The 550,001-nt window shown below is 37.1% G+C and overlaps 13 protein-coding genes and 1 long non-coding RNA gene across 48 annotated transcripts; 7 read left to right on the top strand and 7 right to left on the bottom strand.

Moving 5' to 3' along the window:
• Positions 1-1,690: 1,690 nt before the first annotated feature.
• Positions 1,691-41,469, bottom strand: LOC117322790 (ankyrin-2-like). Its single transcript, XM_033877734.1, has 10 exons — positions 41,353-41,469; positions 39,502-39,580; positions 36,817-36,927; positions 34,938-35,636; positions 30,175-31,103; positions 29,932-29,945; positions 17,816-17,889; positions 16,991-17,101; positions 13,756-14,454; positions 1,691-2,802 (listed from the first exon to the last, which is right to left on the bottom strand). Exons 2-10 carry the CDS (start codon positions 39,530-39,532, stop codon positions 1,868-1,870), a joined length of 3,603 nt encoding a protein of 1,200 aa, XP_033733625.1. The 5' UTR covers positions 39,533-39,580; positions 41,353-41,469; the 3' UTR covers positions 1,691-1,867.
• A 3,521-nt stretch (positions 41,470-44,990) lies between these two features.
• LOC117324381 lies at positions 44,991-49,227 on the top strand. Its single transcript, XM_033880226.1, has 2 exons — positions 44,991-45,206; positions 48,370-49,227. Exons 1-2 carry the CDS (start codon positions 45,181-45,183, stop codon positions 49,088-49,090), a joined length of 747 nt encoding a protein of 248 aa, XP_033736117.1. The 5' UTR covers positions 44,991-45,180; the 3' UTR covers positions 49,091-49,227.
• Positions 49,228-66,996: 17,769 nt separating this feature from the next.
• On the top strand, positions 66,997-131,264 carry LOC117324379 (serine/threonine-protein kinase MRCK alpha-like). 11 transcript variants are annotated; one of them, XM_033880216.1, is made up of 44 exons: positions 66,997-67,177; positions 82,125-82,216; positions 82,851-82,934; positions 84,633-84,728; positions 85,076-85,318; positions 85,630-85,686; positions 86,746-86,889; positions 93,408-93,573; positions 95,316-95,398; positions 95,871-95,950; positions 96,148-96,287; positions 96,797-96,931; positions 97,140-97,255; positions 97,448-97,554; positions 97,908-98,043; positions 99,350-99,522; positions 99,921-100,215; positions 100,983-101,107; positions 101,539-101,641; positions 101,957-102,108; positions 102,883-102,960; positions 103,304-103,367; positions 103,889-104,210; positions 104,562-104,633; positions 104,826-104,890; positions 105,453-105,592; positions 106,002-106,083; positions 106,312-106,455; positions 107,241-107,313; positions 107,493-107,555; positions 107,805-107,894; positions 108,266-108,589; positions 108,800-108,907; positions 109,514-109,594; positions 110,211-110,308; positions 111,029-111,116; positions 111,337-111,445; positions 112,966-113,085; positions 114,621-114,723; positions 114,965-115,115; positions 115,476-115,618; positions 123,197-130,113; positions 130,181-130,246; positions 130,314-131,264. In XM_033880216.1, exons 1-42 carry the CDS (start codon positions 66,997-66,999, stop codon positions 123,347-123,349), a joined length of 5,379 nt encoding a protein of 1,792 aa, XP_033736107.1. In that variant the 3' UTR covers positions 123,350-130,113; positions 130,181-130,246; positions 130,314-131,264. The 11 variants fall into 11 exon arrangements, with proteins under 11 accessions (XP_033736107.1, XP_033736108.1, XP_033736105.1 ...); XM_033880217.1 differs by having other exon boundaries at positions 130,148-130,246; XM_033880214.1 differs by having other exon boundaries at positions 123,197-130,246; positions 130,314-130,379; positions 130,426-131,264.
• Positions 117,511-120,691, top strand: LOC117324380. Of its 2 annotated transcripts, none has more exons than XR_004531970.1 (3): positions 117,511-119,653; positions 120,044-120,627; positions 120,677-120,691. It is a non-coding gene; the product is annotated as an uncharacterized LOC117324380 (long non-coding RNA). The 2 variants fall into 2 exon arrangements; XR_004531971.1 differs by lacking the exon at positions 120,677-120,691 and adding an exon at positions 120,628-120,641 and having other exon boundaries at positions 120,044-120,578.
• A 15,951-nt stretch (positions 131,265-147,215) lies between the features above and the next one.
• On the bottom strand, positions 147,216-151,104 carry LOC117322789. Its single transcript, XM_033877733.1, has 5 exons — positions 151,039-151,104; positions 148,837-150,834; positions 148,298-148,792; positions 147,514-148,263; positions 147,216-147,479 (listed from the first exon to the last, which is right to left on the bottom strand). Exons 1-5 carry the CDS (start codon positions 151,102-151,104, stop codon positions 147,216-147,218), a joined length of 3,573 nt encoding a protein of 1,190 aa, XP_033733624.1.
• A 2,164-nt stretch (positions 151,105-153,268) lies between these two features.
• Positions 153,269-217,652, bottom strand: LOC117324378 (DNA polymerase epsilon subunit 2-like). 13 transcript variants are annotated; one of them, XM_033880208.1, is made up of 19 exons: positions 217,555-217,652; positions 217,081-217,181; positions 211,557-211,632; positions 210,424-210,501; positions 209,821-209,914; positions 209,320-209,391; positions 205,716-205,799; positions 204,928-204,984; positions 204,588-204,709; positions 204,312-204,453; positions 203,285-203,405; positions 202,699-202,813; positions 200,980-201,163; positions 199,840-200,016; positions 155,279-157,571; positions 154,808-154,947; positions 154,707-154,747; positions 154,286-154,566; positions 153,269-154,245 (listed from the first exon to the last, which is right to left on the bottom strand). In XM_033880208.1, exons 1-15 carry the CDS (start codon positions 217,617-217,619, stop codon positions 157,479-157,481), a joined length of 1,581 nt encoding a protein of 526 aa, XP_033736099.1. In that variant the 5' UTR covers positions 217,620-217,652; the 3' UTR covers positions 153,269-154,245; positions 154,286-154,566; positions 154,707-154,747; positions 154,808-154,947; positions 155,279-157,478. The 13 variants fall into 13 exon arrangements, with proteins under 13 accessions (XP_033736099.1, XP_033736102.1, XP_033736101.1 ...); XM_033880211.1 differs by having other exon boundaries at positions 154,687-154,747; positions 154,868-154,947; XM_033880210.1 differs by having other exon boundaries at positions 154,868-154,947.
• Positions 217,653-219,804: 2,152 nt separating this feature from the next.
• On the top strand, positions 219,805-243,126 carry LOC117324377 (cell wall protein DAN4-like). 2 transcript variants are annotated; one of them, XM_033880197.1, is made up of 13 exons: positions 219,805-219,964; positions 221,060-221,124; positions 224,010-225,246; positions 225,459-225,636; positions 226,131-226,486; positions 228,875-229,191; positions 232,586-232,774; positions 233,366-233,576; positions 234,046-234,194; positions 237,251-237,438; positions 238,287-238,447; positions 239,447-239,552; positions 241,138-243,126. In XM_033880197.1, the coding sequence occupies exons 2-13, from the start codon at positions 221,089-221,091 to the stop codon at positions 241,265-241,267; spliced, it is 3,258 nt and encodes a 1,085-aa protein (XP_033736088.1). In that variant the 5' UTR covers positions 219,805-219,964; positions 221,060-221,088; the 3' UTR covers positions 241,268-243,126. The 2 variants fall into 2 exon arrangements, with proteins under 2 accessions (XP_033736088.1, XP_033736089.1); XM_033880198.1 differs by having other exon boundaries at positions 221,057-221,124.
• LOC117322788 (microtubule-associated protein 4-like) lies at positions 220,419-220,892 on the top strand. Its single transcript, XM_033877731.1, has one exon. It carries the CDS (start codon positions 220,419-220,421, stop codon positions 220,890-220,892), a length of 474 nt encoding a protein of 157 aa, XP_033733622.1.
• Positions 243,127-244,125: 999 nt separating the features above from the next.
• On the bottom strand, positions 244,126-290,655 carry LOC117324376 (protein numb-like). Of its 5 annotated transcripts, none has more exons than XM_033880196.1 (10): positions 290,332-290,655; positions 282,977-283,111; positions 279,862-279,936; positions 272,442-272,519; positions 259,557-259,703; positions 257,227-257,262; positions 251,447-251,642; positions 249,863-250,087; positions 248,623-248,847; positions 244,126-248,423 (listed from the first exon to the last, which is right to left on the bottom strand). In XM_033880196.1, exons 2-10 carry the CDS (start codon positions 283,103-283,105, stop codon positions 247,882-247,884), a joined length of 1,653 nt encoding a protein of 550 aa, XP_033736087.1. In that variant the 5' UTR covers positions 283,106-283,111; positions 290,332-290,655; the 3' UTR covers positions 244,126-247,881. The 5 variants fall into 5 exon arrangements, with proteins under 5 accessions (XP_033736087.1, XP_033736083.1, XP_033736084.1 ...); XM_033880192.1 differs by lacking the exon at positions 290,332-290,655 and adding an exon at positions 286,190-286,319; XM_033880193.1 differs by lacking the exon at positions 290,332-290,655 and adding an exon at positions 286,190-286,319 and having other exon boundaries at positions 259,563-259,703.
• A 504-nt stretch (positions 290,656-291,159) lies between these two features.
• LOC117322787 (arginine/serine-rich coiled-coil protein 2-like) lies at positions 291,160-292,609 on the top strand. The gene is made up of 2 exons (XM_033877730.1): positions 291,160-291,165; positions 291,950-292,609. Exons 1-2 carry the CDS (start codon positions 291,160-291,162, stop codon positions 292,607-292,609), a joined length of 666 nt encoding a protein of 221 aa, XP_033733621.1.
• Positions 292,610-298,300: 5,691 nt separating this feature from the next.
• On the bottom strand, positions 298,301-335,225 carry LOC117324375 (cytoplasmic dynein 2 light intermediate chain 1-like). Of its 2 annotated transcripts, XM_033880189.1 has the most exons (17): positions 335,099-335,225; positions 333,553-333,611; positions 332,948-333,003; positions 332,619-332,653; positions 331,900-331,969; positions 330,420-330,508; positions 329,082-329,268; positions 328,593-328,661; positions 327,231-327,308; positions 322,445-322,524; positions 321,100-321,170; positions 319,194-319,239; positions 308,876-308,927; positions 306,634-306,642; positions 305,065-305,157; positions 304,332-304,418; positions 298,301-298,437 (listed from the first exon to the last, which is right to left on the bottom strand). In XM_033880189.1, exons 1-16 carry the CDS (start codon positions 335,107-335,109, stop codon positions 304,341-304,343), a joined length of 1,083 nt encoding a protein of 360 aa, XP_033736080.1. In that variant the 5' UTR covers positions 335,110-335,225; the 3' UTR covers positions 298,301-298,437; positions 304,332-304,340. The 2 variants fall into 2 exon arrangements, with proteins under 2 accessions (XP_033736080.1, XP_033736081.1); XM_033880190.1 differs by lacking the exon at positions 306,634-306,642.
• A 150-nt stretch (positions 335,226-335,375) lies between these two features.
• On the top strand, positions 335,376-337,579 carry LOC117324374 (KIF-binding protein-like). The gene has a single exon (XM_033880188.1). It carries the CDS (start codon positions 335,410-335,412, stop codon positions 337,147-337,149), a length of 1,740 nt encoding a protein of 579 aa, XP_033736079.1. The 5' UTR covers positions 335,376-335,409; the 3' UTR covers positions 337,150-337,579.
• An 11,740-nt stretch (positions 337,580-349,319) lies between these two features.
• LOC117324372 (signal-induced proliferation-associated 1-like protein 2) lies at positions 349,320-426,662 on the bottom strand. Of its 6 annotated transcripts, none has more exons than XM_033880183.1 (26): positions 426,553-426,662; positions 409,448-409,590; positions 393,262-395,208; positions 385,628-385,773; positions 384,607-384,798; positions 384,174-384,249; positions 383,378-383,476; positions 382,907-383,010; positions 382,536-382,693; positions 382,057-382,163; positions 381,303-381,437; positions 380,941-381,038; positions 376,516-376,661; positions 375,898-376,012; positions 372,631-372,881; positions 369,874-370,410; positions 367,990-368,252; positions 364,755-364,793; positions 362,320-362,366; positions 361,185-361,777; positions 359,698-359,857; positions 359,351-359,517; positions 357,662-357,807; positions 354,767-354,896; positions 353,560-353,653; positions 349,320-353,222 (listed from the first exon to the last, which is right to left on the bottom strand). In XM_033880183.1, exons 3-26 carry the CDS (start codon positions 394,745-394,747, stop codon positions 353,073-353,075), a joined length of 5,439 nt encoding a protein of 1,812 aa, XP_033736074.1. In that variant the 5' UTR covers positions 394,748-395,208; positions 409,448-409,590; positions 426,553-426,662; the 3' UTR covers positions 349,320-353,072. The 6 variants fall into 6 exon arrangements, with proteins under 6 accessions (XP_033736074.1, XP_033736072.1, XP_033736073.1 ...); XM_033880181.1 differs by having other exon boundaries at positions 409,481-409,590; XM_033880182.1 differs by lacking the exon at positions 426,553-426,662 and adding an exon at positions 417,892-418,041 and having other exon boundaries at positions 409,481-409,590.
• Positions 426,663-429,807: 3,145 nt separating this feature from the next.
• On the bottom strand, positions 429,808-433,020 carry LOC117324371. Its single transcript, XM_033880180.1, has 2 exons — positions 431,663-433,020; positions 429,808-431,420 (listed from the first exon to the last, which is right to left on the bottom strand). Exons 1-2 carry the CDS (start codon positions 432,477-432,479, stop codon positions 431,134-431,136), a joined length of 1,104 nt encoding a protein of 367 aa, XP_033736071.1. The 5' UTR covers positions 432,480-433,020; the 3' UTR covers positions 429,808-431,133.
• Between the last annotated feature and the right edge of the window lie 116,981 nt (positions 433,021-550,001).

Genomic DNA, 550,001 nt, shown 5'->3' with positions numbered 1-550,001 from the left:
CACAGATCATTGATGTGGTCAGTTACAAAATACCACATGGTCACCCTCTGTATGACATGTGGTCAGTTACAAAATACCACTTGGTCACCCTCTGTATGACATATGGTCATCTACAAAATACCACATGGTCACCCTCTGTATGACATGTGGTCAGTTACAAAATACCACTTGGTCACCCTCTGTATGACATGTGGTCACCTACAAAATACCACATGGTCACAGTCTGTATGTCATGTGGTCAGCTACAATATGTCATGTGGTCAGCTACAATATGTTATGTGGTCACTGTATGTCATGTGGTCAGCTACAATATGTCATGTGGTCACTCTCTGTATGTCATGTGGTCACCTACAATATGTCATGTGGTCACTCTGTATGTCATGTGGTCACCTACAATATGCCATGTGGTCACTGTATGTCATTTGGTCACCTACAATATGTCATGTGGTCACTCTGTATGTCATTTGGTCACCTACAATATGTCATGTGGTCACCTACAAAATACCACGTGGTCATCCTCTGTATGGCATGGGGGGCATTAAATCACTATCTCATGCATATACATACTTATTAATGCTTATTAATGCAAATGTTGTGAAAACCACAGAATCCTGAATTAGAATCTATTTAAGTCTGTACTTCGACTTCACTTCGTATTGTTTGATTTTATTATTTGACTCATTTTATTTCATATTGCTCATTAGCAAAATACAGAACCTCTCTACCTTTAAGTGCAGGATGCCCATAGAGCAAACTGTCAGCTGCCTACGGAAAACGGCTAAATCAGCTTAACCCGGAAAGTGAAATGAGCAGTACTGTCAATCATCCTCTATACATGTCATGTGCTCACTCTGGTATTAGATCACTTTCCAAATACTGCCCTGCAGGTAGAGTGTAAGAATTGCTGACCCCACTCCCTATCTCCAACCCTCTAAACCCAACCCCCACATTGCATGATTTCTAAGAGGCAACTACATTTGTCTATAGTTGATCATTTGCCCCTGTGCTGAAATCTTCTGGATTTGTCCCCTGGCCAAGACATACCACAGTTGCTACTCCTGCTTAATGCTCAGCATTTTGGGAGTGGGACAACCGTTTTCTTGTTAAAGTATAAAATAACCGGGTATGTTGTCCCGCTGGCAGCCTTCAGCAGTGTACTTCAGTGAGAGAGTTTGTCCCGCTGGCGGCCTTCAGCAGTGTACTTCAGTGAGAGAGTTTGTCCCGCTGGCGGCCTTCAGCAGTGTACTTCAGTGAGAGAGTTTGTCCCGCTGGCGGCCTTCAGCAGTGTACTTCAGTGAGAGAGTTTGTCCTGCTGGCAGCCTTCAGCAGTGTACTTCAGTGAGAGAGTTTGTCCCGCTGGCGGCCTTCAGCAGTGTACTTCAGTAAGATAATATCAAGGAAAAGGCAAAGGAATAACATACCCCAGTCACTCAAACCAACTTCTATATCATTTAATCAAGCTGTGTCATGTGATCACTGTGTATGTCATGTGATCACTCTGCATGTCACATGATCATTCTGAATGTCATGTGATTACTCTCTATATCACTGTATGTCACTTGTCAAAGTCGGGTCAGGATGATTCCTACCAACATTCTATAAACGCCAATTACTCTGAAGCAAATCTTACATCAGCAGCTTCAACTGATGCAATCCAAAAAAATTTACAAATAGACAAAAGATAAAACTGTTTGATGAACTATATTATGGTGATGGAAAAACTTTTTAGGCTTTATTCACAAAGCATATAAATTATTTAGGAAAGGAAGAATTTTAAAAACTTACAATTATATTTAAGAAGCGTATTTGATGATATGTTTATTTATTCTGATAACTAGGCACGAACATCTACCGCTGACTCCTTGTATCAATTACAGGAATCAGTCAATAACTCCGTCAACAACAAATAATTTTTCAAATATCTTGGTAGATCGAGGGCTTTGACAAGTTCCTTTAACTCTCGTGGATTACCATACCCTCTGAAATAGTTACGACAGATAGAAATTAAACGAGGCGGCTGACTAGCCTTCTTCCTCAGCATTGCTACAATGTTCGCCTGTTGCTCCAATTCAGGACATTCTTCCATTTGTAGCCATTGTTCTCTATTTATGTTGTATCCCGCCGACAGAAGAAGGTACACTATATCTGTACACTCATTGCGGACTGCTACATATAGAGTGGTCTTCGGAGACGGGAACAGTGGCACTGGATCATTGCTGTGGGAGTGTTGGTTTGTTCCAATGCTACTCACCTCCAATTTTACATTTGCTCCAAGCAGTAACTTTACAATCTCCCTGTGTTTTCCGTATACAGCGTTCCATAGGGGTGAAACATTTGTACTATTCCAGAGGTCAGGATCTGCTCCGTGTTGAAGTAGTAATCTCACAGTGTCTGTCATACCATTGTATGTAGCATACAACAAGGCAGTATCATTGTCCTTATCTTGGTTGTTGACGTTACAACCGCGTGGCAGCAGCATTTCTACTGCCGCAGCATGGTTTCTATGACATGCCAACCCTAGAGGAGAGTTTTTGTCACACGTGACCTTGTCGTGTTCTACCCCTTCACATTCCAACAACGACTTCAGCATGGCTGTGTAGCCATTCCAGGATGCCATATGCACTGCATTATACCCCGGAACAGAGCTTAGGTTGATGTCTGCACCACCTTTAGCCAGGACTTCCACTGCCGCAGTATAACCCCTAAGGGCGGCAATAATTATGGGAGTCCTTTGGTTACTCTTCACTCCAACATTTGGATCAGCATTAGCATCCACCAAGGCTTGCACAGTATGAGCATTACCTGTAAAAATGTACTACATGTAAAGACATTGTGTATTAATCTGTGAAAATATTAATGTTTTCCTACTGAAAGGCATACTAGCCAATTATATAGTAATGTCTACTATCTATAATTGTGATATATCTTATAAACTTACATGAAGTGTATCATGGAGAAAAATAAAGCAATCTACATTTTACATTTAAACACTTGTTTGATTGCATTTAGTGTAACTTTAAATGCAATCTGGATTACAGATAAATATTAATGGCACCCTATTCAATTGTTATATCTACATTTACATAATCTTAAACTTGTCTTTCTTACATGAATACGTCATGTATTTTCCCCAATTTCCCTGTATGTTAATTGGAAAGCATAGCATCTTTAAATCAAATGCCTTTTTGTGATTGATCTGCAGCCCGGATTAACACTGAGACAAAGGGAGACTGCTGCGCCAAATGTAAATATAAATATTTATAAATAATATACATACATGTACTAATAAATTAATGTTTATATAAAATATATATATATATATAAACTTACAAATCTTCGACAGAATATATCATAATACTGTCTTACTTAGTGAAGATCAATTAGTTTGGTTGCTACGTTAAATTAATTGATTTTAAAATAAGCATGTTTAAGTAAAGGAAGGCTTTCTTTGTAATTTTGTTCTTAATCTTTCAGCTTTTCGGGAAGGGACATTTTTGTCGCATTTTTGGGGAAAACAGCAATTGCAAACGATACAAATCCCCTATTATGCAAAGTTCACCCGATGAAATATCCTGTAGCCCTGGGGCCAGCTTATTAGAGGTGTTTTCACACCTGGCCAAGTAGTTGGAGGGAGAACAAACTATTTCCTAGTAACAGTGACCTTGCCTTTGACCTTTGACTCACTCTGAAGAGCGACCTCGTTTTTAAATGGATCAAGATATTTACTGTCAAAAGACCAGCGTTAACTTACCTACGTACACGGCGAAGTGTAGATCTGACTTTAACTAGCGTTAACTTACCTACGTACACGGCGAAGTGTAGATCTGACTTTAACTAGCGTTAACTCACCTGCGTACACGGCGAAGTGAAGATCTAACTTTAACTAGCGTTAACTCACCTGCGTACACGGCGAAGTGTAGATCTGACTTTAACTATCGTTAACTCACCTACGTACACGGGGAAGTGTAGATCTGACTTTAACTAGCGTTAACTTACCTACGTACACGGCGAAGTGTAGATCTAACTTTAACTAGCGTTAACTTACCTACGTACACGGCGAAGTGTAGATCTTACCTAACTAGCGTTAACTTACCTACGTACACGGCGAAGTGTAGATCTAACTTTAACTAGCGTTATCTTACCTACATACACGGCGAAGTGTAGATCTGACTTTAACTATCGTTAACTTACCTACGTACACGGCGAAGTGTAGATCTGACTTTAACTAGCGTTAACTTACCTACGTACACGGCGAAGTGTGGATCTTACTTTAACTAGCGTTAACTTACCTACGTACACGGCGAAGTGTAGATCTGACTTTAACCAGCGTTATCTTACCTACGTACACGGGGAAGTGTAGATCTGACTTTAACTAGCGTTAACTTACCTACGTACACGGCGAAGTGTAGATCTAACTTTAACTAGCGTTAACTTACCTACATACACGGCGAAGTGTAGATCTGACTTTAACCAGCGTTAACTTACCTACGTACACGGCGAAGTGTAGATCTGACTTTAACCAGCGTTATCTTACCTACGTACACGGGGAAGTGTAGATCTGACTTTAACTAGCGTTAACTTACCTACGTACACGGCGAAGTGTAGATCTAACTTTAACTAGCGTTAACTTACCTACGTACACGGCGAAGGGTAGATCTTACTTTAACCAGCGTTAACTTACCTACGTACACGGCGAAGTGTAGATCTGACTTTAACCAGCGTTAACTTACCTACGTACACGGCGAAGTGTGGATCTTACTTTAACTAGCGTTAACTTACCTACGTACACGGCGAAGTGTAGATCTGACTTTAACTAGCGTTAACTTACCTACGTACACGGCGAAGGGTAGATCTTACTTTAACCAGCGTTAACTTACCTACGTACACGGCGAAGTGTCGCTCTGACTTTAACTAGCGTTAACTTACCTACGTACACGGCGAAGGGTAGATCTTACTTTAACCAGCGTTAACTTACCTACGTACACGGCGAAGTGTAGATCTAACTTTAACCAGCGTTAACTTACCTACGTACACGGCGAAGTGTAGATCTGACTTTAACCAGCGTTATCTTACCTACGTACACGGGGAAGTGTAGATCTGACTTTAACCAGCGTTAACTTACCTACGTACACGGCGAAGTGTAGATCTGACTTTAACTAGCGTTAACTTACCTACGTACACGGCGAAGTGTAGACCTTACTTTAACTAGCGTTAACTTACCTACGTACACGGCGAAGTGTAGATCTGACTTTAACCAGCGTTAACTTACCTACGTACACGGCGAAGTGTAGATCTGACTTTAACTAGCGTTAACTTACCTACGTACACGGCGAAGTGTAGATCTGACTTTAACTAGCGTTAACTTACCTACGTACACGGCGAAGTGTAGATCTGACTTTAACTAGCGTTAACTTACCTACGTACACGGCGAAGTGTAGATCTTACTTTAACTAGCGTTAACTTACCTACGTACACGGCGAAGTGTAGATCTTACTTTAACTAGCGTTAACTTACCTACGTACACGGCGAAGTGTAGATCTGACTTTAACTAGCGTTAACTTACCTACGTACACGGCGAAGTGTAGATCTGACTTTAACTAGCGTTAACTTACCTACGTACACGGCGAAGTGTAGATCTGACTTTAACTAGCGTTAACTTACCTACGTACACGGCGAAGTGTAGATCTGACTTTAACCTAGCGTTAACTTACCTACGTACACGGCGAAGTGTAGATCTTACTTTAACTAGCGTTAACTTACCTACGTACACGGCGAAGTGTAGATCTGACTTTAACTAGCGTTAACTTACCTACGTACACGGCGAAGTGTAGATCTACTTTAACTAGCGTTAACTTACCTACGTACACGGCGAAGTGTAGATCTTACTTTAACCAGCGTTAACTTACCTACGTACACGGCGAAGTGTAGATCTGACTTTAACTAGCGTTAACTTACCTACGTACACGGCGAAGTGTAGATCTGACTTTAACTAGCGTTAACTTACCTACGTACACGGCGAAGTGTAGATCTGACTTTAACTAGCGTTAACTCACCTACGTACACGGCGAAGTGTAGATCTAACTTTAACTAGCGTTAACTTACCTACGTACACGGGGAAGTGTAGATCTGACTTTAACTAGCGTTAACTTACCTACGTACACGGCGAAGTGTAGATCTAACTTTAACTAGCGTTAACTTACCTACGTACACGGCGAAGTGTAGATCTTACCTTAACTAGCGTTAACTTACCTACGTACACGGCGAAGTGTAGATCTAACTTTAACTAGCGTTAACTTACCTACGTACACGGCGAAGTGTAGATCTGACTTTAACTAGCGTTAACTTACCTACGTACACGGCGAAGTGTAGATCTGACTTTAACTAGCGTTAACTTACCTACGTACACGGCGAAGTGTAGATCTGACTTTAACTAGCGTTAACTTACCTACGTACACGGCGAAGTGTAGATCTGACTTTAACCAGCGTTAACTTACCTACGTACACGGCGAAGTGTAGATCTGACTTTAACTAGCGTTAACTTACCTACGTACACGGCGAAGTGTAGATCTGACTTTAACTAGCGTTAACTTACCTACGTACACGGCGAAGTGTAGATCTGACTTTAACTAGCGTTAACTTACCTACGTACACGGCGAAGTGTAGATCTTACTTTAACTAGCGTTAACTTACCTACGTACACGGCGAAGTGTAGATCTGACTTTAACTAGCGTTAACTTACCTACGTACACGGCGAAGTGTAGATCTGACTTTAACCAGCGTTATCTTACCTACGTACACGGGGAAGTGTAGATCTGACTTTAACTAGCGTTAACTTACCTACGTACACGGGGAAGTGTAGATCTGACTTTAACTAGCGTTAACTTACCTACGTACACGGCGAAGTGTAGATCTGACTTTAACTAGCGTTAACTTACCTACGTACACGGCGAAGGGTAGATCTGACTTTAACCTAGCGTTAACTTACCTACGTACACGGCGAAGTGTAGATCTGACTTTAACTAGCGTTAACTTACCTACGTACACGGCGAAGTGTAGATCTGACTTTAACCAGCGTTAACTTACCTACGTACACGGCGAAGTGTAGATCTGACTTTAACTAGCGTTAACTTACCTACGTACACGGCGAAGTGTAGATCTGACTTTAACTAGCGTTAACTTACCTACGTACACGGCGAAGTGTAGATCTGACTTTAACTAGCGTTAACTTACCTACGTACACGGCGAAGTGTAGATCTGACTTTAACTAGCGTTAACTTACCTACGTACACGGCGAAGTGTAGATCTGACTTTAACTAGCGTTAACTTACCTACGTACACGGCGAAGTGTAGATCTGACTTTAACTAGCGTTAACTTACCTACGTACACGGCGAAGTGTAGATCTTACTTTAACTAGCGTTAACTTACCTACGTACACGGCGAAGTGTAGATCTGACTTTAACTAGCGTTAACTTACCTACGTACACGGCGAAGTGTAGATCTGACTTTAACTAGCGTTAACTTACCTACGTACACGGGGAAGTGTAGATCTGACTTTAACTAGCGTTAACTTACCTACGTACACGGCGAAGTGTAGATCTAACTTTAACTAGCGTTAACTTACCTACGTACACGGCGAAGTGTAGATCTGACTTTAACCTAGCGTTAATCTTACCTACGTACACGGGGAAGTGTAGATCTGACTTTAACTAGCGTTAACTTACCTACGTACACGGCGAAGTGTAGATCTAACTTTAACTAGCGTTAATCTTACCTACGTACACGGGAAGTGTAGATCTGACTTTAACTAGCGTTAACTTACCTACGTACACGGCGAAGTGTAGATCTACTTTAACTAGCGTTAACTTACCTACGTACACGGCGAAGTGTAGATCTGACTTTAACCAGCGTTAACTTACCTACGTACACGGCGAAGTGTAGATCTGACTTTAACTAGCGTTAACTTACCTACGTACACGGCGAAGTGTAGATCTGACTTTAACTAGCGTTAACTTACCTACGTACACGGCGAAGTGTAGATCTGACTTTAACTAGCGTTAACTTACCTACGTACACGGCGAAGTGTAGATCTGACTTTAACCTAGCGTTAACTTACCTACGTACACGGCGAAGTGTAGATCTGACTTTAACCAGCGTTAACTTACCTACGTACACGGCGAAGTGTAGATCTTACTTTAACCAGCGTTAACTTACCTACGTACACGGCGAAGTGTAGATCTGACTTTAACCAGCGTTAACTTACCTACGTACACGGCGAAGTGTAGATCTGACTTTAACCAGCGTTATCTTACCTACGTACACGGCGAAGTGTAGATCTGACTTTAACTAGCGTTAACTTACCTACGTACACGGCGAAGTGTAGATCTGACTTTAACTAGCGTTAACTTACCTACGTACACGGCGAAGTGTAGATCTGACTTTAACTAGCGTTAACTTACCTACGTACACGGCGAAGTGTAGATCTGACTTTAACTAGCGTTAACTTACCTACGTACACGGCGAAGTGTAGATCTGACTTTAACTAGCGTTAACTTACCTACGTACACGGCGAAGTGTAGATCTGACTTTAACTAGCGTTAACTTACCTACGTACACGGCGAAGTGTAGATCTGACTTTAACTAGCGTTAACTTACCTACGTACACGGCGAAGTGTAGATCTGACTTTAACTAGCGTTAACTTACCTACGTACACGGCGAAGTGTAGATCTGACTTTAACTAGCGTTAACTTACCTACGTACACGGCGAAGTGTAGATCTGACTTTAACTAGCGTTAACTTACCTACGTACACGGCGAAGTGTAGATCTGACTTTAACTAGCGTTAACTTACCTACGTACACGGCGAAGTGTAGATCTGACTTTAACCTAGCGTTAACTTACCTACGTACACGGCGAAGTGTAGATCTGACTTTAACTAGCGTTAACTTACCTACGTACACGGCGAAGTGTAGATCTGACTTTAACTAGCGTTAACTTACCTACGTACACGGCGAAGTGTAGATCTGACTTTAACTAGCGTTAACTTACCTACGTACACGGCGAAGTGTAGATCTAACTTTAACTAGCGTTAACTTACCTACGTACACGGCGAAGTGTAGATCTTACTTTAACTAGCGTTAACTTACCTACGTACACGGCGAAGTGTAGATCTGACTTTAACTAGCGTTAACTTACCTACGTACACGGCGAAGTGTAGATCTGACTTTAACTAGCGTTAACTTACCTACGTACACGGCGAAGTGTAGATCTGACTTTAACTAGCGTTAACTTACCTACGTACACGGCGAAGTGTAGATCTAACTTTAACTAGCGTTAACTTACCTACGTACACGGCGAAGGGTAGATCTTACTTTAACCAGCGTTAACTTACCTACGTACACGGCGAAGTGTAGATCTGACTTTAACTAGCGTTAACTTACCTACGTACACGGCGAAGTGTAGATCTTACTTTAACTAGCGTTAACTTACCTACGTACACGGCGAAGTGTAGATCTTACTTTAACCAGCGTTAACTTACCTACGTACACGGCGAAGTGTAGATCTGACTTTAACCTAGCGTTAACTTACCTACGTACACGGCGAAGTGTAGATCTGACTTTAACCTAGCGTTAACTTACCTACGTACACGGCGAAGTGTAGATCTGACTTTAACTAGCGTTAACTTACCTACGTACACGGCGAAGTGTAGACCTTACTTTAACTAGCGTTAACTTACCTACGTACACGGCGAAGTGTAGATCTGACTTTAACCAGCGTTAACTTACCTACGTACACGGCGAAGTGTAGATCTGACTTTAACCAGCGTTAACTTACCTACGTACACGGCGAAGTGTAGATCTGACTTTAACTAGCGTTAACTTACCTACGTACACGGCGAAGTGTAGATCTGACTTTAACCAGCGTTAACTTACCTACGTACACGGCGAAGTGTAGATCTGACTTTAACTAGCGTTAACTTACCTACGTACACGGCGAAGTGTAGATCTGACTTTAACTAGCGTTAACTTACCTACGTACACGGCGAAGTGTAGATCTGACTTTAACCTAGCGTTAACTTACCTACGTACACGGCGAAGTGTAGATCTGACTTTAACTAGCGTTAACTTACCTACGTACACGGCGAAGTGTAGATCTGACTTTAACTAGCGTTAACTTACCTACGTACACGGCGAAGTGTAGATCTGACTTTAACCTAGCGTTAACTTACCTACGTACACGGCGAAGTGTAGATCTGACTTTAACTAGCGTTAACTTACCTACGTACACGGCGAAGTGTAGATCTAACTTTAACTAGCGTTAACTTACCTACGTACACGGCGAAGTGTAGATCTGACTTTAACTAGCGTTAACTTACCTACGTACACGGCGAAGTGTAGATCTGACTTTAACTAGCGTTAACTTACCTACGTACACGGCGAAGTGTAGATCTGACTTTAACTAGCGTTAACTTACCTACGTACACGGCGAAGTGTAGATCTGACTTTAACTAGCGTTAACTTACCTACGTACACGGCGAAGTGTAGATCTGACTTTAACTAGCGTTAACTTACCTACGTACACGGCGAAGTGTAGATCTGACTTTAACTAGCGTTAACTTACCTACGTACACGGCGAAGTGTAGATCTGACTTTAACCTAGCGTTAACTTACCTACGTACACGGCGAAGTGTAGATCTGACTTTAACTAGCGTTAACTTACCTACGTACACGGCGAAGTGTAGATCTTACTTTAACTAGCGTTAACTTACCTACGTACACGGCGAAGTGTAGATCTGACTTTAACTAGCGTTAACTTACCTACGTACACGGCGAAGTGTAGATCTGACTTTAACTAGCGTTAACTTACCTACGTACACGGCGAAGTGTAGATCTTACCTAACTAGCGTTAACTTACCTACGTACACGGCGAAGTGTAGATCTGACTTTAACTAGCGTTAACTTACCTACGTACACGGCGAAGTGTAGATCTGACTTTAACTAGCGTTAACTTACCTACGTACACGGGGAAGTGTAGATCTGACTTTAACTAGCGTTAACTTACCTACGTACACGGCGAAGTGTAGATCTGACTTTAACTAGCGTTAACTTACCTACGTACACGGCGAAGTGTAGATCTGACTTTAACCAGCGTTAACTTACCTACGTACACGGCGAAGTGTAGATCTGACTTTAACTAGCGTTAACTTACCTACGTACACGGCGAAGTGTAGATCTGACTTTAACTAGCGTTATCTTACCTACGTACACGGCGAAGTGTAGATCTGACTTTAACTAGCGTTAACTTACCTACGTACACGGCGAAGTGTAGATCTAACTTTAACCAGCGTTAACTTACCTACGTACACGGCGAAGTGTAGATCTGACTTTAACCAGCGTTAACTTACCTACGTACACGGCGAAGTGTAGATCTGACTTTAACCAGCGTTAACTTACCTACGTACACGGCGAAGTGTAGATCTGACTTTAACTAGCGTTAACTTACCTACGTACACGGCGAAGTGTAGATCTGACTTTAACTAGCGTTAACTTACCTACGTACACGGCGAAGTGTAGATCTGACTTTAACTAGCGTTAACTTACCTACGTACACGGCGAAGTGTAGATCTGACTTTAACTAGCGTTAACTTACCTACGTACACGGCGAAGTGTAGATCTGACTTTAACTAGCGTTAACTTACCTACGTACACGGCGAAGTGTAGATCTGACTTTAACTAGCGTTAACTTACCTACGTACACGGCGAAGTGTAGATCTGACTTTAACTAGCGTTAACTTACCTACGTACACGGCGAAGTGTAGATCTTACTTTAACTAGCGTTAACTTACCTACGTACACGGCGAAGTGTAGATCTTACTTTAACCAGCGTTAACTTACCTACGTACACGGCGAAGTGTAGATCTGACTTTAACTAGCGTTAACTTACCTACGTACACGGCGAAGTGTAGATCTGACTTTAACTAGCGTTAACTTACCTACGTACACGGCGAAGTGTAGATCTGACTTTAACTAGCGTTAACTTACCTACGTACACGGCGAAGTGTAGATCTGACTTTAACTAGCGTTATCTTACCTACGTACACGGGGAAGTGTAGATCTGACTTTAACTAGCGTTAACTTACCTACGTACACGGCGAAGTGTAGATCTGACTTTAACTAGCGTTAACTTACCTACGTACACGGCGAAGTGTAGATCTACTTTAACTAGCGTTAACTTACCTACGTACACGGCGAAGTGTAGATCTGACTTTAACCTAGCGTTAACTTACCTACGTACACGGCGAAGTGTAGATCTGACTTTAACTAGCGTTAACTTACCTACGTACACGGCGAAGTGTAGATCTTACTTTAACTAGCGTTAACTTACCTACGTACACGGCGAAGTGTAGATCTGACTTTAACTAGCGTTAACTTACCTACGTACACGGCGAAGTGTAGATCTTACTTTAACTAGCGTTAACTTACCTACGTACACGGCGAAGTGTAGATCTGACTTTAACTAGCGTTAACTTACCTACGTACACGGCGAAGGGTAGATCTTACTTTAACCAGCGTTAACTTACCTACGTACACGGCGAAGTGTAGATCTGACTTTAACCAGCGTTAACTTACCTACGTACACGGCGAAGTGTAGATCTGACTTTAACCAGCGTTAACTTACCTACGTACACGGCGAAGTGTAGATCTGACTTTAACCAGCGTTAACTTACCTACGTACACGGCGAAGTGTAGATCTGACTTTAACCAGCGTTAACTTACCTACGTACACGGCGAAGTGTAGATCTGACTTTAACCAGCGTTAACTTACCTACGTACACGGCGAAGTGTAGATCTGACTTTAACCAGCGTTAACTTACCTACGTACACGGCGAAGTGTAGATCTGACTTTAACCTAGCGTTAACTTACCTACGTACACGGCGAAGTGTAGATCTGACTTTAACTAGCGTTAACTTACCTACGTACACGGCGAAGTGTAGATCTTACTTTAACCTAGCGTTAACTTACCTACGTACACGGCGAAGTGTAGATCTGACTTTAACTAGCGTTAACTTACCTACGTACACGGCGAAGTGTAGATCTGACTTTAACTAGCGTTAACTTACCTACGTACACGGCGAAGTGTAGATCTGACTTTAACTAGCGTTAACTTACCTACGTACACGGCGAAGTGTAGATCTTACTTTAACCAGCGTTAACTTACCTACGTACACGGCGAAGTGTAGATCTGACTTTAACTAGCGTTAACTTACCTACGTACACGGCGAAGTGTAGATCTGACTTTAACTAGCGTTAACTTACCTACGTACACGGCGAAGTGTAGATCTGACTTTAACTAGCGTTAACTTACCTACGTACACGGCGAAGTGAAGATCTAACTTTAACTAGCGTTAACTTACCTACGTACACGGCGAAGTGTAGATCTTACTTTAACCAGCGTTAACTTACCTACGTACACGGCGAAGTGTAGATCTGACTTTAACTAGCGTTAACTTACCTACGTACACGGCGAAGTGTAGATCTGACTTTAACTAGCGTTAACTTACCTACGTACACGGCGAAGTGTAGATCTGACTTTAACTAGCGTTAACTTACCTACGTACACGGCGAAGTGTAGATCTGACTTTAACTAGCGTTAACTTACCTACGTACACGGCGAAGTGAAGATCTAACTTTAACTAGCGTTAACTTACCTACGTACACGGCGAAGTGTAGATCTTACTTAACTAGCGTTAACTCACCTGCGTACACGGCGAAGTGAAGAGCTGTCTCGTTGCGAGGATTGGTGTAATTAACATTCACTCCCTTTTCAAGCAGCTTGATAACATAGTTTATTCCGTAAACGATAGCTTTCATCAGAAGACTTGTTTCACCTTTACCGCCCGTAATGTTGATATCTGCTCCAGCCTCTATCAACATGTCAAATATCTCTTTACTTTGTGAACGTAGCGATAGCGTTGCTGGGTTGTCTCCACGAAGACTCTTTTTATTAATGTCAATTCCAGGAACCTGTAAAAGTCGCTGCACAAGATTCACTTTATTGTGTTGCACAGCTCGCATCAGAACTGTCAACCGGTCTGAGGTACACACAGCATTTATATCAATGTCTTGTGTGAGGAGGAAATCAATTGCTTCCTCATTTTTCAGGGCCACAGCAATAAAAATAGGGGAGAGATTCATCAGCCATGTGTGTTGTTTGAACAAGTGTGTATGGGATGAAAGCAGTCGCAACAGTTCTACGTTGTTAGACGAGACTGCAATGTGGACAAAAGTCAGTCTGACGACACCATCTTTACGATAGCCAGGACCATCGTAACCACATTTACACTCACCACGACGGATCATCTCCGATATCTTGTCAATCGCTGGTTTTGATTGATGAGGCTCTTGTATAAAATGATGTTCAATTTCTCTCCCGCATCTACACAACGAACCAACACCTGTTAAACATGCAAATTCGTGGAATTAATATCCCCAGCTGTTGCAGTTATTGCACGCAAATGGCAGAAAACAAACGTTTTAGTTAAGGGGATATAACTCCTTTAAATAAAGTCTGTCAAATTGGCAATCGAATCTGTTTATTATTTGTTTCAAGGTCCATTTTGAAACCACATCGTTGATGATATGAAAGAAATTAATATGTGTATTGAAAAATATAGGTATGAAGTAAGCTTCCTTTTTAAACAGAATACAAATGTACATACCTGGTATATATATTTCTATGTATTGAGAATATTGAAAATACTGTGTTATACTGGAGTATGGATACATATGTATGTGTTATTCATATGATGATCATACAGTAGGGTTTTATTCTTCCATTTAAAATAATGTGTTTGAAATGAATTAACCATGTACAATAACATTCTTCCTTCAGGTTAGAAATCTCATCACATAATTGTGAAGTGAAGAACACACCGTAGTGTACCGGAGTTAACATTGTAGTGTACTGGAGTTAACACTGTAGTGTACTGGAGTTAACACTGTAGTACACTGGAGTTAACACTGTAGTACACTGGAGTTAACACTGTAGTGTACTGGAGTTAACATTGTAGTGTGCTGGAGTTAACACTGTAGTGTACTGGAGTTAACACTGTAGTAAACTGGAGTTAACACTGTAGTGTACTGGAGTTAACACTGTAGTAAACTGGAGTTAACACTGTAGTGTACTGGAGTTAACACTGTAGTAAACTGGAGTTAACACTGTAGTGTGCTGGAGTTAACACTGAAGTGTACCGGAGTTAACACTGTAGTGTACTGGAGTTAATTGTACTGGAGTTAACACTGTAGTGTACTGGAGTTAACACTGTAGTGTGCTGGAGTTAACACTGTAGTGTACTGGAGTTAACACTGTAGTAAACTGGAGTTAACACTGTAGTGTACTGGAGTTAACACTGTAGTGTGCTGGAGTTAACACTGTAGTAAACTGGAGTTAACACTGTAGTGTGCTGGAGTTAACACTGAAGTGTACCGGAGTTAACACTGTAGTGTGCTGGAGCTAACATTGTAGTACACTGGAGTTAACACTGTAGTGCGCTGGGGTTAACACTGTAGTGTATTGGAGTTAAGACTTTAGTGTACCGGGGTTAACACTGTAGTGCACCGGAGTTAACACTGTAGTAAACTGGAGTTAACACTGTAGTGTGCTGGAGTTAACACTGAAGTGTACCGGAGTTAACACTGTAGTGTGCTGGAGCTAACATTGTAGTACACTGGAGTTAACACTGTAGTGCGCTGGGGTTAACACTGTAGTGTATTGGAGTTAAGACTTTAGTGTACCGGGGTTAACACTGTAGTGCACCGGAGTTAACACTGTAGTGTACTGGAGTTAACACTGTAGTAAACTGGAGTTAACACTGTAGTGTGCTGGAGTTAACACTGTAGTGTGCTGGAGTTAACACTGTAGTGTGCTGGAGTTAACACTGAAGTGTACCGGAGTTAACACTGTAGTGTGCTGGAGCTAACATTGTAGTACACTGGAGTTAACACTGTAGTGCGCTGGGGTTAACACTGTAGTGTATTGGAGTTAAGACTTTAGTGTACCGGGGTTAACACTGTAGTGCACCGGAGTTAACACTGTAGTGTACTGGAGTTTAAATTTAGTGTACCGGCGTTAACAATGTAATGTACTGAGGTAACACTGTAGTGTACCGGGGTTAACACTGTAGTGTACTGGAGTTAACACTGTAGTGTACTGGCTGGGGTTACACTGTAGTGTGCTGGAGTTAACACTGTAGTGTGCTGGAGTTAACACTTTAATGTATCGGGGTTAACACTGTAGTGCGCTTGGGTTAACATTGTAGTGTACCGGGGTTAACACTGTAGTGTACTGGAGTTAACACTGTAGTGTACTGGAGTTAACACTGTAGTGCGCTGGGGTTACACTGTAGTGTGCTGGAGTTAACACTGTAGTGTGCTGGAGTTAACACTGTAGTGTGCTGGAGTTAACACTGTAGTGTGCTGGAGTTAACACTGTAGTGTGCTGGAGTTAACACTAGTGTACTGGAGTAAACACTGGAGTGCACTACAGTGTTTAATCTAGTGACTATATTTTCACCATAGTTTGTTCCTGTATGTCATTAATATACAGCAGCACTAGGGGATCCAGGGTGAGGATGAGGAAAAAATGTTTATAGTCTTAAAAAAACGCCTATGCCAAACACACCTCATTGGTTAGATAATGGTATATTATGTAGATATTTATATATGTGAACTACACCTTATAATTTAACGAAAAGTAAGAGTGCGAGATGACATTTTGCTGGAGGGATGAATCTTGGGTTCTCAACCATGACATTTCTTAAATGATGCTGGAAAAATCAACATATTTTGTGAGTAATATACACATGTTTTATTATTAACACCCGAATGCAACTAAACCAATGCAAAATACAAAATCTAGATGTTATTTGTTTTGCCTGTTTATGGATCTAAAATCTAAAAACAGTTTCATGAAAATGATCCACCATGACTTACATATTTTAATTTCTTTTTGGATGATCTCGTCATATTTCTTCACAAGTTCCATACAGTTTGGGTCTCTACTCATAATACTTCCATACAACTCTGACTGACACCTTCGGATTTCTATTGGAAGAAAACAGGCACGAATAATTTGATAGGATAAGGATGAACAGAGGAGTTTTCACATTTAGTCAACAATAAGGTTATGTCTGGTATTAATACCATGCAGATTATAGTTGAGTACCAATTAAAATATTGACCAAAATTCTTTAATAATCAATGATTAGTTAATTGTATAGTTTAGCCAATGATCGACTATGACTTCCTAACCTTTTATGTACATTTATAAGACATGCAACAAATGCCCTTTCATGTTCCTGTACGGTAATCTCCAACCCTTTCTATTGCAAGTAGTAGTCAAGTGTTCATCTCTGCGATTTTTTAACAATAAATGCATGTTTATCTAATAAAAATGTTGTAATGGACAGCATGGTCAATTTAATCTATTTCAATGCCTCCACCAGGGGTCGAACCTGGGACCTCTGGCTTCCTAATCTTACGCTCAACCGATCACTCTATCTTCCCGAGCGGTATATTTTGACTAGTATATACAATGTACCCAGGTTACACAATAATCTTTTTTAACTTTAAAACATATTTAAACAGAATGTCTACCTACTTTAACATTTATCTATCCATTGTAGTGACTCTAATTATAAGTTCTGACCAAACTTACATACCTTTATAACATTTACCTATAACATTCATCTTCTCTATCCATTGTAGTGACTCTAATTATAAGTTCTGGCCAGACGTATCATACCTATTATAACATACCTATCTTATCCATTTCCTCTTTATCTATCATTGCTTTCCTTTCCGTCTGTGACATTTTTTTTCCAAAGGAGGATCTGTAAACAGAAGCGTGTTTAATATTGTATCTGTCACTCAGCTGACAGTGGTCAGTGTGACTTGTACATCATGTTTGATATTGTATCTGTCACTCAGCTGACAGTGGTCAGTGTGACTTGTACATCATGTTTGATATTGTATCTGTCACTCAGCTGACAGTGGTCAGTGTAACTTGTACATCATGTTTAATATTGTATCTGTCACTCAGCTGACAGTGGTCAGTGTGACTTGTACATCGTGTTTGATATTGTCTCTGTCACTCAGCTGACAGAGGTCAGTGTGACTTGTACATCATGTTTGATATTATATCTGTCACTCAGCTGACAGAGGTCAGTGTGACTTGTACGTCGTGTTTGATATTGTATCTGTCACTCAGCTGACAGAGGTCAGTGTGACTTGTACATCGTGTTTGATATTGTATCAGTCACTCGGCTGACAGAGGAGGTCAGTGTGACTTGTACATCATGCTTGATATTATATCTGTCACTCAGCCGACAGAGGTCAGTGTGACTTGTACATCGTGTTTGATATTGTATCTGTCACTCAGTTAACAGAGGAGGTCAGTGTGACTTGTCATCGTGTTTGATATTGTATCTGTCACTCAGCTGACAGAGGTCAGTGTGACTTGTACGTCGTGTTAAATATTGTATCTGTCACTCAGCTGACAGAGATCAGTGTGACTTGTACGTCGTGTTTGATATTGTATCTGTCACTCAGCTGACAGAGGTCAGTGTGACTTGTACATCATGTTTGATATTATATCTGTCACTCAGCTGACAGAGGTCAGTGTGACTTGTACGTCGTGTTAAATATTGTATCTGTCACTCAGCCGACAGAGGTCAGTGTGACTTGTACGTCGTGTTTGATATTGTATCTGTCACTCAGCTGACAGAGGTCAGTGTGACTTGTACATCATGTCTAATATTGTATCTGTCACTCAGCTGACAGAGATCAGTGTGACTTGTACATCGTGTTTGATATTGTCTCTGTCACTCAGCTGACAGAGGTCAGTGTGACGTGTACGTCGTGTTTGATATTGTATCTGTCACTCAGCTGACAGAGGTCAGTGTGACTTGTACGTCGTGTTTGATATTGTCTCTGTCACTCAGCTGACAGAGGTCAGTGTGACTTGTACGTCGTGTTTGATATTGTATCTGTCACTCAGCTGACAGAGGTCAGTGTGACTTGTACATCATGTCTAATATTGCATCTGTCACTCAGCTGACAGAGATCAGTGTGACTTGTACATCGTGTTTGATATTGTCTCTGTCACTCAGCTGACAGAGGTCAGTGTGACGTGTACGTCGTGTTTGATATTGTATCTGTCACTCAGCTGACAGAGGTCAGTGTGACGTGTACGTCGTGTTTGATATTGTATCTGTCACTCAGCTGACAGAGGTCAGTGTGACTTGTACATCATGTTTAATATTGAATCTCTCACTCAGCTGATGGCACATGCTTTTTTGTCATGCTGCAGAAGAGGCTCATTTTCCGTCAAAACATCAGCAGTAACTCTTTCAACCATCAAGGTAACCCTTACCAGTAAATGTGGAGTGTATAGGGTAACACACAAGACACAAACTATCAACACATGGTCAATATACATTGTATATGTGTTGCACATATTTCAAAATATTTGTGTTTATAATCAATTCAGACATAAATGCATGTATCTGTATTTGAATACGATGTACTAGTAATCTAAAATGAATACAAATATCCATATTTGAATTAGATATCTATATTCTAATAACAAGATATTTATATTTGAAATAAAGACAATAGAGAATATCGATATAAAATAGAAAGTTTGATTTAAACTAAAATTTGTTTAAGCGGAAATATTGATTTACAATGGAGACCGTTAAAAAGGACAAGGAAATGAGACCAATCGTTCCAGTGGAGTAAACGTCTTCAGCTTCATTAACGACACCCGGTATGTAAATCTACGTCACATCCAGAGTTACGTCACAATATATAAGTCCATATAATGTAAGACTTCGAAAGTTTATATTTTTGTTATTTGTCAATTTGTAAATAACTAACAAAAATGTAAATATCCGATAATAAACAAAAAAAAATCACGATATGAACCTTCGAAGTCTTGTATTATAGGACTAACGTCACTAATGAAAACGAAACCATTACGTATATCAACAAGGCTTCATATCGCACAAGGAAAACGAATAGATATTTCCAAATGAGATAATGTCGATCATTAAATTTGCAATAGTCGTCATCAACCTGTGTAACAGGACGACGGACGAAGCACTATAACTATAGCTACAGGATCGAGTAGGCGCAGACCTACGTCTCAAAAAATAATTGTCAGATAAAGAAAAATAGCCTCTCGGACGGGTTATGACCCGTCCCACGACTACATGTCAAGGTTATGTAGTCGTGGGACGGGTCATACTCGAGAGAGGCTTTTTTTATCTGACATTTATCTTTTTGTGACGTAGGTCCGCGCCTACCCCCTGAGACTACAGCTAGGTCACTCTGACCCTTCGGGTCAGACGACTTAGAAAGCCTCTATATACTAGTCATATGAAGGTCCAGTATGAATGTTTGTTTGTTTTTTTATGCAATACACCGTTTACAGTTCGGTAGATTAGCAGTCATGGCTTTCTATCAGTGTTTTGAGTTATGACACAATAATGATCGAGGTACTCACCAAGTTAATAATGCCATAAGTCTATACTGTGTCGTCCCGTGTTGATATATGCCTATAAGTGTACGTAACCGGGTATATGTGTATTGGTCAATCGGAACTCCTCGGGTATTCTTTTCAAATGTTTTTCCGAGCTTGGAAAAGCCCGAGGTTATCCGATTGGTGTATTGGTTGTCCAAGGGAATTCCCTACCTAAGGTAGATAACTCGGGGATAAGTTTTTGTTTGTGTTCAGTATAATACTCTTTATACACATAAATGCATATAGTTATATCGTATTTGTTCTGTATCTACATTAACGAACACTAAATACTATGAAGCATCATGTCATTAATGCTGACTACGACGTACCCAATGTAAACATGTAGTAAACCGAAAGTAGAATGAAGCAACGGAAGTCACTCGGGCTAGTGTCAATTTACCAACCGCCAACACTCTGTTGGACCTTTATCTGCTTTTAAACATTCAACTGTAGTCATAATCGTGATAAAGATTAAGAATAGTTTGACCTTCTCAACCAAAACACACACACAAAATGAATAGTTTATGAAATATCTTAATTTGCCAATAAGAAACGCATTTTGATATAAAGATTAATTTTAAAAGATAATGCGTTTCGGTCATTTTTCGATAATTATCTTTATTTGTCTTAAATATAATTATACAAATGATTTGTAGATCGTGATAACCTTTCATCCGTTTACAAGTATTGTTTACGACAAATAAATGTGATATATATTTCAGTAAATAGTAATGAAAAATACCCTGCCCACGCTTGGCTCTCAATGCATACATTCACACTAGACTGATCGAGTAAGGTGACCGTATACTCTTTACTTTCATACACAAACACACATTACTTATTTGAAACGTTAGCGATAATCACCTACAATTGTCACTTTTGATTTTTTATGTTTAAATAATGTTTTCATTAAGTTATGCTTAAGAACTGGAGTAAGGAACCAAGACACTAACCAAATAGGCTGTTAAATTACACGGGAAGCAAATAGCGCAACAAAGTAAAGAAAACCCCAAAAACTTCTGGCAATACGCAAAATCTAAAACCTCAACAATGGCAATAATTAATGATCTTTACACTGATTAAACGAAGGAAGACATAACTGTATCTGATCTAGAAAAGGCTGCTGTTCTCACGGGCTACTTTTAAGCGATGCTTAGCAGATGCTCGATATAGAAAAAAATAATAATCGTGGAACGTAATACCAGACTCGATATTACACTAGAAAATGTGTGAATAAAATTATCTAAGTTGAAACTTCAAAATACCCAGGACCAGATAAGTAAGCCAGTCTTATTGATATTCCAAACATCATTAAGTAATGGGAAATTACCAGGAAAACTTCAAATGCGGTAATGTAACAGCTACATTCAACAAAGGGAGACAGTAATGAAGCATCGAACTATAGGCCAGTCTGTCTAACCAGTGTCGTATGTTAGGTAATACAGTCAATTATATGGGAATAAAAACACGAACCATTTGTAGAGAAACAATCTTTTCAGTAAAGCTCTGTTTGGTTTCATTGATAGCAGATCTACGGTTTTACAAATTATAAAAGTTTTTGATGAGTGGACAAATTTTGGAGGAAGGAGGATGTGTTGATGTAATTTCAATCTAATAAAATATAGATGCTCATCCTCACTTCGTTACATTAACATCTAACGACATCGCATAAGGGGTCACGTTCTGATGACCTTTGTTATCTCAATATTTCACTTTCAGGTCGAATTGTCAATTTTTCGATGTCATCGATCTCACCCATTCATCACATCATGTATCGGAAGCTAACAATTTGGAACGTCATGTATATAGATGTATGCTTCGTAGGACGAAATTACTTGAAACTGATTGACAGATTATGCAAGTTATGCACTCTAGTCATGCTATTTCGCACATACGAAATTCACTTCCAAGATTTTGTGATTGATTGGGTATTCCAAAAGGTCATCCTGACGTGACGCATTATTTGTAGTGAGAATGACCATCTACATTTCAATTAGATTGATGTAATTTATTGTGAATGTATGAAGGCATTCGATGAAGTTCCTCATCAACGCCTTACCCACAAAATACATCTCTGGGACGTTTTCTTCTTGGATAACACAACTTTTTGTTCGAAAGAACAGAACAAAGTGTCGTCGTAAACGGAGCGATGTCGGAATGGAACCATATAATCAGCGGTAGATCACAAGGATCTGTTTTAGGGCCACTTTTATTTGTTATTTATATAAATGACATGCTGGAAGTCAAGTCCCGGAACGAATGCATTCCTTTTCGAGGACGATGCAAAGGCATTTAGAGCAATCAATGAAGAGGAAGACTGTAAGATTTTACAGAAAGATATACTAGCTCAACAAAAGTGGTCCAAAATCTGGCAACTCCGTTTTCATCCATGCAGTAAAATGCAAAATGATGCGCGTGGGTAATTCAAATATAGCTCAAATTAATAAAAGCCTCAGGGAAGATGCAGAAGTACTAGAATTTGTGAACTTCGAAAAAGACATCGTCGTCACAATAGACAATAAATTATATTTTGACAAACATATATGTGAAGGCGATTAGTGCTTCCTTGTCCAACTAAAATGTTTCTTCTATTTTTTAAGGTGGAGACTGCCACCTTTTTAAGCGTTTGTCAATGACATGAAATGTGGATCACATATTGATATGTGAATTCTTAACTGATCCTTGTTCGGATCTATACTTTAGTTACCTAAATACTTCGGAATCATTATGATTTTTTCAATACATTAATGTCGAGATTTTATTTCTAATGCGGAGTTATAATGTATGATGATAGCATGGTCAACTATGTCAGCAAATACGATAGAGGGGTAGGAGTAACAATGTTAACATGGTCAACTATGTCAGCAAATACGGTAGAGGGGTAGGAGTAACAATGTTAACATGGTCAACTATGTCACCAAATACGGTAGAGGGGCAGGTGTAACAAATGTTAACATGGTCAACCATGTCACCAAATACGGTAGAGGGGTAGGAGTAACAATGTTAACATGGTCAACCATGTCACCAAATACGGTAGAGGGGTAGGTGTAACAATGTTAACATGGTCAACTATGTCACCAAATACGGTAGAGGGGTAGGTGTAACAATGTTAACATGGTCAACTATGTCACCAAATACGGTAGAGGGGTAGGTGTAACAATGTTAACATGGTCAACTATGTCACCAAATACGGTAGAGGGGTAGGTGTAACAATGTTAACATGGTCAACTATGTCGCCAAATACGGTAGAGGGGTAGGTGTAACAATGTTAACATGGTCAACTATGTCACCAAATACGGTAGAGGGGTAGGAGTAACAATGTTAACATGGTCAACTATGTCACCAAATACGGTAGAGGGGTAGGTGTAACAATGTTAACATGGTCAACTATGTCACCAAATACGGTAGAGGGGTAGGAGTAACAATGTTAACATGGTCAACTATGTCACCAAATACGGTAGAGGGGTAGGTGTAACAATGTTAACATGGTCAACTATGTCACCAAATACGGTAGAGGGGTAGGTGTAACAATGTTAACATGGTCAACTATGTCACCAAATACGGTAGAGGGGTAGGTGTAACAATGTTAACATGGTCAACCATGTCACCAAATACGGTAGAGGGGTAGGTGTAACAATGTTAACATGGTCAACTATGTCACCAAATACGGTAGAGGGGTAGGTGTAACAATGTTAACATGGTCAACTATGTCACCAAATACGGTAGAGGGGTAGGTGTAACAATGTTAACATGGTCAACTATGTCACCAAATACGGTAGAGGGGTAGGTGTAACAATGTTAACATGGTCAACTATGTCAGCAAATACGGTAGAGGGGTAGGTGTAACAATGTTAACATGTACTATTAGTAACCATATATATCGGATAACTTAAATATGCCTGCAAGTATCGGACACATAACTTCAGAGATCTTAAAATGATTCCAGCTGATTGTACAAAACAAGTCACAATTTCGACAGTTGATCGAACAAAATGATTCCAGCTAGTTGACCAGATTTCTGTTTGAGCTTGCATGTAAACTTTGATTTCTTCGATTAAAATAAATATCGTTTATCTGTTCATGGAAATACAGCTTTATTATTATACAACTATATACTTTATGTCATACTTGTGATGTTTAGAAATGTTGAACATCCATCAATTATATCTAAATAGGACAACGCCACTGGTGTCGCCGGATATCAAGTGACTTCTTACGAAGTATATACATAGTGTTGTTCAAACTAAGTACATTTAATTGTGTATAGAAAACATGTTAAGCATCAAATATCTATCTTTGTGGAACTTATCTTGTAAGACTGTCTTACGGCGAGTCACGATATCTTAACATGACCATGTTTGACGCCATTCGCTCGCTTTGTAACTCGCATATGAATGTGCATCTTTGTTCCATCGGTGGGATTTAAAGATGAAACCTACCAGAAATAATCCCTTGATTGCCCTGACCGGATGTTATTATCCTTAGGTCTGTCCGAAATCCAAGACAGCCGCCATTTTTAAAGGACATTTGATATATATATATATATATATATATTTTTTGGCCAGGACTATTTCAAAATGGCCCCGATCAAGTGTTATCATTTTTGGCAGGTCCGATTTCCAACATATTTTCTACATCTGGCGTTATGTAACATGATTGAGCAATCTCGGTTTGCATAAGCAACACATATTTAAGTTTCTTAAAAACACATTTTGAACTTAACATGAAGAATGATAAATTTGAAAAGATTTTTCCAATACAAGATTTTATGAACAGAATCATTTGTACATCATTGCGGATACGCCAATCAATTCGTATCATAATTGTGCAATCATGGTTTTCAATTCTAAACTACTGCAGTAATTACGTCCCACCAATGGGGATTAATCTATACTTATAAGAATAAGAGGATCATTACCATACATGAGATAATCCTTACCATGCATGATATAATCCTTACCATACGTGATATAATCCTTACCATACATGAGATAATCCTTACCATACGTGAGATAATCCTTACCATACGCGAGATAATCCTTACCATACATGAGATAATCCTTACCATACGTGATATAATCCTTACCATACATAGATAATCCTTACCATACATGAGATAATCCTTACTATACACGAGATAATCCTTACCATACGCGAGATAATCCTTACCATACATGATATAATCCTTACCATACGTGAGATAATCCTTACCATACATAAGATAATCCTTACCATACATGACATAATCCTTACCATACATGAGATAATCCTTACCATACGTGAGATAATCCTTACCATGCATGATATAATCCTTACCATACATGATATAATCCTTACCATACGTGATATAATCCTTACCCTACATGAGATAATCCTTACCATACGCAAGATTATCCTTACCACACGTGAGATAATCCTTACCATACGTGATATAATCCTTACCATACCTGAGATTATCCTTACCATACATGATATAATCCTTACCATACGTGAGATAATCCTTACCATACATGATATAATCCTTACCATACGCGAGATTATCCTTACCATACGCGAGATAATCCTTACCACACGTGATATAATCCTTACTATACACGAGATAATCCTTACCATACGCGAGATTATTCTTACCATACGTGAGATAATCCTTACCATACACGAGATAATCCTTACCATACGTGATATAATCCTTACCATACGTGAGATAATCCTTACCATACGTGAGATAATCCTAACCATACGCGAGATTATCCTTACCACACGTGAGATAATCCTTACCATACATGATATAATCCTTACCATACGCGAGATTATCCTTACCATATGCGAGATAATCCTTACCATACACAAGATAATCCTTACCATATGTGACTGTCAGCAAGATGCTACTCTCTGTTGGAAATAAAACCAATATTACAAATGTCAAACACAACAAAACCAGTTTATTTTGATATAAAGTACAGCTCACTCCAATCTTTACTGTATGTAGTATCACATAAAGATAATCAAGCAAACGACAATATTTGGCACATAATTCACATAACAAATCATGCAATTGGTATAAAGGAGGTGAAAATGGATTAATGATCACAGATAATTTGTTAAAGACAAATCATTCAGCTGTGATAGTGCAGTAAAATCCTTAGAAAATAAAAACATTGTCACTCATTTCATGTCAAGTGATCACCTCTGTATGGCATGTGGTCAGTTACAAAATACCACATGGTCACCCTCTGTATGTCCTGTGGTCATCTACAAAATACCACATGGTCACCCTCTGTATGACATATGGTCATCTACAAAATACCACATGGTCACCCTCTGTATGACATATGGTCATCTACAAAATACCACATGGTCACCCTCTGTATGACATGTGGTCAGTTACAAAATACCACATGGTCACCCTTTATGACATGTGGTCACCTACAAATTACCACATGGTCACCCTCTGTATGTCATGTGGTCAGTTACAAAATACCACATGGTCACCCTCTGTATGACATGTGGTCAGTTACAAAATACCACATGGTCACCCTCTGTATGTCATGTGGTCAGTTACAAAATACCACATGGTCACCCTCTGTACGACATGTGGTCAGTTACAAAATACCACATGGTCACCCTCTGTATGTCATTTGGTCAGTTACAAAATACCACATGGTCACCCTCTGTATGTCATTTGGTCAGTTACAAAATACCACATGGTCACCCTCTGTATGTCATGTGGTCAGTTACAAAATACCACATGGTCACCCTCTGTATGTCATGTGGTCAGTTACAAAATACCACATGGTCACCCTCTGTATGACATGTGGTCAGTTACAAAATACCACATGGTCACCCTCTGTACGACATGTGGTCAGTTACAAAATACCACATGGTCACCCTCTGTATGTCATGTGGTCAGTTACAAAATACCACATGGTCACCCTCTGTATGTCATGTGGTCAGTTACAAAATACCACATGGTCACCCTCTGTATGACATGTGGTCAGTTACAAAATACCACATGGTCACTCTCTGTATGTCATGTGGTCATCTACAAAATACCACATGGTCACCCTCTGTAGGACATGTGGTCATCTACAAAATACCACATGGTCACCCTCTGTACGACATATGGTCAGTTACAAAATACCACATGGTCACCCTCTGTATGTCATGTGGTCATCTACAAAATACCACATGATCACCCTCTGTATGTCATGTGGTCAGTTACAAAATACCACATGGTCACCCTCTGTATGACATGTGGTCAGTTACAAAATACCACATGGTCACCCTCTGTATGACATGTGGTCAGCTACATAATACCACATGGTCACCCTCTGTATGACATGTGGTCACCTACAAAATACCACATGGTCACTCTCTGTATGACATGTGGTCATCTACAAAATACCACATGGTCACTCTCTGTATGACATGTGGTCAGCTACAATATGTCATGTGGCCAGGTACAATATGTCATGTGGTCACTGTATGTCATGTGGTCAGCTACAATATGTCATGTGGTCACTATGGCATGTGATCAGCTACAATATGTCATGTGGTCACTCTCTGTATGTCATGTGGTCACCTACAATATGTCATGTGGTCAGCTACAATATGTCATGTGGTCACTCTCTGTATGTCATGTGGTCACCTACAATATGTCATGTGGTCACCTACAATATGTCATGTGGTCATCCTCTGTATGGCATGGGGGGCATTAAATCACTATCTCATGCATATACATACTTATTAATGCTCATTAATGCAAATGTTGTGAAAACCACAGAATCCTGAATTAGAATCTATTTAAGTCTGTACTTCGACTTCACTTCGTATTGTTTGATTTTATTATTTGACTCATTTTATTTCATATTGCTCATTAGCAAAATACAGAACCTCTCTACCTTTAAGTGCAGGATGCCCATAGAGCAAACTGTCAGCTGCCTACGGAAAACTGCTAAATCAGCTTAACCCGGAAAGTGAAATGAGCAGTACTGTCAATCATCCTCTATACATGTCATGTGGTCACTCTGGTATTAGATCACTTTTCAAATACTGCCCTGCAGGTAGAGTGTAAGAATTGCTGACCCCACTCCCTATCTCCAACCCTCTAAACCCAACCCCCACATTGCATGATTTCTAAGAGGCAACTACATTTGTCTATAGTTGATCATTTGCCCCCGTGCTGAAATCTTCTGGTTTTGTCCCCTGGCCAAGACATACCACAGTTGCTACTCCTGCTTAATGCTCAGCATTTTGGGAGTGGGACAACCGTTTTCTTGTTAAAGTATAAAATAACCGGGTATGTTGTCCCGCTGGCGGCCTTCAGCAGTGTACTTCGTGAGATAGTCAGTGTACTTCAGTGAGAGAGTTTGTACCACTGGCAGCCTTCAGTGTACTTCAGTGAGAGAGTTTGTCCCGCTGACAGCCTTCAGCAGTGTACTTCAGTGAGAGAGTTTGTACCACTGGCAGCCTTCAGTGTACTTCAGTGAGAGAGTTTGTCCCGCTGGCGGCCTTCAGCAGTGTACTTCAGTGAGAGAGTTTGTCCCGCTGGCGGCCTTCAGCAGTGTACTTCAGTGAGAGAGTTTGTCCCGCTGGCAGCCTTCAGCAGTGTACTTCAGTGAGAGAGTTTGTCCCGCTGGCCGCCTTCAGCAGTGTACTTCAGTGAGAGAGTTTGTCCCGCTGGCAGCCTTCAGCAGTGTACTTCAGTGAGAGAGTTTGTCCCGCTGGCGGCCTTCAGCAGTGTACTTCAGTGAGAGAGTTTGTCCCGCTGGCAGCCTTCAGCAGTGTACTTCAGTGAGAGAGTTTGTCCTGCTGGCAGCCTTCAGCAGTGTACTTCAGTGAGAGAGTTTGTCCCGCTGGCAGCCTTCAGCAGTGTACTTCAGTGAGAGAGTTTGTCCCGCTGGCGGCCTTCAGCAGTGTACTTCAGTGAGAGAGTTTGTCCCGCTGGCGGCCTTCAGCAGTGTACTTCAGTGAGAGAGTTTGTCCCGCTGGCCGCCTTCAGCAGTGTACTTTAGTGAGAGAGTTTGTCCCGCTGGCCGCCTTCAGCAGTGTACTTCAGTGAGAGAGTTTGTCCCGCTGGCGGCCTTCAGCAGTGTACTTCAGTAAGATAATATCAAGGAAAAGGCAAAGGAATAACATACCCCAGTCACCCAAACCATCTTCTATATCATTTAATCAAGCTGTGTCATGTGATCACTGTGTATGTCATGTGATCACTCTGCATGTCACATGATCATTCTGAATGTCATGTGATTACTCTCTATATCACTGTATGTCACTTGTCAAAGTCGGGTCAGGATGATTCCTACCAACATTCTATAAACGCCAATTACTCTGAAGCAAATCTTACATCAGCAGCTTCAACTGATGCAATCCAAAAAAATTTACAAATAGACAAAAGATAAAACTGTTTGATGAACTATAGTATGGTGATGGAAAAACTTTTTAGGCTTTATTCACAAAGCATATAAATTATTTAGGAAAGTAAGAATTTTAAAAACTTACAATTATATTTAAGAAGCGTATTTGATGATATGTTTATTTATTCTGATAACTAGGCACGAACATCTACCGCTGACTCCTTGTATCAATTACAGGAATCAGTCAATAACTCCGTCAACAACAAATAATTTTTCAAATATCTTGGTAGATCGAGGGCTTTGACAAGTTCCGTTAACTCTCGTGGATTACCATACCCTCTGAAATAGTTACGACAGATAGAAATTAAACGAGGCGGCTGACTAGCCTTCTTCCTCAGCATTGCCACAATGTTCGCCTGTTGCTCCAATTCGGGACATTCTTCCATTTGTAGCCATTGTTCTCTATTTATGTTGTATCCCGCCGACAGAAGAAGGTACACTATATCTGTACACTCATTGCGGACTGCTACATATAGAGTGGTCTTCGGAGACGGGAACAGTGGCACTGGATCATTGCTGTGGGAGTGTTGGTTTGTTCCAATGCTACTCACCTCCAATTTTACATTTGCTCCAAGCAGTAACTTTACAATCTCCCTGTGTTTTCCGTATACAGCGTTCCATAGGGGTGAAACATTTGTACTATTCCAGAGGTCAGGATCTGCTCCGTGTTGAAGTAGTAATCTCACAGTGTCTGTCATACCATTGTATGTAGCATACAACAAGGCAGTATCATTGTCCTTATCTTGGTTGTTGACGTTACAACCGCGTGGCAGCAGCATTTCTACTGCCACAGCATGGTTTCCATGACATGCCAACCCTAGAGGAGAGTTTTTGTCACACGTGACCTTGTCGTGTTCTACCCCTTCACATTCCAACAACGACTTCAGCATGGCTGTGTAGCCATTCCAGGCTGCCATATGCACTGCATTATACCCCTGAACAGAGCTTAAGTTGATGTCTGCACCACCTTTAGCCAGGACTTCCACCACTGCTGTCTCGCCTTGATTTGCCGCAAAGACTATTGGAGTCATTAGATCACTCTTCACTCTTACATTCGGATCAGCATTAGCATCCAACAAGGCTTGTACAGCATTGACATTATCTGTAATGAGAGTCATAAATCATCTGTAAAGATAGCATTGACATTATCTGTAATGACAGTCATAAATCATCTGTAAAGATAGCACTGTCATTATCTGTAATGACAGTCATAAATCATCTGTAAAGATAGCACTGACATTATCTGTAATGACAGTCATAAATCATCTGTAAAGATATTCACATTCTAACTGAGATTTTTATTTAATTATTGTCTGAAAAGATATGTGTCATCTGTAATCTGTAAAGATATTGGTGTAATATCTGTTAAGATATTTATTTAATGTCTGTTAAGTTATTTATGTAATGTCTGTTGAGATATTAGTGTAATGTCTGTTAAGTTATTGGTGTAATGTCTGTAGAGATATTGGTGTAATATTTGTTAAGATATATTTGTAATGCCTGTTAAGATATTTATGTAATGTCTGTTAAGATATTGGTGTAATGTCTGTTAAGATATTGGTGTAATACTTGTAAAGATATTGGTGCAATGTCTGTTAAGATATTGGTGTAATATCTGTTATGAAACCTGGTATTTATGTAAGATCTGTTATGATATTTATGTAATGTCATGTTAAGATATTGGTGTAATGTCATGTTAAGATATTGGTGCAATGTCTGTTAAGATATTTATGTATGTTAAGATATTAATGTTATGTCTGTTAAGATATTGGTGCAATGTCTGTAAAGATATTTGTGTAATATCTGTTAAGATATTTATGTATGTTAAGATATTAATGTAATGTCTGTTGAGATATTGGTGTAATGTCATGTTAATATATTGGTGCAATGTCATGTTAAGATATTTGTGTAATATCTGTTAAGATATTTATGTATGTTAAGATATTAATGTTATGTCTGTTAAGATATTGGTGCAATGTCTGTAAAGATATTTGTGTAATATCTGTTAAGATATTTATGTATGTTAAGATATTAATGTAATGTCTGTTGAGATATTGGTGTAATGTCATGTTAATATATTGGTGCAATGTCTGTTAAGATATTGGTGCAATGTCTGTTAAGATATTGGTGTAATGTCTGTTAAGATATTTATGTAATGTCTGTTAAGATATTTAAGCATTATTTACATTCATAATTTTTTTTTTACTGTAGCATAAGACGCGTTTAAATTTGTCGCTCCCCCTATCACTGACGTCATCAGGTTCAAATACCGGAACAGCCGAAACTTCCAGAAGGAATAATATAGTCCCTCATGTCGTTATTAATACCAAACACATACAATGGTTTTGCATAAATTTGGCTTTATTTTCTATTTCATATACGTTTGTAGATATCGTCAAATTATTATCAATTGCATAATTTCTGATTATTTAAAAATTCAAGCCGTTTTTCAGCGCAATGCTATACGGTTAACATTTAGAAGTGATGCGGCTTTGAACGGGTATTGCACAGGACAGACTCGATTCCTCGGAAATACTTCAGTTTCTATCCACTGGATTTACATTATTTTCAGAAGAATATCAGTTCTTAAATTCTAAATGAAAGTCGTCTTGACAGTAGGTGAAAACGATTCCAAAGATATTTCGTTCGAAACAGATTCAAGTCTAACCAGTCGCATCTTAGCAGACGATTTTCAACTTCATAGGGGCTCGATTTTGTAAGGTAGGCCTTTAACATCAGTGAATAACCACTAAACTAAAATCCAATATACATACACAACCGGAAACCATGTCGATGCTCCCGATTTTTCACAAGATTTTTATTTCATTATTTTTTTATAAATACTAGACTTTTAATGTTGTCGTGTTTACATTGATGAAAATTCGGAAACGAGCCCCTGTGAGTGTGACGACATTGACAATTTGATAATTCTTAGATCAAGAACGGCGCTTATAGTTATATTGTGTTGACTACATTTTGTTTTAATTATACAATATTACCTCATAACTTGTGAAGTTGCTTTATTTTTTGTGTTGTGGATAATAAATGCTAGCTTTCGAAATCTCTCCAGGCCGAAAGTAACTGGCGGCCATTGTTTTGACCAGCAACACCTGGGGCTGTTTTCCTACTCTGACCGAATCACTGTAAATTGTAGTATACAGTCTCATGAATACAATTTGGTTTACTAACGATATATAGGCAAATGCAACACAGAATGTAAATATTTATGTAATGTCTGTTAAGATATTTATGTAATGTCTGTTAAGATATTGGTGTAATATCTGGTAAGATATGTATGTAATGTCTGTTGAGATATTTATGTAATATCTGTTAAGATATTTATGTAATGTCTGTTAAGATATTGGTGTAATACTTGTAAAGATATTTGTGTAATATTTGTAAAGATATTGGTTTTTGCCTGTAAAGACATTTATGTATTTTCGGTAAAGATATAAGTGTGGTAATTATATCTGTAAAGATATTGGTTTATCAACTGCTTACATACTTTTATTTAAGTTATATTTCAGTTATTTTTTTGCTGCCTCTTCCATTTATGATTCAAACCAAATATGGACCAAATCCTGTCATTCTTCAAGACAAAGAAGGATTTTCAAGTTTTTCTTTTTGTTTATCATTTCACTTAATAGGCCCATTCTCTGAGGCCTCAGGGAACCACAGCCTTCATTTATACAACATTAAACCTCCTTTGCCCAAAAATGCTCCTGACTAAATTTCATCTAATCCATTCAATCATTCAGGACTAGAAGCAAATTGGAAAATTTACCACAATTTCCTGTGTTGGAACCCGCCCCTTTGGCCCCAAGGGAGTCATACCCTCCATTTATAAAAATCATACCTCCTTTGCCAAATAATGCTTCAGACAGCATTTCATCAATATCCATTCAGTCGTTCAGGACTAGTAGTGATTTAAAGGATTTACCTCTATTTCACCAATTGTGCCCCACACCTCCAGCCCCAGGAAAGCAACACCCTCTATTTATACCACATTATATCTCCTTTGCTCAATAATGCTCCAAGCCAAATTTCATCAAAATTCATTGAGGCATTCAGGACTAGTAGGGATTTTTAAAAAAGTTGACAGATGACAGATGCTGAGCCTGTACCATGGCAGGGCCAGGTGAGCTAAAGATCCTTTGATTTTTTTTTAAATTGATTTTCCTCCCACATCCATGAGTTTTTTTAAACATTTGTTCATAGCATAAAGATAGTGACTTTAAATTTGAGATCAATGTTGTTCACCTGAGCATGCTGAAGGCCTTACTACAGGTAAAAGGCCTCTTGCTTATTGAGAAAAAGTTGTTGAAATATTTTTGCATATCTGACCCCTGTGACCTTGAATAAAGGTCAAAGTGATTCATTTTAACAATCTTGATACCTCTCTTTACCCCAGCACGATAAAGGACCTATATCAGGTATCGGGGCCTCTGACTTAGCAAGAGGATATCATTTTCAGATTTTAGCATATTTGACCCCTGTGACCCGAATAAAAGTCAAGGTCATTCATTTAAATAATCTTGATAACCCTTTGACCCAGCATGCTACTTGCCTAATATCAGGTCTATTGACCTCTTTATTAATGAGAAAAAGTCATTTGAAGATTTTTGCATATTTGACTCCTGTCACTTTGAATGAAGGTCAAGGTCATTTCTTTGAACAATCTTTATTGCCCTTCACTTTAGTATGCTATAGAACCAATATCATGTCTCTGGGCCTTTTACTTGATAAGAAGATTTTAGCATATTTGACCCCTGTGACCTTGAATGAAAGCCAAGGTCGTTCATTTGAACAATCTTGACATTCCTTTACCAAGCATGCTATAGGCCCAATATAGTGAAGTATAGATCTGACATTCACCAGCACTTACTTACCTATGTACACAGTGAAATGAATCTGACTTTAACTAGCATTTACTTACCCACATACACAGCGTAGTGCATAGCTGTCTCGTTGCGAGGATTGGTGTAATTAACATCCACACCTTTTTCAAGCAGCTTGGTAACATATTCCATTCCTTTCGTGATAGCTATCATGAGTAAACTGGTTGCCCCCGCTCCAGGGGTAACGTTGATATCAGCTCCAGTGTCTATCAAAATGTCAAATATCTCTTTACTTTGCCAACGTAGTGCCAGTGAGGTTGGAGTTTCTTCACGCAGACTCTTAATATTTATATCGATTCCAGGAAATTGTAAAAGTCGCTTCACTAGATTGACCTTTTTTTGTTGCACAGCTCGCATCAGAACTGTCAACCGGTCTGAGGTACACACAGCATTTATATCAATGTCTTGTGTGAGGAGGAAATCAATTGCTTCCTCATTTCTCAGGGTCACAGCAATGAAAATAGGGGAGAGATTCATCATCCATGTGTGTTGTTTGAACAAGTGTGTATGGGATGAAAGCAGTCGCAACAGTTCTACGTTGTTAGATGAGGCGGCAATGTGGACAAAAGTCAGTCTGACGACCCCATCTTTACGATAGCCAGGACCATCGTAACCACATTTACACTCACCACGACGGATCATCTCCGATATCTTGTCAATCGCTGGTTTTGATTGATGAGGCTCTTGTATAAAATGATGTTCAATTTCTCTCCCGCATCTACACAATGAACCAACATCTGAAAAATATTTTTAAAAACACATCACAATAACTCATCGTGTCTGTCATCAATTCACACACCTAATATTCCTTTCATCGGTGCAAAAGAAAGAAAGTGGTCTGCAGCGGGTATATTTTGGCTCAGACAATTGAATAGATATTTAGTAACTAAATGTTTTTGAAGGGTATGGGAAATCCTTATTGAAACTGAATGCTAGAACTACCAAATATATTTTTCTGCATTTTTAAGGGATGGGGAATTTTTGTCTCTTTTTTTGATGAAAATTTCAGGAGGATTAGTCTTTAATATGAAACAATTTTATTTGCAAGTGGGCCAATTGTGCTTCCTCTAAGAATGAGATACCAACATAACTACTGTGAATATGTCTGACAGCAAAAATTTCTTAGATTACGACATCATCTACTTCTGTCCATTTTCAGAGTATTAGCCCTGGAATTATACCCAATAAAATATTCTACAGCTACACACAGTCAAATGGAAATAAAAAGATTAGAGTATCAGATTCTACTATAATTTGGGTCAGGGAAAGAAGATTGTTTAAATGTTTTAGCCAATTAGACCCATTTTGGCAACCGTTGAAGGAAGAACACAGCAGAACTGTCAATGGCTATACAAAAGGCAATCACATCAATTCATTTGAGACTTTTAGGTGACCTACAGAGAGCTAATCAATCAAGCATGAACATCACTTATTACAATCCCTATTAGGTAATCATAATTGCATCAATTTTAAAATGCATGAAAATATCCTTAATTTGTTCTATAAGTAGCCTTACGATAAATTTGGTATACCCTTTGTGAAAAGCATCGAACAAGTCGGTCATTGACCTGAATGGACATTTAATCTATCTGTGTATTGATGACATGTTGGTGACTACATTACAGTAAATACATATATATCTTATCTCTAAAACCTTAAACCTGAATGTCTCTCGACAAAATATACATTACACAACTTCTCAATCTTTTTTGTGGGTTTAGTCTAAAACCTTAAACGTGAATGTCTCTCGACAAAATATACATTATACAACCTATCAATCTATTGGGAGTTTAGTCTAAAACCTTAAACGTGAATGTCTCTAACAAAATGTCATTATTAATCCATTGGGGTTCTATAACTTTAATCCTAAATTAAAGGTGTTTGGGGGAAAAAAGCAACCATAATACCATTACTTACTTATTTCAATTTCTTTTTGGATGATCTCTTCATATTTCTTCACAAGTTCCATACAGTTTGGGTCTCTGCTCATAATACTTTCATACAACTCAGACTGGTACCTTTTGAACTCTATTGGAAGAAAGCAAACATAGTTTATTTGAATTTTAGCAGATATGCAACAAGTCACACTTTGTTTTCCTTCAATAATCTCTTACTCCACCTTCAGCTTAATGTAGCAAATAATCATATAAGAGGTGTTCTGTGGATTTTTTTAAGGATAAATTCATGTTACTAATATGGTCATTACCAAACAGATCCTTACTCCCTGAGGAATATTAAAACAAATACAAACCGAATAAAGTTGGTTTTGTATACAATCTAACAAACATTAAATAATGTCATGGTTTAGATTTATCACCATGATGTCAAATATTGGAAGGGCTGATGAATAAATGTTTCTGTTTCTTTTTTTTTTGTTGGTAATTTACACAATAAAAAACAACTTAATAAGTAGAGTATCCTTTAATCAAATACTGCATTCAACAATTAGGTACTTTGTCACAACAATAAACAACAAGAGGCCCAGAGGGCCTGTATCGCTCACCTGGTTTCATGAGATATGAAACAAGAACTATGCTTAAGTATATTTGCCACTGGTATTGCTATGTCAATATATATCATATGCATTTTATATGGTTACATGAACATTTTTTTTATTGTAATTCTAAAAATGTCAATTTAGCCAAATTGATCCCTTTTGGCCCCCGGGGGTCAGCCCCACCAATTGTACAATTTTGAATCCCTACCCCAAGGGGATGCTACCAAGCGAATATGAGCGATATATATATATCCATTGCTTAGTTTCAGAGAAGAAGTTGTTTATATCAATTTAGGCAAATTGACCCCTTCTGGCCCACCCCTCAGCCCTCAGGGGGGTCAGCCCTATCATTTGTACAATTTTGAATCCCTACCCCAAGGGGATATTACCAGTGAAATATGTGAGATATCCATTGCTTAGTTTCAGAGGAGACGTCGTTTATATCAATCTAGCCAAACTGGCCCTTTTTGGCCCCGCCCCTAAGACACCCAGGGGGTTAGCCCCACCATTTGTACAATTTTGAATTCCTACCCCAAGTAGGTGCTACAAGGCAAATACGTGAGATATCCATTGCTTAGTTTCAGAGGAGAAGTTGTTTATATCAATTTAGCCAAATTGACCCTGTTTGGCCCCCTCAGCGCCCCGGGGGGTCAGCCCCACCATTTGTACAATTTTGAGTCCCCACTCAGTAGTGATGCTACCAGGCAAATATGAGCGATATCAATTGCTCGGTTTCAGAGAAGAAGTCGTTTATATCAATAGAGCCCAATTGACCACATTTGGCCCCGCCCCTCAGGCCCCTGGGGGGTCAGCCCCATCATTTGTACAATTTTGAATCCCCACCACATCGTGATGCTACCAGGAAAATATGAGCAATATCCAATGCTCGGTTTCAGAGAAGAAGTCGTTTATATCAAAATAGCTAAATTGACCCCTTTTGGCCCCGCCCTAGAGGCGCCCAGGGGGTCAGCCCCATCATTTGTACAATTTTGAGTCCCCTACCCATAGGGATGCTTCTGACCAAATTTGGTGAAATTCCGATCAGCGGTTATGAAGAAGAAGTCAAATAAGTCAATTGTTGACGGACGGACGACAGACGGACGACACGGTATGGCATAAGCTCACCTTGGTCCTTCGGACCAGGTGAGCTAATAAATAAACGCCTCCACAACATACCAAATAGATGTATACCTGGTAAGTAACAGACTAACAGTACCATTATATTACAAGGCAAGGGTTACAAATTCCCAAGAATACCTGCCAAAATATCCTGCTATTAGCTGTGTATAGTCAACCTATTTGAGGTATTCTTCATTTCTCATTAACTTGACCAACATTATTATGAAGTTTGATTGAAATCGAAAAAATCAAGTGGCTTGAGCGGTGAAAAAAGATTTTCTCTACATAGTAACAGTGACCTTGGTATTATGAAACATGAACATGTTGAGTTATTTTCATTCTTGACCAATCTATGAATTTTTGTTAAAATGCTTTAAATAATAAAGTTGTCAGAGCGCTTACAAAGATTTTCTATAAATAGTAACGGTGACCTTCTCCTTGACACCCTGAAACACAAACTCACTTTAGGTATTCTCATGCTTGACTATAACATGAAGATTAATTAAAACACATTAAATGGTCAAGTTGCTAAGGGGCTGACAAATATCTTTTACAAAAAGTGATAGTGACCTTGACCTTTGCACCCTAAAACATGAACTTCTTTGAGGTATGCTCATATTTGACCATTAAATAAAGTTTAATTGAAATCTGTTTAAAAATGCAGTAAGAGTGCGGACAATTATTTTTTGTATTGGAAGTGAACAATCAGAAATGAAGTCACTAGAGCACTAGTAAAAGTGGACCATCTACAGGTGGGTATGAACGCTATATCCCCTCCCTAACTTTGTCAGAAGGGGTTAATAAATGTTCCCAATGCATGAGCACAATACAATGACAATTCTCTGACCATTTCTTTCAATATATCTGACAACATTGCTAGTAGTATATAGTTAGTCAAAAAACATGGTTCAGTGAGTAACAATTAGATGCAAAATAAATGATATTTATCCCACAATTAGCTAAAATTGACCGAACGTTACATTTACCTATCACATTCATCTTCTTCTCTCTATCCATCGTGGCTTTCCTTTTTGACTGTGATATGTAATTTCTTCAGATCAGAATCTGTAAAAAGAAACATATTATTTGTGTGACAACATCAGTGTCCCTGACAACATATATCTTTATTTTTTTACAGTGGTTTCTAAAATAAGGTTTGGTTTAGTTTGGTTTATTTTGTTTAACGTCCTATTAACAGCCAGGGTTATTTAAGGACGTACCAGGTTTTGGAGGTGGAGGAAAGCCAGAGTACCCAGAGAAAAACCGCCGGTCTATGGTCAGTACCTGGCAACTGCCCCACGTAGGTTTCGAACGTGCAACCTAGATGTGGAGGGCTAGTGATAAAGTGTCGGGATGTGTTTCTGAGGCTTGTAGCTATTTTCTTTGGTTATTAAAATTTGAAATAGGTACTTCCTACAGAGACCTATATACTATATAGGTCTCTGCTTCCTATAAAGAGTAATGTTTTGAGACTTGAAAAAAAATATGTATATTTATCCTGCAACTACCACCGCATTGTCGGAATACACCCACCGTATATATTTTTGCTATATACGACAGTGACTGAAAACAGCTGTATTTTGGAATCTAAGCACATCCATCAATTCGACTGACCTACTTTCTTAAAGTGAAACAACGTTTAAAAGGCAAACATATTTCTATCATTTTTGACACTGTTTCACTTCAAAATGATTATTTTTGATGACTGTTGCAGGATAAATAGAATACATGGTCAGTGTCTTAAAATATAAGCTGTATTTTTGGCTCGGGACAGAAAGACAAAAGTGGCTCGCCACCTTTGTCTTTCTTTACCCTCTCCAAAATACAGCTTATATTTTAAAACACTAACCATGTATTCTCTATATATCTGCTGAAATGGAATGACGTAGGACTTAGTTCCTAGTTCAAACAAGAAATATCTTTAAAAAAGATAAACGGCATAGTTTTAATGGTGGTGGTTATAATGTAAAGCAGCTGCCAGCTGGTGAACTAAATTAACGAACTAATGCATTTCAGCACGGATAACAGAATTATATCAGTTTGAATCACTTTTGGTGATAATAAGACTGCATTTGAATCAGGAATAAAATTTTATTAATGTGTCATTTGAAAAGATACATCCACTTTTTCAGCTTGCATTCAATCTAACTTTGTTCGTATTTAACGACATATCTTCATTTTGCATTTACAGCTACATTGGCAAATCATATACACCATCTTGACCAGTAACGCCACCTGTCGCGTCATATCCGGGACCAAAAGAATATTATACGGCTATGCCGAAAAAGGTGGAAAAAGGTGAAAAAAATGCAGTAATTTCCCAGTAGGGGATTCCCCGTCCACTGTAAAAGTAACTTAGGGTTACTGTCTTTAGAGTACCCGAGTGCTATTATTTGCCATTAAACCCTTGCTCACACAATTACATCATTTTTCAAGTAGCCAAAACTTAAATCATTTAACTTCAAATGAGCGAATGAGTGATGGAGTCACTATAACAAAAGTAAAATATTTAATTGTGCTAAAGTATCCTTTAGCTATTAGATCTTCATTATGTTAGCCAGAGGTTCTCTTGGGTACGACTGGCTTTTGTACAGAATACAACCACGAGCCATGTCTAGTCTGACATTAAAAAATAGTCTTTAAATCAGAAACCTGTGTAATAATAGTATATAAGTCTCTGTTTACATATAGATATTTATGACTATTTTTCTAACATAAGTCATGTCCCTGTGATACAACCGTAACTACGTCGCAGATAATTTACACGCATGTAGGTTTGACAAAGTAAGAATGCAGTGTAACATCGCGAGTTCTGACACAACGACGAATTTACTCACCAAGCAAAGAATGCCAGTAGGTCAACACAAATACACGAAATGATGGGAGGATATTGATGTTGACAATCGGTCGGACGTCGGGTCAAACTGGAGAAGCTGTCAAAGGTAGATAACTCTGCTCAAAATTAGGATTTTTTTCATTTTCGTGTTGTTTTCATAATGATCAGTGTTTCCATAATGCACTATTGTTTAATTTATGTAGTTTTTTCATAAAACCATCTAACACTTATCATTTTCAAGAGTATCTAGATAGTAAGTAGATACAGACTAAAATTGTCGTAAAACGAAAGTAGAACGAAGAATGAAACCGCAATGCACTCGGGAGAGATTGGTCGAATTATGGTCCGAAGTGAAATATGGGTAAAATATGGGGTTCGGTAGACTACCGGTACGCTTATTATTTTCTCCCCTTTAGCTTATAATCCTCATGTGATTATGAGGCACGGGAAGGAATAAGAGACGAACTACATGTTTGATGTAGTGTAACATCCCATGGCCTTATTTTTTTTATCTTGTGAACGCGTCTTTGGAACTACGATTAAACAGAGACGTATAGTACCTGATATACAAGTCTCTGGGTTTAAGGTGGATCATGACACGTTACTATTCATTTTGTATAATAACAGAATCATAAAACAGTATATAATTATTATATTTATGTCCACTAGTTGATATCAATACATGACTGATGTTGATCAGTAATTGACAAAAAACTTTTGTATGAAAAAAAAAATTGACCAGAAACGTTTGGTCTGAATCACAGGTACAATGTACTTGGGATAAGAAATTATATATTGTATAGAGCCAGGCATTCTTATACACCAAAAACTCAACACGGAAAGAACATCTCAATCTACAAATCAGCATAGACAAAATGTGTCAATGGACAGAAAATTGGTTGATGAAGCTGAACGTTGAAAAATGTAAACACCTGGAGTTAGGATCTAAGCAAAGGACAACAAACTACACCCTCACCCAACTCAACAACACCGTCAACATAGAAAAAACAACAAGTGAGAAAGATCTAGGCGTCATAATAGACGAGAACTTAAACTTTTCGGTTCATGTCCAAAAAACAGTGAGAAAAAAAACAATCAAATAGTTGGGATCATCTTCAGAAGTTTTACTTATATGAGCAAAGACATGTTCGTCCAATTATATAAATCTTTGGTAAGACCCCACCTGGAATATGCTTCTGTCATCTGGTCACCTATTTACATCAAGGACAAAAGGGCAATTGAGAACATCCAACGAAGATCTACCAAACGAGTGCCATCCCTAAAAGATAAACCATAAAGACTACGATTACTGGGACTACCAACCCTTGAATATCGAAGGGAAAGAGCGGACATGCTGCAGGTCTATAAAATTCTCAACAACATGGAAAACTTGGAGAAGGATAAACTCTTCACACTGTGCGAATATGGCGCTACTCGTGGCCACTCAAAGAAGTTATTTAAAAAAAAAACATGTAAAAAAAAGAAAACCCTAAACTACTTCAGCAACAGGGTGGTGTTAAAGTGGAACTCGCTACCAGAATGTGTGGTTTCAGCCCCGTCAGTAAATAGCTTTAAGGACAGGTTAAACAAGCACTGGCGTAATCACCCCCTGAAATTTGAACCCTCGTTCAACTAACCTGGAACACTAAGATCAGAAATAACACAACAAGTACATGTAGAATGTGCGAGTTCCAATCCAGCTCAACTGGGAAACTACGTCATAAGTATTCCACAAACTGTGTATACAATATAACCATAGTAGAACTATTGGACTATCAGTTAAACGATTAATGTATACAGTCGTAACGTCTACCTTTCTCAGTAAGACATATAGCCCATTTTTTTATGACCAACTTCGATAATATAATTTTGTGATTATTAAGTGTGTGTGCAACCGGAACGAAATTAAGTCGCGAAGGACAAACACTAGTTGTGGGAAAACGTCAAGATACATCAAAGAAGTCAAATAAGACTTATATCGATGTCTTCCAGTGATTCAGTGATTCGGTGATATTTATGTCCACTAGTTGATATCAATACATTACTGATGTTGATCAGTAATTGACAAAAAACTTTTGTATGAAGAAAAATTGACTAGAAACGTTTGGTCTGAATCACAGGTACTTGGGATAAGAAATTATATATTGTATAGAGCCAGGCATTCTTTTGCAAGAAAAAAACTCCAATTGGACAGTTTATTTGGTTTCACATTAATAAATAGCTGTTTTTATCATGAAAACTCTCATTACATATGTAATAGGAGTGGGAAAATGCACGGCCAGACCGGGGTCCGAACACTAACCGGATGCTCTACCGATTGAGCTACCTGGTCGCCGATGATCGACCTGGTCCAGTTCCGCTACACTCTCCCCTCCTATTTTTTTAAGTCTTCGACCCAGAAGACTTCACAACTCACAACCCAGGTTCGGGTACCCCCTTGTCAAGTATTCACCTCACTTGAAACAAGGTTTGGTCAGAGGCACCAAATGTAATAGGAGTGGAAAAATGCACGGCCAGACCGGGGTTCGAACCCGGGACCTCCGAACACTAGCCGGATGCTCTACCGATTGAGCTACCTGGTCGCCGATGATCGACCCGGTCCAGTTCCGCTACACATATATGTACAACACTATTTTGATCCTTTGAACAAAACAAGCCTGGCACAACATTGATGAATACTAATACAATTATATTATTGTAACTGTTTCACAAAAGTCTATAGTTTCTGATTATATACCAATTATACAGTAATTCATTTTATATAATTCAAATAATTTTGTATTGATCGAAATGTCTGTTTTTAATGTTTCTGTAACTATCCGTCAACGAATATATCACATAAAAACATTTGTTTGTGTGTGTGGGTGGGGGGTGGGGGGTTCATGTAATAGTTACAAACCGTTTGATTAATTATTTCTCAAATAGTTCTCGGCACAAGTGTACTGAAGCACCTTAATGACAAACCAGCGTGATATTGTGTTTTAATTGGTGTCGTAAACATGTTCGATTTTTGAATGTTGTCCGTATAGGTATTGCTATATCAGTTTTTTTAATCAAATCATAAAAATGCTTTTATTTATTCGGTAAGTAAATTACTCCTTCAGAGAGAGGGAGGGGAGGGGAGAACGATTTCGAAGTGCTATGTATTATTTAACAAATTACGTATACATGTATTTTGTAAGATATTTAGTGGTTGGCGTTATACAATACTTAAAAACCAATAATTTGTTCATTCTGGGTCATAGGGAGGTGTCAAGTGCCTGTTTATGGCTCATAAGAAAATACCGTCGAGATTAGTACCCTAGCTAGGTCCAAATACACAGACGCGTTATAACAGTTTCTCATGTCCTTCTGTTCCATGCCAAACACATACAGTATGTCCTCTCTAGTGAGGTTCATCTGGCCACAACATATGAATTATTTGGTATTTGCAGAGGTACAGATGGAGTCTCAAATCTCAGACAACAGTGACTACCATAAGGTAGAGAAAACTATCTGTAAAGAAATGACTCGTTTTTAGTGATAAGGATGATCTTATAATCACCTTTCATTTCTTCCTTTACTATAATTTCCGTCTTACATAATACGATCTAATATATATTGTCAATGACAACGTTACCTGGCCATGCGTGTGACTCGGCTGGGTCACGATCCGCACGCTGTCGGGTATAAGGAACAGCGAAAGGGTGAAAGTCGGGTATGAACCGTAAGTCATCGCCTGATTTGGGAAGGTGAAAGTCAGGTATGGACCGAAAGTCATCGCCTGATTTGGGAAGGTGAAAGTCAGGTATGGACCGAAAGTCATCGCCTGATTTGGGAATGTCCAGTTATGTCGAGTTGGACGAGTATAAGAAGGTAAGTTATGCATTCACATTACATCGCAGGCGTACGTTACTGTTTAATGGTCGCGGGGGTCTTATGGAGTTCACAGGAACTTGACGCTAATTCCCAACTCATCGTCAATATAATGGACCGTGGGTGAGGGATTCTTACCAAGTCCCTGTGTTGTAATCGTATATTATTTCCCTCTCCAAACTCAATAAGACACCCGCCCCTACCCCCTTTACCCCTTACACGGCAATGTATGACCGAACGCTGTGTGCTACATACACATGTACACTTGTATATGTACACTTTTATATGTCATAGATACTTGAGGGCAGGATAGCATTAAGTCAATTTACAAACCTAAAGTATGTAAACAAACGAAAATTGTACTAATAAAGTATGAAAAAGCCTATAGTATAGGCGTATCCCTGCATTAGTGAAACTGTTATTTTTTCTTTCTTTTTTTTTTCTTCTTTCTTTCTTTTTTTTTCATTATAGACGCAATCTGATACCACAATTTCTACTGGAACAATACAAACGACACGAAGGAACAAAGAACAGTATTTTAAAGTGATTTTGATAGATATATGTAAATATCCTAACGGGGCATGGCGACTCATTATTATTGTACCGATAATAGATATGTACCGAATTTCAGCATACAAAAATCTCATTTTCCCCCCTAATATCCAAGGTAAAAGAAAGTTTCACATGCTTTTCACTACACATTTTATAACTTTATTATACAAATTAAACAGACCATGATTTTATGAGGATATATGTAATTAAAACAGACGATGTTTTTATGAGGATATATCTAAGATAATATGACATTAAAACAGACGCCATTTTTGTGAGGACATATCTAAGATAATATGACATTAAAACAGACGATGTTTTTGTGAGGATATATCTAAGATCCCACGACATTAAAACAGACGATGTTTTTATGAGGATATATCTAAGATAATATGACATTAAAACAGACGCCATTTTTGTGAGGACATATCTAAGATAATATGACATTAAAACAGACGATGTTTTTGTGAGGATATATCTAAGATCCCACGACATTAAAACAGACGCCATTTTTGTGAGGATATATCTAAGATCCCACGACATTAAAACAGACGCCATTTTTGTGAGGATATATCTAAGATCCCACGACATTAAAACAGACGCCATTTTTGTGAGGATATATCTAAGATAATATGACATTAAAACAGACGCCATTTTTGTGAGGATATATCTAAGATCCCATGACATTAAAACAGACGCCATTTTTGTGAGGATATATCTAAGATCCCACGACATTAAAACAGACGATGTTTTTTGTGAGGATATATCTAAGATCCCACGACATTAAAACAGACGCCATTTTTGTGAGGATATATCTAAGATCCCACGACATTAAAACAGACGCCATTTTTGTGAGGATATATCTAAGATCCCACGACATTAAAACAGACGCCATTTTTGTGAGGATATATCTAAGATAATATGACATTAAAACAGACGCCATTTTTGTGAGGATATATCTAAGATCCCATGACATTAAAACAGACGCCATTTTTGTGAGGATATATCTAAGATCCCACGACATTAAAACAGACGCCATGTTTTTTGTGAGGATATATCTAAGATCCCATGACATTAAAACAGACGACTTTTTTTGAGAATATATATAAGATCATACACGTTTGATATCAAACCAACCCAGTATCCAATGTCATAGTTTTGGTATATATGTATATACTTGGTCATTTATTACAAACTTTGGAATGCCTTAATAGCATGCAAGTATGCAATAGTATCGCATGCCCCAATGGTTCTAATGTCCGAGCTATATGTTCCAAACGTTGTACACTTTAAGGTAAAACATGTTTGTACCTTGAACCAAGGTGAGCTTTATGCCATACTGTGGCGTCCGTCCATCAACAATTTAACAAAACACCTTCTTTAATTACTGATTTTAACCGAATTTGTCTAGAAGCATCTGTAAGTAGTGGGGATTCTAAAGGCTTATAAATGGTGGGACTGGCCATCCAGGAGGCTGAGGGGCGGGGCTGTCTATATTGCTAAAACGACTTGGGTGAAAGGGAATCGATAATTTTGTATAAACATTGTGTCTGGTCCCCAAAGTGGCCTGAGGGGTGGGGCCGAGCAGAGTATGGTTTGTAAAAAAAAGTTTTGTCTGACCCCTTTCTTTTTGGGCCTAAAGTGCGGGGCTTAATAGGGAAAAATAGCAAATTCTTTGAAATAGTTCTTCTGTGGAATTGTAGACAGTTTTGCCATCGTCACTGATATCCAGGTAAGCGATACAGGCCCTCTAAGCCTCTTATTTAGAAAATCATTTTCAGCGTTCTAGCTGGTTTTAAGGAATTTGCACCAAACATCCGACACATGTAAAGGACCCTATTAGCTAGCTGGGGTCGGTAGGGGACGTGTTTTGTACATATGTTCCTTCCATAGTGAAAACTTTTCTATATTATCACTTCAGGTAAGTCCTTACCGCCAGTTTCCACACACGTATCTAATATCTTAGGTTAAAAGGTCAAGATGGATGTTCATTAAAAGGTAATTAGTGGAATTACCGATGTTCATTTTTTCGAGTTCAAGTTTTTACGGAGGTCGGTCATCACTTTGATAATATTCTGTGATGATGTACGATGGTTAGGAACGGACATGATAAGAAATGTGATTGTGTTAGAATGTATTTTCGTTCCCAATGAAGCGAAGAGAGAATAAACCATCTTCGTTAGTCAAGGTCTCGCGTGATCAAAGATGCTCTTAAGTAAATATGGCATTTTTTAAACAAAATCTCAAACACACCAGTTATAGCAGCTGTTAAGTAAAACGTCACAAGTCACAAAATTCTAAACGTCGAACAGCCTTTTAAAATGGCGTCGTCTTGTATAGCATAGCGTCAGAGGAAAATGACAGCATAGAGCGTGCTTCTGATTTCCGTACGTTGTTCGAGGCATATACCTTCTTTTTTTCGTCCTTAAAAAAACAATTAGAAACTTAATGGTTTCCCATTGAATACCAATTGATATTTCACTCATATGACGGATTATACCAATGTTTTCATTCTTGCGAGTGAAATATGTATGATATTCAAAGGAAAAACATTCAACATTCTATACTAGTATGTATTGCAATGTAACTGGTATCAATGTTTTTATTTCAGAAATGGACATCAATGGTTTTACAGATCGAGCGTCAGACTAGAACCTAGAGTATCCAAGATACACCGGTCAGAGGTCAACATTAATGTCAACCAAATTATCCACACAGAAACCATACACATACAATGTGTACCAAAGATTGGTCGTTATTCTCAGTACAGTTTATCAACCGACGGAAAAATCACCAGATCAACTAAAAATATAGACTACTCCATGACGTATACCACCTATAAACATACTCATTCCATGTCAGATAAAGGAAGGCCGTTACTCTATAACTGTGAGATTCTAACGTGTCTACCCTTCTCAAAACTTAGAGAAGTGTATCACTCGCGGGCTATCCAGCTTCCTGCAAGTATTTATCATTCTGATTCTAATAGTGACAGTTACATTGATAATGACGATACCTTGAACATTGTTACTGACGATTTTCCAAAGGTTTCTGGAGAGCCCCTGACCATGTCAACCCCTATTGTGAGCAGACATTTATCGGAGAGGAACCCGCAGGTGTTTGAGTATGACTCCATATCTTACCTGTATGAATTTGATTCCCTAGATTCATTGTTCAGCAAGGATTCCACAATATCGGGAGATGACGTCACCGACTTCCAGAGCCCACGGTATAAAAACGAAGTACTCATCCTTGGGTTACATTTTAAGAAAAAGAGATATTTAAATACTTCAAAAGTTTTAAAAGGAATTCTTAAAAAGAGATCAAAATAAATCTACACTTTTCTCTTTTACTTTTTTTTGTGATAACCAGACATCGAGAGGAAACCTAGCAATCGGCGGAGAGATGTTGGCGGTAAAACAGTACCTTACAAAGGCGTAATAACTGGATAAATGATAAGTAATATCTATAAATCTACATCAGTCGTTTTCCGTCCTGAACCAATGTTCCTGTTATAATTATCAATACATCTACGGTCCAATTGTATGACGGTTGTTGTCAATAAGACCTAGATTTGTATGGCGGTTGTCGTCGATTTGACCTAGATTTGTATGACGGTTGTCGATTTGACCTAGATTTGTATGGCGGATATTGTCGATTTGACCTAGATTTGTATGACTAGTCGTCGATTTGACCTCGATTTGTATGGCGGTTGTCGTCGATTTGACCTAGATTTGTATGGAGGCTTTCGTCGATTTAACCTATATTTGAATGGCGGTTGTCGTCGATTTTACCTAGATTTATATGGCGGGTGTCGTCGATTTGACCTAGATTTGTATGGCGGTTGTCGTCGATTTGACCTAGATTTGTATGGAGGCTTTCGTCGATTAAACCTAGATTTGTATGGCGGGTGTCGTCGATTTAACCTATATTTGAATGGCGGTTGTCGTCGATTTGAACTAGATTTGAATGGCGGGTGTCGTCGATTTGACCTAGATTTGTATGGCGGGTGTCATCAATTTGACCTAGATTTGTATGGCGGGTGTCGTCAATTAGACCTAGATTTGTATGGCGGATGTCGTGGATTTGACCTAGATTTATATGGCGGATGTCGTGGATTTGACCTAGATTTGTATGGGGGTTGTCATTGATTTGACCTAGCTTTGTATTGAGGCTGTCATCCATTTGACCTAGATTTGTATAACGTCTGTCGACGATTTGACCTAGATTTGTATGGCGGGTGTTGTCGATTGACCTAGATTTGTATGGCGGGTGTCGTCAATTAGTCTTTGATTTGTATGCGGTTGTCGTCAATTAGACCTAGATTTGTATGGCGGTTGTCATCGATTTGACCTAGATTTGTATAGCGGGTGTCGTCGATTTGACCTAGATTTCTATGGCTGGTGTCTATTTGACGTAGATTTGTATGGCGATATCTTGGATTTGACCTAGATTTGTATGGCGGATATCATGGATTTGACCTAGATTTGTATGGCGGATATCATGGATTTGACCTACATTTGTATGGCGGATATCATGGATTTGACCTAGATTTGTATGGTGGGTATCATTGATTAAACCTAGATTTTTGTGGCAGGTGTTGTCAATTTGACAGAGCTGGGTATGGCGGGTGTCGTCGATTTGTATAGTAGTTGTAGTGGATTTGACCTGGATTTGTATGGCAGGTGTCATCAATTTGACCTAGATTTGTATAGCGGGTGTCGTTGATTTGACCTAGATTTGTATGGTGGGTGTCATCTATTTGACCTAGATTTGTATGGCGGATGTCGGGGATTTGACCTAGATTTGTATGGTGGGTGTCTTTGATTTGACCTAGATTTGTATGGCGGGTGTCATCAATTTGACCTAGATTTGTAAAGCGGGTGTTATCGATTTGACCTAGATTTGTATGGCGGATGTCGTGGATTTGACCTAGATTTGTATGGTGGGTGTTATCGATTTGACCTAGATTTGCATGGCGGGTGTTATCGATTTGACCTAGATTTGTATGGCAGGGTGTTATCGATTTGACCTAGATTTGTATGGCGGATGTCGTGGATTTGACCTAGATTTGTATGGTGGGTGTCTTTGATATGACCTAGATTTGTATAGTGGGTGTTATTGATTAGACCTAGATTTGTATGGCCGTTGTCGTCAAGTAGACCTTGATTTGTATGGCTGGTGTCTTCAATTTCACCTATCTTTGTATGGTGGGTGTCATTGATTAACCCTTGATTTTTGTGGCAGGTGTTGTCAATTTGACCTAGATTTGTAAAGTGGTTGTAGAGAATTTGACATGGATTTGTATGGCAGGTGTCATCAGTTTGACCTAGCTTAATATGGCAGTTTTTGTCAATTTGACCTAGATTTTTATGGGTAGGGTCGCCGATTTGACCTTGATTTGTATGGAGGCTGTTGTCGATTTGGCCTAGATTTGTATGGCGGGTGTCGTCGATTTGACCTAGTTTGTTGATGAAGCATAATATGATTACTTATTTCACCATCATTCCCCATTCCAAATTTAAGGAACTCTTTGATCTCTTTGTAGCGAGAGCTCACTTTTCCAAGAAATGCGTATGGTATGTAGCTGTGAATCATACAGGAGCACATTTTGTAACACATATACAGCAAAGACATTTTACTACTTATTCCCATTTAGTGATATAACTTAAACAATTAAGCTAAACCACTAAAGGGGAATGAATAGTATAACGGCTCCCCATATATCTTTGATTTTGACAGTTGAATACATCATTCTCGGAACATCCTACATGTGATCTTTACTACAAAAGACAGCCATCTTGGATTTTGGTAGCTTAAATTGAAAATCTCAATACACATTATATATGTATTTCCATTCATGGATCTGAATATTGTATAATACATATCAATATTCCCTCACTATGTTTGATTTAGAGACTAATTGAAAAAACTTAAGAACCGATGGGCCATCATCTTGAAATTTGACAATTATTTCTCAGTACTACTACATGGATCTATCCGAAATGTCATGTAGGTTCCCTTTGGCCCTAAGTAGTGCATGTTTATATAAATATATTCATCTCGCGAGGTTTAACAAATATTCATCTGGTGAGGTTAAAGGCAAACTAATCTGATGGGTTTTAATTGGTATTTATCTGATGTGGTTTAAGTGGTATTCATCTGGTTAGGTTTAAGAGGTACCCATCTGGAGGGGTTTAAGGGGCATTCATCTGGAGGGGTTTAAGGGGCATTGATCTGGTGGGGTTTAATGGGTATTCATCTGGAGGGGTTTAAGGGGTAATCATCTGGTGAGGTTTAAGGGGTAATCATCTGGTGTGGTTTAAGGCAAACTAATCTGATGGGTTTTAATTGGTATTTATCTGATGTGGTTTAAGCGGTATTCATCTGGTGAGGTTTAAGAGGTACCCATCTGGAGGGGTTTAAGGGGCATTGATCTGGTGGGGTTTAAGGGGTAATCATCTGGTGAGGTTTAAGGGGCATTGATCTGGTGGGGTTTAAGGGGTAATCATCTGGTGAGGTTTAAGGTGCATTCATCTGGTGGGGTTTAAGGGGTATTGATCTGGTGGGGGTTAAGGGGAATCCATCTGGTGAGGTATAATGAGTATTCATCTAGTGGGGTTTAAGGGGTATTCATCTGGTGGGGTTTAAGGGGAATCCATCTGGTGAGGTATAATGAGTATTCATCTAGTGGGGTTTAAGGGGTAATCATCTGGTGGGGGTTAAGGGGCATTGATCTGGTGGGGTTTAAGGGGTAATCATCTGGTGGGGTTTAAGGTGCATTCATCTGGTGAGGTTTAAGGGGCATTGATCTGGTGGGGGTTAAGGGGAATCCATCTGGTGAGGTATAATGAGTATTCATCTAGTGGGGTTTAAGGGGTATTCATCTGGTGGGGTATAACGAGTATTCATCTGGAGGAGTATAATGGGTATTCATCAGGTGGGGTTTAAGGAGTATTCATCTGGTGGGGTTTAAGGGGTATTCAACTGGTGGGGTATAATGGGTATTTATCTGGTGGGGTTTAAAGGGTATTTATCTGGTGGGGTTTAAGGGGTATTCACCTGGTGGGGTTTAAGAGGTATTCACCTGGTGGGGTATAATGAGTATTCATCCGGTGGGGTTTAATGGGTATTTATCTGGTGGGGTTTAATGGGTATTTATCTGGTGGGGTTTAAGGGGTATTCACCTGGTGGGGTTTAAGGGGTATTCATCTGGTGGGGTTTAAGTTGCATTCACCTGGTGGGGTTTAAGGGGTATTCACCTGGTGGGGTTTAAGGGGTATTCACCTGGTGGGGTTTAAGGGGTATTTACCTGGTGGGGACTAAGGTGCATTTATCTGGTGGGGTTTAAGGGGTCCTCCTCTGGCGGGGTTTAATGGGGACTCGTTTGATTGGTACTCATCTGATGGATCCGAAGCTGCAGGGGCACTAGAAGGACAAATTGTAGATTAAACAGAACTGCTTGGATGTCCTTCATTTTTACTTGACATGATATGCAGCAGACAATTAAGAGGAAGGGCAGAAAATTAGACAAATGGTCAAACTAACTAGAACCAGATATGTAATTAATAAATCTCCACTAAATCCAAATCATAACATGAGACCCCGGGCCTTAATGGTCACCTGAGTTTTAAAATATTTAAATTAATCTAATTGACCCTTTTTGGCCAACCCCCATCAGCCTAGGAGGTAAGTCAGGGCCAACATTTACATACCATTGAGCTATCATCCCATGCTGATAAGGTTAACAAAGTTGCCCCCAGGGGCAAATGTGAGATCCCAGGGTCATGAAATTCACAATTTTGGTAAAGTACCTAAGACCTTTCTATCTGTGAAGAGTACTTGATTTTACCATATCTGGGAGTTATTTGAAATTTTAGTCAATTTGACCCATGATGGCCCCATCCCTCAGGCCCCTGGGTGGGGGCCCATATAACTCACAATTTTGGTTGACCTATTGCCATGGGAGCTTCCTGTCAAATTTAATTTGGTTCGGAAGAAGTCGAAAATGTAAATTGTTTACAGACTGACGACACATGACAATAGACAAAAGGCAATTAGAATAGGTCACTTGAGACTTTGTCTCAGATGACAATATAAAATTAAAAATATGAAGTATCGTCAGACAGCATATTTACTTTTCTGTGTCCACAAAATGTCCACATCATTTATACATCCTTTATCAATAATGAAAAAAGATCAGCTACCTAACACTACAGGTCAAACCATGTTAAATTCAAATAGAAACAATTTTATCATCTTCACATCATCCTTGTAAACAGAATTCACAATAAAAGTTAAAAGAAATTATCCTCCCTTATGGCAATATTCATTTAAATAACTCATTCAAACACATCACATATCATAATGTAAACACAATAACAAGACATCAATGTTTGCCATTGTATTAAAAAAAGGTAGACAATAGCCATCCTCCTCACAATTCATCCTACCACAGGAAGACAAGGGAGATAATCATCATTCTCACAATTCGTTCCGCTATTCAGAAGATGGGAGCCAACAGGAAACATTGTCAAATTGATGGAACTCGAAGAAGGATCTTTGTTACATTTCCTCCTCTCATTTATCTGCATTGGTCACACCCCATGCAGCATAGTCACGCTGACGTAGAGTGTGCATATTGGTCTTTTCGTTTGGTCTTAATTCTAGAATACCATAATAAACTGAAATAAAAACAAAATTCTATAAAATTTCACATTTTAGGTACATGTATGTTTATAATAATATCTGGCAAGTACCAGATAGATTTAGGGCTACCAATGAATGACATATTCCAGAGTCATGATTTTGTGGCAATAGCATGCAGAGAAGAAGAAATGGAATGTGCTTTTTTTTCAAATGAATGACCTTGGCTACTTTTATGGCTAGAGAGATAAAATGTGATAAAATTTTCAAACACTTGTATATAAGACCTTACAAGGGCCCGTTGGAGGGCCACAACATACGCCCGCCGCAATATTTGACACTTGGAAGGGGGTAGTTTCACAGGTTGTAATGCTTTAAAATGAAGTATCATTGTTAGAAAGTTGGAAGGAGATATTGATACACATAATGGTGTGTATTTGAAACCGAAGGGCAACTTTAAATGATGAGATGTATATATGTTGCAAATATGGGAAACCTTGGTTTAGACACAACAACACAAAAATAAGTTCATATGTTTATATACAGAATATATACATTAAAAGAACCTCTTTGCAAAGAATTAGCCTCCTAATACCATTATTAAGTGAATGGTGAGCATTTACAAAATTTTAACCAAACATTAACTCAAGAATATTGAAAAAACAGTTAAGTCCATAATATGCCAATTTTTTTTTAAAAAATCACAATAATTTTTGCAATTTCAACTTCAACTTTTAAAATTTTGGTATGCGACACTCCGGTTCATCAAGATGTATATTTGTGTCAAGAATGGAGAGCCTGGGTCGGGTGGTATTGGAGTTATGGTTCGGACAAGTAAAATCATCAAAGGGAAATAACTCCGCAAATACGGGGGTAAGGGGCATGATTATTGGTATGCGACACTCTGGCTCATCAAGATGTATATTTGTGTCAAGTATGGAGAGCCTGGGTCGATTGGTACTGGAGTTATGGTCCGGACAAGTAAAATCATCAAAGGGTAATAACTCCGCAGATACGGGGGTAAGATGCATGATATTGGTATGCGACACTCCGTCTCATCAAGATGTATATTTGTGTAAAGTATGGAGAGCCTGGGTCAAGTAGTATTGGAGTTATGGTCCCTACACCATATGTGCCCACCCACCCGCCCGCCAACATGATAACATAATACGTCCCATCTTTCGTCGGGCGTATAAAAACCAGGGTTACAATATCAGACATGCAATGATTATTAGGAGTAGGATTTGTACATCCATGACCTACATTTACACTGAAATTCACATGAACTAAAGATATTCCAACAAAGTCTTCTCTTCATAAACTGCAGTACAGGTGAGAGATACAGGCCCATTTGGCCTCTTGTTTTTCAGTACACTACTTAAACGATCATTGTGTTGTCGTAGCATTTTTCATTGCCATTAGTTCCTCCTGTCTGAAAGATGCAGAGTGATTTTACACTTACAATTCAGTTCAAACATATTAAGATAGCCTCAATTAACAAGAGATCCCAGAGGGATCTTGGCGCCCACCATTGAATGATCTTTATAGGTTCCATGTCAGATTGATCTTTTCTCTATTTTCCCTTCCTCTTACTAATCTGTGCAAATTGAGAAACATCTCTAAAGAACTTTTCAAACAAGGGGAACCAATATATGAAATTTGAGAAAGATCCCTATAGTACTTTCTAAGAAATAGTGATAACAAACTTCAATTGTCAAAATCCAAGATGGCTGCCTGTCGGCCATGTTGTTTTTCCGACTGGTCCCAAAATGCAATATGCATAACTAGGCACCAAGGGGAACCTACATATGAAAATTGAGAACGATCCCTTCACTACTTACTGAGAAATAGTGATAACAAACTTCAATTGTCAAAATCCAAGATGGCTGCCTGTCAGCCATGTTGTTTTTCCGATTGGTCTCAAAATGCAATATGCATAACTAAGCACCAAGAGGAACCTACATATGAAATTTCATAAAGATCCCTTCAGTACTTTCTGAGAAATAGCGATAACAAACTTCAATTGTCAAAATCCAAGATGGCTGCCTGTCGGCCATGTTGTTTTCCGATTGGTCTAAAAATGCAATATGCATAACTAGGCACCAAGGGTAAGCTACATATGAAATTTCAGAAAGATTCCTTCATTACTTTCTGAGAAATAGCGATAACAATCTTCAATTGTCAAAATCCAAGATGGCTGCCTGTCGGCCATGTTGTTTTACAATTGGTCTTAAATGCAATATGCATAACTAAGCACCAAGGGGAACTTACATATTAAATTTGAGAAAGATCCCTTCAGTACTTTCTGAGAAATAGCGATAACAAACTTCAATTGTCAAAATCCAAGATGGCTGCCTGTCGGCCATGTTGTTTTCCGATTGGTCTTAAAATGCAATATGCATAACTAGACACCAAGAGGAACCTACATATGAAATTTGAGAAAGATCCCTTCAGTACTTTCTGAGGATTAGCGATAACAAGAATTGTTGAGGGACGGACGGAGGGACGGACGGAGGGACGGACGGACGGACGGACGGCCGGAGGGACGGACGGACGGACCACGGACCACGGACGCAGGGCGATTTGAATAGCCCACCATCTGATGATGGTGGGCTAAAAAGTGCATCCGACAGTCAAAGAAACTTAAGTATTTACAACTGGTAAGTTTACGCTACTTTCTACCAATTACAGGTCTTTTATTCTTTGATTATGATTCCTATTCATACTGGTTATAGATTTCCTGCCCTTTTAGGGAGCTAAAACATTCTGAAATCATTCAAAGTAAGTTTGAAGGTAGTAGTATCATGGTATTTGATGGATACTCTGTATGCTGCATGCTATGGGACTGAACCCCACTACGGCACTAGAGAACTTGTGTTGGTTTTTGTAATATGGAAAATAACAGTTCAAATATTTCTTTTTCTATAGTATCCCTTTTCTATATAAATGGAAAAGAAAGTCCAAGTTAGATTGAATGTCTAAACTAATCACATCATTTATCCTTTCAAAAACAGTATAGAACGGTAGAAATAAATACAGTTGACACTGATCAGACAATCTAAATCAAAAGACCTGTATAGGAGTTCAGGATAGGGTTTTAAGCATATGAGAATATTTATTGTCTATATTTCTGTTTCTGAAGAATATTTCATGTCAGCGAGTCTGAGTGAGCATTAACTTAACTTGTCTTTAACTCTCAACATTAACTTGCCCTTAACTTTCAACAATAACTTGTCTCTTTCAACATTGATTGACTTGTCATTAACTCTCAACATTAACTTGTCTTTAACTGTCAACATTAACTTGTCTTTAACTGTCAACATTAACTTGTCATTAACTCTCAACATTAACTTGTCATTAACTCTCAACAATAACTTGTCATTAACTGTCAACATTAACTTGTCTTTAACTCTCAACATTAACTTGTCTTTAACTTTCAACAATAACTTGTCTTTAATCAACAGTAAATTTGCCAGTACATATAAAATAATGAGTAGTGCAACATACAGGGATTATATACATAGTTAAGATTACTCACTTTCTGAAAACCAAGGCATCTTCGTGTATAATTTTTTCCGTAAGTCTGAAAACATAATGTAAGGCTTCATTGAATGCCATTCTGAATGAGATGAAGAGCTGCCAACAGTCTGATCCTTCATTAAATCAGAAATTTTCTTATCCCTGGTAAAAAATCCATTATGGAAAACCTTCACAAACTTATTCTTATTTTAGTTAAATGCAATTGTTTTGCTGCTTAAACATCTCATTTCAACATCATGTACTATAATTTCTTTTTAAGGATAAAACACTTAGAAAAGTGAACAATTCCCCATTGAAAATCCTTAGTAATAGCTTGAGGCCACAATTTTACACTGGCAAATTAACTGAAATTAATTTGAGGCTCCAGTCCAAAACTGGTTATCAACAGGTATTTTTCATATAAAAATATAAAATAGGTGCTATTTGGAGGCAAATGCTTCAGTAATACTAAGGTTTCTGTTGTTTAATCGGCCTTATAAAAATCTGATGGGGGCTGATGTAAGTTTTTTAAAAGGCTGATGGAACATCAGAAACCTTCGGATTACTCTAATCAGCTAAAAATGACTGTGAGGTTTGCTATTACAATATATATGTACTACTAAAACAATTTAAATTACCTGGATTACATAATTGATCAAAGATGGTAATATTTTTCAAATGTTTATATGACAGGTATACCTCTATCCTCATGCATCTTTCTGAAATAAAAGCAGCTGACACCCAGGAACACTATCTCGCTAACAACCGCAAAGCCTGCAATGGCCTTCACCTTAAAGGAAAGGCGCACTCTCTGGGGTTCCTTTGAAAGCATCTTGAATCTTAACCTATATCAACAAAACAAAAAATGAAAATTCATGAGTAACCACTTTTATATGTTGAATAGACAAGGCAAGTGCCCGCTTATCATCCACTATGAATCTGATCTCAGAGGTCATTCACCACCTTTCAATTTCCTTCCCCTTGGGTCAGGCTACTTCCAGAAAGACCGTCCTCAAGACTAGAAAGAAAGCATGGTGAATTTAGATCCTATTCTCTATGTTAGTTAACCCCAGTTTCTTGTTATCTTAACCAATGAATGGAAGCTGGGGACTGCTTTAAATATACCTCCTATCATACTGTGTGACAACATCATCCTGGTAATATCACAATTGTACAACACTCCTCGGAGTACTTGAGAATTATTGTAGGTCCATCAAAACATTGGAATACATCAGATATCATAGTACACTGAAATATTGTATAACATTGCAGGAAAAATTGAATAATGCAGAATTTTCCAGTTGACCTATTCAAATGTATTTTTCGAAGCTTTAATTATATTTGGATCATTTTACCTTGAAAATCAATACACAGTCAAAATCTATCACTATAAAACATGCTAATGCCATATTCAGTATAATTAAACATGCATGATAACACACACAGAACTAGTTTAATTCCAGGTAATGATAACAATATAATGATAATCATAAAGAGTCTAAATATGTAATCTAGGGATCTGCTGAAATCTGACTCATGAACAGTTACTATAAATAACTTCAACTAATACAAGAGAAATTTTAATAAATTCAAAAAATATCCATGAAGAACTCAAAATGGAAAATGTACAACTATGGGCCAATGGTACCCTAGAGGTGAAATTTGAGAAAGATCAATGAAGAAATTCCTGGGAAATAGCAATCACAAACTTCAACTGTCACAATTCAAACTGGCCTGCTGTCGGCAATTTTGTTTTTCTGTCAGTCTTAAAATGGAACATGCACAATTAGGTACCAAGGGGGACAAACAAATGAAATGGGAGAAAAGATCCATGAAGAACTTTCTGAAAAATAGTGGAAACAAACTTCAACTGTCAAAATACAAAATGGCCACCTGTTGGCCGTCTTGTTTTTCGATCAGTTTCAGTATGGAAAATGTACAACTAATGATCAATTGAAGAAAGATCTTTGAAGAAATATCGATAACAAGAATTGTATGTGGGGTGGTCCCAAACATGTTGATTGTCAACACAAAAGGTCATATTACACTAGATTCAAGCGTAATCAGTTCATAAGTTTTGATGATATCTATAACAAGTGGGAAAGTGAAATTCTCCATATGAAAATGTATAAATTGGTATTTGGAGTTCATGCCAAAAGTACTAATTTTGCAGTTCGTTCAGAACTTTGAAGATTCCCAGTACATTTTAATATCTTAAAAAATATGCTTTTATACTGGTTCCATCTGGAACACTCGGTAGATAAATTCCCACTACTGCAAGAAGCTGTGAATTGCTCAAAATTGCTAAGCCAAAATAATAATCACTCTTGGCATAATTGTATTAGATTTATATTATCTACTTTAAACATACAGCTAAACACAGCAAACAGATTTTCCAGTGCTACTCAATTTAAAGGTTTCATAAGAAAATACCTGAGAAAATATTTTATTGAAAAATGGCATCAAAACAGAGAAAAAATATTAGATTGGAAATTGGTAAGCTACCTTAAGCTGAAATGTAATTTTGGGGTTGAACCCTATACTAGTTCTATAGCAAATTTTCATGCAAGAAAACATACTACTAAGCTTCGCATATCTGCGCATAGACTCATGACAGAAAAGGGTCGCTATAAAAATATTCCCTGGAATGAACATTTATGTCCACACTGTGAAACTTGCTGTATCAAGGATGAAACTCACTTTCTAGTATCATGTAGTAAATACAATGCTGATAGGAAGGAGCTATTTAATTTATGACAACATGTTGTATGAAAGCTCTCAATTTTTCAAATTTAGATCCAGGACAAAAATACATCTGGTTGATGAATAATGAAGATGGGGGTATTTCAAAGTTGTTATCTTATTTCATTATGTCAAATTTAAAACAATACAAACTATTTCTGTATCCATTGTGTAATGATTTTGTAATAGCTAATCTAGCTGACTTCTAAGTCATAGGTAATTACAACATGAGCATGTTACAAGCAATTTTGTTTACGTGTTTGTAATTTATATCAGTTTAAATGCATGTCCATTCATCTGTCTTTTGGCCACTCTACCTCTTTGTGATTGTATTTCCTATATTGCCCCATGTGGGCCGGAATTCGTTAAATAGAGAATTGTATTGTATTGTACACAAGGGCTCGGTTTCGGGTTTTTGATTGACATATGACATCAGTAAACAACCACAACACTTTAAATAAAAAAATTGATAACCACGATTTTTTAGAATGTATACGAATACTTAATTTATAGTGTTGTGGTTGTTTACGGATGTCATATGTTACTCAAAAACCCGAAACCGAGCCCCTGTGGTATTGTATTGTATTACTATGCAATACATTACCATTAAATGCTTAATTCAGATTGAGCAATGACAGTGCGTTGTATTAAAACCGGGTACTACAACTATAGATATAGATAGATTAATGAGTACTGTATGTTACCTGGTGTTGGTTAGGTAGGAACCACGTACATAGTCATAGACTTATGGAAAGTCAGCAACTGATTTTTCATTAGTGAATGTGACGTTTTATAACAAGGTCACTATTGTGGATTGTTATTATTAGTATAAACTTTTTAAATTAAGTATCCGATTGCTATAAAACGATTTCTTCTCGTCTTAAAACTCCATATTTTATGAAAAATCGCACTCCCGTCCACAAGTAGCCATACATGTGGTAAGAACGTGTTATCAAAAGGTTATCTAACTAATTAGACTGTTAGCTCACTGACATTCGGCCCACGTAAATTCTCGCATTGAGACACAATCACTGATGCTATGATGACATCTATGGTAACTTGCTAATGAATTTCTTGAACTTACTTTATTTAATGCGAAATGTTACTGTCATTTAATCTGTAGACCGTTTCGTTGTGACATTGCTGTTCACATTGCAGGTTCCATAATTCAAGTAAGGGAAGTAACTGCAATGTATTAATGTATACACCGTTTCCGGACCCGGACCAGATACCCGGAACAATAGGATTTTGTGAGTTATCTCCCTTTGTATCGTTACATTGAAGTAGATTCTGAACAAGCTAAGGAATTAAATTTTAAAATAAATCTTATAACTTTATTTTGTGACACCTGAAGTCTTCGCTTTATCTTTTTAGTCAAAGTGACAATATATGCTCGTCTGCAATCAATGTCATTCAAAGGTCAACACGGAGCGGTGGTGCGTGATTAGGTGACCTGACTTGATCGCTTGCCCTCCACCTCAGGGTCGCGAGTTCGAAACCCGCGTGGGGCGGTTGCCTGGTACTGATCGTAGGCCGGTGGTTTTTCTCCGGGTACTCCGGCTTTCCTCCGCCTCCAAAACCAGGCACGTCCTTAGATGACTTGGTTGTTAACAGGACGTTAAACAAAATAAACCAACCTAAACTAAGCAAAGGTCAATGCGACAAATCATTTTAGTGGAATTATAACGTTGGTGTTATAAGTTTACCATATACCATATTCCATATACCTTATGCAGTTTGACAAGCAGTGTATAGGCCGTCGGCGGTGTAGCATCTTTAAACATAACAGATATGTCCCTTGTGCAGTTAAAATATGCATATGATAGTTAGATATGATTTTTAATGAAGTCATCTATGATTTTTTGTGACCACAGATTATTCTGTTTCAAATAAAGCTATAATCAAGGACACTATTATTATGTATATGGTGATGTGGCGCAGCGGTATAAGTTGCGGGTATTTCTGGCTAGGCGATTGGGTGCCGTAGATCGTGAGTTCGAGGCCCGGTCAGGGCACGAGTCAAAAAGTTGTCTTCCTTCGTCATTTATGTTACTATGTTATATATAAATCAATCATAAGTATTGTAAATGAAACCTCTTAAAAATAATAACCCATCACAAATTTTCGAATTAGGTTATACAGTATCTGTAATGTTGGTGATTCGGAGGAGGGACTTCGGAATAACGGACCTTCGGAATAACGGACCTTCGGATAAGCCGACCTTTGGAATAAAGGTCTTTCCTGTGAAACGTTACACGATATTATTTATTGTAAATATATCTCTTGATGATGGTGATGAGGATGCCTTTTCAACATGTGAGTGTGTAGGTTGACGTTTTTAGTGGAAAATATGAAAAAAAACACACACAAAAATAAGCTCACGAACTAAATATATTGTTCCCTGCTGGCCGAAATTTGGTACTGAACCAAGATAACAAATTTAATTTAAACATATTTTTATTGTATCATAGATTATATACAACGGGGGTCAGGCACAAGTTTTCCAACTTCTATGAAGTATACATGTATACCATATAAATATTTCCACAAGATGACATTAGACTTGAAATATAGTGATTTAATTTTTTGGAAATGGGCTGAGATTGGATGTGAATCAGTGTGAATGGAAGGAGAGAATGTGGAAGTCTCATTCGTTTGCAATTTATTTTGGGATTTATGAAGAATAATTATGAATTTTTTAACTAGAAGATTATAAAACATTGTTTTTTTGACAGAGTGAGTGATCTTTTTCGACTCAGCTGACATTTGTTGACATTACACTATTCTATACTTTCAGCTGTTCAATAATTTCTAGGGAATGTCATGGAGCGAAAATCCCTCTCTGTGAAACGATTATCCTTGTGACTTTGTGCATGGCAACAAATCTTCTTAAGTAAGAAAACGAAATATAGGCAGACAAGACCCAGAGTAGTTAAAAACAGTCAAATTTTAAAATGACAATATTGAACCACTTAATTTTCTTATGATAGTTCTGGAATTGATTTATTTAATCACCAATTTATTCATCATTGGAGAATAAATATTCTATGACATGACATGGAAAAATAAAATAAAGATATAATGAAAAGAAACGTGTTTTATTAATTCAAAAATTTGCACCGTAATATTCACGTTAAAGAACACAAACTGTTTGTGTATATATGTATGTACATGTCGCATGTAACTGTATTCAATATTCATGAAAAATCCATTGAAGTATGATTTTATCGCTAAACCTCATAATTAACTTCTATATTAGTTAAACACTGGCTACTGTGTAAAACCCTGTGTATTTGGAACTGTCCTGTAAAGGTCTGGGGTACGTAGCTTAAGTGTAACAAACACCTGTTCAGCTACACCTGTCAGATCAAAGACAAGCACCTGATATGCCATTGGGCGGTGTCTCGTCAGTCATTCGTCTTGGTCATTGCTGTGTACCAAGGTAACTAACATAATAGTGAGTGTCGACTGTCAATCTAAATGAGTTTTAAAGACCCCTTACATTGTTTTGTTTTCGCTGTCATACTCAATATTAAAATATCAATATTAACAGGCGCGGATCCAGGATTTTCGAAAGGGGGTGGGGTCCAGTAATTTAGTGATGATGAGAGCGCCGTAGGCGCGAGCCGATTTTTTTTTTTTTGGCGAGGGTTCTAGGGGACCGCCCCCAGCGGATTCAGGGCAGCGTCTTGGTAGGGAGTTCCAGGGGGCGAAGCCCCCAGGCGGAAAATGAATATAGCAAATTTGCAATCATTTGGGATCGTTTTCTAGAGAGTAAGTTGCATGAATTCATCGATGCATTCAAAGTTATAGCTGACGTGACTTTTATGTGCGAGAATAATATCGAAAGTTTGTAACTTGCTCGTGTAGAGACAGTTATTGACTTTTCGTTAATACAACATATTTATAAAGTCAACATGGACTAAAACAAAAATAAAGGACTTTTATAACCTTTTTTTTTTCGCAAAGAGATTAGAAATCCGAGATCGCAGTGTATTAGCGTGCGTGACCGTTTATATATATTAACTTTCGGCCATGTTTTTTTTTTATTTGATTAAAACATGTTTTATTCCATCAATATATACAAAAGGATTGGGCAAAGGCTTTCAAACTTATATGAAGCCAATTTCCAATTATATATGTTTTTAGATCTATCCACAAATGACAATTACAACATTGGATAATCGCGAGCATACATTAGAGAAAATTAATTTCATTACTTTCTGTGAAATTAAGATATGAACAGTACCATTTTCATTTTTTTCTTGTCTTGTTTAGGCCGCCGCAGAGATATCCTGAAGAAAGATGACAAAACCATCTTTCCCAGGGGCGGATCCAGGATTTTCGAAAGGGGGAGTGGTTCAGTAAGTTAGTGATAATGTGAGCGCCGAAGGGGGGGGGGGGGGGGGGGGGTTCCTGCCCCCCAGGATACCCCCACCCCCCCACCCCCCCCACCCCACTCCCACCCGATAAACCAAATTTATATATAGGGTAGGGTCCCCTCTCTTCTCCACTCATTCTTCGATAGGGTAGGCGTAAATGCTACTAAACAGTGCCAGGTTAGGACTCATTCGGACTCTGGGAGTCGTCTCAAAAATTACCCATAAGTTCTCCAACCGACTCCTTTCTCTTCTTTCCCACTCTCTCCATTTCTCCATACTGTACCCACTCTACTCAATTTCCTATCTGTTCTCGTCAGCTGAAAGGCCGTAAGGCTGTAATAGCGGACGTAAAACCCATAAATAAATAAAAATGTATTTTACCATAAATAACTTCAATTAGTTTATCGTGCTACCTATCTGATCCCAATCGATTGATCTGATCCATGCACCTCATCATATAGCAATAATCGCATGATATAGTAGATAATTAATCAAGAGGTTATATTATTTCATTTGCATGATTCCAATCAACTTAGATTACGGAGTACTTGTTTTAGAATTATATGTCATTGATATGACATGATCATAGTGACAAATTGTCTGTTAAATGATATGAATTCATAGATTGCATAACATACATGGATGTGAATTGTACGCATATATTGCATATATTCAACACAGTATATTAATGAACTCATCATATCTGTATTTATTGTATTATTTCATTTATTGTACGAAAAAAGCATGGACATGTATCTTATATATGTCCCTGGAAAATGGTATAATGTATTCATTGTGATAAAAAATATATGAAATTTCTCAATTGAGGTAAAATTGATATTGGAGAGAACCTTTGATATGTTGAGATTACTTGTACCCAATGCATTTGTTTAGATATAAATAAATGATAATAATAATTATAAAGTGTGCCAAATGAACAACAAGAAATCTGTGTTTAAGATTATTTTGGCCCCAGTGTAAATTGTATGTTATTAAAACACTAGTGCTTTTCAGACTCGTCCCGAATATATTTAATACATGTATATGTTAGTATAGTGGATTAGGGGACGCAACTAGTCTAGCCTACGAGTTCTAGCAGGGACATAAATGGTTCTAGATATGGAAATTTGAGCTGCTGTTATACACACCTTTCCTAATTAATGATGTTATTTATTGCTTATTACCAAATTTTGTTTTTGTTTGATATAAAGTATACTAAAATACGGTGCATACAGTTTACTGGTAGCAATATTCGACTGGTAACACTGATATTTATATATATGTAGGCCATGTAGGCCTAGGCCTAATAGCCTACAAGGAACTGTTTATCAGTCGATGTTTTATTTCAGTATTGTTTAAATCGGTTGAATATAAATTTGTTGTTACAATGAGATATAACCTATTTCAAAAACGCATTCTTGAGAACAGAAAATCAGAGAAAATTAGAAAATATAAACAGAAGGCTCGTGCATTATCATAATGTGAAAATGACGTCATCACAGACGCCTGCGTATAACCATTTCCCATAATTCTCCATTGATAACTTCGGTCGGCCATGTTGACATCTTCGTAGGAAATTTGCCGATCCATGGGTTAATTAACAGATCCAGAACGGGAAGTAGAAACTTTGTTTCACTGTGATATGACGTTGAAGCAACTCAGAAATAATCGTTCTATGCAACTAATGACTTGGATTCTAGCTGGGAACAAAAGGTATTGCAAACGAGCATTGACATTGTGAAGGAAGTAAGAGAAAATCGCGTTTTTGGTTGGTTTCCTTTGGAATCTGTATTATACTGTGATAAAATTAGGGTTGGTGCCCTTCCGCTGCTAAGTACAGTTAAAGCTCTCGGTATTGATTTTGGTTGGTGAACATTTCACAAAGATGAGGAAACGACAAGGGAGGAGGTAGCAGACGACTGACTAATGTGTTGGTTTGTGAGTCAGTCATGATGTCTGCCGAGGAGAGATTGAAGAGGCTCGGACAGCTGTATGTTGGGGGGGTGCAACATAGCAATGGCCAAGCCCTCAGCCTCGAGAGTCTCCTCGATGTTCTTATTGTTCTCTACGACGAGTGCTGCAGTTCCACTCTTCGGAGAGAGAAGAATATATCTGAGTTTGTCGAATTTGGTGAGTATTAATATCATAGTCCACAACGGGTTAGTGCCCGTGGCTACAAAACACAACCCAATACACAACACACGAAAATATGTCAGTCATGACAGCAATACTTCGCTATTTTTTGTACTTGTACATTACTCCCATGTATTTCTTATATATGCATATATTTCAATTCACTTCACCGAGATTTTGGTGCAAAGTTACTGCAAATAAAATGTCTGCTGAAGTCAAGGACATACTAATAAGGTTCAATTTTCAATTTGACAGGTGACCTGGTTTGTAAACCAACCGTACTACTTTATCATGTTCATAGTTAGATAAAGTATTTGTGTTGGTCTTATAGTATTGCATTACTGTGTGTGTGTTATGTCAAGTTTAGTATATTTATAACTGTTCAAGATCTATAATAAATTTAAACAGCATTTCAATTCTATAATATGATATTTCTTTTTCTGATTTTGTCTGAACTAATTAACTAACAGGCATCTCTTCAGTGTTGCAGTTTTGATTAAGAAATGCACTAGCTGATGAGTAGCTCAGCAAACAGATACATGTATAACATGCCAAAACTCTGATTTTCACTTGAACATTAAGTCCATGAGCTAAACATTGCAGTATAATACAAGACTTGTCTTCAAAAATTGGTTCTTGTGTACCACATTGCATCAAGAACTGAAAATACATGCATGCTTTGGCAAATTTATGGTACTTTAGAATTGTGCAGCAAGTCTATTTTGAATTTCAATAATTTTTCTGTGATGTTTTTAATGATTTGCTGAAGATGACACTAACTGTCCATCATTTAGTTTAACCCCACATGCAAATCGTTAGATAACAGCACTGTACTTCAATGAGGATAATAGTTTACAATGTTCGTAATGAACATTACACACAGCAGCTATTTTTTGTGCACCATCTCAATGGCACTTTTTCAAGTTTATGCTGTGACTTAAAATTGTTTTTTTAAGTTAATTAAAAATTCTAAAACTATATGCACCCATTTTTTTATTGATGCTAGTACATTGTAACTGTATAATGGTGGAATTTCTTCAAAGTGAAAACTATATTAAAAATTCAAAAGTTGATGTTTTTGTACTCAAGTCTTGAAATAAACACAATGTTCTGCTTCCTTTGAATAATTTTTCATGGATAATGTTGCCATTTTCCTGTAAAATAATGTCAGATAATAAAGTGACTAATGAAACAGCTTGAAGTAGAAATCTGTAAATTACATACCCCAACAAGAACATTCAGATGTTATGCCTAATTGTCAGTTTCCGTTTTTCATTGTTAATATTAATTTGGTTGTCGGTCTGCAATGATTTGTTACTTGAAAATTTCCCGGAAAATAAAACAGAAATGATAAATATACTAAACAGAGGTCGTGGTTTGTCATTACATATCCAATAATTTATGTCATATCTTTAACAATTCTTGTAAATTGATTTTCAAAAGTTTGGTTTGGTTTATTTTGTTTAACGTCCTATTAACATCTAAAGTCATTTAAGGACGGCCTCCCGTGCATGCGACATGTATGAGTGTGGTGAGTGCGTATGTGTGTTTTGGGAGGCTGTGGTATGTTCGTGTTAAGTCTCCTTGTGATAGGCCGGAACTTTTGCCGATTTAAAGTGCTATCTCACTGAAGCATACTGCCGAAGACACCCAGCAGCACACCCCACCCGGTCACATTATACTGACAACGGGCCAACCAGTCGTCCCACTCCAAATATGCTGAGCGCTAAGCAGGAGTAGCAACTACCATTTTTAAAGACTCTGGTATGTCTCGGCTAGGGGACAGAACCCAAAACCTTCCTCACAGCGGCGAACGCTCAACTAAAGGCCAAAAGTGAGGCATTGTCAAGGGAAACATTAGGAAGAAGAAAGTTATCAAGAAAGAAGAGAAAAGATAAGATCCCAAGTTTAGTCGCCTCTTACGATAATGCAATGGGGGCAGCAGGTACAATTAAGTCACCATCATCTTCTACAAAAAATGAGTGAAAATTATAATTATGATGGCTTCTTTAGTAACACAAGTGGTGATAGTTACACGATCATCTGTGTGACTTTCTCAGTTTATTTACTGTATTTATTGTAATAAAAGGCCCTGGGGCGGGCAATTTTTAATAGGGGGCGGGGGGGGGGAGCTTTTAATAGAAGGCAAAATTTCAGAGTTCGTAACAGTACTCCTGGACATAAAAGTGTGGGCTGAAAATGTGTTATTTTGAATTTTCTTTAAACTATTAAATGTTCTAAATTCTGCACACATATGGATAGATATTATCACTGAAACAGGTAAGTTTTTTATTCTTGAGTGGTGGTGGGGGGGGGGGGTCTAAAAAAAGAGTTGGGGGGGGGGGGGGGCGGGTTATTAGGAAGGAGGTGTTTATTAGAATAGATACAGTATTCAAAACTATAGTGAGAGTATGCTGATTTTTCATTGGTTGGAAAGTTGAATATTCTATATTTAGATTGTGTAGTCTGAAAGAAGGGGGGTAGGACACTGTTAAGTCGTGATATGCAGCATGCAGCAAACATCAACAGTCAAAATGGCATAATTTCCATTGAAATCTTGTAAGGGTGTCCAGAGTCGCTTACATGGAAATGATGTGGGAGCGTCCAACGGCGCTTACATGAGGCAAAGGGTAAAGGCATCCAGAAGCTCTTGCATGTGGCAAAGGGTTAAGATTTATTTGTTATACATTTTATGACAATGAGACTCCATTGACAACAGGCGAATGTCCAGATTCTGATCATAGCTAGTTAGATGACATAATCAGACATAGCTAGGAACAAATACTAGTCTGGTTACATTTTGGCAAGTAAATATTGGTGACTTCTTTCCGAACTGGCAAGTGCAAAATTCCTCATAATTTTAACTTTTTAATTATTTTAATTTTAATTATAAGATGCTACTAATTGTGTTAAATTGATCCACAATGTTTCACATTTGGGCAAGCACTTTTGAAGATAAACTTGCCGAAGGACCTGTATGTGTTGGCTGCTAAAAGAGTCAGAGTGCAGTGTTCATTTGACCTGATTTTATAGTCTGTAGCTATTGGTTTTTTCAATGACAGGTAAATTTATAAGTTGTCCATTATGACGTCACACTTGTCATCAGCTGCCTGGAATGACTTTTATCAGCACAGTCCAATATCATGATGACTACCAATTTATTTGGAGTTTTGATTTGTAACTGCTTGCTTATAAGGATTGATTAACACTTGTAGGGCTTCATAACATGTGCTAATGGGCAATATGGCCCACAGTTAATAAAGAAATTGAATATACATACACTGAGGTGACCTTACCCCTGAAGTCGACCTTTGAAATGCACTTTACCTGAGAGCTACTCATAAGTTTTAACCAGCATTGGGCGAATTTGGGAGACATTATAAATAACAGTTTAATTACAATTCAGTGATTTTTCAGCCTATATAAATAGAGTCGGGTACCGATCCCATTCCCAATGAGATTTCATTAAAAAAAATCCCAATTGTCCAGCGGAAATTCCCAAATAATTACCGATTTCAATTCCGGATATTTTGACCCGGTCGCTGTTTTTGCCATTAGTATACAAGTAATGTGCAAACGCTTGGGTGATCACGAATCGCCATAAAATGGCGGCCTCACATAATGGCAAGTACTACGCAAAGAAAATACGATTATCCGACAGCAAGGGCTCCAAAACCCTGACTGAACTATTTAAACCCAAAACACCAACACAGACGGCATTATCAGAACCCATAGTACATGCCATCCATTCCACTTCCGATTGTTGAGACAAAGCCTGCTACGTCGGTATCTTCACCACCTTCAGTCGCCGAGCTGGACACCGACTGTCAAATCAACATTGGTCTACTTAAAGGAAAACCAAAATCAGGTTGACGCCTTTTGATGAGAATTAATTTTGAGGGACCATAACACTTGTCCGCAGATGACCTCGGATCTCTGATCCTCTTGTTCAAAAACAAAAAAAGACAGACAAATACCCTTGTAAACACTGTCACAACAAAATAGAAAAAACAAAACCAAAGTGATCTCCATTAAAATTTTAATTGTTCGTTTATTGTTTTAATGTATATAATAATTTATTTGTAATTCAAATTTACAATTTTTCCCAAAAATATCATTTTCCACGTTAGATTTTCCCAATTTCCAGGAAAGTTATTTTTCCCAAAATAGGCTGAAAAATCACTGCAATTGCTTTTAATTGAAATGGCCAGGGGTGTAAAAAAAAATTCAAACCACTTCCCCCGGACAAGTAGAGCTCAGAAAGCCACTTGCAATTTCTACTTGCCCCAGTTTCATTAAAATATATAAAAAGTCCATCAAAAATTATTTATTTGATATTTAATTAATAAAAAATATTAACAATCCATAATTGAAATTGACATTATTTCATACTTCAGCTGCAGTTTCTTTTATTCACATCAGTTTGAAATTCTAAAAAACCTTTGAAGTGAAAGCTTCACAGTGCCACCAGCGACCTACTTTTCCCACCTCGGAAATTTGATTTCTCAACATTGAAAATAAAGATAATTCAACTACTAATTGTTTATTTTAATGTGTTTTAGTATACTTCTACACTACTGTCTTTCTGATAAATTCCTAATAACACAGAATTCAGGAAATCGAACATGAAAATCGTTTTTGAGTTAAAAAAATCTTACTTGTCCCGGACAAGTATACAAACATTTTTAGCTTGCCCAAACTCAAATTTTGGTTGCCCTGGATGTCGTGCAAGTGGATTTTTACACCCCTGTACATAGGATTAAACATGGAAATTTGGCAATTGTTTCAAGAGACTTAGTGTAGTATTGACTGGAAGAATGAAAGGAATTTTTGCAAAATTCATGCATGAAAAAGATTTACACTGGTACTTTTGATTATGTTTCATATTTATGGGTTTAATCAAGCACAAGTGGCCAGCACCTTATGTTGGACCTGTACATGTGTACATGTAAAATGCTGCTATTAGCCAGAGACCCCCAGTTAAATTATGTTTAGATGCAAAACATCGCATGAAGATTGAAGTACATGTGCATCTAGCTCACACTTCACATTATGCCTATATGTAAACAATGTCCATGGCCAGATGTCATCAACAGAACTTACAGAAGTTATCAGTTAGGTCAATTGACCACTCCAGCAAAAAGGGTCATTCAACTGTGTCTGAGTGACTGCTGGTGACTGTACATGTAGCAATGGTGTTACAACTACGTATACTGTCACCTTTAGAATTGAACAGAACAACTCACAAGTCAACAAATTCAGTTACTTGCCTGCATTGACTACTGCAGACACATTTATCAAATGTTAACTATTGAAATAAATAACCTATATCAGAAAGTAACATCAACAAGTGAAGATGCAGATGAAGCTTTTAGATAACTTGCAAATCAAGTGTGCTACAACAAGACGATCAACCAACGATGGCAGCATTTGATTGAGATTGATATTAACCTGAAGAACATCACATGTCCAGATTGGCAACTATTTGTGTCATTTTGTGATGTCAAATAGGTTGAAAACCATAATCGATTAATCTCTAAAATCAATTGTCTGCAACCAACTGATGATTGGTTAATAATCACATTGGATCTTAATTTTTATTATTTCTACATTATGTATACTAGTCAAATGCTAATGTAACTTGCTTACTTTGTAATGTATCTTCGCTAGCCAAGGCTTCTGATTACGTTACTCTCCACGAACCCTTGGCAGATAAAGTCGTCAGTTTCTGGCCCTCTATAGCAGGAGATTCGAAATTACCACCCTTTACACATTAAATTTTCGACCAATCAAAATGAGTGTAACTGATGTACTTCTTCGGTGATGTTTATAAACACACATGGAGGCTTGTATCATTTTGATGAGATATGTGAGCAATAACTTCTATCAATTGATCAAACACTGTGAATGTTGACCCGAAGATTGTTTGTTTCTGTATTTAGTAGGGCTGGGTACCGGTATTGGTAATAATTTTTGATACAATACGTATTGGTCAATATGGTTTCAATACACATTATGTTTTTATTGGTTATTGTGTTAAATTTGATAAGATTGATATTTAATGTAGCTCATTATGCTAGGTTAATACCACTTTATGAATTACTTGCTGATGGTTGTATGTTGTTTATTTATCTTATCACAAGTGTCATAGTTTGATTTTTTTTTAGGTATTTATTTCATAGTATCACTGATATTTTGACATGAATCTATAACTGTTAATTCAAAGCCACCAAAGATGACTAGATGCTTTAATAACTCTTGCATGTTTTTGAAGTTTCTTGGGAAAAACTAAATGCTTTGACCATAAATGCCAGAAAGTTAATCACAGTTTAACTTAAGTTAATTCTTGTTGAACTTCAATTCTTAGAAACACAAGTGCATCTATAATGAGGGCTTAACAGAAATTGAACGACATCATTAATGTTACGGTTTTCAGTGCAAAACGACATCATTAATGTTACGGTTTTCAGTGCTAGGAGCGCTATATTTACTGTGGTTTACATTGTCACACTGAGTGTGTGTTTACATTAGTTGTTTCCCTTTGTTGGAATCAAAAACATCATTGTTAGCCTCTTTCAAATACATGTACAAATGTGCAGCCATAGCTTGAACCGTGCTGGCAGCATGTTTACTATGACAAATAACCCAGATGTTGTGCACTATACGACAAATCCCAGATGTTTTTTTAAGTCAGACTTACATAAATGCTTGAACAAGAGCATACTTATTAAGAATTCTCATTGCCGCATTGAAATCTATCACACAGCAGAAACACGCCAACGTCATAACAATGAGACAATAGCTTGCCCTCCGATTCTAGCCCTACCTTCTTAACAAAGAGGGCTAAATTTCAGTAGGAGTAACCTCTGTGGAAAGTGGAATTCAGAACTCGGAAATAGTGTATTAGATTATGCCCAGAGGTTGATAATACCCCAGACTTGACCACTTAATTTTATTGTCTGTGTGAGATATATGCTTCTATAAAATTATGTCTAGTTGTTTATGTTCAATTTCTCTGTGTCTCATGTATCTTACTGTATTTTATTGCTAGTATCTAGCTGTAATAAGACATTAAACAATGCATACGTACCAAACCAAATTAGGCATGCCTGTTCACTTTTTGAGACTTGATTGGAATAACAAAGTGGCTGTTGGATTGATATTTCTTAGACTGCTATTTGTGATTATATAGTCGAGTAGACAAGATTTGCATTGACTGCTACCTACGAATTTAGTCCTTACTAGGCTCACATTTAGCTTGTTAACCAGCTGGAAGCAAAGAAAGTAAGGTTGTTCCCAACAAGACCACACAATTTTACTGTAGAAAACTGCTGATTGCTTGATACTTCACCAATTTTTGAACTCATGTAAACATTGTTAATACTTTCGACGACATCAATAATCTTTGATACACCATCCCCATGACCAATTTAGTTAATTATATGCATTGACGCATGTCAAAATATACATGCTTACGTTATTGAATTTCTCAAAGTTTTCCTAATTTTTAGGCAATTTTACACTGCTGATCATGTTACATTACCCTATGATGTTTTCAGTGTCTTAAACATTTAGTTCAAATGACCTCAGATTTAGAGATTGAAATGTTAAATGGATTCATAGGTGATAGTGTAAGAATGAACTTAAATCATGGGAGATTGATGTGTTTAATACAAGAATATAAATACTTCAAACTTGAAATAAAAATAACAGCAAAATTCACTCATATCATCTTTAGGTAAAGTTTAAGGGAGATAATTACATATGGTATATAGAAAGGCGAGAGTTAATTAAAAGGAGACTAAAAGCATTGCCAGATACACATTTACATGATGTCTTCCATTAGCCTCCAGCATATGCTTGCTTTCTTTTTTCATGTATTCTGAAATTTATTTCTTGCAAGTGTCACCATTTATAAATCAAAGGGTACAGCTAAAGTTTTTGATATACAGTATAGAAAATCTTATAGCTGCCATAGATAGCACAGTAACACTTAAGTTGTGGGGCACGCTGTTTATATAGTGCCATATAAACTTACTGACTTGGTGTATGTAGATAATCTGCAGGGTTTGTTTTCTGGATAATTTGGGAATTGCCACTTTAGTTAGAAAAAGTGTGATTTGAATTTGAATCATCTAGATTATTTTTGTCTCTCTTACCAAATTTAAGCGCATACAAAACTTCTAGGGTTCAAATTCTAATATATTTCGTCCTTTATAATTGTTCTCTTTCTAGTCTGGTTAATATGAAATCAGTAAATAAGTCAGAAAAAATTCAAATTTTTTGTTAATTTTGCCATCACCAGAAGTAAGTGGGAGAAAATTCAAATTATTTGTAAATAAATTTCCATCACCAGAAGTAATTGGTACTGTGTGCCTTAGCATATTAGTTGTATTATTTTTGTGTCTGAACATTTCAGTTCAAATGTTGATTTAATATTAGGGAAAAATCACTTCATCTATGAATTATGGGTAAATTTGTTGTGTAATTATATAGAAGTGACATTAAGCTATAGGTAGAAACTACTAGTGACATACATTACTGATACAAGTGTATGTGTTAGTGGTGTAGCAGCAGCCTGACTTCTGGTGTATCCTGTGTATGAGGTAGTGTATCCTGTGTATTAGGTGGTGTATGATATTAGGCCTGGTCTTGTTATCTGTTGGTTATAATTGTGTCATCTTTGTCTCATGCAAAAATGTGGGACTACAGCAATATAATTAAGCCACTTGTTCTATTTAACAGTTTCCCTGTTGCCCACAAAAAAACCTTGCTTGTTTGTGCTGATCTCGCTCGCCATGGCCATCTGCCATGGGCAGCAGAACTATCCTGTCTCCTTGAGATATGTCAAAAGTGCTATATCTATGTTCTCTAAATAAAAGTCTATAATTATTGATGGAATCAGGAAGCATCTATTTCATATTTTGACTCCATCGCCTTGTTGGTTGGGGACATGTTTTCAGTCTCTATTTAGGTAACAGCCTTTGCATGAAACCTGAAAGTTAGTACAATTAGTCTGGGTTCAGCAGCTAGGTAGATGTCCTCAGTTGGTGATAGCCTTTATCCTTTCTCAACACAGGCATAGGCCTGGCCATGGTGGAGTTCATCTCCTAGATTTTATTTGATTTTATTCTAGATTGAATCACAGGCAGCTGGCGTGGTTAGTATTTGTAGAAGAAATATCAGCCCCTGCTCCTAATATATCAATAAGGTGTAACATTTGAAAAGTCGGAAATGGGTGGTGAGCTGTGATTCAGTTTTAAGTTCAATCCGAATAAAATACACACAAACTTCATTAACACACCTTGGTTTAGAATCCTTGAATATCAACCAATCTCATTCTGATGAGAAAATGGACCAAAAGTGATCGTGATAGGCGACGATGCATCGACTGTGGAACGAAAGTAGGCTATATATCTTTTAGAGCAGTTTTGCAATGGGCGATCTGATTGGTCGACAGCTTTGTAAACAATACTGGTTTTATTTGTCGACCAATCAAACTGACTGTTTTAAAACAATTCAAAGATAGATAGCCTATAAACCTTCTTTCATTCCACAGTTGATGCATCTTCCGATCTTCAAGTGTTACACCTTGTTGATATAGTAAGTGAAGGGGCTGATATTTTTTCTATACGTACTAACCATATGCAGATGTCTGTGTTTGAATTAATTGATTCTATTTTTCGAAATACAATAGGATAAGCAAACAAAGATTAGAGCTGGACAATTTATGTCACATTGATAATCAGTGCAGCTCTTATTGTCCAGAGGTTTTTCTGCAATGTTTTAAAGTCAAATATCACAGTGTTACCATGATAGAAATTTATTTCTGTATGATAGGTTTGGTTTTCTTGTTTAGCTAAAACATGTAGTGCTTCCTTACTAAAATATTTTTCATTGATTGCATTATGAGTTGAAAGTCGCTGATATTATAAATAGAAAATATGTTTCTGCACATAAACTTGAGATCCCTTGCGCTACAGTGCTTCCTTAGAGGAAGTTAGTGATCATGAGGAAACATTCCCTTCAGATCGCTCTTCAGTTCTGAAGGTCAAAGGTCACATTATTCTTAACAATATCACAGCTCCCTTGAGCCAATTTTTTATGTGCATTAGAAAATTTATTTGATAGTTTATTGATAATTTCTGCATCTTCTGTAGAATTCAATTCTTGTTTTTTTTAATTTTTTTTTATTTATTTTTTATTTTATTATCATTACCATCAGTATTATTTTTCAATGCAAAAAAAGGATTTATATTTATAACTAGAAAGTCTTATTTTGGCGCATGCATCCACTCAAAATCTTCAACTTTGGGCTAGTTTTTGACAAACTCATTTTCTTATAATTATGATCTTTGTGTTTACATATTATCAATTATTGAGTTTATTGTATCAGAGATGATGTCAAAACTTCATCATCTTTGCCTACAAGAAGTCATCATGTAGTGTTAGTGCAGTTCATAATTGCTATTTATAGTCAAGAACAGCTGTGATAGTGATTCACTGTGTGGAAGGAATCCTTCCCCTAGCTTGTACAGCATTAGCATCCCAGAGATTGGGTAGCTTGATAAACAAATAGACATTGAAGAATGTATTATTTAGCATCTAAGTTTTTCAAGGATAGTCAAAAACATAATTTAAGAAATAATTGAATGGCCATACACCTTTTGTATAATTAGTAAAAACAAAGGTTTGTACAATAAATCCATGTAAGTTGGTGAGAAGCTGCTATAGGTGTATATAACCCTACCAGTGGTGCCAGTGTGCTAACAGACTAAGTATATATATATATATATATGTGTGTGTGCAGCAAAGAAAGTCAGCACTGTCTGTTAGATCTCAACTGTTAATCAAGTATCATGGGATTAAGCTTTAAAACTCAAGTGATACAGATGATGATAACTGAATATTTCTGCTTACAAACCAGTATGTGAATATTCTAAAGCTTGTGTATGGAATGTTAATTGTAAACGTGCAGTTTCAAAATTTAACATAAACAACGCTTTTTTTAGCATAGTATGTAGAAACATTACGGATTGCATGCTTGATTGACTGAAAACATAACCTCAAACTTGCATTTATGAGGTGTTGATCAGCATTTGCAGGCTTTCCTACTAATGTGATGATATCTATGTCAAAAAACTTCCTAAGTAAATTTAGATACTTCCTGGTATGGAGATTCATTTAACGACGAGTTGTTGGTCAGCATTTCTACCAGATCTAGATTTCCAACCTAGTTCATATTTACGTCAAAATTCATTTCATCGATAAATTGTAATGTTCCTTCTCTGTGACAGTTCAGGCTCATCAGTAACACACATCAAGATAAATTGATAAGAAAAAAAATAACGATCAATTGAAATTGATAAAACTACAATCAATGAAAGGTGAAGATTTTACATTGATGCCCTATACACTGAATTTCAGGTTTAATGACAAAATTTCATCTTGTAAGAGATGTGTGGGCCCTGCTTTCAGGAATTTCAACATATAATTTTCTGTTTGATTAGCACTATATCAGAAGTACTAAAAACTTGTGGGCAGTGATAACAAATAAAAAAAAATGGGCGATTTGTGTGAATGATGTGAGGGTATGATAGGGTGGAGGATGTTATCTAGTTTGTGTGTCAGGACAAAGCTATGTTGTTGTTAGGCTACACAGGTCACCTAAAGCTGGCTTCCTTCCTTTAGATTACATACCTCCTGTTAAACTTATGAGTGATTGTGTATCCGCACTGCCTCTACTGTCTGATAGCAGGTTACTGACACGTTTGTATACATATGTGCTGTAAATATGACACATTTACACCTTGAAATTACAAAGTACTTTGTTTTGACTTTTGATTACTACTTAATAGATGCATACATGTATATCTCCAATAATTGTGAATCCAGGGTTTCTTATAATAAAAAGTTATTTATTCAAAATTATCTTGTGCATAAAAAGTGGTATATATAATGTATTTAATTTGGCGATTGATTTCCTAGCAATTTGATTGGACTGAATTATACATATATTTACATAACAATTGCAGAACTATTCACTTACATGTTGTACGAAACTGTTTATCAGTATAGGTCATGATAATGGATCATGGTGTCCTAGTAATATAAATGTGACTCATCTCAGGCTGTCCCCCAGCAAACTGTGTCCAAATGTGTAGACATGCAGCCTAGACTCATGCACCTGCATATATATATATACAGTTGATTCTGTAAGAGACTTGAAAAACAGTCTCTTAATGGATAGTGGTCTCTTTAATACAGATGGTCTTTTAGAGCATAATAGAGACACATCATAAGCATTTTATTAACTTCATTTAATGTCATTAACAATAATGAATAATATAAAATTAACAAAAAAAGTAGCTGACATTTTCTGTTTGATTTCATTTTATTTATTTATATTAATTTCTTATTCAATTCCTCTAAGATTTTGTTCACTGCAACAAGAAGCATGTTCAGTATATATATTAGAGGTTTTTATACCTCCATCAACAACGGCACATTTTCCTGAGGTAGCTTTTCCAGTGACCGGCGTATCATGCTCCCGCTTGCGGAGCTCTTGTTCCTTTAGTAGAGCAAAGCATATTGATTATTATTTACATGTATTGTTTCCCTATGCCGTATACCATTTATTTTATTTTGTACCTTAAATCCTGGTCTGGATATATACTTGCCTCAGTTATTAGTTACATTACTGCATTTTCTACTTCATAAAGAAGATTGTTGAAATGGTCCCATAATAGAGATGGTCACTTAAACAGATTCGACTGTATAGCTCTAGTTTACTCATTTACATATCATGATTCGAAATACAACATGATATAATCATGCTTACAGTAAGTTTACTTTTATAGTAAGTCAACACAAACGTAAACACACACATACATATATATAGGATCTGAAATTGAAACCTGCTGAAGGTTTCATTTTTTGCAAAGTTTTGGGGAAAATTCAGGGCTCAATTAAGGGGAAATATTTTTTTTTAGAATTTCCATCTTTCACAAATTCATAGAAGTTTCCTTTCTTCGTTTCTTGTTCCGGCCCTTTTCTTCCTTTGTGTTAGTATAATACCATCAAATGAAAATTTACTAATTAGAAAAACTTTAAACATGAATTTGGTGCACATGAATTGAAGAGAATTAGTGACTAAGAATTGTGATAACATGGGTATTGATTTCACATTAATTTTACCATCCACCTTTTAACTGAACAACATGTACAGATTTAATGGTTTAAAAGACCAGGCTTTCATCTGATCAACATTGATTTTCCTATGAAACATATTAAGAAAGTCATAGGTAAGAAAAAGAAACAAGCAAAAAGCTAAGACTTCCTGATTGAGGACTCGTATTATGCAAGTAAACAGTATCAAACACCTGAGTCAGTAGACTTTGTGTTTCTTCATGTCCTTGTTCCTACTTCAAATCAATGACAAATTGTTTCATAAACTAATTATATCTCAGTCTACAGTTAAAAGGAAATTATATAATGTATATGTACTGATCTGTGACCTGTCAGCTAATTGTATATGATGTGCATGACTGCATGCAGATTTTTAAAAACAACTTTTATAGAGATTTTATAGGGAAGTAATATTACATCAGAGAACATGTTTTGAACACCTCCAATTGGATTTTGACCTTATTGTCTTGTAGATCTGAAGTCGGTGTGAATAATTTACTGTAATTTGTATACACCTTGCTACATGTTGTTACCTTGAGATTAATTTGGTACGGGTAGAACATACCGTATAATGTGTAGTATAGTTAGGGTGTATCGTAATATGCAAAACAAAACAAAATCGGCTTAAAGGAAGGTGTAGGAGTTTCAGCAGCCAGTAAATATCACATAGCACTAGACAACAAAAATACACTAGGTGAGTTATGAGGAAGCGTCTTACTGATGAATTAGGTTTCAGTAATGAGCAGATGTAATATCTGCAGCTGGCACGAGTTTTGTGGTGTTGGGTATCCGACCGTATCACATGTACAGTACCTTTGTAAATCTCATTTTACTTTTGTAAAAAGTTTTGCAGAGTTTTAACAATTCACATTTGGACACATTTGGACCTTGTTTATATTAACCAAGAGAGTCTCAACTACATTTGAAGATCTATATTAGCACCCTGGTATGTCACACAGACAGATATTAGTGAGATGACAAGTACAATACTATGTCGTGCAGATCATTAAGTACTTGTAATGTATGTAATGGTGGTGTAAAGTCATCATGCTGGGAAGTATTATCTCCTGTAATGAGGATTTATACCAGTCTGTGTCAATACATTTATATTGGATCACACATTATTTAAGTACACTGGAAGTGGGATCAGGAGATTTTAAAGATGAAAACTCAATTAAACAATTTAGATAGACCCAAGACTTACTACATCTACATTAAATTGGCCACTCCTATAGATAGTTGCAAGTGAAGCAAATTTTGAATAAATCTTTATTTCTATACATAATGATTCATCTTGCAAAATAAAATAGGATACTTTTGTTCTTTGATTATATTTACAACCTTCATGTCATATATATAGAAAACAGGACTTATATAGTGCAACCTGCATGTGATATATACTGTACATTGTATATAGGAAATATTATCAGATCAATTTAGATAGAATTATAAAACTAGTTTAATGATATGTGGGTTTTACTGTAAACACAGGTCAAAAGCTGAAACTGGGTTTCTACTATATACATTTATACACTACATTTTACACTACTCCATCAAAAACTGATGATGGCGACGAACGATGCAGCAGCATTTATTTGCCTGAAGACCTGATCCTTAACTGCTGTATCAAATCACTAAAATACCAGGCATGATTAGCCTTTATTAATTATGTCAAACTAGGATTAAAATTAATACTTGTAATTGTTATAATTATTTTGTGAATTTACTATTCTAACCAATGTTCTTCATTTTGTAGCCAAGCCAGTTGTCAACAAGATCAAACAGTACAGGCTTCACCGAGATGATTTTGAGACAATCAGGATTATCGGCAGAGGTGCTTTTGGAGAGGTAAGTTCAGTCTCATCTGCACCGGCTAGTAAGTTACTGGCCATTTAAAGTCTATCCTTTCCTAATTGAGTGAAGGGTAAGGTCTTGATTGATGATAATGAAGATAGTGTTCCAGATCAACTTTGAACTTACAAGCATGCAGGTGTCTGTTTATAATGTTTACATGAATCTACAGAATCATTTCAAGATTCAACATTTGTATGTTTCTGCAGCTAGCTAACTACATATGAATGAAGGCATGGCCTCCACTTTGTTAATAAAATGCTGCTATCGATGCAAATTCTGCTGCCTCACAAATCAAATTTGATGTAACTGGTCCTGGAACTGGCAAAATCAATAAGAGTTGTTACAAATGTAGAGCTCCGAAATGCTGGGATGTATATTACACTACTGCGATTATATGCTTGATATCAGTATCAAAGTGTAACATGTAACTATTGCTGTGTCAGAGTGACTCACAAAGACGTTACTCTGGTCACAACCCAACAATATTTAACTGTTATGTAGGTGTTAAATCTGTACAATCAGTCACATTCAGTGTGATATGTGTGAAACATACGTCCTACAATCTGATTGCGAATAGTCATATACCTACACCAATAAATGTAATTATCAAATTTTATTTTCATCTCAGGTGGCAGTGGTTAAGTTGAAGTCAACAGACCAGGTTTTTGCAATGAAAATCCTCAATAAATGGGAGATGCTGAAACGAGCAGAAGTGAGTAATGAAACAAAAAGACATTGTCAGTTTGGGTTGAATGGTCATTTGTATAATAAAACCAGAATTCACAATATTTTAACCTAGTGATACAATAGTAGGTAATGTGAACTTGTATCATTTGGTATACAAGCATGTTGTAATGTATCCAAATAAAACTGAAAGCATCATGTGGCTGTTAAGATGATATGATCATGATGAGTTAGTTATCTAATGTATGTGTCTATCTTTCAAAATAATTAGTTGACTTCATTCTTGTGAAGTCCCTTCACAGCTGTGTAAGGTTCAGCAGCATACGCTGTCAAGTAGGAAATGAATATTTAAAGATTGTACGAGAGAGGCATCTTCCCAGAACACATAGCCTCCATTTTCTGCTTCCACACATGGTTATGCTTGTCACATTGTGGCAGCAGAGGATACTGACCTTTAACTCGGTATGAATGATATATGCTAGACGTTGTGGGGTAATTTGATTTTATTAACATGATATATAGCTCTTTGGTTTTAGTTTCATGCATTTCATGCCAGGTATGACATGTTAAGATGTTAAAATCTACTGTAGAAAAAAAAGATAAATAATTAGAATAGTAATAGGTTCCTAAAAAAATTATAAACAATTATTCCTGATCTTAATTTTTTTTCTATAGATCAACTTTTATTTTGATAAGTTTAGATTGTAACATATCAGACATGCAGATTTCAAATTCCTATGCCATTAATTTTCTCATTTCATTGATAAGAATAAACTGAATAAATTAAATAAGTAAGTAAGTGGGTGTTTGTCATAAATGAACACAAATCTGAATTGAAAGTTGGCCTAATCTTAGAAAGGTTGTCTAACATTATACATCCTGTAATAATTCCTTCATAGCATTCAATAATAGCATATGATAAAGGTTTCATTTTAATGACACAGATTTTCTCTTGTTTGACCAGCTTCCCACAAGTAAGTTATAGTCATCTGTTCGAAATGGTGTCACAGTTGAATCCATTGACCAAAATTTTCTAATTTGTGAATATCCATTATACATGTTTCATCGGTAACTTTGAACGTAACTAATCAACAATGCAATAGAGTATCTATTGTAACAGATGTGGAACTGATATTAGTGTCCTTGACCCAGTTTATATATTCATGAAAGTAATTAACAGAAACTGGAGGATATTTTCCAATTGGATTAAGTCCTTTGAGAGATTAGACATCAAGTGTGTCTAGTATTTACTTCGGAGTTTATTACACAGTTTGTCAAAGAAAAAATCAAGGACTCAAATAATTCTATAATGTATTTTAAATGAAAAAAATGTAAAGATGAAAGTAAATTAATTAAGTCATTTAAGAACAATATTTGTTTATCTGTTGGGTTTATCAACCCATGAACAGCTTGGGTCATTTTGAGACGGGGTCTCTTGTAGTAGTCAGTGACTACTTCACTTAACAACAGAGGTCTGTTGCATGCCATTCAGAGCAATTAGAGTAAAGTGCCTTGCCCAAGGATACAACCATGATTACACAGACCGGTCGGTTTTCAGCTTTCTTAGAGAAAAAAAATGCAACTGGTAGGGAGTATTCAAGAACAAGTACATTTTGTACAATATTTGTAGTAGAGAGGAAAATCAATAATGAATCCATATTACCACTGTTTCCAGGTAAAGATATTTTATTTTTAGAAATGGATTTTCAAATTTGTCATTTTTCAGACTGCTTGTTTCAAAGAAGAACGAGATGTGCTGGTCTATGGTGACCGCCACTGGATCACAAATCTCCATTATGCATTTCAAGATGACAACTTCCTGGTAGGTAGTTAAGAAAATGTTGGTACATTATTTTCAGACTTGCAATATCAATTCTTTAATCAGTATTCACTATTTTCAGAAATTTTTGGTTTAAACAAAAAATTCTTTGTATAAAATTTGAGTATTTTTAAACAAGTTAGTATTGAATTTTAGTAGTCGTAAACTTGTTGATTTGAAGTAATTGTAATTGTATTGATTTACTGTGATGATGCACAAAAGATATAACCAGTATGTCATGTAAACACCATTTGTGAGGATTTCTTGTAATTTCTTTGTCCACAATGACTGGTATGATATTGTGTAACACAAGTAGACATGTTAATTGGTCTTTACTATAATCATTTCAGTACCTTGTGATGGACTATTACTGTGGAGGTGACCTTCTAACACTACTGAGCAAGTTTGAGGATCGTCTCCCAGAAGACATGGCCAAGTTTTACATCGCTGAGATGGTGTTGGCTATTAGTTCTATTCACAAGTTATGCTATGTGCATAGGGATATAAAACCAGACAATGTTCTCATAGATCAAAGTGGACATATAGTGCTAGCGGATTTTGGTTCGTGTCTTCGTCTTCTGGAAGATGGAACGGTAAGCTATAAGTTATCAACAATTATGTAACCTGAATGAGTTACAGTTTATCTCGCAGTGATGTTCGGCAATACAGTGTATCTGAATGTATGAATAGTTTGATGTTGACATCCATCTAAGTGCGCAATACAAAAAAGAAGCATATGACTCTCATCATCATTCTCATATTTCTGATCAAGATTTCAATTATTATTTTTTATCCATAAAAAGTTCAGCTAACAATAAAATAATCTTAATGAAAAATGTTTAAATTGAACTATTTAGAAGCTGTAGAAGAAAGTATGCTATAATATAGATACTTCTATTTTCAGGTGCAGTCTTCAGTGGCAGTTGGTACACCAGATTACATCTCTCCAGAAATTCTTCGAGTAAGTCTTCTACATTAGATAACATTCCTGTTCAGCACATAGCTTTTCTGCAACTAGAAAGTCCTCTTGTGGAGTATCTTCTCCATTTAACTGTTGGTTAGTCCAAATCTAAAGATGACACATTCGTAGTTAATAAATTTATATAAGATATTTACAATTTAGCCAATATTTAAGGAAAAAATAGTTATAGAAGTTGCATTTTTTCCACATATCAAATTTCACTTTTCAAAAGTCAGTTTTAAGTGTTAAATTGTCCTTGTCAGTTCTCTCTTTATAACTAAAAATCCTTCCCTTTGGAGTTTTGGAGTCTTTTCACTTTCCCAATACATCCACACATGATTTCTGTTACCCATTGAATTCTCTTGGCTTCTGTCTAGTCCTATAATATAAGACTTAGAAGGTTAATATCATGATTTTGTAGGTTTATTATCTGATATTTACATCTTTGTTATCTTTTGAACCTGGAAGTCTGATCGATAGTTGCAAAAAACATGGAGCAAATCTCAAAATTACTAACCAGTATTATACAGTGGAGCATTTACCCACCTTTTTTTACATTTAAAAGTTTTATCCATTAGAATAAATTCACTAGTAAACAATCTGTAACGTGTGCCGCCATATTGTTTGAAAGTTTTATCTTTGCTAGAATCATGAATTTCTCGCTGACAGTGTATGTGTTTTTAAATTGTCGACCATGAACATTCCCTGGTGGATATCTGTGGGGATTTGCACATTTTTTGCAAATATTGATAAGACCTTTTTCAACAAATTACAAAAATGTAAACATCTGATGTTAAATGTAAAAAATCATGATATGGACCTTCAGAGTCTTATATTATAGGACTAGGTTTCTGTCTTACATTGCCAGCAGAGATTTTTGGGACTCACTAAAACATTGAATTCCAACTATATCTCTTAGTATTGGGACTCATCAAAATATTTTAATGGTCTTCCAGACTTGACTGAAAAAAATATTCTACAAAAAATTGGTTTGCAAGCCGCTACCAGCCTTGTTAATGCCACGTACTTGATAACTTATAAACTTTGATATCCTTACAGGCTATGGAGGATGGCCATGGCCGATATGGCCCCGAGTGTGACTGGTGGTCATTGGGAGTCTGTATGTACGAGATGTTGTATGGAGAAACACCATTCTATGCAGAATCTCTAGTGGAAACTTATGGCAAGATCATGAACCATCAGGTAAGCTCACTATTTTATAAAAGGTCTTGTTTAAATGTACCTCTCTCTTCCTCTCTCTAATCTGGTCAAAAGAATTTTAGACTTGTAATTTATTATTAACTCTAAGAGGTCTGCAGAGTTATTTACACATCAGAAGCAGTGTACTGCATCAGGTCTTGCACACCAATATGCCCAGTACCAAGTGTTGACAATAATATGCAAAATGAAACATCTACACTTACTGATAAAAAAATTGTTTAGATGATAAAAATAATTTGTACTTTTATCTTTGATAATGTAAATTTTGTTATCAATTATTGACAAAAGCTGAGTGAGTTGGGGACAGACTAAACCCAATCAATAATGCCACCATGAAACCATAGCTGTGTGTATTTATACCCAGCGTTGTCCCACACATCCTCGCAGACATGCATGTATTACATATTTCCAGGGTGCCCTTTGGTATTTTCTGTGTTGAAGAGACGTAATACACTGTACATTAGATATAGCTTGGTTCCATCCTTGTACATTCCTGTCATCTGTCTATAGCAACAAAGATGTATAAGTTTTACCACTGTGGGGAAAGCTTTACAGAAAAAAAACCCAAGATTTTTATTACAGATCCATATTACAAGCAATTATGTGAAGTAGCTAGACAGAAAATCTGAATTTGTGCCAAAGTTTATTTGTTATTTCAATTTTATGATATTATGCATATTTAGCCATATTTTACCTTATGAATGAAATGTTCACTTGAGGGTTTTCATTCAGTGAGCCTTAATCATTTATTTATCTCCTAACAAAAATTAAATATAGTAAAAATATGATACATGTTCAGTGAAGTCTTTACTTAGGTTTTGGGTCACATCCCCGAAGAATGAAGAAAGGCTTTGTCATCTTGTTGGTGGTTTTATAATAATCATAATTAGGATAATTAGAAATTAGGAAAAATGTTATGTATGGTTTAAGTGACGATTATTTTAATTCAAGTTTAAAAATAGAGAAATCAATATTCTAAAGAAAAAAATGTAAATACAATTCATTTGAACTTTGCAAAAACTACCTTTTAAGTAATGATTTCTGATTGTCTTTTACATGTAAATGAGTTTTAAACAGACAGTACATAGTTTTCCATTATCCTGACCTGATCTACTTACGTGCATGCAAGCTGTTCTAGCAAAAGCTGCTGTAGATACACATGGAGACAGGGACTAGGCAGTTCAACAAACCACATGTGACTGTTTGCATGTTAATTGGTAGATTACTGAGTTATAAGACACATGCACCACACCAACATCTACAAATAGCTCCACAACCAGCACCAACACCTCTGTACACATCTTCATGTTGTCAATAATTCAAGATAGTAAAAGGTCAACATGATACTGTGATCATTGTTTTGTTATAAACTCCTCTATTTTATACTCTGATCATTGTATGATTATAAACTCCTCTATTTCATACTCTAATCATTGTATTATTATAAACTCCTCTATTTTATACTCTGATCATTGTATTATTATTAACTCCTCTATTTTATACTCTGATCATTGTATTATTATTAACTCCTCTATTTTATACTCTGATCATTGTATTATTATAAACTCCTCTATTTTATACTCTGATCATTGTATGATTATAAACTCCTCTATTTTATACTCTGATCATTGTATTATTATAAACTCCTCTATTTTATACTCTGATCATTGTATGATTATAAACTCCTCTATTTCATACTCTGATCATTGTATTGTTATAAACTCATCTATTTTATACTCTGATCATTGTATTGTTATAAACTCATCTATTTTATACTCTGATCATTGTATTGTTATAAACTCCTCTATTTTATACTCTGATCATTGTATTATTATTAACTCCTCTATTTTATACTCTGATCATTGTATTATTATTAACTCCTCTATTTTATACTCTGATCATTGTATTATTATAAACTCCTCTATTTTATACTCTGATCATTGTATGATTATAAACTCCTCTATTTTATACTCTGATCATTGTATTATTATAAACTCCTCTATTTTATACTCTGATCATTGTATGATTATAAACTCCTCTATTTCATACTCTGATCATTGTATTGTTATAAACTCATCTATTTTATACTCTGATCATTGTATTGTTATAAACTCATCTATTTTATACTCTGATCATTGTATTGTTATAAACTCCTCTATTTCATACTCTGATCATTGTATTATTATAAACTCCTCTATTTTATACTCTGATCATTGTATTATTATAAACTCCTCTATTTCATACTCTGATCATTGTTTCATTATAAACTCCTCTATTTCATACTCTTATCATTGTATGATTATAAACTCATCTATTTCATACTCTTATCATTGTATGATTATAAACTCCTCTATTTCATACTCTGATCATTGTATGATTATAAACTCCTCTATTTTATACTCTGATCGTTGTATGATTATAAACTCCTCTATTTTATACTCTGATCATTGTATTGTTATAAACTCCTCTATTTCATACTCTGATCATTGTATTATTATAAACTCCTCTATTTTATACTCTGATCATTGTATGATTATAAACTCCTCTATTTCATACTCTGATCATTGTATTGTTATAAACTCATCTATTTTATACTCAGATCATTGTATTATTATAAATTCCTCTATTTTATACTCAGATCATTGTATTATTATAAACTCCTCTATTTCATACTCTGATCATTGTATTATTATAAACTCCTCTATTTTATACTCTGATCATTGTATTATTATAAACTCCTCTATTTCATACTCTGATCATTGTTTCATTATAAACTCCTCTATTTCATACTCTTATCATTGTATGATTATAAACTCATCTATTTCATACTCTTATCATTGTATGATTATAAACTCCTCTATTTCATACTCTGATCATTGTATGATTATAAACTCCTCTATTTTATACTCTGATCGTTGTATGATTATAAACTCCTCTATTTTATACTCTGATCATTGTATTGTTATAAACTCCTCTATTTCATACTCTGATCATTGTATTATTATAAACTCCTCTATATTATATACTCTGATCATTTTATGATTATAAACTCCTCTATTTTATACTCTGATCATTGTTTCATTATAAACTCCTCTATTTTATACTCTGATCATTGTTTCATTATAAACTCATCCATTTTATACTCTGATCATTGTTTCATTATAAACTCCTCTATTTCATACTCTGATCATGGTATGATTATAAACTCATCTATTTCATACTCTGATCATTGTATGATTATAAACTCCTATATTTTATACTCTGATCGTTGTATGATTATAAACTCCTCTATTTCATACTCAGATCATTGTATTATTATAAACTCCTCTATTTTATACTCTGATCATTGTATTATTATAAACTCCTCTATTTTATACTCTGATCATTGTATGATTATAAGCTCATCTATTTCATACTCTGATCATTGTATGATTATAAACTCCTCTATTTTATACTCTGATCATTGTATTATTATAAACTCCTCTATTTTATACTCTGATCATTGTATTATTATAAACTCCTCTATTTTATACTCTGATCATTGTATGATTATAAACTCCTCTATTTCATACTCTGATCATTGTATTGTTATAAACTCCTCTATTTCATACTCTGATCATTGTATTGTTATAAACTCCTCTATTTCATACTCTGATCATTGTATTATTATAAACTCCTCTATTTTATACTCTGATCATTGTATGATTATAAACTCCTCTATTTTATACTCTGATCATTGTATTATTATAAACTCCTCTATTTTATACTCTGATCGTTGTATGATTATAAACTCCTCTATTTTATACTCTGATCATTGTATTATTATAAACTCCTCTATTTTATATTCTGATCATTGTCTTATTATAAACTCCTCTATTTTATACTCTGATCATTATATTATTATAAACTCCTCTATTTTATACTCTGATCATTGTATGATTATAAACTCCTCTATTTTATACTCTGATCATTGTATTATTATAAACTCCTCTATTTTATACTCTGATCATTGTATGATTATAAACTCCTCTATTTTATACTCAGATCATTGTATGATTATAAACTCCTCTATTTTATACTCAGATCATTGTATAATTATAAACTCATCTATTTTATACTCTGATCATTGTATTATTATAAACTCCTCTATTTTATACTCTGATCATTGTATGATTATAAACTCCTCTATTTCATACTCTGATCATTGTATGATTATAAACTCCTCTATTTCATACTCTGATCATTGTATTATTATAAACTCCTCTATTGTATACTCTGATCATTGTATTATTATAAACTCATCTATTTTATACTCTGATCATTGTTTCATTATAAACTCATCTATTGTATACTCAGATCATTGTATTATTATAAACACCTCTATATTATACTCTGATCATTGTATTATTATAAACTCCTCTATTTTATACTCTGATCATTGTATGATTATAAACACCTCTATATTACACTCTGATCATTGTATGATTATAAACACCTCTATATTACACTCTGATCATTGTATTATTATAAACTCCTCTATTTTATACTCTGATCATTGTATTATTATAAACCCCTCTATTTTATATTATGATCATTGTATTATTATAAACTCATCTATTTTATATTCTTATCATTGTATGATTATAAACTCATCTATTTTATACTCTGATCATTGTATGATTATAAGCTCATCTATTTCATACCACTGATCATTGTGATCAAGGTACTATTATAAATTATTAGGTCTCTTTATAGACAGGTTGGATTAATGATGGACTTAAGTTTCAAAATGGAGAGCATATAAATACTGATATGAAGTATTACTCAGAGATGAAATGCAAGCTAATATATATAAAACAAGAGTTGTCAGAAGATAACATAGCTCATGATCGCCAAGTAGATTGAAATTCAGAATTAGTTTTTAGAAAGTTGGTCAAAGTTCATGGTCAAGGTCAGCGGTTCCCAAATGCAGTACCAATGGGAAGGTCTTGTCACAAGGAAAACACTACTTAAGTTGTATACTCATTAATATTGACACAACTCTGTTTTATAAAAACTGAAACCTAGCTGACACCAGAAGTATAGCAATAACCCTGGATTCGTCCCAACAATCTAAAAACTGTTATAGACACAAGAAGATGTCAGTATGCGTTTTGTATAATGCTTTTCAATAATACATTATCTTTATTATTTGGAACACTGAGACGAGCATGGTTTAATGTGCTCTCATTGTAGACATTCACAGTTTTATAATTACTGTTTGGAGCAGATGAAATATTCGGTTATCTAATAAATTATATATCTAGAGTGGTATATAAGTTTTAGAAATGTTTCAACTAGACTTTGGATTGGTGAATATCCTATCTGTGACATTAACCACTACATGTGCAGCATAAAGATATATGTATTGAGTAGATCACTACATCACATGCAATATGTTCTGTAGCAATATCAGGCGTTGGTCCTGCTCTTTCATATCAGAAACTGATGAGAGTGGCATGTTCAAAGGGACTGGTATATCATAAGGTCACCAGGGTTGGGCGCATTGTTTACGCTTAACTGGTTACAATGTAGCACCTTGCATACAAGGTTGTGAAGTTGTTGAAAACCTAAGAAGGATGTAAAAATAAATTTGATTGATAAAATTTGGTTATCCATGGTCGGACAGATAAATGTTTTAGATTTGTTATCCTCATTTCATGCATCATTTCCTTTATAGCATTGTGTGAGCCGAAAAATATGAACTTATATCTTTAAAAATCTAAACATGCTTTGAAAAGATCCACATGTCAGCTGCAATCACTCATTTTATTTAAATTTTCATTAGCGAACCATGTATGAAGAATAAAATATATGTACAAGGTGTTTAAAGGAAATCAAATATTGACTTACAGCATTTGTTTTTGAAAAAGCCCCCACAGCATAGAATGTATTCATTAGATAATTAGTACATTACTGTCTTCCTAATCGACAGGGTTGTAAAATATAATCTGGAGATCATCACTAAAACTAAAAGGAGATTAAATGGGATGTGTAGTGGAATCTGTAGTTCAGGAACGATGAAGCATTTTTATACCAGCATATTGAATGGTTGTTAATTCATTGATTCACATCCTCATTATCATATTGCGTCCTCACTGTTTTATGATGAGGCCGGGCTGTTAGGCCCAGCAGGGTGTCATTGTCGCATAAAACGAGATTTAATAGTCACTATCAGAGGGGATTATATGATCAGTGATAGATTGCAGCACTCTGCACAACCCTCTTCAGGATCAGGGACATCTTGGCATCACAAACATTCTTGACATGTTAGAAATAGATTGCACCCCATACAATTTCATCAGCAACATCTTGCAAAGAATGTCCTTATTCTTTTAAATTTTTTTTTTTCTTTTTTAAATTGTATTGGGTTTTACATTCCAGAGAGATTACTGTTTCTAAATAATCTTTTGGTAGACTGTTGGATGTTTTATTGTCATTATTTTGTTGTTTTTTTCCAGACGCGGTTTGAATTCCCTGATGATGTAGATGATATTTCCGATGATGCCAAAGATCTGTTGAAGTTACTCATATGTGGTGCAGACAAACGATTAGGGAAGAATGGATTGGATGACTTCAAAAATCATCCCTGGTTTGAAGGCATTGATTGGGAGAATATCCGTACCAGTGAGTACTAAAGATTTATACACACCAAGGGACAGGGCTAAACACATTGACAAATTATTTCAGTTTCACAAAGAACTACATTTAGCCTTATATGTAAGAATACAGTTTTGATATTGATTTTTAGGATAAGATGACTTAGATTCTGTATAAAAGAAGGAGCTATAGGAGATTGATATGTAGAAATCTCTGTGGACTAAGATGACTTAAATTCTATATAAATGAAGGTGCTATAGGTGATTGATATGTGGAAATCTCTGTGGACTAAGATGACTTAAATTCTGTATAAGAGAAGGAGCTATAGGAGATTGATATGTGGAAATCTCTGTGGACTTATTGTTTCTGCATTAGCCTACCATCAGTCTTCTTTTTCACATTTCTTTCCTGAAAAAAAAAACATAGTGATATTTTGGCACAATTCATGGATAGAATAGATTGTTCCAATGATTGGGCCAAATGTAGCAATAAACTAATAATGTCAAGATGAAATGTTTAAGGGGATTACGAATTTCACTGCTGTTTTGTCTTCAGTGGTTTTGTTACACACATTTGTAAATGAACATATCAGTGTTAGATAACAAATGACTAGCCATAGCCACAATAATTTTGAACTTTATTCAATAGTGTACCAACACATTATTATGTGTTTTATCTATTTGATATTTATATATATACATATGCTTATCACCCATTTTTTATTGCCATTTGTTGGCCCTAATGACCTTTTCAGTATTAATGGACCATTAATAATGTAATAATAATAATTTGAGAATTAACATACAGTTTATACAGTTCTATGAATGTCTTTCCTGAACTAAATGTGAAGTTTTTATACAAGTTTAGCAATGAACATGGGCTAAAGGCGACAACTAGTAGTCTTCTTCAGCTTCTTACTATTGACTCGGATGTGTCTGGTACTATTAAAACTCAAAATAAACACACGAGTGCATAAACAAGTGTTTCCTGGTCAGTTAAGTGTTCTATTATGTCATACAGTAACATAGACATTCTACTTATAGTGACACCACCCTATGTCCCCTAACATCATACAGTAACATAGACATTCTACTTATAGTGACACCACCCTATGTCCCCTAACATCATACAGTAACATAGACATTCTACTTACAGTGACACCACCCTATGTCCCTTAACATCATACAGTAACATAGACATTCTACTTACAGTGACACCACCCTATGTCCCCTAACATCATACAGTAACATAGACATTCTACTTACAGTGACACCACCCTATGTCCCTAACATCATACAGTAACATAGACATTCTACTTATAGTGACACCACCCTATGTCCCTTAACATCATACAGTAACATAGACATTCTACTTACAGTGACACCACCCTATGTCCCCTAACATCATACAGTAACATAGACATTCTACTTACAGTGACACCACCCTATGTCCCTAACATCATACAGTAACATAGACATTCTACTTACAGTGACACCACCCTATGTCCCCTAACATCATACAGTAACATAGACATTCTACTTACAGTGACACCACCCTATGTCCCCTAACATCATACAGTAACATAGACATTCTACTTACAGTGACACCACCCTATGTCCCCTAACATCATACAGTAACATAGACATTCTACTTACAGTGACACCACCCTATGTCCCCTAACATCATACAGTAACATAGACATTCTACTTACAGTGACACCACCCTATGTCCCCTAACATCATACAGTAACATAGACATTCTACTTACAGTGACACCACCCTATGTCCCTGAAGTGAGCAGCCCTACAGACACTTCCAATTTTGATGTTGATGATGCTGACTTCAGACATACTGTAAGTATATATTTGGTAATGAATAGGATGTAGGATAAAAAAAAACTAGTAATGTTTGCCTTTAGTATGGAAAAAGAGCTATTTCAGTTGAGTAGGAATCAATTCAAACTATATGTATATTATTAATTAATATCTGGAACGGACTTAGTATAAGTTGAAAACTTGTGCCCAATCAATTTGTGTATATAATCAATATGCAAATAAAATATGTTTAAATCAATTCAAACTCCTGCTCTTGAATAACATGTTTGATATATAAGTTATAAATCAATATTACCAATCTGATTTTAAATAGATGGTAATATTACAGATGAAAAACTGTTATTGGATGCTTTAATACAATGACTTTTCAAAGAAATCGCCTCATTCTCTTTGAAAGCTTAAGTTAAGATGATGAAATTTCAGTTATATGCTTGAATTAAGAATTGGATTCTAGTAAAGCTATTTAATGTAAAATTATTTATTTTTGCAGGATTCAGTACCACCAATATCAAATGCTGCATTCAAAGGTCATCATCTTCCGTTTGTGGGATTTTCCTTTACGTCAGAGTCGTAAGTCTCCAGTTATCATACATTTGTATCTGGAAATATTTGAAACCACTCTCAAATAAAGCTTTGTGACATGTGTAAAGAAAATTCAATAAGTATGAGTCATTGTTATTTAACTATTCTCTATTTAGTTTGGAGTTTTTGTGTGGTCAAAATTCAGTGTTAAATTAATGTGATTTCTTGTGGATTTCTATTTACAGACAAATTTCAGACCTTGGAACACTTCAGGATGTAAGCGAGATGGATTCGGAGAAGTTAGAAACTTTAGCTGCTGAGGCTTTTGAGCGAAAGATAAAAGTTTTAGAAAAAGAGAACAAGGAACTACAAAGGAAATTACAGGGTAAGCTATATTTCTGTACCCTGTTCACCTTCTGATTATTTCTTTAATTAAAGGTGGTAATATTAATCTGCTGATTGTAAATAAATTGTACAATTTCAAATTTATAATGTGATAGAAATGACAACCAAGAATCTTTTGATTTTTCTGAAATATTGGCTGTCCTAACAAGTTCATTTGTGTTACTTAATAAAAATGATAATGAAAATGTTCATCAGCAGCCAGACCAACTTCAAATAATTTGACATTTAAACTGTAACCTCATTTAGTATTCAAAAGATGTCCTGTCTTATTTTATTTTGTCTGGTTAAACCAACAAGTTAATGGAATAAAAATATCTTTGAAAAGAAGTAGTACAATGCCTTGAAAATGAAATAAGCATATGAGTCCAGTATGATCTATAAGAACATATAGGACAACATAGCTTATGCAGTAGGATTAGGAATGTTATATTCCGAGGGGATTCACTTGATTGCCTTTGTGAGGGTGACACTTTAGTATTGTTATTGTAGATACTAGTATGACAATACAGAAGCTCAACAGTGGTGAGATGAGTAGTACTGCTGCCGCTGCGGCTGCTGGTGCTGCCGAATCTGAGGTTCGCCAACTCAAGGAAGAGATTGCTGTGTTACATAAAGTTGTCTCAGGTATAAAAATGTTATCTTGTACAGTCCAACATTACCTGTTGGATGTTTGAGGAATGTGTGTTGTTTGCAAAATGCATGGTTTATCTGTAAGTTGATAAATCAAGGTTAGAAGTTTTGATGTTCATTGTATTAATGTTTGTAAATTAAGGTTAGAAGTTTTGATGTTCACTGTAGGTATTCATGTTTGTAAATGATCTTTCTGTTTTAGAGTCACAAACTGAGATCAGTGCTGTTGAACAGGAGCTCAAGCGGGCCATTGACAGCAAACATGACCTGGAAAAACGCATTAGGCTTTTAGACGAGGAAAAATCTGCTCTTGAAAAGGTTTGATTTGTTTTCAAATGCATCAGTGCTCAAAATATGCGACAACATAGTTATTATAAAGTTCAAATGTTTTAAAATAATTAGTCGTATTCCTTTTAACATATTGAATTGTGGTTGATTAAATGTTTATTAATTACCTTAGATAAAGTCCATTATAATTCTTGGCATGTATAATACTTTTTTATAATGCAGGAACTTCAAGATTTTCGTGACAAATACAAACAACAAGCGAGAGAGCTGAAGGAGGCCCTTGCTAAACAAAAGATAGCCATAGAACAATACACAGATTCTAATGACTCGTAAGTAATTGATGGACAAAGTGGTCGTGTTCGACACACACCAGAGAGCATTGAAATTGGAATGTTACACAGAACTCAAAAACAGTTAGAATCTTTAAAGCTTTAAGAACTTTTGTATTGATCATGTTATCAATGTTAAGTGATTAAATACCTTCCTGTATATCTTTTGTTGGTGTATGAAACAACATTAAAACTGAATAAAAAATCTTTTATCAAAGTTTACACAAAATATAGAATATAATATTGGATGTTTTAAGAATCATTTTGTTTTAATAATTTGTATTCTTCGCTATATATGCATAGCTTATTCAATGTGAGCTCTTTGTGTCATAAAAAACCTTCCATACTTATAGGTTATTAAAATCCCAAGCAAGAGTTAAGGAGCTTACGAGGGAGTTTCGAAACAAAGACGAGGAGATGGAAGAGTACAAAAGGAAGGCAGATAGCATGAAGAATGAACGGAGGAGAGCAGAAAAGTCAATATTAGAGGTTAGTTTGTGATTAAGGAACTTCTTAGGTGGACTTGATATTTTTTAGGAATGAAAGATTAAACAGAAAAAGACATCAAAATCTATTTTTAGCTCACCGGTTACGAGTAACCGAGAGCTAATGCTGTCACCCCAGCATCCGCGTCCGTGTCGACGGTCGGCGTCTACGTCCCACCCCAAAACTTTTAAAGTTTTTGGGGTAAGTTTTTGGAAAGCTTGTAAGTCCAAAAGTATACACCTCTTGCCCTTCTAATTTGGTTTATACATTCATTAGAGGTCTAGGAGTGATGTTATGGCAAAATCATGCAGAAAAAATTGTGATTTTTTGGCATTTTACCATTTTGTGGACTTTTTAGCACCAAAACCCACTTTAAAGATTTTGGGGTAAGTCCAAAAATAAACACCTATCACCCTTCTAATTTGGTTTATACATTCATTAGAGATTCAGGAGTGATGCTGTGGCAAAATCATGCAGAAAAAATTTGTGATGTTTTTTTGGCATTTTACCATTTAGTGGACTTACTTTTTTTTGACACAAAAACCCACTTTAAAGATTTTGGGGGTTAGTTTTGGAAGGCTTGTAAGTCCACACCCTTCTTATTCGGTTTATACATCCATTAGAGGTCTAGGAGCGATATTATGTGACATACAATTTCAAAATGACATGCTTATACATACATAAAAAATGAATGCATAGTGTGATTGCTGCCGCCGGTGAGCTTTCGCAATCATTGATTGCACTTGTTAGTACTCAAAACATCAGTCTCTCTAGTGCTACTGGAGGAGACTGAAATTGGTTTGCATTTCATCCATCTGTCTGTGTCAACTTATCCAGGGTATAACACATGTATTCTTTCATCTACACCAACATTGTATGCCAGTAACCAATGGAATAACAATATTGCATACCAAATTTTGATATTGTGCTGCATCATATAGAGCATCATGTCCCTTTTTTCTCCATTTGTCTGGGCCGATGCCACATCAAATTTCATTCCAAATAAAGAACACAAATCAATCTTGTAGTACAGAAAAATGATTGGTTATTTCAATGTACAGGTAATAGGATATGTCAAGATATCAGACCTGTGAAAATATATCCCACTTCAAAATATATCTCAAAAGTTCATTCCTGTATATGTTAATTGGTTGCTGAAGCCTGGATTATATTTAAGAATTTAACTCGTGCTATTGAATATCGATCATATTCAGTCCTCACTATTGGATGTCCTGTCTCCATGTAATTTACGTTGGTATAGGTTATGTGACTTCTGTATTAATTACAATGAGGTTTTCTTGTTTTTCAGCTACAAAATCAATCTGACGAATATCGATCCGAGGCAAGTAAGGAAAGGAAACTGAAGGAAAGAGCAGAGGCTTTTTCAAGGGAGTTAGAACAAGAAATAGAAAGTATGAAACGGAAACAACTAGGAAGGGCATCCAACACTTCTACTTTAGAACTAACACAAGAAGTTTCAAGGTACTTGGTCATTGACACTTTTAATGGGTAGTTGGGTATTGTGGTGTATTTTGTCCACTCGCCTTTCACCATGATGGCTAGGTTTGATGGGAAAGGTATAAGGTCACCTGCTCAGCTGTATGGGTTTTCTCTTTCTGTGTTAAGGCTTCCTGCATGCTCTGACCTGTGCTAACGAGAGTGATCATTGCCAGTAGATACATTATCGCAAAATCAACAAATTTCAATTTCAAAATACTTTTTACAGAATAAACATATGTTTATTTTTTGGCACAAGATAAAATTTAAATATTGTCATAAGAATTCATTTATGTTTGCTTTACTGAAATTTTTTATCACAGTTATTCTATTATAATGACTGAAATGTGTGTTTGAAACTATTTTTTTCTTTGTTTTTGCAGATTAAAAACAGAAATGGAACGGAAGGAGGTAGAACAAGAGGAAAAAATAGCTAGAGTTTTATCCAAGCACCAGACTGAACTTAGTGATAGACAATTTCTAATGTCAGAACTGGAGTTAAAAACCAAAGAAATTACCAAAGAAAATGTGACATTAAAACAAAAACTTAGTAATCAAGCTTCTGTGGATGAGTTACAAGCAGAATTACAAAGACTTAAGTTACAATCTGATCATTCTGGTCGAGAACAATCTGTGATGCAAGAAGAGAATTCCAGATTAAAGGAAGAATTAGCATTCGTAAGTATTGATGAGTACCAGGATACAGAACTTGTTAACCTTGTTATTTTTAATAATATCAGTTAATTAAGTCCACAATTACTTACTGAAATAATTTTATATTTTATATGTTTATATCAGCTGCGCTTATTCAATGTGTGTTTGTCAATAGGTTTTCATACTAGTGAGAGATTAATAGAATCTTCAAGGGTTTTAAGATCCTTTTGTCTTATCCCTTTGATTTTGTTGGCCCTGTATGCAATGTTGATGGTGCAGCAAGACCAGGCTTTTTTTTGCATTACAAATTGAATTGTTGATGTGACATCATAGTGTTGTTGCTGTGATATTGTTGAATTGCTGTGAATGGGAAATCCCCCTGTCTCGACCTAGGGAGAGATATAAGGAAATCTTGTAATGTCGTGATGTCATATGATTGTTGGAATGGGGATTCCTCATCTCAACCCTAGAGGGATAAACATGGAAATCGTATACTGCTATGACGTCATATGATTGTTGTGAATGGGGAATCCTCGTCTGATCCTAAAGGGGATATATAAGGAAATCTTGTGCTGCTGTGATGTCATGATTGTTGTGAATGGGGAATCCCCCTGTCTCAACACAAGAAGATAAGGAAATCTTATTCAGGTGAACATGTGGATCTAAGTTTGGGAAAGAGAAAAGGCCATGATGACCGCAGGATATGTAAATGTTGAAATACCTGTTAAATACATTGATACGTTTTTTCTGTGATGTCATTATAAACACTAGTACGTGTCTCTGGTTTACAGCAAGAATCTGCGCTGAATTCCTTGGTACAAGAGAAGAACTCATTGGAACAGGAATTGCGAGATATCTTTGAAAAGAGGGAGTCGGTTGCCCAGTGGGAAGCACAGATTTCAGAAATCATTAAGTGGTTAGTTAATTCAATTTATTTTGTTTACTAAGGTGAAGTTAAAAGTATTGTTTGTAAGATTTGTATATAAACACCGGAATGGGACCCTTGTTTCTTGTTTATGTTACTCATAGTTAGTTACATAACATTTATGTTATAATATTCTGAATGAGCATAGGGATGGAGATTGTAGGGATATTGTAACATCTCAATTATTATCCTGATGAAAGTTTGCCTTTGAGCTTACACATGTCAACAAGGCTCATTTAAAAACCCCATTAAAAAGAATGTATTTTGCTGTATTGCCCCACTTCATGGGTACAATTTCATGTATATGATTGGTAATGTTGTAATAGGGGAGTAACTGGGTCTCTTGATTAAGAGCGATAAAATAAACACAAAATTGTCCTTGTATTGTGATGTCATTAATGCTTTTCTTATGAACTATGCAGGGTGAGCGATGAAAAAGATGCTAGAGGCTACCTACAAGCTCTGGCTAGCAAAATGACAGAGGAGTTAGAAAATCTCAAAGTGATGGGAGTGTCCGATGATTCGGTAGGTTTCAGTTGGAGAAGATACAGTTTGAGAATTTTTTGGGAGAATGAATATGCTCCTCTAATTTTACTTTTAACTATTTCTTTTCTTTTTATTACAAATCACATAAATGTATCTGACAAAAAGATCTATCAGGTGGCAATATTAAGCCCATACCAGAAAACAGCAAATTAAATAAATCTTCGATGTATATCATAAATGAAGAAATTGTTTATATTCAGATATATTTAATAGTCTGGGAAAAAAAATAAATTAGAAGTTGATAATTAATATCATCATTGGTTCAAATAATTACAAATTATATTTACTCAAAAGAATCGGCAGCGGTGGCGAAACCGGCGTTCCCAAAGACTCGATAAGATGGAACTGCTGAACCTACAGTCAAGTCTGCAGAGTGAGATTCAAGCCAAACAACAAATCAGTGAGGAGCTTAATAAGGTCAAGGCTGCTAACGTTGCTGGAGAGACGTGAGTATTACCAGGGTTGTGAATCCTGTCAATCTCTTATACTATGTATGTTTCACTTGGTCTAGATTATGTCATTCAACTGGGAATAGAACTTGTTTACTGTAGCCACAATTAAAAAAAAACTTTATGACATCTAGCTACAAATAGAAGTGTCATGCAGATTTCATCTGTAGCTGTGTTAAAGACTATTAATACCAAGTTATGACATGAAATGTGGGATTGGTATTATTTTAAAATGCCATTCAATGCTCAAAATGCTGAGTAAAAATATCGCCATAGATTATAATATGCATTCTATTATATCTGTACTGTTCAAAAATCTACATAGAAGTATAGTTATAGGCTCTTGTTTATGCTCCAACCACCTGATTTGGAGAGGAAAGCATGGTTTATTGAACTAATGTTTTGTATGTAGCACAGAAGAAACTTAAAATCAAAGTGGCTGTGTGTCTGGATACACAAATATCACATTACTACATGAGTAATTTCTTTGATTAAATGTCACCATCTATCATCTTCATTTCTTTTTTTACCAATACTTTAATAGTACAAATGTTTAGTATAAGAATGCCTCTGATGGCCAAGACCAGATCACAAGCACTCTCTATAGAAAATTGTTTAAAAAGGACATCAACTTGTATGGGAGCATAGAACTTTGTGTTCTTATTCATTTTAAATCACCTGCTGGGTTGGTATTTTGCCATCCTATTTATAATACCAAACTGTTGCCTGACAAACGGTTGTGACATGTTACTACAAACTTAATGATTTCAGTAAGATCCTAGAACTGGAGGCTATAATTGACAAGCTGAAGAAGGATCATGAGGATCTCCAGGACGACTTAAACAGAATGTAAGTTTTACAGGCTAGAAGAGTTAGTGATCAGGGCTAAAGATAATCAAATAAGTTTGTAATATCATTCAACACATCTCGGTTAATACTTTACTTGGGTAGTCATGGTATCTTTCCTTTTGACAGATAGTGTTGCAAATTAATGAAAATATTAAGTTTTAGCACTTCATATATATATCTGATTTCACTATTCAGGACTGTTTCATTATAAGATTAAGTAAATAAAATAAAAATTACTTTCAATATTTGTACTCATAACTTTCTGCAGTTGCTCTATGACATACCTGTAATTCTGGATAGTCCATGGACTAACATCTTAATATTTCACTCTTCTGTTTTTCAGGGAGAGACCTGGTGATTCCAGTCTGATGAACTTTTTCAAGGGTCATTTTTCTCTTCTAAATGATGTGAGTATTTTCTTGGTGAAAAATATAGAACATGAAAACAAATATGTTAAACATGGTTAGCAATGGCTTTAAAAGTCCTTGAATTCTGGGTTAGGCTGTGAAAAGTCCTTGATACCAAGAATTTGTCGTACAATGTGTTTTGAACTACCGTATGTTACTTGTGTATTGATACTTGTTACTTAGTGTTGTTGGACCTTAGAAAATACTTAAATGACTTAGAAAAGTTCTTAAAAGGTCATTAAATTGATTATTAAGTTCTTAAAAGGTCATTAAATGGATTATTAAGTTCTTAAAAGGTCATTAAATTGATTATTAACTGTTTTAAATTGTATGAAAATTTATGACTCCCTTAGTTATTTCTATGAAAATTTAAAAAAAGTACTACAATGTATCTCTAATTATATCATGAAGTATATCTCAACCATTTTTTGGCCTGCCTGTAATACGTTTCCTGTGTTGATAAACTGTTAAATGCCAAAAGTTGACCCGGCATTTTACATTCCATTGGTCTTTTGTTTCAGTCTGAGAATGACAGCATGGCTGATGAAGATAGTGTTAGTGAGGATGCGCTATCTAGGACAGACTCACGGACAGATTCACGATCAGACTTGCAGTTTGGCTCAGAGTCTACAAGTGACAGTATAGCAAACACCAACATGTCTGCAAACCAGGTGTCAACATCTGAGCAGGTGTATGATCAGCCCTGGGGTGCCAGTAAGGTGGGCTCAACACCACAACAGAAGGTGCACAACTTCACCATGAAGACGTTCACCACACCATTCAGGTGTAACCAGTGTACATCGCTCATGATCGGCGTCCAGAGGCAGGGCACAGTGTGTGAAGGTACAAATTAGCTTCTACAGATCAGTGGGAAGTAATAGTTAGCTCACACAGTACAAACTACTAGTTCAGGTATCTTTCCAAGTTGGTATCAGCTTTTCCTTTAATAAAAAGTAATCAATTAATTGCTGGGTAGAGAACTATCAGATTGAATAAAGCAATAGACCTTGTAAGTATAATGATTGACCTTGACAGGGTTTCAAGTTCTAAGAGATTAAACTCCTGTAGGAGTTCCCAACCTTCTTCATTATTATTATTTTTGTAGAGTTGTGGTATTTTTACAACAGGTAGAACCTTGTAATAATTTAAATGCCACACAGTATGGAATTCAGTATTAACATGTTTATCTTTTAGAATGTGGATACACCTGCCATGTACATTGTATAGAGAAGGCACCAAACATTTGTCCTGTACCACCAGATCAGAGTAAGTACTACAATTTCTCTAATCATAGTCTGCAGAATGTGTTGATTTATTTCTTGGAAGGTAGAGGGGAGATAACTTTCATTAAATTTTGTTGAATAAAAGACATAGCAGTATAACCCAAATGTTTTAACTTAGCAGTGCAAATCAAATGGGTATGACATAACTAATGTGGATTTTCTTTTTCTTTTTCAGCAAAACGACGTTTAGGAATAGATGTATATAAGGGCATAGGGACAGCCTATGAAGGATATGTTCGTGTGAGTATATCATCCATAGAATAGGTGAAACTTACTTTCCTGTACATTGCCTATGGGCTAAATGATTCAAAATACTTAAAAAAACACCTTAAGTGGGCTATCTGACAACCTTTTGTGTTTCCTGGTTGTACTATCGGGTGCCAACATTGCTGTGTATGTCCAAAATGTGAATGATATATTTACCTGTGTGTGGACAGATCAAGTAAAAACAACTCCACAAGTATATCTGGAAATATGTTTATTAATAGTGTTCACAAGTCAAGGCAATACAGGTCAACCGTGAGAGGTAAACAGCCAGGGATTCCACTGATAGTGAACTTGTACTTCATTGTGTAGTAGATAACTTGCGGGCAATGTTCCGGTGCAGGCTATCTGCAGACTTTGAATTATAAAACCATTATTTCAGCTTGTTCTGACAATCTAACTGAGAGCAGGCAGTAAATTATAGTATAAAATCCGAGATTTCATCCCTCATCTTAAATCTATATCCACCAAAACCAATGTTAAAATATTGTCTAATTCATTGGGCATGGTGACAACGGCTGAATGTTTTCTTTTCCAGGTGCCAAGATTTGGAGGAATAAAGAAGGGATGGGTCAAACAGTTTGTTGTAGTCTGTGATTTTAAATTATTTTTATATGACAACATTTATCCTGACCGGAATTCTCCCAGTCATATAGTCCAGCAAATCCTAGATATGAGGTAAAACACTTGAACAAGCTTCCTTTATAATTAATTAGAATATTTGTAAAGTTTGTATGTCTTCTGACATATATGTATAGAATGAGTTGATGCTGTAATGAATAATATGTAAATTGTTTTGGAGGGAACATTTACTTATATCAGAAGTAGAGAATTTTTTTATGCAGAAATTTTTGTACCTGTGTCAAAGATTGATGAAAAGTAAGAATGTTGTACAGGGGAAATTAAATAAAATTTTCGATAAAAAGTAATATCAGAAATTATGGTACATTTAACTTCTTTAGAATTGTCCCGTTATTTTAGGAGCAATAGGTAATAAAATACATCAGAAGGACCTAAAAGTGTTTGCTGTAGGAAGGTGTCTGTTTGTAAAAAGGTTTGACTATATGATTTCTATGTTCACTTCCAGAGATGAGGATTTTTCCGTCAGTCCAGTGCTACCTTCAGATGTGATACATGCCAACAAAAAAGATATACCTTGCATATTTAGAGTAAGTTTACTGTTTAGATCAGATGTATTGGTAACAGGAAAAGAAACTTTTTCAATGAAATATCAGAATATTTAATAAAACATTTGACTCAGGTTTGTGTATGTTTCTAAAACGTTCATAATGTGTTTCATATCAAATTTTAGTGTGAATTTCAAATCTTTATCCATGTATAAATGATATCAAAATCTGATCTGTTGATATAGATACATTGTTTATATATATAATTAGGTAACAACTTCTGAGATGAATCCACCAGGAAGTAAACATCAAGTTCTAATGTTGGCTGAAAGTGAACAGGAACGACATCGTTGGGTTGGTGCTCTCAATGAGTTGCACAAACTTCTACGCAAGAATAAACTGCCTGATAAAGTAGTAAGTTGTTAGCAGTGTCAACCTAAAAATGACATGTTTAAAATGTATATTCTGTCATATTATTCTTCAGAATTGATTTTATAGCGTTATCGTTTAGGGAAATTGGAAAATATCAGTAATGTGATATTTATTATAAATTTATTTGCCCTGAATACCCTTGTCAGAATGTACCTATGACAGTGGTATTTTATAATGCATGATGTACCCGTTGTACTTGTGTTTTTATACCCCAGTCACAAAGTGATAAGAAGTTACATGTTACCCTTTGCCCATCTGTCCCTATGTCATTCAGTCTAACTGAAATCTTAATATTATCCGGATAACACCCGATCCTTGCAAAGGTATATCTGCAGGATACGAATTACTTGAAATGTTAATTTGGGGCAAAGAAGTATTTCCAATAGTGTGTACAATGAAAAATGTCAAATTCTAGAGGTAATTCACCCCTTTATAAAGACATGAACAATACAAATACAATCATGATATATAAACAGTACTAGAAATAAAAGATACTGGAAGAGTAGAAGGATGCAAGTGTGACATATATGTATGTATCATTATTATTTTGTACTTTATTACTATGCTATCTTAATTTCACCAATAGTTGATAAGTGTCCTCGAAAGGCCTTGGGGGGAAAATCATCGAAGTTAATGGCAGAAAGTTTTTGAATTTGACTTCTAAGTCTGTATGAACCACGCATTCTCTTCTGACTGACTTCTGTACTTTTTATCAGTGATATAACCCTGTTGTTGTGTAACCACTACTATGTTACTATGTATTTCAGGCCTTCCAAGCCCAGGAGGTGTATGACAACTCCTTGTCTCTAGTGAAGAGTTGCTTGTCGGCCGTTATCCTGGGTAAGTCTCCTTACTTTTTGTATACAGCTTGTTTCAGAATCTTTGTGTATGTTGTGTATGTACTTTATGAGAAATTCTCATTACAATGTTAGATTTGAATATTACAATACTTCTAAACATAAAATTTATCTTTGTGTTGATCACATTATTTACATAAGATTGAATCAATTTGTTGACAGAACCTGACAGAATCCTGATGGGGACTGAAGAGGGATTGTATGTGGCACAGTTGAACAAAGATGGTAAGTTTAATATGACTAGAGTTGTATAGATTTCTGTCAATTACGTGTTACATTACCTTAAAATGAGTTTGATGAAGATCGTAGAGAGATTGGTCTGAATGAAAAATGCTTATTGCCAAGAATGTGTGAACATTTACAAAAGTCCATGTAAAGTTTGACACATCTCATTATTAGATGTTTTGTCTGTTGTCTGGATTCTAACATGGCTGTGTATCACAACTAAAGACATATAAACATTCTGTGTTGTAGTGCTGATCCGCATTGGAGACCGTAGTGAAAAGAAGACTGTCTATCAGTTGGAGTTGGTTCTGGAGGAACAACTAGTGGTATTCATTAGTGGTGAGTAGGCATTGGCATGCCCAAATGATAGAGACCCCATTTTTATAAGGGGAAATGTTTGATAAGATCTCAAACTGAAAACAATCATGACCAGTGTTTCTTCTTAAAAATTTTCAATTTCTGGTTTCTAAATATTCATTTTATAGGATGATATGTTTTATTGTATACTGAAACATTTCTGGATTATACAAGTTTGTATTGGGCTCTGTTCGGTTAACCAGACATACTGTAAAGAGACATTTTGATTCTTGTCTTACATAGAAGGTAATTATATAATTAAAGTGTATACATTCAACTTCATTTGTTAACCACAGGGCAATAATAAACACACTAACTCATTAACTAAAAGCCATGTATGTTTAACATTACAGGTCGACAGAAGCATATCAAGTTACTGCATGTGTCAGCATTGGAGGGACATGATGGCGATCCTGTGAAGATCCCGGAGAGTAAGGGATGCAGTGTGTTCTGTACAGGACTTATCCGACAGAGCTGCTGTTCGTGTCTATGTGTAGCTATTAAACGGACTATACAGGTGTACGAACTCAACAAGACACGCCAGAAGTATAGGAAAATGAAAGACATTCAGGTCCCGGGACAAGTGCAGTTTATAGAAATTATGAATGAAAGACTTTGTGTGGGTTACCCGTCATACTTTGCAATTTACAGTGTCACAGGTGATGCCGCACCAATGAGTAAGTGGGCACTGTTTACCATTATCTAGTAGATATCTATTACAGACGTGAAGAAAGTTATCTCACTAAGAATATTTTTTTTGACAGTTTATATATTTTATGTTACAGTAATGAGTCATATGTAAACACTTTCTTAACATTATTTTAATTCTACCTGGGGTATATAACTAAATATAGAATAATATTCTTTATTTGTGTTGTACTTTACAGCACTTGTGAATTCTGAGGACTCAAGTCTGCAGTTTGTGATACAGTCGCAACAAAACTCCCTGCAGGCAGTGGAGTTGTCTCCCAAGGAGTACTTATTAGTATTTAGTGGTAAGTAATTACAGATGTCTGCTTGAGAATCCTTAGTATTTGATCTACAGTGTGTGGGAAACCTTACCTTATAGCAGTGATCTCATATAATCTGAAAATGTTACTGATATCTATATGATAATCTGGGTGTCATTTTAATTGTTTAATCAATATTTGAAGGGAGGTAGCATGACACTATCTAGCTTTGCTTTCTTTCAAACATTTTCTCTCCTAGAAAATTTTAAATGGTAAAGTATTATTGTTAGTTTACTATTTATGATATAGTGCCTTCTTTATAATAATCCACATTTGCTGTACATATAACAAGTTAAATTATTCAATTCATATAGTAAATGAATTTGGAGAATTACACAAGAGCTTGCATGTCCTACGTCTCAAAATGTGTGTGGATATTGATTTCCTTTTTGCATTCGGATGGTAATCTGTAGCATCTTTTTCGAAGTGGCACCTCATTTGAATGCAAAGTTTACTCGTGCCCACAAGACAGTTTGATGTTTTACCATTAACTATCTAGTAGGTAACATTGTGCGATACGCCTTTAAACAGTCTGGATGACCTCATATGGATGTTCCTCTACTAGTTATCATACTGTTATCTACTTTGTAGTTTCGGGCATATATGTAGACAACAATGGTAGAAGAAGTAGAGCCCAAGAACTCATGTGGCCTGCTCCTCCAACAGCAGTTGGTAAGTCAAAAATGTCCTGATACGTGTCTAGAACAGATAAATTTTCAATATTTCTGGTATATTACTCACCATAAGTTAAAAAACAAATATCCCATTTCAAATATCCATACAAAAAGCTGTTTGAAGCACATTTACAAACATCAGTTTTCACTTAAATTGAATCTGCTTTGTTATTTTTCAAAATGAATAGCACTATATATGCTTCTATATATATAGGAATGGTGAAAACATTTTTCTGTTCAGTAGTTATATAGGCTTTATAGACTGTAGTTGGACCAGTGGACAGAACCCAATGCATTTTATGGAAGGATCTAATTTAATGATGCTTTAACAAAAATGTGAATTTGATCAGCTAGAAATCCCATGTTCTCCTCTGGTAATAAGGGGTGAACATTGCTTCAGTTCAAATAATAAAGTGACAGATTGAGAAAGTGCTTGTCGTTGCCTTCTTTAACCTAATGTGGTCATGTAATGAGGTATAGCAACCCTAACGGCTAACTTAGGCTGCCATACCATAAAGTTTATGTTGATCAAGATGCTAAATAAGGTTTTTCATGGAAAAACAAGATGATGGTGTACATGTTTGGTTTGCAATTCTATCATTTACTAATTTCAGCATTCAGCGATCCCTACCTCATGTGCTATTCAGAAAATGCCATATTTGTGTTCGATGTTCATACAGCAGAATGGATCCAGACTATGTGCTTGAAAAAGGTGAGGATTAGAATGATGGGAGGTTGGGTTCCCATATACAAAAATCTGGGAAAACTGGGCAAGTACTGATACAGTGTATGGAGTTATTGTTCTAGACTGTGACAAAATGCTAGAGTTATTGTAGACTGTGACAAAATGCTAGAGTTATTGTTCTAGACTGTGACAAAAGGCTACATACAAGTCTGTCCATAGTTATTGTTCTCGATAACTCCTGATATTCAAAAGATTTCCGGTGAATGCCCTGGTCAATAGGCGAATGAAAGTTAACTTGGTCTTGCTTAGAAACACTTTTCTTGATTGCAAATGGGTTTCAGATTTTAGACAAATATTTATGCTAAACCTTATCACTAGATTCATTAATTTAATGCAAAGATTAAGAATAATATGTTGGACTCTATGCTTTCATTGAAATTATTCAAGATATATCTCCTAAAGCCTGATTATGTGTGGAAGTTTAAGAAATTATTTTTGCCTTGTGAGTTTGTTGACAGTAACAGTAAAATCTTGTTATGATGTCTTTTTTTCTATCCAACTTGTAAATTAATGATTTAAAAAAAAAGACCATGGTAACGAAGGTGGAAAAATGAAAAGATGAGCTTTTTATTGAGTTATTCCATTATAGTTTCTTATTGCATAGAAATATATAGTATATACTCTCAGTTGTAATCTATTGGTTAATTTTAAAATATTTCAAACTAATTTCTTCTGATTTTGTTGTAGACAAAGCCCCTAAACAGGGATGGCTCGCTGAACATGATGAATATGATGGACTCTCAACACATCATCCACTTCAAGAACGTCCACCAGGGTACTAATTAACAGAGCAGTTCCATGTCTGTCCTCATATTGAATCTTACCAAGAGCATTGAAATCCTCTGGAAGTTGACTAGTTTCAATGTATTTTTGTGCCAATTAATCACTATAAGGAACGTTGATAATATTATTAAACAGTCATTCCTATTTATACACAATTATTATTTTATCATGTAGTTTGTAAATGTTAGCTGTGATATAATGTTTATTTACAGAAGAAGAAAGGCTAGCCATTAAAGAAATCTTCAAGAACAGGAGCGTCAACAGAAACAAGAGGAGATTCTCTTTCAAGACAAGAGAAGATCATGATCGGGGCGCCAAGGGGTGAGATAGTGTGCTCTGTGATGTATTGTGTTCTACCTAGTTGAATGTTAGATGGTTTGTTGATAAAATAATAATTATGAGATGAAATTTATTTTAAGAGTTGGAATGATTTTACAAAGGAATGCTTTGGGTTGATATGATATGAAGATGTCAGGAGTTTATAGCTTTTTGCTGTCTGTTGTGAATGATTTATTTTCAATGCTATAATTTTGCTAACTGAATGTTTCAAGTTTTTTGTTCAGTTGCAAATTGGCAGCAGATTTGACCTGCTATGATTAATGACTTTTTATATGATGTGCAGCATGTTTCTTATTTATTTGCTTATCATTACTACATATATCTTACAATATATAGACTGACATACAGTAATATTAAAAGTTTTAATGTACTCAACAATGAAGAATCTGGCATATTGTTTGCCAGAATCACAGTGTTAAACTATAACAACTCGGCTAACAATCAAATGTGACACAAGTTTACTGTAAGATAATAAGATCTAGTGGGATGAGTCAAACTTGGTTGCACAGACACATGTAGTCTATAGCATCAGCTTGTCTATACTGCTATGTACCTTCAAATTTGGGGATATCAACATGATTATAAAATCGTTTTTTTGAAAAGTATCGATAGCATGACAGTTGCAATGAAAGCTTCAAATTTTGCTTCTTTGAATGTTTCTTGCACATATGAAAATCTTCTTTTGCTGTGTTATCTTTCATAAGTAACGGTCCATGACAAGCGGATGCTGGTACTAGCTCTCTCTCTATATATATTAGATCTCTGTTGATGTAGGGTGGGCAGTACTATTTGTATACCACACGTACAGGAATAACATACAGCATACCCATCATGTAAAGGCATCACTTCTGATTATGTACTAAATCTGAACGGTACACAGTGCAAAACAACAGATTAATTGTATTATTTGCATGATGCTGAGGACGTGGGATTTAAACATGGGTATCATATTCAAGTGTTTTGTTACCAGTTTCCTTAAATTATGTTCAGAAATTAATCTGTTTCGTTTTTTAAATTCAGAGAAAGAAACTAAAAAATTTTTAGGGAGCAATCGAGGACATATTCATTTTGTTAAAAATTATTCTATCATTTTTCTTTTTTTTCCCCTAGATTTTAAGAAATGGCAAAAAAAAAAAAAAAAAAAAATGAAATAATCTGCAAGAAAAGTAAACACGTTAATTGGCCTCAATGTTGTAAATAAAGTTTCATATTACAAAATGTGTGAAGGTGAATTTTTCAGATAAATTTTTACGCATTCAAGAACTAACAGTATTATTATTATTATTTTCAATGTGCAGTAAACCTCTCTGAATATTTTAAGGAAACTTCCCCTAAATTGTTAAAAACGTGTATTCCCAAGATTCCTTGATTGACCCCAATTACAGAAATACCTGTTAACAGTGTTAATTTGGGAAATATCAAAGCATTAAAAAACAGTTCCCATTACAACTGTAGAATACTGACTGAGTTACAAGACAGCTGCTATTTTGTGTTGACTACAGGCCCGAGCGTCGATCTCGTGAAATTTCTGCACCAATATCATTCAGCCATGTAGCCCACATGGGTCCAGATCAGGTCTTTTCTTCAAGCATACCAATACCAGTTACAGTAACCCACGGCCAGTAAGCTGTCTTAAGTATCATTGTACTGTGTAGTGGCTTAGTGCATGCATGCCTGCTTCCCTTGTAATCATGTCCTTGGAATGTATAAACCATGCTGTCTCTTCTACCCTGTATGTTAACTCATATACCACTTCAGCTGTGCATGTTGCTTATATTATATCAAGCTATAGGTGCATGGTGTCTTAGTTGATTATGATCAAAATGTTCAAAGAGGTTAAGGTCGTTCATTAGGCTAATTTATATATTGTCAATTTGTTTTCACACTTAACAACCCTGTACAGTTTGACTAAATGCTTTTATGTCATTGGCCTAACTCTTGCTATGTGCTACCTTGGTGCATGTTGTTACATGTGGCTATTTGGTGACTGGGGCAATTTGATTTTTCTAGTGAGAATTTTTTTTTTTTTTTTTTTAAACTTCCACAGGTCATTCTGGGAAAAAAAGTTCATGTTTATCGCAGCTTATCTATATATTATCCATAAATTTGTATTTGAGGCTGCTCTAATCATGTTTTCTAGGTTCTGCCAGTTATGAAGCTTACATGTACCTAGTAAATTGTATAACAAAAATTGTGAGAGGTTTAGTTCAGCTGTGGTGTTGGTTATTACGAGTAGTTTACAAAAGGAAACATTTTAAAACAACTTGTTTTGTTGACAAGTTAGAGCTTTGCCATATAAACTGGTTGAGACCACTTATCAAAGATATTACACTTGAATCATTATGATATGGCTATTACATATAAAAAGCATGGAAATGGGGACTACAATTTGCAAGAAATAAACATTTTAATTGCACAAAAACAGTTCCATAAAAATTATTAGCATCACAAATAGTTTCGCCTGCCTTTTACATGATGGAAAAACCTTGTGCACTGATGGCACTGACAAACTCCTGTGTATGTTATATGATCTCTTGCACAGCACTAGAATTTTAATGTTAAATCTGAATAATTTTTCTTTGCTCTTTTAAACTATTAATCATCACAACACTACACTAGATGGTGATATATTCAGAGTGCCTTGTCAGAGATGTGGATGCCTTATATTGAGGGCTAGACTACCGGATATCGTCAATATAGGGTTATCATTTCTTGAATCATTGGACTACTTTATTGGTTTATAAAAACATGTTGACAGACACCACACAAATGTGTGACTGAAAGCGTTTAACATGACATTGTAGCAGCAAGATTCTAAGAGATTTCACAGAGCTTCAGCTTTGTTCGTGTATTTATCAGATAAATATATGCAGAAAAAGAATTTCATGTTTTTTCTTGTACAATGAATCATTGAAACCAATTAACAGTCAATAGAACAGTGTGACATATTTCAAACAATAATGTAAATGGCCAAAAGTACTTAAATGTTAAAAAATGTATCATTTGTGTAATAAAAGCAAACTAATTATTGTATGAGGAATTTTAAAAAAGAAATCAAAATAGTGAAAAGATTATTACATTGCGGTAAAACAAGTTATGATTAAGATCAAGAAAAGTCTGCAGAATCTTGTAATTTGTGTATTGTGTTAATTTACAGGTCTGAGAGAAAATCACGCATTATCTCTGGTCCAACAAACTTTACCCATGTGGCTCATATGGGTACAAACATGGACATGAAGTCCCTCATAGATCTTCCAAAGGTGAGTACTTATCGTCTCTTCTTAATCGTCAAAGCAGTTCATCAGATATTCGTACCAAAAAATGGATAATATAATATATATTGATTGCTTTTGATTCCTACCAGTACATTAATGCTGTATGTACACATGCGAACAACTGATTGTTATGGATAATGGTAAAAGGCCCAGCAAAAGATTACAGAAAAAGATTGTCAGTTACAATTGAAAGTAGATTGATATGCTAATTTTTGTTTTAAACCAGCCTGCTGGATCAACTAGCACTCCAGTCGTGGAGAGAACACCCCCCGACTCTACCATACAAAGGGTACGAAACATCTTTCACCCTAGTATGAAGTCTGTGCAAGAAGCTCAGATGAGGGGCTCCCGGTCACAACCCAACGGTAGGTCAAATGGTGAGGATAATCAGGCTTTTATCATTAGTTTGGTTTTTTTTGTTTAAGAATTTGGATCAATAAAGACAAATTAGGTTGATTGTATAAATATTGATTATGACTAATAACAAAGTCTGTCAATAAAATATATGAGAAAGAAACCTTAAATGAATGAAGTTGATTGCATGTTTTTTATGCAAAATATCATATATCAGCACGATACTTTATGAGAATGCCTTTCTCCATGTTTAAATGTTGAGTTTTGAACAAGACCATACATATTTTGAGACAATACCATACATTTATTTGTTAAGGTAACAACTTTATTTATTCAAACGTAAAAGTCTAATGTTTTAGTGAATTAATGTTTTGTGGTAACAGGAAGTGCAAGGCGTGAATCGCCATCCAAAGTTGGAGGTGGGGCACGTCCCACGTCTTCCACCTCCTCCATCTCTGATAGTCCCGAATTGCCCTCTCACCACGACCAGTCCGCCTTCAGCGACGTCACCAGCAACATGTTTGAGGTAGGCACAGCTGCCAGAACGTAACTAGTCTCACTTATAGGGCTTCTTAGGACATTAATTAGGATGGCTTTTCATAAAAAAATTTGCAGTGTAATAATGCATTAATAGAGGCATTTTAATTTTTAGACAGAATTGATGCTACTGTAGAAAATAAAGCCACAGTATTATGATTGTTATTGAATATATTGTGAATTCATTGTAGTTTGAAATTACTTATCTTTAACATAGGATTGTAACAGAAACATAATGATTGTTGAAGAAATATTGGAGGTGGAATCACAAGATACTCTTCTTTTTCTTTTTTTGATCTCACAATAGTAGAACATATAATTATGGTGAATTGGTAATTATTTCTATGTTCCACATTCCCTTGTTGTACACGTGTCATGAAGCCCTTTCTGTTATGTACTTCCACTTAAAGGTTTCTGTTTTCCACGTTGTATGATCTGTATCTGTCTTACTACATAGTTTATTACAGCCTTCACAGAGTCCCAACTAACTTGTGGGTTATTGTACTGTACTTGGAACAAACACACTGCTCTGTAATGTACAGAGAGTGCTCAATTGTATTTGACTTAGCTTAACACAGGACTAGAATTAGACTTGCATATCTTAATTATTCATTAAATTATCTTCACAAAATAATTTTGAAAGTCACTATAAAAACATAACAGAAATCTGTATTTTTATCAAGTTAACTTTGAAAATTAGAGATATCTCCAACTTTTTTATACCTGTAAATATGGTTTAGTGTTGATCTTTCTAATTCAATATCTGAAGATCATCTTAGAATTCTAATAGAAAAGTTTAGATACAATTGATTTTGAACTGATGTGCAAGTCATTGAGTTTAGAACCTGGTCAAGTTTGCTCCAAGTATAGTAGATAGATGTACCACGAGTGAAAACCTTGTGAAGTATATTTATTCTATGTCTGCACACACTGTGCGTCATATTCATTGTATGCACTGAAAGTCTATGTAATATTTATCAGCCATCAGTTCTCTTCACATGTGACTTGATTGGCCGGCGTTACTAATGGTGTACTATTATATAATCCATTTTGCTTCCCTTCAGGTGTATAAAGGTCCCCCTGGGTCACGCGAGTCTGTTAGTGGCAGTGTTTCCAATCATACATATGAAAGCACATGGCAAAACTACTGAACAAATGAGCACACAGATTATGTAGCTGAGGTTTCTCCACTTTTTTCTTCCATGTTATATTTATATATTGTACACACCTTGAGCTAACAATCTTTACCATACCCCTGCTTCTCTGTCACATCCTCTTTTGTTCTGTTGAGGCTCTGGTGGGAATGCCTGGGTTTAGTTATTAACAGCAATGCAGCATAAAAAAAAAAAAAAATCCAGCAAAATTTTGATATTTTGGTGTTGAAGATGGCTCTATAGTCTTTAAAATTAATTTTTCTTATAATGATTAGATGAATATATTAAAAAATTTTCAAAAAGTAAATTATATCCATAACAAGTACTAATTCAAAATGTTGCATTTATTAGAAGGAAGTCCACTAATATAACTAAAGTGATAATATCAGGGTAATTTTGTGTCTAATTTCTCCACAATACAGCAGTCATTCTCACCATAGATAACCTGTTGTTTACATTACAGCGTTGCATGACCTCAGGCCATAGCCCTCTGGGTGTGAGCCGCTCCCTCTTGGCATGTCTCTTCACAGTTATCCCCCCTACCTTGCCAGTCTGTGTACTGGCAGGTAGATGGATCTACCATCTGTCAGTGTTGTTGCATGTTTGTTTTCTCTTGAGTTATAAACAGAAAACAGTTTATTTTACATATCACTGAATTCCTTAAGGAAATAGACATGTTTCTGTCCCATTAGGATTTCGATTTTTGACGGATCCCATACAGGTAGTATAATTGAAGTTGTTCACTGGGAATGAGAGAACTATAATGTGGCAATTTAATGCAGCAGGCTTACTGGCTATCTCATTTTGGCTTGATAAATTAATTTTTGAAGTAAAATTTGAAAGCTTGGCAAGCTGATGGCTTGGAATTATTGCAGATCAAGAGGTTCTGGAGAATCAAAATCAGATGGAAATGAGATATTTGGTATTGACTGCATTAGTGATAGTCTTTGTTAGAAATGTGAAAATATATTAATATAAGTTTGTTGTATGCATCATTTACAGCATACACACTCACTACAGTGGATTAACATGTGTACAACTCTATGCATGACTAGATTGAATAAGAGTCCATTTTTTCCACATAAAAAGATAAAATATTACAGCAATTATTTTTATCACAAACTCTTTTGATGTAGTTTGAAATAACCGATGTGTCTTTCTGGAAATCAAAATGGGTTTATATACCATGAATTACTTTTAAAACAATATTTAAATCCAGACCTAAGATGTATAATATGTGGTTTGTAATATTAAGAAGGTTCTTTTTGTCTATAACTTATTTAATATTATAATGATCACTGGATTTTTTTAATAAACATGATATCAGTGACTGTTAACAATGCTCAAGATTTTGAATGCTTGACAAAAGCAGTAGGTATTTAGGTGATTGGTAGACTAGTGGTAGAGTGTAGCTGTATAGTTATGATGTCATGATAGGTAGACTAGTGGTAGAGTGTAGCTGTATAGAGTTATGATGTCATGATAGGTAGACTAGTGGTAGAGTGTAGTTGTATAGTTATGATGTCATGATAGGTAGACTAGTGGTAGAGTGTAGCTGTATAGAGTTATGATGTCATGATAGGTAGACTAGTGGTAGAGTGTAGTTGTATAGTTATGATGCCATGATAGGTAGACTAGTGGTTATATAGAGTTATGATGTCATGATAGGTAGACTAGTGGTAGAGTGTAGTTGTATATAGTTATGATGTCATGATAGGTAGACTAGTGGTAGAGTGTAGCTGTATAGAGTTATGATGTCATGATAGGTAGACTAGTGGTAGAGTGTAGTTGTATAGAGTTATGATGCCATGATAGGTAGACTAGTGGTAGAGTGTAGCTGTATAGAGTTATGATGTCATGATAGGTAGACTAGTGGTAGAGTGTAGTTGTATAGAGTTATGATGTCATGATAGGTAGACTAGTGGTAGAGTGTAGTTGTATAGTTATGATGTCATGATAGGTAGACTAGTGGTAGAGTGTAGTTGTATAGAGTTATGATGTCATGATAGGTAGACTAGTGGTAGAGTGTAGTTGTATAGAGTTATGATGCCATGATAGGTAGACTAGTGGTAGAGTGTAGTTGTATAGTTATGATGTCATGATAGGTAGACTAGTGGTAGAGTGTAGCTGTATAAAGTTATGATGTCATGATAGGTAGACTAGTGGTAGAGTGTAGTTGTATAGTTATGATGTCATGATAGGTAGACTAGTGGTAGAGTGTAGTTGTATAGAGTTATGATGTCATGATAGGTAGAGTGTAGTTGTATAAAGTTATGATGCCATGATAGGTTCACTAGCGGTAGAGTGTAGTTGTATAGAGTTATGATGCCATGATAGGTAGACTAATGGTAGAGTGTAGCTGTATAGAGTTATGATGTCATGATAGGTAGAGTGTAGGTAGAGTGTAGCTGTATAGAGTTATGATGTCATGATAGGTAGACTAGTGGTAGAGTGTAGTTGTATAGTTATGATGTCATGATAGGTAGACTAGTGGTAGAGTGTAGTAGTATAGAGTTATGATGTCATGATAGGTAGACTAGTGGTAGAGTGTAGCTGTATAGAGTTATGATGTCATGATAGGTAGACTAGTGGTAGAGTGTAGTAGTATAGAGTTATGATGTCATGATAGGTAGACTAGTGGTAGAGTGTAGTTGTATAGTTATGATGTCATGATAGGTAGACTAGTGGTAGAGTGTAGTTGTATAGTTATGATGTCATGATAGGTAGACTAGTGGTAGAGTGTAGTTGTATAGAGTTATGATGTCATGATAGGTAGACTAGTGGTAGAGTGTAGTTGTATAGAGTTATGATGTCATGATAGGTAGACTAGCGGTAGAGTGTAGTAGTATAGAGTTATGATGTCATGATAGGTAGACTAGCGGTAGAGTGTAGTAGTATAGAGTTATGATGTCATGATAGGTAGACTAGTGGTAGAGTGTAGCTGTATAGAGTTATGATACCATGATAGGTAGACTAGTGGTAGAGTGTAGTAGTATAGAGTTATGATGTCATGATAGGTAGACTAGCGGTAGAGTGTAGTAGTATAGAGTTATGATGTCATGATAGGTAGACTAGTGGTAGAGTGTAGTAGTATAGAGTTATGATGTCATGATAGGTAGACTAGTGGTAGAGTGTAGTAGTATAGAGTTATGATGTCATGATAGGTAGACTAGTGGTAGAGTGTAGTTGTATAGAGTTATGATGTCATGATAGGTAGACTAGTGGTAGAGTGTAGTTGTATATTTATGATGTCTTGATAGGTAGACTAGTGGTAGAGTGTAGTTGTATAGAGTTATGATGTCATGATAGGTAGACTAGTGGTAGAGTGTAGTTGTATAGTTATGATGTCTTGATAGGTAGACTAGTGGTAGAGTGTAGTTGTATAGAGTTATGATGTCATGATAGGTAGACTAGTGGTAGAGTGTAGTAGTATAGAGTTATGATGTCATGATAGGTAGACTAGTGGTAGAGTGTAGTTGTATAGTTATGATGTCTTGATAGGTAGACTAGTGGTAGAGTGTAGTTGTATAGAGTTATGATGTCATGATAGGTAGACTAGTGGTAGAGTGTAGTTGTATAGAGTTATGATGTCATGATAGGTAGACTAGTGGTAGAGTGTAGTTGTATAGAGTTATGATGTCATGATAGGTAGACTAGTGGTAGAGTGTAGTTGTATAGAGTTATGATGCCATGATAGGTAGACTAGTGGTAGAGTGTAGCTGTATAGAGTTATGATGTCATGATAGGTAGACTAGTGGTAGAGTGTAGTTGTATAGAGTTATGATGTCATGATAGGTAGACTAGTGGTAGAGTGTAGTTGTATAGAGTTATGATGCCATGATAGGTAGAGTGTAGGTAGAGTGTAGTTGTATAGAGTTATGATGTCATGATAGGTAGACTAGTGGTAGAGTGTAGTTGTATAGAGTTATGATGCCATGATAGGTAGACTAGTGGTAGAGTGTAGCTGTATAGTTATGATGTCATGATAGGTAGACTAGTGGTAGAGTGTAGTTGTATAGAGTTATGATGTCATGATAGGTAGACTAGTGGTAGAGTGTAGTAGTATAGAGTTATGATGTCATGATAGGTAGACTAGTGGTAGAGTGTAGTTGTATAGAGTTATGATGCCATGTTACACCTCATTAACCTGATGTTATTTAGACATTGAAGCAACGGAGGATGGATGGCTTGGGTTACTGTAGTACAAGTTGTTAACTAGATAAGTTAGTTAAGAGTGCAGTAACAGATTAGTGTACCCTACAACTAGTGTATTGGGTGTAGTAAAACAGGGGTGTATCCTATAAACATTACAAATATTGGCTTGGGTAACTGTGAATAAATGTACAGTGTACAGCATTATTTCTTTAACTGGGCTTTAAGTGTATTGCTTTGTCATTTAATTAGCAGTCTGTGAATAATATATTGTTGAAAGCTTCAAAATTATGTCTTCGTCAGCTATTTGTGAACTATGTATTTGTTATTAGCTTAAATATAATAATGTTCTTAATAAAAATAGGTCATATTGTGATAGACATTTTACAGTGATAATTCATGATTAAGAGTGACAACCAACTTAAGTAATGTCTCTATATTTGCATAATATAATACGTCAAGAATAAGATAGTGTACATATAAACCATAATGGAGATTCAACATAGCTCATCAGATGGTATTGATAATCTAATGAATGAGTTTAAAAACAAAAAATCAAAATAAAACAAAATTACAATGTTCTTTATCTTAATTTTATATAACTTTCTTAACACACAAATCTACGACGACATGCCATTAAAATGCAGAGTAGACAGACAGCTGATAGCTAATGCAGAGTAATAATACAATATCTCAAAAAATGCACACCTGGCAAATGTTTAAAGCAAGTATTTAGCTGAAGGAAGCTATCGGTGATAAAAGAAGTCTAATAAGCATTATGCGGTGGTCAGACCTTGCATGGTCAAGTGGAATGTTATATCAGTAGGACTAAAATTACAAATAGTGTTGCATAAGGTCATTGTTAGTTGTACTGCTTTAATTCTATTTATTAACAAGAAATTGCTTGAAAGTAAGCATCATCTGACTGAAATCTTTGTACACAGACACAGTGTGCTATTGAAATCACTTTCAAGCTTTCATGCACTCTAAATGTTTTAGAAATTTGATTTACTTTCTCGCCCTATTTCTAACATTCTAAGGCTGAAAGGCAGTTTGCCCACAATTCAATTTCATCCAGTCAACGTTACAAGATTAAGGATTACAACTATAAACTTGTTTTCAAAATTTCATTTATTTGTACTTTGTTTTGTTCTACAATAAGGTGTTGAAGTGAAGGTTTAAAAAAGGAATGAGTCTAGATATGCTGTATTGTATTTTGTATGTTGTTTACAAATGACTTACATTTCTTTCTTGTGATATACAATATATTACATTTCTTTCTTGTGATATACAATATATTATATAGAAAAAAAGTAAATTTAAGTATTAAAGATGTCTGAAATGCATTTATCCGATAATCAAAAGCTTTGTAATAATAACATAATTTCTAATTCCTAGTGCTAGATTCTGACCTATGACCTTTGCTTTACATATTAGCAAGTATAGCACACCTTATGAGTCTTGTGTACTTGGTAGAGCTGTTTGGGGGATTGATTACATTTGAAAAAATAGCTTGTGTACAATATGTCTCATGAACCCCTATTAAACAGATTCGTTCATATGATATTCATGAGAAAAAAGGTCACAATTACATGGTTAGAAAATGTTACAGTCAGGCATAATTTACTCATGGGGGTTAGGTGGGTATATCTATGTGAGCCCTGCTCACTTTACTTTCATTCATTTGAATATGCCAACTTCAAATTCTATGCCTTTTACAATAAGTAATTTTAAAAAACTAACATACTTTTTTTGTTTTATTTTGTGAAGACAGTACGATAGTTTCAAAAGGAATGCATGATGTTAACCCCTAGTGAGGGAAAAAAATCACAGAGCACATATGCATTTGGACACAGTTTGGGAAAGAGAGGGGGAAAAAAACACCATTAAAAAACAAAGAATTTGCTTGCACATCCGTTTTGTTGATTAATCCATTTTAAATTTTCTAAGATTAAAAATATTTTACAAAGAAACCTTTATTTACTGGTTTTTGTCACTGCTTACATAACCATAACAGAAACACATCTAATGATATATCGTATTGGAGTAATATAGGGACATGATATCCAATTTGAAATCATAGATCTCTTAAACTTTCTGTAATATATGAAAAGAAAATATGTAAAAAAAATCACTGATGATGACCACTGCAAAGGCGTTTGTTTTCTTATAAGTAAAATGTTTAACTAGACTAGTAGGATTTGATCATAGATAATGACAGTATATATGTGTGTATTTATGTACTTCTGATTTTGTTGTAGGATGGGGATGGGTTTGAGCGGCCACGTATGCGCCTGTCTCTGGCCTCCACCAACAGTAACTTCAGTAGTCCCCCTCACTCAACTAGTGGCAGCATATCTGAGGACCGTGACCCCGGCGACAATGACCAGGAGGTTGACTGTACTCGTCTCTGATTGGCCAGAGTGTGACCCCAGGTCACCGGTATATCCAGATGCAGCCCTGGTGATATCACACCATGACTGGTTGTTTGATGTGTGGTCTCCAGTCCCAAGTGTCAGCTGTACAGAGCCATCCCAGCGATGTTAATTCTTCTGGACACAAGTTATTGGTTACAGTCTGTGGTAGTTACTATGCCAAGGCAGACACATCATATTTACAACACTCAGCCCTGAGCCAAGAAAACAGGAAATGCAGCATTTTCACATCTACAAAACAAAGCTCTGAGATGCTTGCTTACTGCTGATGATTAACCTACTCCGTATTATTCCCATATATATTTAGTCCTATTATATACCTGTAGCAGACCCACTGTGTCTACCACTCACAAGTTCTGATTTTCCCCATTATATATTGGAGTCAGCCATTTTGTCTTTATTTCTGTAAGACTTTGATACAAATTTAACTCCCCAAACATTTAACAGAAATATGTAGGAAACAATATTTTGTAGTGTTAAAAACCAAAATAATTGTTTAGCCTAGTACAATATTATTTATCATGGAAAATTTTTGAGATCTTTAACCATATTTGTAAAGAAAACATATAACATGTATTTATATAAGGGACTATCATAATTGGATGGCTTAAAATTTACACTGCATATTCCTATTTAAGGAGTGATTATTTAGTGTTGCCCTTTGTAAGGAGTGATCTCGGGTGTTATTTGGTTGTTGTATACAATATAGTTAGCCTACATATTGCCGCCATTACAGTTAAACCTGTCTCATTCTGGTGTGACCATCAAGGTTTTTATTCTGTGATGTGACACAATTCAGTCAGTTTGTATCATCACTGCCATTGAATCATCCTGTCATTTGTGTCAAAAACCTCACCACCTGTAATATTTATAGCCTTCCTGGGACTGTAAACTGTAGTCCTGAATTTGAGACGAAGTTGGACATTAAACAGGTTTTCCTTGATATCAAGCTAGTAAGGAATTTTATTCAGGTTAGATATTTCAAATATCTTATATGGAATATTTGTCATGTGATTTAATTCATTTGACGGTATTGTTGTGCATTGGTCCTTTAGGACATAAATATCTAGATTTTTTTATATCAATGATGGTATTCTGCAAAGAAATTTATAACGAGCCTGGAGTTCACATATTGATTACATACTAATGCGTTTTAATTTCATTATGTCATCATATTTAGATGAAAGATTAATTTACTAAATACCATAAGTAAAAATACCGATATACTTAACAATAATGTATAAATTATTATCAAAGAACATTATATCAAAGGACATGTAAAATTAATAAACTCATCTAGTTATATCAATAACTTCTATAATCTAAACCAGAAAATGACTTTGTGTCATTCTTGAATAATGACTTAAATACTGATGTTCGGGTATTCAGACTGGGATGTGAAATGACGGGATAGTCTTCATACCAGCACAACATACTATACCAGTGCTGATTTAGGTAGTTTCATTTGCCTTTTATCAGTACTGTATATATGTATATCACAGACTGGCAACCTAACCCACGATGTTCTAGGTCAAACTTTCTACAGTAACATGTACTTCTCAAAGATATCAATAATTCACATTTCTCTAATGTTGGACTGGTGTCAAGTTGATGATTTATTTAAGATTTCCATGCATTGGTAGAAAAGGGACATACAATGAATCCTAGCTGACTTACAAGGTGAAAAAATGGCTTGACAATAAATTGCAACTTTGGTGTATTTCATTTATATGGAATAGGATCTCAGAAAGTTGGGATCACTGTGAACATAGGATTTTATGATGAGTAATAATGTGGAATAGTGCAAATACTTCTTCTGTAACTCTGACCTACCTGTCAAGGATAGGTTAGCAACTTATCAATGCATGATATCTTAAAACTACTCTTTAAAACAAAATCTCCTATCCAAATTAAATGGCTGTTATAAAGAGTGTGACTCTTAGTGCTTTAGCCTGTGTTCCCAGATAAGTTGAAACGCATCATGCTTTATATATATAAATATATATAATATATCATACGACAAATCCTGTTGGGATATTGTATAGATCTTAAGGCTTTAGTAGGTCACACTGTAGCTTGTACATATAGATGTATTTAAACCACTAAAATGTTAATAGCATCACACTATTCAGCCTTAATCATGTACAGATGTATATTAATGTAGTGTCTGTAATGAAGTCTTGCATATATGTAAATGTTCTGTACATAGTAATCAGCTATTGTTGATAAGTGAATTTGCCAAAAACCCTATGTTTTTCTGTTTAATCGATCAATGACTGAGTGAGTTTGAGATGCGTGGTGTGACACCAGGAGTTACTGTGAGATTGCCCCTTCCTCTGTATCACATAATTATCAGTGTTTTACGGTACATGTGATAACCACGTGATGATTTCAGTGCTGTGATCGCTTTTCTTGCCGAGGGTCACCATTACCATATCACCTGCTGTTATAATTACATACAGACTTCATTCATGTTGAGTTTAATGTTCAAGTAACAACACCTGCAGACCTACATCACATCAAAAGAGATGGGCTTTCATTTGTAACATTGTTTTGTTTCAATTTGTAAAAATTGTTTAGTATCCGATCCATGAACCTTTAGATTGTTAACAGGTTATAAGAAAGTAAGAAAGTTGAATATTTGGGGAAATTAGCATAATTTAAAAAAAATATTATAAATGTAATGTATGTGTTATATTTGTGTAAATTAAGAAGTGTTCTCTTCATGAGGTGTAGAACAGGTGAGTGATACAGACCCATTAGGCCTCTTGTAATTGTGTAATTGTAGAAAATAAATAGTCCCAATACCATTATGTTGTGTTTAAATCTGTTGTTAGAATCCGTGAAGCACATTTTCATGTCACAAGTTATATACTGCCAAAATGTGGGAGTCCCCATCCTGCCGATCATTACTTGGTAAAGGTGGAAAATCCGTGTGATCTGCCAGTATTTAGGTTTTGTCAAAGTCTTTCATTAATGGTAGAGGATAAAACACTGGCCAAAAGTGGTTTATTGGAACATATCTGATTACGTGCTATTTTAGAAACACCTTGACATTGATTATATATACCGTATAGCAAGCTTTTTGTTAAACATTGTCCTTCACAACTGATATGTCACAACTAACTTTGCCCATTATTAAAGGTGTCACAATACTCTCACAGTAACTCCTGTAAGGTTGCTAATGTGTACAAAGGTCTAGTGGTGATGGAATACCTTATATAGGAGGGAGGGAGAATGTTTGGTGTTACTACTGGAGATCTAGACAGTGAATACCTGATGTAGGAGGGAGTGAGAATGTTTGGTGTTACTACTGGAGATCTAGACAGTGAATACCTGATGTGAGAGGGAGAATGTTTGGTGTTACTACTGGAGATCTAGACAGTGAATACCTGATGTGAGAGGGAGGGAGAATGTTTGGTGTTACTACTGGAGATCTAGACAGTGAATACCTGATGTGAGAGTGAGAATGTTTGGTGTTACTACTGGATATCTAGACAGTGAATACCTGATGTGAGAGGGAGAATGTTTGGTGTTACTACTGGAGATCTAGACAGTGAATACCTGATGTAGGAGGGAGGGAGAATGTTTGGTGTTACTACTGGAGATCTAGACAGTGAATACCTGATGTGAGAGGGAGAATGTTTGGTGTTACTACTGGAGATCTAGACAGTGAATATCTGATGTAGGAGGGAGGGAGAATGTTTGGTGTTACTACTGGAGATCTAGACAGTGAATACCTGATGTGAGAGGGAGAATGTTTGGTGTTACTACTGGATATCTAGACAGTGAATACCTGATGTGAGAGGGAGAATGTTTGGTGTTACTACTGGATATCTAGACAGTGAATACCTGATGTGAGAGGGAGAATGTTTGGTGTTACTACTGGAGATCTAGACAGTGAATACCTGATGTAGGAGGGAGGGAGAATGTTTGGTGTTACTACTGGAGATCTAGACAGTGAATACCTGATGTGAGAGGGAGAATGTTTGGTGTTACTACTGGAGATCTAGACAGTGAATACCTGATGTAGGAGGGAGGGAGAATGTTTGGTGTTACTACTGGAGATCTAGACAGTGAATACCTGATGTGAGAGGGAGAATGTTTGGTGTTACTACTGGAGATCTAGACAGTGAATACCTGATGTAGGAGGGAGGGAGAATGTTTGGTGTTACTACTGTAGATCTAGACAGTGAATACCTGATGTGAGAGGGAGAATGTTTGGTGTTACTACTGTAGATCTAGACGGTGAATACCTGATGTGAGAGGGAGAATGTTTGGTGTTACTATTGGATATCTAGACAGTGAATACCTGATGTGAGAGGGAGAATGTTTGGTGTTACTACTGGAGATCTAGACAGTGAATACCTGATGTAGGAGGGAGGGAGAATGTTTGGTGTTACTATTGTAGATCTAGACAGTGAATACCTGATGTGAGAGGGAGGGAGAATGTTTGGTGTTACTACTGGAGATCTAGACAGTGAATACCTGATGTGAGAGTGAGAATGTTTGGTGTTACTACTGGATATGTAGACAGTGAATACCTGATGTGAGAGGGAGGGAGAATGTTTGGTGTTACTACTGAAGATCTAGACAGTGAATACCTGATTTGAGAGGGAGAATGTTTGGTGTTCCTACTGGAGATCTAGACAGTGAATACCTGATGTGAGAGGGAGAATGTTTGGTGTTACTACTGGAGATCTAGACAGTGAATACCTGATGTAGGAGGGAGGGAGAATGTTTGGTGTTACTACTGGAGATCTAGACAGTGAATACCTGATGTGAGAGGGAGAATGTTTGGTGTTACTACTGGAGATCTAGACAGTGAATACCTGCTGTGAGAGGGAGGGAGAATGTTGGTGTTCCCACTAGACATGACATGTTAAATAGCAATTAATCCTTCAAGTTTTGATGCATGTCTCATGACGAACAAAGACCATGTTATTTTTGTCTCCCATAATTTTTCTCATAAACTTTCGTTGAAGTGATCAAATGTCAAGATCACATGCATTTAAAAATTTTGAATTGTACATGTGAACAATTCCATTTATTTAAGGGCGATTCACAAAGTCCCCCAACACAATGTGATTCATTTTATGTTGTATACTGTAGAGAAGGATTGAAGTAACTATGATTATGCAATATGATATATGATACACACTGCTGTTGATTAAAGCAATGCTGTGGTCATTGGTAAAGTTATCCAAATACTTCCCAGTAGTTTTTTTTTTTTCAAAAATATTTTTGATATTTAAAACAAAAATTGTATGAAGAACAGTGACATATTTAGCTTGAAAGCTAATGGCAAGATAAACCGAATCGTAGATACTGTTGATTAGAGAATGGCAAAACGTCATGAAGAAAAAATTAGCTGTCTTCGGATAATCTTGCAATTTTCTGTAATTTTAAAATCAGTTTAAATTTGTGAATAATGAGAGAGGTTGTTTTAACTTTTTACTTTCTCAGAAATTTTTAAACTTTTGATTCCTTCATTTTACTTGAGTGTTATAGTGATATCGAGTCAGTATTATGAAATAAGTGATCATTTGTTACTGTTATTTTGTATAATAAAGCTTGAAGGTCTTTCAAAAACATTGTTAAAAATGTCTGAAGGTCTGAGGTAATTTCAAGTTATGATTTAGCATGGTATTTATACCTATCTTTTTTTTCGAGGATGACTTACACACAGCAACACAAGGTATTTGATAGATCTTGTGTTTATATTCCTGACATTGCGATGTGACAGGTATTTAGCACTCAGTGCAAGGGGAGTAACTGTAGTTGTAGAATACATTCCATTTGACTTGGAAATGCACACAAAAAACACAATTTTACATCTACATACTGCTTAAGTGAATCGGAACAACAGCAGTGTTTTGAGTGAAGTAAGTTCACTCATAAAGAACTGCCTTTTAATTGATTGTTAATTATTAATTAATTGACTTGTGATATGGTTGAGGAAGAGACGAAGTCGCTTGTGCCTTTGGTTTGCTTGCTGAATGTTTTGGTTGACGTCCTGCCCATAGGAGATTCAATGATGATATTAGAAGTGGTATTTATGTCCTTTTAGTGCATATACGGAGTCAAATTCTTAATTTTAATTTTCGTTATAAACTAGTTATTAACCAGGAAATTAAGAATTTACTTGAGAGCTGTCCTATATTTGGCTGTTGTATAATTCTTGGTCTACAGCAGACCAGGGGTGTGACCTCGTACAATTTGTGTATCCTTGTCCACATTCCACTATCAAATCTTCAACTTTCCAAACATATTCAAAATATTCCTACACATGATTTAAACAAATCTACACATAGATAAACTTTATCATTTATAATACTTTAGTAGTAAAAAAAAATAATAATATGGCAAAATTTCTTTGTAATAGACCTATGTCCTTAAAATTCTAGACATGTTTAAATCAGTAGTGAATGAGAAATTAAGTCAGAAGCTGAATAGATATGGCAGGTGACATTACATTGTAGGCCGACAGTTGGTAGATAGGTGGAGCAGTGAATAGATGTAGGATTACAGTAATGTCAGTTGGTAGGAAGACTACAGTTCTGACTGTGGGTAGATAGGTGTACAACTATGGTACTGACAGGGGTAGATAGGTGTACAACTATGGTACTGACGGGGGTAGATAGGTGTACAACTATGGTACAGACGGGGGTAGATAGGTGTACAACTATGGTACTGACGGGGGTAGATAGGTGGACGACTATGGTACTGACGGGGGTAGATAGGTGGACAACTACAGTTCTGACGGTGGGTAGATAGGTGGACAACTATGGTACTGACGGGGTTAGATAGGTGGACGACTATGGTACTGACGGGGGTAGATAGGTGGACGACTATGGTACTGACGTGGGTAGATAGGTGTACGATTATGGTACTGACGGGGGTAGATAGGTGGACAACTACAGTTCTGACAGTGGGTAGATAGGTGTACAACTATGGTACTGACGGGGGTAGATAGGTGGACGACTATGGTACTGACGGGGGTAGATAGGTGGACAACTATGGTACTGACGTGGGTAGATAGGGGGGGTAGATAGGTGGACGACTACTGTACTGTAGGCCAACAGTGGGTAGACAATAAGTAGATTGAGGACTACAAGATAAAACGATGGAGGATGAGTGGCTCCCAATTTCTGATGGTGAGAATTACATGGTGCTGTCATGTGAGGGGTCAAATGTAGGGAAAAAGACATAATTATTTAAATTAAATCATTATTGTAAATTTTTAGCTTGAAGTTTTTAATTATGCAAGAATATGAAATGATTGATGAGCACTTTTTGCATATCATTTGTATATCTCCACGTTTGCTTTTATTGTCATTGTTTGAATGTTATTATTTTTTCAGGAATCAAAACATTTCTTCCATAGAAATGAAGTATAAAAGTGCAATGATTTTTCTCCCCCCTTATTATTGTTATTATAATGTTGACCTACCACACTAGTTGTAGCCTACTACAGTGTATAGTACCGATGTATCCTGTGTATAGCTCCTGTTATTTACCTTGTGTTAACACTGAGTTTTATAAACTACAACGTATGTGTGAGTGTGGGTGTGCATGTACAGTTTTGTATGCAATGTAGTGTTATTACTTTTTGGTGAAATCTTATTGTTTTTGCCGAAATTTCTGTGCGGATTTTAGGTGTGGCAGCCACCTTGTAGATAAAGCCAATGGTATTTTGCTTTGGAGTTATATAACCCAAGGAAGGTTTATTATTGCAAAGTTCCCACCACTAATACATACAGATCTGTAAGGAGAGCTTAGCCAATTATTACTATTATTATTGTATAGTTTTATAACACAAATCAGTAACATGTAAGTGCAAGAAATGGTAAAATAAAACCGCAAAAATAATAAAATTACATAAATTCTTCTATACAGATTTCATTGTTTTTATTTTGTTGTCTAAATGCCCATATCATTAAACAATGACTGCTACTGATGCATTGGAAAAAAATCAGATGGTGACCTACAGTCTGAAAAGAATAATCCTGGCCCCAGGTTCCTCTTCATACCTAAACTTAAGAGAAATCCCCTAACTAAAAAATCAGATTTTCCATGAGAAAGCATTATTTGACAAAGAAAAATATTGGTTAAATTAAATGAACTTTCTTTAAATCAAATCACAAAATTGGATCTTAGTTAGATCTTATTCTATATAGTACAACAGACTACTTTCGTTTATTTTTTTATTTTGTTTAACGTCCCATTAACAGCCAGGGTCATGTAACAAATTTTGGAGGTGGAGGAAAGCCATCTACCTGGAGAAGAACCACTGGCCTACGGTCAGAACCTGGAAACTGCCCCACGTAGGTTTCGAACTGAAACCCAGAGGTGGATAGCTGGTATAAAGTGATAGTGATAAAGTTTTGGGACACTTTAACCACTCTGCTACCAGGCCCCGTCGACAGATTACACCAGACATAATCAAAATGTCTGGTGATAGAACAAGATGGAACTAGGGTTGTCTCTAGTTATGTTTGTTAAAAAAAAAAACGAGGCAACATTGCCACAAGGCCATGCTGGAGATACCATACAAACCCCTTTGTCCTCGGAATTACATGGCTGCCTTGGCATCCTACCCCAAACCTGTGCTGCTTTAAATCATTGCAACAGATACCCTTCTTTTTACAGGGACATTTTAATTGTATTACACTCCTCCTTTTTATATACAGGAGTTATTTCCCTTTAACCCTTATAGGACAAAAACGAGTTCTAGAGAATTCAAAATCAGCAGCTCACAGAAAGATTAGAAGTCTTTGTTGTGCCGCGTATGACACCTTCCAATGAAAGTGTGAATGCTACCTAAAACATAACTTAAGATACTGAGAACGAACTCTGACTTGTTAGCTCAGGAATCTGTCGGTAAAACACTGCTGGTTAATAACTCACTTTCGGAGTTCATTTCTAGACTAATATTATAGATATTTGGTAATTTTATCATGTAAGACTAATATGTACCAGTGGTTTGTACATGTTGTATTTATCTTCCTGGTTTCTTGGGTTTACGCCCTTCCCTAGGGGCTCGTGATGGGAAAATACCGTATCGCAGTGATTCTATTAAGACAATATTGTTTTTTTTTCCTCTGAGAGTTATCTCTCTTAGTGTCAAATGTTTTTCCTCATCACAATATAAACGCCACATAGAAAATAGCGCACGCTAAGGTCTATTTCATTTCTTCCATAATTAAAGATAAAGAAAAGTGTCAAAGGTCAAGATCTTGAGTTCCCTGTCGTAACTTCCTTGTTCCTACATGTACTTAGTAACTGTTATACTTGTTGTATGTGTAGTTCAATAGAGTGATCTGTCGTGTAGTGTGAAAGGTTACCAAACGGTTGATATCGCTATCCCCGATTTAACATTAACACCATTATACTCCACCATCAGCAATCGATCAAGGATGTCATGATATTGGGAATATGTCCTTGAATATCGACTCAACTGAAATATAAACACCGTAGGTAGGGGAAGCAGGTATGTTGCTATCCATAAATGTTAAACTAAAAATAGGATAATTACAATGATTTTACTTATCATAGTATAAGTAGAAGTCAAGCTAAACGACCGAAGTTGAAATGTTGTGTCATTGATTTGAAGAACTTTTGAGTATATCTGACAGTTAGAAGGACTTTGCAAGGTCGCTCTTCTTGTAAATTCTTCAATAAGTTTTTCAATTAAGTTAAAATATGTTGTTGCCGGCCGCATTCTCATGATTTCACCTTCGGCGTATTTCCTCTTGGCGTAAGTCGTATAACGTCACAATCCTGTACTTGAATCGCTGTACCTTGTATGACGTCACAATCCTGTACTGGTATCGCTGTACCTGGTATGACGTCACAATCCTGTATTGGTATCTCTGTACCTTGTATGACGTCACAATCATGTACTGGTATCGCTGTACCTAGTATGACGTCACAATCATATACTTGTATCTCTGTACCTGGTATGACGTCACAATCCTGTACTGGTATCGCTGTACCTGGTATGAGGTCACAATCCTGTACTGGTATCGCTGTACCTAGTATGGCGTCACAATGTACTGGTATCGCTGTACCTAGTATGACGTCACAATCATATACTTGTATCGCTGTACCTGGTATGACGTCGCAATCCTGTACTTGTATCGCTGTACCTTGTATGACGTCAGTCATATACTTGTATCTCTGTACCTTGTATGACGTCGCAATCCTGTACTTGTATCGCTGTACCTGGTATGACGTCACAATGTACTGGTATCGCTGTACCTTGTATGACGTCACAATCATGTACTGGTATCGCTGTACCTAGTCTAACGAAAAAGATGGTTCTCATAACAAGAAAACGAAGGCGTTACTTCAGTTTGTAATAGGGAATGGTAAATATGTACATGTAGTAAAAACATCAAATATCTATATTAAAGATTGACAGGATCGCCTCGGATTTCTTCAGAATTCATATCCCATTAATTACACTTCTGAACCATATAGAGATGTCTAACTCAATAAAAACGAGGTACTCGTCTGTATAGTTATCCTGTATTTTTAAAGATTGAAAAAAACTATAGTATAATTAGCCAGTGTTTCGCATTTTGAATATTTTATGTGTTGGTAGGGTGTCTTTGATTACCAAGCAAGTCTGGTTTATTTTGAAAACAGGACGTAATCGTATTTGCAGACGAAAATACCATATCTCTGCAGGCAAAATTACAACCTGTCATCTGGATCGTGACGTTTAGTTTGAGATCGGGACCAAGGAATGCAGACACACGTTTTGTAATAATTTTTATCATAAACTCCAATCGTTCAGAGATTATGGACCAAATGGATTAAATCCACTCCGACAGCGAATCCAGTACAGTATGTTCCCGTTTTACCCATTCTCTGACATATACTTACAGATCGAGTCTATGAGTATACCGAATTTACATCCTTGGTCCATAGTTGTGATCGTACAATTTTGAGATTCACTAGAAAAACAATATGATTGACAAACATCTGGATTTTGACATTTCCCTTCTCGTTTCCCTTTGGTGCCTTGTTGTAGGATGTACAATTTTGAGTACAATTAAAAAAACAAACACTGGCGGTCATTCCCGATTTAATTTTGTTGTTGCTCAGAAATCACTGGATTGATCTTTCTAAAGTTTTATGTGAAGGTTCCCGTTTAATTGTGAATATCTAATTTTTGGGCTGACCATAAGAATGATTTGTTGAAGATGATAGCCGAGCTGTGAGGTAGTGGGGTTGATCCCCCCCCCCCAGCCTGTGGATAGCTTTTTAATTTCCTTCTCTAGGGTTCTTGTCAGTCACTTTTAGTTAATTTACCTGTGTTTCTCTAGTTTTTATTAATTTTAAAACTATTAACTTTTAGTTGTATGTAGTGTTGTTTTTTAACTATAAATCCCAACTTTTCGGCGTTTCTGCTGTTAATAATCAACCGGAAGTACTTTAAATCTTTCGGCCATTTTTCAAAGATGACGGCCATTATCCTTTAGGGATCCTTCAAGGTACCGTCGACCCCGAAAAAAAAACTCCCCAGACGATTATGAGTAGGAGAAAAGGAGTGTAGTTGATGGGAGCGATGATGGCCGCCTAGTTGTTCAAACTACATTGTCGATCATGAAGAAAATAAACGGCAGACCATCCGACAAGAAGCTTTATCGAGCTCACTACCTCAATGTCAATGGCCAAGCAGATACAGACCTCATGCAGAGTAAAGATGCCAGTAAATGAAGACAGCTCGCAAGGAAATTAACGAGATTTATTCGGAGTATGAACTTTTGAAAACAAGCAAGACCCTAAAAAGACTTGTAAGCGATGAAGGCCAAATCAGTGTTACTGCGCCCGCGGTGACACGCGAGAGCAATAATATGCGCTACCGAATCACGACCACACTTAGCCTCCAACTCGAGTTAACAACTCCGCTATAAAGTCAATCTTAGTCAATCAGTGGACTCGCACAAATACACTGTGGAAGTAACGACCCGGTCCTGGACGGATGCACCCTAAACAACTCTGTGTGCATACGTGCATTGAATGGATCGGTGTTACATCATCTGTACGAGGAACCGTATTGCATCTGCGCCAGCTTTCATCGCGAATATCGCTAACGAAACAATACCGATCCCTCAGTGCTTACCGATAATAAGGGTTATCAAGCAAACAAGAATGAGTCACGTAAGCTGCTTAGTCGTGAGAAGTAACTGAGGATGAATTGATATCAGAAAGGATAAACCTGGAATAGTCATTAAAACGAAGCCAGAATCCGTAGCTACATCACTATCGTAGAACGTAAAATCAATTATTTCAAAAACTTTTTTTTTAGGATTTTTTGGAATCCTGAGAATGGAAAAATATCTCTACAGGAGAGGCCACCTGACACCGAGAAATCCCCTGAGAGTACTCATAAACAGTAACCTAGTAGGCCACGTGACCACCAACGCTACGGGTCTCCTGGTTCCTCTCCTCCCAAAGGAGTTGACAACTGTAGGTACATCTGTCACGTGATCAGCACTCGAACTTAAAGAAAAACAAGAATCGACACCATTGAACAGAACCAGATTGTATCTCAACAACTGCAGTCCCTTGAAACCGACCGAAAAGTCATGAACATCCATACGGTTCAACAGCAGTAAATCATACCCATATCTAAACAACTCGTTATTAAGATCCGGGATCTGTGAACAATTCATCGTCATCAACTCGGCATTTCGTTAAAGGAGCCCGTCTATTAGGGGAGAACATGCACTATCCTGCCGTGTACCATAAAGCGCCAATTGCAAATAAAATGGCTCCCAAAGTCAGTCCGACATCCACCAAAATATTGCCAAAAAGGAGTACTACCATCCAGACATTTCCTTGTGGATTGAAAAAGATGACCTCAACTCTTCACCTCGAACTCCGGCGTCGGGGCCTACAATAATGGACAAGGACGCACATTAAGATCGAGCGATAGTAGAGCTGCTTCGCCTCTCTTGAGGATGGTGATATCCTTAGAGTTGACTCTTGATTATAACTGCATGAAAAACAACAAAGAAATTGTTCAGCAAAGCGCACAGGGAGCAGTTATCATTTGTCTAGGGAAGACAACATCTGCTGGACAAGAAAGGGTGTTGTCACAAATAACCGATTCCACACGGGAAAGTTTGGTCATTCAAGGATGGCCTCCCCTGAGATGCATGCATGTAGTGGATGCATGTGTGTTTTGGGAGACCGCGTTGTGTTCGTGTTGTGTCTTCTTGTGATAGCTGACTTTATCGTGCCATGTCACTGGAGAATTCTGCCAAGAATACGACCCTTACTCCGTAATGCAACCATAGAAAATATTAGTATGGCTGACATTGCCATCGTGCTCTTGAACGCAAAAACAGCCTTCGATGATGCAGTTGACCATTATCTGCTAAACTAGAATTTATTCCTAGCAGGTATGCAGGGGCAACCCTGGTCTGTAATCCACGATTCAAACAAGCACGGATAACTTTATACCTAATAGATAGAATTGAAATGTTGAATCTTGTACACATCGCGAAAATCTCCTGCGCTGCACCACCATGTCCTGATGATGTTACGCCTATCTCATCGGGCGATCTTCGGACACTACAGGACATTGTAATGGGCAATAGTCAAGAGACCATGGATATGAATTTCAGACGATCATCCGTTAGTCTCGGAAGTGCATTTTCAATACACTATAGCGGATGTTCAGGTGTAAAATACGACAGTTCATCTTGGAATTCTACACCATACAAAACCAAATCTGACATTGGTATACACCATACAGAACACTGTCCCAAAAATGTTTGAAAAAATGGCCAAAATCCGACAACCAATATTTACCTTATTATACGCATCACTATTCGTAACATACGGGATCCAGATACTGAATCCTTCGGGGAAGAACATCGATCCGCTGAAGATGGGAATTCATGAAGATTTTACGACAGCTGATGTCACTACCAGAACAGCTGATGTCACTACCAGACTGTACAGCTGATGTCACTACCAGACTGTACAGCTGATGTCACTACCAGAACAGCTGATGTCACTACCAGACTGTACAGCTGATGTCACTACCAGACTGTACAGCTGATGTCACTACCAGACTGTACAGCTGATGTCACTACCAGACTGTACAGCTGATGTCACTACAAGACTGTACAGCTGATGTCACTACCAGACTGTATAGCTGATGTCACTACCAGACTGTACAACTGATGCCACTACCAGACTGTACAGCTGATGTCACTACAAGACTGTACAGCTGATGTCACTACCAGACTGTACAGCTGATGTCAATACCAGACTGTACAGCTGATGTCAATACCAGACTGTACAGCTGATGTCACTACCAGAACAGCTGATGTCACTACCAGAACAGCTGATGTCACTACAAGACTGTACAACTGATGTCACTTCCAGACTGTACAACTGATGTCACTACCAGAACAGCTGATGTCACTACCAGAACAGCTGATGTCACTACCACACTGTACTGGTGATGTCACTACCAGACTGTACAGCTGATGTCACTACAAGACTGTACAGCTGATGTCACTACCAGACTGTACAGCTGATGTCAACACCGGACTGTACTGGTGATGTCACTACCAGAACAGATGATGTCACTACCAGAACAGCTGATGCCACTACCAGACTGTACAGCTGATGTCACTACCAGACTGTACAGCTGATGTCACTACCAGACTGTACAGCTGATGTCACTACCGGACTGTACAGCTGATGTCACTACCGGACTGTACAGCTGATGTCACTACCGGACTGTACAGCTGATGTCACTACCAGACTGTACAGCTGATGTCACTACCAGACTGTACAGCTGATGTCACTACCAGACTGTACTGATGATGTCACTACCAGACTGTACAGCTGATGTCACTACCAGACTGTACAGCTGATGTCACTACCAGACTGTACAGCTGATGTCAATACCAGACTGTACAGCTGATGTCACTACCAGACTGTACTGGTGATGTCACTACCAGTCGTACAGTTGATGTCACTACCAGACTGTACAGCTGATGTCAATACAAGACTGTACAGCTGATGTCAATACCAGACTGTACAGCTGATGTCACTACCAGACTGTACAGCTGATGTCACTACCAGACTACATCTGATGTCACTACCAGACTGTACAGCTGATGTCACTACCAGACTGTACTAGCTGATGTCACTACCAGACTGTACATCTGATGTCACTACCGGACTATACATCTGATGTCACTACCAGACTGTACAGCTGATGTCACTACCAGACTGTACAGCTGATGTCACTACCAGACTGTACAGCTGATGTCACTACCAGACTGTACTGATGATGTCACTACCAGACTGTACTGATGATGTCACTACCAGACTGTACAGCTGATGTCACTACCAGAACAGCTGATGTCACTACCAGACTGTACTGATGATGTCACTACCAGACTGTACAGCTGATGTCACTACCAGACTGTACAGCTGATGTCAATACCAGACTGTACAGCTGATGTCACTACCAGACTGTACAGCTGATGTCACTACCAGACTGTACAGCTGATGTCACTACCAGAACAGCTGATGTCACTACCAGACTGTATAGCTGATGTCACTACCAGACTGTATAGCTGATGTCACTACCAGACTGTACAACTGATTTCACTACCAGACTGTACAACTGATGTCACTACCAGACTGTACTGCTGATGTCACTACCAGACTGTACTGCTGATGTCACTACCAGACTGTACAGTTGATGTCACTACCAGACTGTACTGCTGATGTCACTACCAGACTGTACAGCTGATGTCACTACCAGACTGTACTGCTGATGTCACTACCAGACTGTACAGCTGATGTCACTACCAGACTGTACAACTGATGTCACTACCAGACTGTACAGCTGATGTCACTACCAGACTGTACAGTTGATGTCACTACCAGACTGTACAGCTGATGTCACTACCAGACTGTACAGCTGATGTCACTACCAGACTGTACAGCTGATGTCACTACCAGACTGTACAGCTGATGTCACTACCAGAATGTACAACTGATGTCAATACCAGACTGTACAGCTGATGTCAATACCAGAGTGTACTGATGATGTCACTACCAGACTGTAGTTGATGTCAATACCAGACTGTACTACTGATGTCAATACCAGACTTCATAGCTGATGTCACCACCAGATTTTACAGCTGATGTCACTAACAGACTGTACTGGTGATGTCACTACCAGACTGTACAGCTGATGTCACTAACAGACTGTACAGCTGATGTCATTAACAGACTGTACTGCTGATGTCACTACCAGACTGTACAGCTGATGTCAATACCAGACTGTACTGCTGATGTCAATACCAGACTTCATAGCTGATGTCACTACCAGACTGTACAGCTGATGTCACTACCAGACTGTACAGCTGATGTCACTACCAGACTTCATAGCTGATGTCACTACCAGACTGTACAGCTGATGTCACTACCAGACTGTACAGCTGATGTCACTACCAGACTGTACAGTTGATGTCACTACCAGACTGTACAGCTGATGTCACTACCGGACTGTACTGATGATGTCACTACCGGACTGTACAGCTGATGTCACTACCAGTCTGTACAGCTGATGTCAATACCAGACTGTACAGCTGATGTCACTACCAGACTGTACTGCTGATGTCACTACCAGACTGTACAGCTGATGTCACTACCAGACTGTACAGCTGATGTCACTACAAGACTGTACAGCTGATGTCACTACCAGACTGTACAGCTGATGTCACTACAAGACTGTACAGCTGATGTCACTACCAGACTGTACAGCTGATGTCACTACCAGACTGTACAGCTGATGTCAATACCAGACTGTACAGATGATTTCACTTCCAGACTGTACTGATGATGTCACTACCAGACTGTACAGCTGATGTCACTACCAGACTGTACAGCTGATGTCACTACCAGACTGTACAGCTGATGTCAATACCAGACTGTACTGATGATGTCACTACCAGACTGTACAGCTGATGTCACAACCAGAACAGCTGATGTCACTACCAGACTGTATAGCTGATGTCACTACCAGACTGTACAGCTGATGTCACTACCAGACTGTACTGCTGATGTCACTACCAGACTGTACTGATGATGTCACTACCAGACTGTACAGCTGATGTCAATACCAGACTGTACAGATGATTTCACTTCCAGACTGTACTGATGATGTCACTACCAGACTGTACAGCTGATGTCACTACCAGACTGTACAGCTGATGTCAATACCAGACTGTACTGATGATGTCACTACCAGACTGTACAGCTGATGTCACAACCAGAACAGCTGATGTCACTACCAGACTGTATAGCTGATGTCACTACCAGACTGTACAGCTGATGTCACTACCAGACTGTACTGCTGATGTCACTACCAGACTGTACTGATGATGTCACTACCAGACTGTACAGCTGATGTCACTACCAGTCGTACAGTTGACCAGAACTGGGAGTTAAGCGTTCAGACACAAGCTTTTTGGTAGTCTGCAACACGTCAGCTCTTCCAACTTCGAAATCGGAAGAGTTCATTCAGTTCTGGACATTGTCGCTTCTGATGCCAGACACGTTGGAAGAACATCTAGCAAATGAAGACATGTTACCAACTGCAGTTCGACAGGACAGTGTTTAACCCAAACAAGGTCGACTCCGTAAGACTTCTCACTCTCGTGTCAGGTCCTGGAAAGTGTGTGTAGGTCCTACATATATGAATTTTATTTGTTCGCGGATATCCTTGAAGTCTCCCATTCTGACGTAATCGATATATTCTACGATCTCCAATGTCTCTCATTCTGAAGTAATCGATATATTCTACGATCTCCAATGTCTCTCATTCTGAAGTAATCGATATATTCTACGATCTCCAATGTCTCTCATTCTCAAGTGATCGATTCATTCTATAAACCCTATGCAATATTTAGAAGGAATTAAGTATAGGATTGAATTTCTATATAAATGATCTTTTTTCACACTGGACGGATATTCCACTTAAGATAAATACTTCACGGTTCTTTATCACAAAATCGCAAATAACTTTTCCCAATCATTAATTCTGGTAGAAACAGTTTGCAGTAATTTAAGCGCTATAATAACTGGAATATCTCCGACACATTTCTAGCTTCAGTTGATACTTTATAGATAGGAGAGGGCCGCATGTTTTAATCATTCTATACACAAGGCCAGGCTAATCAACAGCAACAGAAAACCATCTCTATTAAGACAAATGAGTTTTTTTCTGGGACACGAGTAGTGATCGTTATTAGCTTCAAGGTCAGGGGAATCCATCATGTATTCCCGGGGCGAGTACGCGGGCATCTGACCTCGACCTAGTGCCGCAGGGTGCGGTGTGCACTAGAACGGCAGCAGAGCAGCCTCCCGCCGTAGTCTACACCCGATAACGATCACCAAGGACGCGGTATACCGCAAACACAGCTCATACAATATATATATATATATATATGAGTAAGTTAGAGGTACAACTCTGCTACAGCTGTGGTTAGTGTAGCGTACATCCTAGTTTCAACTGTCGTTAGTGTAACGTACAACTCGGCTACATCTGTCGTTAGTGTAGCGTACACCTCGGCTACACCTGTCGTTAGTGTAGCGTACACCTCGGCTACACCTGTCGTTAGTGTAGCGTACACCTCGGCTACACCTGTCGTTAGTGTAACGTACACCTCGGCTACACCTGTCGTTAGTGTAGCGTACACCTCGGCTACACCTGTCGTTAGTGTAGCGTACACCTCGGCTACATCTGTCGTTAGTGAAGCGTACATCCCAGTTTCAACTGTCGTTAGTGTAGCGTACACCTCAGCTACAGCTGTCGTTAGTGTAGCGTACACCTCGGCTACATCTGTCGTTAGTGTAACGTACACCTCGGCTACACCTGTCGTTAGTGTAGCGTACACCTCGGCTACACCTGTCGTTAGTGTAACGTACACCTCGGCTACACCTGTCGTTAGTGTAGCGTACACCTCGGCTACACCTGTCGTTAGTGTAGCGTACACCTCGGCTACATCTGTCGTTAGTGTAGCGTACACCTCGGCTACACCTGTCGTTAGTGTAGCGTACACCTCGGCTACACCTGTCGTTAGTGTAGCTACACCTCGGCTACAACTGTCGTTAGTGTAACTTACACCTCGGCTACAACTGTCGTTAGTGTAGCGTACACCTCGGCTACATCTGTCGTTAGTGTAGCGTACACCTCGGCTACACCTGTCGTTAGTGTAGCGTACATCTCGGCTACAACTGTCGTTAGTGTAGCGTACATCTCGGCTACAACTGTCGTTAATGTAGCGTTCATCTCGGCTACAACTGTCGTTATTGTAGCGTACACCTCGGCTACACCTGTCGTTAGTGTAGCGTACACCTCGGCTACACCTGTCGTTATGGTAGCGTACACCTCAGCTACACCTGTCGTTAGTGTAGCGTACATCTCAGTTACACCTGTCGTTAGTGTAGCTACACCTCGGCTACAACTGTCGTTAGTGTAACGTACACCTCGGCTACACCTGTCGTTAGTGTAGGCGTACACCTGTCGTTAGTGTAGCGTACACCTCGGCTACAACTGTCGTTAGTGTAGCGTACATCTCGGCTACAACTGTCGTTAATGTAGCGTACATCTCAGCTACACTTGTCGTTAGTGTAGCGTACACCTCGGCTACAACTGTCGTTAGTGTAGCGTACACCTCGGCTATATCTGTCGTTAGTGTAGCGTACATCTCGGCTACACCTGTCGTTAGTGTAGAGTACACCTTGGCTACACCTGTCGTTAGTGTAGCGTACACCTCGGCTACATCTGTCGTTAGTGTAGCGTACACCTCGGCTACAACTGTCGTTAGTGTAGCGTACACCTCGGCTACACCTGTCGTTAGTGTAGCGTACACCTCGGCTACATCTGTCGCTAGTGTAGCGTACACCTCGGCTACATCTGTCGCTAGCGTAGCGTACACCTCAGCTACACCTGTCGTTAGTGTAGCGTACACCTCGGCTACATCTGTCGTTAGTGTAGCGTACATCTCGGCTACACCTGTCGTTAGTGTAGCGTACACCTCGGCTACATATGTCATTACGGTAGCTACACCTCGGCTACAACTGTCGTTAGTGTAGCGTACACCTCGGCTACACCTGTCGTTAGTGTAGCGTACACCTCGGCTACATCTGTCGCTAGTGTAGCGTACACCTCGGCTACATCTGTCGCTAGCGTAGCGTACACCTCAGCTACACCTGTCGTTAGTGTAGCGTACACCTCGGCTACATCTGTCGTTAGTGTAGCGTACATCTCGGCTACACCTGTCGTTAGTGTAGCGTACACCTCGGCTACATATGTCATTACGGTAGCTACACCTCGGCTACAACTGTCGTTAGTGTAGCGTACATCTCGGCTACAACTGTCGTTATTGTAGCGTACACCTCGGCTACACCTGTCGTTAGTGTAGCGTACACCTCGGCTACACCTGTCGTTATGGTAGCGTACACCTCAGCTACACCTGTCGTTAGTGTAGCGTACACCTCGGCTACACCTGTCGTTAGTGTAGCTACACCTCGGCTACAACTGTCGTTAGTGTAGCGTACATCTCGGCTACAACTGTCGTTAGTGTAGCGTACACCTCGGCTACACGTGTCGTTAGTGTAGCGTACATCTCAGCTACAACTGTCGTTAGGGTAACGTACACCTGTCGTTAGTGTAACGTACACCTCGGCTACACCTGTCGTTAGTGTAACGTACACCTCGGCTACAACTGTCGTTAGTGTAGCGTACATCTCGGCTACACCTGTCGTTAGTGTAGCATACAACTCGGCTACATCTGTCGTTAGTGTAGCTACACCTCGGCTACAACTGTCGTTAGTGTAGCGTACATCTCGGTTACATCTGTCGTTAGTGTAGCGTACACCTCGGCTACACGTGTCGTTAGTGTGGCGTACATCTCAGCTACAACTGTCGTTAATGTAACGTACACCTCGGTTACACCTGTCGTTAGTATAACGTACACCTCGGTTACACCTGTCGTTAGTGTAACGTACACCTCGGCTACAACTGTCGTTAGTGTAGCGTACATCTCGGCTACACCTGTCGTTAGTGTAGCGTACATCTCGGCTACAACTGCCGTTAGGGTAGCTACATCTCAGCTACAACTGCCGTTAGGGTAGTGTACACCTCGGTCACACCTGTCATTATGGTAGCGTATACCTCGGCTACACCTGTCGTTCGGGTAACGACATCTCGGTCACACCTGTCATTATGGTGACAACTAAAATAGTAAAATCACTAATTATCAAAATCCATCTAAATATGTCAGTTTTACTCCCAAAATCAATTTAGAATCAATTCCAATTTGGCTATAAACTAATTTGTAAATCAATTAAGAAGCAATAAAGATTTGATATCAAAATGATTTTAACCCAAAAATAATAATCGTGTAATCTATATTGTGTGTTGAAATGTCCAGGTTTGGTTGAAACGACTTTTTGAGAAACAGAACTAAACACAAATCTTCAAAGTCAAGGTTTCCCTACATCCCTAATCACTGGACCATACACTCTAGATGATAATCCGTAGACAAAGGCTGTGTTTTGGTTAAAGTTGGACTTTTTCAGAAACGGATCTAAACGCAAAATTTTAAAGTGATGTTTCCGACGACGTCGTCACCGCCGGAAATTCGTGCAGGTGAGACAATAAACATGTAGATAACATTTCCCAATCATATCTGTCAATGTATCTATTCCATTGTTTTGGGATTTCAAATTGATAGAAAACTGATAGAGTCATGAGGTCCCATTATTTTACCATTAGTCGTAGTAACCGGTGCTATTATGGTCCGTATCATAGTGAATAAGGAATCAACCAGGGGCAATAATAACTTGGTCGGAACGCAAGAGATGTGCTGGCGGGAAGTTTAACCACTGGCAATGATAACTTGGTCGGAACACGAGAGATGTGCTGGCGGGAAGTTTAACCAGGGGCAATAATAACTTAGTCGGAACGCAAGAGATGTGCTGGCGGGAAGTTTAACCAGGGGCAATAATAACTTGGTCGGAACGCAAGAGATGTGCTGGCGGGAAGTTTAACCAGGGGCAATAATAACTTGGTCGGAACGCAAGAGATGTGCTGGCGGGAAGTTTAACCAGGGTCAATAATAACTTGGTCGGAACGCAAGAGATGTGCTGGCGGGAAGTTTAACCACTGGCAATAATAACCATCCGGGCTTTGAGAAATTGAAAGTCGTGCTGAAGGACTGTTCAGCCACTGACAAAGGTAACCATTTCGGAAGGTCCATGGATGGGGAAAACCCCGATCATTTTAAACATATATTGCTTCAAGATGCGATAACTACAAGGAATGATAGAGTGGTATTTAGCCTGGGTGAAATATAAAACAGAATTTGTCTGGGAGTATGGAATTAACAAGTCGTCCGTGAGATGAAGAAGCATGGTGAGTGAACTTTGATTGACAATCACAACAATCTTACGCTTGTGGTTTGGTTTGTGGGAAATGTTGTACATGATTAGTTTACAGTGAGGAAGGCTTCAAGGTGATATTCACAATAGCAAGTACCAACGATGAAAACGAATACCGCTGTGATACAAAAAAGACAGAGGCAATACCAGTGTCTCATGTTTTGTGGGCCATCTCTGTGACAGTTCGGACCAAGGATAGTTGAATGAAATGAATGCAGGACATGCTACTCTTAGCGTAACAAACAGGTTTTGACAGGACAGCTTAATTAATCGATTTTCTAGTATTGTCAGTTGTGTTTGAGATGTTCAGCACTGCTACGTAGGATATTAGCCGCGCCCATCCTGGATCTGAATACATGGGCAGTTCCGTTATGACACAAAACGAATGCAGTCCCCAATTGATTTGTATCGGGTTGACAAGAGTATTGTCGAAGTCGAATAATATTTTTGAACATTTGTGTCAACAGTTGTTGTAAATATAAATTTGAAGTGTTGTTTCTTTAAGTTAATCATGCTTTGCCTATCAAAAGGGAATCCCCTCCGGAAGCCTCGGTTTAGGACGGTACAACCCGTCCCGTAGAGTGCACAGATCCAGAGATACATACTGTCGTATAATCGGCGGGAGTTGAGATATTGATGCCAATGTCGTCAGGTTTGTCGACACGGAGGAGCTCAAGACCAACAGTACCTCACCGCTACATGTTAATCGTAGGCCTTAAAATGAAGCCCTTGCAGACTAAAGGATCGAGATTTTTTAGGAGAAATCGAAGAGACCAAATTAATCTGGTATATGCCTCCATTGAAGCACTTGGCAATCTTTCCCCTTTAGATCCCATTCTTAATTGCGTTATCCCTTCTCTACCCCCACCAACACTCTCGGAACATCCCGCTCCAACACTCACTACAACGATGTCCACTTGCCCAAATATTCGGGCATGGAGGCTTCCACATCTCAAACTGGCATGTCTTCTTGAAACAATCAGTCTTCCTTGTCTACCATCTATCAGTCATGATGCAATCTGTAATCTGTATGTCAAAACTTGCCTTGATTTGCCTCGAGGGGCCAAGGTCAAGACAGTTGGCTCCACAACTTCCAAGTCGTACAACTTGTAAATCCTATGTAGTCTCGTATGTTCATTAAATTCGTGAAGTGATGTTCATACCTCGGTTTCAAAACACTTAGGGACCATTGGTATCCATGGTCACCATGGATACACACCGTTTTAGAAGTTAAGGGTGGTTAATCTCTTATTAACGTTCTTGACTGACTGACCTAACGATCTTTTAGTTTCACGCCGATCCAGTAGATACCTTTTTGACCGGGATTAATCCAAGGTACTCAGATTTTGAGCGTTTTTGTACAATCCTTAGAGAAGGCGATGTCCTTGATCACATCTGTAGGGTTAGAGAAGGCGAGATCCTTGTTCACATCTGTAGGGTTAGAGAAGGCGAGATCCTTGTTCACATCTGTAGGGTTAGAGAAGGCGAGGTCCTTGTTCACATCTGTAAGGTTAGAGAAGGCGAGGTCCTTGATCACATCTGTAGGGTTAGAGAAGGTGAGGTCCTTGTTCACATCTGTAGGGTTAGAGAAGGCGAGGTCTATCTGTAGGGTTAGAGAAGGCGAGGTCCTTGGTCACATCTGTAGGGTTAGAGAAGGCGATGTCCTTGGTCACATCTGTAGGGTTAGAGAAGGCGAGGACCTTGATCACATTTGTAGGGTTAGAGAAGGCGAGGTCCTTGATCACATCTGTAGGGTTAGAGAAGGCGATGTCCTTGATCACACCTGTAGGGTTAGAGAAGGCGATGTCCTTGATCACACCTGTAGGGTTAGAGAAGGCGATGTCCTTGATCACATCTGTAGGGTTAGAGAAGGCGAGGTCCTTGATCACACCTGTAGGGTTAGAGAAGGCGAGGTCCTTAGTCACATCTGTAGGGTTAGAGAAGGCGATGACCTTGTTCACATCTGTAGGGTTAGAGAAGGCGAGGTCCTTGGTCACATCTGTAGGGTTAGAGAAGGCGAGGTCCTTGATCACATCTGTAGGGTTAGAGAAGGCGAGGTCCTTGGTCACATCTGTAGGGTTAGAGAAGGCGAGGTCCTTGTTCACATCTGTAGGGTTAGAGAAGGCGATGTCCTTGGTCACATCTGTAGGGTTAGAGAAGGCGATGTCCTTGGTCACATCTGTAAGGTTAGAGAAGGCGAGGTCCTTGATCACATCTGTAGGGTTAGAGAAGGCGGGGTCCTTGTTCACATCTGTAGGGTTAGAGAAGGCGAGGTCCTTGATCACATCTGTAGGGTTAGAGAAGGCGAGGTCCTTGATCACATCTGTAGGGTTAGAGAAGGCGATGTCCTTGATCACATCTGTAGGGTTAGAGAAGGCGAGGTCTATCTGTAGGGTTAGAGAAGGCGAGGTCCTTGATCACATCTGTAGGGTTAGAGAGGGTGAGGTCCTTGGTCACATCTGTAGGGTTAGAGAAGGCGAAGTCCTTGGTCACATCTGTAGGGTTAGAGAAGGCGAGGTCCTTGTTCTCATCTGTAGGGTTAGAGAAGGCGAGGTCCTTGATCACATCTGTAGGGTTAGAGAAGGCGAGGTCCTTGATCACATCTGTAGGGTTAGAGAAGGCGATGTCCTTGATCACACCTGTAGGGTTAGAGAAGGTGAGGTCCTTGATCACATCTGTAGGGTTAGAGAAGGCGATGTCCTTGATCACACCTGTAGGGTTAGAGAAGGCGATGTCCTTGATCACACCTGTAGGGTTAGAGAAGGCGATGTCCTTGATCACATCTGTAGGGTTAGAGAAGGCGATGTCCTTGATCACACCTGTAGGGTTAGAGAAGGCGAGGTCCTTGATCACATCTGTAGGGTTAGAGAAGGCGAGGTCCTTGATCACATTTGTAGGGTTAGAGAAGGCGAAGTCCTTGATCACATCTGTAGGGTTAGAGAAGGCGATGTCTTGATCACATCTGTAGGGTTAGAGAGGGTGAGGTCCTTGGTCACATCTGTAGGGTTAGAGAAGGCGAGGTCCTTGATCACATCTGTGGGGTTAGAGAAGGCGAGGTCCTTGTTCACATCTGTGGGGTTAGAGAAGGCGAGGTCCTTGATCACATCTGTAGGGTTAGAGAAGGCGAGGTCCTTGGTCACATCTGTGGGGTTAGAGAAGGCGAGGTCCTTGATCACATCTGTAGGGTTAGAGAAGGCGAGGTCCTTGTTCTCATCTGTAGGGTTAGAGAAGGCGAGGTCCTTGATCACATCTGTAGGGTTAGAGAAGGCGAGGTCCTTGATCACATCTGTAGGGTTAGAGAAGGCGAGGTCCTTGGTCACATCTGTGGGGTTAGAGAAGGCGAGATCCTTGGTCACATCTGTAGGGTTAGAGAAGGCGAGGACCTTGGTCACATCTGTTGGGTTAGAGAAGGCGAGGTCCTTGGTCACATCTGTGGGGTTAGAGAAGGCGAGGTCCTTGGTCACATCTGTAGGGTTAGAGAAGGCGAGGTCCTTGATCACATCTGTAGGGTTAGAGAAGGCGAGGTCCTTGATCACATCTGTGGGGTTAGAGAAGGCGAGGTCCTTGATCACATCTGTAGGGTTAGAGAAGGCGAGGTCCTTGGTCACATCTGTAGGGTTAGAGAAGGTGAGGTCCTTGTTCACATCTGTAGGGTTAGAGAAGGCAAGGTCCTTGGTCACATCTGTTGGGTTAGAGAAGGCGAGGTCCTTGTTCACATCTGTAGGGTTAGAGAAGGCGAGGTCCTTGTTCACATCTGTAGGGTTAGAGAAGGCGAGGTCCTTGGTCACATCTGTAGGGTTAGAGAAGGCGAGGTCCTTGTTCACATCTGTAGGGTTAGAGAAGGCGAGGTCCTTGATCACATCTGTAGGGTTAGAGAAGGCGAGGTCCTTGATCACATCTGTAGGGTTAGAGAAGGCGAGGTCCTTGATCACATCTGTAGGGTTAGAGAAGGCGAGGTCCTTGGTCACATCTGTAGGGTTAGAGAAGGCGAGGTCCTTGATCACATCTGTAGGGTTAGAGAAGGCGAGGTCCTTGTTCACATCTGTAGGGTTAGAGAAGGCGAGGTCCTTGGTCACATCTGTAGGGTTAGAGAAGGCGAAGTCCTTGATCACATCTGTAGGGTTAGAGAAGGCGAGGTCCTTGATCACATCTGTAGGGTTAGAGAAGGCGAGGTCCTTTGTCACATCTGTAGGGTTAGAGAAGGCGAGATCCTTGATCACATCTGTAGGGTTAGAGAAGGTGAGGTCCTTGGTCACATCTGTAGGGTTAGAGAAGGCGAGATCCTTGATCACATCTGTAGGGTTAGAGAAGGCGAGGTCCTTGATCACATCTGTAGGGTTAGAGAAGGCGAGGTCCTTGTTCACATCTGTAGGGTTAGAGAAGGCGAGGTCTCTGATCACATCTGTAGGGTTAGAGAAGGCGATGTCCTTGATCACATCTGTAGGGTTAGAGAAGGCGAGATCCTTGGTCACATCTGTAGGGTTAGAGAAGGCGAGGTCCTTGATCACATCTGTAGGGTTAGAGAAGGCGAGGTCCTTGATCACATCTGTAGGGTTAGAGAAGGCGAGGTCCTTGATCACATCTGTAGGGTTAGAGAAGGCGAGGTCCTTGGTCACATCTGTAGGGTTAGAGAAGGCGAGGTCCTTGATCACATCTGTAGGGTTAGAGAAGGTGAGGTCCTCAGTCACATCTGTAGGGTTAGAGAAGGCGAGGTCCTTGGTCACCCTTGTAGGGTTAGAGAAGGCGAGGTCCTTGATCACATCTGTAGGGTTAGAGAAGGCGAGGTCCTTGGTCACCCTTGTAGGGTTAGAGAAGGCGAGGTCCTTGATCACATCTGTAGGGTTAGAGAAGGAGATGTCCTTGATCACATCTGTAGGGTTAGAGAAGGCGAGGTCCTTGGTCACATCTGTAGGGTATCTTCTTCCAATCTCTCTGGTTAGAACTGTGATGTACGGGGTCTGGTTAGAACTGTTATGTACGGGGTCTGGTTAGAACTGTGATGTACGGGGTCTGGTTAGAACTGTGATGTACGGGGTCTGGTTAGAACTGTGATGTACGGGGTCTGGTTAGAACTGTGATGTACGGGGTCTGGTTAGAACTGTCATGTACGGGGTAAGTACACATGTACTTATTGTCGTTGTTGCTTCCTGTGGTCTACTTACTGCGTCTTCCTTCAGGAAATTACGTCTGTATATTAGTACTGGATATTTCCCCATCCGGTGGGCCATTATTACTGATATCTCCTGGATGTGGCACTATCTATGTCTGTGATTAGCCAGTAAAATACATCTGGTGTATGTACAGGTAGTTTGGAGTGTTTTGAATACGTTTTCTAAATATTCCGGGCTCTCTTTCATGCATTTCATGCTAGGATATCATAGCCCCTTCATCAATTTAATGAAGTCAGCAGACTTTCAGAAATTCTATCTAAAGACAATAATTTGATCATGGTATAGCAATGTGAAAGTTAAGCATCTCTCAAAGAGTCCTTGTGTATTAGAGGATTCACCCAACTATATACCCTAACCAACAAACAGCAAAGACAGACTCCTAAATCTATGTGACACTAGGGATGGTTGTGGTAGTAAGGATTGCCATCCTATTTAACCCGTGCCCTTGCCCTATTTTATTGGAATTCACAAGATTCGTATTCACCATACATCACCATGTTAGATCACGGTCCCTATATAATTCACTGTGCAGGCTACTTTGTCTTACTCAATGTGATGGTTCATCTATTTCACTTGATCCTAGTGATATTTAATCCAAAAGGTCTGATCAAGGTGATTCTTGACCTCTGTGACCCTATACTATAGATGTGATTTTAGAGCTACTCTTAGCCAAATGAAGGTGAAATATCTTTATTTTAGACCTTGAAACTTTATTGTGATTTTTCAAGGTTGTGGCTCGATCTTGGCACCAGACTGTTATCAATGTGAATCTAATGCTTGGCGATCTGACTTAAATGTAACACTATCAATGGATTTTAATTAATCACTAAAAGACTTAAGATCGTTGGAGTGTAGCTGATCCTTTGTTTGATATAATTTCATTGGTAACACACACACACACACACACACACATTACTAATAAACCGATATAATTAATTTGTGATAGGCATTCACCACCAGCATGAGTGCAAGTAACTTATAAATCAGGGAAACAATAAATATACATAAAATGTGTAGTTCTCAATGATCTTGTTGGGTAATTGCAACTAATTAGTACATACGTCTATTTGACATAGACATTGGTATATCACAACCAGTATTTTAACTTTATACGTGACATTTTGTATTCTTGTCACCTTCATCAGACATAGCCTTTGTTTTTATCACAACCAATATTTTATTAATTTGTGATATTTTAGTGACTTCTTTTTCTGGTATTTCCCATTAGAATAGTAATATATGAATGGTGAGAGCCGATTGTGATATGTTGTGACTATGTAGTGTGTATAGTAAACATGTGATTTGAATAAAATGTGATTGTAAAAAAAAGTGTATAAATATCTATTTTTGGCAATGTGAACGAATCTGGATTATTTTCGTAAGACAGTGATGAAACTTTTCTTGAAGATATGGGAAAACGGTGATTTTTCTGAGAATCGCCTCATCAGCTATTTTATATGTAGGCATTGCTACTTGCCAGTTCAGCACCGATTGTTCCCAGAGATAAATAATACATATATATATATATATATATAGTAGGAATAATGAAATCAACACTGCATTTTCGCTAACGTTTTCAGGCCTTGCTGGCCATCTTCAGGTGATTTGTTATTTCTACTATTTACACAATGCACAACGTCCTTTAAAGTTTTCATATATATATATATATTGTTAGTTACTTTCCATGAGCAACAAATAATATTTAACTATTCAATTACCAAAACATAGTCTCAAGGTTAATAAAGATTTAGAGCTGTTGACAGAATTGAAGGTCTTCCTTGATAGATCTCATCACTCTGGTATTTGTTCTGTTCAACTTCAAATAGTGCACTTGAGGGGATTACATGTTAGGTATTATAAACCTAAAGTGTCGTCCTAAAACAGCCAAGTGTCAGACAAATTGACACTGGAAGCAGTAATCAGACATCCACTAACCAATTTATGTGTCTCTCGGTCGGAGTCCTACAGCATTTTAAAACTTCCACATGATTTTGGGGAAGACATGACCTAAGTCCATATTACTAATTCATAAAGTAATATCAGTGCACAATGTTGGTACCATAAAGGTGGTTTGGACTACATGACCTGAGCACTCGTCAACTTACGGACCAAGGACAAACACTTATTGGTCTCTGAAAAAACCATACATTATCCGGTTGATGTTGTCAGTCTTCCATACCAAAATGTTCTCGTTCACCTCCCAAACAAACTGATACAAATCTCGAGTTGACAGATGATTTATTTACTTTTCTGCACAGCAGAATACATTTGTATTACTATCATACATTAATATCCTCCCTCACTTAATAACATTACCAGTAACCTTCAACTCGAACATAGCTGTAGAAATATTTAAATTGTAAAAGATGAAATTACCTTTCAACTTGGTTAAATTCATTTTTCTGAAGTAAAATTTGGAGATTGTTTTTTTTGAAGCTTGATGATAAACTGAATGAGTTATCAAATTATAAATTTAATTTTCCTATCCCTTATTCCTAACATCAGGAACAGGCTGTTAATGTCTAATAGTAAAAACCAATTTCCAGTATAATAATACAACCATTTTATTATATAACAGATATTTAATATCAATTTCCTCCATCTTGAGAATGATACTCCAAAAACTTCAATCAATTTTGCACTTACTGGGTTAACCTTTAAAAAAAAAAGAAGTTTACATCAGTTCTGAGAATGAAATGTTCATCATTATGCCAGAAATAGGTCCATGTTTGGTAATGTGCCCAACAGTAGAAAATATTGCCTAAATAAATCTAACTGTAGATTTTAATCATATAAGAAAATAATGGTAATCATGTATGAACAATACAATGAATGAATTAATCACTTTACCTTCTCGGGTATTTATTTTACAGTGAAGTTTAACAAGTTCCTGGATTTATAATGGATATCTTGAAGTGCCAGACTTACTTTATTCAACCTAATAAATGCCCTGTCTGCCTATAAAAAAAAAAAAAAAAAAAATGCACTTAGTAAAACCATGTATCTACACAGAAAAATAATATGTACATTTTTTAAGGATTTTTGTTTGTTTCATATACAAATCTTGGTTAAAAGACTGAATATTACATTGGCAGATCAGTGAGGTATGGAGCGTTTATGTTAGATCTCCAGTGTGACCTTGAGTTCTCTAATGTGACCTAGAGCTCTTAAGTATGACCTAAAGGTCTCCAGTGTGACCTAGAGTTCTCTTATGTGACCTAGAGTTCATCACCGAGACCTAGGAGTTCTCCAGTGTGACCTTGAGTTCTCTAATGTGACCTAGAGCTCTTAAGTATGACCTAAAGGTCTCCAGTGTGACCTTGAGTTCTCTAATGTGACCTAAAGCTCTTAAGTATGACTTAAAGGTCTCCAGTGTGACCTAGAGTTCTCTTATGTGACCTAGAGCTCTTAAGTATGACTTAAAGGTCTCCAGTGTGACCTTGAGTTCTCTAATGTGACCTAGAGCTCTTAAGTATGACCTAAAGGTCTCCAGTGTGACCTAGAGTTCTCCAGTGTGACCTTGAGTTCTCTAATGTGACCTAGAGCTCTTAAGTATGACCTAAAGGTCTCCAGTGTGACCTTGAGTTCTCTAATGTGACCTAGAGCTCTTAAGTATGACCTAAAGGTCTCCAGTGTGACCTAGAGTTCTCCAGTGTGACCTAGAGTTCATCACTGAGACCTAGGAGTTCTCCAGTGTGACCTTGAGTTCTCTAATGTGACCTAGAGCTCTTAAGTATGACCTAAAGGTCTCCAGTGTGACCTTGAGTTCTCTAATGTGACCTAAAGCTCTTAAGTATGACTTAAAGGTCTCCAGTGTGACCTAGAGTTCTCCAGTGTGACCTAGAGTTCTCCAGTGTGACCTAGAGTTCTCCAGTGTGACCTAGAGTTCTCCAGTGTGACCTTGAGTTCTCTAGTGTGACCTAGAGCTCTTAAGCATGACCTAAAGGTCTCCAGTGTGACCAAGAGTTCTCCAGTGTGACCTAGAGTTCATCACAGAGACCTAAGAGTTCATCACCGAGACCTTAGAGTTCATCACTGAGACCTAAGAGTTCATCACTGAGACCTAAGAGTTCATCACAGAGACCTAAGAGTTCATCACAGAGACCTAAGAGTTCATCACCGAGACCTAAGAGTTCATCACAGAGACCTAAGAGTTCATCACAGAGACCTAAGAGTTCATCACCGAGACCTAAGAGTTCATCACCGAGACCTAAGAGTTCATCACTGAGACCTAAGAGTTCTCCAGTGTGAAATAGAGTTCAGCTTCTCCAGTTTGACCTTTAGTTCTGCAGTGTGACCTTGAATCTGAGTTCTCAGTTATAATCTACAGGCTTAAGTTATTATATAATGGCGTAAACAAGATTGGACACAAGTTTAATATCTGGGTGATCTGCAATCTGTAGATTGTGAGAGCAGTCTTCTCTGAATCAAAAGCATTCCAATTGGAGAAAACTTTTGTAGTAGAATATGTGTAATAATGCACGTTTGGCACCAAAATCTATTGGGATGACAGTTATTCTATTTTACTTTCTAAAATAATCAATACGGCCAAAAATATCAGTATGCTAGTTAATTTGTAGATAATTCTACCAGTAATACAAGAGATCCCTGAGAGATCTTGGTGCCAATTGCTGTTTAATGTGGTTCTATGTGAGTTTGAACATTTGTGTACTTTCCTTTCCTCTGAATAATTTATTGATATGTGGTAATCACAGAGTATGTTCAATTTAGGGACAGATCAGAAGAAAAGTAGTCATGTACAGCTCAAAGGAGTACCTATAAATAATTTCCATAATTTCCAAAGATCCTCAGAGAAACGTAATAACAAACTTCAACTTTCAAAATTCAAAGAGGCCACCTGTCTGCCATTTTGTATCTTGATCAGTCTCAAAATTGAACATGCACAATTATGAAATTTGAGACCGATCCTTCTGGAACTTCTCAAAGAATAGCGATAACAAGGATTGTTTACAGATGGAAGAAAGTAGCTGATCAGAGACAAATGGCAATTTGAACCATCCACAGCTTTCAATTTAATTTAAACATCCCATGTAAAACCAGAGGTTTCATGGTCATGAGGACGTGTGTCTAGGAGCGCACCGTTAAAACTAGATATGGTAAAGGGAAGTAACCCTGGGCACACACATTATCTCATTAAACATACAAACTCCTTTAATCAAATGATTTCAAAAGTAACCTAGCAAATAAATAATGTCTAATTTTATACATTATAAAATAATAAGAGATAATTTTCAGCTATTTACATTTGATGAAATAGAAATCATTTTACAACTGACATAAGATATTATACTTATGAAAACTAAAATCACTACGTATGTGGCATTCAAATACCCTGTACATATAAATGACATGGGAAAGGGGTTAAAATTGGTAAAATGTGTTTGATTCATATAAGAGTTTTGTTGATATTATGTGAAAAGTTATACAATATTAAAACCTGTGTACAACAAATTTTATTATATTGGTGAGATTCAACCAGAATATTTGCTTTTATCATGGATACTGTGAAAATATATATTTTGGTGAACTCTAATTTTGGCCCATTATCATATTTTAACAGATTAGAGAATTAATGATCAATCACCAAACCCATATTATTTGTCACTGAAGTATTAGTGAATCATTATTTAAACTTTTCAACTAAAATAACATTTCTGTTAAAATATGTACATTTACAGAACTTAGAATGACAACCCCAAGTTCTCTCTCTTTATTAATGTCTGTTTATAAAGAATCATAACGAACATCAGATTTGAATGGCTATAATGATAAAGAAAATGAACTCTCCCATCCTGTGGTAGTATGATTTTGGCATAGTCCTTGATCAAAGCTCAAATATAGGATAAAATTACTACCAAATAAGGCAATACATGCATTCAGCAGGATAAGACTGTCAGCTGTTCCAAAACCTATAAGAATTATAATGTATAATTCAGAAAATTAATTAGAAAATTGGCTACAAATTACACTGGAATGGCTTTACAACATTTAGTCAATATTGTACATTAGTTCATTCTGTGAAATTCTTTTGTATCTAAGTTTTCAAGAAATTTCTACCTTCATCCTTTAGAAGTTGTACAAATCTCATGCAATATGATTGTATAAAATTGTTACATATCTAAGTGTTTTTGAGAAATTTCTATCTACATCCTTAGAAATCTCATGATTACAATTGTATATGATTGTTTTTCATTAATAATAATTACTGTCTACAGGCAAACAGTTTTTATTTAGAAACTTTCCCGAGCATTATTGTAGCACTTTTACCACATAAGAATCAATCCATCCAGGAAATCTAAAATCCACTAATCTAGTCTGCCCTGGATAGATACGTGTCGAATTATATCAAATTCTCCATCAATAACCCCCACCCTCTCTTCTAGCCATAAAATATCCAATTCCTGGTTCCCTCAGGAGTCACCGCCTCCTATCTTGCTATCTTCGACCTGTCGACTGGCTGGCAGATAAACCTTGAAAGCAAAGTCTGTCCTTGGAAATGATCCCTGTAAATACAAAAGGATGTCAGTATTATCAAGACTTCTGTACCATTATGTTTCCATATGGATTATAATTTGATTTTATTGTGACAATACAAAGGAAAAAACTCACGCATCGCAATAACTCTGAAAATGGGAACAAAAGTTCAAGGTTTTTGCAACATTAAATCAAATAAAGTTTTTTTTTCTTTGAAAATTATGTTCAAAGAGAATGTTCTAAATCCAATAATAGTATGACACTGATCACATAAGTATCGTGTTCATCTTAATCTTGGGGATCATTTCCATATTGGTGGAACACCTGTGCCAGGAATCGAGTCCTATTTTTTTTAACAATTGTGCCATCACTAGGGTTCATTTCAATACTGTATATATATATTTTTCAGTAATGCTGGGTTTACACACGGCCTCGATCTCCACGATTCCAAAAAAGTATCACGCTCCACAATGTTGGAAGTCAAACTTCTACTGTGATATACACAGCATGTTGGAAGTCTAACTTCTACTGTGATATACACAGCATGTCTGAAGTCTAAACTTCTACTGTGATATACACAGCATGTCTGAAGTCAAACTTCTACTGTGACATACACACCATGTCAGAAATCAAAGTTATTTTATTAGTTCATTGCACGAGAATTCACAATCACTGTCCACTTACGTTCATATTAACAGTAATTGATCACAAATCCATAGTTATTAGTCGCTAAAATACTTGGGAATTGTTACACTTAAAATATATTGCTGTACAGACCATTTTTAGGTCGATATTGTGCTCAATTCCCAACTGAAATTATTCTATATCAAGACCAATTTCCCAAAATTTGAAAGAATGAAAGAAGGATTGTAAAGCTATTCCTCTATGTTCCCTATGGACCATTCCACCCTTTTAATCGTTTAGAGGACATAAGTTGGCTCCTGGGTTTATTGTAGGATAAATACTGCAGCATATATGGTTTCTATACTGCCTATGTCCCCTACTCCGCCTAACCTCCCCACCACTATACTGCCTATGTCCCCTACTCCGCCTAACCTCCCCACCACTATACTGCCTATGGCCCCTACTCCGCCTAACCTCCCCACCACTATACTGCCTATGTCCCCTACTCCGCCTAACCTCCCCACCACTATACTGCCTATGTCCCCTACTCCGCCTAACCTCCCCACCACTATACTGCCTATGGCCCCTACTCCGCCTAACCTCCCCACCACTATACTGCCTATGTCCCCTACTCCGCCTAACCTCCCCACCACTATACTGCCTATGTCCCCTACTCCACCTAACCTCCCCACCTCTATACTGCCTATGGCCCCCTACTCCGCCTAAACTCTCCACCACTATACTGCCTATATCCCCTACTCCGCCTAACCTCCCCACCACTATACTGCCTATGGCCCCTACTCCGCCTAACCTCCCCACCACTATACTGCCTATGTCCCCTACTCCGCCTAACCTCCCCACCACTATACTGCCTATGTCCCCTACTCCGCCTAACCTCCCCACCCCCATACTGCCTATGGCCCCCTACTCCGCCTAACCTACCCACCACTATACTGCCTATGTCCCCTACTCTCCCTAACCTCCCCACCACTATACTGCCTATGGTCCCCTACTCTCCCTAACCTACCCACCACTATACTGCCTATGGCCCCTACTCTCCCTAACCTCCCCACCACTATACTGCCTATGGCCCCCTACTCCGCCTAACCTCCCCACCACTATACTGCCTATGGCCCCCTACTCCGCCCTAACCTCCCCACCACTATACTGCCTATGGCCCCTACTCTCCCTAACCTACCCACCACTATACTGCCTATGGCCCCTACTCTCCCTAACCTCCCCACCACTATACTGCCTATGGCCCCTACTCTCCCTAACCTACCCACCCCCAGGACAGTGCACTTGCACTGTATCAAAACTGTTTATGGACTAGTTGACTAGTTATCGGTGTCAATTACAGTGTCGACAGGAGCCACATAAAGTCACTGATCAGATAACCGCCAAGGACAGATTCTTTCATTAAAGGTGACATTTTTTATAGTTAATTTACACATTCTCCGATTCCCTCAGCCTTGACGTCTGTCTCTAATGTATAGGTTCCGTCTCTATCACACACTCCAAGGCTACAGGATGCAAATATAGATGCTGTATAGCTGTTGTTATTTTTAAATTTCTCCCAATCATTTCTATCTCAGAATTATTTCTTTGTATAATGGTGATCAAATCCTGCTGTGATTCTGTGTACCAATACATCTACATATTACACCGGCTTCAGCACAGTCGGGATTCCCACCTATAACCTAATCAGTGGCAATTATAACGAAGAGTTGCCAGAATTTCTGCTATATCAAAATCAAGGTCGGGACATCTCGGGACAATCAAGACCTGGCATCCTAGATCGGCCAGATCTACTATATATCACTGCTTAGAAATGTATGACGCCATAAGACAATAAAAATGAAATCAACCAGGGCAATAATCCTTTAAACATCCTCTGTCGAGTTATATTGGATCACAGGAGATGTTTCTGTTTCTCCTTGTAATGCAATTTTTCATAATTATCACTTATTTTGATAAATTTAGCCTTCACCTTGGTTTGATGCTAATACTCAAAGCGTGCATTAATCTTTCTAGATTGTTACATTTTTAAAAAAAAAGTAACTTATGAATCATCAGCCATGTAGAATTTTATGACCTCAACGTTAGATCCAAGTAATTCCACCTGTCCTGTGTTATTTTATATACAAAAGATATTATATAAAAAGATATACGGTATGATTTACTATTTTAGTAAAGGATGTGACCAAGTAACGTTTACCCCATACAACACAGCGGGGACTGACCTTGGATCAAGGTCAATAATTCAAACCACCTATTGTGAAACAGCCAGACATATCCAGAAAGAAAAGACAGAACTTTTTTTCTTCTTTATTACAATTCTCCAAGAATGAAGATACAATGCAAAAATAAATTGATTTTTCATTTTAATGTGAAAAGACATAAGAAAGAGCTGTCACGTATAAAGTGCTTTTGTACATACATAGTGTTAAGGAAGAAAATACAAAAAAACCTCATCGTGCATTCTCACCAAGTCATTACTTCCTGAGCTTCAAACAGTTTTATTAATGTGATAGGCTCAGTGCAGTATAGATACCGTTGTACACCCACTGGCCCTGGTAAGGAATGGCCTTGGACATCATTCCTCAGGGAAAGTCAACATGATTCAATTCTATCGGCCAGACAGTACTTTGTTTTTCAGCGAAAAACCTTCAACAACACATTTTTAGAAAGTTTCGCATTATACTGGTAAAACATTGTAAATCCATTAGTGAAATCGTCTTTCAAATAAATGGAAGCCATTTCTCCTTTTTTTGCAATGAACTGTTTAAATTTTACAGACTGGAATGGAATAGTTCAGAAAAAATATCTGTGAGTTGGTAGAATTTATTTATTAGAAAAATGGGGGGTAGGGGGTGGAGGGTGGTGGGTGGAGGGTTATATCATAAAATATTTAACTTTTTTTTAACTTCATAGATATTTGTGAGAAAACATTTTTTTTCTTCTGACAAGACAAATCTAACTTTTTGACATTAAAATGGATGGTATATTATATACTTGTGTGTCCAATACACACCTATGTGGAATAGTTATATATCCACTGTCTTTGTGGAGGACAAATTCTCTGATAACTGGAAATGACTGGATTAATATGGGTACATAGTTCCTACGGGATACTAGAGATAACAGCTAAGTGGATTAATGGGGAGCAGATTGGAGGGGGAGCTCGACTGCAGACGGTTTATTACAATCTACAAGTCATTTATTTTTGCTAACAGTGACCTTGGTAAGATTGAAAGCAGACTGAATTACTGAAGGAATCATAAGATCACATGTTTTATGTTTTCCTCAAGTCTCGACTACATGTAACACCAGACAGGCAGTAACTATATGATTTCTATACTGTAGGTCAATTACAGCCATTTTCAAGACATTCCACCATCATCCCAGTTAATCCTACAAAAGACCAGGGATAGGTAACAATGCTGTAAAGCCTTGTAATGTTATCAATGTCTCCCAGACCTTGATTTTGTATAACGCCAACCACTAAAGCAGGTTTTTAATGTACCGTATCTTTTGCGTAGACTTGAAATCAACAGTAATATGTGCACCAACATATTTACTGACATACAGGCTGAGAATTCGTGAATTTTTTCTAAGTACAAATGGGAAATTCAGAATAGCACATTTGTCATTATATTCCCATTAGTCAAGGAGAATGATGATAATCATCATATATGTTATTCCTTCAAACCCTGTAAACACCAAACTTCCTATTTCCAGGGTTGATTAGGTACAATGTTAAATGTATATATGTTATTCCTTCAAACCCTGTAAACACCAAACTTCCTATTTCCAGGGTTGATTAGGTACAATGTTAAATGTATTGCACACAAAATCAGTTTCCACAACATTTACCCCCATTGAAATCCTTTTCATCAGGCAGAGATAAGGAAACTGATGTTTTATATATACATTTGCTATCTACTTCACCTTGCTAAATACAATCAAATACTCATTAGTCTAACCTTGAAATGAAATGACAGCAAAGTGGGACAGCTAGGTAAGTGTAAACAACATGGTAGTGATTACATTTAGAAGTTAATGGTACGAGGATATGATGTTATCATAAAACAAGAGGCCCCACGGGCCTGCTTCACTCTAATGCAACTTCAAAGTTAATGAAGGTTATTAATGTGGCTGCTCAGTCAAATACCTCTTCATTCCAATATAAGAGAAGCCCTTCATCCCAGCATGCTACAGACCCATTATCAGCCCTCTTGGCCTTTTGGTTATTAAAAAGGAGCTGCTTAAAAGGAAAGGTTAGTACCAGACTATTAATGGATGCTGTATCATGACACTAGCTCACTATCCCTTAGGACAGGTGAGCATCATGGCATAAGCTCACTTTCCCTTAGGACAGGTGAGCATCATGGCATAAGCTCACTTTTTCTTAGGACAGGTGAGCATCATGACACTAGCTCACTATCCCTTAAGACAGGTGAGCATCATGGCATAAGCTCACTTTTTCTTAGGACAGGTGAGCATCATGACACTAGCTCACTATCCCTTAGGACAAGTGAGCATCTGGCATAAACTCACTTTCCCTTAGGACAGGTGAGCATCATGGCATAAGCTCACTTTTTCTTAAGACAGGTGAGCATCATGGCATAAACTCACTTTCCCTTAGGACAGGTGAGCATCATGGCATAAGCTCACCTTTTCTTAGGACAGGTGAGCATCATGACACTAGCTCACTATCCCTTAAGACAGGTGAGCATCATGGCATAAGCTCACTTTTTCTTAGGACAGGTGAGCATCATGACACTAGCTCACTATCCCTTAGGACAGGTGAGCATCATGGCATAAACTCACTTTCCCCTAGGACAGGTGAGCATCATGGCATAAGCTCACTTTTTCTTAAGACAGGTGAGCATCAATGCATAAACTCACTTTCCCTTAGGACAGGTGAGCATCATGGCATAAGCTCACTTTTTCTTAAGACAGGTGAGCATCATGGCAGAAGCTCACTTTTTCTTAAGACAGGTGAGCATCATGACACTAGCTCACTATCCCTTACGACGGATGAGCATAATGGCATAAACTCACTTTCCCTTAGGACATGTGATTTTGGTTTGTTTGGTTTGTTTTTGTTTAATGTCCTATTAACAGCCAGGGTCATTTAAGGATGTGCTAGGTTTTGGAGGTGGAGGAAAGCCGGAGTAGCCGGAGAAAACCCACCGGCCTACGGTCAGTACCTGGCAACTGCCCCACGTAGGATTCGAACTCGCAACCCAGAGGCGGAGGGCTAGTGTTAAAGTGTCGGGACACCTTAACCACTCGGCCCCCTTGGGACAGGTGAGCATCATGGCATAAGCTCACTTTCCCTCAGGACAGGTGAGTTAAAACCATAAGTTAGCTGATGGACCAACAAATAAACACAGACTCTAATTAGGGGGTGGACATACAGCTGGACAATGAAGTATCAATAGGGAAGGGTATTACCACATTGATGGATAACTATGATACTGTGTCTAATGCTTATGGTTTATAAAACAATAAAATAGTTTTTATCACGTAATAACATGATTTTGACCAATAGGGGATTTATTAATGTGACCTTGACCTTGGGGCAGGATAAAGTGGACAGCAACAGCAATGCCCCCCTGGGTAAAGTTGAAGGTCTGACCTACAAAGAAGTGTGTCAATGGCCTGTCTGTCTAGGACTGGCTTATCAATGTAATTAAACATCTACCTACTTTCTGGGAGATGTAGGTGAATGGGGTAACTGCTTTAGAATGTATTTCTCTCTTCACAACAGGAATTCTCTGATAGCAAGGAATTCTCTGATAGTAACAAGTGTACTAGATCCACTTGTATATGCCTAATCCTCTTCCATTACATACAGACTGTTTTACAACAGAGCTGAGAGTATGTTTTCCCCATTCACCATATACATGTACATTGGGAGATTTATCTACACACAGAGAGAGTGACATTATATATCCTCTACATGACCAGCAAATATTAACTATTTATGTATAATTGTTTTTAAAGCCATTTATGAGTACTTTCTGCTCAGAATTTTTTTAATTTAAGATTTTTCATTATATTCTGAACACATTCATTAAAATTTATCTTACTTGAAAGTTTCATATCAAACATCAATTGTAAAATTCTAATTCAATAATTCACTAATATTAACAGCATTCAACCATTTAAAACAAAACTTTCTGGTGATTAACAGTTCCTCTGGATGCAGGTCAAAGGTCAAAATGCCCCCAGTATGAAGTTTCAGTGACAAGTAGTATAGAAGATGTATCATGGACAAGCTTTTTCTTTGATGTAGGTCAAAATGTAGGTCAGAGCGACCCCTGAGCTAAATTGCAGAAGGAAGAACCCAGGTTCTGAGTGAGGACTTATCAATTTAAAAGTGCATGAACATAAGATGAGCTTAATTGCAGAAGGAAGAACCCAGGTTCTGAGTGAGGACTTATAAATTTAAAAGTGAACATAAAATATCAGGTAATAATTTGACTGGAGAATCCACCAATTATGTTATTTACTTGATCTTACATTCTAATCTTTTTATCTCGTATAAGAAATTTCCATCGGCAATCCCATCAACCAATGAAAACTTCCACTTTACTCAATTTGAATTATTGACCAATCAGCATGTCTGATTCAAGGTAGGCAATTACTCAGTGTCTCGTTAACAATTGATCACTATAGGTAAACAGATTGGTCTTCAATCAGCGCTGAGGTGGTCTTGAGGCGGCTGACCTTAAAGGGCTATGTTGCGTGTCAGCTGAAGAGTGAATGGTCTCCAATTAGACATATTGATCCCCCATCTCTGTAATTACACACCCTCTCCTGGCTATACGGTGAACAAACCTAGCCCCGAACAGTCTGTCCATCAAACAGATATTGTATCCTTCTTTTTCATTAAAACAACAACAAACAAACCATACATTAAAAAGTATCAAAACATTTTATAACAAGGCCAAGTGTCCTTCACTCAAATATCACAGAAGTCTTTGAACCCTAAACAAACAGTTCAGATACCCTGAGAATCTCGTATTGATTGGACCGACAAAATGGAGAAGTATTTCATATTTACAAGAGAGAGTAAGAACTTATAACTTCGATATTAAGTAAGGGGTGGGCTTATTGCAGGGTAATTAAACTACAACAAACATCAGTAGGTTTACTACCAGACATGGGCTTATTGCTGGATAAATACGATATGTATCATTACACCGTTTATGAGTATAATATATGCATAGATAAAGTACTACATATATCACAAATAAATTAACATTAGGTCATATAGTCACCTAATTCTGACCTTTTATGTTATTTTATTATTGTGAGCGAATAAACTACATTCGGGCTTGAAAATGTGAAAATGACCTTTGTTTTGTTACAGACACGGATATTTCAATTCAAAACTACATTTCATGTTTACCAATTATCATTAGTAGAAAACTCACGACTACATTTTGTAAATATCAATCAACACATTGACCAATCAACAATTGCGATATATTTGTCATTGGTAATTGGAGATGACACGCACACCAGGTAAAAATCTACACTTACCTGGAAGTTTAATAAACAATCCTACCAATGACTAAAATTTCCAGACCCCATGTGGATTTGTTAACCTTCAACGTAAACAATACAAATCTATTTAAATGCAATCATTGCCATCTATATATGTGTCCCCAGTACATGGAGGTGGCTTTCATCCCTGACTCAGTACTAGTGTACTGCTTTCCTTTCTTCTCATTAAAATTGATAAGACCAAGCACATAATGAGAGGTATTTCAACTTAATTTATTTCCAAACTATGGTCCATTTACAGTATGATTGTATCACAGTTTGTTTACCAGGAGAGATGACCTCCAGTAGACAATCTTTCCAGACAAAGTCGGTGTATTTTACCGAGTATCAACTGGAATCTGTGTCCCCTAAAATAACATGAATCACGTTTAGTGACAGAGATCAGTAAAATTACTGTTTTTTTTTAATTTGTAGGCAAATTGAATTGGTGCATTATTTATCATCTATTTATAGATCAGAGTCTGTGTTTGGTAACAAAGTAAGCGAGACATGGCACTATAAACAATGTACATCATAAACAACTAAAATAACGGAGACAAGACACTGTAAACAACATCATAAACAACTAAAATAACGGAGACAAGACACTGTAAACAACATCATAAACAACTAAAATAACGGAGACAAGACACTGTAAACAACATCATAAACAACTAAAATAACAGAGACAAGACACTGTAAACAACATCATAAACAACTAAAATAATGGAGACAAGACACTGTAAACAACATCATAAACAACTAAAATAACGAAGACAAGACACTGTAAACAACATCATAAACAACTAAAATAACACAGACAAGACACTGTAAACATCATCATAAACAACTAAAATTAGGGAGACACGACACTGTAAACAACTAAAATAAGCGAGACATGACACTTTAAACAACATCATAAACAACTAGAATTACCCATTACAGAACAGAATGCACCAGAAAATCTCAACTCTGACCAGTAAGTACGCCATCATTTGTCTGAACTTAATTAAGTCCATATACTTTTCACTGGCTAAAATGAACGATAACCTTGGATAAGGCCAGTGGTATTCTGGGAATTACAGCCCATGATAAAAATGACATCTGCAACATAAAAAATGTCTATCTATCTTGTAAATGTTAAAACAGTTACACAAGGATTGGCCCAATAAAACAACACATAATGTATATCTTTTCTATATGTTTCCAATATCCTGCAATGCATTGCCTATCCCTACTGCTTGTGATGGGAGTCAATTATCTTCCTAATTCCCAAAAGACCTCAGTTTCATCCCTTACAATAATTAATCATTGGAAGTTCAAGGTTTTACTTATTCCCAATCATTATGACCTCTATTCAAGGTCAATTTCATCTGTTTTGATAACCTTGTGCATGCTATCATGGTGGAGTTTATAGTTGCTTGACTACTAGATAAAATTGAAGAAATAATGGACGTACCCTCTGCTGAAATGATGAATGCTCACAGACTGTCTAAACTATATCGTGTCGGGATGTAAGTTATATGTTTTACGAGACAAAAATTGATCTTACAAAAGAAACAGAGGCGAACTGTGAAGTCATGAGTGACATAATGATAAGTGTAGAGAACCCAAAGTCCATTACACTGGAGGAAATCCCATATAAACACAGACACATTTAAAAGCAATTGAAACAGTTTATTTTATATCCTGAATCATCAAATAAAACATACAACCTTGACCTCCCTGACATTGTAACTGCCATTAACTTCTAACACTCAATCTTAAACGCTTTCCTCAGGGACAGTATTGTCTCAGCAACACCCCATAATTCCATCTGAAATAAGCTGAAAGTTTGTGACTACAGTGGCTCCAAACCAGAATGATCTAGAAAACCTTGTGACCAGGAATGGCAGTGTTTGTTGATTGGTGACACAGGCCCTGAAAAGGCATTATAAATTAACCTAACGATGATACCTCTGATTGGTGACACTGTCAAAACACTACGACACAGGCCCTGACAAGGCATTATACATTAACCTAAAGTAATGATGATACCTCTGATTGGTAACAATGTCGAAACACTGCGACACAGGCCCCGACAAGGCATTATAAATTAACCTAAAGTAATGATGATACCTCTGATTGGTGACACTGTCGAAACACTCTGACACAGGCCCTGACAAGGCATTATACATCAACTTAATGATGATACCTCTGATTGGTGACACAGGCCCTGACAAGGCATTATACATTAACCTAATGATACCTCTGATTGGTGACACTGTCGAAACACTACAACACAGGCCCTGACAAGGCATTATACATTAACCTAGTGATGATACCTCTGATTGGTGACACAGGCCCTGACAAGGTATTATACATTAACCTAACGATGATACCTCTGATTGGTGACACTGTCAAAACACTCTGACACAGGCCCTGACAAGGCATTATACATTAACCTAATGATGATACCTCTGATTGGTGACACAGGCCCTGACAAGGCATTATACATTAACCTAATGATGATACCTCTGATTGGTGACACAGGCCCTGATAAGGTATTATACATTAACCTAATGATGATACCTCTGATTGGTGACAGACAGGCCCTGACAAGGTATTATACATTAACCTAATGATGATACCTCTGATTGGTGACACAGGCCCTGACAAGGTATTATACATTAACCTAAGGATGATACCTCTGATTGGTGACACAGGCCCTGACAAGGTATTATACATTAACCTAACGATGATACCTCTGATTGGTGACACAGGCCCTGACAAGGTATTATACATTAACCTAACGATGATACCTCTGATTGGTGACACTGTCAAAACACTCTGACACAGGCCCTGACAAGGCATTATACATTAACCTAACGATGATACCTCTGATTGGTGACACAGGCCCTGACAAGGTATTATACATTAACCTAACGATGATACCTCTGATTGGTGACACTGTCAAAACACTCTGACACAGGCCCTGACAAGGCATTATACATTAACCTAACGATGATACCTCTGATTGGTGACAGACAGGCCCTGATAAGGCATTATAAATTAACCTAACGATGATACCTCTGATTGGTGACACTGTCGAAACACTACAACACAGGCCCTGACAAGGCATTATACATTAACCTAACGATGATACCTCTGATTGGTGACACTGTCGAAACACTACAACACAGGCCCTGACAAGGCATTATACATTAACCTAACGATGATACCTCTGATTGGTGACACAGGCCCTAACAAGGTATTATACATTAACCTAACGATGATACCTCTGATTGGTGACAGACAGGCCCTGACAAGGCATTATAAATTAACCTAATGATGATACCTCTGATTGGTGACACAGGCCCTGACAAGGCATTATACATTAACCTAATGATGATACCTCTGATTGGTGACACAGGCCCTGACAAGGCATTATACATTAACCTAATGATGATACCTCTGATTGGTGACACAGGCCCTGACAAGGTATTATACATTAACCTAATGATGATACCTCTGATTGGTGACAGACAGGCCCTGACAAGGTATTATACATTAACCTAATGATGATACCTCTGATTGGTGACACAGGCCCTGACAAGGTATTATACATTAACCTAATGATGATACCTCTGATTGGTGACACAGGCCCTGACAAGGTATTATACATTAACCTAAGGATGATACCTCTGATTGGTGACACAGGCCCTGACAAGGTATTATACATTAACCTAACGATGATACCTCTGATTGGTGACACAGGCCCTGACAAGGTATTATACATTAACCTAACGATGATACCTCTGATTGGTGACACTGTCAAAACACTCTGACACAGGCCCTGACAAGGCATTATACATTAACCTAACGATGATACCTCTGATTGGTGACACAGGCCCTGACAAGGTATTATACATTAACCTAACGATGATACCTCTGATTGGTGACACTGTCAAAACACTCTGACACAGGCCCTGACAAGGCATTATACATTAACCTAATGATGATACCTCTGATTGGTGACACAGGCCCTGACAAGGCATTATACATTAACCTAATGATGATACCTCTGATTGGTGACAGACAGGCCCTGATAAGGTATTATACATTAACCTAATGATGATACCTCTGATTGGTGACAGACAGGCCCTGACAAGGTATTATACATTAACCTAATGATGATACCTCTGATTGGTGACACAGGCCCTGACAAGGTATTATACATTAACCTAAGGATGATACCTCTGATTGGTGACAGACAGGCCCTGACAAGGCATTATACATTAACCTAACGATGATACCTCTGATTGGTGACACTGTCAAAACACTCTGACACAGGCCCTGACAAGGCATTATACATTAACCTAACGATGATACCTCTGATTGGTGACACAGGCCCTGACAAGGTATTATACATTAACCTAACGATGATACCTCTGATTGGTGACACTGTCAAAACACTCTGACACAGGCCCTGACAAGGCATTATACATTAACCTAACGATGATACCTCTGATTGGTGACAGACAGGCCCTGACAAGGCATTATAAATTAACCTAACGATGATACCTCTGATTGGTGACACTGTCGAAACACTACAACACAGGCCCTGACAAGGCATTATACATTAACCTAACGATGATACCTCTGATTGGTGACACTGTCGAAACACTACAACACAGGCCCTGACAAGGCATTATACATTAACCTAACGATGATACCTCTGATTGGTGACACAGGCCCTAACAAGGTATTATACATTAACCTAACGATGATACCTCTGATTGGTGACAGACAGGCCCTGACAAGGCATTATAAATTAACCTAATGATGATACCTCTGATTGGTGACACTGTCGAAACACTACAACACAGGCCCTGACAAGGCATTATAAATTAACCTAACGATGATACCTCTGATTGGTGACACTGTCGAAACACTACAACACAGGCCCTGACAAGGCATTATAAATTAACCTAGTGATGATACCTCTGATTGGTGACACTGTCGAAACACTACAACACAGGCCCTGACAAGGCATTATACATTAACCTAATGATGATACCTCTGATTGGTGACAACTCATATCCCTTTAATGAAATGAATTGTAGCCTGTAACACAGGTTCGGGGTCAAGGTCAATTTAGCTTTCCAAAATGGGTAGGTAAATTCTACCTGTTATAGATTACGCACATCTACAATGTATAAGGATTGTTGTTGGTAAGTTAAGTTGAAATCCCATGGCATTGATGTGACAAGGGCTTATAGTTATGGGAAACCATTACAGAAGTCCTCGAAACCCCCATATTCCCAAAGATGCAAATGTGGTCTCTATGGCAACAAAACCAATGCAGTTGAATTTGCAGTCCCTAAAACCAATATAAACCGATTTTCATAGAAATCAAACAATATCTAAATTTCCACCAATCAGACTCTAGCTTTGATGTGGCTAATATGGCAGCCAAACCAATAGTTGAATTCACAGTCCCCTAATACATCGCCCAATAAGAAGCCTTTTTGTGGTTACTATATCAACGATACCTATTCAGTTAGGTATAATTACACATCATCATTTGTGTCATCTGTCCCGTTTTATCAGTAAAATAACTAAACTTACAGTAAATTCGCACCCCCCCCCCCCCCCCCCCCCCCAAAAAAACCCAATAAAAAACCTCCAAAATTCAACATTCAACTAATCATGACATTATTTACTCAGAAAAACACTCTTTCTGAAAAGTGAGAAGAAAATACACCTGATCTAAGATAATTTATTCCAAAAGGATTTTAATCCAAAAACACCCATCATTGATGATACTTATTTGTTCTATGTCAGACTTTCTTCCTCTCCTCTGATAACAAGAGATCCCAGAGGGATCTTTGCGCTCACGATTGAATGATCTTGATTGGTTCTATTTCAGACTGATCTTCTTTTCTGATCAAAAATCTAAATTCAATTGGTACAACTAGGGACCAAGGGCAACCTACATGTTAAGTTTGAGGAATATCCCTCCAGTACTTTTCAAGAAAAAGTAATACAAATTTTCAATTATCAAAATCCAAAATAGCCACCTGTCTGCTATTTTGTTTTTCTGATCAAAAATCTAAATTGAATTGGCACAACTAAGAACCAAGGGGAACCTACATGTTAAGTTTGAGAAATATCCCTCCAGCAAGAAATATCAGAACCAAGGCTTGTTAATGGATGGACAGAGAGGGACCACTGACAGACAACGGACCATGGACACAGGGTGATTTAAATAAATAATTCATATAATCTGTAGGGTGTGTCGATCCATACTACAATGCAGGCTTGGTTGGAATATCAACATTGCTACTTTTTGAGAAATTGAACTTAACACAAAACTTTAAAAGTCCAGATGACAGTCTGTTAACCAAGGGAGTGTTGAGATGTCCACTATGTGATCAAAATATTTACCAGCTTTGGATAATGTTGGGCCTATATTTATTGAGCAATGGATCTACCCGCTAAGCTTCAAAATGAAATGATAACGATGATGCCGAAAAATTGACACCATAGTCTTACTTTGCTACTTTGTAACAAGCCAGACATAATTGTTGTATACATTGCTGCATGCTCAAAATGCATTATGCAGCATTAATACATAGGTGTATTTTCAATTTTACTTAAAAGATCATTGAATAAAATTACCGTTAGAAGTTTTTCTATTACTGGATATAAGAATGTATTCTCCTACACATATCATCCAATGATAAAAGCCATACCTAATGTATATAAAGCTAAGTTGATTTGAATAAAATCTACCTAAATGCCACATTCTATCTCAAGTAGCATGCTCATCCAGACAATTTATGTTCAATTGATGTTCATCCAGCAATGAATGTCAATCTATGGTGACCTTCAGTAATAAGAAAGAACATCAGACAATGCCAGAAAACTGGACTAAAAATACCTTATATCCTAAAGTTAAATATTGACCTGTAAACTTATTTACTGGTCAGACCTCCGGCCATTCTAAGGGCAGCCGTCAATCAGATGTGGGAATAACCAATCAAGTTTGGTGTATATTTTATGTTCACCTTATAATTGACAACTTCCTAATAATAGTAGTACCACAGATATATCAACTCTGTATAAACACTCCCACTATCCCAATCTCAGTTTATTTACCACAGATATATCAACTCTGTATAAACACTCCCACTATCCCAATCTCAGTTTATTTACCACAGATATATCACTCTGTATAAACACTCCCACTATCCCAATCTTAGTTTATTTACCACAGATATATCAACTCTGTATAAACACTCCCACTATCCCAATCTTAGTTTATTTACCACAGATATATCAACTCTGTGTAAACACTCTCACTATCCCAATCTCAGTTTATTTACCACAGATATATCACTCTGTATAAACACTCCCACTATCCCAATCTCAGTTTATTTACCACAGATATATCACTCTGTATAAACACTCTCACTATCCCAATCTTAGTTTATTTACCACAGATATATCAACTCTGTATAAACACTCCCACTATCCCAATCTTAGTTTATTTACCACAGATATATCAACTCTGTATAAACACTCCCACTATCCCGATCTCAGTTTATTTACCACAGATATATCAACTCTGTATAAACACTCCCACTATCCCGATCTCAGTTTATTTACCACAGATATATCAACTCTGTATAAACACTCCCACTATCCCAATCTTAGTTTATTTACCACAGATATATCACTCTGTATAAACACTCCCACTATCCCAATCTTAGTTTATTTATCACAGATATATCACTCTGTATAAACACTCCCACTATCCCAATCTTAGTTTATTTACCACAGATATATCAACTCTGTATAAACACTCCCACTATCCCAATCTCAGTTTATTTACCACAGATATATCAACTCTGTATAAACACTCCCACTATCCCAATCTCAGTTTATTTACCACAGATATATCAACTCTGTATAAACACTCCCACTATCCCAATCTCAGTTTATTTATAAGTCTTTAATAACTAACTCATTTTTTTCAGCATCAGTGTCCTGATATATAAATACATTGACTATTTTCAAAGATACAGCTCGAACTTCAGATATTTTCAGTACTAGATATTTATGAATACCCCAATATTTCCCCCCCCATAACCGTTGAGCATTTTGTTAACTACAGTGTGATATCTACACATATACACCAATGAAAGTTTAAATGTTATACTAGAAATTAAATGTTGTAAATTTTAAAAAGTTTTCAAGTTTTCAACAAATTAATTGATCAGTAAAATACATGAAATAATGACATAATCATTAGAAAATAAAAATATCTTAATGACGTCAATGTCAACTGTTTGTTGAATATGGGACAGGACGTTATCAACAGACAAGAAAGAAAACTAAAATTTTCCATACACACTGAAAAGGCCTTGAATGGGCCCCAACCTACACACGTGTTCATTCAAGTGAAAATGGATCATGTGACATATTGAGGTTAATGTATGCGTAAATACAACATTATTATGGCAGCCAATTATATTTTACCTAAGACTGACAATAACCAATGAGAAAGTGTCCTACCCAGGCTCGACTACCTGTAATGTTTGACTGATTTTTCTCATGGTCACTTCTGTAAACTAACACCGTATCGATTCATACCGACAAATTGTGGAAAGTCCTGTTACCATGGTAATAAATCATGAACAAAATTATTTCTTTTGAAAAATATTTTGATTTATAGGACAAAGACCTTTTTAAGTTCAAGTTCTGACATGAAAACAAATTACTATAATTAAGTAAAACATTTAAAATGTAGTTTGATGTTAATGTGAATGACAAGGCACCACCGGACTTCCTTAATTTACAAATAGTACCTCCCGCAGACCAATTAAAAATTATTTATCATTTTGAATCAAAAACAGGAAAATCTTATCCAAGCTTTAAATTCTTTTCATGAATATGAATGGTTTAAAGATTTCAAATTAACTTGGAACACTACATTAAACATATTATCATAATATCTTCACTTATCTTGTTAAACCAGGCCAAATGTACACATTTATATAACTCATGTTTACAGATTTTACGTGTAATTACAGAACCTATAACAAAATATCTTAAAATAGACAATGCTGTATTTAATTCAGTAATTTACATGTATTATTATAGCAGACATTTGTTTTTGAATAAATTTTAAAACCTTTTTTTTCAATTATCAAACATCTTTACTTCAATGTTCACAAAGCATTCATACAAAACATATTTGCATTCATTCATGAATAAAATTGAATTTCTTAATTATGATATCACATCAATGACTGGACAATTTATATAAGCGAATATGAAAAAAACAAACAAAAAAAACAATTAAAAATAATCTGAACAAAGTGCAATATTGATATGACCAACACCTGTGTTCAAACTCATCAGGATGATCATTTATTAGTCTATTTATACCTGTATCAATATCAGGCTTATTGTTTATTGGTCTATTTACACCTGTATTGATATAAGGCTTATTGTTTATTAGTCTATTTATACCTGTATCAATATCAGGCTTATTGTTTATTAGTCTATTTACACCTGTATTGATATAAGGCTTATTGTTTATTAGTCTATTTATACCTGTATCAATATAAGGCTTATTGTTTATTAGTCTATTTATACCTGTATCGATATAAGGCTTATTGTTTATTAGTCTATTTATACCTGTATCGATATAAGGCTTATTGTTTATTAGTCTATTTACATCTGTATCGATATAAGGTTTATTGTTTATGAGTCTATTTACACCTGTATCGATATAAGGCTTATTGTTTATTAGTCTATTTACACCTGTATCGATACAAGGCTTATTGTTTATTAGTCTATTTATACCTGTATCGATATAAGGCTTATTGTTTATTAGTCTATTTATACCTGTATCGATATAAGGCTTATTGTTTATTAGTCTATTTATACCTGTATCGATATAAGGCTTATTATTTATGAGTCTATTTATACCTGTATCGGTATAAGGCTTATTGTTTATATGTCTATTTAAACCTGTACCGATATAAGGCTTATTGTTTATGAGTCTATTTATACCTGTATCGATATAAGGCTTATTGTTTATGAGTCTATTTATACATGTATCAATATAAGGCTTATTGTTTATATGTCTATTTACACCTGTATCCAGCTAATAAAAGGCTTATCATATATAAGTAATCTTATACCTGTATCCAGCTAATAAAAGGCTTATCATATGAAAGTCCAGCTAGATCCTGATATAGGTTTCAGATTTCTAGATTTCAGACTTTTTTTCCCTGCCATGGATATGTCCTGATCTGGTCAAGTTTCTGACCTCCATCACTTTAAATAATTAACACATCGTCAAGGACCCTATGATTCCATTTCTCCCATGCTGTTATTATTGCTATGTAAATCAATTCTTTAGCATACTTTTCTTCACCTTCATCTTAATCATGTACTCTTTTAATAGGTTATATTACAAATAAGAGGTCCAATGGGCCTGCATCAATCACCTGGTATTCATTCGTTTGATAATTATTTGCTTTCATTTAGTTAAAAGAACTTCATTCTAGGCTTTAAGTAATCATAAGTCCTTCATATGTTTGAACAATTTGACATCCGTGACCTTGAATGTATGATTCAAGGTCATTTCTTTTTGCAAAATTTGTGGGGCTCCATCACAGGAACCTAGTAGTCAAATAATATTTTTTATTATAATGATTCTTGGCCTTTTGGAAAACCAGAAGATGTTTTAAGGAATTTGACCTCTATGACCTTAATAACCGGTCAAGGTAATTTCTTTTCACAAAATTTTCATGTCTCACATAGGGAACCTTTCAGCCAAACATCACGACTTTGTGAGTCTTGGTTAGAAGCCATTTAAAGGTTTTAAAGAATTTGACACCTGTGACCTTGAATATAGGTCAAGGTCGTTTCTTTTCCCAAACTTTGTCCGGCCTCATCCAAGGAACTTATCACCCGAATATAATGACTCTGGGAGTTTGGGTTAGTTTGACAAAGCCATTTAAAAGTTTGAAGGAATTTGACCCTTGCGACCTTGAATATGGGTCAAGGCCATTTCTTTTCATGAACTTTTTCGGGCCTCATATAGGGAATCTATCATGAATCTGAGAGTTATGGAAAGTAAGAAGATGCCATTTAAAAGTTTGAAGCCCTTTGGGCTAGGTGAGCTAAAAATGACTTCTGATTTGAGAGAATAACTTGGAATGAGGAGGAACATTCAAATGAAATAAAGGGAGATAAAAGAACATCCAGCTTCCAATATGGCCACCAACTTTAATTGATCAGTTCAAAAAATCATTGAGGCACAGCTTGGATCTAAGAGGAGTCTACATATGAAAACTTACAAAACAAAAGAACCTTGAAGTACTTCCAGAGAAATCCATAAGAATCCGAGTTGGACACCAGTCAACCAATTAATTTTATGCACAGCAAAGGCAACAAGAGAACCAACCTATGAAAGATTAAGCCATTTTACTTTTCTGATCTGTCTCAAAACTGAACAAGCACAACTAGAGCCAAAGAGGAATGTAAATACCTGGTATAAAACTCATGAGAAATAGAGTCTCTGTCAAAATCAAAGATGGCCTAAGGAGTGACCGGTACATCACAGATCTGATACACGATGACCTAACTAATACCCAGGAGTGACCGGTACCATCACAGACCTGATACACGATGACCTAACTAATACCCAGGAGTGACCGGTACCATCACAGATGTGATACACGATGACCTAACTAATACCCAGGAGTGACCGGTACCATTCACAGGACCTGATACACGATGACCTAACCAATACCCAGGAGTGACCGGTACCATCACAGACCTGATACACGATGGCCTAACCAATACCAGGAGTGACCGGTACCATCACAGACCTGATACACGAATGACCTAACAATACCCAGGAGTGACCGGTACCATCACAGACCTGATACACGATGACCTAACCAATACCCAGGAGTGACCGGTACCATCACAGACCTGATACACGATGACCTAACCAATACCCAGGAGTGACCGGTACCATCACAGACCTGATACACGATGACCTAACCAATACCCAGGAGTGACCGGTACCATCACAGACCTGATACACGATGACCTAACTAATACCCAGGAGTGACCGGTACCATCACAGACCTGATACACGATGACCTAACTAATACCCAGGAGTGACCGGTACCATCACAGACCTGATACACGATGACCTAACCAATACCCAGGAGTGACCGGTACCATCACAGACCTGATACACAATGACCTAACCAATACCCAGGAGTGACCGGTACCATCACAGACCTGATACACGATGACCTAACTAATACCCAGGAGTGACCGGTACCATCACAGACCTGATACACGATGACCTAACTAATACCCAGGAGTGACCGGTACCATCACAGACCTGATACACAATGACCTAACTAATACCCAGGAGTGACCGGTACCATCACAGACCTGACACGATAACCTAACTAATACCCAGGAGTGACCGGTACCATCACAGACCTGAGACACAATGACCTAACTAATACCCAGGAGTGACCGGTACCATCACAGACCTGATACACAATGACCTAACCAATACCCAGCACATGCTTATACCATGCTTGTTACTGTTTAGTCAGTAAAGGAAGAACCAGTAAGCTAACCTGCTAGCAAATATAATCATCGGTTATTTAGCCTTTAACTGACTAATTAAATTGGTTATTTCTCTCATTAGTGACACATCTCTAATGAAAGGCAGTAAGGTGGAAAAGTTAAAAAAATTTAATAATAATTTGCAACAATTATTTAGATCATTTGTAAAAATCATTAACAAAATTGACAGGCTGTAATACGATAAAGTGGAAGTTAAACATCAAAGAAATTTTTAAAAAAATAAGAAGAAAATCAGCATGAATTAAAATTAAGTTCATTTGTGAAAATTGTAATGGTTATTTATTTATATTGTTAATGACAATTCTTAATGGTAATCTAAACTGGTGAAATGTTTCAATGCTAATATAGACTGTTGATAACTTTTAATGGTAAGTTAGGCTGGTTCATATAAAGACTGTCAATGACCATTATTAAGTTTCTTTAACTACCAAAGACAGTTTTTATGGTTTGATGGAAATTTAGACTGTTGATGATAATTTTAAAATGGCTATTTAGACTGTTGATAGAATCATTAATAGTTATTTTGACTATCAATAACTATTTAACTTGTTAGTGACCAACACACAGTGGTCAATTTGTGACAATGTCACCTGTCAATGACCATGACCACTGGTCAGACACCATGGTGACCAGTCGACTTACCTGCTAGTGACCACTGTATTGAGAGTACTGAGCATGATGATAGGGCACATTTGAGTAGCAGCATCCGTAGTCAGTATAGTCTGTGTACATTTCCTGTTTGATTGGCCGATTTACATATAGACAGTCATTCTTGTAGCCTTTCCCCATGAGGATCTGATGTAGAAATGTCTCCTGGACCTGTACAGGCCTTGTGGCACAGGGGCAGTCTGCCATAAGTCCCTGGTCATCCTGGGGGTCATAATAATGACTGACATGCTGGGACTGGTCCACACCCCCTATGTTACCCCCGGAGTGATAGTACTGTTCCATGGGATTCATACTGGACCTCTGTGAGAGGTGTATCATATCCTGGGGGTCGGGGTAGTACCCGCCCTGTTGTCCTGTCCCAGAATTATTCACAAGCATTGTAAATATGCTCTTGTTGTATATTACACTAACTTTGATTCTCTTTCCACCTGATTTATCTATCAACTTTGGTATTTCTGGATAGTGGAATCAAGTCACTTAGAATATTTTTCTTCACTTGAATTTGATTTTTTTTTTTTTTTTATGTTTAAAACACAAATTTCATACCATGCACTTTCCAACTTTTTTGATGAAATATTTCCTATAACACAAGTTTTTTTGTTTTTGTTTGTTCTTCTCAATTATAAAAGAAAATAAATATATAACAAAAAATTCTTTTCAGAACATACTAATAAAGTTCTGTAGTTCCCAACACCATATCAATCCAGCCTTATCCGAGATAGAAAAATAAATAATGGTTTTCAGTTAAATGCTTTGTAGCGGTATGATGAGTTATTCATGACGAGAGATATTTATACCCCCAGCCAAGGTTAACTTCCTGCACTACAAACACAGGTCGTGCACACGGCTGGAAAGTAGTGCGTCAGTGATCCATTTACATAAATACACTCACATAGCCCGCCTAGTGAGATGCCAGTCAAGGTCTGAAGATCTATTTTAAGCACTTAATAACAATCCCACGTGGAGCTGTCCTGGAACTAAGGTCACGCTTTTCTTGTTGTGTTAATATATATAAATGGTCTGGTGTCAATAACTGTAAACGGTACTCGTTAGTCTCTAGGTGTCAAATACAGGTGTGTAGTGTATGGGTACTCATCAGTCTCTAGGTGTTAAATACAGGTGTGTAGTGTATGGGTACTCGTCAGTCTCTAGGTGTCAAATACAGGTGTGTAGTGTATGGGTACTCGTCAGTCTCTAGGTGTCAAATACAGGTGTGTAGTGTATAGGTACTCATCAGTCTCTAGGTGTCAAATACAGGTGTGTAGTGTATGGGTACTCGTCAGTCTCTAGGTGTCAAATACAGGTGTGTAGTGTATGGGTACTCGTCAGTCTCTAGGTGTTAAATACAGGTGTGTGTGTATGGGTACTCGTCAGTCTCTAGGTGTCAAATACAGGTGTGTAGTGTATGGGTACTCGTCAGTCTCTAGGTGTCAAATACAGGTGTGTAGTGTATGGGTACTCGTTAGTCTCTAGGTGTCAAATACAGGTGTGTAGTGTATGGGTACTCGTTAGTCTCTAGGTGTCAAATACAGGTGTGTAGTGTATGGGTACTCGTCAGTCTCTAGGTGTCAAATACAGGTGTGTAGTGTATGGGTACTCGTAAGTCTCTAGGTGTCAAATACAGGTGTGTAGTGTATGGGTGCATCTAACGTAATGTAATGTAATATAGGGGTGATGTGTACAGGTGGGTTGTGTATAGGTGTGGTGTGTACAGGTGGGTTGTGTATAGGGGTGATGTGTACAGGCGTGTTGTGTATAGGTGTGGTGTATACAGGTGTGTTGTGTATAGGAGTGGTGTATACAGGTGTTCTGTGTATAGGTGTGGTGTATACAGGTGTTGTGTATTGAAGTGGTGTATACAGGTGTGTTGTGTATAGGAGAGGTGTATACAGGTGTGTTGTGTATAGGAGTGGTGTATACAGGTGTGTTGTGTATAGGTAGAATGTGTACAGGTGTGTTGTGTACAGGTAGAATGTCTACAGGTGTGGTATATACAGGTATGATATGTACAGGTGTGATATCTACTGGTGTGTTGTACTATATAGGTGATGTGCGTACATGTGATATGTGTACATGTGTGATGTAAGCAGGTGTAGAATGTAGAGGTGTGTTGTGTACAAGTAAAATGTGCACAGGTGATATGTACAGGTGTGGTGTATACTTTATGGTGTATACAGCTGTGATGTGTAGAAATGTACTACCTGTAGGAACTACATCCTCCAGTGTTATATGTTCTCAACAAGCCTAAGCATTATTTTTACGTATCCCCAGCTGAAGTCTACTGGCCCCAAACAATCGAGTACCTAATTCTAGCTATGTGCTCTGTTTCTGATTCTTCAACATTACAGATAGAGAAGTCAGTTTTATACTACATAACAGAGACCTCTCTTTATATAAGATACTCTGTTCTCAATATTCCCTGTAATATCGAAGCACAGATAAAATGTCAAGAAAAAAGTCTTTTTTATTGTGAACAATCTAATTCTTACAAGGATTATATAATAAAATATCGCAACTGTTCTGAAAATAACTTGATTAGCACACGAGCTGCCACACAAGTACAAGAAGCCCTTTGTCTTACTAACAAATTATGTTTATACAAGGTCACACCTGTGACAGTAAAAAAATATGTATTACAATTGATTTGTAGAGTAGATCACCCAAACTGCACAGAGAACATTGATATTCTATCCAGCACACTTTTTATTTACATACTGCTGTAGAATCATCAGTAGTTATGTGAAACATTCAGGATTAAGTAAAAAACAAATGTCCCTTATTTAGAGTAAAAAGTTCTACCTAACAACAATGTTGAGTATGGCAGTATCTAATTCAGATAAACAACTGCTATGACATATGGAAACCAATTCAATATGTACAAAGTCCAACTGCAGCCATATGCTCCAAAATTTTGCTCTTCATGGGTGAAAGTATCCAACTCTTGAAATAGCTGGTTTTACTGGAATTTAACACAGACATATTTGGGGGAAATAATTCTTAAACACTGAATTCAGTAATGCTAATGGTACTTAACAATTTCACCAATGGACCTGTTGCCTACCTGTCATCTGACAGGACAGCAAGGCAATGGAAACCCACACAAATCCGGTGACAAGGATTTTGGGAGCTACAGAAGCTAAATGGATACAGAAGTAAAATCAGGAGGTACAAAAGTTAAAAGGAGGCTGGAGCTACAAAAGTTAAATGGAGTTACAGTTTAAGTTAAATGGAGTTACAAAAGTTAAATGGAGTTACAGAAATTAAAAGGAGGAACAGAAGTCAAATGAAGATACAGAAGTTAAATGGAACTCCAGCTGCTTATATACAGATCAATCTGCTCAAAAAGTCACTTTAGGGATGAAAAGATATTTTCTTTAAATAGTAGCAACCTTGTCCTTAACCTTGGCACCCTAAAACACAAACTCTTCTGAGGTATTCTCATACTTAACCTTGGTACACTAAAACACAAACTCCTTCGAGGTATTCTCATACTTAACCTTGACACTATAATATACAAACTCCTTCGAGGTATTCTCATACCTGATCATTACATGAAGTTTGATCAAAATGATTTACAAACATAGGTACGTCAAAATGCCCAACATACAAACAGAGCATTATATCCCCTTGCAATGAATTCTCTGCAACATCGTTATGACTGGATAATGAACATCAGTTTAACCAAATTTTACCTTACTTCACAATACACATCAATTTTAGCCTATTCTTCTAAAGACAGGTTTATTGTATCATCAAAACTGACAATTAGTATGGGATATTGTATCTTTTTAATTTGATTGATAATATTTGATAAAGAGTGTTTTGATTGCTTGTTGATTATTGTCAGAGAACTGGAATCTCCTGTGTAGCGGATAAAGTTTGTAATCAATGTAACGACCTACATGATACTTCTAAAATAGGTTTTTAAAACTTCATCTATCAACAACTTGTAGCACATCTGCATGAGTTACGATATTGTCATCAGAGTGCGATTCCCATTAACATTCTGTCATATGATAAAGTAGATATCATATAACAGTCTAACAAACTAACAACTATTTATAGAATCTCTTTACCATATTACTCTATTCTCACGGTGGTTAAAACATTTCTGCGAAGTAGGTTGAAGATTGTGAAAGTGAAAGCCTGGAAAATGGTATGTAATATGTGGTAATAACTGTGCAAACATGATGTAGTACAGGTGATTTGGTTCCTAAACTTGAGATTAAAATTTTCCAATTAAAACTCTTACTGTTGGGATACAAGTAGCAAACTTGACAACTTTTTGGCCAAAGATGATATTCATGTGTATGTTCTAAATTTCAAGCCTAAAAATTGTACATCTAGACTTCATTTCAGGAAACTAACACCTTAACTACATATCATTGAAACACAGTCAATAAAGTGCAAAAAACTTCCTCTTAATGAACAGGTCATTCCCATGGTAATGGATCCCAACCTCCCTCACATTCCCTCAGACTAACTTACTGTAGTCTATCACCTCCCTCACATTCCCTCATACTAACTTACTGTAGTCTATCACCTCCCTCACATTCCCTCAGACTAACTTACTGTAGTCTATCACCTCCCTCACATTCCCTCAGACTGACTTACTGTAGTCTATCACCTCCCTCACATTCCCTTAGTTTAACCTAATGCAGTCCAACAAGGTTTTCAAGCAAACACTCAAAACGACTGCAAAAACTACCTTTACTCAGAAATAATTTGTCATAAGAAAAAGACATCCATGTACTTCACATCAAAAATGGTTTAGTTTTGTACAGTCTGGTAACATTTAGTAAAAGTACAGCTCTTATATGATTTCTAGGACATTTTTTTCAACAAACAAACAAAATATATTTATTTTACACCAAGTAGCAAAGAAATCTGCCTCATATACAGTCAAGGAAAGATATCCATTTCTTTTAAACCGGAAAAAATTTCACATCTTTAAAAAAAAAAAAAAATGAATATCCTTTATAATTTTCAAAATTGACATTTCCAACACCCATTGAGCAAATCAATATGAAGACAAGAAGTAACTATTTCATCATTATAGACAGTGTCATGGTCCTTAAGTAGTAGATTACCTGTTTTAGATTAAACCCAGCCAGATGATTGGATGCTGTTGCAGCAACAGAATTCTATCGTAATTGGGAATGCTATATTGTGATGCAATCGTAATGAATTCAGGACTAACATTACAACAGGGCGCCACAACTGCCTTCAGCTCCAAGGCCGAACATATTATTCTTTATTGCTATTGCCTCCAACTCTAATTTTGATACTTTTTCTGTTTTGTTTATCATGAGATCAAGCCAGCTTTTATTTACATTCTATGTGATATTTAACCTCGTGACTTAAAAATCCCATCACATGTCCTCTTAATTAGTGTTTACTGTGTATTAAAATAAATGTAACCTTGTATGTTATTGGCCATCACTGTGACCTTATTGACAAGCTCCCTCATTGATACTGGATCAATAGGGATGATAGGACGCCACAATTCTAGGCAAACAATCACCTAAGTAAGCAAAGAATTCAAAATCTGCAATAGGCTGCTAATGTCAAATCTACTTTTGGCTGCAAGCTAATATTTGCTGATGTCAAAATCTGCTTTGGACATCAAAATCTGATTTTGGCTGCCAATGTTAGTTGATGTTAAAATCTGAATTGGCTGCTAATGTTAATAGCTGTTGTCAAAATCTGCTTTGGACTTCAAAATCTGATTTTGGCTGCTAATGTTAGCTGATGTCAAAATCTGCTTTGGACTTCAATGTCTCCTTTTGGCTGCTAATATTAGCTGATGTCAAAATCTGCTCTGGACTTCAAAATCTGACTTTGGCTGCTAATGTAAGCCGATGTCAAAATCTGCAATAATCTGCTAAATCTAGCCATATACTAGCCTGGAATCTAATTCTGCTACAGACGACCATAATCCATTATAAGCTATAGAAGTTATCAAAAACCGCTATAGACTGCTAATGTTAGATAGTTTAGAGGATAAGCAAATCAGTTAAGCTTTTAGTATACTGCAAGATATATGTAATTGCCTTGTATAACTGCTATATTGACCTAGTTGTCTTGAATACAGCTAGAATGCAGTGAGTTGCCTATGTCTAGATAGGCTAGTTTACTTGTTTGCTGGTAGATTTGGTTTGGTAGACGTGTCACCAGTGTAAATTAAAGCATTCTGATAATCTGTGGAATATGTCAGGCAATAATTGCCTCTGTACCTTATTTCCTAAAGTAGGCCAGGGCCATCTTAAAATACTCTCATCTCTGTAAACCCTTAATCACTTTTTTTCCCATCACAAGAACATTATCTATTATGTTGAAGCTTTTGTTTCCATTATAAAAATATCAAGGGAGTTATTTCCAGAAGATGCAAATAAAAATCAATTTCAAAAAACTATGTAGGAAGGAAATTAATTTGTTTTCAGAAATTTCATCAATCAGAAGTGTATTCAATTGTCGTCAGTAATCTCAACTAAAGACTCTTATGTCATTACTGTGTCTGTTGATGAGTATAGTCACAGGTTACCTTGAAACATGGGTCATGGATACAACCTGAAATAACCTTCACTAAAATTTAAAAAAATTAATCAAAAACATCCAGGGATTTAACTGTTTTGAATTGTTTAATATACCAATGTGTCATAAAATGCACTTCTAGCAACATTATAAAGTACATTCCATTCTACACACTTTTCTGACAATAGGTCCATGTCTGGCAATGAGCCTTCATATATCATTTACAGTTCAGTACAAACACAGGCTATTTCATTTTTCTGTAATAGCCTATACCCCACACACATGTTAAGTCACTAATACACCCCCCACCCCCCCTCTCCACTTTGAGTCAAGAGCTTATAGCTAGGTTGGCGGCTCCCTGGGCTTATTGAAGGAAAATACGGTAGTTACAAGTACAAAGTAATGTCTAGCAGTTTTAAAGCAGGAGTGCAATATAAATGGAAATACTGCATTAGCTATGGTTTCTCCATCTCTGAAACAAGGCCAATTTCATTAAACAGCAGAACAAATTAATTATTTTCCTTAATTGATTTTGAAAATTGTTTGTATCTAATATGAAAGCTGTAGCCTTCCAGAGTTTCCTTCACTGTTCTAAGTTCATTGTCTCCTTCTCTTACAGTATGATGAAGTTCTGATAGTCGCGGAATAATCTAAGTAATGCTTCAGGGGGAGTAAACGAACCTTTTGGTGTCTGTACATGTAACTGCAAGCAAGATTTGCTGTTAACCTTGAAAACAAGTATCTAGATGGGTTCCAAATGTAATTTGTGAGAAGTCAGACTTTGGCTAGTCTATCATAAGGCCCCTATGGTAATTATGAATATAGGTAGACATAGACAATGTTGATAAAAATATAAAAATAATCGTAATCTGTCTATCCAAACTTTACTTTCTAATAATAGCTCTCTATTCATTTTTTTTTTGTCTGATTTTAATCACAAAATATTCCAAACTTTTCAGTTTACAATCTGTTTCTTCGGTTTTGCAATTGTTAGAAACTGTAAGAACTGAAACAAGAGGCTAAATGGGCATGTATCCTTCCCCTGTTCAGCTTGTTAAGTGGTCCTACCACAAATCAATATGGTGTACCATTCTGTTCACTAAATTTTATATCAAATATCATAATTCTGGGATTTCCATATTTAGAAACTAATGATTTATAACAAATATCATAATTCTGGGATTTCCATATTTAGAAACAGATGTTTTAAAATTTTAGTACATTTCACCTGTGACCTTGAAACTGAGTTCCAGGTCATTCATTTGAACAAACATGGTAGCAATTTTATCCTGAAATGAGGCTAAATCTCAAACAGAAAAGAGAGTTCAAATGATCTGCATACTTGGGCAATGTAATGAGAAAGTTGAAGGTTCATTGTGTAAGACATATGATTGGTTTCATCTGTCCAATTATTACAAAGGAGTTCACTAAAACCAGTTAGAGTGGCTTGACCTCTGTGCTACTGTGTAATTTTACTTTAGGACATGTACACTGAGCCTTTACTCTGTCATGATATATTCTAAGGTAGTAGGGATTTTGAAAATAAGCCTTTGATAACATTAGGGACATAAAGTGACACAGAAATGGTGCTACCGATAGTGGTGGGATCCATGGTGTTACCGATAGTGGTGGGAATCGTGGTGCTACCGATAGTGGTGGGAATCATGGTGCTACCAATAGTGGTGGGAATCGTGGTGCTACCAATAGTGGTGGGAATCATGGTGCCACCGATAGTGGTGGGAATCATGGTGCTACCAATAGTGGTGGGAATCATGGTGCCACCGATAGTGGTGGGAATCATGGTGAAACCAATAGTGGTGGGAATCATGGTGCTACCAATAGTGGTGGGAATCGTGGTGATACCGATAGTGGTGGGAATCATGGTGCTACCAATAGTGGTGGGAATCATGGTGCCACCAATAGTGGTGGGAATCGTGGTGATACCGATAGTGGTGGGAATCATGGTGAAACCAATAGTGGTGGGAATCATGGTGCTACCAATAGTGGTGGGAATCGTGGTGCTACCAATAGTGGTGGGAATCATGGTGCCACCAATAGTGGTGGGAATCATGGTGCCACTGATAGTGGTGGGAATCATGGTGCTACTGATAGTGGTGGGAATCGTGGTGCTACCGATAGTGGTAGGAATCGTGGTGCTACCGATAGTGGTGGGAATCGTGGTGCTACCAATAGTGGTGGGAATGGTGGTGCTACCAATAGTGGTGGGAATGGTGGTGCTACCAATAGTGGTGGGAATCATGGTGCTACCAATAGTGGTGGGAATCGTGGTGCCACCGATAGTGGTGGGAATCGTGGTGGTACCGATAGTGGTCGGAATCATCGTGCTACCAATAGTGGTGGGAATCGTGGTGGTACCGGTAGTCGTGGGAATCATGGTGCTACCAATAGTGGTGGGAATCATGGTGCTACCAATAGTGGTGGGAATTGTGACGTACCAATAGCGGTGGGAATCATGGTGCTACCAATAGTGGTGGGAATTGTGGCGCTACCAATAGTGGTGGGAATCGTGGTGCTACCGATAGTGGTGGGAATCATGGTGCTACCGATCGTGGTGGGAATCATGGTGCTACCAATAGTGGTGAGAATCATGGTGTTACCGATAGTGGTCGGAATCATGGTGCTACCGGTAGTGGTGGGAATCATGGTGCTACCGATAGTGGTGGGAATTCTAGCTATTTTTGTCTATTGAATACAAAACACATTGAATGGTAAGAAAAGTAATTCTAGTATAACAATGCTTTATGGAAAATAGTACATGTCCTGAGCTTGGACCTGTTTTATCATGACAAAACACTACCAATTAATTTGCCTTTTTCAATTTTGTTATCAATTTCTTGATTTGATTTCATTTTTTCAATGATCAGCTGATTATAAGCTACTAGAAAAATACGAGAAAATTACAAAGGTTGTGAATAGCAAAATACGAAGGTTATAAATAGAAAATTATGAAGGTTAAAATCAACAGTTACAGGCAACAAAATGGCCAGGGCTAATATTTTAAGCCTCTCTACTATCATGGATGGGGATATAAAGATCCTTAAATGGATGAACAGACTGAGTGAGTCCTCTATAATCTCTGTCGTACTGTTACAGGGATCAGACAGTAAGATCAATCATTTACACCACCAGAGCATGCTACATAAGACTTATCCAAGCTCTTTTGATTCAACTTCTAAGAAGATTTCAAACCCTTTTAAATGAAATTATTGATGTTTAATGTTGAAATATGACCCTGAGAAAGAGACAGATTTGAACAAACTTGAATCTACAGTCTTAAGTCATGAAAGTTCTACTATAATTTCCTGACATGGTAAGAGTATTTTTTGTTGATTAATTTCACCAAGTCTGCCTTTAGTGGCCTGGGGTACCATTACCAGACACTGGCAGACATCTATTACATCAGCACTGTTCCACAGTATTTTGGGAATTCCCACCTCTCTTAAATCATAAAATTGACACTGTGTCACATGTGCACACTTTACTTTTCAAATTGAGGAAAATTAAAAAACATATATATATATAATTTAAAAAAAAAAAAAAAACTTGGAATGGAGCCGAGTTGCAGATTCCCTTATATATATGGAGGACAATTTTGTACAATATGACGCAGAAACTCTGCAGCCTTGAAACACCAAAGATAAAGTGCTATGCGCTATAGCTGTACAATGATCATGCTTCCAGCATGTTGTTGTGAAATCAACAAGGCAGATCTCTGTTGCTATGGACTTGTCTGATTAAAACCTTTAAGGGACTCGAGTAAACATAACATTCAAATATTTAAACTCATAAAACTGATTTTTTTAAACTAAATAAAAATCAAAACAAGATCAATGCACATCAAACGCACAGAAGCAAGTCTGCAACATCAAGGAAATAATGGTGCTTCAATTTACTGGTCTGATATGTCATTGCCTTGATAAACTGAAACATGATTTAAATCTCAGCTATAATATAAATGACTGTACATAAGATTAGAATATGGTGTAACTTTTCTCTTTTACTCATTGTTAATGGTTAATTAACTATTGTCTCAAAATAAGTCCCCGATTAAAAGAAATAAGGCACCAGTTTCATCAACATCCATAACTTAAAAATTTCCATAAGAAAGCATTATTGGATTAAAGGGAAAAATCTACCTTAGTTCAGGAATCTTCTTTAAATTCTGTAATGATTTCCTATGGAAAATTTAAAAAATCAGGAATTTTAGGGATGTCCTAAAGTTAAGGAAAATTGATGAAACTGGGCCAAGATTGTGTTATCCTGTCATTACAGTTACCTTTAATTGTTTTTTTTTTTTTTTTTTTTTACTATTCTATGAATTTTGTGTGTGTCATCAACCAAATATTTGTAAATCTAAATTATAGTCTGTAATATTAATAACTTTCCTAGAGTGTTACTTATGTCCAAACAGAATTCATATCACAGTATATACGTAAGAAATGTATTGTATTGTTAAATCTCAAATGGTACAGTTAAGTAATATACAACCTTATAATAAGTCTCCATGTCACACTATAGTAGCATACAGCCTTAAGTCTCCATGTCACACTATGGTAGCATATATCCTTTAGTCTCCATGTCACTGTATGGTAGCATACAACCTTAAGTCTCCATGTCACAGTATGGTAGCATACAGCCTTAAGTCTCCATGTCACAGAAAGTTAGCATACACCCTTAAGTCTCCATGTCACAAGTTAGCATACACCCTTAAGTCATCCTCAAGTCTCTGTATTTCACATACTCCTTAGTCTCCATGTCACAGTACGTAGTGGAGATACCCTGTACTCTCTATGGCACAATACAATACTGGAAGGTTCCGGGATCAGTACCTTAATATGTACCCTACAAGACAGGGCTTATCTTACAACTAAAAATATTTTCTTTTACTGATAAACTGTTTCCTTCATCAAGTGATAAATCACACAAAATCTTTTCATAGGTAAATTCTCTGTAAGTCTCTGGGAGTAATCTTGGTAAGCATATAAAGGTGTTAGTGTGTTGTCTCCTCATGACCATCAGCTGAACTTATTGTTTAAAGATAGGGACCTCAAGATATATAAAGCCTAGCTACTAAGATGGAGCAGACATTATCTATAGCGACAAACAAAAAGTTGTATTTACCAACAGAAACGAAGACAGAAAATGAACAACAAAAAATTAAAACCGACAGATACAAAAAAAACATTTGGACAAACCTACGTACAATGAACTGTAACAGCCCTTTACTGTCAGGCCCATAAACATGATGGAAGGCCAAGTACCACCAGCCACGTTTGAGCAGACGACACATAATTAACTTTGTTGAAATTTGTAGGTTAATTTGCAATCTTAAGGCCAAACTGAAGCTACATATGGCAACAGTTGATTAATTACTGCCATCGCTCTACAAGGTCGCTGAAGAGAATGTACAAAGAAAACTCTTTTTTTTAAATGCTTTTAAATATTCCAGCTGACTAAATAAATCATTGGTAAGGTTGAACAAATAAAATGTCTTTTGAAAGCAACAAGTTCATTGACAGCACTACATTTGCTCTACATTGTTAGTCGTCAATAAAGAACACCATCACCCAACGCCAACTTCTCAGCCGTTACTGACAAAAAACAAAGTTAGGAATAGCAACAAAAACCTACGAGAACAAATTGATCTGGCAGCTAGCAGCTAAGTGATGCGATAATATGTACAATTTGTCATAGCAACAGATTGAGAATGTGTCCTTCAACACTGATCTGACTGACGCTCAAGGGCACAATTAAACAGGAATCTCGATTTTACTGTTCATGTTCAGTTCATGGACTCTTGTCAATACAACCTTGAAGAAGGCTGACCCAAGGTCGGCCTTATCAAGAATGCACCACACACAGCCATTCTTGTCAGGTTAGCTTTTTACAAACATGGAAAACAACCAGACATAACAATAGAAAATCCCAATAGATTCTTCTACTTAGGCTCCATTATTTTTTTTAAGTAAAAGAAAATTGAAAGTGATGGATCGAAAAACAGCACAACAAGAATGAATAAAATAGGAGACTTAAAATTAAGATATTTTTTTCATTCTTTTCTTTTTCTGTTTTAGAATTTGTTTTTGATTTTTATGTTATATCATTTTTTGTAATGTAAAAAAAATTAGTGTTACTAATGGTGTATATCTTATTACTTATTACCTTTATACTGTTGAAAAGTCAAATCCCTTTGCACCTTTAATATATTTATTTCTTAAAAGTATCAATACTTAATACTCAATTTAAAGAAAAACAACACTAACAATCTTAATTTCTGTAATTTAGAATTTAGCGACTACTTTAACAGGAAGAATCATTTTTTGGAAAGAAGTACACACTACATAAAATTTTGTAAATGAAGATGATCTAAATGCCTCCTTGTAATTACTTAATAATCTTGGTTATCACATAGTATCACTTTGAATTCTTACCTTAGAATCAGTGCGAAATCTTACCTTAGAATCAGTGTGAAATCTTACCTTAGAATCAGTGTGAATTCTTACCTTAGAATCAGTGTGAAATCTTACCTTAGAATCAGTGTGAAATCTTACCTTAGAATCAGTGTGAAATCTTACCTTAGAATCAGTGCGAAATCTTACCTTAGAATCAGTGCGAAATCTTACCTTAGAATCAGTGCGAAATCTTACCTTAGAATCAGTGCGAAATCTTACCTTAGAATCAGTGCGAAATCTTACCTTAGAATCAGTGTGAATTCTTACCTTAGAATCAGTGTGAAATCTTACCTTAGAATCAGTGTGAAATCTTACCTTAGAATCAGTGTGAAATCTTACCTTAGAATCAGTGTGAAATCTTACCTTAGAATCAGTGCGAAATCTTACCTTAGAATCAGTGCGAAATCTTACCTTAGAATCAGTGCGAAATCTTACCTTAGAATCAGTGCGAAATCTTACCTTAGAATCAGTGCGAAATCTTACCTTAGAATCAGTGCGAAATCTTACCTTAGAATCAGTGTGAATTCTTACCTTAGAATCAGTGTGAAATCTTACCTTAGAATCAGTGTGAAATCTTACCTTAGAATCAGTGTGAAATCTTACCTTAGAATCAGTGTGAAATCTTACCTTAGAATCAGTGTGAAATCTTACCTTAGAATCAGTGTGAAATCTTACCTTAGAATCAGTGTGAAATCTTACCTTAGAATCAGTGTGAAATCTTACCTTAGAATCAGTGTGAAATCTTACCTTAGCACATTTATGTAATCATTAGGGTGTACTTTTAAAGCACCTTGAAACAATACGTAAGGTACTCTACTGATGACATGGCACAACAAAATGAATGGATGACATGGCACCACAAACACTATGGATGACATGGCATCACAAACACTATGGATGACATGGCACCACAAACACTATGGATGACATGGCACCACAAACTCAATAGATGAGATTGCACCACGAACTCTACAGATGACATGGCACCACAGACTCAACAGATGACATGGCACCACAGACTCTACAGATGACAGTACCACAAACTCTACAGATGACATGGCACCACAAACTCTACAGATGACATGGCACCACAAACTCTACAGATGACATGGCACCCAGACTCTACAGATGACATTGCACCACAAACTCTACAGATGACATGACACCACAGACGCTACAGATGGCATGGCACCACAAACTCTACAGATGACATGACACCACAAACTCTACAGATGACATGGCACCACAAACTCTACAGATGACATGGCACCACAAACTCTACAGATGACATGGTACCAGACGCTACAGATGACATGGCACCACAAACTCTACAGATGACATGGCACCACAAACTCTACAGATGACATGGCACCACAAACTCTACAGATGACATGGCACCACAAACTCTACAGATGACATGGCACCACAGACTCTACAGATGACACGGCACCACAAACTCTACAGATGACATGGCACCACAAACTCTACAGATGACATGGTACCAGACGCTACAGATGACATGGCACCACAAACTCTACAGATGACATGGCACCACAAACTCTACAGATGACATGGCACCACAAACTCTACAGATGACATGGCACCACAAACTCTACAGATGACATGGCACCACAGACTCTACAGATGACACGGCACCACAGACTCTACAGATGACACGGCACCACAGACTCTACAGATGACATGGCACCACAGACTCAACAGATGACATGGCACCACAGACTCAACAGATGACATGGCACCACAAACTCTACAGATGACATGGCACCACAAACTCTACAGATGACATGGCACCACAAACTCTACAGATGACATGACACCACAAACTCTACAGATGACATGGCACCACAGACTCAACAGATGACATGGCACCACAAACTCTACAGATGACATGGCATCTTCTTGTGACATATTACCACCAATATATTGATGACAGGGAACCACAAACATCTCTTCATTGAAGCTTGGTGAAAATTTAGCACAGGAATTGGAAATTCGCTAATCAGAAGAATGAATAGCTGTACTAACTTTAAAATCAACCCAAGTATAATAAGAATATAAACAAAGAGTACCACCAAAGGTGCAAAAGCTCGCCTCACAATGTTTATTACTAAACCCCACACTAGCATTAGGGGGTATCTACATCCTAATAGATTAAAATCTCCAGAGTCAGCGGCTCTCAGCTCTGGAACCCTGAGAGCAAAATATGAAATTCACCAAAACTTAAAAGAGTGATCATGTACAAATGTAATTATGAAACTGTTACAGTTTTTAAAACTGATGCATACCTCAGCTTGTAAATAAAATAAATTAATTTGTTCAAAGGAATTAAATATTAATTTTCAATATAGATTAATGTCTTTTGACAATTTGATCTGATTTTAATCACATTTCCTAATTGTATCTGAATCAAACCTATAACTAAGATTAAATGACAATTAATGGATAATCAATTTGACTAATTGAATGAAATTATTTGGATTCTTAACTTCATTTGGCTTCCCCTTTTTTCAAAAAGAAATGAAGAATGAAAATCTTGGATGTATAATGAGTTCCTGAATTAATATATCACAATGTTCTTGATAAAAAGTGATACATTGACCCATTTTAATTATCTGTAATTTCGAATTATCAATTTTAAATCATGTCTATTTATTTAAGTCTGTTACATTGATTTTGTAAAATCTACTTTTGGGGAAAAAATCAAAGTGTCGAAGGCCACTCATAGGTGCTGGGTATGAGGGATTGAAATACAGGAGAAAAGCAAATATTATATAGATATAAAATGGCATGTAATAAGAAGACATTTTTATTGTTATTTAAGTGTATTCCTAAATGTTATACTGACGATCATCCCATGTCATTTTAAGGAATTGTATTTACATTAAAAGGGCTGTACTTGCATTAAAGTTGTGATGAACGGTGAAGAATTACGCTTTTAAACCTCACTTGAATTGGCATACTATGATGAAGTTTAGTTCATAGATCAATTAATCCATGATTTGTTCCCGATGAATTGGCCTACATTATCTGTGCACACGACTTGTTGAATCACACATTTGTGTTATATATTTTGTGCAAGCATTTCACCATCAACTGATTTAAAACATGCAACCTCTTTATTGCTATCGGAATCTCTTATGCGGAAACTCCAACCAATTCAACCAGTACGGCCATTTTTGTGTGGCCTATTTCTCGGAAACGACGAACCAATAGAAAGTATTCTACTTTCATTTTAAGTATTGAATGTAAAAACATTACGAGGTTTCACTTATTAAATTCCAATTGGAAAATCAGAGACTAAAAACAGTATTAGACAGTCGCGGGCCATTTATCAGTTATCATAAGGTTGTTTAGACATTCATTTGTTCATATGAACATTGATACAGCTTACTTATTTCAATGATTAAAATGTAACTTGAGTGGGATTTTTAATTGACATAGGGGTGTTCTATCAATTAGTGTCCTCAGACTAAGCCAATATACCCATTTATTGAGCCTGGAGAAGACATACATATAGGCCTAGTATATACACTGACGGTCAAAATGGGAAGCATCAGTATACAAAAATTACAGATTAAAAAAATTACAGAAAAAAAATCAAAATTACCGCCCTTTACACACTAAATTTTTACCAATCAAGATAAGCATTGCAGAATGTGATGTACTTCATCGGTGATGTTAAGAAACACAAATCGTGGCTTGTGTCATTTTTATGAGGTATGTGATCAATAACTTCTATCAATTGATCAAGCACTCCAAATGTTTCCAAAATATATATCTTTTTTTTAAAGTCAACAAGGTGGATATGTACTGTGCACTGCAGTGTTTGTGTACTGTGAAAAATATAAGTCTGAATGTAAGACGCCATTTGATTGGATGCCCTGGAATTCCAGGGCACAACAGTTTGAACATGACTATATCTGCCAAGGTTTTCCGGAGTGAAATGCAATCAGAAGCCTTAACTAGTGAAGATGATGGATGCCCTGGATTATGATAATTTAGGAAATATTGAATAGTTTATGATGTATGAACAAAACAGACTTTTTTTCACAAAAATAATTTCTGATTCTGAGAGATAAAAGTTAATCCCCAAAGAAAACCTCAAACCAAATAACAGTACCCTAGTATACTTATAAAGGAGTGCCTTGCACTTAAAACGTTTTAGATAAAAACATGAAGAATCCAACACCAATGCCGGGGCAACAACATAAGCTTCTCCTTTCCTTCAAAGGCTAGCTAAGAATTATTAACGTCAGGGACCTTTTAGGTCCTCTGCAGTTTTAGTCATCATTGAGACAAGTTTTGGGGGACTGAGGCTGATCCGGCCAATCACAGCTATCCCAATTATATACCTTCCCTGTTGTATATAGTGCCCGTGTTAACAGTGTAATGATATCCAATCACAGCTATCCAAATTATATACCTTCCCTGTTGTATATAGTGCCCGTGTTACCAGTGTAATGATATCCAATCACAGCTATCCCAATTGTATACCTTTCCTGTTGCGTATAGTTCCCGTGTTACCAGTGTAATGACGCTCGCTGGTCGCAATTGGTGTATCCTTAATATCTATTACTGTTTCTCAATTTACAATTAGCATAATTACTGCTTAGGGTCGCGTAGTTATACAATTCATGAGAGTGCAGGGTGGGCATTTGATTGGTCGTCCAATCACTGCGCTTCTACATCATTGGAGGTTGAGGATATAAATTAAAATCATGAAGGCCATTATCATTATTTCATAATCGAACAACTCCGGCGTAAGCTGTCCAATCCATCCAAAACAGACAATATCCGATATTCATCGATACTTGGCCTCTTGATCCGCACACTGTTGATACGAAACTGTCATATTTATTATCTCACTAGTTTCGAGTAACAGTGAGTTAATTGTTGTACTACCGGCGTCCGTGTCAGTGCCTATATTTTGGGTAGCCTAGTATTTTGTCTTGGAAGTTTTAAAAAGGTAACACGTCCAACAAGTATAAGCTTACGTCAGTTCCTATTCTAGTTTGCACTCATTACAGGTGATTGAGTGATTTCATGGCTTTAATACTGTGGGGAAAATTGCCATATTGTGAACCAGATCATAGAATTGACCAATTCTCTAATGGGCATCAATTGAGATGCTTGGACACATAGAAACAGCTCGGTCTAGTACTGACAGCTTGTCAAATGTTGCTTATGTTGGGAACATATCTTCAAAACTTTGATCAGCCATACAAGCTGCATCTTTTAATAAGATTCGTACAATAATTTGGTGTCAATACACACCAGCACATATGATGCTCTTGAAATTTAAATTGCTATATCTATGGAAAGTATGCTTAATTTCATTTCACAATTTCCCATCCCTGACATTTTCAGGGTTTGGCCCTTTGATTTAACAAGAGGCCCAATGGGCCTGTATCGCTCACCTGGCTCTACAGCAAATTTGCAGTTGATTGAGGTCATTTCTACAGATACTATGCTGATAACAACTTTATTCAAATATCAGAGTAAGCTAGGTTTATTCATGTCAATATATTTTCTAGTCCTTCATTCCAGCATACTATTGGCCTAAGATCGGGTCTTGGTGACTCTTGGCTCTAAGCATGCTACAGACAGGCCCAAAATCAAGTCCCCGGGCCTCTTGGTTATTGAGAAGAAGTCCTTTGAAGATTATAGCCTATTTGACCCATGTGACCTTGAAGGAAAGTCAAGGTCATTTATTTTAACAAACTTGGTAGCCCTTCACCCTAGCATGCTACAGGCTCAATATCAAGTCCCTGGGCCTCTTTGTTATTGAGAAGAAGTCGTTTGAAGATTATAGCCTATTTGACCCATGTGACCTTGAATGAAGGTCAAGGTCATTTATTTGGACAAACTTGGTAGCCCTTCACCCCAGCATGCTACAGGCCCAATATGAAGTTCCTGGGCCTCTTGGTTATTGAGAAGAAGTTATTTAAATGAAAAAGTTGACGCCGGACGGACACCGGGACACGGCATAAGCTCACTTGCCCTTCGGGCTGTGAGCTAATAAATCAACATTTTTAAATGGCAATAAAATACAAACAGCATTGGATATTAAATGACTGATCGGCCTGTAAAACTGACAGTGTGACAAGGATTTACTGCTAATACAAACATATATCTATACATTTGGATCACTTATTGATTCAAACTTGTACCGACTGAAATCCTTGAACAGAGGATTGTATGTCATGGTTAAACACGTGTAGTTCTTGTAGTTACATAAACTGATCAATGAATGCTCAATAGTGACACTATTCAAGGGTTGAAGAATTAAACATCAAGTATTAATTAAAAAAATAACATCACATTTGTAAACAACATTTTACATTCATAAATATTGATATCATTACATGATGAAACACATGCATTGAACATACAATACATATATAGGAAGTTCCAAATCAGCTGGTTGGTGTTGACCTGTGTATAAAGGGGATCTATATCTATAGTTGGTGTTGACCTGTGTATAAAGGTGATCTATATCTATAGTTGGTGTTGGCCTGTCTATAAAGGTAACTATATCTATAGTTGGTGTTGGCCTGTCTATAAAGGTAATCTATGTCTATAGTTGGTGTTGGCCTGTGTATAAAGGTAATCTATGTCTATAGTTGGTGTTGACCTGTCTATAAAGGTAATCTATATCTATAGTTGGTGTTGGCCTGTCTATAAAGGTAATCTATGTCTATAGTTGGTGTTGGCCTGTGTATAAAGGTAATCTATGTCTATAGTTGGTGTTGACCTGTGTATAAAGGTAATCTGTATCTATAGTTGGTGTTGACCTGTGTATAAAGGTGATATATATCTATAGTTGGTGTTGGCCTGTCTATAAAGGTAATCTATGTCTATAGTTGGTGTTGACCTGTGTATAAAGGTAATCTATATCTATAGTTGGTGTTGACCTGTGTATAAAGGTGATATATATCTATAGTTGGTGTTGACCTGTGTATAAAGGTAATCTGTATCTATAGTTGGTGTTGACCTGTCTATAAAGGTAATCTATATCTATAGTTGGTGTTGACCTGTCTATAAAGGTAATCTATATCTATAGTTGGTGTTGAAAAAGGTAATCTATATCTAGTGACTGTTTTTTCAGTCTCCCCTTGGGCGGTCTTTATAGAAATGTTTGACTGTACATACTTTCACAAAATCGTGAACATTAATTACCACAAATTAAAACAAATGTCATAATTAATTAGCATTAACATTTTTGACTTAATTGACTGAATCCATATAGATGACATATCATAAAGTAAAAGTGTCCATTAATCTAAAATTTTGGCAGCTACTGTAAATATAGGTTGTGGTGTTATTTTGTTTATATAACCAGGCCAGGGGTGACGTGTTTGAGTTTTCTGAGGCTTAATGAGGGATGGCTGCTCAAATCCAGGATAAATTTAAACCCGAGTTGATTTGGACAATGTACCAAATTAGGATTTAGGGGAATTTTTTTAATGATTTTCCAAGGCTACACTGCGTAATCTGGATAATGGTTGACACCTATGAGTGAAAGTGAATCTATGAGTAAAATCTGTCCTGTTGTTTCACAGAAATATGGGGTGGTGGTCGCCAAAAGAAAGTTGTTATTTACTACCAAGTGTAACAAAATCTGTTAATGATGTTAATGACTGATGAAGTATCTTCATACAGCTAGTGCTTTGACCTATACAACATATTTAACACGTAATCTACAAACAACTTTAACTGGAAAACTTACCGGGTTCATCACTGTACAATCAACAGACGTTTGCTGGAAGGGGTCAAACTTGTCTGCACACACTATAAGATCAGGAAGAGGGTAAAGCCGGAGTCCCACATCATGTGACCAGTACACCGGACATACGTGGAGTGGCAGGGGACACAGGTGACCCTGAGATATTAGGGTCTTGGCAAACTACAACAGGCATGCATGTACATATTAGACATGGTCAAAAGGGAGATAACTGCAATTAAAACCTCTGATTTACTTTTTGGGATAATACTGGTTATTAGAGTATATCAAGGTTCTTAATTCTTAAATCAAATAAGAACATTCACTGAATATACTGTATTCACCCTAATGAACACATCTATATCTGGTACCACATTTGAATATACTGTATTCACCCTAATAAACACACCAATATTTGGTACCATATTCAACATTTTTCTGGGAAAGAAGATGGTGTACTTAATTGAAATCCATAAATTGGTTGCTAACCTCACAGATCTGCCCATTGTGTAGTTGTTTAATTTGTTTACCTCTCCTGCAGACATTATTAATGTAATATGGCTAAACTTTACATTTTTATGTCAAATTATGTTTCCTATCACTCATATTACATAACATTCATTTATAATTGATTTTCCATTGTTTGTATGCAGAATGTGGCTTTCTGATTGGTTGAGATTTTTTTCCCCATACAACTAAGAAAAAAATCTACAAACTATAGTAAAGTTTACCCCCTCCCCAGGGGCAAAAGTGAGACCCCAGGGTCATGAAATTCACAATTTTGGTAAAGCACCATAAGACCCTTCTATCTATGAAGAATGTCTGATTCAACCATATCTCAGAGTAAAGAAGATTTTTGAAGTTTTAGTCAATTTGACCCTTTTTGGCCCCATCCCTCAGGTCCCTGGGGGGTGGGGACCATATAATTCACAATTTTGTTTGACCTTCAGCCATAGAAGCTTTCTGCCAAATTTCATTGAATTTGGTTTAGCGGTTTTGGAGAAGTTGAAAATGTAAATTGTTTACGGACGCACGACGACGGATTAGAATAGGTCACTTGACACTTTGTCGCAGGTGACCTAATAAAAACTCACAATGACAGTCATGAAATAAAGGCTGTTTACAGAATAACATTATAGAACTTACATGTGAGGGTACATCTCCGTCCTCTGGAAACTTGACACAGTTACGACACATCTTAGTAACAATATCCTCACGGAAAACTACAATATGCTGAGTACAGTACTGTATCCGACATGGATTACTGGTAAAGATGGCCGACGGAATCTTTTGTTTTACATCCTCAATGATGGAACTTGGTATAGCAGGTCTGTAAATGGTAAATAATCTCAAGTTTATACAGTCATGCATATAACACTTAATCCAACAATTCTGTATTCCACAGGCTCCTAGCTCGTAGGTACAGCACCAGGCTTGTGTTTATGGTTGATGATTCCAGTGGAATTCTCATGATGACCAGTAGTCTAACAAAGTATCCAGAACAAAAGTCTTTAATGAATAACATTCAATATTTTAACCTGATTATCCATCCTTTATCCTTTAACAGTTTACAAATAATACAATCAATCATTCATACTATGTTAAATTTAATTTCATAACCTAGGAATACATCTATGAAGCATGGATGGTGATTCCCCTATGCAGTGAAAACCTGAACAAAAAGTAGTTAATTTCTAATTTGAGTGCACAGCATTGATGTTTGGCTATGAAAGACCTTCGTCCTAACAAAAGACAAATCAGGAAGGATAACAAGTCATACATCTGACCACTTTGTGTCAGGAGCATTAAAATTCTCTTCTCAAATTAATGGTTACAAACAAATTAATGGTTACAAACAAATTAATGTTTACCAAAGAATTAATGGTTACAAACAAATTAATGTTTACTGAAGAATTAATGTTTACCAAAGAATTAATGGTTACAAACTAATTAATGTTTACCAACAAATTAATGTTTACCAACAAATTAATGTTTACCAACAAATTAATGTTTACTAAAGAATTAATGTTTACCAACAAATTAATGTTTACGAACAAATTAATGTTTACCAACAAATTAATGTTTACTAAAGAATTAATGGTTACAAACAAATTAATGGTTACAAACAAATTAATGTTTACCAAAGAATTAATGGTTACAAACAAATTAATGTTTACTAAAGAATTAATGTTTACCAAAGAATTAATGGTAACCAACAAATTAATGTTCACCAACAAATTAATGTTTACCAACGAATTAATGTTTACTAAAGAATTAGTGTTAACAAAGAATTAATGTTAACAAAGAATTAATGTTAACAAAGAATTAATGTTTACGAACAAATTAATGTTTACCAAAGAATTAATGTTTACCAACAAATTAATGTTCACCAACAAATTAATGTTTACCAACGAATTAATGTTTACTAAAGAATTAGTGTTAACAAAGAATTAATGTTAACAAAGAATTAATGTTTACCAAAAACTTAATGTTTACCAATGAACTAATGTTTACCAACAAATTAATGTTTACTAAAGAATTAATGGTTACAAACAAATTAATGGTTACAAACAAATTAATGTTTACTAAAGAATTAATGGTTACAAACAAATTAATGGTTACAAACAAATTAATGTTTACTAAAGAATTAATGTTTACCAACAAATTAATGGTTACAAACAAATTAATGGTTACAAACAAATTAATGTTCACCAACAAATTAATGTTCACCAACGAATTAATGTTTACAAACAAATTAATGTTTACCAAAAACTTAATGTTTACCAATGAACTAATGTTTGCCAACAAATTAATATTTACCAATTTAAAATCTTCTGCAGTAATTCTAATAGTTTCCAAACTCACCTTGGTAGAATGGATGAAGGGCCAGGGTCCTGAGGACCTGGCACAAAGATAAACCGACTGTTTTCTGCTATCGTAGGGAACTCACTGATCAGGTCCGTTAGACTAGAGAATGCCTCTGTTATAAAAATAAATTGCTTCATGATCATGACATCCTAAGCTGACTGTTTTAACTAAAAACAACTCGGAACAATAACTGTCACATTCCATTTCTTTATGATAATAAAAGTAATGGAGGGAAATCAAGGACATGCACACTCTAGATTAAAGATATTCTGGTGGAATAAGTTACAAAAACTGATCTTTTAAAGATTCTTGCTGTTCAGGAGATTCAACCTTGTCAGTATGATTCCATGTAAAATGGAAACCAGAAGTATATGGGTAAAGTGTGAAAAATATGTTATTAAAGATTTCCAGTAAAAGTTTGAACCAGCAAGCATTTCAGATAACAAGACATTCAAAAAGTTCACAACAACTTTCTCTTTTGAACACTGTATACGTATAAATGTGATGCAGTTAAATAGACTGTTTAAGTTTCTACAGAAAGAGTTTCAGGTCACCGTTCCTATGTCTTAGTAGCATAATTTACCTTTTAACACTTTAGCATGCTGGGCTCCATGTGGTGCCGACAGAAAATTTCCACACAAAACAAAACAGACTGGTGGAAATTCAGAATACCCCGTAAAAAGCACCCTCAACATCTCAAGGACCTACAAAAGAACATTGCAAAATTGTGGAACTTGTGGGACCACAAACAATTAAGTTCCCTTTTCCTGAATAACACTTGCACAGTAGTTACCTTACATCTTGTAAAAGGCATCTAATCATTTTCATTTTTTTTTTAATAGTAGTATGTACTTTAAGATTTATTCAATATTTGCAGACTTCTGAGTTTTATTAACACTGGCCTTTGCATTGAAATATGAATATACTTAAGAGTAGGTCACTGTATGAATTTGGGTAAAACAACAAAATAATGTCACTAGAGCAATTAATTGTCAAATGCAAAATGTTTCCCACACAGATGTTTATAGGCAAAAACAATATATATCTCCTTTACCTAATCATGTTCTGTTTATAAGGGAACCTAAATGAGAAGTTGCAGAAATATCCTGCAAGTACTTTTCACTTAATAGCAATAACAAGGATTGTTTACTATCGGACATATCTACGATGGACCACTGATGCGGAACAATTTTAATCTGATAATGGAGGGCTAAAATTATGTGGATAAAAAAGAAGCCTTAGTGCACAATTTAAGAATGTTGTGACTTAATCAGTGAAGTTTTAAAAATTAGCATGAAAATAGTAGTTGTCCTGGTAAGATCCCGACACAGATAGGTGGGAGGGTGGACCCGATTCCAGCATACCTCCCTAACTTTGTTACTCAACAAATTGAACAGCAGTACAGGGATGTGCTTTGTGTCATATTTTCAATAATACAGAACATTTCTCAGAAGGAAGCATTCCAATGGCATAAATAATACGTTATTGTCATAAGGTTTTGAGCACTTATAACTTATTTGTGAATCTGACAAAATTTTTGATTGGTAACTTTGTCAAAGAAAATGTGCTTCGGGAATAAGAGACGGCAGTCGGCAAGGAGTACACCGTACCTTGACCTGGTCAAGCCACACATCAGACAAGAACACAAACATGGCGTCCGGATTCTCCTCTTCAATATGTTTAAGTCTCACGGATCCTTTAACACTGATGTTGGATAATCCTCCAAAAAAATTTACATTTCCGAAATAATTTCTGCAAAAGATTGAATTAAACATCAACTATAATTCACTAGTCATAAAATATTCATACATAAAATTGGTTTCAAATTCCCACTAAAAGGGATCAATAATTGTGTGTGATTGAAATCAAACATTTTCACAACCAACCTTGTAGTCTTTGCAGGTTCTGGAGGAGGAAAGCCAAAGGCGTTTATATGAAACACCGAGTCTTCATACCAACCCTCGGCCAATACAAAGCAATTCTCTGTAAACAGGCCACTGTGGAAGTTCTAAAGCAAGAGTTGAGGAAAGAAAATCAAAGGGTCCAGACTTGCCTATGTCAACTTTATTATAATAAGAATTATTGGTCAGATCAATTGACTTACAGAATGAATATTTTCCTAAATCCTGACCAGGAAGTACTGAATTTTTTGTTTTATTTGTCTGATCATGCTGAATTCACGTGCTGGACTAAGTTTACAGTTCTGGTGTGTAAGTAAAAGGATACAGCTTTAGAGAGGTCTAAAGCAACAGCTCCTGTCAGATCCTCCAAGTACCATTTACCCTGGAAATTTAAATATTTCAAAATTTGTCGTAATTTATGAATGCCATGCATTTGGTAATATTGTAAAATGATATATTCATTACAAACAAATTTATATTCTTAAACAAAAATCGTATTGAAGTTTAATAAGAAGCGGGATTGTATTTTTCATTTATTATTTTTTAAATATCCATGTTGAATTTTGTTTTGTATTAGTATAAAAACAGTTTTATTTTTAATTACTCTCATATTACCAATATTTTCTACTTTTTGAGCTTTCTCTCTGAACACAATTCAAACAAAATGTGGACCAAATCCAGTCATTCTTAAAGAATAAGAATTTTAAAGAACTGCAATATTTCCCCTATTCAAAACCCTCACTAGGCTTCAGGCCTATAGGAGCCACACATCCCTTTAATGTTGAATCTCCTTTGGCCAAATTCAATGATGATCAAGACCAAATTTTGTAAAACTGCATTCAGGTGTTCAGGACTAGTAGTGATTTAAATGATATTTCTCTATTTTCCCCTACTGGGCCCCGCCCTTCTAGCCCCAGGGGAACAACATCCTCCATTTATACAACATCAGGTCTCCTTTAGCCAATAATGCACCACACCAAATTTCATCACAATCCATTCAGGCATTCAGACCTAGTAGCAATTTAAAGGAAATATTGACAGACAATGGACGCGGCGCCAGGTAAGGTAATAAAACAACATCATTTTAATTCTAGATAATTTTTCCATTCTCACCTCTTTAAGCTGTGTTAACATTCCAAGTACAATAATATCTCCTAGCTTAGTGTTACTGCCCAGTAAAAACTCGATTGGCTTCAGCTGGAAAACAAATATTTAACATAAGTGTAAAATATTGTTTTTATCATTGATTACAGAGTCATGACAGAAATCATTTCCTAGTATATAAGCTTTGTATATGTTTAGTAATTTACCCTAGTATAAGGTTTGTATATGTTTATCAATTTACCCTCGTATAAGCTTTGCATATGTTTATATTAATTTACATTTATTATGCTTAGGGATGGATATATATATACTGTATTGTCTTTCATAAAGTCACCTCTCTCATACCGTATAAATTATACAAAGAAGATTTTCAATGACTGCATAAAGAAAGTTAATGTTTCATGTTATATAATACTGTATTGCTATAAGGAGAAAAGAGAGGAGAAAAGAAAGAACGAGAAGCTGATGAAAGAACAGAAGTGAGAAAGAAGAGAAGGAAAGAAAAGGACAGCTAACAGAACAAGCATATCATGGAAGGAAATCAAAACTGAGTTAATTTAATGGTGAAATCACAAGATAGTTACTGGATAACTAAAATTTAAATAGTTGAAGAATTTGTAATCAGTCATGTCAGGTTTTAGGCAATATTTATAAGTTTGATCCATTTCTTCCATTCATTTACAAACAATTGTAGACATGGGTCTCCTTTACCATATGTAATACATTTTATAACCACATAGCTTTTCTTTTATTACATTTACTAGTCGTAAATTACAGAGAGTATCGCGTATATTTCTGGTTCTGTAGATATAAGACTTAATTAGAAAAACAATTTCTTTATCGACACAATTATAAATGCCTGTATTATTTACCATTTCAAATAACATTATTTCTTTATTAATCAGTAATGTAATTGGTAGTGCATCTAACAATCTTTCAAGACTTGCCAGAAATTTGTGGACCTCCTCACATTCCCAGAACATATGCACGATTGTCTCTCCTTCTCTATTACAAGAATTACAATTAGGATTGTTAGACAATCCTACATTATATGCATAGGAGTTGGTTGGTTGGTTCTTTTTTTCCGTTTCTCAATATTATAGTCAAAGATATTCACTCATTTTTGCGGACCAGTTATGTTGGTATTATTTCACAACAGTAAACGGTAGAAGTCATGCGACCTTTTTTTTCTTTCTTTAGGATTCACTCAGGATTAAGAGGAATATCTTGGAAAGTCAAAGTTATACTTGGAGCTGTAAAAGGTCTCAAGTATATCATAATGCTTTGGATTACTCCATTATACTGTAAATAATTTGTTATTGTACCAAACACAGTACAGAATTCATTAAAATTATGAAAAGAGAAAGATATTTTGTCTTACATTTAATCATTCACTGTAATAACTCCTGCAGTGTACCATTTTTCATAAAATACTGGCCTGTTATTAACAATATTTCATAAAATATTGGCTGTTTATTTACAATATTTTATAAAACATTGGCTGGTTATTTACAATATTTTATACAAGAGATCCCAGAGGGATCTTGGCGCCCACCATTGAATGTTCTTCATAGGTTCCATGTCAGATTGATCTTTTCCCTACTTTTCTCTTCTTCTATGTCTTACTAATATGTGTTAATTCAGAAGAAGCCTCTAGTACTTTTCAAACAAGGGCAACCTATATATAAAATTTAAGATTTAGGCACCAAGGGGAACCTATACATGGAATTTGAGAAAGATTCCTTCAGTACTTTCTGAGAAATAGCGATAACAAACTTCAATTGTCAAAATCCAAGATGGCTGCCTATCGGCCATGTTGTTTTCTGATTGGTCTCAAAATGCAATATGCATAACTAGACATCGAGGGGAACCTACATATGAAATTTCAGGAAGATCCCTTCATCAGTTTCTTAGAAATAGTGATAACAAGTTTCAATTTTCGAAATCCAAGATGGCTGCCTGTCGGCCATGTTGTTTTCCGATTAGTCTCAAAATACAATATGCATAACTAGGCACCAAGGGGAACCTACATATGAAATTTCAGGTAGATTCCTTCAATACTATCTTAGAAATAGCGATAACAAACTTCAATTGTCAAAATCCAAGATGGCTACCTGTCAGCCATGTTGTTTTCTGATTGGTCTCAAAATGCAATATGCATAACTAGACACCGAGGGGAACCTACATATGAAATTTCAGGAAGATCCCTTCATCAGTTTCTTAGAAATAGCGACAACAAGTTTCAATTTTCGAAATCCAAGATGGCTGCCTGTCGGCCATGTTGTTTTCCGATTAGTCTCAAAATACAATATGCATAACTAGGCACCAAGGGGAACCTACATATGAAATTTCAGGAAGATCCCTTCAATACTTTCTTTGAAATAGCGATAACAAACTTCAATTGTCGAAATCCAAGATGGCTACCTGTCAGCCATGTTGTTTTCCGATTGGTCTCAAAATGCAATATGCATAACTAGACACCAAGGGGAACCTACATATGAAATTTGAGGAAGATCCCTTTATTATTTTCTTAGAAATAGCGATAACAAACTTCCAATTGTCAAAATCCAAGATGGCTGCCTGTCGGCCATGTTGTTTTCCGATTAGTCTCAAAATGCAATATGCATAATTAAGCATCAAGGGAAACCTACATATGAAATTTTAGAAAAATCCCTTCAGTACTTTCTACGAAATAGCGATAACAAACTTCAAATGTCAAAATCCAAGATGGCTGCCTGTCGGCCATGTTGTTTTTCCGATTAGTCTCAAAATGCAATATGCATAACTAAGCATCAAGGGGAACCTACATATTAAATTTGAGAAAGATCCCTTCAGTATTTTCTGAGAAATAGTGATAACAAACTTCAATTGTCAAAATCCAAGATGGCTGCCTGTCGGCCATGTTGTTTTCCGATTGGTCTCAAAATGCAATATGCATAACTAGGCACCAAGGGGTACCTATATTTGAAATTTGAGAAAGATCCCTTCAGTGCTTTCTGAGAATTAGCGATAACAAACTTCAATTGTCAAAATCCAAGATGGCTGCCTGTCGGCCATGTTGTTTTCCGATTGGTCTCAAAATGCAATATGCATAACTAGGCACCAAGAGGAACCTATATATGAAATTTGAGAAAGATCCCTTCAGTGCTTTCTGAGAATTAGCGATAACAAACTTCAATTGTCAAAATCCAAGATGGCTGCCTGTCGGCCATGTTGTTTTCTGATTGGTCTCAAAATGCAATATGCATAACTAGGCACCAAGGGGAACCTACATATGAAGTTTGAGAAAGATCCCTTCAGTACTTTCTGAGAAATAGCGATAACAAGAATTGTTTACGGACGGACGGAGGGACGGAGGGACGGACGGACGGACGGACGGACGGACGACGGACCACGGACGCAGGGCGATTTGAATAGCCCACCATCTGATGATGGTGGGCTAAAAATACTGACCTGTACATGAGCAAACTATGTTTCCATCGACATACAAATGTTGCTCAAAAAATAATAAGTACAGAGAGCTGAAGTGAACACTGATTTCACCTTTTCAAATATAAATGAACTGGACACAAAGCACACAATATCATCCAAGTCAAAAGTAACCTTATCTTACCTTAAACTTTTTGGACTTTTCCTCCTGGGTTCCGATAGCTGGTGGTGTAAACAGGTCATGTCGCTGTGTCCGCTGTGTAAACAAGACAAGGGAGATAATCTCCACTGTTTCATAGTAATTAAATACAACGTCTACCAAAGGTCATGTTTACAGTAATTTAAACCAAGGCATACTATACTTAATATCTGTACCGTGACAAACATAAGCTATTTTTGCAATTTCATAGGAATGTTTAATTAATTGTTATCAAACGTGTTTAATAAATGCTACTGTTTGACGTACAGCAGCATTCAAATCTACAGATGATTCTTCTGAATTTCAGATCTGTTACTGAAACAAAAATCAAACATTGAATATGTCAGAAATCAATTAAATTGAATATTACACTTATAAATCTAATATTTAAAGAAAAGAACAGATTAAATTCACTAATTTCATGACTCAACCAAAGAAATGTTCATAATTTGAATATTCCAATAATACTAAACAGAAGTATCTTACCTGGTAGAGTATTGTATATCTGTCCCTAAATAGCGTGGCTTTGTCTGAGGCGGTCCCATGTAGACTGGGGCTGCCCAGCTGTAACGTCTTATTGCTGTTTAAAGTAAAACATCTCAAGCTTCAATTTTATTTAATAGTTACATACATTAAATCTGACTTACAAATATTAGCTTACAACTAGTTTTTCACAAGAAAGAGTTGTTCATTGCTGGTAAAATTCATATTACTTAGTCTTGACATTCATGAACTATTAATTCATTTAAAGTGATAGTTAGGAAGAAAAAACACATCTTAAAGGAAATCCTCCTCCTTTCAATGCATCTCATACATTGATCAGTTTTTAATCCTCACCCAGTTTTAATCCTCACCAGATTAAATTGTCAACAAATGAAGTATGTATCTGATCGATGTTATTCTACTCTCCAAGATTGTTGGACCCTGTGACTTTCTGTCTTTTCATGCAGCAATATTTCTAAATCAGATTTTTTTACAATGATCAAAAATGTATAAGTTAACAATGTTGCCTTTCATACAAAATGACAACAACAAAGAGCTTCCATCAAGGACCATTATCAACATTTTTCTTTACGAAAAGGATCTTACTGTATGAATTTCTTGCGATCAGCGACATAGGATAGTCGAGGGACAGAGAAGGCATCAATGACACACAGCACATTTTCTCTGTCAATTCAAAAAGACAACTTTCATTTCATAAAACAAATTCTATACCGATCCTAATATTTATTGCTACATAAAGCAAAATATTTTCAGATATTTCTACAAACACAAAGTTGTAAGTATGTGATTATTTCAGCATTTGTATAATTTAGTTTGTGTTGTCTTGGCACCTTGTCAATCTTCCCAATAATTTTGTATTAATGACAAATAGAAGTTTTCAATTTTTAAATTTGATCTTGTTGTGTAAAATTTGATTTTATTGTGTAAAAGCTAAATCCATTTAAAACAGACGCAAAGGAAATAATTAGATAAAAAATCATATTAATTATATACTAGTTGGACAGTGTTCAATCCAGGCCATGCCGTTGCATCAATGACGCCTTTGTAATTCAAACTGCACAATTTCAAAACACTGTCGGGTCAAGTCGGCATATTGAAATGACATTTTTTGAGATGGTTTATACTTATTTCTGCACTAAAATTTGCTGAATGTGCAAATATTTATTAGTCTCTGAGTCTTTTCATGATCAACATCTCTCTGTAGTGTTTACACAGGAAGTATGTTCAAAACGAGACTTTTCATCAGTATCATTATCGCATGCAAAACAAACATTCCAGTGATACAGATTCTGAAGCAAAAGTTGTAGTCAATGAAGGAGGTTTCATGTCAGCAATATAAAACAAATATTCGATTATTTCAAATCGGAAAACAAAAAAAGTCGGAGACTTCTCGAGAGAGAAGGGGTGAAATTCCTTCAGTTAGTTCAGCTGCTACAAGTAGGCCTGATGAAAAGTCGGACAAAATTCATGAAAATGAAACGAAACAGAAAAAAGTGTACCGGTATGTTATTTATCACATTAAACAGTGAAAAGGTTTTTCATCTTTGTTTTGTGTTTTAGATATGACATTATTAACTTATATTAAATGGCCCCATTTCCTTTGAAATAGCACCTTTTTCTAACACTGTGAGCTGAACTGGCCCTCTTTGTGCAAATCCTGGATTGAACACTGGTTGGAAGTTACAGAAAGTTTAACATTCAACCCAAAACTGTCCTACCCTTCATCATCATGCTCGGCGTTGCACTCCTGAACAGCTGTTTCACATGTGGCTTTGGTAATAAGTGAACTGGACACTGCAATGAAGATTTCAGATACAAATTGCGAAGCATATCAAGATCATGATATAAAACTGGAAGTCAGACCATCGCTATGACAACATACTCCAGCACGTTATAAAACTGGAAGTCAGACCATCACTATCACAATATACTCCAGCACAATATAAACTGGAATACTAACAGAATATTCGCTTGATAAATGAGCAAAATGAAACAAACATTCATCTAAATACAAAATGTAGCAATATGCATACTACAAAAGGTCGATCAAATTTTAGATCAGTTAAGTTGATAATGTTCAAAAGCAAACCAGCAATCCAATAGACATCCAGCAAAATCAGAATTCAAGTCTATTCCCTTTTCTTCTCTTGATAAGTTCCAACGATTCATTTCCTTTCCTGAGGAAATACTCAGGTTTTGACGATTCCAGTCCCTTTAACGTTTTCTTTTTGGCAGAATCTGTGTTTTGGCAGGCTCACACATTCAGCGTTCCACCATTTTGCATAGACTGATGACCCGCCCGTTGCATTAAGGGACTATTTCGCATAGAAACTTAATTGGTCTGTCAGACCCAGTTATTATTTTTGGGACTTCCTGTATACTTTCATAAATACACATTTTCCTCCAGTTTTTGATTCGCAATATATAGTAATTAGGTATATATTAACAGAGACATATATACAGAGAGATTGGCAGCTCTCTATTTGCCCTTGTGTTTACATAGTGGCCCCTGACCTTCCCACAATCCTATGCGGTCGCTCGGTTCAGTCTTCACTAGACGCCATATTGGAGAAAACTTGAAAACCAGACACATAATTATCGATAATTTCTATTTGGAATCATCACCAAGATCCAATTATGTGCTTTAATTTTATTAATATCAAAGTGCAGAAGTGTCATCAATATGAAATATATCACAATTTGCTGTCCAAGTGTTTGTATTTTGAGTATGAAAGTCAAGCACAACGCAGGAAAGATTGGCGGGAATCTCCAATTTTCGAAAAGTCCCTATGGGGTTTTCGAGAATACGGATAAATGACAACAATGTGCATGATAATAAAGACCACATTCCATAAGTATGATAGTTTTTGGTTAATGTGGTAACTTTTGTAGTGGCCTAGATAAAACAATGTGCTTTTTGTGTGCGTTTAAAATTGACGATGTTTTGGTCGGACGTAATGGCTGCTTAATTACAAAACTTGGACATGTCGAATAGGACCCAATGGATTTTAGAAAATACGGATAAATGGCAACAATGTGCATGATCGATAAGACTATATCCCATAAGTATGATAGTTTTTGGTTAATGTGGTAACTTTTGTAGTGGCCAAAATAAAACGATGTGCTTTTTGTGTGCGTTTAAAATTGACGGATGTTTTGGTCTGACGTAATGGCGGCTTAATTACAAACTTGGACATGTCGAATAGGACCCAATGGATTTTCGAAAATACGGATAAATGACAACAATATGCATGATCAATAAGACTATATCCCATAAGTTCGATAGTTTTTGGTTAATGTGGTAACTTTTGTAGTGGCCAAAATAAAACGATGTGCTTTTTGTGTGCGTTTAAAATTGACGATGTTTTGGTCTGACGTAATGGCGGCTATTTACAAACTTGGACATGTCGAATAGGACCCAATGGATTTTAGAAAATACGGATAAATGGCAACAATGTGCATGATCAATAAGACTATATCCCATATGTATGATAGTTTTTGGTTAATGTGGTAACTTTTGTAGTGGCCTAAGTAAAACGATGTGCTTTTTGTGTGCGTTTAAAATTGACGATGTTTTGGTCTGACGTAATGGCGGCTTAATTACAAACTTGGACATGTCGAATAGGACCCAATGGATTTTCGAAAATACGGATAAATGACAGCAATATGCATGATCAATAAGACTATATCCCATAAGTTTGATAGTTTTTGGTTAATGTGGTAACTTTTGTAGTGGCCAAAATAAAACGATGTGCTTTTTGTGTGCGTTTAAAATTGACGATGTTTTGGTCTGACGTAATGGCGGCTATTTACAAACTTGGACATGTCGAATAGGACCCAATGGATTTTAGAAAATACGGATAAATGGCAACAATGTGCATGATCAATAAGACTATATCCCATATGTATGATAGTTTTGGGTTAATGTGGTAACTTTTGTAGTGGCCTAAATAAAACGATGTGCTTTTTGTGTGCGTTTAAAATTGACGATGTTTTGGTCTGACGTAATGGCGGCTTAATTACAAACTTGGACATGTCGAATAGGACCCAATGGATTTTCGAAAATACGGATAAATGACAGCAATATGCATGATCAATAAGACTATATCCCATAAGTTTGATAGTTTTTGGTTAATGTGGTAACTTTTGTAGTGGCCAAAATAAAACGATGTGCTTTCTGTGTGTATTTAAAATGACGATGTTTTGGTCTGACGTAATGGCGGATTAACCAGAACATGTCGAATAAGTTCCAATACTACAATACACACATGCGCATAGCCCGATTTACCTGCGCTCGCGTGTGTTTGATAGGAGACAGGACGCTCTCGATAAGGGATATGCTTGAGTGGTCACGAATAAAGGGAGCCACTATGTGTACGGGGAAAAAGCGATCATGCGGGCAAATTCGATCACTTTACATATTCTCACATACATTACGATTACTCCACAACACAGTTTTCGAACATCGTTGCTGGAAAAACTGGAAATCCCCTTTGTTATAAAAAGAATACATGTCACATGACGAAATATACGTGAAGCGATATGATTGGTTGTTTCTTTCCGATGATGAACACACCTCCAAAAGGCGGCTATTTCGAATACGAAACTCAACTACATTTACTCAAGAGATTTTTATTCGCTGAGAGAGTAAGTAATTGTTTTAAAAAATGCGTGTATCACAATTGGAATATTCTAACTTAAAACTAACGAATTATATAAGTTTTTGATTTATGTGTAAATACATATATTTTAAATAAGCTATTCTAAATGATCGAAGTTACCCTCCACGGCAATATTTTAGATGCGGGTAACTTCGATCACACGTAATCGAAGCCAATATGCACGATCATTTTATGATTATTTGTAAAATGGGTCGTTTGCTTCTTTGAAAACTATTTTGAAAATAAGATAATATTTCAGAAATGGTTCTCCGTACCAAACTAGATCCTTCAGTCACAAATGAATATGTGGTTCCAGGCATCAAACTTGTATGTTAAAAAAGGGGCGTGGTTGTTAAAAAGGGGCGTGGTCAACTGTAGGCTACCGGTACATAGGTTTACAGGATGAAGTATCTTATTATCCCCGGTATATCAGTTGTTGGGATGCATCACTGGGGCTACCGGCATCTAGAAGTTGGAGAGGGATATTTGCTCCAAAGGGAACCGGAAAACCCTAAAGATATTAACGCGATCGCTGTTGCCTCCAAAGATGGAAAGAAGAGGGCGTACATAACGAGGAATCATGCCTTTGTCATCACTAAACTTTTTAAACTCGGTATATCCCACACATGGCAGTTAAAACCCAAAGAAGAGGCTAAAGTGAAGTATAAACGTGTAGGTCCACAACAAAAGTGTAGAGTCGGATGTAAGGTACATGACGAGAGCAAACTTCAAGGGGCAATCAACATTCTGTCTTCTTTTGGAATCCAATATGAAGTAAAATCGAACTAGAAAAAAATGTGTGGACAATTTACACTTTGTCTTTGAAAGTTTAATAGATATAGCATGAACGCCAATCTGATGTGTTGCTGTGATTTGTTGTTTATTTAATTTTCTTTACAGTTTTATCACTATGCTAAACGTGTACACATGCATGTAAGCTCAATTTTCTTTCTCAAGCTTAAACTATTTTTTTTTTTTAAATATTGAAGATCAGTATTCAGCAAAAAAAGTACATGTACGTACTACAGGTCAACTTTCCCAATACGATAACGGCGACGTATACATAATAGAAATTGTATCGATGCCGAGCCGTTTTTTACTGGATAAATTGTATACCATACACACAATCATACATTATTCCGATAACACAAGGCAATCATGTACTATAATTTATTATTTGATACCAGCAAATACACAATAACGCCATTCTTACAATTCACGAACAAATATATGGTCATTTATTTCTTCGACATCACAGAGCCACTATAATATTATCATATAATCATTTTGATTCACTTTTGTACTGACATACATTTTTATTATTGAAGCAAACATTTTAGAGAATACAGGAGAGTAGTTATCTCATTTCGATCAGTTGAAATATGGAAACATTTTGTCATAATACCGACGTCTCATCATAACAATACAGTGTATTTGATATTTCGTCAATATAAATATCATCAGAAAAATTAACAGTAGAACACTTTCGTAAAAAGTCTACGTTATTAACAATGGGTGGCGTTATTGACAACAACAAATATAGAGAATTTATCTATGATACAAATGTAAGTGACTATAGGACAAATGGATAGTATCTAAGAGTTAAAACGTAGACTCCATACTACGAGTACAACCAATATAAGCAGAGACAAATATACTCTGTATATATGTCTCTGATATTAGTCATTATATTATTCATTATCGGGTTGTTAAAGATATCTTAACGATCACTGTACGTACTAGTATTTAAAATGTTGATAATTAGGTGCATATTAAATTTAATTCAAATCATTGTTCGCTGTATTGTACATTTGAAGTCGTCTGAAGTTAAGGCAAAATATTATACTAGTAGAAATGTATATGTATAGACAATACAGAAGAATGTACATATTCGCATACACCACACAGACGTGGAATAAAATTTATCTTTGTTATCAATCCGACGGGTTCTGATGTTATACTGGAGATATAAGGTATATGTTATCGCAAGATCGTCAGAAAAATTCGGACTGCATGCTTACATTATAACAAACAATAATATCAGAGACGTATATGAAGAAAGGAAAAAACAAACTTGACACCGCCCAAAGTGCTGTCGTTGTATCTGAACTTTCTACCAATAATGTATAGTCGTCCCAATTGAATGGATGATTATTGAAGGTGGAATTATTTGATATAAACTTTATTCGAGCCTGTGAGTGAAGCTTTCAGTCAAAATCGATATGTACAACTTCCCAAATATATGTGAACCCGGAAGTGATCGAAGTTGCCCGAAGTGCTGATCGAATTTACCCGACGCATGATCGAATTTACCCGACTCGTAGTTTTGACACATTTCTTCCCTTCTAAACTCCAATTATAGAGGAAGACCATGTAGTTTTTGTATTTTGGGAGCATTCGACCCTATTTTCATTTACGTAAGCGACGCAGAGCCTAGAATCGATCATGTGACCTCTCAAATCCCGAGAGAAACTGAAGTGATCGAAGTTACCCGACTTTCCCCTATATGATGCCACATATAAAATTTCGTTCAATCTGTGGGACACTGGCTAACCGATATACAACCACTGTTATAACTTACATGGCTGCTTCTGTATAGTTTCTATGATTTTGTCGAGGCATTCTTCTCTCTGGTCATCTTCCACAGACCCCAGGACTTCTACCAAGTACTTACTGGACTCACTATAATAGAAGTGCACATTATATACATTCTATGGGTATGATGAATGGTTATAAAACTTTGCGGAGTAATCATTAAACACTACATTTAATATGGGGACACAACATAACCAATACTATTATGTTACTGTAATTGTTTCCATCCACGTCTGTCGATATCTCAGTAATGAAGGAGGGTATCCTGTGACACACCTCCTTACTAAGTAATGATCTATTTGAACTATCATCTACACAGACGATAGGTAACTGTTACCCCGTATCAGATGTAAACAACTGACAGGATGAACTGTCAGCAACTGCATGTTAAAGGATGAGTGCGTTTACGAAATTAGAATCTATAATTCACACACAAATAAAGTTGTATTGATATGCTTACCTTCGTAATGTAAACCCGTGCATCTTGAATGCTGACAATACATGGCTTTTTAGTTTTGATGCCATGGTATGGCTGATGTTGTTGTGAATGTAAACGTTCCCGCCACAAAATTGACATTACTTCCGGTAATGAGAGTAGCTTCCCTTGAATAGCGGAAAGGGTGTGTCACAAATTATTTTGCGGGGTAGTTTGAACAGAGACGTATATACCAGATATACAAGTCTCTGGTTTGAACAAGCGTTCAGAAAGTTATCAGACAGTGAAAGGTAGACTGACTACCAACCCCTAACTTTTTGTTAAACTATTGCTCCACTTAATAAAGATATTCGGTTATTTCTCCCTAGTTTGAAACTTAGTGTTAACAGAGACGTATATACCTGATATACAAGTCTCTGGTTTTAATGGGTTTTTTTTCTCATTTTTAGCAGAGACATATATACATGTATCTATTTATGTCTCTGTTTTTAGTACGCTATCAGGATTTCAAATTATTCTGATTTTTAATATATTTTTTTTTATTTTTTATTTTTATCAGTGTTTGATATCAGGAAAGGTTTTTTGATATCAGGAAAAGGCTTGAATTATCATATAAAGAAATCGATAGTTTGAATTGATATGAAAAAAGTGAAGAAATAGTAAAACTGTGCTTCATAGTAAGTTGTGATCTGGGTCCGATATATTTGTGAATCAGTTCATTGCCTTGTTAATGAGGAAAGAATTTAACAGGAAAAGATCAAAATGTCTACACACATTGTATAATCATCTGTTGAACAGGAACACTTGTATGTACCAGGTATATATATGGCCTGTCACAAAAACAAGAAGTGGTGAAATCCTAATTGATACTTTGATTCTAGCATATGGCAAATTGTTCAGCTGATAAGATTTGTTGCATTCAGGGGTACATTATACATTCAACTTGCTGTTCTGCCACAGATTTAATTATACCCAACAACAACTACTGGTAATTTATCATTTCGGTTAGATGCGTTAAACTTTAGGAGCATACAAAGAAAACAACTTAACCAATCTTTTAAAAAAAACGGAACCAATCTTTTGATACGTCCTGGATTTTTCCCTCGATAATTTGATCCTAACAAGGTAAGAGATCAGATATTTTTTTAGAAATTGATTCAAAATAATTTTTTGTATCCTGCAGTGCTCCTCCATTCTTTAATAACTCTGGAGGCCCCCTTGCCATTTGCCCCATATTTTCCAAAATGATCAACCAAAACTCACAAATTTCTTCAATTTTCTACGTTTTGGCCCATACGATTTCTGAAATCTTGTCATAATGGCCCATGATTTTTGGGTCCAGGGTGAACCCTGAATATGTATAGAATATTGTAAAACTGTATTAACTGTACACCACGTATCATTGTCCTTATATAAATGTGACCTCGTGTAACACACGTTAGTGTGTCAGAGTGCTATCAATAAAACATTGAAACCCTGATATGTTAGTTTAATGTATATATTGAGACCATCAGAATTAATTTATTTGTTACATTATAAGAGTTTTTCAGTCCTAGTTTCCTTCAAGATGCAAGATACAATACAAAGAAAAAGCATTTCATTGATTTACAGCATTATGACAATATTTCAGCTATTTTGAAATACAGTAGATGCCAATTAAACAAGAAATGATCACAGAATTGTATTGTTATAATAGATAATTGATAATGGAAAATTGTGACTTGATCAAAATGCACCAACAATGCTGAAGTAAGTCCTCTATCTTAATGTGAGATTATTTTGTGAAATTGGAGCCTGTTGTGTTACATTAACACCACAGTTTAAACTAACATACTCCAGCTAAGGTTCATAACCGAATGTTATAATGACAGTTATCACATATACACAAAGGGTGTGTAATGTACGGCATGTAAAGGCAGTAAGGTGTCAGTACTGTAGATACAGGGTACCCGTGTGTCTGTTATCAGGTAAACATGTTGAGTATCTATCTCTGACGCTCCATTATCTCATCATTATAGGATGGTTGTTAAATGTTGAATTAAGCTCACCAATTTTATTGTTTTTACCTGCGGATAACAAATTGCATTTTTTTTTTGTTCGAACACAGAAATATCTTCCAATTGCAGTTAAATGAAATTTGCTTTTTAGTGAGGTAAACATGTTTATGGATCAGGTAAATAATGAAGAAAAATGTACTGTAAGATAACAATGCTATTGACATCTGAGACCAGGACTTTGTTCACAATAGTTAAAACAATTATCAATAGTGATTTATGTGTCAAGCACTGTACATACCTGCTTATCACAGCGATGGAGGAAAACATGTACATGTGAGTGTGACTGGCTACCAGACAGGTATTCTGCCAAGAAATAATTAGGATTATACTACTATCTACCATCATCACATGCAATAGTGTCACAGAAAATATACAGAGTAAGTATGTTAATACCTATTGTTGATACATATTGTATATTATCATGTATTCAAAATGTATTTCTTTCTGTTATTTTAGTATTTAAAATTTCATCTTCCCATCAAATTTTATTGACATAAAAATGCATGGAGAAGTGTTCACAAAGGATGGTACCATGTTACTTGAGGGTGATGACATTGTCATTTTGCCCAAAGATGGTACCAAGTTTCCTGAGGGTGATGTCTTGTTGCCAAAGATGGTACCATGTTGCCTGAGGGTGATGTCTTGTTGCCCAAAGATGGTACCATGTTGCCTGAGGATGATATCATGTTGTCAAAGGAATATACCATGCTGCCTGAAGGTGATGCCATTTTCCCCAAGGATGGTACTTTATTATTGTAGGGTGATGTTATTTTGCCCAAGGATGGTACCACATTGCCTGATAGCGATGTCATTTTGCCCATGGATAGTACCATGTTGCCTGAGGGTGATGTCACATTGCCCAAGGATTGTTCTATGTTGTCTGAGGGTGATGTCATTTTGACCAAGGATTGTTCTATGTTGTCTGAGGGTGATGTCACATTGACCAAGGATTGTACTATGTTGTCTGAGGGTGATGCCACATTGACCAAGGATTGTTCTATGTTGTCTGAGGATGATGTCACATTGACCAAGGATCGTTCTATGTTGTCTGAGGATGATGTCACATTGACCAAGGATTGTTCTATGTTGTCTGAGGATGATGTCACATTGACCAAAGATTGTTCTATGTTGTCTGAGGGTGATGTCACATTGACCAAAGATTGTTCTATGTTGTCTGAGAATGATGTCACATTGCCCAAGGATTGTTCTATGTTGTCTGAGGGTGATGTCACATTGACCAAGGATTGTTCTATGTTGTCTGAGGATGATGTCACATTGCCCAAGGATTGTACAATGTTACCCTAGAGTGTCATGTTGCCAAAGGATGTTACCATGTTGTCAAATGGTGATGTTATGTTGAACTTGTATCTAGTTAGAAAGTCATATTTTTTTCTTGATATATCTTTAATGTTTTTGAATGTTTTAATGCAAACCACATAATTCCTAGATTAATGATCTGTTGTGGGTAGCAGGTACCCTGTAACTCAGTTGTGTCAACAGAATGGGACACCAACGGCAATTCTTCACCGGACTACTGGTGAGTGTTTACGTTTCTTAGTCATAAACAAACCAAATAAAGGAAGTAATATCTATGTATGTGTCTTATCGTCTATTTGATAAAAGTAAGATATGTTGATATTCTCTGAATATATGTTTAGGTATTATATAGGAGGAGGATCATATATTATATATATATTATGTATTATATATATAGGAGGAGGATCATATATTATATATATATTATGTATTATATATATAGGAGGAGGATCAAGTCTTTGACACTGAGTGATTCTTTGAAAACTGACCTAAATTTTTGAGACGTGTGTTTGGAAATCTTTGCCATAAAAAGTGAAAATTTTGGCTATGAAAAAACTTAAATAAGTGTACAAACTTACTCAAAAGAAATGACTTTGTCAGTGTGGGAATTCCTTTGTTGGTGTTGTACAAATATATATACGCTAAAAAAAAGTCTTTGTCAGGTAGCTTAATAATTGTGGGAAAGCTCTGTTAATTTGAATTTGACCTTTCAGACCATCTAAACCTTTATTTCGGAGTTTTAATTTGTAATGGTATAGAACGATTCCACAAATATTGGGGAAAAAATCAAACATAAATATAGTCCCTGGTTGTTGTAGAAAACACTCTGGTCAGGTAACACAGGTTTTAACAGGAATTAAACCCCACTGGTCAGGTAACACAGGTTTTAACAGGAATTAAACCCCACTGGTCAGGTAACACAGGTTTTGACAGGAATTAAACCCCACTGGTCAGGTAACACAGGTTTTAACAGGAATTAAACCCCACTGGTCAGGTAACACAGGTTTTAACAGGATTTAAACCCCACTGGTCAGGTAACACAGGTTTTTACAGGAATTAAACCCCACTGGTCAGGTAACACAGGTTTTAACAGGAATTAAACCCCACTGGTCAGGTAACACAGGTTTTAACAGGATTTAAACCCCACTGGTCAGGTAACACAGGTTTTTACAGGAATTAAACCCCACTGGTCAGGTAACACAGGTTGTAACAGGAATTAAACCTCACTGGTCAGGTAACACAGGTTTTTACAGGAATTAAACCCCACTGGTCAGGTAACACAGGTTTTAACAGGGATTAAACCCCACTGGTCAGGTAACACAGGTTTTAATGGGAATTAAACCCCACTGGTCAGGTAACACAGGTTTTTACAATTCTCCCTCAAACCTTTTATGATGATGTTTTATAAATATAGGCAAAACATCAACTAACTGGTGATGACATGCAGACGATATTTATCTGATATAGGAAACATCAACTTGCTGTTGTGGACATTCAGACAATATTGACCTAATACAGGAGAAAAAGTACAGAATTTGCTCAATCATTATCATGTAGTATTCTGTACTTTTTAACAGGTTAAGATGTTACTGGGATACATGTATATACCATGGACAGGTTAAGATGTTACTTGGTTACATGTATAACCATGTACAGGTTAAGATGTTGCTGGGATACATGTATAACCATGGACAGGTTAAGATGTTACTAAGATACATGTATATACCATGGACAGGTTTAGATGTTACTGGGATACATGTATAACCATGGACAGGTTAAGATGTTACTTGGTTACATGTATAACCATGGACAGGTTAAGATGTTACTGGGATACATTATATACCATGGACAGGTTAAGATGTTACTGGGATACATTATATACCATGGACAGGTTAAGATGTTACTGGGATACATGTATAACCATGGACAGGTTAAGATGTTACTGGGATACATGTATATACCATGGACAGGTTAATATGTTACTGGGATACATGTATAACCATGGACAGGTTAAGATGTTACTGGGGTACATGTATATACCATGGACAGGTTAAGATGTTACTGGGGTACATGTATAACCATGGACAGGTTAAGATGTTACTGGGGTACATGTATATACCATAGACAGGTTAAGATGTTACTGGGATACATGTATATACCATGGACAGGTTAAGATGTTACTGGGATACATGTATAACCATGGACAGGTTAAGATGTTACTGGGGTACATGTATATACCATGGACAGGTTAATATGTTACTGGGATACATGTATAACCATGGACAGGTTAAGATGTTACTGGGATACATGTATAACCATGGACAGGTTAAGATGTTACTGGGATACATGTATATACCATGGACAGATTAAGGTGTTACTGGGATACATGTATAACTATGGACAGGTTAAGATGTTACTGGGATACATGTATAACCATGGACAGGTTAAGATGTTACTGGGATACATGTGTAACCATGGACAGGTTAAGATGTTACTGGGGTACATGTATATACCATGTACAGGTTAAGATGTTACTGGGATACATGTATATACCATGGACAGGTTAAGATGTTACTTGGTTACATGTATAACCATGGACAGGTTAAGATGTTACTTGGTTACATGTATAACCATGGACAGGTTAAGATGTTACTGGGATACATGTATAACCATGGACAGGTTAAGATGTTACTGGGGTACATGTATATACCATGTACAGGTTAAGATGTTACTGGGATACATGTATATACCATGGACAGGTTAAGATGTTCCTGGGATACATGTATAACCATGGACAGGTTAAGATGTTACTGGGATACATGTATATACCATGGACAGGTTAAGATGTTACTGGGATACATGTATAACCATGGACAGGTTAAGATGTTACTGGGATATATGTATAACCATGGACAGGTTAAAATGTTTCTGGGATACATGTTGAAATCTTAACATGCAATATTGGCTACATTAAAGTACCCAAAACACTGAAATACAACGTAGTCAAAAATTTGCTAATGATGTGAAAAATAAAAAGACATTGTCAAGTTAATTTTTTCATTGCACTATAATCTTTATTTTTTGTCCTTCTCTACTGTATTTTAGATGTGTATGTTGATACATCATATAACAGCCAGTGTAGGACAAACATCCAAGGGGATGACGGTTAGAACATCTGGAACAGGAAATTCAAGTTCGACTCCAAAAACAACTCATGTTACTCCAAGTTCCACTCCAAAAACAACTCCATCTTCCCCACATGTTACTCCAAGTTCTACTCCAAAAACAACTGCATCTTCCCCACATGTTACTCCAAGTTCTAGTCCAAAAACAACTCCATCTTCCCCACATGTTACTCCAAGTTCTACTCCAAAAACAACTCCATCTTCCCCACATGTTACTCCAAGTTCTAGTCCAAAAACAACTCCATCTTCCCCACATGTTACTCCAAGTTCTACTCCAAAAACAACTCCATCTTCCCCTCATGTTACTCCCAGTTCTACTCCAAAAACAACTCCATCTTCCCCACACGTAACTCCAAGTTCTACTCCAAAAACAACTCCATCTTCCCCACATGTTACTCCAAGTTCTACTCCAAAAACAACTCCATCTTCCCCACATGTAACTCCAAGTTCTACTCCAAAAACAACTCCATCTTCCCCACATGTTACTCCAAGTTCTAGTCCAAAAACAACTCCATCTTCCCCACATGTTACTCCAAGTTCTACTCCAAAAACAACTCCATCTTCCTCACATGTTACTCCAAGTTCTACTCCAAAAACAACTCCATCTTCCTCACATGTAACTCCAAGTTCTACTCCAAAAGCAACTCCATCTTCCCCACATGTTACTCCAAGTTCTACTCCAAAAACAACTCCATCTTCCCCACATGTAACTCCCAGTTCTACTCCAAAAACAACTCCATCTTCCCCACATGTTACTCCAAGTTCTACTCCAAAAACAACTCCATCTTCCCCACATGTAACTCCAAGTTCTACTCCAAAAACAACTCCATCTTCCCCACATGTTACTCCCAGTTCTACTCCAAAAACAACTCCATCTTCCCCACATGTAACTCCAAGTTCTACTCAAAAAACAACTCCATCTTCCCCACATGTTACTCCAAGTTCTAGTCCAAAAACAACTCCATCTTCCCCACATGTAACTCCAAGTTCTACTCCAAAAACAACTCCATCTTCCCCACATGTTACTCCAAGTTCTACTCCAAAAACAACTCCATCTTCCCCACATGTAACTCCAAGTTCTACTCCAAATATGACTCCATCCAAACCCGGATCATCTACTGTAACAGGCACCACACCAGCATCCAGTCCAGTGTCAGGTAATTCCTAAATTATCCTGTAAAAAACTATGATGTATTCCATCTCTCATTCTTACAATGTATATATTACAACAAATACTATTATCCATGGTATACTTTTCTTATAAGCCGTAAATTACTGTGTCTGTGCCTGTGAATATATATCTCAAGCTGTCAAATAAAAATTATCATGAGAAGTTAAAATCATGGAATCAAGTGGATTTTGTTTCCAGGGAAGGTGACAATTACGGAAGTGTACTATAACCTGCCTCAAAGTGATCACCCTGATGACCTGCCAGAGTTTATTGAGATTTATGGAGATAGGGATCTGTCCTTAAATGGTTATACCATCGTCCTGTTTGCTGGGGAGGACATGAAAGCTTTCTTGATTATCTCCCTTAATGGTTACAGGTGAGGCGTTTCTCATGGAAATGGAATATCATTATATTATTGTCCTTAGGGTATACTAAAGGACTTGTAGTAGGAACATCACATCTACTTGTTGTTAACAGTTTAAAACAGTAAAGAAATCGTTGACTGATCACGAGGAAAAAAATCCATTGAATCTTAGGAAAAAAATACTTTTAGATATATAATATACAGCAGTGTGACTTGGACACTAAATTCTTGAATCCTTTCACTAGACTTGGACATGTTCTTAATCCACCTAAGTTTAAGGAATATATTACCGGGTAATATCAGTTGAATTCTCATAATCAGATAAAGCTAGAGAGTGAAATATGCTTAAGGAAATGTTTTATTGTTAAAAGGTCTTCCCTGAGCTAATCATTTAATAAATTGCAGAAAAATTAAATAGAAATGGAACTATGGTCATAATCACACATAGATGACAATGGTCTTGTCTCACAGTTTAAATCACAATATAGAAAATCCTTCCATTACAGTCTTCCGCGTACCAATGCAGCATTTTTGATATCCACATTCAACGCTTCATTCGGACCAGATTTAATACTGACCAACAAATCCCTGACAGGTCCAAACGGTGATATTACCATGGTTACATTATACAAGAATGAGAGTTCTTCCTTCACAATGGACAGTACCCCGTCCCGTGATGGTCTGGTGGATTATGTAGTGTATAGTTCTGGCGCCTCTGACATGCCATCAGCCATTCGTGACTGGAGTTCTGGATTTAAGGCCGTGGTCAAAGACAGTCAATACCCTTATGAATCGGTCAGTCGATGTTTCAGTGATGAACCTGACAATCAACGAGCTTTTACTCTCTCTCTTCCAACACCAGGTAAATAAAATGTTCCACCAGGTAAGTAAAATATTCCTGGTGTTGGAACATTTTAATTTAAGTAAAAATGTTCCAACACCAGGTAAGTAAAAATGTTCCAACACCAGGTAAGTAAAAATGTTCCAACACCAGGTAAGTAAAAATGTTCCAACACCAGGTAAGTAAAATGTTCCAACACCAGGTAAGTAAAAATGTTCCAACACCAGGTAAGTAAGATGTTCATTCAAATTGTTGGTACATTTTAGTACTATATCATCTCCTTCTTTTAAGAAGGCAGCAGGACAATGGCTATCATCACAAAGACAATGGCAACAGAACAATGACTATCATCACAAAGACAATGGCAACAGAACAATGACTACCATCACAGAGACAATGGCAACAGAACAATGACTATCATCACAATGGCCATAGAACAATGACTATCATCACAGAGACAATAGCAACAGAACAATGACTATCATCACAGACCATTGCCATAGAACAATGACTATCATCACAGAGAAAATGGCAACAGAACAATGACTACCATCACAGAGACAATCGCCATAGAACAATGACTATCATCACAGAGACAATGGCCATAGAACAATGACTATCATCACAGAGACAATGGCCACAGAAAAATGACTATCATCACGGACAATGGCCATAGAACAATGACTATCATCACAATGGCTATAGAACAATGACCATCATCACAATGGCCATAGAACAATGACTATCATCACAATGGCCATAGAAAAAATAACTACCATCACCGAGACAATCGCCATAGAACAATGACTATCATCACAGAGACAATGGCCATAGAACAATGACTATCAGCACAGACAATGGCAACAGAACAATGACTATCACCACAGAGACAATGGCAACAGAACAATGACTATCATCACAAAGACAATGGCAACAGAACAATGACTACCATCACAGAGACAATGGCAACAGAACAATGACTATCATCACAATGGCCATAGAACAATGACTTTCATCACAGAGACAATGGCAACAGAACAATGACTATCATCACAGACAATTGCCATAGAACAATGACTATCATCACAGAGAAAATGGCAACAGAACAATGACTACCATCACAGAGACAATCGCCATAGAACAATGACTATCATCACAGAGACAATGGCTATAGAACAATGACTATCATCACAGAGACAATGGCCACAGAACAATGACTATCATCACGGACAATGGCCATAGAACAATGACTATCATCACAATGGCTATAGAACAATGACCATCATCACAATGGCCATAGAACAATGACTATCATCACAATGGCCATAGAACAATAACTACCATCACCGAGACAATCGCCATAGAACAATGACTATCATCACAGAGACAATGGCCATAGAACAATGACTATCATCACAGACAATGGCAACAGAACAATGACTATCACCACAGAGACAATGGCAACAGAACAATGACTTTCATCACAGACAATGGCAACAAAACAATGACTATCATCACAAAGACAATGGCAACAAAACAATGACTATCATCACAGAGACAAAGGCAACAGAACAATGACTATCATCACAATCGCCATAGAATAATGACTATCATCACATTGGCTATAGAACAATGACTTTCATCACATTGGCTATAGAACAATGACTATCATCACAATGGCCAAAGAACAATGACTATCATCACATTGGCTATAGAACAATGACTTTCATCACAATGGCCAAACATTGTTGCCATTTAACCAAAAGTTTCGGTCTCCTACACCAGGGAGATGATTACACTGTGAGATATTTATTTGATGATAATCAATTATGGGTTTGCCATCCATTGAATGGCCCCAGCCATTTTGTATGGGGTCTTATTGTAGCAGCTGGTGGCTTATTGAAGAATATATGGGAAGCTGTTTCCTGCCACCATAATAACAGCGGGAGGTCTATGTATGTGTTGTTGTATTCTATTTCGGGTAGTTATGTGTTTTACATTTCCTTTCACTGATGAAGACTGTGCTCAGATAAGGTGAGGGGTCGGCTTTATCCTACTTCCTGTCAAGTCCTGCCCTTTCGTTGACACGGTTGGGCAAGCACCTTGCATTGGACTGTCATACTCAGATCCTTGGTCTGTAGGCACTTTGAAGCCACAATGTCTGGTCATATGCTAAATACATGTTCATTAGATTTATTACTATTGCTCTATGCGGTTTAAGAAAGATCCTTCTGTTGTTTTTTTTGAGAAATAGCTCTTACAAGAAACGATATAGGAGAGATGGACCATGGATGATAATCATCTAGGTGCTGATTGGCTAATCAAAACCAGAAAATAGCCAGCTAGTATAGAGAAGAAATGTGGCAGGACTTTCTTAACCTTACTTTATATATACATTTATTTATAAAGGGGAAAAAAATGCCTGTGACCTCCGAGACAATTATCCAACTATCAACGAAGTTGGCCATCTTGGAAAACATCACACATGTTTCATCGAAATCCAGTTTGCCAGCAAAGCATCACAAGCTCTGAACTCCATCTTCCTGGCTATCTACAGTCAGGCCAGTACGACAGGCCACTCCATACAAAATGTGACCTTTGACCTGTGGAATGAGAGAATCAATGAGAGTGGCTATTACCTCTTGAGTGGTAGGTCTAACGGATCCCTGACTTTGGATTGTGACAAGACTTTTGTGGATGGAACCATTGTTATAGTACTGTATCAGGTAATTATACAGAATATGGAATTTTCAAGATTTTTTTAATTCTTTCCCTCTGCATGGTGACACTGAGAATATTCAAAAACATTTATGTTTCTCCAAATTCTTTAATTTGAGCTCTCAAGTCAGTGCAATAATGCTGTAACATTTCAATAAATGACTGAAACAAAATCTTTATGCCGACTTTCAGAACAGATATTCAGATTTTCTAAGGCATTAAAATCAACATATTCTGCTACCAATAGTGAAAGGTTTGTATTAGAGATGTGACATACATCTGAACAATACTACTTATAGCTTAAATGGTTATAACAAGCGACCAGTCTGGCATGAAAGACGATTGTCTATATACCTTAAAGGACTACATACCTTAAAGATAGGTTTTATATTAGTCCCCAAACAAAGGAGGGAGGACTATATACCTGATAGATAGGTTTTATATTAGTCCCCCAGTAAAGGAGGGAGGACTATATACCAGATAGATAGGTTATATATTAGTCCCCCAGTAAAGGAGGGAGGACTATATACCTGATAGATAGGTTATATATTAGTCCCCCAGTAAAGGAGGGAGGACTATATACCTGATAGATAGGTTATATATTAGTCCCCCAGTAAAGGAGGGAGGACTATATACCTGATAGATAGGTTATATATTAGTCCCCCAGTAAAGGAGGGAGGACTATATACCTGATAGATAGGTTTTATATTAGTCCCCAAACAAAGAAGGGAGGACTATATACCTGATAGATAGGTTTTATATTAGTCCCCCAGTAAAGGAGGGAGGACTATATACCAGATAGATAGGTTATATATTAGTCCCCCAGTAAAGGAGGGAGGACTATATACCTGATAGATAGGTTATATATTAGTCCCCCAGTAAAGGAGGGAGGACTATATACCTGGTAGATAGGTTATATATTAGTCCCCAGTAAAGGAGGGAGGACTATATACCTGATAGATAGGTTATATATTAGTCCCCAGTAAAGGAGGGAGGACTATATACCTGATAGATAGGTTATATATTATTCCCCAGTAAAGGAGGGAGGACTATATACCTGATAGATAGGTTTAATATTAGTCCCCCAGTAAAGGAGGGAGGACTATATACCTGATAGATAGGTTATATATTAGTCCCCCAGTAAAGGAGGGAGGACTATATACCTGATAGATAGGTTTAATATTAGTCCCCCAGTAAAGGAGGGAGGACTATATACCTGATAGATAGGTTATATATTAGTCCCCCAGTAAAGGAGGGAGGACTATATACCTGATAGATAGGTTTTATATTAGTCCCCCAGTAAAGGGGGGAGGACTACATACCTGATAGATAGGTTATATATTAGTCCCCCAGTAAAGGAGGGAGGACTATATACCTGATAGATAGGTTATATATTAGTCCCCAGTAAAGGAGGGAGGACTACATACCTGATAGATAGGTTTTATATTAGTCCCCAGTAAAGGAGGGAGGACTATATACCTGATAGATAGGTTTTATATTAGTCCCCCAGTAAAGGAGGGAGGACTATATACCTGATAGATAGGTTTTATATTAGTCCCCCAGTAAAGGAGGGAGGACTATATACCTGATAGATAGGTTATATATTAGTCCCCCAGTAAAGGAGGGAGGACTATATACCTGATAGATAGGTTTTATATTAGTCCCCCAGTAAAGGAGGGAGGACTATATACCTGATAGATAGGTTTTATATTAGTCCCCCAGTAAAGGAGGGAGGACTATATACCTGATAGATAGGTTTTATATTAGTCCCCCAGTAAAGGAGGGAGGACTATATACCTGATAGATAGGTTTTATATTAGTCCCCAGTAAAGGGGGGAGGAATATATACCTGATAGATAGGTTTTATATTAGTCCCCAGTAAAGGAGGGAGGACTATATACCTGATAGATAGGTTTTATATTAGTCCCCAGTAAAGGGGGGAGGAATATATACCTGATAGATAGGTTATATATTAGTCCCCAGTAAAGGAGGGAGGACTATATACCTGATAGATAGGTTATATATTACTCCCCCAGTAAAGGAAGGAGGACTATATACCTGATAGATAGGTTTTATATTAGTCCCCAGTAAAGGAGGGAGGACTATATAACTGATAGATAGGTTTTATATTAGTCCCCCAGTAAAGGAGGGAGGACTATATACCTGATAGATAGGTTATATATTAGTCCCCAAGTAAAGGAGGGAGGACTATATACCTGATAGATAGGTTATATATTAGTCCCCAGTAAAGGAGGGAGGACTATATACCTGATAGATAGGTTATATATTAGTCCCCAGTAAAGGAGGGAGGACTATATACCTGATAGATAGGTTTTATATTAGTCCCCAGTAAAGGAGGGAGGACTATATACCTGATAGATAGGTTATATATTAGTCCCCAGTAAAGGAGGGAGGACTATATACCTGATAGATAGGTTATATATTAGTCCCCCAGTAAAGGAAGGAGGACTATATACCTGATAGATAGGTTTTATATTAGTCCCCAGTAAAGGAGGGAGGACTATATACCTGATAGATAGGTTATATATTAGTCCCCAGTAAAGGAGGGAGGACTATATAACTGATAGATAGGTTATATATTAGTCCCCAGTAAAGGAGGGAGGACTACATACCTGATAGATAGGTTTTATATTAGTCCCCCAGTAAAGGAGGGAGGACTATATACCTGATAGATAGGTTTTATATTAGTCCCCAGTAAAGGAGGGAGGACTATATACCTGATAGATAGGTTTTATATTAGTCCCCCAGTAAAGGAGGGAGGACTATATACCTGATAGATAGGTTTTATATTAGTCCCCCAGTAAAGAAGGGAGGACTATATACCTGATAGATAGGTTTTATATTAGTCCCCAGTAAAGGAGGGAGGGCTATATACCTGATAGATAGGTTTTATATTAGTCCCCCAGTAAAGGAGGGAGGACTATATACCTGATAGATAGGTTATATATTAGTCCCCCAGTAAAGGAGGGAGGACTATATACCTGATAGATAGGTTTTATATTACTCCCCCAGTAAAGGAGGGAGGACTATATACCTGATAGATAGGTTTATATTAGTCCCCCAGTAAAGGAGGGAGGACTATATACCTGATAGATAGGTTTTATATTAGTCCCCCAGTAAAGGAGGGATTGTATTATGTTTTTCCATCCTTCTTAACTTTAGCTTGTCTGTACTCTTTCTCCAATACTACTTGTCATTGACATTTCATATTTGGGACATCAGTTCACCTAGGTGAAGCAAGGTGTCATGTTTCAAAAGTAGGCCACTTTGACCTACATTTTGACCTTTGACCTACATCTGATTTGGGACTGTAATTTGCCAAAATGTCTTGTTCTGATATAAAGTTTTCTGTTTCTATAACCATTATGTACCTATTTACAGGTTCCAACAGACCTGAAACATTTCAACAAAGAGTTTTCTTGGAAGGACACATACCAGTACATTAAAGATGGCGTCACATTTAACGTCTCAGCTCCCCTGGATAAAAATCTGGCCAATATAGTGTTACCTAAGGCTGAGGAAGAGGGGTTCCCTTGGGTGTCTCTCCAGGAGAGGGCATCTCTCTTCTTGGTTTGTTTAACAAATACAAAATACATGTATTTAAATGTATATCAAATTTTCTTTGATGATAGTGATAATATTTTAGCTAGAGCTCTTGGTTCTCAACATTATTCATTTAATACATTTATGTCAATATAGTTTTGTTATGGCCTTTAGATTAACAGAGGTCATCATATCACATTTTATGTCTACACCAGGGATCAAACTTGGGACCTCTTACTAATCTTACTCTTAACCTTTTGAAAGTTCTTTCTGGCCGAGCTGTACGTTGTGGCTGATATTTACAATGATTACAAAACATTTTCATTGTCAATTTCTATTGGTTCATTTTGTTTAAAATTTTAACCATTTTTTGTCATTGTTACTACATTCCCCCTCCTTCCCTCCTTCCTTCCCTCCTTCCTTCCCTCCTTCCTTTCATCCTTCCACTATCTTGTCCAATCTCTATCTTCTACATTAAAACTTCATACCTTGGTGAGGTGGTGTGTCATGTGTGAAAACTAGGTCACTCTGACCTATATTTTGACCTCCCGATGAAATAGTGTAGTAAAGCCTAATTGTTCTGTTGTTCATCAATATGTGTTATTATTGTTATTTTAGTCAGGACAACAGTCCCTGTCTTCCTGTGGTCGATCCATCTACAATGTGACTGACCCAACTCCTGGAGGGCCTAACAACTGTCCTCTGATCCCATCAATAGTGCCCCCGGTCACCATGACAACAACGCACCATACTGTGAAGCCAAATCATGTCTACATCAACGAGGTTACATACTCCGCCAAAAACAGTGAAGAATACATCGAGTTCAAGGGTAAAAAAAGTTAGATAAATAGAGTTCAAAGGTTAAATAATAGCTTGATTAAACATTAGCTAAAAATAATTCATTAATGAGTTCACTACAGCAAGAAATATAAAAATTTTATTTCAAAGGCAAAATGTATTTTAACAATAATATCAATATTGGGAGAAAATATGTATTGTGTATGAAGCTTTTTTTGAGGTGCTATTTTTTTGCTCTAGGTGGTAGGATTTAGGAAAATTCAACAATGCAGAGACAAATTTAAGTGTCGTTATTGTAAACCATAGAAATCAGTGCTTCAATAACAAACAGTCCCCTCTATAATCAAAGATGTATAAATAGTAAGTTCTGAATGTAAATAACTGCCTGAATATAAGTGTCTTTATGCAATTAATAAAAAGATATTGCATTGATTTAATGCTGTATACAGTAATTATTTTTATGTCCACACCATGACAGAAAACTTACCTGAATGTTACAGGAGATATACAGGGAGACTTCAGTCACTACTACATCATTCTGTTTAACACCTGTACGGGGAAAAAAATCGGAGGTGTTCCTCTTAATCACACCTTAGATCAGAAGGGATTTCTACAGTTTAATCATACTTCTACACACACCTTCTCAGAGGTAAGATGATCACACCTCAGAGGTAAGATAATCACACCTTCTCAGAGGTAAGATAACCACACCTTCTCAAAGGTAAGATAATCACACCTCAGAGGTAAGATAATCACACCTCAGAGGTAAGATAATCACACCTCAGAGGTAAGATAATCACACCTTCTCAGAGGTAAGATAACCACACCTTCTCAAAGGTAAGATAATCACACCTCAGAGGTAAGATAATCACACCTCCTCAAAGGTAAGATAATCACACCTCAGAGGTAAGATAATCACACCTTCTCAGAGGTAAGATAATCACACATTCTCCGAGGTAAGATAATCACACCTCAGAGGTAAGATAATCACACACCCTCAAAGGTAAGATAATCACACCTCAGAGGTAAGATAATCACACCCCCTCAAAGGTAAGATAATCACACCTTCTCAGAGGTAAGATAATCACACCTCAGAGGTAAGATAATCACACCCCCTCAAAGGTAAGATAATCACACCTCAGAGGTAAGATAATCACACCCCCTCAAAGGTAAGATAATAAACGTTCTCAGAAGTAAGACAGTCACACCGCCTACGTAAGATAATCACACCTCAGAGGTAAGATAATCACACCTTCTCAGAGATAAGATAATCACACCTCAGAGGTAAGATAATCACACCTCAAAGGTAAGATAATCACACCTCAGGGGTAAGATAATCACACCTCAGAGGTAAGATAATCACACCCCCTCAAAGGTAAGATAATCACACCTTCTCCGAGGTAAGATAATCACACCTCAGAGGTAAGATAATCACACCTCAGAGGTAAGATAATCACACCTCTCAGAGGTAAGATAATCACACCTTCTCAAAGGTAAGATAATCACACCTTCTCAAAGGTAAGATAATCACACCTTCTCAGAGGTAAGATAATCACACCTTCTCAGAGTTAAGATAATCACACCTTCTCAGAGTTAAGATAACCACACCTTCTCAGAGGTAAGATAATCACACCTTCTCAGAGTTAAGATAATCACACCTTCTCAGAGGTAAGATAATCACACCTTCTCAAAGGTAAGATAATCACACCTCAGAGGTAAGATAATCACGCCTCAGAGATAAGATAATCACACCTTCTCAAAGGTAAGATAATCACACCTTCTCAAAGGTAAGATAATCACACCTTCTCAGAGGTAAGATAATCACACCTTCTCAGAGTTAAGATAATCACACCTTCTCAGAGGTAAGATAATCACACCTTCTCAGAAGTAAGACAGTCACACCTTCTCAGAGATAAGATAATCACACCTCAGAGGTAAGATAATCACGCCTTCTCAAAGGTAAGATAATCACACCACCTCAGAGGTAAGATAATCACACCACCTCAGAGGTAAGATAATCACGCCTTCTCAGAGGTAAGATAATCACACCTTCTCAGAGTTAAGATAATCACACCTTCTCAGAGGTAAGATAATCACACCTTCTCAAAGGTAAGATAATCACGCCTCAGAGGTAAGATAATCACGCCTCAGAGATAAGATAATCACACCTTCTCAAAGGTAAGATAATCACACCTTCTCAAAGGTAAGATAATCACACCTTCTCAGAGGTAAGATAATCACACCTTCTCAGAGTTAAGATAATCACACCTTCTCAGAGGTAAGATAATCACACCTTCTCAGAAGTAAGACAGTCACACCTTCTCAGAGATAAGATAATCACACCTCAGAGGTAAGATAATCACGCCTTCTCAAAGGTAAGATAATCACACCACCTCAGAGGTAAGATAATCACACCACCTCAGAGGTAAGATAATCACGCCTTCTCAAAGGTAAGATAATCACACCTTCTCAGAGGCAAGATAATCACACCTTCTCAGAGGTAAGATAATCACACCTTCCCAGAGGTAAGATAATCACACCTCCTCAAAGGTAAGATAATCACCCCTCCTCAAAGGTAAGATAATCACACCTTCTCAGAGGTAAGATAATCACACCTCAAAGGTAAGATAATCACACCTTCTCAGAGGTAAGATAATCACGCCTTCTCAGAGGTAAGATAATCACACCTTCTCAGTGGTAAGATAATCACACCTCAGAGGTAAGATAATCACACCTCAGTGGTAAGATAATCACACCTTCTCAGAGTAAAGATAACCACACCTTCTCAGAGGTAAGATAATCACACCTCAGAGGTAAGATAATCACACCTTCTCAGAGGTAAGATAATCACACATTCTCAGAGGTAAGATAATCACACCTTCTCAGAGTTAAGATAACCACACCACCTCAGAGGTAAGATAATCACACCTTCTCAGAGTTAAGATAACCACATCTTCTCAGTGGTAAGATAACCACACCTTCTCAGAGTTAAGATAACCACACCTCAGAGGTAAGATAATCACACCTTCTCAGAGTTAAGATAACCACATCTTCTCAGAGGTAAGATAACCACACCTTCTCAGAGGTAAGATAATCACACCTCAGATGTAAGATAATCACACCTCAGAGGTAAGATAATCACACCTCCTCAAAGGTAAGATAATCATACCTTCTCAGAGGTAAGATAATCACACCTCAGAGGTAAGATAATCACACCTCAAAGGTAAGATAATCACACCTCAGAGGTAAGATAATCACACCTTCTCAGAGGTAAGATAATCACACCTCAGAGGTAAGATAATCACACCTTCTCATAGGTAAGATTATATGGGAACTCTACATTAAGTGATAGCACAATCCGAGCATGAATGTGAATTAGGTGAGTTGTCTTTAGGTAGGTATATTATCCTCTACGTGACAGAACTAATGATCTGATCAAGAACGACTTTATATTTACATATCTAAGAACATAATGAATGCATTATATAAGTAACACCTGTGGTCACTGGAATTGTTTGATGAGCTGGGTAGATATGTTTGGAGGATTGAAAGAGAAAAGTTATGTTATAACCCAAAAATGGGAAATGAAATGAATGATCTAGCAATGAAGTGTAGGCTTCAGGTTTGTTGGGTAGTTGTCACTAGCATATCAGCCATATTAACTTACCTATGTTATTTACTTTAATAAACCTGTTGGTCCCTCAGACGTTAAAGCACACCGGCAGTATAGCTTTGGGATTGTACACAAATAATGTGGCCACCATCAATGTCACCCAGGGGCTCTTGGATGCAATCGTCATGAAGACCAGTACGAATGGAGACTGTCCATCCTTGTCATTTTCTCTGAAGTACCTGACACCAAATGTGATGAAACCTGTTGTCTTGAGCAAAAAGTAAGATTCCCTGTAATGGTATGTTGAGATAGCTCAGCTGACCCCTAGTTAAAAGTTTGAAGGTTTGAAGACTGTACTGACAGATATATTTGTCCTATTACAAACTAGTACCTGTTACCAGCACTTCATGTGATAGTGAGGATCAATATGTCTTCAGGGGGAGAGTAATCTTAGTGGTAATTCATGGCCTCACTGTCAATCTATCCGATCAGTAAATATTAATTACGCAGAGAAATATATAAAATTCTTCATCACAGTTTGAAAGTATTTATGAACGTACTGGCATGCAATATTAATGAAATACAGTGAATACAGAAACAAAGGCATCACAAAGTTGAGGATATTTGTGTGTTGATGATAATGTGTTCACTATGACCAGCCACACCCAGCACCTCAGAATCATTCACACCCCAGCACCTTAGAATTCTAAACGCAGCAGGCACGCCCAACACCTCCAAATTCTTAACACAGCAGGCACGCCCAACACCTCAGAATTCTAAACGCGAAGTCCCACTCAGAATTCTAAACGCGAAGTCCCACTCAGAATTCTAAACACAAAGTCGCACCAACATTATCAGACAGAACATTATATCAGTCCATGATTTGCCTTTGGCCCTGGGACAATATCACAGATCACGGCCTAATAATTACACCAATATGATATCAGCTGAGTAAAAACACTACACTATGTACAACACCAACTTGTAACTTGAACACTTTGTATGTTGTGTTTGGTCCTGTTACAGTATAACACATGCTCTACTGTATATCAGTAAGAAATGATAATATAATTAACAGTGTATTGTCACAAATTTCATGGTACGTTCTTTATGATTTATTCATATCAGTGACCTTGACAATGGGATGACCCTGAGTCGATGTTCTGGCAACCTTCGAAACTCTACCGCCTTTATGGTGACCAAGTTCCTGACGGAAAGTACTCCTGCGACAGAAAACATCTGTGAAACTCCAGTCCCACATGTACTTCCCTCCAAAACCAAAAGTCCGAGTAAGTACTAGTGTTAGTGAAATTTGTTTCTACACCATCATTCTCTTGTGTTTTCATGTGAGTTGACCACATTATATATATACTGTAATATCTCGGAATGAAGGTGTGTATCAAATTCAAATTAAGTTTTAAGTGACCTTTATTTTTTATTCACTGAGAAACAAGTTTCTAGGCCCTAATGTTTCCTAAAATTTCCAAATCTGTCCACTAAATTTATGTGATGTTACATGCATTTACATACATTGGCATCTGTGTGACCTTTCCTTTACTCATATTGACCTCTATGTGACCTTTACTTATGATGACCTCTGTATGACTTTTCCTCAAATTAATCTTGACCTCTGTGTGACCTTTCATTACTATAATATAAACATCTGTTTGACATTTATATACTCACATTGGCCTCTGTGCAACCTTTCCTTTACTTACATTGATCTCCATGTGACCTTTTCTTTTAATAACATTGACCACTATGTATTTTTTCACATAAAATGTACGGCTCTTGACCTAGGTATGACCTTTCCTTTACTTACAGTGACCTTTGTGTGACCTTTCCTTATGTTGAGCTCTAATGTAACCTTTCCTTCACTTACATTGACCTCTTTGTTACCTTTCCTTAAATTGATGTCTGTGTGACCTCTACTTCCATTGACCTCTGTGACCTTTTCTTTACTTTCATTGACCTCTGTTTTACCTTTACTCACATTGACCTCTGTGTTATCTTTACTTACATTGACCTCTGTGTTATCTTTACTTACATTGACCTCTGTTCAACCTTTCCTTATATTGACCTCTGTGACCTTTTTTTTGCTTGCATTGACCTCTATGTTACCTTTACTTACATTGACCTCTGTGTTACCTTTACTTACATTGACCTCTGTGTGACCTACTTTCATTGACCTCTGTGACCTTTTCTTTACTTACATTGACCTCTGTGTTACCTTTACTTACATTGACCTCTCTGTGACCTTTCCTATATTGACCTCTGTGACCTTACAGATGCTGTGATGATTACTATAGCTGTGGTAGCTTCGTGTCTAGTCGTCTTCCTTCTCATCTTTGGTGTCCTTGTCGTCATTATGAAAAGGAAAAGAAGAGGAGTCCTGTAAGTATTGAGAAACTCTGTAGATAAAACCATGTGTCAACCTTAGTAAATAGCTGTAGATTTATAAAACCATCTATTTATGGGTCATCTAAAGAGGAAAATAGTGTTGAATATTAAAAACGAACAAATATCCAGAAATGCAAAAAACTAGTCATGTTATATACCAAAATGTTTGTCAGGAAATGTAGTTTCTCAAAATTATCAATAATTTGCTGTGAACAATTAAAAGTCACCCAATTAATGAGACCTGAAAAACAACCATACTGTTATGCTCACAATGTCTACAGCACACAATAAGAGCATTGACCCGATTGATATTATATACATATAACCTTTGATTGTATTTTGACAAAAATGATTGATGTGAAAAATATTACACAAATATGGCATATAAGGAGACATTTCAATTAATAAAATTGCTCCTAAAACTGAAGGATGTATTCGAGACAAAAAGTTAAACTGTGGAGTTTGGGAGTGGGACTTCAGAAATATGAGTACTTTATCTCAAATTCATTGGTTGAACAATTTTTCCTAAAAACAGTCTTCATGCCATGTTCAGAGTTCTTAATGGTGTTTAATAAGAGCTTGAAATGTCACCCTATATGCCATTTTTGTATAATATTATTTACAATCGACATTTGCATTTCATGTATACAAAGAAAATCAAACAGATTATCCTATTGTGTGTTATAAACATGAGCATTACGGCATGTGAGCTAACTGTATCTTCCCATGAAAAATGGATTTTGGTGGAAATTTACAAACAGCTTAACAAATAACATGTCAACATCGAGACCCATGGTATGCCATGATATATACTAACGATTGATCAAGTTACTTCTGTTCAGTTGCATCATAGTGATTTATAGACTTGTAAAATATCACTGGAGTTGCTATCAAGAATTTAAGATTAACCTTAGTTTAGGTAACTTTATTGATGACTTTGTTATTTAATGTAACAAAAATTCTTCTTAAAAAGTTCTATCAAAAAAAAATATCTGAGAAGTTTCAATCCTTTAATCTTATTAAACATAAACCTTCAGTGATATGACATTCACTATACAGCATATGACCTTGTGAAGGACATTCACTATATAGCACATGACCTTGTACAGGACATTCACTATACAGCACATGACCTTGTGAAGGACATTCACTATATAGCACATGACCTTGTGAAGGACATTCACTATACAGCACATGACCTTGTGAAGGACATTCACTATATAGCACATGACCTTGTGAAGGACATTCACTATACAGCACATGACCTTGTGAAGGACATTCACTATATAGCACATAACCTTGTACAGGACATTCACTATACAGCACATGACCTTGTGAAGGACATTCACTATATAGCACATGACCTTGTGAAGGACATTCACTATATAGCACATGACCTTGTGAAGGGCATTCACTATACAGCACATGACCTTGTGAAGGACATTCACTATATAACACATGACGTTGTGAAGGACATTCTCTATATAGCACATGACCTTGTGAAAGACATTCATTATATAGCATCTGACCTTGTGAAGGGCATTCGATTATATATAAAACATACCTTCATTTGCTGCAGACAATTTCGGCTAGCACTCCTGAATGAAAACAACGATGATGATGAATTGTTTACCAATGCTGATGGAGGACAAGATCTGATCAGCTTCAATACAGACGAAGATGCAACTTTTGATAACAAAACTTACTGAATGTAACTTGTTTTATTTATTTATGAACAATCCAATGTCGTGTTTATAAAATCTGACTTAGCTATCACACTCACCGGGATGCTTTTGAATGCTTTACTTCATATTAAATTAACATGAGTGTTTGGAACATTAATTTGTATAAAGATAAATGGATCTCGTATCCAAGTAATTTTATACAATTAATGTACTTAGACGAGGTGAATAACATAATTTTTAACCCAGAGATTGTGATATTAACCAACATGAAATGGGTGCAATACCATGAACCATAGGTTAATATCCATTTTAACTGGAGAGAAGACAATGATAACTTTGGTATAGAGTTGGTACCCTGTATACACTAGCATGATACTGGTACATGTAGACTGTATTCTCTCATCAATTACAGGTATTGAAATAATTGTTAATTTTTTAAATTTTATTTCTTCCTTGAAAATATTGATTAAACTGAGTTACTTGTTTATAAAATGAAAAAAAAGACAAAAAAAACTATCAATATGGTTTTCTGTGCATTCTCCACACATTTTCTACAATTAATAATATTTGTCATTTAAGGCTTTGTATAAATCTCTATTTAGCAGAGCCTTGTATGGATGTGTCGTTCATTTCAGGAAATTACTCTAAAATCTATAATGCTATTAATCGTATATCATCTTGTATAGTGCCATTGTAAACAATAGCCAGACATCACAAAATCAAGATGGACTCCTTGTGAGGTCAAGTCAGTACAAATATTAACCCAAATCATTATAGCTGTTCCCTAATCATAAAAGCAATATTTTACTGAAGTTAAAATAACATTTTTATCACATGATTTACCTGATCTGCCATGTACTGTGATAAAGTATTATGACTCAGTACTAACTATTAACTAGTATTGTCACATAACAAATGGTGCTATCTGATTTCCTAGCAGGTAACGTGTTTACATCTAATCATAATGTCATATCTTAACAGAAATGAACTTTAATACCAGATATTTTCACTGATTTCCCATCAATGTGAGTTAGATTGTGTAATGATGATTAGAATTTTACACATCAAGGTAGTGTAGAGTTTATAGAACTTGTTTTTTTTAATAAACTGCTATACTTTTCACTTAAATATGTCTCGGTTTTTTATGCCTGAAAATAAAATGTGATTGTTCAGTTAGTAGGAAAAACCCTCTGGACCTGGTGAGATGTCCTTTATAAAAATGTGTTTTCCTGTATAATCTGTAAATCTGTCATCCCAACACTGTAAATGTCTTTCAAATGTTTAACTGATTGTGTTTATATTCTGATGTTTGTTATTGTATGTACCAATATGGATTATCTCCCTTCGACTATATTATCAGCTTGGATAATTTCTATTCAATACATACAATTATGAAAATTAATTTAATTATTTACCAGCTTGTTGATTTTTTTTTATTTTGATCTAATTGTTACATATTAGTTTGTTGTTACCAATACATGTCATAATATTTATGATAAACATATCATTTTATTACGTTTACTGTATTTGACCTAATAAGTGCACTGTGCGCTTACAAAAAACACCAAGGGTGTGCTTATTAGGTTAAATACAGTATATGGTAAATTATTATCTTTGTATCATATACTGCGTGTTATTCATTACATGTATGAATTCATGTGCATCAATGCTCAAACAGATAAATTCATTTTTGTGGTGGCATTAATTTGTCATGGTATAAAACACACTTCAGAATAAAGGAACATGTCTTGATATATTTACATTTCTTGAAACAATGTTTTAAACAAGAAGCCCAGAGGGCCTGTATCATTAAAGGATGAATATAAATTATGCCAAAATCTTTCCATTAAATGATTTCAACAAGGATGTTGGAGGTCACCATCGTCTTTATTGTGTTTATTTTATACATAGCTCTAGCTCCTCTTTACTCTTGATAATTATCTGTTCTAGTGACATGTAGTATTGACAAAAATTTGGGGAACACGAGTTATTGCCTGAAAACCTTTCTGCTGACGCTGACATAGTGATACCTATATGTCACCTGCTTTTTGCAGGTGACGCAATGAGTTTATACACCACCCAATTTGTGACAGGTCATGATCAATACAGCACTATTTATCTCGTCACTCTGGAAATTTTATTAAGCAGAAATTTCAATCAGCTCTTTGAAGAAAATCTTGCACATTTTTCCTATAAAATTCTCAGAAACCGAGTCCTGTTATGGTAAAATATATATTGTAGAGTATATAGAACAAGTTATTAAATAATATTGCAACAGTCCTGTCTTGCACAAGGGTTGATTGATATTTGTGAGACTCGTATTGAAGCAGGTACTCAAGGATGTTCCTTTTAAGTCCTACTATTCCCCGACTATATAGGGCAGTGTACCCAAGGACTGGATGGTCTCATTTGGTTAGTTTATACCAACAAGATAGCACTCTAAAGTAAACAAGACAAACAGCTTTTGCAAAATGGACAAAATCGGTTAGGGTTAGGGCGAAAGAGTCATCGCCATGGCTGCCATTCCCGATTGTGGTTTTAAATTGATTGATCATGACTATCCACCTTATTCACCTGATCTTGCTCCATTAGACTTTCATCTATTTCAAAAACTGAAAACAGCTATTTCAGGCACCCTGACCCTAACACTAACCCTAACATGCAGTGGATGACTTTCTTAACAGCCAATAAAAGGAGTTCTATAAATTAAAAGTGGTATTGAGGCCCTTAAACACCGCTGGCAAAAGCGTATAGATACTGAAGGGGTTGAAAAATGAAACAATATGTCCAGGAAAATTCAAATCCTTTTATACGAGGCTCACAACTTATCAATCAGACCTTGTAGTTTCATGTATTCAATCTAAAGAAAGAAGAAAACTCAATTTATACTTATTATCAAATTTCATTTATTTATCAGAGAAGAGAGTAAAATACACATGTAGTGTTACAATCAGTGCTAACAAGGTCGGAGTTCATCAGCCGACATTACCATAGCTACTGACATTCTCCCTTCTTCACTTATTCCTTCAGTTACTCACAATTTGTAATACACCCACTCTCTCGTCTCTCCCTAACATACAGTTAAAAGCCAATCAGGTGTACAGAAAACCTTTTAATTATGGTATATTTTAGTGAGAAATTATGCTGTATGAGGATAATCTAGTGACACTTTTTCCTGATTTATGTATACATTTGCAGTAGTAATTGTTTGTTACATTTACGAGTTCAGCATCATTACCAGCCTGGTCTTTAATCCGATGTCAAAACATGTACATTTAAGGTAACTGGCAAAAGTTTCATCAACATTTCTTAACCTAAAGAATTCACTAACTTAAATTTGAGCATGGAAAAAGCATTACTGGAGTTAAGGGGAAAATATTAGTATAGGAAACTTTAATTTTCTTCAATATTACAAGCAAACTGAGTATTGCTAAGCCATGCTTGTCACCTACTGGCCCGCCAACTTTTACACTGCAATGATTAAAAACGAAACTTAGATTTTCTAAAAATTGTAAAATTAAGTAAAGGAAAATCTCCTTCAATTTATTTAGTAATGTTGATGAAACCAAAGCTAGGACTACCTTGTTGGACTAATGAGAACTAAAACTATATACAGCCATAACACAAGTTATTAAACATTTCTGTGTGAAGAATGATGTTTAAAAAGAAAGTCTTAAAACAGATTTTGGCACTTGTGTTTATCATCAAGTCATTAAAACCTTTTTTTCTTAAAAATTGTCTTTTAATGTAAAAGAAATTTCTGTACAATATATATTATTTTAAATTGTGTTGCTGATTTAAATCAATAGGGCGCCTTTTTTCAAACCAATATTAGCTCACATTACATTACACTAGTAAAGGTTTATTTAAAATTCTGGCCAATCATTAGACTTCTACACAGTATTGTACAGTAACAAACCTGTAAAGGTGTTTAGCAAATAAAAAAAGGCAAAATATTGTACTGGTTAATTCATGTGACTATATGTAGTAGATGTAATTTTACACTATATCACAAATTTTTAATTTAATCAAAAATAGATACATAAATTTCTACAGATGAAGTTGTTTGGAAAGACATACCTCACTGATACAAGACAAATTAACATCATTTGAAGCTTGATTTGAAAATCAACAAAGCAAACAGATATTTGTAAAGAAAAAAAAAAGTTAAAATATAATCTATCCTGTGCTATCTAACTAGCAGAGTAGATGTTTTCACAGAGAAGGTACACAGCCCTTTACAATAAAAGTGTCCACATACGACACATGTTTTTGCCTTGCCTGGTTGTAAATATATTGTAAAAAAAAAGACTTAACTTTCCCTTGTTTGGTATATACACAGAAACTATATATAGTAAATCCTGTTCACTAAAGCACTCAAGTTATTGGCCCCCTGAATCACCATCACATGCACTTTTCTAGACACAGTATACTGTTAGTAAGTTTATACATATGTATATTGTATAGAGCTGGATCTAACCATCTCCAACATTGGGTAACAACTGAGGATTTAGGCTTATATAAGTCAAATAGTAAAAAAATAATTATCTAAGTGCTTTGTAAGACTGAAGATAACTTAGTAGAAAGCGATTAAAATATCAAATCATAATAATAATTGATAAAATTATTGAATTTCATCAGCTGAATCATACAACCATTTTTGAGTACAAATAAGAGAAACAACCACATTAAAAAAATGTATATCAGTAAAATTTGATACACAAACACTGACCTTATAAACATGTTTTCTTTGAAACTGTGAAGTATGGTAGTGAAGATGATACAAGATAATGAACTTACATATACACATATGATATACGTATTAACATATCTTTATTGCAATTATCTTTGTGACCAACTTCCCATCTTAATTCTCATCCCCCAGTTAATGTAAATATCTCTAATCAGAATACACGGATACTTGTAATATTTACGTTGTCTATTTTTAAAAAATATCCTAGAAGGGGAACAACTCTGTCCATCATTGTTAACCAAGGTATAAAGTTTCTTGTTATATAAAAACCAGGAAAATTTTTAAATGGCAAAGTAATCTTTTCCTTAAAATTAAATATGGAAGCCATGTTTACAAATGTTTTCAATTATATAACTAGTTATAAAAGATAACAATGAAATCCTTATCATATAAAATCTCATTAAAGAAAAAATTATCTATACCACCATATGCCAGTCACCTAAACTACTGTGGTCAGCACAAGCTTTACTCAAGACTCAAAACAACTTGCTGCAAAAGGTACTAGAAACTAGAATATAAAATAATATTATTTGGAGGAAAATATTCTAAAATGTCCATGTAAAAGTTATTACAGATTTAATTTTTTATATAAAATCGTTTCTCCAGCTGATTCTAATACATAGCATAAAAATAAAATCACTTTACAACAATTATGAAACAAAATCTAAAACTTAATCACTCTTAATATAAGGGCATTAATCATTTCACATTTGTTGTTACACCAAGTTGGAGTCTTAAATTAAGCATGTGACACTATCTTACACAAATACGAATGCATTCAAGGGAGACTACCCTGGCAGCCTGCTGCAAATCACAGTTTTTTGATAGGTTTGAAACTACTATAATGATATACAGCTAGTATATAACATATATCTATATATATATAATATTGTAAACAGTTTAAAATATGAATGTAAATGAGTCCTACAATGAATCAATACTCAACACAAACCTTGATAAAATGATATGATACCGTGACAACCTTCAGTATTGAAATCAAAGTTTTGCATTTGTAATACATAATCACAACTTTATTATGAAGCTACTACAGCTGTTAATTGTGTGTAAATAATAACAATGATGATAATGACCATTTCAATGATCATTGCAATAATGACGATGGAACTTATTTTTTTACCAGACTTTGCACTAAAATGAAACTGCAGCAGCGAATCCGGGCCTTCGAGGCCAAAAAGCAAACCTGAAGCATGTTTATGTCAGAAATGTTACATTATGGTAAAGGACCTTTAGTTTCAGTACAACTGACTCATTAAAATTTCATTAACAACATCTAATAATAAATATTCTTTGTTTGAATTAAACATACAACATATTCTCAAATTTCCTTTCGATTGTTAAATTTTGTTGGAATTAAACATATAACATATTCCAAACTTCCTTTCGATTGTTAAATTTAATCTGATTTTTGAGAAATGAGTTTTAATTTCTCTGATGATATTGGGTCCCTTGGCCATAGGATCTCTGATTACAGTCTCCCAAATAACACTGATGATGATGAAAAGGTGTTTTGTTGTCTGTCTATACAGTAAATATTCCAACTTCACATTGAATACAAAGTTCTTTTTCATGAAAATCTGTCTGCCTTCCTACAGCACTTTCTAAATGACACCACAAGACATCCCACGATGCCCCCTAATTAAATAGCTAACGTCCTCTCCAGTAGACAGGGGGTCCCAACAGGTGTGTTCACTGGCCTTAAGGCCTGCCTTGTATGCTTTCTTCAGTGACACAATCGGCCGCTACAGCGATACACAGTATTTATCACTTAGAATATTTCCCACATCGTGATACACAATATTTATATCACATTTTGGTTTTTTCCCTAATGATGTATCCTTTGTGTAAAACACACACATGAATTGTCCTATAACTTCACCTCAAATGCCTTTGTATTTGAAGATGAAAAAGGGTTATGTTGTTTACCCGAAGCATTTGCTGCCCATGCTACATCAAATGGGTCGACAACGTCTTTGCCACCTTGTGTCGTCGTCGATGAGGCTCCCACAGCCCCAGAATTTGACCATGGGCTACCATTTTGTTGAAAGCTCCTCTGATTAGCCGACATTTCTAATAGTGTTGGTTTTTGTTGGTGCTGCATGGCCCAGTTGTGACCAGCAGAAAGCTCACCAGTGTCTATGGAATGACTTCGAGTGTGTTGAATATGGGGATGGGGCTGGTTCAAGGTGCGAGGTGGGGGCTGGGGGAATCTTGAAGCGGAAGGCACACCATTGACAACAGGTGCTCCTGCAAAGGGGTTTGTAGACGTTGGGGGCCACAAGTCTGCTGTCTGGTTTGGCACTCGACTGGCAGCTGGGTGGGGCTGTGATGCCCAAGGGTTGGTCTGTTGTACTGGCACACCTGTTTGCTGGGCAAACATACCTGGAGACTGGCCTGCCATTGTGAATGCTGTTGGGAAAAAATGTCAATTAGTCATACAACAAAAATCATGACAAAGGGTTATAAGTAAGATCAGCATATTTCAAAAGAAAGAATAGATTTTAGTAATAAAATAGTTTACCTTGGCTGAATGCAAACACTACACAACTAATTATTACTTGATGAAGTTAATAAATATTGCTCTAACTTAATGACATTTCCTACTCACATTGCTGGGCTGATGATGATGGAATAGTGCTGGCCTGTTGGTGAGCATGGCTGGCCTGAGGAGGCTGAGGTGCTTGTTGGTTCTGGAATGATGACGATGGCGCCGCTGCAAATGGATCCTCAGAAGTAAGGGCAGACAACCCTCGGGTGAGCTGCTGACACATCTGGGAGATGGAGTCCTCCTCCTCTTTAGTAGGCGACATCTCTTGTATAGGCCCAGTTATACCTACATAACCAGAAGTTTATGTTTATAGTCTTCTATGTAAAATATCAACATGCATTCTTTAAAGGACGAGAAAATAACTCAAAACAAGGCCGCTATTTTCTCTTCAAATGAAAAATTAAATAAAAGAATAATCAAAAAGACCTAAATGCAACGCCTTGCCTGACCTAACTGTAATACCTTGTTGATGTAGCTGTGACACCTGGCACAACTTACCTGTGACACCTGGCACATGTACAACTTACCTGTGACACCCTGCCAGACGTACCTGTGACACCCTGTCTGTTGTACCTGTGACACCTGGCCTGATGTACCTATAACTTTACCCCTGGCCTGAAGTACCTGTGACTCCTGGCCCAACGTACCTGTGACCCCTTGCCTGACATACCTGTGACACCTTGCCTGACATACCTGTGACACCTGGTTTGATGTACCTGTGACACCTTGCCCGACATAACTGTGACACCCTTCCCAATGTACCTGTGACATCACGTTTGACGTACCTGTGACACCTTGCCCGACATACCTGTGACACCCTTCCCAATGTACCTGTGACACCTGGTTTGATGTACCTGTGACACCTTGCCCGACATAACTGTGACACCCTTGCCAATGTACCTGTGACATCGCGTTTGACGTACCTGTGACACCTTGCCCAACATACCTGTGACACCTGGCCTGATGTACCTATTACTTAACCCCTGGCCTGAAGTAACTCTGACCCCTGACCCGATGTACCTGTGACCCATGGCCCGATGTACCTGTGACCCATGGCCTGATGTACCTGTGACCCCTTGCCCGACTACCTGTGACACCTGGCCTGATGTACCTGTGACCCATGGCCTGAAGTAACTCTGACCCCTGGCCCGATGTACCTGTGACCCATGGCCCGATGAACCTGTGACACCTGGCCTGATGTACCTGTGACACCTGGCCTGATGTACCTATTACTTAACCCCTGGCCTGAAGTAACTCTGACCCCAGGCCCGACGTACCTGTGAACCTTGGCCTGACATACCTGTGTTGGATGTTTTAGGTGGTGATGTATCATATACAGCATTTTGTCGCTGTAGAGTTGATGGCAAGTCGTTCAGCCGTAAGGAAACAGAGCGTTTAAAGGGAGAGGACTCCGCCTGTAAATTTTCAAAGCCCCTGAATGATCCCTGTCTTTGCAGCATGTTGGGAGTGGCCCGTGGTCTCTGGACAGCAAATGGGTTGTCTACCTTCTTTACTGGGACTGGCTCTGTGAGTTAAACATCAATTTTAATCACCACAGTTCAAACATTAATGTCACATCTTGTTTTCTTGTATATAAGTATCTCACAGTAAACATCAATTTTAATCACCACAATTCAAACATTAATGTCACATCTTGTTTTCTTGTATATAAGTATCTCTTTAATGACTGAATTGAAGTACTTTTTAATGAAAGGTAGTATTTTGACAACATTAAAAGAATGTGATACAAAAAGATAAGACAATTACCTTTTAAAAAGCCAAATTAAACATGGTTGTAATATATGATATTATGTGCACGGGGGTACAACAGAGCGGTCACTCTTCGAAGATCTGACCACGCTTGATGTTACCTAACTTCGGTACGTATATACAGACATGACACTCAACAGCCACAAAAGCCAGCTATTGGACTATGCAGCTATAGCCTATCTGGACCATGTGATATGACACATACCGTATCTGGACCATGTGACATGACACATACCATATCTGGACCATGTGACATGACACATACCGTATCTGGACCATGTGACACGACACATACCGTATCTGGACCATGTGACACGACACATACCGTATCTGGACCATGTGACACGACACATACCGTATCTGGACCATGCGACATGACACATACCGTATCTGGACCATGCGACATGACACATACCGTATCTGGACCATGTGACATGACACATACCGTATCTGGACCATGCGACATGACACATACCGTATCTGGGCCATGTGACACGACACATACCCTATCTGGACCATGTGACACGACACATACCGTATCTGGACCATGTGACACGACACATACCCTATCTGGACCATGTGACACGACACATACCCTATCTGGACCATGTGACACGACACATACCGTATCTGGACCATGTGACACGACACATACCGTATCTGGACCATGTGACACGACACATACCGTATCTGGACCATGTGACACGACACATACCGTATCTGGACCATGTGACACGACACATACCGTATCTGGACCATGTGACACGACACATACCGTATCTGGACCATGTGACACGACACATACCGTATCTGGACCATGTGACACGACACATACCGTATCTGGACCATGTGACATGACACTATCTGGACCATGTGACATGACACTATCTGGACCATGTGACATGACACTATCTGGACCATGTGACATGACACTATCTGGACCATGTGACATGACACTATCTGGACCATGTGATATGACACCCTATCTGGACCATGTGACATGACACCCTATCTGGACCATGTGACATGACACCCTATCTGGACCATGTGACATGACACCCTATCTGTATCATTTGAGGTGTCGGCAGTAACCTTTCACCCATCACAGTCTAACCTGCTATAATGGCACTCTGTGGGTCTGTGATCCGCTCCGTTAGTGATGTCTGGCGGAAGGAGCCCATTCGCGTGAAGCTGGTGCGGTCTTGACTGTAGGTAACTGTCACACTGGTTGTCACCTCTTTGTCACGTTTCTGTTTTCTTTCCAGGCAGATTGCAAAGGCACATCCCACAGCATGGCTCAGCCGCTCCCCCTACAGGTGGAAGTTCATAGTCAGCACAAAACATTCCTTACGTTAGAGGTTCATGAAAGTAATGAATAGGATATTCAACTGACAGATGAAACTAGCAGTTCTGATTTAGTGATAGTGGATGTCCTTTTAAACTTTTTTTTTTGTCCAAATCATTTTAATTACCTGTAGGATTTGAAAACGACAGTATCTTCGGTTTTGTGTTACATGTTTTAGTTGTTCCATTATATGGAATTAATGTTATAAATCAAAAGAAAGATGTAATAAAATTGTATCTTTTTAACAGATGTTCATGTTTAACTGTATTGTTTTTATTATCATTATTTTTATAAAACTGTTTATGTCCAAATAACAGAACACACTCTATGCAGTGGACTGAAAGTGGATGTCATCCTTTTGTAAATTGTATACCCGGAGTGTCAAATAAGACAGGTCAACTGACAAACAGATATACACAAAACAGAAGATTTAAAATAAAACAAAACAGGTTGGAAATTAAATTTCATCACATACATGCCTGCCTTTTTCAAAAATTGATGGATATATATATATATATGATATCAATTTTATGAAACTTAAAAATAGCACAACTATAAAATGCACACAATTTTATAAATACAGAAATCATTATTTTAAAATCTTCAAGTGTTATATGAAATTAATATAAAGAGAGGGAAAGAAACAAAATTTCAAGCCTAGCAGATTATGCGAAACATATTTTCCAAATTAAATTCTGGCAACTTCTAAAGGGAATATGCATTTACCATGCAGCAAGATGGAAGCGATCTGATGCAGCAAGATATGATTCAAAATAATATCAGCCAACACACTAACTTTAGAACTTTCCTACAGCTATACCAATAAACATTCAGCATTCCAATGAGTAATGCACTTCCCGTTGTACATACTGAAGTACAGATATAGGTAGATATGTATGTGAAGTGAGAAGCCATCACCACCAGCAACTTAAACAGATGCACATAAGACAATGCTGTAACTGTAACATAATGATTATGTTATTTCTTATTTTGTATGTGTTAATTGATATTAGTAGATATAAAACATGCATGCTAAAATTCATGCTTAAAAACAACAAAATATAGAATTTAAAAAAAATTTTGGGGGGGGGGGGGGGGGGGTTGGCTGAGGGAATATTTGGTATTTGATAGCCATTCTTGATTAAGAGCTTGTTTTTTCACATATCGAATATCAATTTTTCCATAATACAAACTAAAGGTTATCAGACTTAGGGAATTATAGACATACCTGAGTGTCAATTTACAGGTAGACGGACAATAAACAGATCATCCTAACAGCCATTTACAGGCTGTGTGAGGATAACAGCTATTCCAGGATGTACAGATCCCCTAATTACTAGACAAGAGTTTGACCTATTGACCGGGGATATTGTACTGATCTGTAACACATTGTTGAAATCTTCCTTCTCTGTTCATTTCGTTATCATTTATCGTGGAAGCGGAATGTGTAAGTGACAATGCCATAGATCCAGGATGTAAATACACTAAACCGAACTTTAATAAGATTTAATGCGTAGGAGTGTCGTTGCAATGTTTCAAGACCGACTGGTCTCTATAGGGGAATATGTCTACACCCGTAGTAGTCTATTCGGTAAAGTATATATATATGCTATATGTTGACAGGCGAAATGTCCCATCGATCAATAATATATAGTTACCATTTCGTCTCAGTAACGTTCAAGTAGACATAATTTTTGCTAATAGTCAGTCAGAGCTTAACAGACTAGTCAGTCTTGAAAAGCTGCAATCACACTCGTACACATTGTTGCGAATACTGTTGGTATAAAGATAAACCTTGTATATATACATTAACTTATATATGTAAATAAAACTTTTAAATGAGAACCATCCAGACATGAAGTCAGAACAAACTGAACTAAGTATTCCAGATATTCATACTAGAGCTTTTAGGTCCAATAAGGAAGAGGAATATTTTTCTGTCAAATTCTCAAAAGAAAAATTGGTCAACATATTTTTAAGGAATAAAATTTAGGGAATTTTGTATAAATCATAATTAATTTCCATTTGTAATACGGTCTACTATTGACCCAAAAAGTAATGTAATGTAGAGTGAGTTTACCTCATCCAACAAGGGTTAACTTCAGTGACGTCAAAACCTATTTCAAGTTACTTCCTGGTAAAGTCGTTAACAAGGTGTGTTACTTTTGTTTCAATTATAGACTTATATGGCCACCTCCAATGAACTGATCTGTTTTTGCTGGATACATATTTATGTAAAATGTTGAAAGAAGATAAAGATCTGTATATCTGTTATACATTTAAAATGGACAAATGTCTAAAAATAACAGACCAACTACTCCTAACACTGGTACACTAACTATAGTGACCTTCATTGTTTCTTGAATTTTGAAAACCCTGGTAAGGAGCTGGGTTAGATCCGAGTACTATTAGTAAAGTATTACTTGAGTAAACCCTGGATGTTGTAATGAACTCTCCTAGATTGTTCTGCCACCCCCTGGATGTTGTAATGAACTCTCCCAGATTGTTCTGCCACTCCCTGGGTGTGGTGTTGTAATGAACTCTCCTAGATTGTTCTGCCACCCCCTGGATGTTGTAATGAACTCTCCCAGATTGTTCTGCCACCCCCTGGATGTTGTAATGAACACTCCCAGATTGTTCTGCCACTCCCTGGGTGTTGTAATGAACTCTCCCAGATTGTTCTGCCACCCCCTGGATGTTGTAATGAACTCTCCCGGATTGTTCTGCCACCCCCTGGATGTTATAATGAACTCTCCCAGATTGTTCTGCCACCCACGCTATATCCTGGAAAATCTTCCATTGTAATTATTATTTGGTTACAATGAAGAAGGAGTATCCGATTATGACAGATATTCGTAGATATAAATGTATGGTTGGAAGTCTGTCTCAGTCACATGCTTATCCTGTTATTTATCTCTTAGAGAAGCAGCACACCAATCAATCCAAGGGAAGGGGTCAAAAAGATCCAAGGGAAGGGGTCAAAAAGAGAGACTGTGGTTTTAACAAGTACACTAATAGAATCTCATGGATTGATCTCAAAAATCTAAATCATGGACTTCTAGTACCTCTCTACAATTTCATTAAAAAGTCATGCAAGTCTTTGGGTTTAGCAAGGTTTTACAGAAAATTACAGATATATATCAAATAGTTTATTTCTCAAGTCGTACTGATAGATCGAGGAGTGTTGTTACTTAGGACACGACAGAGAGTATTCGAGCGACAGATATTTGTAGACAGGAAAAATATGGTTGAAAATCTGTCTCAGTCACATGCTTGTCCTGTTTATCATCTCTCAGAGCAGAGATCAATCAGAGCACCTGTGTAGGTACAGGTAGATACACAGGTACAAAAAAAGCCCTTACCTGTGGTGTCCGAGTCCCCTAACACACATACTTCTAGCTACAGCGGAACTGTGCGTGAAACCGTGATTAATGCTCGTTGCCATGTGCCAGTGCTTCTGAAGATACACAGGTGTACACATATGCCCCGCCACCATTGACTTGTAAGCTGAGTACATGTATTCCCCGTCCCCGGGGATGAGTACATGTATTCCCCGTCCCCGGGAGAAGAACATGATACCTGTATCTGTGCGGGAGGTTCAGGCACGATCTTTGTGATGACATGATGAGCATTTTTTGTGATGAGGATAACAAGACATTGAAGAGGAAAAGAAGGAAAATATTTTGCTTGTGTTACTAAACTATATATTCTAACAACATGAGTGATGATGTTGATGATGATGATACAAGGAGGATGTTCTGAAGTTAAAAAGGATGACAGTCACAATAACCTTAAAACTTGTGGGCCAAAGAAGCCTGACTACTGACCTATCTTTTGTGTAGAAATTACTAAATACTAGTAGCAAAAATATTTCCTAAATATTAACTATGACTTCAATAAGGCATTAATAATAAAGTATGGGTTCAATTGCTTGGAGTCATTGACTGAATACTAAACATTTACATTTGGAGCATGGTTTAATGCAGAAAGACCCAGTGCTCTTATTTATCTTTAACAAAGAAGAGTTCCAATTTAATAACTCACCTTTTTTTTATAACAATAGCAAAGAAAGGACTCATTTTCACAAATTACACCTTATATCTAACCGCAAGGGTTTTGATCCATAGACATCTTGATAATATCAAGCAGGGGACACAGTGTTATAATTTCAGTGTCGAAATGTATGTTAGCATCATGACTGGGAAATAATTATGTTCTTACTACTTAATTTCTGTGTATGAATATAGTGTAAAAAGATATACATAACTTCAAATTGAAAAAAAATGTATGTACAAACAGTGGTGGGCACCCTATACATTAGTAGAAGTGACATATGACCAAACACTACCGCTAATTGGTTATATAATTATGATGCATTATGCTAATTGAGAAAATTTGAATAAATAAAATAGTTTGTCATGTAAATTATCCAAAATTCATCTGTTAAATGCTTAGATTAGAAATTACTATAAACTGGTATGTAAATGAGCTTTAAAAACCTTATTTCTCATGTTTGTTAGTTTAAGATTATGAATGAATATTCATTAATCTCAATCAGATTTGTACTTGAATGACATAAAGAAAATCCATAAGAAACTGAAAAGGAAAGCTTTTACATCACGGCTTTGAACCTGGATTTTTATAATTACATAATCAGCAATATCTAATACACCTAACTCAAAGTCATTTTCAATGAAAATGTCACCCAATATAATCTGCCTAGAGCCTCAATCATTATCAGTGAATGCCACAGAGAAATCTCTATTCAACATGCCAATATTTCAGGACAAGCAGTAGCAGTAAGCCAAGCACTAGACAGGGACATCAAAGAAATCCAACAGGCAAAACTCAAAGCGATTTATCAAGACAGGAAAATAATCTAAAACACGTTGGAATTATACAGTATTACAATACCATAATCAATATAGGGAAAAAAACTGTTCGTAGCCATATTCTGGTCAACAGAATGCAAGGAAATCTTGCATGCAAGAGCTGAGAGAGTCAATGTAAGTAGAGGATGATTTGATGTGAGTTGTGATAAGATACAAGTCTGACATATAGTCTTCAGAAGAATAGACAAATCATATTCAGAACCTGCTTCTTTAGCTACTGAATCAGCAAGAAACAGGATGAGCATTGTCTCAAGAATCCTGAAAGAAAGTCGCACGATCAGAGAAATAGTTTAAATATTGATTAGCTATTAGTAGAGAAAACGGGAAACAGGGAAAAATAGGAGTCTACCAGCTGTCGCCAGACCTAGATGGGAGCATGCGTTTTACTGTTGTTAATATGTTAACTCTGGTCTGACTCGAGTTGGTAGACAAATGTTAGTAAAAACAAAGCCAAACCAACTGGGCTAGCTAGCAAGCTTTCTATCGGTCTTTATGCAGGGTTACATAGCTCAAGGAAGTTTCAAAACAAATTTTACTCCCAAAAACCAAATTGTTCAACAACCCAGGGCTGGTGTGGCGGTAATATATCTAGTTACATGCAGATTACAGTGCACAGAATAATATAAACTTAAGACCAGCATATCGGATGTTACTCACTGATCTTCTATTCCTATGTCGGGCTTTGAAGAACCTCTTCAAGTGGTGAAAATAAAAAATAAAAATAAAAAGGGATGGATGCTTCTGGGATAAAATAAAAACAAAATAAGTGTGTCACTAACTATTTCTGGTCAACATTCCACTGGACTATACAAACCTACAGGTCAGTTTTACCAAACTCAAAGCTCATAATCCTGTGGCGGTGTGTTTTTGAAGATTTTTTAAAGCAACGAACATGGAATAAGAATTATCTAAACATATTTTTAGAAGTTTATGAGAACAGAATTCTGATACTTATTAATTCTTTTAGCAAAATTTGAAGATATCTTTGACCAACTGGACATAGAGCAATGAATTCTGCAAATCAATTAATGATTTTTTCCATTCAATAAAACAAATATCAATGTTACTAATAGTTGTTTTATCATTACAGCTAGTCTATAATCTGTAACCTCTGTTTATAGAATACTAACAATGTAGTTTATTTAACAAGCTTTTATACATGTTTGACAGTACCTACAAGCTCTACATATAATGTTGATCTTGAGTCCTTTATTAAGGAAAATTACAAAAATCTCTGTTCATATTTATATCATTTCTGAAAACAAATTTAATGTTAAATTGGGTAGAGAGTATATTCCTTAATTTAGCCCTATAACAGTGGCCTTCATATACTGAGTAAGTTTTCCTTGACAACCCTAACAAGACTTAGATCAGTTATACTGAAGACATTATCTGATGTCTGTATAAACTTCTGTTTACTTTTATGATAACTAAAATTGGTGGAATATTTTAAACAGGAGCTCAGTGTACTGAGGTGTAAAGAACTTGAAGCGCCATAAGTTAACATTGTTGTGTTGTTATGAAGAGACTCGGGTCTACTCCTTACCCAGAATGTGGTAGTTGTACGTATTGATTTAAATCAGGCCATTGTTCCTGGAGTGTTTACACTACTAGCTATAGGTAGCCCCACAAATCATCCCTCCATACCCTTCATGTTTAGGAACCAATTCTCAAACAACCAAGTTTCTCTAACTACAGTCTGTACACATTTTACCGTAAACTTATTTAGGCACAATGCTGAAAGCATTTGGCTATGTTATATTGTGTTAATTGTAGTTTCTGTATATCATTTTCTACTTTGGTTACCAATTCATCATTATGCTGATCTGTTTAAATTTAATTATGAGCTAAACTTTGATTGCACGGAAACATTTGAGCAGTTACAGCTATATTTCAATGTATTGGTTTGTATACTCTAAGAAGATCACATGATATCAAACTTTAGATTTGTTTTCTCTGATTTCCTGGGCGACAACATCTTTTTTATTTATGTTTTTGGAAGAATACTCATGGCTACTTATAAGAATTAAATTTCTGCATCGAAAATTTAAAGAGATTTATGTTTGACAACATGTCTAAATAGAGAATTAATCACCTAACTTCAACTTAAACTACATTTCCATAAGTTAATAGAGGGTTATTTGTACATTCTCATGACCTATTGGACATTTAAGCTGCATTCTTGTAAAGGACGAGTTTTATGGACACATACACACATATATATACAATGTATATACAAATAGTTAAAAACATAATCATAGGTAAGGTTATTAACTATTGAAAAAAATCATTTTTCAAGATCTGTCAGTTGGCATTTCTAATTACGGAGACACACATGAATTCCACACCATGCACAATTAGAAATGTGGATGCAAAATACAGTCCGCGCCTGTCGCCAAATGCCGGAGAGAAATTAAACATTCAACAAAAAGCAAAATCATAATCTTAGGCAATGATTGGGTGCGATTTTTAAAAGAAAGATTCTAAAAAGCTGAATTAACGACACAAAGAGGATGTTGTCAGTGTTTGTTCCCTGTACAAGGTAGTGCTCAGACTGTTGTCTGCTGATTCTAACACAACAAGTCAATAAAATTCCTATTCACCAACCATTAATCTTCATTCAAGAAATTTTCAAAAGTTTAGTTTTCTTTCAACTGGCTTCTTCATTTTTTTCCCCGAAATGTCAAAGATTCATGCTTTCTTAGAATTTGAATATAAGAAAATTGATGGTGAAAAAGTTGGAAGTCTAAATAAAATATGAGAATAGCATTAATCTTTTTGGTTATTTCTGGTATTCAAGCACCTTCTTCTACAAGACACCAAAAGGTTTAGAAATAAAAAAGTTTAGAATTTTTTTTAAGATTCAAGATATTTTTCAGTTGATTTAAATTTCCAGCATCAGCAGCCTGGTCACAAATATGGGGTCCACACACTGACACAAGAGTGCAATTGACCAAAGCTTAAAAATGAACAAAAATACTACTGACACTTACGGATTCTTTCACGGCAAGAAAACCGTGGCACATCCATCGTCTGGTGGTGCCGTCACGACAAATGTATGCGAAACCTTTTTCATGATTGCGATCAGGTGCACAGAACGAAACTTTTTCTATCGTCTGATCCACAATCATGCTCTGAAAGAAAGAAATTAAATGGTTAACTTTTCTGGAAAACAACGTTAATATTTGTACTTTTCGTAACTACAGTTGTAAAACTGTTGTAAAATGATGAAGGATAAGGGGACAAAGGGTCACATTGCGAGGTAAATTTTGTTACATAGATTTGTATCACTTGTAATCCAGTTTAGTTCCATTGATATGAAATACTTCCTCTGATTTGCACTAGCTCTAATCACATACCCACTGAATCAGATTTGGCCAGCAAATTGTTTGTAATTAAAATAACCATGGACTTACTCTATGTCAAAACTCATATTCAAATAACATAATTTAATGAATACATGCATCTACATACATCTACACTGCAGCTCCCCACTGTAATTACCTACACATAAAACACCAATTTTAAAAGCATTTTGCTGCTTTACATAGAGCCTTTGTAATTAGTTTAGTGGTTGTACTTAAGCTATGGTAATCCGAGTTGGAAGGTTTTTTCCTCGCCGTGGTATTGTAATACGTAAGTATAACACACGAATGTAATGTAACAGACATGGTAATGTATCGATAAGTATAACAGCATGACCATGTTCTTCGTACATAGGGTAATCTTCCTTGATTTTGTTTCTTTCTCCTTGCATTTTCACATCAACACAACATTGACTAGAGTCGGTAAGATGAACCGTTCCAATGAAATAGTCATGTAGCCCCACGTAAACCTGTGATTATACATGATGACTTAATCCTACCATTTTACTTTGGTGATATCAACCTATATTTGAACTAGGTTATAACTTTCTCTTACCATTTTACAAGTGTTAATTTTCACTAGCGCTGTCTGTAAGACATGAATGCCCCTGCTGCCACTTGACAAGTTACATTGCATTGGGACAGGACAGGATAGGATGGGACTGGATTGGTAACACATATGCGCCCCCCCCCCCCCCCCCCCCCCCCCCTCTTTTAAAAATTGTATGTCCCTGCCAGGAAGTTGGGGGAACTTCCTGGCAGGGACATACAATTTTTAAAATTTCTTCATATCAAATATATATGCAATCAATGTACAGATTTTCACAGCCAATTTCCCAGCAGCATGACCATTGAAAGATTCAGAATGTGACCAGCAGTGTACAAAAAGGCTATGTAATAAACATGTATCTTTCGATATAACTCTATCAGAACTGACCTTCTGTCGACAATTTTCTGGGAATTATTCATTGTATAGCCCTTGTGATAGATATCACTGTGAAAGTGGGCAGGCTGTAAACATGTTTAGTAGATAGTGTCTTCTATAATGTACTACGACCAGCCACTATTGATTTCATTGGGGTAGAATGTATATTTTCCACTTGCACAGCTGACAATCGCTTTGTCAGACTGTGTTTTGTTATTTGTTCTGACAATGTAATTTCTATAGGTTTACAGTTATTGACATTGTCTAAGTAACCCCCAACCATAATCAGAGTCAGATCAAACATTCTAAAAAAATGTCACTAACAAATAAATATGAAAGTGGAAAATCAAAGTATCACATGAAAAGTTTTCAATCGACATGTCATGCTAACATATGTAGTGGTTCAATATCCAATTACATCACCATCCTACCTGTCAGTAGCTAGACATGTCACGTAAGGATCATCCCTTAATCATTAATAACGTCAATTAAATTATGTGAAACTCTATATAAGTAGGTTTTTATATCTGTTGTTTGTGTACGAGGATAGAGCAACAGAAAATATAAATCACTCAATCAGGAGTAAAAATATCAATTAGACTGAAAGAAATAATAAAAGGGATTAAAAACACCTGTACCTTACAATTCAGAAATTTTGTAACTTAATCTAATTACCCATTTAACCGATTTAGATTTTTTTTCTCTAAAATTGCCGAATGTGGACTTTTGATTAATTATATTCACAACTTTTAGTGCATTTATGAATGACAAAATATATATGCTTACTTTCAGTATTAAGTTGCTCATTGTCAGTGTGCAGGGATATATACATAATTACAGTTCAGACCGTAGCACACAACAAGGAGTCTAGAAGGTTGTGATGAGTAACAAAATCATCAATAATGACGAACTCCTACCGTTAAGTGCAAACTTATGTTTCATGGAGAGGATTTGTATAGTCGCAGTGTCAGGTGATACCAATAGTACAGCAGCAAACACTGGCCCCCAGTAATGGGGACTCTCGGGATAGGGGAAAGGGGCCTGGGAAAAGGGGACTCTCGGGATAGGGGAAAGGGGGCTGGGAAAAGGGGACTCTCGGGATAGGGGAAAGGGGCCTGGAAAAAGGGGACTCTCGGGATAGGGAAAAGGGGGGCTGGAGAAAGGGCACGGGGTCGACTCTCGGGATAGGGAAAAGGGGGGCTGGAGAAAGGGAACTCTCAGGATAGGATGGGAAAAGAGGCCGGAGAAAGGGGACGGGAACTCTCAGGATAGGATGGGAAAAGGGGCCGGAGACTCTCAGGATAGGATGGGAAAAAGGGGGCTGGAGAAAGGGGACGGGGACTCTCGGGATAGGATGGGAAAAAAGGGGGCTGGAGAAAGTAGACGGGAGCAAGGCAATCAAGACGGGAAGTGATATTGGGGGTAATGGTGGTGGGGGTGTAATGTTAGGGGTAATGGTGGTGGGGATGTAATGTTGGGGGTAATGGTGGTAGGGGTGTAATGTTGGGGGTAATGGTGGTGGGGTGTAATGTTAGGGGTAATGGTGGTGGGGGTGTAATGTTAGGGGTAATGTTGGGGGTGTAATGTTAGGGGTAATGGTGGTGGGGGTGTAATGTTGGGTAAAGGTGGTGGGGATGTAATGTTGGATGTAATGTTGGGTTTAATGTTGTTGGGGGAATGGTGGGGGATATGTTGGGGGTCTGCAACTGTTTGGTGGGCTGGTGGGGGCCTCTGTTTGGGTCCTGTTGGTAGGGTGTACTGTTGGGGTATGTTGGTGGGGCATGGTGGGGGTCTTGGGTGGTAATGTTGGTGTGGGACTGGTGGGGGAATCTTTGGGTTTGGGGGACTGTTGTCGGTGTTTTCTGTTGGGTTATTTGGTGGGGGCAGGTGGGCTTTGTTGGTTTTGGTGTGGTAATGTTGGGGGTCATTTGGTGGGGTTCTTTAATTGGTTGGGTGTGTGTTGTGGGTTGTGGTGGGGTTACTGTTGGGGTCCTGTGGTGGTTTTTGGGTGTTGGGTCCTTTTTGGGGCTGGTGGGGCTCTGTTGGGGTACTTTTGGTGGGGTGCCTGTTTGGCTTTTGGGTGTTTGTTGGTGGTCCTTTTTGGGTCCTGTTGGTGGGGGCCCTTGCACTTTTTGGTGTGTCTGTTGTTCGTGGTGTTTCCGGCCATGTTGGTGCATGGTGGGGTCCATGGCGTTGTTGTTTGTGGTACTTGTGTTGTGTTGTGGTCTTGTTGGTGGGGGCCTTTGGGTTTGTGGGGGGTCCTGTTTGGTCTGGTGTGGGGTTTCCTGTTGGTTTGTGGATTCCTGTTTGGTTGTTGGGGATTCCTGTTGGGTTCTGTACGGTCGGGGTTTTATGTGGTGGGTTCCTGTTTTGTCTGTTTGTGGGTTGGGATCATGTTGGTTTCTGTTGTCGGGCATGTTGGGCTTGTTGTCGGCGTGTTGGGTTGTCTTGTTTGTCGGCGGTGTATGTTCGGGTATGGTCGTGGGTTGTATGTTGGGTTCATGTTGGGGCTGTTGTTGGGTCGTTGGTTTTGTTGGTAGGGCCTGTGTGGGGCAATGGTGGGGTGGCCTTTTGTTGGTTTTTGGTCCTGGTTGTGGGGGGGTGGGGGGGGGCCTTTGTTATCTTGTTGGTGGTGTTACGTTGTTGGTTTCTTGGTTGTTGTTGTTTGTACGTTTGGGTCATGGTTCGGGTCTTTTTTTTTTTTTTTTTTTTTTTTTTTTTTTTTTTTTTTTTTTTTTTTTTTTTTTTTTTTTTTTTTTTTTTTTTTTTTTTTTTTTTTTTTTTTTTTTTTTTTTTTTTTTTTTTTTTTTTTTTTTTTTTTTTTTTTTTTTTTTTTTTTTTTTTTTTTTTTTTTGGGTTTTTGGTTCCCGTTTGTCCTTTGTTGGTCCTTTTTGTGTTTTTTCGGTGTGGGGTTCTTGTTTTTTGGTTCCTGTCCTGTTGTTTTTTTTTGTTTTTTCCTTTTTTTTGTTTTTTTCCTTTTTTTCCCTTTTTTTTTTTTTTGTTCGGGTTTGGGGCTATTTTGGTTTTCTTTGTTTTGGTGTGTTGTTTTTTTTCCTGTTTTCTTGTTTCCGTTGGGTTATTTCTTCCTGTTGTTGTTGTGGGCTGGTCTGTGTTGTTCTTTTGGTCCTTTGGGTTGTCCGTTTGTCCTTGTTTTTGGGTGTCCTTTTCTGGTGGATTTTGTTGGGTCTGTTCGTTTGTGTTTATTGGTGGACTGGGTGGTTAGTATGTTGGTGTTAGTTTGTGTTGTGTTGTTGGTTTGGTAATTGGTTTTGTGTTGGGTGTTGGGTTTTTGTGGGGTATTTGTGGGGTTTGTTGGGTGGTTGTGGTGGGGGTGTATGTTGGGTTATGTGTGGTTTATGTTGGGTTGGTGTGGGGTTTGTTGGGTTTGTGGGTATGTGTTGGGGTGATTGGGGTTGGTTGTTTTCCTTCTATTGTTGTGTATTGTGTGTTTTGGTTTGGTTGTGGGGGGGGGTTTTGTATTTTGGGATCCTGTTGTGGGGTGTTTTGGTTCATGTTTGGGGTAATGTTGTTGGGCCTGTGGGTGGTGGGAATGTTTGGGGTCTGGTGTGGGGGTTTATTTGGTGTAATTTCGGGGGTAATGGTGGTGGGGGAATAGTGGGTGTTCATGGGAGAATGGTGGGGGTAATGGTTGGGGTAATGGTTGGGGGTATGGTGGGGGTAATGGTTGGGGTAATGGTTGGGGTAATGGTGGGGGTAATGGTTGGGGTAATGATGGGGGGAATGGTGGGGGTAATGGTTGTGGTTGGTGGGGTAATGGTTGGGGTAATGGTGGGGGTAATGGTGGGGGGAATGGTTGGGGTAATGGTGGTGGGGGAATGGTGGTGGGGGAATGGTGGGGGAATGGTTGGGGGAATGGTGGGGGTAATGGTGGGGGTAATGACCTGACTGGGGCTTAACCACAACCATTACCACAATGTTAAATCTGAATCTGATCTAAAATCAATGTAATTATCAACCTGCACAAGTCTAATTAGTACTCTACAGGGGTCATGACCTTTTGTTTCTGTGGTAATTCAGTAATGACATCATCATCATAGCAAATTACATTACTGGAACAGCACTAATGTCAGTGTTTGCTTCTAATGATGGTCTTCAAAGTTATGCAAGCTAGGCAAGGATAAAAAATTACCTTGATTTGTGATCTCCAAGCCCTTTAGAAATATATTACATTATTATTTTTCTTAATGATTATTACAAGTGTTTATTTAAATGACATACCTTTTACCAAATATAGCGCATGTACTTGCATTTTGTGTCAAAAGATAAGCTGAATGATTGATTTAATCATTACAAATAACAGTAAAATCTCATCATATTGCCACATTTGTCCAGAGAAGTGTTAGAGTTAGAAATGGCTAAGTAATATCAGAAATAATTCATGAAGGATGTTAAGATGTTGATAGCTAGCGAGTGACAGTTAAACGGTAGGCATTATATCAAGGTTTTATTGTGTACGGTAATGTATAATATCAAGGTTTTATTGTGTACGGTAATGTATAATATCAAGGTTTTATTGTGTACGGTAATGTATAATATCAAGGTTTTATTGTGTACGGTAATGTATAATATCAAGGTTTTATTGTGTACGGTAATGTATAATATCAAGGTTTTATTGTGTACGGTAATGTATAATATCAAGGTTTTATTGTGTACGGTAATGTATAATATCGAGGTTTTATTGTGTACGGTAATGTATAATATCAAGGTTTTATTGTGTACAGTAATGTATAATATCAAGGTTTTATTGTGTACGGTAATGTATAATATCAAGGTTTTATTGTGTACGGTAATGTATAATATCAAGGTTTTATTGTGTACGGTAATGTATAATATCAAGGTTTTATTGTGTACGGTAATGTATAATATCAAGGTTTTATTGTGTACGGTAATGTATAATATCAAGGTTTTATTGTGTACAGTATATAATGTATAATATCAAGGTTTTATTGTGTACGGTAATGTATAATATCAAGGTTTTATTGTGTACAGTAATGTATACAGTAATATCAAGGTTTTATTGTGTACGGTAATGTATAATATCAAGGTTTTATTGTGTACGGTAATGTATAATATCAAGGTTTTATTGTGTACGGTAATGTATAATATCAAGGTTTTATTGTGTACGGTAATGTATAATATCAAGGTTTTATTGTGTACGGTAATGTATAATATCAAGGTTTTATTGTGTACGGTAATGTATAATATCAAGGTTTTATTGTGTACGGTAATGTATAATATCAAGGTTTTATTGTGTACGGTAATGTATAATATTCTATTCTACCATGTTTGCTATGCAACGCCAGTTTTGATTGGTTTAAAACCATGTATTATTTTCCAATAATACAAGCTCGTGCCAATAATACACGCTCGTGAGTCACGGCTGTTACAATTTTATATATCTAAAATTCACCCGTTTTATGAAAGGTTACTATAGCCGGGTGGGCTAATGGGTTAGTCTTTCAATAAATTTTTATCACGACGCAAGTTCGAATCCTACGGAGGCCTCCCTTTTTTTCTTTTTTTTTTAATTTTCAAAATCAATGCCATATGATAGATGCTTTTGATCGTAGTACTGTATTGCCTGTATATTTCATCAACAAATAATGCAATACTCAAGAAATAAATTACAAGGTTTTCTCGGGGTTTCTTTGCTGTTTTTCTATTAGAAAGAGGTCGATCTCAGAACTAAACAGTACATGGTAGAATAGAAATAATCAACTTTGACTCGTGTATTGTTGCAGGATATACAACTCGGACTCGGATATTTTGCAATTTTAATTAATAACTAAGGCCGCAGGCTATTTTGCAATTTTAATTAATAACTAAGGCCGCAGGCCTTAGTTATTAATTAAAATTGCAAAATATCCGAGTCCGAGTTGTATATCCTGCATATTTTGCAATTTTAATTAATAACTAAGGCCTGCGGCCTTAGTTATTAATTAAAATTGCAAAATATCCGAGTCCGAGTTGTATATCCTGCAACAATACACGAATTAGCAGGCCTTAGTTATTAATTAAAATTGCAAAATATCCGAGTCCGAGTTGTATATCCTGCAACAATACACGAATCTTGCGGCCTTAGTTATTAATTAAAATTGCAAAATATCCGAGTCTGAGTTGTATATCCTGCAACAATACACGAATCATCGTTAATTATTTCTTAAATAACAAAACTTTTAAGGCAACTCATGTAACAGATAACATCTTGTAAGCTTCTAGAGGTGACTTCTCTTTGCATTGTCAAGTATGGCAACATTCCAATAAGGTTTACATAGGGGTGATCCAACAATCAAAAAGGGATGGAAAAAGCCTAAGCTATTGCAATTCCACTTGACATTCATGAGGGTAGGACGGCTGCACCATGACCTTGCCACACCATGACCTTGCCACACCAGGACTGTATGCACTATTGCGGCCAGAAAGGAAGACACAGTGTCCTCAGAAACACATCAGTATCAATTGTCTGTGGCAATGCATGGGGACTGATCTGGTGGTGTGTAACTCGGCCTAGAGTGGAAAGGGAACCAGCAAATCCATCAATCCTGTTGCATTTACAACTTCTGGCATGAGCCAGGTAGCAATTCTATTGCACCAGGAATTAATATTGATGGGTTTCCCCAGATCCTCCAAATAATCTCATTCACACCAAATTTCCCTCTATCAAGCTGTACAAAACAAAACATTCCTGTGCTATCCCAAGATGCAACAGTTCAATATATTACTGTACTTTTATTTCTCTATATAGACTTTTAGTTAGAATATTTATCTCCTACACACTAAATTCTTATATCTTATAGATAAGTGCATCACCAAATCATTGTCTAGATCAAAATTTCCAGCCAAAGCATGCATGCAAATGGTAGGACACCATCTAGAGTTTAGTTTTCCTTTTTTTATTTCATATGTTATATGAAAGAAAGGCACAATGATTTGATGACAACCGAAGTTTGCGGTGTGTCACTGCTTTTCTGAATTGTGTGTTCCCTGTCTGGTCATGTACGACTTAATTGCTATGCCTCACTTCACCAAGACCTCCAGGCTCAAAGTTGTAGGTCATGGGTGGGAACCATACATCACACACCTGCAGTGTCCTAGGGCAAATGACAAGATAAAAATATTGAACATGTTCCAAATCTTTTTACAGCAAACTCCACAGCCCGCTGAAAACTGCATGTAATGTAACACCTAGCAATAGTCATCAAACACATGTCTGACCACACATTCAGAGGTATATTGGTCAAGCTCTTTGATGGAAATACAGCAGACATCTCATACTTATTTAATACCGACCCAAGATGTGCTGGGGCTTTAATATAAGCCAACATGCATGGTTCAATAACAATACCATGAGTCTGCAGCAGCTAGCTATACGGGATCATATGATGGTTAACCAACCTCTGCCATCAGCCATTTGGTCCCAGCAGGTCATCACTGAACCTTTTGTTATACATGATCAACAAAATCTTGTCCTGTGTTACATGAAAGACAAAATCTCGTCCAGTGTTACATGATAGACAAAATCTCGTCCTGTAGTTACATGATAGACAAAATCTCGTCCTGTAGTTACATGATAGACAAAATCTCGTCCTGTAGTTACATGATAAACAAAATCTCGTCCTGTAGCTACATGATAGACAAAATCTCGTCCTGTAGTTACATGATAAACAAAATCTCGTCCTGTAGTTACATGATAGACAAAATCTCGTCCTGTAGTTACATGATAGACAAAATCTCGTCCTGTAGTTACATGATAGACAAAATCTCGTCCAGTAGTTACATGATAAACAAAATCTCGTCCTGTAGTTATACGTGATAGATAAAGTCTCGTACTGTAGTTACATGATAGACAAAATCTCGTCCTGTAGTTATACGTGATAGATAAAGTCTCGTACTGTAGTTACATGATAGACAAAATCTCGTCCTGTAGTTATACGTGATAGATAAAGTCTCGTCCTGTAGTTACATGATAGACAAAATCTCGTCCTGTAGTTACATGATAGACAAAATCTCGTCCTGTGTTACATGATAGACAAAATCTCGTCCTGTAGTTACATGATCAACAAAATCTCGTCCTGTAGTTACATGATAGACAAAATCTCGTCCTGTAGTTACATGATAGACAAAATCTCGTCCTGTAGTTACATGATAGACAAAATCTCGTCCTGTGTTACATGATAGACAAAATCTCGTCCTGTAGTTACATGATAAACAAAATCTCGTCCTGTAGTTACATGATAGACAAAATCTCGTCCTGTAGTTACATGATAGACAAAATCTCGTCCTGTAGCTACATGATAGACAAAATCTCGTCCTGTAGTTACATGATAAACAAAATCTCGTCCTGTAGCTACATGATAGACAACATCTCGTCCTGTAGTTACATGATAGACAAAATCTCGTCCTGTAGTTACATGATAGACAAAATCTCGTCCTGTAGTTACATGATAGACAAAATCTCGTCCTGTAGTTACATGATAGACAAAATCTCATCCTGTAGTTACATGATAGACAAAATCTCGTCCTGTAGTTACATGATAGACAAAATCTCGTCCTGTAGTTACATGATAAACAAAATCTCGTCCTGTAGTTACATGATAGACAAAATCTCGTCCTGTAGTTACATGATAAACAAAATCTCGTCCTGTAGTTACATGATAGACAAAATCTCGTCCTGTAGTTACATGATAAACAAAATCTCGTCCTGTAGTTACGTGATAGATAAAGTCTCGTCCTGTAGTTACTATTGTATCTATAAGGATGGATCAGATCAGCTATCACTGACCTATATCAGATCATCAATCACTGGGCCGTGATGAACTAGCAATCAATGATGATCCAACATAGTGGTCGAATGTACAGTTTACACAAATTAAATCACGGATATATATATAGATGCATGGCTAACCTGAGAACCCTGTGGGTAATTATGTTACTGGACTGATTTGACAAATTCCTCAGCAAAATATTAGACAACTTGTTATTGCTTAGCTTATATTGATCATTAATGAAAAGATCAATGGAACTTGTATAATTAAAAGACATTTTTTTTTGTAGAGCTTTGTAATTAGCCTGCCTAGTGGTGGGATTAATCTATCCTAAAGACACAGCTTCCTCATGACATACAGTTGGTAACCAGATAGAATCTCCCGCAGCTGATGCCATGAAATGTGTTATCAGTCATGTTAATGATTTACCTGGTCAGTCTAAATATAGGCACTACTGATCGGAGATCACCTGTTTAACACAACTGAAGGCACAACTCTGCACAGTGATGACAAATTCATTATGAAACATTGATTAAATGAATATGCATGCAGGTGAATGAGGTGACCCACACAAACACGATGCTGACCAGTTTATGAATATATCAACACCATTTGTTCTGAACCCATTAATCATTTTCTGTTTGTTTCCTTACAATCCGTATCTATTTATTCCAGTGTATGTTCCCCATTGTACACATATGTAGCGTTTACAGAGAGCATGATAATTAAATTTATTCCTCCGCTAGCAATCGAACCCAGGACCTCTGGTTTACAATTGCAAGACTTATGCTCAACTGATTGCGCTAAAGACAAGTTCTCGCAATCCGAGATTCATTGTGGCTAGTATTTACAAGGGTTACACAACATGGAACTCACAGAAAAAGGTTCAGTATGTACCATTCTATATATATGTAACCTTCAAACGATCTTTTCTGTTAATACATCATTTGGTTCTATGACACTCACCTATTTAAGTATCATTTGGTTCCATAACATAGTATTTGCATTGCCACTAATATAACTATTAAATTCACATGGTAATCATATCACGAATGCCATGTCCCAATTTGTTGACATCATCATTATGACAATTGCAGCATTTGATCATGATGCACCTGAATGTCCACCTACCAATTTTGTTCAGCATGAAACAAACATATAGGAAACTAAATACTTAATTTCTGTGAATTTAGGATAATTGATTTTTTTTCTGAACTAAGACTCATTCTTACAGAAATTTACAAAACTGAACCCACAGAAACTGTGAACAAATCTCAAGGTTTCTTACCGCAACTAATCTGATAAGAAAATTTTTGTAATTAGGCGACAATGATTGAAGAGTGCTATTGATTGCCTTGTTATAGCTTCCTATACCCCAGACCAGCCTTACAAAATTCTCAAAAAGTATATAGCATGCAAGATGCAGATTGGCTTGGATTGTAGAAATCAAGACGGCCTATCAAGTAATGAGTAGGATTTCTAAAAGGTTTCTGAGTATGTCTCAGTTCATTAAGTCAACTCTTCCATTTTGTTTTGTTGATTGGGTAGATCTAGTTACATAATAGCATTTATCCCAATTACATATTTTAGTCCATATCTTTTATCAGCTAAAAGCAAACCATCTTCTTATTCTCCAACAAAATTATTTCTATTAAACAACCTTCTGCTGTTGAATGTTGTAAACAAAACATATTCGTTGTTTATGTAAATGGTGTATTATGACAATCAGAAATCACTGTAAAGCAAATATGCTCTCGTTCTGATGGAAATCAAGCTAAGTTCTGAGTCTAAAATGATGCAAAAAGGTAAATGCCAAGTTATGTTAGTGTTAATTATATAAAGGAGAAAGAATTGGTCATAATGACCTAGATTTGATATGTCAGTCTACGTCGGGTGTTCACGCTGATGGTCATGTGGTATGTGAAAGGGCTATATCAATCCTTATACAAGGTGTAAACAAAATGTCCAAATGGATGGACCACGACCAGCAGATTAACACCAACCACTTACCAGGAATACTCCCACCTTCCACAACTAATAGCAGGTCATATATTTGACACAATGTGTATAAACTTTAATTTGGAAAAATGTTCGGTTAACTGTCTTCGTAGGGCTGGTTGTATATGTTTTACACCATGCTGCTACTATGAAAGGTCAAACTATAAACTTAGTTCTGAAATGGCATGCTGGAGTTTGATTTGGTTAGATGTTCAAAAGAAACATTGAATATATCAACGGTAACACCTCAGATGTCCCTCCAGTCATGGCACTGTCAACAAATGTTAAAAATTCCAAATAGGAAAAAACTGAATTATCTCTCCCAAGTTTCCACATGGCATTATTAACAAGAAGCAAATCAATGATGGCTGATATTGTTTTGCCCGAGCTTGTCAAGACCAGATTTTACAGTCTCACAAGAATGCCCTGATGGCCCTCATACTTCCTTGGCGTTTCCAAGGTAATTGCAGTATGCTGTTGATCACCTAGCTATATATAGTCGGAGAGTAGAAATGTAGGTTATCTAGCTTTACATTCTTGTATTAAAATATGGTAAGAAAACTCAAACTTAAGATAGCCCTTGAATTATATGTGGACTATATTCAAGTGGTCAAACCCCATACCTTTTCACATCCGATCGGGGAATCAAACATGGACGCCTAAAGCAAATGTGTTACCATTGCACCGTCCAAGCATCCATACTAACCAGGCCATGGATTTCAATATCTAAATTTTTGTGTGTAATTTTATGAAGTTTTTTTCTGTACAGTCATTATACAGAGAGAGAAAACCACGTACCTTACTGATCTCATCCACTACTCTGAGGGCATCACCAGATACGTAGAGTATTGCTCGCTGGTACTTCCCTCGACATTGCTGCAAAAAAATAGATACAAATTTACAAAACAAACACAGTCACTATTAAATAATTCTGTTTTATCGTAACATTACTCAAAACAGGATTTGGTCATCAACAAGCTTAGGGCTGTTGATAATGAAACAGAAATTGAGAATTAGGAACAGTCAACAAGCCTATTGATTATCATGATCAACAAGCATTTAGGGCTGCTCATTAGGTTGTACGTATCAACATCATTTATAAAGTCAGCAGATCTAGATGTGTACAGAATACAGAGTGCGTTTATACATGTACATCAATATTGCCTGAAATGAAATATTTGTTAGTGTAGACGAAAATATGGATTAAAGAATTTGGTTTTGATAGACTTTTTGATATCTATGTAGAGGATATTGAATGGTTTCCCGTTCAATATAACATACATTTCACGAGTATGATAGAATATCGGTATTTTCACGAGTAAGAAGCATGAGTGAAAATATTGAAATATTCTGTCATACGCGTGAAATATATGTTATATTCAACGTGAAATCATTCAATTTCCTATTTATTGCATTTTATGAACTTAAAAACAAAAATGAAAACATCGAAAAATTAATAGTGTCAAAAAGTGCGTGAATCAGTAACATAATTCATGACATCACATCTTTATGACGTTACTCCAAGTCAACTTGACGGCATCATTTTGAAAGGACTGATCAACGAAATTCAAGCGTTTTCTACTGTTATCGAATAATCTTTGCATGAATAGTTAAACGTCAAGCAAGTAATTTGTCAAAACCTAGTCTGAATATTTCAGAAATACAACAAAATAACTAATTTATACCCATCTTCGCTTTGATTGGAAAAATCAGCAAATTTCAATGAGGTGAATACAAAGGTTAACTCTGGTCAAAAACGAAAATCGTATATTTTCACTGCTCATAGCTGCAGTGAAAATGTAAGTTTTATCAGTTTGATGAATTTCTATATTTCACTGGCAAAAAAAAAAAATATATATATATTTATATAAGCCACAAGTTGTTTGTTATTTTTTGTAACATTGGTTGTATAGTAACAATAAATCTCCATGGATACAAGTGTTCTATATTACAAACAGTATATATTAATACATGTACATCCTCCAACAGTGCAACAGCTAAGGTAAAATCTAATCAGCTGATAAAAATAAACAGAAAAAAAACCATAATTGAATCTTCTAGAGACCACTGGGATAAATACTGTTCCCAAAACCCAATCTAAATCTCCGTTTCTAATAACTTGGTTAAAACATTTTGAATACAATTCCAGGATACTCCGTCCTCACTCCCATCAGAACCTAATCAAATCAATGTTTCCGTAGGTTGCCTTTGAACGTATTTAACTACCAAAATGTATTTAAATTAATGGGTTGCAGAAGACATGGTATTTCTGATGGACATGTAGCAGCACACCAGATTAATGTTTTACTAGGAGATACTTCAGAACTTTTACAACATTGATACAGTTAATAGGAGTTGTCAAGTCCTCGCTAAGTTTTGTTTTGTATCTCAGTCATTGTTCCTCTTTTGTAACCTTGAAAGACTGAATAAGAAAAATGTCTTCATCGTGTGCTATAAATGCAGAAACCAAGCATGAACAAATGCATATTTTATGAATATTTTCTTGAATATATAATACTGTTTTTTATGAATTCCAAACAGGTTGTATTACACATTACCTTTGCATGTTGTAATGGGAAGGTGTACATGATGTAAACTGCTTTTAACTACACACCAGTTTTCATGTGTTATATATAGTAACTACACACCAGTTTTCATGTGTTATATATATAGTAACTACACACCAGTTTTCATGTGTTATATATAGTAACTACACACCAGTTTTCATGTGTTATAGTAAGCTCAATAATGTAAAACAAGAATTACACGTAATTATATGTGTCCCACTTTGTCAGTATAGAGTCTCTCTACTGTCCCACTATTGTAGTATACATACTCATTAGCAAGTATATACATGTATAGTGGTACTGTTCGCCATGGCAGCCATCTTGGATTTTGGACCGACCAGAAAAATAACAACACTTGGTCAGGACTATCTCAGGATCATCATGGTATAAGTAAGAGCTTTGCTGGCTCCCCTTCTTTAACATCCCTACCAATTTTCAGCTCAATGGCACCAGTGGAATTGGAGTAGATGTTTAACATGTGTTTTTCAAGATGGCTGCCATGTCAGCAATCTTTAATTTCGGAACAACCAAAAAAATAACAACACTTGGTCGGGACCATCTCAGGATCATTTCTGGTAAGTTAGAGCTGAATCCCATCGGTGGAACTTGAGACAAAGATTGAAATGTAAAAAATTTAGACATGGTGCACGACGACAGAAGAAGCACGATGACTATAGGTCATTCTGACCCTTCGGGTCAAATGACCTAAAAAACCTAGATAATAAACCCTTTTAGGCTATGCATGGAATATTTCAAAGGAAGATCATACCAAGATAAATGTATCCTGGTATGTATAAAAGCACACTGGAAATGCTCCACACAGTGTATTGATCACAGTGTACCAGGGACCAATCACACTAAACAGTTCTAGCCTACACACTGTACCGAAATCACAAAGGATTTGGTAACATTTCAACAGACAGATCTTACTACAATTAGTAATGAGGGGAATCACTGAATTCTCACTGATCTATAACTCCTACATCTCCTTCAATGATTCCCCATGCTCACCCATCAACACCCACACCTTCACAAAAACCTGTAAAGATCAAGGACACCATCAAGTTACAAACTTGGAATATCATCACTGATTGTATACATGTACAGTTTGCAGTCACTTTGTTCAAAGCTTTAATTTGCACTAGGCCTTTTAATACTTTGATCAAAGCTCAGGTAGACCTTTCTACACATTGATCAAAGCTCAGTATCAATTTTCACTAGACCTTTCTACACATTGATCAAAGCTCAGTATCAATTTTCACTAGACCTTTCTACACATTGATCAAAGCTCAGTATCAATTTTCACTAGACCTTTCTACAATTTGATATGCGCTCAGCATTAATTTTCACCAGACCTTTCTACAATTTGATATGCGCTCAGCATTAATTTTCACTAGACCTTTCTATACTTAGATCAGAGCTCAGCATTAATGTTCATCATAAACCATTTTCAAAGATGTCCCATGGCCATGGCCATCCACAAACACCTGTGACATGACAGCACAGATCATGGAGACCAGTATATCATAATCCCATTATAATGTAATGGAACTTTGTTGGATCATCCTAAACCAGGGACTCCTATACCACAACAGTAGTGACCACTTTTTCCTGCTCACTTCCAGTAACCCTTCATCACAGATTGTCAAGGATTGCCTTATAATCAACTGTATGTATATCTTTGTCCTCTATTGCTACACACACAAACACCCGAAGAAACTTCACAATTCTAAAATGCAGATGATGGACCCCGACTTCCCTATTGAATCTTTTTTTCAGACTGAAGCAAAATTCATCAAATCTAGTTTACTCTTGGAAACTTCCTCATTCACCAAGGCCCCATCCCGAACTAGTGAAACAAAGACATGGCCATTATTGTTAAAGACTGCCCAAGATCATCCCTGATAATTTCAGCTGTCTACATGTACAGCCTGGTCTAAAACACATTGGCAGATGTATCAATCACAGTGTAGTACATCTAATGAAATACAGAGGCCAGACATGGCACAGGATCGAGTTATCATTGTGTAATGTGGCAAGGCAAGAGCTTCTTACTCAATATGAGACTAAAATGAGAAACGGTTGTACCATGACAATATTAGGGACAGGTTTTCATACAATGAATACCTAAAAAGACAACAAATTCAAACAAGCAACCAATTATTTCTACTGTTTAATAAATTCTTACTTGAACTAGATCTTACAGATGAACTCAGTCTACTTCACGGTTGTAGGAGATCTAGTAGATAGTTCATTAGGACATGTATCTCAACACAAAATCTATCTATTGTCTACGGTAGTGATCTATTCCTTCATCCTAAAAACTTATTTAAATATATGAAAAACGTCTACAGCTTTGATCAATGTGTAGAAAGGTCTAGCTGAGCTTTGATCAAAGTATTGAAAGGGCTGTGTATACTGTTGGAATACACAGGTATTGTTTAATAGACAAACACATATAAATGTGACACATCAGATATAGGCGGTTGGAATACACAGGTATTGTTTAATAGACAAACACATATGTGACACATCAGATATAGGCGGTTGGAATACACAGGTATTGTTTAATAGACAAACACATATGTGACACATCAGATAGGTGGTTAGAATACACAGGTATTGTTTAATAGACAAACACATATGTGACACATCAGATAGGTGGTTAGAATACACAGGTATTGTTTAAAAGGATGTCGGATTACACAGGTCTTATTTAATGTACACACATTTGTGATATCTGGACTATACATGACATATCTAGAGCTTTATCAAAAGTAAAGAAAATATTTACAATAGAAAATGAATTAGAATTCAATATAATTCATGCTATACTGACAGTATCTTGAAGATATTGATATTCAAATCTCTACAGGAAAATGATATATTTCTACAACTACTTTTAGATTATAATTAATAATGGAATACATCCGTTTGTCATAATATTGAAGGTCAGGATAAATCACTTGACTTCAGACGAGACATAATCAGTCATGTTCACAAATTCACCCAATTCCGCTTCTATAGATTTCTTGTAGATATGTAAAAACTATTTTAATGCATTTCTTAACAATTCTGTCATTTTGATTTCCCATGCGAAAAAAACCATCAGATTTTGTTGTCATGGTGATCAAATCCGGGGCATGACATTTAATTCCTCCAAGCCGCCATATTCTATCCATCCCCACTTTGTCCTGTCTACAGAGTTTTATGCTGGACTGCAGGATCAATAGATACTTCATACATACATCTTCTCTCATTATAGGATTATTTATTTCACGTGATGGCTATATAATAAATGGCACAATTCCCAATGCTCAAGCAATTGGTATTTTTAAACTATTTTTGGAATGTGATCAGTGGCTTCAGAACTATGAAATATAATTCACATTGTAATTTCATCCATATTTGATTTTTAAAACAATTTTTCTTCATTTTATCAAAATGCAACTTTTTGTCTGAATACCAATACTCAAAATCTCTTGTATTTACATTGAATCATTATGTACATCATTATAATACTTTTCTATCCTATCAATATGTCATTTTTACCTACAAAAAAACTTAAATACTTGCAAATTTGTTTCACCATGAAGATATATGTACATTTAATCACTCACAGTCAAATTGGAACTTTAGACAAAAGATTGAGAAAACTAAAAATGTCTGTTAGACATAAGTACCCCAGCTGCCATTTGACACCCCAAAACACAGTTTGGTGAGGATCATGTCAGCATTTCCTGAGATTAGCTTGCTAGTTACTTTGGATCGAAAGGGACCGGACCAGACAGGATGGGACGGGATGGGACCGGACCAAACAGGATGGGATGGGATGGGTAACACTATATGCCCCCACATTTTATGGCATGAAAACAATCTTTTTCTAAATGAACATTTTTTCATACCTGTTATTGGAGAACAAACTGACAATATTGTAAACAATATTTAAGATGATTGGCATGTGCCCAATACCTTTTTATGTTGTGTTAACATCCCTTTAATGAACTTTTTAATGGCCGGTGTATACGTAGTCGACTATGAAACTGGCTATATGGACCAAACAATCTTCCAATAAACTTGCATTTGTACACAAGTATTACTGTTTCAGTGCATTAAATATTAAAGCAGCTTAACCGCATATTTGTATTACTAAAGGAACTAGTCACTGAAGTTTCCAATCTACACAACATGCAACTGAAGCTGGGGGTTTGCCCCTGTGTATTAGAGTTGTATTCTGGCATGGAACTATTCCACAGATCCACTCTACACAAAGCAGTCCTGAACAGCATGCAGTCACAGACCTAATATGAGGAGTAGGAAATGACCTCCAGGTGACAATAAATTGATCCTCTCTAATGAATGCCCAACAGTTGTAACAGAATACAATTTAATATGTATATGTATATATAGTGCTATATACCACAAGACTACCAATCCTAACATTGAATCCATTAGTTAGTTACAGGTTTACCACCTACATGACTCCGCCTTTTGCTAAGTTTCATCTGTCCGACTATAGTCAGTTCTGTCGGCTTCACTTAGTTACAGGTTTACCACCTAAATGACTCCGCGCCTTTTGCTAAGTTTCATCTGTCCGACTATAGTCAGTTCTCTGTCGGCTTCACTTAGTTACAGGTTTACCACCTAAATGACTTTACTCATTACTAGGTTTCATCTCCTCGACTATAGTCAATGTTCAGTCGGCTTAAATTAGTTACAGGTTTACCACCTACATGACTCTCTCTATCACTAGGTTTCATCTCCCCGACTATAGTCAATGTTCAGTCGGCTTAAGTTAGTTACAGGTTTACCACCTATATGATTCTACCCATCGCCTTGAGGTTTCATCTCCCGCGACTACAGTCAGTGTTCTGTCGGCTTAAGTAAGTTACAGGTTCAAACCAATGGAAACTAAGAAGAGAAGACAGATGTATGGCATGTCGCTGTAATAACGGAGTCATCAGGTATTGTCTTTTTCACTTGATTGTGATACCTGTATGCAATTTATATTTACTTGAGTGTGTCTTGTATTCCTTGGGTGAAACATCTGTTCGGTATTTCCGTGGGATTCACATATATTAATATGATATAGTTTTTAAACTGATGCCTTTATTGAAAACTTCAGAAGTTTTCTTTATTGATGCTAAAATTGTGTTGCTCATTCTCGAAATTAAGATATTGAAAAAAAAGAGAGAAATGAGATAGAGCAAGAAACATATTCGGCAGAAAAATAAAGAATATATTAGTAATGCTGTATTCAATAAATTAATTATTAATCATGTTACTATTCAATTTCTATCTATTTCCCATGATTCAAAGGAGGCCACATCTAATCAATCTGAATAGGGTTCTGAATTGAAACAGAGGCTTATAAAAAGAAACAGTTTAATCATCCCTTTCTTGCAAGTTCTACATTTCCTCCGGATATTTGAACTCTTTTTGTATCACAAAGAAATGAATATAATGTATCATTTCAATCTCCCATGGTCTCATCACGCGATCTAATACCAGATCTTAGCAAGTGCAATTTGATTATAACTGAAGCACCACCTGAGCAAATCTTCCGATGTGACCTTTAAAACAAGGAAGTTTGATATAGTTACTTGTGTATGAGTATGCAAATCCATGAATCCTCGAACAATGATACTTACAGATTTTAATGTCTTCACAGCTTCTTCGCATACTTGCATCCCTCGTGACTCGAACACTTCAAGGCAACCCAAATACTAAAATTGACAAAAAATACAATGTTATGAACACTGGATAATAATTTCAAAATAGTCTATAATTAAACAAGACAAATTTCATATCATATACACAAATTAAAACTGGTATGCCATATGTACATGCTCCATATGATCGAGGCAGACCATAAAAAACATTCTTGTAAATATTGGTCCGTCAATTTGAAACCTGTATAAAGAACCAAAGTTAAACATAGTAATATTTAATATGTATATGTGTTTGTTTATTTGTTTGCAGGATTGATAAATACCCAAGATCATTTGGAGACAATATCTGCCTGTAGTTACTGGTGGATACCTCAATGAACAACTAATTTTATAAGAGTCACATGTCATTAAGAGCAGTTGGGATGAAGTGTCTTGGCTACAAGGACACAATCTAGGGCTCCCTGAATAAATATCCGGGTAGGTATCAAGCCTCACATCTCAGATATATTTCCTAGGACTCCCTGAATTAAATATCCGGGTAGGTATCAAGTTACACATCTCAGATATATTTCCTGAGGGTGTGATTGTCAAGGTCCTCTCCAGAATATGATACTGTGGCTGCAGGCTCTTGGATACAGATAATTGTGATGCTAGTTGAACACAACCCATTTGCCATATATACAGACATAAGGTATGTTATTGTATATATAAAATAAGTGAATAAAAGCTACCACATATTGTATTGTCAGTACAATACCACTCATATATATAGGATCACATGTCATAATAATGAAACAGACTACCAAATACAGTCAAACTTCATTATCTCAAGTCAAAGGGCTGGGGTTATGAAAATCGTTTCCAGGTAATTGAGCATATTTTATAGGCTTTTTACTGTTGGAACTGTATTTTTAAGTCAAATTCAGCAGGATCTTTAAGTTATCAGCGAAGGAAAACTGTATTGTACATGAGTCAATAATTCCACACAATCTCTATACAAATACAAATTTATACATTATAATGAATAAACATCATACAGTACTGGCTGTGAATCAACGAAGAAACATTCTGAGTGTAGTAAATTCTGTCTGAAGACTCATCAAATTCTACTATTGACTGAACTTCACCCAATTTTCTTTACTTTATTGCTAATAAATATGTAAATATCTGCCGTGTTACAGCATATATATGCAAACAAGACAATATTATGACTGAACATGATGACAGAAAGGAGAAACAGTTTTCCTGCTCAAATAAAGTTAAACTTGATTACTGCTGGCACAATCTATAGGAAGTTGATTACAGGCTCTTTTGGCTGTCTCCTTGAATCACTAGTAAGGAGAAGATGTCTCCAGCTAGCCTCATCATACTTGTATGGCAGTGCCGTTGATGTGCATATGAAGTTATCACAGTGACACAGACATCTTTACATACAGCTGCAGGGCATTCCGCTTCCAACAACCTCACAAGACAGTTTACAGGGATATTTTTTGTACTGTTTTACAGCCGAAAAGAGGATATTTTCCCAAGAAAAAGAAACACTTTTTCTCAATACACAGAAATAGACAGGCAGTTGTTAATTTCAGGTTACATTGGCCATGGTTTACTGAAATATTTGTTGATGGATGAATCGTTGTACAAGATACATAATTTGAAGTTTTATCACATGATTTTGAAGTTCATGTAAAAACTGATATGGACGACAGGTACATGACTCAGTCCCAGACATTTTTTTTTAAAGTTTTGGAAGTAGCAGGACTTCCGTTAAGAAAATCAATGTGATGACTAGAGTACAGTATTTGTAAATGGGAAAACAGCATTTTGAAACCATAAGATTAAAAAAGGACATTAATTTTTGCCAGTTGATTTCTACTTTGCCCACAAGAATTTTAGAATTAGACTGAAATTTGGCCTAAAAAAGGACAGAAAAGATGTAAAATCTACATTTAAGTAACACAATTCTAGACCATGATGCAATTGTGTGAATGAATATTATGAGTTTGATAAATGTTGCAGGGGCTATTCCAGTTTAAGACACAAATGTTACTGTCCCTCTGACAACAAGCTTTTAATGTTTGTAAATGTTTTGTGAACAGAAAATCATTTAAAATTTAGTACCCTTTTTCTCTCTCTTGTGTTACCTACAACACTAATATCCACGTATCACCAACAATATGATTTGTACAATATATAAAACCTATACGTCTGACACATGTATCTGCTGTAATATACACAATTCATTCTTATCAATGCATGAATATAATCTTGATGCTTGATAGTTCCGCCATAGAATATACCATTACTGTTGAAAGGCCTAAATCATTGTGATCATCCATTTTTAATGAGACGATATAGGAGTGGATTATTTTTATTCTGGATCCGGAATCCCAGCACATTGTATTTATCGTGCTGTGTCAGCACTGGTACCAGCCCAGACTGTATCCTAGTACATATGTCCATGTAATGTACAACTTAAACAACTTATAATGCTTTCACACCAATGAAATTTTGTTGGTGCTTAATTATTCAGCCTTGTCCTAAATACTGAAGCCTGATAAATGATAAAGAATTCATAGCCTTAGTTCAAACATGAAATCATAAGCTCATTACACATATGGACGCTTTTAGTGATTGCAATATCAGTCTTTCCCTATAGTACCAGGCAGTCTTCCGGACTAGCTTCAAATAGAGAGAAATTGGCGGCCGATGGTGCTAATGGTAGCTTTGCATGACAGTTCCAACTTATCCACTTATTTGGAAGGGCCTTTCTGTCTCATTTTGGGAAGAACATCTGTATCAGAAACGCTATATTCATGAAGAAACTGCAAAATTTAGAAATTTGACTTTGAATGAAATCTTATTTTGGAATGGACAGCATCAATTAACACCTTCAAATTAAATAAGCTCTCAGGAAAATTCCCTGTCAACCCTATCACATTCAACAACAGATGTAAGAAACCATGCAAACCAAATTGTTGGTATATTTCATGACCATTCCCATCAGGAAACTCTATATTCTGGCATAGTCTGATTTTGATTGAGTAACTTTATCACCTCGGTGAATTATTATGTATTTATACTGGTATATACTCACCCTGACTTGAAAGCTGCATGTGCCATCCCGCACCTTCTTTTCGTCTTCCTGCCATTGGTGAGGTTTTGAACATTCTGGAACATGTGGTTTCTTTTTCCGAAAACTGAGTCTCCTCTTAATTGACTCCATGGTGACCTACCAAATCATCGAAAAGTAATTACATATATAATGGTGACAAAAAATTCATAATCATTTAGCATCCAAGACAGTATCTAGATATTAATTCACGATCATAGAAAGGCACGATCATTTACATATTCAACCAATTACAGGTATCCGTCATTTTGTTTTCCTCCATACACCTGTACATGTGTGTACATTATGATTATTTCTAGTAGCTATAGTTGAACAATAATGAATTTGACTCAGTGAACTGTACACGTCAACATTACATGTACAGTAGTAAAATATGGACAATTTGAAGACAGCTTATCATAACCGTAGACAAACTATAATCCATGTTTGTATACGTAGCTTTAAAAGTACATATATCAAAATAACACTTCAGAGAAATATTTTGGCTCAGGTATCGATTCAAAATTAAGAACTTTCTCAATATTGTCTTTCCACATACATGGACATTCCTTACTGGCCATGGAGTAAAGGAAATCCTAACACAATTTACCGATATTCTTCTCAACTTTACTAATGCTTTAATTTCCTGAGGGAAAACTTCTTTACAGAACTTCCTATACCCTGAACTGGAGGGGTCTGCACAACACACCTCTATAAAATGATAACACAATGCATGTCTAGTTTATATGTAACTGGTGGTTTAAGTTAATAAAACAATACATACAACCTGCTAACTGTCTCGCCTACACTAAGTGATAAACAACAGACTCTGTACTTGCACATGTTTTGATATGTTCCACAATTGGCTACAGATGAAAGTTATAACAGGCAAATGTGTTTGTACCTCAAAACTGCAGAGTAACAACTCATCATAAACTCCATGTAAACACCAAATTCCTATGGCTGGGCATGGTCCATAGGATACTTTAGAGGTAAAATCTCCTTAGACCTATTTTATAATTTCTAATTAATAAGATATAAAACTTACATTTCAAAACTTTCATACTTATCCAAGGGGTCATGTGATAAACAGAATGTTATATTTGTTCCCACTTTACATGACATTTTTACTTAACTGTTTCATAAAACATTTAATATCCTATGTACACACACATATATATATACTCACACAGAGTTTGTAGTTTCCCAAAACAGCATTAACCTATATTACTAAGCATGAAATTGATCACCATATGCATATATGGCCACACAAAAATAATAGTTATACTACAAATTAAAGAGCACCTCTAGTTCCAACTTCAAATTATCAAAACGTAGCCTCATTCTGAATAATAACAGTGATCATATATTGTGTATGTAAGGTTTAAGGACTAACCAATGAAACACAACAGATTAATTTTCATCAGTAACCTAAAAATGTACCATAGCAATGGCCACTTGTATTTCAAAACAATCTCATCCTAGAGTGCACTCAGTATTTTGTAATGTGCATCTTCACTTGTTGAATGAAATGGACACAATCACTTCATATTCTTTTATTATAAATGTTCTGCATTGACACTATATATATATGTGAAGCAAATAAGATGTAATCTAAGCGAAGATCTTTATGTGGGTACACAGATGCAGTCTAGTGCTGACATACATTATACCCCAGATAAAACAGGTCAGCATGTTTTATCTTCAATAACTATATGATATATTCTTATCGTATGTAGATTACAGGTACATAAATTCCCCTTATTAGTGATAGCTTGGCACAGCTACAATATCCACAGAGCTGTGGAGATCTATTAATTAGGACCCGTAGCTTTCAAAGATTTCAATAATTAATTAAACTTGTAATTCTAAAGGGTACCCAGTACTATCTGTTATTGGTAAGGGTCAGTCCATAGGGCCTTTTTGCCTGGAGTCATGTAATTGGCCTATATATCATGACTATACTAGTATACATAGGTACCTTAATTACTACAAGCTTAGGTCCAATCAGGATCAGTATATTTTTATATATTGTGGAGGTTTCCTTCACTGTGGACAAGCATTTGTTCGTTCTGCATATGACCAAGCCTTCTTTGGATGGTTTAAATTTGCCCTTTGAAACCATATGCATTATGTCTTTGTATATTTTGATATTGGTTTAACACATTCGTGATGTATATAAATGTTCAGGTTATTTTAATGTGTTGTATATGGCTGTTAATGGTATACTTTTACATAACATTATAAGAGGTAATTATAATGACTTCGGTATAAAGATGAACACAGTACAGGGTGTCTTTAATTAGACACAATTTTCCTCCAACAACCTTGTCTGAGAAGATATCTGCTTATTACCTCTTTTGATCAATACAAGCTACACTAGAAAGTAGACACTCAAAATAAATAAATAAATAAATAGATAAATAGAATAAATGAAAGATAGGTAAACTGCTGAACTCATATAATGATACATTGTAATGATATGGGCATTGTACGACAGAACTGAGATACACATGCTTGAATGCATTTTAAATCTAACATGACATATATGTACACTACTGGATAATATCATACAAGATTTTTTTCCACATATAATTACACTCTTAGGATCAATATTTACACTCAATGACTCAGATATTGGAATAAAAACCGTAAAGATATAGATCCATCTAAATAAATGATAATGTGTATTGAGTGTATGTAGCCACTATAGCTAGTTATCATCATAACAAGATTTTAACATTATAATAATATATGTACCGTGTAGGTAAAGTATGCGAGCTATATATATATGATGTAAAAGGAATCACCTATTTCTATTTTCAACTATATCTAACTACTGATAAATGGGCAGTTCAACTCGATCCACAATGGAGTATATATACTGTACTTCAATACACAGATCACCATACATATATATATATAGTATGTAAAACATAGTTAATAATAATCGGGTTGAATTTTCTTTTGGAGATTCAGTGTAATATGTGTATTTGTAGTCATACTTCATTAAGTGTATACATAAAACTTAAAGTAATTTAAAGTTACACAGGTATGATAAATTTCCTCGGTATAGATCATTTTATATAATTGTCAAAAGTATTCCGGATCAGAACACTCTGATAAACACAACTGATCACGATCACATACACAGATGCACACGTAAATTTGGTTTGTCTTAAACAATTTCTCACTTACTCGTCCTGATTTGGGTTGATTCATGTTCTTATTTAATCCCATGTTTGAGAATGTATAGCACTGTCCCAGAACGCCCCTGAAACACAGGCCACTTCCTCGAGGACTAGTGAGCAACTGATCTGTATCGCTTAGATCTATAATGCTCTAGAAATGTGTAATGCCTGGCACTCTGGCCCACTCACTGAAATATGGATCAACATATAGTATACAGTACAGGATGACTAATTCTGTGGTGTCTGTTACACCCGCTGGTGTATATAGCCATTCATACCTGTACAATGACTGACACACCTGTCCTCATACACACAATAATAATTGCAGATTTATTTACAATTTCTATACCTATAATCAATTTTGTATTATTGAAATTATTACAAAGGTTAATAGGATGATTAAGTGTTTTAATTAATTTACAATAAATTAAAAGGACAAAAAGCGTATACAGTATATATATTACTGGAGTGGTGTAAAAGTTGTTGTCTCACAATGCTATAAATCTGCTGATGGATTACGCTCTAGATGACACTCAGACAGATTTAAAGCATCTGTCATCTACCTGTCTGACGTCAGTCCAGACACACACACACTCTGCTGTAGTGTCAGACAATGAAAACATTCATGGAGTAAAAATGTACTGTACAATTTTTACTATAAATTTAGTGAGTAAACAAAACGTCAAGATATTTATACTGAGCAGACTTACTCAAGTCCTAAAGACATTCACCGTCATATCAAAATCTTACTGTGAAAGTTTGTTTTTTTACTTCATTTTTGTTACATCAATGATTTGTAAGACTCTGATTATTGAGTCCAGACTATATCGCATAGTTCATTGATACATGACATTTTGTTGGTAATTTGATAACTAGTTTAATTTGGTACTCTCTAAATCTTTGGTACAGTATATTTGGTTGGTTACACTTTACTAAAATTATTCTACTGCTGTATCAAATTCTAAATCCAACATTTTTACTAAGTTCAGATCAAATATTTTTATTTCTACTCCCAATTTCCTCCGGATTTTTTACAGGAAATGTCAGAGCTACTAAAATACATATAACATAATCCAGACACATACACTATGACATCACATATTGGTTAAACCTTATATATATATCCATACTTGTGTACTTGTTAGGACGGTCTCCATAAACTTACTTATCAGTAGAAACCAATTAAATCATTATCAGGCTATGAATATACATACAGGCACATTGGGGGCTGATCATGAGTCACACTAATGCAACCAATCATATACATTTATTAGAAATTAAAACCAGATGTTGATAATTCTCATAGGTATCAAATTTTTATTACTGTTTAGTTGAATAAAACTTTCACAAGAGTAAAAATAAACATTATAAAAGAAGAACTAGTACTAATATTTATCTATCAGAATCTTAAACTTATTAAAACAAATAAAATGAAATAAAATTTCCATCAGGATAAAAATTATTGATTTCACACACAGTATATATGTACATATTGATTTCAAAGAGCCGTTTTCCACAATATACTGTAATCCACTTATTCAATTAATGTATGTCACATAACATAAAATAAGGGTATTAACTACTGCTGAGCACAAATATATCTGATAGTACATTTCTAAACACTGCATCTTACCTGTAATACCACATTTACTTGAGCATCAGTTCAACTTTAAAATCAACACACCTTTTCACTATCATTCTCAATAACAAATACCAGGTATATGGTACATGTATATGTATCGAACAATTTTCCGTGGAATATTTCAGTGGAGTCCTCAACATTTTCAAAATATTGATAATTAGAACAGCCATTATGAAGAAATGTATAGATAAAGTGAAAGAAATATTACATGCAGAATTATATCATTAGTGATATGTATAACTATATATGTATTACACAGAGCCATAACTTGGGATAGTCCAAACATCTCTGTATAATGGTAAAAATGAAACCCATTACACAAGACATGGACAGCTGTATATATGACCAAACTTTCATTGGTAGACAGCTGTATCAAGAGATGTGTACAGTATACGTACCAAACAATAAATTAACACTAACAGTTGCTGCTAGGAACTAAACAAATCATTAACGTCCTATTAACAGTCAGGGTTACGTTAACGCTATTTATAAGGACGTGTCAGATTTTGGAGGTGAAGGAAAACCAGTTAGGAGTACCCGGAGAAGAAACCACTGGTGGCCTACAGTACAGTCAATACCAGGAAACTGCATTTGTAGTCGATTCAGGACTTCCAATATACCATAATCACCTTAATAAGGGCACCTGCCCCACAATTATGTGCACCTGATTCTTTCATTCAGCAAAAGAGGATGAGTGCACTTACTGAATATAAAAAGTTCCCTTACCTCACTGATATATGCCAATACAACCGTCTGACCAACAACTGGATTTTTTACCACCCTGAATTCACATGGAAGTCTCTTTTTTTCTTGTACATAGTAAGTTGTCACCCCCTTTTACTTTATTAAGTGGACAGTGCACTTATTAGGTTGATCTTATTCTGAAATGGTTATGTTGATTGGTTTCTATTTATAGAGTGGCGTCATTGAAACAAGGATTTTTCACCGAGTTGAACAATGAGTGTTATAAGTGTAGCATTGCGAAGTGAAATCAACTGTGGATATCTGACAATGGGGGTCTTACTATGTGGGTAAACTGGCATGGAGTACCCAGAGAAAACCTATGTGGTTGGGAAGTGACCCCATTTTTTCGTGTATGATCGAGGAATCAAACCCCAGTCGCCTAGGTGGAAGACCAGTGTTACCACTGTGTAACCGGACCAGTATATAATAAAACATGCAGTCTGATGAAATAAGCCAATGCAAGCTGTATTCTAATCTCCATAAAACTTTGTCCAGTGTACAAATTCAGGACAGATATAAGGGAAATGTTTTTATTTCGAAGCTTTTTAAATCACTGATATCTGAAATCTTATACCCTTAATTATATAGAGATAAGTTAATAGAGAAGACAACCAAATGGCTCAGAGAGGCTCCCAAGCCTAACAGTAGAGCTTGATGACAAACAAAACAAATATCAGTATACATGCCTAATTACAAGTTCAGCTAAGCTAAGCTGAGCTGAGCATAACCTGTCAGCACAGGTTGATCCTCTAATTAAGTACTTCATGAATCGAATATGTACTCTATAAATAAGCTGGTATTAATTTGCTGTCATTCGGTGCTGACTTGTTTAGACACAAGAGTATATGATCACATTGGAGATTAAATATTCCATGTATTTATATATTGAATATATTTATATATATCTGTTCAAATGCATTGGGAAAACAACCATACACATAGTTCCTGTGCAGATTTACCATTGAAGGTGAATTATTTCTATATAGACCTAAATAATACTCTCTGCAGACTGCAGTGCTGTGCCACAGTGTGTGGAATATTTGTTATTAGTTTGCATTAAAATGAAAATGTAAACAAAGTTGTTGCAAGAATTCATTCCCCAACAGATTGTTTACACCAACGCATTTACAAACAAACATCAGTGTTAACATTCTACCTGTGTGCAGAATATTCACGTATGGACAGGGATGATCACACTAAATGAAAGGCCTATATCTAGCATACCTGTGACCAGTTTAATCAATCTAAACCAGTCAGCCCTGCTGTTGCATGATCTACCTGGATGTGAATTAATATTTGTAATGGGTGTCTAAAGGTACACAAACGATGTAGATAAGAGGTCATATACGGGCCGAAGGGTAGGGTTACAAAGGGAAAGGTCAAGGCGTACTGTTCGTATTCACGCCCTGCATTCCTAAGTTCTACGAAGTGATATCAGTCACGGTTCAGCGGCCGTGAGAAATAGGACAGTTTTGCATTCACTGTTGTTTAGATCCTCCGTCCTTATCAAAACCAAACCACCAGGATATAAGAATCGTTCGTTTTGTCAAACGTACAATTGTCATGCTTTTAAATACAGCAAACAATTAGAAACGACTAAATATACATGCAACTGTCAACTAAGGTATTAACTGCTCTGTGTACGAAAGTGGAATGAATATATTCACGGTGGCAGCCATTTTTAATCTCTAACCATACCTTTACACTACTCGTAGACAATCGTCAGACATAACATACAAAAATACCCCACTGTTTATTCTCACCTGTAAACTATTACGTGTCTGTGTGTACTGTCGCTGTTTCCCTTCTGACACACACGTATTCAACAGCACGCTCAAAGAGCAGAGTTCTGAATCATGGCGTTTTCAGCAATGCAGTACCGTCGAAAAATTTATCCAAAGGACGCCCATTCCGATGTTAAAGTATACCAGACGGAAAATTGTCCGTAGCCTGACGTTCCACTTAACCTCGAACAATATCCAATAAGGACAATATTTATAGGAAACGAAATAATGAATCAAAACACTGCAAGCGGAAGATCCTGAACTTACAACAGGTACTCGGTTACAACTACCGATTACGCATGCGCACAGGAAACATGCTTAAAAAACACGAATGAGAGAACTGAAACCGTACAGCGAAGTCACAGCCGATTCTAAGAATAGAATTATTCCATTCCACGCCTTGTCGTTATTTAAATGTATCACGCAATCCATTTAAATTTCAAACTTCCACGTCACCTCTTTTGATATGGAAATGGTTGCCGTTGAAATATTGTCTAATATGCAAGTCGCAACCCAATATGTTTCCGATGAACACGTGTCCTGCAGCTCCATAGAAAATGCGGGGGAGGGTCCCTGGATGATATTAGCATGATGCCAGATCTTTTATGTTACAAAACATACGAATGGGATGTAGCAAAAACCATTATGTATTGAATGATTCCATACGTTACAAAAAATGCAAATGCAAAGAATATAGACGCTGTATGCAGCAGTTTCCCCACCACATGTCAACGAGGAAAGATTTTACTGACTGTATAAATACATTGCTTATAAATTTAACAAGTTAATGGTTGGTGATAGATCGCCATGTCGGTAGGCATTATCCTGCAAGGATGTAAGCCTATAGACCCGAACCCGAGTTTTAAACGTCGATCTACATTGACATTTCATTTGATCTAGGGAAAGTAGCAGTTTAAGTTGTTCCCTTTTATTTCTAACAGGAGTAAATTACTATACTGACCTGGCCTAATAGAAAAAGCTGTATTCTTAATTCGCTGTAAAAAGCAAGACAAGACGTAATTATACTCTTCTTCATCGCCTTAATATTTTATTTACCTTTCATTTCTGAATGTCCTTGTATACTCCTTTCTTTCAAATATAACAACTCTAGACGGGGTTTCTAAATTCCTCATACAGCCTGTCTCAAGCCTATATTTATAGGACGAATAAGACAGACAAAGACCATAACAGAATTTAGGAATGTAATCTGATTAGAGAGCAAGTGTACTCATTATTAATATTAAATGAATATAATAGACCAACCATAAAAACAGGGAGACACCAAACAGGAGCCACACAATAACAGTCAGGAAACACCAACACATCAGGATAACCCAAATACTAATTACTCGGAGCCACACCATAACAGTCAGGAATCACCAAGGTGGCACAAACATACATAAGAAATGCCAAAACACAAAAATCGACACAAAATGAAAACGACACAGAGGAAACGCCAAGGCACACAGGCTAAGACATAAAGTAAACACTGAAACACAAAGGGGACACAAAAATCACAGATGAAACGGCAAGGCACCAAGGCGATACCATAATATAAAAGTGACGTGAAAACACCAAGGTTACATAAAACGCAAAGGAAACGCCAGGACGACACCATAGCACAGCGAAAACACCAAAGCGACGCCACAACACAGAGACGCCACAACACAGAGGAAACACTAAAGCGACGCCACGACACACTGGAAACACTGAAGCGACGCCACAACACAGAGGCGCCACAACACAGAGGAAACAACAAAGCGACGCCACAACACAGATGGAACACCAAAGCGACACCACAACACAGATGGAACACCAAAGCGACACCACAACACAGATGAAACACCAAAGCGACACCACAACACAGAGGCGCCACAACACAGAGGAAACACCAAAGCGACACCACAACACAGATGAAACACCAAAGCGACGCCACAACACAGAGGCGCCACAACACAGAGGAAACACCAAAGCGACACCACAACACAGAGACGCCACAACACAGAGGAAACACCAAAGCGACGCCACAACACAGAGGAAACACCAAAGCGACGCCACAACACAGAGGAAACACCAAAGCGACACCACAACACAGATGAAACACCAAAGCGACGCTACAACACAGATGAAACACCAAAGCGACGCCACAACACACAGGAAACACTTAAGCGACGCCACAACACAGAGGAAACACAAAAGCGACGCCACAACACAGAGGAAATATCAAAGCGACGCCACAACACAGATAAAACACTAAAGCGACACCATAGCACACAGGAAACACTAAAACACCGAGCCGACAACAATACACAAGGCGAATACCAAGTCACAAAGGCGACATCAAAACGGACTTAGAAACCAACAATAAGTCATAAAACCAAAACTGAGACTTAGAAACCAACACCAAGTCATAAAGGCGACACCAAAACAGAGACTTAGAAACCAACACCAAGTCACAAACGCGACATCAAAACAGAGAACGAGAAACTGAACACCTCAATACAAAAACCACACCAGTCAGAGACGTTATACCAAATCACAGAAATATAAAGAATCTTGGTAAAACCTTCAGAAACGAAAAGGTCTAAAGGTGGAGCGTTTCGTTACGCAACACGTAAAACAACATTCAGTCATATTTCCTGAGTGACGGGTTTACTGGTGACTAAATGGCTAACACATCCGATATATAACGAAGAGTGGGCAGCTGATATGTTACTTTGGGGAACAAAGACAAGAAATTAATGTTACGGAGTTCAGTATGTTATTACCACAAAGAATTGACAAAGAACCAACAAAATAGTCTATTATATTGTATTATATATATAAGATGGATAATATTTCATGTCTCTGAACCATGAATATTTTATTTAAAAAGAAAGAAAAATTATCTGTATCCATATACATGTAAATCCATATGAAACATTACGTAATCCTGATAAAAATAGCCTTTTTTCTTGTGATGACAAGCGAACACCTGTCGTTTCTGATTTCCACGACCGTCACAGACTCTATATAGCGGTAGAAAACAGCAGGGAGTTGTCAGGAAGCGAGAGTTTATTGTTTTTACCCGGGCCCTCTTTTTGTCTTAACTACAAGTGTTCATCAGAAAATATTTACATTAGGCACCACAGTCAGTGTAAATCTGGGCTACATCTATGGATGAAGATTACATGACGTGATTGTTACGTCATTTTGATAAACATCATGGAAATGCTTCGGTATGTACTACGACTGAATCAAACGCAGCGAGGAAAATGATTGCGAACAATTGCGTTACAATGACGTCATTTTGGCGTTATGTTGATAATCGTCAAGGCAAGGAAAGACTGTGTCAGATTGTTTGTAATTAATCACAGAAAGGAAGTTGATTTAAAATGTTATTTTGTCGAATGAACATACAAGGAAATGCGTGAAAATAAAGAATGTATTTAAGAAAGGCAGAGTTTAGCATAGTAAATGTTAATATATGATATAACAATTAAACGCCTGATAGATTGTATTTATTGTCAATATGAATGCAATCTGGGTGACAGATAAATATTCATATAGTAAACAGTAAAGTGAGTGTTACGTTCAGTAGAACACGTGCTGGGACATTTATAATATTGTGTGTATTCATTGTTTTCCAAATTATAATGCGCTACGCCTATGCTGGTTATCAGTCTTAATAAATTAAAAATTAAATTTCCTTTGTGAATTACTGATTATTTGTTTGCAACACAACAGAAATGAACGAATTTAAGTGTCATAAACTCATTTATTATGGTCATTGCTATTATCCAAAATGGCGGACATCACGACGAACATTTTTTAGGGAGGTTGCCCGCAAAGATAGGAAGCAGGGTACGTGCCAATTGGACAAGACATGAATTAGCATTCGTATGGAATTTATATTATCATATTCTTTCACATTAAAAACGTATAATTGCTGTATAGACTACCAAACTAAAAACAAGTGTAGTTTTAATTTTGTTCTCTTGATAATTGCATATGTAAATGAAAATAGCGTACTATGTAAGATACATACGTCAACACACCTTGTCGCAATTATCTCGGTGTTCAATGTTTTCCCGCCAAATCTTACGTACATAATTTGTAATATACAATACAGATGCTTTGGGATTTGAAAATGATATGCCAATAGAACAGATCCGCTAACAGTTTTGTAAGAGATTGTTAAAATCTTAGGAATATTTCTAACTATATAATGTACAGAGAAACAGGCAGATATCTTATCAATATTGAAATTAATTACACAATGAGAGTGTTTTGTTATTGTCTATTCACTTGTAATGATAAGCTCTTAGGAACAGTTTACAAAATCATATACAAGCTGCAAGAAAAATTTTTAATTAAGTTTAAATGGTTGCAACATTTGCTTGGTAACTCTGGAATTAACTACTTTGGAGCTGTCAAGAAACATGTGCTGTCAGTGAGCCTGTATCATTCACCTGGCTCTACAGCAACTTTAAAGTTTATCTTGGTCATTTCTGCAAATGCTTTGTTGATTGCCACTTTGAACAAATTTTCTAGTCCTTCATTCCAGCATACTATTTGCCCATGCTAAAGACCAATATAAACTCCCTGGGACTCTTGGTTATTGAGAAGTTGTTTAAAGATTTCAGCCTAATTGACCTCTGTGACCTTGAATGTAGGTCAATGTCATTTATTTGAACAACTTGGTAGCCCTTCATCCCAGCATGCCACAGACCCAATATCAGGTCCCTGGGACTCTAAGTTATTGAGAAGTTGTTTAAATATTCCAGCCTAGTCAACCCATGTGACCTTAAATGTAGGTCAAGGTCATTCATTTGAACAAACTTGGTAGCCCTTCTTCCCAGCATACTTCAGACCCAATATCAACTCCCTGGGACTCTTGGTTATTGGGAAGTAATTTAAAGATTTCAGCCTATTTGACCCCTTTGATCTTGAATGTAAGTCAATGTCATTCATTTGAACAAACTTGGTAGCCCTTCATCCCAGCATGCCACATGCCCAATATTAGGTTGTTGGGCCTCTTGGTTATCGAGAACAAGTCGTTTAAAAATTTAAGACTATTTGACCTCTGTGACCTTGAATGTAGATCAAGGTCATTCATTTGAAAAACATGTAAACACTTCTTCCCAGCATGCTACAGACAAAATATCAAGTCCCTGGGTCCCTTGGTATTGAAAAGTCATTTAAAGATTTATGGCTATTTGACCCCTGTGATCTTGAATATTGGTCAAGGTTATTCATTTGAACAAACTTGGTAGCCCTTCACCCCAGCATGCAACAGACCCAATATCAAGTTCCTATGCCTCTTGGTTATTTAAAAGGAGTCATTTTAAGGTTTTAGCCTATTTGACCCCTGTGACTTTGAATGTAAGTCAAGGTCATTCATTTGAACAAACATGGTAGCCCTTCATCCCATCATGCCACATGCCCAATATTAGGTCACTGGGCTTCTTGGTTTTCGCCTATTTGACCCCTGTGACCTTGAATATAAGTCAAGGTCATTCATTTGAACAAACTTGGTAGTCCTTCACCCTAGCATGCTACAGGACCAATATCTGGTCTTGGTGCCTCATTAATATTTAGAAGTTTTTAAAGGAAAAAGTTGATGCCAGACAGCCAGATGAACAGACGTTGGACGCTGCACTTTGGGCAGGTTAGCTAACAAGAGGCGTGAATAACTCACTTGCTTCTCATACAACATTGTCAGCTGATTACAACATTATTAAAATCTTATTAAGAAGTCATCATTTAAAGATCTTAGTACATCTGACCCTTGTGACCTTCAAAGTAGGTCAAAGCCATTCATTTGAACAAGCATGCTTGGATGGAGGCAACCTAGCTACAGACTCAATATTAGATCTCTGGGAATCTCGATTATCATGAAATAATTTAAAGATTTCAGCATATTGGACCCCTGTAATCTTGAGTGTAGGTCAAGTTCATTCATTTGAACAAACTTGGTAGCTTTTCACCTCAGCATTATACTGGACAAATATTAGGTCTCTAGGTTTCTTGGTTTTTCAGAAGAATTTGTTTCAATGAAAAAAGTTGATTCCAAATGTCAGGACGACTGATACTGCAGCATGCCATATGCTCACTTGCCATTCAAGCAGGTACCGGTAAGCTAATAATTGATATTTTGGAAAAAAAATTTTGGCATTGTTTCCAAACCAACAGTAAAGTCTTTAAAATTAGAAAAGGTAAAATACTCAGGTTTGTGTGATTGATTGATGAGAACAGCTGGAGCCCATAACATCAATGGTTTATTATATATAAAAATGTACTGTGGTATACATTTTGGTAATTATTTTTACAGCTAAAAATTCTTTCACGTGATGAAAACATTGTACAAATATCACAAGGTTACTGGTTATTTGGATATTTAAATATGCATAAAAATCAGACAAAATTTTGTTTGATATTTTAATTTCAAGAAAGAATTTGTTAGTTTTTATTTGGAGGAACTACCCAAGTCAAATGTCATCTGAATTAGATGAAAACTTTTCTATGGGATTTGAATATTTTGTTTACATAAGGAGGCTCCAATTTAATTTTGTCAGTAGGAAAGTATGACTGAAGAAAAAAGGAAAATATCGTGCTTACGGAAGCTTCCTTAAATTGTGTTCTACCTTTTGTTGGAATTTATAACTTGAGAAATGTTGAGGAGTACAAGTCCTTGTAACAATAATCATGAAGTTGTTGCATAACTTTTTTTCTGTGGAAGTCTCTCTAAATCCCATTGACCTCTGACCTCTATTGGGTTAAAACTATTTAATGATAATAACAACAAAACATCAAGTCAAATATTCATCTTTGTTTTTTAATTGGACGGAATGTTTAAATAAAAAAATACTAATTTACAAACATTACATTTATAAGTTTAGTCACCATCTTCAACTCTCCTCTCCTATATAATGACATGAAAACCTGTGTTTGATTTGAATTATCATATCTCTCTCAGCAAAAGCCTGTAGTCTTAACCTGTGTATTGTCACATCCTGTCTAATCTGACCTTTGTGTGTTGTCTGACAGAGAGTCAAATTTGGAGAGTCAAAAGAAATGTCACTGTGTTTGCCTATCAATAATATCAGCAACTCAATTTATAGAAGTTAATTAATTCATTTCAGATTATAAAGAAAATGTAACTTGGTGCCAAGGGGTATGAGAACATCTAGAACTACATACCCTGGTAATCATTGAGAGTTACCCTTCAGATGTCCTCACTCCTTACCCAATACTCAAACATTACAACATAAACACTGTTTATCAAAATCTCTCATTTCTTGTTGATACCTTGAAGTTTTTTTTAATAATTTCATTGTTTTCCTGAAACGAGCCTTGGCAGCCTCATTTGATGGTACATCATCTGCTCCATATTTTGCATGTTTTTATTTCATAAAATCTATTGTATTTGTTAAGTATAATGTAAATGAAACTGTTCCTCATTTCCACAAGTCATGCAGAACAAAGGTACATTTTATAGTCATTTCACAGCCTAATCACTTTACCATGGTGACTGATCTTGCATACAACTGCTAATTTGTGTTCAGTGATCAAATCTTTCACAACATCTTATATACATGTACTTTAGAACATCTTACAGAGATCTTCAAATGTAAAGCAATATATTAATAAGTGTATATATATCACAACAGACTACATACATGTCTTGTATAGACATACATGTTTATGTATATTTGATGTACAATTAGGTATACAAAGGACCTGATATAGCATACCTGTAGCTGACATGACACTTGTGGATATCATTCTCATGTGACAAAGAAGATAAATAATTTTGAGTTTTTGAATTTCAAATTCTGTGTCTCTAGTAACCATTTTTCACCCACATGCTGTATGTATGTTTAACAAGAACAGAATGAAATGTCATCAGCTTCAATTTAATACTGTATTGTAGTCATTACTTTTGCACTTATCCACCCCCCCCCCCCCCCCCCCCCCCCCCCCAATCTTTCCTCTCAGGTTGAATAAGAAGAGCTAGAAGCAGAGTTGTCAGTTTTAAAACTCCATCTGTCAGGAACCTGTTAATGTCCAGCACTTCCATACACGTCATTTTTTTAAGTAAACCTGAAATCAGAAGAAAAAACATTAATGTTTGTTTAATTATTTGTCTTACAATCCTAGGCTAGCTTTAATTTGATGAGGACTTTACACAGAGAGAGGCGAGTAGTTACCTGGTAAAGATCACACAGAGGAGAGTGGGAGTGACAATCCCTTTAAACTTTTCTTTGATACATGCTGTTTCTAAATTCTCTTAATCTCACATTCAATCTTGGGAATAAAACCCTATCTTTAAAGTGTGTGATTTTAAATTGTAGGTGAGCTGGGCAATATAATGAGGTAGCACCGAGGCCGTTCAACCGATACAAATCTCGACGATAATATCATTCATCGTCTGCATCTCTGTCAGGGGCCTTATATTGTCAACAACATGAGACTGTTCACGCGTTACACATGACTGATTCAGTTGTAACCCGATAGGAGGAGTGAAGAAAATTCTGAACATGACTGTAAACAACATGTATTAGTGTCGGTCATGGGGTTCTTCATATCGAAAAACTTTCACTAGGTGAAAAATTCACTACTGAGTTCTGTTTTTACCAGTGAAAATACTACACAGATATAACTATCTGGTTGACTTGGGACAACTTTTTATTCAGAGTGAAATATTCCACTGTAAAATAAACATTTGCCAAGTACAGTTTCAACTGTAGATTTGCTTTTGTCAGTGGGAATAATATACATTGGACTGTGTACAGTAAATGGAACAAATATCTGGCTCTGTGAAGTGTTTGTTCATACTTACTCGCCTCAGACCAAGGGTTATACACGAATAGTCCACAATGATGCTTCAGATCAGTTGAGAAAAATATTTCGCTTAATCTATTAGTGACATTTTATGTATGTGTCCTGAATTAAATTCGTTTTGAAATAATTCTTTGTAAAAAGACACACTGTGTGGTTAGGTTTGGGTAGTGACATTTTGTCATTTTCATGAGTTTCTTTCTCCTAGTATATTAGGTTAAAGTAACTTATAAATACAGATAATGAGGTACAATACTTTCCAGCTCACTGTATGTTCAGCTTGAATGGTTCTACAACATTCAATGAACTCTAGATCATTTGTAAATTTTCGAAATACATGTAAAAATTATACTCTAATTTTTGTTTTCATCTGATAGATACTCGAGGAAAATTAATTGTGACCTGAGGCCTGTATATGATTGTTTGGTTGCTGGGTTGTTCCCTGTTGAATTATCAAGGTCATTTTTAGATATGGTTTAGTAGTAGTAGCTGGTGGCTACCTCACTCAACAACATAACCCAAGCTATTCAGAGTAATTTGGATGAAGTGTTTTTCCTAAGGACACAAGTACAACAGCAACAGGACAGTCCGTGATCTCAGCTTCCCTAGAATCATGAACAACCTAGAGTAGAGTTTGAACCACACACATTGGATACACACTTCATATGGAATGTGTGTTCTACACCAAATAATGTAAATGCATTTGATTCACAACTGTAGCTGGACAGACATACTTACATAGCACAATAAAATGTATATGTAGATATCTAATTGGTAAACTAACAATGCCTTGACTAGTACAAGGCCAGATTAAATGACTTGAAGCACATTTCTTATATACAGGAAGTTGTCGTGTGCACTTCCTTTTTAGCTGATGATGCACTAGATACTCCGGCCAGATCTATCAGTCCCCTCACAGTCAAGTGGATCACTTAATGTGAAGGGCACCACTTCCACAGACAAGTACTGCACACCTCCTACTTACTGTTAACACATGATACAATAGGCCAATCTTAACACAATACATGTACTGAACTCTAAGAGCACCACAGTCAGTGATACCAGCTATGTAAGTTTTGATGGAAGAAGAAAGAAAAAAAGGCACAATAGGCCTGTTTTATTCACCTGCTGTTAGGTGGTGTTATGGAAGTATTTCGTGTCAAGGAGTGAAAATTCATTTTAATAAATTTTACAACTAGTCAGATTACATAACACAGTAACATACATAGTATCATAACATCTTAATATTTAACAAGAAAGGAAATATGTAAGGACCAGACCAGGTCTCAAACATTGGACAGATACGTCAAAACTCTACTGGGACCAGATACCACCAAACTCTACTGGGACAAGATACCTCCTATTTCTACTGAGACCAGATACCTCCAAACTCTACTGGGACAAGATACCTTCAAACTCTACTGGGACAAGATACCTCCATACTCTACTGGGACAAGATACCTCCAAACTCTACTGGGACAAGATACGTCCAAACTCTACTGGGACCAGATACCTCCAAACTCTACTGGGACAAGATACCTCCAAACTCTACTGGGACAAGATACCTCCAAACTCTACTGGGACGAGATACCTCCAAACCCTACTGGGACAAGATACGTCCAAACTCTACTGGGACCAGATACCTCCAAACTCTACTGGGACCAGATACCTCCAAACTCTACTGGGACAAGTTACCTCCATACTCTACAGGGACAAGATACCTCCAAACACTACTGGGACAAGATACCTCCAAACTCTACTGGGACAAGATACGTCCAAACTCTACTGGGACCAGATACCTCCAAACTCTACTGGGACAAGATACCTCCATACTCTACTGGGACAAGATACCTCCAAACTCTACTGGGACCAGATACCTCCAAACTCTACTGGGACAAGATACGTCCAAACTCTACTGGGACCAGATACCTCCAAACTCTACTGGGACCAGATACCACCAAACTCTACTGGGACAAGATACCTCCAAACTCTACTGGGACCAGATACCTCCAAACTCTACTGGGACAAGATACCTCAAACTCTACTGGGACCAGATACCACCAAACTCTACTGGGACAAGATACCTCCAAACTCTACTGGGACAAGATACCTCCAAATTCTACTGGGACCAGATACCACCAAACTCTACTGGGACAAGATACCTCAAACTCTACTGGGACAAGATACCTCCAAACTCTACTGGGACAAGATACCTCCAAACTCTACTGGGACAAGATACCTCAAACTCTACTGGGACAAGATACCTCCAAACTCTACTGGGACAAGATGCCTCCAAACTCTACTGGGACAAGATACCTCCAAACTCTACTGGGACAAGATACCTCCAAACTCTACTGGGACAAGATACCTCCAAACTCTACTGGGACAAGATACCTCCAAACTCTACTGGGAAAAGATACCTCCAAACTCTACTGGGACAAGATACGTCCAAACTCTACTGGGACAAGATACCTCCAAACTCTACTGGGACAAGATACGTCCAAACTCTACTGGGACCAGATACCTCCAAACTCTACTGGGACAAGATACTTCCAAACTCTACTGGGACAAGATACCTCCAAATGCTACTGGGACAAGATATCTCCAAACTCTACTGGGACAAGATACCTCCAAACTCTAGACATACACATTAGCCATTTGAGCTACATGACAACCAGCGATCAGTCCAGCCCAGTTCTCTTACACTGACATGAATTAAAATGAGTCAATGCTATTTCACCTCACAAACTGAATACTTTAACACATTTTACACATTGAGAGTGAAACAAGGTACTTAATTCAAACACCTTTCATCTTTTATTCCAGTGAGGTACATCACGTTTACTTTGGGTCAAATACGCGTTGGGAATACATTTGAAGTCTGAACAACATTAGATCCATTGTTACAATGAAAGTAGGTCTAAAGCCGGTCATTCTTGCATGCTACATGCCAAATATCATTACTCTACAGTCTAGACCTTAAAGATCCTTAGAAGGCACTATTTTAATGAGGTTAAATATTGACCTCTATGACCTCATGAATCAAGGTACAGTAGCTCATTTCAACAAATCAAAGTTCTTCACTCCAAATATCATTATTCTGTAGGTATTTAGTGATCTAAGAAGTTCATTCTCTAGCTTTAAATATATTTGTTCCCTGTAACCTTGATAGAAGGTCAAGAACAAACAACCAATATCCTAAGATGTATGGATTTTGTTGTGAAGTTTGTTCTAAGAAAATGTTGACAGTGGACAGATGACATAAAACAAAATACAATAAATTACTTTTCTAAAAGAAATGAGGGAGCGAGTTAATCTTTTTATCATTTTATTGTTGAAAACACAGACGAGGGCATGTTTGTTTTTATTTTTCAAACAAATCATTTTCATTTTTCAAACCAACAGCTTAGAAATGTGGGAAACAATGATTTATTATGGTTCTTTCTCTTTGTTTCACATTGTAGAAAGGTTTGTTGATGATGCAATTTTCCACAACCAGAAAAATTATATAAGATGCAGGTGTTTTGTTTTGGTTTCAAAGCAGATGAGGAATGGCCTGAGATCAAAGTTATTTCTTTTTTTGACCTAGGCCATTCCATTACTTAGTCTTAATGGACATCTTGTTTAGAGTAAGCTAAAATAATGTGACTACAATAATGCATCGACAATAACTATGAAATACTTGTTTTGTTTGTTTATTTGCTGGGTTTATCACCCTGTAAACATCCAGGGTCATTTTGAAGTGGGGTGTCCTCATGGTAGCTGGTGTCTCTAAATTAACAATACAAGGCAGCACAGAAATGTTGTCAATCACAGCTTTCCGAGAACACAAATTGCTCTGGGTATCTTCACTTGAGATAGCATTTGTCTGAAGCTCTGACTAAGCTAATCATAGTCTGAAGCTCTGACTAAGTTAGACATAATCTCAGGCTCTGACTAAGATAATCATAGTCTGATGATCTGACTAAGTTAATTATAGTCTGAAGCTCTGACTAAGTTAATCATAGTCTGAAGATCTGACTAAGTTAATCATAGTCTGAAGATCTGACTAAGTTAATCATAGTCTGAAGCTCTGACTAAGTTAATCATAGTCTGAAGATCTGACTAAGTTAATCATAGTCTGAAGCTCTGACTAAGTTAATCATAGTCTGAAGATCTGACTAAGTTAATCATAGTCTGAAGCTCTGACTTAGTTAATCATAGTCGGAAGCTCTGACTAAGTTAATCATAATCTGAAGCTCTGACTTAGTTAATCATAGTCTGAAGCTCTGACTCAGTTAATCACAGTCTGAAGATCTGACTAAGTTAGTCAATGTCTGAAGCGCTGACTTAGTTAATCATAGTCTGAAGATCTGACTAAGTTAATCATAGTCTGAAGCTCTGACTTAGTTAATCATAGTCTGAAGCTCTGACTAAGTTAGACATAATCTGAAGCTCTGACTAAGTTAATCATAGTCTGAAGATCTGACTAAGTTAATCACAGTCTGAAGCTCTGACTAAGTTAGACATAATCTCAGGCTCTGACTAAGATAATCATAGTCTGAAGCTCTGACTAAGTTAATCATAGTCTGAAGATCTGACTAAGTTAATCATAGTCTGAAGCTCTGACTAAGTTAGACATAATCTCAGGCTCTGACTAAGATAATCATAGTCTGAAGCTCTGACTAAGTTAATCATAGTCTGAAGCTCTGACTAAGTTAATCATAGTCTGAAGCTCTGACTAAGTTAATTATAGTCTGAAGCTCTGACTAAGTTAATCACAGTCTGAAGATCTGACTAAGTTAATTATAGTCTGAAGCTCTGACTAAGTTAATCATAGTCTGAAGCTCTGACTTAGTTAATCATAGTCTGAAGCTCTGACTAAGTTAATCATAGTCTGAAGATCTGACTAAGTTAATCACAGTCTGAAGATCTGACTAAGTTAATTATAGTCTGAAGATCTGACTAAGTTAGTCAATGTCTGAAGATCTGACTAAGTTAATCATAGTCTGAAGCTCTGACTAAGTTAATCATAGTCTGAAGCTCTGACTAAGTTAATTATAGTCTGAAGCTCTGACTAAGTTAATTATAGTCTGAAGATCTGACTAAGTTAGACATAATCTCAGGCTCTGACTAAACTGGTCATTGAAGAAAAAGAAATACTGATATACTTTTACCTAATGAAACTATGATGCAAAAGTTTCTCCGTATTTCTTTGCACTCTTGGCCTTCCTTTCTGACATTCTCCTGTACCGCTCCAACTCCTGTTGACAAGAAAATAAACACTGACAAATACAATCTACATGTAATATTCATCATACAGAATTTATAGACATTTTATCATTGCCCTTCCTGGTATCTAAGAATAAATCAGTGAGTTGATATAAAGAGTAATCTAGTAATGTGACACTTCATTGTGTGTATGTAAATAGAAAATTTAGGACCTGTTGCAGTAGACACTGTGAACTATCTCCATAGTTACAAACAAAATTCTCTTCCTTGACTTAATCAGTGTCCCAATCGATGCTATATATACCAGCTATCCACCCCCTTTCCCCATCACACACACAAACCATCAATCTTATCAGAAGCAAGATTTATTGAACATGAACGGCTGTGTAGGAGGAGACATTTTCCAACATTAAAGTGAAGTCAAGCTTTTTGTAATCTTTGTGAATGTTTCTACACTAGTCAATATATTCCCCACCAAATGGAAGGCTATTAGAAGCATTCCACTTTGAGCAGAAGCAAGAATCTCATTTTGATGGCTTGGTGTACACAGTCTGGCTAAGGTCCCATGGCCAAAGATACGAGACAATTCACTGGTGAATCCCACGAGCAGCACTTACCAGACAAACCCAATCACAATTGATAATTTGACTGTTAACATTGGCGTATACCACTGCCTACCTCGTCTTTCTGCGCCCTCAGAGAGTCAATAGCTGCTTCCTTGTACTGAGGATCCTTAGCTGGGTCATCGACCATTGCAGGATTGGTCACATCCTACAAAATCACCAAATGTCAAGGTCATTAGATACAAAATCACCAAATATCAAGGTCATTAGATACAAAATCACTACATGTTAAGGTCGTGAGATACAAAATCACCAAATGTCAAGGTCATGAGATACAAAATCACTAAGTGTCAAGGTCACGAGATACAAAATCACTAAGTGTCAAGGTCATGAGATACAAAATCACTAAATATCAAGGTCATGAGATACAAAATCACTAAATATCAAGGTCATGAGATACAAAATCACTAAATGTTATACAAATAACTAAATGTTAAGATCAGGACCTTTTTACACCAATTCATTGTCAAATATTTGACAGGATCAGGGATAACTCTGGCTCTTAAAACCTATGGGAGATTATGAGATTAGCAAAATTCCTATGAGATTTGTCTGTATAAAGAGGTACAATTTTGAATTTTTAATGAGATTTTTTTGAAAAACATGGGTAAACATCCCAAATCTCTGCCCAAAGTGATCCCTGCAGGATGTGTTCACTGCTGTAACTTTTGCCCATTACTTGTCCACTAATGTTTTGTTAACATTATATATATAAATTATATTGTTATTAGTTTAGCTCTCATTGTATAAATCACTCTTCTATCTTATCATTACCCAGTTCATAACTCCCCACCGATTAAAACTGGTCAATTCATTACCATGCCTAAAGTATAGGAATTGAAACAATTAATACAAAATATAAATGGCTACATAAAGATAGGAAGGTGAGTTAAAAGTCCATGAACAAAACAGGATGGTCAATAGATCTAGACAACATGCATATCTCCATAGCTGAGAGTAAAGGACATTCTGTAGGTCAATACTGCACAGCGTTACATAAAATGTAAATGACATGTAAAGCTCTAAAACACTAAAACCATATAACGTGTACATGTAGCCTGGTATACCTTGTCATTTAAGTTTATATTTATAGACAAGATAAAGAACACCTTAAGACAAATGATGACCAATAGAAAAAATGGCCGAGTCAATTTGACATTAAACTTGATATTCTGGATTACTGTTAAGGCTCTTAATTTTAAGTGGCTCTTTTTTTCACTGATATTGAGGATGAAATAAATAATTAGAAATTGAAACTTCAAAATGCATTTTAATGTATAATTAACAATTTTTTCGATATTTTAATGACCACCTTTAAACTAGGCTTAAGTGTTTTTTTCCCTGAAATAACTTAATTAAAGTACATCATAGCATTAAAAATTTGTCCATTTTGTATAATGGTATCTGTATCTCCAGAACTTGTATACAACACCTATATAAATGACATAGAGATACTGGATCAACCAGGTAACAACCAGGAAGACACAAGAAATAGGAACTACGAAGAGGAACTGACAAAAATAAAAATAAAACATGACATCAAAACAACACTTGTCGTCGTCACTTAAGTTCTATAAATAAATAACTACCAGGTATCTATAAACAATCACATGTAATCACATACCTCTGATGCCTGTCAGAGCAGCCACAATAAAACAATAAACAATTGTAACATAGTTGGAATTCAAAGAAATTACTGAGCGTTAAAATAAACATTTTACAGTAGGTTTGTTTGCTTGACAAAACAAAAGTAATTTCATGATACAAGTAAAACAAGAGGCTAAGAGGGCCTGTATTGTTGACTTAAATATTTCAGTAATCATGACCAAACAATTTCGTTGATAAGTTATTAACAAGAGGGCCTGTATCACTCACCTGGTTGAATTTGACAAAACGTAATGAAAACATAATGTTCAAGTTCAATTTTTCAATATTGATATTTGTTGATGTCAAACAATGCCATATATGATTATGGGGTTAGGATCTCAATGATTTCAAAAATATAACTAAGAAAATAAGACCCTAGGGGTGGGGAAAGACCCCAGGGCTTACTTTTAGGTCAGGATTTATCTCTTTATGCCCAACAATGCTATACATGGTTATAGGGTGGGGATTCCAATGGTTTCAAAGATATATCAAAGAAAGACCCCAGGGTCTATTTTTAGATCAGGATCGTGTTTATCTCTTTATGCCCAGCAATGGTTAAAGATATATCAAGGATTTTAAGCCCTAGGGGTTGGGAAAAACCCAAGGGCCTATTTTCACATCATGATTGTGTTAACCTCTTCATGCTCAACAATGCTATATATGGTTATTTTGTTGGAATCTCAATGGTTTCAAAGATATATTAAAAAAATTTAAGTCCCAAGGGGTGAGGAAAGACCCCAGGGCCTATATTTATAACAGGACTGTGTTTATCTCTTGATGTTCTGCAATGTTATATGTATATGGTTATGGGGTGGGGATCAATGGTTTAAAACTAGTAGCATTTTAAAGGATATAGCTCAATATCTGCTATTGGGCCCAGCCCCTCTGGACCCCAGGGAGCCACACCCTCTATTTATACAACATTTGATCTCCCTTGATCCATAATGCTCAAGACAGAATTTCATCAAATCCATTTAGGTGTTCAGGACTAGTAAGGATTTAAAGGATTTACCTCAATTTCCCCTATTTGGCCTCACCCCTCTGGCCCCAGGGTAGCCACACCTTCCGTTGTAAAATATCTGTTCCCCTTAAAGCCCAATAATGATTTAATGCTTTAATGATTTAAAGGAAATGTTAAAGGACACCGGAAAATGATCAACAAACGGACGACGGACGCTGCACCATGGCATAAGCTCACCGGCCTTCGGGCCAGGTGAGCTTAAAAAGATAATCTCAGTTTGGGATCTGACACCAAGTACTCTGGGTTCAGACATGTATACAACACCTTCACTCACAAATGATGAAGACCAAATTGGATTTAATTCCCTTTATTTGAACAGAAGAAGGATGTTCACGATTTACCTCTATTTCTGACAAGACCTTCTTTATACAAAATGGAGCTCCTTTCACATAAGAGTGCTCCAGATCAAAATTGGTCAAAACAAGTTCATTGGGGACAAGGCAAAATGATCATTCATTAAAGTGTAACTCTCTACTTCCTTTGCCCTTGTTATCCTTACACAAATATACAGGCCCATTTCATAACAATGAAAATTGCAATGTACACATAAATTATTCAAATATGACCTTTCAGCTTTTGCATCGACCTTGAAATATGGACCTTAAAATGTTTGGCAACATGTTGTCTTGTCATGACACAAACATATGGAGTTTCATAACGAAATAGTGTATTGATACTAAATTTGACCGTGATCATGGTGCTGATCGTTAATGTATATGGAGCCAACAGTGTAACACTACACACCAGTATCTCCTGATACACAAACAGATGAAGTTTCTAAATAAAGTTCAGTCAGGACTGAGTCTTGATAAACCTTTGTCTGCCCTTGACACGACTTTGACATTAAAGGTATTGACCTTTTGTGCGTTTGACTGCTCAGCTCTTGACACAACCTTCACATCTATAGGGTATTGACCTAAGATCATTTTGTGACATGTTGTTCTCTGACCAGCCTTTAACCCCTATTGTATGACTATTACAGAACTGATCTGAAGTGTTACAATATACATGACATGCAACATAACTTATGGACTGGTGTCCAAAAGTGTCAATGGACATACCAATGAATGGACCTTTACACAAGTACTATTACTTTATGCCATAAAACCTTGTTTTCTTCAAAATTAACTACTACCAGTATTTCTAGTAATGTTATGTAATTTTACACCAAACTGATAACAACACAGACAGTACTCACCTCCTGTGGAAACTTAGCAATGTAGGCATGCTTCCAAAGCTGCATCGGGTTCCTGGAATGGAAGCTACAGTTTAGGACTCTGTACATTGTACAAGTGGAATAAAGGCAATGTGAGCAGGGGATCTCAGGCATATACCATACCCCTCCCCCAGATATATCCCTCCCCCAGATATACCCCTCCCCCAGATATATCCCTCCCCCAGATATACCCCTCCCACAGATATATCCCTCCCCCAGATATACCCCTTCCCCAGATATATCCCTCCCTCAGATATACCCCTCCCCAGATATACCCCTCCCCCAGACATACCCCTCCCCCAGATATACCCCGCGCCCAGATATACCCCTCCCCCAGATATACCCCTCCCTCAGATATACCCCTCCCCCAGACATACCCCTCCCTCAGATATACCCCTCCCCCAGATATACCCCTCCCTCAGATATACCCCTCCCCCAGACATACCCCTCCCCCAGATATACCCTTTACTCAGTGAATGTGGTCAAGTGTGATCCTTGAATGGTTAAGCCACAAAATCAGAGGTAGAAGCTGATGTTACTGTGACTGGATACTCTATGTTCTGTTGGTATTTGTCTGGTCAGGGGAAATTAAGTCACCTTTCCAGTTCCAAATTTTATTAGGTCTTCTGTTAATATTGGAAAACAATCAATTTCTCACACCTCCATTCTCAAGGATTGACAATCTACTCATTATGTAACCTCTCTGTCTCTGTCTCTGAGTACTGACATACATTCCTTATGTAACCTCTCTGTCTGATTCTGTATCTGAGTACTGACATACATTCCTTATGTAACCTCTCTGTCTCTGAGTACTGACATACATTCCTTATGTAACCTCTCTGTCTGTCTCCGAGTACTGACATACATTCCTTATGTAACCTCTCTGTCTCTGAGTACTGACATACATTCCTTATGTAACCTCTCTGTCTGTCTCTGAGTACTGACATACATTCCTTATGTAACCTCTCTGTCTGACTCTGAGTACTGACATACATTCCTTATGTAACCTCTCTGTCTGTCTCTGAGTACTGACATACATTCCTTATGTAACCTCTCTGTCTGTCTCTGAGTACTGACATACATTCCTTATGTAACCTCTCTGTCTCTGAGTACTGACATACATTCCTTATGTAACCTCTCTGTCTCTGAGTACTGACATACATTCCTTATGTAACCTCTCTGTCTGACTCTGAGTACTGACATACATTCCTTATGTAACCTCTCTGTCTGTCTCTGAGTACTGACATACATTCCTTATGTAACCTCTCTGTCTGTCTCTGTCTCTGAATACTGACATACATTCCTTATGTAACCTCTCTGTCTGTCTCTGTCTCTGAGTACTGACATACATTCCTTATGTAACCTCTCTGTCTCTGAGTACTGACATACATTCCTTATGTAACCTCTCTGTCTGTCTCTGTCTCTGAGTACTGACACACATTCCTTATGTAACCTCTCTGTCTGTCTCTGTCTCTGAGCACTGACATACATTCCTTATGTAACCTCTCTGTCTGTCTCTGTCTCTGAGTAATGACATACATTCCTTATGTAACCTCTCTATCTGTCTCTGAGGACTGACATACATTCCTTATGTAACCTCTCTGTCTCTCTTTGTCTCTGAGTACTGACATACATTCCTTATGTAACCTCTCTGTCTCTGAGTACTGACATACATTCCTTATGTAACCTCTCTGTCTCTGAGTACTGACATACATTCCTTATGTAACCTCTCTGTCTGTCTCTGTCTCTGAGTACTGACATACATTCCTTATGTAACCTCTCTGTCTGTCTCTGTCTCTGAGTACTGACATACATTCCTTATGTAACCTCTCTGTCTGTCTCTGTCTGTGAGTACTGACATACATTCCTTATGTAACCTCTCTGTCTGTGAGTACTGACATACATTCCTTATGTAACCTCTCTGTCTGTCTCTGTCTCTGAGTACTGACATACATTCCTTATGTAACCTCTCTGTCTGTCTCTGTCTCTGAGTACTGACATACATTCCTTATGTAACCTCTCTGTCTGTCTCTGAGTACTGACATACATTCCTTATGTAACCTCTCTGTCTGTCTCTGTCTCTGAGTACTGACATACATTCCTTATGTAACCTCTCTGTCTCTGAGTACTGACATACATTCCTTATGTAACCTCTCTGTCTGTCTCTGTCTCTGAGTACTGACATACATTCCTTATGAAACCTCTCTGTCTCTGAGTACTGACATACATGCCTTATGTAACCTCTCTGTCTGTCTCTGTCTCTGAGCACTGGCATACATTCCTTATGTAACCTCTCTGTCTGTCTCTGAGTACTGACATACATTCCTTATGTAACCTCTCTGTCTGTCTCTGAGTACTGACATACATTCCTTATGTAACCTCTCTGTCTGTCTCTGTCTCTGAGCACTGACATATATTCCTTATGTAACCTCTCTGTCTGTCTCTGTCTCTGAGTACTGACATACATTCCTTATGTAACCTCTCTGTCTCTGAGTACTGACATACATTCCTTATGTAACCTCTCTGTCTGTCTTTGAGTACTGACATACATTCCTTATGTAACCTCTCTGTCTCTGAGTACTGACACACATTCCTTATGTAACCTCTCAGTCTGTCTCTGAGTACTGACATACATTCCTTATGTAACCTCTCTGTCTGTCTCTGTCTCTGAGTACTGACATACATTCCTTATGTAACCTCTCTGTCTCTGAGTACTGACACACATTCCTTATGTAACCTCTCTGTCTGTCTCTGAGTACTGACATACATTCCTTATGTAACCTCTCTGTCTGTCTCTGTCTCTGAGTACTGACGTACATTCCTTATGAACCTCTCTGTCTCTGAGTACTGACATACATTCCTTATGTAACCTCTCTGTCTGTCTCTGTCTCTGAGTACTGACATACATTCCTTATGTAACCTCTCTGTCTCTGAGTACTGACATACATTCCTTATGTAACCTCTCTGTCTGTCTCTGTCTCTGATTACTGACGTACATTCCTTATGAACCTCTCTGTCTCTGAGTACTGACATACATTCCTTATGTAACCTCTCTGTCTGTCTCTGTCTCTGAGTACTGACATACATTCCTTATGAACCTCTCTGTCTCTGAGTACTGACATACATTCCTTATGTAACCTCTCTGTCTGTCTCTGTCTCTGAGTACTGACACACATTCCTTATGTAACCTCTCTGTCTCTGAGTACTGACATACATTCCTTATGTAACCTCTCTGTCTGTCTCTGAGTACTGACATACATTACTTATGTAACCTCTCTGTCTCTGAGTACTGACATACATTCCTTATGTAACCTCTCTGTCTGTCTCTGTCTCTGAGTACTGACATACATTCCTTATGTAACCTCTCTGTCTGTCTCTGAGTACTGACATACATTCCTTATGTAACCTCTCTGTCTGTCTCTGTCTCTGAGTACTGACATACATTCCTTATGTAACCTCTCTGTCTGTCTCTGAGTACTGACATACATTCCTTATGTAACCTCTCTGTCTGTCTCTGAGTACTGACATACATTACTTATGTAACCTCTCTGTCTCTGAGTACTGACACACATTCCTTATGTAACCTCTCTGTCTGTCTCTGTCTCTGAGCACTGACATACATTCCTTATGTAACCTCTCTATCTGTCTCTGAGGACTGACATACATTCCTTATGTAACCTCTCTGTCTGTCTCTGTCTCTGAGTACTGACATACATTCCTTATGTAACCTCTCTGTCTGTCTCTGTCTCTGAGTACTGACAGACATTCCTTATGTAACCTCTCTGTCTCTCTTTGTCTCTGAGTACTGACATACATTCCTTATGTAACCTCTCTGTCTCTGAGTACTGACATACATTCCTTATGTAACCTCTCTGTCTGTCTCTGAGTACTGACATACATTCCTTATGTAACCTCTCTGTCTGTCTCTGAGTACTGACATACATTCCTTATGTAACCTCTCTGTCTCTGAGTACTGACATACATTCCTTATGTAACCTCTCTGTCTGTCTCTGAGTACTGACATACATTCCTTATGTAACCTCTCTGTCTGTCTCTGTCTCTGAGTACTGACATACATTCCTTATGTAACCTCTCTGTCTGTCTCTGAGTACTGACATACATTCCTTATGTAACCTCTCTGTCTGTCTCTGAGTACTGACATACATTCCTTATGTAACCTCTCTGTCTGTCTGAGTACTGACATACATTCCTTATGTAACCTCCCTGTCTGTCTCTGAGTACTGACATACATTCCTTATGTAACCTCTCTGTCTGTCTCTGAGTACTGACGTACATTCCTTATGTAACCTCTCTGTCTGTCTTTGAGTACTGACATACATTCCTTATGTAACCTCTCTGTCTGTCTTTGAGTACTGACATACATTCCTTATGTAACCTCTCTGTCTGTCTCTGAGTACTGACATACATTCCTTATGTAACCTCTCTGTCTGTCTCTGAGTACTGACATACATTCCTTATGTAACCTCTCTGTCTGTCTCTGTCTCTGAGTACTGACATACATTCCTTATGTAACCTCTCTGTCTGTCTGAGTACTGACGTACTAAAATTAGGATTTACTTGAAATTAAAAAAAATCTATTGGTCAACTTCATGATAAGGGTAGGTGTATCTTCCTGAGATGGACAGCTATTAGGTGGTCCATTGTCCACTACTCTGTCCAGAGTTTCCCAGGCTAACCCATACCCTCAATTATACTTTATGATGTCAATCTCCCTTCTTCTTTCATCCAGCTTCCTGCCTTTCTTTTACATCAATTCTTATCTCACAATAACACCCTGTTCTTAACATTCTGTCACTTCTATCTGATGCAATCAATTTATTCCTTTCATCAAATATCTCTGATTACAAACATACTGTCCTCACATTTCTCTATTCCATACTGTCATATTACCATATTATGTTATGAGACAAACATCAGTGTAATTGTAAGATGTAAGCAGTGCACCAAACCAGCCAGTCATTGGTATCATAATCAAAAATCTGTCTTTGAAAGCAGCAAATGGACAGAAACATTCTGATTGGTCAGTAAGAGAATTAAGTATTAGTTTTACTAAATGTTAAAAGCAAATGCGAAATTAAGAAACAGACCTTAACATTTTTTTAACTATTGGCAATTTCCATCTATCCTAAAAAAAAAAAGCTGTGACATTTTTTAAATCTGTCAAAAGTGTGAAAGTTGTATGAAATCCAAAATTTAAAGTTGCACTGACAGTTTTACTCAAAAGGCATGAGAATTGTGAGGGCAAACTTAATGCAATATACATGTATTCCATTCATGAATGTATGAAGACTGACAGAAGTATGTCCCCTCTTCCCCAAAGGGTGGAGAAAGCTCTAAAGCCTTTTGTAAGATAACATTTTCCATCCACTTTAACTTGGCTGGCAACACACTATAGAGTTTAATTCAGATGAAATTTTATCTGCGACAAATTGATATCAGAGCTTTAGCTGGATTGAGCCCAAGGGAAGATTGCTATTGTGCATCAGAGATGTCTATTTATAGTAAGTGCCTTGCTGTATTTTCTACATTGTCATTACAATATGTTCCTCCGAAGGAAGTCTGCACTATTAATTAGACATTATTAAGTTTTTATCTTTTCTTAATCAACCAACATGATCTGGATTCTTTTGCTTGCAGGTATGTTACCCTGTCACCCATGTCTTATATACAGGTAACAGCTACAATACACTCATCTAGACCAACATAATACAATATGTACTGTGATTAAAATTCTATCAATTGTACCAACTTCCTGTCTATATATGCAACAATCAATACATACTGAAAAACCATCAAGCCTGCAGCAGTATGTATTTCTGCAAAATTATCTTCAAAAATGGGTCACCAATGGTTTTTAGCAGTATTTCACTAGAAACAGAATTCTTAACAATCATCCTCTATAACAAAACAAGCATTCCCCAAGTGGATATTTCACCTTTTTAGTTTGGTGATTGCTCAAGTTATTGCACCAAAACAGTCTGATGCATGTACTTATGGTAAAGGAAAACAGCATGAAATTAGAGTTTCATGGGCCCAAAGGAATATGAGTTATCACAAAGAAACAAGTTTTCTAATTTTTGTAACAGTAGCTTTGGCCTTCGACCTTTGGGCCTGAGAAACAGAAAAACAATCTCAAGCCCAAGGGAACCTTCATGAGTTACTGCACGAAACAAAATTTCTATCTTTAGTAACAGTAACCTTGACCTTTGACCTTCAGACCTGAAAAGCAATCCCAAGCAAACACTTTTGGTAATTAAGGAAGATTTGCATGAAGTTTGAATGTGAAGGACCAAATTAAAAGGGAACTTGAGTTATCGCACGAAAACCAGTCTGGACAAAGCCACCGCTGCCAACAAAAACACAGACAAAGTGATACCTATATGTCGTCTGCTTTTTGCAGGTGACACATAAAGCACAGTACTTTCCCTCAATACTAGAAATGAGAAAACAAATGAACCTGAGTATCCAAAATTTGTAATTGACAAAGACTTTACAGAAAGATTGTGACAAATTTTTGTACAGGTAGTAATATGGAATAACAGGGTGATTGTATTCCTGAAATGTACTTTCCCAGTATGGAATATTCCTGAAGCATACTTGTCTTGAATATGGAGTATTCCTGAGGCACACTTTTCTAATACAGAATAATAGGGTGAGCGTATGCCTGAAGGGTATTTCTCCATCTCTTATTCAAGGGGAAGAATATTCAAATTTTCCAAGACCCAGAAAACAACATTTTTAGACCTTTTCTTACCAATTAGATAAGAATTATAATTACATATCTTGCATGTCCCTTTTTTGTCAGAATGAATGAGTATCCTTACATACATACCAACAGAATGTGATATTGGTCTGTATGTGTTATAGATGTGTGTAAATATTGATATATATTGGTCTGTATATGTTATAGATGTGTGTAAATATTGATATATTGGTCTGTATGTGTTATAGATGTGTGTAAATATTGATTATATTGGTCTGTATATGTTATAGATGTGTACACATTGATATATTGGTGTGTATATGTTATAGATGTGTGTAAATATTGATATATTGGTGTGTATATGTTATAGATGTGTGTAAATATTGATATATTGGTGTGTATATATTATAGATGTGTCAATATTGATATATTGGTGTGTATATGTTATAGATGTGTAAATATTGATATATTGGTGTGTATATGTTATAGATGTGTGTAAATATTGATATATTGGTGTGTATATGTTATAGATGTGTAAATATTGATATATTGGTGTGTATATGTTATAGATGTGTAAATATTGATATATTGGTGTGTATATGTTATAGATGTGTAAATATTGATATATTGGTGTGTATATGTTATAGATGTGTGTAAATATTGATATATTGGTGTGTATATGTTATAGATGTGTGTAAATATTGATATATTGGTGTGTATATGTTATAGATGTGTAAATATTGATATATTGGTGTGTATATGTTATAGATGTGTGTAAATATTGATATATTGGTCTGTATATGTTATAGATGTGTACACATTGATATATTGGTGTGTATATGTTATAGACATGTGTAAATATTGAGATATTGGTCTGTATATGTTATAGACATGTGTAAATATTGATATATTGTAAAACATACTGCACAATTTGTGAAATCACTAATTCTCAAATGGCATTTTTAATGTTACTTTATATAGAAAACATGCATCCCTCATATTTCTACAACTCAATAAACACACATTGAATGTGAAGTTTAATCAGTTGATTAACTGCTTGTACAGCTTCATATACAGGCAGCACTTCCTTAACTACAATGTGAACAAGATGCCCAATGGGCCTGTACCACTCACCTGGCTTCAATCAAAAGTTGATTACCAGCAAGTTACTAGCCAAATATCATGACACAAGACCTCTTTGCTAATCATGAGAAATTATCAAAAGAGTTAACAAAATTTACACTTTATCATCCTGAAAATGGACAAAAGTTAACTTGTTAGCCCTCATTCCAGCATATCACTGGCTAAGTTCAGAAGAGGATGGAAGATTTTAACATATTTGGCCCATGCAACCTTGAATAAAGTAAAGGTCATTCAATCTAACTAACTTGGTTGCTCTTCATCCAAGTATATCACTGGCCAATTGGCATCACTCTAAGCCTTCTGGGTTTTCAGAAGAAGTTATTTAAATGTTTTAAGCATATATAACCCCTTTGACCATCACTATAAGTAGACTTTGTCTCAGGTGACCTAAAATTCCTTAAAATTGAGTTAATATAGTTCTTAATTGGTCTCAAACCAAGCTGATAAATCAGTCGGAATATATGCTGAGAATCATGTTACAATTTGAAGTACTGGCATACATTTTGTATATCACAAAACAATGAAATCTGAACAGGAAAATATCTGGGGTAATGCATTATCGTCTTCTTCTCTGTCAGTAACATTAATGATTCCTTAAGCATTTCTTGACTTAAGGATTCAAACTTAACATGAAATAAAATCAATATGTAATATGAACTGCAATTACAGAACTGAACCCAAAGATACCATGATGTTTCACCTTTTAGTTACAAAAACCTACTCTGAAATTCTCCTCATTGATCCACAGAAGGAGAAAACGGTGGGTGTTATACTGTAAATTAAACTGCCAATTTGCTGAATGTTAAATTTTAAGTACAGGTCGATGTTTGCCGAGAGGACTTGATTGATTTTGGTGCAGCAAACATCACAATGTAATGAGAGCCGTATGACATATGACAGGTTCCACGCAGCTCTCCAGTAGTTCTGAACCATTAATGTTTGTTTGGAGTAGAATTAGACAAACCAGCTTAAAAAACTTAAAAAGTTTATTAATTATTTGCAGTTTTCCACCATGATGAAAGATCTTTTTTAAGATGTAAATTCCAATGATAATAGTTTTAGTACTGGCCTGTATATAAATATCAAGCTGTGATTAATTATTGATTTTTGTATTGATTAACACGAAATCTTGTCCCAGAATACAAAAGTCTCACCAATGTTTATTGAAGTGCACTTGACATATTTTACTCCAACTTCTCTGTCTAAAATACATGATATGTGAATGTCACAGCCAGCATGATACAGGCCATCTCTGACTAATCTGAATTAACTGTTAGCTATCTCTATAATTTTTCTCTAAAGTGGTTAAATTTTGCAATAAAGGACTTTGATAGAAGACATGAGCACCAGATGACTTTATTGGAATAACTATCTCTAACCCTATCAGTTAATGTGCATCTTATTTCTGAACTTTAAGGTTGAAAGCCTTACTCTGAATTATGGTTTTTACCTAGCCAAGTATATCTGCATGTGTCAAGGGACGCATCAACCTGAAAATTTCGTCCCTCAGCAGGAATCAGTTACTCCCATGTTTGATACATACTAAGGACTAGTAGTTTAAATCTAGTGTCTTTGTTAATTGTATAGTTTTTAAAATCAGAAGAGAAAATTCTCCCTAAGGAGAAATTCTCCAAGAACCAACGTCCTGCAGAGTTCAAAAAGATGCTTTGTTTCATCACTGGGTTCCAGTATAGTTTTTAGTTTGAAGTATGTCCTTGAAGAACATGTTGTAGTCTGTTAATGAAATTTTAACAGAAAAAAACGAATTACACCACTTACATCAGTGAATCTTTGTACTGACAGTTATCTTGACCTTAAAATCCTACAATGTCCTTGTTAAGAGTGATGTGCTTTAGAAGTTTAAGGCATAAAGCTACCAACATTTTGGTCTGGATTTGTTTAAAAACGATGTCCACTGATGAAGGGGCAGCTGATATACATTTTTATAGTGTCATCACTGTGAAATGCCATAGGACATGACAACCCGTCTCGTCAATTTATACTAAAAAAACATCGCAGATATGGGTGCATTACAAACCACTGTATAATCAAAGAAGCACTTCGTCAGTCAAGTTGCAATTGGAAATTTTTGGGTAGTTTATTAGATTTTTTAAAAATTTTCATGACACTGGATGAAGCAGAACTAAGAGCTAATTCTGATACATTTGTATATAAATAAATATGAATCTATGGTTCAGTAGAAATACTAATAAATGCTATTTCCTTGTCTTACAAAATCCAATCCCCTACCTTGTGTCGAAACATTTTTTGTTGATCGCTTGGCTTATTGCAGGATAAATATTAAGTTATTCATTATCAAATGTGCAATCCAATAGTTAAAATAGCCACATTGACAACAGAAAAATACATGCTATAAACATGACAGTACAGTAACATACAACCTACAATCATGACAGTACAAAAACAACTTACTTTGCATTGATTCTACCAACATCTTTATCAGACAATGGAGGAGTACCTAGAAAAAAAAAAAGATACCTGATTATGAAGTTCACCGATGCTCATTCTTGTTATTGTATCGATAGAAAACTAAACAAATTGTAAAATGATCATACACTCAAACCAATATGTGGTTTGTGTTTAAAATAACTATATATAGCCACTCGTACCTATTTGTTGTAGTGAGTCACGTAACTATATATAGCCACTCGTACCTATTTGTTGTTGTGAGTCATGTAACTATATATAGCCACTCGTACCTATTTGTTGTAGTGAGTCACGTAACTATATATAGCCACTCGTACCTATTTGTTGTAGTGAGTCACGTAACTATATACAGCCACTCCTACCTATTTGTTGTAGTGAGTCACGTAACTATATACAGCCACTCGTGCCTATTTGTTGCAGTGAGTCACGTAACTATATACAGCCACCCGTACCTATTTGTTGTAGTGAGTCACGTAACTATATATAGCCACTCGTACCTATTTGTTGCAGTGAGTCACGTAACTATATATACAGCCACTCGTACCTACGTAATTGTTGTAGTTGAGTCACAGTGAACATATACAGCCACTCGTACATATTTGTTGTAGTGAGTCATGTGAACTATATACAGCCACTCAGTACCCTATTTGTTGTAAAACGTGAGTCACATGAACTATAGACAAGCAACTCGTACCTATTTGTGTGCAGTGAGCTCATGTGAACTATATACAGCCACTCATTACCTATTTGTTGTAGTGAGTCACGTAACTATATAACAGAAGCCACCTCGTACCTATTTGTTTGTAGTGAGCCACGTAACTATATCAGCCAACTCGTACTCCTATTTGTTGTAGTGAGTCACGTAACTATAATATAGCCACCCGTAACCTATTGGTTGTAGTGAGTCACCGTAACTAGATATAGCCACGTCGTACCCTATTTGTTGTAGTGAGTCACGTAACTATAATATAGCCACTCGTAACCTATTTGTTGTAGTGAGTCCACGTACTATATATAGCCACTCGTAACCTATTTGTTGATGTGAGTACACCGTAACTATATATAGCCACTCGTACATATTTGTTGTAGTGAGTCACGTAACTATATATAGCCACTCGTACCTACGGTATTGTTGTAGTGAGTCACGTAACTATATACAGCCACTCGTACCTATTTGTTGTAGTGAGTCACATGACTATATACAGCAACTCGTACCTATTTGTTGTGACTCATGTGACTATATACAGCCACTCATACCTATTTGTTGTAGTGAGTCACATAACTATATACAGCCACTCGTACCTATTTGTTGCAGTGAGCCACGTAACTATATACAGCCACTCGTACCTATTTGTTGTAGTGAGTCACGTAACTATATACAGCCACCCGTACCTATTTGTTGTAGTGAGCCACGTAACTATATATAGCCACTCGTACCTATTTGTTGTAGTGAGTCACGTAACTATATATAGCCACTCGTACCTATTTGTTGTAGTGAGTCACGTAACTATATATAGCCACTCGTACCTATTTGTTGTAGTGAGTCACCTAACTATATATAGCCACCCGTACCTATTTGTTGTAGTGAGCCACGTAACTATATACAGCCACTCGTACCTATTTGTTGTAGTGAGTCACGTAACTATATATAGCCACTCGTACCTATTTGTTGTAGTGAGCCACGCAACTATATACAGCCACCCGTACCTATTTGTTGTAGTGAGTCACGTAACTATATACAGCCACTCGTACCTATATATTTGTTGTAGTGAGTCACGTAACTATATATAGCCACTCGTACCTATTTGTTGTAGTGAGTCACGTAACTATATATAGCCACTCGTACCTATTTGTTGTAGTGAGTCACGTAACTATATATAGCCACTCGTACCTATTTGTTGTAGAGAGTCGTGTCCTGCTGCCACCTGTATAGGTTTGTTGTGTTCCGTTTGTAACGTCTTACTGTAAACAGGAAACAGTATTATTATATTTTCAGTTTTGTATCAGATGCTGATTGGTGTACATCTCATCACAACTGCTACTACATTTAACATCGTATTGAACTCTGTGACAGTAATAAAACATTGTAATGCACGCTTGTGCAAGTTTTCAGTGATGCTGCATAATTTGAACCAATTAGATTTATAAGACACATTCCACCAAGTTTACAATATGATGTTTTATCAAAGATGTGGTATTTATTACATTGTGGTGAAAATAAATAAAATGCAGTTTCAATTGCATGTAATCATACATCCTGTGCTCTGGTTTTGATGCCGAAATGTAATGAAATATTTATGGCATTTTGTTTCTATCGATGTGATGATTTCAAACACATTGCTATCCTATATCCTCCTCCGACATACAAGAGTTTAATATACACAGGCTTGGATGGGGTATAACTGTTTACCAAAATAAAAAGGGACTATCGATAAGTGAATATAACTATAATCTTAACTCTAAATCAATGAATGAGGGTAAGACAAAACATAACAAAGGCAACAAAAGATACGAGAGTATGACTAGGCATTTTGGATGGGTAAGCATAAACTTTTCATAATAAAAGGTTTACTTTAAAATAGACATGATGACACAGACAGGATTACCTGCTGATATATGCCCAAAAGTCACTTATATTTCGTATGGGATTTATTTTCTTGTTAATATGCGAGGAGAGTGAATTGCGAATCAAAAAATTCCTCGTGAATATTTGTACGAAAGTAACAAATCTGGATGGTATAATATCCATGTTGATCTCGTCATTACCATTATTCATATTTATAGAAATCTCCTTTGATTTTATATATCATATTATCGCAAACACCTCACTTCACTCTCCAAACATCGAAGCATGTGGAGCGTCCACAGGTTATTTTGTCTATTAAGTACTACATGTATGAGCTAGCCTGTATTAAATATGAATCACATGATCACATGACTGAATCACATGACTGAATCACATGACTTTTTAGGCAGTCACTTGACTCTCAAACAAAATGATGGCCAAAATGTAAATTCCATACTCATTTACAGCTGAGTTGACTGGAACATAATAAAGAACCTTGTATAGGGATACAACACAAAGTTAGTGCTGGGGTTCGTACTAGTGACCCTTCAATCATTCATCCCTGTGTCCTACCACTAGACCATAGAGTCTCGAAACATGATAACGAAACTTTTTTACATTTAAATTATAAATTTTAAAGTTTTTAAAAGTACAAACTATTTGTGCTTACCTTAACGATGTTTCAAACAGGTGATGACTGATCAGTGCTCTCATCTTATTCACCTGCTGTTCCTGTTTGATACTGAAAAACTGTACACAAAAACACAATTACATGTTAACCCCTACTACAAATAAACATATACAGTGAAATACAATATTACATACACAATGATATTCGTTCACACCAAAGGCTAATCATTCATGTACCAAGTAAATCACTTTGGTCAGTGTGAAATCTACCCTAATATCATGTCAGTGTGAAATCCCCCAAATATCATTTGTCATTGTGAAATTCTCCTAATATCATTTGTCAGTGTGAAATTCACCCTAATATCATTTGTTAGTGTGAAATCCCCCTAACATCATTTGTCAGTGTGAAATCCCCCTAATATCATTTGTCAGTGTGAAATCCCCTTAATATCATTTGTCAGTGTGAAATTCTCCTAATATCATTTGTCAGTGTGAAATCTACCCTAATATCATTTGTCAGTGTGAAATCTACCCTAATATCATATGTCAGTGTGAAATCCCCCTAATATCATTTGTCAGTGTGAAATCTACCCTAATATCATATGTCAGTGTGAAATCCCCCTAATATCATTTGTCAGTGTGAAATCCCCCTAATATCATTTGTCAGTGTGAAATCTACCCTAATATCATTTGTCAGTGTGAAATCACCCTAATATCATTTGTCATTGTGAAATTCTCCTAATATCATTTGTCAGTGTGAAATCTACCCTAATATCATTTGTCAGTGTGAAATCTACCCTAATATCATTTGTCAGTGTGAAATCTACCCTAATATCATTTGTCATTGTGAAATCCCCCTAATATCATTTGTCAGTGTGAAATCTACCCTAATATCATTTGTCATTGTGAAATTCCCCTAATATCATTTGTCAGTGTGAAATTCCCCTAATATCATTTGTCAGTGTGAAATCTACCCTAATATCATTTGTCATTGTGAAATTCCCCTAACATCATTTGTCATTGTGAAATTCCCCTAATATCATTTGTCATTGTGAAATTCCCCTAATATCATTTGTCATTGTGAAATTTCCCTAACATCATTTGTCAGTGTGAAATCCCCCAAATATCATTGGTCAGTGTGAAATTCTCCTAATATCATTTGTCAGTGTGAAATTCTCCTAATATCATTTGTCAGTGTGAAATCTACCCTAATATCATTTGTCAGTGTGAAATCTACCCTAATATCATTTGTCAGTGTGAAATCTACCCTAATATCATTTGTCAGTGTGAAATCACTGTATATCATTTCTCATTTGTCAGTGTTAAATTCCCCTAATATCATTTGTCAGTGTGAAATCACTGTATATCGTTTCTCATTTGTCAGTGTGAAATCCTCATATGCCAGAAAACAAGGGATCCCAAAGGGATCTTAGCATCCACCTATGAATAATCCATGTCAGTCAAATGAAAGGCTGATCTTTTCACTTCTTTTCTCTACTTTCACTTTTTAGTACTTTAAGAAATGAAGTTTCATTTGTCAAAATCCAATACAGCTGCTTGTTGGCAATGTTGTTGTCAGATTGGTCTATACAAGAATATTAGCAGTAACAAACTTCAATTGTCAAAATCGAAGATTGCCACCTGTCAGATGTGTTGTTTTCCAATTGGTCCCAAAATGCAATATGCACAACTAAGGACCAAGGGGAACTTACAGATGAAATTTAAGAAAGATCATTTAAGTACTTTCTGAGAAATAGTGATAACAATATAATCTTCAATTGTAAAATTCCAAGATGACTTCCTTTCGGTCCTATTGTTTTCCAATCGATCCCAAAATACAATATGCACAACTAGGGATCAAGGGGAACTTATATACAAAATCTGAGAAAGATCCCTTTAGTACTTTCTGAGAAATAGCGATAACTAGAAATATTTACAGAGGGACAGCTAGACAGACGGATGCAGGGCAATTTGAATAGTCCACCATCTGATGATGGTGGGCTAACAATGAACCATACTCAATTGTCCAAACTTATTGAAAAGTCAACATGATGTGATTCTTTCAGTAGTTGTTTAGACATACCTGTAATGATGCTCCGTGGATATGTACTATAAATCTCAGAGTTTAGATATACATACCTGTAATGATGTCCCGTGGATATGTACTATAAATCTCAGAGTTTAGATATACCTGTAATGATGCTCCGTGGATATGTACTATAAATCTCAGAGTTTAGATATACCTGTAATGATGCTCCGTGGATATGTACTATAAATCTCGTTGTTTAGATACCGGGTATACATACCTGTAATGATGCCCCGTGGATATGTACTATAAATCTCAGAGTTTAGATATACATACCTGTAATGATGCTCCGTGGATATGTACTATAAATCTTAGAGTTTAGATATACCTGTAATGATGCCCCGTGGATATGTACTATAAATCTCAGAGTTTAGATATACATACCTGTAATGATGCTCCGTGGATATGTACTATAAATCTCAGAGTTTAGATATACATACCTGTAATGATGCTCCGTGGATATGTACTATAAATCTCAGAGTTTAGATATACATACCTGTAATGATGTCCCGTGGATATGTACTATAAATCTCAGAGTTTAGATATACATACCTTTAATGATGCTCCGTGGATATGTACTATAAATCTCAGAGTTTAGATATACATACCTGTAATGATGCTCCGTGGATATGTACTATAAATGTCAGAGTTTAGATATACATACCTGTAATGATGCTCCGTGGATATGTACTATAAATCTCAGAGTTTAGATATACCTGTAATGATGCCCCGTGGATATGTACTATAAATCTCAGAGTTTAGATATACATACCTGTAATGATGCTCCGTGGATATGTACTATAAATCTCAGAGTTTAGATATACATACCTGTAATGATGCCCCGTGGATATGTACTATAAATCTCAGAGTTTAGATATACATACCTGTAATGATGTCCCGTAGATATGTACTATAAATGTCAGAGTTTAGATATACATACCTGTAATGATGCTCCGTGGATATGTACTATAAATCTCAGAGTTTAGATATACATACCTGTAATGATGCCCCGTGGATATGTACTATAAATCTCAGAGTTTAGATATACATACCTGTAATGATGCTCCGTGGATATGTACTATAAATCTCAGAGTTTAGATATACCTGTAATGATGCCCCGTGGATATGTACTATAAATCTCAGAGTTTAGACATACATACCTGTAATGATGCTCCGTGGATATGTACTATAAATCTCAGAGTTTAGATATACATACCTGTAATCATGCTCCATGGATATGTACTATAAATCTCAGAGTTTAGACATACATACCTCTAATGATGCTCCGTGGATATGTATTATAAATCTCAGAGTTTAGACATACCTGTAATGATGCTCCGTGGATATGTACTATAAATCTCAGAGTTTAGACATACATACCTGTAATGATGCTCCGTGGATATGTACTATAAATCTCAGAGTTTAGATATACATACCTGTAATCATGCTCCGTGGATATGTACTATAAATCTCAGAGTTTAGATATACATACCTGTAATGATGCCCCGTGGATACGTACTATAAATCTCAGAGTTGAGATATATACCGTAAATATTCGCGTATAGTGCGCACTTTTTTTCAAAAATTGACAAGTGAAAAAGACCACTGCGCACTATACGCAAGTACAAGCCTTTTCCCAGTCAGAATGAATGTGATTTGACTGAGATTTGTGATCGTTTCCTTTCACAGCAGGATTGATTTAATACTTATATATATATATAAAGCATGAAGAAAGTAATAGTTAACAAATAATCAAAGAAATGAATAGTTATTTTAATGTTTAATTCCTTGAAATTGTGTATTTATCAGCAATTACGTGGATTTATCTAAGTCGATCGTGAGCCACATGTTCCGTACACATACGATCTCACTTGAGCATGTTCCCGTATTCAGGTCCAAAACGATGTATAACATCTCAATTAACATCAAACAAAACTTGAAATGAGATAGCAGTACTTAGTTATTTCATACTTCTAAATTAATCACCTTATAAATCCAGAATGTTGCCAGAAACTGATAACGTTCAACTTGTTTATTTACGGAAGCTGTAACAGCACGCATGCGCAATTAGCACGGGTAACACTAAGGCCTTGATCTCGTGCGGCAGTCACTGACCAACTGGCCATATAAAACACGATCTGACTGTGAAAACTACCGGGGTACTCTTATTTATCGTATGCACTGTAGATTTATCCATTACACATGTTAATTCATTGATATAAAAGTTGTGACCAGCACGACGACTGCAGACCTGTTTCCGTACTGTAGATATAATTGAGCTTAATTAGCTTTGTATGTTCGTGGACAGATACCACAAGAGATCATACCTGCGTGAAAAACACAAGGTAATTGAGGGTAGGATTAATTATTTTGTTGGTACAACAGCGTAGATTGGACCTAGATGGGACCGCTACAATTTGCAAGCTGACTAGGCCTGTGGCGGTATAATGTAAACAACCTGTCAATCCAATGTGTCAAATCTGACCGGTGATTCCAATTAAATGTGGTACATTGTAAATAAGCTTTCATAAGTTACGAATTCCTATCATCTTATGCTTTAGAATTCATCTACCGCTCAGTTGAAAATTGAATTTTTTTTTTTTTTTTTTTGAAAATGAACCTCAAAAACGTACCTGCGCACTATACGCGAGTGCGCACTATACCCGAATATTTACGGTACATACCTGTAATGATGCCCCGTGGATACGTACTATAAATCTCAGAGTTTAGATCTACATACCTGTAATGATGCCCCATGGATATGTGCTATAAATCTCAACGTTTTACAGATTACTTTTCGCTTTTCAGAGTCAAAATCCTGGAAACAATGAAAATACAAATTTAAATATATACAGTATCATGCTCAGTCCCACTTTTACAGAAATAGAACTAAAATGAGAAGATCTAACTGTAGTCCACAAGTGGAAGATATTGCAGCTTGCAGTGTCAATCTTCATTTCTTCTTTTTTGTGAAATGACAAGATTTCAAAATTGAGTTAATGCGATGCACCAAATTTTTTTGTTTTTTGTTTTTTTTTGTTTTTGTTTTTGTTTGCTTTTGCATTTTTACGTCAGTTATGAGGTTATGTAGTGTGATAGATACGTTCTGGGATAGCAGATCTAAACTCATTCACAGTGCTAGTAGACACAATTTGGATTGGTATGGCATTGGGCTTCTTTTTGTGAAAAAGAGTATTTGTATGAACGTGAGTGAAAGTATATAATCCAGTTTTCGAAATACTAAAATATCTTGTACTGTCAAAATTTAACATGGACACATATGGCAGAAATTATTTCCAAAATACTGAATTCGGTATCAATACTGAACACTTTCACCCATGTATAAATCTTTTGTTGTCTATACCGGTCTGTAACAGTAGGGGTTTTGACAGGAATGAGTACTTGTGGAGGAGTATATGAAAATATCTGACAGAACAGCTACTATTTGATGAACAGTTTTGTAGAAAAGTAACAGTCTAAAATATGATAAGTGGTTTACCACTATCAGGATTCCATCAGATCTGATACTGGTGCTGTGGTATCTATTAGACATATCGAGTAGCTCTACTCTGGACTTTCTCTATTGATGGATTTTACTCTTTTTATGAGGATCCTAAACAGTGCAACTGTACTCCAGTTTCTGATGTATATTTGTATTGAAGGTTTGAAACCATTTATTTTTTATTTCTTAAATAAACTTAAGTTTGTGTTGTAAACAGTCTGAAGATTGATTTTCTTTTGAAGCAACAGTGCTTATCCCATTTATGATTCGCTTGCACTGTTATGCCTACATATTTTGCCAAATCAGTTTTTTCAAGGACATGACCATGTAAGATGTAACGGGGATTTTTGAATTATATATAATTCTATAACATTCAAGAAGATTTATGTTGGTATGATTGTAAGAGTTTAGTACCAGAGTCAAGGGAGGTAAACACTTTAAGGTATTTTTGGTGAGATACATTTGTATATCCAGGACAAAGTGTCACATTGTAAACAAAGGTCGGTAACTCTGCATATGATCCTGATCTGATATCAGACTTGATTCTAACTGGAGATAACACACAACATTAGACATATAGATAATAACAGGAGATCTTACCTGGAAAATATCATATTTACCACCTATTATAATGAGTGGTATTAAAAACGGGTCCATCATTGTGCTGTCCTGAAAAAATAAAAGCAGATATTAAGTGTTGTGCAGTAATGAATATCACTGTCAAAATATTTACTGACTGAATAGTTTAGAGCATTATGTGTCACGCTGAGAGACACCATATTACTTTGAACAGATTATAGTATATCACAATTAGTATTTGACCTTATGTGTGATGTTTTGATGACTACATTCGGTCACCTTCATCATACATAGACTTCGGAATATCAAACCAGTATTGGATTAAAGAGTGATGTTTCAGTTCAGTGAATACAAACTGTTGGCTTCATCAGACAAAGACTTTGGTATATCAAACCAGTATTGGATTAAAGAGTGATGTTTCAGTTCAGTGAATACAAACTGTTGGCTTCATCAGACAGTGAAGCACGTCCTCACTGACCATCACTTTCTCCACCTCCTAATAATGCTCACCATGTGATCCTCCCCGACTCGTTTCCAGGCTGCCTTCTTCAACTCTTCCTTGATGTTGGGGAAGTCTGGCTTCATCTCTGCTATAATGGTTTCTATTCTAGACTTGGCAGCTGCTAGCAAGGATTCTAGTGTGAACCAGATCTCGTTAGGTTTGGACAGGTCAACCACTATAGCCAAGGCTGTGTGTCTACAATAAGGTTTTACCAGATAAATATAGCATGTAGGGGATGAAACAATTTTAAGAGATTCATAATCATGCTCGATATACTTACAGTCAAACCTGCTCTAACGACCCCCTGTATATAACGACCGGTTTTAAGATTCCCCGTGAGATTTTACTATTAAACGACCCTCTGTATAGTGACTACCTGTCTAATGTGACTAACGACCGGTGCTTTTGGTTTTTGGTAATTTGTTTTCTATAGCGACCGATTTCTGTCGGCCATCTTCTGCTCTCGGCAGTCATCCCTCATAAAATCCCCGGAAAATTCAGACACATCGACCCTGGCCTGATTATATAAACAAAGGACCACCACAACCCTGCCCTGATTATATAAACAAAAGACCCCTACCACCTGTTAGCCTATAATTACTGTAGCTGTCCTGGCCTGGGGCGCGGTGAGAGAGGAGTCTGGTCACCATGTGTGTCGGCATTACATTACAACTGTGCATAGGTGGCTTCATTTGACACGGTCAGTTAATTTTGTGAATACAACTAGGATACATCACTTCAATAACAAACACTGGTCATATCTGTCAACAAGATTTACTCACATGAAAGCCATTAATACCATTCTTAATCGTAGCTGTCAGTACTAGCGTTTATACTGCCGCCATCTTTAATTAGTCAATACTAATAAAAAGTCGTAAACTGCCACAAATATCAGGATTTCAATTTGGGTTAGAAAAAAATCTTTTGGTTTTAAAAAGTTAAACTATATCCAAAATAATTAGTAGTAACACAAATATAATTAATTAATTAATCAATTATTGTGTATTCTTTTTCTTTATTTAAGAAAGGAAGGGAGATTATTTGATAGATAAATATAGAATTATTTCAGAACAAATAATTTTAAGAAATTATCCATAAGACCATTTTGAGTTATATTTTGTCTCTGGGTCCACAAAATCATTAAAGATTAAATAAACCCTTCAGATTTATAAAGTTTATGCATTTATTTGACTTCTGACTGGTCTTCTGAATGCCCTGTTCAGTGACAAGTTATTTATGGCAGTTTCACATAAATTGGTTGGTGTGATAATTTTGACCTGTCTATACCTGTAAAATTGGTTGCTTTTATTTTCGTGATGGTGTCAGGTTGGAATGATTTTACTTACGTGATGGTGTCCGGGTTGAGTGGTACATCCATAAGTTTGGTAAGCCAGGTCCCTCCTCCCAACTCCCATATGTGACCCACATCTTTAGCCTTTTAACACAATACAAACAATATTGTTTTTAACACAGCCATCTAAGACACCTATAACAGATTACATGCTATCAATATTAAAGTGGTGTACAATATTTAAACCTGTTACATATAAATTTACTTAACCATCGAAAATAACAGCTGATCATCACTATTTACAACCCATCCTATCTAGACAGGGATTCCTATGACTCGGAATCAATATCTCTTAGTCTGACCCTTAGATCACTGTGATCTAGGGGTCAAGCCCACAGGATAAATTTTCATTCTGGCTCATACGGTCGTGTTAAGCCAGTGTGGATTGAAACACGTCATTGCATATTGGTCGATGTACCTTGCTGAAACATAGATGAAAATTAACAAGGCATCGCAAACGATACAAATCCCCTCGCGTGCTAACACATGAACTCCAACGCAAAATGGGGGGTGGGGTTATTGCAGGACATTGAAATAACATCAGTTGTCATTTGCACTGAACTGCAATAGACATGGATGGGATTATTATCAGGCATGGGCTCATTGCCAGATAAATATGGTATATATTGTTATGCATTCAACAGTATCTGGTTACGCATCACACTAGCAACTTCATTTCCTGATAGTTATTATAATTATGGTCAGGATCCATTCAAAAATTAAGTCGCAACAATGCTGACAAAGATTTTCTATAAATAGTAATGGTGACCTTAACCTTGACCTTGGCACCCTGAAACACGAACTCGTTCGAGGTATTCCCTTGCTGGACCCATATATGAAGTTTGGTCAGGATCCGTTCAAAATTGAAGTCACAAGAGCGCTGACAAAGATTTTCTATAAATAGTAATGGTGACCTTGACCTTGACCTTGGCACCCTGAAACACGAACTCGTTCGAGGTATTCCCATGCTGGACCCATATATGAAGTTTGGTCAGGATCCGTTCAGAAATGAAGTTGCAAGAGTGCTGACAAAGATTTTCTATAAATAGTAATGGTGACCTTAACCTTGACCTAGGCACCCTGAAACACGAACTCGTTCGAGGTATTCCCATGCTGGACCCATATATGAAGTTTGGTCAGGATCCGTTCAAAATTGAAGTCGCAAGAGCGCTGACAAAGATTTTCTATAAATAGTAACGCTGACCTTGACCTTGACCTTGGCACCCTGAAAAGCGAACTCGTTCGAGGTATTCCCATGCTGGACCCATATATGAAGTTTGGTCAGGATCCGTTCAGAAATGAAGTTGCAAGAGTGCTGACAAAGATTTTCTATAAATAGTAACGGTGACCTTGACCTTGACCAGTACCAACCAAGAATTTGCAGTCAAGAAGTTCAGTAAAATATCTGCAATGTGACAGGTGTATTATGTGACCTATACATCACCAATGGTCGGGTATCTCTGTAACGTACTTACTATATTATGTCCCTTGGCTTTACGACCAAATGTGTATTCTAAAGCCACTGTAGGCTTGGATGCCTCATCTCTGTCAAAATTAAACAAATATACTTATTAAAATTAGATTAGGTGATGGTTATTTATTGTTTATATCAAAGTTAATAGAGTACTGGTCAAAATCTACACAAACTGTATTTAAATGCATTTACTTTTCATGTTAGCATTACATGTACAATCTTAGAAATGTTTTATTTGTGCATCAATACAGTAAAACCTCGTTATAATGCCACCCGTTATACCGCCAAACTCGCTTATCGCCATGAATTTATTCAGAACGGATTTCCTTCCATGCTAATGCACCCGTTTTACCGCCAAACTCTCCTACCGCCATCCGCCATCATATTTCCGAAACAAACAGTTAAATTAACATTATCTTGACCTCGTTAATATCGCCAAATTTAGTCCAGAATGACGTGTGTGTTTAGATGTTATTGTGACGTGACTGACAGGTAGGCTAATTAGCTGTAATGGCAAACCCGATATACCGCCACACTCGTTATATCGCCAAAATTTCGGAGAACAGAAGGTGGCGTTATATCGAGGTTTTACTGTACCTGTAATAATTGTTGATTTTCAATTGAATTTTTTTTCAGTTATTTCATTAAAACTTTTATTTAAAGCACAAACCTGCCAACACTTCTACACTTTACACAAACTTAAAAAAAGGAGACATTTACCTGTCAAGGAAACGTAGAATAATGGATGTTTTCCCCTGAAATTGTTCAAAAATCAGACAATGATTATGAGTCATCAATAACTAAAAACATCTGCATTTTAAAAACAACAGAAATAGAAAGGTTAATTGTATAATTGGTTACAGCATGCATTTTTATCCTAGAATTTCTACCATGAAATTCCTAAAAGAGTGGTCTTTATCATACTATTTAGGATACTATCCAAGGACATGCAAGAAGGTATCATATTAATAGTACATTAAACCAAGTTCTTATTACTTGTGTTTAATAATCATGTGGTTAAGGACTTTCAGTACAACTCTACAACTTACCGCTCCTTTCCCCCCGATCACAAATACAGCAGAATCATCACTGACAGTGTTCTCATCTGTAAGTAAATAAATATAAAACAGGTGTCAAAAAACAATCACTTATGTAACTAATTCATTCAAATTAAAACACATAATCAAGTCTATACTGAAACTAAAAATATTTTTCTTGGGAGTTTTTATTAAGCACAAATGAAGTATAATGATTCATTTTAAAATTTATCAAAATTATAAACGTTATGAAAATCTATAATCAGAAGTACTTGAACCACAATAATTAGATGTATATCCACAAGTCAGTCTGTCCTTGTCAACTGAGCATATGTCCTTAGTCAGTATATACATGGTCAATAATCAGTGGACAAGGACAGACTGACCCGTGGATAAACAATGTCATTAACATGGAACTCTGCCTAGTTAGCCATGAGTTATTTAACTGCCTTTTGTATTTGGTATTCAGATCACTGGTCTTCGTGACATGGACTATATAATTTTTTTAACTATATAACTTTTGTAAATCAATATATGAAGACCACAAAGCAGATTACAGCTTCATCACTGCAACAAACAACAACACAACATAAACTTTTTTATATACAAATACTTACTTGTTTTATCATTGGCCTGTATTACAGCAAGGTCCCAAAGCAGGTTGCCTGTATCATAACTGAAATGGGAAAATAATAAAGAAATAAAATTGCTTTCCGTGCCTTTTTCATTATTACTTTTTGGCTGTATTAATTATTTCCATGATATTGCCTAGAAAATATTGAAACTATTTGACAACAAGCTGGGTCATTCCCAAAGCAATACAGTATCATATGTACCCTAGCATATGCTTTCTACAGTAGTATATTTTAACACAATTTCAAAACATTCATCAAAACAAGAGCTAGCTGTACATATGTTGGAATTATTGGGCAGAGTTAATGTTCCTGAAGAAAACTTTCCCATGGGGGGAGATAGGTTCAATTTCCTTCACCCCAAGTCAGCGAACGGTACAGATGTGTATTCAGTTAGCATGTTTTTATTTTCTTTGTGAAGATATTAAACTGAAATGCACTCATCAACACATGAATAAAGTTGTTAAATGTTTTTTCGTTTTTTAACATCAACATCAAAAATCAAATTTCACTGAAAAGGCTAGAATTATAAATGTATGTGTATCCACTTTATTGACCTATTCTTATTGGTGTTGAGTAGGAAGCTAGGTAATTATTATTTTTTTTCTTGCTCAAAGAAAACAATTTTTGGTGCATATCAATTATTTACTTCCATTCCAAAACTTATAAGACATTTAAGTAACATATCAAAAGTATTATATGAATAAATCATAAACAACAAAACAAAGAAATTAATGAATGTAAACTCATAAAAATTAGAAAGCATAAATATTGTTTAATACGGAAAAGGACATTTTTTTGCCTGGAAAATCTCAATGAAATATATCTTGAGTAGGGGTTGTGGTTGGTATGTAGGAAAAGGGAAACAATCAACATCTTACTTGCTGCCAAAATCAATATGACATTCTCTCTACCCAGGGTCCATATTAGCATATATGATACGAGTAGTTTATTTAATTAGTTGCCCTGTTCTTTTAACACTAGCCCCTAAGGAACAAGCAACAAATATCTTAAGTTTTAGTCTGTATATATATAGTGGTGAATATTCTAGGAGCATGTGGTGACGGACTTGTTTGTGATTTTACTCCATTTTCCAAATACATTGTAGGTATAGGAAAAATGATCTACCAAAATGGCTTTTAAGCAAACTACAGATTCTCCAGGGATTCATCTGGACAGCTCCTGATCGGAAAGAAAAGGAAGACACTAAAGACAAGATGCATGCTAAATGTTTGACATACTGTTGGATGGGTAAAAATACCGAAACTATATTCTCAATTTTCAGTTTACATAAAACGTTACAATTTGGATGAACACGCTAGAAAAAGGAATATAAATTACAGAGGTAGAAAAAATTCAGTGCCGAAATGTCCTACTGTGATGGGTACAGCATACTGTAGCATTGCATATATACGTTACCGAAATGTCCCGGTGTTGACAGATGTTTTAATCTAAAAGATTAACTGTTACAATAGCTGTGTTTTGGAGGAGAGTAAGAATGAAATCTTGTTATAAACTCTACAAAACCTACCCTTTTGACATTTTACTGTGGTTTGTCTTAGATAGTTACTAGACATGTAGTTTCACCAGTTTCTAAGCTGCCGATGTTCGGTATGCAGTGTTGTTTATGCTTGAGCGATGAATCAACTAGTGCAATTTGATTGGTCGAAATATGTTCATATCAGAACAAAATAATACTTTGATGTAATGCTCATATATAAAAAGTACCCTTTTGGCTTTAATCAATAAAATATATAATTTGGTTGTGTGATATTATTTTTAACGAATACTCTTTAATATTAAAGAAGATTTTCTGCGATCCTAAGGTAGTACAGTGGCATCATGGCGACCGAATGGCATAATTATCTAAATGAAGAAGGGTTTTCTCAATTTGAACAGGCAAGGAAGCTGAGTGACGAATATTCACTTGACGATCCAGAAGATGATCCTTACTTGTCAAAATATAAAGCACGCGAGATCCTTTGTGGAATCAAAGAGAAGCTAAAAAGCCTATTTGAGGCTAATCCAGACTGCGAGCACCTGCGTTTTGCTTCTGCTGCGGTGGATGTAAAACTAGGGTCCAACTATGTGGATACCGAAGAACTCCCGACCGGAGAAGAACATCTGCTCAGGGCTCTTGATGAACTCGAGAAATTTCGACTGAACAGGGATGCTTCAAATATTTATCATTCGATCTTAAACAACATTGGGATTCTGTGGACAGGACGGAGAAATCAAAAGAAAGCTCTGGAATATTTTCTGAAGGCAGAAAGTGTTTACAACGATTGGAAACAAGAAGCTAATGGATCTCCAAAATCAATTGAGGAATACTATAAAAAGTTTGAAGAGGACAGTGAAAAACTTGAATATCAGAGAAATCTGAATTTTGAGGCTACATATACGCACACACTTTACTACATGGCTCAAGTGCACGCTAAGCTCGGAGACAGCAAGAAGTCTGCACAATACTGCCAAACAACCCTCCAACGCCAGTTGGATAGCCAGACATATGACCCCTATGACTGGTCCATCAATGCTGCAACACTATCACAATATTACATAACCGTTGAGGATTTTCGACAGGCACGTCATTGTCTTGCATGTTCTGAACTGATATTCCAAGAAGTTGAGGGTAATGGTTCAATAAAGAAGGACATGGAAACGTATGAAGAGAAATATTGTCAGGCAAAAGCAGACATAGAGAGATGCTGGGCCAAGTATGGAATTGCTCTTCTGGAAGCCTCCAAAGATGTATTAATGAAAGAGGACGAAGGTGCTGTTGGAAAGAAATCAACACAGGAAGAAAAGATGAAATACCAAAACTTCAATCTTGAAGTGACATTTCATGAAGATAAAATTACCTGTGAATTTGTACAAGTTTTTTCTGAGGCAAGAGAGGTTTTCCTGAAAGTGCAAAAATGGCTGACTGATTCAAAAGAATTCTATGTCTTTGATGGACGTTGTACAGACCACATTGAAATTATTCAAGATCATAGTCGTGTTTTCAAAGCATTAGCATTTTTCGAAATGGATCTTGAACGTCAGTGCAAAATGCACAAGAGAAGAATAGATATGTTGGCTGCAATTGTTGGTGAATTGAATCCTCAGCATTATCTCCTGATAATCCGTCAACTCACTTTTGAATTAGCAGAGATCTACAGTCAAATGGTGGATCTAAAGTTCACAATTATGGAATCAGAAAGTTCAACACCATCAAGGCATATTATCAAGAAGATAAATACATTGGTACAGCAAAGTATCGACCATTATAAGTCATATCTTGATTCACTAAAGAATGGAAAGCCAGATCTGCCTGATGAATTCTCAGAATCTGACACAAGACCAGCTTTGATAGCCATGTTTTGTATGGGTCGTCTAATCTCCAAGTTTCTTTTATCGGATGTCCAACAAAGACTTCAAAATATAAAGAAAACCTCAGCTTGCTATGAGTTTATCATTGAATACTGTAATAAATTTCCAGATGCTGCTGAAGTAGTAGCACTGGAGTTGTCTGTGTGTAAGGAAATGGTGCCCCTTCTACCTGTTAAAATGGAAAAGATTCGACAGCAGGCAGAGTTGTGAATGGAATGAACTAATGACAGATATAGCTGCTTCCATTACTATTCTAGAAAACAATAATTACGGAGTATGATTTTTTTCTAGAATCCAAGCTTATTCACACATGATAAAAGGCAATATAACTTATGAAAGACGTGTGTCATCTTCCATAAAGAAAACTCTCTACAGCCCAGTGATTTTTGTATCAATATCAAATGAAGTAATAATACATGAGCTAGATTAAAGTACTACCGGTAAAACGTTGGAACAAACGGTGATATATTGTAACATTAAACATTTCAGTTATCTTGGATGGACAAAGTGCTATTTATATATATACTGATCTTGAACTGTAGGAGCTCGGTGTTAAATACAAGTTTGGATCATCTTTTGGAGCAGAGGTTAAATTCAAGACATTATCACTACAAAATTGTTTGTTAGTTTTACTGCTAATGAAATCATTACCTAACAAATATCCATGTCTCAATACATTAACATTCAACACCTGTCATAAATTCCTGGTATTGGGCATTATTGCAGGGATCACTTTGGGCAGAAATTTGGGGATTTTTACCCATGTTTTTCAAAAAAATCTCATTAAAAATTCAAAATTGTACCTCTTTATACAGACAAATCTCATAGGGATTTTGCTAATCTCATAAAATCTCCCATAAGTTTTAAGAGCCAGAGTTATCCCTGTTATTGATATAACAAATGATCTGCAAAACACTGTAAAATACTTCACATTTTTCTTCATATTAAAATCTTGAGCTATGATGGAATTTATCTATACTACACTTGTATTTTTAGGTTACCTGAGACTTTACCAGGCGACCCGTTTTAATCGCCCTTTGTCCGCTATCATCCGTGTCCATTAAACAAATTATAATTTCGACTTCTCAGAATTAATCAAAATCCCAGAACCAATTCTTATGAAATTTTGCAGAAACCTTCCATGGTAAAAGGTCAACTAAAATTGTGAATTATATGGTCCCCAACCCCGGGGGAATGAGCCAAGGGGCCAAATTGACTGAAATTTCAAAAATCTTTTTCTCAAGACGAAAATGAGGTAGAATCAAATACTCTTTATAGATGGAAGGGTCTTAAGGTGCTCTACCAAAATTGTGAATTCATGACCCTAGTTTATATAGGGAAAATACCAAAATTGTGAATTCATGACCCTAGTTTATATAGGGAAAATTACATTTTTGACTATCATTTTTTTTTTAATTCTAATAAAATTATATATATGTAATTCTAACTTGGTTAAAATTATCAGCATGGGATGACATTTTGACAGTATGCACATGTTGGCCCTGACTGACCACCAGGGGCCAATGGTTGGGGCCAAAAAGGGTTGAACTCTTTCTCAAGATCTAGATCTAATTCATGACCTTAGGGTCTCACATTTGCCCGTGTGGAAGGGGTAAACTTAAAGTTTATATTGGGAAATAACATTTTTGACTATCATTTGTTGAATTGCTACTGGAATTAATTCTAATGTGGTTCAATTCAGCAGGATGGGATGATAATTTCATGGTGTGCACATGTTGGCCCAGACTGACCCCCTGGGCTGATGGGTGGGCCAAAAGGGGTCACATTAAATGAAAAAAAAAAAAAAAAATTCTACTCAAATCCCAAATAAGGTAGGATCAAAATCAAATATTCTTCATAGATGGAACGGTCTGGAGGTGCTTTACCAAAATTGTGAATTTCATTACCCTGTGCTCTCACGTTTGTCTCTGGGCAGGAGATAGACTTCAGTATAGTTTATGCAAGGACATCACATTTTTGACTATCATTTGTTAGATTTCTTTTGGAATTAGCAGTTCTGAAAGGCAATTTGATGGTATGCAAATGTTGGCCAGACTGACAACCAGGGGCTGATGGGCGGGGTCAAATTGACAGAAATATTTCATAACCCGGGTGAGTGTTAAGGCCCATGGGCCTCTTTGTTATTAGGTCATCTGACCCAAAGGGTCGGGATGACCTATAGCCATCGTGCTTCGTCCGTCGTCGTGCGCCGTCCGTAAACTTTTTCTTTCAAAACGCTACTCCTCCTTAACGCTTGGGTGGATTACTTCCAAATTTGGTTTGAAGCATCATCAGGGGAGAGCAATCATATTGTATATAAATGAGGCTGGTCTGACCCCTGGGGCCAGAGGGACGGGGCCCCAAAAAGGGAACTTAGGTGAATATTTGCTATAAAATCCTACTCCTCCTTTACCCTTAGGTGGATTACAACTAAATTTGGTGTGAAACATCATTGGGGGAGGGCGGTCATATTTTATATAAATGAAGTTGGTGTGACCCCTGGGGCCTGAGGGGCGGGGCCCCAAAAGGGGAACTTTGATGAAATTTTGCTATAAAATCCTACTCCTCCTTAACCCTTTAGTGGATTTCAACCAGATATGTTGTGAAACATCATTTGGGGAGGGCAGTCATATTTTATATAAATGAGGCTAGTGTGACCCCTCGGGCCAGAGGTGCGGGGCCCCAAAAGGGCAACTTTGATGAAATTTTGCTTTAAAATACTACTCCTCCAAAACCCAAAAGTAGATTATTACAAAATTTGGTGTGGAACATTGTTGGAGGAGGACAATCATATTTTATATAAACGAGGCTGGTCTGACCCCTAGGGCCAGGCCCCAAATAGGGAACTTTGGTGGATATTTGCTATAAAATCCTACTCTTCCTTTACCCTTTGGTGCATTACAACTAAATTTTGTGTGAAACATCATTGGGGGAGGGTGGTCATATTTTATATAAATGAGGCTGGTGTGAGCCCTGGGGCCAGAGGGACAGGGCCCAAAAAAGGGAACTTTGATGAAATTTTGCTATAAAATCCTACTCCTCCTCAACCCTTTGGTGGATTTCAACCAGATATTGTGTGAAACATTATTGGGGGAGGGTGGTCATATTTTATATAAATGAGGCTGGTGTGGCCCCTGGGGCCAGAAGGGCGGGGCCTTAAAAGAAGAACTTTGATGAAATTTTGCTATAAAATCTTACTCCTCCTCAACCCTTTGGTGGATTCATTCGGCTAGGGCGATCATATTTTATATAAATGAGGCTAGTATGGCCCCGAGGGCCTGAGAGGCGGGGCCCCAAAAGGGGAACTTTGATGAAATTTTGCTTTTAAATACTACTCCTAATCCCCATAGTGAATTATTACCAAATTATGTGTGAAACATCATTGGAGGAGGACAATATTTTATATAAATGAGGCTGGTTTGACCCCTAGGGCCAGAGGGGCGGGGCCCCAAAAGGGGAACTTTGGTGAATTTTTGCTATAAATCCTACTTCTCTCTAACCCTTGGGTGGATTAATACGAAATATGGTGTGAAACATCCTTTGGGAAGGGTGGTCATATTTTATATAAACGAGGCTAGTGTGACCCAAGGGGCCTGAGGGGCAGGGCCCCAAAAGGGGAACTTTGGTGAATATTTGCTGTTAAATCCTAATCCTCCCTAACCTTTTGGTGGATTACAACCAAAAAAAGATGGGACAAAAGGAGCGCTTAGGTTAAACATTTCTTAAAAATGCAATTCCTCCTTAATGCCTTAATTGATTACAACCATATTTAGTATGAAACATCATTGGGGAAAGGCAATCCTAATTAATATAAATGAGTCTTGTCTGACCCATTGGGACAGAGGGGCAAGCCCCAAAAATGGGAACTTGGCTAAAATTTTGCTTTATGATGCTGCTCTTCCTGGACAAGCTAAATGGATAAAAACCAAATTTGATCTAAAACATAACTGGCTGCGATAAATAATTTATGGTAATAATGCTGGATTGAGGGGTGTGTCCCTGCTGTAAGTGTAAGTGTTTGTTAGATGACCGTTAAGGCCCATGGGCCTCTTGTTTATATTCTTATTCATTCGTTCAAACGAACATAAAACATTTATCATATATAACTCAACACCAATGTATGGGCGTGGCCTTCAACGGTCTAATAGTTTATTTTCCAAAGTAGAATTAAAACCAAAAAAAAAAAAAAAAAAGGCGTTAACCGCGAACTTCCCTTCCGTCCCCGTCTGTTGCGTCGGAATCCCGAGGTTCTGTAATCTGTAATAACAATACACATTTTTACTACTTCATATTAGATTTTTTGAAAATTTTGTGTGTTTGCTTGGACCGTCAAGACTCGAATGATCACTACTATCATTTTACTCATCCATTACAACTCCCGACACGCAAGTAATGCGTAACTCACGTGCAGTCATGTACGTGACCCTCACATTCGTTTCAATTACCTGTGTTACCTTGCTCTACATACCGGACACCCGTACGTGTCACCACAATGTTTATGAACATCGGAGTCACGTGACTATGGTAAATTCATTTATATTCTTATTCACTTCGTTCAAACGAACATAAAACATTTATCATATATAACTGAACACCAATGTATGGGCGTGGCCGTCAACGGTCCAATAGTTTTCAAAAGATAAAGATGAGAGGGATAATTACCTTTAAATGCCCAGGTTCTTGCTGACACTTATCCTCTCCTTCATTCCTTCCTTTACATACCCATCCCTCGCTTTGTCGGTGCGCCAGCGTCCATGTTTTTTGAACAGTCGGTTGAGGCCTCAACACGATAGTATTAGGATCTGTATTTTAATCAGATTGCCTCTCTAGCCCGAGTGTAAGAAAGTGCTGCGCTACCTTTTAACTTGAATGTTTTTGTGGACTTGCAGAAAGTCAAGCTCCGGAAAATGAATTCAGATTTCTCATCGATTCCCGCCTTTTCCAAATATCTTTCCAAGGTATGAACAGGACACGTTACATTTTCGGTCTTTGAAATAATTACATCTGCTCCTTCCCTATATAAATCTGTTTTTCCCTTTGCTATGTGAATACTCATATACGTATCAAGAATTTTAATGTCCGTTCCCCTGATATTTTTCAACTCATTATATCTCAGAAACCCTGCGTAACCTAACAAACACATACAGACTGTACGTAAATCAGACAAACTAGCCTCGATTCCCCCGAACTTTGTCACCAAAGAAATAAGGATTTCTGCTGTCACTGGTTCTTTTTTAACAGTATGAGTACCTAAAATTCTGCGAACTCCTTCGTGTATGCTTTTCACTAATGTTGACCTACATGGACTAGATAAACCCAATATCTCGTGCACCCAATTAATGGAGTATACGGCCTCGTCAATTACAGCAATGGAGTGAGAATTTTGCAATAAAGAATTCAAGTATAAGGCGACACATGTCTCCTCTGCTGGCAACTAGTTAATGTTAAAAATGTTGCACCATTTACAAAATTTATTGAAACCTGCTCAATGCTTTTTAGTTGTATTGTCTGCACGAGATTTCAGGACTACGTCCGGCAAAGATTTGGCTAATTCCCTTAATCATGATTCAACGATTGTATCTACCTTTTCCCAATGTCCTACCGAAAATACATCTGAAAAACGTAAAAAACACAAGAAAATCCAATTAAACATTTGTTCGTGTTTTCTTAAATGTACACTCTGAATTTCTGCTTAGCATAGTATACAAAATGTGTGTAATCAATTTTCTATAACTCTATAGCTTTAAGCTCCCTCCATGTGGAGCTCTTCTCCCTTTCGTCATGGGTAAACATTTTATGAACAAGAGGCCCACGGGGCCTGTATCGCTCACCTGGTTGGATTAGACCAAATGTCAAAATAATGTTTCATGTTCAATTCGTTTCATTTGTCAATCTCAAACAATGCTATATATGGTTATGGTGTGGAGATCCCAACTGCATTAAAGACATAACGAAGTCTAGACTCTCTATGGGTCTGAAAGACCTCAAGAATTGTTTTTAGAACATCCATTCATAACTTTATGACTAGTAGCGATTTAAAGGAATTACCTCTATTTACCCTATGGGGCCCCATCCCTTTGGCCCCTCAGGGGTCAGAGTCACCATTTATGCACAATCTGTCCCCCTTCCCCCAAGGATGTTTTTGACCAAATTGGGTTCAAATCCATTCATAACTTTTTGACTAGTAGCGATTTGAAGGAATTACCTCTATTTTCCCTATGGGGCCCTGCCCCTTTGGCCCCTCAGGGGTCAGAGTCACCATTTATGCACAATCTGTTCCCCTTCCCCTAATGATGTTTCTGACCAAATTAGGTTCAAATCCATTCATAACTTTATGACTAGTAGCGATTTAAAGGAATTACCTCTATTTCCTCTATGGGGCCCCATGCCTTTGTCCCCTCGGGGGTCAGAGTCACCATTTATGCAAAATCTGTTCCCCTTACCGTAATGATATTTTTGACCAAATTGGGTTCAAATCCATTCATAACTTTATGACAAGTAGCGATTTAAAGGAATTACCTCCATTTCCCCTATTGGGCCCCGCCCCTTTGGCCCCTTCGGGGTCAGAATCACCATTTATGCAAAATCTGATCCCCTTCCTCCAAGAATGTTTCTAACCAAATTGGGTTCAAATCCATTCATAACTTTATGACTAGAAGCGATTTGAAGGAATTACCTCTATTTCCCTATTAGGCCCCGCCCCTTTGGCCCCTTGGGGGTCAGAGTCACCATTTATGCAAAATCTGTTCCCCTTCCCCAAAGGATGTTTCTGACTTAATTGGGTTCAAATCCTTTCATAACTTTAGGACTAGTAGCGATTTAAAGGAATTACTCTATTTCCCATATTGGGCCCCGCCCATTTAGCCCCTTTGGGGTCAGAGTCACCATTTATGCAAAATCTGTTCCCCTTCCCCAAAGGATGTTTCTGACTTAATTGGGTTCAAATCCATTCCTAACTTTATGACTAGTAGCGATTTAAAGGAATTGCCTCAATTTCCCCTATTGGGCCCCGCCCCTCAGGCCCCTTGGGGGTCAGAGTCACCATTTATGCAAAATCTGATCCCCTTCCGCCAAGGATGTTTCTGACCAAATTTGGTCAAAATCCAATAAGAACTTTTTGACTAGTAGTGTTTTGAAGCAAATGTTGACGGACGGACGACAGACGACGGACGCCGCACCATGGCATAAGCTCACCGGACCTTCGGTCCAGGTGAGCTAAAAATGCTATCAGTAGCGTTAACCCTGAACGCCCCACAACCTACACTGCTTGCGTCAGAATACACAAACGCTGAAGGTACTACATATTCTGCCAACTTTCTACGGTTTAAATTTTGAACATTAGATCTATTCTTCCAAAAAAATAATTCAGCCACACACCTATCATCAGACTTCAACTTCATAAACCCGTCCCAGCTACGTCTGCTGACGATCACTAAATGTAAAAACCTCGTCATCAATCGGCATACGTTACCAACAACTGGTGAAAGGGAAATAACTCTTCCCGTAACCTGTGCTACCTGTCTTGCACATACCATAGGTAACTTGTTTAGTACTGTATTTATTAAGTCTGTTCAGTCCTTCAACCTCCTGTCAGGTACGCTTATTGAAAAATCTACGGAGGACCAAACTAACCCTAACCATTCCAATCTTTGCACGGGCTTCCAAATGGATTTTTCAATGTTCACCAAAAAACCTGCGTTTAACAGCGTATCCGAAACAATTTTGGACTTTTCTTCGCACGAACTCAATTTCTCGCTACAACCCCAACCGTCGTCCAAATAAACAACGATGTCAATACAATGGGATCTCCAATACTTAACTAATGGCCTTAGAGTTTTAGTGAAAATATATGGAGCAGAACTCAAACCAAATGGTAACACAGTAAAACAATAGTAAGTTTGTTCCCATTGAAACCCTAAATACGTTTGATGAGCTACTAAAATATCAATATGATGATAACCCGATTTTAGGTCGAATTTAAACATGTAACTTTCCTCCTTGAATAGTTGCAATGCGACCTTCCAATCTTCAAATTTTACCTTCTCCTGTACAACGAAACTATTTACTTTCCTAAGGTCTAGAATAAGTCTTTTCTTGCCCGATTTATTAACAGATACTGTTAACGGATTCACAACTACTGGACAAAATGGAACCTGAATAACACACTGATTTTTAAGAAGTTCTCCTACAGCTTCGGAGACAAAATCTGAGTGCTCTAATGCTGACTTATTGTTACGAGTGAAATAAGTAGGGGGTTTGCTCGAAAACGGAATAACAGCCAAATTCTAAAACGTTTAAAATGTACCTGTTAGCGTCAATTTCGCGCCAAAAATTTAAATGTTTTCTCAACCTTCCTTTAACAGAAAATTCCTTACACAAAATTCTTTCCTCTTCAAATTCAAAATAGTTCTCTTGAAAAATTAATTCATTGTCTCTTTGCATTGAACCAGAATAATTAAAACAGTACTTATCACTATTTCTTTCACTTTTGCTTGTCTCCGTTGGGCTCCGCCTTGTATCCTTTCCCACACTGCCAGCGCCAATGGCCGAATTGCCCGCACTGATAACGCATGTCGTTGGGCGAGACGGGACCTCCCCTGAAACGGTTGACTTGTAGCGCTGTTGTTCCCGGCGTATTGCGCTCTCCCTCCATCTTTCCTGACAGAACTAGCAGTAGCGACGTTCCCAAAAGTACTGCGGCGACGCGTCGTAGTCTCATTTTTTCTGGATTTAATGCTTTTCCGGGCACGAAACTCTGCTTTCCGTATCCTCTTTTCGTCCTCCGAATCCGAAGCGAGTTCGTCCGACTCGTACTCCTTAACTACCTCCCACCCGGCGGGAGACTTGTCCGCAAGTCTGATTAATTTATCGCGTTTTTTGATAGTTCCTTTAATATCAGCGATAATATCTTTAGCTCTAACAATGTCTTCCTTGTGTAGACACTTCTCTGCCGCCTCTAACGAACTTTCTATATCTTTGTTGAATTCAAATTGTTGTTTGTTTCCCTGCCTTTTGAATTTCACAGCGGAATCTTCCTGGAGTTTTTTCGCGGCTCTCTCTGACGATAATTCGTTCGCCTCGGAAATGTCCCTTTTGAATGACGTTAACTGAGAATTCAAATAATTTTTGAACAAATCAAAAGTCTCCTTAACCGTGTCGGAGCCAGTATCCCTAGAATGTGCCACGTGTATGTTGGTATTCTCTTGGCGTTCCCCTTCAATATCGCTCATGATGTAAAAATTTTTGGTGTGTGATCACTACTATCATTTTACTCATCCATTACAACTCCTGACACGCAAGTAATGCGTAACTCACGTGCAGTCATGTACGTGACCCTCACATTCGTTTCAATTACCTGTGTTACCTTGCTCTGCATAATGTAGGAGTTGCGAGATGTTTTTTCTATGCATATGAAGGTTTCCAATGTTGATTCCAAGTCATTTTTTGGCCCTGGGGTGGGGATTTGGTGAGATGGGGTGAGAAACATTGAAAAATTACATCCCTTGGGTCCTCTTATCATATCTTCACAATTTCAGATTGATAAAGTCAAAATTAAAGATTTTTGGTAGGGGGTTACTTTTTATGCAGGAGAATAAAAAGTATCCGGGGGGGGGGGGGGGGGGGGGGGGGGAGGGGGGGGGGGGGGGTACATTTTATGCAGGAGAATAAAAAGTATCCGGGGGGTGTGGAAGTTGCGAGATGTTTTTTCTATGCATATGAAGGTTTCCAATGTTGATTCCAAGTCATATTTTGAAGTTTGAGCAAAAAAAAAAATTTCATTTTTTTGGCCCTGGGGTGGGGATTTGGTGAGATGGGGTGGGAAACATTGAAAAATGACATCCCTTGGGTCCTCTTATCATATCTTCACAATTTCAGATTGATAAAGTCAAAATTAAAGATTTTTGGTAGGGGGGTACTTTTTATGCAGGAGAATAAAAAGTATCCGGGGGGTACATTTTATGTAGGGGAATAAAAAGTATCCGGGGGGTGTGGAAGTTGCGAGATGTTTTTTCTATGCATATGAAGGTTTCCAATGTTGATTCCAAGTCATATTTGGAAGTTTGAGCAAAAAAAAATAATTTTCATTTATTTGGCCCTGGGGTGGGGATTTGGTGAGATAGGGTGAGAAACATTGAAAAATGACATCCCCTGGGTCCTCTTATCATATCTTCACAATTTCAGATTGATAAAGTCAAAATTAAAAAAAAATTTGTAGGGGGGGTACTTTTTATACAAGGGGGGGGGGGGGGGGGGGGGGGGTACATTTTATGCAGGAATAAAAAGTATCCGGATACCTTTTGACACCGGACACCCGTACGTGTCACCACAATGTTTACGAACATCGGAGTCACGTGACTATGATAAATTCATAAACTGTCTGCAGATCATTAAGGGCAACATACCTCACCAATATTTCAACTACTCAGATCCTCATATTTCATTAAATTTTCATGAAATTTCATGCCACAACAAGTCAAAATCAGTTTAACTGTTCTAGATTAGTACAGATGACTACTATGTGATCTTAAATTGGAGAATGTACATTCATTTTGACAAATTCATATGGAATTGGAATAGTTGATCAAGTGACACAGCCTCCATGATCAAAGTTTTAGCAATCTTGAAGAAAAGTGTATAAAGGCGGATACTGGTGCCATTTTGTGACCAGGGAACTGTAAGGGGAGTGGGAAAATGCACGGGCAGACGGGAGATGGAACCCGGGACCTCCGCACACTAGCTGGATGCTCTACCGATTGAGCTACCTGGTATCTGATGATTGTCCAAGTCCAATTCCGCCACACTCTTCCCTCCCTTGAGGTCTTCAATCTCAAAGACCTAACAACTCACTGCCCAGGTTTGCATATCTCTTTGTCAAGTAATAACCTCACTTGAAACAAGGTTTGGTCACAGGCACAAAATATAAGAGGAATGGAAAAATGCACAGCCAGACCGGGGTTTGAACCCGGGACCTCTCAACACTAGCAGAATGCTCTAACAATTGAGCTACCTGGCCGCGATGATCGACCCAGTCCAGTTCCTCGACAGAACTTTATCAAGTGAATTCGGATTGGTATCAAATAAACTGTACCCTGGTTTTCTTTTAAGAGGTTAACTTAAAAAGATAGACATATAAACTGTTTAAAAGATGATGATGAGCATGTTTCGAGTTTCATAATGATTAATTCTGCAAAGAAATGACAACAAAATTCTTTTGATGTAAGTGGCCATGTTTTTGTTACCTATAAGATTTAAATGCAGTTTTAAATTGATGATGAAAGTGCAAGAGGTAGTGGTTGTTGCTGAGGAAAATATACAGATGTGTGAATTAATTCCGAATATTGAGCAATGACACCAAAATTACATTGAATTGTAGTAACACAATCCATACATATATTGCTGCTCTGTAAATAACCAACAGTAGTCAGTATCAAGGCATCTTTGAGTGAAATGAATTCTCTCCCACTTCCAACTCGCAACAAAAGATGGTAAAAATCTAATCACAATGTTGCTCAGGAAAACACTGCCAAATACAACAATAGATACAAGTTGTAAGAGTTTGAAGTAACAGACCTATACAATAATTAACGAAGTTAGACGACAACCAAAATGTATTTATAGTAACAGTAACCAGAACCAGTTTGAATCCCAGAAGACTGAAATGTAAATTCATTCAAGATCATGGTTGTGATCATCACCTAATGTACTTTATGGTCACTGAGATCATGGTTGTGATCATCACCTAATGTACTTTATGGTCACCGAGATCATCGTTGTGATCATCACCTAATGTACTTTATGGTCACCGAGATCATGGTTGTGATCATCACCTAATGTACTTTATGGTCACCGAGATCATGGTTGTGATCATCACCTAATGTACTTTATGGTCACCGAGATCATGGTTGTGATCATCACCTAATGTACTTTATGGTCACCGAGATCATGGTTGTGATCATCACCTAATGTACTTTATGGTCACCGAGATCATGGTTGTGATCATCACCTAATGTACTTTATGGTCACCATGAATTGAACTCCAGGCAAGTAAATGTGATTTTTTCCAGAGAAATATTGAAACTTTGGTGCGCTTGCATCATCATTACCTTCACTTCAAGGTCATATCCATGTAAAATCCTTTCTTTTGAATGAAATCTTTAGGCTTTGTCAGGCATGGATTAAAATTTGTGTGTATTACCTATTATACACAATTAGACACCATCATCGATCTTTTAACCAATGAAATTCTTGAAATATAGCTCCACAGCATATGACCCGACATGTAAATTACGTTTTTTTTTTTCATTGCATTTTTTGCAAGATTAAGGTAGTTAAGTTTTAACCATGAGTTCTTACTGTAGAATAACAACTTGCACATGTTATTATTTCTTGATATTTTTTATTGATCACTTGCTTTCATATGTCTATATTATATATAGGACTATACTCTTTCATACAGAATTATGTACAAGAAAATGGATAATGATACAAGATTTCTATACAATAAATAAAATGGTATATGAGAATGTTTATTATATTGTCTTTACAATAAATTAATGCTATGTTCAAATGCAAGTGTTGAGATTTCTAACTACATCATTGGTTAGCCCTAGACATATGTACACAATGTCTTATACAATGTCAATGAGGTCAGAAGTAAAGAGATATGTATATATATGAATGTGAGTAAATGCTGCATGCAGGCTTGGCCTTAAGATAATGCTATCTACATCATTTTACAATGTAGCAATCTCAAAGTGACGGGAGTAAAGATATGCTGTTCAGTGAAATCTTGCTAAATCACACCTCTTGCTAGTTGTAAAGAAAATAAGTTCAGTTTAATTCTTAACTGTTTCTAACCATTATGTATTACTATAGATGGCGGGACTAAAAAGGTTGACGAAGGAAGCCTGACCCGACAAGAGTGCCCCTAAACTTTAAACAATCTCAGAAAATATACATACATTAATTGTATATAAATAGTTAACTATAATTGGGTAAGAAATTTTACCATTATTTCAGTCGAATTGTAGGTATAATCATTGATATTTAAATTATCTGCTTGTTAATTACAACAAACTAAGAGTAATGGAATGAGATGTGGACTTGCTCATTCATAAATCCTGACACATTCAGGAAAAAAACAATTGCTCCTAATCATTTGTCAGAAATCAATCAGAAGAATAATATGAGTATTTTAAAAACATGTTTGTACAATTTACAAAATATAAAATACATAATAATCATTATAATACAAGACTATTTACAAATTAAATGACAAAAGGATTCCAATACAAACATCACTGACCATATAAGGTAAGAAAATTTTGTATTGTCTTGCTGGTAATTAATGACATTACCAATTAAAAAAAGAAAATGTATATGCATTAACATATAGGTACATACATATATTTTGTATAACTATTGTTGACAAGTGTTGAGAAAAAGATATACCAGTATTGGACCCTTTGTCGTGTCGTGTATTTTATTTTTTGTGATTTTTCTATCCTAGAGTATTGTGAAAAATAAAACCCAATGCAAATATGTATGTACATTCACATGTAAACCCGACTTCCCTTTCTAATAATTTCATCGACCAATTTCTATAAAATAAATACCAGCCATCAACTGAATTTGAAATGATGCCAGAAAAAGTCATTATAAAATGGTTTGACAATACAGAAGTGACCCTTAAAGCATCCATTTGTGATCAGGAAAATGTCATGGTTAAATCAGAATTGGTGGTCGTGCAGCATATACATGTTAAAGGAGATACCCTCAGGTAACACAAGGTGGATTAGACAGCACAGCATTCACTATCTATAGTTGGGACTTTGTAATTAAACATTGCACCTAGAGAAATACTTAAAAACTTGCATAATAAAACATAAATAAATGAGGTCAAGGTGACTGGTGTTTGACGAGTAGAACGATAATGCCACACTGTAGACTGTTTTTTGGCAAAAATCTGGGCTTTTCTCTATGTTGGGAAATAAGCAAACATAACTAGTTTTTATTAAGTTTTACATGTCACCGTTCATTTTACTGACATTTACAAATACATTTCAATACATTACAATAATTCTATTACCATTCTATTATCCTGCAATAATCCCTGGGGGTCAACACCTAATCCCTGGGGGTCAACACCTAATCCCTGGGGGCCAACACCTAATTCTAGACTCAAAGTGGGCTTATCATTGGGCAGTGAAATTGCAATTGTTAGCATTTCTAGTGAACTGGGTCAGACTGGGTTGGGCTTATTACCAGGCATGGACTTATTGCTCGATATATACCACATGACAGTTCTTCAATGAAATTTAAATATACTCACCAGTTAATCATCATACATGCAGTGAATCTACATTCAAATAATTCCTTATTATTTATTCCAATAATATTTACCATGTCATGCTCAAATATTTTCTCAGAAAAATATTTTGTCCGAAGTGTACCGACTTTTGATATCTTATGATAACGACCTAGATTTTTTCAGATACATGTATGATATAAAGGTATATAATATAAAGGTAATGTGTTTCAGCAGAACTCTAAAGAAAGTGAAAGTTAAGTGGCACATTGAGTTTTTGACAATAAAATAATTGCACTGTTACATTCTTTCAAACTTTAGCAGTTTAAGTCTTGATTATGTTCGATCATCATCAGATTCAATTAACCATAGTCTACAAGACTACAGGAGTTGATATGGCATATACTGGATATATTTATAGTTTTCAGATTTAAGTATGTAATGTGATGGTTTTAAGTACATTTTTTTTATCAATAACTGGCATAGCAGTAAATATATTTGACATGAATATAGATATTATTATACAACAACTTTAGGTACAAAAATAATTGTAGATAACAGTTATAGTATATAGTCTAAAACATGTGGCCAATTATACCCATTATAAATATTATTCTTACAATTCAAATTTTAAATTCTTAATCAAGGTTCAATTTGTCTCAAATCAGTGAAATAACATAAGTTGTTATTTTCATCATGATTCAAGAACATATCTTTATCAATGAAATAATCTTGATATAAGAATATTGCTAATTTTCCATTTTCATTCATGCCTATGACTTATTCATAAAATGTTCTTGAAGTAAGTGCAATCAAAGTATGAACAAGAAAAAAATTTTTTATTTCATGATATTTTCAAATATTGGTTTTTTGTTTTCAAGAAAGTTATTTTACAAGTGGAATAAATTTTGTGGCATTTTTATACTTGTCAGACCAAATTATGGCACTGTTATTACTGAGAAAGAGAGAGAAACCCTTAGTTCAAAAAGAGATTCAATCACTGCCTTACTACGATCTTCTCAAGACACACCTGAATAAAGATCTAGGAATGGTTACTTACTCCAAATCCAATCCCTGTGATTAAGTCTGTATACATCCACGAAAGTGATTGGGTCATCTACATTATCTAAGTGATAAATTTTGAAAATTTCCTTCCACGATATAAGTATTAATCTAGAAAATATGATCACCTGCCAAAATAGACTGATTATTCTACTCTACGTTCTTAAAAGAGTTGTCTCCCTTCCATCAAAATCACAACGCGAAATCTATATTACTTTGACTGGATATCAATATTAATGCTGCCATTTTATTTTACCACATGAAACTATGAGATAAACTTCAGTATAGTCATCATACACCGGTTCACATGAAATTCTCTTCCACATTTAATATTTCATCTCAAAACACTGAGAATCAATATTTTAAGTGACAATTGAATGCCTCCAGATCAACTACATTCCAGTTAGCTTACGTCATATGTAAGAACTTACAACAAATCCAAATCATCTCACTTATTACACACTTATGACATTATGACTGTATAGTCTGCTTTTCTTGAGTTTAATAGTCCAGATATTATTTTCATCTTCGATCATGTTCCTGTATTTTCTGCCTTGAGTTTGGATTTCCCTTCCATTTTCTGCCTCGAGTTTGGTTTGTCCTTCCATTTTCTGCCTCAACCTCAAGTTTAGCTTGCCCTTCCTATTTCTGCCTCAAATTTGGTTTGCCCTTCCCTTTCCTGTCTGGAGTTTGGTATGTCCCTCCATTATCTGTCTCGAGTTTGGTCTACATTTCCTGACTTGCTTAGTCTGATATGCTATGTTTAAGGGTTCTGTCTGTCGATGGTGTTGAAAAACCACTCCGTAAACTTGCGTAACTGAGCGGCAGCAGTCTGCGACTCCTCCTGTAGTCGGACATTTTCATGTTTGAGTTCTTGTACTTCTGCTTCTAAAGCTGCATTCTCCTGCTTCTCCTAAAACAATCAAAACATCAACATTTTTACATACAGAGGCTTGTGATAACAGTACAGTATTTGGCCAATGAAACATGTTAAACTGTTAGGTTTGCACCATCTAATTCCTTTTAACAGCTGTCATTTAAAGATAGCCTCCCCTGGGTGAGAGATACATGTGTGTGGTGAGCATGGGTGTTTTGGGAGGCTGCGGTAAAAAAAAATTTTAGAATCAAAATTGTCCTACGATTAAAGTTATGTCTTTTGAATATGTATGTATTAGCATAATGGCAGTGTTCACTCATTGTGATCAGGTAAATTGGTAGTGGCTGTAAACGATAGTCTCCATGACACTCACCTTGTTAAGGTCATGTTCCAGCTGTGCTACCTTGTTCTCTAGCTCTGTGATTCGCTGCTGTGGGTTGGGTACCACAGGTCTCCAGACTGGGGTGCTGTAACACGATAAATTAGGGTTTATAGCACGTGATCTTTACTTCCTGGACATTCTATTGCAGTACATTACAAACCCAACTGTAGCACTGGTTCATTCTAATGTAGTTCAGAATTATGTATTAACAAAGTTTTCAATAAATGAAGTCAAGTTACACTAAGTTTCATAACATACATTCAATGAAAATTTTAATATGCATTTTCTTTATTACTGACACAAACATCTGCCCTCCCTTGGACTCAAACCTACCCTCATATCACAGATGTGGCATGAAAATACTTACCTTGGAACAGAAACTAATTCTTCAATGATTTTGATATTAGTTTATAATGCTGGGACTGTGTTGGTACTTACTTGGAGCTGTAGTTGGTTGGACAGTAAATAGTACTTACTTGGAGCTGTAGTTGGTCGGACAGTAAATAGTACTTACTTGGAGCTGTAGTTGGTCGGACAGTAAATAGTACTTACTTGGAGCTGTAGTTGGTTGGACAGTAAATAGTACTTACTTAGAGCTGTAGTTGGTCGGACAGTAAATAGTACTTACTTGGAGCTGTAGTTGGTTGGACAGTAATTAGTACTTACTTGGAGCTGTAGTTGGTTGGACAGTAAATAGTACTTACTTGGAGCTGTAGTTGGTCGGACAGTAAATAGTACTTACTTAGAGCTGTAGTTGGTTGGGCAGTAAATAGTACTTACTTGGAGCTGTAGTTGGTCGGACAGTAATTAGTACTTACTTGGAGCTGTAGTTGGTTGGAGAGTAAATAGTACTTACTTGGAGCTGTAGTTGGTTGGAGAGTAAATATTACTTACTTGGAGCTGTAGTTGGTCGGACAGTAATTAGTACTTACTTGGAGCTGTAGTTGGTCGGACAGTAATTAGTACTTACTTGGAGCTGTAGTTGGTTGGAGAGTAAATAGTACTTACTAGGAGCTGTAGTTGGTCGGACAGTAAATAGTACTTACTAGGAGCTGTAGTTGGTTGGACAGTAAATAGTACTTACTTGGAGCTGTAGTTGGTCGGACAGTAAATAGTACTTACTTGGAGCTGTAGTTGGTCGGACAGTAAATAGTACTTACTTGGAGCTGTAGTTGGTCGGACAGTAATTAGTACTTACTTGGAGCTGTAGTTGGTTGGACAGTTGGTAGAAGTGAGGACAGATTTCTTTGCTGGTTCCTTCACAGTCATTTCCTCCTTGACATCCACAGCAGGTGGTGCCTTGGCTTTCGCACCTTTCCCTTCTGTGCCTACAACAAGATAACAAATATTGAGAAGATCTGTCTGATCTGGATGGAGTGGTTTCCAGTTTCTAGTGGTAGTGTTTTAAGACCAAGTTTCTATCATTATAATTAACATAGCGGGATTAAGTGTCAGGATGGATATATAAACCAAAAGAACCCATTACTCCAGCTCTGTCACTGCTTCAATATAGACATAAATAACCATCACCATCAAAAGTGATAAGTAGAATTAAACACCAGCTAAGTAAGTTCAGCATATATATATCAAGGAGGTGAAGTCTTCTCTAGAATCAAAACATTAGGAGCAATATTAGATTATACATACATAATATTTGTACATCCTTACCTTGCCTAATCATATCTCCTAATCACTATGTGTATATAATACCATGTCCACAGAAACAAGTCACTATAAATCCAAGTACATGCATGTACCTTATTCCTGTCTAGCTCCCTAGGGACTGATGCTAACTCCCACCCACTAAAATATATATCTAATGTGTCCAACCCTCTAGGGACTGATGTAAAATCCTTGTCACCCTATATATACATATCCAATCTGTGTCTAGCTCCCTAAGGACCGACGCTAACTCCCAGCTACTATATATGTATCCAATCTGTGTCTAGCTCCCTAAGGACTGACGCTAACTCCCAGCTACTATATGTGTATCCAATCTGTGTCTAGCTCCCTAAGGACCGACGCTAACTCCAAGCTACTATATATGTATCCAGTCCTGTGACTAGCTCCCTAAGGACCGACGCTAACTCCCAGCCACTATATACGTATCCAATCTGTGTCTAGCTCCCTAAGGACTGACAATAACTCCCAGCTACTATATGTGTATCCAATCTGTCTAGCTCCCTAAGGATCAACACTAACTCCCAGCTACTATATATGTATTCAATCTGTCTAGCTCCCTAAGGACTGACAATAACTCCCAGCCACTATATGTGTATCCAATCTGTCTAGCTCCCTAAGGATCAACACTAACTCCCAGCCACTATATGTGTATCCAATCTGTGTCTAGCTCCCTAAGGACCGACGCTAACTCCCAGCTACTATATGTGTATCCAATCTGTGTCTAGCTCCCTAAGGACCGACGCTAACTCCCAGCTACTATATATGTATCCAATCTGTGACTAGCTCCCTAAGGACCGACGCTAACTCCCAACCACTCTTGTATCTAGTCCTGTGACTAGCTCCCTAGGGACCGATGCTAACTCCCAGCTACTATATATGTATCCAATCTGTGTCTAGCTCCCTAAGGACTGACAATAACTCCCAGCTACTATATATGTATCCAATCTGTGTCTATCTCCCTAAAAACTGATGCTATTTCTCAGCCATTACCACACGGTACTCCTGTATCTAGTCCTGTGTCTAACTCCCTAGGGACCGACGCTAACTCCCAACCACTCTTGTATCTAGTCCTGTGTCTAGCTCCCTAGGGACCGACGCTAACTCCCAGCTACTATATATGTATCCAATCTGTGTCTAGCTCCCTAAGGACTGACAATAACTCCCAGCTACTATATATGTATCCAATCTGCGTCTAGCTCCCTAAGGACTGACAATAACTCCCAGCTACTATATATGTATCCAATCTGTGTCTATCTCCCTAAAAACTGATGCTATTTCTCAGCCATTACCACACGGTACTCCTGTATCTAGTCCTGTGTCTAACTCCCTAATGCTCTGAGAAGACATGTTCAGGTACCAGCTGTGATGCTGACAGGTGACACACAAACCTCCCTTGCAGTTGGTATATTGATTTTTACTGTAGCCAGTGTTTTAATAGATAGTGAACAACCCATCCCTGAAACACCATCAATATTGTGCGAGGAAATTTCAGGAATTTCAACATTGGATTATCATAAATGGATCAGTAATTTTAGATCAATATGTCTGAAATGACAGACTTCTTAATATAGCAACACAGAACCAAACTAGAAAGAGCAACTTCTGCTGGCTGGATTGTGAGATACTGATTTTATTGCGCAATTTGTACAGTGGAAAAAAGCTTCACTCCATTGATGTGATTAAATCCAAAATACATGCTAAATTTGAATTTAATTTCAACAGCCAAAGATTTTATTCATGATTATTTTCATATTTTCCTCCCCCCCCCCCCCCCCCCCCCCCCCCTAGAAATTTCTGTAACATGTTAAGCAATCCCTGTTGTACCAAGCACACAAGTTGATATTTTCCACAGAACCTTCACATTGATTCTGATATTGATGTAATGGAGCAAAGCCTGATCAATACTAGACGCAAAACTGCTCTGACATTTAGTTAATCACTATTAATGAATCCAATTCTACATCCCTTCTCATTCTTGTTTTTTTGTTTTTTTGGTGATGTGGCTTGAAGCAAATTATTCACTTCAAATCTGTTTAATTAAGTTAAGAGAGACAAATGAGATTCACTGCACAAAATTAAGATCTTTCCATCAGTGCCAAACCAAATGGACTGGGCTGCTATACACAATCTTGCTAACATCACTAACGATTTCTGTTTGCTGCGGATGCAGTGTGATAACTTTCAATACACTGTCTTTGCAAATTCTAATCACTTGTTAAATAAATGATTTCCAAAATGATTTTTTTGATTGTCCTAGTTCGTGTCTGATTCATGTTTAATTTTTGATTAATGTTTAAAATACATCAGTGAAGTTGTATTTTCAGTTCAGTAACACAAGTAACTACTTATTCTATTTCCAGAATTTTCCCTAATTTTGTTCATATTAATGAAAGTTCAATATCTTACTGACCTGTTCCCTCTATGGCTTTTGTGGCAACATTGACTAGGCTTGACCACTCCAGACCCGCCGTAGACTCGGGCAGGGGGACATTAGTACCAGGTTTGACAGCAGTTTTAGTCAGACTGTCCATCATAGTACTTGTACCTGGTGACAGCCTGTATAGACAAAGTAATACATTGTTACAAACAATCTTGGACCAAAAAATGAAAATATGGTAGTGCAGGATGGTAATTAACTTGGTGGGGTATGGTGAGAACAATGAACAAGACTCCAGGTCTATCCCTTTTGAGTGTATGACTTATACTACAGTTTCAATTCCTGGATGTTTGAATAAACCTTAAGACTCCAGGTTAACCCATTCTGAGTGTATGACTAATACTACAGCTCCAAACCATGGGTGTATGATTTAGACATTAAGACTCCAGGTTTACCCATTCTGAGTGTATGACTTATACTACAGTTTCAATTCCTGAATGTTTGAATAGACCTTAAGACTCAAGGTTGACCCATTCTTAGTGAATGACTTATACAGTCAAACCTCGATGATTCAAACTTCATTGATTCAAATTTCTCCCTGTATCAAACTTTTTGCTTGGTCCAGAATTTCCTCACTATATAACGCTACTAACGAACCTATGTATGATTCAATTTTTTTATAAATCAAAGTTTTCGATGTATCAAACTTTTTCATGGCCCGTTAGCTATGATGTCATAGGTAATTGACATCTCATGATTCGAACAAAAAGTTTACCTGTACTGACCACTGGACAGGTGTTTGTCATGACCCCCGCGGCAAGAGTTCACACCCCTCCCAAAAATGCCCTGACTGACAATAGGGATAACGATAGCGTGCTGTTGTCCCTCCCGATCATGGGGTTAATTAATAATCAGACTAAATTGATAGATAAATGGTATATTTAGAAGCCATGGCATTTAATCACTCCGGTAAACCATTCCGGTAGTCGTCTTTGATGATCTCAGTCGCCATTGAAATCAGCCGTTGGTGAGTAAATTTTACGGAACAGTAAAACAAAAGCGGATCAATTTTAAACACAAACAATTAGCGATGTCTTCACTCATATTCAAAGTGTCACGTTTAAAACTTATACATAAATATCCATGTCAATCAGTTATTTGTCATTCAAGCATGCATTCTCCAACTGATCGGCATTCCGTATTTTATATGCACATAACGTAAACACATGTGCCTTCAGCAGAAAAACATTAATGTAAGTGTGCATTGTACTTTTGTTTTATCTATAAGCCGGGATATTAGTGCTTTGTAACATATACATAGTTTGTTTAATTAAAAAATGCTAAGGTAATAATTGATGAAAAGTATTTTATTTTGTTGGGTTTGAGGTAAATTAACTAAACTTTTCGATGTGAGCCTGACAGGCGACGATCAACATGAAGACACCGAGGACATATAATGTTAACAGATATGGTCATTATCAAGAAAACATCGATATTATTGTCAACCATGAATAATTCGAAGTCCCGCTGTTTCGAAGTTTTTCTGTTAGTCCCTTGAACTTCGAAACATCGAAGTTTGACTGTACTACAATTCCAACTCCTGAGGGTATGACTTAGGTTACAGACTCCATTCTCTGAGTGCATAATTTAAACCTTAATCCACAGACATAAGATAGGTCTATGAAGAATTACACAAAGACACAGTTTTGGTGAGTGATGTACCTGCGGGCTTTGTCCTGTTTGTAGGAGGGTGTTGTGGAAGAGAAGATGACGTCGGCCAGATTGTTATCTAGGGAGCTGGACAGGGTGGCACCCTTGAGGCTGTGTAAACTTTCCTCAGACATGGTTCGTTTTAGTTTGGCAGTCTTTGGCTTAACACCTGCATTCAACTACAAAAAAAGATGTTGATAAGAATATTTCTAAGCACTAGGCCTATACACTACAAAAGTTGTTTCACAAATATTGTCTAATTATTATGCAATTTAATCAAAATGTGATTGCAAGTAAAATATTTTAGAAACCCTGATGCATTCTTCATGCTCCAAATCATAAATATGTCAGAAACTCACCATGACACCTCGTAACTCAGTATTAGTGACATCAGGGTCAATGAGTCTCATGAGTTCCTCCTCAAGATTATTCGTTGCCTGTGCTCGTGTCATTTTGGTAGTCACACCTGGTCGTAGACGTGTGTTTAGAGATTCTTCTGAAGACATTCCTGAGAGATTTCTGTGACAGAAACAAAAGTTTAATTAAGAAAATATCATTCTTTTTGGTTCCTCCAAAAAAATATTAATTTTTAAACATACATATTTTTGTATTATCAAATTTTAGCAACTGGCAAACTTGCCATAAAAAATGTATAGAGAGTGTAATTAGCTCAAACAATAATTGAGCAGAATGGTATCAGCACAAAAAACATTAAATCAAGATTACTGGAGAAATGTATACATTTGAAGCAGTAAGGTTATTATATTCTAGTTAATTAACATTATCATGGAGTAATGAAATTAAGGGGTCAGTACTTACTTGTGAGATGATTGGGGACTTTGGAGTAGAGTGGGGGTCTGTACTTACTTGTGGGATGATCAGGGACTATTATGGTAGAGTGGGGGTCGGTACTTACTTGTGGGATGATCGGGAACTATTAGGGTAGAGTGGGGGTCTGTACTCACTTGTGGGATGATCGGGGACTATTATGGTAGAGTGGGGGTCTGTACTTACTTGTGGGATAATCGGGGACTATTATGGTAGAGTGGGGGTCTGTACTTACTTGTGGGATGATCAGGGACTATTATGGTAGAGTGGGGGTCGGTACTTACTTGTGGGATGATCGGGAACTATTAGGGTAGAGTGGGGGTCTGTACTCACTTGTGGGATGATCGGGGACTATTATGGTAGAGTGGGGGTCTGTACTTACTTGTGGGATAATCGGGGACTATTATGGTAGAGTGGGGGTCTGTACTTACTTGTGAGATGATTGGGGACTATTATGGTAGAGTGGGGGTCTGTACTCACTTGTGAGATGATTGGGGACTATTATGGTAGAGTGGGGGTCTGTACTCACTTGTGGGATGATTGGGGACTATTATGGTAGAGTGGGGGTCTGTACTTACTTGTGAGATGATCAGGGACTATTATGGTAGAGTGGGGGTCTGTACTTACTTGTGGGATGATCAGGGACTATTATGGTAGTGGGGGTCGGTACTTACTTGTGGGATGATCGGGGACTATTATGGTAGAGTGGGGGTCTGTACTTACTTGTGGGATAATCGGGGACTATTATGGTAGAGTGGGGGTCTGTACTTACTTGTGAGATGATAGGGGACTATTATGGTAGAGTGGGGGTCTGTACTTACTTGTGGGATAATCAGGGACTATTATGGTAGAGTGGGGGTCTGTACTTACTTGTGGGGATAATCGGGGACTATTATGGTAGAGTGGGGGTCTGTACTTACTTGTGAGATGATTGGGGACTATTATGGTAGAGTGGGGGTCCGTACTTACTTGTGAGATGATCGGAGACTATTATGGTAGAGTGGGGGTCTGTACTTACTTGTGGGATGATCGGGGACTACTGTTCTCACTACTGAGTGGCGAGGAGGACTGTAACTGGTGACGACCCTGTAATAACCCGACTGGTCGCCCTTTACTATTGGCCGAGGCAGAGTCTGCCCTTTTCCTACTGGTGTCCTCTAATGAAGTCTTGTACCCTGCAGCTGGATGGTCAGTTTGACCTTGAGTTTGGCCCCGGGTGTTAAGTAGAGCGTTGGCCGAGTTGTGACTTGACCCACTGGAGAAGGATGTGTCACTAAGATTGACACTGGAGCTCTGAGAATTACCGGTACTGCGGTCTGACTGACTGACCACTGCTTGACCTTGACTCAATAAGAACTTTGTGTTTTGTGACTGTTTCAGCAACTCAAGTGAGAAGTTGCCATGTTTTACTGCTGCTACTGCAGCATCAATGTCTGATGGGAGAGAAGACTTTTTCGGCAGCTGATAGGTGGCGTTGCTCTGCCCTTGACCTTGTGATGAAGTTGGTCCTGAGGTCACACTGGGAGAACTATCCGATAAGTGTATATAACTGCCTCCGTAGTTACTGGAGTCCCCGCTAGAGTTTGATTCATTCCATCTCCGTGACAAACCCTACATGTGACAAAGCAAATATCAAGTAACATGTCTGAGCTCCTAATATTTGTTTCAAAACAAGACCTATTTTTACTTAAATATTTATGATTGACTTTATGATTGATTAAGATTGACTATATATATAATCCAGTTCAATATTCTGTAAACATGCCAGACTATTAAAGAATGACTCCTGATTTGGGTATGCTGTATAGGCATTTTTCAAAAATTATATCAATCATATATATTATCATTACATATGAAGTATGATTCATTAAGATTATTTATAATATTTTATTTATAATATTTACGATAACGAAAGTACGGAAAGGACATGTATAGGCTTAGCCTGTTGACCAATCCATTTTTATATCTAGATTCTATCTCTATTATGAAATATTGTATGTAAATTAATTCAAATGTTTGATTGAATAAACACTTTGAAATGAAATGAAGTATGATACATAAACAACTTAAAATTAACGAGATTTCATTAATGAGATTAACATTAAATCATAAATAACTTTGTCTGACATAATCATTAACTGTGAGTGACTTACCTGGTTCTGCCTGGCTGAAGCACTATTCCACTGTTTTGCACTAGCACCTGTGAAACAAAGACCAACAGTTTGTACAAAAACAAATAGGTATGGGAAGTGTCAGGACACACAAGTCAATCCCCTTGTTGTAAAACCCATCCTAAATCCTTCCTGTTGATGGCCCCCTTTACCATAAACAGAATATCTATAGCATTCAGTGGAAAGCTCTCAGTGTAGATATACTTACAACAGTTCACCACATGAAAAATTATGATATATGTAAGTAAGTCTTAAATCACACCTAAATATAAACCAGATGTGGAAAAAACATATCCCAACAATATTTTGATAGAACCCCAAACATGAAGGAGCCAGAACCTGAGAAATAACTTAAATCCCAGAGATTGTGCTGCTCTCCTTTCTGTTAAGTCAGAGAGAGGATGTGAGTAAGGAAAACAGTTGTACATTAAGGAGTTAAAGTGGTTGATGTATATGTCAAATTTATGAGCACCCCAGTCTACCTCTATAATGATGTACATGCAGTATGATAGCATGTGTAGTAGGATCAAGGCTTAGGTTTGTACATTTGGACTGAGGCCCTGGGTTTCACATGGGGTACTTCAGCCAATTAAGGGTTAAAATCACATGGGGGACTGAGGCCCTGGGTTTTACAGGTAGGATTGGGTCCTAGGGTTTCACAAGCAGGATTGAGTCCCAGGCCAGTGTTTCACATGGGGGACTGAGACCCAGGGTTTCACAAGGGGGACTGAGGCCCTGGGTTTCACATGGGGTACTTCAGCCAATTAAGGGTTAAAATCACATGGGGGACTGAGGTCCTGGGTTTTACAGGCAGGATTGGGTCCTAGGGTTTCACAAGCAGGATTGAGTCCCAGGCCAGTGTTTCACATGGGGGACTGAGACCCAGGGTTTCACATGGGGGACTAAGGCCCAGGGTTTCTCATGGGTGACTGTTCACATGGGGAACTGAGTTCCAGTGTTTTCTAATGGGGACTCCCATACCTTTTCAGCATTGATCAGGGAATCAATTGTGTTACCTCTGTGCTACTGCCCCTTCCCTTACTCTGAAGACCTACACACTGGCCACCCCCAGAGAATTCCCTTCTGCTCAAAGCTATCCTATCAATATTAACATTGATACAGCTGAACAGATATCCTGCTGGGTATTATGACAGGAAGACCTCGGGATATCCTCTGTATCACCCCACAGCTTAGTATATCACCTCAGGGACAGGATGTATCAATAATCATAAACATGGCTATAACATCTTTTAAACAGAGCTTAAAAGTTTTCTGTGATATAATTCACATAAGCACTTGTTGTATTCCAGTACAAAATTGTATACCATATTTCATGGTATAGCATTACTTTTCCATCATATACATAATAAATTATCATTCAAAAGAACATTATCAACTTAGAATAGCATGCATGGAGAATAGTTATTACTTTAGACTTGGAAACTTACAAAATATCAGTATAATGATAGTAAAATTGGTTTACAAAATATTTAGCAAGTTAATGTTGGCTTAATTCTAAATAACACATACTTGCACTTGCCGTGTGAAGAGACTGCCAGACTATAGCCTACATAATTGTAATGGGAGGGACCCCTCCCGATTCCTCAATCTTAATCAGTGGTCTCTATCATTGATATGAACATACATGGGGGCACATGCTTATCAATAGAGCCCTTATCTTTTCAGTCTAAGGCAGTGCTCCCAGCATCATTATGATTCATACCATACACCATCTATAAGGGAGGAAGGAGGGTCCAGGGCAGGAAATACTTCATACTGACTTCAAAGGTCTTACCCAGTATATTTAATTGAATTTTAAGTTTATATATGCATGTATTGGTAAATGGCAAATTCAAAATAAAATTACAAATAACTTAAAAGTCATGAGTAAGCATTGAATCATCTTCCATACAATGTCGAACAACCAAAGTTTTATGTTATTGCAGGATAATTCAGTGATCAGAAATAGAAGGATTCTACAGGTACCGACACCATGTTAGCCAGTCTAGAAACACCAGTACAGAGGTCCCAGGTCATACACACACCAATTAATGCTTCGCTTTTAAGTACACCTTAACATTGTCAGAAAGTTGAGAGGTGAAGAAGATATTGTTCATTTTGAACAGTTCTGGTTAGACAGGAATGAATCCAAGGAGGTATATTAGCCTTCAACACCATACCTGTGCATTGATGTTAAATTGTCCTCGTCAACATTGCAGGTAATTAAGTAAGGTAGGTATTTAGAGCTAGAACCGTAGACACCAGTTAAGAGTAGATATTGCCAATACCCAGTACAAACCAATAAATACATCCAGGTTTGTTTTGTTCTCCATGTCCACATAATGAGATTAATGCAATCCAATCATACAGGTATGTATAATACTTTGGTAAATCAATAACTGTCACCAAATGTTTACCTGAGAAAAACCCGAGTCTGTCGAGCTCCACATAAACACCTGCCAGTTAAAACAGTTGTACATAAACATAATAAACCCCAACAGTACCCGGTAAAACACACTTTATCTCTGTTCCACATGAACAATGTTCTTATTCACAATAAGTGACCAGATCGAGGACCGGATAACTTTCCGACCTAATCTTGTATCAGTCACAATCAGCCTTAAATGTCCTTATTTAACAATCGTCACTCAACATTTATCTGAAAATTTTGGAACCTGATCAAGCTTTTTGTTGTTTGATAAAAGTTTGTAGTATCAAAAAGTGTTAAGTTTATTTCTGACTTGGCATTCTCTGTGAGGTAATTTGTGGGGATTTTGTTGGCGTGTTTATACCGGTTATATTTCAGTGACTTGTGTGTGGTCTGATCTGATGTTGTTTTACACCCCATATACATCACCATGTAGTTACAATTTTGTGAGAAAAACATTAAAAGTTTGTAAAATGTACAGATGTGATGCCCCTCTCCTTTGATAAAACAGACAAAGTTTACAATAACCAAAGTTAATGGAGTAGAAATTATAGGTCGCTGTGACCTATGTGATGGTAGAGTACATCAGGAGTATCTACATGTTAAGTTTGATAAATAAGGCACCTGTGTAGTATCAAAGATATAAACTAACAATGCAAAATCTAACAAAGATGTTTTACAGCTAGAGTTAACATAAAATGTGAACAATAAACGTTCCCTTCAGTAATGTTAGAAAGGCATAAAACCACAAAGAGGTACATTGGTCCTGTATCATTCCCCACTGAGGTAAAGATGACATATTTTCAAAACAACTGAATTTTACCAGCCAATTGTTTTGAGAGAAGGTCAAGGTCATCACCTTTTATTGACCAATTATGTTTGGTTAGTGAAGGTAATGACCCAATAAATTGTATGCCTTTCTCTGTTCCACTAACAAATATGTCCCCTCACAAACCTGGTGAATTGTCAATAACTGTATCGAAGGGATTGGCCTTAGTACTTTGTTAAATAAACCCAACTAAGTGCAAACAGATTGTGTTTTAGTGGTGATGTTCATGAGGGAAATGAATTATTAGTGACATCTACCTGTTTGCAATGTGGTGAAAAAAGTCATCTTTGCTATTATACAGGTATGACAAATACAGATTTTTTATAATATTTTAGGACATACACTGTAACATGCTTTTCATGATCAGAACATAGCTAGAAAACTTAATTTTTTAAACGACCTTTCCTAAGCTTCAATAATAATAAAAACAAACCTTATTGCCTCATCAAAACATCTCCTGGGTTACATTTCTCCAGGAAAAATCTTTCAAAGTAAATGAATTATAAAGCTTCTTCCATGGAAAACCAGCATATTAACAGACTACATGATTCCAAGTATCCGGAAGAATTGGTACAAGTTACAGTGTTCTAGAACTGAGGGTAAGAATACACAGATATGATATATGGAATATAATACCCACTGTATTGGCCTTCTAATTAATAAAGGACATGGAGGTTAGGGTATATACATACACCATAACAGATGTCTAAAATCTCATACCTCAAAATATATATACATGTCCCATTACAACGTGTCTCTGTAATGACTTTGAAACACAAGATATGGATATATTTGATATAATTGAACACTACAAGACTGACAAAAGATTTGTTAACTTGACCCATCACTTAAAACATTATATACTTATAGAAACTTCACTTATCACAAATTTCTGGCAGTCATAGAAAACACTTATTTATTTCTGAAGTTAATTATTCTGGATTCATAAGATATATCCTATTCTGTAATGGTTTTGTTATTCCTAACTTTCAAGGCTGACTATTTACATGGTATGTTTTACAAAAGTACAGGACTATTCCAAGCCTTTTGACTTTGGACACAAATTAGTGTATTGACAGTACAGTACTAATGAAAGCATTGTTAGCTTTGTAGACTAAGAAACCCCACAGATATCAACTGTAATCTTAGTGTATTGGACACTATTAAATTACAAATCAGAGCATTGTTAGATTGACATTTTATTATGGCTGATCCAGCAGTAGCTTTTCAATAAATATTACCTACATATTTAATTATACAAAATCATATACATCTGTTTTTACTCTAATATTAAAACAACTTAAAAAACAACCTCACTCCCTCAAAATTTTAGCATTTTGTTTTGTCTATTTTTGTTGTTAGAACTGAATGAAAGGTACTTCACATGGTCTAGTAGTTTCATGGAGACTAACAACATATTTTAATGGGGCCAATTCAATAGCATGTGGTCTCTTATCTAACAATGAAATCTCGAATTATCTGATAAAGTGTAACACCAGTCTCTTGTCTGTGATACAAATATAGCTATATACCTCCGATATCCTCCTGTAATTATCGTAATACATCATTGCTAAACTCAGCAAGCCTTCACATAGCTGTTACAATATGCCTTATACAGCACACACATTATACTAAATTCAAATTAATGAAAAAATGTTTGTATCCCCACTAATTTTTTAATTAAAATGTTTTCGGTTGCTTTCTATTTTGATTTCAATTTGATAATATTATCTTATTACACGACTTAAAGGATTGATAAATCAATTAACTTTCATTGATCATTTACAGACTTCCTGAAAATTCCAGTTAAATTTGTAAGACTTAGAAAAGTACACTTATAGAACTTCTGACAAATTAAAACCTTACAAAACATATCATTTAATTTTTAAAATTATGTGTCAATTTTACTCAAATTTCATGAGTAAATTTAGGGTAAAAATTGGGACTTTTCCTGCTTAAAAGCAAGGACTAGACAATTAACATGCATCTAGATCATAATACATGTTGGTAAATGAATTAAATATAACCCAATACTGTATTAACATACATTGTATATGCAAAACCTATCAAGTAAGGGGCATAACTCTGACAGTCTTGAAAGATGGTACCAGGCCACCCTAGTTCCTGTTAGGTTTGTGCTCATGAGATCTTGAGACTATGTTTTCAGATAATGGAACAAGGTATGTCATTATGAATTAATACTCAATAGTGAGTTATCACACAGACAGCAACAGGTGACATTATTGTGAGACAGCACACATAAAACAGATAGATGTATGGATCAAGGTATACACTAATGCATGGACAAAGTGATTACTATGTTTCTCACTTTACAAAGTTACAGTTATAGTTATTGAAAGGTTTCCAACCACTTCAGGAAAAGAAATAAACTCACCTATCAGTGCATAATCTCCATTGTCTTTGGACCCTGTGCGTTCATGTCGAACGTCCTCTGTCCTTGTTGACATCAGATCCGAGCCGTGACGCGACGAATGCTGCGATGTTCCATAGCCCTCATCAATAGAAGACTTGGATAGAATGGGCTCTGTGAAGGCATGGTGTAGACCTGGAGTAGCTGTACTGACGTTGGAGATACCCTGACGGAATTCTCGATACTGGGGGCTGAGACCCTTAAGAGGGGAGGCTCGCATGTCACCTCTGTAATGTTAAACAGTGGGTCTAAAAATTTCATCTCTTCCTACCTCTAGTGTGATCAGCATGTGTGAATGTTTCTGTTTATATAACAACAAAGATGCCTTATCATTTGATTGATATATAAGCAAAACTTTTCGGTATATTCTTAAAAATTACACAATGCATCAAATAGTTGTCTTAATGTTATTCAATTTAAATATACATATTAAACATACATCTTGTAATTGTTTCACCTAGCTGACTTTTGCTTCATTGAATCAATTATTAATTTAAAATGGAATGATATACACATTGTATTTTTTAAATGTCAAACACACCGTTAGTAATCTTCAGCTCTAAAGTTTGAACTGAACAGGAACAATTGCTTTTCTATAAGCTTATAAAATCTGATTCTATGGCTGATATCAAGCACATTAACAGTCTATACATTATCCCAACTAGACACAAAATAACCTTAGATTGCTTAAAGGCAAGCAGCCATTAGCTAGCTATTACATTTGTGTAATTGGCCTTTTTGGTATTCATTCATGAAGATGGATTCTCAGAAATGTTCTGGTTCAAAAGAAGATTTTAATGGTAGAATAACCAGATAAACATTAAGTAATTGAATAAACAGTTCCTCAAAGGTATTATTTGACAAATTTTATTTTCACATTTTTGGCTTAAGGGTTCTGTTAACTTTTACCTATTGTATAAACCAGTTCTTTTCTAAGTTATCTCCCTTTATTTAGTAAAAATTCAAAATTACTGGATCATTATAAATATTCAAAGTGTGGAACTCTTCTGAAGCACATCTGTCAATAAGGTGACATACTTCCTTAAGTCATGGTTGTTTTTTTAATATATGGAAGGTGATCGAAAAAGTCTATAGAACCCATCATGAAAAATCTTAATTAAGTGAATGAGATTTCTGACCAAAATTCCATTTCAAATTTGAGATCTATCAAAAAGTTGATTTTAAATTTGACAAACCATTTTTCTAAAGCAGAGAAAAAAGAAAGACACAATCATTCATTATGCTTGAATGCAGAGTCAGCCATTAGCATAAACGTTACATTGCTTAAATAGTTTCTTTTCGAGATTTAGTTTTCATATTAATTTACCACAAGCAAAAAAGTTGTAGAGAGATTAAATTTTAAATCTATTGAGGAGACTTAAATATGCAAATTGGTACATATCAAAATCTTTTAGCAGGAAATTAGAATTATAAAGGGGTATCTGTAGCTGGCAGATAAAACGAAAATAGTGAGAACACAAAACACATGCATGTATATAAACAATAAACAAAATACAAATCAACAAGACTTTCTAATAAAACATAATAACACAAACTTAGAGGATGTATTAAAATATTCCCAAAACCAAGGTTTTTGAAACATCAACAAAAACAAGACAAAAACTCATAAAATAATGGGAAATCCTTCCTAAAAGGCACTGTATCCTTAAAAGGAATATCATTCCAAAGAAAATCGTAGTAACTGAAACAAAACTGGAGGTAAAAAATAATAATACAGAATGATATAGTTAAGGTCAAGGTCATTATACCAGGCTTGTAGGATGAGGAAGCAGACAAGCAGGATTAGTTAGCGAAGGTTAGGATGAGTGCTGGAGGGTGGGGTAGTACCTAGACTGTGTTGACTTTTTCTGTAGGGGTAGAGTGAGGCAGCCTCTCTGTGTCTCATATATCACTTTAGTATTTTCAGTATGGATGGGTGGGCTAGCAGGCCCTTGCTCACTAGAGCTGCTGGAAATGCGAGATTCCCGTCTCTGTTCCTTAGCAACAGCATCAGTGGACAGTGATATTTCCCGCAGGTGGTATGAATCGTTTGAACTAGAGGAAATTCGGGAAAGCTCCCTCTGGTGGAGCAAATTGTGCTCGGTCACAGTTGAAATAATCTTCGAAGCTTCTCCTCGCAAGTGCAAGTGGTCCAACGACCCTGCTAAATTGATAGGTGAAGAGTCAGAGAACAGAAAATCATCAGAGTTCGCTGATTTTCTCGTTGGTGTTTCTCGTCCTGTCTTTGGAATGTACTCTGTAGACTTGCTGAAGTTTGTAGAAGCCTCTTTCTGACGTTGTTGCACATGCTCATTGGCTTGCATGGCAGCATTGAGGGTGGTCAGGGAGGAGTAGTGGCAGTTAGTGTGAAGTGTAGCAACACCCCTGCCAAAAGCAATGATACGTGACGCTCATCTGATTACAATGTGTAGGATATATATAGAGTGAGGGCACTGCAAACCAGACAAGGACCACTCTCAGGATGAGGAAAATAGATATCAAACTTAAAAGTATTATTAGGATATAATGTATTGATGTTCTTCAAGTTCTATCAAAGCAAGAATTTATACAATGTATTAGTAGATTTGAATATATGTGTATTGACCATGAGAAAAACAACAGATACTTGAATATTGACCTTGAAAATGACAATAATGTAAATGTTTGAAAAATGACCTTGAGAATGACAATATATATTGAAATATTGACCTTGAGAATGACACTAGACCTTAGAATATTGACCTTGAGAATGACAATATTTATTGGAATATTGACCTTGAGAAGGGCAATATATATTGGAATATTGACCTTCAGGACAACACTAAACCTCTGAATATTGAACTTGAAAATGACAATGGATATTTGAATATTGACCTTTAGAATGTTACATGACAAAATGATAGGATTACAATGTATTACTGTTGCCAGAAGAATGAAGGATGCGGAGGATACATGGCTATGTCAGTGTGAGTCTGGTTTACAGGCCGCTCCAACAATGTCCATGGTATAATATATGTATATATGAATCGTATTTATGAAAAGCAAAATAGGAAATCTTCACAATTTTTTTTTAGAAAATCTGTCTACCAATTGTATTAATTTCATACTTTCTTTTCTCAAAGATTGAATTTTCTCTCCCCCCCCCCCCCCCCCCCCCCCCCCCCATAAAAAAAAAAAAATGTATACAAAAAAGTCATATTTTAAATAAATTTCTATAATTCTCTGTGCCAATTTGTGTACATTAATATTTGTTGCTCTTGCAGAAATGCTGTGAAGATTTCCTTTATTAAAAGAGCATGCTTTCTACATGAAGTATAACTTAAATGGTAGCTTCTACCATACTTCAATTTTCAATTTTCAGAAATCGAACTTTAAATAGATAATATACTTGGATAGGCCTCAGATAACCTATACTTTAAAATGTAACTTCAAATAGGTGACTAATGATATTATGCTATGAGATTAGCAGGAGCATTTAAGAAAAACGTGTTCTACAAACAAATTAAAGATGTAGATCTCTGGCTATGATGACAATAAATGGTATAGACTAGGATTGTTGGAAACTTAAAGCCGAGATATACATATTGATATTACAATGGTACTGCATATCAGGAATTATCTATAGAGATTTATACATATCAGGAATTATCTATAGAGTTTTATACATATCAGGAATTATCTATAGAGTTTTGTACATATCAGGAATTATCTATAGAAATTTAAGGAATTATCTATAGAGATTTATACATATCAGGAATTATCTATAGAGTTTTATACATATCAGTAATTATCTATAGAGTTTTGTACATATCAGGAATTATCTATAGAAATTTAAGGAATTATCTATAGAGATTTATACATATCAGGAATTATCTATAGAGATTTATACATATCAGGAATTATCTATAGAGATTTATACATATCAGGAATTATCTATAGAAATTTAAGGAATTATCTATAGAAATTTATACATATCAGGAATTATCTATAGAGTTTTATACATATCAGGAATTATCTATAGAGTTTTGTACATATCAGGAATTATCTATAGAGATTTATACATATCAGGAATTATCAATAGAGATTTATACATATTTTAGTGACTGATCTATCAACTAATCATTAAGAAACAGAAATGTTAAAAGTCTGAATCATGAACGCTATCTACAGACTGATCTATAAATAATATATCAAAATGTTTATTTTAATTAAGAATACAATGTTGAGATGAAATGATAATTCTGTAGAGACAAAATGTATTGATTGATTGGAAACATGGAAGGATTGATAACGGAATCAATATATATATATATGTATATATTTATTCACACTGAAATAGGTTTGAAGAAATCACTTGGTTTACGCGTAATTTTGATGACCTGAAAACTACAGGAATTCCTGGAACACACCTACACAGAACACTTAAGTCCAGGTAATTATGTATCTATATATTTTTTTTTTCACAAAACCGAGTCAATACATTTTACACAGTATTTACAAATACAAGTATATCTTTGACAAATTAACCTGAAACAAGAATATATAAATTCCCCACACACCAGTCATAACAGATAGATACGGAGCTAGTCTAGCTACCAGACATACCTGGGCGTCCCGTCCTCAAGTGGATGTATCACAACCACCTTGACCGTGACTGAAGTCCTCAAAAGGTCGACCATCTGTTCATGGGTTAATGTTGCCGATGATATTTTGCAGATCTCCACCAATCGACTTCCTTTTCTGAGGCCTGCCTCCCATGCGAACCCACGTGCCTCCACATCTGTGACAATGCCTTCAGTCTGTATGTGGAAGCCAAGCTGTCCTAGACCGTTTCGTCGTAATGTCATATCCAAGGTCTGCAGATAAATTGTACAGGTTAATTTTCATTTAGATAACAAAATATCATATTCATATCAGCAGAATATTTCTCTTCTAGATTTTTTACATTGCTGAAATGTTTAAATTCAATTTTTAAACTTTAATTAGATAGTGCCAATATTAGAACTTGTTTAGGGAGATGGCTGGTACAGGCTATGTCTGCTGTCCAATTCAATTAATACCAAGACCTGAACAATGAAATATTCCAAAATGAAAAATAAAAGTACTTTTCAAACAAAAAAACATTTATTTTGATCAAAGACATGAACTGGTAGATAAGTCCAATTAAGGAGGTCACACCTACATGAGTAAACCGCATAACAACATCTGGGTAACCATTATCTCAACATTTTCAACTCAGCAAAATGTTGTGTAGAGATATCACCGATAACTCCATTTAAGATAAGAGTCTACAGCAGGTGTTAGCATCTATAGATCTGACAATACTAGCCTCACAGTGAGGGAAACATGCTATGATCATATGGCCACCTGTCATACTACGATATGGCTCAATCCCCTGTTATGTAACTCTACATAGTAAAGAATTCAGCTGTAGTAAAGACTTCAGCTGTATTAAAGAGTCCATCGGTACAGATATCTCAAATAATCAGCCATTAAGGAGAAAATAATTGTCAATATACCTAACCCTGACCTTACAGGACTCAACTAATTCCAGGGGGCCACATGAAGACAGGTCTCCTACAGATCTCCCTATTTAACTTATAGTTACCGCTATACCTACCTCACAGCCCTGGGAGACAGCAGACAGCCTCGTACTGATCTCCCTGTCTCACTTATAGTTACCGATATACCTACCTCACAGCCCTGGGAGACAGCAGACAGCCTCGTACCTACCTCACAGCCCTGGGAGACAGCAGACAGCCTCGTAGAGATCTCCCTGTCTCACTTATAGTTACCGATATACCTACCTCACAGCCCTGGGAGACAGCAGACAGCCTCGTACAAATCTCCCTGTCTCACTTATAGTTACCGATATACCTACCTCACAGCCCTGGGGGACAGCAGACAGCCTCATACCTACCTCACAGCCCTGGGGGACAGCAGCAGCCTCATACCTACCTCACAGCCCTGGGAGAAAGCAGACAGCCTCGTACAGATCTCCCTATTTAACTTATAGTTACCGCTATACCTACCTCACAGCCCTGGGAGACAGCAGACAGCCTCGTACCTACCTCACAGCCCTGAGAGACAGCAGACAGCCTCGTACCTACCTCACAGCCCTGGGGGACAGCAGACAGCCTCATACCTACCTCACAGCCCTGGGAGACAGCAGACAGCCTCGTACTGATCTCCCTGTCTCACTTATAGTTACCGATATACCTACCTCACAGCCCTGGGAGACAGTAGACAGCCTCGTACCTACCTCACAGCCCTGGGAGACAGCAGACAGCCTCATACCTACCTCACAGCCCTGAGAGACAGCAGACAGCCTTGTACCTACCTCACAGCCCTGGGAGAAAGCAGACAGCCTCTTACCTACCTCACAGCCCTGGGAGACAGCAGACAGCCTAGTACAGATCTCCCTGTCTCACTTATAGCTACCGATATACCTACCTCACAGCCCTGGGAGATAGCAGACAGCCTCATACCTACCTCACAGCCCTGGGAGACAGCAGACAGCCTCGTACAGATCTCCCTGTCTCACTTATAGCTACCGATATACCTACCTCACAGCCCTGGGAGATAGCAGACAGCCTCATACCTACCTCACAGCCCTGGGAGACAGCAGACAGCCTCATACAGATCTCCCTGTCTCACTTATAGCTACCGATATACCTACCTCACAGCCCTGGGAGACAGCAGACAGCCTCGTACCTACCTCACAGCCCTGGGAGACAGCAGACAGCCTCGTACAGATCTCCCTGTCTCACTTATAGTTACCGATATACCTACCTCACAGCCCTGGGAGACAGCAGACAGCCTCGTACCTACCTCACAGCCCTGGGAGACAGCAGACAGCCTTGTACCTACCTCACAGCCCTGGGAGACAGCAGACAGCCTTGTACAGATCTCCCTGTCTCACTTATAGCTACCGATATACCTACCTCACAGCCCTGGGAGACAGCAGACAGCCTCGTACCTACCTCACAGCCCTGGGAGACAGCAGACAGCCTTGTACCTACCTCACAGCCCTGGGAGACAGCAGACAGCCTCGTACCTACCTCACAGCCCTGGGAGACAGCAGACAGCCCCGTACAGATCTCCCTGTCTCACTTATAGCTACCGATATACCTACCTCACAGCCCTGGGAGACAGCAGACAGCCTCGTACCTATCTCACAGCCCTGGGAGACAGCAGACAGCCTCGTACCTACCTCACAGCCCTGGGAGACAGCAGACAGCCTCGTACCTACCTCACAGCCCTGGGAGACAGCAGACAGCCTCGTACCTACCTCACAGCCCTGGGAGACAGCAGACAGCCGCGTACCTACCTCACAGCCCTGGGAGACAGCAGACAGCCTCGTACAGATCTCCCTGTTTAACTTATAGTTACCGATATACCTACCTCACAGCCCTGGGAGACAGCAGACAGCCTCGTACCTACCTCACAGCCCTGGGAGACAGCAGACAGCCTCGTACCTACCTCACAGCCCTGGGAGACAGCAGACAGCCTCGTACCTACCTCACAGCCCTGGGAGACAGCAGACAGCCTCGTACCTACCTCACAGCCCTGGGAGACAGCAGACAGCCTCGTACCTACCTCACAGCCCTGGGAGACAGCAGACAGCCTCGTACCTACCTCACAGCCCTGGGAGACAGCAGACAGCCTCGTACCTACCTCACAGCCCTGGGAGACAGCAGACAGCCTCGTACCTACCTCACAGCCCTGGGAGACAGCAGACAGCCTCGTACCTACCTCACAGCCCTGGGAGAAAGCAGACAGCCTCGTACCTACCTCACAGCCCTGGGAGACAGCAGACAGCCTCGTACCTACCTCACAGCCCTGGGAGACAGCAGACAGCCTCGTACCTACCTCACAGCCCTGGGAGACAGCAGACAGCCTCGTACAGATCTCACTAATTTCCTCCATTTCTCCACTCTGGGGTTTAAACAGCACACTCTCTCCTTGATTGTAGAACACTTTGACACTACAAAATATAGTCATGTTTTGTAACAATCGAAGTCCTGAAGAAAATTTCAAAGCAAACACCAAAGATTAATTAAGATTTTTTGTCAATAAAAAACATTTTATTCATATAAACAAATATTCTGTAGGTTTATGCCAACATCACTGTTCAACTCGACAAAAAGACTGAAAGAAACAGCTATCCAGACTACTGCATTTGACTGAATCATGGCTTTCGTGCTGAACTCAAGAAACAGCTATCCAGAATACTGCATTTGACTGAATCACGGCTTTCGTGCTGAACTCTTTTAACTCCAAGAGATCATTTCTACAATATTCATAATAAGTCAGTATTACGAAGAACAAGTTCATAGGTGTTGTAACTGATGTAAAGTAGATAAAGTTTGAAGTCTTCGTTAAGTTCAAGAGTAAATTGCTTCATTAGAATTCTACTGTACAATATAGATATCTGATTCACAGTTGTTGGAAGCATTTTGACCGTAACCTATGAATGTCAGGTCTTACCTTGTGGCCTGAGAGGTCCAGCCTATGATGGCCCCACAGTGGACAGTGAAGATGACCAGCTTACTACTCTCCTCTGTGATGACCAGCACTTCGTCAGAGATACCCAGTATACCATCTACCTGGGTGGATTGACCAAAGTCTTCTGCCTACAACCAAATTAGCAGATTCTTAGATGATAATTCACTTCAATTTACAAAAATTCTTGCCAAAGTCGTTGTCTATTTGGACAAGAGATCCCAGAGGGATCTTGGCGCCCACCATTGAATGATCTTCATAGGTTCCATGTCAGATTGATCTTTTCTCTACTTTTCCCTTCTTCTAAGTCTTACTAATCTGTGTAAATTCAGAAACAGCCCTCTATAGCTAGTACTTTTCAAACAAGGGGAAGCTATATATAAAATTTAAGATTTAGCGATAATGGCTGTCTGTCGACCATGTTGTTTTTGGATTGGTCCCAATATGCAAAACTAGGCACTAAGGGGAACATACATATGAAATTTGAGAAAGATCCCTTGAGTGCTTTCTGAGAAATAGCGATAACAAACTTCAATTGTCAAAATCCAAGATGGCTGCCTGTCGGCCATGTTGTTTTCTGATTAGTTTCAAAATGCAATATGCATAACTAGGCACCAAAGGGAACCTACATATGAAATTTGAGAAAGATCCCTTCAGAACTTTCTGAGAAATAGTGATAACAAACTTCAATTGTCAATATCCAAGATGGCTACCTGTCAGCCATGTTGTTTTCTGATTGGTCTCAAAATGCAATATGCATAACAAGGCACTGAGGGGAACGTATGTATGAAATTTGAGAAAGATCCCTTTATTACTTTCTGAGAAATAGCGATAACAAACTTCAATTGTCAAAATTCAAGATGGCTGCCTGTCGACCAGGTTGTTTTCCGATTGGTCTCAAAATGCAATATGCATAACTAGGCAACAAGAGGAACCTACGTATGAAATTTGAGAAAGATCCCTTCATCACTTTCTGAGAAATAGCGATAACAAACTTCAATTGTCAAATCCAAGATGGCTGCCTGTCGGCCATGTTGTTTTCCGATTGGTCTCAAAATGCAATATGCATAACAAGGCAATAAGAGGAACCTACATATGAAATTTGAGAAAGATCCCTTCAGTACTTTCTGAGAAATAGCGATAACAAACTTCAATTGTCAAAATCCAAGATGGCTGCATGTCGGCCATGTTGTTTTCCGATTGGTCTCAAAATGCAATATGCATAACTAGGCACCAAGGGGAACCTACATATGAAATTTGAGAAAGATCCCTTCAGTACTTTCTGAGAAATAGAGATAACAAACTTCAATTGTCAAAATCCAAGATGGCTGCCTGTCGGCCATGTTGTTTTCCGATTGGTCTCAAAATGCAATATGCATAACTAGGCACCAAGTGGAACCTACATATGAAATTTGAGAAAGATCCCTTCAGTGCTTTCTGAGAAATAGCGATAACAAACTTCAATTGTCAAAATCCAAGATGGCTGCCTGTCGGCCATGTTGTTTTCTGATTGGTCTCAAAATGCAATATGCGTAACTAGGTACCAAGTGGAACCTAAATATGAAATTTGAGAGAGATCCCTTCAGTTCTTTCTGAGAAATAGCGATAACAAACTTCAATTGTCAAAATCCAAGATGGCTGCCTGTCGGCCATGTTGTTTTCCGATTGGTCTCAAAATGCAATATGCATAACTAAGCACCAAGAGGAACCTACATATGAAATTTGAGAAAGATCCCTTCAGTTCTTTCTGAGAAATAGCGATAACAAACTTCAATTGTCAAAATCCAAGATGGCTGCCTGTCGGCCATGTTGTTTTCCGATTTGTCTCAAAATGCAATATGCATAACAAGGCACAAAGGGGAACCTACATATGAAATTTGAGAAAGATCCCTTCAGTACTTTCTGAGAAATAGCGATAACAAACTTCAATTGTCAAAATCCAAGATGGCTGCCTGTCGGCCATGTTGTTTTCCGATTGGTCTCAAAATGCAATATGCATAACTAGGCACCAAGGGGAACCTACATATGAAATTTGAGAAAGATCCCTTCAGTACTTTCTGAGGATTAGCGATAACAAGAATTGTTTACGGACGGACGGAGGGACGGACGGACGGACGGATGGGCGGACGGACGACGGGCCACGGACGCAGGGCGATTTGAATAGCCCACCATCTGATGATGGTGGGCTAAAAAAATATATATATAAATTTTCTGGTTCTCAGTGTCTGGTTAGTATATAAAAAAAGTATAACTTAAGAAACACCGGTAAGAAAAGCATAAGCGCCTTCATCTTAAGATCTACTTAAAAAGATACTTTACATCTTAGTAGGCATCTCATTAACCATATGTGGTGACTAACACACTTTGACGTCATCAATAATTACTCGATTGTCTATTATGATATCATGGTAATGGGAGATATTTTATAATGGTCTGTTCAATTTTGACTTATCTTTATAAAAAAAAATTATTTTTTTTCAAAGTTTATTAAATGGAAAATTTTCCATCCACAAGTATCCAACTGTTTGCTTAATTTAATTTTCCTGTAATGAAGTACATTTATGTGTTTCTTAAGTAATAAGTTTCCATCCCAACAACTCATAAAACGTATCTCGTCAATGATGTTAGAACAACACTTTTCACCAAATATATATCTTTTCGTGAAAGTTGTTTGTTTCACAGAGCAATGGAAATAGCCTGTACATCTCTTCCAAAATATTCTTTTCCACTCAAAGGCAAAGATAAGGAAAGTAGCAGCTAATTCAACATTTTTAGACAATGGGCTCAAGTTCTGAAACAAGCTGATCCTTGTATTGAGGTCAGGAATCTACCTACACTAACAGACACAAGCTGACCCTTATATTGAGGTCAGGAATCCACCTACACTAACTGACACAAGTTGACCCTTGTATTGAGGTCAGGAATCCACCTACACTAACTGACACAAGTTGAACCTTATATTCAGGGCTCCGATAAACCACTCGTCCACTCGTCTTGCCCGGGTCAAAACAGTCAAGTGCCGAGTGAACTGTTGGGTCAGACTCGTCCTAGTGCAGAGCAAAAGTTTTGACCACACAGTAATAACACTGTGTCGAATTGTTACTAATCCAAAGACATTTTTTTAAAAAGATTTTAATATCATAATATGTCGCTAAGATGAACCATACACATACCTTAGGCTAACGTGACATGTGTTTACAAATGACTTCACTAGTACGGGCCGGGTCGTTCAAACGCTTGTAATTTACTAAAGCATGCGTCTGATAATAAAGCATCAAAGAGATGCTGTTAACAAACCAGTGTGCATGCGGGCGTTTCTTCACAACTTCCTTTACAACAACGAGCGAGCGGCTCGTTGATTTCTTTTTCAAAACAATCACTGACGAACGTTAAATGACGGTAATGAGGAAGTCCGACAAACTAGAGATCGAAATGACACAAGTGTTTGGTTTAGTTTGGTTTGATTCATTTAACATATGGACTGCCTCCTGTGCGTGCGATATGCATGATTGTGTGTGGCGAGTGCGTATGTGTTTTTTGAGGTTTCAGCGTATTCCTGTTTAGTTTCTTTACGACTCAAGTGAGGGTGAAAGATGAAGGGTAATTCCATAAAGAATGGATGACGAAATACGACATTTAAGATATCATGAACTGTACTCCTATAATATAAGAGGTTGCTGGTCAGCCTTTTTTCTATCGGAAATGATTTTGCCGACTGCGCTGTGTACATGTAAAGCCTATAACATTGTTGGAGTATCACAAACTGTTGATATTGTACAGAGTGCCCCAATCTTGCAGATACTTAGTTGACACTTTTTATAGGCACTGGTTCTATGAGATCAAAAACTTACAAAAGATAATTTATGATGTTTTCTTTCTTCTATAACTAAATATATTAAGACATGATAAGATGTATGCACTCACACAAGGACATAAAACATAAAAGTCTTAACTTAAAACAAGATGAAATCACAAGTTAGCTATTTCGTGCCGAGTGGATTTCAAATAGTGCCGAGTGCTTGTACTATTGTTACTAGGCACAGTGCCTAGTTGTTCTAAAATTTCTATCTGAGCCCTGATATTGAGGTCAGGAATCCACCTACACTAACTGACACAAGTTGAACCTTGTATTGAGGTCAGGAATCCACTTACACTAACTGACACAAGTTGAACCTTGTATTGAGGTCAGGAATCCACTTACACTAACTGACACAAGTTGAACCTTATATTGAGGTCAGGAATCCACCTACACTAACTGACACAACTTGAACCTTGTATTGAGGTCAGGAAACAATCTACACTAACTGACACAAGTTGACCATGTAATGAAGGTCAGAAGTCCATCTACACTAACTGCCAGCCTATCAGGTATTTAATGGTGAAAATGTCCATCTTTTAGTTTACACTTACAACAATGCTCCAGGAGATGGCGCCACTTGAGAACATGTCAGGGATAACTTTCTGTTTACTCTTCTCTCTCTTCTTACCGCTGCCGAGTCCAAATTTACCTGGATGAAGAAATATTAAACATATTGAAACAGAAAACATGGTTCATTGAGACAAATACTAATCTAGTAAAATATACAAAATTAACAGGCTTTGACCAATAATCAAAAGAAATTTATCTTTTTTTATTATTTTTTTTATTTTCCAAACACATATATCATCATTAACAATCAATAATTGTAATATATCATCCCTCACACTACCGTCATCATCATCATCAGAGAAATTTATTACCAATTGATGCCAAACCAATATTTTTGACTCACTGAGTTTGGACCCTGTATCAGGAGTGTTAGACGTGACATGATTGAGGGCCAAGTCTTTGAGGTATTCTGTTCGGGTCCTGGTGGCCATTGCTAAGAACTTCTCTGACTTGTGGGCAGCATGTTCTGCATTTATCACTGAAATCAAATGTGTAGATTTTAACTAATTGTATGTTAGAGAATCGTAATTCTAAATGTACATTGCTTAAACGTTAAATGTACCTGAAGAGATATCAGATTGAGACTGATTCTTACAATGAAATTACATTTAATTACAAATGGCTGTATTTATCCAACAATAAGGCCATGTATCAAGCTCATGAATATTTATTGGTTTTCTCCCCTACTCTTGAGTCACTTATGTGTCGACCTTATGTATACACCCATGTGTGTGGGTGAACTATTCAGTATAACTACACGGAAGCCTGAATAATCCAGCCATAATCATTTCCAGTCTGTCTTGATATGGTGACCAAGACAACATTGTAGACCAGAAAGTCAACGCGTTCTCTAACGACTATAATGGGACAACTGAATCAATGGAAGCTGTCAAGGCACATCTCCATGTGAATTACATGTAGGAAAGGGACAGTTACCATGGATAACACCCCACTTAGAATACAATGTATATGTAAATGATGCATCCAATCATGATTAGAAGTAATTATACAAGTACAAAGTAACATTTATGCCGTAAAATTCTTGATATCCTAGAAAAAACATATTTCTGGCGCTCCAGGAAGACTGATGTACTTACATTTTGCCAACAAAAAGTCAGCAAAATCTTGGGATTTGCTAAAGAAGGCATTTTCTGGTATATGAGGACCAAATGGTGGGACATCTTTGGATCGGCTAACAGCAACACTGTAAGGCAACACATCAACATACAGACTTCACAGATTTATGTCTACAGACTTGTGACGTATATTTAAAACAGTTTTAACAGTTTCAGTTTGAATATCACAGTCAAGACATGCCTTAATACACATATTTTCCACTCTGGAGACTAAAAGAAACTTGAGATTTCTGAAAAAAAATCATCTGGATTTATGAAAATCTCCTAAAACTTATCACAGATTTAGAACTGTTTCTATACCTTAACAAAACACATCAAAATAGACATGTAGTAATTACAGTTAATTTGTGATTGAGGTAAATTTACCATCTTAATGATTTCAATAAAATACATATTCTCTTAATTTCCTAAATACAAAAGTGTGGTATGAGACTGATTACCTGTAATGTACATTTTCTGTACATGGATTGTGACAGCGGACGATGATAAAGGCATGTTGGAACTGGGACCGTACAACTTTTGGCGTAAATGGTAATGCTCCGGGTTCTTGAAATACTATGGTTACAATGTCATTTCCTATGTGGCGTTTGCGTAGCAACTGTGGGTTAAAAATCCAATGAAATGAGCAAGTAACTAATGTGAAATGGAATACATATCCCTTAATTTTGTATTTCTATTTTGCTTAGTTCTTCCTTGAAGAAATGAGGAAGACTAAATTCACCCCAAAAAGTAGTCACAAACATGTCAAAAATTTGAATATATTTTGAAATACAGAATATGTTGAACCAGAATTTGATTAGTTGACACTTACCTGCTGTTTATTACTAGGTGTGAAGGGGAGGAGGGTGGACACATGGAACATGATCTCACAATTACTAAAGGTGGCGTAATAGGAATGCGTTCCTGTAGAATCAGCTGTAAACAATATGATATTAATACAGTTTGTATTTTAAGAGGAATATCTTAGTAATGAAGCAAGGGGAGCTTATTGCTATGTAGATGATAGTTATAATTGAATACCACTGTTAAAATGAGAATAATGTCAACTGTTAAAACAAGAATAATTTTAGAAATAGTTATCTCTTTGGTGGTTATACATTGTCATACCTTAACACGGATATTACACAATACCTCATAGACTTGGTTTATAGTTATCACAAAGCTGCTGACAGGCTGTACCCAATCAGTCTTTTAACCAAATTATTTCCAAGACATTAGTTAATTATTTAAATGAAACACTCAAGACTGTTATTTGTATAAAGTGGAGAAATTTCATTCTTACTTTTGTTGTCTAATTGGGCCCTATATTTCTCAAAACTTTTTAACCGCACTTTCTGTGCTATACAATTCAAGAATTCTTCAAATGCTGGTCCAGAGTTTTCTGCAAGAAGAAATAAACGTAAACTATTACATATCCTGTAAACCATTGCACATCAGAAATAAGAAACATGCTACTAAAAGTAATTATGGCAAGGGTTTACCCTAGGCAGATACAGTGGGGAATGGGCCATAAATTGTTATATATACAGTGAGCAAAACTATTTATCTCCTTTTAGCTTGTTTGATGGATTTATCGGCCCATGAACAGCAACCACTTTCAGGCCAAGTCTCCTTGTAGTAGTTGGTGACTACCTCACTGAACAACATACAGGAGGCTTGTCCAAATGCCATCCAGAGTAATTACGGTAAAGTATGGGTAAAGTATCTTGCCCAAGGACAGAACCACATCAGCACAGACAACCTAATTTCTCAGCTTTCTGAGAAACACAACCAACATGGGTAGGGAGCATTGAACCATGCACAAGGGGTCTTCCCTTGAGGTTACATAGCTATAGTGCTCTTACTGTCTGAGCCATCACAACCCCATCCTTATATACAGTGAGCAAAAGGCTATTATAACTCAGTATAAAGTAGGGTAAAAAAAGACAAAATTTCAGCATTTTTATAAGTTATATTTAACTGTTGCTGGTGAATGGTGTAGGCAACTTGTCCTTGACTAAGCGATGCACACTGGTATTCTGTCCCTCCTGGTAGTACCAGTTGGTGACTAGCTTTTTTAATGTTATGAGGACATTTACCATTATTGTACATTTCCTCCTCAGTCGACTGCCCACTTCTGCAATACATCACTCCAATTTTGTATGTTTTTGATACCTGTTTGGAAAATTATAAAATATGTGAAGACTGATTGAACTATACAACTATTGATATCCATTTATATGGAAATTATTTATAAATTTCTATAATAACACTTGAACATCTCTTCTATAAACAAATCTTCTGACTATACACGTCATAATTGCACTCGTCTACATTTAACAATGATGAAGATTACCTGACTGTTCGTTACAAATAACAATTGTAATAATTTGAGAAAATAAGTAACACATAGTGTAAAGTTTTCCTTATTTAATTAAAGGGGGGTATACAGAATTATGTACACACTAAGGATATCTGAACATTTTGCCTTGGACCTTGAGAGCACTAGTATAATAATATTTGAGACCTTACCCCTTGTTCGTCCAGCCTCAGGAGCTGGTCGGATGTTTTCTGACTAGATAGGGACTGTTTTAAACAGGAAGCCTGGAGCTCTGGTAGGGCAAAGTCTAGGATATCTTTGATGGGGAGGCCACGGGAGCTACTCAGCCGACCCCCTGATGATGGGATCGCATCCTCCAGGATTGATCCTCGTAAGGTGACCAACTAGTGAAAAAAAAACACAACAAACATTTCTTTCAAATATGCACATATCTATGTAGCTTTACATAATTAACAAATTCCTTGGGACAGTTGTAATTTTTTTCATGGGTTGTTTCCCTTCCTTCTGTGTAGGGGACAGTCACAATGTGAGTAATGGGTTGTCTCCCTTCCTTTTGTGTGTAGCGGTTAGTAGGAATGTGGGCTATTGGTTGTCTCCCTTCCTTTTGTGTGTAGCGGTTAGTAGGAATGTGAGTAATGGGTTGTCTCCCTTCCTTTTGTGTGTAAGGATCAGTACAAATGTGAGTAATTGGTTGTCTCCCTTCCTTTTGTGTGTAGGGGTCAGTAGAAATGTGAGTAATGGGTTGTCTCCCTTCCTTTTGTGTGTAGGGGACAGTCACAATGTGAGTAATGGGTTGTCTCCCTTCCTTTTGTGTGTAGCAGTTAGTAGGAATGTGAGTAATTGGTTGTCTCCCTTCCTTTTGTGTGTAAGGGTCAGTACAAATGTAATGGGTTGTCTCCCTTCCTTTAGTGTATAATAGATGAGAGTCATTTATAGGTAATGGGTTGTCTCCCTTCCCTCTATGAGTAGGGGACAATGTTCTGTGGAGGGAGTTAGATATAATCTTTAAAAAGGAAACATATTTGGAATGAGAGTATTATTATCTGTTTGTAAAGTGGACAGAAAGATCAACTCTTGGGGCACAGGGTATGTAAGACAAATAACAGGAAAGCTAGGGTGTGGGTATTTTTATCTATGTATATATGGAATAGAGATGGACTGGGATTAGCTGTCCTGTGTATATAGGACACATATTTAGCTTGTTTTGTTCACCTGACTTGTCCTGAAGATAATCCTATATTGGTATTGGCCATATTCTGCCTTTCCCAAGTTGTTCTCCCGATCCTCTAGCTTTTCCCGTCTCAGACTTACTGCCACTGGACCAAGATTTTCATCTATTCCGAAGTAGTTTTGGTGGTCTGCAATAACAAGTATAAAAGATTGTCTTATCTTTCAAGGCATATCTCTAATTAGCAACAACACTACCAATTGCTTCCCTACTTTTTTTCAATTTTATTTTGTTATACACCCATTTATTTTGTGCCAACACATTATCGATAGTGTTTTCAGTTCCTGTACATGTATGTTTTTCAACAGCTCCACAACTCTCTTATAATTAGCTGAATTTAAGTAAGCTAACAAGTCTTTATCGCTGACAGCAATCAAAGCATATATACTCTGACAGTGGAGAGTAAAATTGGAGTGAATTATCTGGTGTGGGAGGTCCAGTTACTGGTTTATGGTTTCCTGTGCCTGTTTTATCTCTGACATTCTGGTCAAAACCCCCATAGCCACACACATGTAAAGATCAGATTTCTCCTGGACAGCTCTTGCCTCCAGACTCTTCATCTCCTCTGGTCAAACACCTAGACCAACCCTGGACAATGCCCTAACCACACAGCAGCTTCCTTTTGCCCGATGGACCATCCCTTCCCTGGTTGATCTTCTAGGACCAACCCCTGGTTAGCCCCCTCCTAAGATCATCCCTGGACAAACCCCTGGACATCCCCTTGACCACCCTATAGGTAGCCCCCAGACCAACCCAGCACACTCCCCTTAGACCACTTGTAGACTCCCCCTTGACCACCCCCTGTAGGTAGCCCCCAGACCACCCCAGCACAATCCCCTTATACCACTTGTAGACGTATACACCATTGATCTGGTGTGTGTTCCCTATAATGCAGTTTTCTGTCTCCTACCATATCTAGTTTGTTTTAAAGTTTTATCTACACACAGGAAGATCAGTTTCTGACATTAAACTGATGCTTTAACTCCCAATATACCAGAGGCTACTTCTCCAAACCTACAGTGGTTTAGAAAGTTTGTACTAGGCCAATAGACAGGACAAGAACACTGGATTTTTTTTTTTTTATATTATTGCATCTATAAAAGTTGTACTTCGATGTTAATCTACAAACAAGCAACCCTCATGGAAGGTCCTGATTAACATATGGATGAATAAGTTACATAGCTATATGTATATACATTGATACAGCTACATCTTTTACAGACTATACATGAGCTCAGCACTATATATTTTATATTATTTATCCAAGGATAAGTTTCTCACACTTTCTCATCCCTATTAAAGTCACCACCCTGTCTCTACCCATGCTCCTTTCTACCACCCCACATCTAGCTACTTTATATAATTAATTCCCTGTGAAGAACTGTACTGACTAATTAGGAGAGTCTCCTAGTAGTGTTACCAGTAAAAATGACATGACAGACTTCATCTACACCTAGAGGCACCCACATCCACTTTACCCTTTTGCCACTAATTATCATTTTCTGTGGTCGTAATTTACTGATAACTCCTGAACCGGTGCATAAAAACATGAAAAAATACATCTGTTGATTGTCTGCCTAACAGCTGAATGCTGCTGCTTATTTAGTGCCAGTAATAGAGAAAACATACAGTTTGTATTAGCTCATACAAAGAATTAACTCCATGAAAAATTGACAACATCTGATAGTCTCGTGTTGTCATGGTAACGGAAATACTTTCTATGTTGGCATGTCAACTTTAGCATTCAAACATTGCGTTTGATTGAGAGATGTGAGGGTGCCTGTATGTTTATTGATGGGTGTAATGTTATATTGGTTGTAACATTGGTTATGTTGCCAGTATAACATGGCTGTCTGACATCGGTCACACTGGTGCTTGGTCTGTCTATAACAGTCTTACTACAGTCACACTGGTACTTGGCCTGTCTATAACAGTCTTACTACAGTCACACTGGTGCTTGGTCCGTCTATAACAGTCTTACTACAGTCACACTGGTGCTTGGTCTGTCTATAACAGTCTGATTACCACAGTCACACTGGTGCTTGGCCTGTCTATAACAGTCTTACTACAGTCACACTGGTGCTTGGTCCGTCTATAACAGTCTTACTACAGTCACACTGGTGCTTGGTCTGTCTATAACAGTCTGATTACCACAGTCACACTGGTGCTTGGCCTGTCTATAACAGTCTTACTACAGTCACACTGGTGCTTGGTCTGTCTATAACAGTCTTACTACAGTCACACTAGTGTTTGGCCTGTCTATAACAGTCTTACTACAGTCACACTAGTACTTGGCCTGTCTATAACAGTCTTACTACAGTCACACTGGTGCTTGGTCTGTCTATAACAGTCTGATTACCACAGTCACACTGGTGCTTGGCCTGTCTATAACAGTCTTACTACAGTCACACTGGTGCTTGGCTTGTCTATAACAGACTTACTACAGTCACACTAGTACTTGGCCTGTCTATAACAGTCTTACTACAGTCACACTAGTACTTGGCCTGTCTATAACAGTCTTATACTACAGTAACACTGGTGCTTGGCCTGTCTATAACAGTCTTACTACAGTCACACTGGTGCTTGGCCTGTCTATAACAGTCTTACTACAGTCACACTGGTGCTTGGTCTGTCTATAACAGTCTTACTACAGTCACACTGGTGCTTGGTCTGTCTATAACAGTCTTACTACAGTCACACTGGTGCTTGGCCTGTCTATAACAGTCTTACTACAGTCACACTGGTGCTTGGTCTGTCTATAACAGTCTTACTACAGTCACACTGGTGCTTGGCCTGTCTATAACAGTCTTACTACAGTCACACTGGTGCTTGGCCTGTCTATAACAGTCTTACTACAGTCACACTGGTACTTGGTCTGTCTATAACAGTCTTACTACAGTCACACTGGTGCTTGGTCTGTCTATAACAGTCTTACTACAGTCACACTAGTACTTGGTCTGTCTATAACAGTCTTACTACAGTCACACTGGTGCTTGGTCTGTCTATAACAGTCTGATTACCACAGTCACACTGGTGCTTGGCCTGTCTATAACAGTCTGATTACCACAGTCACACTGGTGCTTGGCCTGTCTATAACAGTCTTACTACAGTCACACTGGTGCTTGGTCTGTCTATAACAGTCTGATTACCACATTCACACTGGTGCTTGGCCTGTCTATAACAGTCTTACTACAGTCACACTAGTACTTGGCCTGTCTACAACAGTCTTACTACAGTCACACTGGTGCTTGGTCCGTCTATAACAGTCTGATTACCACAGTCACACTGGTGCTTGGCCTGTCTATAACAGTCTTACTACAGTCACACTGGTGCTTGGTCTGTCTATAACAGTCTGATTACCACATTCACACTGGTGCTTGGCCTGTCTATAACAGTCTTACTACAGTCACACTAGTACTTGGCCTGTCTACAACAGTTTTACTACAGTCACACTGGTGCTTGGCCTGTCTATAACAGTCTTACTACAGTCACACTAGTACTTGGCCTGTCTACAACAGTTTTACTACAGTCACACTAGTGCTTGGCCTGTCTATAACAGTCTTACTACAGTCACACTGGTGCTTGGCCTGTCTATAACAGTCTTACTACAGTCACACTGGTGCTTGGTCTGTCTATAACAGTCTTACTACAGTCACACTGGTGCTTGGCTTCTCTATAACAGTCTTACTACAGTCACACTGGTGCTTGGCCTGTCTATAACAGTCTTACTACAGTCAAACTGGTGTTTGGCCTGTCTATAACAGTCTTACTACAGTCACACTGGTGCTTGGCCTATCTATAACAGTCTTATTACAGTCACACTGGTGCTTGGCCTGTCTATAACAGTCTTACTACAGTCACACTGGTGCTTGGTCTGTCTATAACAGTCTTACTACAGTCACACTGGTGCTTGGTCTGTCTATAACAGTCTTACTACAGTCACACTGGTGCTTGGCCTGTCTATAACAGTCTTACTACAGTCACACTGGTGCCTGGTCTGTCTATAACAGTCTGATTACCACAGTCACACTGGTGCTTGGCCTGTCTATAACAGTCTTACTACAGTCACACTGGTGCTTGGCCTGTCTATAACAGTTTTACTACAGTCACACTGGTGCTTGGTCTGTCTATAACAGTCTGATTACCACAGTCACACTGGTGCTTGGCCTGTCTATAACAGTCTTACTACAGTCACACTAGTACTTGGCCTGTCTACAACAGTTTTACTACAGTCACACTAGTGCTTGGTCTGTCTATAACAGTCTTACTACAGTCACACTAGTACTTGGCCTGTCTATAACAGTTTTATCACAGTCACACTAGTACTTGGCCTGTCTATAACAGTCTTACTACAGTCACACTGGTGCTTGACCATGGCCTGTCTATAACAGTTTACCTGTACCTAGCTACATGCATGGCACACCATAAAAACTTAAAGACAAGGGAAGTTTTCTATCAGTTAATGCTCATTCTAAAGATTGGCAGTTCTTATTGAATATTACTTCAAGTTGTAGAATGATATGAACAGCAAGTACTGTTATGCAACACATGCTTATTTTTATTATTTTATTATTTTTTCTTTGAAAATTTAGGGACTAACTAAAAGAGACCACAACCACTTAAATGCAAACTGTCTCTATGACAGGTCGATGACTAATACACTTAAAGATTAATACAAGATCCTTAATTATCAAAAACACCTGTTCATTAGTTCAGTCACTTCTTAAAACCTGAAACTTTTTATCTCAGAAAGATTGTCATTGGTTACTCATTAGAACTCTCCAGTAAAAATTATAGTGACAGTCTAGATCTATTATAAGGTGAATTTCATGTCATTTGTTCACTGCATATGAGCCAATCCAGATTTTGGCCAGTGGACAATGGTCATATCCAGCATATTATTGAATGACCTAAGGTCACCATAAACCCAGGTCAGCCTTACATTACAGCAAAGCCTAATTCCAGACTGACCCCAAGCTAGCCCCTAATCTTTGTTTTCTGACTGACCTGGAGCTCTCCGTTTGTGTTTGTTTTACGGCCAGAGTTCTGTGGCTTTTCCCATTAGGTTATCGTTTACCAATGGATTATGTGTATAATGTAACATAGATATGTGACAATTTACAGGAATGTAAAACATCTCTCTAGTGTAAATATTGGCTGGAGAGCCTTTTAATAGCTATAATATATAATGTGTATTCTATTTACAGCAAAATACATTAAGACCATGAATATCCTATCATTGGAGTAACAGAATCAGTGCGACATCAAACTCACACCAATCTCTCTATATAGAACAAGTCACAGAGAAATTTCCTAAAAGATGAAATATGCATATTGCGTAAGGACATGTAGCACTTTAAAATGACAGATTGGATTACTTGGTAGTAATTACACAGTGACACTGATTAAATTAAGCCTTTGACCTGCACATTGCCTGGCCTGGATCTCCCAACAGAATCAATAGAATTCTGGAGCCTTTACCACCGGTCCAGGCCAGAGGTGAAATGGTTAATCACCATACATGGACTGGCCGTGACCCTAGGGGTCAGACACCCAGTGATGTAACTTACTCTAGTACATAATACTGAAAGATGCATGACTGACATGACTGGCTTAGTTCCATAAATATCCAAAACTGTGATTTTTTCCCCCTGTTTTTGAGTGTTATTAATCCTATCAACTTGGACACAAGGAGGAAAATTATAAGCCACACGTTTCAAAAACACTATAAAATTGATTATCACAGTTAATCACACAATTGTATAGGAAATTTAATTTAAAGAAAACAATGACACAGCCTCCTGTCACAAACTATTTAAACTTGGATTGTATCCTAAATTAATTTTCACAGTGCTGAAGCTTAAGACTATGCAGAATTTAATTAAGAAAGAATAGGGGTAACTAATGAGTTTTTATGGAACTTTACCCTGGAACATACAAAGAACTAATCTTATTATAGCATTAATTTTAAAAAAAACTTGTACACTAACAGCAAACCTCGTTATTCCCAGCAGCTCCATCGTTAGCTTTACAATTTATAAAATTTCTTCAGTTGTTGAAACATTCTATAGCTCAAATATTTCTTTTACAAAAGAATCATTTTATTGTAACTCTACAGAAAAGGAGAAAGTCTAATTGCATCGTATGTCCTTCAGACATAAATATCAATGTTTGATTGGATTTTAAACAATGGATGATGAATATCAAGAAAACAGTTCAAATGAAATTGAACTCATAAATTATCAAGAATAAAACTGATTGAATTTAATGTATCACATTCAGGGCGTCTAGCAGACCCTTGAGATTATATTTTAACTCTCCAAAAGAGATCTAACTCTTTAGATTAAAGGGATATATATATGTTATATATGTATGACATATGTTTTGATCCTAAGATTTCTGAGAAATAGTTATTTGACTTTGGAAATTGCTAAAATCAAGGGTCATGGATGATGAAATATTGATGAAAAAATTTGAATGAAATTCAATTGACACTATATATATAAATATCAATAAATAATTTCATTAAAATTAATTGACACAATAAATATCAAAGAAATAATTTCATTGAAATTTAATGAATAATCAATATCAATAATGTCATGTGACTGATATATAATGAATGCTTCAGAAGAGAAAACTGTGACCTAGCTATATAGAACTATTTCTGCCTGGCTTAATGGAGGATTATCCACTCTTGTGTTAATCCGAAAGGAAAATCCTCTGACTAGGAAGTTGTGGTTTATTGTGGGCAATTACAGCTGGTTCAATATATGGACATCGGCCAGCTGGTTCAGTACTTACAACTTTATATGTTCTTAAAATACAGAACAGGTATAAAAAACCATTTAGTGGCAAGGAAAAGAATTAAAGTCGAATGTATGAATCACTATATCAAAATCCTGATTTATACAGTTGACATATATATAATATTGATCATATATCATCATGACTAATTGCAACTTTTAATTTTTAAAATTACCTGATCTCTATTTTAGTATATCTTCACAAATCCCAAAATAACCTCAATATTAAGCACTGTGGATGCAATGTGATCAGCTTCTGCTGATGTCATGGCCAATGTTAATGACTAACAGCTGATATGGGTCAGTGACCATATCCTCAGTTGATTGAATGTGCCATCATTCATGTACATACCTAATATAGAATAGTGGAAATTTCTTACGAGGATTACATCATTTCTATATGTGGATGCAAAATATAAATATAAGGGGAATGAACTACATTTTGTTTATAACCAAGGTCAGGTGCCCGAGGTGGTATATATATTGACAGAAAGTGTTATACACGCCATAGAATACCTACATGTATACATACGTAGTTCACATCATCCATATAAAGTCATGCAATACAAAAATAAAGATGTCACAAATAATACTCTGACAAATCATTATCATATTTATTTGTCAATAAACCCATGCCTAGTAATAAGCCCACCTATATGTCTACCACAGTTCAGTAAAATGCTATCTTACTGTCCCACAATAAGCCCACCCTTAATATGTTATGTGTTGGTTCCCTAGGCAGTACAGTAATACGGATATAAATAGTTTTACAGCATCATTGCTATCAACTGACGCACACAAAGAATACCTACCATAGCCATAGAAAAAGTGCCGATAGTAGGTAGCGCCACGGTCATCCCCTTCTATCACATGACCCCTGTGTAACACGACATGGGGAAGTATAAGTCCAGTTGGTGTTGGGGCCGAGTCGAGTATTGATAAACCACAACAGGCTGGAGACCGACTTGGTATGGTATTTATTGCACTTGGGGACGTATTGAGAAGAGGGGGACTTTTCGACACAGTAGTCTTGCCTAGACTAATCGTCCTTTCCTCCTCTCCTCCTGTCTCATTCCGGAAAAACGGACAACTTAAAACAAGACCATTGCTCTTATTATCACCATCGTCCGTATCTTCCAAGATGTCTGGTGCATCTTTGTCGGCAGCAAAACTATTGCGATTTGCAGAAGCGGCAGACGCTCCGGTTGATATGTTTTTCGCAGTCAGGGCTTGGTGCTGCTTATCCACTACATCCTGAATGCTGAATCCAAGACTCTGACAGTCATAGTGGTTAATGGCCTTGCACCGTAACCTCTCCTCTGCACGGAGGTCAATGTCAATATTTTCTGGAGTCTTTGCTCCAGATTCCACTTCCGTTTTACCACGGAGTTTGTTTAACAGACCTTGCGGTCTTGTTTCTGCAGTTATAGATTTTGCCCTTGATTTCCTGTCTTTATGTTTGAATTTTGATTTTGTTCTAGGACTGTCCACATCATCCTCTCCGACCACTTTGTCTATAGGAACACTTCCATTTGAAGTCTTTTCAAAATGTCGATCTCTAATATTGTTGGCCTTCACATCAAACCCACCCTTTAATAACTCACTTAATTTGGCAGGAGCAGGACTACGCTGATCTATATTAACATCCTTGAAATCTTTTAACATTGCAAAGAAGCTGTCACTACTTGTGCTCGTACCCATGATATCAAGGGAGGAAGTACTTCCGTAGTCACGGTGTATACTGCGATTGTGCACATCGTCAGCATCAATGTACTCGATACTGTCCATCTCCAGATTACTGTTACTGCGATAAAGTCCCCTACTGAATCGCTTTGTAGAAGAACTACCACTACTTACACTACTACTCATCACACTACTTTCTGGAGTCTGTTGTGGCTTTTGGACAGATTTTGAATGAGAGTTATTCCCCCTTGATGATGCTTCGCTTCTACCATTGCCTTTATTCCACGACGAACTAGAATGAGTTCCGTGAAATGTGGCACGGTGACCACCCCTGACGAGCCAGCTTTCGCCATTGTGTGAAGAGGAATCGTTATCTCTGGTGTCCTTGAATCCTACATGTCGATTCTTGTCCCCACCACCTCCCTTGATGTCCCCTGTACTAGAGTTGAGGCCGTTCAGGTTATCCTCTGACCCATAATGGTGACGTTGACGGGAGGATGGGGACGGGTCCCGTTTATCCTGATAAATGGGTAACACTCGTTGTTTGTAGTACTCCACCGCCCGTGCTGACCTGTGACGGACATTGTCTACTGACACACTATTGGTCTGTGACATTGTCTTAAGAAGCAAACACTTAAAATTTCAATATCACATTAATTCACATTTAAACACTTAAACTTCCATTGATTTAAGATATTCCAATAACATTTGTAGATAATGTTAAGTCAATAAAATACATCCAGTAAAAAATAATTCTGTCATTAAATCCAGTTTTCACTAAGAGATGTTAATCCTGAATAATCCAAGGGTGATTACCCCATGTTCACAGGTCCTGTTGTCCCCTGAATGGATAAGCCCCTTTCTGACCTGGAGACAAGCCATACGATAGGGAAGCAGCTGTCTGGGGCTGGCTAGGGAACAGCCAGTCAGGTGATGTCTGCCACCATCATCCTGAATGGTCCGACTCCTGCTGATCCCCTCCAACTTTATCTAGATAATAAGCCGATTAAACCACTTTTCCACATTCCTATGCCTTCAGCTTGGAACTTCCTCACATCTATGTTCCCAGAGTTTCTCTGAAAAAATCATAAAATACAGGAATAAGTAAGGATATATAGAATTTCAGATGTTACAAGCTTCTTTAATACCCCTATAGACAGTATAGTGTCAGGTAGTATTACAGAAATGCGGAACCTAGACATACCAAAGTGCAAATTCTACATCAAATACCATCATAACCACCCATCCGCTTTTCAGTTTTTTTTTCTGGTATATGAAGATAGGATACTGAAATGTTGTGAAAACTATCTCACCAACCCGTACGATCATCAACGATCTATATACATACGTAATATACCTTCAAGGTTTTGATATCAAAAAGTTTCCTGGGAACAGCAGGAAATCACAGTATAAAACCTAACTGATGCTTATAATACTTTGCCAATCTGTATCTCTGTATTACCATCCTATAATACACACACTCTGTAAAAGTTGCCCTGTAATTCCTAAACCCAGTCTTCCGGTTTTCTATCCCTTTTTTAACCCTATGATTTTTGATATTTTGGCATTTGGCAGGCAATTCTGTCGACCAGTTTGCAGCGGTTCCCGATATTGCCTGATTTGATTGCAGGACTTGTTGTGTCTGACATATGCGGTAAGATGCGTGCTGAAAGGAAACAACTGTTCTGCCCCTCCTTCTTATCTCCCCCTCCCCCTTGTTCTGATCTCACTGTCCCAGTCTGGTAATTAAAGGGTGATGTCATGTGCACATGTATCAAAGCCACGATAGCCTGATAAAATCAGCCATCACTAAAAATCTCCCTTGTGGCAAATTTTGTGAGGAAAGTATGCTTTTTATTTCCTGAGAATCTACCATACAGATCCCTTTTTCTATAGACATTTTTTGTAGTAAAGAGCTGACAGCAGAATGTAAGACAGCTTTTCTTGGTGATGGAACATGCATGTGCTTTTATCAAAGAAAGCCGTGATAAGATCTAGGATATTACCCCTATGTCACAAACATACAGTATCACTGGAGTTTCTGTTAAAGTCATGTAGTTTAGGACACAAACATACCTGGTGATGCTGTTAAACATATACGATTAACACCAACTACTGATAAAACGCATATAAATTAACTCTGATACCTTAAAATCATTACAATGTATTCCAAGGTATTTGGATGAATTGACATAATAAGGACCTCAATTGTTCTTGGTATTTTCCTAAATATTGGTACACTTCTATATTAAAATTCCATTTCCATTCATTACAATCACAATAACATGTATCACAAGGTCTGGATATTACTCCTGGTAGTGTCCTGCTTGGTACAAGTTGGACATGAAGTGATAATTAATGTACACTGATAACACCTTACGAGTCTCCCTGTATCACTATCGGTGACAAGTCTCCCTGTATCACCTTACGAGTCTCCCTGTATCACTATCGGTGACAAGTCTCCCTGTATCACCTTACGATTCTCCCTGTATCACCTTACGAGTCTCCCTGTATCACCTTACGAGTCTCCCTGTATCACCTTACGAGTCTCCCTGTATCACCTTACGAGTCTCCCTGTATCACCCTACGAGTCTCCCTGTATCACCCTACGAGTCTCCCTGTATCACCTTACGAGTCTCCCTGTATCACCTTACGAGTCTCCCTGTATCACCTTACGAGTCTCCCTGTATCACTATCGAGTCTCCCTGTATCACTATCGAGTCTCCCAGTATCACTATGGGTGACGAGTCTCCCAGTATCACTATCGGTGACAAGTCTCCCTGTATCACCTTACGAGTCTCCCTGTATCACCTTACGAGTTTCCCTGTATCACCTTACGAGTCTCCCTGTATCACCTTACGAGTCTCCCTGTATCTCTATCGAGTCTCCCTGTATCACCCTACGAGTCTCCCTGTATCATCTTCCAAGTCTCCCTGTATCTCTATCGAGTCTCCCTGTATCCCCTTACGAGTCTCCCTGTATCCCCTTACGAGTCTCCCTGTATCGAGTCTCCCTGTATCACTATCGGTGGCGAGTCTCCCAGTATCACGATCGGTGACGAGTCTCCCTGTATCACTATCGGTGACGAGTCTCCCAGTATCACTATAGGTGACGAGTCTCCCTGTATCAACTTACGAGTCTCCCTGTATCACTATTGGTGACAACACACACTAGACACCATTGTTGTCCACACCACTGATACTATCAAACCAAGCAGTATCTGCCATCTTATCTGTAATCTTAACATTTCCACATCTTCCATGTAAATATCCTCTTTCCCGAGGTATGGGAACAGGTCAGGGCATTAAACATCAAGCTGTCCATGCAATGAGATGAACAATTGGGGTCCAAATGCTATATTTATAGCTTAGGTGATAACTGTTGGAATACACATGTGTCTTTTTATCTCCTTTAGATAAGTTAGATTAAACAAGTTCTCTGATAATGCCTGATAAATCACAAGCACTTTCCTGATAAGCCAATGTTTTCACAAAGCTATTGTACAGTTACCCATAAACAACTACATGCAAGGCCATACTCAAGCTGGTAAACCCCATCAGGATTGCCCCGTGACTCCAGCAGATTTTACCCTTGACCATTAGTGCACTGAACTGCTGTTCTACATAGTTTTCTCTGATCTTCCATGTGCATGTCTTTGTGCTGTAGGAAAAGCTCCCTGATATCAGCAAACAAACATAAATAAACATATGGTCAATGTACTACTGGATATATACCTAGAAACTGTGATGATTAACAATAGATGTACTACTGGATATATACCTAGAAACTGTGATGATTAACAATAGATGTACTACTGGATATATACCTAGAAACTGTGATGATTAACAATCGATGCCTCTTCTGAGACCTGTATTTAGCTGAAGTGTAAGCCTAAACACTTTTTAAAATCCAAAACAGATCTTCTGGAAGACTTGAATGGAATTAAGTCTGAGCTCAAACACGCATTATAAGTATAACAAGAACAGCCATGATATGTACCTAACAATATTATAATACCGGTAGAATTGTGGACAATGTACTCATTGGTTTTTCAAGCATGTTAATTTAATAAAGACCAGATTCATCAATATGATACATACAAAATAGTTTAATCTATATTTTGTAAACATTTTAGTTTTTTAATTTGTAATAATTGACAAAGGTGAATTTTTTTTTTTATGATTTCTACACAATTATCCCGACAGAAATATATTCAATAGGTTAACAGTAGGTTTTCTTAAAGAATCAAAGGTGTAACTATTCAGACATATAAAGAAGCTATGTCAAGTTTACCAGATCACCAACCCGGTTTTTTCCTCTGTATTATGTATATTTTGTCTGCTTCCTCACATCCTTCTCCATCAACACATGTACAGCTACATTCCACATAATGAGTGGAGACTGCACTTTCCCACAAAAGTTCATCAGTGCCACTAATGTTATGTACCTGGATATGACTGGCAGGATGCAGGCCATCTTTTTTTCTCATTACAATACATTCTCATTGGTCCACTGCACCAAAAGGTAAGTGTTATACCAAAATATTACTTTTTTTCCTTTTTAATTTTTTTCCAAAATTATTGATATTTACATCCAAAATGAAATGTATAATAAATCAGATAAATAAATTTTAGACATTAAACATGAAATAATTTGTACATGTTTTTCAAGAAAATAATATTTCAGTAAGAAGCTGACAATTTTCCACACCAAAGCAATGCAACAAATATTCTAAGTACGTAGCCTCATTTATGCTTGATTATTATATACTTGTGTAATTACTCTAACGATACAGCTATACCCTTCATCACCTGTATACCAATACAGCCTGTAATAAACAACAATATCCAGAGCTCTTTAGGGTCGTTTATACAGCACATTTCTGTACTCATTATCGACAACAAGGGAGACAATAAAGTCATGATGACAAGCATGTGTACAGCTTTCTTCCCTCATTTCAAAGCTATCCATCTCCTAGTAAGTGTAATTAGCCTGCTAACCTCTCTATACATAAACCTGCTCCCCACTACATTAATGGTGACAAGGCACCTGCATCTCCGGTCCCATCCTCAACATGTGCAGACTGTACCAACTTGATCCCATAAATCTTCCCCCTCTTCCTTCAACTATCCCCCCACAATATGTCTACTTCATAAAAGCAATATTAATGATGATCCTGACCAGAAAATCTTCAACCCTGTTATAAATATATCCCAGACATGATGCGGTCTCTGTACACAGTGCCCTTCAGCCTATCGCCACCGGATACTACCACCGCCCTCACAACTGACAACAAACCATTTCCTTCTATTATAACTCCTTGATCATAAATTTGCAACCCCTTGCATATTGCCATTCACCAAAATAGAGCCTAACTGAAGTACATGTGTGACAGAGATGGACAGACAAAGAGGCAGGTAACAAAAGTACAATGTCAGACAGACAGACAGACAGACAGACAGACAGACAGATAACTTAAGTACATGTGTAACTGACAGACCAACAAGATGGAGCAATAATTCAATCATAAGACTTATACAACTTAGGTATCACTGCATTTACATATCTCACTAAATACATAATAAATTTTATAAAATATCAACTACTGCTTGATAAATATGTCAACAAAAAATTGCTTCATACATTTCACTTTCACTTTTTTGTTAATCCTGGTTTCGGGGACATTGTGATAATCTTCATTCTATTCCCATATACAGGATAAAGGCACTTTCAAGGAGTAGGGACTGGGCCTGTGTGGTGAATTTATCCAATTATAACACAGATGTGTCAGATCTGTCAGGCAATATTTGGCAGGAAACTAAATATTTATAGAAAACAATTATCACCATAATGATAGCATCTTCATTGTTTGAAATAAACCAATGACATTCATAGGATTTTTAAAAAGGAATTGATTTCAGGAAACTGCCAATTTCAATATGGAATTGAGTCTTATGGTCTGTAGATTTGTTTAGAACTATATATATATAATGAGATATCATTATTATTACTATGTACATTATAACATTAATGTTCCTTCAGCTTGAAGGTTTGGTATAATTAAAGTGTGCAATGACTGTGATTATACTGACAGCTTTTCCTACTGGTGTACCAGTGTACCTAAGTATTGGCGTCAACTTTATATTCTCCCACAATAACTAGCGAAAAATCCATTGATCAGGCTCTCTAGCGTGTATGTGTGCATTTGTATATAATTTTTGAAATCAGAATTAAACAAAATTTCTGAATATTTTTTTCCAGTTTCTGAAAACATTTTTTATTTCCAGTTTCATGAAATGCTTTGGGACAGAATGTAATATTATCACAAGTCAAATCTTAATTTCCTTTTATACTTGTACAAAGTCTATAAACACCATAACAGATGTTCAAAACCATTCATTAACATTTAACTAGTATATACTACTACATATAAATTACCCTGTGCTTGAACAGGAGGGGCCGCGGTGGTCGAGTGGTTAAGGTGTCCCGACACTTTAACACTAGCCCTCCACCTCTGGGTTGCGAGTTCGAAACCTACGTGGGGCAGTTGCCAGGTACTGACCGTAGGTCGGTGGTTTTTTCTCCGGGTACTCCGGCTTTCCTCCACCTCCAAACCTGGCACGTCCTTAAATGACCCTGGCTGTTAGTAGGACGTTAAACAAAAACAAACAAGCTTGAACAGGATGTACACATGTAGTACTATTTAGGGACATATTCTAGCTCCTCTTTCCTGCATTCAATTACCCTTTCCCCCTCATTTTCCATATACAATGTGTCACTGAATATATTTAAGATTTTCCTGCATTTAATCCAAGCTTCATTTCTAACAAATTAATTCTGTGAATAAACAAGAGATCCCAGAGGGATCTTGGCGCCCACCATTGAATGTTCTTCATAGGTTCCATGTCAGATTGATCTTTTCTCTACTTTTCTCTTCTTCTAAGTCTTACTAATCTGTGTAAACTCAGAAGAAACCTCTAGTACTTTTCAAACAAGGGAAACCTATATATAAAATTTAAGATTTAGGCACCAAGGGGAACCTATATATATGGAATTTGAGAAAGATTCCTTCAGTGCTTTCTGAGAAATAGTGATAACAAACTTCAATTGTCAAAATCCAAGATGGCTGCTTGTCGGCCATGTTGTTTTCCGATTGGTCTCAAAATGCAATATGCATAACTAGGCACCTGGGGGAACCTACATATGAAATTTCAGGAAGATCCCTTCATTAGTTTCTTAGTAATAGTGATAACCAGTTTCAATTTTCGAAATCCAAGATGGCTGCCTGTCGGCCATGTTGTTTTCTGATTGGTCTCAAAATGCAATATGCATAACTAGGCACCAAGGGGAACCTACATATGAAATTGGAGAAAGATCCAATCAGAACTTTCTCAGAAATAGCGATGACAAACTTCTATGGTCAAAATCCAAGATGGCTGCCTGTCGGCCATGTTGTTTTCCGATCAGTCCCAAAATGCGATATGCATTACTAGGCACCAAGGGGAACCTACATATGAAATTTGAGAAAGATCCCTTCAGTACTTTCTCAGAAATGACAATAACAAACTTTAATGGTCAAAATCCAAGATGGCTGCCTGTCGGCCATGTTGTTTTCCGATTGGTCTCAAAATGCTATATGCATAACTAAGCACCAAGGGGAACCTACATAACAAATATGAAAAAGATCCCTTTAGTACTTTCACAGAAATAGCGATAACAAACTTCAATTGTCAAAATCCAAGATGGCTGCCTGTCGGCCATGTTGTTTTCAGATCGGTCTCAAAATGCAATATGCATAACTAGGCACCAAGGGGAACCTACATATGAAATTTGAAAAAGATCCCTTCAGTACTTTCTTAGAAATAGCGATAACAAACTTCAATGGTCAAAATCCAAGATGGCTGCCCGTCGGCCATGTTGTTTTCCGATCGGTCCCAAAATGCAATATGCATAACTAGGCACCAAGGGAAACCTACATATGAAATTTGAGAAAGATCCCTTCAGTACTTTCTCAGAAATAGCGATAACAAACTTCAATGGTCAAAATCCAAGATGGCTGCCTGTCGGCCATGTTGTTTTCCGATCGGTCCCAAAATGCAATATGCATAACTAGGCACCAAGGGGAACCTACATATGAAATTTGAGAAAGATCCCTTCAGTACTTTCTAAGGATTAGCGATAACAAGAATTGTTTACGGACGGACGGACGGACGGACGGACGGACGGACGGAGGGAGGGAGGGAGGGACGGACGGACGGACGACGGACCACGGACGCAGGGCGATTTGAATAGCCCACCATCTGATGATGGTGGGCTAAAAAGAAAAGAAAAAAGAACAACTACAAAGGTAGTAAAATGTCTGTAAGACATAAATGCCCCCATTGCCACTTGACACCGGTGAGGATTGTACCAATAGTTCCTGAGATTAGCTAGTTACATTGCATCAGTGGGGCCGCGGTGGCACTTTATCACTAGCCCTCCACCTCCGGGTACTCCGGGTACTCCGGCTTAATCCTCCACCTCCAAAACCTGGCACATCCTTAAATGACCCTGGCTGTTAATAGGACTTTAAACAAAACAAACATTGCATCAGGATGGGACAGGACAGGACAGGACAGGACAGGACAGGACAGGACAGGACAGACATGGGCAACACTACCGGTATATAATGCCCCTCCCCAATTTCATGGCGGGGGGCATAAAATCATGTAAATGTTTTAATAATACAATGATGTAAACAATACAAATCTTCTAAGGGCAAACAGTCAAAGTGACAACAGCTCTCTTTGACTTACTTGGTACCCAAAAGAATGACCACTTAGATCAGGCCACCCTACTAGAATCTACAGGCCATCATTTTACCTCTTCCAGCAACATTCTTTAATTCCTGAACTTAAAAATTGTCCACAGTAAAAAAGCATTACAGAAGGAGAAAATCTTAAAAATTGTCCACAGTAAAAAAGCATTACAGAATTTAAGGAGAAAATCTTAATTAAGAAACTTTCTTAAAATTCTTAAATGCTTTTCTATGGAAACCTCATTTTCACAATCCGTTTCTATTTTTAGAGTTTATATATACCCCTCCCAATATTTTATGATGTCCCACAATATCAATATCATTTACCTAATAGAAATAGTACACATCTCAGTTAATCACTAATTAAAATGTTATTAACCCACCCAATTTATTTCATATAACCGTTCATTACCACAGATATATATGTTGTTTAAAGTCTCAAATAAAATTATTCGTGACCAGCAATAATACTTGGTAATTTCAAATGAATTACGATGCGTGAAGCAGCTGATCACGATAAAACCAAGTATTCCCAGAAGTATCTCTCATATCAGGGAGTTTCTTCCACTTTTATGAATCATATTTTGAGTTACATCTATTTAATTTGGACATTTCATTTTCTTTTTTTTGCATGTGTTGCCCCACCCCTTGCCACTAATTTACAAATGTGTTTGGCTGTGTTTAAACCATCTGTAGTACAGAACATCAAAGGCTAGCTTTCCTGACCTCTGTAAATTAACATAAAATGTTCTACTTGTGTGTATTGCTCAAAGGCACTTTCACATTTAATGGACATAAAAAAAGCTTGGTAGTGCCCAAATGGATTAAAGTTTATTTGATTAGATTACATGCTCGTACACAAGGACAGATACCTGTTGTAAACCAAAATGATTTGATGTGAAAAAAATAGGCATAAGGAAACACTATATGATTAGTTCCCTATGACCCTTCTTTGATTCAGAAATGAGGATAATCCATTAAATAATTCCAGTCACTTATTACATGTTAAACAAAGGGCAACAACTCTGCATATAATGCATTACAGATTACATTCAAGTAATGGGTACAATTGTAAACAAAATTCGACAAACTCTTGGGGGCATATATGTTGAATTTGATTCTATAATGATGTTTATCAAATGCTGTACAACGTGACATTCTACCATTCCAAGATATAACCACTAAAATTCAATGGAGCTGTATAAATGAAACATGCAACACTTAGCCATGACCATGATCATTTGTTTTAAATTATATGTGAGATTACTACTAATATGTGGGTAGGGACAAAATGCAACCCTATTGTCAAATCAGATCTGCAAATACTGATAAAGAATTAATTATCAAATTGATACCTAATTAGCTGTATGTGATCCATAATTTGTGAACTGGTATATATGCAATCCTATTATATAATGTCAACCAGGTGGTACACATTGATATTGCTATGTCATTTTGTTTCCTTAAAAAGATCAATCATTTGAATTTAAAATGAAAAACATCCCTCAATCAAACTAGCATAATGAAATTCTTTAAATTCAATGAATTAACAATAACAAGTTCAATGATGTCTAGTTATGTCACAGTGGCATACTATTACATAATGACTATTTACATACGCCTAAAAATACACCGAGAAGATACATCATCACTCTGACCCAGAAATCACACTTAGGGAAGGCGAACCCTGATATCCTGTATATAATAATCTGTACACTCGAATAAATGTATATTAGTCTTTGTGTTGAAGCCTCATTATACAGGTAAAAAGTATAAAGCTTTAGTCCACACAATCAACACTACCTACCAGTCTAGCTGTTGATAAATATCCGGAGGATTGTTCTCGAATCTGTTTGGCACATCTGAAGGTGTGTGCCTGACATTCAAAAGCCAATTTGAAGGTTAAACAGAATATGTCTTGGTCTCTGATTTTTAGTGTTTACATGGTGTTATAAATTCGGTTACATGTTTCTACTGAATTTAATGATGTGTAACAAACTTTTATTGTCAACCTAATTCTGTTGTTTACAATATAACAGCTTGTATAAACATTGATATATTAGCCCTGAGACACAGAAATCACTGGAAACTGACCCCTATATATAGCAAGCACTGATTTCATTGCTTCTGCTTGGAAAGATTACAATCAGGAATCACAAACAACACCCACACTCCATTTCCAGTAGGATAATTTTTATAGTTGACCACAGGCAAAAAGACACAAATTGAAAATTACTTAATCATGTTGTTTTGCTACTCCAGCTTTTCTATTAGTTTTATTTACTGGTATATGCAGCTCTGAACCCCAACCCCTCGTGATAAAGTATGGTAGTTCCTTAGATTAAGTCATAAAGGAGAATGCATTGAACACAGATCTAGAGGTGCCAGCCATTTTAGTACCTCCCCCACCACTGTGTAATTTGTAGAGTCCAGGCTAATAAATGGCAAAATATAGCAAAGGAATACAACCATATAGCTGTCTTATTAGGAATGGAGTGTTTGGATATACATGACGATTTTAACCATCATTTACAAGAATTTCAGCAGGTCTTTGTCCAACACCTTATAAGCTCATGTTTACAAATTAGTGGCCAAACTGTTGCCACCCCAGAAATAAAAGTGGCAGAGGTACCTGTACCTAGGTCCTTATACACCTGGAGAATTTATCATAATTTGGTACTGATGTCATCATCTGTTCTAATCTCCACAGGGAAGATCTATCATGCTAAACCCATAAATCATCAATCTATGATCAATGGTCAAAAATTTACCATATGTTGATGTATGTGCACTCTACCTGATCTTAGTATATAAAAGTTTTTACTTACAGTTTATATACATTTTCTCCTGATATTAGGTTTTGTAGGTCAATGATAAATGACATACGAAAGTACTGGTTCACCTGTCACTAAGACAGATTATTGTTGTATCTAGTACTTACCTCGTACTATATAGCCTTCAGATATACTTCAATTAATGCCATCTCCATGTTAAACTACATGACAATTAATTTATGATTGATTTTTGGGTATCATACATGCATGTGGTTTTCCAACTCAACAATTTTCCTCGGTTCCAACTGAACCATCCAGCAGTAGTTCAAAAGATGCCATAAATAGAAACAAAATTATAACCAGGATGTGAGGTATTTATTCTATTGGTTCCTGAAGTGGAACTGTAAGTATACTGTGATCATAACACCCATGGCTTTATGTTCCGACTTCACACATACTCTTACATCACCTTTATATCATCCTTTGAAACATATTTATCGATTTTTCCTAAAAATTATGGAAATTATTTTATTGCAATGAAACTGACAATAGCTTTCTCTATCTCCACTGGTTTTATTTTCAAGATACTGTAAATGTACATATTTTTCGCGGTTATCTTATTTTTAGCAATTTTTGCGGTGATGGCCTTCTGCTAAATCATGATTTAGATGTTAAATTAAAATTTTCTATTGAAGTATTATTAGTGCACCAATTCATCTTTAAGCTAATCTGTCAAAATTTTGTAAGGGCACTAAAATTTGAGTAAACCTAAACCAAAATGATTAATGTACATTTTTTATGATTTCCCCAAATAAAAAACACTCTGAAAAAACAACTTTTACAGTAAGCTTGAGATTATTTAGTATAAACTTTTTTTTTCTAATCAAAGTAAGATATTCATTTAGAGTTGGTATTTTCTGACTTTGCCTTAACAATAAAGGAATGTACACAACGTAATCTAAACGCTATTGTGGTCTGCAGTTTTGTTTACACAACACAGGAGAGTTCCAAGATCATTACTTCAACACCACACAACTAAAAACACTGGTAGGGGACGAATGGTTTTATCATCAATACCTTAAACCTGAATCATATTCAGCATCCTTACAAACCCCAGAAATACACATTGAATGTATGTAGGATGAATCTCGGGAGGATTTCTAAAACATAACGCAAACTTTTTGGGATTTGAGCCAAAAACATTTCTTACATTGGTCTCACAGTCTTGGGAACGGTTTTAACTCCAAACATATCTTTGATTCATTGGTTATCGGCACAGACTTGTAGAATTCTAAACATCTTATACAGATTGATATGGCCCTGTATGGATCATCTGGAAAGTTATGTGGAAAGTGTCTCTACTTAGATTCATTGCCATTGATAACTCTGGGGTTGGTACAACTATCATAAGAGTACAGCTTGGTCAGTTTCTATCCAGGAGAGACATTATTATCAGAGGGCTGTACCAGTAGGACAATTGGATGATACTCTTCTACAGATATAGAAAAGTTAATTTGTTTATAACACAGTGAGATTATCAATACATCAGTACCATCTCTTTAAGCAGGTCTGAAACAAGTCCCCATTTCAGCATAAGACTTTTAAGATGATCAGTAGGTCTAAACAAAGTCCTTATTTCAGTATAAAATGATCAGTAGGCCTAAAACTGGTCCCCTTTCAGCATAAGATGATCAGTAGGCCTAAAACTGGTCCCCTTTCAGCATAAGATGATAAATAGGTCTGAAACAAGCCCCCATTTCTGCATAAGATGATTTAAGAATATCTTGCATTTGAAGATATTTTTGACTTGTAATGTCTTTTCTGTGGTGACATCATCATGTCATTCATATATCATGTACATGTATATGACATGCTGGACATTTCAGTTGTTGTAATAGGACACTTCATAGAAGTATAATGGTATATTTGACAGCTCTCATCCCCAAGTCAGTTTGTTCAGCGACACAAAATGACACTCAATTTTTAGTTGGGCATAAAAAATGACACACTTCCATGACGGACAGTACATACACTGTTGCTATTTCAAAATGTTCTTTGGATAAACATGGCAGCAACACTAAACAGTTTGGACATAAACTTCCACCATTCTTCATCGTCTGTCAAAATAATCCAAAACAGCACTCTCAGTTAATTATGTTGTTGGTTTAAAATATTAGATAAACATTATCATTAGCAATAAGAAAGACTTGTCCAGACCAACCATCAAATAGATCTTGATTTGCCCCGAGTGTTCTATAGTCCTCTTGTCTGTTATTACATAATCCTTCTTATCCCTAACTTCCCCCACATTCCAATCACTAACATCTCCAAATTCCCTAAATGCCAAGAAAACATATATCAGTAATATCAGTAAAGGAGACTTCCTTCACTTTACCATCCACATTCCAAGAATGTTTTCAAATATGTTATAACATATTTGTTATGACTTTCCAAAATTCCTCATCTGACAAACATCTTTAAAAACAACTTTTTTCTTTCTTTAAAAATTGTTTGGGACTGGCTGCGATAGATGATAACATAGGCTATAAACATTTTTCACAGTTGTAAGTTTGAGGACTTTTGACAGATGTGTTTTGAGAAAGATATGGGCCACAGTCTACATATACATGTATATACACTTGAGTAGGAATGAATTTATTTCAATATGTTCCAATAGATCTTAATGTCAATGAACTTTTGTTAATTAAAATGCTTTATACTGTAGCTAGTTTCTATGGGAATTTCAATCTAGCTTTATGTTCAACGGTCATGACAAAGGCCTCCGAGGAAGACAGTCAGTCTTATTTGTTTTCGTAGTATTCAAAATAAGAAGTTGACTCAGTTTTGTTTATCCAAACAAAAACATTCAAAGCCGTAACTTGAATCCATTTACATCTCTTTCAGCATTTTTGTAATATGTTTCAGCCACAGAAATGTAACATGACCTGACATCGTTTCATGTAACGATTCACTGACTCTGTGCTACTAGAACCGCAGTCTACAATGAAATGAACTGCATTTGTAAATTTGAATTCCATACATACTAGCCATTTCATTTAATCTTTAATCTTTGTACCGGCAATTGTAAACGAACTTTACACCCATGTAAACTGATTTCCATATATGTAAATTTAAATGTAAACAGTGACATATCTCCCAAAATATATTACAAATAAATATAGGTATAGATTATAGATACTCAACAAAATCAGGTAATTTTAAACACTTTACAATCGAGATCCCAACGAGAGGAAGTAAGAAATTAGCAACAGCAGTTAAAATAATGAACAATTCTCGATGAACCATGCATCAAAGAGACTGGCTATGGTCACACTCCAATGGCTGCCCTAACTGGCCTATTTCTGTCCTCCATATTTAGAACACAGAATGTACCTGATAGTCCCCTACCATGAATGAATGACAGGTCACAACATGGTATGAAAACAATTTGGGCCTGACTCACCAGTATTACATGGAAGGTGTGCGATAGCTAATTCCAAATCGATGTGATGATATGTGATGTTCATTCTGACCAGATATTATAGTTTCCTTGATACACCAGTGACTACAGCAATGCACTTTCACATCAAAATTCTTTTACAATACAAAACATTGTGTCTGTACTTAATACGGGGTGTTGAGAACCATGTGTTTAACGGTACCCCTACCTGGAAAAGTTGACCACATATACTTATAAACAGTTACATAGATGATACCCATACATCAAAAAAGTTAACCACATACTATTTATAAACAGCTTGGGTCGGCTAGCCTCACCTCTTTGTGTGCCCAGTTGATCTTCACTGTGACCCCATCAACACAATGTCAGATTGGGTTATATTATCATCTCACACACCCTGGCATCTGTTAACAATATTTTCCATGACCTGCGAATGAAAAAAAACAAAAAAACAGATGTCAATTGTAAAGGGATTTGATGCTTACACAGAGAGGTCCTTCCTGGTGTGGAACAATGCCGGGGAAATAATATACACTGATACACTCGGTATTCATAGAGGAGATCCACAATTGAGCCTGGATTAAACTCGATATACATTTAATAAGTTGCAGTCTGAATTTTATATAACCAAGGTGGAAGATCACTGTATGTAATTTGCACTGAACAATGCCAGATTCCTCTCGGCCATCGAATGGCAGATGGCCCAGTGTACAGACAGATCTTTGGTTGCATGGTTTAAAAGCCATCCACACCTTTCACATATTGGGTTTCATGTTCCTCTGTCAGCTACATATTGTAATATAAGCATGCATACCAACCGAGGTGGAAACCCCTCTCCTATGTTAAATAAAGCTGGCCTGGATTTATACATGTAGTACCTGTCCTGTTTCTATACTTCACATATACTTGTCCTGTATTAGCATAAATTGGCAGATCTAGAAGGGGAGGTGAGGTCCTGACCTAGCTCCCTATAAAGAAAATTGTGGTCCCTCAGGACCTATTGTACATGCAAAATGTGAATCATTTGTTTCATGTCACAGTGCAAAAAGTCAAAAATGCATATTTTTCATATTAGCCCCTGTGGTAGCACTAATTTTTTTCCTCTCACCAGTTAATACTCTGTCTGGCCTAGAGTGTCATTTAACAGTGTCTGGAAGTGTCCCACCTGTCACAATGTATAAATTTATCAACCCCTACAAGGAGAAGCAGTACATACCAGTAGCTATATGAGGATCAGGTATTCACAACAAATATTAAAACAGGCATGCACTCAGCCAGTGATGACCTTTAGTTGTGGTAACTATCTATTTATCTCTAAATCGGTCTTCTGAAGAACAGAAGAGAAACCATTGTCACCCTCATCAACAGGAAAACCTTCCTACAATCCCTGATTTTCTATTCAAAATTTTCAGATAAAACGTAAAATAGTTAAATTTAGATTTTTAAAAGTAGAAATTTGAATCTGATAATGGATCCCACACATATCTTTTTGCTTCACGGCTGATATGATTTCTGCTCCATATGTGTATCTGCCCAGTTTACTTTAACCAATATATAATTTACTGTTTTGGTCACCCCACTTGCATTCCATCCCTAAAGCTTCATTATCAAAGGCCAATCTATAAACTCATTTTTTCATTAGATCGTGATATCACCAATACCCTACAACTATCTCCAGTTTTAGAACTTGTGCCCCAATCCTATTTGTAATTATGAACCAATCAAAGGCAAATAAAATATGTTTAAACCAACTATCTCCAAACCATACTTCAAACATTTGCCCTTCAACATGTCTTTCTCCATCTGCCCTTCCAGGTGAGTTTTAATAGAGCCCTCCCCTCAGACTGTCCCCCTCAAGAACTTAAACTTGCCCATGTCCTCCTATCCTCTATATATAGCTAGATCCCTTAAATGTGCCACACTCATACACAAGAATTTTCCTGCAGCAGCTTTCATACAGCCAGTTCTTCCTCCAGACTGTCCCCAATTAATCAATTTATTCATTTAATGAGTTTTATGTCTGCTATTATGGCCTTTCAGCTAATGACCTGTCCCCTCCTGTTATATATATATACCCTTCAGAATTCTTGCCCTCCATTGGCCGCTTGTCTTGACCTGTTAAGACCCTCATTCCTCTACATCCTACCCTGAACTACACCCACCAGACCCTCCCTCAGATAGCATATGGCCACAAAAGCCAATAAACCACAGTCATGTCCTGTCACTCAATCAGCCCCATCTCCGGAGGAATAACCAGTATAATAGAACTGTTAGGGTCACTGCCCTTCAATGTCAGTGTTTCCTGTCAAGAGATGACATCATATACTGTCGACATAGTGATACACCTTGTGAAATACCTTAGATGTTGAAGCACTAATTGTTCCTGTAATAGGATATATACAGCACCTTTTTCTGAGCTACAAACAGTATTTTTTATCTAAATTATAAATAATTACTTGGTCACTATATATATATATATATATATATATTTAGCTCTTTGATGATTACAAAAGTCCCATAGATATATATGTAGATGCTAGTGACCATGACATTTAGAATGATATTTGTCCTAACCAAGGAGAGCCATCTCAGGGTCTAATCAGGCATATCACAGTGATAACTAACCAGACAATTACTGGCTAATATTTATTTCTTACAATCTTCCTAAAACTAAATATTTAAGCGTACTGCTTTTTTGTAAATGAGGAGTTGAAGCTGAAATCAGCAATTAAAGGACAGCTATCTGCAATGTCAAAAAATATATGTTGTGCCTAGAATTGTTTTACTTTTATCATACAAACTGGTCATCAATTGTAAATTGGACGATTAATTGTCCCATATTTATGTTCCTTTTGATTCTGCGAATAAGAAATGAATAACACATTGATTATATAATATTTACCACTCCATGGCATTGCCACTATATGACCTTACCAACTGTAGGTGGGCGTTACCAACTCATAACTGCCAATTGCAACTGGTGTATGAATACAACAGTAACACATCTGCGGCCCAGCAAAATAAACCAATGGAAAATAAACCTTCTGCCGTAGAAAATTAAATCTAATAAATGTAACCTGTTCATATGCATCAAATATTAGTACTACATTAATTATTCCTATATCGTTTTCTATTATCTTACGCACTATGTTTTTATGCTGCACAACATGGTAGAGCTGTTAAAAGGCTCACAGCTGAGAATGGCATGGAAACTTGGAATTCCATTAATTGTGATTTTTTTTTTTCAAATTGCAAGTGGTAAATATAAGCATTGAACTGCTTTCAGTTGGCAGTTATGGGCTGATAATGCCAACTTGACAAAGGCAAATTTAACATAAATTGCATTGACCAGTTGGCATTACCAGCTAAGAACTTTGTCCACTTACGTTGGCATTATCAGCCCATGATTAAATATCAATGTCACATTACAATTATCATGACTTAGGATGGAACTTAAACAACATTTTGAACCTTTTGTTTGTATCCTTTTCCCACCAGTTTATACATTACCATTCTATATCATTGGAGAAATAACAAGGCATTTGACTGGTCAATGAAAACAGAAGTAACAAGGCATTTGACTGGTCAATGGAAACAGAAGTAACAAGACATTTCACTGGTCAATGAAAAGATCAGTTTTGGCTGTATACCTCACTTTGTGATAAATCTTCATTTATTACTTTCTCATACCAAAATGAAGTCTGTATGCTAACTGTTAATGACAGCAATGAGACAATGTCATGAACAACAGAACTTGTGAGACCTAAAAGGTCAATGGTAGTAACTATCAGACAAGATTTCAGATGTTGACAAAAAAACAACCAGAAAGGTTTCTTGTTTTTGCTAGCTAAAGCTGAAATAAAATATTTCAAATAGCATAATGAACATGTACCACTGCAAACAAAATACATTGGGGCTATCCCCTAAAGGAGTTCCACTCCAACCATAATGCTTTGGGGCTATCCCCTAAAGGAATCACAATACATTGGGGCTATCCCCTAAACGAGTTCCTCCAACCATAATGCTTTGGGGCTATCCCCTAAAGGAATCACAATACATTGGGGCTATCCCCTAAACGAGTTCCAGCCCAAACAAATTACACTGGGGCTATCCCCTAAACGAGTTCCAGCCCAAACAAATTACACTGGGGCTATCCCCTAAACGAGTTCCAGCCCAAACAAATTACACTGGGGCTATCCCCTAAACGAGTTCCAGCCCAAACAAATTACACTGGGGCTATCCCCTAAACGAGTTCCAGCTCCAAACCACAATACATTGGGACTATCCCCTAAATGAATTCCTGCTCAAACAACATGCATTTGGACTACCTCCTAAAGGAATCCAAGTCTATATACCAAAAATGTGTTCCAGCCCAAACAAAATCCACTGGGGTTATCCCCTGAAACAAGTTCCAGACCATGAGAATCTCTATATTGCAGCTATGACAGTAAAGCTGCATGTAATATATTTTTTTCCCTTTAAGCATGTTTTAAATGTTGCCTTACAGGCATAGTTCCCCAGTTTTGTAATAAATATCTGACCTTTGATTTTGATATAACAGGAGTGTCGAGCCAGACAGTTTATATATGGGTAAGATATCAATCTGTTTACTAGTCAGCCGATTCCAACAGCAGTTAGCTGCTGTTTTACAGATAATGATCTTTAACTTTATAACATCACAGACTGGATGTTCTCCTTATTGATACATGTAACCTCATATAAAGTACTCTTTATCTTATAACACGAAAAGAAAGTATCCTAAGGAACAAGATATCAAACAAAATTATCTTTATATTTTGTTGTGCAATTTTAATATGAAAACAATCTTTTGAAATTTGTTGTTCACAAGATTTTGTGATAATAAAAATAAAAATATGATAAATACTTCTTAAGAATTATATATAGTGATAACAAACTTCAAATTTCAAAATCCAAGATGGCTGCCTGTCGGCCATTTTGCCTTCCTGATCAGACATTCTAGAATACATATATATGCACAATTAGGGACTAGAGGGAATCTACATGTTTGAAATGTTTCAGCTTAATACAGTTCATAAATTATTTCTTTGACACAAGTAAATCTGCTGTAAAAACCACAACACAGAGATGTAAACGCTCAGCTTGTAAAAAGGGATTTAAACCGTGTCCTTGATAGTCATATTGTATCTTTAGGGCGTCTTAATCTTTAATAAAGCAATATGTGAGTAAGTACATGGTTTTCAATAAAGGAGAGTTCAATCAACCTGTAAACAAAATTCTTGTTCAGACATGCACTTCCTTATTTAATTTCTATTTCTTTATTTGTACAGATTAAATACCAAAGTTCATACGGTAGTTCAAATAAATTTGTCTCAAATTCAGTCTGGACTCTCCAAGGTTTCCTATATATATATATATATATATATATATTGCACATGAAGATCAATTATGTAACTACTGCAAACCATTTAATCATTCATCTTTCTTTTCTATATTCAGTTTTTTACTGTCCCCTGTGTTATTTCTGGAACCCATCATCTTATTCCCAAACTGCTCTCATGAGCATGACAAACAGCAAAATACGGAAGCTAAAATTGTTTGTTGGAAGTTGCTATAATGATAATTGAACTGTGTCTGAATTATTTATTAACGAATGATATATGCCATTTCCTGTTTGTCGATTATGTTGGAAAACAGGCAAAATATTGATTGTCTAATAGATTTATCTCCACAAAGATCAAATTCTTGTTTAGAAATGACTCAGCTCTACAATATACCTGCAATGCTTTGTTCTTATCATCCTATCAGGTCAGATATCTTCCGACCTTTGACCTCTTCCGTTGATCATTATGTCCAGATATAGATGAGGTTGGGTTTTTACCCAATGGTTTGTGATAAGCTTTCTTTTTCTCACCTGGTCATGTCATCTGATTTCTTTTGTCTAATGGATACATTAACAACGTTGTAAAAACACAATGAATGCAATATGTATTTCTCTAATCAATGAAGTATGGTTTTACAATGCTGGAGTATTTGAATATACATCTATTAACAAAGCCTTAGTATGATATTGGACACCACTCAATGATGAAGTAGACTTTCCCCATTTATGTGTGGGGAGAATATATACTTCATATTTTGCATGTATAGATAACTGAATTAACACACAATTATTTATATTATGATCATCTATGAATTGTCCACCCACATCCTTCAAGGAAGTTTAAGAAGGAAGCGAGTCTGCTATTTAACGGAACATGCCAGGATATCCTTCATGTATAGAAGTACATCATATATATACATTCAAGTACCATGAATCATTTCCATAGTAAGATTTAGATCAGAATTGTTTTTACTCCTATATTTTTTCAATATAATTAATTTTAACCTGAATGTCTGGGCATGTTTGAGTTTGATTGATCATGAGGTTCCTGTATTGCTCACCTGTCTTTCATTAATGTATGAATAATTATTCAAAAGACAGCTAGGACACATGGGGGGGGAAAAAAACCCACCTATGTCAATGGGTGTTCAAAGCAAAAAATTGCACCAGGTAAGCATCAATATTATTGACTTAGTTAAATCAATAACGAGAATCCCTTGCTTTTGTATTATCAAATAGCTTACATAAATCTCCACCTGATGAAACACATGTTCCTCTATCCAGTTACACATGTTCTTCTAAAAATAGACCGGTATTTCGCTGTTTACCTGATGATATACTCCGATACTTAAGGTTTTTTGCTCATATCTGCCAGTATTTTACATACACAGAGAATCTTAATGAACTTCCGTATGAATCCCTGTGTTACAAACCAGAACATGTAAACATTGTTTGTTCTGAATACCAATGACGCACATCACTTCAGAAACAATTGACATGTTGGCAAGAAATCAGAACATTATAGATGTATCTATATTTTTACTCTTCAATAAAAGTGTAAATGCCCAAAATATCCAGCTGTATCTATTAATAAAAGCTTTGTTCAAATCAATTTGAATACCTGGCAATATTTTATCATTATAATTACTGGGGTAAAACTATCCTACTTAACTGATCCACCCACAATTAAACAATCACCAAATGATTATGCTGAACGAAACATTTTCCCATTTCTGCATTTGTTAGTAGCTGAGTTAGTTAAAGGGGCCAGCCATCCAACCTCAGGTGAAGATCAGAAGTAATTGGTTTGCTCCCTATCCTTTTTGGTTTGTGTTTCTTGGGAAGATGAGAAATAGACCAGCCTTTGCTGTTGTGGTTGTGTGTTTGGGCAACACTTTACTCTCATTGCTCTCGATGGCATGCGACATGCCTCTCATATGTTGTTCAGTGAGGTAGTCACCAACTACTACAAGGAGATGCTTCAACATGAACATGGAAGCTTAAAATTTTGTGTTGGTAGTTGCTATAATGATAATTAAGGGTTCAATACCCGATCAGATGTGAAAAGGTATGGGGGTCTGTCCGACAACGTCGGTTTTCTTGGTATTCAGTTTTTTTCCCCCAGGTAAGACCCCATTAGAGAGTAGAGCCCTCACATGCTTTAATCCAGGCCAAAGGGAGTGATTATAGTTGTAAAATAGAAAACGTTTTTAAGAAAAGTTATTGTAGCTTACAGTATCGTAATTTTTTTATTTATTGTGTAATAAGCATTAGAAGGGTTCAAAACATTGAAAACTTAATTGAAAATGAATACGTAAGCATTTTGATTCACCTGGAATAAACACAGGTAAGGCCTACTGCCTGACAGCTTGCTATAATGAACTAATATTGTAAACTAATGAAATACTTCCATATATATATACAGGTTGAAGCTTCCTTCACATTTTTATCACTTTATACTAAATTCAGTGCCTTTGGGGAGAGCCTTAAAGCCAGCTGGTGGACTATATAGAATTCAGATCGTTTATCTGTCTCGACAGGGGATGTGACCAATCCGCATGTAAACCTTATATGTAGTATAACAATGTTAAAGGTGTCTCACTTGCCTTTGAAGGTTTCCTAGAACCATATGTACCTCAAGTCAGATGTCAAAACACCTATCCCAGAAGGAGTTGGTTTTCGTTTGCTCATGATCCCCGACAAAAATTTTAATTTTAAATCTGTGTATATTACCTGCCACAGTCATATACTAAAAGTGATGGTGGTGTTGACATTTTGAAGCTGAACCATCACGATTGTTATTAGAGACCGACATGAAATGTTGCTATGTGCAAACATCACTGTAAGAGTAACACAAATAAACTAAATTCTTAGGATGCTTCCCATAATACAAACATTAACTTTCAAAATCAAGCACTGAATTGTAATACCTAAGTTGTTTTGTTCATCAAAGTTCTAAAATCAATACACATGATTTTAATCAATTAAAATGAGAATTTAAAACCTTTTTTCAACAGTTTATTTCAGATTACTGACTTTTTATCAAAGATTTAATCTCAACTAGAAGATATGACCCTGTGTAACATAATCTGGGCTAGTGTATTTGACAACAGGTGTGACATTATAAAGAGTATGTGTCGGAGAATCCCGTATACAATGCACGTTAATGTTTTAGTAGAAATATTACCTTGTCCAAAGGAAATGTAATTTATGAAACGTGTGGTTCAATACCGAGAACATGTTAAGATGATTCATCAATATCTATCTGTGTCTACAAAGGAGTAAATTCAAGTTGTATATAAATACCTGGCACCCTGAAGTACACACCCTGGAGTAATAAGTGTTTCTGCTGGTCAATAATCTTACCTTTAACTATAAGAAATCCTTTCCATATCCCCAGGTAATTAGCATACCTATTGTAATATTTGGACAGTGTGGTCATTCATCAAAGAGATAGCTTCCAAAAGTGATAGGTCATAATTTCACGAAGTTGTACTGATCTACACACATCGGAATACACAGTAAACATGGAAGGGTCCACTGGGCACTGGGGGTGATATAGCAGTGTAGTATTGATACAGGAAGGGGTCGTCTCAAAATGTTGTTTTGAGGAAAACATACAAGTAAGAGAATGAATAATGCGTTTTACTTGTTTTGATAAATTCATCTTAAAATCTAGAGAGGACTTAAACCATAAAATTATGTGTGGAGTTTATTTTGATTCTCCTAACAGCTAAATTACATACCAGGGTAAGTTACAAACAGAAATCAACAGTTCCCAATTCTGAAGTAGGATAGTCACCATAGGTTCAATGAGTGCATGCAAGTCATTTGAATATATGATAACGTTAACCTGAAAAATTCTGACGCCTGAATGATGTTAGTTCAAACACTAATACATAACTGTTAAAGCATTTTTGCTATAGATCCATATGAAGTGTACTTATGATTTTTTGATAGATTAAAATAAATGTAGGCTATTTACATTAACACCAAATAGGTCATATATCTTATTCTAATTTATACCAGAACTATTATAATCAATGGGAGGTCTAACCTCAACTCTTTAAATCAATAGAAATTGAGAAGAATTATCACTCTCTACATTACTTTTTTTTTCAAATTAAAAAATGTTATCAACCAAAATAAATTACATGTTTCGACACCGACAATTAACATAATACAGTGTACACATCACTGTCTCAACATGGTTTCTACTTGTTTTAAAATCAAACTGCAATTGAATCAACATATGTACACATATCATCCTAATCTATATTTAGAAGTAAGGAGCGTACTGTCTACAGACAGTGTGTATTAATTATCTCACAAACACACACAGTCTAGTGTAAACAATACAAAAGATTTGTATGTGGTTTTTTGTGACTCCTGGAGTCATTGATTTTTCTTGTCGACCAGGGCTGCAATATACCAAAACTTGACACTTGGCCATGTAGGTAACTATAGTACACATGGCTAGAAAAAAAGATTTACACCTGAATGCCATTCCCTACAATGTAATTAGGCTAATTGGCAGAAACCTATGACAGTAAGTGACAAAGGATGTTAGATTCAGCATAATGGATCTTTATCAGTAGAATTGTTATGAAACAAATTCTGAACAAATGAATGGGGTTCACCTTCTCAGTCCACAGACCAGCCATCTTGGATTATAAACATGACCTTACAGTTCGAAACTCTAAATAAGACTCTAATTACTACGCCATATGTCTTTGATATAAAAATACGTTTTAATAAATAATTATATGGCTGATAACAAACTGTAAAGATGAACAAAGATTAATTATGTCCATGCAAATACATAACTTTTATCTGCTTTTGTAATGAATAGATCATAGTAAATCTCTTATTACAGGACAAAAGGTCTTAATTAGTTTATAACTTGAACAATGTAGTAATCACAATTCAATGCACTGAACAATATGGATATCACCAATACAATATACTATATAGCCCTTGAACAATATGGATATCACCAATACAATATACTATAGCCCTTGAACAATGTGGATATCACCAATACAATATACTATAGCCCTTGAACAATATGGATATCACCAATACAATATACTATAGCCCTTGAACAATGTGGATATCACCAATACAATATACTATAGCCCTTGAACAATATGGATATCACCAATACAATATACCACAGTAGTATTGCCTTTGAACAATAAGAATATCATCAATAGAATGTACTGTTTTGGACAATACAGATATCACCAATACAATATACAGTACTATAGGCTTTGAACAATGTGGATATCAGTATCACAATTACAATATACTTTGCCTTGAACAATGTGGATATCACCAATACAGTACAAATCCTGAACATGGAATGGATAATTGTATATGTATAGACGTTTTGAACATATCAGATACTATGAACTCTATTTGATGTCACTAATGTCCTAATTATACATACATAGATATGCATGCAACCAACTATATATATATAGACCTTGGTTAACAAGGATACATGAAAGTCAGTGAACAGCAACACTATACTATCATTATCACAATATATAGAGAGAAAACACAGCGACTGATAATATTTATACTTATAGAGAACTTTACACTAAAGCTTGGCAATAGTTACAGGTATCATACATGATCAGCCCTTTTCATTGTCATTCTTTATGTCTTCAACATAAAATTATCTTCAAAGGAGAGATTATATATTTACCTTTGAGCTCTGGTAATCAAAGCTCCTTGTTGTATAAACTTTTGAGAACCTCTGGTGCAAAATAATGAAAATAAGACAGATTTTTCACAATTACACATGATTTTAACTTTCATAGCAAATGTCATTTCTTGCATGGTTTGACGTGAAAACTTGTATACTTAGAGCCCTCATAATCATCTCAAACTTCAGGCCTTCACCCGTGTACTGGGACTACCTATATATATATACCTATAGAGCAATGCTTTGGATGATAATGCTGTACTATCAAGTCTTACCAGGCAATCATATTCAGGTGACCTAACAAAGTTTTCCCCTAAAACAGCAGTTTAACCTGGCCAATTCATTCAGGTGAACTAACAAAGTGTTTTCTATATATCCCCTTAAACAGCAGTTTAACCTGGCCAATTCATTCAGGTGAACTAACAAAGTGTTTTCTATATATCCCCTAAAACAGCAGTTTAACCTGGCCAATTCATTCAGGTGAACTAACAAGGTGAATTAACAAAGTTATATCCCATCAAACAGCTACATTTGTAGTTACCTGGCTATCACATTCAGGTGACCTAACAAAATGTACATATGTATCCCATTAAACAGCTAGTTACCTGGCCATCACACTCAGGTGAACTAATTATATAACAAAGCCTTTTCTACATCCCCTAAACCAATTAGTTAACCTGGCTACCACATTCTGGTGAACTAATTATATAACAAAGCCTTTTCTACATCCCCTAAACCAATTAGTTAACCTGGCTACCACATTCAGGTGAACTAATTATATAACAAAGCCTTTTCTACATCCCCTAAACCAATTAGTTAACCTGGCTACCACATTCAGGTGAACTAATTATATAACAAAGCCTTTTCTACATCCCCTAAACCAATTAGTTAACCTGGCTACCACATTCAGATGAACTAATTATATAACAAAGCCTTTTCTACATCCCCTAAACCAATTAGTTAACATGGCTACCACATTCAGGTGAACTAATTATATAACAAAGCCTTTTCTACATCCCCTAAACCAATTAGTTAACCTGGCTACCACATTCAGGTGAACTAATAAAGGGTGTGTCATAGTTTACCTGTAAATCACACAAGGTAGACTAATCTCCAAAGCCTTATTTTTTTTTACGATTTTCCCTTAATTCATTTTTTATTCATATTCAGATCCCTCAGGAGAGCCAATGCATTTCTCATCTTCAATTCTCAGTGAGTCACACTATACCTACAGACAGTACCTATATGGAAAAGATTATCATGCTCTGTCCTGCTTAAATGAACAAATGTTTTAGATATCACATTATCTCCATCACCAGAACCTCCTGCACTTGTAAAGAACAATGCTTCAGTAAAAGCATTTTTCTTATATTGTACAGGAAGTAATTTATAATCACCACTTGTAATATAAGCAGATCTAAGAAATTATCGTTTCCTGACTGAAAATGAACGACTCAGAGCTGGCCCAGTGATTGGCTTATATATAGTTGTCTCTATATATTATATCTATTGTCCATTAAATCATACGCTGTCCTTGACTTAACTGACCAGAATTACCTCGCTATTTAATGGAAACATGGAGAATTGTTTACATTAAAATTGATATTATCACTATAATATATATAGCAAAGGTTATAAACAAATAAGAATGAATGCAAATTAAGATATTAATTTTCCAAGAAAACACATGGGCTACATTATATGTTTTGTCTTCATTTTAATTACTCTAAATTTCATCTAAATCTGTTCATGCTAGCCATTTGCTTTTTCGTTATTAACGAGTCCTTTTTTGCTCTAAAAATTATTGAGCTACCACTACCAATCAGCTAAACAAAATATCACAAGTGTTTATGAATAACATATAACTCAGAAGTACTCTCATATATTCCACAGGAAAAGTCATAAAAAATCAGGTTATTATATTTCATAAAATAAATAATTGAATGTGATCTGTCATAGAAAATCTCCCATCAATAAAGTGAAGTATCAATACCCACCATGTAAAGATATATATCTTACAGAATTGTCTGATGATATATGTGCAGATTTTACCTTGAATTAGTCAGGAACTGAGCAGCCGGGTCATGTTACAGAGATTGTGCATTTTCTCTTTCAGATCTAACATCATATCCTAGACACAATGAGAGCTCAACATGCAATCCCTGTCCGGCATGTTATGCTCCTTCACCAGTAGCTATCTCCAACCCCCTTCCTCTTCCTCAATTCACACGCAAACTACTGATATATCAGAATTACTCAACAACCATCAGGCTTTTGTCATTACCACAGGTAATATCAATGAAACTTAATTGGGCCTGCCAATATCTCTCATTTATCCGATCAGTTTCCATCTTCCAACTTATTTGCAAGAAATGTGCCATATTCCCACCAAATACTACATCTATAGATTTATGACTAGATCTTGGAAAGGATAATGTTAACTATGAACACTAGATATCTTATTTTTCTGTCAAACACACCAAAAATGGGGGTGGAGGATGTTGTAAAAATTACATCATAATGGGACCCTGTCCCAATTAAAATTACCAGTATTTCCTATGGTAATTAAAACAGCTAGAGCTCATTCTTTCAATCTTGACTCTACAAGGGATTGAACCATGGACATGTGGTTTATCATAGTCCTAAGCTCAAAGGATCAAACTCAAGACAAGTTCTCTCCAGCTGGGCAGTATAGTCGCAGTTTGCTTTTATCAGTTATAGTAAAACCAAATTCCAAAAACTTGAAAATTTACTACATACAGAATATTCCCTTCCTAGTCCACGACAAACAGTCCCTATATCCAAAAGGATTGAAAAGAGGCCTGTTGTATGCTAACTTGCAAATGACTAAACAAGTATATCAAGCTTCCTGTCAACCTCTGTAGCTACCTGGATTGCTATTTCAACAGGTAAAGATCTTGTGTATAGTACACATACAGGTCAACCAGGATCACAGGTGGGGAATTCTTCACATTTTCTATACAGGTAAGATGCAGATATATATATTACTGCAGGTAAAGGTAGAGACATAAATATATTCACTAAGTAGATTCCAGCGCATATAACAGTGTCAAGAATGTTCAGTATGTTATACCTAATTAGTAATTACACAGCTGTGATAATGTACAGCCAGGGTTGTTTTGTCAATAAAGTAGCAATATTCTGCAAGATAATGATATTATATAATCACCAAGGCATGAATATAAATTATAAAATTATATATTATGACAAATTAGGATTTCTTTCTCATAATTTGTTAATCAAAACAAGCTCCTTGAGGAATATGCATATCTTTCCACAACTACAATCAAATGTTAATTTAAGTTAAGTTATTCACTCATTAGACAATTAAGAGAAAACCTGGTATGCAATTATCACATGTTTAAAATACCTAAGTTTTTTTTTAATATAATGACACAATTGTGTGGGGTTTTTTTCTATTTATATATATCTGCAATAAAGCAGAAAGTTTCAAGCTAAAATAAGAAGCTTACTCATCAATGAGACTAGTGATATTTAAAACTAATACACATGTATAAAAACTAATACACATGTATAGATTGCTTATTGTGACATTTTATGGTTTCATCTTTCCCATGTTAATCTCTCAACAATGGGTCATGTTAAAACTCTAGCCCTTTGTTCTTTTGTTTAGGGGACACAAACCGTCTTAGCTCTCACATAAATTAAAACCTAGCAACACTTCAGGAAATTAGCTGAGGTTGGCCGTGGGTCATTTAATTTACTGACCACTAAGTACAGCATACAGAGCTGATCCCAAGATGTACTGGGCTGTATAACAGGATGAGGTTAATACTCTGACCTTGACCTCCAAGAGATAGAGCTATATAGCCACCTCACTTTAATCATATTCAACCACGATGGTCAAATTCCCCCCATAACATTCCAAGAATTCTTCAATTCATTTCAATTGAAAATCCAGGACAATCTTGATGTGTTCCTGTAGTAGAAGTTATCCAGGTGGTCAATGCTTTGAATGTAACATGAAGTTAATTTCCAGACATGAAATGAAGATACCACAATTTAATATAATAGGGTTGTTGCATGGCTAAGGAAATCCAACCCTGGAAAAATCACAGGGTAAAGCCATTTTCTTCACACACATGGCTTGATAATGTAAAGAAGGTGATAGACAGATATGGGTGGGGAGCCTATATGCTACCACTTCAGGAAATAGTAAAGTCGAGCATGACAGATAGCAATTTTATCATTATGATGATATATCTATTTATAATTCTAGCAGATTTTTATACTTGGGAAGTACTGGCAATGAATGAAATTCAGGAAGTGGAGTTCGTGCAATAAGTTGGTCATCATGACATCTATTTCTTTGTTAAATGTAAATTATGATATTTGGAAATATGATCACAATAGAACACAGAATTGAGAGAAAACCACTCTGATATCATCATAACTTACCTATTCCTCCTAGTATAACACTAAAGGCTATAATTTGAATAACAATTATTGGTAATTCATAGTATACTGTAGTCTACCTACGTAATCATATGTGCACCGTCTGCTTACACAAACACAAAAAGAGTAAACTTAATATAACCATGTACATGGAAAAGTTTCAATGTGAAATCTAGATCTGTTATGAAAAACTTTATTTTTCATATAATTATTATATCATCAGAGATAGCTTCAGCAAAAACAATCCAGAGTCTATAATTAAAAGACAGAAGAACAGTGCATGAGGTAGCAAACTTTTCATACATTTCAATTAGTGCACAAAGGTTTGGGTGTGCTTATGTAAAAGTGGAATGTAAGGTTCCTTTTCTAGCTCAGAAATAGCAGGAGTTTTCCTTAGTCTATAGTGGTAGGATATTTGCTTTGACAGTGAGAGGTCACTAGTGCGAGCCCCAGTGCGGGCAGGGTATTTTTCACTACTCCTTATATTTTACTATTACAGATATGGTGCTGTTGACCATCCCAAAGAAACTGGGTTGCGGATGTCTTCTTCGGGGATGAAGACTTTGTGAAGGAAGGAGTAGTGTAGAAGTGGAGAGCATAAGATTACCTCACAAGCTCAGACTAGCGGGATTTTCTCTTTAGTGGTAGGATGTTTGCCTTAAGACCGTAAGGTCGCTATTTCGAAGCCCAGCACTGGCAGGGTATTTTTCATTACTCCTTCCTATTACACTTCCAGCGGCAGGTGTGTTTATTAATGAATATGGTATTAGTTTTTCATGAAACTATACTTTTACCAGAACATATCTTTCAACGCCTATGTATTACACTTAATTATTTTGACATATATACACAAATAGAAAAAAATAATAAATGAAAGAAAACAGTGTTCATGACTACATGTACATGTGGTATATCCAAAATGTTGTAAAACTTTTTGATGAGATAGTTAATATATCTTCAATTCCCCACCGACACTCACTTTTAGTGAAGAGGAAAAAATGGGGAGATATTTTTATGGTCTTATTTTGAAACATAAGTGGGTACAGGATATACAAGGATTAAACCCTCTGAAGTCCTGATTAATGTTTTTCAAAAGGATTCCTCCTCCCTTTTATTCACTATCAGCCCCTTAATTATCCAGGGTTCGTCCCTGTCCTAGCTATCCAGTGCACAAATAAGACTAGCATGAAAAAGATTCTGTTTGATGCATCACATTACCTCCTTGAACAAATAGTAATTTATACTACCTGTGTGCACATTTTATATACTACAGCCTAATTTAAATACTATAGTAAATTTGAAAGGACTACAGCCTAATTTAAATACTATAGTAAATTTGAAATAAGTAAGCTTAGCTCTAGATTCTAAGGGCCCAATCTGTTTTTAAACATCTAGATCTAGGTCAAATTAACTTTACAGATAATTCATGATCACCAAATATCGATCTACTTATTCTGATATAAATTTGGTAATCAGAAGTCATGCCTAACGTGGCTACCCGTACAGACCCTGTCCTGACACGGCCTGCCTAACTGGGGACACACGTAACATTGTGTGACAGTCGTTCAACCTGAACTGGCTTGCTTGTCCGTCAATGGCTTCAGGCCACTTGAACTGACCGATCTTTGCCGCGTCAACGTGTAAACCAAGCAGTCATAATTCAAGTTCAACTTCCTACTTATAAAACACTGGGAATAATTGTCATAAAAATACACAATGTTCGTTGACAAATGCAGTAACACTTTGTAACGTTTGCCAGCACCAGGCCAAATCGACTCGGTGATCAACAACGAGTGATCTTGACTCGATATACGCACCTTGCATAGTCGCATGTAAAATTTCCAATGAACAGCACACACAATGCAAGTAAAACTCACCTGAGACTGTTGTCGGTTACTTCTAATCCAAGAAAGTTTGATCTAACAGAGCGATAACCTGCTTGTTCTTGCTCCTTCATAACAAACACTCAGCCATGTTCCAGACCTATTTCTGGTACCCACGTGATAAATGGTGTATGACATCAGAGATGGCACTTTTGTTATGGTGACCCCTAGCGGCAAATATGAACGGTATTCGAAGAATAAACAGCTGTCAGTCTAGTCTCATGTCATTGATTTTCCCCTGCGAGAAATCGAAACCGTTATGATATGGATGTATTTTCGTGTTAAATAAAATCTATCAATTTCTTCTCCGAATACAAGCCACGCCCCAAAATTACATCACGTTACCGACATATAATTAGATTTAATGGGATTTTTAAATACCCGATTCGTGATACTGTCACAGCTAACTAGACACTATTGTACAAAAATTACACGCTTAAGAAAATACCCTTAAATGTCCAGAGCGCGAATTATATTATATTATATTATATTATATTATATTATATAATATATTATATTATATTATATTATATTATATTATATTATATTATATATTATATTATATTATATTATATTATATTATATTAATTATATTATATTATTTGTCCCTGCTTGAACTGAATGGCAATATTTCAATCCAGGATTAGCACCATAGTAATTTAGAAAATATTTCGAGGCCATAGCACTTTTGTCATAAAACAAAAGAAGACGTTTAGGACCTTTTAACATATTTTGTGTAATAATAATTAATATGCTGACAAAGTGGACATGACATATCTAAAATGGCAATAATTTCACTCTCTAGAAGCCAATCTTGTATTTTTCATTCTGACTGAATTTCCTCCGTTACCTACCACTATTTCACAATCAGCTTAAGGGGAGGTAACTCTTACAAAATCACTCCCTCCGTGTTGAACCAGGCCGCACCAAGTAATCTTCCCGTTAAAACGCACTTGTCTATTAAAAAAATGAAATACGTGTCACTGTGCTAAAATAGTTTATTTTCCTGAATGATGCAATTGTATGCATGATAACAAAAAGAAACACTCTTCACGCTGACTGAATCAGAAGAAAGCATCAGGGGGATTCACACACACACACACACACACACACACACCCACACACCCACCCACACACACACACACACCCACACACACACAACACACACACACACATATATATAAGTGTCCATACTTCGTGTCATCAGCTGGAGTAATTACATCATCATCCACAATAACGTATAGAGATGCGTCATCAGCAAAAAAGTTTTATGTTTGACTAGTATTAATTTCATGAGTTAATCATAAATGAATAACAAGAATAAAAAGACAAAGAATATAACCTCAGGTGATTAGTTTAAACGTATTTTATTGACATTAAAATGACAAAGGTATTAGTCAGTAAGTTTTACCAACTTATAAATGACTTCTCCCGTAATAATGACATGATGACATAAATATACATTAATCACGTGATGGCAATATACAAATAGTATACAGTATGATACGGTAAAGACAAGAAAAGACAATGTAATGATAGTTACTCGAATCTTCCCGACCTTTCAAGGAAATGTTGTGCAGCTTTGGCGATTTTTATATTGTCAGCTGGAGAAATGTTAGGGTCACCCTTTATAGGACCGTACCATTTAAAGATCAGCAGTGAGCGTTCTTCTTAAATTGACATACAAAGGACACCAGCAGAAGTTTTAAAAGGAGAGGCAGAGCATTCAAATATAATACGTTGTTTTCTGGCTGATAAATAACTTTGAAACCATTTCAGAAGATGCCCAAAGATAATATATTTTCTAAGTTTAAATAGAAGTCCCCTGTGCCGTACCCTATTAATGGCTTAACAAGTCATATATCTTTATCTTTATCCAGATTTATTAACTATTATATCATATATAGAAATCAATTGATACACTTTAAACCTCAAAGTTAGTCGCCTCTTACGATCATGTAATGGGGCAGCAGGTATAATTCTTACGCCCTAACTACAGGGCTACATATACAAGAAGTGATATCAGTAGGTCTAAATACTGGGGTCTTCAAGCAGTAACATTAAATAATTTCCAAGACTGAGGGATTTTTTTAAATCCAGAATCAATTGCTTCCGGAAAGAGGATTCTTGGAGGTGATGTAAGAGAGGGTAAATGATTCTTAATAAGCTTAGGCGAAACATTAAGAGAGAGGTCTTAACGTCTTCATCGGTATCAGAAAATTACAGATGACTAAGGGGAGGTAAATCAAATTCAGAACTAGCAGTTAGAAATACAAAAGAAATTGTTTATGTTATTATCAACATTGAAAAGGAGAAAGGATGACGACGCATGAGAAAAAAAAATACTTATGGACTCTATTTACCAGGAGGAAAATATTTATCAGAAAGAGTGTTATGAGATTTATTTAAATGATTATTCTTTTCATGTCTAATTAGATTAATGACATTATTTCGAGAGATTGTCTAAATTTTATAATTTCTGGTTTTACCAGCAAGAGAAAAATGTCCATGTTCGATGCTTCGAATGGAAATCAATGCACTACAACTGTCTTACTACAAAATGGAATTTTCAATCTATTTGTAAATGTATATTGTGTCACTATTCTATGTGTAAATGTTTATTGTGTCACTATTCTATTTGAAAATGTATATTGTGTCACTATTCTATGTGTAAATGTATATTGTGTCACTTTTCTATGTGTAAATGTTTATTGTGTCACTATTCTATGTGTAAATGTATATTGTGTCACTTTTCTATGTGTAAATGTATATTGTGTCACTTTTCTATGTGTAAATGTATATTGTGTCACTACAGTTCTAAGTGTAAATGAATATTGTGTTACTACACTTCTATGTGTAAATGTATATTGTGTCACTATTCTATGTGTAAATGAATATTATGTCACTATTCTATGTGTAAATGAATATTGTGTTACTAAAAAACTGTTGTCAAATTATATTAACTGTCAAGTTTCATGAAACGATTCTAAAAGTTATCATATTTGGGAACCTTGGCGTGAACAAATTCAAACTTCGTAAAATCTCATATGAAACGAAAACAAATTTAAGATACTTTTGTCACATAGCTCAGAAAACTAAAAATGTAAGGGACAAAATCAAACGGATACAGCCATTTTCATGACGTGTGATTGTCCATATTATGACGTCACAATCGATTTTTTCTAATTAGCACAGCCAATTGAAACGTTCCGTGTTATATTACACTAGTGACATACACAACAGACCGAATATATGACAGTAGTAATGACGTCTCCATAAGACTTCATCCTATCAGTATTTATTAGTCACACATATTCAGATTGACAATAAATACAATTTGACGGTCGTTCATTGATTGATCAGAACAATCGGGTCCTGTAATAGTATTCGTTCAGCTATGTAAGACTTTTGGGTATTTGTTTCTTGTCAGATTTTACAGATTTCCTCTTCAGACTGGCAAACGCGACAATCTCTTGGTAAATAGCTACATTTGTATCTTTATATGTAATATTTATTGAACCACACGTTCGTATCGGGCACATTCTGTCGACATGAGCGCCGATTTGACAGTAAGTCCAGCTAGATTGTAGCCAATGGCACAGAGTTGGCAGGCTACTACCTTGTGCTTCAGCATGCACCGTTCTCTGATGAATTCTTCGAATCGTCTGGCAACTTTTCGGGCCTGGTATATGTCCATGAGGTTGACACAGCTTTGGACCATGAGGTAATAAGCAGCCAACTGTCCTGGGACGTAACACGGGCGATCTGGACGATCTCGGCCCCCCGGGAGGGTCAATTGTATGAGCGCGTCGTCATCACCACACGGAGTCTTTATAGCTATCGCCTTCTCAAACTGTTCAGCTGCGGTCAGTGTTGGATTTTTGTGGTCGATGAGAAAGTTCCCATACATGAGATGAAGGCTTGGAGAGTCGGATACCAGACTAAGAGCTTTTCTGAAGTATAGAATTGCTTTTGCTTCGTACTCCGACGACATTTCTTCTTCCGATGTCTGATTTAACGATTTGTTGCCGTATAAACATGCTATATTGCTTAAAACATTGGTATAAGACGACGCGACTAATTCGGGGGCCAGTTCTTCTATTGCAAGAAACAGCCAAAGAGCCTTGTCAGCGTCACCTTGTTGCGTGTACGCATGTGCAAGTGGCTTTAGAAGGGCGGGAATGGAGCGTGCTGTGAAGGTATTGGATCCGGTGGTGATGTACCCAGAAGTGGCAGTGTTTAAATTGACAACTTTCTGGAAGCATATTTTAGCAAAGTCTTCTCCGATATTCATGCAGCCAAGATTCCACAGGATATGTACACTTGAAGTGTAGATGGCAAACAAAGGCTTCAGCTCTCCTGGTCTTTCTTGGAACTTTTGAGATGTAGCTTTTACGTCAAAACATCCAAGTCTGTTACACGCTTCCATCAATGCCGTGAATGGTGTTCTAATGATTGTTTCAACTTCTTTCTTCGTCGCGTCTACATCATCCTTTGGATAGCGACCAATGAGGTTGAGAGGCGGGAGGAAGTACAGTGGTATCCTGTGCACGTGAAGTGATACAGATATGTATTTCAGGAATTGCATGATCCTGTCCCCAAGTGACTCCAATGCCCAGGCCTCGGGGATGTAGCAACCTCCTCACATAGATAATAGAATATGTTTTTCATATGGTAAGACGTTAGGATAGATCGTTCAGACAGGCTGGATTTCAACATCACCTTGACAACGGAGTAGCAAGTTTTCTGGAGATTGGACAAAGAGTCGGAGAGCATGCGTTCCGCCTGTACAAACGATAACCTCCATTCCTCTGACGAGTCGCTAGTCTGTTGGCTTCCGATGGCAACAAGCAAACAGCCATCTACAACAGATCCAAAAGAGTCTTATAAGATACTATAATACTGAATATGAAAACAACATATATGGAAGGTAATGTTATCTTAAAAAAAAACTGCTTCAAATGTGACAAAAATACAATGAAAACGTCGTCATTACGAAAGTACAATTGATAAACAATGACGTGTACACACTTATTTTCTCTACACGCACAACACATCAGAGCATTCGAGAAAGATGACAACAAACTTGAAAAATAACACGTACCTCGTACAATATTCTGGATGAGGGTATCATTTGGCCATTGACACCTCCGTGCCCTGTCCGCCCATCCTTTCGCCACTGTCGGCCAAGTAGAGCATGGAAAGGCATGCACGAAGTCATACGTGTAACCATGGCATGCCTTGTTGATCTCTGTGATGGCGGGACCTGTTTTAGTGTACACAGTAGTTTCACTCTTCTGTAACACGTCGGTGACAAACTGACCAACACGAGAGTATACAATCTCCGTACGGCCCCCCTCATTGACAAGCCCGGATGTAAACGCGGTGTTCAGAAGGTAACCTTTTGGTGTTATGAAATTACCAATTCGACATCCTGGTTTTTTGAGCATCTGTCGGCCGTGAGGAGTGACACGAAGTTTGACATACCCGGGACATGAGGACGATTCCATAACAGCGAAAGGTTGCTGCACTTTTCCAGAATCACCTAGGGAACTTCCGGTCAAGTTTGTCGAAGAAGGAAGGCACTGTCCATTACAATCGGCATCGCCTTCACGAGTTCCAGAAATATCTGTCTCTCCTACAACGTAGCTAAGGTAGATCATATCAAAATCGAAATCTACTTCCGGAAAGAACTGATAAGAGCCTTCTTCGCTTTTCAACAACCGAGCCAGATGCAGATCGTCGTAAGAACTGCCAACTTGTATGACGTCTATCCCTTGCACTTGGGCTTTCAACTTATCCGCGAATAGTTGGAAATTGTTCCGGAGGAACTTCATAGCTGTTTTGGTGAGATCATGGTTTTTGATCAGAGTCGTGAGGGCATCTGCATACACACCGAGTACCTGATGGTTAGGTTCCATGTTGAAGGTTATACCACACACTACGTCTTGATAGATCCCGTGTTACACAGTCCGACGGGTTGTAGCGTTCAACGTATGAATATATACACTATCCTCGACAGGACCAACCATGTATAAAATGGTCAGTATCAGGTGGTCAATGCAGGCCAGTGACTCATTACCAGACAACCAGTACCAGGAAGAAATTAGGACATTATTATTTCTGACGCCAATTAAGAGAAAAATGTCTTCAATACACACGGTAATGGGTTTTCTGTTGAGATATCTAGTACGAAGGTTACAATTCAATCACTATACAAAACGAAAGTACACTATGACACCAAAAGGTTGAGGATTTCCCCCCTTTTGATTACACATACAGCTAACCGGACAATACTTTGTCCATAGACAACACATCCATCTGAACAGTCCTGTGGTCATTTTTGTAGACTGTGTACATATCTGTACATGTGTATAGTTGTACCTTATGTATTTCTCAACACATAACCCGGGTCTAGCCTGTCCATGTGAGCATGTTAACGTCACCTGACTATATTTTCATTCCGAGAATCCTCGAAGGCGCATGCGCAGCCACATCTTCTCGCACACCTCACCCCATCGCGCCCGGAAGCTATGGCAATAACCTGCATACTGTTGTACAAATGTAGGACTATTACATAAAAGCCTAACGATACATGATTTATGTTATAATTCAGAGATCAGATCACAGTGGACTATATTTATAAATATCCTACAATTATCCTGTCTAATGGACTTCTTATATTGTAATGATAGGTTTTGAACTAGTACCCTAGTATTGATGATTTTATATTACGTCACAGCGCTTACAAATGGCACCCACGTAGGTTTGACGTATGCTTTTAGAAGCCTTGGTCTGGACTGTATGTCATTGGTGTGCAGTTTTGTTAATATGCGGCGTACAGAAGTTATCAGCCTGCATATTATATTGAAGCCCGTGTAGGGACTATGGATAAAATTAATATCTTTAAATAATTAAAGATAGTTACAAATAATTGGACCTATCTTCAATTGAATTGAACCTATCTTCAATTAATTGAACCTATCTTCAAATAATTGAAGATAGGTTCAATTGATTAAATATATGTTAATTTGGCGTTCCATAAGGGACCCGTTGAAAATACTAATAGTTTTACCACTCCTTAACCTTCAAGTCAAATACCTCTCTCACCGAGAAACAGGACCACTTAAGTGCTTTCACAACATAATACTGGTCTTGATGAAACCACCTCGGGTCTGTTTCCACATAGCTTTCTCCAAATGTCCATATTTTCTCGTGCTACCACTGACCCCAACATAAGAGGAGGTAACCTATCAGAAATGGCGATCCGTTGTTTGATGGAGATGATGAAGTTTCTCCAAACATTTTAGTGAATGTAGTATAAGATATACTCTGTAAGCTGGATACATTATTCGGAGATATATCCATCCATGGTATGCTAATGCATGAGTTTATCAGACACCCTGTTACAGACTGCCATTGACAATGGTTCTCTCCAGTCTTCATCCGAAATTAATATCCTTAGGCATAAGTTCCTGACATCACTGCCTTCAGATAGGCTTTAGAGTCGGACATAATATGACTCATTAAAGAATTTTGATGAGCTCTTGCGCGAGATACGCGTTGCTGAGAAGGACATTTCTCTGTCCGAGTATGGCGTAACAGTTAGGCAGGGTAGTACTGACAAGCAGAAAAACAAAAAGAAGGGTCAAGGCCATGCACTACCGACCTTAGTAAAGAGTTGGGCCAAACATTAAAGGCGCTGGAGGAAAAGGAGGGAAACATGTCCTCTAATCTTGAGACCAAATTTGATTAATGTCTGTCCAAACTCGGTAAAGCCACATCAAATAGAAATGATCAGAGATCAAAATCAGGCAACAGAGGCCGAGGTCATGGCAAAGGTAACAAGGGTCACAGGAACAAAGATCAAACGTCTGACCCAAAAGAGCAGCGGTCACTGCATGTGGCCAAACAGAGGCTGGTCATATGGCAAGTGGCCACAGTACTGAGTTAATGGATAAGCTTTTGGGACCTTATAACGAGACCCTCATTAGTATTCAAGGTCAAGAGGTCAAATGTGTTATTGACAGTGGTTCAATGATTTCCAACACATCTCTCATTTTATAATAGTCTAACAGAAAAACCTCAATAATAGGATCTTATTACTTAGGATTAGAGGTTAGTGCACACTTTTGAATTATTAAGGCTACATTGAATTTACCATTTTTGTTCATGCTACAGAGTATAACCAGCAGTGTCCAGCGCTGTTAGGTACCAATGTAACACGTGTCGTAAAATCATTAGCCTTGGATAACGTCATTTTAACATGTCCAGTATAACTTGCTTCTAATCTGTGAACACCAATCGCTTTGGTTCCTTATGAGTCCATGGTTATTACTGGCAGCTGAGCATAGCTAAGGGACTTGATCCAGATACACAAAATCTTATTACAGAGGTTCAAAATAGTGTGTCGAACATAAACAAATTCCAGTCAAGGTAACAGGTTTATCTGTTATCGTTAAGCATAAAAACTTTGGGGCGCCGTTTTACTATTTATTCCCATTTGGTGATATCACTTAATGAAACGAATGGGTGATATCACTCATTCGAATAGGTGATATCAATTATAAAATTTCATAAGTGATATCACCTATTCGAATGGGTGATATCACTTAATGAAACGAATGGGTGATATCACTCATTCGAATAGGTGATATCAATTATAAAATTTCATAAGTGATATCACCTATTCGAATGGGTGATATCACTTAATGAAACGAATGGGTGATATCACTCATTCGAATAGGTGATATCAATTATAAAATTTCATAAGTGATATCACCTATTCGAATGGGTGATATCACTTAAAGAATTTTATAAGTGATATCACCTATTCGAATGAGTGATATCACCTATTCGAATAGGTGATATCACTTAAGAATATTTTTAAGTGATATCACCTATTCCAATTGGTGATATCACCTATTCCAATTGGTGATATCACCTATTCCAATTGGTGATATCACCTATTCGAATGAGTGATATCACCTATTCGAATAAGTGATATTACATATTCGTTTCTTTAAGTGATATCACCTATTCGAATAGGTGATATCACCAAATGGGAATAAATAGTAAAACGGCGCCCCATAAAAAACAATGTTAGCTCTTATAAATAGAGTTAGTTTGATAATCTGGCTTCAGACTTACCATCTGACACAAAACAAAATCTGTACCATAGGAACGCGGTATAGAAGTTAACCATGAGAACCTTATAATTACTGATGAGTAACAGTGTTGAGTCATGCAAGTCCTGGGAAATTTGAAGAGTGCGTTTTCAACCGGTCCTTTCGACTTTGGTTGTACGGATGTTATATGCAAGTAATAATTTTATGCTGGAGTTACTCCCCTTTGAATACTTTAGCAAACGAAAATCCAGGAGACCAACATGCACACAGATATCGATATGTCTATCTCGAAGTATTCTTTATGCTACTTTTCTAAATGATTTCCACTTCCCAAATGCTGGTGGTGGGAATTCGGAGTCACAAATCAACAACCGGAGTTGCTCCCCCTTGAACAGTGTCGCGTCATTGTATCATCCAGAAGCCCATTTTCAGTTCCAATTAAACTTCGGTCTACCTTTTCTTCACAGATAACACCTTTCACTTACTTCTTTTATAAATCGTCATGTCTTTTCTGTGCAATTACAAACTAAGTATCCACAACAGAAAAGAACTGCATGCTCGTACCAAGGTTCCCGGGGTTTCCACCTATCATTAGTCTATGTTTGGATTTTTTCTTCCGATTGTGACCCTGTTGTGGTGTTTTTGTGGGTTGAAATTATGGTCGCTCTTGTTTCATATGGAACATAGCAAGAAAAAATGAATATGAAAAAACGAAAGAAAACATAAAATTTCCAAGTGTTTTAATTTAACATTAATATAGTGTTAAGAACAGGTTAAAACCGAAACCATTTAAACGCCATGGACAGTAAGAATGACGCAAATTTGGACATCTCGTCAGAATAACATTTTCATAATCTTATGAATATCAACGTTTGACAAACTGTTAAAGAAAATCCAAAGTATTTGATTGGCCAAACACCGATTTTCTGATTCTTCACGAGTGATATAAGATCTCGCACAGGAATATAAAGTCACGCGCAAAGAGCGATAACTCCCCATCAATGGTGGAATATGAACGGCTCGCCTGCAACCAGAAAGACTTGTTGAATAAAAATATTGTGTTGGTTGTTTGATTTTCACTACTTTTCATAAAAGTAGGTTTTGTAGCCTGTTAAATTTGTTGCTGAGGTTTTAGACAGGTAAGTATTTTATTTCCTTTGTCTTTGACACGGGAAATATTAAATCCAGGTAGGTAATATGGGACCATCTTACATGCCTAATAACTAAATTACATACAATATACTAATATTCTTTAAAATCTTATTTTGGTATAATGATGCAGTAAGAAACTTGCAATTCTGCAGTAAAAAACAAGACTCTGTTCAGAAACTAGATATAAAATCCCCTGCTAAAAAATAAATACATGTAGTCTATGTACCTACTAACGTTATGTATTCCCATATTTTCATGATGGTCTATATACATTTATTGCAATTTTTGCCAGTGAAATATATAGAGGATATTGAATGTTTTCCCGTTTAATATAACATATATTTCACGAGTATGACAGAATATCTATATTTTCTAGAGTGAAAATATCGAAATATTCTGTCATACGAGTGAGAATCTGTACATGGATAGCTAACGTCAAGTGCCGGTTTTTCCAATCGAAGCGAAGATAGATAAATTGGTCATTTCTGTATTTCTGAAATATTCAGACTAGCTTTTGACAAAATACTCACTTGACGTTAGCTATTCATGCACACATTCTCCGATAACAGCAGAACACGCTTCAACTGCGTTGATCAGTCCTTTCAAAATGACGCCGTCAAGTTGACATGGAGTAACGTCACAAAGTTGTGATGTCATGGATTATGTTACTGATTCCCGCACTTTTTGGCACTATTAATTTTTCGATGTTCTTAATTTGTTTTAAAAGTATATCAAATGCAATAAAAAGAAAATTGAATGGTTTCCCTGTTAATTAAGCATTGCACTGTTTTTGTATGGTATTTATGATCTATTTGAATGCCAGAGCTTTGCAAGCAAACAACATAATGTGCGTTAGATGGCATTTAAACGTACATCAATCAGGGCTCTCAAATAGACTATATAGTGACAATGCCAGACAAATGTAAATATGATAACATATTTCACTCGAATGACAGAATATTTCGATAGTTTTCACTCGTGCTTCGCACTCGTGAAAATATCGATATTCTGTCATACTCGTGAAATATGTTATATTAAACGGGAAACCATTCATTATTCTCTATATACACGATACGTCCCCATACTTAATTTGCTATATCCCAACCTACATATGATATACCACTATGTCTTTAATGTATTTAAAGGTATGTGGAGAGAAGTCGACTTGGCGCAGTGGTAGTAGACGCGGATATTTCTAGCTGTGAATGCCCTAGTTCGTTCGAGTCCCGGACAGGTCACGAGTCAAAATTGTCTTCGTCATTTGTGTTTCATGTTATACAGAGTTTGTTTATATATATGATAATGCTATTAGGAACTATTATAAAGGACTTAACCTTGTATGAATACAAGACGACAGAGTTACTCTGGGAGAAACAGGCAGATTGGAAAATTAATTTCTCCTTAACACAGCGGAATGCAATTAATACATTTAAAGTGTGCCTTTTAATTTCACATGCAATTTTCCGTCGTCAGTTTCATAAAAGGGATAACAAAATTATAGCTTTTTCAACACTGCAATACAATTACTTGTTGACGCCTGGTAATTGTTCCATTAAACACAATTTCAAATGTGTCCCTTCAGTTGTATGGCTTCCTAAGACAGAGCTACTATTAACTCTCCATAACCGTTACAGAGCCATAAAATATCACAGCGACTACAAACGGTAATCATTCCTGGAGAACGGTCATAAAATACCTGATCGCCTCACTTGTATTTCATTTACTGCTCATATTCTGGTATTTCGTCAGCCATGCTAATTGAAGATGCTATTTTATTCTTTTTTATTTGAGAAGAATCGTCATCAAATGAAAACAAAAGCAATAGGATTGTCGCTTAACCACCAGGAAATGTCCCCCACAATATTTTACAGTAGTTTTTTTTATCGATTTCACAATAACACGTAATTTATTGCCTTAAAACTATTTCCAAGTGGATTTCCAAGTTTGTTTATATACACTTCGATTATGTATCGCACGTATGACTGAAGTGGACAAATTTCCCATCAGCAATCTATCAAATCCACTTTTATTTCTTTAGGGTTTGAGATACGCTAACACCATAACGATGACAACAAATTCTATTGTAAAAATAGACTTTGCGTATTTATCAAAGCCGTCATCTTAATCCATGAAATCAGCATCATCGTCATTGTCCGGTGTATTGTCACCTCACAATCAAGATCACCAAAAAGCTTGCGTGGAAACCAGTTGCTTTTCACACGGGCGCTTGGCGATATCCCGTCAGACAATAACCATGAAATGACGAACAGTGCCAAGAATGGAACCTTATTATCAAATTTGGCAGTTAGATGCATTAAGTTGCCAAGAAATTCGTTGGTGGGAATGAGTTGAAAGATTTTATCAAAAATATTCTAGTTTATCATGGCACTAAACCTATTTGACAAACAAGAACGGAGAACATCGTTTTGCGCTTTTCTTTGTCACGTTCTTAACGAGGTGGCGATATCCATATTTTATCTACTTTAGAAAGCAACAATCTAAAATTGTTTCCCAAATGTTCACACATTATACTCCCAGACTAAGTGAAAAAATCAATTTATGACATTAAAGATGGTGTGACGTTTGAACGCTTTCTCGTCTGCTCGTCCAACGTTCTGCTTTGTGGTAATGACAAAATCTCGGTAACAAGAACGCTTGTCACGTCTGCATCGCGATGGTGTGAGAATCGACCGCACAAAGGGTATCGTTAATACCGACCGGAATATAGAGCTGAAGCCCTAAGTAGTTTTTCAATAGCGTTTATCGTCCATGATGTGAAAATCCAAGGACGAAAAACTTTTCTATCGTAAAAACCATTGAACTTTTTATTTTTTATTTATTTAACTTTCGAAAAGTGCAAATCGTTTAAATCGTCATCTAGATATTCTACTTTTCCAAAGTAACAACTTTATACAATTTTGAACTACCTTCTTTTGTTGCAGGGGGTGCATGTTTCGGTCCATAGTTCTGGTCAAAGATACTAAGTAGCCTTACATGACATTGGGGAACTGTAAAAAATAGGTCAGGTTTACAGAAAATCTCACAAGGAAAGTTTTTTTTTAAAACATAAACGCATTATACCAGTTTTTGTATTTTGAACACCTGTTTTTGTTCACCTATTTTTGACGGTTTTACAAAAAAAGATGATAAAATCAAGTTTGCGATAATTCTTATTACGCAAAATATGATGTTACGTTGATGTGGGGTTTGGACACTCAAATTTGATCCTGAGTTTAGTGGGGTTTGGACACTCAAATTTGATCTTGAGTTTAGTGGGGTTTGGACACTCAAATTTGATCTTGAGTTTAGTTGGGTATATATGGAGACCCTAATTTGATCTTGAGTTTAGTGGGGTTTGGACACTCAAATTTGATCTTGAGTTAAGTGGGGTTTGGACACTCAAATTTGATTTTGAGCTTAGTTGGGTATAAGACTCAATTTTAATCTTGAGTTTAGTGGGGTTTGGACACTCAAATTTGATCTTGAGTTTAGTGGAGTTTGGAGACTCAAATTTGATCTTGAGTTTAGTGGGGTTTGGACACTCAAAGATCTTGAGTTTAGTGGAGTTTGGACACTCAAATTTGATCTTGAGTTTAGTGGGGTTTGGAGACTCAAATTTGATCTTGAGTTTAGTGGGGTTTGGACACTCAAATTTGATCTTGAGTTTAGTGGGGTTTGGAGACTCAAATTTGATCTTGAGTTAAGTGGGGTTTGGACACTCTAATTTGATCTTGAGTTTAGTGGGGTTTGGAGACTCAAATTTGATTTTGAGCTTAGTTGGGTATATATGGAGACCCTAATTTGATCTTGAGTTTAGTTGGGTTTAGTAACTCTTATTTGATCCTGAGTTAAGTGGGGTTTGGTTGCTATAATTTGATCTTAAGCTTAGTTGGGTATAAGACTCAATTTTAATCTTGAGTTTAGTGGGGTTTGGAGACTCTAATTTGGTTTTGAGTTAAGTGGAGTTTAGAAGCTCTAATTTGATCTTGAGTTTAGTTGGGTTTGAAGACTCTAATTTGCCATGTTTATTTCTTACGTAAAAGTACTTGTATGCCCTTAATCGTTTTGCATTTGAGCAAACTTAGTTCAGTGTCTTCATTGCTATAAAAAAACATTCGTTCTGGTGGTATATCTCTGAACATTTGGTGTTCTGTGGTTTATCTGAACATTTGGTGTCTGTGGTTTATCTGAACATTTGGTGTTCTGTGGTTTATCTGAACATTTGGTGTTCTGTGGTATATCTGAACATTTGGTGTTCTGTGGTTTATCTGAACATTTGGTGTCTGTGGTTTATCTGAACATTTGGTGTTCTGTGGTTTATCTGAACATTTGGTGTTCTGTGGTTTATCTGAACATTTGGTGTTCTGTGGTATATCTGAACATTTGGTGTCTGTGGTTTATCTGAACATTTGGTGTTCTGTGGTTTATCTGAACATTTGGTGTTCTGTGGTTTATCTGAACATTTGGTGTCTGTGGTTTATCTGAACAGTTGGTGTTCTGTGGTATATCTGAACATTTGGTGTTCTGTGGTTTATCTGAACATTTGGTGTTCTGTGGTATATCTGAACATTTGGTGTTCTGTGGTATATCTGAACATTTGGTGTTCTGTGGTTATATCTGAACATTTGGTGTTCTGTGGTATATCTGAACATTTGGTGTTCTGTGGTTTATCTGAACATTTGGTGTTCTGTGGTTATATCTGACATTTGGTGTTCTGTGGTTATCTGAACATTTGGTGTTCTGTGGTTTATCTGAACATTTGGTGTTCTGTGGTTATATCTGAACATTTGGTGTTCTGTGGTTTATCTGAACATTTGGTGTCTGTGGTATATCTGAACATTTGGTGTTCTGTGGTTTATCTGAACATTTGGTGTCTGTGGTATATCTTTTAACTTTATTGTTCTGTGTTATATATATGAATAGCTGCTGTGGTATATCTATAACAAGATGTCTTAGGCTAGGGGCCAAATTAAAACCAGATAGATCAGGAGTAGTGGAAACCATGTGTAATGTTGATATCTAGTGGAAATGGCATGGTGACACAGTAAACATAAGTCTCAGGTAACGGATTGAAAATGATGAATGTGAAAAGAAAATCACGTGTCAGGCAAGGGAACCACATTTATTATTGTGAGAGGGAACTACGGGTATACGAGGGGGCTTGAAGGAAAAATGGAAAAGAAAACCACGTAAGGCAGTGATAGGGAAACTAGGTGTTGTGGAAGGTCAAATGGGAGAACTTCGACCTACCTATTTATCAAGGACTCCAGATGACATATGGTGGAGGAAGCCATAGATAGATATCTTTATTTTCCTCCAATTGCATGAAGATTACAGAACATATTAACAGGAAAACAATAAATTAAGAAATGAATAATTGATATGAAAGAAATTGAATCCGCCATCGCTTAAGTATTGCGATAGCCTAATAAATCTATTCCGTTGAGCGTTTCTTTTACATTTACATTTATATATTATATTATTTCAAATAAATATTTGGTCATTTTGGCGATACTGATGGAATTCAGCAACATAAATTGTTCCCACGCATCATCGTCTATTTCAATAGTATCCCGGCTTCCTAGGATCACCTTTGTCATGCTAGTCTCGTCGAGGTCGGCAAACATGACATAATTTGCAGTTCCCAGGACATTGACGACGTTGTCTAGTAGCGAATCTCTAGTTTCCTGTAGTTTACAGCACTGAATAATAAAATGAGCTATAACGTTACTGCCACGCTGTCCACACAATTTGCATACAACTATTTCTTTAACATGGAGATATGAGATTTTAATCATCTCGGCTAGTTTCCAAGTATATGCTGGGTGTTTTTCTCCTAATATATAAAGCGGATGTAACGTCAGGCTCGTGTGGATGTCCGAATATATGCTTAGCTCTTGTCTTTCAGTTAGAACTTCTTTCCATTTGGTTTCTTGATGAAAGTGGATAACATTTGTTATGAATTTTTTCCAGCTGGTTTTACCGATTGTGTCTCCATAGAAGAAAAAATCCTCAAATAAACTACTTAGTTGATATTTGCGATGTATCCTGACGACATCGGGAATAAAACCTGTCGTAATGGTTTCATCTACTATGAAGTCACACAAGCGGGCATTAAAGATCCTTTTCCAGATAAAATTGGGATTCCCCCTACTTAAGCGATTCCAAAACAGCAATTTACATTTGTCAACATGCGATTGTATTTCCCATAATCCCAAGCAGTTGATTGTCACACATGTGGGAGAGTCGAACTCGAAGCCTTGACATCGCCTTGCCACTTTCCGTTGTAGTATTTCAACATCTGTCCATGTTGTTGACCGACAAATATTGTTCCACAGTTCGCACCCGTATGTTAGAGACGGTAGTAGGATATTCTTCCAGATAATTACACTAAGCGCTGGGGACATTCCATTTTTGTGTATGCCTAAACCGATCATCGAGTTAAAAAGCTTTTTAACCTTTTCCATTTGCTGACACACACATTCGTCACTATTGAGCATTGTAGTCAGAAGAAGTCCAGCATAGGTAACGCCATTTTTATATTGGAGCTGATTGTGCCCAATGTAGAAGGGGGTTTTGGGTACAAATTTTTGCCTTTTCTTCGATTTTTCAAAAATAACAATTCCACTTTTGTCGCTGTTATAGGTCATTCGCCATTTCAAAGAATATTCATAGACAATGTCTAGTTCACGCTGCAAGTGACTTGCAGAGGCAGCAGCAACAAGTGTATCATCAGCTAAAAAGAGTCCCGGTACATGAATATCACCTACACGTAAACCGTTCATGCCACGGTCAAGTTCTATGGCGAGGTCGTTAATCATTACTAAAAATAGCCACGCAGATATCACTCGGCCTTGACCGACACCTTGCAAGACGTCATAGGGTTCTGATAGGCGTCCTCTATAAAGAACACGCGAAGTTACCAAACTAAATGAATCACGTAGTAAACGCCATATCTTACCGGAAAAGCCGAGTTGTGATAGCTTATAGAGTAATCCATCAATCCATACGGAGTTAAATGCTTTTTGGTTGTCGAGGAAAGCGACCAATACCCTTGATCCGCGATCTGTATAGTGAAGGATACTTTCTTTAATTGCAAACCCGGCTGTCAAACTACCACATTCAGATCTGAATCCTTGTTGTAGCGGCGAAGGAAATCCAATGTCGTCGGATCTTCGCAAAATTCGGCTAAATAGTATTTTCTCAAATACTTTCTGTAATACGGATGTGAGTGTGATGTCACGATAACTATTAACATCCATTTTATTTTTCTTGCCACCTTTAAATAGACTGATTACAACTCCTTGTTTAAAATACGCTGGATATTTTTCCACTTTTACAATGGCGTTGAAAATTGTAGTTAAGAACGAAATAAGTCCTTCACCCGCGTATTGGCAGTGTTCGCTAACAACACTGTCGTGTCCGGGAGACTTTCCCGCTTTCATGCCTTTGATAGCTTGTTTCACTTCATCATCCGTTACTTTCTCTTTCAGTAGTTCACAGTCTTTTTCCTCAGCTGTTTCAACAATTTGTGCCAATCGACCCTCGATGTCTGCTTTGAAATCGTCATCAAATGCATCGTTATTGCAAGGTTTCGCTAATGCAGCATAGTGATTATACCATACACGGTGGATTTCATTTGAGTCTCGTATGACATTGCCGTCAACTTGTAATTCCTGACATGTCTCTCGGATAGAGCGACGTCTCCGAACGAATCGATAGAATGTGCCTACATCTACGCATGCGTTTTCTTGTAATTCGCGAAACTGTTTCTGTTCGTATGCCTGTCTTGCTTTTCGCTGTTCCCGTCGGAAGTCACATTTAGATCGTTTATAATTTCTGTAGGACTCAGCATGGCTATCGCGAGGTTTCCCGTTTACTAGCCACACGTTCCGATGTCGTCTCATGGCGGAGTGTAGATCCTTCAAGTTACCATAGTTCCAGTATGGTTTTAACTGACTTTTGAACGTCTTTCCTGTTAAAGATTTTATAGAGGCATTGATAAGAATATCTGCACATGACTTTAGGCAGTCGTTAATCTCCTCTATTGTACAGTTTTCAGGATTTATTCTCATTTCGGTAATCGCGTGATTCACATCTGTTTTATACTTATTAAGTTGCTTGTCAGTAGCTTTCCTCCAGTTGAAGATCGCAAAAGGACTTTCGCGTTCATAGGAGCCAACGGGTCTTCTTTTGTAATCAAATCTCACAGGCAAATGATCGGACATATTATTCAACTCATCGTCAGTGATAGAACATTGTCCTACGAGATCGACCTTATTATGTGGAACTAAAATATGGTCAATTAATGATTTAAAGGATCCATTACAAAATGTATAGTCTGGTCCTGTTGCCCAATTTTGACTATTAATTGATATTAGTTGTCTTTCTGTCATGAAATGTCCTAATATATCACCTCTAATGTTGGAAGTTACACAGTTTTTACTGCCATAATCAGTAGATAACGTCCCATTCATATCTCCTAGAATAAAGACCGTTCCAGTCTCCGTGTACTTATCGTAGAGCGATTCTACAATTTCTAATGTGTCCCGATAAGCGTCCAAGCTAAAGTTGGTAGACGGCATTAACACTCCGATCATATACAGATCTTGTGAATCCTTAGTTCGGACGCGTATCATCATAACACGATCGTTCCCTTCATTTATTAACGGTATAACGTCAATATCCCGTCTCCAAATAAACGCGGTTCCGCCACATCCTCGCGAACTTGCTCTACTCGTCACATCCGCAGGAATTCGTCTATCAACCCGAGCATATGAAACAAAGGATTTATCTACACTATCAAGGTAAGATATATGCTCTGGTAACAGCCATGTTTCACATAGAAACATCACATCAAGATTTTTTATACGCTGACAAAGGTATGTAGTATTATACATTATCCCTCTGGCATTCCAAGTCTCTGTACGAAGAAGTGACATTAGAATGGAAAGTATCAGAAAAAGGCTGACCATATTAATCGAATGTTTGGTAGGATCTACTGTTAAACCCGTGTTCACCGCGTTCCTCTCTTTCGCTGTTTGGAATCCAAGGCCTTACAAGAATATTGCTTGGCCAGAATCCTTGGCCGATTACTTTGTCATAATGATCATTTACAACATTCACCCGTAGTGTGAATGTTGGCGTATTTCCGTTCCTGGCGGGCCATTTCTTTAAAACGCGTACAAAAGTCAGTTTAACGCCTCGGTGAAGTGCATACTCCTTTACCTTTTCAATGACGTTTTCATCTGTCGTGTCTCCTCTTACTCTCGACATAACGATTCGTTTGGTTCTTGGCTTACGGTTAACACCCGAGAATTGATACCCAGTAGTGATCGTTTCTATATTATAAACCGTGGTATCAGAAGTGTCTTTCGCGTGTCGTATATTCTCACAGCCGTCGTCCTTATATTGTGCGAATGACGTCACACCAGCAGAGTTTTTGTCGTTATATGCGCTTTTACTCCGCGTTACATCCGAGTACATCTGCTGTGCATTGCTATTGTCGATAACATTAGTAGTTTGTTGCTGTTGACGCGTGTCATGGTGTTCGTTAAAGACGTCGGAAGAATCTTTAGTGTTATCGTTGCTCGAAATTACGTCCGTCACATTTCCCATGTCATGAGTATCAGTAACTGTGAACGAAGCTACAGATGGAATACAATATGCTTTGTTTCCCTTGTTTCTTTCTTTTATTTCAGGCAGAGTTTTCATGTTGTTTTTGATATTGTCAATTTTCGCATTTAAGCTTTTTAAATCTCTTTTAATGTCTTTCATGTGTTTTTCATGATCGTCTCCTTGTACTATAATTTCATTATCCTTGCCTTTTAATTGTTCATTATGTATCCTAAGTTCATGTCTTAAGCGCATTTTTTCGCCGTTTGCGCGTTCCAGCTCGATTTTCGTATTACTAAGCTGGCTATTTGTTTCCAAGAGTTCGGTTTTTAGTTCCTTTAATTCCAATTTTAAAATTTTAATTTCTTTGTCTTGTTTCGCTGTTAAAGCTTCTAGTTGTGATTTCATATCGTCTCTCATGTTTATGATTAGCGTAAACAAGTCCGCCCTATCGTGCACGTCTACGCTAACACCTGTATTCGCTAAGCACACGCGTGCGTTCATACCTGTGTCGTTACCTGTATTACCTGAGGTAATGTCACCGGGTGCAAGGCTCCTTTGGGATTTCTTTGAAAGAATACTTTTTATTTCTGCAACGTCATAAGTTCCTTCTATACAGGAAAATAGAGTGTAGATATCTTCTAATATTTTATCTTCCGCACTACTATTGCCATGATTTGTTCGTTTGATAAGTACACCTTGCGGAGTAAGTTCGTTTTCTGAGACAAGATACTCGTATATCGATTGTCTAACGTGTGTCAACCCATCATCAGATCCTTTATAGATGCTACAGAGCGATTGTTTAAACTTGACCTTATCAAGATTACCAACAGTATCTCTCAAATTAACATAAACTTCTTCATTTGTTTGCTTTTGTGAAGCTGTGAATGAAAGCTCACCTTCTTCGTCATCCCCGTTGGGAGCCTCCACTACTTGTTCAGCCATCACAGCATATTGTTCATACGTTTTTGGTGAAATATCACATAAATAATGTCACTTTGATCTCTCCAAAGGTTTACATGAGTGCATATGTCTCTTACACTTCCAATATGTAGATTTCCACGATACCAGCCAGTAATAAACACACAAGAATCTATGTTTTTCTTGGAGTTCAATACAACACCTGTGGTCACTTGACACACACACCCTATGAATCGGTACGGAGGAGATCTTGAGTTTAGTTGGGTATATATGGAGACCCTTATTTGATCTTGAGTTTAGTTGGGTTTAGTAACTCTTATTTGATCCTGAGTTAAGTGGGGTTTGGTTGCTATAATTTGATCTTAAGCTTAGTTGGGTATAAGACTCAATTTTAATCTTGAGTTTAGTGGGGTTTGGAGACTCTAATTTGGTTTTGAGTTAAGTGGAGTTTAGAAGCTCTAATTTGATCTTGAGTTTAGTTGGGTTTGAAGACTCTAATTTGCCATGTTTATTTCTTACGTAAAAGTACTTGTATGCCCTTAATCGTTTTGTATTTGAGCAAACTTAGTTCAGTGTCTTCATTGGTATAAAAACATTCGTTCTGGTGGTATATCTCTGAACGTTTGGTGTTCTGTGGTTTATCTGAACATTTGGTGTCTGTGGTTTATCTGAACGTTTGGTGTCCTGTGGTTTATCTGAACATTTGGTGTTCTGTGGTATATCTGAACATTTGGTGTCCTGTGGTTTATCTAAACATTTGGTGTCTGTGGTTTATCTGAACATTTGGTGTTCTGTGGTTTATCTGAACATTTGGTGTCCTGTGGTTTATCTGAACATTTGGTGTCTGTGGTATATCTGAACATTTGGTGTCCTGTGGTTTATCTGAACGTTTGGTGTTCTGTGGTATATCTGAACATTTGGTGTTCTGTGGTTTATCTGAACATTTGGTGTTCTGTGGTTTATCTGAACATTTGGTGTCCTGTGGTTTATCTGAACATTTGGTGTCTGTGGTATATCTGAACATTTGGTGTCCTGTGGTTTATCTGAACGTTTGGTGTTCTGTGGTATATCTGAACATTTGATGTTCTGTGGTTTATCTGAACATTTGGTGTTCTGTGGTTTATCTGAACATTTGGTGTTCTGTGGTTTATCTGAACATTTAGTGTCTGTGTTATACCTGAACATTTGGTGTTCTGTGTGGTGTCTGTGGTATATCTGAACATTTGGTGTTCTGTGGTTTATCTGAACATTTCGTGTCTGTGGTTTATCTGAACATTTGGTGTCTGTGGTATATCTGAACATTTGGTGTCGGTGGTATATCTTTTAACTTTATTGTTCTGTGTTATATATATGAATAGCTGCTGTGGTATATCTATAACAAGATGTCTTAGGCTAGGGGCCAAATTAAAACCAGATAGATCAGGAGTAGTGGAAACCATGTGTAATGTTGATATCTAGTGGAAATGGCATGGTGACACAGTAAACATAAGTCTCAGGTAACGGATTGAAAATGATGAATGTGAAAAGAAAATCACGTGTCAGGCAAGGGAACCACATTTATTATTGTGAGAGGGAACTACGGGTATACGAGGGGGCTTGAAGGAAAAATGGAAAAGAAAACCACGTAAGGCAGTGATAGGGAAACTAGGTGTTGTGGAAGGTCAAATGGGAGAACTTCGACCTACCTATTTATCAAGGACTCCAGATGACATATGGTGGAGGAAGCCATATGCTAGACAAGAACATCATCAGTTAAATTTACGTGCCGTGTAAGGCGCCCGTCCAATGGGGAAAAGTTGGAGGGAACAAAATTGTACGTGCTAAACGATGCGCCTAATTAGAGGGAATATGCTGCCAAGAAACTACATGCTAGGCGCAGAGCCAAAAAACGTAAACCAAGTACGTGATGGGAAAAGGAACCACAAGGAAACCAAGTGGGTTAGACGCAGTGGATTTAATGGCGGGAAACCTCGTGTTTGTCGATCACGAGGCTCAAGTCCAGCTGAAATCTATCGTGAAGAGAACCACGTGCTGCAGTCGGTATTGTGATGTTAAATCCACATTTATAGGAGAGTTTCAACAAGAATATTCAACCAAGCTGAGTATCTCTCTTAAAATGTAACGAACAACAACCATTTAGCCCCTGGATTATACTAACAACATATGCATCTGCTATCTTAGTTCTCCAATCTTTACTTTAGGCAGATACCACGAAAGGGACACTTGTTTTAGGTTTGAACTCCAGTAATTATACGGAAACCGCCAGTGGATATCATTTACTACTAATCTCGTCTTGTTGTTGTGGTGGTGTAGAGAAATTCTGATTGAGCTATCTATTTAACAGCATTCCACTTATCGGGACAATCTCATGTCTATTTAATAGTTAGTGCGGTCCTATCGCGAGCAAATGTCTGCCTTCCGGCAAAGCAAACTCATTGTTTTTATCGACGAAATAACTTTTAGAATAACAGAGAGAAAAAGGGAGAGAGGGCCAACAGGTCGGCAGAGCAGAACAGGTCGACATCTACACAATCTTCGGGATTCCATCCAGCCTTGTCATCAAAAATATATTCTTAAATGGAAATAAACGATGATTTAATACCAGAGGAAATATTTCCTGTGATAAAAAAGACGAATGCACATTATAAACTTGTGTAACGAACAAAGCAGTAATTAAGGCGTAGTTCAATGTATTAAACGGCAATGGAAAACATCCAATATTGATTCTTAAAAAAAAGAACAAAAAGAAAAAAATCCTATTGAAACATGGCAGAAGGACAAAAAGGTAACACTAGCAATGGGTAATTAGAAATGACTTCAACACACAGAGAAATTGATCACGAGAGTATCTGTCTAATGAGAATAGCTAGCGGGGATATACAAGTATCTGTAAAACAATCATAACAATATCACTAATGACAAAATATTCTGATGAATGGCTAAATTAGAAAGATAGATAATGAAAGTAGCTCAATTAGAGCACCGGATCACTCCCTAAGTGGCAATGTAGAACAATCGTACGACTTTCATTAATGCTACATTTATTAATTAGACCTATAGATGTTGACAAATAAGTAGCCAGGCACCACCAAACCTGGGTTTGTATTCCTGTGAGACTCGAGAGACGGGTACGACTTTCCCAGGTAGGTCGGGTCACTGGGTATCTATCGGGTCCAGAGGTAAGCCGTCATCTGTCCCGATAAAACAATTCCAGTAATAACTGAATAGTTTCATTAAGATATGTAAAACGTATAGATAATGGAAAACTCGTACCTGGGAGATTTGAGAAAGTCGGCTAGTCAGATGCTATTACAGGGTTAATTAGTATACATTTCATTACTTGAAATGAGCATTACATTGGAACATTACGATTGTCTCATGTTATGTAGATCGAAATCCAAGACATTGGCCGATTGCGTTCTAGTGCTATGACTGGAGTTTCCCTGCCAGTGAATGTAACAAGAGGTCCCAGTAGGATCATGTTGGCCACCATTGTATAATGTTTTTCTGTACTTTTCTCATCTTACCGTAAATCATCATATGTTCTATCGACATGTGGTATTTATGAGATATGGCTATTTTTCTTCTGATCAGTCCTGAAATTGAACACGAGACAAAGAATACATTCAAAATCATTTCCGTATTTCTTAATACTCACAGAGAAATACAAATAGCGATCTCTGTATTTAACAAATCAAAGATGCTCACCTATCAGCCATTTTGTTTTCCCGGTCAGACTTAAAATTGAATGGGCACAACTAAGGAAAAATCCAACAAGTGCTTCTATAACTTGCGACAACAAACTTCAAATGTCAAAAATATGATGGATATCAAGTTTGAGATATATCATTTCAACGTCGATTGTGTATGGACGGACGGGCCACAGACAGAAGGCGCCATCTGATGATGGTTTGAACATCAATCATTGTTCACAGAATAGCGCAAAAGGTTCTTATATATTTATTTTGCAGTAATTCGGCTTCGTTGAAAGTCTTGTTGACTTATGTAGAGGATTCTTGGTGGATCCCTCATATTTAAAGTTGATATCTATTAGGACCTCCGCCTGCACGGAGTCAATGTTCCCAGAAGATGTCACTGGTTCATTCGTCCCAGAGGGCCCTCACTGTTCATTCGTCCCAGAAGGTGACGAGGTCGTCACTGTTCATTCGTCCCAAAAGACCGTCATTGGTTCATTCGTCCCAAAAGGCCGACACTGAGTTCATTCGTCCCAAAAGGCCGTCACTGGTTCATTCTTCCCAGAAGGTCGTCACTGGTTCATTCGTCCTAAAAGGTCGTCGCTGGTTCTTTCAATAAACAGTGTTTCCAGGAGGTCGCCAGTGGTTCATTCGTCCCAGAATGCCACCACTGGTTCATTCGTTTAACAATGTTTCCAGGAGGCCACCAGTGGTTCATTCGTCCCAGAAGGCCATCACTGGTTCATACGTCCCTGAAGGTCGTCACTGGTTCATTCGTTGAGCAGTAATTTCAAAAGGCCGTCACTGGTTCATTGAACAAGTGTTCCCAGAAGTCCTTCAGTGATTCATTTAACAAGTCCCAGAATGACGTCACTGGTTCATTGAGCAAGTGTTCCCATAAGTCCGCCAGTGGTTCGTTTAACAAGTCCCAGAATGACGTCACTGGTTCATTCGTTGAAGTGTTTCCAGGAGGTCGCCAGTGGTTCCTCGTCCTTGATGTTGGAATTTACATACCAGATCGTATAGTACTTACACTTCAGAGATGGTATTCATACCACCAAACGCAAACATAGTGCACATAAATAAATAGTTTTTCAATTTGTATTTATCTGTGTTGTTCCGAGACATAAACTCGTGGATTTTGTCTGACATTATGACAAATGTACGTGGTACACGTACAGACTGCACATCTGAACCAATCGCTTGGTCTTATCGCATCACCAACTGACATGATGGAAACTCAAGTCTTTGACATTTTTCTTTGAACTTAATTTGATATGTGGAAATCGGGTAATGTTTTCGAGCAGGTTGTTGATATTGTGATCGGTTGTTCAGCTAGGAACAAATAGAATAGTTCTAAATCACCCATATCAATTCATAACTGCCCATACTCACCAAACAACTGATCTATGGTGGTAGTTTAAAACATGAAATCAAACTTCAAACATTTAAAATCAAATGTCGTTTAACGATGCGTAAAATTCATTGGAAAAATTCCCGAATGAATGATTATTTGTTAAAGATTTTACATAGCTTTTCGAGGACTTCATTTTGCATGAAAAACAACTGATCATGACGCTATCCTCAAGGCAATGTATCGCTTATCTGGAACGGGACGTTGTTTTAGCGATAAGTCACTATAATTACGTGTAGTCCGATATCAACATGAAAGAATCGCTTTCGCTTAACATACTTTACGACGCGAGCTAATAGGTTGTCTTCTGCTGCGGGGTTAGAGATAAAAAGACAGTTTTTTCCTATGATGTCAAATCTCCACAGATTCAAAATTTAGTAACACCTAATGACAAACATTTGAAGAATTTCCTAAAACAAATATCGCAAAGTGCCACATAATACAACAGATCACTTATCACTGCAACGATTTCTTATGACAGAGCGCATGCATATTATGGGGTCTTTGTCACGCAAACGTTTGATCAGTCGGAGTCGCTCGAAGCTTAACTGTCATAACCAGTACCATGAAGCGTTACAAACATCCGGGAGATATAGACGCCTAAAACTATGAACACATAAAGAGTGTCGTCTCCTTCACGTTACGAACATTGGAATATTTAAATAACATATAGGCGTTTGCAATCGTCCTTGTCAGATAATACCTTTAGGCTTCGCGTTTTTGAATGGAAAGAGAAAAATTATTGAAAAACATTAAATGTTGCGATCGATCATTATATACATTTTCTAATTAGAATCTCCGGATGCACCTTGTTACTTCATGAATACTTGATGGAGATCATTGGCTATCCATCTTCGTCAATTTCTCCGGACCCATTACAGTGTCAGGTTCCGATAGTACACCAACACAATATGACAGGAAATCTGATTACACGGTTATGTAAATTACGTAGTAAGTAAGGCGACAAGTTGGATGGTACGGAGCATACCCGTAGTAACCAATTAGAGACTTGTTAGCGTGACGTCACAGCCAGAGGCGACATCAGGTGATGCTAGAAAATTTGCATGAATTGATAACTGATCGATAGGCTTTTCCTCTTTCAATCATTTGGGTAGAATGAAAATCAAGGCAATATATAAATAGATCATACACGGCATTGTTATATATGTCCACATCAAATCCAAAAGCTATCGAACTACAGAGATTACAAGATCCCAGCAACAGTCACAAATTATCTAAAGTTTGATAGACAATTAAAAGTACGTATATAGTACTTGGCGGGAAATAAATCGTGAATGGTACTACTGACTCTAAATTGACGCCACCGTAATCTGGGTATTGTTATTGTATTGTAGTATACATTTCTTAAACGTGTTTTTAATTATTTATTAATGGATTCATTCGTATACAAACATTATTTCACAAAGTTCAATTCATTGTGGTAGCGACATAGGAAAACCTGCAATTTTGAATAAGTCTGTGAGGAAACACGACCAGCAGTCATAGAGAATTATCGAGTTTATCGGCGGTCCCCTCATCGTCGGTCACCAACGACACTCTGCTCTGTTTGAATCAAATGACAGAGGGAAGCCTTTGGTTTCCGACGTTGATATGAAATTAAATATATATCTGATAAGTAATTACTCAATATACACAAATCAGATTACACATGGTAAATTTGGTTTTGCGCGAGAAAATTTTAGAATAAAGCCTAGCCTAAATTGGACAAACTTTAAATTGCTTTCTGAAGAAATAGCGATAGAAAAAAAACAGAAATCGCGGAAAGAAAAAATAGAAAATGTTTATGTGCGTTAAGGCTTAGTGAGAGCACATTTTAAGACCATTGTAAAAGGTGAAAATTTATAACTACGTCCCTGGACGTGCATACACGTGCTCGTAATAATAGACCGTCAAAGCAGGAGCATGTTACGCTTACATTAATACGGGACAAAAAGAGCTTCTCAAAGGCCATAGAACGTCCAAACAACGTTTTATTTTCAAAGCCAAGAAACCGTGCTATCATTAAATGGTTAATTAAAGAAAATGTTGTTTCTGTGGCTAGGAGGCATCTAAGTTCGCAAAGACTTTGATCCGTTTAATGGTTCCGTATAGTGCCGTCTATACCCGATCCTCTGTCAGGGAAGGGTCCCCAGTGGAGTGCCCGGGGTACACGTAATGCCTTTCTGAGACTTTGTTAAAGGAGTCCGATATCCGTAAACGCTATTAGGGATTACTGTCGCACTAACGACTGATTCGCAGGCTACTGGAGGATGTAGGTTCGTAAATTGTTAATGTTCGCATGCTTTTCAGATATCAGGCAAGGCTCTTCAGACATATCGACGACTGACCTCTATGACGTCACACTCGGGTCAGATTGGTCTGTATAGGAAATAAGACCGGCGGGGTGGATTGTTAAGAGGATTTCTCAAAAAAAAAAATAATCACATCATTTTTTATTTTGAGGAGGAGGTGCTGTTCGTAACATTGTCTTTGGACAAGCGTTCGGACAACATTCACAATGGTCAAGTCTTATTAACTCACTGAGGTAATTAAAGGGCTGTGTCCATGGATGATGGGATCACAGACGGACACATTTATAGTGTTATCACACTGAAATGATGGGATCACAGACGGACACATTTATAGTGCTATCACACTGAAATGATGGGATCACAGACGGACACATTTATAGTGTTATAACACTGAAATGATGGGATCACAGACGGACACATTTATAGTGCCATCACACTGAAATGATGGGATCACAGACGGACACATTTATAGTGCCATCACACTGACATGTCACACCTCGATACGGTACTTTGTGTGATACTCGATCACAATATACTGACAACGGGCTACCCAAACCGTTACCACCAAATATAAATACAAACGATAGGTAGCAGATTGTACCGATTTTATAGACTTTGGTTTGAACTTCCTCACGTTTGTTCAACAAGGTCCAAAAGTGATGTTGACTCTGTCACTGTGGTGGTGAATCTCTAGCACAGTCATCTCTGTATTAGTGCTGCGGTGGAGATTCCGGTGCGGATTTCTCTATGTACAGTTTTCACTTCATTGTTGACTCTGACAATGGTATCAGGACATATTAGATCGTCGATAATTCTAGTGTCTGCTTTCCAGCCAGTATCCCATCATCTGACATAATCTCGGGCAATATCTAGTTATGGGACCGTAACCCGGAGCCGGACCGGGACACAATCCACTTGATACCAGCCTACAGCCATATGACGGAGGAGACACTACCGTTGTTGTTCGGCGTCCTTGTTAGTGTAATCCGCGATTAGACAGAGCTGATACGGTTTACGTGATAACAGGACCGAGAGGAGACAGATTCAGCAGAGGCACGAAACCAAGTCTCCTGTGGATCCGGAATCTTAGTCCGGTGCGTGACCAACCTTTACTTTCCTCTGTGACCAGGGCTCCCGATTCTTTATCGAGCAAGTATTGTTACTTTATCGAGCTAGTATTTTGCTTAGCAGTTGTAATGAGATTATGGAATGCTTGCCAGAAATGCCGTCTGATCATTGGCCTATCTGATGTATGGGACAGTAATATTATGGACGGAGTGGACAATTTGGCGTTTTAACCGAGTCTGGTTTCCGGCGATGTTTGGAATTCAGAAATTTGTTGGGTGGGATAGAATAAGCACTTCGGCCTCTAAAAGTATTCTTGACTCCCATTTTATCATTTGGTATGCTGGTTTTGTTTTCAAAGTGTTTTAAGCAACTTTGTTCGCTTTAACGGATTTTAAGCGCTATGACCTAGCATGGGGTGATATCAAGAGCGAAGGATGCAGCAGATTAAATGGCCTCTTTTGAGTACACGGATTTCAATTCAGCTGTGTGTTCCATTCATAAGTCGCCCTGTACGCAAATGGAGTAGGTAGCACCACGTGTATGTCTCCCATTTTTAGACCACGGGGACTTGAGAATTAGTTACAGTCTACATGTATTTGGACCTCCCCTAGTGTGTATATCACATTTTCAGACGTTTTTTGTTTGTTTTGTTCGTTTTTTGTTTGTTTTGTTTTTGTTTTATGGGGTGTGGGGCTACTTCCGTCCGTCCTAATTGACTACTCCAGTATTTTACACATTTGACAGGTATCTGAGGGTACGGCGACATCACACAAAACCATTTGATATAGCGGTCACGTTTTACCGAATAACGTACTACACCATGTAACGTTGGTGCCAGAACAGTTCATTAAGAAAAATGAAATAGAATAAAAAACAAAAAACAAAAAAACAACACAATATCGAAAGCAGTGAGTCATGAAAAATTTCGAAATATTCCGAGTATTCACGGTTACAGAGGATATTTTATAAAGAAATGTTACTGTCGGGTCTTCTAGTTATCTGGTTCGCAATTACTGGGTTGATTGATTTTGATCCTTAGATGTTGTTCATAATGTGAGGGGGTCGAACGTTGGCTCTTAATTATTTGTAATTGTTTTAAATGAATTGAAATGGTACAATGAAAACTCATAACAGAATTAAATATTACATAATATTCTTGTGTAGTAAAGATGCCAAAAAACATTGCGAGTTAGCTAGAGGAACAAAGCTACAGAATTATAGTATACAATGTATATCTATTGTCAACCATCGTACGGTGACAGTTCTCTACACACGAGCGGCTATATAGTTGATCCTTGTAATGATCAATGAAGTTAAGAAGCTATTTCTAGCTCACAGGAAAGAGTATCATAAAATATAAACCGTTGTTGCCGATTAAGAACGTGTTTTGTCTAGTTAGATATGAAAAAAACCCAGCGAGTACCAACATCGTAATTCTAACCAAAAATCAATAAAACGAGACTACTAGGAGCACGAAGAAAATATAGTTTTATTTTTTTCGGGGCGACACGTTTTTGTTGATTCCGGGACAATATAGAAGACGGCCCTGTGAGTTTTGCCCTATGACCAGGAAGGTGACAGGAACACAAACAATGGCGTTCTCAAAACATAACTCGGCAATGTAGAACTATCAAACACTCATTTTATCTTTATCAATACGACATTAGCTAATACCCGTGCGTTCATTTTTGTGTTTTGTAGTTTTTAGGTTGTTTAACTTCTGACAAGCAATGAATATGTCAATTTTTAATTCTTATCGATAAATCTTTGCGGACCAGATACATGTATTTATGATATAGTATAGCAATTTCCCAAATCATTTTTTTATTGTTCTCAATATGAATGACATACAAAACGTTTGGCAGTTTAAATTGACACAGCACCGCAATCTTTGTTTATCGTGTTCTTGCTGTGGAGAAATTACTGTCCCTAGAAAATGTTCTGTATTTCTCGATGTAAGGGCGATAAGAACATTGTTTTCGTGTGAACAGCCAAGAACAGCATTCATATTGTCTCCCAAAGTGTTCCGGAATGGTAAGCGTCTTATGCCTCACAGATTAATAGAATCTTTCACCCCCTTGGGGTTGAGACAGGGGAATCTCAACCCGAGGGGAAGATTCTTAAGTTGCCAAACACGAGGCTTGCCGAGTGTTTGGCAGCTTAATTATCCTACCCCGAGGGTTGAGATTCCCCTGTCTCACTTCCATGGGGGTGAATGATTATTTTTCTCTTACCCTGTTTACCCTCTTATGTATCTAATATTGACGTTACACCAATGTAAGGAAATGTTGACGGGACATGATTGAATTGTCGACGTGACGTCATTGTACTGTTGCCGTGACGTCATGATATTGTTGACGTGACGAAATGGAATTGTTGAGAACGTGCAAAGAGTACGTATAGCTGGTCTTTTCCCTAGGGTGAGATAATACCTTCCATGTAAATCTAGGTCAAATCGAGGTATGTCAGGTTCTCAAAATGAGAACCAAAAATGAGAACCAGCATGATGACAGCGGAAACACTAGGTTATCAACAAACAACAATAATATTTCTTCTATTGCGGTTATCATTTAAAGTTCACCGTTATTTTTCTAACTACATTCTATACACGGACTATGGAGTTTACTTCTAAAGGAATATTAAGGAAGCACACACTAATTATACACAAAGTGCACTCATGTGTAACGCAGAAACAGAACAATGACCGCCGCCATTTTGTGAGAGCTAATGCAGAAAAGCTACCATTTTGTAACAAGCGGAAATGGTACCGCTAACGGCAGTTTTGCATTAAAATGTTCTCTTGTAACCATATCAGCTAATATTATAAACAGTGACACACCTTTATATTGTGAGGTCGCAATCAAAATGGAGGTGCCTTAACCACTAGTAGTAGAAACCCTTCACAGGGACCAATGTAACATCACAAACGAATCGAATCCACATAATACCTTTGTGGTCCGTACATATGATATTATTTGACCTATAAGTTCATCCTAGCGGACACTGTTTCTTATTTTACTATAAAAACATAAATCTTTATTAGACTAGTATCGATTGCCATATACAGATCATTAAGTAGGCCGACTGGTAGAACATGATTGGGCCTAAGAGAGGTGAATGATCAGTTGATTGAAACTTCAACATTTAACGCTGGTGTCAGTCAACGGTCAGCGCCATAAGTCCAGCCATGTGACAGAGAACTCAAGGAATGGACAGACGTTCTGGTCAGCGAACTGGACAAAGCCAATTCAATTAGATCGCTTATCACCCGTTTTACAAGTGTTGTCCATGAGTGTGTTCAGGGCGATTGGATACGTACAAAGGGTCAATTCTTCATTGTCTATCGGTATTGTAATTTGCAATGGACAATGCATATTTTGAAGTCATAATTTTAAATGATATTTTGCTTAAAGGCAATTGTTCTGTTAGACATCACCGTATGGAAGTGCTTCTCATCACATATGCCATCAAAACATTTTATGTACAGCACGTTTAATTCGTTCTGACCAACGTGCTTGGTCATTTGATCAGTCATTAATATGTTCGGACAATATAGCCACGACAAACCCTATGGTGGTCAGATATCTAAAAACCGCCGTATATTGCTTTGTTCTGAGGAAGGCATGCGTTGCCATTGTGTAACATGCCCTTTCCTAAAAAAAGTAGAGGGATGATAAATCATTGTTCTGATGAAACCTTCGATAAAGGACCTATAGTAATAAATTGCATGCGCCTTGAATACGGTAAAGTAATGATACATTTTACAGCGGGATCGTTTTATATCAGAACTCATTGGATTCTATCGAACTTAGGATACAGAATAACTAGATAGATAGCAGCCAGCTATTGCTACCAAAACGCGTACTCCGATGGTTTATTTATGACAATTAGTTGTGGCAAACGGCAACATAGCACAATAGTTTAGATGTAGATATGTATACGTTCCGTATACTTTGTGGCAGAATTTCTAAAAGGACTCATATGGGGACCATAACGCTACATTTAATGATTCATTTTTATCGATTTTGAAGGAAATCAAGATTACAGTATGAAAATGCAAGTACCGAAACCATGAGAGATCTCCTGGCCAATCCGCCAATTCTGTTTGTGCGCGTGCGAATTTATGACTAGATTATGTTCGCCAGATAGATAGAGCGACCACATCTAGGTTTGTATCATGTATTATAGATAATCTGCCTGTCCTGAATCCATGATACGACCTGGAAAAGCGCGTGCTGTTGTGTTGTCGGTACTGATGACGAAGATAAAGAGGGTTCTACATGGCTCCTACGGGAGAAAACGTGGATGTAGGAGGAGATGACTGTGTAAACGTTATATAACTGTATCTATCATAGTATTCCTATAACTGGCAGCTTCCCTAAGATACACAGAACACGAACTACTAACATTAAGAATCAAGAATGGTATTGGTAACCCCGCTCTGATATACTTCTGCCTTTTACTTGACTTTGTTTTTTCGATTATCAGTTGAGATCAGTAGTAGATGGCTAGGGTAGTTTGTACCTGATGTTTAATTTCATACACAATCATTCCTACCGATGACTAATGTATACATGCACATAAAAGAAATACCCAGACGTGACCTTATTAGAATAACATTAATGTTTTGGACAATTGATGGAAGATTATTCAATATCCCGAAAAGTGATAATACATACTGTACTTATGACACCGTCACCTTCATCACAGGTAATACGCAGTATGTCATGGTAGACGTTAGGAAGAAAACAGCTGATTAAAAAAGAGGAGAATAACATACGATCGCATCATACGAATCATGAAACGGGACGAGCAGGTAGATTCTCGTTCTACCGTGGCTTGTTTGGTTTAGGTCCCAAAAACAGCTAAAAAAATCCATAGACGAAGGACAAGGTTGACATGTTAATTGCATGTCATGAGTCACGATGCCTCCCCTGGTCACCGACAACATTCTAGCCGTGGGTGTCTAGGGTGACACCACCGGTAAGAAAGAGTGGATAGAAATACCAAGTGGGATAACATATTCATATTGAAGTTTGTAATATTCACGAGGCAGACATTACCTAGAAGAAATATGTAGGTATGACGTCAGTAGTGGTACTGTAGGTATGACGTCAGTAGTGGTACTGTAGGTATGACGTCAGTAGTGGTACTGTAGGTATGACACCAGTAGTGGTACTGTAGGTATGACGTCAGTAGTGGTACTGTAGGTATGGCGTCAGTAGTGGTACTGTAGGTATGACGTCAGTAGTGGTACTGTAGGTATGACGTCAGTAGTGGTACTGTAGGTATGACGTCAGTAGTGGTACTGTAGGTATGACACCAGTAGTGGTACTGTAGGTATGACGTCAGTAGTGGTACTGTAGGTATGACGTCAGTAGTGGTACTGTAGGTATGACGCCAGTAGTGGTACTGTAGGTGTGACACCAGTAGTGGTACTGTAGGTATGACGTCAGTAGTGGTACTGTAGGTATGACACCAGTAGTGGTACTGTAGGTATGACACCAGTAGTGGTACTGTAGGTATGACACCAGTAGTGGTACTGTAGGTATGACACCAGTAGTGGTACTGTAGGTATGACGTCAGTAGTGGTACTGTAGGTATGACGTCAGTAGTGGTACTGTAGGTATGACGTCAGTAGTGGTACTGTAGGTATGACACCAGTAGTGGTACTGTAGGTATGACGTCAGTAGTGGTACTGTAGGTGTGACACCAGTAGTGGTACTGTAGGTGTGACACCAGTAGTGGTACTGTAGATATGACACCAGTAGTGGTACTGTAGGTGTGACACCAGTAGTGGTACTGTAGGTATGACGTCAGTAGTGATACTGTAGGTGTGACACCAGTAGTGATACTGTAGGTGTGACACCAGTAGTGGTACTGTAGGTATGACGTCAGTAGTGGTACTGTAGGTGTGACACCAGTAGTGGTACTGTAGGTGTGACACCAGTAGTGGTACTGTACGTATGACGTCAGTAGTGGTACTGTAGGTGTGACACCAGTAGTGGTACTGTAGGTGTGACACCAGTAGTGATACTGTAGGTGTGACACCAGTAGTGGTACTGTACTTATGACGTCAGTAGTGGTACTGTAGGTGTGACACCAGTAGTGGTACTGTAGGTATGACGTCAGTAGTGGTACTGTAGGTGTGACACCAGTAGTGGTACTGTAGGTATGACGTCAGTAGTGGTACTGTAGGTATGACGTCAGTAATGATACTGTAGGTGTGACACCAGTAGTGGTACTGTAGGTATGACGTCAGTAGTGGTACTGTAGGTATGACGTCAGTAGTGGTACTGTAGGTATGACGTCAGTAGTGGTACTGTAGGTGTGACACCAGTAGTGGTACTGTAGGTATGACGTCAGTAGTGGTACTGTAGGTATGACGTCAGTAGTGGTACTGTAGGCGTGACACCAGTAGTGGTACTGTAGGTATGACACCAGTAGTGGTACTGTAGGTATGACGTCAGTAGTGGTTACTGTAGGTATGACGTCAGTAGTGGTACTGTAGGTATGACGTCAGTAGTGGTACTGTAGGTGTGACGTCAGTAGTGATACTGTAGGTGTGACACCAGTAGTGGTACTGTAGGTATGACACCAGTAATGATACTGTAGGTGTGACACCAGTAGTGGTACTGTAGGTGTGACACCAGTAGTGGTACTGTAGGTATGACGTCAGTAGTGGTACTGTAGGTATGACGTCAGTAGTGGTACTGTAGGTGTGACACCAGTAGTGGTACTGTAGGTATGACGTCAGTAGTGGTACTGTAGGTATGACGTCAGTAGTGGTACTGTAGGCGTGACACCAGTAGTGGTACTGTAGGTATGACACCAGTAGTGGTACTGTAGGTATGACGTCAGTAGTGGTTACTGTAGGTATGACGTCAGTAGTGGTACTGTAGGTATGACGTCAGTAGTGGTACTGTAGGTGTGACGTCAGTAGTGATACTGTAGGTGTGACACCAGTAGTGGTACTGTAGGTATGACACCAGTAATGATACTGTAGGTGTGACACCAGTAATGATACTGTAGGTGTGACACCAGTAGTGGTACTGTAGGTATGCCGTCAGTAGTGGTACTGTAGGTATGACGTCAGTAGTGGTACTGTAGGCGTGACACCAGTAGTGGTACTGTAGGTATGACACCAGTAGTGGTACTGTAGGTATGACGTCAGTAGTGGTTACTATAGGTATGACGTCAGTAGTGGTACTGTAGGTATGACGTCAGTAGTGGTACTGTAGGTGTGACGTCAGTAGTGATACTGTAGGTGTGACACCAGTAGTGGTACTGTAGGTATGACACCAGTAATGATACTGTAGGTGTGACACCAGTAGTGGTACTGTAGGTGTGACACCAGTAGTGGTACTGTAGGTATGACGTCAGTAGTGGTACTGTAGGTATGACGTCAGTAGTGGTTACTGTAGGTATGACGTCAGTAGTGGTACTGTAGGTATGACGTCAGTAGTGGTACTGTAGGTGTGACGTCGGTAGTGGTACTGTAGGTGTGACACCAGTAGTGGTACTGTAGGTATGACGTCAGTAGTGGTACTGTAGGTATGACACCAGTAATGGGACTGTATGTATGACACCAGTAGTGGTACTGTAGGTATGACACCAGTAGTGGTACTGTATGTATGACACCAGTAGTGGTACTGTAGGTATGACACCAGTAATGGGACTGTATGTATGACACCAGTAGTGGTACTGTAGGTGTGACACCAGTAATGGGACTGTATGTATGACACCAGTAGTGGTACTGTAGATATGACACCAGTAGTGGTACTGTAGGTGTGACGTCAGTAGTGGTACTGTAGGTATGACGCCAGTAGTGGTACTGTAGGTATGACACCAGTAGTGGTACTGTAGGTGTGACGTCAGTAGTGGTACTGTAGGTGTGACGCCAGTAGTGGTACAGTAGGTATGACGCCAGTAGTGGTACTGTAGGTATGACGTCAGTAGTGGTACTGTAGGTATGACGTCAGTAGTGATACTGTAGGTATGACGTCAGTAGTGATACTGTAGGTATGACACCAGTAGTGGTACTGTAGGTGTGACACCAATAATGGTACTGTAGGTATGACACCAGTAGTGGTACTGTAGGTGTGACACCAGTAGTGGTACTGTAGCTATGACGTCAGTAGTGGTACTGTAGGTATGACGTCAGTAGTGGTACTGTAGGTATGACGTCAGTAGTGGTACTGTAGGTATGACGTCAGTAGTGGTACTGTAGGTATGACGTCAGTAGTGGTACTGTAGGTATGACACCAGTAGTGGTACTGTAGGTATGACACCAGTAGTGGTACTGTAGGTATGACGTCAGTAGTGGTACTGTAGGTATGACACCAGTAGTGGTACTGTAGGTATGACACCAGTAGTGGTACTGTAGGTATGACACCAGTAGTGGTACTGTAGGTATGACACCAGTAGTGGTACTGTAGGTATGACGTCAGTAGTGGTACTGTAGGTATGACGTCAGTAGTGGTACTGTAGGTGTGACACCAGTAGTGGTACTGTAGGTGTGACACCAGTAGTGGTACTGTAGGTATGACGCCAGTAGTGGTACTGTAGGTGTGACACCAGTAGTGGTACTGTAGGTGTGACGTCAGTAGTGGTACTGTAGGTATGACACCAGTAGTGGTACTGTAGGTATGACGTCAGTAGTGGTACTGTAGGTATGACGTCAGTAGTGGTACTGTATGTGTGACACCAGTAGTGGTACTGTAGGTATGACACCAGTAGTGGTACTGTAGGTGTGACGCCAGTAGTTGTACTGTAGGTATGACACCAGTAGTGGTACTGTAGGTATGACGTCAGTAGTTGTACTGTAGGTATGACGTCAGTAGTGGTACTGTAGGTATGACGTCAGTAGTTGTACTGTAGGTATGACGTCAGTAGTGGTACTGTAGGTATGACACCAGTAATGGTACTGTAGGTGTGACACCAGTAGTGGTACTGTAGGTATGACGTCAGTAGTGGTACTGTAGGTATGACGTCAGTAGTGATACTGTAGGTATGACACCAGTAGTGGTACTGTAGGTATGACACCAGTAGTGGTACTGTAGGTGTGACGTCGGTAGTGGTACTGTAGGTATGACACCAGTAATGGTACTGTAGGTATGACGTCAGTAGTGGTACTGTAGGTATGACACCAGTAATGGTACTGTAGGTGTGACGTCAGTAGTGGTACTGTAGGTATGACGCCAGTAGTGGTACTGTAGGTATGACGTCAGTAGTGGTACTATAGGTATGACACCAGTAATGGTACTGTAGGTATGACGTCAGTAGTGGTACTGTAGGTATGACACCAGTAATGGTACTGTAGGTGTGACGTCAGTAGTGGTACTGTAGGTATGACGCCAGTAGTGGTACTGTAGGTATGACGTCAGTAGTGATACTGTAGGTATGACGTCAGTAGTGGTACTGTAGGTATGACGTCAGTAGTGATACTGTAGGTATGACACCAGTAGTGGTACTGTAGGTGTGACACCAGTAGTGGTACTGTAGGTATGACACCAGTAGTGGTACTGTAGGTATGACGCCAGTAGTTGTACTGTAGGTATGACACCAGTAGTGGTACTGTAGGTATGACGTCAGTAGTGGTACTGTAGGTATGACGTCAGTAGTGATACTGTAGGTATGACGCCAGTAGTGGTACTGTAGGTATGACACCAGTAGTGGTACTGTAGGTATGACACCAGTAGTGGTGCTGTAGGTATGACACCAGTAGTGGTACTGTAGGTATGACGTCAGTAGTGGTACTGTAGGTATGACACCAGTAGTGGTACTGTAGGTATGACACCAGTAATGGTACTGTAGGTGTGACACCAGTAGTGGTACTGTAGGTATGACGTCAGTAGTGGTACTGTAGGTATGACGTCAGTAGTGATACTGTAGGTATGACACCAGTAGTGGTACTGTAGGTATGACACCAGTAGTGGTACTGTAGGTGTGACGTCGGTAGTGGTACTGTAGGTATGACACCAGTAATGGTACTGTAGGTATGACGTCAGTAGTGGTACTGTAGGTATGACACCAGTAATGGTACTGTAGGTGTGACGTCAGTAGTGGTACTGTAGGTATGACGCCAGTAGTGGTACTGTAGGTATGACGTCAGTAGTGGTACTGTAGGTATGACACCAGTAATGGTACTGTAGGTGTGACGTCAGTAGTGGTACTGTAGGTATGACGCCAGTAGTGGTACTGTAGGTATGACGTCAGTAGTGATACTGTAGGTATGACGTCAGTAGTGGTACTGTAGGTATGACGTCAGTAGTGATACTGTAGGTATGACACCAGTAGTGGTACTGTAGGTGTGACACCAGTAGTGGTACTGTAGGTATGACACCAGTAGTGGTACTGTAGGTATGACGCCAGTAGTTGTACTGTAGGTATGACACCAGTAGTGGTACTGTAGGTATGACGTCAGTAGTGGTACTGTAGGTATGACGTCAGTAGTGATACTGTAGGTATGACGCCAGTAGTGGTACTGTAGGTATGACACCAGTAGTGGTACTGTAGGTGTGACACCAGTAGTGGTACTGTAGGTGTGACGTCAGTAGTGGTACTGTAGGTGTGACGTCAGTAGTGGTACTGTAAGTATGACGTCAATAGTGGTACAGTAGGTGTGACGTCAGTAGTGGTACTGTAGGTGTGACACCAGTAGTGGTACTGTAGGTGTGACGTCAGTAGTGGTACTGTAGGTGTGACACCAGTAGTGGTACTGTAGGTATGACGTCAGTAGTGGTACTGTAGGTGTGACACCAGTAGTGGTACTGTAGGTGTGACACCAGTAGTGGTACTGTAGGTGTGACACCAGTAGTGGTACTGTAGGTGTGACGCCAGTAGTGGTACTGTAGGTATGACGTCAGTAGTGGTACAGTAGGTGTGACGTCAGTAGTGGTACTGTAGGTGTGACACCAGTAGTGGTACTGTAGGTATGACGTCAGTAGTGGTACTGTAGGTATGACGTCAGTAGTGGTACTGTAGGTATGACACCAGTAGTGGTACTGTAGGTATGACGTCAGTAGTGGTACTGTAGGTATGACGTCAGTAGTGGTACTGTAGGTATGACGTCAGTAGTGGTACTGTAGGTGTGACACCAGTAGTGGTACTGTAGGTATGACGTCAGTAGTGGTACTGTAGGTATGACACCAGTAGTGGTACTGTAGGTATGACGTCAGTAGTGGTACTGTAGGTATGACGTCAGTAGTTGTACTGTAGGTATGACACCAGTAGTGGTACTGTAGGTATGACGTCAGTAGTGGTACTGTAGGTATGACGTCAGTAGTGGTACTGTAGGTATGACACCAGTAGTGGTACTGTAGGTATGACGTCAGTAGTGGTACTGTAGGTATGACACCAGTAGTGGTACTGTAGGTATGACGTCAGTAGTGGTACTGTAGGTATGACGTCAGTAGTGGTACTGTAGATATGACGTCAGTAGTGGTACTGTAGGTGTGGCGTCAGTAGTGGTACTGTAGGTGTGGCTTCAGTAGTGGTACTGTAGGTATGACACCAGTAGTGGTACTGTAGGTGTGGCGTCAGTAGTGGTACTGTAGGTGTGGCGTCAGTAGTGGTACTGTAGGTATGACGTCAGTAGTGGTACTGTAGGTATGACGTCAGTAGTGGTACTGTAGATATGACGTCAGTAGTGGTACTGTAGGTGTGGCGTCAGTAGTGGTACTGTAGGTGTGGCTTCAGTAGTGGTACTGTAGGTATGACGTCAGTAGTGGTACTGTAGGTGTGGCGTCAGTAGTGGTACTGTAGGTATGACGTCAGTAGTGGTACTGTAGGTATGACGTCAGTAGTGGTACTGTAGGTGTGGCGTCAGTAGTGGTACTGTAGGTATGACGTCAGTAGTGGTACTGTAGGTGTGACGTCGGTAGTGGTACTGTAGGTGTGACACCAGTAGTGGTACTGTAGGTGTGACGTCAGTAGTGGTACTGTAGGTGTGATGTCAGTAGTGGCACTGTAGGTATGACACCAGTAGTGGTACCGTAGATGTGACGTCAGTAGTGGTACTGTAGGTGTGACGTCAGTAGTGGTACTGTAGGTATGACACCAGTAGTGGTACTGTAGGTGTGGCACCAGTAGTGGTACCGTAGATGTGACGTCAGTAGTGGTACTGTAGGTATGACGTCAGTATGACGCCAGTAGTGGTACTGTAGGTATGACGACAGTAGTGTTACACAGTATTTAATTTTATGTTGAACTTAAAAAAACGTGTAAGGGACTGTCGGTCATTTACACTCACTATCAAACAACCAATTTTACATAAAGTTGCATTAATTTTAAAGCTATGAATTATGTCTTGAGTGCTGGGATTTTAATTACTTGAACTGAAATTAGAAAACATGTTCACTTCCGACACAAATTATAAAATCACATGCATTTCACGTGCACTTTTGGAAAATTATATGTGTATTTTAGTGTGTACTTTTGGAAATTATATTTTAAAATTTGATGTGATAAAGAAGATGACACATGCGAGAAGTCAATGGTATCATCATATCATGTAATATTTAACCTATAATGTTTTTATATTGATCACAGTTAAATCTGCATACACGTCCCCCGAGTCATCAGAATCGCATAGAAACATCTTACACAATTAGAACACGTACAAGAGCAGAATATTTTACGCCAATTGACAGAATGGTAAAACACACACGAAAGTGAAGACCACCTCTTAATATGAATTAAAGGCTCAGGATCCAAGGTATATAATCAAAAAAATATCGTCCGGTTAATTGATATGATTATATAATGTGAAATAAAAAAGTATGAAGTTTCTTTTACCTTGAATATTACGTGAGAAATGTGAATTTTGTATTGTGAATATTACGTGAGAAATATGAATTTTGTATTGTGAATATTACGTGAGAAATGTGAGTTTTGTATTGTGAATATTACGTGAGAAATGTGAGTTTTGTATTGTGAATATAACGTGAGAAATGTGAGTTTTGTATTGTGAAAATTTTAAAAACAATCGTCCATGTCTCTTTAATTACGATGTTAAGAACGAAAACAAAAGAATGTAGTTTTTAATTAATTAATTCAGTTTGCCAGTCGTTTCCCTGAACACTGAACATATATATTTTTCACATGAATATCTGAATATCATAGACTTTAAATCAAATAAAAAAGCATATACCGAAATATCCGAAAATTGTAGAAATCTAGAAGAGGAGTTAAAAAATAAAAAATAAAATAAATATATGTCAAACATAGAAGGGGATGTATTAAGCCCTAATTTCATTCCTACATTTTGATAATTTCAAAATTACTTGAACTACGATATTGTTTAACTCAGATTACTCAAAATTGTTTATTTTAAAACATATGAAATCCAATCATTCATATATAGTATCGTATAATTAGAACCAAGACGCTGTTTCTGAATGTGATATGTATGGTTACACGTGTGCCTGTGTTGGTGAGTAGAGTACGTATGTCTGGTTTTAATTCAAATATTTCTTTTAAAACATCAATGTTCCTAACTGATAACCTGACCATATCACCACACACGTTGAATTTGATTCTAATTACAAATCGGAGAAACATAATAAAACATCTTAACACAACCAAATAGGAAGTTAATTCTGTGACAAAAATTCTTCAAATCATATATCCAATTCTGTTCTGACGTGGAGGAAAATCGAAACGGACGCACCAGAGGTTTGCTGTCAATAAAATACTTTTATCTTTAAAACACACACACTGCAGATAGCCTATTAAATGATTCCACCAACGGATCATATCGTTTTTTATTTAAATTATATAGCGTCGTGTGCGCGTGCAGAGAAGAGATCTGAGAACGGTGCAGGCCTAAGGTATCATGTGTGCATGCATATCTCTCTAACGTATCAGCGCGCCGTCATATAGACTCAACTTTTGACACGATTGTTTAAACTAAAATTGAAAGCTTTCGTTTTAACAACATACTGTAATTCTGGCAGAACTACAGGAGTTTGGTAAGCACGCATATACATGTACATACATTTAAAAATTACATGCTGTTTAAAGTTTTGAGTGTGGGTTTTACAGTTGTTCCAGTGCGTTAAATATTTATGTGATGTGTATGTTGAAATTAACATTGTTTCACTAACTAACAAAGACATGTCCATATTAGGAATATCACTAACATGTTCTTACTGACCGAGATATGGCTATTTAGAATTTGGAAATAATCTTATGTTAAAAAACGCTTTTCAGTGGAAAGTTCTAAATTGATTATAAAAGACTATCAAAAGTAGAATAATTCAAACTCAATGTCCAGTAACTGAGAACAAACATATCTTTTATCGGTACAATGGATAACAAAGTCTACAAGGAGTAAAAACAGGTTCTCCAGAAACAGTTTCCTTAACTCACATAAAAACAAGTTCTCCCGTAAAAGTTTCCTTAACTCACATAAAAACAGGTTCTCCAGAAAGAGTTTCCTTAACTTAAATAAAAACAGGTTATCCGAAAGAGTTTCCTTATCTCACATAAAACAAGTTCTCCCGAGGAGTTTCTTTAACTCACATAAAAACAAGTCCTCCCGAAAGAGTTTCCTTAAATCACATAAAATCAAAATCTCTCGGAAGAGTTTACACACATATACAGTAAATGACGTCTTTCCTATCATCACAGCTCGGTCGATTCCGCCAAGTCTCGGAGTCAACACGAGCCTTCACAAAAAAGGCGGTGATTTACGATATCCTTCCGTATTTAGCAATTATTCGTGCGACGATTTAAAAACGTCCGTGATAGGCTATAATTGTTGATAGTTTAATAATCTCGAATTAACATGAATATTTCTCCTGAACAAATTTCATGGAAAAACCTCAAAGCGAAAACCTACTAAACTCCTTGATCATTATTAAAATTACCGAAACATCTTAGATTAAAATGTTTTGTTAAACGCTAGGAAATACCCAACGAACCTGTGTCGAGGCGTCTTCCAGAATCTACATTGAAAATACCTCTGGAAACATGGCCTATTGGCCATCCCAGCACTATCCATAATTTCAAAAAAAGACACTTTCAAGGTTTCCACTATGATAAACATGAATATACACAAAACTTTGATAGATATACCTTCTCTCATCATTTTGGCTTTCCAAAAGATTTTGCCCTTGGCATCACCGAAGAGTTCTAGGGTGAAACAGCTGTATTATACTATTTAGATTCAGTTATTGGCTGACTTGGAGCTATCACTTAATTCTCCGTTTATTGTTCCATTGTATTTTGGCCAGTCGTATAAACCTTTCTTATGTTCAAGCTTAAACATATAAACATAGCTAAGAACGTTATTGCATTACCATTACCAGAAATAACACCTCTATTAAATACATTAAAACAAATATCCCATTAGAATCTATCTGGAAATACCATCCTCAAACCTTTTCGAGACAACGTCGTGGGCCTCTTAAAAATAGCTTCGTAATCTATCTATCATAGAAAACCAATACCAAACCGTCATATAACATCCTGAAATAGCACCACAACCTTTTCTGACACAGAATCAGACAGTGTAATCGATGACCCGAAAACTACACTTCCAAACATAAATTAAAACCCTCAGCCCAAGCCTTGGTAAAACCTCACCAGAAACCGCCATGAAACATTAACTCAAATCCGCCGAATTTACCAGTTTAAGACTAAAGCCTTGAGTTTTCAAGCACAACTGAACGGCAACCTCACACCCATCGTGATGATATTTTATTTGTTAAACTAAAATACTAAATTACAGGCCGGTACTATTGGCAGAAGTAGGTTGTCATAACACCTGTATTCCATCTAATGTGATTGAACATCGACCCAATAATACCGAACCGTCTGTCAAACCAGTTGGAATACCCGATAATACCGAACCGTCTGTCAAACCAGTTGGTATACCCAATAATACCCAACCGTCTGTCAAACCAGTTGGTATACCCAATAATACCCAACCGTCTGTCAAACCAGTTGGAATACCCAATAATACCCAACCGTCTGTCAAACCAGTTGGAATACCCGATAATACCCAACCGTCTGTCAAACCAGTTGGAATACCCGATAATACCGAACAGTCTGTCAAACCAGTTGGAATACCCAATAATACCTAACCGTCTGTCAAACCAGTTGGTATACCCGATAATACCAAACAGTCTGTCAAACCAGTTGGAATACCCGATAATACCAAACAGTCTGTCAAACCAGTTGGAATACCCGATAATACCCAACCGTCTGTCAAACCAGTCGGTATACCCGATAATAACCAACCGTCTGTCAAACCAGTAGTGCGTTTTGTTGCAGTATCTCCCCGAGGATGTCTGTACTGTAGGTGTTATAGGGAGGGTAACATGATTAACACCGTGGTTAATGGACCAGCACCTCAGCGCCGTCTAACGGTCGTCTGACATGACATTGTCCCGCAGAGGAACATGAAGAATTTTGATATAAAATCCCGTGAACCTCAGTCGTATTGACTTCACGCTATAGCTTAACATCTTTTTTCATTCCCAAAAATATTAATATGATTGAACTGACCAGTTTAATATATTGACGAGACCAGAGGCATGCTGTGGAAACGTCTGGCCACGCGAAACTACATAAATGTTTAAACTGCCACACAGCGCGTGCTACAATGGCGTGTCAGGGGCTCAGAAACAAAGTTTATCTCGCTGAGCCATCAAATTCGCTCCCTGATATTTTAATGCAATATTGTATTTTGAGTCCTTATCGCCTAGAAAGACTATCCCTTGGTGAAATTGGACTAGAACATAAAGGGGCTTGTGTATCCCCTTAAAACGAGCCTATGTATCGAGTACTACACTTTATAGACACAATGATGCATTAAAAATATTGCGATGGAATTACTAATGGAAGAGGAAAATGGGAGGGGGAGAAGGGCATAGGGGGAGAGGTGGGAGCAACCTGTCTGCTTAAACGATACATACCCTGACGTTAGCTTCTGCTATCGAGGAAATTACATCTCCAAACTGAATGAGACTTCACATTAAATTGTATTAATGCCAAGACTATACAGAGTATATGTAGTAGAATGTCGAGTTGTCAGATAACAGGCAGGGTTAGTACGAGGGGTATGTGTTTTAATGGCTTCATAAAGAATTGATTCAAATCATAAACAACGTACTATTACTATTTTCATTGTCAAAGTAAAAATAAATTCCATGTTTTATATGATAATATGCCATGTTCTGGCATATCAGATGATGATTGTTTTGTTCCCTTTTAAACAAATGACAGTTATTGAAACCATGATTGTTGGTGCACACCGATGCAAGTCGTCGTGGCTATGAATATACGTTTTTTATCTTTTAAATACTTTTCTTTGAAATGAACGTCCTAGAAACAGGTTCAAACGAGGATGGGTATGATAGGGGTACCTAAAGAGGATCTAGAACATGTAATGATCGAAATACCAAAAAGGAAAATAAAAAAAAGGAAAGTTAGGATCTCGGATGTTGTGATTGGGGTGAGAAGATCAACATTCCACAGTGAATCCTATTTTAACTCCCCCTAATGATCTACAGTGGACTTTTACTAGGGTCTTCCAATGTCCCCTAGAACACCAAAGAAACCATTCCCATCCTACAACAGGACTATCAGTCATCTATAACGACACGCATTGGGGTGGTGAACTGACATGAACTACAGTTCTGACAACCGCTATTTGGTGAATTATTGAATCTGATACGATGCTTTTACGAATTTCAGACTATTTACCATCGGTAACGACATTGAAAGCACACAAAGAAAGGTGTGTTTCTGTGTGTTAGTTGAAATATGGGCTCAAGTTATTTCTCCTTTCCAACAGCTTTCACTGAAATTAAAACGAGATTCTTACGCAGTGTTTCCTAAAACTTATTTCGTTGAAAGGAAAACGAAATCTCTTTCCTGAGTATTTCGCAAAAATGAAAATGAGTTTTTAAAATGTAATACAGAAGAAAAATGATCAATGTATTTTGATACTGACCTGTTAGAACAACGTCCGGCATATACAGTTGTTATGTTAACGGAATCAATCATCTTGGTAGCAATAACGCAGAATCACGACTCCAACCTTTGGGGTGAGAGTTAAAGACAACAAATTATTCACCCCAAACACCGTTCCGTTTGTTAAATTCACAGACATGAAAAATTGCGGTGTCATAAACATTTGACAAACGACTTTTCCACACGATAACAAAAAAGCAATAGAATTAGCGAGGTAAACGGTGTAATTTGTTTTGCCATCAAATAATATTATGTAATGTCTTGAGTGAAGAAAAGGAAAAGTTTTACTACCCATCCTTAATTGTGCCGAAATGGTAATTGTTTAGTTATATTTTTACAAACATGCATCTAAACTACTGGTAATGAAATAAGACTGTAGTTGGTATAGGGTGCTAGGACAACGTAAAACATCATACAAGTGAACATGAACACCCTTACTAGCCCCAACGTAAAGGACTGTCTGCAATTTATAAAACGTACTGAAGACCCTTCTAAATCACCCAGCCGATATTGAATCACGGTCAAGTTTCCTTACCGGAGTCAAACTGGTCATATTATTGGATTTTTTCTCGCAGTTATTTCGAATGTAATGTCTATCGTTTTTAACACTAAAAGGGAGGCTGATTACATTAATAAAAACAAAACCTTATCTCTGTGTTTAGAGTTAAGAGGAACGTCTTGAACAAGACCAGATTCCACTATGATTCACGTTTCAATTTGCATGCTTATTTAAGTACAGATGTATGTTCTTTGTTTATTTTGTATTGCTGTTTAGACTATGTCACATTATAATTTTCTATTTTGCATGTAAAATGATAAATAAATGCATTACAAAATTGTAACTCATTACGGAAGTTCATTGTTATAAATCAAGGATAAAAATGCATTGTTATACTGCATTGTTATACATCAAGGAGGATTCGTTAGGGAAAATGTAATGTACACCTTCTTTAGCCTTATCTTGTAGTTTACATTTCGACATCAATTCAAATAAAACCATAGCAAAGTAAATATTGTTATATCGGTATCATATAATCAATGACGGATTTTTTTTCTTCAGAAACCAGGAACTATTTCGCTGTCATAACATCCCGGATACAAGGAACAGTTTAGGTTTGTGATATGACAACATAACACTTCAAAACGAACCCAGCTTTAATACAAACCAAAACTTACGACATACTTTACAGGACTTTACACCTTTGGAAATAGTTAAGGAACGTAGTTAGCCGATCAAAAGCCACGTCATAAGCAACGCTTTTATGTGTGACGGGGTGAAATTATATTTTGTCCATTAAAAGTTTTTGTTGCAGCAAAAATATACAGTCAATTTTTGAAGCTATAAAGGTATTGGATATATAGAGGTTACACAACGAGTGGTTGTTGGATATGGAATTTATTTCACACGAGTAAGTTATTTTTTAAAAGTTACAAAAGACACGAGCTTTAGCGAGTGTTTTTTGCAACTTTTAAAAAATAACTTACGAGTGTGAAATACATTCCATATCCAACAACTTCGAGTCGTGTGACCTGTTTCTACCACAATAATATCGGCTTGAATCAAAGGGAAACGTGGCCAAGTATAATTTCGCGTATGCAAATAAAGTGTACCGTTGACGTCCGGGACCCGGTGATGTGACGTCATTAGATTATTGATGACGTCATTAACAATTACAGCTTGGGTCAAAGTTCACCGTGTTAGCCAATCAAAATGCGTACAAAGTTTATACCACGTGTGGTATAAACAGATTGTTAATCAACAGCTGTAATGATTAACTGATGGTCTGAGAGTTGAATAACACAGGGTATTGTGGTAGAAATAGAGGTTACACAACGAGTGGTTGTTGGATATGGAATTTATTTCACACGAGTAAGTTATTTTTTAAAAGTTACAAAAGACACGAGCTTTAGCGAGTGTTTTTTGCAACTTTTAAAAAATAACTTACGAGTGTGAAATTAATTCCATATTCAACAATTTCGAGTCGTGTGACCTGTTTCTACCACAATAATATCGGCTTGAATCAAAGGGAAACGTGGCCAAGTATAATTTCGCGTATGCAAATAAAGTGTACCGGTGACGTCCGGGACCCGGTGATGTGACGTCATTAGATTATTGATGACGTCAATAACAATTGCAGCTTGGGTCAAAGTTCACCGTGTTAGCCAATCGAAACGCGTACAGAGTTTATACCACGTGTGGTATAAACAGATTGTTAATCAACGGCTGTAATGATTAACTGATGGTCTGAGAGTTGAATAACACAGGGTATTGTGGTAGAAAATGAATTATAACAACAGTAAAATGATTGTAAAATAGTGTGTATCAATATAAGCATATACTTAAATGTTAACACATTATTTTAATATGTTTTAACAACGGGAAACTATTTTACTCTCCAAAATATCATCGCCTTTGTAACGGTATTTTAAAGGCAGCGCTTTCGTCACGTTTGCAACTAACGTGTAATCATGGGTGGTATTTAGATATTTGAAATTGTAAATGATATGTTTCCGATATTTAAAAAAAAAATCAAGATGGCGTACATGTGAAAAGCAGATGGCGGGATCGAAGATTTGTTCGTTAACATACCGTAGTTGGCGTTTGTCTAGTCACGCGCTGGGATACAATCGACAAGGACCCTTTCGTGAGATATCCATTGTTTCTGGTACTTCTTCTGTTCTTAATGATCTTTGATCAAACAAAATTAGAATTTTACATGCAATACAACTTGTAATTAAGGGTTTTATGTACATTTTCAGAAGTTAATTGCATTTAAATGTTTTGTTGTCTCATTAATCATTTCCAAGTTCTTGTGTTTACGACGAAAATGTAATTGACTACATTGCGATGTAGTGTATTGTAAACAAAAATGGCTCTGATAAATTCAATTAAGTACAAGATTGACTATTCTTATGGGGCGAATTATCGATATGCTTATACTAATATATTTCAATTACAGACAGACTAATCATTGTATTATTATCGAATAAACAACAATATCGTGCTCATCATACCCAGATGTGTTATCATCCCGATAAGTGTGCGTTTTGTTTAAACAATACTATTTTATGAAGATGGAAAAATCAAACCTGGAACTTTACGGAAAACCGTAGTGGTTATCAAAAAACGTTGGATTTGTGTGAGAACATTTTTTTCTCAATTCTAATGCGGACATATGACGGAGCCACATGTGCTGCCAGACGACCTTGCACATTGTGCGGTTTTATCTGACAGACAGTCGTCCCCGTTATACCGCCACCTTGTGTAGTTTTATCTGACAGACAGTCGTCCCTGTTATACCGCCACCTAGTGTAGTTTTATCTGACAGACAGTCGTCCCCGTTATACCGCCACCTTGTGTAGTTTTATCTGACAGACAGTCGTCCCTGTTATACCGCCACCTTGTGTAGTTTTATCTGACAGACAGTCGTCCCCCGTTATACCGCCACCTTGTGTGGTTTTATCTGACAGACAGTCGTCCCCGTTATACCGCCACCTTGTGTAGTTTTATCTGACAGACAGTCGTCCCCGTTATACCGCCACCTTGTGTGGTTTTATCTGACAGACAGTCGTCCCCGTTATACCGCCACCTTGTGTGGTTTTATCTGACAGACAGTCGTCCCCGTTATACCGCCACCTTATGTGGTTTTATCTGACAGACAGTCGTCCCCGTTATACCGCCACCTTGTGTGGTTTTATCTGACAGACAGTCGTCCCCCGTTATACCGCCACCTTATGTGGTTTTATCTGACAGATAGTTGTCCCCGTTATACCGCCACCTTGTGTGGTTTTATCTGACGGTACAGTCGTCCCCGTTATACCGCCACCTTGTGTGGTTTTATCTGACAGACAGTCGTCCCCGTTATACCGTCACCTTGTGTGGTTTTATCTGACGGTACCAGTCGTCCCCGTTATACCGCCACCTTGTGTGGTTTTATCTGCCAGACAGTCGTCCCCGTTATACCGCCACATTGTGTGGTTTTATCTGAGAGTATATTATATCTTTCGGCTTTTAAGTGCCTTTTCTTCGGTTTATGTTGTTGTTTGCTCTATGTTTAGGTTTCTCCTCAATAGTTATTTTTCCTTTTGTTATAGGCCTGGTGTCTCAGTTACAATATTGTGTATTCCTGTTGTTTTCATGTCTCCTCAGTTCCTGTTGTATATTCCTGTTGTTTTGTGTCTCCTCAGTTCCTATTGTGTATTCCTGTTGTTTTCGTGTCTCCTCAGTTCCTATTGTGTATTCCTGTTGTTTTCGTGTCTCCTCAGTTCCTATTGTGTATTCCTGTTGTTTTGGTGTCTCCTCGGTTTCTATTGTGTATTCCTGTTGTTTTCGTGTCTCCTCGGTTCCTATTGTGTATTTCTGTTGTTTTCGTGTCTCCTCAGTTCCTATTGTGTATTCCAGTTGGTTTGGTGTCTCCTCGGTTCCTATTGTGTATTCCTGTTGTTTTCGTGTCTCCTCGGTTCCTATCGTGTATTCCTGTAGGTTTGGTGTCTCCTCGGTTCCTATCGTGTATTCCTGTTGTTTTGGTGTCTTCTCAGTTCCTGTTGTGTATTCCTGTTGTTTTTGTGTTTCCTCGGTTCCTATTGTGTATTCCTGTTGTTTTGGTGTCTCCTCGGTTCCTATTGTGTATTCCTGTTGTTTTGGTGTCTCCTCAGTTCCTGTTGTGTATTCCTGTTGTTTTGGTGTCTCCTCGGTTCCTATTGTGTATTCCTGTTGTTTTGGTGTCTCCTCAGTTCCTATTGTGTATACCTGTTGTTTTGTGTCTCCTCGGTTCCTTTTGTATAATCCTGTTGGTTTGGTGTCTCCTCAGTTCCTATTGTATATTTCTGTTGTTTTGGTGTCTCCTCGGTTCCTATTGTATAATCCTGTTGTTTTGTGTCTCCTCGGTTCCTATTGTGTATTCCTGTTGTTTTGGTGTCTCCTCGGTTCCTATTGTGTATTCCTGTTGTTTTGGTGTCTCCTCAGTTCCTATTTTGTATTCCTGTTGTTTTGGTGTCTCCTCAGTTCCTATTTTGTATTCCTGTTGTTTTATGTCTCCTCAGTTCCTATTGTGTATTTCTGTTGTTTTGGTGTCTCCTCGGTTCCTATTGTGTATTCCTGTAGTTTTTGTGTCTCCTCGGATCCTATTGTGTATTCCTGTTGTTTTGGTGTCTCCTCAGTTCCTATTGTGTATTCCTGTTGTTTTGGTGTCTCCTCAGTTCCTATTGTGTATTCCTGTTGTTTTGGTGTCTCCTCGGTTCCTATTGTGTATTCCTGTAGTTTTCCTGTCTCCTCGGTTCCTATTTTGTATTCCTGTTGTTTTGGTGTCTCCTTAGTTCCTATTGTGTATTCCTGTTGTTTTGTGTCTCCTCGGTTCCTATTTTGTATTCCTGTTGTTTTGGTGTCTCCTCGGTTCCTATTTTGTATTCTTGTTGTTTTGTGTCTCCTCAGTTCCTATTGTGTATTCCTGTTGTTTTGGTGTCTCCTCGGTTCCTATTGTGTATTCGTGTTGTTTTGGTGTCTCCTCGGTTCCTATTGTGTATTCTTGTTGTTTTGTGTCTCCTCAGTTCCTATTGTGTATTCCTGTTGTTTTGTGTCTACTCAGTTCCTATTGTGTATTCCTGTTGTTTTGGTGTCTCCTCGGTTCCTATTGTGTATTCCTGTTGTTTTTGTGTCTCCTCGGTTCCTATTGTGTATTCCTGTTGTTTTGGTGTCTCCTCGGTTCCTATTGTGTATTCCTGTTGTTTTGGTGTCTCCTCAGTTCCTGTTGTGTATTCCTGTTGTTTTGGTGTCTCCTCGGTTCCTATTGTGTATTCCTGTAGTTTTGGTGTCTCCTCAGTTCCTATTGTGTATTCCTGTTGTTTTGGTGTCTCCTCAGTTCCTATTGTGTATTCCTGTTGTTTTGGTGTCTCCTCGGTTCCTATTGTGTATTCCTGTTGTTTTGGTGTCTCCTCGGTTCCTGTTGTGTATTCCTGTTGTTTTGATGTCTCCTCAGTTCCTATTGTGTATTCCTGTTGTTTTGGTGTCTCCTCGGTTCCTGTTGTGTATTCCTGTTGTTTTGGTGTCTCCTCGGTTCCTATTGTGTATTCCTGTTGTTTTGGTGTCTCCTCAGTTCCTATTGTGTATTCCTGTTTATTTTGTGTCTCCTCGGTTCCTTTTGTATAATCCTGTTGGTTTGGTGTCTCCTCAGTTCCTATTGTATATTTCTGTTGTTTTGGTGTCTCCTCAGTTCCTATTTTGTATTCCTGTTGTTTTATGTCTCCTCAGTTCCTATTGTGTATTTCTGTTGTTTTGGTGTCTCCTCGGTTCCTATTGTGTATTCCTGTAGTTTTTGTGTCTCCTCGGATCCTATTGTGTATTCCTGTTGTTTTGGTGTCTCCTCAGTTCCTATTGTGTATTCCTGTTGTTTTGGTGTCTCCTCAGTTCCTATTGTGTATTCCTGTTGTTTTGGTGTCTCCTCGGTTCCTATTGTGTATTCCTGTAGTTTTCCTGTCTCCTCGGTTCCTATTTTGTATTCCTGTTGTTTTGGTGTCTCCTTAGTTCCTATTGTGTATTCCTGTTGTTTTGTGTCTCCTCGGTTCCTATTTTGTATTCCTGTTGTTTTGGTGTCTCCTCGGTTCCTATTTTGTATTCTTGTTGTTTTGTGTCTCCTCAGTTCCTATTGTGTATTCCTGTTGTTTTGGTGTCTCCTCGGTTCCTATTGTGTATTCCTGTTGTTTTGGTGTATCCTCGGTTCCTATTGTGTATTCTTGTTGTTTTGTGTCTCCTCAGTTCCTATTGTGTATTCCTGTTGTTTTGTGTCTACTCAGTTCCTATTGTGTATTCCTGTTGTTTTGGTGTCTCCTCGGTTCCTATTGTGTATTCCTGTTGTTTTGGTGTCTCCTCGGTTCCTATTGTGTATTCCTGTTGTTTTGGTGTCTCCTCAGTTCCTGTTGTGTATTCCTGTTGTTTTGGTGTCTCCTCGGTTCCTATTGTGTATTCCTGTAGTTTTGGTGTCTCCTCAGTTCCTATTTTGTATTCCTGTTGTTTTGGTGTCTCCTCAGTTCCTATTGTGTATTCCTGTTGTTTTGGTGTCTCCTCGGTTCCTATTGTGTATTCCTGTTGTTTTGGTGTCTCCTCGGTTCCTGTTGTGTATTCCTGTTGTTTTGATGTCTCCTTAGTTCCTATTGTGTATTCCTGTTGTTTTGGTGTCTCCTCGGTTCCTGTTGTGTATTCCTGTTGTTTTGGTGTCTCCTCGGTTCCTATTGTGTATTCCTGTTGTTTTGGTGTCTCCTCAGTTCCTATTGTGTATTCCTGTTTATTTTGTGTCTCCTCGGTTCCTTTTGTATAATCCTGTTGGTTTGGTGTCTCCTCAGTTCCTATTGTATATTTCTGTTGTTTTGGTGTCTCCTCGGTTCCTATTGTATAATCCTGTTGTTTTGTGTCTCCTCGGTTCCTATTGTGTATTCCTGTTGTTTTGGTGTCTCCTCAGTTCCTATTTTGTATTCCTGTTGTTTTATGTCTCCTCAGTTCCTATTGTGTATTTCTGTTGTTTTGGTGTCTCCTCGGTTCCTATTGTGTATTCCTGTAGTTTTTGTGTCTCCTCGGATCCTATTGTGTATTCCTGTTGTTTTGGTGTCTCCTCAGTTCCTATTGTGTATTCCTGTTGTTTTGGTGTCTCCTCAGTTCCTATTGTGTATTCCTGTTGTTTTGGTGTCTCCTCGGTTCCTATTGTGTATTCCTGTTGTTTTCCTGTCTCCTCGGTTCCTATTTTGTATTCCTGTTGTTTTGGTGTCTCCTTAGTTCCTATTGTGTATTCCTGTTGTTTTGTGTCTCCTCGGTTCCTATTTTGTATTCCTGTTGTTTTGGTGTCTCCTCGGTTCCTATTTTGTATTCTTGTTGTTTTGTGTCTCCTCAGTTCCTATTGTGTATTCCTGTTGTTTTGGTGTCTCCTCGGTTCCTATTGTGTATTCCTGTTGTTTTGGTGTCTCCTCGGTTCCTATTGTGTATTCTTGTTGTTTTGTGTCTCCTCAGTTCCTATTGTGTATTCCTGTTGTTTTGTGTCTACTCAGTTCCTATTGTGTATTCCTGTTGTTTTGGTGTCTCCTCGGTTCCTATTGTGTATTCCTGTTGTTTTTGTGTCTCCTCGGTTCCTATTGTGTATTCCTGTTGTTTTGGTGTCTCCTCGGTTCCTATTGTGTATTCCTGTTGTTTTGGTGTCTCCTCAGTTCCTGTTGTGTATTCCTGTTGTTTTGGTGTCTCCTCGGTTCCTATTGTGTATTCCTGTAGTTTTGGTGTCTCCTCAGTTCCTATTTTGTATTCCTGTTGTTTTGGTGTCTCCTCAGTTCCTATTGTGTATTCCTGTTGTTTTGGTGTCTCCTCGGTTCCTATTGTGTATTCCTGTTGTTTTGGTGTCTCCTCGGTTCCTGTTGTGTATTCCTGTTGTTTTGATGTCTCCTTAGTTCCTATTGTGTATTCCTGTTGTTTTGGTGTCTCCTCGGTTCCTATTGTGTATTCCTGTTGTTTTGTGTCTCCTCAGTTCCTATTGTTATTCCTGTTGTTTTGTGTCTCCTCAGTTCCTATTGTTATTCCTGTTGTTTTCGTGTCTCCTCAGTTCCTATTGTGTATTCCTGTTGTTTGGTGTCTCCTCGGTTCCTATTGTGTATTCCTGTTGTTTTGGTGTCTCCTCAGTTCCTATTGTGTATTCCTGTTGTTTTCCTGTCTCCTCGGTTCCTGTTGTGTATTCCTGTTGTTTTGTGTCTCCTCGGTTCCTATTGTGTATTCCTGTTGTTTTGGTGTCTCCTCGGTTCCTATTGTGTATTCCTGTTGTTTTGGTGTCGCCGCTTTCCATGGTGTTACCATGTGTCGTGCTTTGTTTCGTTTGTACCGTGTTACTATATCCCTTTGACAGAGTCGTCAAACATGTGTTTGGTTTTAAAGGACATTGGGGAATGTAAGAGAATTATCATGTTCATCAGTACTCTGAGAATAAATAAGAATTTTTTTTATATGATATATTATTTTACTATAGATAGGTAAGAGGATAATTTCTTCTGATAGATATTTTTGTCATGAAGTTTTCTTCCCGTAGTAATCACCTGAATGAAAACACAAGACAATATTACAGTATATATTTGGATGTCACTGGATATTTACGGCAGTCGAGATATATACGATAAAGTATTAATGGAATGATGAAGGAATTAATCATACAGAACGACAACCCTACACCATGACCTTCCGAGTGACCTTCAAATGCACGCGATGTTTCCCACAAAATCCGAAAATCCTACAAACACATTTGCTTTTCTAAAGATGTCATTCTCTTAAAGAGCATTATTTGATATTCCCAAATCGTTAACACGACACAAAAGCGTCTAATCCATTTGTAAATCAGGCGTAAATAGCCGGCCTTAAAACACGAGTTTACCATTACACTGTATCCCACCCTCGTCTTAAACAATATTATTGAATTCAAAAAATGTAGACCAACTTTCATGAATAGGGAGTTGATACATAAATGAATTCTAAACTTAACTTTGGTTGTAAACTGATATGAGTAAGAAGAAGAGTCAATAGTTTTTGGATTTCGGTCGATTTAATGTTGTTATTGTGTTGTGTAGAATTGGTCCACTCCTGTGTATAATCAGTGGTAATAACTTATAAAAACATCATTAGAAATCCGAAACGGGTCAGTCTAAATAACTCTTCAACACCAAATACAGAAAGAGGTGTTGAAACATGATTGATATCATGTGTATGTGTTAGGGTCTTATACCAAATACACCTACTCTAATCATTATACGATTTTCCTTTCAAAGTGACAAAATCGTTTTCATACGATAGAAAACCGACTGTTTACGTTGTATAATTTAAATTGTCCACAAAGCTCTGATCTGGAGGTACACTAGCCCGAGTCAACAGAAGCCGAGTCGAACACTTGTTTCCATCGCCTGTTCCTCTTGAGTAAGGCTGATAATGCTTTAAGCAAACGAGCGGACCTACCCCAGCTGTTAGATAGAGCCCGGCGCGCTAAACCATTTCCTCTACACAAACATTGCAAATATTTGTTCTCACGGAGGCCAGCTAAATCTCTACTCTTCTTGCTTATTAGCTCTTTCACTGCGGTTCTTTAGGCCGATTCATAAGCGATTTTGTAGATTTTAGGGCTATTAGTTAAATGAATAAATTACGTATATCCCAGAATGGACAAATTCCATTCAATTGTGGCTGTGTGTTATGTGAACATTTACTTTTCTGATTATACACGTCGTAGAGCGATCAATAAAAAGAGAAAAAGTGAGAGACCAACCTCAATGTCCAAATAGTCTGACGTAATTCACGTTTGGCCATTTCGTTTAATGCGAGAGTAAATATACACTGTGTACCAAATGTTATGGGAACTGGGAAAGCTTAGGTGTAAAGTATTATAGGGATATAGTATCGAAATCAATAGCCACAAAGTAATATCCTTGAGTATATTATTTCTGGTATTGTTACCGAGAACATAGTCCAACACCAGCCGCTATAGGAACAAAGTTGTTAGTATCTTATACAGTTGCCCGTGCCAATATTTGCCTTGGCTTTAAGCAGAAATCATTGACAATAGAATCCTACAGCAACACTACATTCAGTCCCGACTGAGCCATATAATACGTCCCTACTCAAACTCCTGTTTGTTTCATTACACGCTGCCGAGATTCTGATTCCCCAGTGGAGTGATCGGTTCAACATTAAAGCTCTCTTTCCGTTTTAATAGATCAATCCATGTCCAATGGAATGTCGCAGTGGTGTCGTACAGGCAGCAAGTTCCAAAAGATGAGCGACCAAGCAAAAAGAACTTTTCAAATTAAATCGCTTCACCTTTTACCAATACCGTTAGATCTTTCTACTGGAAAGTCAAAAAGTGGATTGCTTTCTAAATTTGATCGTGAATACCGATGAACTATTTTATTGCTTCTTGTTTAAATGGTATTTTATCTCCATGGTGTTTTGCCCTATGTAACGTTTTATCTTAACAGCGCTCAATAAATTTTCCACGTGCTTTTTATATATATAGAAGTGATTTTACATCGTAACCAGTCCGAGGTAGGATTGCGATGTAGATTATGTCATTCGATAGTATGTATATATCAAAGTTATAAAACTTGTACATATCAATGTTATAAAACATTTACATAACAATGTAATAAAACTTGTACATATCAATGTTATAAAACTTGTACATATCAATGTTATAAAACTAGTACATAACAATGTTATAAAACTAGTACATAACAATGTTATAAAACTTGTACAGAACAATGTTATAAAACATTTACATAACAATGTTATAAAACTTGTACAGATCAATGTTGTAAAACTTGTTCATTTCAATGTTATAAAGCTTCCACATATCACTATTGTAAAACCTGTACATATAAATATTATAAAGCTTGTATATATCACTATTGTAAAACTTGTACATATCATTATTATAAAGAATGTACATATCAATATAATAAAGATTATATATATCAATATTATAAAGCGTGTACATATCAATATTATAAAGCTTGTATATATCATTATTGTAAAACTTGTACATATCATTATTATAAAGAATGTACATATCAATATAATATAGCTTGTACATATCAATATTATAAAGATTGTACATATGAATATTATAAAGATTGTACATATGAATATTATAAAGATTGTACATATGAATATTATAAAGATTGTACATATCAATATTATATAGCTGGTATATTTCAGTGTTATAAAGATGATGCATATCCTTAATACCAGGCTTAATAAACCAAGGAGATTTCTCTGCATGGACAGGAATAAAATCGAAAAAATAGACAAAATAATGAAATGGTCTGTGAATATATAACAATAACCATAATACACGTTCTACATAGGCTGATCCGCTCGTTTGTTGTTCAAAAGGTGATTAGGCTAATCAATAAACCAATTTGTTGCATTTTGCCCGTGAACTATAAAGAGGATATTGAATGATTTCCCGTTTAATATAGCATATATTTCACGAGTATGACAGAATATCGATATTTTCACGAGTGTGAAGCATTTTGTATACAAAAAGTGCGGGAATCCGTAACATAATTCATGTCGTCATTTCTTTGTGACGTTACTCCACGTCAACTTGACGGCGCCATATTAAATTAGTAAAATCTTACATGGGTCTGTTCCGTGGACAGTGATATCTCAACCCGAGTGTAAGAGTTGGGTCAGTCAGCACGAGGCTGAACAACACAGCCATACAACACAGAACAACACAGTCATACAGGACACAACAATACAGTCATACAGGACAGAACAACACGGTCATACAGGACAGAACAACACAGTCATACTGGACAGAACAATACAGTCATACAGGACAGAACAACACAGTCATACAGGACAGAACAATACAGTCATACAGGACAGAACAATACAGTCATACAGGACAGACCAACACAGTCATACTGGACAGAACAATACAGTCATACAGGACAGAACAATACAGTCATACAGGACAGAACAACACAGTCATACAGGACAGAACAATATAGTCCTACAGGACAGAACAATACAGTTATACAGGACAGAACAATACAGTCATACAGGACAGAACAACACAGTCATACAGGACACAGCAACACTGTCATACAGGACAGAACAACATAGTCATACAGGACACAGCAACACTGTCATAGAGAACAGAACAACACAGTCATACAGGACAGAACAACACAGTCAAACAGGACATAACAACAAAGTCATACAGGACAGAACAACACAGTCATACAGGACAGAACAATACAGTCATACAGTACAGAATAACAAAGTCATATAGGACAGAACAACACAGTCATACAGGACAGAACAACACAGTCATACAGGACAGAACAACACTGTCATACAGGACAGAACAACACGGTCATACAGGACAGAACAACACAGTCATACAGGACAGAACAACACAGACATACAGCACAGAACAACACAGTCATACAGGACAGAACAACACAGTCATACAGGACAGAACAACACAGTTATACAGGACAGAGCAATACAGTCATACAGGACAGAACAACACAGTCATACAGGACAGAAGAACACTACCATACAGGACAGAACAACACAGTCATACAGGACAGAACAACACAGTCATACAGGACAGAACAACACAGTCATACATGACAGAACAACACAGTCATACAGGACAGAACAACACAGACATACAGGACAGAACAACACAGACATACAAGACAGAACAATACAGTCATACAGGACAGAGCAACACAGTCATACAGGACAGAACAACACAGTCATACAGGACAGAACAATACAGTCATACAGGACAGAACAACACAGTCATACAGGACAGAACAACACAGTCATACAGGACAGAACAATATAGTCCTACAGGACAGAACAATACAGTTATACAGGACAGAACAATACAGTCATACAGGACAGAACAACACAGTTATACAGGACAGAACAACACAGTCATACAGGACAGAACAACACAGTCATACAGGACAGAACAAAATAGTCCTACAGGACAGAACAATACAGTCATACAGGACAGAACAACACAGTCATACAGGACAGAACAACACAGTCATACAGGAAAGAACAACACTGTCATACAGGACAGAACAACACAGTCATACAGGACAGAACAACACAGTCATACAGGACAGAACAATATAGTCCTACAGGACAGAACAACACAGTCATACAGGACAGAACAACACAGTCATAGCAGACAGAACAACACAGACATACAGGACAGAACAATACAGTCATACAGGAAAGAACAATACAGTCATACAGGACAGAACAACACAGTCATAGCAGACAGAACAACACAGACATACAGGACAGAACAACACAGTCATACAGGAAAGAACAATACAGTCATACAGGACAGAACAATACAGTCATATAGGAGAGAACAACACAGTCATACAGGACAGAACAATACAGTCATATAGGAGAGAACAACACAGTCATACAGGACAGAACAACACAGACATACAGCACAGAACAACACAGTCATACAGGACAGAACAACACAGTCATACAGGACAGAACAACACAGTTATACAGGACAGAACAACACAGTCATACAGGACAGAACAACACAGTCATACAGGACAGAACAACACTACCATACAGGACAGAACAACACAGTCATACAGGACAGAACAACACAGTCATACAGGACAGAACAACACAGTCATACAGGACAGAACAACACAGTCATACAGGACAGAACAATACAGTCATACAGGACAGAACAATACAGTCATACAGGACAGAACAACACAGTCATACAGGACAGAACAACACAGTCATACAAGACTAAACAACACTGTCATACAGGACAGAACAACACAGTCATACAGGACAGAACAACACAGTCATACAGGACAGAACAATATAGTCCTACAGGACAGAACAACACAGTCATACAGGACAGAACAACACAGTCATAGCAGACAGAACAACACAGACATACAGGACAGAACAATACAGTCATACAGGAAAGAACAATACAGTCATACAGGACAGAACAACACAGTCATAGCAGACAGAACAACACAGACATACAGGACAGAACAACACAGTCATACAGGAAAGAACAATACAGTCATACAGGACAGAACAATACAGTCATATAGGAGAGAACAACACAGTCATACAGGACAGAACAATACAGTCATATAGGAGAGAACAACACAGTCATACAGGACAGAACAACACAGACATACAGCACAGAACAACACAGTCATACAGGACAGAACAACACAGTCATACAGGACAGAACAACACAGTTATACAGGACAGAACAACACAGTCATACAGGACAGAACAACACAGTCATACAGGACAGAACAACACAGCCATACAGGACAGAACAACACAGTCATACAGGACAGAACAACACAGTCATACAGGACAGAACAACACAGTCATACATGACAGAACAACACAGTCATACAGGACAGAACAACACAGTCATACAGGACAGAACAACACAGACATACAGGACAGAACAACACAGACATACAGGACAGAACAACACAGACCAACACAGACATACAAGACAGAACAATACAGTCATACAGGACATAGCAACACAGTCATACAGGACAGAACAACACAGTCATACAGGACAGAACAACAGTCATACAGGACAGAACAACACAGACATACAGGACAGAACAACACAATCATACAGGACAGAACAACACAGTCATACAGGACAGAACAACACAGTCATACAGGACAGAACAACACAGTTATACTAATAAAACAACACAGTCATACAGGACAGAACAACAAAGTCATATAGGAGAGAACAATACAGACATACAGGACAGAACAAAACAGTAATACAGGACAGAACAACACAGTCATACAGGACAGAACAATACAGTCATAAAGGACAGAACAACAAAGACATACAGGACAGAACAATACAGTCATACAGGACAGAACAACACAGTCATACAGGACAGAACAACACAGTCATACAGGACAGAACAATACAGTCATACAGGACAGAACAACATAGTCATACAGGACACAGCAACACAGTTATACAGGACAGAACAACACAGTCATACAGGACAGAACAACACAGACATACAGGACAGAACAACACAGACATACAGGACAGAACAACACAGACCAACACAGACATACAAGACAGAACAATACAGTCATACAGGACATAGCAACACAGTCATACAGGACAGAACAACACAGTCATACAGGACAGAACAACAGTCATACAGGACAGAACAACACAGACATACAGGACAGAACAACACAATCATACAGGACAGAACAACACAGTCATACAGGACAGAACAACACAGTCATACAGGACAGAACAACACAGTTATACTAATAAACCAACACAGTCATACAGGACAGAACAACAAAGTCACATAGGAGAGAACAATACAGACATACAGGACAGAACAACACAGTAATACAGGACAGAACAACACAGTCATACAGGACAGAACAATACAGTCATACAGGACAGAACAACAAAGACATACAGGACAGAACAATACAGTCATACAGGACAGAACAACAGAGTCATGCAGGACAGAACAACACAGTCATACAGGACAGAACAACACAGCCATACAGGACAGAACAACACAGTTATACAGGACAGAACAATACAGTCATACAGGACAGAACAACACAGTTATACAGGACAGAACAATACAGTCACACAGGACATAACAACACAGTCATACAGGACAGAACAATACAGTCATACAGGACAGAACAACAACCATACAGGACAGAACAACACAGTCATACAGGACATAACAACTCAGTCATATAGGAGAGAACAACACAGTCATACAGGACAGAACAATACAGTCATACAGGAAAGAACAACACTGTCATACAGGACAGAACAACACAGATATACAAGACAGAACAATACAGTCATACAGGACAGAACATCACAGTCATACAGGACAGAACAACACAGTCATACACGACAGAACAATACAGTCATACAGGACAGAACAATACAGTCATACAGGACAGAACAACACAGTCATACAGGAAAGAACAACACAGTCATACAGGACAGAACAATACAGACATACAGGACAGAACAACACAGTCATACAGGACAGAACAATACAGTCATACAGGACAGAACAATACAGTCATACAGGACAGAACAACACAGTCATATAGGACAGAGCAACACAGTCATACAGGACAGAACAATACAGTCATACAGGACAGAACAACACAGTCATACAGGACAGAACAATATAGTCCTACAGGACAGAACAATACAGTCATACAGGACAGAACAACACAGTCATACAGGAAAGAACAATACAGACATACAGGACAGAACAATACAGACATACAGGACAGAACAATACAGTCATACAGGAAAGAACAATACAGTCATATAGGAGAGAACAACACAGTCATACAGGACAGAACAATACAGTCATACAGGACAGAACAACAACCATACAGGACAGAACAACACAGTCATACAGGACAGAACAACACAGTCATACAGGACAAAACAACACAGTCATACAGGACAGAACAACACAGTTATACTAATAAAACAACACAGTCATACAGGACAGAACAACAAAGTCATATAGGAGAGAACAATACAGACATACAGGACAGAACAACACAGTAATACAGGACAGAACAATACAGTCATAGCAGACAGAACAACACAGACATACAGGACAGAACAACACAGACATACAGGACAGAACAACACAGTTATACAGGACATAACAATACAGTCATACAGGACAGAACAATACAGTCATACAGGACAGAACAACACAGACATACAGGACAGAACAACACAGTAATACAGGACAGAACAACACAGTCATACAGGACAGAACAATACAGTGATACAGGACAGAACAACACAGACATACAGGACAGAACAACACAGTTATACAGGACAGAACAATACAGTCATACAGGACAGAACAATACAGACATACAGGACAGAACAATACAGACATACAGGACAGAACAATACAGTCATACAGGAAAGAACAACACTGTCATACAGGACAGAACAATACAGTCATACAGGACAGAACAACACAGTCATACAGGACAGAACAACACAGTCATACAGGACAGAACAATATAGTCCTACAGGACAGAACAATACAGTTATACAGGACAGAACAATACAGTCATACAGGACAGAACAACACAGTCATACAGGACAGAACAACACAGTCATACAGGAAAGAACAATACAGACATACAGGACAGAACAATATAGTCCTACAGGACAGAACAATACAGTCATACAGGACAGAACAACACAGTCATACAGGACAGAACAATACAGTCATACAGGAAAAAACAACACTGTCATACAGGACAGAACAACACAGTCATACAGGACAGAACAACACAGTCATACAGGACAGAACAATATAGTCCTACAGGACAGAACAATACAGTCATACAGGACAGAACAACACAGTCATAGCAGACAGAACAACACAGACATACAGGACAGAACAATACAGTCATACAGGAAAGAACAATACAGTCATACAGGACAGAACAACACAGTCATAGCAGACAGAACAACACAGACATACAGGACAGAACAATACAGTCATACAGGAAAGAACAATACAGTCATACAGGACAGAACAATACAGTCATATAGGAGAGAACAACACAGTCATACAGGACAGAACAATACAGTCATACAGGAAAGAACAACACTGTCATACAGGATAGAACAACACAGTCATACAGGACAGAACAATACAGTCATATAGGAGAGAACAACACAGTCATACAGGACAGAACAACACAGACATACAGCACAGAACAACACAGTCATACAGGACAGAACAACACAGACATACAGGACATAACAACACAGTCATACAGGACATATAAGTTTTTGACCTGATTTATAAATATCTTACCTGATTTATAAGTGTCTGACCTGATTGATATTATTTACAAATATCTTACCTGATTTATAAATATCTGACCTGATTTATTAATTATTGACTTGATATAATTATGATATGTTAGGTATAAATATCACAACAGGCTAATTTGTACTTCAACACTGAACACGATTAATTTGATACACATTCAAAGTAACCGGGATAAGTTGGTTGTTTGTTGATATAAACAAATGGTGTTATTCTCTAAACAAAATGGCGCTGGTTGTTTCCTAACGGATTACCTTCAAATAGTTATTTCGACAAATTCAAATATCGAATTGTGATCCTAGCCAGGGGTGGAGATATTGCTCTTTTCGGCCATGTTGAAAGGGTACTTGTTCCATTAAAGAGTTGTTTCTTTATTTAAATTAATACATCTAGAACATATGCCCTGGTTTCTCGCTGTATGAAATGATTATGTTATTGAATCCTGATGATGGTCGTATTGTCTGTGGCTGTTCATGGCAGAGTGCCGTATAACAACAACACACAATCTTAAGCTAAGCGCGTCATTAAATTTAGTATCTGTTATGAAAACAAAACGAAACGAATACAAATGAAACAGAAAATATAGAGTGCTCCATACTTAAAGTTTCAAAGGTTTACAAATCGTGTAAAGGCAATCTGGTTAGATGTAAATGTTTACAAAAGAAATTACCAAAATATCTCAAAGCGCATAAAGCACGCCGGTAAACAATCTGATTTAGTACCCGGTCTTTGAGATAAACTCCCAAAATGGGACAAAATCCCCTTTACGGGATATCAGTTTCGATCTAAATGTTTTTGAAAGAAATTAAGAAATAACTCAAAAAGCTCATAAATGTACACAGTAAAATCCCTGGATTTAGCCAAAGCCTTTTGTGTTAAAACCCTCAAATGGGTTAAAATATTCTTTACTTAAAATGTTTATGTTTCGTGTTAGGTCTTTCTCTTTATGTGCTGGAATCACAGACAGTGGAGTTACATATACAGTTTAACAGAACAACCACTAGAGGGCGTTGTCATCAACACAACGTCTATACCCTTAGTGTGTTTTGTTACCATCGGATATTGCAACGTGGATTTATATTTTGTTTTCTTGTCTACTATTTACATATGAAATGTGTTGAATACAATTCAGAGCTTGTTTAAGCAAAAAGTGTTTCTCTGTAATTGATTTCTTTCCCTGCAGGTAATTTTAAGAAATCGACATGGAGCGTTAACTTAATTTACGTGTACATTTTGTATAGGACTTTCCTCAATAGATGGTGTAGATATGAAACCAAATGTATACGTACAGTATTAGACTATTGGATTGTCAAAATGACATCAGTTAGATTTGTGTTCAAGAAAAGTTTTTCGTGTTTTGTGTAAAGTTTGTCTGTAAACAGACAATAAGTTATCCAATAAATGATAGAAAAAAACTAAGGTAGTTATATAGTTGTAGGTATCCTACTACTTTACCCACATTTTGTGAACGAACATCAAACTTTTAACTTTTCATATTTTTTGAACTGGTTAATTTGTGAAACAATTAGGATCACAGCTGAGTGACGTAGGTATATACAATGTAGAATAAGGAATACATTGTGACAGTAGTTTAACTGACTTAATAATGACATATTTATTCGACATCACTGAACCCTATCACAAGATTACTCGGACTATAAATCTACTTACGAAACTTCTCTTCGATATCGTACTCTTTATTCCAGAAATACATTAATACACAATGGATACAAACAAATCTATGGTTTTCACTTTGTCTTGTATCTCACACCTGGAGTTTAGTAAAACTTAGTAAACTCTAGGATGCAGTAAAAACGAAAATTGTTAAAAAAAGAAAAAGAAAAGAAAACTATGATCAAATTCTCCATTAAGGCAGAACTTTTTCATCAATCCCTTGTTGTCAACGGTCCATATTAGCTAAGCATAAATCTATAAAACGACAGTTAAATCTGCCAAGGTTATGATGCATTTCCTCCGTGACCTTCGGGAACACAATCTTCCTGCTTGGTTTTCGACGATCTCGCGTTGTCGCCTAATACGATCATGTAGCGGGATACACACGATAACGTCATACCTGTTAACAATACAACAAACATCATCCCTATTAACAATGTAACAACACATCATACATGTTAACAATGTAACAACACATCATACATGTTAACAATGTAACAACACATCATACATGTTAACAATGTAACAACACATCATACATGTTAACAATGTAACAACACATCATCCCTGTTAACAATGCAACAACACATCATCCCTGTTAACAATGTATCAACACATCATCCCTGTTAACAATGTAACAACACATCATCCATGTTAACAATGTAACAACACATCATCCATGTTAACAATGTAACAACACATCATCCCTGTTAACAATGTAACAAAACATCATCCCTGTTAACAATACAAAAAAACATCATCCCTGTTAACAATGTAACAAAACATCATCCCTGTTAACAATATAACAACACATCATCCCTGTTAACAATGTAACAACTCATCATCCCTGTTAACAATGTAACAACACATCATCCCTGTTAACAATGTAACAACACATCATCCCTGTTAATAATACAACAAACATCATCCATGTTAACAATACAACAACACATCATCCCTGTTAACAATACAACAAAACATCATCCCTGTTAACAATGTAACAACACATCATCCCTGTTAACAATGTAATAACACATCATCCCTGTTAACAATGTAAAAACACATCATCCCTGTTAACAATGTAAAAACACATCATCCCTGTTAACAATGTAACAACACATCATCCCTGTTAACAATACAACAAAACATCATCTCTGTTAACAATGTAACAAACATCATCCCTGTTAACAATACAACAACACATCATCCCTGTTAACAATGTAACAAAACATCATCCCTGTTAACAATACAACAAAACATCATCCCTGTTAACAATGTAACAACACATCATACCTGTTAACAATGTAACAACACATCATCCCTGTTAACAATACAACAAAACATCATCCCTGTTAACAATACAACAAAACATCATCCCTGTTAACAATGTAACAAAACATCATCCCTGTTAACAATACAACAACACATCATCCCTGTTAACAATGTAACAAAACATCATCCCTGTTAACAATACAACAAAACATCATCCCTGTTAACAATGTAACAACACATCATCCTTGTTAACAATGTAACAACACATCATCCATGTTAACAATGTAATAAAACATAATCCCTGTTAACAATGTAACAACACATCATCCCTGTTAACAATGTAACAAAACATCATCCCTGTTAACAATACAACAAAACATCATCTCTGTTAACAATGTAACAACACATCATCCTTGTTAACAATGTAACAACACATCATCCCTGTTAACAATGTAACAACACATCATCCCTGTTAACAATGTAACAAAACATCATCCCTGTTAACAATGTAACAAAACATCATCCCTGTTAACAATGTAACAACACATCATCCCTGTTAACAATGTAACAACACATCATCCCTGTTAACAATGTAACAACACATCATCCCTGTTAACAATACAACAAACATCATCCCTGTTAACAATGTAACAAAACATCATCCCTGTTAACAATACAACAAAACATCATCCCTGTTAACAATGTAACAACACATCATCCCTGTTAACAATGTAACAACACATCATCCCTGTTAACAATACAACAAAACATCATCTCTGTTAACAATGTAACAACACATCATCCTTGTTAACAATGTAACAACACATCATCCCTGTTAACAATGTAACAACACATCATCCCTGTTAACAATGTAACAAAACATCATCCCTGTTAACAATGTAACAACACATCATCTCTGTTAACAATGTAACAACACATCATCCCTGTTAACAATGTAACAACACATCATCCCTGTTAACAATACAACAAAACATCATCCCTGTTAACAATGTAACAAAACATCATCCTTGTTAACAATGTAACAACACATCATCCCTGTTAACAATGTAACAACACATCATCCCTGTTAACAATGTAACAAAACATCATCCCTGTTATCAATACAACAAAACATCATCTCTGTTAACAATGTAACAACACATCATCCTTGTTAACAATGTAACAACACATCATCCATGTTAACAATGTAACAACACATCATCCCTGTTAGCAATACAACAACACATCATCCCTGTTAACAATGTAACAAAACATCATCCCTGTTAACAATACAACAACACATCATCCCTGTTAACAATGTAACAATACATCATCCATGTTAACAATGTAACAACACATCATCTCTGTCAACAATACAACAACACATCATCCCTGTTAACAATACAACAAAACATCATCCCTGTTAACAATGTAACAACACATCATCCCTGTCAACAATACAAAAAAGCATCATCCCTGTTAACAATACAACAAAACATCATCCCTGTTAACAATACAACAACACATCATCCCTGTTAACAATACAACAACACATCATCCCTGTTAACAATGTAACAACACATCATCCCTGTTAACAATACAACAAAACATCATCCCTGTTAACAATGTAACAAAACATCATCCCTGTTAACAATATAACAACACATCATCCCTGTTAACAATGTAACAACTCATCATCCCTGTTAACAATGTAACAACACATCATCCCTGTTAAGAATGTAACAAAACATCATCCCTGTTAACAATGTAATAACACATCATCCCTGTTAACAATGTAAAAACACATCATCCCTGTTAACAATGTAAAAACACATCATCCCTGTTAACAATGTAACAAAACATCATCCCTGTTAACAATACAACAACACATCATCCCTGTTAACAATGTAACAACACATCATCCCTGTTAACAATACAACAAAACATCATCCCTGTTAACAATGTAACAAAACATCATCCCTGTTAACAATGTAACAAAACATCATCCCTGTTAACAATGTAACAAAACATCATCCCTGTTAACAATACAACAAAACATCATCCATGTTAACAATACAACAACACATCATCCCTGTTAACAATACAACAAAACATCATCCATGTTAACAATACAACAACACATCATCCCTGTTAACAATGTAACAACACATCATCCCTGTTAACAATGTAATAACACATCATCCCTGTTAACAATGTAAAAACACATCATCCCTGTTAACAATGTAAAAACACATCATCCCTGTTAACAATGTAACAACACATCATCCCTGTTAACAATACAACAAAACATCATCTCTGTTAACAATGTAACAAACATCATCCCTGTTAACAATACAACAAAACATCATCCCTGTTAACAATGTAACAACACATCATCCCTGTTAACAATGTAACAACACATCATCCCTGTTAACAATACAACAAAACATCATCCCTGTTAACAATGTAACAAAACATCATCCCTGTTAACAATACAACAAAACATCATCCCTGTTAACAATGTAACAACACATCATCCCTGTTAACAATGTAACAACACATCATCCCTGTTAACAATACAACAAAACATCATCTCTGTTAACAATGTAACAACACATCATCCTTGTTAACAATGTAACAACACATCATCCATGTTAACAATGTAACAACACATCATCCCTGTTAACAATGTAACAAAACATCATCCCTGTTAACAATGTAACAACACATCATCTCTGTTAACAATGTAACAACACATCATCCCTGTTAACAATGTAACAACACATCATCCCTGTTAACAATACAACAAAACATCATCCCTGTTAACAATGTAACAAAACATCATCATTGTTAACAATGTAACAAAACATCATCCCTGTTAACAATGTAACAACACACCATCCCTGTTAACAATGTAACAAAACATCATCCCTGTTAACAATACAACAAAACATCATCCATGTTAACAATGTAACAACACATCATCTCTGTCAACAATACAACAACACATCATCCCTGTTAACAATATAACAACACATCATCCCTGTTAACAATACAACAACACATCATCCCTGTTAACAATGTAATAACACATCATCCCTGTTAACAATGTAACAACACATCATCCCTGTTAACAATGTAACAACACATCATCCCTGTTAACAATGTAACAACACATCATCCCTGTTAACAATGTAACAACACATCATCCCTGTTAACAATGTAACAACACATCATCCTTGTTAACAATGTAACAACACATCATCCCTGTTAACAATGTAACAACACATCATCCTTGTTAACAATGTAACAACACATCATCCATGTTAACAATGTAACAAAACATCATCCCTGTTAACAATGTAACAAAACATCATCCATGTTAACAATGTAACAACACATCATCCCTGTTAACAATGTAACAACATTTCATTCCTGTTAACAATGTAACAAAACATCATCCTTGTTAACAATGTAACAACACATCATCCCTGTTAACAATACAACAACACATCATCCCTGTTAACAATACAACAACACATCATCCCTGTTAACAATGTAACAACACATCATCCCTGTTAACAATACAACAACACATCATCCATGTTAACAATACAACAACACATCCCTGTTAACAATACAACAAAACATCATACCTGTTAACAATGTAACAATACATCATCCCTGTTAACAATACAACAAAACATCATACATGTTAACAATGTAACAACACATCATCCCTGTTAACAATACAACAAAACATCATCCCTGTTAACAATGTAACAACACATCATCCCTGTTAACAATGTAACAAAACATCATCCCTGTTAACAATGTAACAACACATCATCCCTGTTAACAATTTAACAAAACATCATCCCTGTTAACAATGTAACAACACATCATCCCTGTTAACAATGTAACAAACATCATCCCTGTTAACAATGTAACAAAACATCATCCCTGTTAACAATGTAACAAAACATCATCCCTGTTAACAATACAACAACACATCATACACGTAGCATATTCTCACTCTCGTTTCCGGTCGATTAATTGACATGAATTTGTTTTATTAGTTTGAATAAATGATAAGTACGTCAGGCTGATTTGACACGATCTGAATATTGCTTCAATATGATATTATAATTATGATATTTTGTTACAAAATTAAAAATTTGAAATCCCTCGGTATTTTTGGCAACTGTCACAATACTCTAATACGACGATAATATCAAGCGAGGACATTCGACCTTGACGATTTTATGAATTAATGATGAAATGTCACAATATATCCGTTCTAATCATAGATTTATCCAACAAATTATTTTTTCAATTTTATTTTTAATTTCGAATGTGTAGATAAAATCGACTGTTGCTCGATATGTATCTGTAATAAGAGATAGGGTTATATGTATGATTGGACATGCAAACAGTGTCTGTCGCAAAGCACGGGAGATTTGGCGCGAGTTCAGCTTCAGTTGCTGGGACATTAAATGATACAAGCGGCCCCTGGCGACAGTTCAAGGCAATTTCAATGCCTGCTCCCCGGGGAGACACGCCCCAGAGAACGGCGACATTTCATCGTTGACATCATCTAATTAAATTGAATCGTATATCTATAAATCCAGTTGATTAACCTGATTGGTATAAATATTTAATACGTCTCCATATCATTTACGGGAACTTGTATTTAGCGTCAGTTAGCCGTGCCCAAGTTATGCCGTTTATGCCCACTGACAAAAGACTTGTGTTATTATTAATGATACATTCGTGGTATTGATGTAGATATCAAACGATTTCTGGTCTCCTTAACACGATAAGCCGAACAAAACTTCAGTCAAGCATATTTGATAATTCGATAAGGAAATTTTATGTACGTCTGATGGTACATTTGCATTTAGACTCGATTATCGGTAAAACATACGTACAAAACAAATAATGTAGTTATCTGTGGATCAAAGACTGGATGAAATATGTGGTGTTAGGTATTCACAAGGTTAACAAGCTTTATTTACTTTCATCAACATTTACACGTTATTTTTAAGCATCTACGTCTGCTTATTATTTTTAGTATTAACGACATACAAATGACATTTCACTTTTTATTTTTAATTGATATTTGTGGAAAATACAATATCTCATTTATTTTAGATTTACTATTCATTAAACAAATTAAGCTGTTAAAGTAATACGCCAAGAACTTTAGACGAACTCGATAAACTTCCAAATCGAATTCCGCTGACTTTTTAACTGGAATAATTCATACCTATCATTGTGGTTAATTTGATCGTCATTATCGATAGCGCTATATAACAAATAAAAATAAGTTATTCTCGCTATTAATATCACGACTTCCTGATCTTCTATAGAATCAGAAAATATCAAACTCTCAGTATCGGAGTGTATGATAGCTGGAGGCGACTAATGTGATGATTTCCTGATCTTCTATAGAATCAGAAAATATCAAACTCTCAGTATCGGAGTGTATGATAGCTGGAGGCGACTGATGTGATGATTTATTTGAGTCTATATTCATCAATACATCCTATATTTGTTTTGTATTAGTTTACATAAACAGTTTAAATCATTTGACGTTACCAGATCGTTCAACAATGCAACAGTTGACAGAATAGTCGGGTGTTCCTCGAGGGTTTATGTTCTCTTTTGAGTTCTGTTCATAGGGGCAATTCACTGGACGAAAAGGAGGCGTTCCCATTAACTAAGAACATCTTCTTCCGGGGACTGGGAGGACAGGGACATGTTACCTTAATCTTAGGACATCGATCCCGAGGACCTGGAGGATAGGGACCTGTTATCGTCCTTCCTCCATTAACGAAAGCTCGGAGAATGGTAGTTGTATCCATCTTCGGTTACCGAGGATTACAATCCAGTGTCTTCCTCAGAGTATGGTATTGAATACCCCTGGCTAGAGAGGAGGATTGGCGCTAGAATACCCCTGGCTAGAGAAGAGGATTAGCGCGAGAATACCCCTGGCTAGAGAAGAGGATTAGCTCCAGAATACCCTGGCTAGAGTAGAGGATTTGCGCCAGAATACCCCTGGCTAGAGAAGAGGATTAGCTCCTGAATACCCTGGCTAGAGAAGAGGATTAGCTCCAGAATACCCCTGGCTAGAGAACAGGGTTAGCTCCAGAATACCCTGGCTAGAGAAGAGGATTTGCGCCAGAATACCCCTGGCTAGAGAAGAGGATTAGCTCCAGAATACCCTGGCTAGAGAAGAGGACTGGCGCCAGAATACCCCTGGCTAGAGAAGAGGATTTGCGCCAGAATACCCCTGGCTAGAGAAGAGGATTTGCGCCAGAATACCCCTGACTAGAGAAGATGATTGGCGCCAGAATACCCCTGGCTAGAGAAGAGGATTGGCGCCAGAATACCCCCGGCTAGAGAAGAGGATTGGCGCCAGAATACCCCTAGCTAGAGAAGAGGATTACCATCCTTGGTAACTACTCCAGGAAAGACACAATCCTTGGTAACTACTCCAGGAAAGACACCATCCTTGGTAGCTGCTCCAGGAATGACTGTCGGAGATACTCAAAATGGAAACAATATAATTATATTGTGATATTTAAGGATTAACATCAATTATTTTAAAAATAGAAAAAACTGGAGTGTACTCTCTTCATAAACCGCTTCGCGGAGAAGAATACCCCTGGCTAGAGAAGAGGATTGGCGCCAGTATACCACTGGCTAAAGAAGAGGATTTGCGCCAGAATACCCCTGGCTAGAGAAGAGGATTTGCGCCAGAATACCCCTGGCTAGAGAAGAGGATTTGCGCCAGAATACCCCTGGCTAGAGAAGAGAAGATGATTGGCGCCAGACGTTAGATAATTATAACGACAGAGACCTTTTCCGTTAAAACGAACAAATGTAGTTTAGATATACGTATATGATGATAGGTATTATGTACTGTGTGTCCCGGTTTGTTTTTATCTATTTTATAGAAATCATTTATCAATTTCCATTTTCTTGTATATAATACTGTATGAAAGTCCTGTATATAACATAGACATATGAAAGCTAGATATCAATAAAAGATATCATGAAATAATAACATGTGTAAGTTGTTATTCTACATTAAGAATTCCTGGTTAGAGCTTAGCTTCCTTAACCTTGCAATCGCGAGATTCATCCCATTCGTATAGATCGACAGCGCGAAAATAAACTTCGGAAGAAATAACTTCGTTAACAGTAAGTGAACATGTCAGTTTCAGTCTCCACTTGCAGAGCGATACTAACACAGTCACGTGATTACCTCTCGAGCCTTAGCTCCTTTTGTTTACAGCGAACTTGATATCTGGTCACTGATCATCAAAGGTCCTAATTAATGTCTACAATTGCACTCGATTATACTGAAATGACTTTCATATATTTCAATATAACAAGAGAAGTGTATAAATCTTACATGTGTACGAGTGCTGAGGGACACGGCGTCTGAGTAATAACCTATTTAGTCTGATAAACCAAGGATGAATACACAATCTAATAGACCCCTATTTCCCCACAGTATATTGTGTTAATGCTCTGTAACCTACGTTTTGACAGCGGTATGTTTTTTACAAATAATTATCCGTGATATTTTAATTGTATTATATGTGATTCACACAAAGAGTTTAATATTGATGTTCTGTTAAAACAATACCCAAGAGATTCATTCACCAACGGATCAGTTTATGACACAGACCTGTACACAAACAGTTATCTCCCTTGGTAGACCTTTCCAAGGACAGTTACACTTAATTGGACAAGTACAGAAAGAATCATCGCTTTTGGCAGCTTTTACTAAAAAGGTACATTGAACTATAGCTAACGATACAGGCGTTATATAAACAACTATCGTCCATTGTTATCTGATAAAAATAGTTAATAAGAGTAGTACAGAAATAGTTATCTCACTTGTTAAGCTGCCTATGGAAAGTTACAATTGTTAATGAAATGTTTACACATTTATCGCCCTTTGTTACTTCTCTTCGATAATTACACCATTAAATGAGACGGGTACGCAAACAGTTATAACCATCCTTGGTAACTACTCCAGGAAAGACACCATCCTTGGTAACTACTCCAGGAAAGACACCATCCTTGGTAACTACTCCAGGAAAGACACCATCCTTGTTAACTACTCCAGGAAAGACACAATCCTTGGTAACTACTCCAGGAAAGATACCATCCTTGGTAACTACTCCAGGAAAGACACAATCCTTGGTAACTACTCCAGGAAAGACACCATCCTTGGTAGCTGCTCCAGGAATGACTGTCGGAGATACTCAAAATGGAAACAATATAATTATATTGTGATATTTAAGGATTAACATCAATTATTTTAAAAATAGAAAAAACTGGAGTGTACTCTCTTCATAAACCGCTTCGCGGTTTATTTAGAGTACACTCCAGTTTTTTCTGTTATGACTGTATAACAGAAAAAATAATTAATGTTAATTCTCATAATTTAATTTCGTGTTATACACACCAAGATATTTCACTTTCTTTGGCGAACTCTTTTCTGTGATAAATTATTACGCAACGTCATCAGCCAATCAAAAATGACGTTACATTTCGCAACGTCAAAAATTTTGTTATGGAGGTATAACAAAATTATTTCAGCCAATGAAAATGCGCGTTTCATACAAAATTAAATTATTAACTAATCACATTGATGAAAAAAAAACCCCACAAAATTAGTTAAAAAATCAGTTGTTTATGTAGACCGATTTGTGATACAATTCGCAAGGACTTAGCACAAATGTGAATGTTAGTATGATGACGGAATGTTAATATAAAACAGGTCTTTCTTAAGGTGTGACAACAGCGCTACTGAATCATCATTACAAACAATGCAGATGAGTGAATACGAATGACATGATATGACCTTGACATTGTGAGATTAAGCAGTGATAAGTACAACTGTTAGTGAAGGTCATTTAAGTGTCCTAGGGACGTTACCTCGCTTTCCTTTCTGAAAAAAAGAAAACTACAGTAATATCCATCCTGCACAAAAACATAAATGTCGTCCTCTTCAGGATACCAGAACGGGGACGGGGAAAATGGATCATGTAGTCATCTTTGGAACATCGGGATGTAAAGGAGGATACTGTTCTGTCATTAAATAATATACAAGTACAGCGAATTAACACCTTACAAACACAACTGATGAACATAAACAAGAAATAAACAAACAAATAATATTGTATCACTCATTGACTCGGAGAAAACATTAAGGTGTTTGGCGCGAGTTGTACTGGCCTAAACACCAGGGTTAGATATTTTGACGCACAGAGATTTTCCGTAGTTTGCAGTTGGGTTATGATGAACACAACAACACCATCAATCTTCGGACCCGGTCTTATTAGTCTAAACACTGAATGGCGTAACGGAAACCGGACGATGCTACCAGAACAATCGGAGAAATCTTTCTTGTTGAAGGACCCAACCATGACAACACAGAATGTTCCGTGACCTCAGCTTCCTGAGACACACAGGCCGTCCCGAGTAGAGATCGAAGCTCACTCCCGGATCCTTGCCATGATATACTCTGTTAACGGAGCTATTGAGACCTCGTCTTCCACACTCGACAATTCCGTACGTCGCTTTTCCAGTCCGTCTTGTAGTAGTCGCAACAAACCAGCGCCGTTCGACTTTAATAAATGGCGTTTTATTTCGCCACAAAACGCAAAACAATGCCATTTCTTTATTGGAAAATACAATTTATGATTTATGCCTTATCACCTTTACGAATTCTTGATCGAAGGGTAAAAAGACAGCGCTGTTTTTTGTTTTTATTGTCTCTATATGTGGCATTTAAGACCTGTAAAACGTCGCTTTTATTATCTCGTCATTTGGCATTGAAAATCTGTAAAACGTCGCTTTTATTATCTCGTCATTTGGCATTGAAAATCTGTAAAACGTCGCTTTTATTATCTCGACATTTGGCATTGAAAATCTGTAAAACGTCGCTTTCATTGTCTCGATAAGTGGCGTTTAACATCTGTTAAATTTTGTCGTGGGGACATCCCAACAGGTTTTGATTAGTAAGATTACTACTCATATTGTAATAATATTTAAACAAAAGTCTGTTAATAGATGAGAGTGTTCATCAAGTCAGTACCGATAGTACTTGTATCCGTTGTTGAAGAGTATCAACTTACTTGTTATCACTTGTTTTCTATTATTGGTATTATGTTGCCATACATATTTCAATATAACAAGAGAAGTGTATAAATCTTACATGTGTACGAGTGCTGAGGGACACGGCGTCTGGGTAATAACCTATTTAGTCTGATAAACCAAGGATGAATACACAATCTAATAGACCCCTATTTCCCCACAGTATATTGTGTTAATGCTCTGTAACCTACGTATTGACAGCGGTAGTTTTTTTTTTACAAATAATTATCCGTGATATTTTAATTGTATTATATGTGATTCACACAAAGAGTTTAATATTGATGTTCTGTAATTCCTTAGAGATTAACGGTATAATCATTCACATTTTAAACAGGATGATCAGTAAATGACACAGGTACACAAACAGTTACCTCCCTTGGAAGAACGTTCCAAGGACAGTTACAGTTAATTGTACATGTATACATGCTTAACTCCTTTGGTAAATTTTCTAACAAAGTACATGGAGCTATAGTTATCTTCAATAATAAGCTTTCTAAGAAAAAGTTACAACAGTCAATGAGAGTTGTACAAAAAAAACAGTGATCTCCCTTGTTATGTTTTCAATACTAAATGGAATCGTACAAAGTTATCGCCCCTGGTTACCTCTCTGTTACAGTCAATCATACAAACATTTATCAGCAACTGATGGAGATTTTCAAATTAAGAACATTAAAATTATACTGCGATATATAACTTATCACGATAATGACAAATACCTAAAGAAAATTAATATTAAAAAAAGATCAGTTGTTATGTAGAAGCGAAATTGATACCAACTATGTATCGATTTGTCCTGATACGACTTGCATGCACCAGAGGAACATGTCTAATAAAAGATAAGCCAGAAATACCTACATTAAGACAGGGGAATGAACGATCGCCATTGAAAGTCTTCGCTATTTTGTTCAAACCTATTTTCCATACAAAATCTTTTGTTATATGCATCTACAGATACCAGAGCGTTTCAGCCTCGTTCTCAAACAGTTATATACATTGATAACACCTTCCTCCAGAAAAAGATACCCCCTCTAACATACTTCTGTATCCCGAATAAGATACCCTCTATAACATACTTTGTATCCAGAATAAGATACCCTCTATAACATACTTTGTATCTAGAATAAGATACCCTCTATAACATACTTTGTATCTAGAATAAGATACCCTCTATAACATACTTTGTATCTAGAATAAGATACCCTCTATAACATACTTTGTATCTAGAATAAGATACCCTCTATAACATACTTTGTATCTAGAATAAGATACCCTCTATAACATACTTTGTATCCCGAATAAGATACCCTCTATAACATACTTTGTATCTAGAATAAGATACCCTCTATAACATACTTTGTATCCCGAATAAGATACCCACTATAACATACTTTGTATCTAGAATAAGATACCCTCTATAACATACTTTGTATCCCGAATAAGATACCCTCTATAACATACTTTGTATCCCGAATAAGATACCCTCTGTAACATACTTTGTATCTAGAATAAGATACTCTCTGTAACATACTTTGTATCTAGAATAAGATACTCTCTCTAACATACTTTGTATCCCGAATAAGATACCCTCTATAACATACTTTGTATCTAGAATAAGATACCCTCTATAACATACTTTGTATCCCGAATAAGATACCCACTATAACATACTTTGTATCTAGAATAAGATACCCTCTATAACATACTTTGTATCCCGAATAAGATACCCTCTATAACATACTTTGTATCTAGAATAAGATACCCTCTATAACATACTTTGTATCCCGAATAAGATACCCTCTATAACATACTTTGTATCTAGAATAAGATACCCTCTATAACATACTTTGTATCCCGAATAAGATACCCTCTATAACATACTTTGTATCTAGAATAAGATACCCTCTATAACATACTTTGTATCCCGAATAAGATACCCACTATAACATACTTTGTATCTAGAATAAGATACCCTCTATAACATACTTTGTATCCCGAATAAGATACCCTCTATAACATACTTTGTATCCCGAATAAGATACCCTCTGTAACATACTTTGTATCTAGAATAAGATACCCTCTATAACATACTTTGTATCCCGAATAAGATACCCTCTATAACATACTTTGTATCCCGAATAAGATACTCTCTATAACATACTTTGTATCTAGAATAAGATACTCTCTGTAACATACTTTGTATCTAGAATAAGATACTCTCTATAACATACTTTGTATCTAGAATAAGATACTCTCTCTAACATACTTCTGTATCTAGAATAAGATACCCTCTATAACATACTTTGTATCTAGAATAAGATACTCTCTCTAACATACTTTGTATCTAGAATAAGATACCCTCTATAACATACTTTGTATCCCGAATAAGATACCCTCTATAACATACTTTGTATCCCGAATAAGATACCCTCTCTAACATACTTCTGTATCTAGAATAAGATACCCTCTATAACATACTTTGTATCTAGAATAAGATACCCTCTATAACATACTTTGTATCTAGAATAAGATACCCTCTCTAACATACTTTGTATCTAGAATAAGATACCCTCTATAACATACTTTGTATCTAGAATAAGATACTCTCTATAACATACTTTGTATCTAGAATAAGATACTCTCTCTAACATACTTTGTATCTAGAATAAGATACCCTCTATAACATACTTTGTATCTAGAATAAGATACCCTCTCTAACATACTTTGTATCTAGAATAAGATACCCTCTCTAACATACTTTGTATCTAGAATAAGATACCCTCTATAACATACTTCTGTATCTAGAATAAGATACCCTCTATAACATACTTTGTATCTAGAATAAGATACCCTCTATAACATACTTTGTATCTAGAATAAGATACCCTCTCTAACATACTTTGTATCTAGAATAAGATACCCTCTCTAACATACTTTGTATCTAGAATAAGATACCCTCTATAACATACTTTGTATCTAGAATAAGATACCCTCTATAACATACTTTGTATCTAGAATAAGATACCCTCTATAACATACTTTGTATCTAGAATAAGATACCCTCTATAACATACTTTGTATCTAGAATAAGATACCCTCTATAACATACTTTGTATCCCGAATAAGATACCCTCTATAACATACTTTGTATCTAGAATAAGATACCCTCTATAACATACTTTGTATCTAGAATAAGATACCCTCTCTAACATACTTCTGTATCTAGAATAAGATACCCTCTCTAACATACTTTGTATCCCGAATAAGATACCCTCTATAACATACTTTGTATCTAGAATAAGATACCCTCTATAACATACTTTGTATCTAGAATAAGATACTCTCTATAACATATTTTGTATCTAGAATAAGATACTCTCTCTAACATACTTTGTATCTAGAATAAGATACCCTCTCTAACATACTTTGTATCTAGAATAAGATACCCTCTATAACATACTTTGTATCCCGAATAAGATACCCTCTATAACATACTTCTGTATCTAGAATAAGATACCCTCTATAACATACTTTGTATCCCGAATAAGATACCCTCTCTAACATACTTCTGTATCTAGAATAAGATACCCTCTATAACATACTTTGTATCTAGAATAAGATACCCTCTATAACATACTTTGTATCTAGAATAAGATACCCTCTCTAACATACTTTGTATCCCGAATAAGATACCCTCTATAACATACTTTGTATCTAGAATAAGATACCCTCTATAACATACTTTGTATCTAGAATAAGATACCCGCTGTAACATACTTTGTATCTAGAATAAGATACCCTCTATAACATACTTTGTATCTAGAATAAGATACCCTCTATAACATACTTTGTATCTAGAATAAGATACCCTCTATAACATACTTTGTATCTAGAATAAGATACCCTCTATAACATACTTTGTATCTAGAATAAGATACCCTCTCTAACATACTTTGTATCTAGAATAAGATACCCTCTCTAACATACTTTGTATCTAGAATAACACACCCTCTGTAACATACTTTGTATCTAGAATAAGATACCCTCTGTAACATACTTTGTATCCCGAATAAGATACCCTCTATAACATACTTTGTATCCCGAATAAGATACCCTCTATAACATACTTTGTATCTAGAATAAGATACCCTCTATAACATACTTTGTATCTAGAATAAGATACCCTCTATAACATACTTTGTATCTAGAATAAGATACCCTCTCTAACATACTTTGTATCTAGAATAAGATACCCTCTCTAACATACTTTGTATCTAGAATAAGACACCCTCTGTAACATACTTTGTATCTAGAATAAGATACCCTCTCTAACATACTTTGTATCCCGAATAAGATACCCTCTATAACATACTTTGTATCTAGAATAAGATACCCTCTATAACATACTTTGTATCTAGAATAAGATACCCTCTGTAACATACTTTGTATCCCGAATAAGATACCCTCTATAACATACTTTGTATCTAGAATAAGATACCCTCTATAACATACTTTGTATCTAGAATAAGATACCCTCTATAACATACTTTGTATCTAGAATAAGATACCCTCTATAACATACTTTGTATCTAGAATAAGATACCCTCTCTAACATACTTTGTATCTAGAATAAGATACCCTCTCTAACATACTTTGTATCTAGAATAACACACCCTCTGTAACATACTTTGTATCTAGAATAAGATACCCTCTGTAACATACTTTGTATCCCGAATAAGATACCCTCTATAACATACTTTGTATCTAGAATAAGATACCCTCTCTAACATACTTTGTATCTAGAATAAGATACCCTCTCTAACATACTTTGTATCTAGAATAACACACCCTCTGTAACATACTTTGTATCTAGAATAAGATACCCTCTGTAACATACTTTGTATCCCGAATAAGATACCCTCTATAACATACTTTGTATCTAGAATAAGATACCCTCTCTAACATACTTCTGTATTTAGAAAGACTGTATCAATAAGATTTTGATATATTTAAATTGAGACTGGGCCTGAAAATATCCTAGAACCACTCTGACATCCACTCATCCTGTCGTCTCTGACATCCACTCATCCTGTCTTCTTTTCATCCACTCATCCCCTGTCGTCTCTTAAATCCACTCATCCTGTCGTCTCTTACATCCACTCATCCTGTCGTCTCTTACATCCACTCATCCTGTCGTCTGACATCTACTAATCCTGTCGTCACTTACATCCACTCATCCTGTCGTCTCTGACATCCACTCATCCTGTCGTCTCTGACATCCACTCATCCTGTCGTCTCTTATACATCCACTCATCCTGTCGTCTCTAACATCCACTCATCCTGTCGTCTCTTATACATCCACTCATCCTGTCGTTTCTTATACATCTGCTCATCCTGTCATCTCTTACATCCACTCATCCTGTCGTCACTTACATCCACTCATCCTGTCGTCTCTGACATCCACTCATCCTGTCGTCTGACATCCACTCATCCTGTCATCTCTTACATCCACTCATCCTGTCGTCACTTACATCCACTCATCCTGTCGTCTCTGACATCCACTCATCCTGTCGTCTCTGACATCCACTCATCCTGTCGTCTCTTATACATCCACTCATCCTGTCGTCTCTAACATCCACTCATCCTGTCGTCTCTTATACATCCACTCATCCTGTCGTCTCTTATACATCCACTCATCCTGTCGTCTGACATCCACTCATCCTGTCGTCTCTTATACATCCACTCATCCTGTCGTCTCTTACATCCACTCATCCTGTCGTCTCTGACACCCACTTATCCTGTCGTCTCTGACACCCACTTATCCTGTCGTCTCTTACATCCACTCATCCTGTCGTCTCTGACATCCACTCATCCGGTCGTCTCTTACAGCCACTCTTCCTGTCGTCTCTTACAGCCAGTCATCCTGTCGTCTCTGACATCCACTCATCCTTTCCTCTCTTACTTCCACTCATCTTGTCGTCTCTTACATCCACTCATCATGTCGTCCCTTACATCCACTCATCATGTCGTCTGTCACATCCACTCATCCTTTCCTCTCTTACATCCACTCATCTTGTCGTCTCTTACATCCACTCATCCTGTCGTCTCTTACATCCACTCATCATGTCGTCTCTTACATCCACTCATCATGTCGTCTCTTACATCCACTCATCATGTCGTCTGTCACATCCACTCATCCTTTCCTCTCTTACTTCCACTCATCTTGTCGTCTCTTACATCCACTCATCCTGTCGTCTCTGACATCCACTCATTCTGTCGTCATTTACATCCACTCATCCTGTCGTCTCTGACATCCACTCATCCTGTCGTCTCTGACATCCACTCATCCTGTCGTCTCTTATACATCCAATCATCCTGTCGTCTCTAACATCCACTCATCCTGTCGTCTCTTATACATCCACTCATCCTGTCGTTTCTTATACATCTACTCATCCTGTCGTTTCTTATACATCCACTCATCCTGTCGTCTGACATCCACTCATCCTGTCGTCTCTTATACATCCACTCATCCTGTCGTCTCTTACATCCACTCATCCTGTCGTCACTTACATCCACTCATCCTGTCGTCTCTTACATCCACTCATCCTGTCGTCTCTGACACCCACTTATCCTGTCGTCTCTGACACCCACTTATCCTGTCGTCTCTTACATCCACTCATCCTGTCGTCTCTGACATCCACTCATCCGGTCGTCTCTTACAGCTACTCATCCTGTCGTCTCTTACAGCCAGTCATCCTGTCGTCTCTGACATCCACTCATCCTTTCCTCTCTTACTTCCACGCATCTTGTCGTCTCTTACATCCACTCATCATGTCGTCTCTTACATCCACTCATCATGTCGTCTCTCACATCCACTCATCCTTTCCTCTCTTACATCAACTCATCCTGTCGTCTCTGACATCCACTCATCCTGTCGTCACTTACATCCACTCATCCTGTCGTCTCTGACATCCACTCATCCTGTCGTCTCTGACATCCACTCATCCTGTCGTCTCTTATACATCCACTCATCATGTCGTCTCTTACATCCACTCATCATGTCGTCTCTGACATCCACTCATCCTGTCGTCTCTCTGACATCCACTCATCCTGTCGTCTCTCTTACATCCACTCATCCTGTCGTCTCTGACATCCACTCATCCTGTCGTCTCTGACATCCACTCATCCTGTCGTCTCTGACATCCACTCATCCTGTCGTCTCTTATACATCCACTCATCCTGTCGTCTCTCTTACATCCACTCATCCTGTCCTTGCTTTGAAATAGTCTCTCAAATGTATACCTAATTAGATTAGGTATTTTTGAGTGGAGATCAGTTATGTTTTATTCCATCAGTTTCTTTTGTGTGTGTGTTCTATTTCACTGCCAAATATACAGACAGACCTCTAGAAAATATAATGTTATAAGATTTATTTTGGCAAATATTTTTTTTTTGTTGCGAGTTTCAGCCAAGTGGTCTTATTTCATTGTTTATTTCAGAACCATGAAACAATTAATCAATTAGTTGATACATTTTGATATACAAGAATTAAAGAACAGAAGTATTTATCTGGGTATTGATTTATTTGCTGTGTGGACCAAACTCCATCCATCTATATACTTATATAAATCTTCTCAAAAGCCAAAACCAGACTTAGTTACTGGTTTACTGTCTATATGATTCTGTCGATTGCTAGGTTTGTCACTCCGGAACCGGACGGTAAAAATATCAAAAAGACGATGATAACATCTACGGTATACCACTGGTTGTACGTCCAATGTAACTTAGTTTACCTGGACGACCTGCTGTAAGAGATTGGTCCGATAGACAGGTGCTCGTTAATTAGTCATGTCGATCCTTGATTACCAGCGCATATTTACAACTTATTCACAATATTAAGTTCTATTGCGAACTAATAACGTGACTAGGGGGACCGAGACGCTGGTCCCACTTCGCCAGTTTTTTTTGTAATCCATTTGTATTACTGGAGTCCCGGCTCATCCATGTTTAATTGTGACACAAGAACAATTATTTTATATCAGGAGATTGTCATGCATCTGTATAGGCTCCGCTGGCACGAGTTTGTGTGCAGGTACATATTTACAGTGGGATGGTCGACGGTAATTACGTTACCATGCATAGCAATCTGGATTTTATTTATTTATCAGTCTTAGATATGTAAACAAATGTATACAATAGGGCGTATTGCTGTGTTATTTATGACGATGGCATTTTATATTTCTACCAATTTATAGAAAAAAGCTAGAAAATCAAACAGAATCATTTCAATTGATAAATGTGTGTATTCATGCAATTTAAGTGTATATATCTATATATAGATAAGCTAAAGTCATGCATATGTATGTGGAAACTCATGCGGTAAATACAAAATGAAAGGGTTAGAGGAGACAAAATGTTTGATTGCTGTAAAATATAAATGTCATGTAACTAAAACGCCATAACATGACCCCGACATCATGACAACGCATTCATCCAAATTATCAGTGGTAAAGTTGTCAGTGGTTAAATCAAAGGAACAAAGAAAATAGAGTTTCAGAACACTGCATAACACAAAAAAAAAAAAAAAAAAAAAAAGAAGACGCATCGATAGAGGTAGATAAAAAAGATGGTACAGAGTTAAAGGATACAGAGCTAGAGGAGTAAGTATAAGAGGGTAGGGAGTAAATTAGTATAAAGTTATAGAGAACAGAATTGGAGGATAGAGAGTTGGGTACAGAGATAAAGGGTACACATATAGAGGGTAGAGAGTTAAAGGGTATGGGTACACAGTTAGAGGGTAGAGAGTTAGAAGGTACGGGTACAGAGTTATAGAGTACGGATTTAGAGGGTACAGAGTTAGAGGACACAGAGTTTGAGGGTACAGAGTTAGAGGGTACAGATTTAGAGGGTACAGAGTTATAGAGTACAGAGTTAGATAGTACAGAGTTAGAGGGTACAGATTTAGAGTGTACAGAGTTATAGAGTACAGAGTTAGAGATTACAGAAATAGAGTACAGAGTTAGAGGGTACAGAGTTAGAGGGTACAGAGTTAGAGGGTACAGATTTAGAGGGTACAGAGTCAGAGGGTACAGAGTTAGAGGGTACAGAGTTATAGAGTACAGAGTTAGAGGGTACAGAGTTGGGGTACAGGGTAGAGGTTCAAACTATTTAGACGTGACAGAGTTAGGAGGGTACAGAATAAGGATACGAGTTAGAGGACACAGAGTTAGAGGGTACAGAGGTTAGCGGGACAGAGTTATAGAGTACAGAGTTAAGAGGACACAGGAGTAGGAGGGTACAGAGTTAGGAGTACAGAGTTAGGGGTACTAGAGTTAGAGGGTACCGAGTAGGGGTCAGAGTTAGAGGGTACAGAGTTAGAGGGTACAGAGTTAGAGGGTACAGAGTTAGAGGGTACAGAGTTAGAGGGTACAGAGTTAGAGGGTACATAGTTAGAGGGTACAGAGTTAGAGGGTACAGAGTTAGAGAGTACAGAGTTAGAGGACACAGAGTTAGAGGGTTCAGAGTTATAGAGTACAGATTTAGAGGGTACAGAGTTAGAGAGTACAGAGTTATAGAGTACAGATTTAGAGAGTACAGAGTTAGAGGGTACAGATTTAGAGGGTACAGAGTTAGAGGGTACAGAGTTATAGAGTACATATTTAGAGGGTACAGAGTTAGAGGGTACAGAGTTAGAGAGTACAGAGTTAGAGGGTATAGAGTTAGAGGGTACAGAGTTAAAGGGTACGGGTACAGAGTTAGAGGGTACAGAGTTAGAAGGTACGGGTACAGAATTAGAGGGTACGGATACAGAGTTAGAGGGTACAGAGTTAAAAGGTACAGAGTTAGAGTGTACAGATTTAGAGGACACAGAGTTGGAGAGTACAGAGTTAGAGGGTACAGAGTTAGAGGGTACAGAGTTAGAGAGTACAGAGTTATAGAGTACAGAGTTAGAGGGTACAGAGTTAGAGGGTACAGAGTTAGAGAGTACATATTTAGAGGGTACAGAGTTAGAGGGTACAGAGTTAGAGGGTACAGAGTTAGAGGGTACAGAGTTAGAGAGTACAGAATAAAAGGATACAGAGTTAGAGGGTACAGAGTTAGAGGACACAGAGTTAGAGGGTACAGAGTTAGAGAGTACAGAGTTATAGAGTACAGAGTTAGAGGGTACAGAGTTAGAGGGTACAGAGTTATAGAGTACATATTTAGAGGGTACAGAGTTAGAGGGTACAGAGTTAGAGGGTACAGAGTTAGAGGGTACAGAGTTAGAGAGTACAGGGTTAGAGGGTACAGAGTTAGAGGGTACAAAGTTAGAGGGTATAGAGTTAGAGGGTACAGAGTTAAAGGGTACGGGTACAGAGTTAGAGGGTACAGAGTTAGAAGGTACGGGTACAGAGTTAGAAGGTACAGGTACAGAGTTAGAGGGTACAGATTTAGAGGGTACAGAGTTAGAGTGTACAGAGTTAGAGGACACAGAGTTACAGGATACAGAGTTAGAGGGTACAGAGTTAGAGTGTACAGAGTTAGAGTGTACAGAGTTAGAGGGTACAGAGTTAGAGGGTACAGAGTTACAGGGTACAGAGTTAAAGGGTACAGAGTTAGAGTGTACAGAGTTAGAGGGTATAGAGTTAGAGGGTACAGAGTTAGAGGGTACAGAGTTGGAGAGTACAGAGTTAAAGGGTACAGAGTTAGAGGACACAGAGTTAGAGGGTACAGAGTTAGAGGGTACAGAGTTGGAGAGTACAGAGTTAGAGGGTACAGAGTTAGAGGGTACAGAGTTAAAGGGTACAGAGTTAGAGGACACAGAGTTAGAGGGTACAGAGTTTGAGGGTACAGAGTTAGAGGGTATAGAGTTAGAGGGTACAGAGTTAGAGGGTACAGAGTTAGAGGACACAGATTTAGAGGATACAGATTTAGAGGGTACAGAGTTAGAGAGTACAGAGTTAGAGGGTACAGAGTTATAGAGTACAGAGTTAGAGGACACAGAGTCAGAGGGTACAGAGTTATAGAGTACAGAGTTAGAGGGTACAGAGTTAGAGGGTACAGAGTTAGAGGGTACAGAGTTAGAGGGTACGGGTACAGAGTTAGAGGGTACAGAGTTAGAGGACACAGAGTTAGAGGGTACCGATTTAGAGGGTACAGAGTTATAGAGTACAGAGTTAGAGAGTACAGAGTTAAAGGACACAGAGTCAGAGGGTACAGAAATAGAGGGTACAGAGTTATAGAGTACAGAGTTAGAGAGTACAGAGTTAGAGGGTACAGAGTTACAGGGTACAGAGTTAGAGTGTACAGAGTTAGAGGACACAGAGTTAGAGGGTATAGAGTTAGAGGGTACAGAGTTAAAGGGTACAGAGTTGGAGAGTACAGAGTTAGAGGGTACAGAGTTAGAGGGTACAGAGTTAAAGGGTACAGAGTTAGAGGACACAGAGTGAGAGGGTACAGAGTTTGAGGGTACAGAGTTAGAGGATACACAGTTAGAGGACAAAGAGTTAGAGGGTACAGAGTTAGAGGGTATGGGTACAGAGTTAGAGGGTACAGAGTTAGAGGGTACATAGTTAGAGTGTACAGAGTTAGAGGGTACAGAGTTAGAGGGTACAGAGTTAGAGGGTACAGAGTTAGAGGACACAGAGTTAGAGGGTACAGAGTTAGAGAGTACAGAGTTAGAGGGTACAGAGTTAGAGGACACAGAGTTAGAGGGTACAGAGTTAGAGGGTACAGAGTTACAGGATACAGAGTTAGAGGGTACAGAGTTAGAGGGTACAGAGTTAAAGGGTACAGAGTTAGAGGACAGAGAGTAAGAGGGTACAGAGTTAGAGGGTACAGAGTTAGAAGGTACAGAGTAATAGAGTACAGAGTTAGAGGGTACAGAGGTAGAGGGTACAGAGTTAGAGGGTCCAGAGTTAGAGGGTACAGAGTTAGAGGGTACAGAGTTAGAGGGTACAGAGGTAGAGGGTACAGATTTAGAGGGTCCAGAGTTAGAGCGTACGGATACAGAGTTAGAGGGTACGGATACAGAGTTAGAGGGTACAGAGTTACAGGGTACAGAGTTACCGTGTACAGAGTTAGAGGACACAGAGTTAGAGGGTATAGAGTTAGAGGATACAGAGTTAAAGGGTACAGAGTTGGAGAGTACAGAGTTAGAGGGTACAGAGTTAGAGGGTACAGAGTTAAAGGGTACAGAGTTAGAGGACACAGAGTGAGAGGGTACAGAGTTTGAGGGTACAGAGTTAGAGGATACACAGTTAGAGGACAAAGAGTTAGAGGGTACAGAGTTAGAGGGTATGGGTACAGAGTTAGAGGGTACAGAGTTAGAGGGTACATAGTTAGAGTGTACAGAGTTAGAGGGTACAGAGTTAGAGGGTACAGAGTTAGAGGGTACAGAGTTAGAGGACACAGAGTTAGAGGGTACAGAGTTAGAGAGTACAGAGTTAGAGGGTACAGAGTTAGAGGACACAGAGTTAGAGGGTACAGAGTTAGAGGGTACAGAGTTACAGGATACAGAGTTAGAGGGTACAGAGTTAGAGGGTACAGAGTTAAAGGGTACAGAGTTAGAGGACAGAGAGTAAGAGGGTACAGAGTTAGAGGGTACAGAGTTAGAAGGTACAGAGTAATAGAGTACAGAGTTAGAGGGTACAGAGGTAGAGGGTACAGAGTTAGAGGGTCCAGAGTTAGAGGGTACAGATTTAGAGGGTCCAGAGTTAGAGCGTACGGATACAGAGTTAGAGGGTACGGATACAGAGTTAGAGGGTACAGAGTTACAGGGTACAGAGTTACCGTGTACAGAGTTAGAGGGTACGGGTACAGAGTTAGAGGGTACGCATACAGAGTTAGAGGGTACAGAGTTAGAGGGTACGGATACAGAGTTAGAGGGTACAGAGTTAGACTTTACAGAGTTTTAGAGTACAGAGTTAGAGGGTACATAGTTAGAGGGTACAGAGTAAGACTTTACAGAGTTTTAGAGTACAGAGTTAGAGGGTACAGAGATAGTGATATTTAGACAATTTTGTAGTTTGGGAAAGTGATATATATTTTGTAGTTTGGGATAGTGATCTCTATGTTGTAGTTTGGGATAGTGACATCTTTGTTGTAGTTTGGGATAGTGATATCTATTTTACAGTTTGGAATAGTGATATCAATTTTGTAGTTTGGGATAGTGACATCTATTTTGTAGTTTGGGATAGTGATATCTATTTTGTAGTTTAGGATAGTGATATCTATGTTGTAGTTTGGGATAGTGATATCTATTTTGTAGTTTGGGATACTGATATCTATTTTGTAGTTTGGGATAGTGATATCTATTTTGTAGTTTAGGATAGTGATATCTATTTTGTAGTTTGGGAAAGTGATATATCTTTTGTAGTTTGGGATAGTGATATATATGTTGTAGTTTGGGATAGTGATATATATTTTGTAGTTTTGGATAGTGATATATATTTTGTAGTTTTGGATAGTGATATATATGTTGTAGTTTGGGATAGTGATATATATTTTGTAGTTTTGGATAGTGATATCTATTTTGTAGTTTGGGATAGTGATCTCTATGTTGTAGTGTAGGATAGTGGTATCTATTTTGTAGCTTGGGATAGTGATATCTATTTTGTAGTTTGGGATAGTGATATCTATTTTGTAGTTTTGGATAGTGATATCTATTTTGTAGTTTTGGATAGTGATATCTATTTTGTAGTTTGGGATAGTGATATCTATTTTGTAATGTAGGATAGTGATCTCTATTTTGTAGTTTGGGATAGTGATATCTATTTTGTAGTTTGGGATAGTGATATCTATTTTGTAGTTTGGGATAGTGATATCTATTTTGTAATGTAGGATAGTGATCTCTATTTTGTAGTTTGGGATAGTGATATCTATTTTGTAGTTTGGGATAGTGATATCTATTTTGTAGTTTGGGATAGTGATATCTATTTTACAGTTTGGGATAGTGATATCTATTTTACAGTTTGGGATAGTGATATCTATTTTGTAATGTAGGATAGTGATCTCTATTTTGTAGTTTGGGATAGTGATATCTATTTTGTAGTTTGGGATAGTGATATCTATTTTGTAGTTTGGGATAGTGATATTTATTTTATGGTTTGGGATAGTGATCTCTATTTTACAGTTTTGGATAGTGATATCTATTTTGTAGTTTGGGATAGTGATATATATTTTGTAGTTTTGGATAGTGATATATATTTTGTAGTTTTGGGATAGTGATATATATTTTGTAATGTAAGATAGTGATATTTATTTTATGGTTTGGGATAGTGATATGTATTTGTAGTTTGGGATAGTGATATCTATTTTACAGTTTGGGATAGTGATATCTATTTTACAGTTTGGGATAGTGATATATATTTTGTAGTTTGGGATAGTGATATATATTTTGTAGTTTGGGATAGTGATATCTATTTTACAGTTTGGGATAGTGATATCTATTTTACAGTTTGGGATAGTGATATTTATTTTACAGTTTGGGATAGTGATATCTATTTTACAGTTTGGGATAGTGATATATATTTTGTAGTTTTGGATAGTGATATCTATTTTACAGTTTGGGATAGTGATATCTATTTTACAGTTTGGGATAGTGATATCGATTTTACAGTTTGGGATAGTGATATCTATTTTACAGTTTGGGATAGTGATCTCTATTTTACAGTTTTGGATAGTGATATCTATTTTGTAGTGTAGGACAGTGATATTTATTTTATGGTTTGGGATAGCGATATATATTTTGAAGTTTGAGAAAGTGATATATATTTTGTAGTTTGGGATAGTGATATCTCGATATCTTTATTGTAACCCGTGTGTAGCAGCGTAGATAAACATACCCCACTCTCAGGACCACCGTTAATACAGTGGATTCTCTTCACACACCAGATGTCAGCTTTCTTTTGTATTTGATCCTCTCAATCCGTTGTTTTTATATCCGCCAGACAAAATAGTTTTATTCATGAATATTTCATACAGTATTTGTATGGTAACTCGTCTGACACCGAGTGATCTATAAGCTCTCATAAATACTTATCAGATAGTCTACGCCTCTCTTTTACTCTCTCAACGGTTCACGTCACATTTGTATCAATTTTTCATTTAATTTTATTGAATAGAAGACGCAGCGCTGATTCTCCCTCTGTGTGTTTGTAAATTCTCTATTTTTTGTTAAATGCATCAAAACCCTACTCACTCTATTTAATCCCAATAAAAGACAATGCTTAATTCAGGCTTCAACTTACCTGTTTGTGGTGTGTGGTAGGTTGGATTGACATATCTAAAACTTATAATAACTTAAAAAAGAATTAAAGAAGAAAACCTGCAAATAAATTGTACCACCGGACAGTATCAAACTACAATTAATCGTTCGCTTGAACCATTTGACAGTATTAGACTACAGTCAATCGTTCGTTTGTACCGTCTGACAGTATTAGACTACAGTAAATCGTTCGTTTGTACCACCTGACAGTATTAGACTACAGTAAATCGTTCGTTTGTACCGTCTGACAGTATTAGACTACAGTAAATCGTTCGTTTGTACCACCTGACGGTATTAGACTACAGTAAATCGTTCGTTTGTACCACCTGACGGTATTAGACTACAGTAAATCGTTCGTTTGTACCACCTGACAGTATTAGACTACAGTAAATCGTTCGTTTGTACCACCTGACAGAATTAGACTACAGTAAATCGTTCGTTTGTACCACCTGACAGTATTAGACTACAGTAAATCGTTCGTTTGTACCACCTGACAGTATTAGACTACAGTAAATCGTTCGTTTGTACCACCTGACAGTATTAGACTACAGTAAATCGTTCGTTTGTACCACCTGACAGTATTAGGCTACAGTAAATCGTTCGTTTGTACCACCTGACAGTATCAGACTACAATAAATCGTTCGTTTGTACCACCTGACAGTATTAGACTACAGTAAATCGTTCGTTTGTACCACCTGACAGTATTAGACTACAGTAAATCGTTCGTTTGTACCACCTGACAGTATTAGGCTACAGTAAATCGTTCGTTTGTACCACCTGACAGTATCAGACTACAATAAATCGTTCGTTTGTACCACCTGACAGTATTAGACTACAGTAAATCGTTCGTTTGTACCACCTGACAGTATTAGACTACAGTTAATCGTTCGTTTGTACCAACTGACAGTATCAGACTACAGTAAATCGTTCGTTTGTACCGTCTGACAGTATTAGACTACAATAAATCGTTCGTTTGTACCACCTGACGGTATTAGACTACAGTAAATCGTTCGTTTGTACCACCTGACAGTATCAGACTACAATTAATCGTTCGTTTGTACCACCTGACAGTATTAGACTACAATAAATCGTTCGTTTGTACCACTTGACGGTATCAGACTACAGTAAATCGTTCGTTTGTACCACCTGACAGTATGAGACTACAGTAAATCGTTCGTTTGTACCACCTGACAGTATTAGACTACAATAAATCGTTCGTTTGTACCACCTGACAGTATCAGACTACAATTAATCGTTCGTTTGTACCACCTGACAGTATTAGACTACAGTAAATCGTTCGTTTGTACCACCTGACAGTATTAGACTACAGTAAATCGTTCGTTTGTACCGTCTGACAGTATCAGACTACAGTAAATCGTTCGTTTGTACCACCTGACAGTATTAGACTACAGTAAATCGTTCGTTTGTACCACCTGACGGTATTAGACTACAGTCAATCGTTCGTTTGAACCACCTGACAGTATCAGACTACAGTAAATCGTTCGTTTGTACCACCTGACAGTATTAGACTACAGTAAATCGTTCGTTTGTACCGTCTGACAGTATTAGACTACAGTAAATCGTTCGTTTGTACCACCTGACAGTATTAGACTACAGTAAATCGTTCGTTTGTACCACCTGACGGTTTTAGACTACAGTAAATCGTTCGTTTGTACCACCTGACAGTATTAGACTAGAGTAAATCGTTCGTTTGTACCACCTGACAGTATTAGACTACAGTAAATCGTTCGTTTGTACCACCTGGCAGTATTAGACTACAGTAAATCGTTCGTTTGTACCACCTGACAGTATTACACTACAGTAAATTGTTCGTTTGTACCGTCTGACAGTATTAGACTACAGTAAATCGTTCGTTTGTACCACCTGACGGTATTAGACTACAGTAAATCGTTCGTTTGTACCACCTGACAGTATTACACTACAGTAAATCGTTCGTTTGTACCACCTGACCGTGTTAGACTACAGTAAATCGTTCGTTTGTACCACCTGACAGTATTACACTACAGTAAATCGTTCGTTTGTACCACCTGACAGTATTAGACTACAGTAAATCGTTCGTTTGTACCACCTGACCGTGTTAGACTACAGTAAATCGTTCGTTTGTACCACCTGACAGTATTACACTACAGTAAATCGTTCGTTTGTACCACCTGACAGTATTAGACTACAGTAAATCGTTCGTTTGTACCACCTGACGGTATTAGACTACAGTAAATCGTTCGTTTGTACCACCTGACAGTATTAGACTACAATAAATCGTTCGTTTGTACCACCTGACAGTATTAGACTACAGTAAATCGTTCGTTTGTACCACCTGACAGTATTAGACTACAGTAAATCGTTCGTTTGTACCACCTGACAGTATTAGACTACAGTAAATCGTTCGTTTGTATCACCTGACGGTATTAGACTACAGTAAATCGTTCGTTTGTACCACCTGACGGTATTAGACTACAGTAAATCGTTCGTTTGTACCACCTGACAGTATTACACTACAGTAAATCGTTCGTTTGTACCGTCTGACAGTATTAGACTACAGTAAATCGTTCGTTTGTACCACCTGACGGTATTAGACTACAGTAAATCGTTCGTTTGTACCACCTGACAGTATTACACTACAGTAAATCGTTCGTTTGTACCACCTGACCGTGTTAGACTACAGTAAATCGTTCGTTTGTACCACCTGACAGTATTACACTACAGTAAATCGTTCGTTTGTACCACCTGACAGTATTAGACTACAGTAAATCGTTCGTTTGTACCACCTGACCGTGTTAGACTACAGTAAATCGTTCGTTTGTACCACCTGACAGTATTACACTACAGTAAATCGTTCGTTTGTACCACCTGACAGTATTAGACTACAGTAAATCGTTCGTTTGTACCACCTGACGGTATTAGACTACAGTAAATCGTTCGTTTGTACCACCTGACAGTATTAGACTACAATAAATCGTTCGTTTGTACCACCTGACAGTATTAGACTACAGTAAATCGTTCGTTTGTACCACCTGACAGTATTAGACTACAGTAAATCGTTCGTTTGTACCACCTGACGGTATTAGACTACAGTAAATCGTTCGTTTGTACCACCTGACAGTATCAGACTACAGTAAATCGTTCGTTTGTACCACCTGACAGTATTAGACTACAGTAAATCGTTCGTTTGTACCACCTGACAGTATTAGACTACAGTAAATCGTTCGTTTGTACCACCTGACAGTATTAGACTACAGTAAATCGTTCGTTTGTACCGTCTGACAGTATTAAACTACAGTAAATCGTTCGTTTGTATCACCTGACTGTATTAGACTACAGTAAATCGTTCGTTTGTACCGTCTGACAGTATTAGACTACAATTAATCGTTCGTTTGTACCATTTGACGGTATTAGGCTACAGTAAATCGTTGGTTTGTACCACCTGACGGTATTAGACTACAGTAAATCGTTCGTTTGTACCGTCTGACAGTATTAGACTACAGTAAATCGTTCGCTTGAACCACCTGACAGTATTAGACTACAGTAAATCGTTCGTTTGTACCATTTGACGGTATTAGACTACAGTAAATCGTTGGTTTGTACCACCTGACGGTATTAGACTACAGTAAATCGTTCGTTTGTACCACCTGACAGTATTAGACTACAGTAAATCGTTCGTTTGTACCACCTGACGGTATTAGACTACAGTAAATCGTTCGTTTGTACCACCTGACAGTATCAGACTACAGTAAATCGTTCGTTTTTATCACCTGACGGTATTAGACTACAGTAAATCGTTCGTTTGTACCACCTGACGGTATTAGACTACAATAAATCGTTCGCTTGAACCACCTGACAGTATTAGACTACAGTAAATCGTTCGCTTGAACCACCTGACAGTATTAGACTACAGTAAATCGTTCGTTTGTACCATTTGACGGTATTAGACTACAGTAAATCGTTGGTTTGTACCACCTGACGGTATTAGACTACAGTAAATCGTTCGTTTGTACCGTCTGACAGTATTAGACTACAGTAAATCGTTCGTTTGTACCATTTGACGGTATTAGACTACAGTAAATCGTTGGTTTGTACCACCTGACGGTATTAGACTACAGTAAATCGTTGGTTTGTACCACTTGACAGTATTAGACTACAGTAAATCGTTCGTTTGTACCACCTGACAGTATCAGACTACAGTAAATCGTTCGTTTGTACCACCTGACAGTATTAGACTACAGTAAATCGTTCGTTTGTACCACGTGACAGTATTAGACTACAGTAAATCGTTCGTTTGTACCACCTGACAGTATTAGACTACAGTAAATCGTTCGTTTGTACCACCTGACAGTATTAGACTACAGTAAATCGTTCGTTTGTACCACCTGACAGTATTAGACTACAGTAAATCGTTCGTTTGTACCACCTGACAGTATTAGACTACAGTAAATCGTTCGTTTGTACCGTCTGACAGTATTAGACTACAGTAAATCGTTCGTTTGTACCACGTGACAGTATTAGACTACAGTAAATTGTTCGTTTGTACCACCTGACAGTATTAGACTACAGTAAATCGTTCGTTTGTACCGTCTGACAGTATTAGACTACAGTAAATCGTTCGTTTGTACCACGTGACAGTATTAGACTACAGTAAATCGTTCGTTTGTACCACCTGACAGTATTAGACTACAGTAAATCGTTCGTTTGTATCACCTGACGGTATTAGGCTACAGTAAATCGTTCGTTTGTACCACCTGACAGTATTAGACTACAGTAAATCGTTCGTTTGTACCGTCTGACAGTATTAGACTACAGTAAATCGTTCGTTTGTACCGTCTGACAGTATTAGACTACAGTAAATCGTTCGTTTGTACCACCGGACAGTTTTAGACTACAATAAATCGTTCGTTTGTACCACCTGACGGTATTAGACTACAATAAATCGTTCGTTTATATCACCTGACGGTATTAGGCTACAGTAAATCGTTCGTTTGTACCACCGGACAGTTTTAGACTACAGTGAAATTCATATAACAGCCATTCGTAGCGTTATGACTAGTTCGCTCTTTTCCATGCCAATTTACTCATCGAAATGATTCCTGTAGACTGTAGTGTTTAGTCATTATCGTTGTGGTTACAGGTTCAAGTTGAAGTTCATTATTGACTTTTAGCCTTCCGATTCATCGGTATCCTATGCATACATAATATACAAATTTTACAGAACATTGACAAAAAAAAACAACAAAAAAACCCAGCAACAAACAAACAAACAAGCAAACAAACAAACAAACAAAAAACAAATAAACGAAATACAGAAATTCGTGCCAGAGACAATTTACTCGGAGAGCATAACTATGTTAAAGAAATTTCTTTTGACATTTGCCGCTTTGAGTTATTTGGCCAATTTTGGCCAGGTGATCATCACACGTTAGTGCCAAATTTCCAATATCGCTCCTTCGTTTCTTCTACTTAAACGTGAAGGAGTGAAGAAGCGAAAACACGATGGCGAAGAAGCGAAGGATTGAAGAAGTCAAGGAGCAAAAACTCGATGGCGAAGCAGCGATGGAACTTCGTTCCTTCGCGAACGTATTTTCGCTTCTTCGCCATCGCATTTTCGCTCCTTCGCCATCGTATTTTCGCTTCTTCGCGTTCGGAAGTTCAATCATTCAAACACATCATTTTCTAAGAAAAAAAATTGTTAATAATAAAAAAAGATAAATAAATAAATCAAATGTTTCTGCATACTCACTGGAATATGCGGCTTATTTGGCGTACCGAACGGTCCCATTAAAGTTATATCATTTAATTTGTAACTGGTTTCGGAACGAATGTAACCTTTCCTATCATAACATCCGGTCATCAAAATGGCCCAGCGGAAGATTAAACGTTTCCCTGGAGGGAATTTCAAATCCCCAACGCTCAATCAACTACCAGTTACATTAGAAAAGCTGAGTCACCGATCGGACAACAAAATCTGACGTACCCAGATAGTTCAAGTTCACTGATGATTTCTGAGAAGCTTTGTTAATGGAAATTAATAAGAAATGGATAATGAATTTCAATTTCCTCACGAAGCAAGTATAAATATTATTAGATACTGGTTATTCTATACCTATGAATTGATTGGTTTAAGAATCCATATGAATATGTTTACTTACTATAGTGAAAACAAGGTAATGGGCTAACTTCAATGTATAATGTTAATGTAAGCTTAAGCCTAAATCTTATATCATACGTTAGTCTAGCTACTGAAGTCTACGTAAAGGTTATGAAGTATGGGTATTATTGGACATGTGGAGTATATCGGAAAGAAATACCATGTATACATGTACCTATTGGATATATGAGTATAAATTTACATGTGCCTATTGGATACATGAGTATATATGTACATGTACCTATTGGATACAAGAGTATAATTTACATGTACCTATTGGATACAAGAGTATAATTTACATGTACCTATTGGATACACGAGTATAATTTACATGTACCTATTGGATACAAGAGTATAATTTACATGTACCTATTTGATATATGAGTATAAATTTACATGTACCTATTGGATACAAGAGTATAATTTACATGTACCTATTGGATACATGAGTATACATGTACATGTACCTATTGGGTACAAGAGTATAATTAACATGTACCTATTGGATACAAGAGTATAATTTACATGTACCTATTGGATACAAGAGTATGCATGTACATGTACCCATTGGATACACGAGTATACATGTACAGTACCTATTGGATACAAGAGTATAATTTACATGTACCTATTGGATACAAGAGTATACATGTACATGTACATATTGGATACAAGAGCATACATGTACATGTACCTATTGGATACATGAGTTTACATACACATATACCTATTGGATACATGAGTATACATGAACTTGTAAATACCTATTGGATACAACAACATAACCAAGCTTCTGTTGAAGTGACATTTTTTCAGATGTCTACACATCTACATGTACATCTAATTATCATATAATTTGATGTTTTGATCACAATATTTTGTTTTGAATGACGTTATTTCCAAGCAAGATAATGTGCATATTTGGTAAACCACACCCAGATCCTACGAGTCTACGGTAAATTATTTGTCAAATTGTTTGTATGCAATGACGCAACTCGAGTCTGACTGAACAGCAGTTTGACGTTCTCTCAATATCAATATTTTATATTATAACCGCATAATTTTGAGTTCCCCGTATACAGTGCATACGAATTTTACTTTTCTATTTTTAATCTTGAAGGGTACTCTGGATTGGCAATGATTCATTGCTAAAAGATGGTGGAGCTAGGTTTAGATCAAAACATCACAAAGTTTGCGTGCAAGAATGACAGAAAACTTGATTTTGTTCAGTTCCGAAAGCTTTCACAATTTTTCGATCTGAATTATCTTGGTCTCTTTTTCTGTTTTCTATGGGTACATTTATCACACTGTCTTTGGTCAATTTAACTTCATTTTCTCTTTAGCGTTTGGCGTTGATAGCATGTGTATCTACATCTACTGACTTAGCATGCGTAAATAGAAATTTCCGTGGAACTTCCGAATGCGAAGGAGCGAAAACAAGATGGCGAATTAACGAAGTTCCATCGCTCCATCGCCATCTTGCTTTCGCTCCTTCGCCATCGTGTTTTCGCTCTTTCGCCATCGTGTTTGCTCCTTCGCCATCGTGTTTTCGCTCCTTCGCCATCGTGTTTTCGCTCCTTCGCCATCGTGTTTTCACGCCTTCGCTCCTTCGCGTTAAGGTCGAAGGAGCGATATTGGAAATTTGACCCTAACGGAACACCATAGTTTACAGTAACGTTGATTCGTTTCTTAATCCAGAAAGTTGAAACACGAAACATTAAAATTTCGTGTTTATAAGAAATGAAGCATGTAGAGCAATGACCTCTTTTTTATGTTTGCATTGTACTGGTCACGAGCTCGAATGTATCCTCGGATGAACACAGTAATTTAGCAAGTACATAAACAGAGTCATTGACCTACACTCCTCTGAATATCTTCAAAGAAAACATATCTAGTTTATGTTTAAACATATAGAATATTCCAGTACATTTTTTGTATATTTGTGTAATTAGCATGTCCCGTCTGTACAGTATAACAGCGAAGCGTCTGCCAACGCTCCTACGCATTTTTAATTTTAATATGTATATCTAAAAAAGGAAACATTAAGGTAGATAAATTAGCCTAAAATACGTAAAATATTATCGCATGGTGATATGACTTGCAATATATTAAGTTGCACGAGTTCTTAGACAAGTTATTTGAAAATTGTACAATGGTCTAAAATATTAACGTAGAGATAATTCTGATTGAATATATGCCGTAAATTATAGAACGACTACGAAATATTTTGTTAAAAATAAATCACTGAGCTTTGGAGTTACAATAAGCAGAGACATAAACTGTGTTAACATCGGTAACGGATTAAGTCATTATAATACAAAGACGAATTTAGTGGATCGCAAAAGGTTTACTCTCTATGGTCAGCATCTCCTTTGCGCTTGTAATCCTACAAGTAAATATACACAGCTGAGCTTTCTTCTCATTGGACCACAAGGGGTGAATCCCTCTTGTCGTCACGTACAAAAACACGGGGCTTAAGGTGTTGCTATAATTGTTAAAGCTAATAGAACTGCCTAAACTCGAGGGTTATCCTATTATCTACAGACAATTTGTTTACCCAACAACAATAAGGCGGTTAAATACGTCGGCATATTATCGCCAACAAAGGAGAATGTCTTTACGTTATATCCGAATTTGAGGTAGTAAGGTTTGGATCTGTCCTTGGGCTTGTTGAATTAGCAGTAATTAAGTCTCACGTAAATACCATATACTAATTACTTAAAACAGGGATATCCTGACAAGAAAACCGTATTTCCGTTTTCTATTCAAGAGCGCGTTCCATGTGTATGTTGGTCTTGTTTTACGTGTTATTGTGTACATGTATTTGTCTATATTTGCTGCAGCAGAATGTGCAATTGTTATGAAAGTGACACGTGATAGATTGCTTAAAAAAGTTGTTTAGTTACAGTGGAAAATGATTCATGAAAATCTCTAAATTACTTTATGACAGAATATAGCAAACTCCACGCCTTCATTTCTTAGACGCAAAACCGACTATGCTTCCCGTATGAATTCACAACGCTAGCAAATCCCTCTTGTGTATTCCTCTATGTGAACATATTTGGTCTTGCTTAATTGTCTAAGAATTAAATTTCTACTCCTCGGTATAGACGATCGGTCATATTTCGTTTGGAATCAAAGGATATTTGAGTCTGTCTGTCCGGAGTTTACGGGGTTTCCTGTACTAAAGTAATCCATTGCATGTTTACGACTGTGATCTCATAAAATCAGTTTGTTACAATGACACGTGTGTGTCACATCCGTGCTTCGTCGCGGGTTCATTACCACATCATACTCTCTCTCGGAATATGCATCATGTTTAGGGTGCATGTACAAAAATAGAACGGTCTTAGCGTTTAAACACAGCGCGCGCACATTGATCTGATGATAGCATCACTTAATCAAGTTAGGTGTCTCGTTTTAATACAATAATATCAACATTTTAGACTCCTAGACACGTGTAACTTTCAGTTTTCCAATTAATTTTATTGGAGACTCTTTGTGATTACATTGCGAGGGGAGAAATCTGCCGGTATTACAGTTCTAGTATCGAATGGACACTGAACCGCTCGCTCTCGGTTCGTGCTAGTACCACCCGTCTATTTCTTTCCATTCAACTTTGACCTCGTGATACACGATGTCTGACGCACCTTAAGTTGCATGATATAAAATAAATGAATAAATAAATAAAGTAAAAGACCAAAGTAACTCCGGATGGACGTATAACTCGACAATGAATACTTTTGTTATATAATCGTTAATTGCCATGAATAGGCGCATGTCCCTAAATAAGCTTGTGAATCAAAAACAAAAAGAAATATCAATGTAAATGTGTAATCGGAAATTCAACTCAAAGTCGATGAAATTAGTGCATATTACGAAAAAAAACCCGAATGCAACGAACGACCCATGAAAAAAAGATTGTTCAAGGAAAACATATCTTTTACATCCGTGCTGTTTTCTACGTGAAAACTGGTGAAGCGGAGATCATTTAGATACGAAAAAATATGATTTCAAAATAAAAAAAACATAAAATGGCGACGACTTTATATTTGGAGATTTATACCAGAACATTATCATTAACAAAAAATAAATAAATCGCATTGCTTATAGAATGCATCTTATTAAAAACTAGACTACCTTTCTTGCACGTGCAACGAGCTTTCATATCAATTGTTTTTATACAAACGCCCGAACAAAACAATAACTCATATTTCACTCACAATGGAGATAGGATGTTAGCTGCGATCATCTTTGTTCTCTGACAAATATTTAAACGTTTAGTTTAAAATGATTTTTGTAGTTGTAGATTTTATTGATTTTTGTGTAGCTGGGAGGCGGGTTATGTGATGAATGCTATAGGTTGATTACATAACAATAATTATAACAATACTATCTCCTCGTGCTCCGTCCGATCGTGTTACGTCAAATCCATATTGGAAGTCTATCACATTTCCTATCAATACTGGGAAGATTACATCATAATAGCAATATCCGTGAGTAAGCCCTCTCAAATAATACATATTGCATTCTCCAGGGCATGGAGAATGCTATGTTTTAATCTCGTAGAAACTCCCTTAGTTTCTGTTGCGTGGTGTGCTAGCATGTCTGACGACAATTTGTATTTTCGGCATGAGAGATCAGAAAAAAATTGCCATTACCGGGCCGTATGTCTAAGCCTAGGAGTTGGGGCTCTATGTCAGCTTCTATTACCCACTGTGAAACGTTGAGGAGACGCACATTGTCTGGTAAAAATTAAATCAACTAATAAGTAACAATACTCCGAGACGAAATGATGAAATACGGACATAGTATGTCGTTGGTTGTCCCATTAACAAAACAATTTCATCTTCATCGCCAGTTGTGTTTAATTTGGTGATAGCTGAAGCCGACAGCAGTGGCTGGCCTCCTTGTAAGGATCAGTGCTTCTAGAAGCAGATTCACGGTATAGACCACTACTGATGCGGTTAACACGGGGGTTTGGACTGGGTTATCTAAGCTGATAGCAATGTATCTGGCTGGAATCCCGGTCTCCGAGATCTGTAGCCGTAAAAATGTCGCAGACTGACACCAAACCCCCGGGGACATTTCATCTCCGGACCGGGGGTGGGGAAGTTGTTTTAGATATTATGTAACATGGTATTCGACACGGTGAAGTAATTATTTGAATACAATGATTATTAAGTTTGTTCATGTCCTTAGTGAGACCGTGTACATTGTACGCGCGTGATATCGCCCTGTATACATTCCAATATAGCTTACACACGTATCACGATATTACACGATTTCCAGGGATTTGACATCTTCACGTAGTTTCTCGTACATACTTATCGCTGACATTTTCTCCAGTCCTTCTTTTCTTCTAAACGGTATTTCAAGTAATAAGTTTGCCGATAATTATATGGATTTCCCACGCAAATACCTACCTACTTTGTGTAACAAAATGACGTCATTGCTGTTACTAATGTTTTCACGTGATGTAGGATGATATCTATTTAATTTCTAATCAGTTTTCGGGTATTTAAGGGGGTTGGAGCTAGTGAGGCTAAAAAATTCCTGACATTCAATTTTTCTGAAATTTTGGTTATTTGCTCAGGAGATAATTATGTATCACTGCCTAAATGAAGAAAAACTTTGTGTGGTTGAATTTTTTTTTAGACCCCCCTTTAGACCCCCTATAATTATACACCTCTGGTCCTCTTTGTGGACAAAACCCAAATGCACCTAATGCATTTAAAATGGCAACAAGTTCAATGTTTTTTCTTTTGAATATAAAATAAATGCTTCTGTATCTTGATTAACCTCTAGTGAATGTATATATCACATTTTATTATGTATTGGATGCTTATTATAAAAATAATAGCATGTGAAGCCGCAGATTTCGTTATCATGATTCTATTTTATATGGTCATTTTTATGATTATTTCTGATTTCAATTTTTTTTGTAAAATAATTGTGTCATTTAATTTTCTCAAAAAACTAACAGGATATGTCATCAATTTTACTGCATAGCCATGATTTTTTACGGAAACTTTCTATGGTCAGTTTTTGAAATATGTGACATTTTCTTACCCCACCCCCCTAAATACTTCACTCCAATTTTGGTACATCTGTCTATTCTATGACGTCATATACTGGAAACATCAGTACACAGGGATCATTTTGGTTTATCAAATTGATGGGCCATTAAATTTAGCTGATTTTCATGAAAACTAATATCATGTGTGGGTCATTACATAAGAAAATTTAAAGATGGCCCCATATGGCCCCCTCCAAAATGAACCCCGAGTACATAATTTAAATGTTTCAGTATATATTACTAAATGCACACATTACCAAAATATAGGGTACAGTTGTTGCGGCAGTAACGGATCACTTTGCATACAATCGCTGCACACGATTTTACGTGTTGTTTTTTTGACAGGTGTTGTATATCTCCAGAAAGCAAATTTAATTACCTTTCTTGTGATACCAAAAGATCTGAATAGAATTGAACATACGAAATGAAACAAGCAAAACAAGACCTACCGAATTGTCGGCTATAGCGGATCAGTACGTCTATAACGGATCACGTCCCCTTGCGGGCCCCTGTGACGAGTCAAGTTTGCTGGGATGTCTCAAAACGTAATTTTCGGATGCCAATAGACCCCGTCTAATATTAAATCGAAGCTTTTGTTCTGAATATACTAAACAGTAGGTGCATAACAACTCAAAAAGATTGCTCTTTACAACTAACAACTTTAACGTCATTTCCCAGGACGATTTAGCGTTATTCAACTTTATGTCGACGACGTCACCGATGTTAACGTTAGATATATTTTATGGGGAATACCATTTTATAACTAGTAGATCTATCTTTACGATATCGGTAATGTGTATTCCATCTCAACAAGTCAAAATTGTAAGCAGGAAACACTGATTGTATCTTTTATCCAAATTAAATACATGGAAATTGAGTGTCATCCGTGGACAAAAAAACCGAGCCGTACATGACGGATAGTCTAGTCGTTAGACTGTTCTATTATCAATTTTCTTACGTTTTCCTGTTTAACTCTGCGAATGAAAACAAAGTGTTGGTTTAAATGTACATATTAATGTAAATAGCCACCTACTATATAAGTGTTTAAGGTTTCGAGGCAGACTTTTTGAGTTTGATTCAATAGTATATGGCTGATCGTTAAACCTTACACGTATTCAGAATGTTCTGTAGTTGTATTGATTATAAAATATGTGCTGTATGAAATGTCGGTTTGTCTTGTCGTGAAAACACTGTTTTAATCGTCACATTTAAGTATGTCCCTGTTGCTTCTTCTGAGATTTCCTCAAATTTTGCAATTGACCTTTTTAATTAAAAACTCCTATGATAACTTTTGTTTCAGTTTTATAGCTACATATATACATTCCAGGTGAGCTGTTTTAAGACTTTTCAAAACGATGCAATATTTAAACATTTTTATTAGAGCTAAAATACAAACCTTTTCATATTTGACCTTCGAAAGGAGACCATAAAAATGTCACATATGATAGGTGGTATCGTAATCCATGGTCAAATAACAGGTATGATCATTTTTATTGGAAGGGAGAAATACGGTGACATATGAGAGGGAGTCGGTTAATTGAGGTTGTCACTAAGGCAGGTTTGACAGTAATCTTGTAATATCTATTGCAAACCATGTGTTATATATTCTTGTCTTTATGGTGATTATTATTTGTAAAAAAATATTTTTAATGTTCGACGCTTTTTATTTTTGTTCGAAATCTTGTGATGTGAATGAATCTTGTGATTATTACTAAAATACGCCTTATTTATATTTAGAAAAAAAGTTTTATTGAGATACAGTTCTCACCACGTGCACTAGCAATCCTGTGATTAGCTTATAATGTCAAATCTTGATAATTTTACATGTGCATATCTTTTTTCATGTACATGTATATATATTTTAAATCATGTCTACATTCAATTTGTGGTGATGTTGTCCATATAATTAACAAAGGGATGATTTTGTTTAATGGATGACTCAACAAGCTATAAATGCAGAGATGGAGATCGTCCCATCGTTACAGTGTTATGTTTGAGATCTGTAGAATTGTGGTCAAGGAGAAAGTTTACATTCCATGGAAAACGCCTTACAATGGGATCAACTTATATTACACGTACATATGGTGCCACTTTTGTTATAGCATATTTTAGGATTGCACCTCATTTTGACAGCGTATACGGTAGTATGGCCGCAGTTGGCAACGAACATTTCCTAACGTTAGCACGTTAGCGCTCCATAGGTTATGTTCGTTTCCAACTGCGGGCATACTACCTTATACGCAGACAAAATGAGGTACAATCCTTATATTTAAATCAGACAGATTGTTTAACTATAATACGAAGAAAATAGAATTCAGGGTGTTTTGCGCCGTTGGTAACTACGGCAGCCGTGGTTGCTAAGATACTATAGTTCCAGTGAATCTACGTAGGGACACTAATATTGTTAACAAAACTAAAAGGAACAAGTCAACATTTTTGTTAAATACCTTTTACGCTTGTGATCAATTATCAATATATTCACAATCTAGAATTTCCGTCTCATATTAACTATGGTTGTCAAGCACAGCGTGTATTGACACAGATTTAGTAGTGACGTGGTCAAATGTTCTCTAAGAACTGTACGCTTCAGCCACTTGCTGTGTTGGCTTACCTCGTGGAGAAGTTAGATATGCACCAATTGCCGCAATTTTCAGTTTAGTTTTTGACAAGATATTCACTTGACGTTAGCTTTTTGTGCATATATCATCGAGTAACAGGAGCAATCTAGTTAAATTAAATTCCCGTTCCTCTACGATACACATACTGCAATACCAGCGAAATTACAAGTCTAGTTTCAATTAGATTGGTTACAGGAGAAAACACTAAAACTGCGTTGATCAGTCCTTTTAAAATGGCGCCGTCTAGTTGACGTTCCGATAACGTCACAGGTAGATGACGTCATACGTTTGTTACCGATTACCACGCTTATTAATCCCCCCGAGTCTTTTTTCCACTACATATATGCTAGTTATTGGCAGTCCGAGTTTACTAAGCTGAAGACGGGAGAGATGTAAATATAACTATATAAATATTAATGATATGGATTACTTAATATGTTTAGAATCACAAACCTTTGAACAGCACCTGGCGTAAGGAGATCTCGGAGCCACAAAGAACATCACTATATCTCATTTCTTGACATTCGTCATGGTTTTGTTTGAAGAGGTATTGTTTTCTTTATTTACCCTTGTAGTACTCGTACGTAATGATTTATCTAATTATGACTACTTAGTAGATTGGTTAGATATGTACTATTCTGGACTCTGTTGATATGGTAACTGGTTATTTTTTTTGTTATTTGCTATGTTCTATGACATTGTAACTAGTTAACTTTTTCATAGTGACTATTTATTTTTGTTTTTAGTATTTTTTTTTTTTGCATTCAGTGAACCTTTTCGAATTTTGTGTTATATTTATTTTCACGTCAATTAGCGAGGAGAAACTTCATGTCCTCTTTCGTTCATTTATATCACCATTTCTTCTGCGTCAGAATAACGATTTGTTTATATTGACAAAACGCAACATACATAGAACACACAACAGTTCGTTTCTGGGATTTATATCTTCGCGAATACGTCGTTGATTGGACGATCGCGAAAATAAAGTATTCCTGAAAATGAAGTAATTTGCATCATTTCAGTTGTCCTGTATAGTCGGCCTGTTATTGTCACTGATATCAGTAGCACATTAATGACCATATGCTGCGATAAAGTATTTCAAAACATCGTGAATATTGTAGCGATACGAGATCGCGTTGCTGATTTAGACGTAGCCGAAGGATATAGTTAAACGTTGTCGTGTTTCCAATACTGTGAAATAATACTGACAGATTTTAACACGCATTGTCTCCCATCAACAGAAGGAGAATTGTTATCAAATTATTTGTGTGAATGATAAAGACATTCTATCTCATAACCGTTTATATTTAAACACGTGATTTTGCAGACCTACAGTGAATACTTCTTTAAAAGTACAAATTATTTATTATATGACCCAGAGACCTATATAGGTCTCTGTATGACCCAACGTTCATTTTCAAACCGTTGGCATTTTTCATTATGATTTACACCAAACCCGTAGCCATCCAGTACATGATGGATTATAACAAAGGGACAAATGGAATATATACATATATTAAAAACGGAATATATATATAATAAAAAGCCAAACACAGATCTGCTGTCTCCCTAGTACTTTCGCGGCTACATTCTGCCGCTCTTCAGGGGAGACGCAGAATGTAGCCGCGAAAGTACTAGGGAGACAGCAGATCTGTGTTTGGCTTTTTATTTTATTATTATTTACCGTCACATGGACATTTCAACTTTATTCTATATATATATATGTATATATGATACAAATGGAATGCAAACTTATGTCACCGTTACATGTTTTATGTCTATATGTGATCGTTTGCAATATACTAATATCTTCACAAAGGGGCAGATTGCCTCGATAATTTGACAATTTACTTGTCTGTACTGTCATTATAACTACTGGTTAATTATAATACAAATGGAATATATATATGATACAAATGGAATGTCTGTATGATACAAATGGAATGTCTGTATGATACAAATGGAATATATATATGATACAAATGGAATATTTATGTAATTCAAATGAAATATATATATATATATGATACAAATGGAATATACATAATTCAAATGGAATATATATATGATACAAATGGAATATTTATGTAATTCAAATGAAATATATATATATATGATACAAATGGAATATACATAAAAAAGATAATCAGTTAAATTATGAAATTAGAATGCTACATTCTTATATCCAAAAAGTTTATCATCTTAGTAACGAAAGCGAATCGAAATTAATGTTACTAAATAAAACATGAACAACTGATGGTTTACAATTTTCTATTCTTATTTCCAACTGTATAATTTTCGTTACGAATCAGAATGAAATAAAATATCAATGTAATATTTATGTTACTCAATAAAACATGAAAAACCTATTTTTGTCAGAATTTTGAATTCTTATTTCAGAATTATTTAAACCTTCTGTCGTGGATTTTCCATTGTCCAGATAACACTATCGTTTTTTTCTAACCCGAAAATGGTTCCTTACACATGTGAACTATTGTATGCAATGTGCACCGTGCAGATTTCCATATTATTCCCATTTTGAGAGATGTCCCGCCCCATTGGCCATGGTGGGACCTTTGTTATGCCTGCATTCTGCTGCAGAGCGGATCAGATAAAATTTAACTGTATTAAAGTTATCTGGTACAAGCTTTATCGGCCCCCTATCGCATGTTTTCCATAACAATCGTATTTTTACTAGCTAAATCGACCCAGAGCAGGAAACACAAGATGCTGATGTTAGTGTCTGAGAGTTTTCTGCAGTCCAATTGTCCACAAGGGTACTGTTGATAAACGGTATCCTGGTGCCAGATAAACGTAATTTCTATAAGGCTTATGCAGTGACATAGAAACAAATTACTCTAAAGCATTCCTCAAAAAAAAATCTTGAGTTATTTTACGATACTTATCAAATCATATTTGCTGCGTAATATTAAATTATGGAATCATTTATTGGCAATTGAATGCACACTAAACTGGTATCTTAACTGGAAATGACAGACTAATATCTGAATTTGTAGATAAACACTAAAGCTATAGAAGATTCCACTGTAATTGGAATACAATTTTATACAGCATGGACTATAGCTGTGTTTTGTTTTTTATTGGACGTAATCATTTATATGCCAAACATTTCCTCTTATTTCGTTTAAAAAAACCTGTTCTTTACTTGTACACGAGAATGTTGATTAGCGGTGACAGGTCTGGAGGACGGGAGTTAACGTAAGACGCGCTTTTGGATGATAAGACAATCCACCATTAGAAGTAATAGTGTTAACCACAATCGTACAAGACTTTTTATGTAAAAAGTTCAATAAAACTAGTTAATGTATATAAACTTGTTCTATTTCCTTTGTATTTCTGTTGTAATAAAATCATACAACAAACCTTTCCATTCATTTCGTACATTGAATCGTCATTTATTACTATACTCATTAAGTTATTTGTCTTATCGTACCAGGTCGTGCCAGGCCACAAGCATGTTTTCTTGATGCGCCTATCCCATCATCCCCTACCCCGTCATCCCACACATGGAGCATGCTCAGTCAGACATAATATATAAAAATAACTCAATATTCTCTCCACAAAGTGTTTGCATGTATTCCGACCAAATCTGTTATTGTGTTTTAACAAACCCCCTAACCAAATGTCATTCTATTGGTAAGGTTAATGGTTCAAATTTATTAACATTGAACACACTGAGCTGTCATAAATAATGCGAAATGAGGAACTTTCTGACTGTTGTGAACGCAATAAACAGCATTAACAGAATTTTCCATGAAAACCACACAAAATGTTCAAAACATACAGATGACTGGAGCGAATACTGGTGTTATTAACAAATAAAATATTTAAAATGTTTTGTTTTGAGCCAATATTGATTTGGGATTTATCTACGTTAGCAGTAGTAATAAAGCCAAAACGTTAATGCTTTTGCGTTCCACCGAATTACGAGCCAAATCTACTCAGGTTCCCAGTACGAAATTCATTTCCGATATGGAATGATATGTCTAATGTATTGCCAAGCATTGTCAAGAGCCCGTGTAGGAATTCAAGTACGAGTAGATGGGTTGGAATCAACGACTCACCAAGCAGTAAAACGATACAATTTCTGATGGATTTTCAATTCATAACCAGCAGAATATCTAACAGTTTACATTGATAGTTAAAAGTGAGTGATATATCAAATTCTACTGACGTTAAACACACGTAGTCGTATGGAAATCATCAGATATGTGTCGGCCAATCCTTACGGAGGTGGCATCAGACGGTTTAAATATCGTAAACAACTCTTACGGCCATACGAATATTAACAAGGTTTAAACACCATTACGGCTCTAGCAATATGATTCTACCCATTTCTAAGAGGCTAAACGCAATTGTAATCCAAGTTGCACCATATCGTTTACTTAAAACAGTATCTCTTTATTGAGCGTTAGATCGGCGCCTTCAAAGAGAAAACGTTGAGTATGAAATTAAGACATAACTTGGTAAAGCTGGTGGAGAATCAAAATACATTGATCAAAGCTTGTAAGCAGAGGTTCGTACTATCCCGTGGGGGTAGGGTAGAAAGCGTTTCTGTGATCTCGCCCCACGGGAATTTCCTCAACACTAACCCCGCCTCGTGCTTTCCAAATAACGACACGGCACGGATCGCATTCCTGATTCCCGGAACCGGATACGTGCGCCAGGGCTGGAATTAAACCGATGCTATCCGGAGTGTAACACAAACGTGGTCTTATCTTAGCGGCATTGATCAGGCACGACGTTACAGATTTGATGGTTTTTGGGATCACGTGTGCAAATTCGTCACGCTATGCTTTTTTAAATACAATAAAGTGCATTGATTTGATTTCATGTGTCTGAAATATAAAAAAAATACGTTTGACGAGATATGGACACTAAAACGAATGGCTACAGATTTGATACAAACCGCAATTGCAGTAAAGACAACACATGTGGTTTATGCCGATGATTACGTTTCATTATTATTTCCTTAAATTCAACGGACAAGATAAGCACAATTATTGGTTTCAAACAGCCGTATTCAAATAAAAGGAAAGATATAAAAGATTTATTTCTGAATCATGGAACCTATAAAAATAATCCATGAACGAGCTCTCCTATGATAACGAAATATTATTGAATACGATTAATTCACGGAGCTATTTCCGAAATCACATTCTCGTGTATCTATCACATCCTAAGTCCCACTACAGTCCGATTCATACATCTGAAGAGCCGGGGTTGATAAAGGCAAGAGTATAATAACGTCATAATCTTCCATTATTCGTTTTTCCTCCGTTTTACCTCTTCAATATTTCTCTGACACCCCTGTCTAGGAAATGACATAAAGCACGTGCTGACAATACAATGACGTCACGACAACAATACGATAACGTTACGTCAACACTGTATTGGATAGTACATAGGGTTAGGAAATAATAATGCACTCTATTTGGAGTGAGACAAGGGAATATCAAGCTTCTGGGTGTCACTAATCTCGTAGTTACTGAAATACACTACGGCTTTCTAGTTATTGAAAGTGTTTATATTTACCGGCAGCACAATGGAGCCAAATAACATCCTGAATTTTTCCTGCTGTATCGAAATTATGTCAGAGTTATCCCTTTTCTTTGGTGCTGTGGTGCAGTTTGTCTTTCTGTCTCAATGCTGTAGTTTACTTTTTTTGTGAATCGAAGTTGTGGTATGTTTTTCCCTTATGTATTGACGATTTAAAATGGTTTATCCATATACATGCATTTTAAAATATCCAATGTGATAATTATGAAACATCGACCATGTCAATATAGATATCCAGTATCGTGTCAGAAAACGTCAAAACAATAATCAGGCGTAGTCGAGATGAAGAGAAATTAAGTAACTAGGAGATACTTAATTAACATGCCAGAAATGTCAAAATAAACATCAGTCGGCGTCTAAATGGCAAGGCGTGCCAGCAAATCTTCAAAATCAGTAACTTTGGGTGTCTAAATGCCGAGAAGTCCGAAAAATCTGTCATAATCTATTTAAATGGTGAAGAGCCTAGAACGTCGAATAAGTAACGACGAGTGGATGAAATGGCGAGGAGTCAAGAATGGGAAAGTAGGAAACCAGTCGACGAATAAATGAGCATCAGACTTTTCATCAGAGTATTGCTAATTAGTATTGATGACGTCGTCATGATAGAAAAATGATACAAAAACCCCAACAATACTTGATACTAAGCGTATTCCACACATACCCCTATGATACCTAGACTTTGAGCTTCTTTCATATAACCAAATGTCTATTACCATTTGCACTCATTGACATATTCCTTGAATAAATCAAAGCAAAGCGTTTTGAATGATGCACTTCCCGGATATTTTGAAAAACGCCCATGAAACTAAATTTAACGTTAAAGGTTTTGTAACGGTACGGAGAGAAAATATACATCTACATTGTTACTATATGTATATATTCATATTTGAATAAAAGGATACACAAAGCAATTTTAAGTTTAACTATATATTATATATACATGCATATACATTGTCACTTAACGTATTTATTTATATATACAGCTACATTGTAACTATATGTATATATATACATATACACTGTAACTATGACAACAGAAGTCACAGAGAACACAGGATAATGTCTGTTGACATCTACATTGTAACTATATTCATATATCTAAAAAAAAAAACAGTTTACGTATCTTTGTTGGTTTATAATAGATTGTCCATGTAGTCATTATCATATTTAAAAGATCACATTCACATGTAAAATCCACCACGAATGATATATAACACATGGATAATCCCAGGGAATACATAGAAATGTAAAATTCCCAAAATTTTGAAAAATCTCCACGGGAAATACAACAACCACGATCACAAACTTCCACAGTCCAGTAACCTCTATATATGAGGCTTGATGTTTGCTCTCCCAGGTTTGTTGCTCACTGAAGCTTTCCTCCGGCAGATTAGACCCATTTATACAATAGGATTACAGGCTAAAGGTTCCCTATCAAAGCTCTCGGGACATTCATTTCCATGGTTACGGGTTTCAGCCAATGGCTGTTATTTTCTCTTGCCATAAACCGATATGCCAAATCGTCTAATCCTCGATGTTATAGGCTTATGGGGATAATTCAATAAGTTGATATATGATCCCTGCCATTCGGAGCAATACACGTTCCATTCGACGTCACTACAGTTGATAACGTGCCTCTGAGCTAGCCATATGAAATCCATTGGACAGTAATACTTAATATCCTTAATAGATAGCGCATCTTTCTTGGTTTTATTTACATGTCAGGTGTAAACCTCAAACATGAATTGAATGTTTGGTCAAAAATAAAACACAGAAATGAAGTGCATTTTGACAGTATGATTCACTACAGGTGATTCTATTAAATTACTTTATGTTGATCAAAATCTGAAGGAAATATCTTAATGCTCACATTCTATTATTGACGTTAAATATGACCCTTTTGTGACGTACATGTGGTGTCCAACACCGTATGATATTTTATGCGCTTAACACGTACGGAGTAAATTGGTCGTGAATTGATAAAATATTAAAACAATATAGGTTGATCCCGATATTACAATTGATTTTGTATATTTTGATTGTTTTATTACTACTTAACACCGTCCTCGATGTTGATAGCCTAGCCCGATTTATATGAACTACTAGTACAAGTACCATTGTTATTTCCATGCGTCTATTGTTGTGAAGGTGATAAGGAACAGTTTCTTTCTATTCTATCAATTAAACAGATTTCAAAACCCTGACTCTAGAGTAGTAAGTTAGGTTTATCACGGCGGATATATCCTGTAGATAGAAACGATAGAACAATTAACAACATTATCCTGTTGTCAATGGTATAAGGTGATGACATGTAACCAAATAAGACAGGGCTGTGTTGATTATTTGGTTTGAGTCTAGCACGATAATCAAGATACTATTGATTATAACACGCCGTTTAACTATGTTTATTCTCTATCTATAACACGACTAATTAATATCACCTATTCAAAAGTTGACTAAGTGCTTAACTTTGACGTTTAAGTGATATCAAAGGACTAAACGATATCACTAAATGACCAGAAAACGGCGCCCTATAATTGCTATTGTCAAATTAATGAGTACTGGACTAAATTCCGCATTTAAGGTTTGCATATTTGCACATCATGTCAATCAGCTGAGCAGATCAGTTTTTGATATATTCAAATTCAATAATTCAAGATTGTTATATGTTGTTTAACGGAACGATGTCGTTCGTTTGCAATAATTTCGAGACTGATCTTTTGTTCCGCCAAGTACTTTTTCCTGATTAAAATCTAGCTGAACGTTTGGTGTTTATTTAGTAACATCTGAGTCACGACTTTCTGCTTGTTAGTTCGATACGCCAGACGCCTAACGGACTTTGTATGTACTGTAATTCTCGCTATTGATTTTCTTAATATTTTATGCAATTGTAATTATATTCTATCAGCGAAAATAAGGCCACTTAAATACCAGTCTTTAAGTGTATCCCGGAAGAGTAGTTACAATTGTAGATTTATTATAAAATCTGATTTTTGGACCAGGCATTGGATATCATGGAATGATAACTTAAGTCTTGACTACATAAGTAATGTGTTATTGATCAATCGTTTAATGAGCGGATACTGTGTATCATATTTACTTTCACAAATTTGTGCCTTTTATTTACACTTAACTCGCATTGTTTTGACAAAACTGATCCGGCATACTTATCAATAGACATAAAGACCATTGTCATTGTTTGTTGGGTATGATGTTTATTAGCCAGCACCAGGCGACAGTTTCTATATAAAACTACGAGGTCAAATGTACTTTCTATATAAAACCCCGGGGTCAGCTGTCCTTTTATTCTAATATTCTATTGTTCTATGTAAAACCCCGGGGCCAGCTGTCCTAATATTCTAATGTTCTATATAAAACCCCGGAGTTAGCTGTCCTTTTATTCTAATGTTCTATGTAAAACCACGGAGTTAGCTGTCCTTTTATTCTAATATTGTATTGTTCTATGTAAAACCCCGGGGTCAGCAGTCCTAATATTCTAATGTTCTATATAAAACCCCGGAGTTAGCAGTCCTAATATTCTAATGTTCTATGTAAAGCCCCGGAGTTAGCAGTCCTAATATTCTAATATTCTATATAAAACCCCGGGGTCAGCTGTCCTAATATTCTAATGTTCTATATAAAACCCCGGGGTCAGCTGTCCTAATATTCTAATATTCTATATAAACCCCCGGGGTCAGCAGTCCTAATATTCTATTGTTCTATGTAAAACCCCGGGGTAAACTGTCCTGATATTTTAATGTCCTGTATAAACCCCCGGGGTCAGCTGTCCTAATATTCTAATGTCCTATATAAAACCTCGGGGTCAGCAGTCCTAATATTCTAATGTTCTATATAAAACCCCGGAGTAAGCTGTCCTAATATTCTAATGTTCTATGTAAAACCCCGGAGTAAGCTGTCCTAATATTCTACTGTTCTATATAAAACCCCGGGGTCAGCTGTCCTAATATTCTAATGTTCTATATAAAACCCTGGGGTCAGCTGTCCTAATATTCTAATATTCTATGTAAAACCCCGGGGTCAGCTGTCCTGATATTCTAATGTTCTATATAAAACCCCGGGGTCAGCTGTCCTTTTATTCTAATGTTCTATATAAAACCCCGGGGTCAGCAGTCCTAATATTCTATATAAAACCCCGGGGTCAGCTGTCCTGATATTCTAATGTTCTATATAAAACCCCGGGGTAAACTGTCCTGATATTCTAATGTCCTATATAAACCCCAGGGGTCAGCTGTCCTTTTATTCTAATGTTCTATTGACATTTCTATCTGATTTATTTATAATATACATTTCACGCATTGTTCAAGATAACGCAGCGAAACCATCAGAAAAAGATGAGTGAGAGAAAAAATATGTAATTAACAGATTGTATGTGAATAATCGGTAATGATCCTTTTCTCTATCGTTTCATTGTTGGTCTAATACAAAATTCATACGTACTAATTCCGTTTTATTTATTCCATCTTTTGATAACGGAATACGTTATGTGCTTAGCGGGATTAGTAAATACGAAGCCGCCTAGCCTGTCTCCGCCAACGGCGCGTCAATTAGAGATTAGCCGCTTTCACTGATATATTAGTCCCCCGATCCTCACGTGCAAACGGTCATTAATTATCCAGCTATCTATCGGCGCAGTATTGGTTTTATACAAAAACAATAGATAGAAGACTATTCAAATACGACTTTGAAGACTATTTTTATTTCATTACGTTATCTATGAAACTGTTTTAGCACATCAATCGAGCTTTGATCAGCTCCAGGCTCAGTTTAGAATCGTTTTAGTCAGATTAACGGATTAATACTAATCAAACCATGCACATACGCCAGGATCCTAAAAGAGCCATTAAGTAAAATTGGAAAGGTCCAATCGGCAATATAAACAAATGGTAATATGTAGCTTTCGTGTGGCTGCGTTGAGGATGTTGGTGATACTACAGGTTGATAACATCTGCTCAGCAGCAGGTACATTAATCCGCCATTAGTCGGTGTGGGTCTTGCTCTCGTGCTAGCTTACAGCAGATTATCACCTTATTCTACATTAATACGCCTACCCACTGCGGAAAGCAGAACCAATTCAATTTGTATAATGACAGTCTCGAGTCTTTGATGTCTTAATTAAAGATTTCTTAATCGCTTTAATCTCGCGCGGACGTTTATATAATCAGGGATAGCGCTGATTTCACCGGGTACCGACACTTCCGACGGGAATAAAATGCCCCCTCATGACTTCCGGTGTCGTGTTTGTTTCCGGCTAGATTCTGCATTATCTTGTAATTGTTTTTGATAAATAATTAAACAATAGAAAGGATTCTAGAATTATTTCATCACTATTGTTTAAGAATTGCATTGTATTGGTTGATTAAAGATATCACTAATCATGATTACGCATGCGTATTTAAGAAAAACAGCCTGCGGTCAGTCCGAACATTCATGGATGCCTATCGCTAAGTCGATTAAACATCAATAATTAATCGTCTCCTAGTTTACACCACGTAAAGTCAATGTGTAACCATACCCCCTAAACTCGTGACGGTCTTCATTCGGGACTAACGGGACCAGCTCTATTTAATAGTGAATGGTGCTCATGTTTGATAAAATACATCACTATCGCGAATGGATAATTGTCTAGTTTTCGTAGATAAGGCACTGTACCAGGGTTAGTTGTACTTACAATCACGGATGTTTTACTGTCTGTGTAATATGGATTCATGCGGCAGTAACACGGTCATATTTCTGGATGATTATTATCAAAGTTCTCAAACCTATCTTTAAAGAAATAAACACATGAACATGATATATTGGTTTTAACATTTTATCTCCCTATACAAATCAAACACTCAAGGTTGATTTCTCATGTTAAAATGTTAAATGTTATTTTACAAGCAATATTCTGTTCTCAAATGAAAAAGAAAAAATGAAAGAAAAAGAAAATTTATGGGATTGATATCATTTGATTATCAATTTTAAAAGACAAAAAGAGATCTTGCAGCATTTTGTATCGAATTCAACAATAGAGAAGACTGTTACTTGCATTAAATCATTTGACAACTACTATGTTAACCAATATCATGCTAAGGTGACATTAAACAGTGCCATGCGTAACACCGATGAAACAACAACTTGCAGTAATTTGAAACTTCGTTAAATTTATATTGATAGTTCGGCTATTATGTATAACTGTATTTACATTGATGGTTCCCCTAGTATGTATAACTGTATTTACATTGATGGTTCGCCTAGTATGTATAACTGTATTTACATTGATGGTTCGGTCAGTACGTATAACTGTATTTACATTGATGGTTCGGTCAGTATGTATAACTGTATTTACATTGATGGTTCGCCTGGTATGTATAACTGTATTTACATTGACGGTTCCCTAGTATGTATAACTGTATTTACATTGATGGTTCGGTCAGTACGTATAACTGTATTTACATTGATGGTTCGGTCAGTATGTATAACTGTAGTTACATTGATGGTTCGGTCAGTATGTATAACTGTATTTACATTGATGGTTCCCCAAGTTTGTATAACTGTATTTACATTGATGGTTCGCCTAGTATGTATAACTGTTTTTACATTGATGGTTCCCCTAGTATGTATAACTGTATTTACAGTGATGGTTCGGTCAGTATGTATAACTGTATTTACATTGATGGTTCGCCTAGTATGTATAACTGTATTTACATTGATGGTTCCCCTAGTATGTATAACTGTATTTACATTGATGGTTCGCCTGGTATGTATAACTGTATTTACAGTGATGGTTCGGTCAGTATGTATAACTATATTTACATTGATGGTTCCCCTAGTATGTATAACTGTATTTACATTAATGGTTCGGTCAGTATGTATAACTGTATTTACATTGATGGTTCCCCTAGTATGTATAACTGTATTTACATTGATGGTTTCCCTAGTATGTATAACTGTATTTACATTAATGGTTCGGTCAGTATGTATAACTGTATTTACATTGATGGTTCGGTCAGTATGTATAACTGTATTTACATTGATGGTTCCCCTAGTATGTATAACTGTATTTACAATGATGGTTCGGTCAGTATGTATTACTGTATTTACATTGATGGTTCGCCTAGTATTATAACTGTATTTACATTGATGGTTCCCCTAGTATGTATAACTGTATTTACAATGATGGTTCGGTCAGTATGTATAACTGTATTTACAATGATGGTTCGGTCAGTATGTATAACTGTATTTACATTGATGGTTTCCCTAGTATGTATAACTGTATTTACATTGATGGTTCGCCTGGTATGTATAACTGTATTTACATTGATGGTTCGGTCAGTATGTATAACTGTATTTACATTGATGGTTCCCCTAGTATGTATAACTGTATTTACATTGATGGTTCGCCTAGTATGTATAACTGTATTTACATTGATGGTTCCCCTAGTATGTATAACTGTATTTACAATGATGGTTCGGTCAGTATGTATAACTGTATTTACAATGATGGTTCGGTCAGTATGTATAACTGTATTTACATTGATGGTTCCCCTAGTATGTATAACTGTATTTACATTGATGGTTCGCCTAGTATGTATAACTGTATTTACATTGATGGTTCGCCTGGTATGTATAACTGTATTTACATTGATGGTTCCCCTAGTATGTATAACTGTATTTACATTGATGGTTCGCCTAGTATGTATAACTGTATTTACATTGATGGTTCGCCTGGTATGTATAACTGTATTTACATTGATGGTTCGCCTAGTATGTATAACTGTATTTACATTGATGGTTCGGCTAGTATGTATAACTGTATTTACATTGATGGTTCGCCTAGTATGTATAACTGTATTTACATTGATGGTTCGCCTAGTATGTATAACTGTATTTACATTGATGGTTCCCCTAGTATGTATAACTGTATTTACATTGATGGTTCCCCTAGTATGTATAACTGTATTTACATTGATGGTTCCCCTAGTATGTATAACTGTATTTACATTGATGGTTCGGCTAGTATGTATAACTGTATTTACATTGATGGTTCGGCTAGTATGTATAACTGTATTTACATTGATGGTTCGCCTAGTATGTATAACTGTATTTACATTGATGGTTCGGTCAGTATGTATTACTGTATTTACATTGATGGTTCGGCTAGTATGTATAACTGTATTTACATTGATGGTTCGCCTAGTATGTATAACTGTATTTACATTGATGGTTCCCTAGTATGTATAACTGTATTTACATTGATGGTTCGCCTAGTATGTATAACTGTATTTACATTGATGGTTCCCCTAGTATGTATAACTGTATTTACATTGATGGTTCGGTCAGTATGTATAACTGTATTTACATTGATGGTTCGGTCAGTATGTATAACTGTATTTACATTGATGGTTCCCCTAGTATGTATAACTGTATTTACATTGATGGTTCGGTCAGTATGTATAACTGTATTTACATTGATGGTTCGCCTAGTATGTATAACTGTATTTACATTGATGGTTCGGTCAGTATGTATAACTGTATTTACATTGATGGTTCGGTCAGTATGTATAACTGTATTTACATTGATGGTTCCCCTAGTATGTATAACTGTATTTACATTGATGGTTCGGTCAGTATGTATAACTGTATTTACATTGATGGTTCCCCTAGTATGTATAACTGTATTTACATTGATGGTTCCCCTAGTATGTATAACTGTATTTACATTGATGGTTCGGTCAGTATGTATAACTGTAGTTACATTGATGGTTCGGTCAGTATGTATAACTGTATTTACATTGATGGTTCCCCTAGTATGTATAACTGTATTTACATTGATGGTTCGCCTAGTATGTATAACTGTATTTACA

Source organism: Pecten maximus, chromosome 3 (assembly GCF_902652985.1).
Source record: "Pecten maximus chromosome 3, xPecMax1.1, whole genome shotgun sequence".
NCBI classification, from domain to species: domain Eukaryota; kingdom Metazoa; phylum Mollusca; class Bivalvia; order Pectinida; family Pectinidae; genus Pecten; species Pecten maximus.
This window is presented reverse-complemented; position numbering and strand designations above follow the sequence as displayed.

Bases quoted from the DNA above. Each gene is read 5' to 3' on its own strand.
- LOC117324375 (XM_033880189.1), bottom strand. The intron at 327,309-328,592 runs GTAAGATCTCCT...CATTGTTTCCAG, and splicing joins GTAAATATGATATTTTCCAG to GATTTTGACTCTGAAAAGCG. The intron at 308,928-319,193 runs GTAAGTTGTTTT...CTTCCATTCCAG, and splicing joins GTTGGTAGAATCAATGCAAA to GAACCCGATGCAGCTTTGGA.
- LOC117324374 (XM_033880188.1), top strand. From the start codon at position 335,410: ATGGCGACCGAATGGCATAATTATCTAAATGAAGAAGGGTTTTCTCAA.
- LOC117324379 (XM_033880218.1), top strand. From the start codon at position 66,997: ATGATGTCTGCCGAGGAGAGATTGAAGAGGCTCGGACAGCTGTATGTT. The intron at 98,044-99,349 runs GTTAGTTTGTGA...CTTGTTTTTCAG, and splicing joins CAGAAAAGTCAATATTAGAG to CTACAAAATCAATCTGACGA. The intron at 108,908-109,513 runs GTAAGTAATTAC...TCTACTTTGTAG, and splicing joins GTACTTATTAGTATTTAGTG to TTTCGGGCATATATGTAGAC.
- LOC117322788 (XM_033877731.1), top strand. From the start codon at position 220,419: ATGTTGCCTGAGGGTGATGTCACATTGCCCAAGGATTGTTCTATGTTG.
- LOC117324377 (XM_033880197.1), top strand. From the start codon at position 221,089: ATGGGACACCAACGGCAATTCTTCACCGGACTACTG. The intron at 233,577-234,045 runs GTAAAAAAAGTT...TGAATGTTACAG, and splicing joins AGAATACATCGAGTTCAAGG to GAGATATACAGGGAGACTTC. The intron at 234,195-237,250 runs GTAAGATGATCA...TTGGTCCCTCAG, and splicing joins CTACACACACCTTCTCAGAG to ACGTTAAAGCACACCGGCAG.
- LOC117324372 (XM_033880183.1), bottom strand. From the start codon at position 394,747: ATGTCACAGACCAATAGTGTGTCAGTAGACAATGTCCGTCACAGGTCA. The intron at 385,774-393,261 runs GTAGGTATTCTT...TTGTTATTGCAG, and splicing joins GCACTTTTTCTATGGCTATG to ACCACCAAAACTACTTCGGA. The intron at 376,662-380,940 runs GTAAGTGTAAAC...ATTTGGTTGTAG, and splicing joins CCATCTCCTGGAGCATTGTT to GCAGAAGACTTTGGTCAATC.
- LOC117324371 (XM_033880180.1), bottom strand. From the start codon at position 432,479: ATGGAACCTAACCATCAGGTACTCGGTGTGTATGCAGATGCCCTCACG. The intron at 431,421-431,662 runs GTACGTGTTATT...GATCTGTTGTAG, and splicing joins CATCCAGAATATTGTACGAG to ATGGCTGTTTGCTTGTTGCC.
- LOC117322789 (XM_033877733.1), bottom strand. From the start codon at position 151,104: ATGGCCCACCGGATGGGGAAATATCCAGTACTAATATACAGACGTAAT. The intron at 150,835-151,038 runs GTAAGTAGACCA...AGTTCTAACCAG, and splicing joins ATTTCCTGAAGGAAGACGCA to ACCCCGTACATCACAGTTCT. The intron at 148,264-148,297 runs GTGATCAAGGAC...CTAACCCTACAG, and splicing joins CCCTCTCTAACCCTACAGAT to ATAGACCTCGCCTTCTCTAA.
- LOC117324381 (XM_033880226.1), top strand. From the start codon at position 45,181: ATGTCGAGTTGGACGAGTATAAGAAG. The intron at 45,207-48,369 runs GTAAGTTATGCA...TTTTTATTTCAG, and splicing joins AGTTGGACGAGTATAAGAAG to AAATGGACATCAATGGTTTT.
- LOC117324376 (XM_033880192.1), bottom strand. From the start codon at position 286,231: ATGGGATTAAATAAGAACATGAATCAACCCAAATCAGGACGA. The intron at 251,643-257,226 runs GTGAGTAACATC...TTCCACCTGTAG, and splicing joins GACATAGGAATAGAAGATCA to GGGGAGCGGCTGAGCCATGC. The intron at 250,088-251,446 runs GTTAGACTGTGA...TTTAACTCACAG, and splicing joins ACAGAGTGCCATTATAGCAG to AGCCAGTCCCAGTAAAGAAG.
- LOC117322790 (XM_033877734.1), bottom strand. From the start codon at position 39,532: ATGGATAGAGAGAAGAAGATGAATGTGATAG. The intron at 36,928-39,501 runs GTAAATGTAACG...TTCTTCCAATAG, and splicing joins GAAGAAGATGAATGTGATAG to AGTTCAAAAGGTACCAGTCT. The intron at 17,102-17,815 runs GTATGTTATAAT...TTCTTCCAATAG, and splicing joins AGAGGAAATGGATAAGATAG to AAATCCGAAGGTGTCAGTCA.
- LOC117324378 (XM_033880199.1), bottom strand. From the start codon at position 217,619: ATGGCATCAAAACTAAAAAGCCATGTATTGTCAGCATTCAAGATGCAC. The intron at 217,182-217,554 runs GTAAGCATATCA...CTTCTATTATAG, and splicing joins CACGGGTTTACATTACGAAG to TGAGTCCAGTAAGTACTTGG. The intron at 202,814-203,284 runs GTAAATTATGCT...TTTTTATAACAG, and splicing joins GCATGCTAAAGTGTTAAAAG to AGGCATTCTCTAGTCTAACG.